Genomic DNA, 576,716 nt, shown 5'->3' with positions numbered 1-576,716 from the left:
GGTGCTTCTCTGCAGGACTGGAAGATCTTTAAACAAGTTTAAACTACGAGGTTCAGAGTAGAACAGGAAGTGACTGAGTCTTCACTTTTAATTAGACAGTTAACACTGTGCTGTGATAAAATTGACTGAATGAAATCTTCGACCAGTCGGGGCTGCTTGGCGGCAAAAAGGGGACAGTTCAGACATTTGGTCATAATGTTATGCCAGATTGGTGTTTATGTTTATACAGTTAAGGCCAATTTTTTTAAAAACTGTTTTCTCAAAAAGTGGGGCAGAAAATTAAATGGGCACCTTTCAAGCCATTCTTATGATTTCTGAGAAGCTAATTGGCTGCTTCAGACTGGAAGGGCTCTGAGTCATCACACTAATCTTTAGCCTTCTCCATAGATTCTCCAATGAAAGAGGGAGGGGGGAGGGGCGATGGAGGGACAGATGCTTGGTTGGTTGGTTGGTTGGTTGGTTGGTTGGTTGGTTGGTTGGTTGGTTGGTTGGTTGGATGGTTGGATGGACTCAAAAAGGTTGGATGGTTGGTTGGACTCAAAAAGGTTGGTTGGTTGGTTGGACTCATAGAAGGTTGGTTGGTTGGTTGGTTGGATGGTTGATTGGTTGGTTGGTTGGTTGGTTGGTTGGTTGGTTGGACTCAAAAAGGTTGGTTGGTTGGTTGGTTGGTTGGTTGGTTGGTTGGTTGGTTGGTTGGTTGGTTGCTTGCTTGCTTGCTTGCTTGCTTGGTTGGTTGGTTGGACTCAAAAAGGTTAGTTGGTTGGTTGGACTCATAGAAGGTTGGTTGGTTGGTTGGATGGTTGATTGGTTGGTTGGTTGGTTGGTTGGTTGGTTGGTTGGTTGGATGGTTGGTTGGTTGGTTGGTTGGTTGGTTGGATGGTTGGTTGGACTCAAAAAGGTTGGTTGGTTGGTTGGACTCATAGAAGGTTGGTTGGTTGGATGGTTGATTGGTTGGTTGGTTGGTTGGTTGGTTGGACTCATAGAAGGTTGGTTGGTTGGATGGTTGATTGGTTGGTTGGTTGGTTGCTTGCTTGCTTGGTTGGTTGGTTGGTTGGTTGGTTGGTTGGTTGGTTGGTTGGTTGGTTGGTTGGACTCAAAAAGGTTGGTTGGTTGGATGGTTGGTTGGACTCAAAAAGGTTGGTTGGTTGGTTGGTTGGACTCATAGAAGGTTGGTTGGTTGGTTGGATGGTTGATTGGTTGGTTGGTTGCTTGGTTGGTTGGTTGGACTCATAGAAGGTTGCTTGGTTGGTTGGTTGGTTTGTTGGACTCATAGAAGGTTGGTTGGTTGGATGGTTGATTGGTTGGTTGGTTGCTTGGCTGATTGGTAGGTTGGTTGGACTCATAGAGGTTGGCCGGTTGGTTAGTTGGTTGCTTGGTTATTTGTTGGTTGGTTTGTTGGCTGGTTGGACTCAGAGGTTGGCTGGTAGGTTTGTTGGTTGGTTGCTTGGCTGATTGGAAGGTTGGTTGGACTCATAGAGGTTGGTCGGTTAGTTAGTTGGTTGCTTGGTTATTCGTTGGTTGGTTTGTTGGCTGATTGGACTCAGGTTGACTGGTTGGTTTGTTGGTTGGTTGGACTCATAGAGGTAGGTAGGTTGGTTGCTTGGTTACTTGACTGATTGGTAGGTTGGTTGGACTCACATCGGTTGGTCGGTTGGTTAGTTGGTTGCTTGCTTATTCGTTGGTTGGTTTGTTGGCTGGTTGGACTAGGAGGTTGGTTGGTTGGTTGGTTGGTTGGTTGGTTGGTTGGTTGGTTGGTTGGTTGGTTGGTTGGTTGGACTAGGTGGTTGGTTGGTTGGACTAGGAGGTTGGCTGGTTGGACTAGGGGGTTGGCTGGTTGGTTGGTTGGTTGGTTGGTTGGTTGGTTGGTTGGTTGGTTGGTTGGTTGGTTGGTTGGAATAGGAGGTTGGCTGGTTGGACTAGGGGGTTGGCTGGTTATTTGTTGCTTGGTTGGACTCATAGAGGTTGGTTGGTTGGTTGGTTGGTTTGTTTGTTGGTTGGTTATTCGTTGCTTGGTTGGACTCATAGAGGTTGGTTGGTTGGTTGGTTAGTTAGTTAGTTTGTTTGTTTGTTGGCTGGTTGGACTAGGAGGTTGGCTGGTTGGTTTGTTTGTTTGTTGGTTGGTTGGTTATTTGTTGCTTGGTTGGACTCATAGAGGTTGGTTGGTTGGTTGGATGACCAGTAGAAGTCAGAATGATGCATTCAGGGTAAGTTAATCAGATCAATAAATAGGTTAATTATTGTTTGGAAATCGGAATATTCTACTTCTCTTCTGAATAAGTTGTGATAATTCCCTCCTTTATTTTATCTGAATCCCTTCTTTCTCTTCCTCCATCCCTCTGTGGATGAATCCTGCGTCTCTCTCTCTGTCCATCTCCTCTAACAGCCACTTTCATTCTCCCCTCTCAAGGTTTCAAGCAGCTTTTTCAAAGTGAGCCGGCTCCACTCTCTCCTTTTTCTCTCCTGCTTCTGGATAAATAAGCTGATTTTCTGGCCTTAAAATAGAAATCCGCATGACATATTTTTACATTACTGCTGGTGATGAGCATGATGGGCTGTCGATGGGTCGCCTTAACGAAATGTAGCCTCCCAAATCCCCTCTCTGCTGCACTTAATCTACTGTGAGAAGAGGGAGGGGGGCTATGAACCAAAAGACTGACAGAGGAGGTGACTCCGCTTACGTAACGTCACGGACGAGGGTGGAGCGCCGTTCAGGACAACACATACATTTTAGCTTTTAATGTCCGTCTACAACCACGTTTGCTGAAAAATATGAACCAAAAACAACAATAGCATCTACAACTTCATCAGAAGCAGCTGAAAGACAAGTGTGGAAATCACCAAAATTAGCAAATCCATTGCCTTCAACTGGGCAATAAATTAATTTTGTTAATTTGTTTTTTGAAGATTGAATTTTTGGAAAATCTGGAGGTTTTTCAACAATGCACTCCTTCGCCTATTACCAATCTTTAAAAGCCTGAAATGCCAATTCTGATTTTGGCCGATACCATTTTCTTGTTTGTCTGAAATGTTGCTAAATGTAGAAAGAAAGTCGCAGAGTTGGTAACAGTGGGTGACTGTAAACATTCAGACATGACCAGGTGGAGATCCCCTGATCACATGTACGACCAATCATCAATCTCCCAAAATTAAGGAAATCAGCACAGATAAGTTGCCTGGCCAATAAATCAGTGCACCCTGGTGATGTCACCACGCCCAGGGCGACCATCTTATTTTACACCTTGTATTTATTTGGACATTAAATTCAGTTCAATTTTACAATAAATATAAGAGTCAGGCTAAGATTTTTTTTATTACGAGAATAAAGTTGTACAATTTAATGATAACTTGAACACAAAAAATTTAATGAGTAATGTTGAGCATCTTGTTAAGGTATACTTTACCAGTTTTACAAGTAAGGAAATATTAAATATTTTAAGCCATCATCATCAAATTATTATCACTAGCAGGATTATGAAACTATTGAGTCTATTTTGTCAAAGACCATAAAATAGCCCATTGAACCGCACCGGCCCGTGACATCCTGCCACTCTGCTCTGGAAAGTCCTCAAAGTCACCAAAAACAAAAAAACTAAGGTCTAAACAAAGCAAACATGTCTAACATAAAACTTTAAAGAAAAAAAATCTGTAAAGATTTTTATTCAGGAATATTTCCCAAAACATTTGTGCATTTTTTATTTAATAAATCTAAAAATCTCCAGCTACGTTCCGGGCGAGAGGCGGGGTACATCCTGGACAGGTCGCCAGTCTGTCGCAGGGCAACACAGAGACATACACGACAAACAACAATGCACCATGCTGGAGATAGGCACGAATGAACGAATGAATGAATGAACGGATGGATGGATGGATGGACGGACGGACGGACAGACGGATGGATGGATGGAGAAATGGAGAAATCTAAAGATTTGTAATTTGTTCTGTATAAGATCTTCACTAATGGACCTTCTTCTCAAACATGCAAAATAAAATAAATACCAGACAGAGATTCACAAAGGAGAGACAAAAGCAAATGAGGTGGATAAGCAGTGCTTGCTAAGAGACAGAAACTTTTAAACTACATTTGTAGGACTTATAGGATCAGTTCAAATGTATGTAGGATGGATTGTCATATTTCAAGAGTCTTCAGTCAGAAGCCTCCTCAGATTGTTGCAACACTGACTGCCACTGACTGCTAAGTTTTATCAGGTAAATGCTTGTAAATGCACATAATAATTATCAGCATTTTGTCTTTATTTTCCCAGAATCTATAAATAAAGGATGAGAAGTTTATAACTGTGAAAGAATAAAAAGAGTTCAGGATGAAGATGTTTCGAGGGGGAGGAGGACGGTCCTAACATGACCATCAGGGGACAGGTGGCGCGTTGAGATGTGGCCAGAGCAGCAGACATGTGAAAATCACATGCAGGGACAAGAGATAAGCTGCTGCTGGCAGACATGCTAATTATAGACAGATTAAAACACCAACAAACAGCTCTCCATTACACTTTAATCAGGCTGGTTTTGTTGTCCTTTCTCCTTTTTTTTACTCTCACATTAACTGTAAGAGTCATCACTCTCATGTACTGATCCCTGCTTTATTTTTACTTTATGAGCTGAAGATTCATTTGGTGATTTATACAAAAAGGTAACCTAGTAAACTGGCATTCTACAAGGATGTCTAAAAGTGCTCCCTCGGTTTTGTCGGGATAAATTTTACTGGACGATAAATTGCCCCAATTGAGACCATTGTCAAGTAAAATAATGCAAGAACACATTCTTCAACTTTAAATTCTAATGTACATTTAACACTGGAAGTGCAAGGCATTAAATAAATATCCTAAATAAATAAACCAAACAACAGCAACAACAAATAAAAAGAATTATAAAGTTTCTGTAAACAAAACTGTCCATAAAAAATTTGACCAGAACACCAGACTTAAGACTTTTATCATCCAGTTTTTGGTAAAAAGAGAAAAATAATAAATCATGCAGATGGAAATTATTGAGTTGGTTTTAATTTATCATGTGATTAATTAATTTATTGATTATTGTGACAGACTTAGTGCTTCCCATCTTGCGACTGCTTGTAACAAAGAGAGTAATTTGAGAAAAATTCAGGCAGAATTCAAATAGACGTTGCTTTTTCCCCAGAATATCCTACTGTGTCTGAACAGGCCAGGAAGGGATTATTTAAGTCTCACTTTTGCTTTCTATAGTTTCACTGAACAGCAATGTAAAATCAAAATCCCAAGGACAGTCTGTAAGTTCACATAAGCTAAACAAGTTTGAATATGTGGTTTTTTTGGCCCAAAGAGCTGCAGTCATTTGGCTCAGACACTGAGAAAAAAACAGCTAAAGCTAATTACAGTGTGTAAAACAGAGAAAACTAATTGAGATTAGATCAACCAGCTATTGATTGACATTAGCAGTTGTTTTCTACTGACGGAGAACAGAAAAAAAGATTTTCTTACCAGATTAACTTTATGCTCACAAACAACAGGTGCTGTCGCTTTGGCTGCTAACTTCCTGTTCGAGCTGTGTAGTGTTTTCCTTTCCCCGCTTTGGGTTCCTTAAATCCAAAGAACAGATCAGATTATTCTATATTTCAAAGGCCAAAAGTTGTTTTCTACAACACACAACAGAATTTTCTGCAGAGACGTAGAAGAAGTGATAACTTCATTATTTTTCTGTCACCTATTAGCATAAACAAATCAATTTCAATTGTAAAACTTTTTTTTAAAATTAAGAATATTTTGGAGCAGAATTGCTTAACATGGACGCCTTTGGGTGGAGCTGAGTAATAAGGATAACATTTGTTTTCGAATTGAACCATTTAGATAATTATCGCAATAATGGGTTCAAAGTAAAAGTTTAGTGTCAAAGAAATCATCGGTTTCAATACAGAATTGAAGAACCAATGAAATAAGCAGTAACACATAAATGTATTTTCAGATATATTCCTAATCTACACTAAATCCTAAAAAACAATTACAGGACTTTATGGATTAATAATGACACTTTCTCATATGTTGTGTCATGCAGTCAAAGCCATACAGTTACCTAAAAAAGGAATAAATAGTTCTTATCGTCACTTTTATCGTTATCACAATAGTGCCACAAAATATTGTGATAAAATATTAAGTCTATGTCGTCCACCCCTAACTTAAGTGAAGATATAAAAATCAGATCTTGTTTAAATTGCATAACTCTTTGTTAGAGCACATCATGACGTTTTACTGATCAGAGAAATAACTCCGCTCCGCTGGAAAGATTTCCCCTCCCTGTTTTCGCCCTGCTTTGGTCTCCATCGGCTACCTGAGGCTCTTTAGCGGCTGATATTTTGATAACAGCACTCCGTCTCCCTTTACAGACTCTTATACAGTCGACTGTCTGCTCAGGAAAGTGGGGATGTTAAAAATGCATAAGATCATGCGATACATAAGAGGAACAAAGAAGAGTCTGGGAGGAGCTCCTGACTTCAAATTAAATACTTAGAGCTTCTTTTGTGTCCAAATGTCATCATTTTTAAAACTGATAATGAGTTTATGTTTGGTCAGTAAGAAGCTAATAAAGAGGAGGCAGCCCAAAGAGGAGAAATAAAGCTTTCTGCCTCTCTGGGAGCCACCTGGGCTTCCTGCTGGGAGTCCATATGGCTGCAGATTCAGGAAGACCTGAAACCCAATCGGGTTGACCGCTTGTTGCTTTGCTGTCTGGTGTTTTGTGTTGGAGGAACCCGTCTGGCTCGGTTCATCCTCTCTTCGCCTGAATGCGTCGACGTAAGAGTTGGAACACTCCAGTGGAAAATGAAACTCAAGGAGGCAGGTGAGCCATTTCTGGATGAAGCGGCATGGGTTTCTGCAGCTTGGAGGTCAGGAATTTCACACCAAATTTTAAAAAATCTGAAACTAAACAACTTTCATTTTGACTTTAAATATACCTAAAATTTCCCAAATGTCAACTCATACTGATAAAAAAAAATACTCAACTTGGGATAACAAAAATTAAAAAAGATAATTGTATAAAACTTTAAAAATAAAGCAAATTAAACACATTAGTCCTGCTTTTATTATTATGGCCAACAGGGGGCAGTTTATACAAACTGTACACAAGAAAATGCACTTTTGTTTATATTGTGCCATGGAAGAATAAGAAAAATAGCCAACTTAGTTCAGTTTACTACATTTAATAAAGTTCAGTATAATTTCAGTTCAGTAAAATCAGGTGTAGCAAAACAAAAAGTGTAGAAGTCCCTTAATTAAATCAAGTTTATCTTCTAAATCCCAGTTTTCATTTCATTTAAGTACCATTGGAATGATTTTTTGTGTCCTGAACTATAATTCAGGAATGATACAAGCCCCAGGCAGAGGAGAGAAGCTGTTTATTTTTAATTAGGCCAAAAACATTACAGACAACTTAAAATCTTCCTACAGTGGATAAGAAAAAGTATTTATTGTAATTAATTGGATTTAGTTACATAAAACACGTGTTTTCAAATAAACCTGTTGTTACAGTGGAGAATAGGACAAATAGATACATTTTTGAATTATTTTTATTTATGAAACAGAAGATAAAAGCTCCTAGGACAGTGGAAACACTGTGGGATGGAAACTAATGGTTGTTCAAAATTATATGTCAAAGTTACATTTGTAAGAATGGTTTCATATTGTGAAAAAGGGGGTAGGAGTTTGTGGGAATATGCAGCAAAGATATTTTTGAACTCAATTTCAAAGTCTGTTTTAATCAGTAGCAGCATTAATAAAATAATCAATATGCTGAGATTGAATAGTGTACACAGTGGTGAGTGGAATGCTCAATTTAATCCTGTCTAATTAAATTAGCGTCTGATTAAGAGCAAAAACAACAGTAATATTTTTCTGTACAGTTAAATTCTGGCTTATTGTTTTTTATACATTTTCACCCCATCACTACATTTCTTTACAATAAAGCTTCTGTTTATGAATTAAACCACTAAAACGTGTTTATACAAAAACAAAAAAAGTATCTAGAATTGTTTTGTGGTGTGAAATTTGTATTTTAAATTAATAATAAATAAAGTTCCAAAATAAATGTAGTAATTTTTGTTGAATCTGACTTTGTTTATTTAACACATAATCTCCGTTAGCATTAGCATGGCGTAGCACACAGAATATCTCGCTATTCTCTTCATAAACCGTTTCATTTGGCGCATTGTTCACCCAATGACTGAATAACAGTTTTATCTTTCAAAATATATCAATGTTTAAGTTTTTGAAGAGTTTGTACTGACCAGAATAGGTGAAAACACGTAGCGCTTCCGTTAGCATTTCAGAATGAAGCGAACTGTACTCCACCGGCGCGGTCGGCGCCCTCTAGTGGCTGCATGTGGAATTACGCCAAAGGAATGCACAAGTATACATTTTAAATATAGAAAATATATATTTCTGTGCCTGTTCCACAGTTTTACATGCTTTTTTTTTTTATACATTGATCACTTTATTTCCCAAGTCACCCCTCTGATCAAAATACATTGGAGGGCAAATAGATCAGCATTTCTTGCCTCAAGAAGAAATATTTTAACAACAGAAAGCTAAATATGCAATCATATATTTATTTATTTAGTTTAGTCATCCCCCATATGTACATGTTTTTTTTCTTCCTTTGGTTCCTTTAGTTTTGGCATTTATTTCCACACTAATTAGAGTTTAGACATCTTTACCTGCCTGCCAGCCTCACTTGGCTGCATGTCAATCCTCCTTCCACCCCAAAAATTGCAATATCTGATGATCAAAACCTGCAAACAGTGCATAAAAATAAAGGATGTTTTTACAATTATGAAATAGATACACAGAATAAATTAATACAGTGAAAAAACTATTTCCCGTTTTAGCTAAAAATAAAACAAACTGGACCAAAACCTATTTCTGTCAAATCTGAGGCCATAAAGACCCCCTGATAACGTGGTGAGAGGCAGGAGCGTCACCCTGGATGATGCTCACAGTGATTCAACACTCTGCTAATACAAGTTATTTCCATCAAACTGGCATGAAGAAAAGGTGAAGTCACTGAGAGGAATTCAGGAGCAGACTGGTGCTGTTGATGCCTCAAGCTGCAGCGGTGACTCTCTGGTAAAGACCACGTTATGAAGTCGTGTATTTAAAGTGTGCTCAGATGGATGAACGTGCATCTCGTCCTCTGGGCCTGTGCATCATTTACATAAGCCTGCCCTTTGTTTTTTGTTTTTTCTTTCCCCCTGTGTTTGTTTTTTTTGGTGCTTTCGTCACACTGAGGCTCACTGCCCCGCGGCGAGGCCGACCACAGGACGGGGCGGCGTGTCTTTAATCCACACTGACAGTGGATACTGGCTCTCTGCTTGTGTGAGTGCACATACTGTAAGGACTCGGCTGCCTTTTAAGGCCAGAGACCCAACCCTAAAAATAGGAGCTGTGAATAATACGTCAAAACAATCGTCTTCAGGACAAAGGCACATTTTGTAGACGCGTCTTTGGAGTACGACAGAGCTGATTGGGCTTATGTCAGATCAGAGACGGTCAAAGAGAACGTAGATGCTCAGAGGTCATTATGAAGAGAAACAAAACTACAGTTAGAAAAATGAAACACTTTCCCATGGATCATTTCGTAAACTTTGGTTTAGCATTAGTTTGAGGTCTGACCTTTAACCCCGAAGAATTAAAAATACCCCTGACAGTTGAAATAATCAATGAAATTAAACAGAAACATGGATTAGTTTCTCAAGATCTTTTTGGGATTTTTTTATTCTTTTAATCCTAGAAATCTTCTTCAGGTGACAGAAGGCCGACTTTGCAACCGTCTTTATGTGTCTCTGACATTCAGATGCGAGTCCATCACTACATCCTGGTTTCAGCCTGTAATAACTGAACTCTAGGTTGTTTCTCTTTGGGTTCAAAATAATTATTACTTTAGTTTTGTCTGTGTTCAGGTGAAAAAAGTAATGGCACTTCCTCGCATTGGTTCATGGTCTTCTGGTGACACTGTAATGCAGACAGTATTTAGCTAAACGAAAAATTTAATTTGCAAGTTAAATATAAAAATATTTCAATATTTTGCTTGCAAATTAAATATGTAGTTTGGAGCTATGACATTTATAAATGTATAAACAACATGGTGAATACATGACTTTGAAAAATGAACACATTTGTTTCTTCTAAAGACTAAATAAAACAAATTTTGCTGTAAATTTTTTACTGTGTAACTTTAGAAACTGCAGTCCGTAGATTCTGCCATAATTCATGTTAATGTACCCACCTACATAAAGTCAGGTGGATTTATTGTAGTTATTCTGCTTAAGGATTCCAAACTGTATGTAAAAGTATATTATTACCAAATGATAATAATATTATTATTATTATTATATTTTATGATCATAATGTTGTGTGACATATTAGAGTCACAACAAGACTGTAATATGTTGTGTATTTCAACTTTCTGCTAGATAGCACAGAATTATATATTTCAGTCAGAAATTGAAGTAACAAAAACCTATTTATAATGTGACAAGTTCTCTGTGTTATGCAAAATATCAGTTGGTTTATTGCAGTGGCATTAATAATGAAATAATGAAGCAATTTATTATTTGCATTGAATGTTTCATGCAATACTACCATCTTTCATTCATATATATCTATACAGTACAGACCAAAAGTTTGGACACACCTTCTAATTCAATGGGTTTTCTTTATTTTCATGACTATTTATAAGCCAAGAAATCCCACTTATTAACCTGACAGGGCAGGTTGACCTATGAAGTGAAAACCATTCCAGGTGACGACCTCTTGAAGCTCATCAAGAAAATGCAGAGTGTGTGCAAAGCAGTAATCACAGCAAAAGGTTGCTACTTTGAAGAAACTAGAATATAAGGGGTATTTTCAGTTGTTTTACACTTTTTTGTTATTCATAGTTTTGATGCCTTCAGTGTGAATCTACAATGTTAATAGTCATGAAAATAAAGGAAACTCATTGAATTAAAAGGTGTGTCCAAACTTTTGGTCTGTACTGTATATATATATATATATATATATATATATATATATATATATATATATATATATATATATATATATATATATACACTGCTCAAAAAATAAAGGGAACACTTAAACAGGTGTTTAACACTTAAAGTGTTCCCTTTATTTTTTTGAGCAGTATATATATATATATATATATATATATATATATATATAGTGTGTGTGTGTGTGTGTGTGTGTAGAGAGAAAGCTAGCTAAATGAAATATGGTGGCTAGATCTAGCTACACACACACATCGCTAGATAGAATCTGAAAAATATTGATGAATCCTGGTCTAAAAGGTTTTTTTAGGGACAAACCATCACACATGGTGAAAACCCAAAGAAAACAAGTATTAGTTTGACAGTTAAGATTGGTACATTGGTACCTCATAGGGGAAAAGCTTTAAATGTGACCTGTTATGCTAATTTCAACAGGTTAGGATAGGTTTACGGTTTATACAAAACATGTTTCTTACTTTTTACATAATGACATTTCAGTCTGGTCAGTACTGATGTGCAATTGTACAACTGTACATCTTTGAAAAGCAGAAGTGGAGCCTCCTGCACTACCATCAAGAAAGCAGCAACCAGTTTCTGGATGGTAAGTCGACAACAAAACACTTGTCATTTCCAGCAGCCATTGTACAGCGCATGCAAGCGTGCTGGAGCTCACCTTGGGTTGCCAGGTATTGGTTAGTAGGTAATGCCACAGTGCCTGTCGACTGTGACTCACCAATCGGAAGGTTTTTGGGTTTACATTAAAAACATTAACTTATTGTCAAAAAAACAGAATGGTGTGTTTTTTTAATTCTTCTGATGTTTTAAAAGCAAATGGAAGAACAAAAATGTGCTAAACATCAATTTTGCATAATGAACTCCCTTTAAATGGAACTTAATGACCAATTCCATGTGATCAGTTTTGTCAAATCAAATGAATCTGGTCTGAAGTGTGTTATGTATAATTTAGATCTGAATTATCTTCTCATTGTTCATCTTATGTTTAATTCAAATAGATCTCATTCATCTCATCTGTCTGAGGCTCAGAGATCAGTTCTTCTTTTTGTGGCCTTTATGGTTGCATCCACAGGTGCAGCTTTTCCCTGAGTGAGGATCTTCACAGATGCTCTCAGTGACGACATCCTACTCCTGTCCTCTGGCTGCTTTTTCAAGGGCTTTTTCTCAGCTTTCTTTAGGAACAAATTGCACATCTGTACCCAAACGCCCTTCATCGTCGTCTCTTTTTCCTGATTCGTTCTCATCTCTCCTGTTTTTCTTTCAAACGAACCTTCTGCTTCACACCTCGGCTTTCCAGCGGAATAAGAGAAGCCTTCTTTGTTGCTTTTCTTTTTCATCTGGACTGAACTTTCTTCTACAGGCGTTGGGATTTTTCTCTCCCGTTCAGTTTCTTTCCTCTTCTCCAGATCAACCATCAAGTTCTGCAATGCTTCCATGATTCCCTGGAGGACAGTAGAGCTTTCTTTCCACTCCTCTTGATATTTTCTTTCGAAATCTACAAACATGTGCTCTTGCTCTGGCGTTCTAATCTGCGCCTTCGATTCTTTTTTGTCTTTCTCCAGTTGAGTCACTTGTTCCATTTCCCACTGATCCTGTTGCTTAAAAATAGCCTCTAGATTTTGGGTTTTACTCCATTCGCCCCTTTTTTCTTTCTGCAGAAGTTTTTGCTCCATCTTTAGGACATTTTTGGACTTTGTGAGTTTTTTCTTCTTCTTCTTCCTCGCGTGCTTCTCCTTCTCCCGCAGATTTCTCCACTCATCGACTGACAATCTACACTCCCGTTGGAAACTTTCTTTTTCTCTCGCCAGCTTCTCTTTTTCTTCCTTGATCTTTTTCTGCATTTGCTGTATTATCTCTTGCCGCTCGTCCAGTTTCATCGTAATTTTATGCAGGTTTTGGGATACGTTATAGAAAGTTGCTATCTCTTCATGTATTTCTTGTTTCTCTATCTCCACTTCCACCTTTGACTTTGTTAGTTTGATTTCTTCGGCTAACAGTTTTATGTCCCACTTCTTCAAGCGCTCCCACTCCTTTGCAAGTGCTTTCACTTGCAAAAGAATAATTTCTGTGTCGTTATCTAAATTTGGTATCAGTTCCTTTATGTCGCGCTCCATTTTGTAGATATTTTGCTCTTTCTCGTTTTGCTTTTCCTTTATCTTCTTAAGGAAGTCATACTTCTTCTTAAGTCTTTTCCTCTCATTTTCCAGTTCTTCCATTGCTGCAATAAATTCAAGTTGTTCTTGAACTTCCTGGCATTCTTTTGTCTTGGCTTTTTCCATTTCCTCTTTCTCTTGACTCAGATTTTTCCTCGTTTCCAAGGCTTTCTGATCTGAATGTTCCTCTTGAAGAGCCGCCATTTTTTCCTGAATCTCTGGATTTAGCTCTGTGTCAAACATTTCTTCCTTTTTTTCAAAATCTCTTTCCAGATCTGTCATATCTCTGGACGCGTCTAAAATATTTTTATCAACTTGATCTCTTGATACTGACTGGGTTTTCCCCTGAATCTTCCAGTCAGACGAAGTCTTTTAAGACCGTACTCTGTTCACTCTAGTGATGATTGTTCATCAAAGTTTACATGGAAACTCTGATCACAGGTAACTGATGGCTTTGTGACATCACTGGAGACACTTATGACATCATAATGGAGGATTCAGCAGCTGCAAACAGTCTCCGCCTATCAGGAACTTTCAGACTCAGTTTATATTTACGTAAAACAAAAATCACTTGTAAAACTTCTAAAAGATATGATGGTATTTTCTTCTACGGTATTTTATTTTACATTATGTATACAGTGGGCCCACTATCCAAATTATTTGAGGAAAATTTACTTAGTCACAGATTTTTTTCATTTAATCTATTTAAAATATTTGAAAGTAAAAGCTGGAAATGCACCTCACACCCTACTGACTGGCATCTGCAAAACAGCCAATACAGAAGCACCATTTATTTTCCTTGACGCTGATTGGCTGAACCTCCAAAAGCGGAGACAAGACTGCGGATGTTAGTTTCTGCAGTAGAGCTAAGATGCTTTCCATTGTGTGTATTAATGCATATTAAGGCATATTTGGTGTTTATGCTATTAAAATAGACGGTTTTTACCAGGAGCACACAGTACATTACATTTTTAAAAGCGTTTCTATCATAAAAAAATATCAATTTATTTTGTTCTTCATTTCAGAAAGTGAAAATGATTATCAAATAGATGAACTACATATAAGGTCAACTATTAAACCCCTTTATTTATTTCAATTTGGATTATTATAGCTTACAGATAATGAAAACTGAGATTTCACATGGTATCCAGTTAATTTCTTACTTAATAAAGTAATAATAGATTTAATTTATAAAGATCTTTAGCTCTCAAAGGGCAAAATGCAGAGGTAGAAGAAAGTCGTTCAAATCATCTCTTTCATCAATAATAAGGATCATATCCCCAACTCCAACATCTCTCTGCCCGACTACAGGCTCATCACCTATATTTTCATTAAACTGATGAATGAAAGTAAGTAAGAAAGAAAGAAGTAACATAACTAAAAATAATTGTTTTATATATTTTAATAGATTAATAAGTTTATGCTTAGATAACCTGAATAAAACATTTTTTCTCTGTTTATGTCATTACAGCTACCTGTGTTTGTTTCAGCTCTTCTGCATTCAGCAGCAGGTTGCTGTCTTCATCCCCTAGAAGGACTCCGGCTCCACCTGGTGGCAAATGAGCAACACTGCAGGTCAGTTTTTCGATGTAAAAAAAAAAAAAAAAAAAAAAAAAGCAACAAAAGGCAACACAAATCCCCGCTTCCAGAACACAATCCATCACATCGCAGTGGGAGGGAGGCTGCGCTCGCGTGGAGACTCGCCTTGGCAACTGGTGAGTACTACCCTGGAGTCGCCATGGCAACCTGTGAAGAGAGGAGGAGATGTCAAAAACTGAGGGTGGAAAATGGAGGGAGAGGAGACACAAAGTAACAAATAGCTGATATGACTGATGCAAGAATGAAAATCCCCCCTCAGGTTGTGGTTCCTGCTAAGCATAAATAAATCTTCAAACCTGGCAAAAGCCTCCAGGAAGGATTCAGTTTTTCCCTAAATTACAGTTTTCCCTCATGTACTGTTGTTTTATTGCTCTGTCGGAGTCGGGTCCCTGATGTGCGACCTGTTTTAATCGGAGATAAAGTAGGACAGCCTCTTCCTGCCAGGCACTTCTCAAACAAACGCAGCTCCCTCCCACAACGCAGCGAAAACACGACCGAATGGAGGAGCAGCAGAGGCGCTGCTGCAGAAACCAACAGCAGACCGAGCCGCAGCTCTTCCAACACAGAGCCAGACGCTGCACTGACGGCCTGGTTAGCTTCATAACTGAAGAAATTACACTTTACATGCATTGGGAAATAAAACGTTTAGTTGTTCCCTCTCAATCAGTAAGCAGATTATAACTCCTCAGCTGTATGTTTCTGGCTGGATGAGGTCAAGTGTCTTGGTGTCCTTGAGTGACGGATAGACAGATCAGAGCTTAATGTGCAGTAATGAGGGTGTTGCTTCAGCCTGACTGAAAGATGAATCCCTGGTTGTTTTTGCGTGGTAGTTCATAACCCACTACATGATTCCCAAAAGTCCGAACAAGGGATGGGCGATATGGCATAAAATTAATATCACGATATATGAGGATTGTGATACATATCACAATATGATTTGTATAAAATTTACAATAGAATCGAAATAAATCACATACTAATTGAGTGAAATGCATCTTTATGTATTAAAACTCATTTAACACTAGTTTTTTTAAGGTGGTGAAACAAAATGCTTGTATTTCCTAACTTCCACACACTTTGCAGATTACATTTCTCTGCTCCTGGTCTGAGTGTTTAACCCTTTTGCAGTCCGAAGAGACCGTGACATCTGCCGCGCTCGTCCTGAGCGTCGCGCGAAGACCGCAGAAGTTAAACCCAAAACAGGTCGAGATAATTGATGTCTTTTGAACCGGCCTTTTTGCTCTCTGCCACGTTGGTTCCTGCTAACTGTGTTCTGATGCCAGCCGGTCATCAACAAGCATCACCTCGGTTAGCCTGTAGATATACATCTAACAGATGTGCAGCTTATATTCTTATAAAAAAAACACAAATTTGATGGGGTTTCTGGGTAATTTGTACAGTTTGACGCCCCTTATTTATTTAGTATATCTTGATATGTTTGTTTAGCAAAATGTCTATATACCAATAATTTTCCCTTTTTTTTCTTCTTTTTTTGGAAACATTTTCCTGCCTAATAGGCCAAATTTCTACCGTTTCCTCCGCATATATTGCGCATTCCTAGTGTGAACTTGAAGAAATCTGCGCCATCTTGTTAGGGAAGTGCAGCGCAAAGCGAACAAGAAAATATATTGACACTCTTAACCAATGTGGAAGAGAAAATTTACATCAACAGAATCACTGCTGATTCGACCCATATGAGATATGGGTGTAAACATGTCAGACAATGTGGACAAGCCACCTCCTACCTTGACGTAGTTCACTACTTAGTGAACATGAAGAGTGGGTACAACCTGGAGGAGCTTTGCAACCTGCATGGGCAGAAGAAGAATGTAGACGTCACACAGCAGCGGACTGTTCACATATGTATTATTGGACGCCACCAACAACCTGGAGGAGTTGTATCCAACTCTTCATGGATTGATTTAACAGCTTATTCACAATTCGCTTTGATGTTGGCACAATCAGTGTTTGTAATATGTAGTAACAAGCATGTAGGCTACATCTCCATCTTAGCTAGCTGATAAAACCTACTTGAGCTAAGCTAATCTCCAGCACTTGTGTGCGCTTTGTTTGCACTTAAATCAATAAATATTTCTGGATTTTTTTCCCAGAATCTGTCAAAATCACCTTTTTTGAGTTAAATTAAAAACATAAACAGATCCCACTTCGATAAATTGATGTTAAATGTGAGTTTTGCGTTTGCACTTGTTCAGTGGGAGAAGACTCATAAATCCTCACTCTTTCTAATGCCTTTCACTCTTAATACCCTCAGCGGGGGGCCACGGGTGACCTCACAGTGAGTGATGGGGGAGGATTGAAAGTGTTGTCTATTAAAATCTTTGCTTAACGGTACTACTGACACAACACCAGAGACCTCCTATCCCCCATGCATCTGACATGCATCTATGTGTGCGCACGTGTCTGCAGAGAGCAAGCTGAGGCCGCTGTTATTATTTCTCCCAGGCTGTAATCCCTCCCCACCTCCTCCTCTTCCTCCCCCACTCCTGCAGCTCTGGTTGAGTTATTGTTGCTGTCATGCACGTGCATGTATGCATGCGTGCGTGTGCACCAGTGTTGTTAATATCCTGCGTAGGCTGCTGTGAACAAGCAGAGATTTTCTTTGTGTATCTGGTGATCTGGGATCCTGAGGGCTTTCGAACACATGCAGACGCTCCGAGGTCGGAGGAGGAGGGAGTGAGGTCAGAGTGGGAGGGTGGCTGACGAAGGAAGGGACGGATGGATGTAGAAGCTGGAGGTGAGTTTCATGTTCATCATGGACTGATGACTGGCCAGCGGTTCTTCCTGTTATTTTCCAGTTCAGTGAACACAAACAATCTCATTTCTATTCTTCTGAGGGAATTCTCTTCTTCTAATCCTTTTATTTATTTTTCCCCAATATAAACTGATTTTAAGCTAGAAACATCAGATTAATTTACCCACGTAGTTGGTCAGAGTAGGGGGATGTATCTGACCATCCTAAAGCAGGCAGTGATAATATGCAGATTAAAATGAAACAAAAGCAATATACTCTATATTGTACCAGAAAAATGTTTCATGAAAGTCACATTTGACTCTATTGTTTTGGTACTGACCGTTTGTAACTACGTCCGTTTCTGGAGGCGCCATGACGGACATTGGAAGTAAGGGGCAAGCGTACTGAACTGAGCAACTGAAGTTGTTTTCCAAAGTTGTTTTTGTCAGTTTATTCATGGCTTTTACTTGTTCAAGTCGAGCTAATTTATCTGTGAACGTAACACACCTGGTTGGGGGTCACAGACAGCGGTATTTACAAAAGTTTGAAATAGCTAGCTTAGAAACCGACCCGTACCTCCTCCCTCCTGATGTGTTGATCAAATTACAGACTTTGCATACTGACACCATCTCCCACTACAAAGACAGAAGTGCAGAGCCAAACAAGATGGCTGTTAATGTTAATTCAATATTTGGAAACGTGACCAACACGGACTGAACGGCTTTGTTCACCTCCTACAGGTAAACTATAATTCTAAAACAGAGCAGAAAATTGACATCATTCACAACTTCATCTGTTTTCTGATTGAAATTCTACTGGAGACAATCCACTTCAATGGGAGAAATCCCAGATGGAGCACTGAAGAAAGATGAGAATCAAGTGGAACGGTGTACGGTGGCAATGGTCAGGCTACAATATTGCGCTACTCTGTGTCGTTTCACAAATGAAATAAAACTGTGGTAAACTTCGAAGTTTGTGGCTCAGGCCATATTTTGAAATAAAATAGCAAAAAAAAGCACCATTATTCAGTTTGATCCAAATAAATTTATAAACTCAAGACAAATTAGTAGTTCACTTTAGTATTTTTTCCCCAGCAAATCTGTATACTCCTGCATTAAATTAATATAAAATCATATTTATTTGCATATTTATATGCTGACTATGTGTACATATTTTTGCTCAACAGACAAAAGAAGCAAAGCTTCTGCATGGAGCTTGTTTGCGCTTGTCCTGCAGAACCTCAGAGAATAAGAGCTGAGACAACAGTGAGGAAGTGTAAACAGCACCGTTCAGCGCCTGCAGCTTCACTGAGGTAAATACCACCACTGAGCGCGCAGCAGAGCACGCCACGGCCTTATTTCCCAGAGTCAACACATGTTAGAGGTGCAGAAATGCAGCTGCAAAATAATCCCCACTTCCAAGTCCTGAGCAGGTCAGAAGCTCATGCACAGGGCAAGCTCTCTCTTCTCCTCTAACTATGATCACCACCTTTATTTTTTGGATTCTGACTCAGAAATGTGAATTTTAACGAGCCTCTGCAGCGTGCTCAGAGCTGAACTTGGCCTCCTCCTACACATCAGCATTTGCTCATCCAGAACTCTACCTAGCAACACCGCCTCGGCCTCATCCAGGCGCGCAGAGAGTGTTTTAAATCCCTCCTCAGATTTATAAATCCATTTAACAGCATCTGCAGCCTTTTCTGCACATAATCTGTGTTTTAAGCTGTGAGAGGAAACTGTTACTTTAAGTGACTGGCACGCATGACGTGCTGTCCTTGATTTTCTTGCTTGCACATGTCCGCTCTGTGTGTTATTATGCAGACATCTGCTGTCAAGATTTCTTAAACTCATCGCAGCGTTTCCTCATGCATCCGCCCTGAGCCCAGAAACACTCACACACACCGGGTGGGGAGAGCGCGGGGTCGGATGGCGGTGTGAGGCACACGCAGATTTAGTGATGGAGGATGCTCCCGCAGGTGTTGCACAGTCTGAGTCAGACTGTGCAACGTTTTGGCCGCCACAGTCCCGTCTAACGTCTGGGAACATATCGACGTTTTATTTACCTCTACTGGGACTTTAATCCACTTTGACCTTTAGGATCTGCAGCTCTGGGTTTAGCTAAACAGGTTCTGTTGGGATCCTCCCTCCAGTTCCTAAAGCAGAGGAGCACTGACAGACTTGGGCTGTCCTCTGCAGTACTGGGTCTGGTCTGAGCAGCTGGCAGTTGTCCAGGGCGGCATTAGAAAGGGGCGGGGGAAAAGTAACAAATAAATCTGAAATATTTGGATTTCCTGGATTCTGACTGATTGTTCAAAGTCATATTTTCACCATGTTATTCATTCATTTATGTCAGTTTCAAATAAAATATCTAACTAGTAAGCTAAAAAATGACTGTACAAAATAAACAGTTGGAGTTAAATATTTAGTTTGAGCCTCAATACATGGCTTCAAACTAAGTATTTAGTTCGCCAACAAAATATTTACCTTCAAACTAAATATTTTGCTTCAGGTTAAATAATTAGCTATGAGCTAAATATTTAGCTTGCTCATTAAATATTTAGTTTAGAGCTAGACAGTTAGTTAGCAAGCTAAATATTAGCATCAAACTAAATATTTAGCCTCAAAACAAATATTGAGTTTGAAGCTAAATATTTGGCTTTTATTCAAATCAGGGATTGTTTAATAAAAATTTAGACACTCTGATCATCCTAAAATAACATTAATAATAATAATAATAATAATAATAATAAATAGTTACATTTATTTAAATAATTGCAAGTTTCCTTGAATGAAATCACATTTCCATTAAAGCCCCTGATCTGGATGTGCTGCTGTTGTTTGTTCCAGGATGGAAAACACTTGAGGAGGGTCGGCTGTTATCAGCTGCAGCAGCAGCTCTGAGCTGCATCTCTGTAATTAGAGAGCTAATTTGTGAGCTGCAGTCGTGGTGGATGCTGGTCGTTAATGGTTACCTGTTGTTATGGTTACCGTCTCCCTCTGAAACCACCAACAGGACCTGAAGCACCACAGATGATGGGATTCCTCTCAGTCTCCCACACATGCACACATTCACTCCTGACGTTTGTGATGTTGGAGTTTCACCTCCAGCAGGTTTTTTTTATATATATATTTTCCCTTTTTAGTTTCTCATTTTAAACTGAATAAACATTTCATTTCATTACATAAAGCTCACTGAAAAACAAAGTTTAGGTTCATGTTCTTTTTTTCCCCAAAGAGTGGAGTTTATGTTGTTAGTTTTCTATTAGAAGCAAATTTTACATCTTTTATTCCAAAAAACGTCTCACTAAAAGAACCCAGGAACAACAAAGAAGCTTAAAGTGTTGACTACATGTCAAACAACGGATAAATCTTTAACCCTAAATGAAACATATTTAGTTGAATCTTTTTCTGCATCTAAAAAAATTTGCAACATTAAAATCTTAACTTTGTTTCAGAAATGTAATTAATAATAACTTGTAAACAAAATACATTCATTAAATAGACTGACATATCTTCCTAAAAGTTAGTTTACTGGAGATGCACCAAAATCTGGAACAAACTTCTAGAAAACTGTAAAACAGCTGAAAAACTGAGTTCCTTTAAATCAAAACTAAATACCCACATGTTTAGATTTGCTTTAGAACCATAATAATTAAAACACTGATCAAAATATTGGATGTGTATTGATGATTTTGTTGCTGTCAATCGACTGATTTCTCAGTTGGTGTTTTTCTGACTTCTTATTTTTGTGTTTTTCAGATGTAGAGCACTTCAGACTGCCCTGTGAAATGTGCTACACAAATAAACTTGATTGATTCTTTAGTGCTGGATTTCTAGTTAAAACAGGGCTGTCCAAACTTTGTGTCACATCAGCTAAAATCATCGAGTCAAAAAGACTTGAGGGCCAAAAAGTTTTTTTTTTACCCACTCAATAATAAACTAAACATGCAATATTTAAATTAAACAAATAACACAATCACATTTGTTGCTGGAAAAGGACTTGTAAATTATTCTAGATCCAAAACTTAAAAAGGACTCTGCTGATTTGCCTTATTAAAAATAGTTTTGCTAACTTGATAGCTGAAAAAAAGACCACAGTTTAATCCATTTTTATGAATAGAACGATGTGATTTGTCAAAATGTGTTTTATTCTTTGAATGTGGATGTTATTTTGTTTAGTCAAGAAGTTGTTTCTTCAGACTTTTGTTGATTTGATTTTAAGTTCAGTTGGTGGTTACCGTAGTAACCAGTAACTGCCAGCTCCTCCCCTTTTCTGTTGCCATCGGTAACTGTAGAACTTATTAGGATCAGCTCTGTGTTCCCTTTACAAGTATTATATTTTAACACATATTTAAACAAATTTAATCATATACAGTGTTTTATTTGTAATTTTGCTATATTTTGTATATGTTTTTAACTGTTATTTTTATGAATGTTGTCCATTTTAGCTATGTTTCATTTTACAAATGTCAACTGCTATTAAATGCCCGTTGTTTAGGGTTATTTATTGCATTTTATTTAATGTATAGGGGCAGAAGCTGCTGGCTGATGTTAAGCACTAACTTGACTTTCAGTTTTGTTAGAAATACAGTGAACCTGAATGTGTCTGTCGTGAAGTCAACCTACTGGACCTGAGACGAACATAGAAGGGTTACAAATGCAAGATTAAAACACCATATGTGAAACTGGAAACACGAGTTTCTGTGTTGAACATTTGACTTTTTCTCCTCTACCAACGTCTCCTTTCATCTTTTTTGTACCAAAAACCATGAAGCTCCAGTTTCACATGCTCCACTCTGTCGTTATCCGCATGACAAACTTCATGAAGTTTATTGTAAAAGCGCCCTAATGGCCGTATCCAGTGCGTGAAATCGCTGCGTTGCCAGTGGCCAGTCACACAGTGGGATGGATGGGTGATGACGACTCATTATTCATGGCTGCGGCAGTCTGAGGAGAGTGCATTTAATCCAGGGGCGGGAAGATGCACATATTTCTTATCATGATTAGGCTGCAGCATCAGATAAGGAACAGGATAAATTTAGTGCTCGCGCTTTGTTTTCTAATCCAGCCAGGGGGCGAAGAAAGTAACCTTTTAAATAGGTCACCTTCTCTGCTTTTAGAGACAACTGAACGAGCTGCCAGCGAGTGTCTGCGTGTTTGTGTCCTTTACAAGGGGAAGAATACATTTCAGACATCCAGCGGTACATTTAGAGCGGGCCTCAGCTAAAGGGTAACCCGGGTTCTGTTTTTATTTTAAAAAATATGAAGCAAATGAGGAAAAACTACACCTTTGTTAGTTTGTAGTCGGAAAGTCCTGAGCGAAGCAAATGAAGAATAATTCAGAGGTTAATGAACCGATTTCTGAACTATTAGCTGTGTTTCCATTAACATATCTTTTGCTTTTATCATTCAGATCTGTAGTTTCTGATTTTCTTTTAAAGCATGCATTGCTTGAACTTTAGCAAAACATCTAAATGTCTCAATGCATTGAGTTGCTGCAACTGGAGAGGTACAGCTAACGCAGTATGTCCTGATTAACTGAGCTCCAGAGTGCTGAGTACTGCTTTCAAACTGGAGAATGAAAGCAGTTTGTAATTGTAAAGAAAAGAGGAGGGTCTTCAAAGCAAGAAGGACAAGAAACATTGGGACAGGGAGCAGAGTGTGGCCCCGGGCCCCGAACTTTCCGACAGAGAAGAGAGGAGGACACAAAGGCAACAAGGAGGCTGGAATGAAAGAGTCTACAGACGCGTCACATGGGATGAGGTTATCTGAGCTCAGACTGGAGAAAGGTGCATTTTAAAAACAGGAAAGGGTTTGGATTAGGTAAGTCGAAATATTATGAAAAAAAGTTGGAATAATACCAGTAAAGTCATAATAATCTTAGAATAAATATGACAAAAAGTCTTGCTATTATGAGGATAAAGTTGTTATAATGTGAGAAAAAAAGTCGAAATGTCAGAATAAAGTCAGACAATAAGGTCATACAACAAATGTCAAAACATTACAATAAAGTTTAAACATTACGAGAACAAAGTCGTAAAATGGTAGCAAAACGTCGTAATAACACCATAAATCATGACATCAGCAGAATGGTCATAATATGACATTAAAGTCAAAATTCTGAGATTAAAATAAGAATTGTATTATTATTATTGGTGGCCCTTATCCTCTTCTGTATATACATACTTTCCAAAGAAATCATGACTTGTGGTTGTAAAGCCCCTAAATGTGAACAAATTTAAAGAACTATGAAAATCTTCCGATGTGCTGTTCAGTAAATGTTCTTTATTAATCTGATCATCAGTCAGTTTGACTTCAAAATTGGTTAATTTCCAAGAAATAAGAAGCTGTGCGATGAATCCTGCAAGAAAGCAGAAAGCTACTCTTGGATCATGAAAACTGTCAGTGCGCGCAACAAAGAGAGAGAGAAAGAGCGAGAGAGAGGGAGGAAAATAGAGAGAAACAGAGAGAGAGAGATTTTCAGCGGCGGCTGAGCGCTTAAACCGCCCAGGAACATTTATCCAGCCAACTGTCTCATCCGGGTCTTCCTCCTCCTCCTCTGGGTTTAGAGTTGACTTTCCTCTGCGCTTCTTGGAGCGGCAGCAGCAACACATGCCTGCCTGTGCAGCGGAGCCGCGGCTGTGATTCAGAGCGCAGCTCCGTCTCCATCACCGGCTCACCGGGAGGATGTCCGCCGCGCCGCTCAACAAGTCCCCGCTGTTTTTCCCCCGTTAACCGTTGATGGCGGCGGAATGGAGATAGCCTTGGTGAGTTTTGAGAACGGCGGCGCTAAGGGGAGCGGCGGCGGCGGCGGAGGAGGAGGAGGCGGTAATGCCGAAGAGAGCTGCCGGAACGCACTGGAGGTCCCTCAGCCGGGGTTTGTTCAAAGTGGACTGGGAGAGGAGTTCGGTAAGGAGCTGAACACCCGGGGGAGTCCCCAGCAGCAGCAGCAGCACCACCAGCAGCAGCAGCAGCGCAGCCCCTGGAAGATCAACGACATGAACAACACTCTGAGCTGTAGCGAGAACGCCATGGATGCGCTTTTACGCGCGGACCACAGTCCCCACCTGTTCGACGAGGACATGCTGGACATGGACATGGACACCGAGAGCAACGAGAGGGTCCTCATCAACATCGCCGGGCTTCGGTATGAAACCCAGCTGGGTACCCTCAACCAGTTCCCGGACACTTTGCTGGGAGACCCGGCCAAGAGGATCAAGTACTTCGACCCGCTCCGGAACGAGTACTTCTTCGACCGCAACAGACCCAGCTTCGACGGGATCCTCTACTTCTACCAGTCCGGGGGGAAGATCCGGAGACCCGTGAACGTTTCGATCGATGTGTTCGCGGATGAGATCCGGTTCTACCAGCTGGGAGAAGAGGCCATGGAGCGGTTCCGAGAGGATGAAGGGTTCATCAAGGAGGAGGAGAAGCCGCTGCCGCAGAACGAGTTCCAGAAGCAGGTCTGGCTCATCTTCGAGTACCCGGAGAGCTCCAGCCCGGCGCGGGGCATCGCCATCGTGTCCGTGATCGTTATCACCATCTCCATCATCACCTTCTGCCTGGAGACGCTGCCGGAGTTCCGGGACGAGCGGGAGCTGGCGGTCAGCAGTCGGCTGGACAACAGCACCGCGCCCCGGCCGTCCCCCACCTTCACCGACCCCTTCTTCATAATCGAGACCACCTGCGTCATCTGGTTCACCTTCGAGCTGATCGTGCGCTTTTTCGCCTGCCCGAGCAAGTCCGAGTTCTCCAAGACCATCATGAACATCATCGACATCATGTCCATCATGCCTTACTTTATCACGGTGGGCACGGAGCTGGCGGAGCAGCAGGGCCAGGAGCACCAGAACGGCCAGCAGGCCATGTCGCTGGCCATCCTGAGGGTCATCCGCCTGGTCCGGGTCTTCCGGATCTTCAAGCTCTCGCGGCACTCCAAGGGGCTGCAGATCCTGGGTCAAACCCTCAAGGCCAGCATGCGGGAGCTGGGTCTGCTCATCTTCTTCCTCTTCATCGGGGTCATCCTCTTCTCCAGCGCCGTGTACTTTGCGGAGGCCGACGAACCGGAGTCCCATTTCTCCAGCATCCCGGACGCCTTCTGGTGGGCCGTGGTCACCATGACGACGGTGGGCTACGGCGACATGCGGCCGGTGACTGTCGGGGGGAAGATCGTGGGCTCCCTGTGCGCCATCGCCGGCGTCCTGACAATCGCGCTGCCGGTTCCGGTCATCGTCTCCAACTTCAACTACTTCTACCACCGGGAGACGGACCAGGACCAGTCCAGCCTGAAGGACGAGCCCAGCGGGGGGCCGGAGAGCCCAGAGGTGAAGCGCAAAGGCAGCAGGACGTCGGTGAAGTCTCAGGATGTGGAGAAGAACGAGTCCGACGGCGCTTCGGTGGAGAAGGCGAACATTAAAGCCAACAGCAGCATGGACTTCAAGAAATCCCTTTACGCGTTTTGTCTTGACACGCGGGAGACGGACTTGTAGCCCCGCCGGGTCGGGCTCCTTCTGACCCATGAACTCGGTTCTGACTAAAACTTTCCTCCCACATCCATCAGTGCATGCATGCAGCAGAGCGGCCCTTTAAACCTGCAGGAAAACATGAACTCTGCGGGCTGCAAGATGAATTAGTGGGAAATGGGACATCAGGCCTCAGCAGAGGATAATCAGGGACAATCAGGACTCTGGATAATTACTGGACATGGCGGAGGATTATCCACACTCTGTGTACATAATGTAGGAAGAGAGAGGGGAAAAATACTTTATTACTTCCTACACTTAGTCATGATGTTTACATCAAGCAGATGTGTACATATTCCCCACATCAAGCTGGAGATTTTTGGATTTGGTGTTAATTTCTTCTCTTTTTTGGAAGGATAAAAGTCTATTTTTGAGATGCAGACACTCAGGTTTTATGGAAGAGCTGAAATATTTTTTTTTTGTTACTGAGAGTGGACCTCAGCCTTGTCGTTTGTGTTCGATTCGTTTAAATTAAAGAACTTTTTATTTGCCAGGGGGGAAATAATGGACAGAAAACAAAGAACAGGAGCCAAGAAGAGACGACAGAGCAGAAAGGATGTGGAGAAATCGACTCTGAAACCAGGTTAGTGCTAAACAGAAATCTTCTTATTCACGCTCAAAATGAACATTGTTGGCGCTCTAAACAAAAAACATAAGGACATTTGCACTGTATTTATGGAAAAACCTATTTTCTTTTGATCTACTGAAACTAAATACATAACAAATCAATAAGAAACATTTAATTCTTACAATTTAAGTTAAAATAACCAGATTTTTCTTAAACAGTGGTTCCATTTACTCAAATACTTCAAATTAAAATTAAACAACTTCAATCTAAGTAGTTAAAAGTTTTAAAACGTTTTTAAAAACACAATGGATTATTAACAGATGTTTTAGTGGTTTACTAAATATAAATCTTCATTTAGCAAACAGTAAATGTGAAGAAAGAACTCCAGTTAGACGCTCCATCCTTCCTGTGGTGCAGCATGGTGTTGGCAGCATCATGATGTGGGGATGATCAGTGACAGGAAAGCTGGTTAGAGTTAATTAGGGGATAAGTACAGGAAGAAAACTGGAGTAAAAGTTCATCTCTTTTTGCTCAGTGGTTCCCAAAGTGGGGGTTGAGACCTCACTTTGGGACGTTAAATAACAAATGTGGGGTCATGAGATCCTCAAAACAAATGACAATAAATACAAATTATAGTGTTAAGTTATACTCATGATGTGTTAAATGAGATTTAAAAAACAGTATTTTAAATAGATAGATCTTTATGTATCGGTGGTTGAAGCAATTTTTTTTTTTTTGTGATTCTGTTCACAGAAAAAGTGTGATTTTTTTGCCTATGTATCCGACTTTTTTATGGCAGTCTTAACGACTCAATTCAAACCCTTTCATTTAAAAACAAATCGGATTTGTCCCACCTCCACATATGGGACTAAACTAGTTTTCAAAAGCATCTGCTGTCTGGACCGTCACGTCGCATTTCATCCGACATGCGTCATAATTCTGCACCAGAAGAAGACAAACGAGGTAAACCTGAATGTAAACAAAGTTTATTTCGTCTAATGATCTTCTCACAATACTGTCGGCTCCCATTGCTGAATCACCTTAAAATGGCGGCGACCATTATTCATAAACAGTGTGTTGCTGTGTGACGTCTGCGTTCTTCTTCTGCGACTCACTTTGTCGTTGTAAACCGTCCACAGAGAGAGAGAAGTCTGATTGAAACCACATTTCATTATGAACAAATAAAAACAACAGATTTCAGCAAATCTGCAGGTTATGATATGAATAGTTTAATTCATACTTAGAAATCTTATAACCCGAGGGACAAATCCCATGAAATGGTTTAACAGTTTCAGATCAAACAAACAAAAACTCGTTATTCTCCATCTAAATATGAAAAAACTGCCTTTTATTTTGTTTACTTCAGACATTCCTGTATCTGAATTGGACACTTTAAATAAGCTGTAGTTTAATTTATAAAAGAATACAAACTTATAAATTGAGCACAGGTAAAATCTATGTGTTAATATTTGTTCCATACTGACAGGTTTGCTCATTTAAATAATTTTTTTTGCTTCTTTGGAAGAACATTGCATAAATTTCGCATGTTTTAAATTCTGTGTGAAGTTAATTTCATGCATTTATGGCTTTAAACTGTTTTTTAAACATTTATCCTTTTTCTTCCACTACTTAATGCATAATGTGAAAAAAAATTACACCATATATATTAGTATTAAAATGATGATTTCATTTCATAAAGGAAAAATATATCCAACACTGTTTGTAATTTAATTTCAGTTCACAAAAAATCCAAAGAAAGTCAAAATAAACGGAAAGATGGTGAAATATTGCTAAATTTTAAGCTAACATCTCTGGTCTGCCTCATCTCTGCTCTTGAGTTTACAGCCAATCAGCTCCAAGGAAAATAAATGGCAATCCTGGATTACCTGCTTTGGCAAACCCAACCAATATCAGGTCAAATAGCATTGCACTTATTAATTTCAGCTTTTTTACAAATAATTTGGAGTCACAGTCCACAGAAAAATCTGCAAACACAAAACAGCAAACAAGTGGGGGCCAACTGTACCAGCAGTCAAACATGGTGGTGGCAGTATGATGGTGTGGGCTGCTTTGCTGCTTCAGGACCTCAACAACTTGCAATAAATCCCCAAATAATGTATTCAGCTCTCTAGCAGAAAGTCCACCTCTGAAAAAGTCTAATAAAATGTATTTGTTGGAGTAGTCTAGTCAAAGCCCAAACATAGATTTGCTACAAAGCAGGGTGGGTCAAGATTCCTCCAAACTCTTTCAGATAATCCCATGGTGAGTTTGTTCTCCCTTTAAGTGTAAGTTGTATTATTTGACTCACTATGAATCCCTGGGCAAGATGGCGGCCACAAAGTCAAAGAGACAAACTCAGACTGGATGAAAATCTTAATAAATCTCATCAAAGCACCAGAAAAGTATCACTGCTACATCTTGGAATTAAAACCAAATCTATAAGTTGGTAACTGTAGGAACAAGACAAACTTCGGCCGGTGGGAAGTGGATTTGTTTTTCCGTTTCTTTGGTCAGAAGCTGCAGAGGACAGATGGAGTCTGCAGGCGCGTCAAGCCGTCAGCTGTCACAGCGTTTTCCCTGCAGCAGATGGGAGCTTCCTGCACTTTTGTCCCCAGAGACCCCGAAGTGCTTCGGGCTGAGACAGAAGCGTCTTAAAACCTGAAAACACTTTGGATATTTATAGAGCATTTAGCGAAGCAAGCTGCTGTCAGAAATGAAGTTCTCTCATTTAGAGACATTTTAGTCGTTCACACAGGAGATTTTCTTCAAATTGTTCTTGAAGGAAAAAGTGGAGATGGACTCAGATCTTTGGTTCCAATCCAGCTTCGATTGTTTAAATGAAATTCGAGATCCTTTACTGTTCATCACTACAATCACAAGGCCAAAGCGACAGAATCAACCGTGCTGTAAAGATAAGTGGAACGTCTGCAGCAACATTCAACTTTCATTGATCATGAATCTGAACCAAAACATGAGTCGGTTACTTTCCCAGAATTACAGTTTGCCTTGAGAAACAGACAGGTTGCTTTCCAAACCTTGCAGGTTGCCTTGAGAAATGAACAAGTTGCTTTCAGGGAATTTTCTGGTTGCCTTGAGAAACAGGTTGCTTTCCAAACCTTGCAGGTTGCCTTGAGAAATGAACAAGTTGCTTTCAGGGAATTTTCTGGTTGCCTTGAGAAACAGGTTGCTTTCCCAAAACTTTCACATTGCCAAGAGGAACAGACAGGTTTCTTTTCCAAACCTAGGGTTAAGGTTAAAGAACTTCCAGGTTGCTTTGTGAAACAAACAGGTAGTTTTCTGAAAATTTGTGGAGATGGACTCAGATCTTTGGTTCTGAGTCCAGAATGGATAGGTTGCTCTCTGGGAACTTTAAGGTTGCTTTCCCAAAACTTACAAGTTGCCTTGAGGAACAGACAGGTTCCTTTCCCAGAATTTACAAATTGCTTTCCCAGAACTTTCAGGTTCTCCTGCAGAATGGTAAGACTGCTTTCTCATAACTTTCAGCTTGCCTTGAGGAAGTGCTTTCCAAAATCTATACTTTACCTTCCCAGAATGTACTGAATACTTTGCTGAATCCTTCAGGGGAATTTATGAAACATACAGAATACTTTCAACAAAAGTAATAGATTACTTTCCCTGGATTTACAGGTTACTCCCAGAAAACTAGCATGTTGCTTTCCTGGAACGTAAAAGGAAAACCTGAAGGTTTTATAAAGGTTCACCGAAGGTTTAATAAGCATCAGAACCAAAGTATAGGTTACAATCAAGGCATTGAACTGAAGTTTGGTCATTTTCAATAAATCAGAATATTCACAAAGTGAAACATCACAAACTGATATTTTCAAGCCTTTATTTCTGTTAATTATGATGATTTTCTGCTGAAAACATTTAAATCCTGAAATGTGGACTTAATACATGCTCAAAGATTATTTTCAAAAAGTATGTTTATTCCGACAAACCGACCTCATTGGAACATATATTATATATGTTATATTGAATATGACTGTATATGATGAATATTCATTTGACGAAATGAGTAAAATTTCCCCGTCAGGCTGTTCATCTGTCTAAAAATGTCAACCTGCAGTTTAATTTGTCTTTAATCGTCTCGGCAGCTTTCGTCTTTCTGTCATCATCCATCAGCTGCCTCCACCTCCATCTGAACCTTTCAGGGACACTTCTGTTAGTTTCTGGGAGCGATCCAGGTCCCCTCGCTGCCTGTATCCGGTTGGATTATATAACGTTCCCATTTACTCATCAAGTCATCCACTTCCAGCTGTATGAGCTGCTTTTTGCATAAAGAAAACAGCCTTTGAGCTTCATGGCTGAACAGGAAGCTGCAGGATGAAAACCTGTCCTGCAGATCCATGAAGCTTCAATATTAGGCGCCATCTTTCAAGTGAAAATCACAGAGTTAGCCTCCAAACCTTATAACTTATTGCTGTTCATCCATTTTTAGCTGTTTGGAAGTAAATATTCAAATTTTGTCTCGTTATCATCCCAAATGTAAGCTGCTTCACACACTCCTAGGAACATTAAACATCCCTTTCTGTCAGTTTAAGCCTAACAGTAGACAAAGTTTTGCCTGGTTATGTATGCAAACCTACAATGCCCATAAAAATAGGCTGTTTTACACGTTTCATTGCTTCTACAAATCCATCATAATCAACAAAACCTGACTCTTTTGACAACAAAATGACAGAAGAATCCCTTTAATGTCAAACTGAACTCTAATTCCTCATTAAAATACAAGCTAGAAAAGGGTAAGGGGCCTAAATGGTTCCCAGTGGAGTTCCAGTTTAAATTTTGTCGCAACAACAAAAAAGGTATTTTAGTGAGAGATGCGTATATTTTCAATGCATGAGTGTAGTTTGTAAATATTCAATTCTTTAAATGATCCACTCAAGCAAATTGATTGATTTCTACTAAATAACGACAATAAAAATATTTTACACAAAATATGTGAACAATTTCTCATTAAATGTTAACTTTTGTTTTGGTAAATGTTTGTAAAACATCAGGATGCACATTTGTAGAGTCATTAAAATACAAAAAAACAAAATGGCAGAGGGCCTAAAATGGTTCCCTGTGGGGTTCCAGTTTAAATTTAGTCACTTGTGGCAAAAAAACAAGTATTTAATTATGAAATGCAGATATTTTTAATGCATCAGCGTAGATTGTAACTTATTCACTCAAACAAATCACTGTTACCTAAAAATCCAAAGTACATTTATCTGAGTTTTCTTTTTTAAATGTTTTAGGGGGTAAATCTTTATATAACCCTTTAAAAAAAAGTATTTCTGACTAAAAAATCGATTGTTTAAAGAATGTTGCAAATATATTTTTTCTAAAATTATCACCATTTTAAAATTTATGTTTATTTGATTTATTTGGATTTTCAGTCATACATTTTTCTGCTTTTTGTTGAAGCAGAATTTCTTCATAAACTTCACCATAATGTGGAACTTTGTCGTTTATTTCAGGCTCCAACAGGTTTAAACGTAAGACAAAGTTCCCCACGTATAAAGCAATGAGATCTAAAATGAAATGACTGTGTTCTGCTGGACCTATCAATTAGCCAGATCTAACTGGACTTTCCAGGAGGACCGGACAGCAACCAGTCAGCAGGAGTTCTGGCAGAGATCCGGCTGCCGTGTAATCCAGTGCTGATTCAAATTAGTAGCAGCCGTCTGTTGCTGGCAGCTGAATAAAAATCAACCCAGAGAGGCTCAGTGACAGAGAAAACACAGAAAATCTGATTCATATCTCAGATTTCTGATCATCTGAGAGATAAAAAATCCTCTGGATCATTTTTACTTAAACTGTTTTAGATTTTTATCTAAAACATTCTATCCCATTAGTTCATTTTTCTGAGTTTTCTGTAAATTTGCTCCAACTTTAGCTTGACAATTGAGCCAAAAGTTTGTGGCAGCGTTGAGATGTTTGCATGTTGGAAATGGTTTTTAATTGCTGCTCAACAGACGATTCAATATGGGAAAGAAAATACCTTTCACTCTTATAAACCAAATAGCGTAGTAACTTGCATAAAACCATCCTGGGGAAAAATCTGACCAAAATGCTAAATGCTGCAGCAAATTCAGCACTGCAATAAGTTCCCTCTCTTTGATTAAATTTTTTAACAGATTCACAAAGTAAATTGCACTAAATTCATGTAGGAGAAAACTCTAAACAATTTTCATTCAGGTTAAAGTTATTTAGCGACGAATAAAACTGAAGCAGTGAAATAATTAAATGAAAAGGAACCAATTATTTACTTTATTGTTATCAAAACAAAAACTTACTGTATAAAATTATGCAGTGCTTTCACACTTTATGCTCATTAAACTGAAGCATTTAAGGTAAAATATCCTCACTTTTCTCTATATTTATGTAAGTAATTATCAGGACTAAATGTGTCAGATTTCAAATGTTTAATATATATATACATTATATATTTTTAAATATATTTTATAGATATATAGTATACTCAAACTTTAAATTTTTAAAACAACAACCATTTGATGTGATGAACATATCTGGATAAAAAAGTCAGAATCTCCTGTTAAAATATTAGTTTTAACATAATTTAAGACAGATTTTTATGTATTAAGTGAAAATAATTGAAGCGGGAGTTCCACAGGGAATTATTTTAGGCCCCATCTTTTTAAATTAAATTTTAACAATCTCATAGATAATATCTTAGTATTAGGAAAAAGAAAAAATAAGAAATGTCAATAAAGTATTTGAGATAAATAAAAAGAAAGACTTTTCTGATCTTCCCACAAAGTTATTAATATCTTCTATTTTTCCACTAACTGTTTTTTTATACTAAATCCTGCATGCATAGTTGTGGCAGCAGTTTGATTAAACGTAGATCTCACTTTGAAAAGTTTATCCCTTATTTACACTTTTCCAAAGTTGTGTTTTCTGATTCATTTTTCTGACCCCGAAAGCCTCGTCTTGGTGCCACAGTGAGATCTGAGTCTGAACTTTAAGCCTCGTCCTCCAAAACTTGTGAAAGAGATTATAAAACTTTTGCATGCTCACAGAAATCCACATCTGCGGCTGTCAGGATGAGCGACGTCTCATTTCACTGAGAGCTGAGCGACGGTTGGAAAGCATCCATGACTAAAATGAGACGCGGTCCGAGTGGCTGCTGCATCACACACGATGCCTGCAACATTTACGCACAGTGGGCCATAATTTTGTTATTTTTATCCACATTAATGCATTTAATCCGACGGGTATCTTCTGCCCTGCGTGACGGAGGAAATATCAGCTAGTAATTACATGCTTGTACACACACACAGACTGATTAAAACTATTAAAACTGTCAGAAATAAAAACGTGACAGTGAGGATCAGCTGGAGACATGACGGAGGCTGGATATAAAGATGGAGAAGAGGCTTGAATTCACAGAGATGATTAAAGCGAGCTTCAGTCTGCAGCGACCTCTGACTCCGCACAGGGCAGCAAAGTGCTGCGAGCGCATGAGACAAAGCAAAGAGGAAGTTACATAATACACACATTCATAGAAAAATATAAATATATATGAGCACACACACAGAGAGAGCGCCAGTCCTCAGCTGCAGGCTTCAGTGCAGCCTGAAAAAAGAGGCAGAGCAGCCAGAGAGCAAAGATGGGACAGTATGAACCGGCCATGACTCCGGAGGAAATGCTGCTTTCAGCTTCCATCATGTTCGTCCAGACGAATCAGTCAGGGCGGTTTATGGAGCCGCTAAAACGTCTTCAGATGCAGGTTTTCTTACCACACCCTCATTAATTTATTTATTTTTTTAATCAACTGATTTTCTGCAGGTTTTAAAATGAGGTACATTCCTGTAAAAACTAGTCTCCTCCTTAAAATGTATCCTATTTTTATGTCACACAAATTCTGAATATTACAAAGGAGTACTACTACTAATACTAGGCTAATAAAAAAATATAAGTAAAAGAGTCATAACACTGAGAGAGAAAAACTCATGAGAATAAAGTCACAATAATATGAGGGAAAAGTCATAATAACACCAGAATAGTCAAAATACAAGAAGAAAATCATATCGCAAAGTCAAACTCTGAGAATAAAGTGTAATAATAATACAAGAAAAAATTTTATAATATGAGAATAAAGTCATAATTTTAATAGAATGAAATAGCAATTGTGTTTTTGTTTTTTTTTATAACATTATTGAGGAAAAAAGAGCGAGAATGTGAGTAGAGGAAGTGGAACTGCTGCATAAACAGTCTCCACCCCCTTCAAAATAAAAGCATGAATACAAACATCAAACTACTTGAACAATTTGATAACCAAAACTTCAACACTGATGTCAAATTTTATTCAACTGAAAGTTTACAAAACAGCCAAGTAAATTAACGCTTTAAAATGTATCTGGAAAATTTAGCTAAGTGCGCTAAACGTTTTCAAAGTTAGCAAAAACGCTAAACGAGAAGCTATCTCCACTATAAGCGCATTAACAAAAGTGTGTCCATATCTGTCGATAAATATAATAATAATTCAATAAATATAATAATAATTCAAAGCATTTTGGGAAAACGTAAGAGGAGATTTTGTTGACTGTTACTGGTTTTAGCCTCAGAACTTTTCTGGGTTCTTTATGATTCCTCTTTGAGATTTTGACCCATTATTGGAGTAATTTTGATTGGTTGGCCGCTCCCGGATCCTGGAAGGTTCTCAGCTGTTCATTGGTTTCTACATTAGTGGATAATGAGTCCAAAAGCCTTTAAAAAATTGTTTTAAACTTTGTTGTCCACTTTTCTTTAGTTAAAAGCATAATTTGTTTCTTTTTGAGATATTTATCTTCTACTTCGTGCTGTCAGGTTATATTTAAAGGATTTTTTTTTTACAGCTGCTATGGTAATTATGAAAGTGACCATAAAAATTGTGGTTTATCTTGTAGGCTTTCATTTATCGCATTAAGCAATAAGTCAATTAATCAACTAATCGCATGATAAATTTGTGTGATTGATTGTTTTACCAAACAACTTTTGTTGTAAAAGTCTTCAGTCTGCTGTTTTGGTCTCAACTAATTCTTTTTAAAGACAATTTTGTTTACAGAGACTCCATAATTTTATTTGTTGTTTTGTGTATTTATTCTGGATATTTAAAATGCCAGTGTTAAATATTGATTAGAATTTAAAGTTTATTTATATTTGAGAATGTGTTCCTGCATCATTATGACATTATAATACGTGAAAATGGTCTCAAAACAACAATATTATCATTTATCGCAATAATTTATCGTCCAGCAAAATTTGTTATCGTGACAATAAATTAGATTTCTATGCATAGTCTGGATGGTTTGTTGGTTCTGGATGGACCAAAATCCTCTCAAATTCAAATTAAAACTTGTAAATATCTGGGTTCATCTGTATGCTGTCTGCATTGATTTACTGAAATAAATTAACTTCTCAACGAGGCGTGAGGAAAGGACCTCACAGCGCAGGGAAAAGTCCTGGATAAGGAGGTGAATTCAGACAGTATATATGGACTAAATGGGCGGTGAAGCATAAAGAGTGCAGCCTGTACACACAGATTAACATCAACCAGCGCCTGATGATTTTTACTCTACATATTTACATTCAGCTTCATGTTTACTGAATGGTGGAACGTTTTGCGTTAAGCTGCATGCCGTCCATCAGTCGTCCACCTCTGCTGTAATCAGAGGTTTCATAAGAACCAATCTTCTGTATGGAGGAGCTCAGGTGTGAACTCACCTCACACTCTGAGTCACCGTCATGCACAAACACGTGTGCTGTTTGGCTCACAGGCATTTTTATATTACATAAACCAGAATTTGGGTTTATAAATGTCCAGATGATACTGTTAAAACCAGCTGGGAACTGATGATTTCTTTTCTGAATAATTAAAATGCAACGAACCATCTGCAAATCAAATCAACTTTTATCTGGATGGATTATCAGATTTACCTTCGTCTCCCCAAGGTAGCCAAGGGTAGCCAGGAGAAGGTAGAACCAAACCTATAGGGCCAGAACTCGCCGGCCCAAAAAAAACCACTAAAATCAAGCAAATAAAGTCTTTCAATTTTTTCAGAGTATCTTCAGTCAGGGGCTTCTTCAGATTTGCTGTAATACAGACTGCTACAGCTGTCACTATGTAATTCTTTGAAGACTTTGAATTAATGAGTTACAACAACATTTAATTCCTCTTTGGGATCAATAAAATATTTCTGAATTTGAAGGAAAGTTTTTCATTGCTGCGAGATATGATTTTTTTCAGAGAAACACGGTAAAGTTTTTTTGATAAAGAAATATTTAATTCAACTTCAAAACGATGAAAAACAAATTTTTGTACTATTGTTAGCTAACATTTTTTGTTTTGCATTTTTCTTTATGTTTTATTTTTCTTATAGTGTCTATCTTATTATTAATATCGCATCATTTTTTTGATTTTTAGATATTCTTTCTTTACTCTTTATTCTCTATTTTTAAATTTTGGTTCTTTATTACTTATTTTTAACATTTATTTATTTTAGTTGGTTAAGATTTCAAACTTATTTCCTTGCTTTTCTTCTGGTGTTTATAAATCGAAATTGTACCACATAGCGCCCCCTGCTGTTCATCTCAGTTACCCTTTTATCAACAAAATGATTTCTCAGCATACGGGAAAATTTCCACACATTTGACAAACTGTGATAATTTTTTTACTAACATAAAAGATAAAAAATATACATGTTTGAACTGTAGCATCTAATTAGTGATGTATAATAAGATTTTTTAAAATTTATTTTATGTAATAAGTGGTGGGTTTTATGCAAACCCCCACCATGGAGTCATAATCCGGCTTATTAACTGGAGCCGTGACAGTAAAACAGAGAGCGATCTTCTCATCAGAGTTTGATGATTCCCAGTTTTCAGCTGCCGGCTCTGTGACGTGGAAACATAAGGACTCGGATGAGCTTATGTAACGGCTGATTGTTTGGCCTCGGAGAAGAGCTGTTAACTTTAAAATGGAAATCATCACGAGGGCTTGAATTAGTGAAATCTGTGTAAATTCCACTGAGAGGGCTAATTAATCCCTCTCACTGTTCCCAACTCGCTCTGCTTCAGTGGGATCATCGGAGCCGCCGGAGGGATCGACTTAAACATCACACGTCCATAAAACATCACCTCCATCTTAAAACTGCTCCTCCTGATTAATGATGATGGATGTTTGACAGCCACAAACGCTGATTCCTGATCAATCATTTTGTTGATTGTTGCTGTTAAGAGGGTGACTGAGATAAACAGCAGGGGGCACTGTGTGGTGCAATTTTGATTTTAAAACCCCAGAAGAAAAACAAAGAAGAAAGTTTGACCTTTTAAGCAAAATAAATGATAATCAATTTTAAAACAAATAAAAACAAGCTCAATTTAACAAATATGGAAAAAGGAGTAAAGAGAATAAATATTTAAAAAGTAAAAAAAAATATAATATTAATAATAAGCCACTACAAGAAATAATAAGAAAAAAGCAAAATGTAAAAAGAAAAAAATTTTAAAATGTAGAAAAAATAAATAAAATCTAAATAATATAAATCATTTATATTCATTATTTATTAGTATAAAAAATGAAAAATAGAATTAAAAATTAAAATAAAAGTGATATTATAGGTACAGAAAAAAGATACAAAACAAATTACTCAAAAAGACAAAATACAGAAAAATAATGAATAAATAAATAGGCATTAAGAAAAACACCCATTAAATATAAACAAATATAAGCAAAAATAATATAAAAACCTGATAACTACATAAAAGTATAATAATTAATACTAATATTAGTATAACATATTATCAATAATAATAATACATTAAAAAAGGGAGAAAATATAACTTTTTTGACGACATGGCTGTGGGAAACAGAATAAGCTTCCTGTTATGTAGCTTTTTCCTTTTTTGTAACAAAGGCAATTCTTGCATTAAAATCCGTCCACGGGCATTTAGAATGTCTTGCATATATATTTTACATTTAAAACCAAAATATTCTGAAAATAGCACCAACCAGTCCTGTTTCCGGTGTAACAACATGGCGCATTTACTCGTTTAAGAGGATATTCTGACCTGTTTTTATTCTGGTGCAGCTTCACTTGAACTTCAGCTCCGTTTCTGCAGTTTGACTGCGCTCCTCCTGAAAACCAAGAGAAAGAGAAAGAGAGGAATCAAATAAGCAGAAAACAAGCAAACAAAGAGGCATGAGTGGAGCGTTATCTAAGCAGACAGACTGAACGCAGCGTTTCCACATGAGCGGCCGCCGCCATCGTTTCTGCATCAGCGGCTTCAAAGCGTGCAGCACGGCGCTGCCCACAGTGACCGTGATGGTGCTCGTATGCAAACAGGAGCCACATCAGGACCAAACTGTTGCTGATCCAGCTGCCATTAATGCAGCTGGAACAAGTGATTGGCTGTAACATGCTACATTCTGGTCCTCATTGGGTCTTTGAAATCATTATTTCTCTTTGAAAAATCATTTATATAAAATCACATTCTGAGTTTTCTTCACTCTGGAGTCATTTTGTGCAATTTGGTATAAGATTATGTCTCTCTCTGGGTAGATGTAGGTCACTGTACTCTGTTATCTCCTGCAGAGACACCACCTTTCAATATAAAGAGAAAGAAATTGGCTGAGTTTTTCTTGAATAACAACTCAGATTCAATCAAATTGGATGTAAAAAAATATATAAATTCAAAGCCTTTCTTGTCATCATATGACAAAAGTAGAACAGCGCTTGTAATACTAAACTTAACTTGGATTAAGGTCTGTACTTTGACTAGACCGTTGTAACACACAAAATACGATTTGACCTAAATCATTCCCCTAGCTCTGGTTGTATGTTTAAGGTCAAAGGTGAACTACAGTGAGCCACAGCCTCAGGTCTTCTGCAGCCAACATGACTTTTCTGGATTTCTGCCAAAATATTCTTAAAAATGTTTTACTATTATTTGTATTCATCAACAATTCTACACAAAAACAATCACATTTTCCATTTGTGTGGTGCTTAACTGACTTGAACGCTTCACATTCGCAGAGTGAATGAGTGAATGTCCGGTTAGCTGGTGCTTGTTTTACCTGTTATTTTATTCACAGAGCTGAATAACAAAAAAAGCAAGTCACTTACATTTTAACACAATATTATTAGCTTGTAGCTTCCTTAATTAAACAAAAGTTTAATAAAGATATCCCCATTAAACAGTGAAACCGCAGAAAGGCACAAAATGACCACTACACCGGAAGTAGCTAATTAGACAAACTTTTGTCGGAAATGACTTCATAAATATTGACGTAAAGTCAGCATGGAGATGTCTGTTGTTGTTGTTAATCGTGTAAAGCATTATTTGGGGATTTGTTCACGGTTTTCTGACCTTTTAAAAGCAGCTGAAAGCAAACCAACTCGGACAGGAGGCAAAATGTTAGCGTCCGACGGAACGGACGACGCACGCATCCTTTTACTGCTCCCCGGAACATAAAATGCACAACGAAAGTTCCGCCCCGAAATAAACGTTTACATAAATCTAAAATTATTACAAAATTAATTACTATTGAAAATACATGATCCAAATGTTGTAGAATCTTTCTTAATCCACATTATTTCCCAGATATTACATTAGATGCTGCATTTTAAACCGAAAGATAACTTTTAAACCTTTCCACAATTTTTTTTTTGCTGATCTGGCAACTTTATCACACAAACTAAAATTTAAAGCTGATATATTTTTTTTACATTTTCTGGTTTTGGATTTATTGCATGTGTTACAATGCCTTCAGCACTTTAAAGTGTATAACAGCAAATTTTTACCCGTCAGCAACATAAATGACAAAATATTAAATATATACTTGCATAATAACCCATATAAAGGTCACATGAAGATGGCTGAGGTGAAAAGGCAAGTTATAAAACTCAGAAATTTGACCTGATGTTAGTTTTCAGGCTACTAAAACACGCAGATTAAAGGATTAACACAAACATTATGTGATATTTTTCTCGTTGTCAACAAATCTCATGTTCAGAGCCTCTCAGCTTCATCTAAATCTACTCCATTCCTCGTGTAAATCTCGTGTAAATCTTTTTTTTTAATATATGATACCTTTAACAAAAATTGCTCAGTAATATTGTTGAAAATACTGCAGACATAAAAAAAACTATTTTTTGCAGTAGATCAGCTGATATATTCTGATTTATTGGGAGTGAATGTTGCTGAAGAACAGAGAGTAAAGCAGGGCAGATTTGTGTAATAATACAGGACATTAAGCATCCTATGAGACATATTTTTCTGTGCTGATCGGGTTGTGTTGCTGTAGAAACGCATGAAGGGTGTTGCTGCATAAAATAAGTTTGTAAATAAGAGCGAAATTAATATTTTGGGTGAGAATCTGTAATGAGCATGATAAAAAAAAAAGGCTGTCGCTGTTTATCACCAACAGCAGAGCCAAAAAACAAAAGAACAACACAAGGGACCATCATTTAGGGACCATCTGCTCTCATAAAAAAGCTTTCATTCAGTATTAAAGTCACTGGTAAACCCATGATTCTAACAATGCTCTGCTGCAACAATGGTCCAGTTCATGGAGGGGTTACTGGAGCAGGTTGGAGGGATTGCAACACTAACTGGAAGACATCAGATGAAAACTTAAAAGACAGTTAAAAGACACAATAGGTCAAAGTAAGGCAGAAAAACACGAGAAAGGGACATGAAAGATCCCATTGTCAAAAAAATCAGCAATCAAATGCTAAAATATCAAAACACTTTTGAGTTTTTTTAACAAGATGTTTCCACATATTGAGGCAATTCTAGATTTTTGTTATTGCATTGTGACTTTTGACATGTAGCTTTTGTTTCTGTGTTGTGACTTCTGTTGTTCTTTGTGGCTTTTACGTTGTGGCTTTGCATTTATTGACCCTTCCGGGCCGCAGTACATACTGGACAGCACCTGATGATAACCCCAAACATGCAGCTGTTGTAACTTTGATGTGATTAAGATGTTGACACACTGTGAAAGGCGGAATCTGTGAGCGAGCCAAACCAGATGAAGGTGTGATATTTTTAGAACCAAACGCCGTTAGATCTGCTTGTTCCAATAGTTCTGACATATTAAAAGGAATTTAAATATTTTGGTGGGATTTAGCCTCCTCTTTTAATTTGTTTATGGATGCTGTGGTACTTTTTCAGTTTTTACTGCCTGGGATGATGTGTAACCATAGCAACGAGGAAGTTGTTGACAAGCACAAGCAGCTGATCGACGTTTGTAAAGCTGACTTGTTATCCAGAATCTTTATCACTTATTGAATCCAACAATAAATCAGGAAACATTACTGTTGATTTAACCTGACAGATAAATCTGGGATAAAAAAAACTTGTCAGTAATGGATTCCCTCACCTGAGCTTGTGAGCTATTTTAGGAGGCGAAAGAGGGAAAATCCTGATTTGTTATCCCCACAGCTGCGTCACATAACTCTGTTTTTATTTACATTTATTTTTAGGTTTTTTCTCCCAGCTGATGGGTCACAGCAGCACGTTTTACTCCATGTGCCACAGGAGTCATGCATGAACACACAGATTTAATTACTCAGTAATAACGTTCAGCATGTCTCACCCCAGATATAAATAGATGCTGTGGGAGTGCGCGTGGACTGGAGCTGCTGATGCTGAGGTTGGTGTTCGCACGCCGTGGTCACATGCTCCCAGCGGCCAATCAGAGAGCTCCACTGAGTTTCACAACCGCTGATTGTGAAGAATTTTATTTTTTATTGAAAGACCAACGTGAAGAAATTTCTCAGTTCGTCTCAGTTTGACTGGCTGGAGAAGATCTGTAAAAGTTGATTTTCACATTTTGCTACAGTTTCTGGACTTTGACTGGGCCATTTTGACATATAATTAGCATAATGCTACCACCACCGTGTTTTGGGAGTCTTTTCAGAGCAGAACAATTTCTCACTCACACATTTTTGCTTTATCCCCTTGATAGCTTGATGAAAAACTGCAAACAGGACTTACTTTGTCTTTTCCTCAGCAGTTTTGTCGCCACTTTCAAAGAACAGTTTTAGAGTAAACAACTGACAGCTGATCAGATTCTCCCACCTGAGCTGGGAATCTCTGTTGCTCCTCCATTATTGCAATTCAATTCAAACGTACTTTATTTATCCCAAAAGGGAAATTAAATGTCATTCAAAGTATCTTCAAAGAGTCGTTGTGGATGGTAATGTAGTGGGTAGCAAGGATCTCCCATAGCAGTCAGTCTTCCAACTAGTCTGAAGAGGCCTCTGACTGAAGATAGTTGCTGTATGACAGTTTATGAGATGCTAACAGCTGAATTTATGGATAATTTTAGGACTTGTCTTGGATGACGCCATCAGTTGTTGTAGGGCTGTGTTATGGCTTAAAAATAAAATCTCCAATTTGTTTAATTTCAAATCGAATTATAATTTTTTTTTTTTTTGCTTTCTTTAAAAAAAAAAAAAAAAATTACAAATGAAAGAAAACATTTTTTAAAAATCTCTTATTTCAGTCATGTCTTCTGCTGGTTGTAGAGTATCAGCGTCAGGCTACGTATGAGAATATAGTCATAATATTATTAGAATAAAGATGCAGTTTTACCAGAAAAAGCCTTAAAATTACAAGAAATTGTTATTTTAATGAGACAAAATGATTAATTTTATTTTTTTAATTTATTGTATGATTCTCATGAAATTACTGTTATAGTCCATGATTGATATGGCAATTAATAAAAAGTAATGTTTAATATCATACATCAGCACAAATATCATAAAATTCCTTACAGATATTTCCAAATTAGCACCACAAAATCTGTGATTTTGATTACAAAAAAACCAAACACAAAATCCTGGATAACTGATCAGTGTGAATAGATGTTCAATATTATTTAATTTTAAGAAACACGTATCGAATGCTGAAACAAACAGCTAGTTATTGATATTTTAACAGTTGGTTTTAGCGATACATTCTAGATTTACTGGCCGTTTAAGAACATTCAGATTTTTGATTTGGCCCAAAAAGAAAATTAGTTTGACATGCTTGTTGTACAGTGTAATAACAATAATATTTAAATCAACATATTGAGCGATATGAAGTAGCATACCATCAAATCGTCCAGTGAAGGAAATCAGCATAAAGATGGAATATGATCAATTTAATGTAATTTAAAGGTAGATCTGTGTATTCTGGTGGTTTTGCTGCTTGAATAAATCAGAGGCCTTGACTCTGCAGGCAGCAGACCGTCTTCCCGACAGCTCATCACCATCACACTTCGCTCTCCGAGAGGACGCGGGTGTGAAGTCGTGGGCTGTGAGCAGCGCCGAATGTTCTCTCATTCATCTCCGACTGTTAAATAACCAGAATGAACTGGAGCAGAAAAGTTGTCACAACAGGGGAACATCTCTGCTCAGCCAACAGGAACATTTTACAAACCAAATGTGAGCTCGCGCTCACCTGCAACTGACTGTACGTTACGCACGAGCACGCCAACATGATGCAAGACGTTTTCCTTCCGCCATGAGGCGCAAAACGGGACAGCAGAACCAGCGCAGTGGAAACCAACACATTTTAGTCCAACGAAGAGCCACCATTTTATTTTTATTTAACCCCATTCTGTCTTGGACATTTCAGCAGTAAACCAACAATGTTTGAAAGTTTATGTCTTTTAAAAACCTGGTTTATTTTATATTACTGGTTATTGGTTCTATTCTTACTTCTATAGTTTTATTTTTGGTAGTTTATTATTATCAAAATTGAATCATTCTTTCCTTTTTTAGTAGCTTTCTGAGTCTTTTGATTGAACTGTAAGGTTCAATTATTATTCTTATATATTGGAAAAACGTTTTGTTTATACAAACTTTTTGTCACATGGACCAAAATTGACAACTCAGAATTACTTGGCAGAAAAATAAGAACAATAAAACAATTTAAAATAAAATTTTAAGCATGCAGATATTAAAATAAAGTAGTTAGACATTTTGTCAGAGTGGTTGTGTAAATTAATGTATCCCCCAAAATTAAAAACGTTTTTGCACATTTGCTTTATAAAAAGAAAGCCATTCAAATTGTGTGTTTTGGGGAAAATATATATATTTTAAAAATGGATTGTTGTCACTTTTTGTACAAAAACGGACCAAATTCAAAATTGGTAATTTTACTTTTTAAAAATAATAATTTTTTGACCTGCCAATACTTTAAACTGAGTTTTTCCAGTCCCTGAAATTGTTTGATGGGTTTATCCACTGCGTGTAAAATATTCATTTTAACATCTCTATATTTCCCTTGATAGTTTTGCCCACTGGGGAAAAGTTTGTGGAAAATAATTTTTCTAGATTCCTTGCAAGCAGGTTTGAACACAACCAATAAGATAACTTAATGTCTATATTTTGTTTTAATGTTTAAACTAATACGATATGGGGACTTATAGCAGCAAAATGGCTGTAAAATATTCCTCATATTTGCTGAATTTATTGTAACTGTCAAAAGTTTCATTTACTAATTAGATGCTAGTAATAAATCCTGAAAATCCCAATAAGAAAAAGTGGAATATTTGGTTTTGTTTGGAAACTCTGAGCCTCATTGATGGATCATGTTCCAAGCTGAGCATTATATCCTTAAAAGCAGACGTTCTAAATCCCAGCAGGGCCGGCTACAGCCACCAGGATTTAGCCTGATCCAATTGGCTTCAGGAATCATTACACAGATATGACCAAAGTAAAAGGATCTGAACAGATTTTAGAAAGTGAATGCCGACGTTTTAAATCTGGATCCCTCAGAAAAGTATTCATAAATCCAATACTTTACAACCAGAAACTTACATTAATTATGCTGAAATTTGATGGGATAGATCAACATAAAAGTTGTGCAAATGAAAAACGGCAGCAAAACTTAATTTAAAACTAATAAAAACAATTTCTCTCCATCCAATCTGACTCAGGTAGAACTATTTAAGAAGAATGTGAAGCAATCTCAGTAAAACATGGTTTTACAAAGAATTGTACATGTAAATGCACACCACACTTTTCAGATTTTTTGTAAATCAAAAGAACTTTGCAATTACTTTGTGCTTTGCGTTACAAATACCTTGAAATTGGTGGTTATAAAATGACAAAAAGTGGAAAAGTTTGTATGACTCTCATCCTCTAACTATGAAACTGAGGGAAAAGTGACAGTAACAAACCCAGAAATGAACACAAAGGGAAAATAACAACAACCAAAAAATGAAAGACTAACACTAACACAGAAATCTAAACAAACAAGCAAAGAGTCAAACAAAAGAAAGAACTGAAAAAACCGAGCACTAAAGGAAAGACTGAAGTATGGAAAACCACTGTGGACAAAAAAGTTAAAACATTTAAATGTTGAAACTAATGACAGAAAGAGACAAATGAAGGATGAGGATGAGGCATGTTTAAAACAACACTCAGTGGTGCATTTCAGCGGGTTTGTTTTGTTTTTCATAGATTTTCTAAAGCTGATCCCATATGTATGATGTTATTTTTTCTAAAGATTTGGCAAAGATATTTGTTTTTATAAAGACTACACTAAGTCTTTATAAGGCTAAAAAGTCTTAATGGTACAAATCTGAGTTTTGATGTGGATAAAAGGCCCAAAACACAAGAAAATGTATTTGTTTTCCCAGATATCTGGCCACATGTGGACGGGTCAAAGTCCAAACCTGAGGCTAATTAAATTATTTATTGAAACTGTCAGTATGTCGTGACAATAAAGTATGAGATAATCCATGAATAAAACCGAGCTCCTCTGTCTTCTGCCAGTACTCCCAGTGCTAACTAGACACAACCAATCAGAGCCAGGAGGCGGGTCTTAGTGCTGTCAATCTGGACTGTGTGCACGCTCTGCTGCAGTGCAGCTTCTCCCTGTCGGCTGAGCCTGTACGGAATGCTAAGGCTAGTTAGCACTAATTATGGTTTTCTTGCAACAGCAAGTTCTTTTCCCACCATTAGCACAGTTAGCAGCGCCTTCGCAAGGTTGATTGACAGCACTGAGACCCTCCTCCTGGTGCTAATTGGTTGTTTGCGGTGCTTTTCTTCAGATGACAATAGCAGGTCAGGGAGGACTTGGAGGAGGCCGATTTTTTCACAGATTATGTTTTAACAAATATGTAAAAAATCTCTAAGAAAGCAAAAAAAATAATACTTTGAATTAGCATTTTCCCATGATGGGATGGTTATTCCTCCCTGCCAGTGAACTGAATGCATCCAGTTACTGTTGGGACTCAGTGTATCGTCGCTGTCATGTTTTATTTTTTATTTTCAGCTCATTAGCCTCGCTGCACGACTTCACGACGCTGCTGCAGAGCCGAAGTGACGGCTGCAAACGAGCCTGCAGCAAAACGCTTATCGTCCGAGTCAGAGGATGGGGGGGAGCGGGGTCAAGGTCGCGAAGGCCTGCGTGCAAACTCAGCTGTTTCAGGTGTTGGGAAGCCGTCGCCGTGGCAACAAGGGACAAGGTGGAAGCAGAATCAGAAAACGTGTCCTCCTCTGTGAGCTGACAGCCAAAAACAACAAAACAAAACAAAGCAAGAAGAGCCCTCCAGGTTAGCGCGATGTTTCACAGCCTCAGCAGTGAATCATCACATCCAACTGCTTCGTTCTGATTTTAATCAGCGTCAGTAACAGGAAGAACACGACTTCATCTCTGCAGCCTGCTCCCAACATGCAAACATGGAAAAAAAAACGCATGCTGTCTTCAGAAAACACCACTCTGCTTCATCTTTACGTCAGTTTAATGTGACCACTGGAGCATAAACACCAAAATGTCACAGCTCCAACATCTGAAAAAGGTCAGAGAGAGTGTGTGTGAGAGAAGCGCTCAGTTTCAGCCCAAATATTTAAGGAAGCGGATCGGTTCTGATCTGAGGGATTCTGACTCCCAGAGATCTGTTTATCAGGAACCACATATCAACTGGAGTCAACAGGAGTGGACAGTAGAGATCCTGCAGCTCCTCCTAGTGGACACAAAGTTAGGCAAAGTTAGGTACAGAACAAGCTGCCAATTAAAACTACACTGCAAAAAATAAATAACCTTACTATTTTTATCTAGTGTCTTTAAAGTGCAAGTGCACTTTAAAAAAGACTAAATTAACTTACAAGTAAGTTTTCAACAAGATATGGGAGCTTGTTTTAAGTACCTCGTATAAAATATCTTATAAGTACAATAATCTGCCAGTGGAACTAGTTCTTTTTCACCAATATTAAGGAATTATTGATTTTTTTAAACTTCTATGTTAATTTTGTACCAATGGCATTGCAATTAAACTAAATAGATTTTGCAATTTTAATAAAAGAAAGAAAAGAATTCAAAATTTTGTGTGAAAAGTTTTGAGTTTGTGGCATCCTGGTCATAGAGGGACCAATAATTGGATAATTGATTTAGGGATTTTAGGGTTTTCCCATCCAATTGAAATAAGAATTGCAACATTTGTTACATTTTCAGCTGGTGTGGTTCCCTTTCACATTGCATTGTCAAACAAACCAAACACTTCGAAAAAAGTGTTTCCTCCTCGCCTGTGGTGGCGCTGCAACAAGAACCACAGAAGGAAATGACACAAAAGCCTCTTCATCTTCCTACGTCACAAATGTAATCTAAAATGGAGTAGCATCAGATTTTAGCAGTTGTTTTTCTTTTGTCTTTAGCAAAAGACCACAAGCCATTTCTCATGCTAGCGTCAGGCTAGCACGTTTGTTTTGGTTGAATTTACCCAGACTGCCCTGCACTGTAGTAGACTTCCTGCTTTTGGAGTGGTCTCTGGTGTTCACATATACATTTGAACCAAACCAGAGTTCACTTCAGCTGAACCAAGACCAAGGTTTGAAGTTGGACCAGAATTTGCTGTTTCGGTCGGAATCAGAGTTTGATTACACATTCACACTTCCCCAAACAAACGGGAGTTGGATTAAAGAAGGAAGTGTGATGGCTGCCACTAGTTTATATTATAAACTAGCATAATTACTGCCTACCTGAGCTAGGAAGACGCAGAATGGACTATTGATGCCTTGATACGGTGATAAGTGAGCATCAGAGGAAAAAAGACGAGCCAACCTAGCACCTCCTGACCTTCTAGGAATGTCTCTACGGAGGGAAATCAACGAAGGAAAGTCCTCCTCTCCAGTGGATTTGGCTGCTGCATATGCTGCGATGGATTACACTGATCCAACTTAATGCCCACAGCGGCGCAATCATTCATAACTACAGGAGTTGCTGAGGGCTGAGGATGCTCCCTGGACCATCTGCCGCGGACGGGAGGATTAACTTGGAGGAAGATGGCGTTGAGGTGGGGGTGGAGCTGCATAAAGACCTGGTGAAACCTCACAGGTTACATCAATAAAGGGCCCTTCCTGTTACCAGCGTCTTGGAATTTGTTTGTATTTTTGCTTCAAATTTGTGACAGAGACAAACTAGTTAATGATTCTGAAGAAAAGGGAAAGAGTTCAAATGTTTTACACATACAAATCTTAAAGGTGTGGTGTGCATTTGCATTCAGTCATCTTGTGCAATGAAACCAAAATTGCCCTTTCTTCTTCCCAAAACTGCTCAAACTGAGTGAGGTTGGAAGGAAGGAAGGAGTCACCAATATTCAACTTGTGCAGCAAATTCTGATTTGGGTTTATGTATGTACTTTGATTAGGACCTTTTCTCAAATCAGCCAAAATCGTAAAATCAAAAGGACTTGATGGCCAACAAAATGTTCATTTACCTGCTCATCACTAAACTACGTATTCAGCACTTTAACAAATAACATAGTTGGGAATTGTTAAGTCACATTCCATGGGAACTGCACCATTACCAAGGAACCCTAGCCGAGTCCAGCTTGTTACCTAGCAACCCAAGCTGAGCTCCAGCACATTTGGTGAGATGTACAATGGCTGCTGGAAAAGACAAGTGCTTTATTGTTGACTTACCATTCAGAAACCACTTTCTGCATTCTGGTTGGTTGTGCAGGGGGCTCCACTTCTGCTTTTCAAAAATGCCTAAAACAGCTCATTCTGGAAGGAACTCAAAATAGGCAGAAATGAGCAGACTAAAATTATGTAAGAATGATTTTGTGTAAATAAAATGTAATGAACATGTTTTGTGAGACCTGAAGGGGAAACTAAATCCTTGTGTTCCTCCGTGTTTCTTGTCTCTGCAGAGAGTATAAGCCCTGCCCTCCGACCATCAGGGGAGTCGATCGGACCGCAGGAACAGAACCATCTGCTGCGCTTCCAGTCAGCATCAACAGTCCTGTTCTTGGAACTCTGTGCCTTCAACCAAAACTCATCCTGTGTTTTTGGGTTTTTACTTTTCCCTTGGAGCAGCTTTCGGATGATTTTTTTCTTCCTGACGGATGAAGGAGGGCCTGGGAATCGAGCTGCTGTCTGTCTGTGGAAACGAAGAAAAAAGAAAAACAATCAAACACATCCAGGATTTTCATCTTTGGATCGTTTTAATGTGGGGTTTTTTCTACAAATTGTGTCAGTGATTTACTTCCTATTGGAGGAAATCCCTCGCTGTGCAATATAAGTCCATATTTCTGTGAAGTTGTCATGTGGATGTAGAATCTGGACAAACATTTTGGTTTATTTTTGTAATAATGTTTTTCTGATTTCTATTTTTCTAAAACAATGTGAGACAGATGAAGGGGAAAAAAAGAACATTTTGAAGGAGAACGGATGCTTGGATGTTGTTTTTCCTCTGATATTCCCCTTTCCAAAGCCATCAGAGATGATGCATTCAGGGTCACACAGTCTGGGACGGACACATCAGCTCGTCTCAACTGGAGCTACTTTTTAGGTGATGTCTTCTGTAAATTCAGGCGCCTAAATCTGAAGTGTTTAGTATTCTCTACCTTTGTGTGGCCTGTTCTTCTTGCTGTCGTTTTGTACCTACATATCAATCAGGAAATGGGAAGTTAGAAAAAGGAACGAGAAAAGATGGAAAACACTCTGAGTTCTCAAACAGAGTCTAAAGTAAATGACAAAAAGCTTGAAGCTGAGTTTACACTGCATTTATTTTAATATTTCTTTTAGGTTTTTAACTAACTCACAAACTAACAAAAATATTTAAAAACATCCGTAGAAACCTCTGCCTCCACATGTTATTACTTTCCTGGAACTTCCATGTTGCTTTCGTAAATCCTTAAAGTAATTTCCTGTCATTTTCTGTAAGGTAACATGTAAGTTACAGGAAAATATCATGTAAGCAGCAGGTAAAAAACAAATAAATAGCCTCATTAAGCACATTTTGAGTCGCTGGACCATGCCCTTAAAGTTCTAGAAAGTTAAGAGAACGTAACATGAAATCCTGGCTGTTCCCTTTAAGATACGGTAAAGTAATCAACATTCCCATGATAAATAACCTAAAAATCCCAATTAAAGTAGCCTGAAAGTGTCAGGAAAGTAATAAGTAAATTCTTGAAATCTGTAGAAAGCACCATTTAAGATTCAAGGAAATAAGCAGTGGTGGGCATTTAGCTTATTTGAAATTGTTTGGCAAATTTAGTTTCCTCTAAATTCTAAAGAGCTAATTTACTTGGTTGTTTTAGTGAACTTTCAGTTGAATAAACTGAATTGACATATGTCTTGATGTTTTGGTTATCGACTGTTAAGAATTCTCCAAGTAGTTAGACGTTTATATTCATGCTTTTATTTTGAAGTGAGTGAAGACTGTTTACACAACAGTTCCATTTCCTCTCCTCATGTTCTCCATCTGTGATGCGGTGCAGCAGTTGAGGTTTATTCTGTACCCAGAATGCACCATAAACACTTTAAAATCTACTGATGTCCTGCATGTTTTCTGACCGAAGTCCTACAGTCAAGTTAGCAACAACTATAAAATTTAAAACATGAGTGAAATATCTGCCCCAAAGAATCACTTTCAGAAGTGAAACCGGATAAGTAAGTGTGCAAAAACAAATTTGTCCCAACAGAGGGGGATAACATATGTCAACATATTAACATGGTTGAATTTAGCGCTAGCATTAGCTTCTGCTAAATACTATTGGTAGTGCTTCAACATTAGCAGAACTAATGTTTATGATTAGTGCTTTAGGTTTAGTGCCATATGCTTGTATGAACAAAAGTTCTTGTACTGGAGTGTTTTTTTTTCATTTTCTGCTTCAATAGTTATGCTAGCAGTTTACATTTTGATCAGATGCAGATTAACATGCAAAGACAGTGAAGGCGGGGCATGTAAAACATCTGTGCGAATAGCCCACCACTATGTGGGTCATGTTTCTGCTCATAATGGAACAATACTCGAACTTTATTCAGATAATCTGAAACACGTCTTCCACAGAATGGAAGAAAGGAAGCTTTTTAATCTATTACAACACGATGGAGAAAATGAGGTTTGATTCGCAGCTAACATTATTTTAAAAATCCAAGCAATTTTCATTAAAAGGGCTCTGTTTGAGAATTTCCTCCTGTTCTGTTACTTGTCTTCTGTTTTCTGCACTTATAAACTGTGCTCCATGTCTCCTTGATGCTGCTATCCATGTCCTGTGTAGATTGATGTTCAGCCTAAGTCCTGGCACAACATCCTCTGTTAGCGCTCCTGCTATGTTTTTACTGGATCCTTTGATTTGATCATGAAATCAAATCAATCGATCCATGGTAATTCTGGTTCAGTTTATGGCTCCAGTAAAGCAAATTCAGAGATGTATATTTATTTTTTGAGTAGTATTTTCGGTTTACAAGCAAAGATATCCCTTTGGCACCAAGTGTACATGGGCATTAAAATGTACAGTAATTTAGTAAATTGCTGTAGGACCTTAAGAATTATATGGATTATAAGCACAAACATCCATTAACTCAGGGGCCAATGTAATATTATTCTCAGTCAGGGCATAAGTTAGAAAAAAGCCAAATATATTCAAAACATTCAACATTTTATGTGCTATAAACAAACTTTCATCAACATCCAACTTTGAGGAGTTTTTATTATCTTGTTTTCTTAAGAATATGAAAAGATAGTTTAAAAGCCACCAATTGAGACTGATGCTAATGTGCAAAGGCAAAAACCTCCAAGGACTCGAGAGATCCTTGGAGGTCCTACAGAGATAACTCAGATTACAGAGATTCAGAAACAGGACAAACCAGAAGCCCTGTCCTCTAAAAGCTGGATCCTCTGTAGGCCCAGTCCTTCGCCATGTGGATATATACATGAGCTGCGTGCATATTTCAAGTAGAATATATTCAATCTATCACCACCTAAATCTGACTGTGACTGAAGTATGAGGTGCTCCACCAAACCGGTTCTTTCTTAGCACCAGTGGTTTTTAAGTTCCCACCTTGTCTGTCACTGTGGCATTGGTTTAATACCAGCTTTCTAAAGACCGTTCACAAACAGAACACAAAACAGTGGCAATCAAAATGATGAAAAATCATGGACTGTTTCTCAATAACAATGAGGTATCTGGTGTTAAAAAACACAGTTAACTGAGTCACAACTCAGGAACTTCATCCTCCAAAAGACTGACCCTTCAAGGGAATTGCAATCGAAAAGATTATTCCTTTCAACGATTAGTCCTCTCAACGAACAGGTCTATTTAGTGACAGGTTCTCCGCATCCAGGGTTTTAAGTCCAAGGTTTGGCAAAGGAACCTAGGTTTTCAAAGGTCAAAGCCCAGAAAAAGATGTTACGTTTTAAAGATGATTTCTCCATAAGCCCGGCCCTCTAAAGGTTGGATCCCCCAAAGGGTCAGTCCATTGTCATGTGGCTTTATCTTTGAGCTGTATTGCCTTGACATAGAGAACATACTGTAAGTTACTATATATCACTGCCTAATTCATGCTGAGACCTGTGTATTTTAGGAAATTAGGGGGTTTCCACAAACTGCTACAACTGCTTTCCATTTGACAAATTCTTCAAAGGTCTTGCCCAAAAGATGATGCCTGCAAAAGCTGAGCCCTTCTAAAGACGAGTCCATCAAACATTGTGCCAAGAAAATAGCAGACTATCCAGTTCCACAGTACTATGAAGAACATGTACCCTGAAGACAGACACTCAAAAAAATAGGTGTTTTGAAAGTTGATTCCTTAAAAGGTTTGGTTCAGGTATTTAACCTTCAAAAGACTAGTTCCTCAAAAGATGATTCCAGATCCTCTGAAAAAGGATTCTTTCAAAGACCCGATCCTTCAGATGACAGATCCTCCAACAGATAGGTTCCCAACCCAAAGATATTTCCAAAAGCTTGGAAGTTTTCTGAAGGATGGGTCTTTCTTTTTTAAGATGTCCTGTCTTTGGCAAGTCAGGGATACCATATATAGAAGGTAGTTGTCTCTGTGCCAGGGAAAATTTGCTCTACACATAGAATATCCTAAGATGGCATTTTAATTGCATGATTAAACGTAAGAAAATCCAGACTGCATCAAGCATCAAGGAGGGCCACCAATCACATCGATGTGATAGTAACCTGTGTAATCTAGTAATATGGCTTTCAACCATCTGGATTATATTTGTGTCTGTCCGTGTATGTGTGTGGGTGGGTCAGTGTATGTGTACAAATAATTTGTGTTGAGATGGTGTATGTGAACGTGCCATCTGAACTCATAGGATCAGGCCAGGAAGGGCACATTACTGTCCCCCCTGGTGAGCTAGCCCCTAACAGGTCAAGAGGGAGGGATGTCCACCAGTGACCATGGCTGGCCTGTCACATTCTCTGGAGCCATAGCCCACCCCTATGGCTGTGATCCACACAAGGAAGTCCTCCCAGCCTCAATGGTACTGTCAGAGATCTCAGGCCACCCTACATCCCCACCCAACACCAAATCAGCATAGGACTGTCACATGGGCAGGATGTGGAAAGGATGTCCAAGGTGCAATAAAATTGGGGTTGTGGCTGAGATGTGTGAGACTCCACTACTTGGTGACTTCAGAGTCTCCCCAATCGCAAAGCCCTGAGTGTCTGTAGTATACTAAAACTGAGTTGCGGGATGGGGTCAAACATTGTAGAGAGGAAAGCACTCTACCAATGCTTTCAAGATCCATCTTCCCACAAAGATCCTTCTGAAGTGTGGTATTGAGAGAAGGTGCTGGTACGAGTCCCATTGGGAGATGGGTCCTTCAAAAGATATATCCTCTTACTGACACCCCCTTCATGAAATGAGTTATTAGAAGGACAAAAAGTCATAACCCTGTCCTGTGAATAACTGATCCAACAAACATTAAGCTCTGTGAGGGGTTGTGTGTCTGAAGACATTCGAGAGCTAATAGCCAGTTGTACGTTAAACTGGTGATTTGCTTTTGGTGCAAAAACTCCTTAGTGGGCTATGCTTTTATTTCATTGTTGATCGTTTGATCCCTGGCTCGTCACCCAAATTTTTTAGTTTGGGTGATGTCCATCAACAGCTGTTGGAGAAATCTGCTTTACTGCACACATTTTTCTGTCGTCATACTAAAATAAACCTTAAGAGGTACAAACAGCAGAATCTGCTAACTTGGCTGCTTCAAAAGATATATTTTCAGTTTGTAGACTCACCTGCTCAGTGTAGATTTCCTTCTGCATGAATTTATGTGGATCCGTCCTCAACGTTCAGGTCCACCTGAAGACATTGTGTTCGGCCTTCAGTCGTTTTTCATCTTCCTAGTGGAGTCGGCAAACTGCAGACCTCCAGGTACCTTCACTGACAACATCCCTCCTGAAAACAAAGCTGCCAAACTTTTCTGAAGAAGCCAAACGTCTCTGTGTGTATCAGTGGTTTTACGTGTTTCACATCATCCTGTTAATGTTTCATCGTGTTTTTAACTGCAACAATCCTGTTTGTTACGTTGTTGGTCATATATGCAGAAGAGTTATCAAATAAACTGAAATAAACTCTTAAGACTCACTGAGAGTGAGCTTCTTTATTCCGCCACCAGATGGCGATATGATTTATTTAAAATCAGGCTCCAGAAGAAAATAACTTTTAAAAGCACTTTAACTCAGCATCTATAAACAAAGAGAATCTTGTTGTGCTATTTGTGTCAGACTCATTCAATTAAGCAAATATATTTTTTGTCTTTGAATAACTGATTAAACCCACCAAGTGACACGTTTCTGTTTTTCTGTAATGGGTTTGTTGATTTGGTTTTCTATAATACATCTCATGAAGCTGGTAAATAGAACAAATATAAAGTAAATAATCATATTTAGTAGTTGATGGACGCTGCAGTTTATTTCTTGGGTATAATGATCATGAAACATACAACTTGAATTTATTGCTTATTTTATTGTGCATTATGTAAAACCTTGACAGATGCAACAGCTTTTCAAAGTAAAATGGGATCATAAGATCAGACAAACTATGATTATTGTAAAGATTTCCAGAAAATATTTATGGGTTTAAACCCAAAATGATTAAAGAGCAAAGAGAAAATCAAAGGTGATTTCATGATGTCTGTCTGGTCAGGTAGAAGTGGGCGAGTTTGTGATGTCACTCCTCAGACACTTTAGGTCCTTTCGCTGCAATGAGTCCATCTCCAATAAACTTAAGTTTTTTACCGAGCCAATCTTTACGGCAAAATTTGAAGGGACATTTTTTCTTGACATTGCCACTCCTGGAAGAAGAACACATCCAGAATCAGTGTTATTCTCTGTACTAAAAAGTATATGCTAGGTAAATTCAAAGAAACTTTAATCAGAAGCAAGTTTCTTATGCCAGGTTATCTTCTAGTTGTGTGATTTAAGATAATCCTGATGAATCAACTCAATAATTCCTCTCCAATTTACAGAATCTACTAAAATGTATATGAAAATGACATAAATCATGTCAGAAAACCAATCACAATCTGAGCAAAGAGAGAAAATACTCACAATGTCCTTCACCAATTACCTTTTGATTTATTCATTTGAATATTGCAAAGAGCTCCAGTTTCTAACTCAAGCAGGTCATGGTTAGAATCGGGATCAAAACAATCTCAGATGTACCACTGCTCAAAAAAATAAAGGGAACACTTAAACAGGTGTTTAACACTTAAAGTGTTCCCTTTATTTTTTTGAGCAGTATATATTAGGATGGTGTATTTTTTTTTCCCCTTTCGTAAAGATTTATTGATACCCACACAGTTAAACATTGCAGCACAACATACAAGTTAATCATTTTTCTTAAAAATTTTTTTTTAAATAAAATTAAACTGATAGAAGATAAGGACATTAAACCTTTCTGTATGTATTAGGGTGGTGAGTTACAGAAACGTAAAGATGCCTCACTGGCCTTTAGTAGTGATGAGCTAGATTCTGTTCTTTGATAATTCTAAATTTAAACTAATAAAGATCAAATGTTGAGTACCTCAAGGCACTGTTCTCGAATCACTCCAAAAATACAGATGTAGATGAAACACAACTGTTTATTTTTTGCCAACCTCATAACCAAAACTCAAAGGCAAATACCTTGGTGTACAAATGAACTTAAAACTAAGTTTTAGGAGCAAATGTTTTGATTACAGTCATAAAAACCTCCATAACGTTGACATGACTCACCCGGGGGAGTTTGCAATATTTGGAGAACGGTGAGGAATCTCAGGGAAGTTCCTGTCGTCCTCCACGAGTTTGGATTCACTGCAGACAGAAAACATCATCAACAACAACAAAAGCCTGATCTCATCTGTCAGAGCAGCAGAACTCCAGAGATAAAGTGAGGCTGATTGAGGTTGAATCTCACCTTACGTCCCCAATTGGACCAAAAATAGGACCAGAGGATGTAAAAGTAGCCATCATCATCATCATCATCATCATCATGATTAACAGCATCATGGTGGGAAGTAGAACGGCACTCTGATGCAGCTCCAACCAACTGAAGAGATTTATATTCCCTCTGGCTGATCTGAGGTCAGTTTTGTGTTGTTCATGTGTAACTCTTATAGGCAGGGCCGGAGCTTCAGGGGGGCCTGGGAGGGCGACACGCCCCCGGCCCGGGTCTAGAGGATAGGAAGGAGGATAGGACTTCAGGGATCCAAGCCACTGTTGTGATTGACAAGAAGTGAAGAAAGCGAGCCCTCCTCTCCTGATGAGCACGGTGTATATAGGGGTTATATAGGTTAGGATTTGGGTTATTAGAGTTATTATAGATTGTAATGGCTGTAGGCATTACAGCATATATCATACTGTCTGCTAGTATGAAAGATCTCTTGTAGCAGTCTGTAATACAATAAATCTAAGGAAGCCTCTAACTGAAGATACTCCACCTTCCCAAGACAGTCTCATGAAGAGGATGTTCAGGGTTGTCCATAATTTTCTTGATCCTATGAAGAATCCTTCTTTGCATAATCATCGCCAGAGGTTCCACCGTCGTTCCGAGAACAGAACCAGCCTTCTTTATCAGGCTGTTGGGCTTTTTTGTACAGTACAAACTGTTCTGACTGAGAACAGCTTCTACTTTCTGATACTATGTATCTGAGGTTGGTTTTCAGTGTTTATACGCCACCAACATCCTGTTGAAACCAGTTAAAACCGGTTCTGTATGGCACCGCACTAGAGGGTATGCCAAAAAATGTATTTCTTATGCATTTTCTGAATTTACTAGTAATAACTGTTGCTATGTGCAAATGATCATCTCCAGAGGTTTCACAGTCGTCCCCAGAATAGAACCAGCCTTCTTTATCAGGCTGTTGAGCCTCCCTGGCTCTGATGCTGCTGCCCCAACAGATGACAGCAGAACAGATGATGCTCTCAGCAACCGACTTATAGAAGATCTGTAGCATCTTGCTGCAAACCTTGAAGGACCTTAGCTTCCTCAAGAAGTGCAGTCTGCTCTGTACCTTCTTATAGACGGCTTCATTGTTGCATGTCCAGTCCAGTCTGTTGTCCAGATGAACACTGAGGTATTTATATTCCTTAACCACCTAGATTTCTCCCATGACGGAAATTTGATTTAATCTAATCCTGTTCCTCCTGAAATTGACAATCATCTCCTTTGTTTAGTTTACATTTAAGATGAGACAATTGTTCCCACACCATGACACAAAGCGGTCCACCAGCTCTTTGTACTCAGCCTCTTGTCCATCTCTGATACACCCAACAACTGTAGAGTCATCTGAGTATTTCTGAACATGACAGAAGTTGGATTTGGACTGTAAGTCTGATGTGTACAGAGTGAAAAGGAATGGTGAGAATACAGTCCCCTGTGGTGTTCCTGTGTTGCTGACCACCTGGTTAGACACACACAGTCCTTCTTCAGTATCACAGACTGTGGTCTGTTTGTGAGGTAGTCAGGCGATTGTTGAGGCCTCCACTTGTGTCTTCTGGAGTTTGTCACAGAGCAAATTAAGTTGAATTGTATTAAATGCACTGGAGAAATCACATAACATGATCCTAACAGTGCTGCCTGCTTTGTCCAAATGGCAATGGGTTTGTTGAAGCAGGTGTATGATGACATCTTCAACTCCAACTTCACAGTGATAAGCAAACTGCAGGGGGTCTTGATATATCCATCATGAAGGTCTCTCCAAGACCTTCATGATGTGGGTTATCAGGTCAAAGGGTCATTGATGGCTGGTAGGTATGTTTTCTTTTGTAGCGGACCAGGCAGGATGTCTTCCATAACAGTGGAACCTTCTCTCAGGTCAGGCTAATGTTGAAGAGGTGATGCAGAATCACACAGAGCCTTCAGGATTCTGGGCTGACACTATCTGGACCTGTAACCTTGTTACTGCTCAGTCTCTTCAACTGCCTCTTCTCCCGACTTCTAGATACAGAAAAGTTTTAGAACAAACTGTTCTGAGAACAGCTTCTACTTTCTGATACTATGTATCAGAGGTTATTTTTCAGTGTTTATACGCCACCAACATCCTGTTGAAACCAGTTAAAACCGGTTCTGTACGTGACAAATGGCGGCACCGCACTAGAGGGTACGCCAAAAAAATTGATTTCTTATGCATTTTCTAAATTTCCTAGTAACAACTGTTGCTATGTGCAAATAATATGATCAATAACTGATCACACCTCAAAAAGTCGCCACTTTCTGTCACTAACATTTGGCTTTTATCGCATCGTTTTTAATTTATTTTGTTAAATTTCCTGATAGGAATTTTGATTTATTGTTTCCACAATAATGTTTAAAGCCAATCAAAACTGTAATTATTGTCGGGATTGTTTGGTTTACTATTTTCTCCACTGTGTTCAATATAAATGAGTGTTTTGAGAGAAGGCCATTGTTTTCTTTTACCAAAGTTTCTGTAGACTGAATTCCAGACTACCACGCAAGTCTTGAAATTCTTTATGCAATAATTCGATCAATGAAAGTCTGTTTTCAAATTTAGACATTTTTTGTTCAATAGGCAATAAGATGACACTCATCTCTCAAAGTCTGGGATTGGATGACAATGTGGGTGAGTTATCCGCGCTACTTGGTGTTCCTGGGCGGGTTCTTTTAGAGGTTTGAGTTGGAGTGCTTGGTGTGTTCTTGTTTTTCTTAATGGTGCAGATCCGATCGAAGCAGTTGTCAATAAATTCCTCTAAAGCTTCCAGAACTTTGGAAAAGTACTAATCCACAAAGAAAAGCTAAGCATCTTTTAAAGTTGAATTGCTGGCGACTGGGCCTGTGTGGCAACAGGAAGCTGGTGGTAATAGCTGATACATCGAGGAATCGCAGATTTAATGGATAACCCGGGGTTCGTATTTTTCCACATCGAGAGATTACAGTTGAGTTTGTTGTAGATATTCCAGCCACGCTGTTGCATACCAGCATGGGCCCCTGCTGCTCCTCTAAGCTGTGATCTATGTGGATCCTTCCTCAACGTTCAGGTCCACCTGAAGACATTGTGTTCGGCCTTCAGTCGTTTTTCATCTTCCTAGTGGAGTCGGCAAACTGCAGACCTCCAGGTACCTTCACTGACAACATCCCTCCTAAAAACAAAGCTGCCAAACGTCTCTGAAGAAGCCAAACGTCTCTGTGTGTATCAGTGGTTTTACGTGTTTCACATCATCCTGTTAATGTTTCATCGTGTTTTTAACTGCAACAATCCTGTTTGTTACGTTGTTGGTCATATATGCAGAAGAGTTATCAAATAAACTGAAATAAACTCTTAAAGCTGTTCCTCAAAATGTTTCATCCATGTAAAATGGGTATTTTCGAAATTTAAAAAAACCCTTCAAAGATATTACTCTAATCAATTTCACCACTAGATGTCACTGTTTCATCAATGTCTGGAATTTCAAAATGGAAGGTCCACTTATAAAGTCAATATTGTCATTTTTGAGGGGGAAATATCTGAATACATTCAATAATTACATCTTATGGGATTAAAAATATATATTTATGTTAGATAGGTAAAAGGACAAGTTAGAGGAATGTGTTTATTTTGATATTCTAATACTGTAATAAATACTTAATCGCCCCTCAAATCTAGTAAACTACAACTGTTTTTATTTTTATTTTTTATTATTATTATTATTATTTTTGCTGCCGAAAGGAACTTGGCTCACAAATGTTTTGGCTCTTCTTGGTAATTTAATCTGTATTTCAGCACAGAAAGGATGTAAAAATGCTAAATAAAATGGAAGAACAAATATTTGACAAAGTTTTTATAAACTACATTGTTTAAAATGCAGTTTTAAACACATATATTTATTACAGTGTGTTTCATTATTACAGTGTGATGATATGGTGTTTCAGCATCTGAAAAATTTATGTAACTAAATAAGCACAAGAAAATTGTAACTAAGCAAATATTTTCCACGGCAATGCCAATAAAACTATTTTATTTTCCACATAAAATAGTTTATTATGACTTGCAAAGTGATTCGTAGAGTTAAATTATTAAAATAATCTGTTATGATATTTTTTATAAACTATATTCTTTAAAATGTAACGTACATATAAATGTATTTATGTGACAAAAAAACCCTCAAAATTTGTAACTCAGCAAATATGTTTTTACATATAGGAGACGCATCTCTGAGGTCTTTGCTGGATTTTCTTGATTATCTGATTTTGCAGCTGCTGTTTGAATGATACTGTATTTTTTAGGCTTTATATTTCTTCTCTTGTTTCAATTCAAGTCTAGTTTTTAGGAAGCTAAAAATGAGAAAATGAGAGGTGAAAAAGCACCAAAATTATGAAACTAACACACTTGACACCAAAGATGATTGTTGTAAACCATAACATGCCATTCTGCTAAAGAAATAAACAGTTTACAATATAATATATGTTACTTATGTATAAATGGTATTGAATAAACGGATGTTTTCTTGAGTATTTGAAATATTACAGTATCAGTGTTTGAATTCAAAGGAAACCATGGCAACGTGACATCACCGTAGTGTAGTGTAGTGTAATGTCACAATGTGTGACATCACACTACCGTGTCATAGGCAGAATTTTGTGACATCAAACCTTTATTTAGGCTTGTCATATTGATCAACCTTTGTCACAACCGCATAGCAGCCGTTCGCGACACATTCACCTGGGAGTTCCTTTCGACACTCAAAAGTTCAACTTTGCTTGATACTCAACGGACACTGATTTTGTGTGAAATCTTTACAGAATCTAGTAGAAAACTGATTTATCTCTGACTGAAAGAAGGATGTCGTCAAACCAGCTTATTGTTAAGATAGATACACCCAACAATGTTGTTGTGAGGGAAGTTGAGCCACAGACGACGATGTGTAGTGAGAAAAAGAAGGTGCCCTTCATGATATGTTTAGAAGGACATGAACACAGTTTGGATGACAATACTGGAAAGTTTTACAATTCACTCATCATTGAACCCATCGATGCAACACAGGAGACCGTGAATGACGAAGGAAAGAACGGACCACCTGAGAGGAAGAGGAAGAAGAAGAAGGAGGAGCCGCTACCACTGAAGGTCTGGGTGGAGCTACGCGCTCCTATTGATCAACATATTTCAATTGAAATCACCGAAATGCAGGACGCCTTACAGATCACCATAAAGGAAATTATCCCTGAAACACAAGATCCGGTGGCTCAAACACAGGAGGAACAATCGATGCAGGATGTTAAGACCTCACAAGAAGATTTCCCTCCATCGGTTTCTAAGATTTCATCCACTGAAAATGCAGATGAAAAATACGATAGTACTGTTCTGAAAAAACAAGATGATCTGACAGACTGCTTAGAACAGGAGGCTCATACCAGGGAAACTGTCTTCCCTACTGAACTGGATGTGGAAAATGAATCAATGTATGAAGCACCGGAGACAGACAATGAGCCAGCGGAGAAAGAGCCATTGACCTGTGAGGATATGAATAATACACCACCCTCTCTAACTGTGTCTGAACCATTACACATCCAGGTAGAGAAAGTTCCCGATGTCTCTCACGATCAAACCCTAGAAAATGTCCAGTTAGAGAACGTCCCTGAGGTCCCTGACGACCAAACATCTGAAGATGAAGGCTACAAACACGACAACACTGAAATCCCCATCCCTTTGCTTCTCCCATGTCCAAAAGAGCCACAACCTTTATTTAAATTGATTGTTGACCTTCAACAATATTTAAACCAACTTCTTCAAGAACTGTGGAAAACAACTGCGTCGCTACCTGAGGGAGTTGAAAGGAGAACTTTCCTAGAAAATAGTTATGAGTGTTGTTTGAGACAGCTCCAGCTATATGAACAGATGCGACTGCTTCAAGACTCAGAGGAAATAGAAAATTTGCCCAAGTCCCCAGAACCTCAAAGAAAGAGTGAAGCCACATCTGATGAGAATGAAATGGGACATAATGTGATTACACAAGGAGAGAACAAGAACAAAATGGTCTCTGTGAAAACACAGACAGAATTTCCAGAGACCTCAAAATTGAAAGCAGTCCATCGCCAATTTGTGTCAGCAAAGAAATTCAGGCGGCAATCAAAAGCAGTCCATCCAAAGATTGCCACAAAAACCAAGATGGAGACACAGAACATCAGGCATCAACCAAAACCCGGACAAAATCAGGACATCACCTCTGACGAAGACAATAGCCCAGTGAAAGAGGTTTCATTTTGGAGGCGTTTTAAAAAAGTCGTCACCGCATCATTTATGCGGCAATATAAAGATAAGAGCAAACCAGCCAACATGGACCGCTGATGTTTTATATTCAAAAGAGAGGTGAGAGTTAGCTAATCTGGGCCTCCCTAGTATTTGCTCATTTCTATTAGTTATTTTTAGTTAAATATTGCTTGGTGGAAGTTTTAGTTCCTGTATTCGTCTGTTTAAAAAAGCGAGGGCTGCACGGTGGCAGAGTTTCCCCGTGTATGCATGGGTTCCCTCCGGGTACTCCGGCTTCCCCCATTCAGTCCAACATCCACGTTCATCCATTGCAGTCTGTATATCTGACTCTAAAAATGCAACCAGTAATTGGTTGCAATTTATTGCGATCAATAAATTGCAATAAATTGTTTTGTGACTTGTTTTAATTCGTTTTTAGAGTGTAGTTGCTCATTTTTATTAGTTATTAATTAAATAAATCTTGCTTTGTTTTATTATAGTTTTTCTTAGTTATGGTAGTTTTAGTCCTTTATACTTCTGTTTATAAAAAAGCAAGGGCTGCACGGTGGCAGTTTCCACGTGTATGCATGGGTTCCCACCAGGTACTCCGGCTTCCCCCATTCATTATATATAATTATATAAATATATATATATATACGTCCCAAGAGCCAGCTTCTGCAACCGAGGATCGGATCGCCAGGGTCCCCTCCCTCTGCTGCCACCCATCCCACACTGCACCCGACCCCTTTGGCCCCTCTCACAGGTGGTGGGCCCATGGGAGGGGGGACCCATGTTTCCTCTTCGGGCTGAGCCCGGCCGGGCTCCATGGGTTAAAGCCCGGCCACCAGACGCTCGCCATCGTGCCCCCCCTCCAGGCCTGGCTCCAGAGTGGGGCCCCGGTGACCCGCGTCCGGGCGAGGGAACGCCAAGTCCAATGTTTTTGTCCGTCATTGGGGTCTTCGGATGGGACGTGGAATGTCACCTCTCTGGTGGGGAAGGAGCCGGAGCTAGTGTGTGAGGTCGAGAGGTTCTGGCTAGAAATAGTCGGTCTCACCTCGACGCACGGCTCTGGTTCTGGAACCAGCCTCCTTGAGAGGGGCTGGACATACTTCCACTCTGGAGTTGCCCAAGGTGAGAGGCGTCGGGCAGGAGTGGGCATACTTGTTGCTCCCCATCTCGGCGCCTGTACGTTGGGGTTTACTCCGGTGAACGAGAGGGTAGCCTCCCTCCGCCTACGGGTGGGGGGACGGGTCCTGACTGTAGTTTGTGCTTACGGGCCGAACGACAGTTCAGATTACCCACCCTTTTTGGAGTCCTTAGAGGGGGTACTGGAGAGTGCTCCTCCTGGGGACTCCCTTGTTCTACTGGGGGACTTCAACGCTCACGTGGGCAATGACAGTGAGACCTGGAGGGGCGTGGTTGGGAGAAACGGCCCCCCCGATCTGAACTCGAATGGCGTTCTGTTGTTGGACTTCTGTGCTCGTCATGGATTGTCCATATCGAACACCATGTTCGGGCATAAGGGTGTTCATATGTGCACTTGGCACCAGGACACCCTAGGCTGCAGTTCGAAGATCAACTTTGTCGTCGTTTCATCGGATCTGCGGCCGTATGTCTTGGACACTCGGGTGAAGAGAGGTGCGGAGCTGTCCACTGACCACTACCTGGTGGTGAGTTGGCTCCGGTGGTGGGGGAGGAAGCCGGTCAGACCTGGCAGGCCCAAATGTGTTGTGAGGGTCTGCTGGGAACGTCTGGCGGAATCCCCTGTGAGACGGAGCTTTAACTCCCATCTCCGGCAAAACTTTGAACATGTCCCGGGGGAGGTGGGGGACATGGAGTCTGAGTGGACTGTGTTCCGTGCCTCCATTGTCGAGGCGGCCGGTCGGAGCTGTGGCCGCAAGGTTGTCGGTGCCTGTCGCGGCGGCAACCCTCGTACCCGTTGGTGGACACCTTCGGTGAGGGATGCCGTCAGGCTGAAGAAAGAGTCCTACCGGGCCTTTTTGGCCTGTGGGACTCCGGAAGCAACTGATGGGTACCGGCAGGCGAAGCGGCATGCGGCTCAGGTGGTTGCTGAGGCAAAAACTCGGGCGTGGGAGGAGTTTGGAGGGGCCATGGAGAAAGACTTCCGTATGGCTTCGAAGCGATTCTGGTCCACCATCAGGCGTCTCAGGGGGGGGAAGCGGTGCGGCACCAACACTGTTTATAGTGGGGATGGTGTGCTGCTGACCTCTACTCGGGACGTTGTGGGCCGGTGGGCAGAGTACTTCGAAGACCTCCTCAATCCCATCAACATCCCTTCTATTGAAGAAGCTGAGCCAGGGGACTCTGGGTTGGGCTCCCCAATCTCTGGGGACGAGGTCGCCGAGGTGGTTGAGAAGCTCCTCGGTGGCAAGGCCCCGGGGGTGGATGAGATCCGCCCGGAGTTCCTTAAGGCTCTGGATGTTGTAGGGTTGTGTTGGCTGACGCGACTCTGCAATATCGCATTGACATCGGGGGCAGTTCCCCTGGACTGGCAGACCGGGGTGGTGGTCCCCCTGTTCAAAAAGGGGGACCGGAGGGTGTGCTCCAATTATAGAGGGGTCACACTCTTAAGCCTCCCTGGCAAGGTCTATTCAGGGGTCCTGGAGAGGAGGGTCCGTCGGATAGTCGAACCTCGGATCCAGGAAGAGCAGTGTGGTTTTCGTCCTGGTCGTGGAACACTGGACCAGCTCTACACCCTCGGCAGGGTCCTGGAGGGTGCATGGGAGTTCGCCCAACCAGTCTACATGTGTTTTGTGGACTTGGAGAAGGCGTTCGACCGTGTCCCTCGGGGAGCCCTGTGGGGGGTTCTCCGGGAGTATGGGGTACCGGGCCCTTTGATACGGGCTGTCAGGTCCCTGTATGACCGGTGTCAGAGTCTGGTCCGCATTGCCGGCAGTAAGTCGGGCTCGTTTCCGGTGAGAGTTGGACTCCGCCAGGGCTGCCCTTTGTCACCGATTCTGTTCATTACTTTCATGGACAGAATTTCTAGGCGCAGCCAAGGTGTTGAGGGGATCCGATTTGGTGGCCTTAGGATCTCGTCTCTGCTTTTTGCAGACGATGTGGTCCTACTGGCCTCATCAGGTCAGGATCTGCAGCTCTCGCTGGAGCGGTTCGCAGCCGAGTGTGAAGCGGCCGGGATGGGGATCAGTGCCTCCAAATCCGAGGCCATGGTCTTGAGCCGGAAAAGGGTAGAGTGCCTTCTCCGGGTCAAGGGGGGTGTCCTGCCCCAAGTGGAGGAGTTCAAGTATCTCGGGATCTTGTTCATGAATGAGGGAAGAAGGGAGCGGGAGATCGACAGGCGGATTGGCGCAGCGTCTGCTGTCAAGCGGGCGCTGTACCGGTCCGTCGTGGTGAAGAGAGAGCTGAGCCAAAAAGCGAAGCTCTCGATTTACCGGTCGATCTACGTTCCCACCCTCATCTATGGTCATGAGCTTTGGGTCATGACCGAAAGAACGAGATCGCGGATACAAGCGGCCGAAATGGGTTTTCTCCGTAGGGTGGCTGGGCTCTCCCTTAGAGATAGGGTGAGAAGCTCAGTCATCCGGGAGGGACTCAGAGTAGAGCCGCTGCTCCTTCACATCGAGAGGAGCCAGTTGAGGTGGCTCGGACATCTGGTCAGGATGCCTCCTGGACGCCTCCCTGGTGAGGTGTTCCGGGCACGTCCCACCGGGAGGAGGCCCCGGGGAAGACCCAGGACACGCTGGAGGGACTATGTCTCTCGGCTGGCCTGGGAACGCCTCGGGATTCCCCCGGAAGAGCTAGAAGAAGTGGCCGGGGAGAGGGAAGTCTGGGCCTCCCTTCTGAAGCTGCTACCCCCGCGACCCGACCTCGGATAAGCGGAAGAAGATGGATGGATGGATGGATATATATATATGTTTATATATATATATATATATATATATATATATATATACATATATATATATATATATATATATATATATATATATATATATATATATATATATATATATATATATATATATATATATACACAACATACTATGGAAAAACGTGATGGCCTTGAGAGGAATTGAATACAAGACATTTCAGAGAAATTCTGACGATTTTCCACTTACAGCTAATGATGAAAACATGACCTGCTGAATGAATTGTTCTCAGTGCTGCAGTTGGCTCCACTACACCACCAAACATGACAGGGATGCTTCACATAAATAAACATAACATGAACCAGTAATAATGTGAGGCAACATATATAAAAAAGCGTGGGCTGCACGGTGGCAGAGTTTCCCCGTGTATGCATGGGTTCCCTCCGGGTTCTCCGGCTTCCCCCATTCAGTCCAACATCCATTACAGTCTTTATATCTGACTCTAAAAATTGTCACCAATAAATGGCTAACACAGCAGCGGTTGATTAGCAGGTGATCAACTCAAAACCACTCCTACCTTTTTACTCTCTCTGTCTCTTTGTAGTTTAAGCACACCTGTTACCGTGGCAACCGCCTGCGCCCCGCAAGACGAGCAAAGATTACGTTAAAAACATAACATTCAGTCCGTTACGATATCAAGTTTCCAGGCTTGATATTTATTTCTCGATTATTAATCAGCGCTTCCCTGAACACAGCGACGGTTGATTGACTAGCTGTACTTGGTGCTAACGTGGCTAACACGAGTAACAGTTTAGTCCAAAGCCTTTTCTGCTAAAATAAAATCTTTAGTGTATGTCAGATACAGACACATTGCATATTGATCTGTTTAGCTACGTAAGACTGTGTAGCAGACAGGCTTCAAGGTGTAGAAGTTGTATCAGTTCTGCCGTTATGCTGTACTTAGCGAACGGGAAGCTAAGTGTGTTTGTGAGACGGCCACGCACGTGACCACGTAGAATGGGCATCAGCCAATGAAAAGCGGCCCCTCTGGTAAGGTCCATTCTTCTCCGGATCGGGTTTTGAAAGCCAACTAGCAAGTGGTGAGTACATCCAAACACAGGCTGAGTTTTCCTCCATCCACCGCGGCTGTGTTTTGTATTTTAAGACTCACTGAGAGTGAGCTTCTTTATTCCGCCACCAGACGGCGACATAATTTATTTAAAATCAGGCTCCAGAAGAAAATAACTTTTAAAAGCGCTTTAACTCAGCATCTATAAACAAAGAGAATCTTGTTGTGCTATTTGTGTCAGACTCATTCAATTAAGTAAATATATTTTTGTCTTTGAATAACTGATTAAACCCACCAAGTGACACGTTTCTGTTTTTCTGTAATGGGTTTGTTGATTTGGTTTTCTATAATACATCTCATGAAGCTGGTAAATAGAACAAATATAAAGTAAATAATCATATTTAGTAGTTGATGGACGCTGCAGTTTATTTCTTGGGTATAGTGATTATGAAACGTACAACTTGAATTTATTGCTTATTTTACTGTGCATTATGTAAAACCTTGACAGATGCAACAGTTTTTCAGGGTAAAATGGGATCATAAGATCAGACAAATGGTTTATTGTAAAGATTTCCAGTAAATATTTATGGTTTTAAACCCAAAATGATTAAAGAGCAAAGAAAAAAGATCAAAGGTGATTTTATAACGTCTTTCTGTGTCTGGTCAGGTAGAAGTGGGCGAGTTTGTGATGTCACTTCCCAGGTCCGTAAGGATCATGGACAGACCCTCCAGCAGTTTCATCTCCTCCAGACTGAAGATCTTCACCGAGTCTCGCTGTATGGCAAAGGCTGATGGGACATTTTATTTTCTGAAAAGAGATCCTGAAAGAAGAACACATCCAGAATCAGTGTTATTCTCTGTACAAACAAATATATGCTATGTAAATTCAAAGAAACTTTAATCAGAAGCAAGTTCCTTATGTCAGGTTATCTTCTAGTTGTGTGATTTAAGATAATCCTGATTAATCAACTCAATAAATCCTCTCCTATTTTCAAAATCTATTCAAATGTATATGAAAATGATATAAATCATGTCAGAAAACCAATCACAATCTGAACAAAGGCAGAAAATACTCGCAATGTAGTTCACCAATTACTTTTTTATTTATTTATTTAAATATTGCAAAGAGCTGCAGTTTCTAAATCAAGCTGTTTATGGTTAGCATCGGAATCAAAACATTTTCTCAAATATATTACACAAACTTAAAGATGCTTCATTGGCCTTTTAAACAGCCATTACTGCTAACAGTGTTAGCTCCGGCTAATATAGTAAACAGTAGATCACATTTTGATCATATATATGTATATAGGGGTATTAACTCCCTGAAACAGTTACGGTGTTTTGAAAGTTAAACTTATGAGTTTTCCCTTCACCCAGTGACTATCCCTTTCAGCCAATGAGATTATCAGTAATACGTACTCCTTGCCAGGTTCCCTGAAAGACACATAGACAAACATCTGGTTTCACATCTGTCTGAGAACAACACAGGCAAGAATCTGAGCAGATTCTGAATGTTGAATATGATTCTTACAGTTGGTCCTGAGGGAGAACCAACCTGGAAGACAAACACAGAGCAGTGTGAAAGTGGATGGACGTGGAGCTGGAGTTGAGGATTTACAGCAGAGTTTACTCACATGAAGGGTTTCCTGTTCATGACAAGAACACAGATCAATTAGCAAACTGAATTAAACAACAGTATTTTCTCCTGTAGGTCTCTTTTATAAAATTTAGATGACCAGGAACTTACTTTCTATTCTCTGTCCCATTAATGTTGACAGGAGAGTCAAAACTGAAAGACGAAAGCAGAACCACAACAAGTTCGTACAAAAACACAGTGAAACCAACGAGGAGGAGAAGCTTACATCACAACAACCTATTGTACATATCATAATGGTATCTGCACCTGTTAAAATGTTAGAAAACATGAAATTAAATAAAACTATATTTTTTAAAATAAAACACATACAAAATTATAAGGACAAAATTATCAAATAAAAATATCAAATAAAAAATATCACATATCAGAAAATATCAATAAAACAATTAACGTAACGAGAGAAAAATACGATCAGAAAATGAAAAATTAGCAACAAAAATAAAATAGATAAACAGAAGAAATAAAAACCCAAATAAAACAAATAAAATAAGTTTCAGCCTAACTAAAATATAGTAAAATATCATAATACTCCACTCACATTAAAACAATACAAATAGTTTGAAAGGAATAATTACAAAAACAAAATGGATAAAAGAATAAACAAAATAAAACAAAAAACTGTAGATTTGAAAAAAAAGACATTCATATAAGAATATGAAAATAAGAAAAACTCAAATGAAACAAATTAGATCAAATCTAAATAAAACTAAAATGTAATAAAATTGTAAACATCAATAAAATAAAAAATATTATTTTAACTACAAAATTAAAGAAGGGGCTAAAGAACTAATAAAAATAAATTATATTTAAATGTAATAACATTTTTCAATGTACACTGGAATAAACCACATGAGCTAGACATGAGGAATGTTACATTTTAAAATTATACCAATATAAACTAAAATGGAAATATTTCATTATCAAATAATTATAAGAAGCAATTAATTAAATAAATCAGAAAAAAACTATAACCAGAAAAAATGACTGACTACATTTATCAAGGATAAACAATAGAAAATGTCATTTGTTTTCATAAATATCAAACCTGAGCGTGTCTTTAGAGCATAACTCAGGCATTTTGTACATATTTTACTCAAGATCTATTCTATATGGTGTTCCTCAAGGCTTCATTCTTGTGCCACTTTTATTCACAATCTAGGCGATGCTGGTAATAATTTTTAAAAATCTATCCTGACTGTGAGGATTGATAAGCTAGATTCTGTTATTTAGTAATCATACATCTAAACTAATAAAGACCAAATGTTGAGTACCTCAGGGCACTGTTCTCGTTCCAAAATATAGACCTAGATAAAATACAACTGTTGTTGTTTTAGCTAAAACTTAACTTTAGTTAAGTGCTTTTATTACAATGATGAAAACCTCCATAACGTCGACATGACTCACCTGGGGAAGCTTGTTTCATTTTGGGATCGGTGAGGAATCTCAGTGGAGTTCCTGTCGTCCTCCATCAGTTTGGATTCACTGCAGACAGAAAACAACAAAAAAAGCCTCGTCTCGTCTGTCAGAGCAGCAGAACTCCAGAGAAACTGAGGTTGCTTGAGGTTAAATCTCACCTCAAGTGCTCAGGTGGAGCAGGAAGAGGGCCAGCGGATGTAGAAGTAGCCATCATCGTCGTCATCATCATGAGTAACAGCATCATGGTGGGAAGCAGAGCGGCACTCTGATGCAGCTCCGGCCAACTGAAGGGATTTATACTCCCTCCATCTGATCTGAGGTCAGTTTTGTGCTGTTCATTTGTAACCCCTCAATGTTCGGCTCAGGTCCAGTAGGTTGACTTCACAAGGTTCACTGTATTCATTCTAACAAAAGACGAAATTAAATTGGTGGTTAACATCAGTCCAGCAGCTTCAGCCCCACAATTACACACAGCAACAGAGAAAAGGGCTGATTGTGATCAAACTTAATGTATATCATTAATCTACATAACTAATCTCACCTTTAACATAACTAACAATATATTTTAGTATAGGAAATAAAATCACACGTGTAAAATTCAGTGACGTGCGGTGAGGTTCATAGCTGGTGAGGCACTGATGTCATCAGAATCAGATTTGCAAATAGATGCATAGATTGACAGCAGTTTACAGGTTATGTTTCACTTCTGCATTCTTACACATACAAACTGTAGCTCACAAAACACACATTTCCTTAAAAAACAAAACAAAATAAATGTTATTACTGTCTTACCTGCTTCGATTGAAAGTCCACTTGAGAAAACTTTTTTAGTGTTGTAATGTAGTCATCCATGTCGAAAGTCGGGATAAGCGAGAGGAAAAAAATCACTATCTCTATTATAATCTATCGCTGCACTTGACTTGCTTCCCGAATCGTTTAGCCTAGCTCGCTGTCACTTACTCGGCAGTTGAGGAGTGAACAAGACGAACGTCTGGGATCTTGAGCGCCCCCTGCCATGAGGCAAGAGAACTGCCTGCCTCACCTCGAACCTGTTCTCTGCCGTTTATAATCGCTCATTACACGAAACACGTTACACAAACACAGTTGGTGACAAAACGCACTGTACATTATATACATAAGCTAAATTATTGGAAATAAGTTCACATATTAAATTTGTTTAAACCATTTTATTGACGCCGTACAGCAACATGCTCTCTCCGCTTAGTAGCCAGCGCAGAGCCAGGGGTTGCGCAATCCAAGGTGAGGCAGAGCTCGCTGCTGCCTCACCGGCATCGCTTCCAAGCTTTTGAATGGGAAAATAAGAAAATTCAGCGATTTTGAACAAATAAAAATCGAAATTGGTGAAGCTACATGAAAAATAAATATTTTTTAGTACAAACCACGGGATGAATATAACAATTTAAATTACTTTATGATTATATATTTTCTTTCTTTCCATGATGGCTGGTGAGGCACTGCCTCACCTGCCTCCCCTGACCGCACGTCACTGGTAAAATTCAAAGATAAAGCAAACTACAAAGGAACAACTCCCAATGAGCAGTTAGCAGCAGCAGTTAGCAGCAGCAGTTAGCAGCAGCAGTTAGCAGTAAAATTAAACATAGCTAAAATGGACAACATTAATAATGACAGCAGTTAAAAACATATAGAAAACACAGCAAAATTACTAATGTAACACTGTATCTGACTGAATTTGTCTAAAATATGTGTGAAAATATAACATTTCCAAAGAAAGCACACAGCTGTTAGTGTTACCAACGGCAACAGAAAAAAGGGGGAGGAACCTGCAGTTATTGGTTGCTATGGTAACCACCAACTGTCAAGAGCAGCGTAACAGAACTTAAAACACCGATAAAAGTCTGAAGAAACAACTTGTTGACTAAAAAAATGTATTCAAAGAATAAATTAACAAATTTTGACAAGCCTCACATCTGTAATACTGTTAAAATAAAACCCTGTTACAAATACTGTAATAGAAGATATTTTACTGATTCCCAAAGAGAAATTAATTGAGTGCATTATCTCTGGTTGAGAACAGTTTGCACTTTCTGATATTGTGATAAAACTTTAAAAAGAAATAGTTCCTGTTTGGTCTCTACTGGCCTGCAGATCCTGGGGTTGCACAACACTTCAGCATCAGTGTTTTCTGTCCTCCATTGAGGGTCAGCTCATGTTTTTCTGAACTTCAGCAGAAGGACAGAAGCTTAATGATGACGTTCCTCTGTGTTGGTGTTCTCAGTACTTGTTTTAATCTCGTCTGGATCTGATCCTGCTTCATTCATTACTATTTCGAAAGAATTAATGAAGGAAAAGTAATTTCCCCAGCAAATTCACCCCAGGGTAAGAGTATCTACAAACAAGACCATTAATTTTTTTTTTAACAAACCTTGTTAAGAGTGGTGAAAAAAGTGTCTACACACTAAAAAGAGTACTTCAGCATTACTTTTTGAAGATTATATCCACATAAATCACAAATCCTTTTGGAGAAAACCTTAATTGTTAAGCACAGTGGTGGAGGATTTATGATTTGGACATTACAGGTATTTTAGACTTTAATCTGAGGTCAATTCTGAATTGTTTTTTTTTAAAGGAGTTATAAGACAATGATCTAAAAAAAACTAAAATAATCAAAGTGTTCCAATGACCCAGTCAAAGTCCAGATCTTGATTTGGATACAACTACATAGTCCGATCTCAAAAGTTGAATATGTACTTTTATAAAACATGTTTTTCACATATTTGTTAAAACTGACAGAATGTAATGACAGTACGAGACAAACTATCTGTGAATAGATATCCTCTGTCTAATCCCAGTGCCAAGGAGAAACAGCCAATCAGAGCCAGGAGGCAGGTCTTAGTGCTGTTAATCACTCTAAGTGATTGCTGTGAATGCTAAGGTTAGTTAGCATAGCTACCAAAGGCAGTGAATAAATGGTTTTCCTGTAACAGTGGCTTGTTTCTCCACAATTAGCACATTTTTATCACCAGTACATCAGAATGATTGACAGCACTAAGACCCGTCTTCTGGCTCTGATTGGTTGTTGCTGGTTGAGAACGGTTCATTACTTCAGACAGAAATAACAGAAGAGGTGGAGGAGACCGAACCTTTCACAGATTATCTGTCCCGTAACGTACTGTCTTGACACGGTGACAGTTTTAACAAATATGGACAAAAATTTATTTTTGTAAAAGTTAAATACTGCAGCTTTAAAGGAGTTAATAATAACATTATATGTACTAATTAAAATAAATGAGTTTGTGTAGAAAAGAATTTTTAAACCCAGTTGATATGTTACCCTCTCTCTCTCACTAAATATAAACAATGAACTCCACAATCACAAATATATTTTATTAATTCCAACATCTGTTACAATTTTATAAGTTAACACATCTGCACAAACACTGATGGGAGGAGAACAACTGCAGAAATACACACAAAAAAACAAGACGACACTCAGTCACATGAAAACTGAGCATCCAGTTCCTGGAAATCTCAGACGACATGCCGTGTAAATAACCAGCGGATCAACACACTCAGCTCGTTTATCAGCCGTTTATCGGAAATCCTCTGCGGAAAACATGCCCTTGGCCCGGCGCAGGATGGAGTCCTTGGACGCGTCATACGGATGCTCTTTGGACGGGATCTCCAGCACCGCCGGGATCGACTGCATGTGGGCGTCGATGGCGTGCCGGATCATCTCGGCGATGAACTGGTTGATCAGAATGATGGCGATGTCGTTCCGCGCCAGGAAGCTCCTGCAGGAGGAAACAAATGTCCAAACAGTTAAAATAACAGGGGAATCTTAACAGGAACTCGTTCAGATCGATGAATCTGTTCAAATGTAGAAATCTGTTCAGAGCCAAGAATCAGATTTAAGTCAGGAATCTGTTCAAGACTAAGTTCAGAATTAGGAATCATTCAAGAATCAGTCATTTGTTCAAGAATATAAAAAAACCTCCTAATATTCAGAATCAGATTTCACACCAGAGTCGGGAATCTGTTCAAGATTGTATGCAGAATTAGGAATTTGTTCAAGAATCAGTTCAGAGTAGGTAATCTGCTCAAAAATAACAGATTCACAATCATGAATTGGATCAAAGACAGGAATCTGCTCAGGAAGTTGGAATACATTCAAGATTCTTTTAAATCTATAATAAGGTACATTGAATTTTTAAAATAAATAATTGAACTAATAAAATACTTCCATTGCACTGTTATTTTTGGCTCTGTGGGTATTCCATACCCATGTTGCACCAAAATCCTTAGGAAATCATTTTACTTTGCCAACCAAATGAAAAAATATATAATCAGAACAATGCAATATCAGACGAATATTTACAATACTATCAATACATATAATGAGGTCATTCTGATTGAACATAAAGCTTTATATGCAATCAACATTCAATTAATCTTAAAAACCGTTTCATTTTGAAGAGAGTCTGGTATAAATAACAAACATGTTAAAATTTTGGTTAAATTTACAGTTTTCATTTATGTGTCGTGATTAATATAATTATAGACTCTCTTCCAAAATACACCAAAAAACAGATTACAGAAACTAAAATCATTAAACATGAAGTGTATGAGTTGGGGAGGAGCTTGTGGGCCCGAACCAGAAGCCACACCAGATTCCATTCAGAATTTTACAAATTTAATATTCTCATCAATAATGTTGCCTGATTATTGTTGATTACACCTGAGGTCTATTTTAATTTTGTATAAATTTAAAATAAGAGGTTTCCGGTGTGTAGATGTGAGTATAACAGTGTATCGGGCCTCACTTGAACGTCTCCTCGATCTCCGTGATGCTCGTGTCCTTCTCCACCACCAGGAAGTTCGGCTTTCGGTTCTTGTTCAGCTCCCCGATTCCACCGAGCAGAAAGCCCGTCACCGTGTCTTCGTCCCCGATCACGGCGATCAGTTTGCCTCGACCCGCCATAGCCAGCTGCTTTGGTCCAGTAGCACCACGGAGAGACGGTTCGGATCAGCAGGCTTGATCATGTGAGTCGCTGCGTCAGTGGTCACGTGACGGTCACGCAGCGGCAGCAGGCGGAAGTGAAGCTGCAGTTTGGACAACAAACCGTAGCAGAGAACGTTCAGTATGGTGAGGGTTTAAACTTCATGTTTTCTGAGTTTTGTTTCTTCGGAAGCTGATGAGACGTTCACAGACGCCTGTTTTTTGTTTGTTTGTTTGTTTTCCAGACGACGGCGGCTCTGACTGCGGGTCTGGAGCGGATTCCGGACCAGCTCGGGTACCTGGTCATCAGTGAGGACGGAGTTCTGGCTGTGAGTTTGGGCAAAAACACGAGTTTCTCCACGTTTAACCACGTATTCAAAGTACAGAACACAGTGTGTGGAAAAATAAAAGTGCCACATTTGTCTATCGACATCTTCTACAGCAAGCTGATCGAAACATGGTTGAAAATCAAGCAACGTTTTGTGGCAATATGATTCTGAAAACTTGCAACCCAATCAGACTTAGACTTAAAATTGAATTAAAATTTTAGGTGTTTGTTACAGAACGTTCACATTTTTTTACAGTGTTGCATAATTTGGGAAACGTCAATTACTTCAAAGTTTAAGTCACAACATTAATGTTTAAACTTACTGATGTGTTGAGGAGATCCAGGACAGATGTTCCCACATGAGCGCAGCTCAAAAATGATTAAAATATTATGCAAAAAGAAAAAATCTAGCTCATTTCAGAAAGTTAAACTTGCGATAGAGTATTGCAGTCACCTTGAGAAAATAAAATTAGGAAAATAAAGTAACTTCCTTTTTGTAATATTAGTTTATTCAAATACAACTTTTCATAATTATATTTGTTCTTAAATCGTATCTATTTATTAAACAGACATGTTTCAAGCTTTGATTTCTTTTCATTTTGTGTTTTGTGTATATATCATTTCTTTTCTGGTGACTGTTTTATAAAGGAATAGCTTGAAGTTACATATTTATTTTTTTAAAAGTGTCTCTGATATCTTTATTTAAAACAATTTACTATAGTGAGATTTTTTTTTTTTCCAATATCGCACTCCCATAGTTCATAGACAGCATCGCCTGTTGGAAAGCAATGCTAATCCACCTCATTTGCTTTTGCCGTTCATCTTGGTTTGAAACCAACACGGACTGGTTCTGACAGAACTCCTCACCTGTTCAGTCTGCAGGTGAGCTGGAGAACGATGAGCACACTGCAGGTGTGATGATGCAGATGGTCCGGACGGCCTGCCGCTTCCGGTTATCCGGGTCAACCGACGCGCCGTTCAAACGCATGTCAGGTAACAAAGACACTCGTTTCACCAGAGAGAGATCTGATTGGCTCAGCAGCTAACCAGCCTGCATGCTTCATGTTTGCAGTAATTCTGGAGGATTTTGTGTACGTAGTGACGATTTCAGGGCAGAAAGTGTTTGTGGTCAAACGTCAGAACATCCAGCATGAACCAATCAACGTGTAGAACGTCAGCCGGAGCGAACGGGACGAAGGCGATGGCGTCATTTTGTGATTTATTTTATTTTTGTTTACGTTGTCTGTAAAATAAACAGTTTGAAACTTGATCTTCTGATTTTACTGCCAGTTTTCTGTGGAAATTTAAATGAGATCCTGAATCGAGTTACTGATGAAATTCATGAAGTTACAGAATGACTGACTGTCTCCTAATGATGGAAAAATAGCTCATTTTTCATATATATTTCCCCTCTGGTGAGCCAGACTGTTCCATCTTTAAGAAATGTCTTAATCAGTTCTCAATAGTTTTGTAGGGATTTTAGTTCATCTTGGTTGCTTTTCATAAAGTCCTTATAGCTTAGCATAAACTAAACAGACACATCAAAGCAGAACTCATTCCTGTTTTTGAACAGATTCTTGCTTGAACCAGTTCCTGTTTTTGAAGATTCTTCATTTTGAACTGATTCTTTTAAAACTGACTCTTCCTTTGAACTTATTCCTTTTTTTTTTTTTTACATATTGTTCCCTCAAGACTGATTCCCATTTTTTTTAAATATTCTTTGAACCAATTCCTGGGTTTGGACATTTTCCTTTGAGCCAGTTCCTCTTTTTGAAGATTTTTTGAGCTGAATGTTTCTTCCCTCTAAACTTATCTTTATTTTCGAACAGATGCTTCCTTTGAACCAATTCCTATTTTTCTATTCCCAATTCTTCCTCCTGAACTCACTCCATATCCTGAACAAACATAACTCCAAGTGAATTATTGATATTGGTCAGATTCTTGATCAACTAATTCCTAATATTAAAAGTGTGAACTGATTCCTTGGTTCTTAGATTACATCATAATCTTCTGATGAACCGATCCTATGTAGGATTTGTTCAAACTCTCCTTAAATGAGCTGCTTTTAGTTAAAACCACATATGGGATCATTTGCAAATCAAAGTTGGTTCTGATTATTGATCAGCAAGTTAAATACTGAAAAATCCTATTTTTTCTGTTCATTAAATGCATTAAACTCTTGACTAATTTTAGTCGACAGATGCTAAAACGACCAGTGTGTATTGCTTCATTCTTGGAATTTTTTTGTGCTGTTTTTTAATCAAAAGTAGGTCAAAGGTCAAGGTGAACTTTTAGTGAAAAAGTGCACACTTAAAGAGACATGAGAAGAAAAAAAAAACCTTTATTGCATCGTTGTTGCGTCTGTGTTTCTTCCTCTTCACACTGATAAGGAATGAGGAGGCCGTCAGGTCGGCTCTGTGGAATGAGTCACATGACCAGGTAACTGTCACCTGTCGCAAGCCCCGCCCCCCTTTCCCTACAACATCCTGTCACATGATCTGGAGTTAAAACAGATTAAAAGAAAACAAACCGACCTAACAAACAATAGAAGAAGAGGATGATGGGAAACCAGGTGAGCTCAGAGTCCATGACATCACTTCCTCCTACAGATACATTTATAATTTAAAAAACCAAAAAAACAACCCAGAAACAGTCCTGTGAAATGCTCCTCATCCTCCCTCCTCGGTTTGTACACGGTGACATCATCCTGCTGCTTCCTGTAGGCGTCTAGCGTTTCGACAGTTCGTTGGACAGCCAGTCCAGACCCTCGTAGAGACCCGTCCCCTGAGTGGCGCAGGTGGCCTGGACGTGCCACTGGAACCAGAAACAAACCCATCAGAACCAGAATCCATTCAGCATTAAAGCTGCAGTTTGCGCCTTTTATTAAAATCTGATTTTTACTTATTTGTTAAAATTGTGACGGTTTAAAATGAGGAAGGAATGTGAAATGATTCATCTTCACTTCCTCCCTGAGCTACTATTACCTAAGAAAATCAGAGTCAGAGGGTGGGTCTTAGCGCTGTCAACCAGCATCATGTACACGCTGCTCCATTATGGTTTATGAATCGATTCAGAATTCCCAGGACCTGCACCTCTAGTAGCAGATCAGTGCACAAAGAGTGATTGACAGCATTAAGACCCGCCTCCTGGCTCTGATTGGTTGTTTCTAGTTAGAACTGGGAGCACTGGGAGAAGGCTGAGGAACTCCATTTTTTCACAGATTATCTGTCTCATAACAAACCGTTTCAACAAATATGTAAAAAAAAACAACTTAAAGTTACATACTGCAGCTTTAAGAAACACAGCATATTATAAATTTCTAACAGGAAATACAAATAAAGACAATTCTCACTACTGAAGTGCTAACAGAACTTGCAAAAATATTACAGCAGAACATATAAAAAGTGTTAGAAAAAAAGTGACTTTTTGTAACACTTCAATAGGAAGTGTTTCAAAAAGTCCTGACGCAAGAGAAAGGAAAGATGTGAAATGTTGGTTGCATCATTTCTGCCGAAGGGAAGGAAAACAGTTTAATTGAAAAACAACCAAATTTCTAACACTCTGAATTAGGGAATAATAACTGCCAAAAGTTCAAATAATCTTTAGGAGACATGAACTGGAGAGATTTGTGTCCTTTTCACATTTTACCAGGTGTGTAATGCACATCACAGCCACCAGGAGGCAGCAACTAGAGCTGAAGAAATTAAATAATATGTTTAAATGTCACAATGACAAATTTTACTGGACAATAAACTGTCCCAGAAATTCTTGTAATAAATTATATTATTATTTTGAGACCGTTTTTAAGTAATATATTAATAATGACATAATAATTCAATCTCGCCCTCCAAATGAATAATGAACTTTAATTTTCAACAGGACTGGAAGATATTTTAACTATATCAAAAGTCTAGACCTAATTCCTGCTCTGGGTTTGTGGCAATAAGACAAAAAGTGATTATTTATAACATTTTCTTTGAAATAATGTGAGAAAATCGTTTCAGACGACAGGAAAAAAAATCTAATTCATCTGAGCTGCTTAGAAATACTAAATACTTCCTGAAACTAGGAGTTATTTCAGTTAATAGATCAATCTCGATTATACTGACAATTATCAGATTCTGCAGATTTTTAATTTAAACTTTTTCTGCACATTATTAGAAATGCATTAAAAGATACAAATAATTCCAGTCAAAATTTTATTGCCTAAAATGCAGCAGAGCATTCCTTTAGTGAACTATCGATCATTTGTAGCAAAGGATGCATCTGCATCTTACTGCCAATACAGTGTAGGGATTATTTTATGGATTACCTGATTAATAATTGGATAGCAAAATGTGCTAATTTGAGTTTTTGTTTACAGATTATAAACAAAATGAAACTTTTAAGTAAAAATGTTACATTTTTTAGTTTTGGCTGCGCTGAATGTGTTGTTTCAGCAGATGGAACTTTTTGAGTCTGGTTAATCGTAAAATAGTTGACGATTATTGCAATAATCGATTATTCTCGATACCATCCTATGCTAAGCTTCCCACAGCTCCTGTTCTGCAGGTGGTGATTGTAAATCCATCCTTACGGTTCTGCTGCGCAGGCTGTGCAGGCCCAGTTTGTCGGTGAGTTCGCTGACCCCCATGGCGTTGGGAAGATCCTGTTTGTTCGCAAACACCAGAAGGACGGCGTCCTTCAGCTCGTCTTCCTGGATCTGAGGGAGACGGAATCATGTGACCTATGATGTCATTGATGACAGATCATGTCCAGATCCACTGATCACTCACCATCTTGGAGAGTTCCTCCGCCGACTCGGCCACTCTCTCTCTGTCGTTGCTGTCCACCACGAAAATCAGACCCTGCAGGAGAAGAACCGGGTCAGAACGTCGGTAGCCGCAGTTTGAGGTTGCGCCTGCGGGGGGCGTACCTGCGTGTTCTGGAAGTAGTGCCTCCACAGAGGTCGGATCTTGTCCTGGCCGCCGACGTCCCACACCGTGAAGCAGATGTTCTTGTACTCCACCGTCTCCACGTTAAAACCTGAAACACGCAGCAGCCGTTAGCGAGCGCCAGGTCAGGTCAATAAAATTTGTAATAAAAACAGAGCTAGTCTCTCACTGAGCGCATGCAGTGAAATGGTCTTTAAAACACCAGGTTGAGAAAAAGAGTTTCCATTTACGCAGATGACGTTCTATTTATTCCTCCAGGTATTAAATCCAGAAAAGAATCCACATTTTTCTAAAACGTCACAATAAGTTGGAAACATTTTGTTTGGTTCGATAAAATTTCTACATTTAAGGCTTTTCTGCAAGGCCCTGCTCTTTGTTTGGACGACTAGCCCCTCTGGTTTGGGGAGTTATGATGCGTAACCATGGCAACAAGGTATTGTTTTTTTTTACCATTGGGAGCAGCTGATTAGCATCTGAAAAACTCAAACAATTCCCGATCGGCAACCCAAAACCCAGAGGAGTTGAAAATGAGGCTTCATGAACGCAGAGCAGTGAGAAGTCAGTCAGACGCAAATTTAAAGAGGAACGGCAAGAGCAAAAGCAAACGAGGTGGATCCACTCCTATCAATGGAAAGTTTAGTGGAAGATAAAAGTGAATACAAAGCAGGGCTGATTTGGAAATTAATGTTCCAGAGTATGAACAAATAGAGTAACTGAAGTCAGGAATTGGTTGGTTACTGATACTCCTGATCCGATTCTGTCCTAATGGACAAAAATAAACCTTGAAGTTCATGAAGGTACAACGCAGTAACGACAATTTCTTCCAATAATCAATATTTCATCTCATCACCCCTTCTCCTTTGACCTTTGAGCATTTAGCTGCTGGCAGAACGATCTGAGCTCACCGATAGTTGGGATGGTGGTGACGATCTCTCCGAGTTTCAGTTTGTACAGGATTGTTGTTTTTCCAGCTGCATCCAGACCCACTGAAACAAGCAAAGGCAGAACATTTCTGATTACCGACACTGATCATTTGGCTCATATTTACTGGTGTTTAAAAGGTACATATGTTAAGTAATCACCCACACCCTTCTACAAAAACAACTATATTATTTTAGCCAACTTAAAATGGCCATTTATGTAACAAGAATAATTTAGACCAAACACTGACTCCTGTTGGACACCACAGGAAATGCACAAACATATTAATGATCAGATCTATTTCATCTTATGTAACTTTTCATCCTAAAAACTCAATATTTTTCAAATACTTGCAACTAATTCTTTACTTTTCTTTTCTTTAAATCCAACAGTTTGTGAATAAACAGAGACACAAATCCAGAATAATAGAAAGGCATCCAGAAACAACAACAATTCACCCAGAACTAAACCTTGTTGCTAGAAACGCAACAGCTTGCCTTGCTGTGCCTGAAAACTGGACTCAGTTTCCTAAAAACAATAAATACACCACATAAAAACAAAACCAATTCACAACTTTATTATGGTTAAACAATATATATTTACAGATATTGTCCAGATCTTCGACTCACATAACTAGCTATAAAATAAATATAGATCGTAATGCAAGTGGATCAAGAAAATACTACAGACCAATAGTTAGGATCCACTGATATTATGACATCATATCAGTCATAATATCCTTCCGTTTAGTCAGGATCCCCTGATATTATGTCGTAATATCAGGGGATCCTGACTATTGGAGATCAATTCAAAACTGGAACCAGTCTCAAACAAATGGACACAAGCTACCCGAAGTGGATCCAGTCCAACACAACTGGATCAACAGACTAAGGAGTGGATCAATGACAAAACTGGATTAATAGCAACAATAGAAGAGAAAAACTGATACGAAGTCATAAAAATAAAGTAGATTACTATTTCTGAAAGCAAAAAACTACACAGAAACTAAGAGAACTGTCTCTAAACTGACAGCAGCTTGATTCTGATTATTTCTGACTGGATCAGAAGCTTAATGGAAAAAGATTAACTGAATCTGACAGTTTTAACAGATCTACCACTCCTTCCGTTTAGCTCTGACCGTTAGCGTCTGCTAACTAACTTAGATTCGATTTGATCCGTTTTCTTTAAAAGTCGCAGTAAAACATAGATCAGCACTAACGTAAACCGGGTGGTAGCGTAAAGTGTGACCGTTGAAAAGCAGCAGTTCGGCTGTAGAGCTCGCTTTCAGCCAGCCGCCGGTACTGGCCCGATCAGCTCGGAGCTAGTTAGCCTAGCCGCAGCGCTTACCCATCAGTATCCTCATCTGTTTCTTCCCGAACAGCCTGGAGAACAGAGACGAGATGGTCAGACCCATTTTTTAATAAACAACGTCTTCCAGAGAGGCAGCCTGGGTAGATGACAAGCCGAAGGTGGGAGCTTTTAGGCGCTTAGCCCGCTGAGGCTGCTGTCAGAACCGAAACACAGGCGTAGAAGAACCGGATCAGATAGAACTGTGGGCGCTGCTCCTCCTTGGTGCCACGTCCAGGCCAACGCGGAATAAATGACGTCACGACTTTGAAACAACTTTATTAACAACTCCAAGAACAATGATGCGTTTGGGTCCTCAGGAAAAAAGGAAGATATGGAAATTCTATTCTCATGAATTTGATATTTTAGCTGTTAAACAAAATGTCTTATACAGCGCGGTAAAATAGAAAACTTTGAGTTGACCGAAAATCAGTGTGAAATAGACCGAATAGATGAGCCACATCTAAAATTTTAAAATAATCACACCTTCTAATTCAATGGGTTTTCTTTATTTTCATGACTATTTATAAGCCAAGAAATCCCACTTATTAACCTGACAGGGCACCTATGAAGTGAAAACCATTTCAGGTGACGACCTCTTGAAGCTCATCAAGAAAATGCAGAGTGTGTGCAAAGCAGTAATCACAGCAAAAGGTTGCTACTTTGAAGAAACTAGAATATAAGGGGTATTTTCAGTTGTTTTACACGTTTTTGTTTAGTGCATATTTCCACATGTGTTATTCATAGTTTTGATGGCTTCAGTGTGAATCTATGTTAATAGTCATGAAAATAAAGGAAACTCATTGAATTAAAAGGTGTGTCCAAACTTTTGGTCTGTACTGTATATATATATATTTTTTTAATTATAAATTGACTTTCTACTGATGCATTCTCCGATGAGCACCCTTCAGGCTATGACCTGGGCTAGTTCTGTTCAGCGTGCCATGGAAACAACAAAAATATGAGAAATGGAAAACTAACATTTTTTAAAGTTTGTTTTACAGGCTGATCGCGCTCCAACCAAAGAAGAAAAGAAATTGGGAAATATTAAATCGTTCCAGTATGTTTCCCATTACATTAAACCCGTTGTAACTGTGATTATTCAGGTATTTTGTATTCCAGCAGCTTTTATGAAATGTAAAGAAAATGCATCCTGCTTTCCGGTTTTATGAAATAAACTGAAACATCTTTGTTTAAATCCAGATATGAAGTTTTTTTGTTGCTAACATGATGCCTTTAACTAGTCTTAAATTAATAGCAGATGTTACACACCTCAAAATTTAAAAAATTAAACATAGTTAGAGAGGCTTAAGTTCATTTTACTTTAAAAGAATAATAGTTCTGGTCGTTTTGACCCTGGGTGTCGTCTGTTTATCAGGCTGTGAGTTGAGAGAACTGGAAACTTGAACGTTTTCGCAGTGCAGCTGCAGCCGCACGTTTAGCTCAGGTGATGTTTGGTGTAACGCAGCTCTTCCCCTTATAGCCAGACGTTTCAATTATTGAACAGCCTCCTGTCATGTTTGAATGAAACATCTGAGAAAAATGTTTGTAGCCAGAATAAATTTTATATTTTTGGGCATGTTTACACTGTGCTTTCATGTCAGGACAGATTTTCTATGTGGCTGTTTTGATGTTTTGATCAACTCTGATTTATGCATTTCTACTACACTTCCCAGGATACAATGGGTAGTTCCTCTGAGTAGAGCACAAAAAAAGGCTCAAGATACCAACGCTTCAAAACAAAGAAGGCATTTTGAAAGTTTAAGACAATAAAATTAAAATAAAAGGGAGTCCTGCTGTGCTAATGTTTGAAGAAACGTTAACCTGCAGTGACTGGTATATAAAATAAAAATATAAAATAATAGTAGAATAATTTCACATTGATTTTGAATCAATAAGTCAAAAACATATTTTTTAAATATAGAATTAGCTGAAAAATATAAAAAGGGTTCAAATATATTCACATAGATGTGAATATATTTTCTATTTAAGAAACTATATATACCACAGACCTATGGTTATTACTTTTACTACTGAATCCACACTTCTCAAAAGTGGAGTAAAGTTGTCTGCAGCTTTAATAACAAAAAATAAGAAAGTGTTAAACCAACAAACTACTAATTTATAATCTATTCCGTTTCATAATTGTTTTAACCATGACTGGAGTCCAAAAAATATTTCAAAAGAAAAGAAAACTTACCGCAAGTAATATAGGAAATAGCGCCCTCTTCAGTTCCGGAAAGCAATGGAGCCACTTCCAAATAAGGTATGGGGCTGACATTTGTCCCCGCCCCTTCCTGTTTGCTGCAGGGCGGTCCTACTCGTTAGTTCCGCTGTGGCAGAACATGGCGGCCGTCAACAGCTGTTGCTGAGAGATAGGAGAGGGCTAACAGGATTTTTTTGGACCGGTTTGTTGTGTTTCGATTTGATGTCGACATTTAAGTATATTTAGTTTAATTAGTGTGTGACTCTAACGCGTTAAATTTGATCAAGAAGTCGATTATCAGGTAAGAACCGGATCCAGCCGGCGGGATAGTGGATGGTGAAGTTTTCAGACGTTTCGATAGTTCGAATGTAAAAAAAACAATTACAACGAAATTTGCTTAATTAAAACACATTTAAGACAAGTGAATCAAAAATAAGATATATAAACAAACAGTTTTTTTAATACATAGAAATAAAATAGAGCTTTTTTGTCTGCCATTTTTGCCACTATCTGTCTCTGAATGTGGAATCTTGTGGATCCTGAAATTCTACATTTATTTTATAACTTTAGAGCTGCATTTTATGCGGAATTCAAGCTATTTCAATGCATTACTGTACTAGACTGTGATACGATTTGTATTGTAAGATTTGTATTTACACTCTGCGTTGCTGCACCAGGAAGTCACTATTTAAGGATCCAAACTAACTGGACTAAATCCAAAACCGGATTCTGCTTGTATTAAATCCCGAATAGCAGAACCAGATTGCAGAAATCACCCAAAAATAATTTGGAGCACAACTGTATCCAGAGGTAGTTTCACATTATTGTAGTTGAATAATAAACTGATTTTCAGCACTTTAAAAGCACTTTGAATTGCCTTGCTGCTGAAATGTGCTATACAAATAAAATTTGATTGATTGATTGATTCAGGAGGGAAAAAAAACATCCAGACAATAAAACGTTACTGTAAAAATCTTTCAAAGTGTAGAAACAAGCATGGAAGTTTGCATGCTCACCCTCTCAGGTTAAATATATTTTTTTATATTTCTCTTTAGTCACTTTAATTTTAAGATGAAACATACACTCTCCATGACCACCATGGTGGCCATTTTGAAAAGCAGCTACCACATAAATATAGAAACAGAAATTGTATCCATAAACTGCTTGATTCTGATTTGATTTTATTAATTGACAACAGGACAGCCTGCAGATGTTTAATGTAGCATTTCTCTCTTTTAGTTTCGATATGAGGACAGCCGTGTCCACTATGAGACCTGCATGAGTCCGATCTCTGTATGACGATGGAACCGGTCTGACCTGGACTGAGCCCAACATGGAGAAGTTTGGGATGAGTTTCGGCGGCGGCCCCAGCAGGAAGGAGCTGCTGGACACTATCGAGTCTCAAAAAAACCAGCTGGTAAAGTACCAGACCCGGTTTAAGGATGTAGTCCGTGCCTACAAGGGCCTCCTGAAGGAGAAGGAGGCTCTGGAAGCCAGCCTGAAGGTTCTGACCGTCACCCAGGACCTGGACCTTAAGCAGCAGGAGCCGGATGCAGGCAGGCGGCCAGACCTGCTGGACGACGGGTGCTCTCTGCACAGCGAGGACAGTGTGGACACAGCAGCGTCTGTGGACGCCGCCAGTGAGACCAACAGAGGGGAGCAGAGTGAAGAGGACCAGGGAGAACCGGGCCAGAGGTCCGACTCTACGGTATGTCTGAGTCACTTACTTTCTGTTAAATCTAACATGATTGTTTCTGTCGTCAATATATTACTGGATGGGACAGCGGCTAATTGCAGCTATCGCTGGATGAGCAGGAATCTATCACAAAAATATTGATAGGGTCATAATTTATTATCCAATTTCTATAAAATATGAGAAAATTGACTATGTTTTGATGAGCAAACTATGTATTCTCCTTTTATATAAATCTATAAACAGTTTGGTTTCTGTCAAGATGCAAGAAAGGACAAAACTAATGTCTCTTTAATATTAGACAATAATTTAATTTTACATTATTTCCTCTGTTGGAGTATTAGTTTGATAAAATTTAACAAACTAGGACTCCTATACTGCATGAAATATGTTACGATATTTGATGACTGTTGTGAATATTGATCGTTCAACACGATTTCTCCAGTTTTGTCATTTATTTTTATAGGAATTACAGAGACTGAAATGCTCTCACAATTTTATGTTTTTTATGTTGGCCCTAATATTCCATCATAAAAAAACAACTCGAAGTGGCTCGTTTTCCTCTTTTCTCTCGCCCTGTTGACTTTACTCTGCACGCAGACCTGTTGCCACGGCAACCAAATGACAGTAGCTGTTTCCGACTCAGTGTAACGGCGAGCATGTGGCTCAGGACAATGACCTGATGTTCAGTCCAGTAATATGTGCCGATTGTTTTTCTGCAGCCTGATGCTGACAGCGGCAGCGTGGAGGCGGAGCAACATGAAGCTCCGCCCCCCTCCAACGTGGAGGCCGAGCGCCGCCTTGCCCAGCTGAAGAGCCAGCTGAGCACGCTCACCGCCTCGCTGTCCACCGTCTCGCAGGAGAAATCCCGCATGGAGGCGAGCTTCCAGGCCGACAAGCGCCAGCTGAAACAGGAAGTTCATGAGCTGCAGGAGCGTCTGGCCGCCGTGACGGTGGCGCAGGAGGCGGAGCTTCACGCCCTGCAGCAGCAGGTGGCGGAGGGCCGTGCTCGCATCATCACGCAGCAGCACGAGAGGGAGCAGGAGCAGGGGGACCACGTCCAGCAGCTAAGGGAGCTGCAGAGGCTCCTGCAGCAGGAGCGGGACCTGCGGCAGGACGCCGAGCTGCGCCTGCACGACACCAGCGCCGCCCTGCTGGCGTCGTCGCAGGCCGTGGACCGCGGGGCGGAGTCAGAGGCGCAGCTGAACCTGGCGAGGGAGGAGAGGGACGAGCTGCGTAGGAGGCTGCAGGCGGCGGAGGAGGAGCAGAGGAAGCCGGACCCCAGAGTGGAGGAGCTGCAGCAGGAAGTGCAGGAGCTGAAGAACACGTTCCAGCAGCAGATCCACAACGAGACCAAGAAGGTGGGATTCAAAAAATGTTTCACTTCTTCCTGAAAATTTTGTGCCACAAAATGACAAGGAGAAAGGCATTAGTTTGAACTCTTTTATTAAAATAAACAGAAACAATCTCATTTATGTCTGGTAGAGATTGATGCTTTGAGTATTTAAACTTAACCTCTGCAGTTTTGTTGTTCCTTAAGAGACATTTAAACATTTTTTAATCTTTTTGCAGCAGAAAGTGGTAATATTATCAGAATAACAGTCATATTACGAGAACAAAGTTGCAATTTTGTCATAATGACATGAAAATCAAAATCAGAATTCCTTATAGTGCCATTGTGCACGAAAGAAAATACTGTGAAATTTTAAAAAGTAGGCATGTCAAAATGCACAGATACAACTGGAGTGTTAAGAAAAAATAAATGAAATGAAAATAAAGTTGTAATAGTTTTATGAGAACTTTAAAAGGAAAATAATAAAGAATTAGAAAAATTGTTGTTCCTTGCGAAACAGCCGTGAGAATGCAAATCTCACGCTGCAGAAAATATCAGGAAGAACTGAAAGAAAAAGCAGGAGAAAACTAAAGTCATACATAGTAAAAGAAAGCTGTAAGAGCTTTCTTCAGCTGAGCTGGGGTTCCCAGGTAACAGTGGAACTCCTTTGGGGTTGCTAGGTAACGGTGGAACTCCTTTGGGGTTGCTAGGTAACGAGGCAGTGCCTCCTGATTTGTGACGGTGCATTCAGGAGGTTTTGAACCGGCTCATTTTCCAGGCACCAATAAACATGAACTTATTGCCAAAACCTGACTGTTCTTTTTTAAGCATTTTGTTGTTTTCAGAAGCAGTTGAGTAAAACGTACATTTTGTATATTAATACGTCTCCACCATTAAACTCCACCATTACCTCTTTGATCTTGGTGACAAAGCCACAGATTTGTCCACCAGTTTTCTGGATTCGTTTCATTGTTAATATGCTAACGCTACAGGGCTGCAGGCGTGTCTCATGCTTTTTGATTTTGTTTTGCAGGTTTGCGAGGCAGAGGAGCGTGCACGAGAGCGCGCTCAGGCTGCAGAGCTGCGGGTTGCGGGTTTGGAGCAGCGGGTGTCTGAGCTGTCGGAGCTGCTGGGTTCCTGTGAGAAGGCGAAACAGCGGGACCAGCAGGCAGCTCAGAGGCTGAGGGACCGGATCCAGCAGCTGGACATCGAGAACAAGACGCTGGCCATCGCTGCCTCCAGCAGGTCCAGCACCGACCTCAGTCTGGACGAGTCGCAGCTGGACGTGGCCGTCCTGAAGGACAAACTGCAGACAGTGAAGAAGCTGCTGCTGCTGGCTGCTCAGAGGAACCCGGACCAGAACATCCAGGATGTGACGGATGCCGACGACAGAACCTCAGCTCTGCAGCAGCAGGAGCTGCAGCAGCTGCGAGACGAGTTTGAGCGCTACAAGCTGCGCGCCCAGGTGGTTCTGAAGAACAAGACCGCTAAAGATGGCTGCCAGACCAAGGAGCTGGAGGAGGTCCGGGATCAACTGGCGGAGCTGCGGGAGAAGTACATCACCCTGCGAATCCAGAGCGACGAGGCGGAGGCGCGGCACCGCCAGCAGCTGGAGGAGCGGCAGCAGCAGGCGGCGGCGCTGCAGCTCTCCCACAAACAGGAGCTGGAACGAGCCGAGGCGCAGCACCGTGACGAGCTGCAGCGGCTGGAGGCGGAGCTGCACAAGCACCGGGAGAGAACGATGGCGCTGCTGGACGAGAAGGACCAGGAGCTGGAAAGGCTGCGTGCCGCCGTGCTCAGCTGCAGCCGCGACCCCAATGACCCCGCCACCGACGGTCTGCAGGAAGTTGCCGCCGGCACCTCCGACTGCGAAGGTTTTATTCTTCTTATTATTATTGTTGTTAAATTAACAATAAACAGTATCTCATAGGGACATAAGGAACAGTAAAACATAGGCAGTTAAAAAATGAAATAAACATGGATTGATTTAACAGACAAACACGGAGCAGAAGCTGCAGCTCTATTACAAATACGCACCAATCTATCTGTAGCTTCATTTCTATTGACCATGTAATTATGAAATCTGACTCTTCGGAAATAAATAACTGAAAATAACCTTTTATATTTTTCTAGAAGTACATTTTGTGTTTTAATTCAAATGTATGCTCTGCAAATATTTAGACAAAAATATTTGGTAAGATTTTGTGTTTTTGCAGCATATGCAGCAGGTTGTCCAAACTTTTTTGTCACATGGGCTAAAATTGCCAAGTCAAAATTAGTTTTTTACTACCGGTATTTTTTTTTTAACTATTTAAAATCAAATTTTACTTGCTCAACAATAAACTAAGCATAAAGTAATTCAAAAAGTTAGACATTTTGTAAGAATGGTTGTGTAAATCAATATACCTCCCAAAATAATAAAGGATTTGCCTTATTAAAAAGGGTTTCAAATTGAAACTCTCAACTACAAAAACTGGATTTGTTACTTTTTTTTATAAAATTTTGATGTAAAATGAAATGTCTAATAAATTAAAAGCAGTCTGCTTTTGAGTGAAAGTCACTAAGTAGATCTGTTGAAAAAATGTGGTTATAAATAAACGAATACTTTCTATTGCATCAAATATTTTTCATTACAGGGAAATTTTAATTTGTTTGTAATTATTATTAATTGTTTATAATAATTATTATAAACAAAAAGTCTCCATTTGCATCAGCTGTCTGTGCTGGCAGATAAAACTTGTGTAATATTGAAATTGTAGTTGGAGGGCCACTTAAAATCAGTCCAGGGGGCCACATATGGCCCACAAGCCACACTTTGGACACCCCCGGTGTATAGATTTCATTTTTAAAAATGGCTGAAAAGGTAAAACTAAAAAGAATCACAAACTAATGTTTGTATTTTTAATTTAATGACTTTTGTGGCCCCCAGTTCATATATGAATAATTAAAAAAAAACATTTTACAAGATTTACATACTTATTTATATACTTTATATGAACTATAGGAGTAGGTTTGGATATTTTTAGATATTCATGACAAATTCTCTGAGAGTTATTGTAACACCTTTGCTGTCTTTTGTCCGACTGTGCAGGTGACGTGGTAAGCGAGGCGCTGCGGCAGGCCACGCCCACTGAGTCCACGCTGCTGCTGTACGCCGAGCAGCTGGCGCGTAAGGAGGTGGAGGCGGGCGGCCTGCGGCGGCAGAAACGTCACCTGGAGGAGGATCTGCACCAGCTGCAGGCCCGGCTGATCGCCAACGCGGAGCGGCACGAGGAGGAGATGGCGGAGCTGCGGCACCGCCTCGACAAGCTGATCCGGGACCAGAACCGAGAGGGCGCCAACTTGGAGTACCTGAAGAACGTCATCTACAAGTTCCTGACGCTGCAGGACAGCAGCGGGCGGCTGCAGACGCTCAACGCCATCCTGACCATCCTGCACTTCAGCCCACAGGAGAAGCATGACGTCATGAAGCTGCAGGGGCCCGCCTGGTGGGGCCCCGTGCGCAGGTGAACACCTGGAGAGACGATAAGTAATTCCACACATACTGGCTCACTGTGACAACTGTTAAAGCTCTAATCCAGCAGAATGTCTTTATATTTTGAATGAATTGGAAAATAAACTATTTTTGTGAGAGATAGTCTGTTTTCTGGGCTTCATTCTTAGAACAAGCATTTTATTTATTTAACTTACAGAACTTCATGTATGTAAAATTAAGGCTTAAATTCATTTGAAATTTTTCTGTCACTGTCCTGACTGATAATCTGCCCGGGAAAAAAAAACCCCAGCTCCTTTGCCTTCTCCCAGTTCTAAGTAGAAGCAACCAATCAGAGCCAGGAGGCGGGTCTTAGTGCTGCCAATCATTCCATATCAGTGTCTGCTATGTTCCAGCATGTTTATTAAAACAGCAATAGTAGCTAACCGAGGAGGTGGGCGGTAAATGCACCTTAAATTGGTTGCCATCCGCCAATAAAAAACAAAAGAAGAAGAACCGAGGAGGTGGAGATTAGCCTTCAGATTATCTGCATCATAAAAGTTACAGCATAACAATTTAAATATCAAAAAACATTTATAAAAGTTAAATACTATAGCTTTAATCGTAGGTTTTGTCACATGACTATTTTATTTTTACTTTTTGTCAAACGTTTGAGTCGCGCGTAGATATCTTTGTTCTGTGGCTACCGCTAATTAGCTGCTAATATGTTAGCTAGCTAGCTACCTACCGTTTTGCGTCCATCATGGGTAAAATGTAAATTTGTACGTTCGTCTTCGCCACTGACCCACTAATGTTGTGAAACCACGTTACGTGTGCAAAAAGCTTGGAACTAATACGTAAATTTCGTTTGTACATTTCTTTCGTCATTAACAGGACTTTATTTCAGAAAAGTATCCAGACCAACATCTTGATGTATAAAGAAACTTAATCCAGACTAGACTGAATCCAGAACCTGATCAATTTCAGTGTTAAATTCAAAACAAACCCAGGCTCAGATGATTCAAGTTTTATTTTTTAGAGCACAAATACATAAAGAGGGAGCAGCATGTTAGTGTTTTTAATTTCTATACAATACTAGAAAAATAATGCCGTGTGTTTTGACTATTTGCTGTTCTAAGTTGGGCTTTTCTTTTAGATATATTAATATCTTTGCTACCATGAAATCTCTACAGCCAGAATTATCTCACTTCTACATTGAGTTTCTATCTAAATGTCTCAGCCTTAAGCAGTGGGAATATGAGAATATAGTTACAAGAATAAAGTTTTGTGACTATATTCATAACTCTACTAGGAGTAATACTGCAAGAATAAAGTCTTACTACACTTTATTCTTCATAGTAGAAGAGTAAAGTCGCCCCAGAATAAAGCCATAATAGTCAAAAAAGAATAAAGTCGTATGAGAATAAAGTAATATTACAAGAAATTATACAAAAATAAAGTTGCACAACACTAAAGTCATGGTTCGAAGTTGTACAAGAATATAGTCATAACATTACGGGAATAAATCGTACAAGAATAAAGTAACATTATGAAAATAAGTCGCACGAGAACAAAGTAATATTACGAGAAGTTATACACTAAAGTCTTGTAAAGTTGTACAAAAATATAGTCATAACATGAGAACAAATCGTACCAGAATAAAGTTATGGGAAGATAAAGTTATATGAGGGGGAAAAAAGTTGTAATGTTACGAGAATAAGTCATACAAGAAAAGAGTTGTAGGGAACTAAAGTCGTTATTTTACGAGAATAAAGTCAGCAGAAAAATAGTCTTAATATGAGGATCATTTGTACGAGAATAAAGTCAAACAAGAAAATAGTCATACTATTGTCAGAATAAGTCATGTGGGAATAAAGTCTCAATATATTAAGACTATATTAAGATAAAATACATGGAGAGAGCAGCATGTTAATGTCTTTAATTTCTCAGACTAGAAAAATAACGGCTGTGTGATTGGACCGTCTGCTGTTGGGCTTTCTGTTGAGATAAATGAAAATCTTCTGTGTCGTCACGAAGTCTTCACTCTTCAGCCAGACTCGTCTGCATTGTTTGGGCTTGTATCCGGGTTTCAGGCTTTCAGGTTTGATGGCATCAGCGTGCGTTCAGGACGGGCTGCAGGTCTTCAGGCAGCGAGCCGACTATAGAGTTTATGAAAGCGTCCAGTTTGTCTAAAACTCCATCTTTGACCTGCAGCTGCTGCCGGCGAGCTTTGATCTGGAAGAAACGGGCAGTTATGAACACATTCTGATTATTTTCCAGAACTTTCTTCTCATTTTAAATCTCATTACCAGCTTTTCTCTGAGCTTCAGGATCAGGTCCACGATCTCCACCTCCGACTTGTCTTTGGTCCAGCCCAGAAGGTCCTGCACAAAATCCGGCGTCACCGTTACAAGATGGAAACTCGTCGGAAATATTCAAACACTGGAGGTGAGGAAAGACACTCACGGCGTCGCAGATCGTCTCCAGATGGAGGCTCTCCAGCTTCTGCGTCATCTCTCTGTGGCGCTGGCGGTACCAGCCTTCAAAGTTCAGGGACCTGAAGAACTTTCTGAGCGGAAGGAAACTATATTTAATTTAAATTAGGCTTATCTGGTGTAAAAACAGAAAAAGAACGCCATATTGATAGTTTAACACGGTGGTGGCAGTATGATGGATGGTCTGAAACAGCAAAAACTTTTCCCATCTCTGCATTGCTTTCCATTTTAACATCAATGCTGCTCTGAAGTCAAATCCCATGATGCTTTGCATTAGTTTTAAGAAAATTCTTAATTAGAGGATATTTACAACAATAATTTTTGCATCTAGAACAGCAACACTGACTCAGCATCATGTATGACAGAGTATTTCGCTCAAACTAAACTAGTTTTTCTTGAAATTGCGGCACTAAAGAGATATGAGAATAAAGTCGTAATATCAATATTGCAAACTTAATGAGAATAAAGTTACACAAGAATATAGTAATATTAAATAAAGTCATAATATTACGAGAATAAAGTCAATATCAATATTGTAAAGTCATAAGAGAATAAAGATGTAATATTATGGGATTAAAGTCATTCTAGAATTAAGATCTAATATTACAATAAGTCATAATATTGGGAGAATAAAACAGTAATTTAATAACTCCTACATGAAAATCAATCTTACCGCCTTAAAAGATTTTCTTATTTGTAAAATCAATACCAAAATGAACAAGATGCTCAACATTCCTGATTTTACATCAAATTATTATCATAACTTTGAAATCGACTCAGTTGTTTGAAAGAAATGATCATAGTCACGTCAGATCCTTAAGACTTTCTAAGCTTTTTTTCTTGTAAAGTTAAAACTTTCTTCTAGTAATATGACAATTTAAAAAAATTATTCTCTTGGTCTGATCCTTATACTCCCTCCAGCATCTACTAGATGTGGGATTATATTATTCTACACTAATTACAGATTTGTCAAAGAATAGATTAGGATCCGCAGCGCTTCTATTTCCGCTGTGAAAATAAAAAACACTCGCTTTCAAAGCTAACTCGGCCTGCTGCCTCCTGATCCAGATTGAGATGTTTCAGAATATGCAACAGCATTGGGTGTGAAAACACCTCGATTATAACTGAGGTGCACCGATTGCAGTTTTCTGGCCGATCACCAACGACCAACGTTTAAAAAGCCTGATCTGGCAGTTCATATTCCAATTAAGGAAATTTGGAACGATTTATTGGTGCATTCCTGTTTATAAGAATGAGTTACCGTTTTCTGCTGAATGTTTTGACGTTTTTCTGGATCAGTTATTTTTAAAAACTCGCCGTAAAGGAACGGAAACACTCCCATTAACTGATATGGAGGCACCACAGCAGTCGACAACCTGCTGCTACCTGTGCGACTCACCTGTACAGACCCATCCAGTCCCCTCTGAGCATGGAGGTGAGCTGAGGACCGGTGTGATCCAGAGTGGAAATGAACTCGTCCTGACTAAAGGGACGAACCTGCGGAGGAGTCTGAACAAACACCAAGTCGTCATTTTATGGCTGCTAGAGATCCGCTGTGATGACGGGCCGTACCTTCCAGGCTGTGACTGATCTCTGCAGAGGCATCAGGCTCGCCATGTACCTCTCCTGTCAGACAAGACGGAGGGTTTACTGACAGTTTCACCTGCAGAATCACCTGCTTCTGCACCGATTCCTCACCAGAGGAATGATGAAGCTCTGCGTCAGCTCAAGCAGGTGTCGCCTCAAGATGGCGCTCTGAGCCTCTGACGGCCTTTTCCTCTGGATTCCCTGCAAAAAACAGAAAAAACATCCACTAAGCTGCTGGTGTTTAAACCATCAGGCAACATGGACGTATGCTCACCTTCAAAAGCCTCTTGATAAGGATTTTGTCTTTGTGTAGAAACGTTTTGTAGGCTGTGTAAATCCCTGTACACAAACATTCAAACAACAGCAAGCTGCAGGCGTGAACTAAAGAAGAAAGACGAGTCAGGTTAAGTTACCTGGTTTGGTGTCGAGAGTTTTTAGCTTGGACAACTTCTTCACCTTCACCTGCTTCGGAAGATCACCTAGAAAAAAACGCAGACGCCCAAATAAAATACGGCCTGATCTGCAGTCAGAGAGAAACCGATACAAAGAGAGCGAAGTCTACCGGCCATCTTGATCTCTCCCAGTCGAACGATGTGAGGCCAGTTCTGAAAAGTCTTGATGAAGAACGGGTTGGTGACCCCCAGAACCACATTTGGACTGAAGCAGAAAGAGAGAGAAACTTTAGCAAAGGTACACGGAATAATCGCACTGGTAGCTGAACCGATTAATCGGACTAATTGCGATTAATCGATTATTGAAATGATGGTCAACTAATTTGGTAACTGATTAATCTTTAACCTGTGCATACAGACTCTAAAAATACCATTTAATGAAAGACCAACATAGTTAGAGAAGAAATTAAGCTAAAAATATAAACATGTTGCATTTAAGATTAAAACAAACAACACTTTTGTTTTTAAAACTGTACTGTACCAGAACTCCTCAAGTGGAAGTTTTAGCTTTATTCAGGCTTAAATAAAAATAAAAAAATCTCCTATTAAGCATCTTTTGCTTTCAAATTATTACAACATTTCTAAAATATAGTTTATAAAATAAACTTTATTTATAATGTTTACCAATAAACATTATTATTTATATACTTAATTTATAAATAAATAAAGTTTATTTATCTATAAATAAGCTTTATTTACTCATAAATAAATACTAATTTTAAACATATTGGAATTTTAAACATTTTAAAATTAAATTTAAAATGTTGAAATGAAAATGTTAAGCATTTAAAATTAAACGTTTATCGTTTTGTAAAGTGTGATCGGTCGTGGCGTTTTGGTGGCCAGAGACTCACGGCGCCTGCGTCCGGGTCGTGTACTCTCTGAACTCGCTGTCATGGATGGTGAAATACGGCCGGAAGTCGCAGCAGAACTTCAGAGGGCTTATGGAGCTGAGAGGAACGGAAACATTCACACCTGCTGTTACCATGACAACGCCAACACTCCCTGCTGATTGGCCGCCAGGCTTTTTTAGTAGCTACCTGACCAGAGCCAGTATTGTTTCTGAGCAGACGGTCGGAGACGGCGCCATGACGACCAGCGGCTCGCCGAGCAGCGTGAGCTCCCACAGCATCTGCAGGTGGATCAGAACCGACTGGAAACACCTGAGGAGGACGGAGGAGGGGGGGTGAGCGACGGCTACCGCTGGGACCAATCAGTGGTCAAGTTCATAACAACGGCAGGGGGCAGCACTAACTTAAAGAGGTCCAGTTCGTGGATGGTTGGAAGGAGCGTTGGAGCTGGCAGCGGGCTCTAAAAGGACAAGCTGTTACTATGACAACAGAAGCTGAGGGACAGGAAGGAGGAGGGAGAACGGATCTGACCTCGTTAGTTATCTGTCTGACGGGACTTCCTCCTGGTTTGTCTGCTTTTGAAGGAATTCTAACCTGAAACAGAGAAAAATAACAGAAAAGGTGATTTTCCACGCGTCTCTCCGTTTACCTGTGTTTACCTCTGCTGACCTGTAAGACAACGCCCACGATGGGCAGGTTGAGCGTCTGTCCAGGTGAGGGGTTGGGCCACTGGTCAATCTCATTGCAAACTTCAAGATGAACAGAGTTTGGGTGAGTCAAACTGGCTTGTTTTAATGACACAGAGGAGTCAATATACAATCCTGTATTAGGAGAAAAGGCGGAAATTTATATGTATATATATATATATATATATATAAGACCCTCAGAACTTTTGAGATTAGTCCCAGAAATTTTCTTGAAGAAAGCTAAGAAATTTATGACCTTGAAAAGTAAAAAAAAAATAATATAAAAAAATCAAAAATTTTAAAAATAATCTCACAAATTTCCTAAAAGGAAAAAAAAGGAAATTTCTGAGGTTAAAGTTGTAAATTTGCTAGAAAAAAACTAAAATGTTGAGATTAATCTCTAGGAACAAAATTTGGAAATTTCTGAGTTTCAACAGTCAAGAATTTTCCAGAAAAACATCTGAAATTTTTAAATCTCACAAATTTTTGTAGAAAAATGTACATTTCTTAAAATTTGGTAGAAAAAACTCTGAGATTTTGAGATTAGTCTCTAAAAAAAAATCTTGGAAATTTCTGAGTTCCAAAAGTAAAAATTTTCGACTTTTGGATTTCAGAAACTCAAAGACAAGCGTCATCACCTGCTTCCAGGAACGGTTCCAGCTTCTCGAAGAACTCTGGTGCGATGATCTGCAGCACCGAATGAAACAGGTGTGTGTAGGGCAACCTGGACACCAACAGCAGCGACTGAAAGATAACGTTATGATAAAAACCATCAGGTGACCTCATCAAATTAACCACAAATAATGGAGAACAGGTGAGTTACCTTCTGAAAGTAGCCTCTCTTCACAGACACATCCTTCACCTGACGGAAGTAGACGTAGCCGAAAAAATGTGCCGTTTCCCTCTGAGGAGACATCACGTCTGTTTTACCTGCTCTCTGTGGGACACACCTGAAGCAGATGTCTCAGGTAAGCTCACCTGCAGCGTGGCGGGGGCGTCTCTGTTGTAGATGTCGTCTCTGAAACTTTGACGCCCAACTGATTGGCGTAACCTGAAGGTGAACTGAGTATCCCCAAGGCATCCTGAGGAAAATCAGATTTACATCGTTTGACCTTTGAACTTCACCTCCTCAGAACAACTACATTTGATAAATGTTTCTTTACCTGAGTAGGAGTCAGGAAAGGACAAGTAACAGATGCTGGTTTTCTGACAATAAACCAAAACAACACCATAAGTCAGATGAAATGATTTAATGGCACATCAGATTTATTTGGATTTAAAAAAAAAAATACAATTAATTATAATAAATCACCTCTTTCTCTGTGAGTTTCACATCCTGTGGATAAACTAGCTGCAAGCGGAAAGAATGAATGAATACCAGACTCCATTTAAAATTCCATTAATTTAACTAGTCTTCATTTCTACAAAAGTCTTACTTATGAGAAAAATGTGACCAAATAATTTTAAAAACAAATAGATTTCTCAGCTACTAAACACGCCAAATTAAGAATTAAACATTAGGCTTTTTTTTTACGTTTAAATATTTTTGTCTTACAAAGTAGGTTTTCCTACTAGACTGCTCAGATTTAAAGTGGTACATTATTCAAACGAAGATTGATGCTAGCGATGCTAAGCTAGCGCACCTCAATGGCTTGTCCGAGCTCCAGATCGAAGGTAACCACACACACGCACTCCAGCCAGGAGGAGAAGCGGGTCCATGCGGATCGGCTGTCTGCCGCAGCCTCTTCCCGTCCGGGAGAACCGAACCCGTCCAACGGATCCATCGCGGCAGGTGTTGTGCGGAATTCGGCTCCCCTGAAATAAGCAGTCGGGGGCGCGGGGGGGCGCACAACAGCTGGAGAGGCGGATCCAAACTCATCGATTCTGAGCAAACAGAACAATAACACAATACAGGTGCGCCTGAAATATTAGAATATTGTTAAAAAGTTAAATATTTTGTGAAACATACACTACACAGATTCAATACAGGTAGGGTGAAATATTTTAATATTTTATTTCTTATTATTTTGATGCTTATGTATCACTATTAGCTGTGATTTATTCTTTTTGCAGATTTCTTCATAGATTTTTCATTGACATGTTGCATTTATGGACAATTATTCCCTCTGGTTTTGGATGCTGGGCATCTAGAAGGAGTTTCCTTGTACTTTATTCTTCCAGACAGTTACGATGCATAATCATGACAACATAATAATTTTGCATCCCCAAAGCTCAAATAATCCTGGAAGTGCAACACCAAATCACAAATGAGTTGAAATGAAAGCTACATTAATGCTTTCTAACCATATGGCCACAGAGACATTTAGAAAGAAACAACAAAAGCTATAGAGATGGATTAGCAGCACTTGCTGAAGGTGTGATGTAGGACATACTATACTTACTATATTTTGTCCTCAATTTCTGGATTGCTCATTTGATCAGTTACTAAGCACTTGAGTAGATGTTTTACCAAATACTTTTTTACTCTTACTTGAGTAATTTCTTGGATGGCTACTTTTTACTTTTACTTGAGTAAAAATATGTTGCGCTACTCTTACTTGAGTACAATTTTTGGGTACTCTGCCCATCTCTGGTATCACTACATCCCTCGCAGCTAATGTTAAAGCCTTAAACAATAATTAAGACCCTCTTTTTGCGTTTTCCACAACTTGCCACACACAATATGGCGTCGAAACTGACGGACGCGGCAGTCAGCTGATTGGGACTTCCGTATTAGCACGTGACCCGTATACTGGAAACCGTTGTCTGTCAGTGTAGCTCCGAACAGTTAGTTTTATCCTCTGAACACCATTTTCCCTTATTTTTAAGCCGCGACTTTGACTCTACAAACGGCTAGCTAAGGTATTTTACACCCGGATTTAGAAAATGGAGTCTCATCGCTACTGTTTGAGGAGCCTTTTGAGTTATTTGCTAATCTGCGTCACTCTGTGGAGCCAGCAAAGCTACGGGTTGTTTGGACGAACCAACCGGAGACCAAACGTCGTTTTAATACTCACTGACGACCTGGACGTCGCTCTGGGCGGCTTGGTCGGTACATGTTATCACTACTAATTGATATTTAATGGTTAACAGCATCAGATTTGTGTTAATTGTGGTAAAAATGTTAATTACGTCTGAATATAATTGTTAGTTCAGTCTAAAGCTGATGGCTCACATTCCTGGTTGAAACCATCATTTAGGAATCTTAATAGAGTCAGCAGAATCTTCCCTAAAGCGTCATCCCTTCAATTTTGGCCAAATTACGGGTTTGGGGAGATAATGATGTATTATTTGAAGGAAAACGTTTTAAAGTTTAGCTGTGTGGCACATTACAGCAACAAGACAAAGTGGTTTAAAACAGTAATCATAAGCAACAAACATTATGTTTTGTCCACTTCGATCATTAATGATCATCAAATAGTATTTTAAAGATTAATGGAGGATAAAAGCTGAATGCTGCATCTCCATGTTTGGTTCTGGTTCTGGTGACACAAAACAGAACCAGAAGACTGAAACAGCAACAGCAGATCTTTAATGTATTTTGATGCTGAGCTATTTATCAACTAACATACGTGTTTTAAAGTCTATTCTCTGCACTCTCAAGATAAACACATGTATTAGTTTCTTTAGATCTTTCTGGGATATTAGTACTTTAATTTTGGAAATGTTCTTCAGGTGATAGAAGATTGATTTTTTTTAACTGTCTTTATGCATCTCTGAAAACTCAGACCCATATTTCAGGCCTGACTTTTAGTTTCTAGCTGTAATAACTGAAGCTGTCTGCTGACTCTAGATCCTTCCTCTTTAGGTACAAAGACGTAAAACTTCAGTTTGGTTTCTATTCAGCTGAAGACAGTTATTGTAACGTAGAGCTGTGTGTCATATGCATAGTTATGGTAACTAATCTTATTTCTTGTTATAACCTGAGCTAATGTAGATATCAAATAGGAAGAGTCTAAGGATTGAGGCTTGGGGAACCCCACATATGAAAAGTTACCTATTGACACAAAGAAATCCCCTTTCTTTAGGTAAGATTAAAACCAATTAAGAACTGGACTGGACTGTCAAGTTGCCTCAGTTTAAGGTTGCAACATGAAGCAGAAATTTGCACTTGGACCTTTTTAGAGTTGAAACTTTAAGGTTTAGCCTCTGCTTTATGTCTTTAAAAGGATTTTTAAGAAGTTCTTAGTTTCTTTCTACAAGTCGTGGCGTAACAAAACCACTTTGTTGTCTTTTAGAACCCGTTGACCAAGACTAAGAAACTAATTGGTGACGCTGGGATAACCTTCACAAACGCAGTAAGTATCACCACTTAATGTGTCTTATAATGAGGAAGAGTAAAGCTGCAGCCACAGGGAAGTAAAACAGACCTGTGCTTTAATGTGAACGTTTGCAGATCTTTTACTTTCAGATCCAAGATAATTAAGTGTGTAAATGTTATTTGGACTGAGTCTAATGGCAGCACAATATACTAATGATGTTACCTTGAACAGAGTTTAGATATTATATAGGTGTCTACAGAATATTCTAATGGCATATTTACATGTCAAACAGAAACAATGGAGAAACAAAGAAAATTTGTGCTCAAAGTGCAAAATCGTTTTCCCAGTTGAGTTGAGAATATGGCGTTAAATTGGGGCCATAAAGTTTGTTCAAAAATAAAAATAAATTTAAAAAAAACCCATTTGAAACTGAAAAATTATATTGAAATTGGAAAAAGGTTTGAAACTTTAAAAATGTATCTGGAATTATTATGAAAGAAATGTATTCAAAACTACTTTTCAGATTCAAGATTTTCTTGCAGTTTAATTTTTTTTTCTTTTGAAAAGATTTTATGGCCCCAATTTAGCTCCATATGAGAAACTACAATACATAAATAAAATAACATTTCAAGAGGGGATGTGAAACTACAGTATCAATATTTTAGATAGATCCGCCTAAGTCAAATTATTATGAAACATAAGAATGATGAACTTAGCACAATTGTATGTTACATACAGTACGGTTTTTATGATGTAAAGTAATATGTCCCTAGTTTTCTGTTGTTTAGGTGGCAGCTCTGCACCTCCATATTTACTTCCAAATTTGAGCTTATTTTGCCCATTTTGCTTCTGTTCCTCAGTTTGTTGCCAGTCCTCTCTGCTGCCCGAGTCGAGCCAGCATCCTGACGGGGAAATACCCCCATAACCACCACGTCATCAACAACACGCTGGAGGGGAACTGCAGCAGCTCGGCCTGGCAGAAGAGCCAGGAGCCGCAGACTTTCCCCGCTTTCCTGAAGAGCTTCGGAGGATACCAAACCTTCTTCGCAGGGAAATACCTCAACCAGGTCAGAAACACGAGCCTCTACTTCTGCTATAACCGTCGTTTTCACTGGAGAAACAACATTGTGTTTACATGTGGTTATTAAAAAATGTAACTTTAAGTAAGATCCGAATATTAAGTAATGACAGAAGATTGGTTCATTCCTACTTTTACAACATTTTAAACTTTGGTAATATGCATTTTTCCATCTGCTGTCTTCTTTGCTTCTTCATTAAAATGCTCTCTGTCTTACATTGAGATTATTGAAAATATCCGTATTGTTTATGTCTTCCAGTACGGACATTCTGACGCTGGTGGGTTGCAGCATGTTCCTCCAGGCTGGAGCTACTGGGTGGCACTGGTAAGACATTTTAGCTTTTAAAGTTCATGTTAAGTTTAATGATTCAACCCTAACATCAAATATGAGTTTGATTGGGGCTTACAGTGTTGATCTTTACAGAAATAATTACCACAGTGAGATTAATATATTAAGATATAAATTATTGTTTAACCTTCACAAGACTGACTGAAAGTTTATGGTCCAGCTTATGAATTACCACTAATAAATATTTAGCATCACATCCATTTTAGCATAATTTCTGTATTTTGGACCATTAAAATGAACCATTAAAACTTGTAAAAAGATTTTTTTTAGTTGGAAAAAGCAGGATTTAAGAAAGAATTGCCAGATTCATTTGTGTTTTTATCTCTAAACCAACCAGAGATCCTCAAAATGAGTTAATGGTGAACTTTTGTTTTCCAGGAGAAAAACTCTAAATACTACAACTACACTCTGTCAGTGAATGGGAAGGCTCAGAAACACGGAGCGGACTACAGCAGAGATTACCTGACCGATGTGCTGGTGAGACTTCATTTAAATGTTAAAGGTACAATTAGAGATGCAGGGCAAATGTTGCGATTTTTTTTCAATTTTAGTCTTTGTTTCTCCCAGGCTAACAGGTCTTTGGAGTTCCTCCAGTATAAATCCAGTTACCAGCCGTTCTTCATGATGGTTTCCACGCCAGCGCCACACTCCCCCTGGACGGCGGCTCCTCAGTACCAGGACCGCTTCAACGACACCAAGGCTCCCAGAGACCCCAACTTTAACGTCCACGGGAAGGTGGGACACTTTTAATATACAGCAGAAACCAGATGGATTCAAACATTTCTAAAAAGTCTCTCACTTTTATTTTGACTCTGATATTAAATCTGAGTAAACTTTTCCCTTTTTACTGTCACATTAAAAATTACAGGCAAAAACCAACAGGTTACCCCAGAGAAACAGAGTTTCCAGGCCAATACAGGCTGAAAAAGTTATAATGTTTCATATCAGTCAATATCAATAATTGTCAGTATCGATAATTATTTATCCGTGTTTTGTTTGGTGTTGTGACCTTTCCCGTTTTATCCAAAGTTTTTACTTCACGCTGTTTTGTAAAAAAAAATGTAAGCAGTTATGAGGCACAGTTGGGAAACTTGAAACTGTTACTCAGTAGGCTGTTGCTAGGTAACCAAAGTTGGGCGGGGGACTTGAAACTGCTCATTACCCAGCAGGTTGTTGCTAGGCATCCAAAGAGCGATTGAGTTAGTTGATTCCACCAACCTAGCTTAGGTGGCTAATGCCTCTGTGGATCAGAGTTCAGTGAATGTGCTCTGAATATTCTATCAGATATATTATCTATTGATATTGATCATGTTTCTATCACAATATATATTGTTATTGACAGTGACGTGCGGTCAGGGGAGGCAGGGGAGGCAGTGCCTCACCAGCCATCATGGAAAGAAAGAAAATATATAATCATAAAGTAATTTAAATTGTTATATTCATCCGGTGGTTTGTACTAAAAAATATTTATTTTTCATGTAGCTTCACCAATTTCGATTTTTATTTGTTCAAAATCGCTGAATTTTCTTATTTTCCCATTCAAAAGCTTGGAAGCGATGCCGGTGAGGCAGCAGCGAGCTCTGCCTCACCTTGGATTGCGCAACCCCTGGCTCTGCGCTGGCTACTAAGCGGAGAGAGCATGTTGCTGTACGGCGTCAATAAAATGGTTTAAACAAATTTAATATGTGAACTTATTTCCAATAATTTAGCTTATGTATATAATGTACAGTGCTTTTTGTCACCAACTGTGTTTGTGTAACGTGTTTCGTGTAATGAGCGATTATAAACGGCAGAGAACAGGTTCGAGGTGAGGCAGGCAGTTCTCTTGCCTCATGGCAGGGGGCGCTCAAGATCCCAGACGTTCGTCTTGTTCACTCCTCAACTGCCGAGTAAGTGACAGCGAGCTAGGCTAAACGATTCGGGAAGCAAGTCAAGTGCAGCGATAGATTTTGTGAGCTACAGTTTGTATGTGTAAGGATGCAGAAGTGAAACATAACCTGTAAACTGCTGTCAATCTATGCATCTATTTGCAAATCTGATTCTGATGACGCCAGTGCCTCACCAGCTATGAACCTCACCGCACGTCACTGGTTATTGATTTATTGTTCAGCTGCCCTGTTATTGAAAACTAATTTCCACCCAATAGTTTAGTAAACTCTCTTTCTCTCATATTTCCATCTCTATTTTAGGACAATTAAAAAAAGCTACAATAATGTAAAAATCGTATTAATCTGACTTCATTTGGTCATTTTAGGACAAACATTGGTTGATCCGTCAGGCTAAAACTCCCATGTCCAACTCCTCTGTCCAGTTCCTCGATGACGCCTTCAGGAAGCGGTTTGTGGTTTTATTTTTTATTTTTTTAACCTTTATATCTGCTTCTACTGTTGCTGATCCAACATCTGTTTGTGTTGCTCTAGATGGCGAACTTTACTGTCAGTGGACGATCTGGTGGAGAAAATTGTGAAGAGGTTGGAGGTCAGAGGTGAACTAGAGAACACCTACATCTTCTTTACCTCTGATAACGGCTACCATACAGGTGAGTGAGGATGTTGGACTTGATCTCTGCCAGTTTTCTTTAGGTGATGTGATGACTGATACGTTTGGCTCTGATTCAGGTCAGTTCTCTCTGCCGCTGGACAAACGGCAGCTCTATGAGTTCGACATCAGGGTTCCTCTTATGGTCAGAGGACCAAACATCAAACCCAACCAGACCAGCCAGGTACAAACATTCTCGCCGTATCTGTTTTTATATTGTTGGGATGAATTTTGTCTCCTAGCTTCACTTCACACAGTTTTTTTTTTAATATGCAGTACATTTGGAAAGGAACACTCTTCGGCCATGTTTAATCCTCTTTAGTCCAACTCTAGTTCATTTGTCTAGAAAGTTTGATTCGTTTGGGGAGGTGTGCATACGCAACTGACCAAAAAGGAGAGCTCTGGTCCACCTAAAAACCTTCGTCTCGGTTCGGTTAGCACGATTCGAATTCATATGTGAGTGCAAAGTGGACCGGAGACCACTCCAAAAGCAGGAAGTGAACTAAAGCATTCTGGGTAAATACAACCAAAACAAACTCATGAGTCTAGTGCTGATTCAAGAAATGTCTTGTGGTCTTTTGCTAAAGACAAAACAGAAATCCTACAACCACTAAAATCTGACGCCACTCCATTTTTGTTTACATTTGGCGAAGAAGGAACTTGTCTTCTTCAGAGGTTTTTGTGTTGTTTCCTTCAGTGGTTCTTGTTGCAGCGCCCCCACAGGCGAGGAGGGGAACAAGTTTCTCACAAGGTTTGGTTCGTTTGACACAGTGGAGTGTGAAAGCAAAACACATCAGGATTTTATCTCACTTGTCCTTAGAGTCAACTTCTTCAAATTCGCTGTAATACAAACCACCACAGGAGATCATTCCCGACCACAGCCATCATCATCTACAATAACTCTGAAGAATCTCAAAATTATTGAGTTATTTACTTTCCCTTTTCGATCAATAAAGTATTTTGAACAGAATTACTTTTCTTATTATCAGATGTGTTACAACACAGTAAAATTATACCTTTGAACATTCAACCATCTGTTCTGTGCTCATGCTATCAGATGCCGGTGGCGAACGTCGACCTCGGCCCGACCATCCTGGACATCGCCGGCTACTATGTCAACAAGACCAAAATGGACGGCATGTCCTTCCTGCCCATTATGGTGAGAGAACATCATCTATTTATTTTACAAGAACAATTAATGAGAGACGAGCCATAGAGTCATCATCAACTGAGCTTTTACCAATGGTTTAAATGCATAGTAATCTATAAAATACCAAACATCCACAAATCGGAAAAAGCTTAGTCTGATTTAATTTTATTATACTGCATCATCGCCATTAAGTATTTAAATAACTGTATTTGACATAAAGTATATAATAGAAGCATTGAGAATCTGACTCATGTTATTTAACAGATAGTATATTAGTATTTATATCCTTTGTTTGTTTTTTTGTCCAAATATTGGAAAACTAAATCTGTCACAATTTACAATACTAAAACTATTCGCACATAGCTCTCATCTAGATGGTTCAAACTCGGAGACAAAGATCTCAAACATCAGCATTAAACCAGGCTTAAGTATTAAACTTTTCAAAATTTATGGATGATTCTTAAACAACAACTTTAAATGGTTTCTCCCAATTCTGCTGAAATGACTGGCCTAATACTCAGCTTGAAATATGGGAAACCTTAGTGCAACTTTAACATTTAACCAAATATTAGTGGGTATGTGCCTATAGTTAGGCCTTTATGTCAAATTATACCAAATTATACACAATAATATGTGCTAACAGGCTGACATTATTATAACACATAGATGAAATAAGACAGGAAAAAAAACTTTTAATGAAAGAAATGACAAACTTTGATATACCAAGACATTTTAATTTATTGTTGTTTCAGCAGCAAGGGAAGATGAACAGCAGCAGCTGGAGAACAGACATCCTGGTGGAGTATGAAGGCGAAGGAAGGAACGTTTCGGATCCGGCCTGCCCGCTGTTGGGACCGGGAGTGTCGGTACGAGGAAAACCCAGATCAAATTATCGTTCATCTGTTGAATTAGCGTGTAAAGCTGAAGTAATCATCTTCTTCTGCAGGAATGCTTCCCAGACTGTGTGTGTGAGGACGCGTACAACAACACTTATGCCTGTGTGCGCACCGTCGCCCCCTCTGCCAACCTGCAGTACTGCGAGTTCGATGACAACGAGGTACATCATCAGTTTCATTTAAAAGACCCAGCTTTCCTCAGTTTGTGGATTTTAATTAGCATATGCTGTGCAGCTCAGAACCTCCCTGATTTCTTTGACTGCTAGTGGCTGGATCTGAAGCATGGCATGATTGTCTGTTCTGTAGGTGTTTGTGGAAGTGTATAACGTGACGGCAGACCCCTACCAGCTCAACAACATTGCAAAGACCATCGAGCAGGAAGTGCTGGAAAAGATGAACCATCGGCTGATGATGCTGCAGTCGTGCTCTGGGCAGACATGTCGAACACCTGGAGTTTATGATCGAAGGTGCACATTTTGACTATAAAACATCTAATCTATTGACTTTGGTTAAATGAGGAATTGGGCATGTTATACGTGATTCAAATACGCCAGATTTGAGCTCATTTCCGACATCATGCTGTACTATGTGTCAATTTTGCACGTTTTTTGTATTACATTAAATAAGTAATTGTTTTCTCATTTTTTGCTTCATAGTAAAACAAGTGTAATTTTAGCAAATTTTTTTCATCATAGTATAGCAAGTGTCCTCTTTGCAAGTTTTTGGTGTCATAGTATAGCACAGTGGTGATTCTATCTCAGCACCCCTGAGTAGGACTGCCACTATCCCGTAAAATACGGAGTCATCCCAAATTTGGCTGTTAAATGTGCATCCCGTATTGAACCGATACATAACTGTCCGATAGACGCGCCTATAATACACACATCAACACTAAGTTTAATAATAATGACCAAAATAAAACACAGGAAATATTAAGGTCAGCTACATTCTCGTGGCAGGAGCTAAAGGACCCCAGAACGCTGCAGACCGATGCTGAACGTCACGGTTGCCTGGAGACAAACACTACGCAGCCGCGGTGAGCTGCTATCAACCCGCGTCTGTTTAAAACGTCCTCGACCCAATTCCATGTCCTTAGAAGCAAAAACGCTTTTAAAAATACAGACGTGAGTGAAAAGACGCACATTATAAGCGGAACAATTTCAGAGGATGGATACTGTGTACATCGAAAGACAAAAAAAAATGTGTCCGTCGTGGTGCAGTGTGCTGGACAGAATGGATCAGGAGAGGAACTGCAGACCCGTCAGAACCTAAAGAACCAGAAATCAGTGTCTCTTCATCCTCAATCATCTCCTGAGGCTGACATGGTACAGAACATTTAGCTATGATTCAAGTTTCTTATTGTGATTTTAGTTTGATTATTATTATTGCTTAAGATGTCGAGTTTGGATGATGTTTAATAAATAATAGCAATAGTCAAAATAAGAGGCCATTTAAAGAACAAATCATACCAATAGATTAACACTAAATACATAAAAAGTTTTTACATTGCATTACTTTCTGTGTGTTTTATTCACAAATGGTGATATATTTCATAAATAATTGTTCAGTGGTCATTTAATGTATTATTTCATCAATATTTTATTATGGTTTACCAGTTTGGATAATCTGATTTCCTATCAATGAAGAAAAACATACTAAGCAAAAATGCACCAGACCCAGACCTGCAGCTCAGGGGCGGTTCTAGACAGGGGGCCAACAGGGGTTCTAAAGAAATTGTACTAAATAAATGTCTTTTTTAAATATTCAATGGTAGATATTTTTTAAACCTTCAAAATTTTATTTTAACAATGAATTAAAAAATATAGTGCTGCACTTTTAGCTGCCGTATGAAGATGGATCACATTTTCCATCTGCTAGATCAGGATCTGCAACCTGAATCTGCTTTTCCACAAATGGAGAAACATTCTTATTTAAAAAAAAGACCAACAGCTGCATAACATTCAGATAAAAATAATGGTGACATCATTTCTAAGTATGATTTTCAAATAAAGTTGAGGTTAATGACTAATTTTCACAAGTCATTTGATAATAGACTGGTTTTAGTAAAATGTTCTTCAAATGAGTGAGTCATTTGTTTGGACATTTCCAACATAGTATAGTATGTGTCATTTGGCCTCATGTTCGATGTCAGTATAATAAGTAATTTTTAAGACCTTTTCGATGTCATGTTATATTCTATGTCATTTTTAAGTCGTTTTCGAGGTCATGGTATAATATGTCATTTTTACCTCTTTTTTGAGGTCATAGTATAGTATGTCATTATTGCCTCTTTTTCGACGTCATGGTATAGTATGTCGTTTTTACCTCTTTTTCGACGTCATAGTATGTCATTTTTACGCCTTTTTCGACGTCATAGTATAGTATGTCGTTTTTACCTCTTTTTCGACGTCATAGTATGTCATTTTTACGCCTTTTTCGACGTCATAGTATAGTATGTCGTTTTTACCTCTTTTTAGACGTCATAGTATACTATGACGTCTTTTTCGACGTCGAAAAAGAGGTAAAAATGACATACTATAGTATGTCATTTTTACCTCTTTTTCGACGTCATAGTATGTCATTTTTACGCCTTTTTCGACGTCATAGTATAATATGTCATTTTTACCTCTTTTTCGACGTCATAGTATAGTATGTCATTTTTACCTCTTTTTCGACGTCATAGTATAGTATGTCATTTTTACGCCTTTTTCGACGTCATAGTATAGTAGGTCATTTTTACCTCTTTTTTGACGTCATAGTATAGTATGTCATTTTTACCTCTTTTTTGACGTCATAGTATATAGTATGTCATTTTTACCTCTTTTTCGACGTCATAGTATAGTATGTCATTTTTACGCCTTTTTCGACGTCAGTATAGTAGGTCATTTTTACCTCTTTTTCGACGTCATAGTATAGTAGGTCATTTTTACCTCTTTTTCGACGTCATAGTATAGTATGTCATTTTTACGCCTTTTTCGACGTCATAGTATAGTATGTCGTTTTTACCTCTTTTTCGACGTCATAGTATAGTATGTCGTTTTTACCTCTTTTTCGACGTCATAGTATAGTAGGTCATTTTTACCTCTTTTTCGACGTCATAGTATAGTATGTCGTTTTTACCTCTTTTTTGACGTCATAGTATAGTATGTCATTTTTACGCCTTTTTCGACGTCATAGTATGTCATTTTTACGCCTTTTTCGACGTCATAGTATAGTATGTCGTTTTTACCTCTTTTTCGACGTCATAGTATAGTATGTCATTTTTACCTCTTTTTCGACGTCATAGTATAGTAGGTCATTTTTACCTCTTTTTTGACGTCATAGTATAGTATGTCATTTTTACCTCTTTTTCGACGTCATAGTATAGTATGTCATTTTTACCTCTTTTTCGACGTCATAGTATAGTATGTCATTTTTACCTCTTTTTCGACGTCATAGTATAGTATGTCATTTTTACCTCTTTTTCGACGTCATAGTATAGTATGTCATTTTTACGCCTTTTTCGACGTCATAGTATAGTATGTCATTTTTACGCCTTTTTCGACGTCATAGTATAGTATGTCATTTTTACCTCTTTTTCGATGTCATAGTATAGTATGTCATTTTTACCTCTTTTTCGATGTCATAGTATAGTAGGTCATTTTTACCTCTTTTTCGATGTCATAGTATAGTATGTCATTTTTACCTCTTTTTCGATGTCATAGTATAGTATGTCATTTTTACCTCTTTTTCGATGTCATAGTATAGTATGTCATTTTTACGCCTTTTTCGACGTCATAGTATAGTATGTCATTTTTACGCCTTTTTCGACGTCATAGTATAGTATGTCATTTTTACGCCTTTTTCGACGTCATAGTATAGTATGTCATTTTTACGCCTTTTTCGACGTCATAGTATAGTATGTCATTTTTACGCCTTTTTCGACGTCATAGTATAGTATGTCATTTTTACGCCTTTTTCGACGTCATAGTATAGTATGTCATTTTTACCTCTTTTTCGACGTCATAGTATAGTATGTCATTTTTACCTCTTTTTCGACGTCATAGTATAGTATGTCATTTTTACCTCTTTTTTGACGTCATAGTATAGTATGTCATTTTTACCTCTTTTTCGATGTCATAGTATAGTATGTCATTTTTACCTCTTTTTCGACGTCATAGTATAGTATGTCATTTTTACCTCTTTTTCGATGTCATAGTATAGTATGTCATTTTTACGCCTTTTTCGACGTCATAGTATAGTATGTCATTTTTACCTCTTTTTCGACGTCATAGTATAGTATGTCATTTTTACCTCTTTTCGATGTCATAGTATAGTATGTCATTTGTACGCCTTTTTCGACGTCATAGTATAGTATGTCATTTTTACCTCTTTTTCGACGTCATAGTATAGTATGTCATTTTTACCTCTTTTTCGACGTCATAGTATAGTATGTCATTTTCACGCCTTTTTCGACGTCATAGTATAGTATGTCATTTTTACGCCTTTTTCGACGTCATAGTATAGTATGTCATTTTTACCTCTTTTTCGACGTCATAGTATAGTATGTCATTTTTACGCCTTTTTCGACGTCATAGTATAGTATGTCATTTTTACGCCTTTTTCGACGTCATAGTATAGTATGTCATTTTTACGCCTTTTTCGACGTCATAGTATAGTATGTCATTTTTACCTCTTTTTCGACGTCATAGTATACTATGACGTCTTTTTTGACGTCATAGTATAGTATGTCATTTTTACCTCTTTTTCGACGTCATAGTATAGTATGTCATTTTTACCTCTTTTTCGACGTCATAGTATAGTATGTCATTTTTACCTCTTTTTCGACGTCATAGTATAGTATGTCATTTTTACCTCTTTTTCGATGTCATAGTATAGTATGTCATTTTTACCTCTTTTTCGATGTCATAGTATAGTATGTCATTTTTACCTCTTTTTCGATGTCATAGTATAGTATGTCATTTTTACCTCTTTTTCGATGTCATAGTATAGTATGTCATTTGTACGCCTTTTTCGACGTCATAGTATAGTATGTCATTTGTACGCCTTTTTCGACGTCATAGTATAGTATGTCATTTTTACCTCTTTTTCGATGTCATAGTATAGTATGTCATTTGTACGCCTTTTTCGACGTCATAGTATAGTATGTCATTTTTACGCCTTTTTCGACGTCATAGTATAGTATGTCATTTTTACGCCTTTTTCGACGTCATAGTATGTCATTTTTACCTCTTTTTCGATGTCATAGTATAGTATGTCATTTTTACCTCTTTTTCGACGTCATAGTATAGTATGTCATTTTTACCTCTTTTTCGATGTCATAGTATAGTATGTCATTTTTACGCCTTTTTCGACGTCATAGTATAGTATGTCATTTTTACCTCTTTTTCGACGTCATAGTATAGTATGTCATTTTTACCTCTTTTTCGATGTCATAGTATAGTATGTCATTTGTACGCCTTTTTCGACGTCATAGTATAGTATGTCATTTTTACCTCTTTTTCGACGTCATAGTATAGTATGTCATTTTTACCTCTTTTTCGACGTCATAGTATAGTATGTCATTTTTACCTCTTTTTCGACGTCATAGTATAGTATGTCATTTTCACGCCTTTTTCGACGTCATAGTATAGTATGTCATTTTTACGCCTTTTTCGACGTCATAGTATAGTATGTCATTTTTACCTCTTTTTCGACGTCATAGTATAGTATGTCATTTTTACGCCTTTTTCGACGTCATAGTATAGTATGTCATTTTTACGCCTTTTTCGACGTCATAGTATAGTATGTCATTTTTACGCCTTTTTCGACGTCATAGTATAGTATGTCATTTTTACCTCTTTTTCGACGTCATAGTGTAGTATGTCATTTTTACCTCTTTTTCGACGTCATAGTGTAGTATGTCATTTTTACCTCTTTTTCGACGTCATAGTGTAGTATGTCATTTTTACGCCTTTTTCGACGTCATAGTGTAGTATGTCATTTTTACCTCTTTTTCGACGTCATAGTATAGTATGTCATTTTTACCTCTTTTTCGATGTCATAGTATAGTAGGTCATTTTTACCTCTTTTTCGATGTCATAGTATAGTAGGTCATTTTTACCTCTTTTTCGATGTCATAGTATAGTAGGTCATTTTTACCTCTTTTTCGATGTCATAGTATAGTATGTCATTTTTACCTCTTTTTCGATGTCATAGTATAGTATGTCATTTGTACGCCTTTTTCGACGTCATAGTATAGTATGTCATTTTTACGCCTTTTTCGACGTCATAGTATAGTATGTCATTTTTACGCCTTTTTCGACGTCATAGTATAGTATGTCATTTTTACCTCTTTTTCGACGTCATAGTATAGTATGTCATTTTTACCTCTTTTTCGACGTCATAGTATAGTATGTCATTTTTACCTCTTTTTCGATGTCATAGTATAGTATGTCATTTTTACCTCTTTTTCGATGTCATAGTATAGTATGTCATTTGTACGCCTTTTTCGACGTCATAGTATAGTATGTCATTTGTACGCCTTTTTCGACGTCATAGTATAGTATGTCATTTTTACGCCTTTTTCGACGTCATAGTATAGTATGTCATTTTTACCTCTTTTTCGACGTCATAGTATAGTATGTCATTTTTACCTCTTTTTCGACGTCATAGTATAGTATGTCATTTTTACCTCTTTTTCGACGTCATAGTATAGTATGTCATTTTTACCTCTTTTTCGATGTCATAGTATAGTATGTCATTTTTACGCCTTTTTCGACGTCATAGTATAGTATGTCATTTTTACCTCTTTTTCGACGTCATAGTATAGTATGTCATTTTTACGCCTTTTTCGACGTCATAGTATAGTATGTCATTTTTACGCCTTTTTCGATGTCATAGTATAGTATGTCATTTTTACGCCTTTTTCGACGTCATAGTATAGTATGTCATTTTTACCTCTTTTTCGATGTCATAGTATAGTATGTCATTTGTACGCCTTTTTCGACGTCATAGTATAGTATGTCATTTTTACCTCTTTTTCGACGTCATAGTATAGTATGTCATTTTTACCTCTTTTTCGACGTCATAGTATAGTATGTCATTTTTACCTCTTTTTCGACGTCATAGTATAGTATGTCATTTTTACCTCTTTTTCGACGTCATAGTATAGTATGTCATTTTTACGCCTTTTTCGACGTCATAGTATAGTATGTCATTTTTACGCCTTTTTCGACGTCATAGTATAGTATGTCATTTTTACCTCTTTTTCGATGTCATAGTATAGTATGTCATTTTTACCTCTTTTTCGACGTCATAGTATAGTATGTCATTTTTACGCCTTTTTCGACGTCATAGTATAGTATGTCATTTTTACCTCTTTTTCGATGTCATAGTATAGTATGTCATTTGTACGCCTTTTTCGACGTCATAGTATAGTATGTCATTTTTACCTCTTTTTCGACGTCATAGTATAGTATGTCATTTTTACCTCTTTTTCGACGTCATAGTATACTATGACGTCTTTTTTGACGTCATAGTATAGTATGCCATTTTTACCTCTTTTTCGACGTCATAGTATAGTATGTCATTTTTACGCCTTTTTCGACGTCATAGTATAGTATGTCATTTTTACCTCTTTTTCGACGTCATAGTATAGTATGTCATTTTTACCTCTTTTTCGACGTCATAGTATAGTATGTCATTTTTACCTCTTTTTCGACGTCATAGTATAGTATGTCATTTTTACCTCTTTTTCGATGTCATAGTATAGTATGTCATTTTTACCTCTTTTTCGATGTCATAGTATAGTATGTCATTTTTACCTCTTTTTCGATGTCATAGTATAGTATGTCATTTTTACCTCTTTTTCGATGTCATAGTATAGTATGTCATTTGTACGCCTTTTTCGACGTCATAGTATAGTATGTCATTTGTACGCCTTTTTCGACGTCATTGTATAGTATGTCATTTTTACCTCTTTTTCGATGTCATAGTATAGTATGTCATTTGTACGCCTTTTTCGACGTCATAGTATAGTATGTCATTTTTACGCCTTTTTCGACGTCATAGTATAGTATGTCATTTTTACGCCTTTTTCGACGTCATAGTATAGTATGTCATTTTTACCTCTTTTTCGACGTCATAGTATAGTATGTCATTTTTACCTCTTTTTCGATGTCATAGTATAGTATGTCATTTTTACGCCTTTTTCGACGTCATAGTATAGTATGTCATTTTTACCTCTTTTTCGACGTCATAGTATAGTATGTCATTTTTACCTCTTTTTCGATGTCATAGTATAGTATGTCATTTGTACGCCTTTTTCGACGTCATAGTATAGTATGTCATTTTTACCTCTTTTTCGACGTCATAGTATAGTATGTCATTTTTACCTCTTTTTCGACGTCATAGTATAGTATGTCATTTTTACGCCTTTTTCGACGTCATAGTATAGTATGTCATTTTTACCTCTTTTTCGACGTCATAGTGTAGTATGTCATTTTTACCTCTTTTTCGACGTCATAGTGTAGTATGTCATTTTTACCTCTTTTTCGACGTCATAGTGTAGTATGTCATTTTTACGCCTTTTTCGACGTCATAGTATAGTATGTCATTTTTACCTCTTTTTCGACGTCATAGTATAGTATGTCATTTTTACCTCTTTTTCGATGTCATAGTATAGTATGTCATTTTTACCTCTTTTTCGACGTCATAGTATAGTAGGTCATTTTTACCTCTTTTTCGACGTCATAGTATAGTATGTCATTTTTACCTCTTTTTCGATGTCATAGTATAGTATGTCATTTTTACCTCTTTTTCGATGTCATAGTATAGTATGTCATTTGTACGCCTTTTTCGACGTCATAGTATAGTATGTCATTTTTACGCCTTTTTCGACGTCATAGTATAGTATGTCATTTTTACGCCTTTTTCGACGTCATAGTATAGTATGTCATTTTTACCTCTTTTTCGACGTCATAGTATAGTATGTCATTTTTACTCTTTTTCGACGTCATAGTATAGTATGTCATTTTTACCTCTTTTTCGACGTCATAGTATAGTATGTCATTTTTACCTCTTTTTCGACGTCATAGTAGTATGTCATTTGTACGCCTTTTTCGACGTCATAGTATAGTATGTCATTTTTACGCCTTTTTCGACGTCATAGTATAGTATGTCATTTTTACGCCTTTTTCGACGTCATAGTATAGTATGTCATTTTTACCTCTTTTTCGACGTCATAGTATAGTATGTCATTTTTACCTCTTTTTCGACGTCATAGTATAGTATGTCATTTTTACCTCTTTTTCGACGTCATAGTATAGTATGTCATTTTTACCTCTTTTTCGATGTCATAGTATAGTATGTCATTTTTACGCCTTTTTCGACGTCATAGTATAGTATGTCATTTTTACCTCTTTTTCGACGTCATAGTATAGTATGTCATTTTTACCTCTTTTTCGATGTCATAGTATAGTATGTCATTTGTACGCCTTTTTCGACGTCATAGTATAGTATGTCATTTTTACCTCTTTTTCGACGTCATAGTATAGTATGTCATTTTTACCTCTTTTTCGACGTCATAGTATAGTATGTCATTTTTACCTCTTTTTCGACGTCATAGTATAGTATGTCATTTTTACGCCTTTTTCGACGTCATAGTATAGTATGTCATTTTTACGCCTTTTTCGACGTCATAGTATAGTATGTCATTTTTACCTCTTTTTCGACGTCATAGTATAGTATGTCATTTTTACCTCTTTTTCGACGTCATAGTATAGTATGTCATTTTTACCTCTTTTTCGATGTCATAGTATAGTATGTCATTTTTACCTCTTTTTCGACGTCATAGTATAGTATGTCATTTTTACCTCTTTTTCGATGTCATAGTATAGTATGTCATTTTTACCTCTTTTTCGACGTCATAGTATAGTATGTCATTTTTACGCCTTTTTCGACGTCATAGTATAGTATGTCATTTTTACCTCTTTTTCGATGTCATAGTATAGTATGTCATTTGTACGCCTTTTTCGACGTCATAGTATAGTATGTCATTTTTACCTCTTTTTCGACGTCATAGTATAGTATGTCATTTTTACCTCTTTTTCGACGTCATAGTATACTATGACGTCTTTTTTGACGTCATAGTATAGTATGCCATTTTTACCTCTTTTTCGACGTCATAGTATAGTATGTCATTTTTACGCCTTTTTCGACGTCATAGTATAGTATGTCATTTTTACCTCTTTTTCGACGTCATAGTATAGTATGTCATTTTTACCTCTTTTTCGACGTCATAGTATAGTATGTCATTTTTACCTCTTTTTCGACGTCATAGTATAGTATGTCATTTTTACCTCTTTTCGATGTCATAGTATAGTATGTCATTTTTACCTCTTTTTCGATGTCATAGTATAGTATGTCATTTTTACCTCTTTTTCGATGTCATAGTATAGTATGTCATTTTTACCTCTTTTTCGATGTCATAGTATAGTATGTCATTTGTACGCCTTTTTCGACGTCATAGTATAGTATGTCATTTGTACGCCTTTTTCGACGTCATAGTATAGTATGTCATTTTTACCTCTTTTTCGATGTCATAGTATAGTATGTCATTTGTACGCCTTTTTCGACGTCATAGTATAGTATGTCATTTTTACGCCTTTTTCGACGTCATAGTATAGTATGTCATTTTTACGCCTTTTTCGACGTCATAGTATAGTATGTCATTTTTACCTCTTTTTCGACGTCATAGTATAGTATGTCATTTTTACCTCTTTTTCGACGTCATAGTATAGTATGTCATTTTTACCTCTTTTTCGACGTCATAGTATAGTATGTCATTTTTACCTCTTTTTCGACGTCATAGTATAGTATGTCATTTTTACCTCTTTTTTGACGTCATAGTATAGTATGTCATTTTTACCTCTTTTTCGACGTCATAGTATAGTATGTCATTTTTACCTCTTTTTCGACGTCATAGTATAGTATGTCATTTTTACCTCTTTTTCGACGTCATAGTATAGTATGTCATTTTTACCTCTTTTTCGACGTCATAATATAGTATGTCATTTTTACCTCTTTTTCGATGTCATAGTATAGTATGTCATTTTTACCTCTTTTTCGATGTCATAGTATAGTAGGTCATTTTTACCTCTTTTTCGATGTCATAGTATAGTATGTCATTTGTACGCCTTTTTCGACGTCATAGTATAGTATGTCATTTGTACGCCTTTTTCGACGTCATAGTATAGTATGTCATTTTTACCTCTTTTTCGATGTCATAGTATAGTATGTCATTTGTACGCCTTTTTCGACGTCATAGTATAGTATGTCATTTTTACGCCTTTTTCGACGTCATAGTATAGTATGTCATTTTTACCTCTTTTTCGACGTCATAGTATAGTATGTCATTTTTACCTCTTTTTCGATGTCATAGTATAGTATGTCATTTGTACGCCTTTTTCGACGTCATAGTATAGTATGTCATTTTTACGCCTTTTTCGACGTCATAGTATAGTATGTCATTTTTACCTCTTTTTCGACGTCATAGTATAGTATGTCATTTTTACGCCTTTTTCGACGTCATAGTATAGTTTGTCATTTTTACGCCTTTTTCGACGTCATAGTATGTCATTTTTACCTCTTTTTCGACGTCATAGTATGGTATGTCATTTTTACCTCTTTTTCGACGTCATAGTATGGTATGTCATTTTTACCTCTTTTTCGACGTCATAGTATGGTATGTCATTTTTACCTCTTTTTCGACGTCATGGTATAGTATGTCATTTTTACCTCTTTTTCGACGTCATGGTATAGTATGTCATTTTTACCTCTTTTTCGACGTCATGGTATAGTATGTCATTTTTACCTCTTTTTCGACGTCATGGTATAGTATGTCATTTTTACCTCTTTTTCGACGTCATGGTATAGTATGTCATTTTTACCTCTTTTTCGACGTCATGGTATAGTATGTCATTTTTACCTCTTTTTCGACGTCATGGTATAGTACAGGCATGTCCAAAGTCCGGCCCGGGGGCCAATCACGGCCCGCGGTCAGATTTTATACGGCCCGGTTCGGTTCCAGCTTCGGTTTTATAATGTATTATTTATGGCCCGCCTGCACTGTGAAACAGAATAAATAAATCATAAAACTTGAAACTGTAATTCCTCCTTTCACCAAATGGTGGCAGCACCACTTTAATACTATCAGTCTGCCTCCGTGCAGCGAACCGCTCTCCACTCATTTCTGCCATGGCCACTGCAAAGAAAACAAGTTGACAGTGAGGGCCGCCGCTTTCAAGAGAGATGGGAATTATAATACTTCACTGAAAATCAAGGCAATTGTGCTTGTCTAATTTGTAATGAGACGGTTGCCTTGTTTAAGGATTTCAACGTAAAGAGACACTACCAGAGTAAACATGCTAACACATACAACAAGCTAACAGGAAGTGACCGTGCTGAAAAACTGAAGCAGCTCCAAGCTGCCCTGGCATCACAACAGCGATTTCTTTGGGCCTGGGTCAAAAGAAAATACCACCAAAGCAAGCTACGAAGTGGCCATGTTAATAGCTAAACATGGCAAACCTTCTACTGAAGATACATTTATCAAAGACTGTGTTATGAAAATGGTGGAGAACATTTTGCCCTGAGAAGAAGCAAGAATTTGGGAAAAATGTTTGCCTGGCAGTAACAGTGTGGCACTGAGAGTTGAGGACATGAAACTGAGTGTTTTGAACGGCAACGTCTGTCACTATCAGCAGTGAAGAGCCAAAAGAACATTTATGCACCTGGATTTATGGCACTTATTTTTATTAAACTCTTGAGTAAGATTTGGTTATGAACCTGTAGATATTGTAAATGACAAGAGCAAAATTCACTTGTTTTAAGATTTAATAATAACTGACAACTTTGCATTACTTATAACTCCTGTTTAAAATGTTCTTGAGGCAAAGATATTTTTAAACTCATGTAAATTTAAGGTATTTCATACAGTTTGTTCAATGTTATCTGACTCTCCAGATATGAAAGAAAGGCAGAATTTGGGTTTTTAGAGTTGTTCTCATTTGCCTGAGTGGCTTATATTTGTTTTTTTGTCATTTGAAAAATAAAGATAATTGTGACAATGAAAATTGTTTTATAACAGTGTGTATTTGCATGACACTTTTGTAGTTAAAAAATGTCCGAACAAACTATTGGCCCCCAGGCATCTTGACTTTATCAAATCTGGCCCTCTTTGCAAAAAGTTTGGACACCCCTGGTATAGTATGTCATTTTTACCTCTTTTTCGACGTCATAGTATAGTATGTCATTTTTACCTCTTTTTCGACGTCATAGTATAGTATGTCATTTTTACCTCTTTTTCGACGTCATAGTATAGTATGTCATTTTTACGCCTTTTTCGACGTCATAGTATAGTATGTCATTTTTACCTCTTTTTCGACGTCATAGTATAGTATGTCATTTTTACCTCTTTTTCGACGTCATAGTATAGTATGTCATTTTTACCTCTTTTTCGACGTCATAGTATAGTATGTCATTTTTACCTCTTTTTCGACGTCATAGTATAGTATGTCATTTTTACCTCTTTTTCGACGTCATAATATAGTATGTCATTTTTACGCCTTTTTCGACGTCATAGTATAGTATGTCATTTTTACCTCTTTTTCGACGTCATAGTATACTATGACGTCTTTTTCGACGTCGAAAAAGACGTAAAAATGACATACTATAGTATGTCATTTTTACCTCTTTTTCGACGTCATAGTATAGTATGTCATTTTTACCTCTTTTTCGACGTCATAGTATAGTATGTCATTTTTACCTCTTTTTCGACGTCATAGTATAGTATGTCATTTTTACCTCTTTTTCGATGTCATAGTATAGTAGGTCATTTTTACCTCTTTTTCGACTTTATAGTATGTCATTTTTACCTCTTTTTCGACGTCATAGTATAGTATGTCATTTTTACCTCTTTTTCGACGTCATAGTATAGTATGTCATTTTTACCTCTTTTTCGATGTCATAGTATAGTAGGTCATTTTTACCTCTTTTTCGATGTCATAGTATAGTAGGTCATTTTTACCTCTTTTTCGACGTCATAGTATAGTATGTCATTTTTACCTCTTTTTCGACGTCATAGTATAGTATGTCATTTTTACCTCTTTTTCGACGTCATAGTAGGTCATTTTTACCTCTTTTTCGACGTCATAGTATAGTATGTCATTTTTACCTCTTTTTCGACGTCATAGTATAGTATGTCATTTTTACCTCTTTTTCGACGTCATAGTATAGTATGTCATTTTTACCTCTATATAGACGTCATAGTATAGTATGTCATTTTTACCTCTTTTTCGACTTCATAGTATAGTAGGTCATTTTTACCTCTTTTTCGACTTTATAGTATGTCATTTTTACCTCTTTTTCGACATCATAGTATAGTATGTCATTTTTACCTCTTTTTCGATGTCATAGTATACTATAATGTCGAAAAAGAAGTAAAAATGACATACTATACTATGAGGTCGTATAGAAAAAGAAATATTTGTCTTTTTCGTCATCATAGTATAGTGTGTGCCATTTGGCTTCATCTTCCACACACCCTCCAGTCCCCCTGTTCAAAAATTTTAACCGGAGGGTGTACTCCAATTATAGGGGGGGTCATACTCTTAAGCCTCCCTGGCATGGTCTATTCAGGGATCCTGGAGAGGAGAGTCCGTCGAATCGTCGAACTTCAGATTTAGAAAGAGCAGTGTGGTTTTCCTCCTGGTCATGGAACACTGGACCAGCTCTGCATCCTCAGCAGGGGGGTGCATGGGAGTTCGCCCAATCGGTCTACATTTGTTTTGTGAACTTGGAGAAGGTGTTCGATCTTGTGGTTGGTTCTCCGAGGCAGAAGACCAGGACGAAGTTTGGAAGTGTTTAATGGAAAACTGGTTAAATCCCAGGACAAACTAAGGAGCTGCTGAAGGACCCGCTGATCGTCCGAGCAGGCCAGCGTTCGCAGCGTTATTCAACCGTGTCAACAGTGATTACTTTCATGAGTTTATTTTTGACCTTTCATGAGTTTATTTTTGAAATCCCATGTTTTCTGCAATTGAAGACCCAAAGGTCTGTTTCCAAGAGAAATACTATTATTTGTAACTAAGGAGAATTATTGAACTAAAAAAAGAGAAAGACATTTACTTTTGAATTTCAGTTTCATAACAATTAAAACTTTCGTTTTTGAAATAGGTTAAAGCTTTCACAAATTTGAGACTGTTTTTTTAAGGAGTCCAGATTTTACAACTTTGTGTTTTATGTTTTTGGCAGTCTATTTATTTCAGGCAGAAATGGTTTTTTAATCAAACTACAGACCTGTTGGAAGTAATTCAGCATAGTCTAACTAGAGATGTAGGAAAAATTACCTGAAAAAAAAATAATCGCATAAATCTGACAAATGTTTGCAGTGTTAAATGCCGTGCACTTGCAGTCTTTATACAGCCACATGAGGACAGTGAAGTAAAAGTTTGTAGAGAAAGGCTCTTCGGACCGTCCTTCATTGTCTCTTAGTGAGAGGATATGCAGCTTTGATGTTTTCACAGCACAAAAAAAGAAAAAAAAATAGCTGAAGCTTCAACAAAAGCATTTTCCAGTTGAGCCCAGCTCAACATCAGCATGTTTTTTTACAAAAAGTCTATCAGGACATTGCAGTTGATAGTAAACATCACAGGTGGCAGTTCTGGATTGGCTGTAGCACATTCAGAAAAAAACAACAAAAAAACTCCTATATGGCAGCACTCATCTCAAAGAATAACACTCTTTATGTAGGAGTCTGAAGTTGCAAGGTGAAGCTAGAGTTTTAAACCAACACAACCTGAAAAACCTAGCTTCTTAGAGAGAAGAGATGCATTTTAACTTTAACTCCTGACCTGTGAAACTTGTTCTGCCCTGAACTCTTTATTTTTCCTCCTCAGGGTTCAAAGGGTTCTGAGGCAGTGCGCATGCCCCCTGAAGCCTCAGGTCTAAGAAAATCAGCATGTAAGTCATCTCTTCCTGTCATGTCTGCAATAAATCTTAAGACTGGATTCTTTTTTTTTTGGACAAATATTGTGAATAACCTTAGATCAGAGTGTGATCCTTGTACAAACTATTGTATTTACAACTCCTGCAGCTGTGAGATGCCAAACAGTTAATGTCTGCACCATAAAACATTCATTTTTACTTAGGCTGGGCTCAAATCTTCAGTCTTTTAATGAAATCAGTATGGAGCACTGTTTGTTTTTGCAGACATCAATCGAAGACGTCTCTGTCTTGTGTGGCGATGAGCCGGGACTCCCCGTGATGCAAAGTGAAGAAGGATTCTGGTTTCAGTCCCCTCTGCTCCAGGGCCTCTCTGAGACGGACCGGCGGCTCCAGGTAATACTGCAAGGAGGAGAGACGAGGTGAGGAAGTCTAAACTTAAATTATATTACCAGTTGTCCGACCTCATAATATACAGAGAAAAAAATTGGCAAGGTTTGTATATGTAAGAAAAATTTACCATGAACTGCAAAAGCCAGGCACTTAAGAAAACAATATTTACATATTAGTTAAGACTTAAAAATACTATTTCTTTCTACACTATGTGGGAGCCCTTTAATAACTGACTAGTAAAATTTCAGTAAATAGACCAAATATCTGCCAAAAATTAATGATTATTAATAGATTTTTTAAACAGATGAAAATAAGGGTCTAGAAAAGTCTGAAATTTTAATAGAACCCCAGTTTAGCTGGAATTTAACTTCAACCAATTAATTGTTGAAAGCTGTAGGAGAGAAGCATACGATGCTATTTATAGAAAAATAAAATAGTCAGTGTAGGAAAGAGGCCAAAAAAATCCTTTACCTGGTCCTGTTGTGTGAGTTAACGAATTTATCTGAACCTGCAATAGGACAACCTGAGGTAAACATCAGGATTACTGGCTTACAGAGCTCAGCTGAGTCACAAAGCTTACTGAGGTTTATGATCATGTAACAACACTGCCTGATGTTCCTGTCTCATTTATCTAAATGTCTAGTATTTAACTCAGTTGGCCTCATTTGTGACGTCATACTATATCTCTCTTTAGCTCAAAGTCTTAAAGTGAACTCTAGACTAAACAGCAGCACCACTGAGGATCAGAATGTGAATATTTTACACAGGGAGAAAAAGCCACAAGAAACTAACAGCCATTTTAAGACCATAGCAACTTTTTCTATATTCCAGTTCACTTAACAGTCTGGAAATTATAGTATTTGTTCTACACAGTAGGGTCACTAGTGCTGCACTGTAATCTTAAACTCAAGTCCTTCCTCCATTTCCCCTGAAATGGAGGAAGGACTTGAGTTTAAGAAGATAGAAATTTATGGTTTTATAATAAACACTGGTCAGTTAAAGGGTTCCCACATAGTGTAGAAAGAAATAGTATTTTTAAGTCTTAAATAATATGTAGATATTGTTTTCTTAACCCTGCCATTTTCTTTTTGGGTGTAGTACGAGGTCGAACAACTGGTTATATAATTTAAGTCTAGACGTCCTCACCAAGACCAATTTCTACCGTCCTAACAAATAGTAGACATTTAATTTACTCTTAAATTGTGTTGACACTGTATAAACGTAGACTGCGTCTATTTTAACTGAAGACATTACATGTAGTGACTGCTGCTGACTCTTTTCTAATGTCTTACCTCATAGGCGAGGGCGAAGGTCCCCCAGTGTATGGCTACAGACTGTTTGGCCTGAAGGTCCTGATGAATCTGAACAGCCTCCTCTGGATCCACATGCTGTCCCTTCATCACATCCCTGAGGACCCAACAGGAATTGACAGACGTCCTGCTTAATGCTTATTAAAATGCTGAAACTGAACATTAAGATAGTTTTGTATGTATGTGTATGAAAGGAAACCTTAAACCAAGTAGTACTGGCTTTACATTTGTATTTGTCTGCACATATTAAATAACTTCTATCATCCATGCGTTCATCTTCAGTCGTATTGATTATTGCAGCAGCGTCTTCACAGGTCTGACTAACAAATCAATCAAACAGCTGCAGCTGATCCAGAATGCTGCTGCTGGCGTTCTGACTAAAACCAGGAAGATAGAGACCATAACACCAGTTTTAAAGTCCCTCCACTGGCTCCCTGTAGCTCAAAGAATAGACTTTAAAATACTGTTGTTAGTTTATAAATCACTGAACGGCTTAGCACCACAATACATTAAAGATCTGCTGTTGTTGTATCAACCTTCCAGACCTCTCAGGTTCCGGTTCTGGTTCTGCTCTGCACTGCATCCCCAGAACCAGAACCAAACGAGGAGAATCAGCTTTCAGGATCTATGCACCACAAATTTGGAACAAACTTCCAGAAAACTGTAAAACAGCTGAAACACTGACTTCCTTTAAATCTCAACTAAAAACCCACCTGTTTAGGATTGTATTTGAAATGTAATCAATTACAAATTTATTGATGGAATTTGACTTAATGTCGTGTTTTGATTATTGATTCTATATTGCATTGTGTTTTTGTGTTTGATATGACGTAAAGCACTTTGAAATGCTTTGCTGCTGAAATGTGTTATACAAAATAAATTTGATTGATTGACTATGAAACGCATTAGTATGCCCCAGAAGTGCGCTAAGACCTGAAACTCTTTGTGCCTGATCTGCTGCGTGGGAGGATGTGCTACTCTACCTGGGCAGGTACGCTCCAATTGGGATTGCTGCGAGGTCGAATGGCCCAAAGCGGCGCCCGATCTCCTGGAAGGACGGACAGTAGCCTGTGTCGCCGGCGAAGAAGAATCGATGGTTGGGACCCAAAACAGACCAGCTACTCCATAAAGACTGAAAAGAAACAAATAGTTAAATAGTTCAATTCTGACCGTTTTAGTGCAGCAGAAAATGAAAGAAAGATTTTCATGGAGAGAAGGAGTTTTGCCCTTTTTGTTTAATCTTTCTTCTCCACTGAAAAATGTTGGGCTGCAGACTCTTCAATAAAGTGCTTCTATCACACATTTCTGATCATTTGTCCAACGATGACATCACAGCACTCAGATAATCAGTGTGGTTTATAAAACCGAACTGATGGCAGTCCCCACACACTACAACATTTACTATCAAGTACCCTGTTATCATCCCACGCTGTCCGTTTGCTCCAGTGCTGAGAGGGCGTGCAGACAAACGTGACGTTGTCGTGACTCGGGACGCAGTTTTCCTCCCACCAGTCCAGCTCCATCACGTTCTCACAGCCCATCTTGGCCAGCCAGTCCATCAATCCCAGGGGCACGAACCTGTTAAAACATGCATCGTATTTCACAGGAACACCGTGGAAGGTGGGGGGGAAACCATTTGGGACACATACCAGCGTAGCTCCCCTCCAAAGCGTGTATTAAGGCTGGCAACAGATCCAGCATCCAGGTGATCGTAATGAGAGTGGCTGATGAGGACGGCATCTATCCTCGGCAGCTGTTTGTAGGAGAGGAGGGGGCTGAATAAAGCAAAGTTTGATTCAAAGGATTCTGTTTGTTCACAAAGTAAAAGCGAGAAATGAAAGATCTTCAAACCTGCTCCACTGTGCAGGGGGGTCCTCTGTATCGTTTGGGCCCCATGAACTGAAGAAATGATGCTCTCTGGCTGAAAATGGGGTCGGTCAGAATGTTGACCCCCTCCATTTCGACCAGAACTGTGGCGTGGCCCAGCCAGGTTACCCTCATACCAGCATGAGAGTCCAATGCTTCTGGATTCTGGACAAAGTAGGGCTCCAATACTGGGAGTTCACTGTCCAGGACCTGTGGGAACAGCAGGAGGACAGAAGAAACTTAGACTGACTACAAAAAAACAAAAATTATTTTAAACACACTCATCTTTCAACTATATATTTTTGTATTTGTAAGTGTTAACAGCTAAATACTAGGGAGTCTGTTAAGAAAACCTATCAGAGGCTGCAGAGGACAATGACCTTGTAGCTAAAAGTTGCTTTAAAGTTTTGCCTCAGCTGAGTTGAATACAAATGGATGCCACACTTTTCAGGTTTTCATAAGACCAATCATTTTTTCTACAACTTCACAATTGTGTGCTCTTAAGTTATCACATAAAGTTCAATAAATAGACAACATACAAACAACTGGTGCAAATAAAGAATTCAATGTGTTGCTGAGTGAAAGCAGCCTTTAAGGCCCGATAATCCCTCAATGAAAGCAGCAAAGTTTCCAGAGGCAGCTATAAATAACAGCATGTTGGCTCAGGGCTGTGAAAGATGAGCTTGTGATACTAATTAAGAGCAGAGCGGTAAGCTGACTCCATAAATGTAAGCACCGCAAACTTGGTTCTTCTTTCTCTAGTCCACTGATAAAACATTGTTTTTTTTATTTATTTCTGAATTATCTACAGTAAAATAAAGTGACTTGCAGGGTTTAACATGCAAGTGGTTTCCCACCTCTTTGCTTGTTGGCACATTGCTGTGATTTTTATCCAGCACCAGAAATCTGAACAGCATAGAGTACGATGGAAAACGCCACGTTGGCCAGGGGTTTGTCCAGCGACCATGTTTATCCCGACAGGACTTCGTCACCTCCTCCTGCATTCAAAAATAAACACACCTGAGATACAGCATGACATTTATGTGAACTCTGAAGAGACTTGAATGTTCGGAGTTGGTGAACAGAAGGAGGAGGGTCGTTACCTCCAGTCGGTAGTCCAGACGGAAACTCTTACGGGAAGAGCGGGAGGAGCTGCTCTTCCTCAGGGTTCGAGGATCCACCTTTCCACCTTCAGCACCTTGAGGCAAATCACCATCCTAAATACAAAGAGCCATTTAAAAAGAATTTAAGTGTTGAGAACTTGGCACCAAAATCAGCAGAAACTCATCCTGACATGCATGTTTGTTCAGGATTAAAAGTGTGATGGTTACCTCCACCAGGCCTGTTGTCTCTTCCAGCTCTGCTCTGTCTGAGGATCTTGGTTTCTCCATGTTTCTACCAGCAACACATCTGTAACAGCACACAGACAATTACATTACTAAACCTTCACACCGCTGACTCATTTACCTACAGTTGACAGTTAAGCTGTAATACTTTGCATGTTTTTTTACTACCAGTTCAGTATCCAAATGAAACCTGCTACTTGGTGAGACCACTTAACTACTTCCACTCAAATTCAGAAACCTACCTGTGTTAAAAGTCGACATTTGCCTCAACTGTTAAATCTGTACCGACGCCGAAGTTGGGAGCAGAAATTGAAGAAGCAATGAATTACCCAATAGCTTTGACAGTTGGTGATATTTTGCAACGGTGGCTGGTCAGTAACTCGTCTGCAAATGTCGGACACAAAGAAATTCTGGAGAAAAATACTTCAGGCAAACAGAGATTTGTCCTCCAGTAAGGAAACAAGTCAATGCATAAACCTGAAAGGTTTAGATCAGACCAGATGCATGTGTTAGATGGAACCAGTCAAAGTCTAGACTTAGATCAAGTTCATATTTATAAAAATAAAAAATAAAATGTGATGTTCATTGATGCTGTCCGTCAAATCTGACTGAAATAAAACTGTTTTGTAAAAAGGCATCTGCAAATTTTGATCAATATCTTGCATGCATCGCTTTCATACCACTGTAAAATTTTGCATAATTTTGTGTTGATCCATGACTGTTAATCTGCACCCATGTTGCAAAGAAACAAACTTCCCTCTCCAGACAGGCAAAGCTGATGGAGACAAACTAAAAAATATGCTTGTGATGTGAAATGTGGTTCAACACAGTATTGACTCAGGAGGAAAAAATACAGCTCAACAATAATTTCAACAATTTCTGCATTATGCACAATTTAATGTTGATACACAACTTAAAATCCAAATAAAATGCATTAAATATTGTATTTGTATTTGTAATTGACTTCTGGAAGTACTTTTGGAAGCTACCTGCACAGCTCTGGACTAGACTAAATGCACTCAAAACTTCAGGAAAAGCGTGACAACATTTTGAACGAGTTGCTCATTTTGAGTGAACACCCAAGCAGATCTAATCAAAGCCTCTCATGTTATTTCCTACACTCCCCAATACACCACTCAGTGTTTTCTACACACCCTTACAACTGAAAAGGAAACACCCATGTTGCATTAGAGAAGACACACTGTATGCTGAACAGAAGTACGCTATGTGGAGACATATGAACACAGGACAGGCAACCAAAGCCTCAGCAACACTTTCCCTCTCCAAGCCCTTAGGCTACAGCATCCTGCTGATGCACTCAGCCTCATGAATGGACTGTACACAGACTGTGGGAAAACAATGGTGCATTGTGGGTGAGTGACCTGTGCGGTCAGACAGATGTGGTCAAGTAAACAAGAAACTCAAAACACTCCTCTTAAAACTCCACTCATTAACCAGACAAGTGTCAGAAGAGGAACACTTAGGAAACTGGTGTTAGCAGTTTCCACATGTTAGCCTGTTAGGCGTGCACACATCAACACTTGCAAAAATTCACAACTTATTTATTGATGAATATATTTAAACTGCTCGTCTCATACCAGCAGTAAAATAAATATTAAAAAATATTTATTTTTTAATAAAATGTTTTATTTTATTAAAAAATAAAATAAAATAAAAGGTTTTAGATACCCGACAAAACAAAGCGCTCGCCGCACATCATTTAAATGCCAGCATCTCCTCAGGCTTCGCAACGGACTACAAAACCCCTTCGTCCGGAAAACGTACCTGAAGAAAAAGCTCAACCAGAACAACCCCAGCTGCTCCTCTACCGGGCAGCCATGTCTGTTTACGCCGTTTCACCGGGAGTTGGTGGCGTCATTCGGCGCCCGCAGGTTACGTTACCGCCGCGCTGACGGGCAAAGACCAGCATGAAGGAGGCGGAAGACCAGGAGGGCGCTTCTCTACGATGGCGGGCCGAGTTCTGGTGCATTAGGTGTCGCGGTTGGATAACGACTCGGTACCAGCTCCGTTTCTGTGACGTCGGCGGTAAAGCTGCGGTCACGTGACTACCGTGTAAACTCACCGAAGCCCGCAGGAGGTTTAATAAAGGAGCCACTGAATCACATCTCTACTGTTTTCTGTCCCACTGGACTCAAAAAAATTAAATAAATATGCCAAAGCAATATAATATCAAATTTAAAACATGTTTGTGTAGAAAAATCACATGCCATTTTATGTCTCTTTTGTATTTTCCATTTACATATGAAAAAACACATGCATGTTAAAGTGAAACAGCTAAGTGTTAACTCCATTGTGCTATGTATGTATCCATACACGTGTACTTCAAAAATACACCGGAACATTTTTGTTTCTCTGTCTAACATTGTATGAAACAAACTTAAGGTCGGGAGGATCACCAACATTTAAACTCCCTGCTGATTTAATGCTCTACATCTGTAGCAAACTTCCAAAAAAAAAAAAAAAATTCAAAAATACTCAAACACAAAGTCCCTTAAAGCTAAAAAAAAAAACATGCCTTCAATTAATAACATCTGAAACATTATTAATTGCAGTTTGTGTTCCAACTTTTCATTACTGTACTGCAATGTAATGTTTTCATCATGTAAAGAGTGTTGAGTTGATGAAATGTGCTACACCAATAAACTTGCCTTGCGTTTAAGTTAACTTTGTATATTTGAAGGAAACGCCTCAGACACACTGATGCCTTGTGTGTCATCAAGAAGAGACAAAAAGAAAACAGACAATTATCAAGAGGGAAAAACTAGGACAATTTGATGTCTGATGGTGAAATGTCCAAAATGAGCACATCAACTCTGCTGGAGACAGTATCCTTACAGCGAAACACGTCCCCTAACAAAATGGGATGTGTTAGTCTGAGAAGAAACAATTACTCCAACAATAACAAAGCCAGATTACAGTTTGCCATTGCACTCAAGAACAAACACCTCAAGTCTTTTCACGAAACAAGAATTGAAGTGACAGGACTTAATGACTATCAATGTAATTGGAAAATATGGGTGAGTCTTGCAAGCCTGAGCATGAAAATAAAGCTTATATGGAAATATAGAAACATCAGCAGTTTGGACACACTTGGGTATATTTATACTAAAAATCAGATTTTAACTATATGCAGCAAGGCTCGACTTGAACTCAGGGTAAATATGGCCAATAGCACCACATTAAACTGGGTTTCTTTCCCCGACTAAAGAATGACAAATTAAAACTGGAGATAAAAATCAGTGTAATCAGGATTTAGTAGTTCTCATCATTGTGTCTGCAACTGGCCAAGGCGTGGCATAAAGAGTTTAAATAAATGTATTTTTTCTCTCCTTCAACTGTCTGACACCAGCAAAAACACTGTAAAGCAAAGTGGTTTTAGAGCAATATAAAATCTTTAAATAAATATAAAATGTACTAATCCAATGTCAGCTGATCACACATCCAGTTGCTACTTTCTTTGTACGAAGTGTGTGACGTCAATGTATGCTTAGTCCTGACAGCTCAATTCAATAAAACACTAATAAAAACAAAACCAGAACAATGAACAGTAGAGCCAGGAATTAGCCCATAAATACAGACATACTGTATATGCAGCAGAAATCCAACTTACCCAGAGGTACTCCACCTGAGGGACACCTGAAGACAATTTAGTCCAACAAGATTTACGAATTTCCGCGGCGAACTCGCGTGGTTATATTTACGGTTGTAAACAAATATTTGCATATATTTTAAAAACCCGGTTTCCATTCTAACACGCGACGTGCTTTCACGTTTTCATATTAGACCGAAGCAAAGTTTTACATGCAACACTAGTTCAATGTCCGGACAGGAAAAAAAAAAAAAAACTGTTACTGAACTTCCTGTCAGGAGCATTCACGGACGTCCGGAAATCTGAATTCTTTAACACCCTCCCGAAAAGTTTTAACATTCCGATAAGGAATTGTTTAAACGGACATTTCATGTTAATCATGACGTGATGGTGACGTTTCACTTTGGACGTCAAGAAATTTCGGTTAAACCGCGATAAAACCTACCTCCTCTATTTTTGAGAACTGAAATAACATTGGTATTCTGAAAAGATCTAACTAAAACAGAAGAAGGAAATTTAATCACTCCCGTTTGACTGACATAAATGTAAAGGTTCCCAAGCTAATTATATTAAAGCTTCTGGTATATTATGGATCTTCAACCCACATCAATGGGAAAATGCCCGTTTCTGTCCACAAAGCTTGAACTATTCACTCGGAGGTCACTTCCACTCTAGATGTCAGGACTTCAACTTCACTTGCTCTTTTGAAATCTGTTATTAACCATTATTTTATTGCGTTTTTACAACAAAGAATTACATTGTTGCATAATGTATTTACTAAACTTACAAATTAAATTGTCTCCTAAATACTGATTTAAGATGGTATGACCCCGCTAGGTCACCTCAGATATTAGCGAGGCTAAATGTAAGATACATTTTTCACCTCATGAAATATTAATTATATTAAACAGATTAAAAAAACACAAAAGTATTGTTGTTACCAGAGTTTCTTTATATAAAAACGTCATATTAGTACAAAAAAAACAACAGAAAAGCAACTCATAGGTGTGAGAGTTTTATGCACAAATATCATATCTGTGCATAAAAAAGGCTCCAAAAATCACACAAAACTTTTTGACTAAGCTACAAACAATTCTACACATTTTTATTCCAGAGATGGAAATAAATCAAAAGCACCAACGTTCAGATGTTTTGGAGAATGTACTTGAGCTGTCAAGCTGAAGGCTTTTGTTTGTTTATTTTAAGCAAAGTGAAGTCTGTCCACGTATGTGAAAAGAGAAAAAAAAAGGGACACAAAGAGATGGGATTCACATCCAAGATGATGTGTCTCCAAAACAAGGCTCATTTTGGATTCAGAGAAGAGGGCTGATACAAACCATTCCTGTCTGTTTTGGAGCACCGTTCAGTGCTCTTTGTGATCCCCGTCCTCCTCAAGCCTCCTGATCTCTCCCTTCAGGTGATTGATGTTTTCCCTGCTGGCTTTCAGCCTATCTTTAAGCTCAGTGATTTCTTGGCTCGTTCTTTTCTTTGCTGCTTCCAATTTCTCCTTTGTCCTTTGTTCCAGTTCGCCAACTAGGAAAACAAACAAAGACCACGCTCAGAAAGGCAAAGACTGCTGCAATGTGAAGTAGACTTTCCCCTTCACTTTCCTCTGGAAACTGCGATCATAAGGCTAAACAACAACACTAACACATACTTGAGCTGTTACTACTCAACATGTCAGCACATACACTCTGTCTCGTGCTTATAAGCTCCCAGGGTGAGTTGTCTGGATGTGGTCAGCAACTGTTGCATCATGGCTGTTGGATCCTGAAAAATCTGCAATTCACATAGTGTAAAATAATAATAATTGATAAGCAGGAACACAGATACGAATCCAATGATACCCAAGAACATAAGTTGTACCATTTCATCATAGAACTCAGAGACGACCGTTTTCTTCGGCATGGCGCTGGAATCTGATTGGAACAGCTTCAGCAGATGGTACAGAGTAACCTTTGGCAACAAAACAGAAACAGACAAAAACGGACACTTTCAATGTCAAAAATTTCATACTTTTCAGGTCCAAAGTGCAGGATACAAGTGCAGTCACAAGAAATGACACAAAAAAGGATATTAGAAAGGCGGGAGTATAGAAGAATAGTAGGAAAGAAGGAAGGAGGAGCAAGAAGAAGAAAAGTAAGATTTTATTTGGTGGGGTTGCAGGAGATCACTGTGGGGGGGAGAGAAGGGATGCAAGTATATATTAACAACCTTTGATAATGATTTATGGAATAAAGTCTAGAAGTAGATATTCTTTCATCCTTTGTGTCCTTGAAATCAGTTTTTGTTCAGTTTTAACCAGATTCTGTTTAAGAACCAATGAGCCAAAGTAATCCTGGATTTAAAGCTATAAAAAAGTTCAAACAAGTATTTAATATAGCCGTCCTTTTCAAAAATCTTAATGAATCCACGCTTAGTCAACAAGTTCAAACAGGGGTAGAGGGGGAGCTGTAGAGTAAAAGCAAAAATAAAGATGCAATGTGAAACATCTGAGATAAAGCATGCATGAAAACATCCATTTATTAGACATTATATGGTTTTATTTGCCCATTAGAAAAAAAGAGGGAAAAAACCTGGAAAAACAGAACTTTTTTTTCATTCTTCATTTTATAGTTTTTAATATTTATTGAGGCCTGGGAAATGTAAAAAGCAAGTCCCCAAGACTGTTTAGGAACCCTGAGTATGGCTTTATAGTAATTACCTACAAAAAACAACATTTCAACCTCCTGCTTGGATGTGTTACTTACAGGTCTCTCATTAGGGTCAATAAAGAAGATCTTGATGATGATTTCAAACTCTCCCCATCCTGTCTCTGTGATCTCATATGGCGGCTTTGTGACCACTAGAGGAGATAAGAAGGACAACGTTAGCAGACTTGCAGTGCCTTGTAAAAATATGGAAGGAGATCAGGATGCTGAATCAACGTGAAACACCATCCTCTTCTGATACACGGCGGTGGCTTATCATCTTTGTAAAAAGTTCTGTTGTGACCTTTACATAGTGGAAAAAAATACTGTACAAGTTTTTGACCAAAGAGTTTTAAACTTTGTCTTACCTCTCAAGGGGTTTACATAGCTCTCGTGTAACTTGAACTGGATCTTCTTTACATAGGCAGACATATCCTGGTAGAGTTGAGATCAATAAACTTTCAGAACTTAATTTTACGTCAATAAATACCACTATTTTAGGACATTTCTTTTCTAAAAATCCCACACCTCATTTCTGTAGGGTTTCACATAGACAGACCACTGATGTGTGTGTCCATCCTCCTCTCTCTTCTTTCCAAAGTAACGGGCAACATTTCCAAACACAATGGGCTTCACTATTGTCACTCCCTGCAAGGAAAACACCATAAAAGTTGAGTATGGGCAATTTATACAGATCGCTTCTCAAGAACACTGCGAGGGTCAAAAAAGGAACCCAGTGACTATATTTTTATTGAACAGAAAACCCAAACTGTTGATATATCAGATTTGAATTCATCTGAAACATTCTTTATCTTTACCTTAACGCGCCCTCCGGAATCTGGTCCAAATTCAGTCATCTTTTTGAACATAGTATTATTCCGGGAACAGGTTTTAGATTAGTGTGGGACTCTCTAGACGTCTATTCTACTTAAACTACTCGTTTCCAAACCCATTTGATGGGCCATTTAAGCGTTTAGTGCACATAATATGCAGCAAAACCGCCTTCTAGCATAGGCGGAAATGACGCTAGAAACGTGTTCACCTTCCGGTATGAACGGAGGCTGAACATAAAGGTTCCACCACAACGAAAATAAAAAAAATAAACGAAAACTGCACAATTTTTAATAATTCACCTCGTTTCTAAATGTAAGACCCGGTTCTACCCAAACAGTCTAGTAAATATATTTGAATTTTCTTGTGCATGCTTAAAAAAAATGTAATCTTAAAGTACCAGAAATATATATTTTCATAATGTAACATCTTTTTACCCCTACAAAATATGCTATATACGATTTTAAAAATAATTTTCTTATTACTGATATCAGTTGGAGATGTTTTAAGTCCTTTAAAGCTTTGATAAAAGATAATGTGCAACTTTACATATTTACCGATCCGGGAAAACTCGTTTTATTAACTCACTTTGTCGCTTATCAAGAAATGTGGTCTATTGAAATCAACAGAAATTTAACACAATAGTAGTAAAACAACATTTAGGGTTCAAGTTCTAGTTACCTACATTTCTGGCTTTTGAAGTCATTGCTTTGAGTTTTAGGTATAAATTACAGAGGTATGAACTTGTCTTACATCAGCCCACCACCGATGACTGTTTTCAAACCTAATCTTGCTACATGACCAGATTCTGGTTGAATAAAACAAGCTTTAATATTTTTTCTAAACCAGGAGTCTCAAACTATAGGATAACATTTTAAAAATTTAAATGTAACTGCCGCGCAAATGAATTTTACCACAAAATCTCTCAGATCGTTAAAAAAATCAAAACCTTTCAAATTTTGGTGTCATTTATTTGAAACTCCTATCAAACTCTGCATATAATTTGCGAAAAATAACCTAATTTTCTTATATTTGTGGTCGGCAAATACTTGAAACTACAATTTAGTCCACTATACGTTGCTATGTTGTGCTTCAATATTTAAAACTGCAGACATTTTTGATGAAGTACAAATGAAACAAAAACTGAATGCAAAATAATTTTATTAGTAAAAATCAGCAATGTGAATCTACCACCACTGTGTTCCTATGGCAAATACCTCATCCCAACTAGGTTTCACAATAAATAACCAATAGTATCCCAAACCCTCCCACACTGAACTGTATTATGAGAAAGATCATGTGAAAATCGGAGCTTTTTAATTGCCCACTTATTTCCCAATTCTGTTCTAGGGAGAAAACATGGTTAGTTCAAATAAGACTATTAAATATAAACAATAAGTTAAATTTAACTTAAATTGAAAACATTAAAAAGGTTACTTTTCATGTTTTGTTTTGTGTAGTGGTCTTTCTCGAAGCAGCTCCTCCTTACTTCTTCTCCAGGGCAGGCAGACCTGGCAACACTTACCTTTATGCTGTGGAAAAAGGTTGGCACAAAACTGACCAACACTTTAACCAAAACTCAAAGGATTTTTGTCTTTCTGCTCTTAACATGGTTATGTAGATTAAAACCAATTTTAGATTATTTTCTTTAGAAACAATATAACAGGACAAAAACATAAGCTAATCATATTTGAACAATTTCACTTTAAGATTTTCTGTTTTGATTAAAGTTCCATTGTCAGTAAACGATAAAAACATTTACCAAATTTCTGACGCAAGTATAAAAATAAATAAATAAAAATTCTACTTACCGGTTCACTAAAAATCTAATACACCCGTCTCCATTACTATTAACAGAGTTAACAGGGTCATAAGAGAATATGAACATTTGTGAGTACAAAACACAATACAACACACCGACGAAAAACATTCTGCAAGAGCAACATCAGGATACACTGTTTGCGCCCAAATTGTCACGAGCAATCTTTCCCCCAGATAACACTTGAAATGTAAGCTCTCAGATTATGTCAAAAATAAAATTAGGGTGAGATGATAACAGTAGGCAATGTCAAGTGGAGATTAAAATCCAAATACAACAAAATTATGTTTCCCCCCTCTTATAACATCTGCCTATATGGATATGTGACTTAAGTAAAAAGGAAAAAACTTACTATATTTTGAGACACGGATGGAGCAGCTCTAGATTCTTAACATGGATTAGTAATTTTTTACAATTTTTATTTTATATTACTTACAATTCAAAAAGTAAACCTCTATTGAAACAAATACAGCTATTTTACGTCGCAATTCAAAATTTGGTCTGACAGTGTAAATAAAGACAAAAAAAAGCAGAACTTCTTAAAAGCATTTCCTTAAACGTAAAAAAAAAAAGGTATATAAGACAAACCGACAATCACAGTGACACAAATGCAACACAACAGGATGGGTGGTGAAGTGAAAGAGAGGCTGCTGTAAGCGGCAATCAATCCCATTTTAACATTGAGTTTTAAAAACATTTCAGGTGCATGTAATATTGTTCTGATCACAAGTTTACATACACTCATCATGGGCATTGATGTCAATAATTTAGAGAATTAGCGATACATTTGAAAGCATTTTTCCCACAACGTGAACTGGTTTTAAGGGAAATAACTGGGAGCAAACAACAAATTTCTCCAAAAATTAAGCTATTCACAGCATCAATGGCTTACTTTTCCGTAAAGCATGGTGTTGGCAGCATTATGCTACAGAAGTGGTTCACTGTAAGTGGGTGGAATAGATAACCACCTTAAAATCTTTTCACTTTCACACAGACCAAAGGCTAGATGTTTTAGTCAAAATGCTAGTTTCAGATCAAACTTCTTAAACAGCCTTGGTTGGAACACTGTTGAAAATTAATGCACTATGATTAAAAGCTCCATGACAAGAAATAAACTAATTCAAATGATTTCCAGTAAGAGCTGATATATATATTTAATCAGAATTATGCCAGCAGCTGATGGATGACTAAAGAATCTGATTTTGTTGTACAAAAAGCTCAGCAAAAAAATGCTCAAAAAACATCCAGAAAAAACTCCAAATTAATGACAATCCATGAAAATGAGAGAATGTAAACATCTCTTCGAACTTGCATTCAACACTAACCAGTTTTTACAACAATGGACTAAAAGAAAACGGGTCATCAATTAACGCAACAATATTGCTCACTATGATGAAAACGTACCACAAACATTTTGTCTTCATCACTTTTGGTAACAACGATCCAGCATAATTACATGTGAAGCAGCGCAGCAAACGGCAGCAGGTTGTTTTTTTTTTTTGATTTACGACGTGATTTCCAAAAATGACCTTAATGCCTCTAGGAGCGTCCATTTTGGTTCACACTGTATCGTCTGTTCACATTTGAAAATACATTCTACTGAAGTCTTACCTTGGAAAAATCCCATCCATTTGAAGAGAAACAAAATGTCAAGGAAAAGGATCACTTACTTGGTGAAATTTGGGATTGTAAAAAAAATAAAAAAATAAAATCAGTGCAAAAATACATTTAATATCAATGAAACAAACATGTAGAGAAATTCACCAGATGAGTGGACCTCAAACATTTTTTTATTACAACACCATCTAGTTTTTCATTCAAAAATCAGACATTTACAAACATACTAACCAGGAAGAAATGAGAATGAGAGAAAGAGAGAAAACGTCAAACACGAACCCTATAAAAACTTGCCTATATTGAATTTACATAGTACAGCGAGCCAAATAAAAACAACAAATGAAAGGAACTTGATGCTTGTCTTCTATTTTAAGGGTCGCACAGGCATTTTATTGTTTCTTTGCCAAAAAAAAAAGAAAGAAAAAAGCATCACACATACTAGTCTTTATGTCAAACAAAACAAAAACAAAAGAACTGCTTGGAAAGTTTTCTTTCATCTTTAGTTATGAATATAGACATTTGGACAAAAGCCTTACATAGATGAGGGTCCTCCATCCACTGCTCTTAGTCAGGCAGACAACAGAGAGAGGGAGATGGGTGAAGGAGGAAAAGAGAGGAGACATGGAGGGGGGTGCAGGAAGAGCTGGTAGTTGTAGTCCTGTCCGGTCATGCAGGGTGATGGTGTACTGAGAGCGTTCCTCCTTTTCCTTCCATCCTTGATCCACGTGAGCTGAAAGGTGTCAAAACGAAGGGTGCAGTTTGGTTTGGAGCCAGCCCAAGAGTAAACACTCCCCCACTCACCAATTAACTTCTACGCTACAGAATATGTCCACCAAGGCTGGGTTCAATTTACCATCACTTTGAGTCGCAGTGCTTGAGTTTACATCAGCACAAAAACAAAAACTGCATTGTGTGGGGACAGATGCTGGACAACGAGGCACAATTTTCTTTAGCAAACTAAGTTTTAGGGGTTTTTTGCACTCAGCTGATTGTGAATTGCTCCCAACCCCAGCGCATACACAAGAATATCATGCAAATTTCAACAGAGCAGCTTATTTGAAATGTTTCAGCATGAAGACACAGCAGGACACTGAAAGTGTTCCTTCGATAGTCTAATGTAGATAAGCTGGAATAGGAGCTATATTCATGGGCACTACATTTATGGACAGAGAACCTCCAGTTAGACATGCAACATTTTAGACTAACTTTTGGTATTTTGTAAGCGAGCTGACCTTCAGTAAATTCCAAATTCAAGGATGGACATGGAGAAACATGCTACATACAGTTTAAACAGCAAAAACTATACTGGTCTATTAAGGTTTTATTTTATAAACACAGTTGCAGTCAACAATATTGTAAAATTGTTTTATACAAAAGAAGGAAAATAGGATTTAAAAGTGCTACCTTCATACCTTGAGCAAAAAGATTTTAGATTTCATGTAGTTCATGTCATATCATCAAATTTGAATCGGCTTCATTATTATGCTTCTGAAAAATGTCCTGCTTAATTTTTCATTACAAAATTACAGCTTTGGGTAGACAGACTAGAAAGCTAAACACTGAAAATGTGGATCTGTGTTTTTCCAACAAAGACACTTCAGAGCTTGACTTTTTCTTTTGACTTCAGTTGTGACAAAATTAGCGTAAAAAGCACCAAAGGACCGCTAAGACAAACAAATAAGCTATCTAGTGAAACAGGCTGTGCAAAACTACAACATTTAATAACTAATAATCTAATAAAAATGACATTCTACCACTTCCAAACAAAACACAGAAAGTTGATAAAGCATCATTTTGTGTGTTTGTGTCACTTGTTGTCAATACCAAGACTAGTGTTTTGTTTAAATAGCAAAAAACAAGAATTATCTCCAGTCCTAAACTAGCACTGAAGCATTTTGGAGGAAAAACAAGACCTGGTTCTTTCAAAAAAATTTGAACATAAAAAAACACATATATAATCACTGACTTTGTAAAACTCTGCAATATACATTCTGCCACCAAAATCTGTGAACGTGATATTTAAAAAGGTAGAACCTTTTCTTTTACATGAAACAATGCTGAGATGCTAAAATGTCATGTTTCCCATCAAGATCCATCAAACAGAGCAAATCAAGCAGATGGAAAACTTTATGTCAACACCTGAGCACAACAAAGTGCAGCATGCAAAGAACAGGAAACTTAGAGGCTGTAAATAGTGTCAAACTATTTAGTCAGTATATGCCTGCAATATTACAAGCCCTTCAAGAATGTTACATGAAAAATGAAAAAGTCTTGGCAGAAATATCTAATTTGTTTCAATCCCAGCTTTACCTTTTATGGGTCAAAGATTCAAGTATCTACATTAAAAGGTCATGAGTACACTCTGGTTTCAGATCTTCTAATAATATTAAGGACAAGCAGATGATTCATCCCACAATACTAATTTTATGAGCAATACATCATTTGCTGAATAATTAAAGGTTCATTACAAATTATAGACATGAAACGTGCATCGATGTCTGCTTGTAAACGGCAATTAGATCAAAGTCAAACCAGGGTTGAGTAGTCTCTCTAAACTCACAACTTTTAATGTTGGTTTGCTTTTTACATTTTACAAACCAGGCCTTTTAACAGGGGGCACAAAACTTTTCAGATCCAGACCATCAACTCATAAATCCACCAGATGTTTCATTTAAATTTAGATCCTGAAGTCAGCATTTAGCACCTCCAAGGTAATCTTTTTTATATATAGCAACCCTTCAGGTTTTTAACAGAATATTGAATCTACAGCAGAGGTCTGCAACCTATACAAACCAAATACATTTCTTTCCTTACTCCACAGACCAGTTTAGCCTCACAAAACCAATTGTTAAGCATTTAAATGTAGGTTTTTATAAACCCATGTGTTTACTCAAGGGGTTTGGGGACCACTGCCACATGTGAATAGCTGAACCTCATCAATACTTGAAACCCTTTCTAAAATGCTTAGAAATGCCTACTTAATTGTTGAAACAGCAGACGTACATTAATATACACTGCTCAAAAAAATAAAGGGAACACTTAAACAGGTGTTTAACACTTAAAGTGTTCCCTTTATTTTTTTGAGCAGTATATGTGAAGTGGAAACCATCTTAACACTGCCACGGAAGCTGATGGTGCGTTCACACCAAACGCGTCTGATGCTTCCAGTTCGAAGGGTGAGCACTTTTGGTGCTTTCCCACCAGACGAGTTTTGAGCATCTGACGCGTCTGGTTTACATTCAAAGTCTATCTGGAGCGTTGGTTGCACTAGACCCAACAAACGGTCCAAACAGTTCAAATCGTGCTGCACTAAATGGCCCTCGACATGCCTCCACATAAACTGTGGATGTAAACCAGACACGCCTAACGCTCAATATGTGTTTGGTGTGTGAACGCACCGTAACATTCATGGTTGTCCTTATTTCTTTTCCTGGAGGTCACAGCCAGGAAAAGACGTGCTGCTCCTGGATTGGCTGCTTGCAAATGCCAACTATGTCTAGTAGCACTATGCCAAAGTAATCGTGCTTCCTAAGCTAAAATTTATTTAGAGGTCTGTTTGGAGTATTAAAATAGGCAGCAATATGCATTTGTTTGTTTTTCCCCCAGAGGAGCCTCAAGTATTTGGTGTTTTTAGCTTTTCACAGGTGGTTGTGGTCCTTAACCCCCGTGAACGCCAGCAGCCACTGTGGAAGGTTTGTACATTGCAGACCCCTGATCTAGAGTCCAGAAAGCATTTGGATTTAAAACATATGAACTTGGTCTAATCAATAATATGAAGACATTGCAAACTTCTCCAAACTTTCTTTGCCCGCGTTTTTAAAATCACTTTAGTGTGATGACAGAAACAATCAAAGACCAGATTTTCTTGAAAAAGGGTTTCTTTTAACTCTGATCTGCTACTCCTTGTAACTGTGTACATTCCCCATAGACTATGCACTGGACCTTATTTTGTTACTGCAAGTTGGTTCCAACCTTTATTTTTAAAGTGTTTGACTCTGGTTTGACATGATCAAATTGCTTCTTTGTCAAAGGACATTGAAGAGGCCTCTTCAATAATTATACTGGCAAAGTGTCTTAAGGCATTGCAAAGCAAGAAACTTTGAAAAACACTTAGTTCACGATTATGAACACCAACAGTGAAAAGCATACTTTGACAACAGATGGCCAAACCATAACAGGCATAACTACATATATAACACGACTGACTCTTTTCCTGAAATATTACATGGAAGGGTGTGGAGCAATGGAACATGGGGCATATTTGGACATGATGTTTTGCCCATTTCCAAAGTAATGAAGTAGTTCTCAAACTTTACTCAAATGCATTTTATTGTCCACACATTCAATATCAGGCGTTGTGTCCACTGGGTACCTTTTCATTTTTTGTGGCAACATGCGTTAGAAAATCCTGGTGCAGTTAACAAGGCTTCTAAACTTAATTGTTGCCACTCCATATATAATAAAAAAAGAACATTTAAATGATTTGTATCTTAAACAGGGTTCCCAATGGACACAAAGTACTTTTATGTGAAATAATCAAATAATGCATTATTTAAGGACACATACTTTGAATACAAAGTTGTTTGACTTACTAAGACCTGAGATTCAGCACAAGTCTACACTAAAAAGGACATTGCAGTAAAATGGTTACCAAGAGACATTATGTTGGGCTTTGCCTGCTTCCAAAGTTCAGCAAAACCAAAATGTAAATGACCCTGCTTAATATTTCATGGCATACAACAGAGACACTAATAAAAAGGCAATAGTATATATTAAATACACAATGCATAATTCCTCACTACAAGTGCATTTGACTTCAGTGACTCGGAGGGCTGGGCAACCATAAATGTTCCTACTGATCTCTGATCATTATTAAATTGAGATCCAAATTGTTCTGACATTAAACAAAGCAGCAGCACACCACAAACAACATTTCAACTACAGCAAAGATATACACAAGGTAGCATGTTATTTAACATGCAAATGGTGCCTTGGTAGACAGTACCAACCAATAACAATTACAACATGGGTGACACTAACCAGAAAGTGACCCAGAAAGACTAAGAGTAGCCTCAACATGTTACAGATTAATTTGAGAAGCAAAACACCAACAATGTATCGTAAAAAATTACTTAGAGAAGTTGGTGACAAAGAATAAATAGATCACTTCAATTAGTATAACATGACCAAAATGACAGCACAACATATCATGCTGGGACACAACCTGGATAATTTATTTCAGACTGTAAACAAGGGATGGGCACTGATTATTGAAGCTATCGTAATTACATTGGGCTTTAACAACAAAATGTTGTCCGATACTTCCATCTCGTTTTACACACCCTGACTGTAGTGTTTTGCTGTTACCACAAGAGGGCGATACATCAGCTTAAAGTAGAGTGGGTGTTTCTAGCTTTCAAAATGGCTTTTATTATCTCAATGGTTTCATTTCAAATCTTTCTTTGTATTTTTACTGATTTTATACTAACTTGTGGCTGCAAAATGTCAGGAAAACAGGAAGCCGTAACAGAGCTCGTTCAGTGACAAACTACTGCATCCTAAGTGAGCAATGGAGTGTTACAGTAGATCCTTCCTCCCATCACAATCACTGTTCCCAACAAACTATTAGCGTTTACATCCCTCTTGGTATTTCCACTGTTTGCACAGTTTTATTGTCATTTATTGTATGTCTGTTTCTAATGCAAAAACATCCATTGTCATTTTGTACATTTTTAAATTATGCTACTCAGTTGTGCAATCTTTTGCATCTGAATACACAATTATTATTAACTGCACAGCGTGTCATGATGTAATTTTGTGCTCACTGTACAGTCTGTTATACTTAATTGTGTTTTTATATATTCTAATCTTTGTGTGACCCTACATATTTATATCACCTGTCACTTTGCTGATGTTGTACCAGAATTTTCCCAGTGTGGGACAATAAAGTGTATTTCTACTCTATTCTATAATAGTTGGATAAAGCAATAATTTTATTTACCCAAAGTCTCTCATAATTATTATCCTGTGACTTTTCCTAGGATCTTGATCACTGAGATCTATATCCAATATTGGATTATAAGTTTTTCTCCTAAAACAATTTGCCATACTACAGATATTTGAAATGCCCATCCCTACTATAAAGTATGACCAATATTATATATTTTTTAGATTATTATTTAAAATCTTAAAACATTTACATAACTGTGACATTTAATTTAGCTAACTCATCTCATTTTACATAAGTTTGACACTAAAATACCTGGAGCAACCAGGTATTTCACACCAACATACATGGCAGATTAAATCAGGAAAGACAAGAACGTGAAAATCTTTCATGTCTCAACTTCACCTCAAAGTTTTACAATGAGGTTCAATTCAACTGTTTGCAGTCAACATGCAAAGAGTTGAATGCTAATATTGTTTGGAATCTTAACATTTGTATATACATTTAACCTAATAAAATGGCGAAACGTCACATTATTACAGATCTACATTAATAAAATGCTTTTCTGCCAATAACCTGCATTTTACTTTCACTTAACTCAATAAAACAAATCAGGTTAAAAGCAGATTCTGCAATAGATACTGTGAGAACAAATGGGACATCAAATGTGTGGCATTAAATGACACCAAATACCAACAGTCAAAGTCAGCTGTAAGTTCACACAAGTATGTCTAATTTCAAACAACCTTCACATTCAAGCCAAAAAGTTGCTCCACATTTGATCTAAGCTCACAGCTGTTGGTAAAACACAAAACTCAGCTGTTTAACATTCCTAATCATTGTCAACACAGCACAATCAGAATAAACCAATTCTTAAGAGGTACCGCGTTATATCATCCCTTCAACAGAGGAGTGCACAGATGATGCCCAGAATATTGTTCAGCTGTGAAAACTACCCAGAAAAAAATGAAATATATATATAAATAAAAGGATCAGTGAACTTTGTGATTTACCAACTTCTGAAGCCCAAAAGTAACAAATACATCCAACACTGAATTTCCAGTGACTGCTAGCGTTTCTGTAACTTCACAAATACAAATCCCAACCCTGTTCCAGTTCACGCGTTGCATAGCAAACATTGACTATCGCATAAAATAAAAGCTGTGCATCTTCCAACAAACAATCACTGAATCAGGAGCTTCATGGCTGAAGGACATCAAACTTGCAAAAGCAGAACAGGCTTGAAGCTCACTGATCAGTTTTAGACACAGCTGGTGTTGAAATGTTAGTCTATAATAAGCTTGAACAATAAAAGCTAAAAACTTATCATTAAGCTTTGGGACTTTCAGCTTTTGTAAATGTACCATTACATATATAATCCCAGACAATGTACACAACATGTGCAATGGCTCACATTGTAAAACAAAACGGTAACTCACCTTTCCACCTACCTGAATCCATACGGCTCAGTTTTCAAAGCCCTTTCCTTGCTCACTTAACACTTTCTTTACCCAATGGTTTCTCATTTTATATCATGTCATATCACAACGTAAAATGTCAAACTACAATTTAGTTGGGAGTTTAATAATCAAAAAACTGAGCAAAGGAAAAGGCTTCATATTTCTGTTATTTTCCTCTTCCATCTGTTTGGTTCAGATCCAATTAAAATGGCTACACAGCACCAAGCTGTACCCACCTGCCCTGACATCTAGCGGTGCCGGTACTCCCTCTCCCTCTCTCGTTCACGATCTCTGTCCCGGTCCCTCTCACGGTGGCGGTCGCGCTCCCGGCTGCGCTCTCGGTAATAATCCTCGTGCCGGTCTCGACTGCGGGATTTGTGTCGCCGGCTCTTTTCTCTGGAGCGGCTGTGGTCGCGTTCTCGGGAGCGTTCTCTTCTGGCGGAAATGAAATGCTTGTCGACTCAACATTTTAAAGGTAAAACCTTCTTTTTCTTTAGCTTTGTTCTTACCTAGATACAGAGCCGTAGCTCTTCGACTCTATGCCATGGAGACAGTCCTGCAGGGAACTGATGAGGACTTTGCAGCGGTCGTCTGCAGAAACTTTGGACTGCTTGATCAGACTGATGGCCGTCACCAAAGTCTCTATAGCACTGCCATAATCAGCTGAAGGAGGGAGAGGTATGCATTAAACAGGGAATCTGGAAAATGACACATTTACCAGAAGTTGATATGTTGAAATTCATTACAGATGCATAACCTCAAAAGGGAAAAAAAACCTACAACTTTGTCTGAACTATATTCCTAAGCAGTGACAATTCAATTCCAGTTCACTGTATTAACAAAACATTTTCATTTGTTCTTTCAGCAAATAGCTAAAAGTCCCAATAGGAGTTTTTGGATCCGATGTTTGGAGTCAAGTTCCATTTATTTTCTCTGCATGTCAATAATAAACTTGACCAATTGGATGGACTTTTACTGCACTGACGCCCACACCACACCGATTGATCTGTTGGGATCCTAAAGTTCAGGGTGATTGGTGGAGACACAATGATAGTCAGAGCTAATACTGTTAAAGCAATATTTACTGTAATAATATAAATTCTGCATCACTTTCCCTTGCCTTCAATTTGATTGGTCAATATGAAAAGAAAATGACTTCTGGCCTGGATACAATGCATGCCAACCAAAAAAGTGGAGCAAACAAAGAGGGGTTTGTGTAAAGTTGTGATAAAACTAAATCTTCAAGTGTGACAAAGGCTTTTGATTCTGATCACCAGTGTTAGGAGATTTTTTAATATATGATAAATGCACTGTGAAAACACATCTATTGTCTGAATTTTCTCTTGCTATTGGTGGTTTCTTCATTACCTGCGCTGGCATCAGACACGGCCCTGGAAATGGCGCTGGAGGAGATGGCTCTGTTCCTGTTCATGATCTCTTCAAACTCGGCCTCATTCAAAGGGCCCCGTGATGACTCCATGTCTCTACAAAGAGCCAATTAGGAGATCAGTCACCAATGCAGCCAATAACAGACAGTTTTGTTTTTTATTTCTTGGCATGACTTCCATTAGCCTTACCCTCGTCCAGGACCGTAATCTCTAGAATCATATGGCGGCGGCCGTCCGTACAGGTCGTTTGGCCCTGGGGGGCCTCGGCTGTCGTTGGGGGGCATGTTGTTCCCTCCAGGCGGAGGGAAGAAGGCGGGGTTCACATGAGGAGCTGGTGGTGGCCCACCTGGAAGAGGGCCTGGCAAGTGTGGGGGTGGAGCCAAAGCCAACGGAGGTCCAATAGGGCCTGGAGGCCGAGGAGGAAAGGGTCCTGGGGGAGGCGGGCCCTGATGAGGAGGTGGAGGACCAGGAGGGGGGACGTAACCTGCAGGTGGGGGGCCTGGAGGGAGAGGTCCAAGCGGTGGCTGACCGAACTGAGCAGGGAAGAGAACAGGTGGGGGAGGCCTGTCGCCACGATTCGGGGGGCCTGGCAGAGGAGGAGGAAGGCCTTGGCCAGGAGGTGGAGGACCTGGAGGCCCTGGGGGGCCAGGAGGGCCCGGAGGAGGGCGAGGAGGTCCCTGAATCCCACCTATAATGAATAACAAGGAGAAGAAGAAGAGATGTACTTAAAACAAACTGCTTAACCTCTGGCTACAGCACAGCCAAACAGCTCTCATCTGGAGAAATAAGCATGTTGTTAAAATTTCTGGAGGTCTTTCCTACATCAGCACACAAAATGGGAAAACAACAAACAGCATAAAGTACATTAAAACTCTAATAAAAACATCTTAGGAGAGCTTTATTTTCTTAGCATCTTTCAAATGTTAAGATGCAGATTGGGTGAGAACGCAAAGCAGAGACAAATGACAGAGATGAAAGCAAGCTTCATATAATTAATATCCTGAAAATACAATTTAATGGACAATGGTTCTTCTGATGACATTGGAGGAACCATTTCTGGAATACTTAAACCTTGCTTAAAGGCTTCTTATATTTGATAACATGTGCCTTACAAAAGTACTAATAGCATGTAAACTTCCTCAATGTGTTACGACACAACCACAAACTTCAATGCATTATGCGAAGTGGAAAGACAATTTTTCTTTTCTCCTCAAAATAAAGACATTTAAATTTAGCACCAAATGCCTTCGGAAGTCATTTAATTAACGAAACCCATTTTTGGTCGATTAAAGTTTGCAAGGAGAAAAGTAAGAGACACAACAAACTTGTGAAAAGAGACACTCTGGTGGTTCTACATACTATTGTACCATCAGTTTTAAATTTTTTATCTGTGACGAGGCTGGAAACATTTATCCATGTATCCATTTCAGTGCACTTCATAATAAATCATTTATGTTTATCATTCAGACAAAATGGCAGTAAAATACACTGAGGTTTGTAGTTGTAACAAAATGTGACCAAGTTGAAATGATCCAAACACTTTTGTAAGGCACTGGTATGTTGGGAGTGTAGTTGGTAAACTGAACCTTGAATAAGATCATTATCCTGACACAATTTGTACCACAGGTCCATCACCAAGCTTCTAAGTCTTCAGAGAAGAAAGATAACTGATCAAATTATTCGGATCAATCGAGGTGTTTCACCTCTGCTATGCCAGCTCCCGTTCCTGCCCCCCGGCGGGAAGGGATTGAAATTCATTTCCATCAGAGGGCCATCATGGTGGCTAACCAGATCTGGTCTCATTCCCGAGCCTAATGGGGAAGAAAGCAAACCAACCATCACTCTTCCCTTCATAAACTTCTGGCTCCGAACTGAAGGCCTGACGCAGCCCAGTGGGGGAGGGGCAACAGTTAATAAGCAATAGATGAGGCATGTAAAGGATTGCATGGAGAGCAGAAAAAAGCGCTACAATTATGTCTTCTGCTTCTTGCATTATGCAGGCAACACAAGACTTGTGAAGAGCTAAAAGATGCCAAGTTAAGCTTTAAGCAAGCTAGTTAAGAAATGGAACTGGAATCTATCAGCGAGCGAAAGACTGCAGCCAGGAAAGTTGAACTGGAGGCAGAGTGGGACAGACAAAGAACAATCTAAATTAAGAAAAGCACAAACACAATTCTGGCAATACAAATTAAAACTCTAAAACTGTACATGAGTGGCTTTGAGTCCATGCAAGTCTGAGTAATAGTGTGTTTGTTGAGCAGAACCTTGTGATAAAAAACAACCTAATCAGGCTGAATCTTTTGGACTGACTGCAAAATTTTAGAGTTTCTTCTTTTTTCTTAATTAAAAAAAACCCTACTTATAGTAAAACACATGTAATAAAGTGTTTTCGACACCCAACACCACCTCTAGTATTTCCCTCGAAATGTGTGGTCAAACCAACCTGGGAAGTGTGGTGGCGGGCCTCCGGGCCCCACAGGGCCGGGGAAGCGGTCATTTCCAGGACCAGGGGGTCCAGGGAACCTGCCTTTGCTGCGGCTGCCCATCGGGAATCCGCCGCGGGAGCCTGAGCCCGGAGGCCCGGCTTTACCTTCCCCAGACATCTGGCCCGACTGGGTACCTGTGCAATCAGAGAAGATAAAAACAAACCGACATATTTCTATTTGCTCGTCCCAATTGACTTTATAAACAAATATAGGATTATTTTACAAACCTAAAACAAATAAAAAAAGTTAAGAAAGATGTGCCAAGAGAGCAGATGGCCAACTTACTTTTACGTGACTGCATCTCAAACTGACTCAGAGATTGTTTATTGCATGGTGTGACGATGGGATTCTGTCCATGGAGCTCCCTCTTGGACAACAGGTCCATTAACTTTCTGGACGATGCCTCAGAACCGACACACACTAGGGCAAACCTGGAACATTTAGAGGAGGACGTGCACTTATACCGCCTGGAAAATTGTTTCTTAAAAGACTGGAGTACAAGACTGTCTTTGATTCTAAAGACATATCTATCCACCAGCAGACACCAACGAGCTCACCCTTTAGACTGGCCATTAGCCCGGTTTTCAAAGAACTTGATCTCAAGAACATCTGAGATGCCTATTGACCGAATAGCTTCTGTCAGGTCTTCGTCTGTTGTCCACTGCGAAACAAAAGACAGCATTGTCAGCATACCAGGGCTCATTCAAAACACAAATCGAACATTTGGAGGTTCAACACAAATCTGAGCTGTAATAGCTCCTCACCCATGTCAGGTTTCCTATGTACAGGGCAATCCTTTTGCCTGTGTAGGTGTAAACCACATTGGGTGGGGCGCTCTTCCCCCCTTCGGAGCCCCCCGGGGCGGGGAGCGAGTCCAGGTAGTCGCGGTCTTCCGGAGCATCTCCGTTATTGGCTGAGGGGGATATTACGTCATCGTACAAATCGATCTGCTCATGAGGGGGGTACTCCGGTTCCTGTCATAAAACATCATTAGATGAATATAAACATGGGTAGCAATTAAGCCGTTCCAGCTCAAACTTAAAACACTCAATTTACAGAAATCACAAAAGCCACATTTTCTGGCAGCAAATTATAAAATGTCCAATGAAGGATGACTACTTCTAACCAAATAAATCTGACCTAAACAGAAAAAGAGCGAATATACAGTTTTGTTTTTTTCCCCCATTCATTTATTTCTCCAAGATCTCAAACTTGGAAAGAAGCAATTGTTCATCCCGAAATGAATTGGGCCAATCTCCTGCAACTTTTAGATGAGTTTCTACATTAACAGCACAGAATGAGGGCTAATTCTGTCATTTAATTCAGGTGTGCTGGAATCCACACGCTGCTAGATAACGGCCTCCAAAGGCCGGAGTCCTTTAAAAAAATATAGAAATCAATAATAAAAAAAAATCAGCAACTAGAATAAAAATGTTGAAAACAGCAAAACCTCACTGTATTAATATCTAAAAAAAATATTCTCATAAGAAAAATTGGGCTTAAATAGTCAAAATGCACAGCTGACATCCGTGTATCTAATTCACACAATGGCTAACATTAGTTTGGCTAATTCGCAGAAAACACGCGGATTTGAAAACATTGTTTTCGACAGACAAACATTTTTGTAGATAACCCATATCTGCAAATGACTGACTTCCTAGATAAAACTACTGGTGTCTCTTCAAGCACCACAGAAGAAGTAAACAAAAGGGGCGTGTGTGTATAAAATGAAACATGTAGATATGCTAATAGCACAAAGCTACAGCCAGATGTATTTCCACTCAATTTAAGTGTAGTGTTTTGTAGAATTGTTCACAGAAGAATATATTTACGTAGCTTTAAGTAATAAAGCGCTACTAAACAACTCGCTTGAAAACAGTGCGAAGCTAGCTAAGGAAATTGCGTTTGTTTGGCTCGTCTTAGCTTTAGTCGCGGGAACTATGCCGAGGCCTGATGTGCGCTGCACGACAAAACCAATAATATACACTAAGCTCCAAAGTGTTTATGATAAAACTATAATATTTTGCTGCACATTAATACGTATGCAAAAAGATACATTCAAACCGACCACTTTATATTTCAGATGACGAACTATTGAAGCTGAGCTGCAGGCTTGCAGCATGGCGAAAGAGGCCTAGTTAGGAGACGAGCTATTTCGACAATAATTCGACGGGAATATCATCAAAACACCGCCGACAAACACAAAATACGTCAGGGGACAACGTGTGGTAATTTAGGCCTTAATACCTGGCTAAATTCCTCCTCGACATCGGCGTAGATGTCGATATGATCCACACCGTCCGCCATTTTCCTCCAACTCCGTCCGCCCCGCCGGTGCAGAACAGAAACAATGGAGCAGAGAGGGACAACTAGCGCCCCCCAGTGGCCGCCTGAGCCTGAAACAAGGCATGCAAACGGAAAAGGATTCCATCATTCAAAACTCTAAATAAACGAAAAAGTGAGTGAAAATAAAAATAGCTTTTTTAGTCAAGTAATAATAGATTTGTTGTGCCTAATTAATGAGGATAAATGTAAACAAACTTACTTTAAACATAAGGATAATAGCAAAAGGTAATCTCTAAAGTACAACTATAAAAATGGTACTTTGATATGACAAAATTGGATTCAAAAAAAGTGAGAAGACTGTTTAAAAAAATGACAATAATAGATTAAAATACACTCTATTTACAGTAGTCTAAAAACTGAATGCCCCAAGTTTAATGGAAAATAAAACGGTATTGATAAGATATGTTTTATCACCAGTTGCCAATAACGTCTTGGGACATTGTCTCTTTTCACATGAACATTTGCTACATTATATTTTCTTGTACTGGAAGTATTTCTGCCTGATCTAATATTGACTTTTGTTTTAGCTGTCACAAATAAGACCTCTATATAGAGTGCATTAGTCTGCAAAGACCACAGAGTCTGTATCTGCAAGGTGTCCAGGTCCTGAAGGGGCATTTTTGGCCAAATGTCCCGACTTTTAATTCATCCAGCTGAAGGACAAATTTCTAGAACTAGAGTTTGCAACCTGTGGCTCCAGAGATCTTCAGACCCTTCACTGTGGAGTCAACAATCTCCTGATGAAAAATTTACAGTTCAGTTGGACTATTTGGTGCTTTCACAAAAAGTTCTTTCTTTTAAAGGTTATTGTTAACTGGACAGATGATTCCATATAATTCCATCTTTTATAAACTAAGTTTGTAAAAGCCACAGGGTACATTTCCCCCTCTTTTGTTTCTTTAGGAACATTTCCTGTAAACACAATTCATTATAAATGCCTTTGAAAATTAGAAATATAAATTTTACATTTACATAGAGACAATAAGGACCCAATAAAATGAAATTCATGGTTAAAATATAAGTAAATTTTTCTTGAAACTAGAAACTTCTAAGACAAGTGCAATCATTTCTAGTAGATAATTTATTTGTGAGTTCATGTTACAGAATCTGAAAAAGCTTGAAACTTGCTTTCATTTTTGTCCAGAACAAAAAGTATGGAAGACAGAAACATGAACATGGAAAACTATATTATTTTGTGAATTTTTTTTCTTTTATTTTCAAAAGGATAAATCTTTCAGTACATAATTAATGCAGTGGGTATACGTTTATATTTACATCCTTTATCTTATGATTAGACATAAAACCATTTAATTTTCAAATTTTACTAATCAATATTCTCTTTCCTACCAATTGAAAGCCAATCAATAAGAAAAAAACAAGAACTGCTTTACTGTTTAGTCACCAAACAACTTTAAATTCAGATTGAACTAGATGCATGGCTTCCATATTGGATGTACGTGTAATTTTTTATTTTTATTTTTGCAGTTTTGCACAGATGATCGTTCCAGCAACTCAAAGAAGGTGCAAATTGAAGGAAAGCTTCGGGTCAAAAATCACTCCATGGCTTTTCAAAACATTGGAATTAGTTAGTTTCTTTCAGTTTTATTTAGGTGTCATTTGTGTAGAAATGAAATTGCATAATGTGTTTGATGATGTATGTAGAATGATACAGAGGGGATCCAAGTGAATATTCATGTGTGATACTACAACTGATTCTGGAAGTAGTGGGTGATTTGCTGTGAACCAACACAAAGTGGAATCAATCGCATACATTAGACTTGTACCAATTTCAATTCCAATGAAATTTCCTAGTCTGTGTGCTGAATGGAGAACTGAGACTTAGTATAGAGATAAAGCCATTAACATGCAGGTTGTTTAAAGCAGTTTAATTGCTGTGATTTATTCTAAAACCAAACAGAAGTACAGTATCTTATGATAAAAGGAGCCCTTTTCTTCCTTTCAAACAGGTTTAAGCATAATAAGTTGAATTAAATGTTTTTGAAATTTTGTTAAAGACCCAGGAAACTGATTTATGAACTTAAATATAGTTAAATTTAGTTCATCAGTGCTACAAACAATTTTTTACAGTCATATGGAGAATTTCCACTTTTAGTCATAATGTGAAAATTCCGACTTCGCAGTCAGAAAAATCTAAAGTTGGACTCATCGCTCTGAAAGTGGGAGAAACGGTGATTGTCTGCAGTTAGGGTGTATTACTTATGGAAAGTAAACCCTAAAACTATGTTCGTAAGAGATATGGCTACTTTGGTGCTGCTATGTTGAAATCCTAAGCTCTCCAACTATGTATCCCCGGGTGTGATGTGGAACGCAGCTCCAATTTCCAACTTCTGACGTAAATGGATTGCAGCAATATCTTCAAATAAGAGCCAACTTGCTAAAATTTGATTTCACAGGTTCACAAATTTGCAGTGACATTCACTTTACTGGACTAAATTGACACTTTGATAGAGATGCTAACATTATGGAAACATGACAGTTACAGAAAACCATTAGACATTAAAATTCTTCACAGATCATACGCAAAAGACTGTAGTTTTTGAACAGATCTACAAAGTTAATCCAGCCAAAGGCACAGTGGTGATGTAATAGTTTAACATTTGAAAACACAGAAAATTACAAACAATTATCAAAATAGTTTGAGGTTTGTGCTTAAAAAATAAATGTAAAGTTTTAATTTTATAATTACTTGTTTGTTTTACCCAGATTTCAAATATAATAAAACAAGATAATATCACATTAGGGACAAAAATGCCTCACATATTTAGTGATTCAACATAGAAAAATACTTCAGCTTGAAAAGATCTGTATAATGTAGAGTCTTTAGAAAACTACTGATCACATAGTGCAAGGAAAATCTCTCACGGCTCAGCAGTGTTAACGCTTTAAATAATGAACTGTGTGCGCCTGTGTGTGTGTCAGGCGACACTCTGCCTGTCACTGTCTCTGCTGTGCGTTGCGTCCCCTGAGCAGTGTTGCGAGAAGTCCAGAAAGATCCCGTCTGGTTCCAGCTCTGAGTCCAGAGACTCCGTGTTGTGGTCCGCCGTCATCTCTATGCTGGACGCCGGACTGGGATCAGAACTCGTGTCTTGTGCAAGAACCTTGGAGGATGATGGAGAGTCAAACTCCAGTGAGTCAGTACAATGAGCGTCCTCAGCTGGAGACGGATCAGGGAGGATGCTGGGAGAGGGCTGCTGTGGTTTGAGAGGGTGGAGCATGGAGGGGCTGTCATTGTCTCGGAGCTGGAGGTCTTGACTGGATGTTAAAGTGTCTGAACAAACAGTTATAGAGATTATGTTATAAGCAGATGATTTTCTGTTTTTGCTGAAAGAGAAACCTTAATGATAGGTGCTTCATAAAGATATTGACACCCATTGAAGTCTTTCCAAAATATATGAAAGTACAACACACAGTAGCATAACAATGGAAGGTAAACGGTACATGATTTTCAACTACTTTCACAGCTAAAATCCAAAATGTTAGGCAAGCATTTGCATTGCGCTCCCTTTACTCTGACACTCCTGAAAAAAATCCACAACCTATTCACTCAAAACCCAAAATGAGAATAATTTAATCAAATGCAGCTATTGAGTGAAGGACCCAGAGGCATGTCAGAGAAATTTAATGAAAAATAGAGAACGCAACACTGTTCAGGCATACATCTGCTGTAAAATGTCCAGCAGTCAGGTCATAAAACAGCTGGAAACTAGCAATCGGGCCCAAAATCTGGATGTAGTAATGGACTCAGAACTGAACCATCAGACACACATAAAAACAATTTAAAAGGTTATCACCTGAAGAACATTTCCCAGATTAAAGGACTAATGTCCCAACAAGATCTTGGAACATAGAAACTCATCCATGTGTTTATCTTTATTCAAACTGATTACTGCAGTAGTGTCTTTACAGGTCTGCTTAAAAAGTCACTCAGACAGCTGCTTGTGTTCTCACTAAGCATGGGAAAATAGAGCACATTAAGTCCTACCACTGGCTCCCTGTAGCTCAGATAACAGACGTTAAAATATTTTTGATAGTATAAAAATCCCTGAATGGGCTGGCACCAAAATGTATTAGAGATCTGTTGGCATTGTATTAACCTTACAGACCTCTCAGCCTCTGGTTCTAGTCTTCTCAGCATTCCCACTCAAAACCAAACATGGTGAAGCAGCATTCAGTTTTTATTCTCCTCTAACCTGGAACAAACTTCCAGAGAATTGCAAAACACTGAGTTTCATTAAGCCTCTAGATCTCGAAATCTACTCCAAAACAGTTCCAGGTGTAATTGCAGCAACAGTTGGCTCTACAAAGTAACATAACATAATATCCCAATTAAGCACATTGGAGTTTGTGGTTTTTACATGACAAAGTGTTGGTAGGTTGAAGGGGTGTGATTGCTTCTGGGAAGCACAATAAAGAAAAAATAGGCAACTTCTGTTTGGTTTACCTGTCAGTGCAGCAGAGGTGGTTGACGCTGTGGAGGAGTTTGAAACGCTGGTGTCATCAGTCATCCTGGCAGCGCATTTATTCATTGAGCTGCTCTCCTCCATGCAAGATGACATCTCACAGACGGAGTGGCGTCTGATGCCCGTGCTGCCACCTGAGGATGAGTCTATGTCATACTCAACAACAGGAGTCAGCATGGGAACGTTGTAGCTCTTAGAGCGGACCACTGGATTCTTCATAGTGGGAAAGCTGTGTGTTTTGGGAGCCCTTGAGTACTGCAACTTCTTTTCTACAGTGAATGAGGAAAATGAAGACATTTTGTATTACAGAATATATAGCGCCGTGGAAAAGAGCAGAAAAACACAAAAATACCTAACAAGCAGGATGAGCAGTGCAAATTGGAGGATTCGTCTCTGGAGTATAAACCATGAGTCCCCAGATATGGAGAGACTACCTTCTGGATGAGAGACTCCAGACGAAGGTAGTCGTCTGTTACACCTTTGGATTCATGGACTCCCTGGGTCAAAGACACACAAAGCCAAGTCAGAAAATGTACAAAGCAATAAAACATTTTGAGGTAAAAGAATAAAGGCAGAAATGTGACTTCCTGGGGGGTCGCGCAATCTTCTTAAAAGAATAAAAGCATCAGAAATGTCTTTTGGGTCTTAGTTTAAAGCATGACATTTATGTCTGAGCTGTACATTGTCCCTTTCTAAACAAAGTTTATTAATATGATTATAACAAAACCTGCAAAAAAAAAAATCACGACTGAAGCCTTGACAGAATTTAATATTTTTGATTTGGTTTAGCCAATATCAATCATGGTAAAAACAAAAGCATTAGCAGTAATCATAATCATAGAGACATTTTTTATTTTTTTAAAAAAAGCAACATATAACTTCAACACCAAAGATAAAGATTAATGCACCAGATAAAATATGACTAATGGTTTTATTTTTATTCATAATAAATGTACTTCAAGTAGTATAGTGCCCTCTTATGGAGAAAAGTAGACACTACGATTTAACTGGAAACTGCAACCTCTGGGATGTTTGGCTCAATGAAAGAATAAAACAAGCAAACAAATTTATTTTGCGGGACTTAGAAGCTTGGCCAAAAAGTTAAGCAATAATGTAAAGTTGATTCTGTTGCTGATTTCAACAATAATCATAAAAACCATTGAAGGAATGGGACAAAAATTCTCACATTTAAACCAGGCTGCCGCTGCAGAACTGAACTCCCTGAGAAAATCAATCAAGTTTCTATACTCTGAATCACTGAGCTGCTGCTTGAAAACCACAAAGATCAAAACCACATGAGTAGAGCACACGTCAGTGAACTGGCGTCATGTGGTTTTAAAAAATAAAAAGAAAATTACCATCAGATGTGAACAAGGAGAAGCAAAGACAATTAGACCTAAACATTTTGCTCCTTTTCCTTCCTTTCTTCCGTCCCTTGGTTTTACAGTAAAGCAAAAAGGGATTAAGCAAAAATACACGCTACTTTCTATGTGTGTCTACCGTTCTGCCTGGATGCCTGTGACCTCTGTGTGTGAATGTAGAAGAAGCAGATTTGGGTCAATGAGTCACTACATGTTAACCCAAACACAAAGGGATACAGACACTCATACATGCACAGAGAACACAGGAGATATTTAATACTCAAACATGGTTAGTTGCCAATTAGTTGAACCCACCACAGCTAAATGATCCTCAAAGAAGAACTTGGCAGGAAATGCAACGTTGAACACAAAACGGTAACTTAAAAACCAAAATTATTAACGTAACCAAGGGGGGAAATTATTTATTACCTCCTCAGGGGCTGACCTTTTTGTTTAACTTTAACACTTACTACTATTTCACAATGGTAAGACTTAACGTCGTAATACTCAAAGCTGACAAAATGAAGAAAAAAGTTACAATTTTCACAGAGTAGCAGAACATTAATGAAAGTGACTTTTGTATAACCACTTCAGAAAACATCAGGCCAAATCTATTTATACTTAAGAAGACATTTTAAAAGTTCTTGGCAGAGGAAGGAAGCCGTAACAAACGTCTTTAAAGTCCCCAGAACAACTGGAGACGCACTAATAAATGCCTGAACCAATTCAGACATTGACTTATCAGAGAACAGTCACTAGATAAAGTAAACTCCACTTCTGCTGAAGAAACACCATCAAACCAGACTGTGTTATAATACAAACAGCCAGAAGAAAAATATCAGCTACAACCTATAAATTTAACCATTTTAACAGCAAACTAACCACATAGTTAGCATTAGCTTTAAGCTAAAATATAATATCCAGTTCGCATTTTACCTGATGAAAAACAAAGGAACTCTTTACAATTTTGTTGAAGAAATGTATTTCTTTTAAAGCCTTCCTGATTTTTCACCAACACTGAAAATTCTCCTATGCATTTTACACCAAAGCTCACTTTTCCTTTAGTCTTTTCTAGCTTTATTCTGAGAAACAACAGTTTTCTGCCATCTTCTGTGTTGCAGTGTTACAAATCTTTTAACATGCAACACAAGTTGTACTGGTCATTGCATGACAATGAGCAGTTCAGTCAAAGGGGGTGGTGGTTTCCCTCAAGGCTTAAAACAGAATGGGCAAGTAGTTCAGTTTTTAGAATAAAGGCTCAGTAAGTTAAAAAAAAAAAGATTTTTATATAGTATTTGTAAACGTTACCTAAGAGTGTAAAATGATAGCTTTATAAACTCTAATGTGAAAACAAATGCGTAAAACTTTATGAAGAATTGCCTCCCGAAGTGGAAAAAAAATTCCCAATAAAAATACTTCTGAAGCAGTTTTCAGTTGAGTTGCTTCAGTTCCAAACGGTTGTCCTTACTCAGCAAGCTGCCTCCAGAGTACCACCACCCTGCTCGACTAGGCACAACGCTCTTTTCCTGAAATGCAGAGCTACTTTAACAGCAGATGCAACAGGACACACACCTTCCACAGAGATACACTTTTGTCTCATCAGTCCTCAGTAATGGGAGATCTGAGACAGGCCTTTAAATTCTTGTTGTTCCCGAGTCTCTTATTGTTCATCAATGAACACCAGCGTCAGTCCTCTAAGGACTAGATAGATTAAATTCAGTTAATAGTTTGAGGAACTTCTACTTAAATTTGTAGAGCACTTTAATGGTGCAAAACCACAATGAAAAACCACAAATTTAACTCAACTACAGTGTCGAGTAAGCCACTTGTGACACCATAAAAGGAACCTGTAAAATTGGCTTAAATTGTAACATTTAACCATAGAAATGTTTCCAAAATGTTTACTGCACATATGATTTAATTATGCAGCTTCATCTGCTTTTGGGGCAAAGCTCATTTAATGTTTTTTCTATATTGTACATATGAAGCAAAGGTCAGAAAAGCTAAGGCTTATGCTGACAGTTGTTCTGGTTTTGTGAAGTTGTCATTGCTTTAGTGTAAACATGGATAATTCCCTGCAGGGAGGGTGCAGAGGGGACTAAATGGTCATGGGAAGACAACTCTACTCCGTGTTCACACTGAGATTACTTCCTCTGAGATCTCTTTGAAAGAAAAAAAACAAAAACTCTCCCTCATCCTCTAACCCAGTGGTTCCCAAAGTGTGGGGGGCACAGAAAGCGGTATGGATGAATGAAAAAAAAAAAACAACCAGTTACACAAAAGTGTTTCACTGGACAGATGGTTTGTAGTGTGTTTTGCTGCAACTTGAAGTGTGAAATAAACTTCAGTGGAATTTGAAAACAAAATATGCGTATAGGTTTATGTCTGGTTGAACGATGTGTGTGCTCAGTTTATTTTTTTCCTTTTTTGGAGGGGATTTTATTGTAATTCATAGGGGGGCCCAGAAAATCTTTGGGAACCACTGCTCTAACTTCTGCTCTTCTTCTCAAAAATATTATTTAGTCCTCTTCTCCTTCTCGCACGGCTGAAACTTATTTTAAAATAAGGTTTCGCAGGGGTGGAAGAGACAAGGAAAGAAGAAACCTGTAGTATCATCAGCATTTGAATGATGGAGGGGGGAACTCTGGCTCGAGGTCGAGACAATGCCTCATCCAGTTTCAGGTTGAGGGTGATGATGTTCCTGAAGTGGAGGAGAGCAAGTTGACGCACTGAAGGCTCCTTTCCCTATTCAAACAAGCAAAAAATAATAATAATTAAAAAAAAAAAGAAACTTTTACAACAGTAAGGCTGTCATTAGAAGGGGGCATGTGCATGTGTGAGAATTTGCATACCTGCACAGGGTAGAAGATGGCCTGCAGTATGGACAGAACATCACAGAAGAAGAAATCCCACGTGTCTGCCAAAGAGTCCAACAGCTTCTGACCTTAAGGTAATAAACGTGCAACAATGTAAGTTACGCATCAAAGTAAGAAAGTGAAATTATTTTTGCATGCTAAGTTTTTATTATTTTCTGCTTTCTGCATGCACACTACATTATCTACTTTGAGATTGTGTGCTACATTGTGCTGCTCTATCACATAAAATCCCCCCCAAAAACACAGAATATTGTGGTTTCAAAGTGACTAAGTGCAGAAAAATTCAAAAGATATGAACATATTTGCAAGACACTGTACCTCCCACTCCTACGTACATAATTTTACTTTCGGGCACTTTAGGTCTAGTCAGAACAAAAGGTCTGTATGTTTCTGTGGTTTGACTTATCCTAAATTTCTCACCATCTAGATGTGGTACTGACGTAAAAGGATCATTTCCTGCCTATGTTTCTGTGACAACAGTGCTGAAAGTCACAGCCGGTCTCTTCCGAGTGTGAGATTTCTGTCAGTTTCAAACTGCTTCAAATTTACTCTGCATATTATCCAGAAACAAAAGGAACAAAGGCCTTTTGTTTTATGTTGCTCCTGTCTTTTCAAAGTCTTTGAAGTAACTCTGTGTTTGTGTCGGGAAATGTCCTTCATTAAAATTCACCAAGGAGAGATAAAGCCATACACTCCCAGTTCAAACTAATGTTTAACTCATGAGGTAAACTCAGCATCTGGCATTGTAGTCAATAATTATTTTTCCCTGCCAGTCCTTATCTGAGACCAAACAAGATAAAACACTGATCTTGGAGTTTCCCTGAAATGAATCAGGGCTACGGTGAATATTGTTAATCAAAGCAAGAAGACACAGATGTCTTACGATGGAGACAACACTTCCAAAAAACTTTCAGGCAGAGACTTTCTGTTTTATAGGTATTTGTACTGTTGTTCTCCAGAAGTTATGCAAATGATCAAAATCTTGACAGCTTTATTAATTAAAAGAAAATAATAAACCTTTGCTTTAAAGGTTTTAAAGCGGGTCTTGCACCCAAATAAATTTGATTTCCCAATCACATTTGTTGAGGTGCAAACTTTCATAAATTATTCCTTAGTATTGATGAAGTATAAGTTCTAAGTAAAACAATCTGCCAATAGAACAAGGCTTTTGAGCCAATAAAACACTAAAACAACTTCAGTCATCGAAGAAAGGTGTGACGGCTAACTAAAAATGTCCCAATTACATTCGCAAAGCTTTTTGAACGAGTGTAAAAATGGTGTTCAAGCTGAAGTTCACCCTTTCTTGAAGCTTTTCTTTTTAAGCTCTAAAAAATGAGTCTTTAGTGACTATTTTCAACAAACAAATGATTCTAAGAATGTGTCAAATTCTAAAAGTCTATTTTTTGTGTGTTTTTTTAAATTCAACCTCACCATCTGTAAATGTCGTAACTCGCCAATCAAAAGGTGAAAGTGACGATATGACATCTATCCGTTCCGTGATGCCCGTCGCTGAACTCTACTAACTGCAATGCAAGTGCTTGAAGTTTTCAGAAGATAGAAATTTGGTCTATAGTTGTAATAGATACATCATTATGTTCAACTAGAAGTGGTTTGCACCTTCATAGAAGCGAATCTTGTCCCTCAGTATGACCATGCCTTTGGTGAGGAGCTGATTCTGCAGGTACTCTGTGAAGAAGGAGCCCAGCTCAGTCTTCAGGAGCTGCCTATAAAACGCAGATACACAAGGGCTTATGAAGCATGAAGTGACACACACATCATCACTGGTTGGTTCTTATTTTAAAAACAAACCAGATGGAAAAGCAAACTGCTATGTTTAAACAACAACAGTCTCAGGAAATTAGGAGAGACGTCCACTTTGTGTTCAGCAGCTAAAGCGCTATCCCAAAAGTCCCTGACAAATGGAGAACATGGGCTCAGAGAGATAAATATGGTGGCTAAACTGCTCACATGTGAAATCACTGTTCAAACACAGCATATCTGGCGACTATAAAATCTTTATTGAAACTGTCATATGGCATAGTTACGGCCATGTTTTAAAGCCTTACAAAAGCATTCATAACCCATGGACATCTTTGTATTTTCTCATCTTAAAACCACCAGTTTGATGTATTTTTGCTTCAACAAATATGACCAATATCTATGGTTTTCAAATATTTTTATAAATCAAAATCTGAAAAGTGTGGCAGACACATGTCTTCTGACTGACCAGATTTTCTGACGGCACCAACAACATTATTGCCAATCAGGATGATGTGCTCAAGGTGATTTGTTAACAGAACTGTAAATATTTATTTAAAAAAAAAGTGGTCATTGAGTTATGTAACGGAGTAGAAAAAATATACTGGAAGCTTATATTCAACCGTCTCATTTTTAAACATCCAGCCACAGTTGAAATATCCATCAACACCAAGCCATGCTTTTGGACTGTGGGAGGATTCCAGAGTTCACAGAGAAAACCCACATGTCCCCAGGGAGAACATGCAAACTCCATTCAGAAAAACCACCGGCTGGGATCTGAACTCAGGACCTTTTTGTGATGATACCAACTGTGAAGCCCCTCCTCTACTGGGATAAAAAGGTACCATGAAAAGAGGTCAAATGTTAAAGCTGTAATTGCTATAAACATGTTTAACTTGCCGGTTTCCATTGGGCCTTCACAAAACAGCTGCACTAATAATGAATTAAACTACAATCTATTTACAAATTATTTGACACATACAGGCAAATAGTGGCACTGGATTTTATTTAGGGATATACAAATAGTAAGGATTGTGTCACTTTCCTTCTAATTCACAATTATGTACTACTCTCTATTGATCAATAACATAAAAAATACATTAAAGTTTCTAATCTTATAAAAAGCTGATTCTAAGCTGTTTCCAAGAAGAACAGACGTTGCTCTGACTATTGTGCGTACCTGTATGTTACTGCTGTCAGAGAAAACCTGTTTGTGTGCTTTAATATTTACATGACACAGTTTTGACAAAACTATGTAAGCAGCCCTCAGGTACACTGAAAGTAAACAGCAGTGACCCCTGTGTAACCTTAACCTGTCTGTTCCCATCGGATCAAATAATCATAAGGTGTTTCTTTTTCAGTGGGAGCAACTACTGTTATCATGAATGTGCAAATGTCTGAATAAAGAGTTGAGGGCAACACCAATGTAATTCAGTAAATGTATGTTAAATAAAAATCTGCCACAATTAAAGAAGCGCAGCATGCTTGCGATAGAGGGCTATACCTGACGCCTTCATTCAGGGTGTAGAGCTCATTTTCTCCCAGGTCTTTCCTCTGGAAAACCGAGACCACTGCATTGTGGATGCTGAAGACAGCAAGTAAAAAAAATATTTAGACCAATTGCCACAAGCTGAAGGCCATTCAAGTGTCATCAAACTGTTGCTGAGAAAAATCACGCCTGGCTGAAAAGTTTCCAACATCATGAACTTTTGAGGTTAGAGGTTGAGGTCCAACAATTCTCGGTATACGTTGGAGAACAAAATTGTGTCCCAAATAATAACAAAAACAAGGCATGGAATATTTTTACATGTTGCTTAGTTGTCTATACTTGCCTTTTCTCTCTCTCTCTGCAAATAGAGCTTCACACATGTCGAAGTAACAGAGTAAACATGATGAATATCTAATGCGCTGACCTGTTCCAGGTGGCGTTGGCACCGGCCCTCCTCTGCTGAGTCTCTTTGTTCCTCCCACACTCCTCTGACGGCCCCCCAGCTGTCCCTCCTTTCTCCCCACCTCCTGGTGAACTTTTTGCCTGCGAGAGGTCAGTGAGGCTGGAGGATGAGCTGGTGCCCAGCCACAGTTTGCTGTGGAGGCTCCTTGAGATCCAGCAGGAAGGAAACAAAAAACAGATAAATTTATGGACACGAGTAACCACGGTTATAGACGGATTAGATTGCAAGCTGACACAGTTACCAGGGATAAATCGTGACGAAGCAAAGACTGATTTATTTGGTTGAGCGAAGTACTGTGTTTGGAGAAGTCGAGGTAGTGGTAGCATCATGCTGAGTGCCTGTTTAGGTGCCAGCAGTCTGAGTGAAATAATGATTAGCGACTATTTCCAAACTCTCCAACTTTAGCAGTAATAAGGCTAATAGTTTTTTTCTGCGAAAAATCAAACGGTGCTGAGAAAATTCTTTTGAAAAAACTTACAGTTCTGTTGGTTCAACCGATTAAAACACTTTAGGAAGTTTACTATGCTCTATTTATTTTTTAAAGGAAAGAGTCAACTACATTAAAAAGTTGGGAGCCAGCTTGGCAGTTATTAAAGGATGGTTGATACTGGTAACTTTGGGACTGGTTTAAAACTCAAAGGACATCGCTTTGAAGGACAAACAGACCAAACAAATTAATCAAAACCTTTCGAAAATTATCCAAGACGTTCAGAAGAAAGTACGGAGTGTGCAAACAGGAGAAAGTCGAGTATCTTAAGTGGAGCTTGAAAAGTGTGAGCCGGACTCCCCTTTCCCAGTTTTTAAAACTTCCCAGCTCTACTCGTCCCGACCCACTCTACCCCTCTGTCCCTTTGCCAGTCTGTCAGCTCGGTGGCCATGTGACCATGAGAGCTTTTGTGCCAGGCGAACAAAACAACCCTTTGAGGTTCAAGGGCTGCCCAAGAGGGAGGGAAGAGTTTAAAGGTGACACGTTTCACTCCATCTATCTCTCTGTCCATCTGTGAGCAGAACTCAGAGAAGAAAGAAGCTGGACTCAAGCAGCTTTACTCAAGTCAGTTTTGTTGTTAAAGGCTGTGGATCGGTTTGCGTTTTAAAGGATGCACCAACATTTTTAAAGGGTACAGATTAAACTTACTGATGTTTTCCACTATGGGGTTCCAACAGATTCAAGTTCTTTTAATGAGAAACTGACCTGTATTTTTTCTGGCCACATGCAGAAGAGTTAATGCAGCAAAACCCCTCCCCTACCTGTTGCTGTGCACTGCCACTCAACTAATTGAAATATGTTTAAAGCAATTTTTCTCAGCTACAGGAAAGATGAATTCAGCTGTTTAGAAATAATTACATAAAAACGCCTGCAAGGTTTTTTTTTGCTACACACCCAGAAACATTTGTGACAATAAATAGTGAAGTTACACAAAGCTATGTAAAATACAAGAAAATGAATAAGCATGTGGAGGAAAAGGAGAGAAGGTGTGCTGCTGGTCCGTCTAACAACCTGGATCTTAGTCCACATAAATAGGTCGCTGTGGGAAACAGGAGCCGTGTGCATGTTTGGACCCAGACTAGACTCGGTAAAGCTTCTCAAAAAAGATGTTACAAAGTCATGCATACAGCTACCATGACTTTGCACACTTCGGTTTTGTCAAGCTCAGAGAATAAATAGATACCAAGACTGAAAATAAGCATGGAGTTGCTCTTGCTGTCTAGACATGTTATCTGAGCTAGGGGAGAAAGTGTCTTTTTCTGGATTTGCAAAAGACAAAAGCTCTGATGTGAGCAGGAAGCGAAACGCATCTGAGTTTTTGGCCCCTGTTCTGCACAGGAAGGCTGCAGTCTAATCACCGAACAAAGGAAGAAGAAGAGTGAAAGCACGAATGAGGTCATCCAGGAATGCATGTGCATTAATGTGCATTATTGAGCTTTGTGCGTCCACGAGGACAGAGACAGCGGGAGCTGAGGTGAAGCTGAATTTGAATGTTTTCTGAGGAGTGTGTTTGTGGTCTCACCTCCTAAATGAGCCCTCTCGCTCCATGTTAGCCCCGGCAGATGGCTAACAACCGCTCCGCAACTGCAACCAGCGATCCAGCATCTGAAGGAAAGTGATCAGGCTTAAGGTACTCCTGCATGACATGTCACAAAAAAGGCACAGTTGTAAAAATATACATACATTTGTTTTCATTCTAATCTGCAGAAACAATGCGCATGGCAGGTTGCAAGGTTCTCCAGTGCAGATCTCCCTCACACGGCCACGACCGGCTAACAACACGCCGGATTCTAATCAAATTACAGTAAAGTGATTGAGACGGACATTTGATCCTGCCACAAACTCAGGTGCCCCCTGTTCGTTCGTGCACAGTCACACAGACAGAGTGGCACATACATTTCAGACAAATCTAGGCAGGTGAAACTGAGGCTTTTTTGCCCTTTACCATACATGTCTGGCTCCCTTTTTCTCAGGCCCCCAAAGTCTGTGTGACTACGTGTGAACCGCTTTACTGTTTCAGATGTGGCTTTAGATGTTTGGCTGCAAAGCATGCAAGCAAAACTTTCAGTAGAGACCTCAGGGCTTTATAAGAGAAGGGTGTTGTGGGTGTAACCTGCCTGGTGAAGCTGAGGTCAAGATTGAGGGTGATTAGAGTCTGTTTATATGAAAACTGTTATGTGTTTTCTTCAGTCTCGACCTGATGCCAGCACTTAGGTCCTTGCGAAAGCTATCTGAGGAGGCTGCTCAGGCATATCTGATTTGTGGTCAAAATAATAATAAGTGAAGTGCATGTTTTTCAAACCTCTACACAAATAAAAATCTGAAAAGTATTGTTTGTGCACTCCATAAATCTGGCCTTTATGGAGGAGTGGCAGGAAGAAAGCCACAAGAAATCATGGTTGTTATTTGCCAAGAGCCATGTGGGGGACAGAATGATGTGCTTTGGTCAGATGAGACCAAACCTCAATTTGCTGGCTTCCCTGATTAACGCTACCAGTGGTGGAAAACCACCGCACATTATCCTGAACACAACATTTCAATTAGGAGAAAGATGGATTCGGCAGCAACATGCACTATTGGTAGGGAAGTTAATCCAGATTTCTAGAAAAGAATCAAGTAATCCTAGAAGACAATCTGTTGCTGCAAAAATATTTCACACTTTCACCTTTCTATGGTCTCCAGATTTGCAAGGGACTGATCACATATGAAAAGCGCACTTTTCAGATCTTAATCAGCGAAACAAAGTGAATAACTTTTGTTTGTCCATTTTGTATCCTCTGGTTGTAACATGACAAAATGTGAACAAGTGGAAGGAGTATGTACTTGTACAAAGTACTGCACTGCTGAAAATGAACACCCATAATATGCTTCAACACACACCACACACACACACACACACACACACACACACACACACACACACACACACACACACACACACACACACACACACACACACACACACGCGCACACACACACACCATTCCACAGGCTGTCAGCCCAACAGGGAAATTATAACCCAGCACCAGACATGTGCTAAAATAAATGCCTGTAACTTGCAGGAGGTTGTTGTTTGTTTTACTGACATAAACCACAAGTTGGTGGTCCAGCTGTTAAAAACAGCAAACCATTGGTGTCTCTTTTTAAAATGACTATTGTGCTAGTCTTCAGGACTGACAGCGTCTATATGAGGCAGCTGCAGGCTGTACTAGAGTTTAAACACAATGTATAACTATATCTGCACAGTGCTGAGAATGTCCCTCAGGAAACGTCCAAATTACACTGTTGTGACAAACTGACAGTTCAAGTTTAGGCTAAATGTTTCCATGCTCACTTCTCTGCCCACTTTAATGAGCTAAAATAGCACAATGAAGCCAAATATTACCTTCAGGGTTTCGATAGCGCCTCTGAATGCGCGTGAAAAGGTCCAGGACGAAAAGCTCCGTTATAATATTCTGAATCTCCGCGCGCGCTCTACCGCGAGCCGTCAGCGCAGCTTTCACTGTCCGCGAGCGAGGAAGACAGGGAGGAAGTAAAAAAAAAATGAAAGAGAGAGAGAAACCCGAGAGGCGCGCGCGTGTGTGTGCGCTCGTGAGTTTTTTTTTTTACCCCTGTGGGTGAGATGGAGATGCAGACATGGTATAAATTAAGTCCAGTCTCTATTTGAGTTAGAATCAGACGCACAACAAGATAAAAGTCATTAATCGAATTAAAACACAGAACTGTAAAAACAAACTAATCACACCCCAGGTTTTAAAATCATCATGCAGCAGCGAGTTTCATTATTTATCGTCAATAACTCCTCAGGATCTCACATAGTAGTTGAGGATGTTTAGCCCACTCTTCTTGACGCCGTTTCAGTTGAGGTTTGTGGGTTTGCAGCTCCAAATCTCACATTTGACACCAGAATACTGAAAAACTGCAAAACAAGCACGTATTTAAGGCGCTTGTGATGAAATTTCTCGATTGAAATGTGTCCCTCTGCAAAAAAAAAAAAAAGAAAAAAGCTAAAAAAGAAACTTGTTGACTTGGAAACATTTCAGTTCTAAAAGTTTGGAAAAAATTATAACTTTGCAGCTAATTTTCTAAATTGTATATAATTTTGTAGATGAACAAAACTGGATACTTTCTAAAATGTTTCTCTTAAATTTGAGAAATTTACTGAGCGCGTTCAGTAAAAAATGAACATACATAATTTACGACAGGAAAATGACTCAAACTCACCTCAGAACGCTCCAAAGTGTCTCACAGGTCCATCCTGAGGGTTTGTTTAAAATTGTGCAGTTATTGGTGGTATTAAAAAATAATTAAAGGCCTGTGGATAGACCTGAACTACCCTACACAATCCTTTCAGATAAATAAAATTGAAAACAAAATGCTGTGATACTCACGAGTGTAACATTTAGGGGAAAATGTAATCTTGCTTAGATATTAATGAAACGTGGCTAACTTCTGTGGATCAGGTTATATTTAACTTGCTCCTCAGCAACAGAAATACTGACCTAGATTCTGGTATTTAGTTCAGAAGTGGAGGCCAGTAAACAACTTTCATTTTATCCACTGCAGTGAATGAGAACAGAAGGGAAAAAGTACAGAAACATCACCTAGTAGATAAAACTTACTGTGTTTAATCTGGCAAAATAGCTCTATGAGAATAAACTGTTTTGTTTTTTTTAAGCAGGAAGACTGGATGTCCTCTACCACTCTTTTGCATGAAGGCATCATGGCTGAGCATGCATGCATGCATGGCTGTAGTATGGGGGGGAAAGATGAGATCAATGCATTAACCACAGAGCTTGAGCTCACTGTCACACATCCCACAAACTGCATCTGCTCAGGCTGAACATGTTTCCAGCACCTCTGCTCCTCACCTACCAATAATGCATCACACACCCAAAGGCTAAATGTTTCCCTTCCCCCCTCGTGGACGTAATAAGGAACCTGTATATAGCGGTAAAGTGGACCGGTCAAGGACAGGCTGTTCCAAAGTTCCTTGGTTCATTTAAAGCCCTCACATGCACACACACACACACACACACACACACACACACACACGCACATGCACACGCACGCACACACACACATAAAACCAAAGAACCCGGAAAACCCAGTTTGCACATTACTCAGTGTTACATAAACAGCAGTATCTGGCCTACACAACAATGTTCAGACAAAGAAACAGCAGACATATTCACACAACATCTCAACCATCTCCGAGCTCTAAACGTCTGGAGTAAATGAGTGCTGGCAGTTTCTCATGCAGTGTTTGCTTTAGCAAATTTTCTACTCACAACCTCTCATGACCTGGACATGTGTTTGGACAATTTTATTTTCCACATTAAAGCGCAGGACCAACCTCTGTGCCTAAGACGACATAATAACTATGACATACTACTTGGACAGCCTCACCTCCTGGCTGTATAAATAGTAAAAAAAACATTAACCCGGACTACAAAAAGAACAACTAATTGACACTGATGATTATTTATTTACTATGACGTGAAAATAGAATTGCTCTGCCATTATCAGAGTCTTTTTATGATATGGTTTATGGCTGTCATTTCACAGATTTACTGCTCATTTTGAACCCAAGAACTTAACGAGCAAAGTCTTTAAAGTCTAGAGGGTTTTGGCCTGAATATGAACTAAAAGTGGTTGAAATTTGTTCAGCTGTGTTAAACGTAGACCCAAAGGACAAAATTGTTTTACAAACAATTTTCTTGCATACCAAGAAAAACTATTTATTACTACATATCCATAAGTTTGGTAAAGGAGATGAGCCTTTGCTCTCCGTGTCAAAACGCCTGCAGTGTCTGACTACAGGAGTTTTATCCAGGTCACCCAGTCAGAACAGCTTCAGCTCTGAAATAAACTCTTACACAAATGTATTCTATTGGATTGTTAACAATATTTTGTTCCGTGTTCCTCTACCCATCAGATGTGTACATAACTATACGAGATTCTAAAAACACTTATAAGAAAACTCTTCATGTTTATGCAGTATGGGGTCTCATGCTGGCTCTATATGACCCTGTTTTTGTCCTTGAGTGCATTTTCACACCACAATCTGGTTTGTTTAGCTACTTTTAAAATGAGTTTAAAGCACAATATTTGTAGTACGTAAACTTCTGGTTCTTTAAGAATTTACTTCTACTCATTTCTTGACTAGAAGTAAACCCTGATATTTTTGACATTTAGCAAATAAGTTTTCTTAGACATCTCTTTCCAAATACAGTCTGCAGACTTTCTTCAGCTCAATTTAGGCTTCTGTGCTACTAACTTGAAAAAAAAATAACAATGAAAAAATTCCCTCTGTGGCCAAAGAAAACAGCAGCAGGAGCTTGCAGCTACTTCCATACGGCCCTGTGCTGACCTGCAGCTTCTGCTCACAGAGCTACATGATTACACTAAACACCAAGAGGCTGCAACAGCACAGATATAGCAGGGAAAGCATGAGATTTTCCTACAGACCTCATCAATCAATCTGTTCTGTTCTCTGAAGAAGGATATCCACTTTGCAGAACTCAGACCATCACGTAACATTTGTGGCTCGTTAAAATTAAAATCACCTTTTGGTATCAGAACATTTTCTGTAAACTCAGAAAAAAAAAAGTTTTGCCTAAGTTGCCTTAGTTGCTTCGGTCTCTTCTCTTGGAATGATTTTAATTCAAAATGCAGGTTTCAAGCTGCACCTACCAACCCCGGCCTGAATAACAACTCCAACTCGTTTTCACCCTCGTTGTGGGTAAAAACGGGCGACCCGCTTCAGCTGCATCCAGGTCAGCTTTCTTCACATTTGGGTTGTGAGCTTAAATGTTTCATTCAATGGCAGCTGACAGACACCTGAAAAAATGCAGATAGAACAAGTGAGACTGATTTTCTTTTTAAGTTTAAAGGTTCTGAATGCTCGGCAGAAAATTAGACAAAGGTCTATTACTGCCTCCGCACTCCGTTTTTCTGGACTGTAACATAAACTAGTGATGGTTGTCGATACAAACCACCTTAAATGAGAACTAAGTTGAAGAGTGCTTAATTGTGTTTACTGTGTCTTGCAAAAGCAGTTTTCCACCTTATAAGCACAAATAAAAATAAAGGTGCACATTTGTATTCAGTTTCTTTACTGCAATACTCCTAAATAAGGTCCAGCCCAGAAGTCAGTTCATTAGTATATAGAGTCTGCAGGTAGTTATTTTATTTAAATAAAAAAGTGTCCAATGATCAAACCTGCATTATTCCTCCTGTTTAACAGATGAACGGGACCAACAAAGCTTTGAAAGATGATGTCTTTACTTGCTTTGCTTAGTACAGGTCGTTTTAAGTTTGACTAATCAGATGTCTTTACATAAAATCTGAGTTTTCCACAGTTCAGTTTTCATATCATAGCAGGGAAACTGCTCGATTGAATTTAAAAAAAAATTTTTTTATTGTTTTTGTGTTGCAGCAAGTCTCATTTTCCTTCCTCCTTTCCTTCCTCACGCCTCCCGTTTTACTGGGCAGGCCAAGCCATTCCCACCGTCTCCATGGCGACAGATAATAGGCAAAGATTCACACCTCACAACAAGCAGTTTCCTGATTACATGCGAGACGAGCTATTTTATGATACAACAGGATGCGGATAGTGACTTATGAGGTGAAGTGTGGCAGCGCAGCCATGTGGAGAGTTAGAGGTACTGCAACACCTATGTTAGGATTGTAGAAGCCCATTTCTGCCTGTTAAAGGGAACAGAAATTGTACAATTATAAGTTTTAAAATCATGTTTATGACGAATAACAAAATTATTGCCTTGAAAACTGACTATATTTCATGATTGATGGAGATGCTTTTCGGTGTTTAGGTCATAATTATGGTATTAGAGCTAAGATGGGATACTGTAAAACTCAGGTCAAAATGTACCTCAAAATATGAATATTGCTAGAACTTTGATTTTCTAAATAATGAATCGCCTCATGCAGAACAGCAAAACATTCGGCTGCTTTCATTCACCACACAACTTTCTGATTGTTTGTATGCAACTTTAAACGTGTTCTGTTGATTGTTGGTGTCAAAGAAATAATTCTGGTCAAAATCGAAGGATAAATTATGTCTTTATGAGTCGTGGCAAAGTTCTTTTTAACAAGACGCGTCTCAAATAGGCAGCCGCCATTTTGTTTAGAAACAGACTGACGTTGCAAAAAAACAGAATATGCTTTTAAAGTAATATAAATAGACTCACCTGTAAGGCTTAAGCTCATTCCAATTGTGCACTTATACATCATTGTGAGTAAAAAAACCAAACTTATTTGGTTAAAAACCAAGAGTTAATATCAATTTTACTTGCTAAAAACCATGCAGATCAAGTCCAGTCCTGAGCCAACATTCTGCTCAAACACACCTGAATACAATAAATGCCTCATTACCATCCCTCTAAAAGCTGAAGAACATGCTGGTGGGAAAACCCGGTGTGTTGGAGCAGGGATGAATTTAAATGTTGCATGATAGTAGTTTTAGATCAGTGATTGGACAACTGATGACAATAACAACACATCAGACGTCTTTTCAGAAGAAAATCCAACAAATACCACAAGTCTCATCTCTCCCATTCATTTAAACAACTTTATTTATTAAGTTTTTACAAATACAGTAACAAATTTCATTGTGTTGTAGCGCAAATGTTCATTTTTAATTTGAAGCTTGAACACTCTATATAGTAAGTGCAAAACATACCGTCCCAGGTGTCATTTTTCCGTCATTCGCTCAGCCCCTTCTGTACGACGCTGAACACAGTGCAGAAGGAGCAAACAAGCTTTAAAACAGCTCCTAAAACTACTGAGACTTAAAAATTATGATTAAAAAAAGGACCAAATTGATAAAGATGTTTAAGTATGAGAAACTAATGTTATGATTGACAAAATGCTTTCTTGAGAGAAGGGGATAAAAGCAACGCAGCTAATGTTGTATTAAAGCGGCGTTGCATTTTAGTCCTACTCTTTTATAGCTTCATGGCACAGAGTCACTTTAACTTCACTGCTCTGCACTGCAAGTACTTATTTAAATGGGGAACAAGTTAAATGTGGAAATCATTAGCAATACTTTTGCCTGGCAACCGGAGCAGCTCCAGAAATTAAATGCTGTTAAATCTGTTTTCTTCTGATGTTATTCCACCATTAAGGTCATCTGAAAAAAAAATAATAACACAAATGTCTTTGTGCTGTGGTATTGTTGCGGGTCAGGAGGAAAGCTCATTCACAGATCTAAAGGAAACCGGCTCAGAGAGCATTCACAGTTTTAACATAAAAAAAAAAAAAGAAAGCATAAGAAAAATTGTTTTTGGGATGGGGAAAATGCCACAATACAAACCACCAAATTTGCACAAGATATATTTAAAATGTTTAGAAAAAAAGGGCGTTAGAGTGATGTAACTGAAATTGAATACATTCCCCAGCAACAAAACCATCACTGTGCTTACCCTCCCAAATGTGCCATGCTTCGGTTCCTAGACATTTAGGAGTAAAATTTGCTGAATTCCCATTTGTGCCGCCTCAACCTTATGCATCTAAAGAAATGTTTACCTTTTCTCGATGAAAAACAGCAACAAACAAAAACTGTGAAGGGTGAAAAAACGAAGCATCAAGCACTCAAAAAACCTCCAAACTGACAGGATAGTAAGTTTACAAAATAAAAACTTACTGTCCTTTAGCATACTAAGAATAGAAATTGATTTTGTAAAGAAAAGTGAGACTTAGCTGCTTCCATGTTTTACACAACCACTGCATCCCCAGTAACCAAACAGCACATTCTGGTGGAATTATGCATGTCTGAAAATATTTTGGGTGGATTATAAAATCGATTTATCTGGAATTTGATTACAAATGCTGTTTACACAGCTACATTAATGTAGCTAAACCCTTCCATCTGAAAACACAGTGATATGTTCAGAAGAGTGAGATTTTCAGCTCCTTCCATTCACTTCTTCTGCATTTTACAGAACCCCTGTGCAGCTCACCATGTCAAACTATTCAGAGGAAAATTAAGGATGTCTTAAAATAAGATATTTTTTTTTTTATGTCAAACAACCTCAAGTGAAACTTTCAGTTCAAGTTAAGAAAGCAGCATGCTGCACCCAGAGTACAGAGTGGTCCAAGCTTCAGATACAATCTTTAACAACTTCCCTCCTTAAAAATGAAAAGACTCACAGCAACAGAAACAACACTGACTGCCTTTTCTAACCTTTAACAACCTCTAGATTGAACAGCGGCAGAGTGACGACAGATTTACCTTCCCATCTTTATCGTCCAACTTCAACAGCAGTCAAATGTTTGCATTTTTGCAGAAAGTAAACTCCTCGTTTATCACCGTCGCACCTTCAACGCAGCCAACCGTCGTTGGCTCAGGGAAAATCCAAACGCATTCTGCCGCTTTCAACCGACAAGCAACAAGAAGGATGCAAGGCACTATAAGTTCCTCCGGTTTTAACCCAAGGCTCTAAGATTTAGGGGCAAAAACAGTGAAAACAAAAAGACAAAACAGTTTTTCTTTTCAAGTACATTAAAATGGACACCATTGGTTTATACATTCACATTCATCCAACAATACCAGGGTGGAAAGGGAGCAGAGGGCATGTTTAAAGTGTCTGACATATAAGTACTGTATTAAGAAAAAAATAGCTAGCTTTATTTTATTATCTAAATATCAACTATCCTGCCATTCGAACGCAGGAACGAGGTCAGTTTCCACTTTCAGTTCAATTTTAATCAGAGAAGCTGATCAGCCATCAATAAGGCATTTGATTTTTTTTTATATATACTAGCTTGAATATGGATGCCAGGATGATTTTTTGTTGTTGAAAGTAACGTCACAAGGCATGGGCCTGTTACCGGATTCAAGGTGTTAAATAACATACAGTTTCAAAATGGAGAATAATCCTTTGTGCTGTTGTTTCTACGATTTAAAGTCCTTCAAAGGAAATGCCAAAGAAACTGTTGCAGCCTGAAAAAATGCTAAACTTTCCCCTTGCATAATAAAAAGGAACAAAATCTCAATGTAAGCAGTTTCCAGTACAGTAAAATTTCAAAAAGTGTCAGAAATCGCTAAATTTTCTGCAATACTGTTACATTTAAGGTAATTAGAGAAAGTGCTATAGCAATCAGATTTATCTGGCTGTATACAAATCAGACAAACAGTTTCGCTCCGTCTCCATCCATTGCAGCAAATTGTCATTTTACTGAAAGAAATGTGACTCTTTTCTTGCAACAAGGAAGACTAATGTTTTTTTTCCAGTTATAAACATAATGCACAGTATTTGTGGTTACTGAGGTTCCTGTTGCAAAAATAATTTCTCTGGTGCTTTGAAGCAACAAACTCTAGGAACAGCTTGATTTTGGTTGTTGTGAAAGTGCTTTGAAAGTCGGACATTTTTGTTTGACATTACCAGCCCGTGCCTGGTTTTGCATTTTTCTTTTCAAATTTTGATGGAACGCCATTGAACTGAAAAGGAAACGACTCGAACCGCTCTCTGAATGCTTTTTGTGACGCGTCGCCCTAAAAACTAATGTTGTCGAACAACATTTTTCTTTTTGCTAAGAATAAACAAGAATAATCACAGTGTCTCCACATCGTACAGCGATGTGCACGTAACAGGTCCGTTGACAGAACACGGGTTTCTTTTTATTATTATTTGTTTCTTCTTAAATAGAATAACATTAATATAGTAATTTACATTTGCAATTATTTCAACACAAACGTTGAAACCAGCCTAGTCAGAAATGAGGCATACAGTCCAAGTCAGTTAAACTGCTGCCACGCCTCATCTGTGTGGGTGTATTTGCTGTTTTGTGAACGTCTTGTGCATTGTGTGTGTGTGTGTGTGTGTGTGTGCGTGTGTGTGTGTGGTGGCAGCGAGCAAAACAAACCCAACAAAACCAAAATAAACACCAAAATGGAATCATCATAAGCAGACATTCGGAGAAAAAAATAAAACTGTACAAGGACTCTGATATTATTCTGATAACAAGGCCACTTGTTTTTCTCATTTTGAGCTCTTTTGTTTTGTTCCCCCCTTCCCTTCCTAAAAGGTTGCTGCTGTTATTGCTTCACACGGCGACACAGAAAGGCGAGCGGCGGGGTGAGAGGATGAGGCGGAGTCGTGACGAGGAGGAGGCATCTGGAGTGTAGAGGCAGCTGTTTGGCCCAAACGGTGAGCAGATGAGGCCCGTTCTCCTCTTCTTCCCCAACTTGTTAAATAATTGATCGGAGGGAGGAAAACAAAAAAACAAAACCAGTTGAGGTACAACGCCTTGATATGCACTGGTTTTGAGATCTCTTTGTTTTTTTGTGCTTTTTAAGATTACACACACTGAACTCATGCTTTCGTGTGCAAACACCTGTATTTGCCGTGGTGCTTTGCTGGATTCACTCGGTTTGGAGACTTTGCTTTAAAAAGAAAACGAGTACAAAGTTGAAAAAAATAATAATTTGCTTCTAAACAATCATCTTATAGGTGAATCTCAGTAAACTAAAAAATTATTGAAAAGTTTGTTTACTTCAGTAGCTTAATTCAAACTGCGACACACAAGAGTTATAGGGATTCATCACACACAGTGATATATCTCAAGGTTTTTTTTCTTAATGTTGATAATTCTACACCGTAGGTGATAAAAACTCATAACTCTGTTTCTCAGACAATCAGAATATGATATTCTTGACAGCAATCCAGCAGATTGTTGCTGAAGAATCTCGCTGGTAACAGAGTTCTGTATCAAACATATAAATGTTTAGTGGAAGGAAAAACTGTGCTTACTTCTGATTGTTTAAGTCATAACAAGGTCAAAACACTACATTTTTTAAAATAAAAGTTATTGCTTTTTTGCTAATTTTACTCTCATCATCTGTAAGCCATAATGATAAAAAACAACAGGAATAAATCCTCCAGTTATATCACTCTGTGTGTAATGGATCTATTTGTTATTACTGAATTAAAATACTGAAAAAATGAACTTTTCAAAGATATTCCCATTTGCTGTGATGCACCCAACAAACACTGCACTTGGTCAGAAACCTCTTTAAACAAAACATGCATTTCTTTTCCTTTCTGTTTGATCCTTTGGCTGGTTGTCACGACCCCAAAGCAAGGAGGGCGCCTCACCTACATTTTGTTTTTCTGCTATGATTTTTTTTCTCCACTCCAGTGCATCTCATTTTTCTCTGGCTGCAAAACAAGCCGCCTTTCACTTGTCCAACTAGGCCGTCTGTCAGTAAAACCGGCCCGGGCGGCCAGCCCCTACGTGGTCCTCATGTTCGGCCCCCCTGGGCTGCTCACTGACTTCTGCAGAGTGGTAGTGAGCAGGTAGGGGCCCTGTCCCGGTAGATGGCCCTGTGGAGGGGCGTAGGGCCCCAGAGGCTGGGAGGCGCTGACTAAGAGAGGCTGCGGTGGTGCTTGCTGCGGGTTCGTCATGCTGTGAGCCGGACCGCACCACTGGGTGGTGTAGGCGGCACTGGGGGCGTAGGGGATAAACTGGGGGGGCTGGAGTTGGGGCAGGGCAGAGGAGGCGGGAGGGTTGCAGAGGGAGCCTTTTCTGGCAGCCAGAGAGGTAGCGCTGGTGGGGTTTGCAGGGAGGTGGGCGGAGCCTCCGATGCTGCAGGGACACAGCTGGCTGGGAGCAGAGTACTTCCTGCCCAGACTGGCCGACTGGGTAACCTGCAGGCGGCGACGACAGCGTGGGTCAAGAAATCTCATCTGTGCATTGAAAATGCATTCATAGACCAAGAACATTTCTTCTCATTTTAACCAAAAACTTTAATAAATATGATCTTAACAACACAAAGCAGCAGTTGGTCTAAAATTACAATAAAACTTGCATTTAAAAAACCCCATTAAATTTAATGGCTAGAAGTGAGTTTTGCAACAGGAACACTCATTAGTGTTAATCAGGTATCACTGAAACCAGGTCAAGCTTTTTATTTTTAAATGTGAAGCACTAGAAAATGCATGTTAAAATGTAAGTATGCAAATTTAAGATGAGTTTTTTCCCACAGTTTATATGCAGCAAAGCAAACATGCACCAGATAATCGCAGGATTGAGTTTTCTACACGTCTTTAAACTTCAGGTTTCAGGATCCAGAAGTATTAATTCAGTAAAGTACAACATCTAATCAAATTTATATAAGTTTATATCTTTATTTTAAGTGTTGGACTGAAGTGAGCCAAGAATTGATTTGGAAGCAGTAAATAAAAAGACATTAATTCATATGGGTTGTGTTTGGGGTACGTTACCTCATAACTGTGTCCCTGTGCTGGGGCCTGCTGCAGCTGCTGCTGTTTGGCACTCCTTTTACCCTACAATGATTAAATGCAAACTTAAAAGAGTATCATTAACTGCTTTAATACTGTGACTGCACAATATTCTTCGCTATAGTGGCCTGTTTAGCTTTTTTCAAACGACCTAAAAGAGCCTAGTATGTAAAAAAAAAAACCCTCATAGTGACAGAGATAAACATAAAGATCTAAGAACTCCATACAGAACTTTACAAAAAAATGTAATTCCTACACAATTACGCAAAAAAAACACACAAAAAAAGGACAGTTTTCAAGTACCATCGATCGTCCCAACAACTCATTCTGCCCTGGGCGGAGAGCCACATTACTCATATCAAAAACATGGCCACTGCCGACCTGTGAGAGGTTCATGGCATCCCTGGCCCAGTTGTCCACCAGTTTATGGAGGTCATCGGTGAAGGTTCCTTTCCTCTGGTGGGGTGCTGGCATGTTGGGCGCCAGACATTGGGAACCCCCCTGGCTTTGACCCAGCCCCTCTGAACCGCTCACTGCGTTGGTGCTGTTTGTCCCTGCAGGGGGAGACAGAGACAGAGAGAGAGAGAGACTGAGACATTGGACACAAAGATGGGAAGGAAGTCATCAAGATGAGTGTGAATGCAGGACCCGGTTGGATTTTAGAGCAGGACAGCATAACTCACTGTTTAGTTCTGATGGAAATAAGGATGACAAACAGGAACGAATGACGCATGTCGCTTTAGACCAGCATTTAAAGTCAGAATTATTTCACTGAGGTAAAGAAAGAATTCAAACGCAGTGCAGTACAAATCTACCATATATTCAATATGATATGGAGCCACGGCAGAGGTTCAACTTCAACAGCTGTCCAAATATTTGTGGGTTTAGTTGTATTACTTAGATCTTGTTTTGAAAATCTACACTAAACTCAAACTTTTGCATCTAATTTGAATTTTGATAGTTGAATCAAGTTTTCATTGAACGGTCTAGACATTCAAATTAGACATTCAAAACTTACTATTATTCACAGTAATGATGCGTGTATGGAAACTGTATCTTCAAACTGTAATTCCTTTATTAGCCCTGAGGTGGCACCCACGCTCCAGTGGAGCAGAAAATACACTTTTCCCAGACTTGTAGAGTCAATTTTACTCTTAAAAATATGTATGCACTGCTATTTGACTTCCTGCAAAGTATAACTTTTAATAGAAATGTCGCTTAATTTTACTCTTTATTATTATAATAAGGGATATACAGATTTGCCTTCTGTTCACAGACAAAACAAGCTTCAGAGACGGAGCCATGCTGACAGAATGAGCAAAAGGGAGATAATATTCTTGCACGGCCTGTTTTAATAAAAGAATATATTCAGGGACCTGAGGCAACCGTACTGCCGGTCTGGTAAATAAAACTGTCAATTCACACTGAGCAAAATGGAGGAAAACAAGAATGGGGAGACGCTGAGTCATGTATGGCTGCAGTAGCAGGGGATTCTGGTCAATGCAGTCTAGATTACAAGCCATGGTAAGGGAGGGGAGGCGGAGGTTTTCAGGAGAGCCTGCAGATGCATGCGGTGTCAGTCTGAGTCTCTAGTGAAGGATCATTTCAGTTATTAAAATTCAAAGTCAAAACGGATCATCTAAAGTTATTGCAAAATAAAAAAAGAGTACAGATGATAACTGAACTGATCCCAAATCTGGCCAATGGTCAAATTTGATTCTACGCAGTGCGAGAGCAAGCAAGAAGGGGATGGATGGAGGGAGGAAAGACCAAAAAGAGAGATAGTTACTACAGAGCTGGTTGCAGGGGCAGACTTTTTTCACCATCTTCCCTGTAGGAGGTTGGGGGTGGCCGGAAGACAACGATCGGAGGATTGGGAGAGAGTCAGAGTTAAAAACCCCGCCCACATCACCCCACAATCAAACACAGTGCAGCTGAGTATGATTGTCAGAACTTGATATACAAGATACACACAGAATCGGGGCGGGTTGGGTCACCAATAACATCTTAAAGGACAGAAACGACCTCTGCGCGAAACAAGGACGTCAACTGAGTTTTGCACCGTAAGGAAACTGGAATAACTTCATCTTCTGAAGTCAAACATGGTTCATAGAAGGATAATGTGAAATAGGAGACATGCTTGGCACAGTACAAACAGTTTTATCACAGGAATTTAATGCTTTCCCACTAAAGTCTGTTCTCTGAAGCTTTAAGATGCTTTTGGGTGACAAATCATCAGGTTCTGATGTGGTTCTGAGTCCTCTCTACAGCTCACCAGGATTGGGTCAATGGCAACAGGGCCTTGCATAAGTATGTACACCCCTTAACATTATTTTCCCAGATATTATTTCATATTTCAATCACAAATTTTAATGTATTTTGCACAGATTTTACTGTGTGACAGACCAATATAAAGTAGTGTATAGTAGAGGAGAAGTCTACAGGGAAAGAAAAATTATACACAGCTTTCAATTTTTATGGTGTGGCATGCATGTGTATGTCACACACAACCCCATTTACTGATACCCCTAAATAAAATAAGAGTGCAGTCGGCTGGGGGAATAAGGATTTTTTTCTTCTTTTTTTTTTTAGCAGAGGCTCGGAAGCGGTCACATTTGTTTGGACTTTGACTAGGCTGACCTAACACTTTAATCTACACTACTCCATTTTATCTCTGATCTGTCTCAAGTCTTTTGCAGCTTCAACTTTGGTCTGGATTTACGGGGATCAGAGTAAACGGGGCAGAATACAACTGCACGTCACTCTTTCAGTTTAATCTGTAAAAATAAATAAATAAATAAAGTAACACCGTGTAACATTCTCTTGCTACTTCACCACTATCCATGTATTGTATTGTCTGCGACATAAAAATCCAACTTCAATACATTAAAGTTTTTGGTTGCGCAATATAGAAATGTGGAATAGATGCAATAAAGTACAATTGATTTGAGTTCCCTTGATATTACTACTAGTTAAGACAAATTATAAATTTCATGACATTTGTTTAAGCCAAATCCAATCACTAAGACCCAAGTCTGTCTCTCTGCTCCCCGGTGATGCAGTGATGGGGTTAAGGTGGGGTGAGGATGATGAGTGAGGAAGGGGAAGGGGTTTGAGCTGCAGAGGGATCAGAAGCATTCAGAAAAAATCCTTTCATAAAGCAAAAAACAAACAAAAAAAACCCCCAAAAAACTTGATAACGAGAATAATCAGACTGAAATGACAGATTTAAAAAGTACAGTACAATTCCCATTACAAACAAAATTAGATGACATAAACTCAAGTCACAACCTCCTGTTTGTTTTCACAGAAATGAAAGCACGCCTTGTCCAAATGGATTACTGCGAAAGTCTGTGTGCTGCGACCTGCTTAAGGAGTTAATTAGGAGACTAAATATAAAATATGCGTCACAATTAAGTTACTTTAACAGCACAGATTTCAATTACGGACCTCCAAATGAAATGAATAATCCAATCACTGGTAATTGTAATTATAAAGAAGGAGCAGCGATGAGGTGCTGGACCAACGTGTCGGAGCTTCACGGTGGCCTAATATGATGTGGAAAATTAAAGCTGCACATGGCACAGAAATCAGATCATGGCTGCTCACGGCCTGATGACTTTACAACCCGAGCATGACTTTGTTTAGTCCCTCAGTCAACAGATGCAACAGCTGCTCTTCTGTTTATTTTCCAACAAAGGAGCTGCTCTGCTGTCGACCTCAGAAACACTCAACCGAACTGACTCACACCACCTGTAAACACTTTTGTAACCAGATCAACCAGAACAACAAGGACTTTCACCGACTTTGTTGACTGTTTTCTAATGCTTTGCTTTTGAAGTTTTAAGTAGCAAAGCTGTAGCTGATTAATGTCAGGGTTGCTAAAGGATTCAAAGGTTCGTCTTTCATTCTCATATCTCATCTCATAGTGCGAGCTCAGAATTAATTTGTGTTCCTTCCGATAAGCAGGATCCTTTTCTTTTCATTAGAACAATCACAGCATTTATAAAGGCATTCAAAAATGCACATTAATGCTGTTAAAATAGAAATTAAAAGCTTTGTGTGGGTTCTGTGTGGATAGAAATATTTGGTGTGCTGAAATATCGGGTGTTATGAAGGTATAGTTAGTATTTAATCACAAGGCAGCCTGATCAGCTGGTGCAGATGTTCACATTGAGTCATGGAGATATTAGAAGGAGGCACAAACAGCAGAGAGCAGCAGGAGGAGAGAGAAGTAAGAGATATTCTGGGGTTTCTAAATCACATGTTTGGAAGTCAACAGATGCTAAACCACATCACTGTTTGCATGATTAGGAGAATCTGAGATAATGACTCTGAAGATGTTCAGCTGCAGGACTAAACAAATCCATAAGTGTAGTTTCTGATCTGATCACCTAAACTTTAGCTACCATGCAGATTTATACCGACTGCTGCGCTTTGTGGGGATTCTGAAGTCTATTTTTATATAACTTTGATTTTCTGATTGCAGGTTTTGGCAAATCAGTTTTTTATTGGTTAGCAAACATCTCATTACGTTTACACTGTACCTAAATATACCACAATGTTAGTGATGGAAGGTTGGACAGAAAATGGAAGATGAATGGATGGACGGATGGACAGAAGACAGAAGGATGGATGACAGAAGATGGTTGGTCAGATGGGTGGATGGACGAACAAAAAGAAAGAAAATAAATGGATGGTTAGACCGATATGGAATAATATAGGGGACTAAATTTTGAAATAAATCATTTTCTATTCTAACTCAGATCTGGAAAATCCCAAAAACATTGTCTTTACTTTAGCAGATGGATTTCTTGGCTATAGAACCTGAAACATTATAAATTCACACTTTGTATCTCAATTATGTAACTTGATGGATATAATCTCACAGCAGCAGATAATCACACTGGACTCAGAGAACGATGTTCACGATACTAAAGGTCGTAGCAAGGACAGGAGGAATCACAACAACATGAAGAGGACTGTATGGATTTATGGCAACTGCTACTTTCATCTCATTATTCAACAATATCACAAATCAGTTATTGATTCACAATCCTGGAGCACTTCTGCAATAAGCCAACTTTCAGCTTTTCTCAGGGAAAACATCAAGACCTAATATGCTTCATTCTGGACAAAATTCAAATTCTCAGGCAAAATCCATCATATTCTCCCTGAAATGTAGTAAATCTGCCTCATAATTTTAAAACAACAGACAGAAAAGCTTCCAGTTTTCCTCTAATTTCTGCCAGAGTAACTCCGACTAGACTTATCTAGCTTTTCTAGATAAGTCTAGTTCTTGCAGCTGCAAGATTTTTGAACATCTTGCAGCTGCAGTTGTTCAAAAACCACCAGGAAGAAATCATGACTGCGTCTCGACAGATACAGAAGAAAAGAAAACATTTAAAAATGAAAGGTAAGTAAGGATAAACAAGAGAAGAGCAAAGAAATAAAGCGTTACACACAAAGAGCCAAGCAGGGCGTACTCAGAAAGCGCGTCCTCCTGCCACCCGGCTTGAAGGCCACACGCTCCGAACCCCAGCTGAACTTTACACAGCCTGAAGAGAGGGATGATGGGAGATGCAGAGAAGGGACAGGGACAGAGTTGAAGGAAAAGCAAGAGGAGAGAGAAGGAGAAAATACAACAGAAGATAGATGAGAGAGTTGAAGAGTATAAAGAAAAGATGTTAGAGTGAGTGAGCCATCACACCGTTTACACTCAAGAGAAAGACAAAGCAAGACAGACAGACGAGCTTCTTGTTTTCTGCAACACTCCTGTCTGTCTGCATGCAAAGAGCTGCCGGTGTAAATGTCGCACAGAGGTCTGCCGCAGCCTGCAGCCCCCAGTGACCTGCTTACCTGGGGTCGGAGCACACAAGCTGGGCACAGACAGCGCCGCCTCGCTGGTGTAGGCTGAACAGAGGTTGCCGCTGGACGCGGACTGCTTGAGGGGCTGGAGCACGGTGTCGGCCAGCACTCCGGGGGCCAGCAGAGGCAGCTGGCCGGGGTACACGGCCGGGACGCTCTGGGCGGATAAAGTGCTGCCTGGAGGTCGCAGAAAGCATCGACACGACGCACATGCAGAAAAGCGGACGTGGAGAGACATCGAAGAGGACAGACGGAGAGAAACGTCACCCAGAAAAACACAACAACACCACAGAGAGAAACAGACAGGAAAAGCAGTCAGAAATGTTCCGGCTCCGAGCCTGATGCAGTGAAATGCCCGCATGCACGAGTGACAAAACACACAACATATATGTGCACACGAATGCATGAACATAGAAAAGGCGTGAAAACAGAGTAAAGGTTTAACAATGTTTCCAGTGACACCGTGGCTCAGGCTTAAACATGTGAACCTCGTTGGGATGTTTTTGTGCAACAAAACTTTTAGAAACATCTTTACAGCATCTTATAAAAGTAATCATTGAGCATTTTCACATTTTGTCACATTACAACCAACTTACATCCAAAAAATCCAACTTGTTCTGTCGGATTTTTTTGTATCATAGATCAAATAAAAAAAGTTTCATAAAATTTAAATTTAGGAAAAACAGCAAACATGCTAAATAAGATAAAATCTTATGGTCTACATAGAAATCCTTTTAGATGGGTGAAAATGAACACTGAACGTAACGGTGAACGCATTCACATGGTGTTGGCAGCATTATGCTGTGGGAATGCATGTCGTCATCAGAAACAGGGAAGCTGGATGAGTGTAAATACTGAGCGGTGGCTTACAAGAGGTTTATTAAAGAGACAAGAGGTTTCTCTTTAGACAAAGTGTGTGTTGCAAGACTTGAAAATTGTTGTTAACAGATGTTTTTCTTTTTGTCCATCTTCCTGAAAACAAGCTTTGCGTCTGGATGTATTCAAAGCGAGTAGAAATACACACCAAAGGTTGGTGCTACAAGGTAATGACTCAAGGATTCCCTTGGATGGAAACTTTTTCAGCTTTTATTTGCAAAACAAATCAAAATTTGCTTTAACTTTACAATTATGTCCTTTGCTGCGTCAAATAAAATCCCAGGCATAACTGAAATTTGTGTTTGCATTGTGATTAAATGAGAAAAAGTTCAAGGGGTGGGAATACTTTTTGCATGGTGAGTGGTATTGACCAAACATGAATAAATAAACTCTGCTGCACTAAGGTGAGCCTACCTGGCTGTAAAGGGCTCTTGCTGCCATGGGTGGAGCTGCTTCTGGACGATTTTGAAGATTTACTTTTGGTGGGCCGCCGCCTTCTGCCAGTAAAGGCGATGAGGGGTGGGATCACGGCAGCTGGAGGAACCTGCACCAAATCCCAGGTAGGAGAGGTTACTATCTAGTATTTATGTGGCTGATTTTAGAATGGCATGGTGTTTATGTGATAGATCACCTTTCCCAGCCTTGTAAACAAACACTCGATTTCCTCCTTCTGGCGAGAGTGGAGGGCCTGAATTTCACGTATGTGCCTGAAGGAAGAAAAGGGAAACCATTTATACAAGAATGTAGGAAGTGTTATTGAAGGAAAGAGTTTTGGGAAATGCAGGAAAACCCAAGGTTTTATTTACTTTTCTCTGAGGCCTCTGACTTCCTGCTTAAAGTCTTCATCCTCAAATTCAGAGTCGTTGTCGCTGCTCATGTAGGAGTTGTTGAAGGAGTTGTTGTTTAGGCTTGGTAGAGAGGCTTTATGAGGCGAGTCTGGAGACAGAACCTGTCCGGGATTGCTGGGTCCGTTAGCAGCAACCCGAGCAGCAGGTGGAGGGCTCTGCTTGGGCTCCTGGTTCTGCTCCTGGGCACAACTGACCGAGAACCGCCCGACCCGGGTCTCAGAGTTGGTCGTAACCTGAATTCAAAGTACGCATTTGACGAAAATGTGTGAACTGATGGCGTAACGGAAAGGGCAGAATGAAGGGAAACGATGTGCACCTGGAAGCGGCCGATGGTGGTGGTGGGTTTGGGGGAGAGGCACGGGGAACCGAGAGGGGAGATGAGGTGGGATCCCGCTGGAGTCTTCTGGGGGAGTCCGTCCACAACGTCTCCGCCTTTTACTCCTTTCCCTCTCAGACGGGACGGGGAGTCTTTGTGCAACGTGTTCTCCGGACTGGAGAGGCTGGAGGACGAGGAGGAGGATGAAGTGGAGGAGGTGGTGGAGGAAGACTCGGTGCAGGACGGGCGCTGGACAGCAGGCTCTTCAGCAGCCAAGGACACCTGAGCGTTAAAACGAGAGGGAAGATGGAAAAGAACTGGAATCCAATTCTGTCTAATTTACGAGTGTTTCGTTCCCAATGGTTTTTAAATCCAAAACAGAGGACATCATTTTAGTTTTATGTGTACAATTTTACATTTTTTGTAAGGGGAAAGTGAGTGCAAATATTATAAAAATATTTCAACACATCTTTACCAGAGTTGTGCAGTTATGGGCAAAGAAACAAATTTACCTGAAATCTTCCTAATTTAATTCCACCTGTAGGAAGAGGAGCAGGGGAAGCGGCTTTTCCTTCTTCCAGTGAGAATGGAACTGTAGCAAAGGTGAAACATTTTGTAAAATAAATCAGAGAAATAAATTGTTCACTATGTTTAGTAAATAAGTTGTACATACTTGGCTGTCCTATTGAAGGAACACTGCTGTGAGAGACCTGTAGTAAGTATTAGAAGAGAAGAAACGGGTTGAGCGGCTCCATCAGCACCAGCCTAAGATCCTACAATGAGGCTGTAATCGGAGTGTGTGAACCGGTGTGTGTGTGTGTGAGCTCACAGGGACAGTTTCTGGACTCAATGCTCTCCTCAGCTGGGCATCCAGGTCTTCCAGAGGCTGCTGTGACTGAAGGAGTCAGTAGACAAAATATTAGACTCTTGTGCTCTAGAAGAGCAGCAGCATTAAAGAATCAGTGGCTGCAGTTTGTGTTTGTACATTGAGGTCCAGTCAACATTAACATGGATGTAATGGAAAAACAGTCACCTTCTATCCACATTGTAAATTTTAAACAACTGGTTTAGTTTATCCACCGTTTCCTACCATTTTGATGGCTAAAACTGAATGTTCACAGCGCCTGCTGGTATGGATATTTTTACAACTTTCTTTCCCTTCCGTTTTTAAACTTCTAAATATATATTTAAAAAAAACAAAACCAACTATCTATAGTAGGATAGTTGCAAACACCATTGCCTTTGTAACATGAGCATATTTTAGCCAAAACCATAAATCTTTTTCAAAACAGAAAAGATGTTTTAATTAAAGTTCATTTAAAAGTATACCTAAAAATGTTTGTTAGATTTGAGGTTCCTTCTTTATTAATTTGCATCTATATTTAACTTATTTTAGCATTTTATTTAAATTAGAAAAATATTTAGTTTGGTTTTAAATAGTTAATGTTATATTGTTTCAAATCAAATTAGTTTCCAGTTGTATTTATTTGTATTTCTCAGATTTTTTTTAGATGTATTAGAATAAGAAAAATAAAGTTTATTTATTGAAGCTTTAATTTGACATAAATTAAATTAAATATTCTTGGAAAGTTCAAATGAAGACTAGAGGTATCACTGCATCAATATTGCAGTCCATTTGCCATAAAGATGTATGATTTGAGCAGCATTACAATTAATAAAAGAAAAACTTAATAGAATTGAACAAAAATGAAGATCTTATTACCTGAACTTTTTATATAAGAACTAAGTTTCCTTGTCAGCACAAAAACACAAATAAGCACTGAGTGGAAAAATTAAAAGCCCTCACATTCCCCTTAGCAATTTAGTCACAATTTTAAAAAGTAGATAATTAAAATCAGATCCCTGGTGAACCTGGACCACAGCACGATTACCTTAATCAAATAGGACAGGTCTCACCCAGAGGGAGTTGCATAAGAGAAATGGAGTGAGTTTTATAACCAGGCAGGTCACATTTTCATAAAAGGAGCTTCAAATCATGTCTCGCTATTTAGTGCGCGGTTCTGGTTGAAAGTATGTCTATTTTTAGACGGCCACAGCCACAACAACAAAGCCTGGGAATAAAGAAAGTCTCTGGCCTGAAGTGACTCGTCCTCACCGTGTTCTGCTGGAACCTCAGCAATTATCTTGGGCTTTTGGACCTTTTTATGCTAAGATGGGATATTATTCAAGCATGCATTCCACTATCAGTGACATTTAGATTGCAATCATCCTGTCTTAACATCATGAATGACTCAGGCGATCAAATTATTTAAGCTTAGAAAAAATATTTTTTTTAAGAGTTAAGTATGGAGATGTTACACTCACACATAAAAATGACATTTAATTAGTTGAGATACAGTTGAAACAAAAACAGAGCTGCTGCATTGCAGCAGATACAATAGTGTTAAAATGAGCACACAAAAAACAAACAAAAAAACAAACAAACACCTGTATTAGACAAGGTCCAGGGAAGGGTGTCAGGAGTTCTGCGGAAGGAGAAGTGGCCTGATCCCAGAGAAAGAGTAGAAAGTGGCAGAAAGTAAAACAAACAGATATCTGGAGAAAAGATTACAAAAGTAGTGTTCATGCCTAAGAATGTTAAAACTGGGTTCCTGTACATTCCTTTCAAATGATCCTTCTCAGCCTTAAAACCCCCCAAAAAACTCTTAAACTTAATTTGCATCGAAATGATTCATGTAAACTGGTTCGTTCTACATGGCCTTTTGTTTAGCTGAATGTGATAAACAATATTTTGGATCTGTCAGCATATTTTTTGACTGGCTTTCTGTGTGATTTTCTAATCGGGCTGAAAAACATTTAAATATTAGAAATGCTTGCCAACAACAACATCCACGACATGTTGCTGCGGAATATCAAGTCTGTTTCCCAGATGGTGAGCATGTATGACAAAGTCTTCAGTCAGAGGCTTCTTCAGATTCGCTGCAGAACTGACTGCTACCAGAGATCCTTACAACTTGCAGCATCACTTTCCAAACCACTTTCTAAAAATGCTATGAGTTACGGCAACATTTAAGTTCCTTTTAGGATAAATAAAATATTTCTAATTTGATTTTAATTATCCCTATAGTTTTAATTTAAGATCAGGATTATATATTTTTGGCATTAAATGTTGTTCTGTTTGCCATAAAAATCTCTGCTTGTTTAGAAATATCCGGTGCTCTCCCTCAAAACAATATTTCTATGCAGATTTAATGCCTCTGGGTAAAAATTATCTACTACTGTTTGCATCCCTCTCTGTCCAATCAAACGCCTGTTCTGCTCTGTTGCAAAATGGAGTGGTCAACCCACATAGTAACAGTTTCAGATTATTTAGCTTATTTTTAGAAAGTTAGATTTTTTAATATATAAACTTTTTTCCTGAATTTTGAAATTCTGTAATAAGATTGTGCAGGAACCTTGTTAAAAGGAACTTACATGCTGGGTGAGTTGTAAGAGCAGTAAGAAACAGTTAGAACTGAAAATACATTTTATACAATACAATTTTAGCAGTAAATAACCATGCCCATGCTTCCTACCTATACATCCAATACCCATACACAAGCAATTAGACTCTGGAGTTATTAGACGTGATTTTGTGTGGAACTCACCGGAACCCTGGATAGGGGGGTTTTGGATGGAGTAGTCTGGCCCATAGAAGAGGCAGGGATGACTAAGGAGATTTGAATCAGAAATTCAGCTAAAGAATTTATTTTTTTTTAAGAGTTGTATTACTGCAGAAACATAATCCTCTACATACTGGACGATGCTGGGGTAGCTACAGGTGTCCCTGGGCCTTGCATGGGTGCCGCTGACCCCAGAGGGCCCAATGCCAGGCTGGAGGGGGGCAGCGGTGGGTTGACCGACTGGGTGGAGACAGGAGCTGTTACAGATGTGGTGGAGGTAGGGCCAGCGCTGATGGGGGACGAGGTACCAGCCGCCGCGGCGCCAGAGGCGGCTTCAGCAGGTAAGATGTCTCCCTGTGTGGATGGCACCCCTCCGCCGAGGTCCATGAAGAGCGAGCGCAGCTTCATGTCCAGAGCTTGGATGTCGTCCGGTTTGCCTACAGACTCAGAGGAAGCCTCAGTCCTGAGACAGACAGCATAGAGGGGTTACATTGGAAGATAATCAGTAATTAATATAAAATACACTTAATGGGAGGATTTTTGGTCTAGTTTCTAGAGCATCTAATAAACTTGAATCAAGACAAAAGTAACTTTTCAGTGTGATGGAAAAATTACTTGTAAGGTCACATCTGCTAGTCATGTTATATGAAGTGCTTATGAACTCTCACCAAAAGAACTATTTGGGTTACATGTAGAAGGTTGGAAGCTGTTTTCTACAGCTGCATCAGAACCAGACTGTCTCACCTCTTGTTGTTAATTCTTTATCCTTGGTATAAAACTCATGTGTTGTCTCTGCCTGACAGAGCTTTTCATCCAGACCTGCTTCATTACTGATTGTCCTACAAGCTCTCTGTATTGTGCGCAATATATGAATGAACCTGATTGAGTGACTTTACCTGAACAGTGCTTGGAAATAGTATTTTTTCCACATCAGCAAAAAATAGAAGATGTTTTAAGTCAATAATTCCTGAATATTGATGAAAAAGTATTTGTTATAAGTGAAATAATCTACCAGTGGAACAAGACATTCAGTTCACTTATAAGTTTCATCAATATTAAAGAATTGACTTAAAACAAGCCCCTATACTGTGTGAAAAGTTACTTGTAAGTTAGCTTCGTCTTATTTCAGGTGTACTAAGATATTTGCATTAGAAATTAGACCAAAATTACTTGGTAAAATGTGCTTTTGCAGTGCGTTGACTTGTTTATGCTGGTCTGGCAAAGAGCGGATAAAAGTGGCTGATTATTATTGTCTCTAGTGTGCTTGGAGTCATTCCTGAACACTTCTGAATAAACAATTAAATGGTAGAAACCCTGCTTTGGAAAGCACAAAAATATTGAACTTTATAGAAGAACATGACAATAAAAGCTGCATGTTTAAGCTGAAACTGGATCTGTATGAAACGCACCTCCATTACAAAAACATGGCATTTTTCACATCCGCTGTTTTACACACGCGTCTCACCTCGTGTCACATTCTCCACAGTGTGTGTGTGTCTGCCCCGGCAGGACTGCAGTCTGTGGCTGTGAGTGGACCAGAGTGGGTTGGACCGGAGGAACGGTTGTGGTCACCGGCTGGAGACCCACAGAGGTGGACAAGCCAGCTGCGGGAACTGGAGGGGCGGAGGAGGGTGGAGAGATCTGTGGACCTGGGATGGTGGTAGTGGGGATAGCGGAGGCTGAGGTGGGGGAGACTGACGGATTATCCGATGAGAGTTTGAGAGCAGAAGAAGGAGGCGAGGATACAAACGGGACAGTCTGGCCTAGAAGAGAGGAAGTGAGCACCGTCGGCGGGATGCTGGAGATGCTGGCCGTTGGTACGGAGGTAGGCTGCGAGGCGGTGGAAACCGTTTGGGGCTGGATATAAGCCGGGGGCTGAGTTTGCGTCTGACTTTGTGCTTGTGGTCGAGACGCAGCCTGCATCACGGGCTGAGACTGGAGGATAATCTGATTTACTGCGGTGGGAGGTGGAGACGAAGAAAAGGGAGGACTGAAGGAGACGGGGGGTGCAGAGGTGGAGGAGAGGGAAAGAGGAGGCGCTTCAGTGAGCTGCTCTTTGACTTGATTTAGACTTGAATCCACGGAGGGAGTGACTACGCTGCTGTGTGGGGAGGCTGCCACTGCTGCGGGCTGCAGGGGAGGATGTGTGGAGTGGACGGAGGCCGGGGCGGTGTTAGGACCTGCGTCGTACTGGTTTTTACTCTGCCTGAGCTCAGAGAAGGCTTGCTGTAACGTGACCGCTCCGGCAGACTGGGATAATACCAACATTTGGCCAGGAGTATCAGACTGAGCTAAACAGACACCAAAAAGAGAAGAAACCCAATTTAAGTTAAAAAACAAACAAAAATAAAACATATATATATATATATAGAGAGAAGATCATTCAGGAAGAAGATAAGTCAGGTCTACTTACCAGCTTCAGATGGAGTTGGTGGGGCAGGTGTAGGTGAGGGGGGCAGGGTTTGGTCCTTCAGTCTGCCTTCTGGTACAGGACTAACGATGAATCTCCGTCCTGCTGAGTGGACCACCTGTGACGTCGCACTGGGAGGGATGTCTAAAATACATAAAAACAAATGTTTTCCATCTAAGACAGAACAAAAAAACTAAAACTGTAAATGTTAGATTTTGGTGGATTTTCTCTTCAAAGCAACAGTTTTATTTATTAAGGTGTTCCTACCCGGCATGGGGCCGCTTCTCGCAGGAATCTGCTCTTCCTTGTCACCAATCATCTGGAAATCAATGACTGAATGTGTTAATAACCTAGAATGTTTAAATTATTATCGCTTCAGAAAACTGGCTGGTTTTTGAGAGTACGAAGCGACAAAGTCAGAAAATATTTCAGCAAAAACTTCCAACACTGCAAAAGATTATCGTTCCACAATGAACACAAGACCAAAAACGTTTCCTTTGAAAATTAAGACCCAGATTTATTTCCTTACCTGACCACCTGTGTCTCCCTTCTGATCAGCATTCTCGATGACCTCTCTGACCTGCTCAATGAACGACTCCCGCTCACTCTCCAGGATAAACTCACTCTCAACCTGGAACAACCAAACAATCAGACACATTTAGATTTTTTCATGGTTTAAAGTCCTTTCTCCCCACCTCTACTCAAGAACCTCATCAAGAATATCAAAAGCTGAGCAAAATCTCTGAATATGGACAAAAGCATTCGGGTGATCAGCACCGTACCATGATCTGGGCGATCTCCTCAGGGTTGTCTCCATCTAGATCAAACCTAAATGTCACCATCTTCCTGTTGTGAGTCTCCAGCTGACACTCTGCCACTCTGTCTCCTCGGTTGGAGATCTGCAGTCATTTACACCAAACAAAACAAAGAAAGAAACAGAAAAATTATCTCTATTTTGACCAACAATTCACGACATGCATTTGAATTCACAATTCTACAACATGTTGTGTCGTACAAAGCAAGATGTTAAAACGACAGAATGATTAGGAAAAGAGTTGTTACACTGAGGACGTGGAGTTTCGCCTTGGATGTCTTCTCATGGCGCGACCGGCTTCGCACAGAACGCCTCTGATGCCGTTTGGTGGAGCGACCCTCATGACGGCCGGCGCCTCCTTCGTTTCCGTCGCTCAGGCCTGAGGTCTCCGAGTGGCTGCTGAGAGAAAGGCAGGAGTTCAAAATAAACACTGAGAGAAAAGGTTTTTATTATACGTTAGCTGGTATCTACTTGCACACATTACCTTTCTATAGATGAGAGAACTTGGGGTGGCTGTAATTGGCCCTCTGAAGCTTGCGACGCCGACTGTAACACACATGACCCAACATGTTTATGTTGTCGTGAACAAACATAAGGCGTCACCACACACACACCAGGAAAACTGTGGGGATGGAAAAATGCATTAAAGCTGAGAAAAACACTAAGGGAGACTAGAAAACAACATGAGAATTACCTCAACAGCAAACGTTAAAAGATGCTGACACAGAATCTATCAAACTACAGTCTCTTTTAATAAAACTTAAAAACGTACGAGCCTGGAAAAGTTGTTAAATCGCCCTTAATTTAAGACTTTGTCCTGTAAATACAAATCCCTTAGCTGTTATTTGTTTTGCATTTCAACACTCTGCACAGCACTCTTGACTCTAATTGCCAGATTTTAATTTTATTCCTGGCACCAACAAAACAAAGAAATGCTCAACATCAACACATTTTATATAAACCAGCTTTATACTCTCAAGAGTAAAATACTTAATCTTGGAGTTGTCAAAATATTTTTTTCATTCTTTACTTTTGCATGCAAAACAATCTTTTCCTTGTTTAAGCGACATTTCAGACTTGCATACTGTACTTGTGGCTAGGATAAAATAATTAAATATACATCCAGGTAATGAATTAGGGATTTTGTTTTGAACGCTTCTTTTTCCACAGCTAACAGAAAAATACAAAATCAGTTTAATGTTTTTTTTTTTAAACAGAATTGGGCGCACATAAATCAATTTGTTGTGGATTGCTTAATTGGCTTTTTTATGCTAACCATAGCATCAATCTTCACTTTCCAAATAGGACACTCATCTCCATCACACATATGAACTGGCTAACATCGAGCTCCTGGTATGGCTTTCCCAAAGATCCGAACTCTACACTATTTAAGATAAATTAATGAAAGAATATACATTTCATTAATGCCAGAGATGTGCAGATTATACGTAATAATTGGGTCGATTCCACAAAACCAACCAATTTGAATGAACTGGTGGTTCAAAATACACCCAGAATGATTCCAGCAGCTTGTTTAGACCAACAACCAAACAAATGGAGGAGGTGCTGCTTGCTATGGGGCATTTAATTAACTGTTAAGGGGGGAGGAGGAGTCGCTCAGCCAAAATGTTTAATTTTATGATTTGAATCAATTAAAATCCACAGTGAATTCAAACATGTGGACCCAATTCTAATCATGCAAATCATTGCACTTGATTGTATCATCAATAGACTTTGGAAGAACAAAGTTTATATAATTAAAGATCTAAATCAAATTGAACTTAATGCTCATGACGAGCAGATGTAGGTGTCTGGCCAGAAATACCAGCAACTAATTTACAAGTTTGTGCTTGAAACTGAGGATACAAATCAAAAACTTGACTTTAGGACTTTTGGATGACGCAGCATTTATTTTTACCCGAACCTGTAACAGCGCCATAACCTCCAGTTGGTGGTTTTGAACAGAACCAGTACCTTAGGAGGGGCTTCCATGGGAGAGTCAGGAGGGACGGTGACTACGCTGATGACTGGCACCACAGTGGCCAAAGGCTGAGGCACAGGTGTGGGCACAGGAGGAAGAGGAGAGAGAACGAGTGTAGGCACCACCCCAACAGGGATTGGCAGAGGAGAGGGGAGGGAGGGCACGACTGGTGTCGGAAGAGCCGACGGAGAAGGGAGGGTCGCCATGGGAACAGTAGACGTTGGTGGAGGTAAACTGGGCTGAGAGGGCGGTACCGAGATAAGGGGAAAACAGAAACAAGAAGCAGGAGGGGGAAAAAAATCAAGAAAAGGATAGAAGCAACGTCAAAGGAACGAGGAGGAAGTAGATAAACCCAAACGATGATTAGAAGTGAAAATGTGGCGAGAATCGACATTTGTGGCTTTTGTGATTTTTGTGCCATATGACCTTTGTTATTTCAAATGTGAAAATTAAGGGCAAACATGTCTGACTGTAGAAGGCAAAGTGAAGGCAAAAAACCTGGAACGAACAGGTTTTTTAGATACTTGGGAGAGTCGAGACTGAACAGCAAATTCTGTACAAGACACACACATATAGCATAGCTGTAAGTCATGCATGTATCTGTGGCTCTTCATTCAGAAACTAAAACAAAATCGTGATAGTGATGGCTAATAACCCATACAGCATGGGCCAAAAAAACATACATATGTAGAAAAACATTCTGTTTAAAGACTGATGAAGGAAAAATAAAAAAAGTGCAAATAAACCATAAAAAAACCAAATCTATCTTGATTTTGTGTAAGGCTGTAGTTGAGAATTACATTTTTAAATAAGTGATCCAGCTTTCATTTAAAGTTCTCATTTGCTTGGTGATTAAACGTTAACCTTTTGCTATTTAGCAGTCTTTGATTCTGGAATTAGTATCCATCTTCATTTCCATAAAATATCCTGCTATGTACGATTCATGCTTTTAATCACAGGAGTTAGTAGGAGAGCCGAAGGAAGAACGGCAACAAAAGATGACAGCGTTATTTCAGTCAATTATGGAGGCTGAATTTGCCTGTAATCTGTGGGACATCAAACAGATTCACCAACAAATAGCTTGAAGGGTGCAACACACACACACACACACACAGATGGTCATTGGTCTACGATATGTATTATGACTGTACCTGAACCAGAGCAGCCTGGTATAACAGATAAAGATGCTCTATACTGGGAGAGAGGCTTAGGTCACAAAACTACACGCACCACAGAAAGACGACACAATCCCAGAGGTGAAAGACAAGCAGCATGCAATAGGATCAAAAGACAAGAAAATGAATCAAACTAAGACAGTTTAAAGTGAATCAAAGCAGAACATGCTATAAACAGCACAACCTCATCATAGTAATCATTTCAAAGCTGCCATCTTGTACAGTTCATTTGCTTATTCATGTGAACATAACTTATAGCGTACAAGGTCTTCCAGTATTATCAACAACCCTGGTAGAGATCAGTAGAAGGCAATTCAAAATGCTTTTATGGAGATCTGATCATTCTTTGCTGCTCTCCTCGTCACAGTACATGTTGGCAAGGAGTGCTGGGATTTGGTGCTCATACTGTAGATGTTGGTAAATTTAAGTGAGTAGCTGTTCTTGTAAGAGATATACAGAGAAACATAGTTTTAGCTTTGCTCCGAAAGGTGTCCGAGACGACATAAATGTTTTCAGTACAAGTGAGGTGTTTACAAGTGAAGTCAGAGGAAACACAGAGATGCAAGAGGCCATTTTAAAAAAACCTGCATCTCATGTGATATATTGAGAAATGTTTGCAGTTTATTCAGGCGGCAACAAAGTGAAAGAAAGATGTTCATCAGTTAACAGTGACTGATTTTATTTTTTCACTTTTTATCAGTATCAAAATAAATACAATTACATTTTGTTATAAACATTTCAAGCTCATCCCTAAGCAGCAGATAATGGTCTTGCACAATGACAAGTGCTCATCATAGTTATTCTAATAACTATGAATTTGCTTATTAAAACGAGGAAACGCAAAGTTGTTGTTGATTAATTTAAATTTAAAAGTTTCTACAAACTCCATAAATGCTTCAGTTATCGTTGTTATATAGAAAATGACAGTGACTTTATTATAAAAAAATATATATATATTTTAATGTGGAAAGTATTCTGAATAAATGATGTTGGTCAGTGTCTGAATATTTCACGGCAATAAAAAGCAATTTCTAAACATCTTTACCAGGAGTGATGATAGTAATGGGTTACATACACTAGATATAAACTAATTTAGTACATAGACCCCTTCCTACATCTCTAAAGTGATTATGAACATGTGTGTTTGCAAAAATAGCAATATATTGACTTACATAAAGATCAACAAGTCAAGGCTTTAGGACAGGGATTCTACAGGCAGCTTTTAGACGTGTCCTTGGTCCATAACACACCTGAATCAAACGGCTGAACGCCTTCCTGAACATGCTGTCAAGTTCAACATAGTCCTGCTCCTGACCTACTTATTTGATACAGGTGTGCTGAGGCAGAGACACATCTGAAAGATGTGGAAGCTTAGAGCTCATCTATTGTATTGAGTTGCATTGCACATTGGTTAAAAATAATTTAATTAGAAAGTACAGGCAAAATACACTTCCACGCTGAGAATCAATGCATGTTTAAGGCACATTGCAACCAGCTAACTGAAATAATTACCTGTGCAGACGTCTGCTGCAGTGTTGTGTGTGTTGGACTCTGAAGGGAAACAGAACTCTGGCCAGATAACACAGCCTGGAAAAACATGTAATTAAATATAGATACAGTTTAGTGTAGCAACAAAATGTAAGAGGTCAAAACAAAAGGTTGAAAAAAAAAACCTAAGCTTTGAATCTGAACCTATTTTAAAAAGAATGCAAAGTTTCTCGTGAATAACAAAACGAAATTGCAAATGTAAAAGCAAATGGTTTGCAATATCATGCATATTTGTTTAAATAGACTGCTATATATACTGTAGATATATACTGTATGTATATATATCAGTGCAAGACAAAACCTCTCAATTACTCTTACAAAGAACCAAAAAATGCTTTTTTTTTCTGTATGTGGTTCATAATAATAGCTGCTGAATTTAAATTCTCTTCATTTTCCTACCTGTAGGGAAGTTCCTGTGGGATCAGGCTGTGTGGCGGCAGGAACCAGAGGAGTTCCTGAACTTGGTTTAGGGGTGGGAGTCTGAACCTGCTGCTTAGAAACAGATTTATAGAAAAAGACCAAAGAGGAAGAGATCCAATGTGGCAGATGGGAAAAAGATGGAGGATGTAGATGGGAAAGCAGGAGATTGAGGACAAGAAAAAAAAAGGAACCAATCAGTACATGTTTGCAGATCTGAACCCAAACCAAGCATGAGTGCAAACACAAGACACTCCTTCTCCCTTATTTTCAAACTATACTCTCCTCTTGTGTATGCACACATGCATAGAGACACCAAATGTACACTAAACCATCCAGAGACGGGTATATGCACACCAACATTTGCTGGATGGAAATATAGCAACGGTACAGGCACATTACTGGGGTTAGGCAGGGTGTAAGTAGGACACGTCACATGCAGGTAAGACCCTAAGTGATTGGCAGTGAAAATAACTATTACATAATGTTGTGATAGTGAATTCTAGTATAGTGGCTGGAATATAAAAAACTGAATATTGAACTAAAGAGTCAAAGCAATATTTGCTGTATGAGCTTCTTTGTTCCACTTTTACTGATTAAGGAAAGTTTTAGCGGTGGAAAAAATATATATATAAATCTCATTTGAGCTCACTCCTTCAATTTTGAGCCTCAACCTTGGTGGATCTCCAATAATTGTGCATAAACAGAAGATACAGTTGCAGTTGGTGGTTTACAAAGACGCATCATGGACAGTAATATCCTAGTAATGTTGTGATTTTATGTTATTTGTTCTTCTTTCAGAGGGGAATGATGGTGCAGCAAAGAATTTCAATGACTTCAACAAAAAAAACGAACTCAGTGCACAATACCATATATATAGTACAGTATATATACATATATATTTAGGTATTTAATGTAATTCATTTTAAACCCAGTTTTCATGTGCATTTGAGATAATTGAAAATCCAAACTAAATATAAATATGTCAACCAGATAGTTTTTTTGAATTTGCAGTCTGATCATTCCACTCTTGGAAAAAAACTTACAGTTTGAATCTTTAAAAGCCTCAAATTAAAGTAACATTTATGTCCATGATGAGCGTATGTAAAATTATTACCAGAACTGCACTTTCACCAAGTTTGTCCCATAATCTAAAGGATTACAGGGCAGCATCTCACACAACCTTTGGATGACTGAACCCTTAGAAGGCTGTGGGCAACTCTGTACCTGTCATAAAGCTCCCCTTCACACAGTCTGCTGAAAGCTTTTGGCAGGTATAGCATGTTGCACCACACACACACACACTCACTCACACACACACCCACCTACCCTTCTTTTAACAACACAGGCAGCAAAACATAGAGGAGGTTCACGTCACAAATTTAATTGATAAATTTATATATATATGTATTTTTTAAAATTAGGATGAATGGCAGGGAAACCAATTATGAATGAATGAATGATAGGAAAATGCAGAAATTAAAAGTGGCTGAAAGCAAATGCAAAAAGATATTGCTGGCATTGTAAACACCAGCATCTAAGAGTTTGACACATTTTAATTAATCGCTGAAGTCTACAACAACATAAAAAAATAAAAACCTTCTTCGATTTACAACAGAAAATTGACACAAACATAAAACGGGTTTCTACACGGTTACACTGCTTAGTGTCCAAACCCCCTCGCTTTTGTTGTATGTCTCTGTGTGTTTGCCCATACAAACCAGCAAAGTCTTGCATATTATTGTGACTATTATCATTTTTTTTAGTTTTATTTAAATCTTATATTTCAATAAATTAGCCGTTTTCAGGTAGTTTGAGTGACTTATATTTTGAAGGTCAAGCCGACTTTGGATTTGTACGATCAACGTTTAAGTATACAGCAGAATCAGTATACCTATACAAACACACATTTATCCATATACATTCATATATGAACATACAGACAAAATATTACTTACTTATACGACAAAGTAAACAAATAAAGCAACAAAGGCACAGAAAAGAGGGGGCTTAGATCGTTTCTAAAGCTTATACACCAGAGAGGGTCTCAAACACAACTTCTAAATTACATATAACCAGTAATAATGACTCTTCTAATGGACATGAAACAATGTGATCCAGGTCTAAACTTCTCCTATTAAGCCCTAACTGAACTGTATTAGATTAAAATCACACTCTTCATCGGCAATGCTTTACACACGATCACCGAGTGAAGGAACGGTGAGCTTGTCGTTATAATGGTAGTGTTGTGAGACTCTTTCTGTGGTGCTGATATTTGACTGTAGGGGGTTAAAATCACAACAAGACTACAGGATGAATAATAAGCATCAGCTGGGGAGAGCCGGAGTCAGCAGGGGGTCTATGACTGCCTCTGGGTCAGATTGCTAATATAATTTGGTTGAAAAGCACTAAGATTTGACATCCTCTTGTTTTAGGCACTCCGAACAATCTCATGGGCAAAACCAAAAATAAATATCCATTTAATAGTTTTAAAAACACTGATGTAAATCAGGTAAAAATATTTATGATAGAAACCAAAAGAAAATAAATACAGGGTTCCAACAAATCTTACATTTAAAACATTTTTTCAGACTCAAATGTCAAGATTGTTGAAGAAGGTCTTAGAACATCCTCCACTTCAAGTTGATCTTAAAAGCGTACACACTTCTGTGAAATTGCAAGTTTTTGAGATCATGATTTAAGCCTTTTTCGACCTTTAACTGTGACATAAATTCAATTGAAAAACAAAGAGGGGCAAAAATGTCAAATTAATGCAATAAAGTGGTTGCAGAAGCGTTGCACGCCCTCAAATACTTTGTTTAAATTAACCCTTTGACTGACAACTCCAGTGACTGTGAAAATGAAACTGAAATCAAGCAAAATTAGTCCAAGTAGGATTTTCCTCATATTTGTATTTGCCATAGACAATAACACAAAGAGCTGCAGAAGTATTGGTTGTGATTTTATGTATGATTTGGTTGAAGATGGATGTAATTTCTTCCCCCCCAAAAAACAATAATAATAATGATAAACATTTAGACCTGTATAAATAAAAAAATGAGAACATGCAGTATGTAAACCTGTGCATTCAGATTGCTGTGGCACATTATTCTTTTTATATTTCTCACCTCCTAAATTTGTTTTTCAGAAAAATTGGTGTTCAAGGTAAAAGAGAAATCAATTCATTATGGTCTTGCTTTCTTAATGTTACAAAAACTGGCATATTAACAGAAATGTTCACACTTTTGAGAGCCACTCTAGATTGTTCAGGTTACAGTTTCTTGCCGTTATGTTCTTTATAAAAATGGAAATAATCTGTAATCTAATATTGTATAAAATACAGAAAGTTATTTTTGTAACGACTGTAGGAACCCTGTAAGAAAAGAAATCATCCCAGTTCTGAAAAAACGATAACTGAATGATTTCCTTTAGCAACTGACCCAGAGGTATACAAGGTATACAAGGGTTTCTGAGGTCTGAACTCTGTACCAGAGGGGGAATAGCAGCCTGCAATGACTCCTGGTGGGCTGCATTGTGCTGGGCTTCCTGCCGGGGCCAGGGACTCTGCAGAGACTCCGGCTGAGCTGACGACGCGCCGCCAGGTGGGAGTTCAGACGACGGGGTAGGAGGGAAAAAGTTCTGGACTGAAGGCGGATGACCCTGGGGTTCTTGGAGATGGGCTCCCGCCGAGGAATTGTAGTGTGCGGAAGAGGAGGGCCGAGGGATTGTCTGAGCGGCCGACGAGTCGAACTGAGCGGGGAGATTTGGGGGAGGAGGCGACTGAAACTCTCCTGCATCAGAGGAGGCCAGAGAGTCGCTGGACGGTTCAGGGCTTCGGTCCTTTGCGGTCAAACCGATGTGATGAAGGAGGAGATTTCCTGGAGGCAAAGGAAGCTCTGGACTGATGTAGGCATAGAGCTCCTCTGTTACCGGCTGAAGTCGGTTGTAGGTACCCGAACCACCCGACCCCGTCCCAGAGCTGTCCTCCAGAGGGAGGTCCATGGAGCTGCGGCGAGCTCTGTAAATCCTGGACGCCAGCAGGTTTGGGTCTGCAGCGGCGGCCGCAGCGGCTGCAGCTAGATGAAACTCAAAAACACTTCCAGCAGGCGGCGCATCGGCCATTACTGGAGGTGCAGAAATGGGGAAGGGGGATGAGGACGCATGCTGTGGAGGAAAGCAACCCTCGGATGACGAAGAAGAGATTGAACCACTGGAGGAAGGAGCCATGGGGGGCAGCGTCGGAGGTATTGGGCTGTGTGCGCTTATTCTCTGCATGATCTGTGGGTGGATGAACCCTGGTTGAGGTGGAGGACCAGGATCAAAGCCCAAACCCGCTGCTGCAGCTGCTGCTTGCCTCTGATGATGAAAACTCAGGTGACCCAGCTGGTGGGCAGTCATCGGATACCCCGCATACGCCATTGCTTCGTAATGGTCCAACAAAGCGGCTTGATTAAGACTCAGCCGCCTCACTGCTTCCTCATGTTCCGCTTTCATGTCCTTATAGCCATACAGAGTCGGCTCGGATTGCCCCGGGAGATGCAGAGAATCGCCAGGGCCGAGTCTCTGAGCCGCTGCTGCAAAGCCAGGATTCACCATAAAGAGAGACGGACCCTCAACAGTTTCCATTCCAGAAAACGGGTGCAGGGTGCTCCCGTAGCGAGGGTATGCGGGCTGGAAGTGCCGCGTATGCGCCTCCAGAATGGAGGTGCTTTTACGTCTCTGGGTGTTGTAGCCCTTCGGAGGGCCAATGGGAGGAGGAGAGAAGGAAATGGGGCGCTCGGGGATGGCGGGGAAGAAAATAGCCGGAGGCTCCGGGAAAGTTGGGACTCCTCCGGCCGAGCTCGCTCCTCCACCGAAGGGGTGTGGCATTGAATGCTGCTGCGACAACGAGATACAATCGATTTGAGAATGAAGTTCAGGCGAATCGCAGAGAGAACCACAGAAAAGACCAGAAATGAAATGGGGCAAGAAAAAGTTGAAATTTCAAATAAACAGAATAAAAAACAAACAAACACATCCATCCACCAGAACACAAGGAAGCTGAGTTCGGTGGCAGCAAAGTTTACTCAAAAAGTATATAAAAAAAAAAGTCGGCAGGTGTGGCGCAGATTTAAAGCCAGTAACAGTAGATGGATCACAGCTGCAGCACAAAGACAGGCAGGCCAAAAAAATAAACCCGAGATAAGAAAAGACACAGAAACTCACAGTTGGAAAGAAAGTGGAGAAGGCAAGAGGAAACGCCAGAAAGGCTCTAAGCGTGGCAAAAGTCCAGATGCATCTTCAGTCAGATAAACTGTATTTATTACAGAATTAACCATCCATGAGGTAGTTAAAAATAAATTACACAGTTTCGTTTACCCTTCAGTTGATCTAGAAGAAGATTTTGGTTCTGACTGTAGATGCACCTCATCTCTGTACCATGGAGCATGATCATGGCTCATGACTGTCTTTGTTCAATGTGAACACATGAGGGTCAAGTTGAGGGAGAGAGAGAGTCTAAGAGAGATAACCGTCTCAGTGCTGTTCCAGCTTGACCCTGGAGATCCCACCCTGGATGTTTCTCAGCTCAGACACATTTTAGTCTTTATACTGAAATTACCTAAAGCTCAGAGAAGTTAACTAAATGCTTCACTGTTAATAATAATTTAGTTTTCAATTTGAACAAAGCTAAAAGAAGAATCAAACTTTTAGCTTTGATGTCAGATGTCATGTCAGATGAAAATAAACTAAGAAAGCGTAAAGATCAAACTCTTATTTTACAAAACAAATACTGATATGGCCTTGTTTCTGATATTTCTATTGTTTGCTTTACTTCTTTCTGTTAAACAAAAAAAATCCAGTTTTAAATTATTATTATGAAAAATCAATAGATTAAGATGTTCTTTTCAAATATTTGTTGAATGTTGTAGCACCTATCTAGGCACCATGGATAAAAACTGTTTATGTCAGTGATTTAATGCGTTACAACTCCCTTACTTCGTCATTTCACATCATTGGTGATTTCTCTTCAGGATATTACTGACAGAAAATTTATGCATCTGGATGAGTGTGTGTGTGTGTGTGTGTGTGTGTGTGTAGCCAAATAAACATGGAAAACACCAGCTACTTTTAGTGTTGCACTAAAACATGCAGAGCAGGAAAGTCCCAGGACCAGAGACGTCAAACACAAAAACTGATGCCAAGATCTTCTTAAGGTGCAAATTTAAATGCATCTTGTTAAATTTTTTTTTTTTTTTTGCTAATTTAGCATTACACTATAAGCTTTCTAGTTGTTGCAATAGCTAAACTAAAAGAGCTTGTGAATAGACACCAATACTATTCTTACAAAACTGCAAACTATGACAGGCATATTAACTAACTTCTAACAAAAACAGAAAAAAGTTTCTCATCTTTTTCTCTCTCTTCCCTCTTTGACTCTACCCACCACTGGGGGGGCTTACACATGAGAACCTACAGGGGTGGAGAACAGGGCAGGCAGACTGGCCCTCCGCTGCCTGGCCCTGGGCTGGGAGGAGCCCGAGTGCAGGGGCAGCACCGTCTCCAGGGCCTTGGAGAGGCGGCCAGCGAATGTGTCCCTCTCAGAAGCGAGAGGTGCGCAGGGGGAGGTGGTGGAGGTGGAGGTGTGGGAGGACAGGTCTGGAGGAGGCGTGGCGGCCTCTTTCGGAGGAACGGCCAGGGATGAAGGAGCGTGGGAAAAGGAGTACGAAGAAGGGGGGACGCAAATAGACATGCTACGGCTTCGACGGCCGTGTGACGCAGGCTGCAGGCCGGGAGAGGGGATGGAAGAAGGTGAGATTAACATGGAAAATTAAAACAAAACAAAAACTTCAAGAGAACACAAGAGTAACCGGATGAACCAAGGGAAAAACATAACTGAAAAAAAAATAATGCAGGTTAACATTTGTTAAATATACATTCTGCGGAAATCACAATGATCTCCCTGTTTATCTGTTAAATGTAGAAGGAGATTATCACAAGAGGAACAATTTTCTGAGTCTTCAACTTCAACAAAACTTTTCTTATTGGAGAAATGGACTCAACAATTATATCAAAATACAAAGATGACATGAATTAAACTTTAACCAACTCAGTGACAGCAAATTAAAGACAGATTTTAAACAGAAGAAAAAAAAAAACATCTAAAAGTTTGTAGAAAATAAAGCAACCAAGAATGAAAGCTGAGAATTAAAAATTCCCTATCATGATGATTACATTAGTCCACAGGCTCCATAAAGACATGCTTTGATGGTGAAATAAGGCGTCTTATTCAATCAATCTGTAAACTCAAGAACTACGTCAGAGCGATTCTTGCTTTTCTTCTTTTTTCTTCTATAAATCAGAGCAGATCCAAGGCTGATCAGAGGTTTAATGTAGCTCATAATCCATTAGCTACTCTGACAGAGACATTAAGAAAGGAACTGAACTCATCTGCATCATTGTTGCTTCTAACTGAACCAGGAGATGATAATAATAATAATAAAAAATAATATCTAAATGTGGAAATGACGCTGCATTGGGACCCTAACCATAGAGTGGAAATAAACTCCACAATTACACATAAAACATTTCCTGCTGGAAGTTGTGCATGACTGTAAATGGAAGACATAATGCATGGTTTTCAAAAATGTTCACCTTCAAAAATCTAAAAAAACATGAGTTTGTTTTCAGTCTCCCTGAATTAAAACGTTTGTAGAACAACCTTTTGCTGCAGCTCCTGGTCATTTGAGGAGTTCAGACTCACCAGTTTTTCTTATCTGGAGCTGGAAATGTTTATTATGTTGGCCTAAATAGCTCACGCTCAGTCTGACTGGTTAAAGATATTCTGTGAGGATCAATCAGCTCTCAACTCTGACTGGGTAAATTAAAGGAGGCTAAATAAGATTGCATGGTATACTTTTCATATTCCTATATGTAAACAAAGCTGAAAAACCAATTATCTTCTTCCCACTTCACACGCGTGTGCTACTTAGCGCTGATCTTAGAATTCAAATAAAATACACAGAAGTGTGTTTTTGTATCATTACAAAATGTAAAAAATGGGGCCGATGTAAACAAAACAATTTCTCAACATTTTATCCAAGAATGTGTAACAATAGGTGGGCGAACAACTAAATTCACATGTAAATGAGTGAAAACTGTGTTGAAATGTCTACATATTTTGTTGGATATCATGGAGAGTTCAAGAAGGAAAGACGTGGTTGATCAGAAAGCAGGATTGTGGAAAAGAGGGATGCAGGAAGAACGAGTGACTGACTCCTGAACCAAAAGCAAATGGCCTGATCAGCTGGTTGCCTGGATAACAAAGCAAATAACCGGCTTAATGTCTGACTATTAGACGAAACCTCTGACTGTATTACCTGACTGATGGATTAAATGCGGAAATTCTAACAAACTTTGTTTTCCTGTTTAAATTAGACTAAAGATTGTAAATTGCACGTCTTGGTGGACCAGTGAACAAACGCTGCTTTTTGAGGTCTATAATGTTATTGGTGCAACAAAAGAAAACTATCCACATTCCCACTCCAAAACACTGCAAACTGTCATTCCAGCTCACTCCAAAACACCCAGAGCGCTCACTTCAAACAGATGAGTCGTTTCTATCACGTCTGTGAGCAGAGAGTCGCCTCGCCGACGTGACGTGACCGCCGTGAGGCATTTACAGGACGCCGTTACTTACCATCGGCTGCGGCGGTTGGGAGTAGCCTGGATGTTGATGCGAGGCAACAGTGGGGGTTTGGGGGTAAGGGGTCTGGGGTTGGGAGGGGGGCTGGGAGGTCGGGGGGCAGCTGTAAGACATGGTCAGCTGACCCAGGTGGGGGGAGTCGGAGGAGAAAACCGAGGAGCCCTGTCCGCTGTCCAAACCACCTTCAGCTAAAAGTCAGAGAGACATGGAGGAAATCTCCTGTTATTCTGCTGCAGCTGTAAGTCAAATAAAAAAAGTTAGAAATCAGATGTGGGATGTTTTCTGATTAAACTTGGATGACTTCACTTGGCCTAAAGTCACTTAAACAATGGGAAACCACCGTGGATTCAACATGCATATAATTTTATCAGCAAGCTGTCTATAATTTAATATATCACGAATTGAACCCTATTAAAATTTTTCTTGTAATTAAACCTAGCTTGTTTTTTTTTTATAAATCTAATTTTCAATTAAGTATTCATTAATCTTAGCAAATATAAATTAAAGACAAAGGTAAACTAGGTTTGTAAAACAGTTCCCAGTCTTACATGTGTGAGAGAGGCCCGTCTGCTGATGGTGAAGTTGTTCTGCCTCCGTTTCTTCTGTCTTCGACTAGAAACACAAACAAAAGCTACAGTCAAGTATGGAAACATTCAACGACTGCTGACCGCCCTGTGAAAGATGTGGAAAACATTTCTGAAGTATCCAATCTTTAAATTAAGCCCTGAAGACACATTTTATTGACATTATGTTATTTACTTATAGCCTTTGAAACGTTTAAATTTAAAGATTGGATGAGTTTATGTGTTTTTGTGCCCTGAATCCACATATAGTAGTTCATAGACAATGAATCTCAGATTGAGCAGGCAAGCATCATAAGTGAGATGGGACTTTTAAATACAGACTCTAACGAACAAAACCTATTATTTCCTATAATGCAAACAGGGTTAAAACAATTTTTTGAAACCATCTTATCTGAAGGCACCACTCCAACAAACCTGGGTGTGTGGAGCTTTGAAAGCCTCTTGTTGCCGTTTCTCAGCCTCCAGCTTCCTCTTCTCCTGTTCTTCCCGCACTAGCTGCCTCTGTTCTCTCTTCTTTCGGATCAGAGACACGCGGTCCTTGATCGCCTTGGCCATGGTTTTGTGGTCACCCTCGGCAACATAGCCAGACTCAACCTGGGAGAAGACACAGGTGATTTCCATTATGCATATTTTGCATCTTGAGTCACATTTTTCCTCCCTTTAAAGGCGGACATACCATTTCCTGCGCCACATCTTCAGGTACGTCTCTGTTGAGGTCAAAGGAGAATTCGATGGCTTCGTTTTCTTTATATTTGCCTATAAAGATGTGAAATGGTGCTGCTCAGTTAATAACTCTAAGGCCTCTAAGGAAAGCTCCTACACATAGATATTATGACTAAGCTTTATGTGTTTCCATATTTTTGCCTTTGAGCTTCTTGACGTCTTCTATCCTGAGCCAAAGTTTGATCGCAATCATCTCCCCATCGTCCTCCTCCGCAAGTTCAACCCTGACCCCCGTCTCCTCCTGGAAGAACGCGTGGTTCAGCAGGGTCTTTATGGCATATCTGGAAACACAAGATTAAAACATAAAGCTATTTAAAATCTACTAGTTTGATAAAGATAATGCCTGTTTATGTAAAAGAGAATGTGTCAGTCAGTTAAGAACATTAAGCAGAAAGCAGCAGGTTATTTCTGTTTCATCAAAATTAAAAACCATTCAAAGAGAATGAAAGCATGGAGAACGGGACAAAAAAAAAAACCTCCACAAGAAATAAATAAAATTTCAGCAAGCACATTTCAAGAAAATAAATCCATACTTGGAGGAAGTTTTTGTCCTTGTGACTCACCTCTCATCTTTGTTTGTTCTTATACAGCCCTCTATAATTTCCTTCACCTCAGGAATGGCCACCTTGTCAAAACTCGCAGGCTTTACTCCCTGCACACACACACACACACACACACACACACACACACACACACACACACACACACACACACACACACACACACACACACACACACACACACACACACACACACACACACACACACACACACACACACACAAAATAGAAGAGCAATGAAAGCAAGGAAGCTTTCAGAAACATTAACACGGGGAGAAAAAGAAGTGAAGTACAGCTTTGTTCTTTCCCAGGGTCAAATTTACTGCGACCTTTCCCGCAATTTGATATACATGTGGGGAGAATTAAAGTTCTTCATCTTCATATCAAATGTGAAGTTATTTAGTTTTTCATCTTTGGACATAATGTTTCTTTTTGTCCATAACTTTAATGTAATGTAGGTTTTTAGCTTTGAACATCTAATTCTTGTTACCAACATGTTTAACTGAGTCAGCTAATTGAATTCGGTGTTCAGGTTAAATATTTCTTGATCAGGTGACCTGTGGTGTCAGAGACTAGCTGGTAAAAGTTTGACCCCAGGACAAATTCCACATAAAGTCGGCTGAACAGGAAAATAATGAACCACGGGCCCCACAAAAGCAATTAAGAAGTCAAGAACCAAATTTGAGATGTAACACTGACGGACATAATCAGCAGGGCTTCAGTTCAGAGGTTGGGGACCAAATAAAACGGCTGGGGCTGAACAGTAATAAACAATATTATGGCTTCCTGGGTAGAGAAAAAAAATTAAAGCTCAGAATGTAAAATAAAAAAGAAAATAGAACAAAATCTAAAATATAAATTTAAGAAATGGTTGAAATTTAAGAGACAAAAAGGAAAAGAAAAATGGAAAAGAAAAAAAGAGACGGGACACAAATAAAACAATTGATAATAGAGGATTATGTAGTTAAACTTTGTACTGCTGAATAGAAGAAACAATTATATCACCATTTTTTATATGCCTGGAAACATTTAAAACACTCAAAATTGATTATAACCCATTAATGTTTTTATATTTCACTTCATTTGACTTCACTAACCATATTGATGCACCTCTGGGAACATAGTTAGTTTTATAAATTACCTGAACATTACTTTAAAATCCACTGATGAGTAAGTAAGAGTTAAAAAAAAATAAATAAAGCATAACCATCTAAAATTAAAGCTGCTACTTTCCATATGAAAACCTTAAGAGAAAAGTAAATAGGATATTAAATGCATTCAATTAAATTTTTTTTTCTAGACTCTTTTGATTCATAAATACACAATCAGGCACACACGTCAAGTATCAGAAATTATTAATGATGTAACAAAAGTCAAATTCTTAAAAACTCCCAAACAATAAAGCAAAAATCTATGCAAGGTCAAAATTAGTCAAAATAGCAACTTACCAATTAAGTTGTTAAAGAAGTAAATGGAAATAAATTAAAAAAAAACTCAACAAGTTGATGAAGACAAAGTTGGAATCACTCAACCTTCAAACCAGAAAATATTCATCCTTCACCTTTTTCTTTTCTTTCATAGCATGTTGCCTTCCGGCTGCTGCACCATGAAATAACAACCCCCCCATCTCTGTGTGCCACAAAATCTCTCTCTCTCACACACACACACCCACACGCACGCACACACACACACACACACACACACACACACACACACACACACACACACACACACACACACACACACACACACACACACACACACACACACACACACACACACACACACACACACACACACACACACACACACCACTGGGAAGCCAAACAAAGTTAGGACTGATGGACGATGTAATGGCATTAAGTCTGGAATAAGAAGGGAGGGATTTTAGTTAAATAAGGCTAATTGGAAGGAAGGAATGTTCAGCAAGGAGAAGGAATAAATCACAAAAACACTGTTTGGCCAGATATAAAAAGATGATAAGCCATAAAAAGCATACAATACAATCATTTGGTTTCTTAGACAAAATATAAACTCTCAGAAAATTGAAAAACAACCAGAAAACTATTTCAACTTTTCTTCCTAAAAAACAACAACAAATAATGTTAGCGTCTTGAACATAAATGTAACCTAAAATTAATATTGTTCTCTCATATATTTCATGTTAGTCATACAAAGAAAAAAAGCAAATAACTATAAAACACAAAAATGTAGTTTGTACAATAAGCTAGCTAGGGTTTGCAAGCTGTACTGCTAGGTAACAAAATTATTAGCTTTTAGCCTTTACTTGCTTCCCCTCAACGACTAAAAGATAACTGAACGTATAAATGAATTAAAAAAGCAGCATGAAAATAAGGTTTACTTGTTCACAACCTGCATGAAATGTTGGTTATTTTTTATAACAAACTCCCAGCAGATACAAAAACAAAAGCTATTGTTACTCGCTGGTGATGGACACTTTGACCTCATCCACATTGACATTTTTGAGGCTGAAAAAGTCACACATAAATATAAATTAGGTAAAGACCTTCTGCTGGTTGCTTCAAGCAAGACGAGGCACCAATTTACAAAACTCAAATCGTCTTAAACTGCTATTTTGAACATGACTTCAACGGTCTCCACAGTAATCGGAGATATGGACGTAAAAAAAAGATAATAAATCTACTTCAACTGCGGGATCCTGTCAATATGAATCAAAATCTCTGAGGAAACATTTAAGATGTTTCCTTTTTGAATTTAAGGAAAACGTTTTTAAACAACAACCTGATTTCAACACCAGATATCAGTTTTATACAATAAATGCTCTCTGAGGGAAGTGGGAAATGTAAGGGTGAAAAAGTAAGAAAAATGTGGCTTAATCACAAGAGATAGTCAAAATAAGATCATATGCGTTATTATTTATGTCTACCTTATATCAGCAGTAACCAATGTTACTATAGAAACAATCCATTTCATTTTACCTGGCCATCCTATCTTTTTCAAAGTTTTCTGATTTATTTTGAACTACAAGATGCAATTGTCCTATCCTTCTTCAATTCTCCACTTATCCTTCACAACTGCGTTAATTGTTTGTGGCAGCAGTGCAGCACTCCTCTTGTTAGGTTATAGATTGCTCTAACTGAAGGCATCTCTTTGTTAGAAGGACAATTATATAACCGGCTGGATAAACGCCAAAAGACAATTTTTAGACAGTAGATATAATGTCCTCTGATTTGAAGTGGGGGGAGAAGGGTGTGGGTCGTATGTGTGCCTGAGGAAGAGCTTTGAGGAGACGTACAGTTAAACATGCTGTTGGCTGCATTATTCTGTAGGACATTTTCTATAAAAGATGCAAAATATTAGATAAAAGAACAGAAAATGTGGAGCAGTTATGAATAAAAAGCATTCGAGAGGCAGGACAAAGTTTGGACAGGTTGCCAGTCCGGAGAAACCCTGAGATTGTATCATAAACATGAACATTTCCAAATAGTGCTGCTAACAAAATGCAAAACTCCTTGGGCAACCAAACCCTCAAGAAAATCATCAACAACCTAAAATATTTCTTTTGCTAACCTTTGGATAACCCCAAGAAAAGAAGGGAAGCTGGTGATCAGGCGGACTATGGCGATCACAAGGTGTCGTCACACACAGACGGCAATACATTTTCAAAACTAAAGTCGGCTGTTTGGGATTCGTGTTTTGCAAAATGCTGTGTTGATTAAAGTACATGAGATCTGTCTGCTAGGAAGATATTAAGCAAACGCTTCCACACAAACAGCTGAGTTATCCCAGTGCTGGGGTCACAGTAATAACTTAATAAGGTTTTAGTGAACTCATGACAAATTGAAAGCGAGGTAAAAAGAACAGGAAGGCAAAAATGATTTGGGGCTGGAAGCCACACGTCAGATCTAAAACCACACCGTCTGAATTTATTCTGCTCATGTAGCGTCTTAAATCAAACTGAGAAGGAAGGGGCGGCGGAGGGGACACCGGGACAAGGGACGGGTTCTGTTTTCCCAAAGGTAATCTAAATCTGAATCTTTTCAATTTAAATGTGCAAGCAAAACAGAAGCGGTGGGAACAGCAAGGACCAAATCAAACGGTTTCTGAAATTAAACTTTGAAATGATCAGAATATATTTTGAAAGGAGGGCAACAAAACGTTGCTCTTAGGTATTTTTAACAAATTACATCAATACTAATCGATGTAAACTTTATTTAAAGTTATCCAATTAAATAAAAACATTGAACATTTAAAGAAACATTGCCTTCGTTCTCATGTAATGAAATCAAAGAACTTTTGTTTATGGTTTTTGTAAGCACAGCAAAAAAATATAGAATTTATTGAAAGAGCTCAATATTTTGAAACTCATCTTATTGATTCACTACACACACAGTGAAATATCTCAAATATCTCCCTTTATTTCTTAATATTAAACCTTAAATTCAAATGTGTCAGGAAATTGGAGTAGATAAGATCAATAAGATGAACAGTTGGTGTATTGATCAAAGACAGATGGACTATTGAACAGATGAACAGAGGGAGAAATAGAATACAGAGTTGTATCAGAGTTTCATTTATTGTTGGGATTAAGAATGTATTTTTGATTCAAATTGAACTGCACTGATTGATGAACAGAATGACAAATGGAAAGATGGTTGGACAGAGGAAATGATGATCAATGGATGGATGGATTTTTAGAAATGCAAGTATTTTCCATACAAACTACACAAAAACCCATTTAAGCTAAAAATATGGCAGAAATAGAAGAGTAAATAAAATAAACTCAAGCAGTGAGATCCAAATCTTTCATTTGACGCTGTTGTGACCCGACATGACCACCTTCCATGTTGTTGCAACTTTCTCTTTTTTAAGTCTATTTTGCAAAACGAACAAAATAGAGTTGCAGTGAGAGGGAAGAGTGCATGGAAGGACTAATCAGAGCAAAAAACAGCATCATATGACTGAAACTCCTGAAGCTCATGCCAAATTTATTAATACAGGCAGTAAACAAGTGCGGAGGGGAAACAGCGGACACAGGACGGAGATATGAGACGAAAAGACAAACAAGACTTTCGGCTCCGACCTGTAAGTGCAGCAAAACTCTTGGTGGAGGAGCTCAGAGGAAGCAGAGACTTACACTTGTTACCCGTCTGTAGATCTGCGCCGCATTCTGGCATTCTGAGTAGGGATACTCAGAGGTGGCCATCTCCAGCATGCACATCCCGAAGGCGTAGACATCTACGGATTCATCGTACTTCTCCTCATACATCTCAGGAGCCATAAACTCAGGGGTACCTTTCAAAAAACACAAAAAACAGGCAGAACTTTAAATGTCTGAATCGCCACAATATTTCTTAAAATATCCCAGGAAACCACTAGCACTCCTGACAGTCAAATTCAGGTCGTAAAATGTAATTTAGAAAAACATGCAGCAAACCACAAAGTTGTACGTGGTCTCTGTAATTACTACAAACAATTTGTGAACCTCGCTTAAAGGTAGAGGAGAAAGGAGAAGGAATTCAGAGCCATCACGAAGAAAATACCTGTGGTCAGCTACATGGCTATTCAACTGAAAACAAGCCAGGTTTTTATTTTCTTTATGTGTGCAGCCATTACATCCTCAGACAGCCTAACCCCCGACATACCAGCGGACACGCTGAAGGTACTTTCCAAATACTTGCGGCTCACATTAACAACTAGCAATAAAGTTAATGTGAGCGTGTAGATGTTTGCATTTCAAGTAGGTATTACTCCTGCAAAGTATACAGGCTGTTTCCCTTTAAAACTTCGGCTGTTGTTCTGCGGGCCGAATGTTTTTCTCACCTATGACACTTTTGGCGAAGGAGGCCCTCTTCAGCGTGGCCAGTCCCAGGTCTCCGATCTTCACAGAGCCCGTGGGACCCGTGATGAAGATGTTGTCGCACTTCAGGTCCCGGTGGATGATGGGTGGGGCCCTGGTGTGCAGGAAGTGGAGACCTTTAAGGATCTGCCGGCACCATGAGCGCAGGACCTTGATTTTCATCACCTTAAAGCGCTTCAGGTATCTGAAACGGGGGTGGAGAGAGAAATTAGAAATAGTGTCACGCTCTGTTGAACACAAAGAGGAAGCAAGATGCTTAAAATGACATCAATCTGTCTCTCCTGTGGGCTGAAATCCAAATTTAACCTCAACTGTAGACGGTTAAATCACAGCTTGATGGTTTTTATTTATATTTTTTGGAGAGTCTGTATTCAAGCAGCCAAAAATAAATAAATAAATTTTTTGAGGGCGACACTGACAGGAAAATTAATGAGTCCAAATCAAGGTTTGGCATTGCAGACAAAGACAGGGGAGCAGACGGAAAGGGCACAACACATTAGATAAAATATAACTGTTTGCTTTTGGCAGACAGTCCAGGCCTGAGCAGCTCATTATAAATTATCCCATCATTGTGCACAAACTCAAAATTAGAATGGCCATTATTGAAATTAATTCCCCTGCCTGTAAAATTAGAGGCAGCCTAAAATACCACTCAATTAAGACATACAAATACAAAATATTCTCGTGAAAGTTTTCCATTATGGCAAGACTTTCAATACAGAACATAAAGAAAGCAAAGACAGGCAGAGAGGCATTGATGAAAGAAAGATGTGCACTTTTAAAACTCTTAAAATAACAGAAGCACAATCCTTTCCCTATTTTTCTTGACTGCATAATGAGTCTGGATTCAAGAGTGTAAGCTGAAAAGTAAAAGCTCTTTTTATTTATTGAGGTTGAACAAAGAAAGAAACTGATTAAGCGATACATTTCGAGCTCCTAAAAGGAAAAGGATCCAAACATTGTCTCTATAAAATATAAAATGTTCATCATTCTGTAGATCTGATGTAACAGCAGAAGACATTTAGACCCACATCATCAGAAATGCTCCTAATTTGGTTTTAAACAGCGCAGGTTCAATCTCACAGCATCCATTGCATCTTATCAAACAAGACAAGCAATTCCCGTGCTGCTTATTCCGAACCCATTAAATCGTGATGACTGAGAACAACAAGCAATAATTTACTGTGCACTTGCTGCATTTTTAATCTTAAAGCAATTTAGACCGGTTCGTTACTTCTACACACTTATTCCTGTTTGGTACGTGAACGTTTGGAGCCTCTCCCAGCACACACCCTGCGGTAAACAGGGAGACACCCACTGAGAGGCCGCCAAGTGATTTTTAGAGCCAACACAGATCCACACCTGCGGGTGTTTTAAAACGTGCCACTCCACCTGCTTCGCATGGCTCTGGAAAGAGGGAGGAAACCCGACGACAGCACAGGAGAGACTCAACCTTAAAACGGAAACGTTTTTAATTTTAGTAAGTCAACTGAAATGTTTACAGTGCATTGCTACTGTTTCTATTAAAGAGTTGTGACAAGAAGTGACCCATCGGTTTTCAGCCATGTTTGTTCGCCAGCATTTAAATTCTTACAGTTTTCCAAAAGAAGGATTTGAAATAGTGCAGAGAAGCAACTTCTGATCAGCTCGTTTGCTTAAATGACCTTATTAAACAGCAATTACAATATAAAGGATACTGTGATTTACAGTGATTATATTTGTTAAAGTAACTTCTGCATCTTAAACTAATCTTCTCTTTGATCTGTTTAGGTCATTCCCAGTTCAGGCTTAATCCGTTCCCTTTCCTTATGCTAAAAAAAAAAAAAAAACTCTAGGAAAGAGCTGCTGACAGCCTCCAGCTGCAAATCTGTCCAAGCTGATGAGAAACGGCCTAAAAATCACAAGCTGGTCCAACACGGCCAACAAACATCTCAGCTTGTTGAGCGCAAACACAAACACCAGCTAAGATGTCACTGGTTCTATCAGCAAAACAAGTCATGAAATACATTTATAATTACTATCTGCAGTACAGTTTATGATTTTAATTCAAATATTACAAGAACTGTTCAGTTGAACATAACGTGGTGCTAAAGGGTATGGCATGAAATGGTGCCACAACATTAGAGATATGACAAACTTTAAAAGTTAATGCTAGTTAAATATCCTGTCATGAACAGATCTAAGCTGTTCATGTCATGGCCAGGGATTAAGTTTAAACTGAAATGTCAAAACTAAATTTCCAACATAAAACAAAGCAATTATTTCCTCAGTAATGTCCAGTAAAATTCTTTAGTTTGTTGGAAGCACAAATACCCAATTGAATATAAATGTGTTTTATATTTTGTTTATAGGTCTGGGTATAGCATGGCAATAAAATTAAATTAAAGATGAATGATGAAAGATTTTACTATCAAACCAAAGACAATATTACTGTCAAGACAGAACCGTCTCTAACATGAACTATGTGGTTAGCATTGCTAACAACAGCCTGTATCTTCTGTCCTTTCTCTAATCTCTTTAAAATTCTTACTGACACTAAAAATACACATTCAGTTACAACTTTCACACTGAAGAGTGTGGTCACTACAACATGGCAGTGACATGGTGTGGTGCGTTCACTGTCAAACGTAAAAATGTTTCAATTCCAGTGACCAAAGGATTCATTGATGGATCTCTACCTTACACAGATAACAGTGCAAATAAGCTAAAAGAGCATTTTTAGCTTATTTACTGCAACATGAGACTAAAATATGTAAAACAGATACATTTTTTGGCTTATTGTAAGTTGCTATATAAGTGATAAAATACTTTCATTGAATTCTTGAGTCATATTAATATTCACTAAACTAATGTGATGTTTAAGCCCAGAACACTGTGGTTAGTGTTTTACAGGAAGTGCTTTAAAAATCAAAGAATATGTTAAGAAATTATACTTAGCTTCAAGGGAACAGTCTTAATCTGTACCACAAAAAGTGGATCTGCCTTCTCTTCCTCATTTCATCTTTTATTTCCACTTCCCACATATCACGCAGAAAACATGACACCTCGTTTCCCCTCCGCCTCCCATCCCTTCACCCGTCTCCTCTGCTTTATTTCTCCCCCGTTCTGGAGTCAAAGCGGTGCTGACAGACGAGTTAAACCCTGTGGCACGCAGAGCTCTGAAGTGACACTGCTCAGCCTTTCTCCCACACAAAGTCGCTCAAACTCGCTCTTATTCCAGCACACAAATCCAAGTACGCAGATAAGTATGTCACCTTTAAGGCACTTTAGTAATATTTAATAAATAGCAAAAAAAAAAAGCAGAACAAACTTTTCTTACAAACACATCCACATGCGTTTGTAAGAAAACGCAGTGCATAAAGTTCCTTTCATGCACTGTAGCGGTGCTGGTCAGGATTTCCATATTTACCATCTTTCTCCCTCCGTATCAGGCCCCCCACCATCTCTCTTTCTTTTTCCACTGCCTCAGCATAGCACCTCTCCTTTCTGAGAACTCATCTGGACTGAAGCCGAACCCCTGCACAGCTTTCATCCTGTCCATAAACGCACCACCACACAGGCTGCAAGATCTCGCAAAAACTGCTGGCTGCATGCGGAAAATAAGTTTTAATCTTGATAATATGTTGATTGGGGACTTTTTACACATTTTTTTTTACTCCTCCAGTCTTTTTGTGGGCTCTAGTGTCCCTTATACGAAAGTAGGCTGACAGGAAGGGGGAAGGAGAAGGGGGAAGACATGCGGCAAATGTCGCCGGGTCCGGGAGTCGAACCCGTGCCGGCCGCGTCGAGGACTCAAGGCCTCCAAATATGGGTGGCTCTATCCCCTACGCCACCACGGCACGCCCGATTGGGGACTTTTTAAGCAAAACTGCACAGGTTTCAGTGTAGTGCAAGTGGGAATGCATTCTGGTTTTATTATATATTAAACAACATGTTTTCATTTAACAAGAAATGCAATGTTATGTCATCAAAAGCTGCAGAGAAAAAATGTGTTTAATAAATATGAGTTTGTAAATTCAAAATGGAGTACAGATTGCATTAGTTCATAATGAAGTCTTCCAGCGGAGGGCGCCACTCTCCTGAAAAGTACTCTGACAAATACTTCTGCCTCCTCTGTTACAGGTAAGCCAGTGGTTTGTCGTGTCCCCTTCTGTGCTTTTTCTCCAATTTACACCAAGCATCTCTCCAAGATTCTTTCGTCTCCCTCCAACTGTAACAGTCTGGTTCTATAGCCGTGCTCTTCTACCCGCAGCACTTAGGAGCAACGCCAGGAATGAGAGGAATCTGCAGCAGAAGCAGCAGCTGGCAGGTGTGCTGACGGTGTCCCGTGATGCACCGTGTGGCGCGAGCTTATTGCCTTTTTTTTGTAACAATGACGTTCACAGATGCACGTCTATTCTCATCAGCAGAGAGGCATTTCATGATGGCATGTCTATTATTCATATTGAGTTTTGAGAACGGGGCAGGTGGAAACTGACAGATGTCAGTGGTGCTAATATACCAAACCTGTATATTGTAAAGTCTCTTCATTATCGCTCTTTTTTTCTTTATTCTTAGATAGGACACACGTGTGTTAGAGTCGCTCTTTTTTTCTTCTGGGCAAAAACATTTACCAAAATTTGCCGAGCTGTAATACGTATATTTAAATACCGTAACGTTATTGGCACGATACGGTATATAAAGCAGAGGCGCGGGGACTGTTTAGCCAATCAGGACGCAGAACACAATGCACTGTGGAAAAAAACTGCACAAAAAAATCCGCGAAGCAGCGAGACCGTGAATGGTGAACCGATAGCAAGGGTTCACTGTATATGCTCAGAGGGAGGGAAGAAAACAACTGTATGCCATATATACAAGGTATATATGGAAAAGATTAAGTCATTTTACAAAGCATAAAGTGTAAAAGTGGATTGCAAAACACTTTTTAGGCTCCTGTACTCACGTTTTCAGCGTGCCAGATGTCATGAGCTCAGTGACGAGAACAATACATTTCTTTCCTTTGCACAAACCCTCCCAGGAGTCATAGAAGCGGACAATGTTAGGATGCTGGAGACCCTTCAACATCCCGGCTTCCTCTTTGAACCGCTGGCGCTCCGACTTGGACAGCTTACGGTCCTGCACACAGGACAGAGAGGGACACTTGGTAAAGAGGAGGCAAAGCAAATGATAAATACAAGCAATGCACGACGGAAATCTGATTGCCAGACTTTTTATGTCAAATCGGAGACATTAACATGGAGATTGCAATTACAATCAAATCCAGGGGAAGGAGGTTTTCACAGAGAAGAGATAATCAGCAGAGGTGAAGCTGACTTTCTACAAAATGAGTCAATTGGTTGAGCAAAAACAACATGGTTTTAATGCTCCATCTGAACAGAACAAAAAATTCAAAAACAGATCTAGAAATAATTCTCGCCTGTTCACATCAATGTGATCTTTTACCTTCAAGTCAATGAAGCCACAAACATCCATTAGAGGGAGTGTAGAAGTCCATCATCTCTGCCTCCTTCAGGCAGCAACATGTTGCTTAGATTGTTTATAGCAAACTGGTTTCTCAGGTTGAAATAAGCAGCCATTTCCTTTGTCAGATGTTATTTCATCATCATGATTATTCGGAAACAAAACTTCAGATGAGGGCTGTAATTATTGCTCTGGTGAATATTATAAAACACTTACGAATATAATGAAAAACATCCTTTTAATGAACAATGACTCTTAGTGTAAAGGCAAGGCACTTGTATAAATAACGAGGAATGGAAATGCGTTAATGAAATTTAGATTAGACATCACTGAAGTTTTCAGGAGAAAATGACCTAAGAAAGGATAAAACCTATCAGGAAAAGTAAAAGCCTGCACAGAGGTTGTTTGAATTATGATATTTTTTTGTTTAAAATATGCCTGTGTGTGCTTCCTTGCTTTCATCCATTGTGCTTGAACAAAATATATGAGTCCTAAACCTCTAAATGACACATTCGGCACATCGCTGGCACAGAAAAAAACATAATCTTTGCTGCCTAACAACAGTAGAAAAAGGTGACGGATCCTCAATTCTGAGGGGATTTGTGTACAAATAAAGCCGTAATAACCTCAGTGACTTCAAACTATTAAGCTGCATGCCAAACATGGACTTCTTACAGCCGGTGAAAGGAGACTGCACCAGATTTAGGCAGGAAAAAAAGGTTTTAAAAGCATAAAAACCAATGATTAAACTGACTGTACAGATATCCAGAATGTTTGATGTCAATGAATGTCTGTGACCCTTTTAGAGGATGAAACGTCAGGGTCATCTGCTGATGAAACGTCAGCAGACAGACAAACACAGAAAGAGCAACAGGATCGGCTGATGCTGAATGAATTAAACATTAAAAAAACATTCAGTGGATTATGAGATAAAGAGAAAATCTCTAACTTGAATGATTCAAAGATACAGTTTATTCCCTGATTTTTGAGAAAACCTCCAATCTCTTGAGAGAAAAGGCAGCTACTGTGTCTTGCCAAAGTGTTCACTCTAAACCTCAATGAATTTACTGACAGACCAACAGAAAGTAGCATATTATTGCAAAGTGGTAAAAGAAATGACACACTGCTTCAGATTACTGAAAAAGCTCAATAACCAGCTCAGGGAAACAGTCACAATGTTTTCTGAAATGGTTTTAAAGCTTTTAGAAAACCTTGTGAGCAACCTCAAAGATTAGAGGAATATCTGAGGTGATGAGCTCATAGTGTATAACCCAGAGCTCCGTCTCCATCATATGACTTATTCACTCTCCAGCACATTAAGGGGCTTTGAATCACACTGACGCTTTCAGAAATAATGCATGTGCGTGGAAGAGACGGCCTGAAAAAGCTTATCCCTTCATCATCCTGCTGCTGCTGCTGCATCCACTTCTCCTGATGATAGCCATTAGCAGCCGACAGCACAAATCATCCACTAAGCTTTACTCCCTTTCTTTTCTTCTTCTTTGGCTCTTTTCCCCCAGCTGCGATCACATGATCCGATCTACTGGTCACATGACTGCAGCTGCTAGTCACCTGACTGCCTGGAAGACAGTATTGCATTTCCCAGCAGCACTTAAGACCCAGATGACCCATAACACTTAGAGCCCCTCCACTGGGCATTGGATGGTTCTTCTCTTTTCTTCACTCTAGAATCATTCAGCTCTTTGTGCCCAATGTGTGTGTTACCCCCAAATGAATCTGTTAAGAAACTATACAGCTTAGGCTTAAACCTGATGACAAACATTCTTGTTGTAAATATATTTACCCAAACAACCAGTGCCTTTGATTAGAGTCGCAGCTCGTCTGCAGTGTGGGTCAACTTAATGTCCAGGGAAGTGACAGAAACATGAACACATGTGAGCATATTTGTGTGTCCACAGACAGACGAGGCTGGAGACAGCAGACAGGAAGTCTGAGAGGACTCACTAATCCAATATTAATGTTTGCTTTTTTAGTCTATAAATGGACTGAGAAACAGCAGAGGAGTTGAAGATGGCACTTAATACAGTACAGACCCTTGCAAAAGGTTTCCCTGCCGCGGCAACGCTTTCCCATTTTTGTATGACAGACCAACTCAGAGAGATGCAAAGTTGTGAAGTGGAAGCACTTATTGTTTTCCTGTTGAAAGGTCAACCTGCAACATATTTAAAATTTGTGTATAAAGCTGTAATGGAAACACATTTTTTCTCATCACAAGTCGTGATCAACAACCAGATGTTGCTACTGGCAGAAAAGATGAAGACGACGACAGGAAGTGGCAGAAGGACAATGGTGTGGAATGTTTTTTTAATGACATCGCATTAACGTATCCAAGTGTGATTTTACTTACGTTTCTAACTTAACGGAAACACTGCAATTATGAAATAGTGTTTTTTTCTACTTTAGTAGAAAATCAACAAAGTTTTGTGCACATTTGTAATGGAAACGCAGGTAGTGTCTGTGCTGGATTTCTTTTTTTTAAAAAGAAGTTTCTTAGATTTTTGTCAGAAAATGTTTAAAACCATATTTTTTCTTATTCCTTCTCACAATAATGACCTAGTTTGAGTTGGTGCATTACATAAAATCTCAAAATGCATTGAGGTCTGCAAGTGATGAGAAAAAACGTGAAGAAATTCAACAGATTTTCTTCGCAAGGCACTGTACGTGTGTAATAAAAAAGACTAAAGGGATGTCAGGATGTGGGTTAATCTGATCCATAATACATAGGTTCTGTTGTTGACTGGGGTTGTTTTTCTCCCTTGTTCCCTCACTCTCTCGCTTCAAAAACATCATGAGGTTTGAGTTTGCCAGACTCCAAAATATCCCTTCATTTTCCAGTTAAGATCATCTCTTTCAGGTTCTCATAAACCCCTTCCACCTCACACAGACATGCCTGCGCACTTAAATCTGCAGCTTCTTATCTGCCACTCGCACACAGACGCTGCGTTTCGGCATAAGGACTTCACACTCTCTAATCCCGGGCTCTGCATTGTCACCGCCTTCCCTCAGCCAATCTGAGGGCTTCAAAGAAGCCTCCTATACAACCCTGAGTATGTGACGGCTCTTATTTTGTCTGGCCTATTTCTGCTTTGCAGAAGCCAACCAAGGACAGCACACACACACACACACACACACACACAGAGCACACAGGCTCGCAGACAGCCCGACAAACAAGCAAACAAGCAGAGAGGCTGGCAGAAACGCAATCTGCACTGTTACAGTATTATGCCGTTTCCTGCAGAGGAGCGGAAAGCCGATACCCACTGATCAGCTCATGTAGGTCTGGATGTCCCGCTGAGTTTTAGCACTGTGCGATCGCCGTCTCTGGGCTGTCGCACACCAACCAGCGAGAGCAGCGATCCCAGCGGCAGATGGGCCGAGGCTACAGCTGACCGCTTTGCTACATGTGCCAGCAAACAACTATTCTCTCACGGTAAAACCAGGACTCGAGCAAATCATAACAAAATAACTGAGAGTTCAAGGGTAATATCTGGGCTCTCTCCCGGGGAGATTAAATATAGAACAAATAATTGGATCTGATTATCTGAGTCCAAAGACATGTGTGTTTCTCAGGGTTTTTGTGGAATTGGAGCAATTTTCTTCTATTTACATGAGGGACCAAAAAAACAAGGATGAGAGGAAACTGTTAATTGGTCGCTAAAACCTTAATTTTACGTGAATTAACTAGACTGAACGTATACAAAACCCATTTCCCATTTCCAAATTAATGGGGGAAAAAACTTGTAAAAATAAAAAGAACAGAAGGATAAATAATTTAATAAATAAAAGCGATTATGATAAAAACACAAAATGGCTGAAAAGCTCAAATGTTCTAGTTAGAAAAAGGCATACAGTAGCTCAAATCTGCTAAAAATGTAAGAAAAATACAAAATAATACATTTTAATAACATTATTAGATTTTAGGCTGAGTGCATCATAGAGCCTTGAGGTTTGCTTACAGAAAAATACCTTGTTTATAATTTTTGTTACTGATTTGAAGCAACATTTGCACGTAAAAATTAATGTGACTTTTGAAAAAGCAAAAAAATCTGCAAGTACAAGACATGAAAGCGAGAGGAAAAGTTTATTCCTTAACTGCAACAGCTAATGTAGCATCATAAACTGTTTTGAAAGCCGTCGCAAACCGTAAACCTTCGGTCAAAGCTCTCCAAGAACGAGTTGCCGACCCAATTTGGCTTTCAGCGGGTCCACCTCTGACCCAGATTTTTCTGAAAGTCGGTCTTTTACTCCAAAATCTGGACCTGTAAATCTTAATCACATCCTGGCTGCATGAATGAGCTGGCTTGTTGTAGACTCATGGTGGGGCGCAAAGACCCGGTGCGCTCCTCAGACCCCCCACGGTCTGGAAACGCTTCCCTGCAACAAAGCGCAACCCCTTCTGCAGCACACACACCTACACACACCTACACATGTTAACAAAAAGACCCACATTTTGCTTTACTTGCACACACAAACCAAGACCTTCACCACAGCTTGTTATGGTTAGCCAGACTGGGAGAGTGAGAGAGTGAGAGCATCTGGTGTGAATAAGACCGACGGATGAGAGGAGGAATAGGTTCAAGAAGAAGTCAGAAGAGGAGAGAAAGGGATGAGAGAAGTCAATTTATGTCAAAAGTCAAGCAACACATGAAGATCTGAGTTGTTTTGGTCACAAATTCTTTTCAAATCCCCCGAATGTCCCGTTGATCTTAATCCCGCCCCCGTTTCAGCCCATCTTTCTGAGCTCCTAACTCGCTCTTTGTTTCGCTGTCACAACAATCCGTTTCTCTCCGCCTCATGCCTCCCATTTAGATGGTTTTTGGTTTCCCATCAATCACCACTCCACATATTGCAGTAACAGGGGCCAAATTTCAGCGTGCATCTGCGTCTGGACTGGATGGCGTTGAAACGCAGTGCTTGCTTTCTTTAGGAAATGGGGTGAGACATGTAGTGATGTCAAAAAGATTTCTTCTCTTTTCACTTTTATCGTCATGGGTAAATGTTTCAGATCGTTAAACTAATTTTAATATCAGATAAAGATAGCCCCAGTAAATACAAAAAGTCGATTTCAAATTATGATTTTATTTATTAAGTTTACAAAGTTACCCACAATTACCCCTTAACCTTTAGACTTTGATTAGGCCCTTTTGTTTTGTATGTTTTGAGTGTTTTTCAAAGCTATTCAGAGGTGGGTTTGTTAATGTGCTTCAGATCACAACGTGCAGATGATTTATGACAAGTTGTCCAGGTCCTCAAGCAACAAAGCAGCTCCAGACCATTACAGTACCACCACCATGCCTGAATGTATGCTTAATGTTCTGCATAAAGTATTGTGTTCATGCAAGATTTACAGAGATGCACATTTTCCAAGAAAAATTAACTAATATCTCATCAGTCCATAGAATATTTCCCTCCCAACAATTGAGGACCGTCAAAATGTTTTTTTGACAAAAGTGAAACTGTACTTTGTGTTGTTTTGGCCTTTGCAGCGGGTTTGTCTCCTGACAGATTGGCTTTGTTTCCCATCTTTTCTTAAACTTATTTAGATTGCAGCACAATGTGAAATTATTTCAATTCACTTAATGCTGTCAGATAAGTTCTGTTGGAATTATTTCTTAATTGTACAGATCTGGCAGTAACCAGGCCTGGCTGTGGCTGTTGAAACTAAACTAAAAAATAATTAATCCATAATTTCATAACGTAACAAAGGGGTGCTTATATTCTTCAACAGTGCCAGATTGTTTTTTTTCTAAAGTCTCATTTAAAAAACAGCTTTTTGGATTTAACGTGATCCATCATATTAAAATGTGATGATCTGAAACATTTGAGTGTAACAAGAGTGGCTTTTCTGATGTTTGCTATTTGGATACAAATATAATTGGGTTTTCTTTTGCTGTGTTGTTGTCCTGAACAGCAGCAGACACTACAAACAAAGACCATTCCTTCAGACCTCTACAACAACAAGGCCATGTGAACACAAACACTCATCTTCTAACAATGGCTGCCATCCCAGCCTGTCACTCATTGTGTGATATTGTTTCAAGTCTGTGCCTGGCTGCACGATGCACACTAACCATTCACCAGTGGAGTCGTTACCCTCTGCTCTGATGGTTACGCTTAATCTCCCTTGCCCTTCTTTCTCAATTCTGTCTTCTAGTTTCCGCTTTTCTGGTTCTAAGAATAAAAGGAAAAAAGAAAATTCAGACCCCGCTCGATCCGGTCATCCTGATCCAGGGTGTAATAAGAGGAAATCTGAAGATAATGAGTGAAACTTCTGATGTAAAGTGTTAATCCTTAACAGCACGCTGCACACAAAGGGTCTGATTATACCTGAAGTAATCCTGATTCCAGGAGCTAATGAGCAAAATGCTGAAATGCCAAGTCCGCCCCAAGTTCAAGTGAATGATTTTCTAGATCCAAGCTCCGGTTTGCAGCATTGTTTTAAGATACATGTAGCGCTTTGACAGTGGTAATCATGCATCATCTCCTTTTGGTGCAATCTAAAATCAAGCTAACTTACTGATCTGAAATCAGATGAGCTAATCTATTTAACCAGGACTAAAAGCTCTTACTCACTCAGAGTTTTCAGTGAAATGATTAGGAGTCATGAATGGTGTCCTTTGTCAAAGAAAAGGAAACGCAGCTCTGATAGTCGCATGACCAGGACGGCCAGAGAGCTGAAAAGGGGCGTTAAAGGTAGTGATGGATGCATTAGAAGACTTTTTAAAGAAATGCAGCACTTTGCAACAAAACAAACCTCAAACATTTCTCTCATTACAGTCACTAACTTCCATGTGTTTTATTGGGATTCTTGATCTTATTGACACAAGAGCATAAATATGAGGAGAGTTTCAATTCATACTTCTTTACTTTCACATCCCTGAATAAAACCTGTTGCTCTAGAGAACATTAGTGAACAAACAGCATCATGAAGGCCGGCGAACACAACACGAAGGTGTGTATGGCAAGTAAAAACCTACCAGGACCTAGCCAGCTGCCTGAACAGGGAGAGAAATAACCAGTGAGGCAGCCAAGAAGCCCATGGTAACTTTGGAGGAGCTGCAGAAATCCACAGCACAGGTGGGAGAATCTATTATTAGCACAACTATTAGCCGTAATTCTGACCTTTATGAAAAAGTGTCAAGAACAACATCAGGGTGCACCGTTCGCCCTGAATCCGCCATGTGAGACACCGTGGTGGTGGCAAAATGCCGTGATAATCCTTTTCTTCAGAAGGGACAGGGAAGCTGGTCAAAGTTGACGGGCTGAATAAAGGGCAATCCAGGAAGAACTCCTGCCAGAGGCTGAATATTTGTGGCTGAAATGTTTTTAAAAGTTTACAAGACACTGCTGCACAGATAAACTATAACTGCACAATTGCTTAAGATCCTATTAAATTAAATCAAAAGAAAAACCTCAAATTCTTCCATATTGTGTGTGTTTAAAAAGGGGAAACGACCTCAGCATGATTTAGTTTGATGCGATTCAGACCATGTCTTCTTTTCTGATTGGAAGCCAAGTTATTAAGTTCATTTAATCAGCCGTTTGGTTCCAGAGCAAACTGAAATGGGAGGGAAATGATGGACCTCCTTGTGCTCACTTTTCCAGGTTTTATTTGACTGATTTAGCTGCAAAACCTACTTTGAACTACAACAAAGATTAATTTGAAACTTAAAACAGTTGAATGAAAATGGCTGTCATTTATCACCATCCCTGACTGCCGTAAACACACCAAAGTCTTTGAACTTTTTAAGGACTTGACCCCTTTTTGGCAAGAAGGAGGCCACGGTGTACTGCTTCAGCTGCGTGAGAGTTGGCTGCACATTAAACGCATGAAAGGAAGTCAAGTTTCTAACTTTTTTTTCCCAGAGTGTAAGTGTTTGTACTTATGTGTTGCATAAGCAAGTGCAAGAGTTAGAGTGCAAAAGGTTAAACTCCTAAAATAGTGTGCATCCACCTGCCTTTCTGTTAGCACATCATAAACAAACAGATCAGAGCGGATGATATGCTGATGGCCAGCAGCCATTCCAATAGTGTCTGGACATGCCTCAGAGGTTTAAATCTAGTCCCACTTCAGCCGACTGAGCTAAACATCCAGCGGCAGAAAGAAGAAGAAGAAGAAACATGACAGAAGAGCTTAGAGAGTCTGCAGTGCAGCTAGATTAGAAGAAACATCCCAGAGACTCTAGGAGGATCATGGATAAAATCCTGACTAAAGCCTGTGAAAATACCAACAGATGCTACAAGCAGGCGTTCATTACCAGGAAACCTGACACACATGTCTGCGTGTTGCTTTCTAAAGGGTTGTTTATGTGCACGGCCGGATTTTGACAAGACCTTCAAACCGCTACAGTAGCTGATGACCTGATCAGTGGGAAACATGGGAGTTTTATCTGGAAGGGGGGGAAAAAAGAGACAAGGACCGACCCAGATAAGGCTATTGCATAATCTGGGTGGGCTATCTTTTTACACTCCATTAAATCTAGGGCTCCGCTTATTAACACCTAAGCTGAACGCTCAGCACTTCTCAGGTTTCATTTCACAAAGTATTAGCAGCCATCAGCATCCAACCTCATAGCTGCACTTTGTGTGTGCGGCATGTGGAGGGGAACAATAGTGATGGCTGAAAAAATGCAAATGTTAAGTTTGAGAGGCAGAAAGTCCAGAAACGAGCCTTCCCGATCCACTGTACTGTGGGAGGGGAAAGTACTCTAATAAATAAAAAGCACAAGTTCTGTAGGCTCCATCTTTTAAAGAGCACAGGCTGTAAAATGGAGAGCATCTGCTAACATCATTTTTAGCCCTGGTACAGATTCTTAACTAGATTTAGGTTTGGACTTTGACTGGGCCATTCTTATAAATGAATAAGCATCGACTTGCAGTTTCACTCTACCATCCATTCCGGTGGATCTGAAACTGAGAAGTCTGTATACAGTGTATGTAAATATCTGGTTTTATCTGTAATTTTAGCAGTGAAGATGTACTATAAATGTCCCCAGTCTGGATCAGACTTAAGAACAGCTAAAATAATCATCATAACTAGACCCCTGAGATCCCTTTATTTGTTTTGAAGGCACACAAGTTGGAAGTTGTGCAGAAAAAAAATATATATATATATTTATGGCCACAGAGGGAGGAGAGGATCAGTAAGCAATTAAAGTTGTGTCCTCTATATTTACAGTCTTCAATATTTATGCTGTGTCTCTGAAACATCCACTTGAGGAGGAGTGTGTCTAAACGAACGCAGTTTTACTTTTGCCACAAACTAACAACGGCTTTACAATAATGTGCTGGAAAACTGTCAACAGAAACAAAATCCATCTATAAAGTAACCATCAACACACAGACAGTGGAACTGGAGATGAGACGACATGATGGAACAAAAACAGCAACACTGAATATCGTGAATCACTTTTCCTCCTTCCTCACCTCTCCCAGCCTTCGTCTGCCCTTTTCCACCCCTCACTCTGGTCTATATTTCCTCTGCAGCTGCTCGGTTTAAAACGAAGGGGAGGAAACGGATTTAGGCTCCAGCTCTGATGGGGTAACCGAAGCGGCTCCACAGATACAGCTGACCGATAGAAACGTGTAAGAGAAACTAAAATAATTTGTGAGAAACAGCCGGGTCAGTTCCAGGGCGACCGGCCGCCAAAACCTCTGTGTGCATGCGGGGTCAACGTCTACACATCGTGAAAGTGTGTGATAAGTGACTGTGGTTATGTTGCAGGCTGGATTGGAGGTCAATTTGTTCCAGATGTCGAGACCACGAGTGCCAACGCTCACGCTGTTATGATACGCCAGAAAGATTTTCCTGTATTTTTATTTTTTTTGTTATGATGCTTTCTAGGACACATGAGCATTTAGAAAAAGAAAAATTGTTGAGGCAAATATGAATGCACAGCTTCAGAAGTGGAAGCAAATCCGGTTCTATAAAGACATTTGCTTTATGTAGTTCTTTAACACAAACACAGAAAGTGTAAAACCCTTCAGTTGTTTGTACAGATGTTGAAATGAACGGATGAGTGACTAAACAGAAAGCGAGGCGCAGGGGGAGGCCTGAGAGCAGACCTCAGGACAGAAGTGAGGTCACAGGAAGAGGAAATGGGCATATTTGTCTTATGAAGTTTTTTTCCTGTTATGACAGCAAAATATTTCAAAAGCTGGATGCACTTGTAGCTCTTCAAAACAAATAAAAATTAAGATATGGGTATTTGCAGTAATAAGCCCTTTTCAGCCTCATTCCCCCATAGCACCTAGCACCAGATGTTTTGGCACTGAATGCACCTAGCCTCACATGTGTTGGTAACAGAAGTGAGTCAATGGTGAAAACAACATCATCCGGCCAACTGGTGAGAAATTTGCTCTTACAGGGTTTGACAGCGATGTCGCTCCCTCTCCATTTATTTTTTTATTTTATTTTTTTTTACCCCTCCATGGGGTCTTTTGTGGGCTCCAGTGTCCCTTATATAATAGTGGGCTGACAGGAAACGGGGAAGGAGAGGGGGGAAGACATGCGGCAAATGTCGTCGGGTCCAGGAGTCGAACCCGCAACGGCCGCGTTGAGGACTCAAGTCCTCCAATACGACCAACCACTACGCCACCACGGCACGCCCCCCCCCCCTCCATTCATTTCCTGTAACTTGAGGCGACAACTGCTCGCCCGCCTTCATTCGTGCATGTGAAATTTTGTGCTAGTAAACACAGACTTGCACAGGCTTGTGACGCGACATAAGAAAGTTGAAAAATGTTAAACTTTTGTCGCTGTCGCATCCTGCGTGTCGGGCTTCAACCCAAGCCGATGACTTTCGCCTGTCACCATCGTTCCCCATGTCTCGAGTCCGTTAACCCGTGATAGACACAAAATCTATCTAGCCAGCCATCAAACGTATACTAGCAGCTAGTTAGTGGCTAACTAGCTGCTAGTTAACCACTAGCACTGCTAGCTGCTGAACTCAACTCAATGCAGTTGAGTTCAGTGCCTCAACTGCATTGAGCCACTGAAGGCAATGAAGATGTGCGACAAACTTTTGCCTGACAAAAATAAAAAAACTATATATACAAGATTTAGTAATCATGCCACAAAAAATTTAAGACCCATGATTGATGTATTTAAGATTTTCAAAGTTCTTAATTTTAGATACATAAATTTAAGACTTTTTAAGTATGAACACACAAACTTCACTATGACTTTAAGGTAGATTGTGATCTGCCTTTAAATGCCCAATCAGAACTTGAAGGAAAGATTGATGCATGGATGGCTACCTAAAGCTTCTAGGATCTAGTCTCGAGAGCCTAGGGAAACAAAATATAGATCTAGATTACAGAATGAAACTTAAATTTAATGCCTGTTCAGGCTCTGTATGGACCCTGATCATTTTAGTCTGCCTAACAGTGCAAATTTCTGCAGAATACTGAAAGAGGATTAGCGAAGATAAAAACAGAACTGAATGGTACAATGATGCAATAAGTGTGAGAACATCATGCACTGACCCACACATATGCACACAGGGTGTCGTGTTTCTGCAGAGGTGCCCGTCTGTCTCCAGCAAGCCTCTCTGAGAGCACAGATGTCAATGTCACAAAGACTGAGTCAGCCTAACGGTTACATCAACGAGTGACACAAGCTGCCTTTGTCACGAAAAATCAGGACGGACGCTGCTGACGGGTGAACAACTAGTGGACCTGCCTCAGACAAGCAGCAGGAAATAATCTGAGGAAGTGGAGTGTAGTAGCAAGGATATTCAAGATGCAGAAGACCAAAAGGGGGGAAATTATAAAACAGAAGGAGGAAAATGGTGGAAGCATATAAACTAGACAGAAGATCAGGAAAATAAGACGAGGAGGAAGCAGGAGCTCAACGAATGCCAATGGCTGAGGAGAAGAAGAGGAGCTCAGAATATGTGGTAGGCGAGGAAGTGTGGGAGACGTGGGTTGGGAAACATAAGGAAAGACAGGAGGGAAGACGCCATAGATAATGAGCTGTCTACTGAGACAAAGGCTAAACAATTATATCTCCATAATGAGTGTCGTTCTCTGTAAAGATGACTATGATAATGACAACAGGCCCTCACCGATGAGACCACACCAGTTCACACACATTGGTATAAAGCTTTCTGAAGCCATTTATTACACCATGTGTTTAAAACTTCCAACAAAGACAGTAAAGGTACAACCTTTATTCAGAGAGTGACATCATTATCCATTGTTCTCCCAGAACCTTTGTTCACTCTAAACCTGGCAAAAGGAAGAGGTTATATAACTAAGACTTTATCCAGCAAACTAATGATTAGGTGTATTTGTATTTTGATGGAGGTCAAATTGATCAAGTAGATGAAACTATTTGTATTAGTTTCAGGCTTACGGTTGTTGGTTCAATATGTTTTTAGCCTTGGTTCAGTTCAAGGTTCTGGTCTCACAGTTTTCAGTTTCAGTATTAGCTACAAGGTTTTAGATTTGGGTCATAGTTTCAGGCTAACGGTTTTCCTTTCAGCTACTTTCATGTTTTTGGTCACAGTTTAGGGAGGTTTTTTTGTGGCTATGAGAAGATGAAGGCTTGAACGAAATGGCAAGTGAGCGAACTGACCCTGAGAGTATATAGACCACCATTTTATTGCACAAACTATGTCAACGTGGGCGAACCCTAACTTTGAACCGTGCGTCAACGCTTTATTTGTCTATCTAAGACATCAAGCGGTGCACACAAGTCCTGAACCAACTCTAATGTCCCGTTTTCAAGCGGACTTTTTCCAAACCTAACAAAAACACTGCATAGAACCACATGCCTTAGATTTAGTTAAACAAAAACATTTCTAATTGTGATTTCAGGTCCCAGTTGGGTCGAACTTGTGAGTCATTTTGAACTTGAAGCTAAGGGGGGGAAAGGTGGGCTTGTTATTTCAGCTGTCTCTTTATTGGTTTAATAGCTGGCACACTTTCATGTGAAGAGGGGGGTGGATAATTACAATATTGTACAAATCTGTCACTGCAGAATGAAACCATTGTAGTTCATTACAAAGTACATCTGGCAACAATAAGCTTCTACAATAGCAAACCACTTACCACCACTAGAGGCTTGGGCCTACATAACCTGGTTTAGAGATAAATATTATGCAGCAAAAAATATGTTCAGCCTTCTTTCCACTGAAGATCGTAGGATCACTATACAAAAATGTGATATGTTAGCAACAGTTCAGTAAAGGAAGATGGTATGTGTAAAATATTGATGAAATAGAAGTGTTTTAAAGTTAAAGAATAAGTGGGCTAAAAAAATAGTTCTAGTTCTACAATAAATCACATGTACAAGCATGAGTTCAACAGGTACAAGGATCTACGCAAACACAGATTGTAAACGGAGAGAGAAAAACAGAAATTTCTGGAAAACCTTTCCTGGAGGGAACGATCACAAGAAGAGGGGGGAAAGTCAACAAAACTGATTCTACTATGTTGCCTGGCTGGGATGAAAACACAAGAGCCCAACATTACATCAGCTCCTGGTTTAATCGAGGTCAAAAAAACAGGGGTGAAGCTGATGGCGAGAGGAAAAAGTTAAGAAAGACCCAGAGTTAGTTGTAAACAAGCCACTGTCAGGTCATACTGTCTGTACTCCGACACAAACGTGGGACGGATGGCAGAAGTGTTGCTCAAGTTTGCCGTTTCTCATTAAGTATTAATTTGGATTTTGATGAGAGAGAATCCCGCAACATATGCACTTAGCAAATTATGTGAGTTACTGCGATGGTTCTTTTTGATTCAAGTCCAAATCCCCAGAAGAGAGGAGAGAAGCATGAGTACTACACTACATATCAGAGCTTCAAATGCTTCCCACACCTGTTCATGTAGAACGCAGTGCCTAAAACACAAAGCAACTTCAGAAAATTAGATACATGGCTGAAAGTCCGGGGAAATGATTTATTTCTCTGATTACAAAACAGAAAAGAATACACACACACTTTGACACTTGGCAGGCAATTGTGAAAATACCATATCAGAAGAGAGTTTTTTAACATTCCCAGCAGGTCGGGAGTGGGCGTCTTTTCAAAATTAAGCATCTCTGTCTAAGCCAACATAACCGTCTGAGCCCCCACCTTCTGAAAACATTTCTGCTATGTTTCATCTCCTGAGCAGGGAATGTAAAACCTCACCCTGGGCCATATTCAACACTCCCAGCTATGGAGTGCCATTTGACAAATGGTTCACATTTATAGCATTTCATGTTATTTTTATTAGACAGTGTCTATTTGTGTCTCTATTTGCCAATCTCCAAAACAATGGCGGTCACATGCTCCTGCTTGGAAATGTTACGACTTGTTGACTGAGCTTGTGATGGATCGGTCCAGTAGGTTTGCTAAAACTCGTGAACATTTCATCAAGCACTAGTCAAACTCACGGTTATTGTTGGGATGGCAGTTTTACCGACAGGTGCAACTCTTGGGTGGTGCATGGCTGTTGTTAACATTTGCATTATAAACATGCTGCTTCATAACACTGTAGCATGTGAAAACAGGATGCCCACGTGACTGATCATAAGATAAGAACGATCAACTATGTTTACCTGTTGAACGCCTAGGTTCGACTACAGGGAACACAAGAACTCCCAACTGACACATCTAAATACCATTAAAAATTTAATTTCCAGTCAAAAACTAAAACTTTGTTGCACAAAGATTGGTATGTTTTAGCATTTATATGAATTCATTTAGATGTCAGTTCTTCAATTCTCCGCTATAAAGTCATCTGTCTCCAATCGTTTCAAGATTGCCACACTTTTTCCTTCCACTTAATCTGCCATAACAATGACATGCCTGAGTACAGAATTTTAGAAACGGGAATTACTTTTTCTGTCCTTGTGAAGGGCAACAGTGAAAGTCTGCTGGACAGCTGTCAAGTAAACAGTTTTTCCCATGATTTAATTTTTTGTAATTGTAATTTCTACAGGTGATTTTTATAAAAGCCATTGATTTATTCCAGGAGAAATGATTTACAATTTTACAAATACATGTGCCTCATTAGTCCACCACATGTCCAACACTGCTGATGACACACACACACACACACGCACACACACACGCACACACACACACACACACACACACACACACACACACACACACACACACACACACACACACACACACACACACACACACACACACACACACACACACACACACACACACACACAAGTAGACCAGAAACGAGTCCAAGTCTCAGTGCCCATATGATACCAAGTTAGCACAGCATGTCAGATGTGATTCCTTTCCCGCCTGTCTCTACTAATCTGTCATCATCCTGAAGAAAGCCTCTGATGGAATCTCTGACCAGCGTAAACGTTGACCCCCGAACCTGACCTCAAACTCCTCTACTCAATGGGACCCTCAATGCCTCACCCTGATTAGGTGCATGTGTGTGTTTCCAGGCATGTCGGCGTCTGAATGGACATGTTGAACGTTAGATGAATGTGAGTTCTCATGCTCTATTTGTATGTTTGTTTGAGTGGATATGTAAACATTTTTTTAAATCAATGTTTGCATGAATGTTGGTGAGAACATGTGTTTATCCATCGTATCTGCAGTCCCTATGAAAGCTGAATTTATCCAGATATTCCATTAGGATCACCGCCAAATTGAGTCCAAGTTTCAATCAGGTACCAGAACACATTAAATCTGGTCCAGGAGTAAATAACACAGAATTAATATTCATTTCTAGGGAGCTATGATCTCAACTGCAAAAACTATGTATGGAGTGCATCTAAAAATAGTAATTTTGCACAGAACTGATCAAAAGGAACAAATTGTTTTCCTGAATCTCTTTCTTGTCACAGTCCAGATGGCAGCCATATTTCCCTGGTTTAACACCTTCCTAACACCCATCCTGCTACAGCTGACAGTAAAGGACATAAACCTAAGCTGACAGAAGAAATATTTTATCAAACTTTTAATAACTTTTAATAATTTATCTCGGTGTGTTTGGTGTGTTTAAGAAGGTTAATAAAAAGTCTGTGCTGCAAAACTAAGCGAATCAGGGTGCTGTCACTGCAGAAAGCAACACCTCCAACTCACAAAGAGGCTATTTATAGACACAGAGATGGAAAGAAAGAAAGAGATGGAGGACAAAACTATGCCGTTGAGGAGGACAAGTATGGAGACAAACACTGCAGCACTGAGCGCAGACATCTGGAAGGAGAGCAAAGGGAATAAACACAGACAAAAAAGGAGAGCAGGACAAAGAAGAGGAGAGGTGCAGTTTCTGGGAGGAACTGGACACAAAGAATAGCAAGGAACAAAAAGATGGATGGACACAGCAGAGTGAGGAAACACCAGGGTCAAGCAGGGGTCATCTGGAGGACGGGCTGAATGACTAAAAACAGCTGAGGAGGAAAGATCTGGAGACAAAAGAAGAAAAAATATCTAAAAATATAACACTATTTGAATGCAAGCAAATAATTTATCTAAAAAAAACAACTAATAAAGTAAAAGCTAACTTGTTTTCAAGCAGAAGTTGGTGGAAAGTAAAATGAGAACGTTTAGATTAAATTTGGCCTAGGACAAAACGATCCCTCAAAAAAAATCTAATATGCTTGCCAAGTGATTTTTCACTTTCATGTTTTGAGCTCATTGTCTAAATAACTATTGCACAGCACAATTCAAAAGGCAACTCTTAAGATATTCACTACATTAGGTTAATGGGATTAAACTTTAACTGTCTCGCCGCAAAAGCAGAAACTGAGGGGCGATTTAAAGTGTAATTTGCTCTGTGTTTTTTGTTTGTTTTGTTTTTTTGCAAAGGTTTGCACCGTATGTTTTATATCTGCACTGTATTCATGACTGTCATTGCGCTACAATCATGCAGATGCAACTAAAACCTTGAAGTCCATCAGCTGTAACTATAGAAACAAAAGGGGTCAAATAAATCAAAGGAGCACCTGAGTAGTTTGAGATTTCCAAGTCCATCTTACCCGGGTTGCCAAGTGAGGACAGATCACAGTGAAAACCACAAACCTTCAGCAGGCGCCTGCACAACTAATTCTGGTAAGAATCCAAAGCTATATAATCTGGAAACTGATGAATATGTATAGACATTCCCCTAAGTGACAGAATAATATTTCACTGAAAATTCCTGCTATGTTAGCAGATCTTTCTTTGTGTGTGGTTTGAGAATTACATCACTGAGAAAAACTAACTTGCATACATAACATGTGGAAAAACTTCTCAAACTTCCCCCGAGACGCAAATGCTGGACTAATAATGTGACCAATCAGTCAGATTATTTAAAACCATGTGATCCAATTTATGACCATCCAAGCAATCGGAAGGACATTTTCACTCCATCGGTCATCAAACACATAAATGCTGCACCTGTCTTTTGAAGTACACCTTACGGTTGGCTCCAGGATGGCAAACAAACTCAGTGTCAGCTTGCCAAACGCAGGTGGAAATAAAAGCAGGTGGGTGTGCAGGCATATCAAATAAAAGCTGGCTTTAAAGAACAAGTAACTACTGCAGCCCGTTTTGTTTTCTTTCGATACGAAAAATAATGACTTGCAGAACCTGTTTTGGTCGATAAAAAAAAATTAGTAAGAACTCAATACAGCTTTCATGTCGGGGACAAAAAGCAGCACTATGATAAATATGAAGCAGTGAGAGAGATGCCAGAGAAAACTAAGCTCACGCTGGCAGCTTCCAAGATACCTGGAAAACTTCCTGAGAAAATGTTAAGCCAGAATTGGATTTGACTGAAAGAGAACTACTCAGACATGTTGAGATAGACCAGCTGACACATGTTTGCATTGGCTGATGGGCCCCTCCCATGGCAAAGTGTTACGTGCTTAGTCCTGCTTGCTTACAAACACATATTTGCCTTATTGCTCAATATTTGACCACCTCTCTGATGAATTTCTAAGCATTTCATTTTGAAACCTGTTGGATGACATGCAATAAGTCATGTCTTAGCACAGAAGCAAGAAATCCCACACACGTTGAGGACAAAAGTGTCTCGAATCTGACTTTTCAGACACACTTTACCGTCTCCTTTAAATACTTGAGCAAAGTGTCCTTGTTGGACTTTTAGGTTTGGTCATAGTTAAAATGACTTCTTGCATCCTGATGTTTTCAAAATATTTTTATCAGTGAGTATTTAGATTATTATTGTGCTTAAGTGCCAATCAGTGCAGTGAAATGTACGCCTTTATTCATAAAAGCGATTACATGGAGAAAAGCTCATGAAGAAAAAGGAAAGAATCAGGAATCAAAAGACCCAACCAGAACCAGAACCGATCAAGTCGAGTCATGATCTGGTTGTAATAAATGTTTTATGATTGCATCACACAGTGCCATGTTTGTCCAACTCTGTTACTTTCCCGACACTGAACTGGTAAGATAAACCTAGAAGTTTAACTGGAATGTTCTGCTTTCATCCTGGTATTAATTTGGTTCCCAGTTCAAACTGGGAAAACATCCAAACAAACAGCCTTTTCAATGCAACTTCACGGCAAACAGAACTATTGTTCAGAGCAAAAAAACAAAACAAAACAAAAAAACCCCCAACAAAACAGATTTCTCTCCAGCAGGAAGAGAAAAGAGAGGAATACCGGAACCAGAACCAGAAACGTATGTTAGTGCAGCTTCTCCTGACCAAACATGGGGCGCTCAGTCCAAGGTCCTCTCCAGAATTTGGTTCAAGAAACAGACGTGTCAAGATTTTTTGTTAGCGGCAATAATAATATTTGAGGGAATAATTTTTATATTTTTAATTTTCTATGCCAATTGGCCTATTATATCAGTTGTAGTAGGTAAAATATATATCGCGCTGTAATTATTACATATAATCCTTGACTAATTCGTCATTCCAAATTTAAAAATTGTGATGTGATGAGTTTTTAGGGTGCACATAGCCCTTCTGTGCTTTTCTATACACTGAGCTGAAAGTTTGTACTGGGGGGGGACACTACTATAATGTGGCAAGAAGTTTGCGCTGAAGTACTGTATGGAAGGGTACATATAGGTAGCACATAACTGGTGGCTAACCATGGTATGAAAAATAGTTTTTAGCATTCAGAAATAGCCCTGTGCAAAGTGTCTGTGTGCATAACAGCAACCGCAGAGTCCGGAAACGCAGCAGACTGTGGTGAGTTCTTTAGTGGCACCTGCAGCATCTCTCTGCAACATTTGGACGCCAATAAGGTTTGCTTTTCCTCCAGTTGTGCGCTGATAAGTGTCTGTTGTGTGTTCCTTCCGCTTGCTGAAAGAGAAAATGATCTGAGCTCTCTCTCCTCTCCCTCTAACCACCAGCACCACTTCTGAGGAATTGTGACACATTAGAAGAAGAAGGAGGAAAAAACGCTACATATTCAGGAAATTATATTAAAAAGAAGAAGCTGTTTTTTGGTCAGCATGTAAAATGTGTCAACATACCTAACCTGCTCTTCTGCAAAAACACATGGCTGTGCATGCATGGCTACCCACACAACAAACACAAGAGGAGCAATCTAAACTACAGGGATAATACACAGGGATATGCTGAAGTAAAGTGTGTAAAACGCACAAAATGATGGAGAAAAACATCCCTGGGTGTAAAGTAATTCCTCCTCCAGCTACAACTACACCGTAGACAGAGCTGAGAGCTGCTCTGTACTCCTGTGGAAAAGCCCTGGGGCAGGGGAGCATCTGGATATTGGATCGACAATGCAGCAGACAATGCCTAAAGTACACAGGTTGAATAAGCCTGCCGTTAGGTCGCAGGGGATCCACAGTCCATTACGTTCTAAAGCTGGCCATTAACTTCCTGTCTCACCCTCGCGAATGCTGTCTGCAACTCCTTCTGTCTCTCTCTCTGACTCAATGTCTATCTCCCTGCTTCACCCATCTTTTTTATCTCAGCAAGTATTACAAGTTCGTTTGACTTTGATTGTTAAAAGCCTTCTTTATCTCCTTTTGGCTCTCTGTCTGTCCTCATCTATAGTTTGTGCTCTTGACTCATCTCTCGGGTTACCCGGGTCTGGTTCTGCCACATTTGCTCCCTGATAGGAAACCACATCCCAACTGTTCAGCTGCCTTTAAAAAAACAATTTGGAATAAATACATTTTTTCTTTTAACGGTATAATAGCAGAAATGCACCCTGGACGGTGATTGGATTCAGTTGGTTTTCAGATTTGCTGGCCCCAATAGTGACAGAGCAGTCAGACATGCAAAAATCCAACCTTTTTATGATTCCTGAATGCATCAAACGAAGAGCTACCTGATTTCACGGAGAAAACGGTTTGGTTTGGGCAGTGTTACCAAAGGAAGAAAACTCAATCAACTCAATGGGTTTAAAATCAACTCGAACAAAGTTGAAATTTAATTTTGAAGCATGTCAATGAAGAAGCGCAAGAGAGACCGAGACTTTCAGCAGGTAACAGGAAGGCTGAACTGATGGAAAACCTTCAGCCCATTTTTAAGTTTTAAACTTGTCTGTAATGGAACTTGTGAGATTTGGAAATGATGATGGCATTTTATAAATCAATGTGCAGTTTAAATAAATACAGTTTTTGGACTGCTATTCATACTAACCCCAGTAATCACAAATATAAGACTTTTAACTGCAAACTTGATAATATTTAGATTCTGCTAAACCAGAATAAACCAAAATGCACTAAAACATCTACTGACAAACTAAAAAAAACAACAACAATGTTCTCACAGGGCAACATGCATGGCTATATTACATCTAATCACATTACATGAATCCATGTCCACACTCGGCAATCAAGAAAGGAGTATTATAAATAAAACATTGATGTAACTGGAATAGACAGAGGCTTTTAGATGAGCCTAGGGATGGCGAGAGAGAGACACAAGTCGCCAAAACAAACCTTTAAAAAAAGCATCAGACAAGAGAACAGCCGGACTCTCGGCCTCTTCCTTTCTAAATTTGCTTCCAACTCTTCCCTGTTTTCTCCGAATCCTCTCTCTTTTGCAGTCTTCTCTGTATTTACCTCATTTGGACGGCTGGCTCAGCACCACCCTCTGTGCAGCCTAACTAAGCTTGAGTCAACAACAGTGTGACCGAGGTGAGCTGTTTGTCACCCATAACACAATGAACAGACAGGGCAACACGATCCATGCGCATTCACAAACACAATGAAAGGACAATAAGCAAACAAACACATCTGACCTCTTTGTTGACGCCTCATTGTTAGAATTTATGCAAACACTTTTGTTGTAAATGACAAAAAAAGATGTCCAATAGAGCTTTTACGCTAAATGTAAATATTTATGCTGCCTTTTAATGAATAAATGTCAACCACAATCATAAAGAGATTTGTAAGAAAATAAACAACAAATCTACTGTTTAGTACAAGCCAGTTTTCCAGGATGCACGATTTGAATCAAAACCTTTTCATTTGAGTTTTGAGAACTTCAGCCGGAAATTCCCGTTTTGTGGATGTCTGCAGTGCAGGAACTGTAGCCTTTGTAGCTCAAATGAAATATTTCTTTTCCCAACACTTGAGAGAAGAAGGTTTCCTCTGCATGTGGGAAACTATGTGATGCAATTACAATGTGGTTGGTCAAAATTATTTCAGTATTCAAGGGGCCGTCAATTTTGAAAAGTAAAATAAATAAAAAAAACTACCCTTTAGAAAGTAGTTTTAAACCAAAATTTTTATGTCTGAACTTTGACTAAACCATGTGTTATTTTTATTCAACGTCATAATTTTTGCTGTTTTGTGTTGGTCTGGTATCGATCAATAAAAACTAATCCTAAGTCAGTGATTTATAAGTGGAAGAAAACATAAAGACAAAGCTCTAAAGAGTACTTTTGTAAGACATTGCACAGTGAAATGTAACCTTTATTGAGCTGGGGAAAAAAACAAACAGAAAACTGGACATCAGATAACAATAGTGATCAGTCCTATTCTATTTAGAGTGACTCAGCATAAATGACACTAATATCCTCGAACCAAAACAGACACGTGGAATCACTGCATTACGGAAAATAATGAGACGGGACATGATCTGCTGCAAGAGACCAACGTTTGTTGGTTTTATCCCCAGATAACACCGCATGGCAACGCTCCCACGTCCCATCCTATCACATTACTCGTCAAAATTTTCCAGAGCAGCTCCACCGCAGGGGTTCGCCCTGTAAAGCTTCCTGTCAGCTTGATCTTGTAAACAATTTCTGCGTCCAGAGTGTCATCATCTAAGTAAACTTTAGCTTTAAACTTTGATCTGCCAAAGTGTCCACAAACCCAAAGCGTGACCAAAACACAAACACTATGCATTGCTTACATGTGAAGTACAAAGTTTTACCCACGAAGGCTTGAAGTAATTCAGGGATTTTCAACAACTACTGGATTTAAAAATATGTGAAAGTTAACTTTTTTCCTCTGACTAGTTGTATGAATGCCTGGAGGCAGTAGACGATAGTAAGTCGTGCAGCTGCTCGACCTTGCCCCCAACCCAGACATGAACAGACGGAAGGGGTTTTCCCCCAGTAAACCCAATGCAACCGAGCTTAGCATACCGTCCAGTTGATCTCGCAGTGATTACATCATGCAAGTGTGGCTTACGAGGGATTGATTCCTAATCTGGTGAGGAGAACTTCCTGCTTGCTTGGCCACAGAATCTTTTTTTTCCCTGTGTTTCTTAATCTCCTACCGATTCAACATGGTGTTAAGCTAAGCAACTGAGTTGGTGAGTTAAAAAATGTAAACCAAATAAGATACTTTAACAGAACTGGCTTACAGTTTCCAGACCTTTACTTGTGCTCAATATGGGCAGAAAGGTCCTTACTTTGGGTTTCTTTATGATGCATCTCAGGAGTGCTTCTTCAAGATTACATTTACTCTGATTTTTGCCAATTCATACAAGATCAATATATATATCTATAAGGTCAAACATAAATATACACTCCCATTAATAGGTCTCTCAGAAAACTCCTCACTCCTCTGTCAAATGGTTGGGGGGGTTTCGCAACTTTCGGCATAGTTCTGGCAGGATATTTGGCCACTCCTCTTGGCAGAATTTGTGCTGCTCTTTTAAATTGATTGGTTTCTCAACTTTTAAACATAGTCCATAAATATGTAATAGGATCGAGGTCGGATGCATTCCAGAAGCTCAGTGCAAGCCTGCTTTATCCATTCCAAACTTTCATTTGGAGTGGTTTTCCTGCAGCACACATTAATGTGTCCAAATCTTAACAGTCTGACACAAACTGTCACTTATAGGTAACGGGAAATTAGTTAGGATGTCCAAGAACCACCCAGAAAACATTCGGGCTCAAAAGCCATCATACACTGCAAGAAGCTGGAACAGCAGTGTCACTGACCACAGTGTCAATATAACATCACCATGGACCGAGAGGGTGCCGACTAAAAAACATCTTCCTGGTCCAAAACCCACACCTCCAAATTCAACGGAAATCTGCTGCTGCCCACAAAACAGCTGCCTTCTGGAGAAAAGTTTGATTTTTGAGAGATATGTTTGCAGGAGTTAATGGGAGACTTTTAAACCAAAAAATAAAGAATGTTTCAAAATGTCAAGCTTGGTGGTCGCACAATTATGCCATGGGACCTTACTGCCGCTAGTCATTCCTGCTCAAAGTGTTGTGGATCTCCGGAGGACTGGATGAGGTTTCTGCGGCCTTCTCCACCAGGGGGCATTCAGGAATATCGTAGTGGGCGTGGTCGGTGGATCCTACCGGCACACCTGCTGCCACTTACCTTGTTGGGAGGAGTATTTCAGGAGGACATCGTCAACACTCTAGTGCCAGAGTGTTAGCTCGTAAATGGTAGATCCAGTTTATTGCTGACCTCAGACCACCAGCTCTGTTCTAATATTCTGCTCTTGTGGCCTTGCCTCAGGTTTCGTTGCCGCGGAACTGCCGGCATTCTGTCCGTCTGGATTCCCAGTGGCCGGAAGAATCATCGAGACCACACGACCTGATCCTCCTTGGTTCCCGAAGAGCCTGTCTCACCTGTCCGCCCTCCAACGCCGCAGTCGCCCGTCCTCTCTGCTCCAACCCCTGATCCACCGTGCTGCCTATCCCTCTCAGCTCCGCTTTTTCCACCAGCAAGTAAGGCCTCGAACCGCTGAACTTCCGTTTCCCTCCCGTCACTCTGTTCTCACTTCTGTGTTCCTCTTCAGGAAGACCATTAGTCCGGTTCCGCCCTCCCGAGTGTCCCATCCTGGATGTCTTTCACATTTTGCACCGTGTTTATAATAAATCATTGAACTTACTTTGGTCTCTCTAGTGTGTTCTGCGCATGTGGGTTAATCGAGTAAACCAAAACATGACACAAAGTTGATGGACTGACCACCTCAAAGTAAACACAAGCTTCATTTTACACCTAGATACTTCAAACTATGACACAGTTTGGGATTTCAGTAGAACGATGGCACCAAAACACAACAAAACCGTTATTGCAATTGATGAAGATAAACACTAACCTTATAAAATAGCCTCAAGCTAACTAAAAGTGTTGAACTGCATTTAAAAGTCAGGGTTCTACAACAAACCAACAAAAATGACCAAATATCCAACCAGAACCATCCCAGAAGCTAGTGGAAGGCTGCAACCTGCGTTCAAGGCCCAACTTGTTGATGTTTAATTTAACTAAGTGAATGTATATGTACATCTGAGCATGTGTGGTTGTACATGGTATAGTGTGCAACAAGAGGGAGCAAGACAGCTGTTATGATTTGATAAGCAGAGATTTCTAGTGAGATTTCTGCAAGTTTTTCTAAGAGAAAAAAGATACATATAAAAAGTAAAACTTCCCACACTTGGAAACAATGGGTTCTAAGACACATATAGCCTCGTTTGCAGCCAAACTCTGTCCCCTCTCATTCTGCTCCAGTTATGGCTCAGCAGATGACACTCCAGTGCTCTGATGCTATTTATAGAGCCAAAAGAAAGACAAGAGGGAGGAAAAAAATAAAAAAATCCCCATCTCCCCTCTCACTGTGCTCCCTCTTTTCTGTCTCTTCCTCAAAAGCTTAAGGTCATGAAGGATACCAGGGATGGAAAAAAACACGCAGAGTGGGAGGGAGAGTGACAAAAGTAAAAAAATAACGAGAGCAACAACAATACAGGAAACATTTGCACAGACGGCGAGCATCAACATGACACGTTCCGTCTCACTGCTCTTCAGTTCCGTTTCCAGAAATAAATGAACTTGTTAAACTGAACGGCATTTTAGATTAGCACAGTTTCATCTTAAGCATAACAAGTGCGCAGCTGCATGGTTCAAATATAAACATATATTTTTAAATCACAGTCATTTTTGTTATGAATCGATCATATATAGTACAAGTGCTGAATGAAAGGAGGCTAAGACAGTACAGTCTGGGGCCGACGGGTCAGTGTCAAATTTTTATCCGCACACCCCAACGCATGTTACAGAGAGATGACATCTCATCAGAGGAATGTGGAGAATCTGGGAGGGATACAATGAAACCAGGGAGCTGCCCCCTCCTCAAACACACCAATAGGAGGTTTAACACAAAGACCCAAACAGGAGTTCTCTCACACATCCTATAGACTGACTGACGCACACACACAGCAGAATAGCCTTTGAGTCTGGGTGTAGACAAAAGCAAAAGCAGACTAAACACAAATAAAACGACACACAACAGATTCTCACACCCACCTACCCACCCCTCCCTCTCGTCATCCATCCATCCATCCATCCATCCATCCATCCATCCATCCATCCATCCACCCACACACACACACAGTTGTAGCTCAAGCAGCCTGTGTTTGCACCCCAGGTCAATTTACGCTGATTCAGACAACTGGCAGTTGTCTATTTTAGACCAAAGTCACACACCTCCCATCCACATTTCAAAGGAGATGCACAGGTTTGTTAAACAAGCAGAGGGAGCAACCTGCACCAAGTCTTCTTAATCTCATCTCTCTCTCTCTCCGTCTTTTTAAAAAATAAATACTATAGATTTAGCGAATGAAAAAGACACAGGCACAGAGCTGGGAGAACTTTCTAGGAGAAAAAAATTAAAAAGAAAAAAAAAACAAGAGCAGCAATGACTCAGTCAACAACTCTTCAGAAAAAATAAACAGATTAACAAAAGATCTACAGCGGTAATACTTTCTATGAGGAATAAAACAAAACACAAAAAAGTAATGACAGGAATTACTTTGTCAATGACGTCCAGGAGAGACAGTCAAACACAAGCAGTGGGACAGGAGAATCTTTTTTGGAAAACAAGGGAGAGTAAGGGAGAGTACACTTAAATGAAGGGAAGAGAGTTAACTTTACAAAGCAGCATTTGGCGAGATGTACTTTCTATGGAAGAACACAAAGTTAATGGTTACAAGGGTTCATTAAGTACACAATACCACAGAGTGTGCAGCATTAATTGCTCAGTCTATGACTCAATCAAAAATAGAGATGCAGCTGAACATGAAAGAACCAGGCCTGGATTACGTTCAATGAGAAACTTAAAGACAGCAATCTTTTTCTACAAAGAGTTAAAGACTGAATCACTGGGCCATCGATACTTTCTATGGGAAACAAGGAAAAGGCAAGAACACAAAGCCGAATGGATGACAATAACCCAGTTTAGAAAAGCCACACAAGTCAAATGGAACCTATTCCCCTAAAAAAACCAAACATTTAATTTTAAATAAGGCAACAGAGGGAGATTACTGTACACTTTGTTTACTTTTAGAAATCAGCAAAAGTAAAAATGTGTTGCTAAAAAAAACACAGAAAGTTTAGATGAACAGGTAAACGACTCAACAGTCGAGTCCATATATTTTATAGAGCCCAATAACCATAAATCCCAATTTTACAATCCAGTACCAAACACTTCCTCTATTCCTGGACTGTCAATTATGCAAGGATAATTGTGTGTGGGGAAAAAAGAAAGTTAAATTACCAGAGTGGAAAAACTTCTTACTCACTAACAGAAATGCAACAGATGATGCATGCACAAAATATTGAAGCAATGAAGACAAAAACAAGGCAGCAAAATACATGATAATGAAATGATGATGACATAGTGGATTTTTTTTTTTTGCATAGTTTGTCTGTGAACTGGGTAGATTAGGTTTTTTAAAACGTAGTATGTCACAAAATGTCCAAAAATCAAAGCAGGAAAGGTAAAATTTCCGTCATAGTGTTAATCTCATTTTCAATCTCTATGAGCTACAAGATGTTTCAAGTGCAGGATGTGACCTGAGATTCTTTTTAGATTTGTCATTTCAATCTAAAAAACGGGACTCAGTCGCCCATTTCTGATCTGCAGCTGTGAGCCAATCACGGACCTGGATTTCCAGGAAGTGCTTACTCTTACAATGTCAGTATTGTTTAGAAATTTCTGGCAATATGCAGCCACCATAATCAAGCAAACATTTAGTCAGACTGAATTTTTGGGTTGCAGTAGGAAGGTTGAGATTCAAGATGCATTTTTAGGGAAGAATATAAATTCAGTTGTATTTTTATTTTCTTCAAAGTATACTGTTCCTTGCAAAAGTATATTTTAAAAAAAAAAAGCATTTGAAGACCAGTTTATTTTAACAATTACCTTAATCTTTAAACGCTGCATGCTCCGTCATATTTCCTTGAATTTTAAGGCAGAATCGTTAATTACAGTAAGAATCTCACTGTAACTTAGAAATAATTCTTGCTCCTGAGTCACAAATGAAGTTGCAACAGAATAAAATAAAAGCAGATTTTTTTTGCACTTGTTGGGGAAAAAGGTACAAATACGTTTTCCAAGGAATTGCATTAACTTGTTACCCAGATTCATTCATCAGCGTATGAGTTAAGCAGAAAAAACTTGATACAAGACAGTAAGAGAAGTAGTTTAAGAGAATGTAATGAGGAAAAACAGGAAATGATCCAAACTGAGAAAGAAGGAAATATACATGAAGAACGGATGGGCAGGAAGAAAAGAACATAAAACAGAAAAAAAAGTCTCACAAAGGAAGTCTTCTAACATCTGCGTGATGCATTCACTGTCCCCGAATAACCCCGTCATATACACACACAAAACGGCTACATTAAATGTAAGCACATTCAGTGCCTTTCTGAGTCAACCACACACATTGTTACCAATTAAGCCAAGGTCTAATCACCATAAACATCACTTGAACACACACTACTCCGAGACACACACACACACACACCACTTTCTGCTACATCTTTCATCTCCCCCTCCTCCACTCTCTCAGCTCCTCTCATTTGCAGCATGACTTTATTTAGAAGAAGGTGCCAAAACTCTCCGCGTCTTCGTCAAGCGAGCGCGCGCGGAAACACGCGTCCCCTCATGGTTGCTGCCAAACGTCTGAGCTGTAGGAGTTCTAGTTTGACTGAATAAACACTGAGCGGCTGGGGAAGAGGTCAATCGTTTCTGTTCACACACACAATCAAACGACCGGCTCCCATATTTGGGCCTTTATTGCCATCAAGTTTGATTTATACGTGCATGGTAAAAAATATAAATGTAAAAGTCGCATTCGATGCAGTTAGATTGATGATTGCGGTTTTACTCCTCACTAATAATGGAACGCAACCTAAAGGTTGGGCCGTTCCACCCTGAAATCGATACTAATGAAATTCCAAAAGGCAGAGCGGCCCGACCTTTTCCGCTCAGCGTCGGGGGAAGCCCTGGTGTTTAAACACACACTTTAAACCAGGGCGACATGTGAGTGGATGAAGACTAGCATGGTTTACATTTGAGGAAGTGCCACCTTCCCCGACTACTTTGTTTTTTTGGTTTTCTTTTGCACCTCACAGCTGGTTACTGACACAGCAAAACAATGTAGGAAAATAGAACTTTATCCACAATCAGAGCTGCATCCAAATAGGAGGAAAGGTGAGAATTTCAAACTTAAGTTCTTCCAACTGTGCTAAGAAGAAGGGACAAATATGGCAGAGTCCATCAACAGAAGCTTTTTAAAGTCATTGCTTGTCTTTTTATATTATAACAATAGTTAACCACATTTTTTCAAAGCTTAGCCTCATGTCACTTGTCCCACAGTGGCCTACTTACAACCAGACCTGTAGAATCAGAAAATGCCCCAAATTGAACATGTATGAGAACATGAAATGGGCCAAAAGAGATAAGCAGGCAAAATTTTACACCCCTAACTGAAGTGATTAAAGTACATATAAGATCAGATTGTAGATGGTTACAGTTATTTGTAAGGCTTTGGGAATCCAGTCAGCCGTAGGAGCCACTGTCCATGGAGAAAACATAAACAGTGTTAAACCTTCTCAGGAGTGGCATCACTGGTAAAACGACTCCAACAGAGTTTCAATGATTCATCTGAGTTACAACAGAACCCAGAACAAAATCTAACTGCAGGCCTCACCTGCCAAGTTAAAATCACAAAGGGACAGAGAAAAGAACGAACACATAGAGAAATCAAAATCAATTAGACGTTGTTTATTTTCCACTGGGTTTTTTACTTTTTCTTTCTTTTTTACAGTACATTAAGTCCTCTTCTTTTCCTTTGCGTTCCCCTTGTTATTAAAAAAAACAGTACAAGTAACCTCAGGCTGAGGTATTTGCCTTTTCATCTCTGTACCGTAGCCTCATGCAAGCAAAAACATCCTCACCAAGTGTGCTTTTATGTCCCAAGACCAAGGTGTTGGAATGTGTTGAGTGACGAACCATCAGCGGCATTTTCATTACGAGTCCTAGTCCTGACAATTCTCCCTGATACGCTTCATTCCTGCGGTTTACGAGGCAGCGAAGACACTCGTGGTGCTGCTCGAAACATTCAAGTTGGTAGAGTTACTAGAGAAGAATAACAGCGATTTGAAAGGTGTTATTTATGCAAGATCTTGACCATGTTGTGTCCTCGGATGACTGGCGTTGTAATTTGAGGTTGCGTAAAATAAAAAGCTATTGAACATTAGAGGTAATCTTTTCAAAAGTTGGAGTCATTTACCAACTGGTTGTGTGTTTCCACCCTGGTGAAACAATCATCACAGCCTTGTTTTTTCTTTTCAGGCTTATAAATTACTTCAGCAACTAATAATATTCTTTCAAAAGACCAAGAAAAGTCCTGAAATTGTCTACATTTCTAAAAACATTCACAAATTATACTTATAATCAATGTGATGCAGCCCAAACGTCAATAATGGCATGAAAATCCACCTTTGTTTTACACGCACTTTGGAGGAACTTTCTTACATTATGATAAGAAAAACGAAGCTATTTGTAGTTGGCATTTAAAACATTTACAAGAGTGCATTTAAAATCCGACCGCAGTTTCCATTCCTTTAATATACATATCTGTGTTTTTAGTGAAGGCCATTACAGCGACTTCACAAACTGAACAGGGCTGCAGCCTTTGCCAAAGGTGTAATTTTACTGCAGTTTGCCGTTTTGTCAGGGAAATCTGAACCCAGGCTCTGCAGACGTGCAGTAATCCGAGGAGATTTATCAGTCGCTGCATTCTTTGATACATATTCAAATAATGTCTGGATCAAAATATTCACATGTAATACTACACTCACGTTTGACCTCAGAAGCTGCAGATGGTGGCCTAATCTTTTTACAAACTTTACTTCTGGACAAGCTCTTTAAAATGTTTACCAAGAAGAAACACTGTACAGTGTTTTAAATCATTTTTAAAACAGTAACAGTGAAAATACATCCTTTTAAAGTAAGGAAATACAATCTCCAGTAATTTCCTGCCATTTATCTTCTTACTTAGCACCTGTAGCCGCCTGTATCAGGTTAGTATGAGTCATTGCCACCTTGCTCAGAAATAACAGAGCCATGAATGATTCAGTCCTGGTAACAATAAAATCATAATTTGCATGAATGCTGAGATCATTTTAGGCTTTTTAATGATTTGTTTGAAGTGGTTTTTATTTTTCAGGGTGGGATGATTGCACAATATAAATAGAGTGGATTTGAACCCACTCTTAAAAAAACACACAAGGCCAAAATTACATATTCAGGCCCAAGTGTTTATATGAAAGCAATTCAATACTTTTGTATTTAGTGCCTAAAGTTTTAGAATATCTTAACTTGACCTTTGCAAGGCCAATTATCTTGTTTCATTTGTAATAGGTAGTGTTTAATTTATAGATATAAAGAAGAAGAGTAAAGTCCTAGAAACCCTGCAAAGATCTAACAAACATAAATAGGGAAAGTCTTCTGAGCTCTTTGTAAGCAACTGCAAAGTCCAAGATCATAAATTGAAATCAGTTATTCAGATTTAGTGTCACAATGCCAGCACACAAGAAGCAAGAATAAAAGAGAGGTTGAGGTTTAATTTTTTTAAATTGACAAAATTTATCGATTGCAGTCTGAATGAAAAAAGGAAAAGACCAGACAATAATCAAGTCATCAAGTTCAAAATTGCATCATCAAGGGCATTTTGAGTGTAAACTTCTGAGTGCAACTCACTCTGCTTGCATCACCAATTGCAAGTTGACTGTTTCCAGAAAATACATGCGAGATGCTGCAGCTGATGACTCTTCCTCACAGAGGAGTCCTTATCCTTTCCATCTTCACTCCGTCATCCTTGTGCCTGATCCTCCTCCCACTTCAGGTCTTTAATCTGTTCTCATCGTTTTCTCCATTGGTTTCTCCAAAGATTTCTCATTTACCCAATTTCAAGTTTCCTTCCTTCTTTCCATACCCATCACTCGAAGCTTTCCAATTTTCAGGCCAACTGGCGTAGAAAAATACACAAAACTCAATCAGCTCTTGTTTATTTTATTTCATTCAGTCTTGTATACTCTACCCCCTCTGCTGAACCGATAGGTGGTCTCAAGCAGGCAGGCGAGGATCAGAGTGATCTCTGAACTTCACCCCTCCTCCGTCAGTTTGAAATCTTTGAAATGTGCCTCTTAGTGCATGAGTCACAGAAACAAATATACCGCCATAGACTAAAAGTACAAGACTCCAATCCACTGTTTTTTTTCCTCACCTATCCGATTCCAACAAATCAACCGTAGCCTTGGAAACTAACACAAACAGAGGAATCATTTAAATCTCCAAAGATAAGTCATTTCAAGGATTCTATTCATCTCAGGTCACCTGAATCTTCCCTTTTTTCCCATCCAAGCTAATGAGGCCCATTAAGATAAGCTACTGGGTGACCTTCCTCATCCTCCTCCTCCTCCTTCATCATAAGCAGAGTTTGCTTAAAAGCTTAAGCAATCTGTCAGCTTTTCTCAAACTATGTTTCCATCCATCCAAAGATTTCCTTGGTGACAGACTTGATCAGATCAAATGCCGAGAGACGTTCAAAACCCAACTACCTTAATCTAACCACCAATCACAAACACTAACACATGCTGCACTTAGAGCAACTGCACCTCTAGAAAGCCAGCCAGTACCAGACGATCCCAACTCATCAAAGATCTCCAGTGGCCATGCCCACCCAGAGCGGGAATGTGATTGGTTGTAGGGTGGGTGGGTGTGTACGTATGTAACTTTACTCTCAGCTTTCTGCCACATGTCAACAGCTGCTCTGTCATCTTCGACAGAAACACACTAACGAAGATTATAGGAGGGAAGTGTGGAAAACTGTTTGTTCCTGCATGCACTTAAGACAACCCACCACAAATGTTCACTACTTAGATTACAGAAAGTATCTTTAAGTCATTTTATATATTTTGTAAAGTTCTTTGCAAAATTGTTGTGTCAGCCCTTAGTGCCATCAGACGTCATGTTTCAAGACGGAATTGGTAGAACTATTTAATACAGTTCATACATTCCAGAAATGTAAAAGGTACTTTCCCAAATGAACCAGAAACATTACTACTGATGGTTTGTTTACCAGAACTCAAAAATTACTTTCCAGAACATATGGGGTACTTTAAGGACTTTAGAAGCAACTTTTCTTAAAATTACTAAATCCTTTTCAGAACTTTTCTGATAAAGTACCCAGTGGGTGCTGGGAAAGTCAACTGCTAAACATCAGAAGACCTCATGGGTCCTAAAAGAACTAAAGTAAGTTCCACAAAAAAATTAAAAACAACCTTTATTTAAATTTATTGGTAACGGGTAAACTCCAAAAATTACATGGTAAGTTCAAAGATCCAGGGAGTAATCCCTTAAGACCAACAAGATTGCCTGATAACTTCTGCCAAGAGAATTTCAGAAAAGTGTCTTCAGTTCTTGGAAAGTAACCAGTAACATCTTTCAACAGTCCAGGAAAGCAAGACATAAATAAGAAGAAAGTTAGAAAGTAATCTAAAAAAAATCTGACATGACTATATTGGAATATGAAACTGAGATAAGTGTGATTAATTATTAGCCTCTGGCTAAATACTACAACCGAGCTCTCAAACCCTAGTCCGACTGTCAAGCAGTTTTTGATGCATCCAGGACAGATAGTCACATGACTGACCAACCTCTTCAAGATGCCACCAAGTTTTACAAAGACCAAATAACAAGCCATTCAAGGGTTGCATCCAACACCTGCAGAACCCTTAAAATTTACAAACTTAGGTAAGAACTAGGACACTCATCAAATTTCAGCAACACTACCAATCCTCCAACGCATATATACTTCTGAACACTGTGCATCTCGAAGGGAAACCTGGACCTCCGAAGTCATAACAGTGGAGACGCTCTCCATGTTAGCCGATGATCTTCCAGATGCACACTGAGGAACAGAAACCCGAGCTTTTTGAAGGGCTGATCTAAGGGAAATGGATTTGCAGAGACATTACATGCTAGATAGAGTCTATGCAGGTCTGGAGAAACTTCTTCTGGACAGCTGGGCTTAATATGGTCCTCCACAGCATGATGAACCGAGTCTAAGGGCTCGTCCAGCATTCCAAAACACCAAAGTACCGCATGTTTGAAGAGACCATTTGTCTGATGTACAACATAGTTTCCATTCGTCTGCAGCGTTCACATTTTTGTTTTTAGCACCTTTTTATTTATCTATGTTACAATTTCTATGTTTATGAATGTAGCTATGAATAAATAGGCATGTGGCATGTAAATGACAGTTGTTTGCAGCTGCCAGATTTATGAACAGCTAAATGTTTGTATGATGAAATTCATGAGGATTTATGCATCTTGGTATACATAACCTTTTTTTCATGATGCCCATTACATGTTCTCATTGTTCTAAAGTTATCCAAAAAGGCTCACAAATGTTTCTATCAAATGCTATTTTTTGAAAGTGATTCATCTGTTTTCTGACAGATATTGGTGTTAAAATAGCATTTTTTTCCTAATAAAGCCAAAAAAAAGAAAAATCTTCAAAACAATCCAAAAACCTTCAAAATCTTCAAAACTAATTTTAAAAATGTTAAAACTCCTTTAAAATTAAAAAATATGCACAGTCCAAAACTATGTAGAGATGTATTGTACGCAGCCCTGCTAAGGATCACCAGGTTTCCATATTTTCACAAGTAACTGACGCACACGGAGCAGGAAAATGAGATTTGTGTGACAGGAAAGCTCAGCCAGGGCTCGACATTTGTTTTCTGCCAAACAAACCATCGTCTCCTTGACGCGGGGCATCAGGCAGAGCTCATCTGAGCCCCTGGGATTCAGGAAGGCTCGAGGACGATCTTGTGATGGAGATGACAACAATACAAGCACATGCTCCCCCCACACATACAAAAAAGCTAAATCAAAATTTATTTTAATAAAAAAAAACAACAAAAAAACAGAGCAATCTTCTAGCTGCTTCTGGTTCTAATTAATTTGCTGTGAAGTAGATTGAAACTGCATGTGTTTATTAAGAAATGACATTGGCTAAATCTGTGGCATATCCCAAAAGCTTTGTTTAAAATCCTGTATGTTTGTCTTCCTTGGCATAGCAACAAGTGGTTCCACGTGAGCCCATGTCAGTGTTTTCCTTCTCCTGCTAAAACCTCGGCTCAGTCCACATGTCATATGACTGGTAAACAGTGTTTTTCTACATCTTGGACTGCTGAACACACCTCTGGTCCTGCGCATTTAAACCGCTGCTAAAAACTCAAGATTTGCTTTCTGACTCCCATTTTGCAGCTAATAAATATCGGGGGGGGGGGAAACCCAGCATGCACTGTCATGTGAGGTTCCCGTTCTTCAGGCCTCACTTTCTTTTTGACACAAACACTCGCTGCAAAAGTTTGCATCAGAACACTTTGATGAAGCAAGACCGTGGTACGGCAAAGCGCACGGCGTCCTGCCTTGTGTTTAACACAAGCTGTTCCAGTTTGGAGCAAGAGTGACAGTTGGCTGGATGCGTCCCAGCTACCTGTCTTCGCCCAGGGTTTTAAAAATGTCAAGCAGGAATATTTTGTTGAATAATTACCAACACAGTCATCAGGAACTCAATCCCATCTACACTTAGCCCTCAATTGTTTGGCAACCTTTCAAATTGCAGCAAGCAATCTTAGTTGTGCTTTGCACCTTATGATCCAGTCACAGTTTTAAGCCACATTATGATCAACTATTTATAGATTTGGTGAAGAGTTGGACAAAACAGAGAAATGGATGCAATGAAAATGCTCATAAAAACCTATCAAAACGCAGAAGACAAATATTTAAATTGACCCTAGAAATACATATATTTCAGTCTTTTTGCAAAAATGTCCCTGTTTCTCAAACTTTTTCACACGTCGTCACATGTCAACCGCAAACTTTAACGTATTTGATTGAGATTTTGCTTATAGACTGAAATAACGCAACGTGTGATCATAAAGTGGAGCTACTTACATGCCCTGAGTCAACACTATGTAGAATCCTCTTTCACTGAAATAGCAGCAGCTGGGGGTTTTCTCAACCACTGTGCAGTTTAGCTTGGTTTTATGGTTGACTAAATTATGAAGTAATTCTTGGACGGAGCTGAATTTAAGGTAGATTTTGCCAACATTCTTTCGATTTGGTTTCAAAAGATAAAAATCTGAAAATACTATATGCACTTTTAACAAAAATGGAGTCTCACTGGCTAATTTTCCAATTTTTGACGCATTTCCCACCCGACCAAAATTAGATTGGATTAGATTTGATCTCACTCCCAACAAACTAGACTCGTTTGTATTAGTAGACAAAAAAGCTTGATCACTTTTATCTCAGTTTGAGTCTTACTGGAAAGGTTTTTATATAGTTTGTTTCGTTTTCGCCTGGGGGAAAAAAATGTAGCTGATGGAACCCATGAAAACAACATTTCAACAATATTAACTCTTCTCCAGCTTCCCTAACAAGTTTTCCTTCATGACTGCCTTGTATTTAGCTCCCTGAACTGCTCCTATAGAACCAGATCAGTGTACCAAAATTAGAACTGTGTTCGCGTTAGGTAAAATCCAGCGCCTGACGAAGAGTTTCAGCAACAGTGATAGTTTTCAGAGTCAAACCTTACCTGCAGCTCACACCATGCCACTTCCACCGTCGTCTCCGTATCCAGTCCCTTGTACACGGTCTTGAAAGACCCTCTCCCAATCTCTATGTCGAATTTTAGGAAGCGCCCGTCCGGCGAAGTCCCTACGGCCTTCGTTTCTGCCTCCTCTATGTCCTCTTGCACTCGTTTCTCGGCCTCCCTCTGCTCCGCTCTCGCTTTCGCTTGCCCCCTCTCCTCCTCTGTCTCCTGGTCCTTCTCCTCGATCGGGCTGCTGATGTTCCCCTCGAGTGCTGGTTTATCGACTTTATCGTCCTTTGACAAACATTGTGTTTCCTGCATCCCTCTGGCACACAACTTGACATCAGGCTGTTTGCCTGCCACTCTATCCGTAACATCCAATACTGTCGGGGTTGGCTCTTTTGTTGGCCCCTTTGCACCATAATCAGCACTACTAGTTGTGGGAACAACCACAGTGATGACTTTTAGATCTTCCTCAGCGTGATGTGCATGCCCCTGTGAGACCAACCCACCACGGTCAGAGTAAGGCTGAAAGCCGGTGCCTTGCAGGTAGGATCCTCTTGCGTTCTTCTCGCCCTCGGGTTCTTGTTCCTCGGACCTATAGATCTGCGGGGTGAAGAAGAGGGTAGTTCCTTCACAGTCAGGGGGCGAGGTGAGAAGCACGGTCGCTTTGCTGGGCAGGTCCAAAGCTGTGGCATTAGAGTCGCAAATAACACTGCGGCGGAAGAAGCGGTGCTCGGCTGTTTTGGAGTCTCTCTCCATGGTGTGGCGCCGCCGACGCACCTCAGGCTGCTCGCCGATCTTCTCCACGACGTGCGAGTCTGAACTGGCAGAGCCGTTCACATTCTTGTGGGGGGTTTGAGGTGACGGGCAGGGGGAGTCAGAGGATGCCGGGGGATGAGGGGAGAGGAATTTTACTGCTTTGTTGCTACTTTCGGACATTCTTCTGCAGGGCTCAGACCACAAAGGAAAGAAAACGGAAATATAAATAAGGACTTAGGTAAAAAAAAGTGAGGAATTAGACAAAACTATCTGTGTAAACTTCGGAACTCAACTTGAGATATTCTCAGAAAAACGCAAAGGCAACTAGTCGTTTCAGGAAAGTGTGTAAGAGTTTGTAAGGACTTATCAGATCTGCTTCCTGTCTGCAGCGTCAGCTGTTTTAACAAGACAACCTACAGTTCCTATAAGGCCCTTCCTTACAGGGCTGAGGGACACCCCAGGTAAGAAGAGGGGGCTTAAAGACGGGGGAGGCGAGGGACAACAGGCAGACCGTCAGGGCGCGTGGCCAGCGCTGCAACGAGGTGTGAACGGTCAAATCAAGTCCAGAATCCATCCTGCTGCCGACATCCAGACACAGCTGACTGCAACATAGAAGGACTGGAGACCAATCAGACGCCGACAGCCACGGACGAATCTCTTTAAAGCTGGAACGGCAGGTTGTGACGAGGCCCTCTCCCAGCTGACCCGTCTGGTACGGCCTGGCCTTGCCTGGTCCGGCCCGGCTTGGTCTTCTTGATTCTTTGTCACTAAAAGACAAGAAAATAATAATTAGTACATGTTCAAAGTTATTATTTGATTAATCTGTAGAGTCTCTCAAAACAGGCCTATGTTTGTTGCAGAAAAACTGAATCTTAGTTTCATCTGACAAAAAAACGGTTACAGTTGATGTCCGAATATAGTTTTGCAACTCTGCTTGTTTATTTTTGTGATGGTAGGATAGAAGATTTGTTTTTGTTCATGGAGTTAGCTTGCATTGGTTGCTATGGCGATTCCGTGTCACTCTTTACTACAAATTTCCAACAGTGAAACTTGAATATTTTCTACTTCCTTTACCGTACTGTGAGTGAGATTTGGTTAAAAACAAGATACTCCCTCAGAAATTTTGGCCCAACTTCCAGTTGTTTTAAAAGTTTTAATTATTACTTTGATCCCAGACATGGACAAGTTTATGTGAGAAGCTGATTTCTTGCAGACATTTTAGACTTCCCTGCAACTAAAAGAAAGAGGCCAGTTTGTCATGTTGTATTTAAACTTCTCTGAAACAAGACGTCTTCAAGCTAAAATTTGCAAGACGGTCTGGGATTATGACAATATGAATTATATATAAATCCTGGTAACACTCCTACCAAGTTAAAAAATGGTCAATTTCAAAGACTGATTCAGTTTAAACCATTTCTAAATAAAATACAATATATTTTCTTAAATTGGTTTTTATTTCCTTCACTGAATATATTCTTATTTTTATGTGTCTGAATATTCAGTTGCAATAAAGATGCATTATTTTACAACTATTTAGAAAAGGCTGCCAAAAGTATGCAGTGTCTCCCCCAGTGAACTATAAGCCTGGCGGGCCAGCAGGCTTTACTTGTGCCCCCACCAGGTTAAATATTGCTCTATTATTTAAGGTTTTTTTATGTTTGCATTTTTTAAGACTTTATAGTTGGTGTTCAGATATTAATCTTCCAATAACACATAATTCCCAAGTGATATTTTCAGATTTCCTGTCAACTTTAAACATTTTGTAACTCAAAAACACGATGGGCCCCTGGATGACTCACTGCCAAGCGCCCCAACCACCGGGCTCAGCGAGCTTTCTGGGGAAACCTTAGGTGAAGGAGAATTTTAACCTCAGTCAAAGTGATGCATTTTTATGAGCTTCTGAGTCCATAAAAATATTTCTTCCAAAGACTTTTGTTCATAAATAGAGCCCATTCGCACACGAAGCAGTACATTCGTTTTACAGAAAGACTTTAAATCCATAAAACCCATTAATCAAGAAATTTGAGACGCATGACAGTGTGGTTCATCATGTAAGCAGACGATGTGCCTCCCGAGTGCCTCTGTGCTGTTAGTGCATTAGAGAGATGTAGCCTAATTGCACCACGTTCTAAATTTAGCCCAAAGACACAGCAGCAGCCCGATTGACCTCAAGGTTAGGCCAGCCTGTAGCAATTCGACAGCTTAACATGAGAGAGGACGGGTGGAGGGGTGGTCATCTCCAAGTGACATGGAGAGAACGACTGCACGGACCACTAAATGCATAAGTGAGGACAGGGCAGCGCGCTCGATATATATTACTCAGCATACAGGATTACAGGGCAGCACGAGGCGTAAGGGAATATGCTTACTGGGTTTGGCAGCAGCCTCACAAAACAGCCTGCAGATAAACTTCTGCTCTTATCATCACTGGCACAGAGGAACAGCAGCTGCTTTGGTTTGCGATGATGGAACTGTGAACATATTTTCAATCACTCATCTGTGGGCTTTTTTTTTCTTTTTAGTCATACCAATCCTGTATAAATCAAACTTTACGTCTAAGCTGAGTAAAATGTGAGTCAGTAAATTTACAACTCGACAAACCGCTCTCTTATTAACAATCCAGCTGGTGTGGTGGAATTTATGTCATAAGGAACGTTAAAAAAAAAAAAAAAAAGCCTCAAGTATGTCATATTTGGCAGAGTTAAATCTAAAACAAGCGGTCCAGAAGACGCTTCAAGGTTGTATCAGATCTTCCCACTGAAAGGTCACTAGTAGGTGTGTGCTTAAGACCAGCAGGTACAATCAGCCGGCTTGTTTGTGCAGCCATATGTGCTGTGCAGTTGCACGTGTAATGAACAGGTTTTAAAATTAGCATGGCATAATACCGCAGATTGCGCAGGCCGCCCTCGAGGTTAAGAGAGGAAATTTGTTCAACCAGATGTCTCAAGTCCCAGGTGCTGCACTGTCTGCTCCTGTGAGCGGCTCCAACAATGAGGAGGTGAGGTAATCCCTCAGAAGGAGATGACACAGCCTGAGTAGAGGTACAACTCAAGAATGAGAGCACTGAAGTGCATTACTTTTGTCTAAATCACAAAAAAAACCACCGCAGCGATTTAGCACCCTCTCGGTGGACAGTTGCTCTCCTGGTGCCTGAATCATTTGTGCATCGCGGCCGAGAAGCAGAGCAGCTTCTGCGATCGGTATGAAACCTGAATCGTTAAATATTCACAACCATAAACATATGACATCAGATGACCACAAAGGCGTGCAGCAACAAAGACTTGGTTGTCTTAATTTCAATATATTTCACAAGAGCTGAGAGACATGGGGCTGTTTACCTGGATCAATGTATATTAAGGTTTTAAAAAGTTTCAGTTTCAAAATCTGTCTAATTTTCTTTCTTACTTTGGTTTTAAGCACTTTAAACAGATTGCCAGAGCAGTTGGTGAAAATGTCGAAATGAGAAAAAGTCTATGATTGTTTCGTTTACAAGCTGAAAACGGAAGGAGTTCTTAGTTTTGGTGAATTTAATAAATTCAGATTTTTCAGTATCTGACCTGCTAATGACCGCAAAGTTAGTTGAACCAATCTAACAACTAAGAGCCCTAAAGACTTTCTGCCAATAAACATAATAATTTAGTGATTTCTTCATTGACTGTGAAATTCACATCTACAACCTCTATTAAAGTCCAACAGCATAAAAAAACAAACAATATAACCAAAAATCACAAATGGCATGCCAGGCCTTAAAAGGAAAACAGACAAACAAATTGGAGCAGATCGGAAGATGCTGGATCAGTTTAAATACCTTTACATTGGCCGTGCTGATATGCTACATAGTAATTTCTAATAAAATGCATCGCAGAAGTAAATATCTGTGGAGAATAATAAAAGTCCAGGCATTTCGGAGTAATGGAAGCTGTGACTTATTGAAAACAGATTTGTTTGGCAGCATCAAGAGACCAAGTCAACAGCGCAATCAACATTTACAGAATCATCACTGCACTCCTGATGGATGAAGCATGCACGTTACAACACAACTGGGAAGCTGCGTGTGTTTTTTGTTGCATGCATTTAGTGCTTAAGAGTCCAACAGACTTGTGCTGGATGTGATGCAGAGCTCGGAGCAGCACTGCGGGGTTCACTGCTGCCTGTTGAGGAACTCACAAACCCGGCCATGCTGCTAACTTTACCCGCAGACTAAAACAAGACACGAACAGAGTCTGGTTCCGTCTTAAATAAAACAAAAAAATGAATCGTTACCTATCACATTGGTGTTGGTTGTGCTGGTCCCGCTGAAGTACGAAGGTAAAAACTTGAATAAACGAGCCTCTACTGAACTCCTCTGCAGTGGGAATCCTCTCCGAGACTCGGCACTAATGTCAGCCCGGTGCGTCACATTAAAGCCACAGTTGGTTGCAGGAAAAACACACAAAGATGGAGTAATTACAAAAACATGAACCCCTTTTTGTGAAAGAAGTCCCCGGCAGACAGACAGACAGACAGACAGACAGACAGACAGACACCTCCCACCCCGCAGAGATGCCAAGTTCGCTCACCGATGTAGTGGCGGCTCTGGTACTACTTTACTGTCTGTCTCTCTGTTGGGGTTGTCTGCGTTCGGGTCCGGACTAAAAAGATAACCGCTTCACTCAAATGTGCAAAACCGCCATCTGCGTGGAAGTCCGGTCCGCTTCTGCAACCGCCGTTTTGCCCCTCAAGGCGCGAGTGACGCGGTAAATCCGCGGTGATGAAGCGACATTCCCCGTTTAAAGCGGCGGCTCGGTCTGCTTCGGGGTCCTCTCCAGCGATGACTCGTCAAGGCGAAGGCTGGGCTTTCGCACAGCGGCGACGCGTCAAGTTCCGGCCGTTGCACGCGTAAGGTAGCGGAAACGCGTCTGCCTTTCAAAATAAAACGGCATAATTTTGAAACAGAATCCCGTTGCACTGGAGAAGAGATGCAGCAATTTAAAAAAAAAACAAATGTAGTTGTTGACACCTTAAAAATAAAAGAAAAATGTAAGCATTACGTGTCAGACATGCACTGAATAGAGGTAAATATTCTCCTATGTACCAAGATAAAGTGACTGACTAAAGAAAGTCCTACTATCATTAAGTCTTTATTTATTTGTTTGTTTGTTTATTTAATATATTACTGGATGTGTCTGTGCTTTCTAAATAAAAATAATACATAACTTCAACAAAGATGACAAGTTTATGGTTTGACATAAGTCATGTCGTGGACACACACACACGCACACGCACACACACACACACACACACACACACACACACACACACACACACACACACACACACACACACACACACACACACACACACACACACACACACACAAAAGCCTAAGAAGGGGCTCTGACCCAAGAAAAGGAACAAAATAAAATGTAAAAGACGTCAAGGGCTTCCTAGATTTTTACAGTACCAAAAACAAAAAACTCTCCTGAAATAGAATAAGAAATGTTTTATTTTCCATACAAAGAAATATGGTCTGATTGAATTGAGTAGAAATAACTCCTAACCATGCTCTAGTCACGTCCAAGATCTCCATAAGATAAACACATAATAAATTTAATAAAATAAAAACCTTAATTTAATTTTTTAAATCATAAAAATCTTAAAATAGCAATAATAAATTCTTACGGAAGAGGATTAGGGTCACTGAAAAAAAAAAATTTCAGTGGCCCAGAAAAAAAATAAAATAAAAATTCAGTGACCCAATTCTACCTGTAAACTAGTATTACTACAAAAATCTAATTACTTATGTAAACAGTAGACACTAACAACAGAAAATATCCCTTTATAAAAACTGCTGGAAGGGTTTATGCAAAGTGAATGAAACGCTGCTAGTAATAGAAGTTTAATTTTGAAAGTCCAAAGCGGAAGTAGTGTTGACATTTTGAGATCAATGACCTTTAGTCAACAGCGCCAGTTGGGACCCAAATATGCCGTTTTGTTGTGTCAGATTCCAATTTTTATTGAATTTAATCACAATGCACTTTCTTCTGACAGTTGTTGACTTTATTTTTTTAATTGCTTTGTTGTTTTGTTTTGTTATTTTTGCAGGTATTAAAAAAGTGTGTAGCTTTCAAAAACAGCACAATTTGTCAGCGGCCCTGACATTTTAGCATTCGTATTCATTGCCATTTAACGAAAGATGACTTCAAATAATTTTTTAGCTTAATGTCTTGGAAAATGTTGGGATTTCTCTCTATTTCTCGCATTTTGTCCTGGTTCAACTTGGAGGTGAAGAAAAGTAAGGTAAAAATAAAAGTAAGAAAACCCCCCAGTCCTTAGGTTTGTAATAATCCAGTTATGATGTTGAAAATGTGATATTAGACAGTGCAATCTATCACAGCTTTGAGTAAGGAAAGACCCAAACTGGGCCCGGACCTTGTTCTGCTGGGTTTTCGCATAAAGGACTAACTGAGAGTGTTTGAGTGTGGAACAAATCATTCTGTCCGCTCCTGCATCTGAACCTGTGAAGCGAGAGCGACGTGTGCAGTTTGTGTGAGATGGCTGCTTGGTGTTCCTTTTCCTTCTCCAGGCTCACATGCTGTACATCCTGCACCTTCCTTTAGGCACTGACGCTGCACTGTGTGGGATTGCTCAACAGCGGAAAAGCATGTTTTGACTGAAACAAACTAGGAATTCTATACAATGGATCTATGGAATGTAGGTCTACGTATAATATTTACTATAACTTCATAATGCAAGAGTGTCCATAAGTCGTGCTTTGCCGTCTTACAGTCTTGTTATCTGTGGTTTACTTAACAAATTTCAGATAAAATAAAACAATGATTTTAAATCAAACTCAATGTGAGTTTAACATCTTGAACTATTGACCTTACAGCATGGCGAAACTTTACTGTTTCTCTTTACTCAGTTCACTTGTGATTGACCCCAAAAACTGCAGCCATTAACTTATAGAACCGGATCATAAATCTCTCAATAAAACCTAATACAGGAGGAACATTTATTTATTTGTTTATTTTTTTAAAACAGTCTATCTAACAAATCTGCTCCGTTTTCATGAAAGCAACCTTTTACAGGCATTCTAAAGATCAGATTGTTGATCACTTCACAATACTGGTAAAAGTTTTAAATTAGCAAACTCTTCAGTGTTGGTATCATTGGTTCTCACTGCTGCGTTTGACACAACTCAAATGGAAAGAAACGGTGACCGCTGGAGATAGAAGTGTGTTTAGAGAATGGGTGTTTACAACTAAACTTGTGTGACTTGCCTTTATACTTACTTTCTGCAAGCTGCACTTCTGCTAGAACAAAAGCTACCTATAAAACTTGACTTGATCACCTATAAAGCACCAGAGGTTTGCCCTTAAAAAGTCGAGTGAAAACGAGTATATATGAAAAGCCTGCAGTTTGTTGGTAATTTCAGCAAAACAAACAGCATTCCTTGGACGTACTGTATCTATAAACATGTTAGCTGCTCTCTTTGTCCTTATCTATTAAGCTGACTGGCCAACTTCTATTTTACCTTCACAGCACAAACACGATGCTCATGTCATGTAGTGCTGATCCTAGAGGGCAGATCGTACCTCTATAGTAGGCAAAGTCACAACCTTGCACCACTTGTTTGAAGAGGTTACGTCCACAAATGCGTTTTTTTTTTAATGTACAATGATTCTCAGAACATCGTCGTCACCATGGCATTTTTTCAGGTGTCAGCACAGCCTGCAGTCTCATGAACGTGACATTTCATGTTAAGCATAAAACATGTTGAAAACAATTCTTGTTTGGACCTTGTTTATCCAACGACTTTGAGGAAATAGCTTTAAATCAACCAATATAACTTTTATACATTTCAGTTTGTGTGATCGAACTAAACCAGACGTTTAGGTTTCAGACCCAGAATCCTGTTGAGTTTGAAAAAGTCCGTACATCAGCAATGCCCTCCATTAGTGGAAGATGAGAGTCATTTTTGTTTAGGAGTAATACGATCATCAACTGAGGCGGCACCCAAACTAATGAGGATGTACAAAATACACTGTGCATGGAGTCAGAGGTAGATCTATAAAGTCATTAGCCAGACATGGCTTTGAGCTGACCTGCATAAAACAGCTACACCACTGCATCCTGCTCCTCACCAACGTTTTAGAAACCAGCTGGACATGCAGGCAACTGGAATCCTTCTGCTCATCCAGTTAAACAGTAGGTCTACCGCATAATCAGCATCTGCTTGTCCTGGTTCTGCTTCCTCACCTTTAAATGCAGCAATAAAAGTGATAGTGGTAGAAACAGCAGCTGGCTACTGTGGAGCACGAACGCAGGTTGTTTGTGGGTCAGGAAATTGTGTTGATTTCTTTGTCAAATTCTCTTAGAAGACGATACTACATAATCAAAATCCTTTGATTAATAAAATAAAATAAAATAACATTTGTATTATACATGAAACGGCAAGTACATTTTGTAACAGAGCACCTAGTGGTACTTTCGTATTGTTTGGTTGATGTGGGGGCTTGATTACGGAAGGTAAAAGGTTAAAGTAAAGTTACAGAAGTGTAAATAATTAGGCACAGGAAAGAACGCAATCATATAATTTATCTCACAGCATTTCCTGGAGCAACTAGCTAATTCTAGTTTACACAATGTGCACAATATTAACTGTGAATTTAGCAAAAAAAAAAGCTAAAGACCTGAGTAAATCTTCTGCTGAGTTAGGATGCTGTTCTCTAACCTACACAAGTGTCTGGCACTTTCTGCTCTAAAGACTGCATAAGGTCATTTTAGTCTGAATAACCAGATAACATGATGGACCGAGTGAAAAGCAACATCAAGGTCAGCAGCATAACATTTAAGGCAGAGACGGATAACCACACAAACTCACGTAAGATTACCAAAACAGCTAACCTCCCTCGTGAAATATTTAGGCGACAGATTTATTTTTACGGTGAACTTCACCATCCATGAGATGTTCCGAAACAAAGATCCTCTCTGCTTTGGCAATAATTACCGAATGTTGAGGTTTCCTTCTGCCAAGCAGAGCAGAACGCATCGCTCTGCAGTTCTGAAATACGGTTTTGCTGACTCAGTGGTAACAGAAGCAGCCCATTCCTTCTGTTTGATTTTTTTTTTTTTACGCAACCAGAAAACATTTCCAAGAGCTGAATAGTAAGATTGGGATTGCAATACTTGAGTTCCCAATTCTGCCATTCAAGAAATGTACAATTCTTTGATGGCTTTGCATGTAGCCAAGAGGTTTATATGTTCAAGCAAGTCTAGTTTAGTAGATATTTCTCAACGCTGATCTTTTCGTCTGAAAGATAATCGACTTAGTGGGCGTTCACTTACGTCAAACACACCGCCGTCAAAGCTTCAATCAGTTCGGCCTCAAAAAGGTTGGTTTCTCATCTCTTGGAGAATATTGTGAACAATTAATGAGTTGGCAAAAAGTTGTTATTTTTTCAAATAGTTTTATTTTCTTTTGAAACAGTGCCAGAGAACATAATCTAGAGCTTTTTTTGTAGAAGTATTCTTACCACTTAATCATCTTTACACTTTGTCATGGTGCAACAGCAGACTTGAACATCGTCACCTTTACTGGATTTCTTAGGACTTTTTTTCAACAATTGATTTCTTCTTGCCACTCTTTCACAGAAAGCTAGATTTGTGGACTGCACTTCTAAGCTGTAGAAATACGCAGCTCCTCCACAGACACCACTTTATCTGTGGAGGAGATGAAAAAGTAACAGGGACTTTTATTTTTTTTATTTTTTTTACAATTACATGGCAGAGTTTTCAGATTTGTATCAGCAAAAGTATTTGGAAATCACTTGTATGTCCGTTTATCACCAGACTCCCAATAAAACTCATTAGATTTTGTGTTTGTAATGTAACAAAACACTCAAGGTGTACGAAAACCTTTGCAAAACACTTGTAACCTGATGCCAAAACGATGCACCTTGCCTTTGGTGTAATGCTTTTTCTTTAATAGGTGAGAGGAAAGAAACCAAATTAAGATTGCATGAAGAAGTTGTTCAGAACATATATATTTTTATTTCAAATACATGTACATTTCCTTTGTCTGGTAAAGATATATCAGGCTCATTTGCATTTGGGAGGGTGCCGTGTAGCACAATGCAACACAATGCACATGCACGACTGTTTCTTCCGCACCTTTTCCTGAGATTCAATCAATCAATCAATCAATCAATCAATCAATCAATCAATCAATCAATCAATCAATCAATCAATCAATCAATCAATCAATCAATCAATCAATCAATCAATCAATCAATCAAATTTTATTTGTATAGCACATTTCAGCTGCAAGGCATTTCAAAGTGCTTTACATCATTACAAACACAGAAACACAAAGCAACATAGAATCAACAATCAAAACACGACATTAAGTCAAGTTCCATCAATAAGTTTGTAATTGATTACATTTCAAATACAATCCTAAACAGGTGGGTTTTTAGTTGAGATTTAAAAGAAGTCAGTGTTTCAGCTGTGAAGTGAGGTTAAAGGTTTCTGTCAGAAACACAACATCGATATTATGCTCAGTGATGAAATCATTAATTAATAGAGCTTTAGCACAGAGATATCTGGTATTTAAAAGAGTTTAAGTGACTTGGAGGCCAAGAAATCTTCAGTCTGAGGTTCCTTTAGGCAGGGGAACAGTCTGATGTTTGAATTAGGTCCCCTGTATTTTACGTTTCTGTTTCTTGTAAATTTTCTTGTAGTGATCCGGACAGGTAATGTCCTGTTCTGCAGTGCCGGGGGGTCAGACACATTCTGGAGCAAGAAGGGTGTAAAGATAAAGTCTGGACCCCGGCCTCAGACCTCAGAAACGCAGAGTGATGGATCCTCTGGGACGTTAGAGTCAGGTGGCTTATATGAAGTGAGGTCTGCTACGTGAGCGCTAAGGAGCGACGTCCCAAGTACAACCTGTTGATTCATTCCATCTGTAAATTTAAGAAACTCCGGTCCAGAAGACATTTCTTCATGTGTATCTTGTGAATCCTGTGAATGAGTGGGTGAGCAGAGAGGGAGGGGAGGAGGAAGGGAACCAGTCGCTCCGTCTTCAGTCGATGTATCAGGTCGTTTTTGTTCCTGATAAGCCGAGTGTTTCTTCCTAGTCAGAAATCCTTGAGCCTGTTCTTCTGAAGCGATGATCACGTTGCTGTCCTTGTTGATAAAATGAAAAAGATTTGCAGTGAGTAGCTTTATCCCATGTTTATTAAGATTGCGTCCGCTTCTTCCAAAAAGGTGAAAGCGCTGCCAATAGATCCAGAGGTTATCGATGAAGGTCACTGAGCTGGCAGAGCAGCTTTTAATCAGCCATTTGTTTATCATGTCCAGCCTGGAGTGTTTTTCGTTTCCCCATTGAGGTGATGGAATTGGACCACTGAGAAATAACTTCATTTTTAACTTTCCCATAGTGTTCAGAAGAATATTAAAGCCCTTTTTCGGAATCTCAGATTCAAAGGGTTTTCTGTGTCGTAATTTGCCTACATGCACATTCAGGAAATGTACACACACATTGCATGTGGCTTTTCAGCTCGCAAACGGCACAAAAGCCACACAAAGACACAAACGTGCAAAAGAGGAAGCTTGAGTGAGAGAGAGAGCTCAGAATATATCAGCGGGAAATATGCAAAGAAAGGGTGCCAATATTGCAGTGCATGTGTGTGCATGTTTGTATTTATATGTGCTCTTCTGCTTCTCTTTGTAAATACGCAATCAGGTGATTTTTTATTTTTTTCCTCCTCAACCCCTCGGCTGCTGTCAGTCAGCTGCAGATGGATGAGTTTCATAAGATAAAATGACACGTTCATAGATAATTGTGAGCTTTTCCTTCAGTAGATTTGCAATTTTGCTAAAGGTGATGATATCATCCTAGCAGATTTTATGTTAAACATTCTTGTTTGGCTCCATAATTCCTGCAGGAGAACAAACAGCCAGTCGTGTTACCTCATTTATAAATGTCAGTGAGAATGAATCCGATTTGACGAGTTATGGCAAGTTGGGGAACTTGTCAAAACTCAGCTCAGGTTGTCAAATTTAGCTTCTAGGACTTTGTGCAGGCCATGCAGGAAGTCCTTCTGCTAAAATGCACAGAGGAACTTCTGTGTGTACTGCATTGTCGTGTCTTTCTCCTTTGACTTCTGCCTCACTTTTACTTTCAGAGTTACAACCAGTCTTTTTTTATGTGCTGCACTGTTGAAGGTGTGGACATTATGCAGCAGAAATCAGCTCCCATATTTTTGGGCATTTAATGCATAAATTACAGAAGTTTACATGCACTCATCACTGTACGGAGGTCATGACGTCACAACACATGTAGCGTTCATGTCATGTCAATAGCTGTGGATTTGACATGATGTTGAACAATTTGGCTGTATTAAGAAATCTCAAATAATCACAATCATGGCTAATGTGAACAGACGTAACCCTCTGACCTGAATCACGTCGTCCATATTTGTTTTGCTTTTACTATTATTCCACCATTCGTTATTTCCTGGTTATTCCCAAAGCTGCTATTCGGCGTCATGACAGCTGCGACTAATCAGAAATTAGTTATGGGGCACAGGAGAGAAATCTGGTTCACCTTCTTTGAAAACGCAGTCATTTAAGATTCGATCCCTGGATGCTGCAAGCATCTGTTTAGAAACAAACACCAGAAGACAACTTTCATCCTCAGCTCCGCTCACATGCATGAGCAAAGGGAAGGTTCTGCAGCTCAGCTCCACAGTGATGGAGTGCAGCTATTAACGCCACTTTAGCACAGGAAGTTGAAAGCATGATTAATACGTTTCCTTTTTGGTTTGTATATATCCACTGCGCTCAAAGCTAAACCTACTTTAGCTATGACTCCCATACAGCGAGATGTCTTCTTACAGGTCGAAGGACGTGGGTGTAAAAAAGATCTTGTGTTGCAACTATGAACCTGTCACTTCCCTCCTCAGTGACTCTGCATTCAGCCTCAACTACTCTTGTTCTCTCTTTGCTTTCTTTCGGTCTGCTTTTATGTGTTTCTTTTTTTCTTGCCTCAAGTCAAAACCTTCCAAGCAAATCAGATTTCTGACTGCAGCTTTTACCCGGTCTGTGCAGCCTCATGACGTGTTTTGAGTTTGAGCAGCTGGCTTTTTTTCTTTTTCAATCAGCACAATGTGACTGTGCAGTACAATCTCCTACCAGACAGTGACACTAAAGAGTCCAGTCTGTCTGTATTTAGAGTCCAGCTCAGCAGATTGCACCTGATATCACCACAAAGCCGCACTCTCCACATGCCTCTCCTCCTCTCTGTGATTAAATGCGTCTCCCTGCAGGCTGGTGAAAAAGCTCAATGTTTCCCCGCAAAGGTTCTCACTTGCAGTTAGAACAGTCTAAATTAGAAGGCAATTAACATGAATAAGGCCCCTGTCCCCGGAGACCGAGGAGTAGATTAAATATGAGGTTGCGTTTGGTTTTTTTTTTGTGCTAAAGTAATTTAAAGGGCAGGCATGCCTTGCTAGGCAGAGGAGAATAGAAGAGATTAGATGATCATAACTACAGTAAAAGTGAAGTCAATCAGCTCTTACTTTGACCTTTTATCTATTCGTTACACTCAGATTTTCCTAAGCTGGGTGTAACTATTCCGACGCATTGATTCGCTTTCAAGTGATAGAAAATTATTTAAAGTCATTGAGGTTGAGTTTTTAAGGGGTGTGTGATGTTGGCTGTGGTTTGAAACGAGCTAGCAGTGAAGGAAACTCATTTAACTGTGTTGAAATGCCAAATAGAAAAGATTTTAAGGTACAAGACAACACAGTTTATATATATATATATGTACCATAATCCCTCTGCAACTCACACCTGATAAAAATTTTTAATTGATCACTAAATTACCATGTGATTGAAGTTGCTGTGGAAATCTACTACTCTACTTACCATCTAACTTCCTTTCTCCGCCGTGTCTCACCCGGTGGGCTTTGTTGTTGCTTCCTTAGTTATAGGCTGTGTCCTTTGAGTCTTCGTCTCCTTCAAGTGTGTTCTCACAGATGGTCCCTGGGAAAATCTCAGAGATCACCTTCCTGCTCCTCTCGCTTGACCCTCTGCTCAATATCTCAAGAAACTCAGACCTACCCCTGAAGCCGCCTGCCATCCGCCGAGTCTTTTGGCTCACCTTGTGTTTTCCACTACAAAATGACACAGATTGCGTAATTCAAGGCTGCAAATGAGGTATAATCAATTTTATTATTTAAACATACTTCATTGTTATGAAAAGGTCTCTGTAGCTCCGCAGTAACTCTGGAGGATCTACACCCATCCACACCTCAATTGGCATTTAAGAAATGGTGTGCTCTTGCCTTTAACAGAAATGTAGCAGTGAGAGAGCGTTGCAGTTTGCAGCATGCAAACATGTCGAAGAAGAGGCTGTGGCCAGATGAGAAAACAAAAATTTGTGCAACTCCTAGTCCAGGACTCACATGCTCTGCAAATTTCGCAGTCCGTACCCGCCCACATACGTCCGCCAGGGGTCTCTAAGAATGTCTGCATACAGATTAAATTATGATTGAATGTGCTGACAGGGACAATGATAACCTCAGTTATTCAGGGCGGTGCCAAACACACAGCAGTTAAGAGACACGGAACGGCCAGCTCTTGAGAAAAGAAAGAATGACAACAACAAAGCTTGTTGTATGGCTATTTTCCAAGAGTGGATCATTCACTCATTCACCAAAATCCAATTAGAGAATCTGTAACAAAGGTGAATTTCACAAACGCTCTCCGTCCAGTCTGAAGGAACTTGAGCTCTTTTGGAAAGAAGAAAAGGCAAAAAAGCTGGAAGAAACAGAAAGTAGAAGACCTGCAACATCAACTGGAGCAGTAGGAGGTCCTACGAAGCGACGTGCGTCCCACACTTTTCAGGTTTTTTTATTTGTAATAAAATATTTAAAAGCCTTTGCCTTCCAGTTCCCGATCATGTACTAATAATGATAAAGTGTTATTCTATGTTGGAGTCGTTTTTTCCACAATGGAAATGTTTTAAGAACGTCCAAATCAAGCATCAAGAGTGCTTATTAAACGTTCACATCTGTCACCGTGTGATTCACGTCGTCTCAGACCTGAATCACACGGTTGATAACCTGGTCTAACATCCTGAATCACTTCATCTGCAGCCAGCGCACGTTCACTGATGTCTTCTCTTTTTAAAGTGGAGCAGCTGGTCTTCACCTGAGAGAGCGCAGTAGATCCAGGGCAGGGACACCGGCGGTGTTACATTGTTGACCCATTTCAGACAATGGGAGTTCTGGTTTATCAAGTGTGTCAGAACATCTGTGGGGGTTTTTTCCGATGATTTCCTTTGAAAGGAACCTATTAAATTTTGTGTGGCACAAATAATGGAGGCGAAATCATTTTACAGTAAACAGTGTAGAACTGGACTGAACAAAACTTGACATGGTGACGAAGATAAAACAGTTAAAATGAGTTTCATAATTCTGGACTGTGAACCATAACAATGGAGTTCTTGCTAAATTAGCTTTTTCTATTATACCAAAATTCCCAGAACTCCACAGCATGATTTAACTTTAACTGACTGAAAAACAAAGTATTTTATCATTTAAATGTTTCTTTTATTTGGGGCTAAACACCTCAATATGACTTTGTGCCACTGAGAAATAGCTAAAGTTTTCAACTACGGTACTTTCAACTACCAATTTTAATTTGCAAATATACCTTAATATGCACAGTGGATCCAGTCTCAACGCTACTAAAAAGGCTAATATTTAGTCTTTGTCTCAACTTTTGAGCATTCAGCCAAACACCAAGGAAAATGAATGGTGCTCCCGGATACGATTATTATATGATGAATGATCGAGACTTTTACATTTTTTAAAAAGCAGGACCAAGTTTGAGAAGACAAAACACACCATCAGCTATGAGAATTATGTCCCTCCCTTTGATAAGAATAAAACTACATAACATGAGTAATAATGTAAACTTTTGTTGATTCTACGATGACTTGCAGATGTAGGCATTTAGCCCTTTGCGCTTTTTCACACTTTCCTACAACACAACCACAAACTTCATTATTTTTTGTTGACATTTTATGTATGTAAAAGAGCAACACAAATTGTAATAAAAAATTTTAAAAAATCAAGCGTGTCTAACTGGTCCTTGAGGATATCTATTTACTAAACAAAGTCAATCTGTAAGTAATTTAACCTCATGAATCAGCTGTTCCCCGAAGGCCTGGGAGATTTATTATGCATCTCTGGTGAACGAACAGCATCATGGAGCACAGCAGCCGGGTCAGTGAGAAGGCTGAGCTGAAGTTTGAAGCAGGGTTAAGTTACACGGCCGTTGAAGACGGCATTTGTACTTTGGACGTTGTGGGCAGGAGTTCAGTCCTGCTGATTAATTCAGGATCTACATAAAGCTCGTCAGCAGAGGAAAGCATCAGGCTCTAAAGATGTCCTGATGGACAGATGTGCCAAATTTGGACGCAGTGAACCAACACCAGCAGCTGACCTGCCTCCCCAAATCCTTGACTGGAAACTTCACACTGCAGCTCAAGCAGTTTGGATCTCAGTTTAATTTCCTATTCTATTCAGTTTGTCTAGGTAGTACAAATTCGCAAAATATGGCCTCTCAAGATACTTTACAGAAAAAAAATAAAATAAAAAATCACCCCATTTACATACAGAAACAATCAACTTAAACATGTTTCTGTTCTGATCCAAACACTGTTTGTGAACGGCTCCCTCTGTGTGTTTCTGCATCCATAACGGTTTTCTCTCAGGTGAGACTGAAGCGAAGGTTTGTTTTTAGCTGGATCTTTGCCTACAAAATGAACCTTTAAAAAGCAAAGTTAGATATTTGTGCTAAGTTTGTTAGAAACCTACAAGATCTGCACACTTCTTATATAGTACTTTTATTGCGATCAATCAATGAACAGACCAGATGGAAATAAAAACAAACGTTCAGAAGGAAAAGAAATTGAAACTATCAATTTTTAGTTTAAAAAGAAACAAATATATAGTGTCTCTGTTTGCTGTATTTTAAAGATTTTATTTCACTTAGATGGTGAGCAAATAGGTCATGAACTACTTATGTTAGTCTTACATTGTGCTTATACCCTTAAATGTACATCAGCAACAGCATTGCACTGCTTGTTTTGCATTATATGACTATATATATAATTGGAACAATGATGTATTTAAGCAAACTGCTTTCATGCTGAAAGTTTTAAGTCACTGTGGAAGCTTTAGGGAACTCTAAACTAGAAAAAAAGAATTACGCCACCTTTCCGCCCAGGCGAAAGATAAAAGCGCACGAGCACCTGTTGCTCTGTCAGGAACACGGACTATCGCTTTGATCTGTTACGCTCTCATCCCGGGTCGCCTGCTGTACGTACATAGTACGTCTATATTTGTACATGAGTGTGGGCAAGACTTTGGAGGCTTGTTTTGATCTGCTGGTGCACGGCTGCTGTTATCAGCTGCCATCAGGAGCCGAGATGTACAACTTTGCTCTGTTAACTTTGAAGTGGCTTCCTGGTAGAGCCTGCATGCATGTGTTTGTGTGTGTCCTTGAATTTAGAAATAATCAGCTTCTACATTTTTACAGTGTGACTGGAATAAAGTTAAGACAAGGAAATATGTGTTTCTGTCATTGCTAATGAGCTCTTTGGTGCATAAAGGCCTCTTTATAGGAGGAGAGACTGGTAGTGTCTAGCAGAGAGTGCATTTGTACATGCATGTGAGTGTGACAAAGAGGTAGAAAGTGAGAGGTCAGCGCTGCCTGGCACTCAGCTGCTGAAGCCTTGTCTTTGTGTGGAACAGAAAGAGCCACTGAACAAATGACACAAAGACAACTAAGCAGGCTGACAAAAGACAGAGTCTGCAAACAGATGTTGCCTCAGCTGATTCCTGGGAATCATTCAAAACCAGTACAAAACCGTTTTAAACACCAGTTCGCTTCCAGAGAAGCACTGCTGCTAACACTGAAAGACAGGTTTAGCGTCATGAAATATGCTAACTGCTAGCTATTAAGTTCCTTTTACAACCACACGGCACAAAAAGTGTTTGTTTTACAACAGTGAGAGATTTTTTTTCGTTTTGGTGTTATAAAACATGGGTCAAATACATAAAGAACGTCAACAGCTGAAATTTATCATTTCTTGTTTGGACTTGTCACTATTCTTAGGTACAACGTTTTGCAAATAAAAAAAGGCCCCCAGGAAAAGCGATGCGACATGATGCATAAATTTGCAAACTAGGGTTTATGATTCAAGCTGAAGTCATATTCAGACACGTAGTTCCAATGCGGTTCCTAACTCTCGTCAGTTGCATCAATGGATGGATAGAGTGAGCATAAAGCATTTGCTGTCTGAACTGCTGAAAACATCGTTTAGTGAAGTCAGCACACACATAGCAGGAGTGACTTTTGGCAGTGTTTTTCTTCTCTACAAAACATTTTAACTATGGCAACCCAGACAAGCCAGTTTTATTTGAGTGGCACATTTTCAGCAACAATGTAATTCAAAGTGCTTTAGATGATTAGAAGGAAAATAAAAGTAACGGCAAAACGACGACAGATTGAAGGACAGACAAGAGTTTATGATGTTCCTCTTGTAATGAGAAGCCAAAAGTTTGCAGAATAAGTGAAAACTGCCCATGATTCCCCTGCCCTAGTTTTGTTTTTTAGTAGGTCACTAAATTACCAAGTCTTCTAGTCAAAGAAGTCAGAAAAGGCGTGTAGAAATGAGAAAATGTTGACAGCATCTTTAATGTATTGGAGGATTTCTCAATAACTAAACAGAATCTGTTCTCTCTCTTTGTAGTAGTCCGAGAAGTCAGAGACTGCGTTGAATCTGATTGTGCGTATCTGGATTTATTACTTCAAACCATGCAAATGTTAAGACTTGTATTTTGTGAGTATTTTTACATCGCTGGCGTATTGGCACGGCTGGTAAATGTGTGTGAAAAAATAAATCTCACACTCAAAATGTCCGAAAACCTTCAACATGAGTAAATTGTGTAGTGGACAATTTCACTATTAAGAAATAGTTTACTAAATAATCAGTGCAGCCTCTAACAACTCCTGAGAAATAAATGCAACTAAGCTGTTAATAGAATCAAAGAATGAATCATAATGATGATGATGGTGATGATGAATAATGTTTATGCCTGAAATACAAATGCAGTGATGCCGACATATGTAAAGAAAACCTCCAAAATAGAAAAAAGAGAAACTCATTAAAACAAGATAGTGGATAAATATTGAGGTTTCTTTATACCGCATCACCTGTTAGCTGTTGCATCGCATTAATGAGGGATGTCTATTCACAGGTTAGTGTTACCCAAGATTAAGCTTGCCGTGTTTCGTGGTTTACCTTGCTAAATTACATCTTTCTTCAAACATTCTTTAGCTGGTCCGATTGACAAACCTACAGTCGGTTTTTCTAACCTGCAATCGTCGACTTTTCCTCCACTATTATCAGATACGATTGATTTCTCCCACCGAGTCACAGTGGAGAGCACAGGTTATGTCCTCTTGGACTATTGAGTTTCGGTACCATTTCCCACGCAAATTGTTTACAAGGTTTTAAAAGCAGTTGGCATTTCAAGGAACCTTTAATTATCCTGCCGGTCTCCAGTTACTAGAAATGTCTCATATACTCGACTTGTATATTAATCACACCCAACTTATCTGAGCTTACCATTAACAGAACTCTTTTTAGAGATTTTTGTCATGCCCGCAGATGTTTTGAAGAAAGAAAGAAAGAAAAATACAATTTCTCTTGATGATTAACGCAACAGCACTTCACTTTGATGCTGTTCTCTCCACCACAGCTATGTATGAGATGATATGTTGATCACTTTCATGTTCACAAACTACATGAGTCACTTTTCTTAATGGATTCAAATGACTCTAGGGGAGAACGAGCGATAATTTTTCACAGCAAGCCCAGTCAAGTCAGTTTTATTCATATAGCTCACTGCCACGTTGAGAACTTTCTCTATTCTGGTGCTAAAGATCCTGCAAGGAATGTTCCATCAAAAAGTCTGGCTGTTGGAAGAGCAAGCAGGAGTCTTGAGTTCACACAGCGAAGAGATCCATGTTCTCAGCATGACTAAAACTGACGGTGGAGATGTAGAAACCTTCCATACGTTTAGGAAAGTTATGCAGATTTTGAATTTTAAATTTGTGTGGCGGTGCTATCAGACAGCATGGCCAAGAATGGAGAACAGAAAAGGCTAAGATACTGAGAGTGCAGTAAAGTCAGTCACCACTTCACATTCAAATGAAGCCCATCAAATCCAGTAGTACTCCACTGGCTTCAGAAAGCCGTGAAACTGTGAAGGAGTAGAGTATAGTTGCAGTAAGATGCACTCCTTCTGTAATGACATAATGAGTTTTGTTTCAGGAGAAACTTCATACCAGGAAACAGAAACCTGGGAAGATGGATGGAAGAACAAGAAGCAAACAAAAACAGAACCCAGGATTTCCCCAAAGACATGGTGAAGTACAAAGCTGTTGGTAAATAGATGTTCCTTTTGATCAGATGCCAAACTAATCAAAACGTCAGTATGTTAGTGTGCAGTATTTTACAGCGTTCATCAGTTTTTAGCTGGCAGCCAACAATGGGGAGCGCCATGGTTTGCTGCCATAAACCATGGCGCAGACTCTACCGTGCTTTCTGAATGCTTGTAAATATTAACAGTTCGTTCCAGAGAGGTGTGACTCTGCAAAACTCGCTGCCAGTTCCTCTGTAATTTGACACACCTCCACCATTTCTCTCGGTTTCTTACGAATAATTTCCTTTTAATAGGAAATTATTTATTTAATTATTATTAAATTAATAATAATTTAATTTTCCTTAAATACTCTTCAGTTAAAACTTTGGCAAAACACATTTGTGCATTTATCAGTTTAGATGTTAGGACCTAACTTGTGTTTTCTATTTGTTTACACAGTTGTAAACTGAAATTAATTTTATAGGCTTAAACTGTTCTTAATGAACTTTTGAATTTTATTTTCAAAATTTGTTTACATGTCAACAAAGCAGGAGCCAGATTTGTGCTTAGGTCATACATATGTTCGGTTCAAATGCTTTAAGCAAAGATTACCGTAATCCTCCTGAAAATGGTCATGAAAAAACTGAAAAAAAACCCTGAAGTTTGAAAGCTGGAAGCCTGCAGAGTAATTGCTTAACACCACACCAAAAGATTCGAAGCAAAACATACGGAAATATTGACATGCATAAGCAATCTAGAATCTGTGAATGCATTCCCTCTCAAACCTCAATCTTTCATCTTAGGTAAACCAAAACCTTTCCAAAGTAGCATTTATCCACCTGGCACAAACCAAACTGGGAGAGATAAGTAAACATGTTTACCAAATAAGTTAAGCTGTTCTGTCGACATCAGAATTTATAATTTGGAGGAGGATCTGTAAATGTCATCCTCCAAATACTGCTTTTTTTTTTCTTGGAACCAGAAAATACAGAGGTTTTTTCTAAATGAGCCGTCTTGTGCAAGCTTCTTCTAGGAACCGAAGTGAAATGCCTGTGGGTAGGAAAGTTTGTGTTTAACCACCAATGTAGAGATTAATTTAGTAACTTTCAGTCCAATAAAGTACGCATAAGTAAAAATCTATCACTGCCTTATGAACAGCCATCATGAAGCCTCAAAATCCTCAATAGACAGCAGGGAGAAGGAGAATGAAGCCACAAAATCAAAACCTTTGCTCAAGCAGCAGCAGCTCATCCTGCACGGACTTTCTGGAAGTTTAATCAGCTCAAAAGAAATGAAATTGCACGATGAGCCGCGTCTCATTATGAAAGAGAAACCTACAGCAGAATAACTACAATGAGCAGGTGGCCCAAGGTGAATACACAAGTCGCTCACAAATCTTTATCTTTACTTGAGATAAAGACCTAATATAGAATATAAAACTGTAACCAGATATTTACTGATACTTTTTAAAAACTGTCTGACATTAAATGAGGCCAAACATTATGCTTTTAAATGAGAATAATTAACATTTGCCATATTTCAATTGCTGACAGCCGGCATTCTGTTATCAAGGCATCATAGTGGTGAGTCTCCTGAAAGTCTATTGTTTTGGTCCAGTGAATTTCTTGCACAAAACCCAAAGTAGAAATGGCAGTGTGGTAATAATACAGATCATTTTCAAATATTGGAGAATATTTTTCCGCTGTGTATTATGATTGTGTTCAAGGTTTTAACAAACTATAATAGATTTAGTATCTAAAAAAAAATAGAAACACACAGACAGATTGCAAAGTGTGAATCAGTGAGAGGAGGAGACCAGGATGGACTGAATAAGCCATTTGTTTGTCTCTCTGTTGTCCTGCCTGGCCTTACTTGGTGCCTGGCTTCCAGGGTCTCTCCCGCTGCCTGTATCGACCTCTGCCATCGTCGCATTGGCATTTTTTTGCTCCTGTGAGAGCAACTCTAAAGCGTGTCTTTATCTCGACGTCTGGAGAACTCGCTGCAGGCCTGACGATGCAGGGACTGGGGAAGACGGAGAGAGGAGAGCAGGGACGCGACATCGACCTGGCGTCGATGAGATCCACCATGCCAGCCAGCGGCCCGCTGCAGGTCAGTGCGTCCCAAACAGATGGAGCAAGTCGGGTGAATAGGAGAGAAGTTTTCCTGCTTGGCTCTGTGGCGCTTCTTCACCACATTCCCCCTGTTTACGTTTCCCTCTCCCGTTTCTCTTTCATCTTTGTTGTCTTCCTCCTGGCATATCTGTTCCTCTGAATCATTGCTCCTGTCTTGGCTGCGCCACACAGCTGTGGTATGTCCTGCGTACGTGAGAGCTGAGGATCAGAGGGTTGCCGTTTGCCTCTTCAAGGTTTAGGTTCAGTGCCTGGACACTGTTCCAAGGCAGAGATGTGATCGCAACATCAATCAAATATCAATTAGTACCAAGGTGTGAAGGTTAATAATGGATTCAAATGGAACCATTTTAGGTTGTAGGAGCAGGCACTCAAACTGCGAAGAAGGGAAGGTCACTGACAGGATAAAAATCTGATACAAAAAATGGGGAGTTTACTATATCACAATAACAAATGCATCATATTTAATGTGTATATTTATGACACTTCTACCTCTAACACAGTTGGTGCTTTTCTCAAAAGCTTATTTACGGAATCAAATATTTGCCCTGGGCCACCTGGTGGAGGACCTAACTATTATAAATAAGTTAGATTAATTAGATTACAGTTAGATTAATTGGTCTCTCTAAATGTCCTGTAGGTATGAGTGAGTGTGGACATGGTTAGCTGTCCTGGGTATCTCTCTGACGATTCGTGGTAAACCTGCCCTACCTGCCTAATGACTGCTGCAGACAGACACCAGCTCCTCAGGAACCTGTAGAGAAGCACAAATAAAGACAACAGATGGTTGGATGGATAATGAACAGTGTTATATATAAGCTAAACATACTGCAGTCTGATTTGTTTACATCTAAAACAACGGTGTGAACACTTTCTAGATCCATTCAAACCTGCCAGCCATCAGTTAATGAAATTATACAACCAGTCCAGCTCTAAACATGTATCCATGTTTGAATGAGTTACCCTGTATGAATGAACCTTATTTGTGCCGACAGCCTCAGTAAGAAAGGAAAACATTGTCCTTTATGGTGTTAGAGGTTCTTGCAGAAAACAGAAGCTCAACACCTCAGAGAGGAGCTTTTAGCCACAATCTGCCATCACTTATGTCTGTTGCAACATATGGCTTTGTACAAAGATGTGTGGCCAAGTCCTCACCGCAACTATTCATTGCTGGTGGCTTTAATATCTGTCGACAGATGTAATGAGAAGCATATATTAAGCTGAAGCTGAAGTGAGTTCATGTGGGAGCAAGCATCTGGGGCACAGCAAAATGTACATCCTGTTAGATAACCAACACTGTTTGATACCTCAGTCATGCCACTCACAGATGGAAGCTACTGAATCTTTAAAGACATTGTGATCATAATGTATATGTGACTATAAATGCCGGCGACAATGTGCAAGAAAAATATCTTAGTCCCAGCTATGTACTGAGATTAGATGTGGTTTGACCTACAGATTCAAACTTCTGCTGATGTTGCACAATAACTGAAGGGTCTGAAATTGATAGCACGTTGACTCAGACTGTTAAGGGTTACTGTTTGACATTTTTCTTCATTTCACGCAATGCCTTGGCGCAATTCTTAAGCATTTACGCGTAGCCTTAAATCCTGTTTTGTTGTGATCCATGATGATAACATTGGCTGAACCTGGGATATTTCATGTGGACTCCTGAGTTTTTCCATCTGTCTGTGTGTAGCCATCATGATGAATCTATTTCTATGGTGTGAAGGCTTTGCACCTCTAAGTCACTCTATGTATAGTGCACAGCAGCAGTGTGTGAAGTGCTGATAAAGACTAAGAAATAATCACATGGCCTCTCAAACCATGAGAGTCAAGTTTCGATGTTAGTAAAAGAGAACATTTGGAATGCATGTTCTATGTTTAGAAGCAATACTGCGCTTTATACGATACCATCTCCTATCAACATGTCAACAGTCTTTTTTTTTAAATGACTGTTGACATGATGTGTGTGAAGATGTGCGTCTTTTGAAGCAACTAGCTTCTTTTACACCGATGTAGCCGTAATCTGGAAAGAAAATTTAGATTTAGATTGCCACTTATAATGAAATAATTGATTGTTGCCTTCTATTCATATCCTGTGGAGAAACTAAGAAAAACAGGTTTCTGACAACTAAAGTATTTGTGTTCATAGACATACTAATGCTAGTGTTTTTTAATTTCTGAGGTTGTGGGTTTAAGCTTTCAATTATATACAGAAATTTGCACAAAAAAAATTTAATTGGTCAATAATAGATATTGCCTACCTCTATAACCTTTTGAATATTATTAGCACTGAAATACTGAAAGTGACCCAAAATAGAACCAATAAATTCACTAAATTCCTTCAGGTTTTCTCTGTTTAGTTTCCCTATTGTCACATGTATTCATGTCTGTGTATTCACTAATCATTTTCCCCCAGCCCCTCAGTTCAGGCCTCAAGCCAGCTGCAGGACACTCTGATTTCCAAGAACCAGAACAAAGTTCTTGTTGGCCAAGGCATTTGAAAAACTCAGGTGCAAAACTCCTGTGAAGTCCTCACATTGCCCGTTTTCTGCAGCATTTGATTACAAAAGTTGTCAGACATTACACAGAAACAAAATCTGCAAGTTATCCGAGTATAATATATTATCAACACAGCATCACATCAAAGATGACTCTCTTAATCTGATGTAGAAACTAAACAACCCCATAATGTTATGTTTTCCCAGTGAGGAAAAATAATATGCTTTTATGTAATGGGAAGTTGGAAATCTTCAGTTGCTGAAAGATGTCTTTCAACTTGAAAGCAACTTGTCTGTCCCATTAGGCAGTTTATTCATACAGACAGCAGGACTTTGTTCCAACAGCTCCTAGTTTCTTGACTTTTTGTTCAAACCTCTGAGGTCCCTCGTAAATCAGTGTGGATGTACAGCATGTCCCGTGTCCTACTGTCAAGATAAACAGAACTTTGACAACTTAAATCCCAGCGGCCTTTCCTGTATGACAGTCAGAGTCGGTTCTTCAATGTAAACAAGTTTGAACTGGTTAGTCAGTGACTTTGTCAGATAATGGAAGAAGAGGGGCCACTGTAGGGCAAGTCTGTGCAATTTAATATTTATATGTGTTATTACATTCATTTTCCATCCCTATAATATTGCAGAACTTAATGTAGGCTGGTGTGTGTGTGTGGGGGGGGGGTGTAGGTGTGCGTGCGTGCGTGCGTGCGTGCGTGCGTGTGTGTGTGTGTGTGTGTGTGTGTGTGTGTGTGTGTGTGTCTGCATGTAACTGTTACATTCAGGCAGGGGGTGTGAAGTACAAAAAGTTGTGCAATTGTCTTTGTGATTCTGGGAACCTTTGAGTTTAATCTTCAAATGAGACGAGACTTTAAACTGTTGTAATGACTAATGTTGTGACAACACATTCAGAACATCACTTTTTAATTTGTAAAAAAAACGAAATATAAAATAAGATTATATTTTATATATAATATCAGATTAAATATAAAAGCATTATTTTCCCTCTTCCTAATAAAATATCTTCTACTTTGTTAGCCGATCACATAAAATCCCTATAAACTGATTAGACAAACTGATGTTTGTGAAATACGAAAGCATTCAAGAGGTGTAACTACTGTTGCACTCCAAGTGAAATATATTTGATCAGTTTATATTTTAACAAACAGATCAGAAACAGGTTCAGAACATGGCTGAGTGAAATTCTTTGCCATCATCTGGGACGAGTAGACACACACCCTATGACACATATTTGTTTTTATTGTTTCACTTGTTTTCCATGCAGTAATTTAAAAACTGAAATTAAAAATGATAGTACTGTCAACTCCAATTAGTTGCATTTATGGTGACTAGTTAAGCTTAATCAAAAATGGTTCAACTTTGAACATCTGGAAACCAATAGAGACGTTAATGATTACCGGATGATGTGCATCTGATTTCAAAATGTTAGTTTCATTTCAATATGATTCGTTATTCTGGCATCATGTGCATTTTCTGTCATCTTCTTTTTATATATTGTGTGTATTTTGTAAACCATGAAGGTCAAAATTGTACTCACACATTCACATTTACATACAGTCCAACAACATATTGAGTTAAAAAGCCTCTTAGGACTTTGGGTGTGTGCTTGGGATTGTTGTCCATTTGAACCACCCAATTATGTTCATAATCTGAAATGAAGTTGAAAATTTTTTAGGTAATTCCTGCACCCTACTCTTCCATTTTCCTCCAGTAAAACAGCCCACAGCATGACTCTTCCACCACTGTATTCAACTGCTGCTACATGATTCTGTGATTTGACGTTTTTTAAGTTTGAAAGAATCTCGTCTTCAGTTGTCACAGACAGCTCAGTCTTTGTCTTGTTTGATTGTAAAACCCTTCATTTAGAGGATTTAGCTTTTCAATGTTGGCACTGCCACATTTTAGTGCCAATTTAGGGCAAGTGGCAGCTTCAAAGAAGCTGTTCACAAACAATTTTCCCCTTTTTCCCAGAGTTTGTATGAGCCTGATAAAGCCTAGATTGATTGATACTGCAGTGTCAGATATAAACAATTAAATCATGACCCCCGCATCCCTGTGTCTTCCTCTCCTTCTTTCTCGTAAACTCATAATTATATTGTCAGGGTGAAAAAGAGCAGTTATCTGGCACCATTATTGTCACCACAAACTCTGCTTCCACTTGGGCTGGAATCTCCGTCCTCTTGTTTCCAGCTAGCGACAGACTCATTCTGCTCTCTGCATGATATAGTTTATGATGACAGTAATGTCAAATTAAGTTGAGTGGCTCCTCAGAGCATAGAAATAAATCACTGCAAGCGGAGTTTGGGCTGAGAGTTTTGTGCCGCGCTTTTTCGTCTTCGTCCACTGGTCCTGGTCGCGCTTGCCAAGAAGCAGCAGGAAGCCCCTCTCTCTAACGCCTGTGCTGGCTCGCTGGGACTTTACAACGCTACAACTCAAGTATGCATGCACACACCCCAGCAGATGCACATAAATCACAAACACACACTAGGCCTGTAAAGCTAGCTTCTCTCATTCACTGGCAATCTTGTCTGAGGCACATTTATGACTGCTTATGTACTCTTCTCTTCAAAAAAAAAAAAAAAAAAGACATCACTGAATATACGTATTTCTTTCAGGTAAATATTTCATCATTAAACAAAGAGTCCATGCATGTAGTTCGGATACAAATACAGAACCTCTTGTCGTTTCCTTTCTGAACTTGTTTCATAAAAAGTGGCACTAAAATGACAAGTGAAATTTATTGTAACTGTCCTGCGAACATGCATAGTATACGCTCAACCCGGGATAGAATCTGACCTCGACTTTCTCTATGAAATGTGTTGCTACGGCTAAGTTATTGGGCTCATGTGTTTGTGTTAAGACTGAGGTCACTCGGAGGTAAATACAGACCTCTTTCTATCTGTGTTTCCCTGCCCTTCAGCAAAGCGGTTAGGTCACTGGATAAGACAACGCGAGTGTCTGTGGGAACAAAACCAGACCTGAATTTTTCTGCTTGGTGTTGCATGTATGGCTGGCAGTTTGTGTGTGCATGTATATAAGCGCAGAAGTATATATAAGTATATAAGAAAGGGGTGCAGATTTAAATTACAAGCTTTGGAGGCAGGTATCGTGTCTAATCAGAGGCACAAAGGGCATAATGCAAGTTTAGAAAGCAAATTTGTGGTAAATTTGTGGAAAAGCTACAAGAACTTGTGTCCAAAATTGGATTGTTACCAATCCCTAGGTGTAATTTAAGATTTTCCAGAGGTATAAAGATCTAAAGTTGGGGCAAAGAATTAAGGAATTGTGTTTATTGTTTACGGCAGTGGTTCAGGCTTACGTCATCTAGCCATCGTCAATGTGTCTGTGGTGAGGATGGAGCTAACGCTAACTTCATCACAGTGATATCAGGCATTCTGTGACACAAACCCACTGTTGTTAATTCTTCTTATTCATTTTTCTCTGCGTGAATCCATAACAGAATTGGAAGTCATAAATTCGTGTTTCACACATAATCCACAACCATTGTCTATTAATACATTCATGACTCTAGAAAAGTCATGAATTTAAAGTCCGAGCTTTAAAATGATTTGGATTATATTTATTGATCAGTGATAACCATGAAGTACAATAAACTATTTCTGTTTCATGCCACAGAAAGATCATATAGAGACGCTTGTGTTGCACTTTCAGGATTTCCCACAACCAAAACTATGCTTCACAGATTTTTTTCAGCATCACATATCCCTGTGCACACACATATACATCTTATTTATGGGCCTCTGTGGACTTGAATAAACAGCCATACTGATGTTTAGCTGCCTCTACTGTTCTCAGCAGTGTGAGTGTATCGGTGCATGACCTTTACAGTGAAAACAAACATCCTCAGCCTTTGTCGGGCAAACCACTTACATTTTTTCCACAAGCAAACCAGTAATACAAAAGTGTTGATCAGGCATATTAAGCAACTGGAGCCACTTAACAGTAGGCCTCCATAAATTATGTTATTACTGTAGCTCGACCCCAGTCTGCTACAACGCTGGAATGCCGGGACCAAGTTAATGAACTGACATTAATAATTCAGTGCTGAAGAGCTTTCTCAAGAGGAAATTAGAGCGGTGGTTTCAAGATCTTTAGTGTTTGAGATTATTATGTAACTCTATGATTGACATGGATGTTAATCGTGTAAATTCCTAATGTTAGATAAATTGCTGGAGTTTATTTGCACATAGGTCTTTTTCAAGTTCCAGTTTGGAAAACGAAGGAACACACTACACTAGTCTGAGGAATGTGGACATATAGCTCTTGTACTAGTAATACAATGACAGAACAAGCTTTAAAACTATTTCCCTCAAATGAATCAGTTTAATCAAATGTTGTGTGTGTAAACGTTTCTGCCTTCTGGGAATACTGTAACTTCCAGGTTCAAAAAGTGCAACAGTGAAACTATTTTAGGGTAATCTAGACTGATATGTTGACCGTATTGGTTGGTTTTTTTAGGTACGGTGGTTTTGACCAAGTACCGGAACAAGCAGGATCATCAATAAGCAAAGAAGTCATCATGATGGCAATAAAATACCAGAAAAACAAAATAAAATCTGAGATTTCAAATTATCTAGATTACAGTATGTCGAATGTCCAGTGATAACCATATAATACAATAAGCTATTTCTGTTTTAAGCTCTAGAATAACATACATGTTTTAACGTTGTTTGTGTCCTAGAAAATTGTTTTGCTTAATGTGTGTAAAGTGGATCTTTACAGGAGGGAATTATAGGAATTATCTTGACTGGGTGCACATGTGCGTTGCGATATGTATAAAAGGTATGTGGTAAAGTGAAGCAGCATGTGCCCACAGGTACAGATGAGCAACGATCCACACACTAGAAGAGTTGTGTGCATGCAGATGACACTTCTTTCCCTGAAGCAATGTTCACAGTAGACATTTATGCAGTTAGTTGTGTATGCATATTTGTGTCCTATTAGTCCAATATAAGCTCCAATATACGCGTTTTTCCCCTGCAACATATGTTCACACAGTCTGAAGTATATGTATACATACTTTTAAACAAAAATCATAAACCTTGATCTATGGTTGATCATGTCTGACTGGTTGAACCAGCACAGGTTACTCTTGTAAAACCTTTCTTCTCTTTGTCTCCAACTGTCACATTTAAAGTACAGGAAAATAAAGTCGGCAGTCATTGAAAATGTAACACAGAACACATCAAAAGTCTACACACCCTAGTTAAACTGTCAGGTTTTTGTGATGTAAACGAATGAGACCAAGATAGGTCCTTTGAGTAGGAATGTCGCCTATAATGTGAGCAGTAGTTTTGTGAACATCGAACGGCTGCATTCAAGTTCACCTTAAGCAAGAGCTAAAACACACCTACTGTCAAAGTTCCACTTGATACAGATACATTTAATTTGCTTTTTCTTGACATGTTCATGTTCTTGTTATCTCACAGCAAAAGTCAGAGGAAGAGTTTAAAAGAGTTTGCAACAAAACATAGTGAAGATAGATGTCAAGTGGAGAGAAAACAGGAGAACCTGAATGTTCTACAACGTATTTTAAAACTCAAGTAAATGTACTCGTTTACTTGCGTTGCATATTGTCTTGCAGTCATTGGTGCAGAATTCTTGGAACTCGGGAAACGGGATCACTCTCACTCACAGGAAGCGAATGCTGCGGACGGTGATGAAGGCCGGGCCATGAAAGCCAGGAAGTTGCTGGGAAGAATGTCCTTTGACGTCACTCACGTTTGAAGGCCTGGGGGAGGTTCAAACTCCTCACATCTGTGGGAAAGAACATCTCTGTGGAAAGAGTAGCACCAGAAAATAATAATAAAAAAAAACACTCTGAAGTACCACTTTCTCATTTCAGAAGTTCTCCGTTCTTCTCATTGCACCTGCTCTTACGATGGCACATCTCCTCAGGGTCCTATCCAAAACATATCCACAGGCTCAGTGTTGCTGTTTACACTAAATCATACGCACACACACAAGCCTTCAATTATTGTGCCCATCCTAAAATCCACTTGCCTTGTTTGCTTTGGATACAACCAACTGTAAATTGAGATTAAAGCGTGGCAGTTTGTCTTTTTTAGGTCAGTGGATTTTAAATCAGCCAAAACCTCAAACGCTGTTGGGACTTGTTTTCTAACCGCAGTGTTTGCCACTGCACTCAAAAGCTCACATGACTCAGGTCCTTTGATCCTTTAATGATTTTAAAGCATCAGCACCGACAGTGTGCCACACAGAGACAAAGAGCAAAGAGGAAACATGCACAAACTTTGGAAAAAATATGTACTTGGAATGGGTGTCGCATTTTTTTGGCCTATGCAGATACGGTACTTTGCAAAAGTATTCATTCCTCTTCACCTTTTTCCAAACTTTGGGATTTTATGACAGACCAAAACAAAATATTAAATTGTTAATATAAAACACATCAATCAATCAATCAATCAAATTTTATTTGTATAGCACATTTCAGCAGCAAGACATTTCAAAGTGCTTTACATCATTACAAACACAGAATCACAATGCAACATAGAATCAATCATTAAGTCAAGTTCCATCAATAAGTTTGTAATTGATTACATTTCAAATACAATTCTAAACAGGTGGGTTTTCAGTTGAGATTTAAAGGAAGTCAGTGTTTCAGCTGTTTTACAGTTTTCTGGAAGTTTGTTCCAAATTTGTGGTGCATAGATCCTGAAAGCTGATTCTCCTCGTTTGGTTCTGGTTCTGGGGATGCAGAGCAGAACCAGAACCGGAAGACCTGAGAGGTTCTGGAAGGTTGATACAACAACAGCAGATCTTTAATGTATTGTGGTGCTAAGCCGTTCAGTGATTTATAAACTAACAACAGTATTTTAAAGTCTATTCTTTGAGCTACAGGGAGCCAGTGGAGGGACTTTAAAACTGGTGTTATGGTCTCTATCTTCCTGGTTTTAGTCAGAACGTGAGCAGCAGTGTTCTGGATCAGCTGCAGCTGTTTGATTGATTTGTTGGAGAGACCTGTACAAATACTTTTAATTTAAGTCTGGCATGCATTTTTGTTCACTCGCTCTTAACTCAAGATTACAGTCTCATTATGAAACCACTTTCAGAATAATGTTTAGGGTTAGATAAATTATGTAAATGATGTAAATGGGACTTCTTTTTCCAGTCCTTCAATAATGATTTCTTCTTGCCACTCTTTCACAAAAGCCTGATTTGTATAATAGTTATTTCTGCATTTTTTCCCACTCGAGTTGTGGATCTCTGAAGCGCCTTTAGAGTTACCACAGGCGTCTGCTTCTCTGATACTCTCCTTGCTTGACCTGTTTAAATAAACAGCCACATCTTGTCCGATCTGCTGTAATGCCATACTCTTTCCATTTTTAGACGATGGAATAACCAGCGCTCTGGGATGTTAAAAAGTTTCTAAAGCTCTTTTTATAGCGTAACCCTGCATTAAACGTTTCCACATCTTTGGTGTGTTCCTTGGTTTTCTTGATACTATTTAATAACTTATGTTCTCCAAAAAAACATCTGAGCCATTCAGAGAACAGCTGGATTTATGCTGAGATTTACCATTACATCACACAAATGTGGACTCTGTTTATTAATAAAGGGAATTTCATAGGTATTTGGATAGATTTTTATATCCTTTCCCTTTCTTCAAAATTATGCACCACTTGTTTGTATTGGTTGACATTTGCAAAGTATTGCGTAACACACCTCTCCTACAATGTTCACCAGTGTGCCAGTCATATGCAATTTTTGAAAAAGAATCTAAAAAACGTCCTGCTATTCTTATTTGTATCAGTCTGCTACTTCACTTACTGAAACTGCATCTGACGCCAAAAGTTTCCCTGATGCCCAACGTAGAGCGCAGTTGTTTCAGCTTTGTGTTGGTTCTGTATAAAACCAAGGGGGGAAAAGCTCATTTAACAACCAGAGTGCAATTACAAAGCCATAAAGTCCTTTTAAACATCCTCTGCTACATGTCTGAACCGCACTTTGTTTATTCACACTGTTCACTTTGTGCAAATTGACATGTCTATCTCAACAGTTAAGTTTTGCAAAGATTTTTTTTTTTTTTAAACAGTCGGCGGTTTCAAATCCTGCAGTGTATGATGATGCAAACACACACACACACACCCTTTTGAGCCAGATCTACAAACACCAGCTGGAGATATTAAATCACCCAACAATGTTTAGAAATGTGTGTTTATAAATTCAGTTGAAAATCCGGATTACAAATGTTTCCCTGTGTGATGCACCGGGAAGCATCTGGGGGTTTTTGTGTGTTTTTTTTTTTCAAACCTGAAAACAGAGTGAAAGCTAATAGCAAAACTGTTTCCCCTGCTGTTTTAAGTTTCCACGGTGAAGTTCACTTTTTCTCATACAGTTTTACATAAAGAAGCTGCAAGATGTCAAGGTTAAATCTGATTCTTCTTGTTGGGAAAACACTCCTGATCTCGAGGCCCTGGTGGATCAGAACTGTTGGGGCACAAAGAACTGAGTTATCAAGATTTTAAGTCTTAAAAATAAACTAGGTTTTAAAACAAATAGTGGAATTCGGGCAATGCAGTTCAGTGAACTAACATCTTTTAGTCCATCAAACATTTTCTTGTTTTAAAAATAATGTCATCAACATTAACTGAAATGAATCATATCTAATCTGGAGGTTTAAAGAGCATGAAATATTGTCTGCCTATTTTACATTAAAAAAAACAAATAAAGGAAACTAATACCAAAAAAACAAAACAAAGATTCAGACTTTGTCTGTCCTTAATAATCTCACATGAGTTAATGGCATTAAACATTAAAAATTTATAAACTGAAATGCAGAAAGCTGAGCAGTGGTATCCAAAGTTTGTCCTTAAATTCCAAACGTACAATTTGGGGTGTGTTGTTGTTGTTGTTGTTGTTATTCTTTCCTCTGCTAAACAATTAAATACACACCAGACATTTTAATGAAACAAACAAAGCAACTTGATTTGTGTAGAAAAGATTTAAGTAAAACCGAGACATTTTTAAGTAAAAACTTACTTTTTTGGAGTCCTGAATACTTTAGGTAACTTTGACATTTAAAAATCAAGAGTTCACCATTTGGCACATAAGTAGAGACGTTCAATGGATGGATGGATAGATAAAACATAAAGTTTGAAGCAGGGAAATGTTCCTGCTTTTGAACACAAAACTTTACAAAAAAAATCACCACAGTGACACTGAAGACACTTGTGTTTATGATCATGTTTGTAACGTTACCATGACAGCGAGCTGTGGGACTGAGAACACTGCAAGTGCACACACTGCTGGCATATGATAGAAATCAAGATCCACCTGGCACAAACCCACAAGAAGTGTCACACAGTTAAATGCACACACACACACACACACACACACACACACACACACACACACACACACACACACACACACACACACACACACACACACACACACGTCTAACATTTGTCAAGGCGTATTATGATCATATTACAGTATTTAAAATACGTCAGCCTCTTTCATAACATGCTCCTGCAGGATGACTGACAGAAGAACCAGGTGTTTATGGACTCTTTTTCACACACAATATAAAAGCATCAAAAGTTGATAATTGCAGTAAAATCGACATACTATCAACTTTTACTCCAAGAAAAGAGAACGTAAAACATGAATTAAGTGCTTTAAGGTTTAAACGGCAAGAAAACAGAATTCCACATAAGGCACCAGTTTAAAGTGTGTGTAGTCAAAAGTAGATCCCAAAATAGACCAAAATTCTTTTCAAAAGATCATCAGATTGAATTCCTTTTTCTTCATAGACCTATGCACAGAGTAAAAAAGAGTGGGTATGTTAATCACTACCCAATGTTCTAAATAACATGAACCCACTCTAGGAGCAAATTACATTAACATTGTTTCTACAACTTACGTAACATCGTAGTCGTCGTGTTGGATGGAAATGTAGTGACGACAAGGTGTGGCTGCTTCACGCTGGAGAGCAAAGGCTTGTGGGACTGAATCAGTCTATGACTGTTATAATTGTTTATGCCCTTATGGACTACAAATGTTTGTTGATCTTTGATGAGGTTTCCTCTGCTTGCATGTCCAAGAGTTATTTAAGCAGTCGTTCACTTCTTACTTGTGAATCGCTATGAAAATTTGCATAAAGTAGATATCATAAAAACTTTTATGTGCTTAAAACAACAAAATTACACAAATTAAGTAGAACTGTTATTAGAAGTTATATAAATTAAAATGCTTGTGTTTGAGCAGCTTAATTTATATGTTTCTGGGGCAGAAAAGTGATTTAATAATAAAACTTTCAACAAGAATGAGGTACACAAGACAGGGAACAATGTAGAATATAACAGAAGAAACCAGCAATGAACAATGGAAACCAGGGAGCTTCTTAACAAGAGAGGAGGCGTCATCATCAGTGACATGAACATCAGGCGAGCGCATCAGGAGAACGAGGAACAGCTGAGGGAGAGAACTGGACCGGGGGACGGAGAGAAGGAGACAAAAAAACACAAAATAGACTACAAATCTAACACCGATGTTAAGAGAATAAAGTAAAATGCACAAACAGAACACAATAAATACAAGAGGTACCGACTAAAATGGCACAGAACCGAACTGGACATGGAAATAAATAATCAGAACCCAAAATGACAGGAAACCCAAACTCAAAGCTGTCACTTGAGAAAAAAGTTCCCCTTTTATTGTTGACAGTTTTAAGGTTTGGTTTAAATAGCTTTCAAATTTTGAAATATTATTGTTTTCATTGTGTGTTTGTTGATAATTAGATATAACTTATACAATAATTTTTATGCTTCATTATTTATTGTTACTCTTCTTTTTTTTATTATTGCTGTAAGAATATGACCTCTGTGGTACAAATTATACATACAAATTGATCTTACTGCAATTAATATCTAATCCTGATTAAGACTCAGATTTGTTTTTATTGAAATGTCTGTTTTTATGTCAAGATTTTTTCTTGTTCACTATTTTATGGTTCACTCACATGTAAGCAAGACTGAGCTAAGTTGACTTATTAGTAAGCATCTCACTGTAATATAGCATACATCTTGATAAACAAATAACATTCTGAGACTGATCAAATTAAAGTGAAGCAGCATTCAGCGGTGCAGTTGTTATGTAATCTGTAAACCACAGGGTTGCCCAAGCATGCAGAGCAGAAAGCAGCCAGTTCCAGAGTGAGGAACTGAAATAGGAAACTCAGTCATATCATGTGGCCCAGGTTGGAAAGGGCATCAGCTGATATCAGATCAGAACCAAGCTTCCTCTGCGCCTCTCAGATAGCAGATGGTGGAAAAGAGGACACTCTCTGGAAGTCCAAGTTAGAAACCGATGTGCGGGTGACCAGAAGGTTCCCAGTGTTCTTTCCTGAGTCCAGTCGCCGTAAAAATCGGACTCTGTTTTCTCTCCGTGTGGGGGGTCAGTGTTTCTTTAACTGAGGCTGCCTCACTGCTGGGGGTCTGACACAAAAGATCACTGAAGGTTGGCAAGTTCACAATTTATTTATTGTTTTTATTTCTCACACATACCCAAAAATAAAACGGAAATAAAGGGGTTTTTTTTCTAATTTAAAGCTGCCTTTTAAAGAATCTGTTATTACTGTGGAACATTTAACTCTAGGTTTGTTGAGTTTATAAACGTGACTTTATGGTTTTGTCATTTAAAAAGTTCATGTTAATCTATGATTTTTTTTGTGAACAATTTGGAGTTACATTGCACAGAAAGATCTGAAGGGTTACGCTGTATTCTCCGAGTGCTCACAAGTACTAGGTATGTTATATGTTAGTGTTTCATTTTCAATGCTGGCAAAAAGCAATTTAAAAGTCAAGTAGGTTTTTCAGTGTTACTGGCTTATATTGGAAACATGAGAGGATAACTCATCTATAAGAGTCTCAACCATAGATTTAACGTATCTGCCTTTATGTTTTGGGTCATTTATAATAGCCTCCGTTAACATCACCCGACAATGTAACATCTTGACAGCAACCAAATACAACTTCACAAGACAAACTTCACTTTGTCAAAAAAAATTCAGAGTGTTTTTAAAAAAATGAATGAAAAAAAAAATCACAAGATCTCATTCCGTAAGATCTGGTTACACGCTTAAAGTTTATGTTTATGATTCTCTACATCTGTCTTTCAAAGACCAAAGAAATTAATTGCAATGGTATGAAAAATAGTTTCATCCTTAGAGATTTCTTCTGTTTTTGCCTTTTAGTTACACTGATATTATCTTTTTTAATGCCAGGTGAACCCAACCCGAATAAACACAAAATGTAGTTTATTTTACGTTTTTAAAAGGAAAAAAAAGCTAACCAAACCAACTTATTAAGGACAGTGAAATTCAGGGCCCAAATGCAGAAACCAGGCAATGTTTAAAAGAAACCAAGGTTTTGAACTGACCAAGTCAAAGTCCGGACTAATCTAGTTCAGATTCTGTGGCATGATCATAGAAAGACTTTAAATGCTCAAAAGCCCTACAGTGGGAGTGAATTGCAATTATTCTGCAAAAAAGTGTGGGGCAAAATTCCTCCATGTCAATGCAAGACTCACTTGTTGCTATTTAGTACAACTGATGACAATTGTTACAACCAAGACTTGCACAAAAAGTCGTTGGGTTTAAGGATGATAAATGATTTCACATTGGGCTAGATTGGTTTGGATTGTTTTCTTAATAATAATAATAATTTAAAAACTGCATCTTGTATTTACCATCTTTTGTTTTCATATCACTCTAGTTTAACTTGTTTTAAAGTATAAAAACGTAACTGGGCGTTCGGTCAGGCAGTTATAGTTTCACAAAAAAACAAACTCCTTTGAGGTGAATAGAAAAGGACTGAGGCGGGGGTCGTTTCCTCAAATGCATGCGCCATTTTAACGCTGCCGGCAGTTTTGCTAATTATAAGGCACCAAACAGAGAGAAACTTCAGCTACGGACCAAAGGTCAGGGGTGAATAGCTCTTAGCCTTCTGCATGTTTGTAAAGTGGTCTTAAATCATGTGTATATGCTTGCATGTGTGTGGTGAAATGAATGTGGCCCCTTCCTTGCCTTTTTCAATGTCACAGTGAGGACTAGAAGTCATCTCAACAATCCCCAAATTACACAAAATGACCGACACAAAAAATGCAGAAAACACATGGCCTCTTGTAAGCTGTTGTTGAATTATTTGAGATAGCAATCACATTTTCTAATTCTTTTCATTAAAAGCAAATGTTGGAATTTCCTGAAGGATCAGTGTCAAGTGTTGAATCTTTCCGATACTTTTTTCCAGAAGCTCCACTCGTGTCTCTGACGCTGTATCTATCTGCTTCCCTTCGAACTGTCTCTTGCTTTTTCTGTCGTCTGTTTCTCGTCATCTGCTTTTTTGTTTTCCTCCTACTCCCTTAACCAAAGGGCCGTTACGTAAAAACCAAAGAGAAAGACGAAGCCTTCAGGCAAAAAGAGCACATGGGGAAAAAATTAAATATAGTCAAATATACTGGCACGGAGACAAAGAGACAGTGAAAATAAGATACAGTATATAAAGAGCAACAGAGATCCACTCCTAGTCGAGGTTCTCTTCCCATTGGCTGTTATGCTGTCCAACTAGAGTCCAGGGGAGGAACACTTCCTGTCTAAGCATGCAGAGAGCAGGAGGTGTTCCCATATGAATCTGTGTGTATTTGCACCGCAGAATATTTTTATGTCCTCCTCATTCAGGTACACATCATCAGTATGCGTAATGTTGACGTGTGCGTATAGGGGAGCTTCAGGCACAGATAGTGTACATTTTGTGATATGGCCCTGAGCCCAGATATAAGTTTTACAAGGGCCTTTTGGATGAGTGAGAAAGCAAGTTTTATATAAATAGCAGCCTCAGAAACTAAACAGGGAAAGAGCAGCTCTCTGTGTCAAAGTGCAGTTTACTTTCAGCTCTGGCTGACACACACAAACATGTACATATTTATATAACTCCACACGATCCTCAGTGTCTGGTCGCCTTTTCAAACTTTGGTTCTCTACCAGAGACCTGTTACTTGGAGTATTCCTAACTGGAAAGAGCTCTCCAACGTTGTCCTTGGAATCCACTGGAGCCTCTCTCCCAGTCCGTGGGTCATAACCCGATGACAGCATGGTCTCTGTGACCTTGGCTTTCTGAAACCTCTCTATTTCTTCTTTGAGCCTCTGGTATTTCTCAAGTTTCCTATGTTCCTTCTTGATTTGCTGTCACTTAGAAGCTCTACGTCAGACATCACCTCAATCTCCAGTTCGCTAGCTGTGTTACAACACTGTATACATTGCGCCTTGTTAGTAAATGCCAACAGCAATTTTTAAATTCAAAAGCAAGATTTGTGTGATTGATCTCAGCCAATGCCCAGTCAACATTTACATGTGGAACCAACAGAATAGGAACTGAAAAATGGCCACCAGGTGCGACTAGCATTATGTTACTATATTCCATCATGTTAATTCTGTGTACATTTCAAAAGGCAAAACAACTCTAGTAAAAGTGGGACCAGTTAGCTGAATTGGGATTTCTAGAATGCCTGTGACGTAGTCCTATAGTAAAGTCCTTGCTAAAATGCAAGCACACAACACGCAGACAAACGTACGCACATTCGACATAACTTATTTTTTGGTTTCAGCACAAACTGCCGAAGTTCGTCGTGGGTGCACCCGCGGTGTTCCTGCTTCATATCGAGTTGTCATATCAATCCTAGCTTGTAATTTTCAGTGTCAAACATTTTTAGATGCCAAACAGAGCTATTTCCGGATTAAAGCGAACTGGCATGCTGGCAAAAACAAGAATTGCAACCAGTTGGCGAAACAAAGCAAAACAGGGTTTACAAAACACATTTCTGACATGTACCCATTTTTTTCACCTGGTTACATATACTTTGATATAGGTTTACTTTAGCTAAAAGTAATTGTCTAGCTTTTTTTTGTTGTTGTTTTGATTGGATGGGGTTTTTTGTTTTGCCTTCTTGTGGGCGGAGCCTGTGACTATGGACCTTATCACTGGGGCCGCTTTTCATTGGCTGAAGCCAATTCTACGTGATCAGGTGCGCGGCCGTCTCACAAACACACTTAGCTTCCCGCTAGCTAATGGCAGCATAATGGCAGCACTGATACAACTTCTACACCTTGAAGCCTGTCTGCTACAGTCTTACGTTAGCTAAACAGTTGCTGTGGCGCATTACAGCCGCTGTAGTTTCTAAACGTTGGACTAATTACCTCGTTCTTTTGTGAGTTTACGTCATTCACAACAAACATCAAATGGAACAAAATATTTCATAAAATTTTAACAAACAAATGGCTTCTACCGCGATAATTATGTGAAATTAAATGAATTATATCCCAACTTCAGAAGATTTGCCTTTACCTTTCCAGAGCTCTTTGGTTCCTCCTATCAGTCTGTAGCTTCTCATATTGACGTCATCAAACCAAATTTCAGATCTACCATAACTGACTGACACCTGCTGGCCTCAGGTTTGCATACATTACTTGCATTTAACCCAAAAGCTTTCCATAAATAACCCATTATCACCTAAGGAACGCTTTATGACTATCCTGCCTTTGCAAAATCTATATGGTGCCCTCTTGATCGACCATCTATGAACAAAGGTGAAGCTTGAACTGGATACTTCCAGACCCAAAAAGCCCTAAACAAGTAGATTTCCAACTATCATCATCGTAGCAGACATTCTGGAACAATATTACCCCAGAACTTTGACCCATTCAATTTGTTGTGCTACAAATAAACATCCACCAAAATTGTAAGTTATTATGGCTACCTTGCATATAAAACTACGATTTTTATGTTAAAAATCAGCATTATCATGCTGAAACTAGCAAGAGTTCATGAAGGGTAATTATTGTAACTGAATGGCATTTAGAAAGTATTAATGCAGATCTGTATTTCTTTTCTTAATTTTATTATTCACATGGTATTAAATTTGAAGAAAAAAGGCTTTGGAATAGTCATATTATAAATGCAAATTATTTTGTTTACCTTAACCCCACTGCACAGTACCGTACTTTTTTTGCTTTAAATTTCTTGTGTAAATCTGCTTATTTTGATTGAGCTCCAACTTTCCTGCTGTTGTACAGAAATGTCCCCATTGTGGGACAATAAAGCTGAGTTTCTTCTTCTTCTTCCGCTAGATTAGCACTGCAGCCTCATAGCAGGAAGGTCCTAAATCTTTCCATGTGGCCTCTGCTTGTTTTTTTCTATAAATATGTTGTCTTTCTAATAGTAGTCCACTTTAAAGATTATCTGCTGTAAGAATCAGCATGTTCTACAGCATTACCACAGAGCAGTCTTTTCTTTAGATCAAGACAGTGCTTGTTTTGATTCTCCATATGCATTCCTTCATCATATGGTTTTCAGCAGGGAGATCGACATGATAAATGCTCCTTTAAGAAGCTTGTATGATAGAAATCCTCCCTCAAAGCCAGGTCACATTCCATTCGGGAGGCTGAAGTAAATGTGAGAGCTCGACGGTCAGTAATGACGCATGTGCTGATCCATAAAGGCTTTGCAAGTCCTGAGTAGCTTTTATTCTGTGCGGACATGAGCCACAGAGTATTTTTCCGTCTCTTGTGGCGTCCGATGAGTGAGAAGAAATAATAATAGCTCAAGTGCTTCAAGCGTTGTAAAAGAAAAGAAATGGAAAAGAACCACTTTTAGATTATTTTAAGATGCAGAGAGCAAGTATTCATTATTTTCACTCGTACTTTTTTAGATGAAGCCTTTGCCGACCTCCTGCAGCAACATCCTTACTGCTGTAAATATTGACCTATTTCCCTCCATCATGTCGAGAGAAACAAAAGCTGAGCTACCAATTTATGAGCACATTTTTCTAAATGAAGATAAGTGCAGATTAAGCATGATAAATGCATGCTTGCAAGTCTTACACTAAGCGAACGCACATGGCTTGTAAAAGAGCCGTGTTTTGGTTGTGATGTGTGTGTATTTTGGCAGCATGCCCAAGGCCGGTGTTGATAAAGTGTGACCACGCGTCCCCAAATGAGGAAAAGATGGACGCATGCCGGGATACATACATGCCATTTTCTGAAAAATAGCTATTTCAAACATTGGCTTTTTGAATCTTCTTTGCTCCAAACCTAGTTGTTTCTCTAATCCTTGTGGAAAGAAAAGAAAAAAAAAAAGAAGAAAAGAACACAATACTTGAATTTATATGGCTTTGACAGAGCCATATAAATGCTGCTGATTCTAGGAACTCCTGAATAGTTTCTTGGAGATTTACTCAGGCTGGACCAAACCTGTTCTGTAGCACAGGCTGTGTGGGGAGTTAGATAAAAACTTTTAGCACAAAACAAATTTGAAACCATAAACAAGTTGATATGGTTTAGATTACCCACTGAGAATACTTAACCTCTTGAATAAATACACCCAAACTTGATGTATTTCGGTCTTGGCATTTGACATTTTAGTATTTTGATCAGTCGCAGAACTCCAAAATATTCATGTCAGTGAATTATTTGATGTCAAAGTGCACCTGGAAAATCAAAACACAGCTTTAATGCAGCAGGAAGTGTGCCAAGCGTGAAAGTAGTGTTGTAGCTGTGGTGTTGCAACACTGTGAGGAAGAAACCACATCACATGATCTCTGCTGGCAGAAGCCATGTTTACATCCTGCGTTCTGCTCGTGTCCCTTTTGTTTGCCGGTATTGGAAGGCTGCCCTCCGAATATTTCAAAAAGGAGGGCAAAGGAATGTCTTTTCAGTAAAAAGATCCTGCCTCCGAAGCCGCCAAGATATTAAAAATAATAAAGCTTTTAGGGCTAAGTGAGTTTTGATTTGTTTGCTGTCGTGTCGAGAGAGATTTTTAGTACCATTCTATACTCTGTTCTTTGTAGTGGTGCAAAAATGGTGCAAATTAATACTTAGAATAGTGGGACCAATCAGATTCCACTGTTATTTTGAGTTAAGTGTTTGTTAGATGTTATCTAGCAAACCAAAACAACAGAACTAATGGCCAATGGCCAACTGAGCACAGTCTCCTTTCTGCACAACCACACAACCTTCAGATGAAGTCAGGAATCTTCTCAGCATACCGAGGCATGCTGCCTCCCTTCTACCTTTTGCACAACAAAAGGAAACATGTTGGCATATTTCTGGCTCAACAGCTGCAACAAAATATGCCCCATAAACTGGAATATGGCAACCCCTAAATTCTATTCCAATGCCATCCAATACCACAACAACGACAACAGAGAGATTTCTACATTATGTTGCCCTGACAAAAAGCTTTGATGACATACAAATATACATGTGAGGTTTATTCCGTAAGAGCGCCAGGTTATGGGTTCCTTTCAAAATGCATGTTGGTATGTGGTAGCAGGAATGAAAACAAAAAGAAAAGACAACAGTGGATGCTGCTTGTTAGATTTAGTTTTGTTATTTTGTTCTTATTTAACAGAGAAAATGCAGAGATTACAGTTTCCTGAAAAGTACACAAGACAAAAGTACAAGGAGGTTTAACTGTGTTAAACAACTGCAGTACATCCAGAATGTCAGCCCCTCGGTTTATTCTGGCACAGAAACATACATTACAGCACAATGAGGTCATAAAGTACAGTGTGTCCTGAGTCTGTATATGATCATCTTTATGTATGTGATCCATGCCTTCCTTCAGCTGTCCCAGCGGCCCGAAGAAAAACACACTTACGATTTACGCTGCACTGACTCTACTTTAGGTACAAATAATCCAGTCATGGTCTAAGATCTGCAGCTCAGTCTTTACTACCTATCATATGAACCTACAGTTCAGTCTCAGAGGAAACAGGGGACATCACATCCACCAGGCTCCTGCCCCCAACATTTTGTGTCATAAACCGAAGGCTTATGTAAGGGTGTATTATGTTTTCTTTTCTTGTCATCTCAATGAGCTGCTTATAAATACTCGAGCAGATATCTTTTAGCAACTGTCTGTTTATAAAACTTTCCAGCTTTCCCATCAAATTATTCTCCCAGGGAGGGAGGGATGTTTGCGTTACAGCACTACAGCTTGACTAAAGTGCAGAAAGTCACTCGTTGTGTCTTGCCCCAGCCTGCATTTCAACAATGGCAGTTGATGGACATGGAAACTCTTGTCTTTTTTTAACTACGGCAAACCGTTTCAGACAAAATGAAATGCTTGTAGAATAGAAAATCTTATGTACAACACAAAGTATTCAGCTTTTAAAATCCACACTTTCTGCATTCTCAGAACAGATCTATCCTGCGGCTTTTACTCAAGAGCAGATTTCGTGCAGCCATATCTGCTTTTAATAAGTCTATTAAACTTATTTAAATACAGCAAGTGCTTTTGAATAGACAGTGACCCAATTCCTATTTTATTGCTGAGAATAGACTCGATAATTTCATACGGCCTTAAAAAATGTGCAAACTGAATGCTTTTCTTTTAAGAGGGGAAATAGCACATACCTTTTTAAGCTCTGGATCTACTTTGTTTAAATAAAATAAATAAATAAAAGTGTTGTAAGCTTACTTTATTGTTGCTCAGGTCAAAAATAAAAAATTTAACTTTTTTGTAGTTTTAGTTTGAAATTAAATTATATATTTTTATCTGGCCTATCGGGACTTTTGAATGATTTTGAATCATTTGAAAAAGGTTTGGACACCTAAACCAAAGGATTTGTCTGGAATCCATACGCACTAAAAAAAAAAAAAAAAAGCCAGCAAGACAGCAGCTTTTATGATATTTAGACTATTGTTGTTGATAGTTGTTGGACTTGGAAAATTATGAAAACTGCCAACTGCACTTTTTCAGTTTTGGCATATTATCTAGAAGGAAATGTCAACACGGGCATGCATGTGTTATTTTAGCTCTTCGGACTCTGCTGCCCTCTAGTGGTTTTATTGAATTTTTCATGAAGTTAAAAAGTAAAAATTTGATTACGTTAGACCTTTTCCACTGGTCTGCACCTTTTATTTGTTCCATTCATATTTTATGATATATTCTCAAATGTTATTGCTGTACACTCTCTATTTTTATGTTTCATTTAAAGGACTAAAACCAAAGATATTATAAGTATTACTATTGCTTTGGTAATAAATGACTCATCTTCACTTGTTTGTGTTTCAGGGAGTTTCCACACCTACCTTGAACATGAACCTGTATGCTACCAAGAAGACAGCAGCTGAAGGCATGCTAGACATCGCTCTGTTCTTGGCTAACATCACGCACATGAAGACTGTCATTGAACAAGGAGCAGGATACAGGTACTCCGCTGTAGGTGTTTCTTAGGACACCACAGTCAGTGTGTTGCATCAATAGTACATTTTGCAAACACATTTGTCACGTTTTGATTCTCAGGTACTATGCTGCTGTCCTGACGCTCATATCCTTCTCCCTGGCTCTTCAGATAGTTGCCGGCGTTTTGATTATCATAATAGGTGAGCAGGAGGAAAATAAATCATTCTGACTTCAATTTCAGATCTCGTTTTTGTATTGATTTCCTAACCATATTAACACATTAATTCATATATATATATATATATATATATATATATATATTTATTTTATTTTTTTTTAAGCAAACTTTGGTACAACATGTCTGTGTTCCAAGTGTTTTCCTGCATTTTGTTGTTAGTTTTTGTATGCGTTGATCAATGTGTGTTGCAGCCCGACGGGACTTAAATGAAGAGGCCAACCAGAAACGCCTGGACAGCTTGAACAACAAAGCAACCCTTGCTATCTTCCTCATCTTCATCACCAACATCTTTATTTCTGTCCTTGGGATGGAGCGCACCGGCCTATTTGCCAGGATGCACTTCTGATTCTCAATTTTTGCCGAATGATTTTTATTTCTAACACATCTGATCAGACCGAATAACTGTCCTACTCACCGAATGACACGTTTTTTATTTCATCAAGTGTGAGTGGACTGGGCCAAAGAACCAACTAGTTGTGTGACTGTCTCCATTTTGTTGTCTGTCTGTGCATGTGTGTCTGTGGCGTTTATGTGCTACTGATGTGTGTGAACGTGTGTGTCTGCACAGCTCGTTTTGAGCTGACACTCCTCCCCTCGTGCCGACGATGTTTGAACTTCCTGAACAATCTGGTCACTGGCATCATCTTCCTCACCCTCCTTGTAAACATCATCAAAGCTGCATTTGGCACACAACGCAGCTGCCTTCTCCGGTGGCTATTTCATCGCTTTATCTTATGAGTTATACTTAGCTAACGTACAGTAAGTACATTAATTCATAGACATAACATTACATTTAAATTTCCAATGAAAAATTTCATAAAATTTCATATTGTTTGTGTATTTATTCAGACTAACAACATGTGGGATGTTCAGGGTGCTTTTTCCCATTCCTTCCCAAAGTACTGACAGCGTTAAGATCCCGACTCTGCGATTGGTTGTTTCTGACCATGAGCAGAGCGTTTCTGCAGATGGCAGAAGGACCACATGGAGGAGGCAGAGAAAATTACATTTTCTTTTTTCACAGATTATCTGTCTCATGTTATACTGTCGCATCATAGTGAGTACAGTAGTTTTAACAAATAACTAAAACATTGTTTATAAAAGTTACATACAGCAGCTTTAAAGTTCATAGAAGCAAAACAAGCTACCAGCCTTCATTATCAAATAGCTTTAGCTACATACCTAAAAAAAAATGTAAATAAAAAGACATTAAAAAAATATCTTGCTGAAATAAAGCCCATGGTTTACAATGTGTCACAATAGGTGACTAACTTAGCATAGAGCAAAACTATGCTAACATGCTGTTAGCTTTCGACAGGTGTTGAACAAATAGCTTAAAGTTATTATTAATAATAGTAGTATTGTCCATGTATTATGAATGGATGGATGGATGGATATTAGCAGTAGATGGATAGCTAGCTTAGCACAGAGGAAACCTTGAATTTATAAACAGTGCACTTTAGCGAGATAGCAGTGGGCTCACTTTTTAATTATTACATTGTAATTAAAGTACAAGCCTAATAAACCAATATTTAAGAAACAAAGTAAAATGACCAAACATCAAACTCATCAAAGCTGCTCTCATAAATATGAGACTTTAAACAGATAATTGTGTACGAAATGCTGCTGTTCTATTCTTAGAAGTTAAAGGTAACAGATACAAGCCAGAAAACCGACATAGGCCTATACTGAAATATGATTAATTTAACTTTTCCAGTTGAAGACAAGTTTGATCTTATTTACACCAAGGTTTTGCTGTCATAAGAAGTCTCAATTTTGTTTTCCAGTTAAAGTTATAAATTAGACAACACGGAGGCTGGAGGGGTGTATGACTGAACTGTATGAATGCGTGGAAAGGACAATTGCGAGACTGTAAGCAACAACCGTATGCGTGCGTGTGTGTTTGATGGTAATGTGGGAAATTGTTTGTTGTGTCTGAATGCGCACGCATGTGTGTGTGTGTGTGTGTGTTTGTATGTTGTAGCCCGCAGGGACCTGAATGTGGTGTCCAATCAGAAGCGACTCGACTACTTGAACAACGTCACCACGGGCGTCATCTTTGTCACCACTGTGACCAACTTCTTCGTTAGTTTCTTCGGCTCCAAGAGGACCGGCTTCTTCCGCTGGTTGCTGGCCAGACTCCACTTCTGACACAGACAAGACCGCAGACGCCATCTGATGTGCACTGACACAGCTCAACGATCAGGACAAATTCAATTCAAATACAATTAACACCTTGATCTGAGACGAAATTAAGGCAAATAAATGGACTCTTTGTAAAGAGACTCAAACTATAACCTAGCTAAAATGTTGCCTGTTTGTTTCTTTTGTGGGGCTATGATTTTCAGACTTTTATACAAATGTTGGACGTATTCTGTCTTGCCTGTTGTTTAATGAATTTCAGTAAACATTTTTACTCCATATTTGTACTTAACTTAAAAACTGCTTTTGAGGTTCAGTTTCAGTGAGAAATCAGGGTCGATGACTGTAAACTTTCACCTTCAGAAACTTCAATAAATCCAGTGATTTGAAGAAAACTTGGGCTGTGCCTGTTTAGTTTTTACGAAGAAGTAAAATATAAATGGATGTCCAGGAGCATTAAAGCATGAAATAAAGTTACTTTTTTTCTCTGTATTATTTTTATTGATATGGGTGAAAGTGTGATACAGACTTTCTTTTTGTTTATTGTGCTTTTGTGGGACACAGGCCGTCGGGATCTGAACAACTCTACTCTGCAAAGACGTCTGGACTACTTGAACAACATAACAACCATCATAGTCTTCATCACAACAGTCCTCAACTGCTTCGTCAGCACGTTTGGCATGCAGCGGACTGGATACTTCCCATGGCTAATGATGCGCATTCATTAATGCACACATCAGCTCTACAGAAGCTTATGACATTTTTTTTGTTTTTGCAAATTGGTAACTTTGCTTTGTAACTTTTTAATAACAAACCTCGAGAGAAGGTGGCTTGGGAGGGAGAGGCGCTATGCAGCAGACTGTTTATTTATCAATTAGCCTAATAATTAATTATAGGCATTTTTTCTCGTACTGAGAGTGAATACTGGAGAAATCCAGACAGGACAACTCCAAGCCTCTACGCTACACACAACTGTGCCAAAAAAAAGAAGACAAAAATGCACATATGCTAATTCTGTTGCTGATTATTTCTTTCCAGAAACATTCCATCCTCCTCTCTTCATGCAGGAAAAGTTCAATGAAGTAATAGAGCTGATCTCTTAATTTCAGTTGCATCAACAACACTTTTTATACAGCGTTTTTGTTGTTGTTGTTGTTGTATTCTTGGAAAATCCCAGCCAATTTCATTTGTTGAGTCTCTGAATGTAGGCACTGTGCAATCATGTGGTCACTAAGCATTTTCTCTTTTCTTGCAGCTAAATACTTGTAGAAATTCTACCCATTAAATATCGCTTTATCTCTCGATATAGAGCTATATCTATTTATAGAAAAAAATGTGTATCTACATATATATATAGATACACATGAAGACATATCTCTATATCTATATATAGATATATATCAATAAACCTTTTTATATTTAGCTGACATTATAAATTGATAATAAAGACAAAAGAGAAAATTATTGGTGACAGGGCCTTCATTTAAAGACTGTATGTAAATTAGACTAAGATCAACAGCCAATATTCTCTCATCAGGTTATTGCATTACTGACGTCAGTCTGTTTTGTGACTAAGCTTTCTTGTACACTTCAATAGTTCCATACAAGAATGCAAATGAATGAATTACTGTTAATGCCAAATAAAGTTTCATTTCACTCACTGGAGAAGTGCAGTGAGATTCCTGACGGAAATATAGATATTTATATCTGCAAATATTTCTCCTAAATGATACTATGTTGCAGAGATGTAGAAATAGATGTCTATGTCTACAACACAGTATTTTTTTTTACAGATGGAGCCATCCATCCATCCATCCATCCATTTTCTAACACCCTTGTACCTTAGAGGGGTCGGGAGGAGAGCTGGTGCCTATCTGCAGCTAACTTACAGACAGAGCAATTTAATCTAATTCACTTTTTCTTCTTTTTAGTGTCAACATTTGTAAAGAGTAAGACCAATCAAATATAAACGTGTTCTCTGTGCAAGAAATATAGTTTATCACCAGCTTATATAAAGATTACTAAACAAGACGAAGAAAAGAAAGGGCCTCAATTCAAATACTGTATGTAATAGACTGTTCGGTCGCCTGCACCTGATTGGTTCAGCTGGTCATTGGTCATCTCACGTCACAGATTGACGTCAACGACCGGCCGAACCAGAGTCTTTGAATGTAGGCCCTCTGCGATCATTTCACTAATCAGTCACTGATCATTTTCTTTGTCTTGCGAGAAACGCTTGCAAACACAAAGCCCGTTAAAGATCGGTTATCCTTTCTTAAATGGACAAGCGTTGCTACTGCAGAGTGCAAGGAATTTTTTAGTGCCAGGTCTTTATTTAAAGGCCTGTTTGTTAAATGATAATAGGGGTCTGTGTCATGTGATCATGGTCACGTGACATGTGGGAGGGGGGACACGGGGTGGGAAATAAGTTTCCATTTCACATTGAGTAAAACTAACTCGGTGTTAGATCTTAAATATCAATTCTCCCATACTATTTTTTAACTTCATAAGAGGTTTTTTGTAATTAATAATAAACAGGGGTACATTTTTATTATATTGAACTTTTAAAAAGTCTTTGGAAAATAAACATCTAATAAAGAGGCATTGATTTTCTGAGATGCATTTATTTCAAAACATGCACCATAATTAGAAAATATTTTTCAACGTAGAATAACGTTGAAAACAAATTCAGGGTTTGAATTTGCCATGAGATGATCACGTGACCAGCTGAGCCAATCAGGTGCAGGTGACGACGGTCCGCACAGTTTCATTTACATACAGTATTTGAATGTAGGTCCTTTTACGTTTTAGTCTTGTTGCTGATTGGCTCAGCTGGTCATTGGTCATCTAACGTCACAGATTGACGTCAATGACCGACTGAACCAGAGTCTTTGAATGTAGGCCCTCTGCTATCATTTAGTCACTAATCATTTTCTTTTGCAGGTAACGTGGACAAAACCCATCAAATATAAATGATCTTTTCTCTCGCAGGGTGCCAACATCTTACCTTACGCTTCTTGCGTGAGTTTTTTTTCTTTTCTTTTTAAGTCAGTTTTAAAGAGTAAGCCTTTGTCTATAAAAAAATGCTTTTTAAAAGACACAGTCTTTAACAAAAAGCCCCGGCACTAATACTTTTCTTTTCCGTCTCGCGTGGCAACACTTGTGAACGAACCCTCAGTTTCAACCTCCATGTAAAAAGTTAGAGGGACAAACCGAGAGGTCAAAGACAGAAATGATCATCTATCCTGTCTAACTGGTTCGTTCTTACAAACGTTAGCCTGCAAGACAAAAGTAAAAAGATTAGTGACCAAATGATCGCAGAGGGCCTACATTCAAAGACTCCGCTTCAGCCGGTCATTGACGTCATTCTGTGACGTGTTATTCAGGGTTTGAATTTGCCATGAGATGATCACGTGACCAGCTGAGCCAATCAGCTGCAGGTGACGACGGTCCGCAAAGTTCCATTTACATACAGTATTTGAATGTAGGTCCTCTTACTTTTTAGTCTTGTTGCTGATTGGCTCAGCTGGTCATTGGTCATCTCACGTCACAGATTGACGTCAATGACGGACTGAACCAGAGTCTTTGAATGTAGGCCCTCTGCTATCATTTAGTCACTAATCATTTTCTTTTGCAGGTAACGTGGACAAAACCCATCAAATATAAATGATCCTTTCTCTCTTTAAGAGAGAAGTTAAAGATTTATAAACTCTCTACCTTCATAGAGAGAGAGTTTATATGTCTATATATATATATATATATATATATATATATATATATAGATCTATACAGATCTATATATATATAGATCTATATATATTTTTTTCATTATTACCATCATGTACAACAAACATAATATTGGCATCAGATGTACACAAACCTGAAAAATTTGAAGAAGCTAACCCAGGTTGCTTCCATACTTACAGAAAGAACAAAACAAAAACAACAAAACAAAAAACAACCCCCCCCCCCAAAAAACATTAGGTGTTTTTCATTAGTTTCAAATTGTTTATCATATTATACAGTTCTGCATCTTCTTCTTTGTCCATGAATTTTAGAGATAAGAAGAGGTGGCAGAGTTCCTTGTGAAAAATGGGGAAAGATGGTTTGGCTTTAAGAAAATGACATTTGTGAATGAAAAACTTGCCCATGATAATTATTACATTTAGTAGTATGGAAGTAAACATATTTACTTCCATATAGTAGCCTACAAGGACATTTTCAATGCCTGGTCGTTATTTAAAGGCCTGTTAGGTGGGAGGGGGGACACATACGGGGTGAGAAATACGTTTCCATACACAGGAAAATATAAAATGTATATTTTTTATATACCCAAGAAGATGCGTTTGACAAAAGAGCAAAGAAATGAAATCATACTGATGGTTGAATGAACAAGCGTCACACACGACACTGTGGCAAAATGTATTTGCTGGAAATGTTGCAGAACAACCACGAAGTGGTCCACGTATTAATATGTGTATTCAAAACAATACTAATCATTTAGAGCACATCTTATAAACAAAAACGGTTGTCCATTCTAAAATGTTTATATGAGCTGCAGGAAGTCTGAATAATGACCAATTTGCTGTGAACTGGTTTGTCGTAAAGATGTTATAATGCACAACACTTACTTTGTCAATTATTATGCCAAGGTCCTGATAATAATTTCCATGAATATAAACAGTTGCTTCATTATTAAATGTTACTTATTTGAAGTGCATGAATGAACTATATCTAACTAGCCAACACTGTACAGGACAAGTGTATTTTTTCTGCAGTATATCCAGTTAGAGTGCATAACATTCTAGATAGATATATATAGATGTAGATCTAGAGCTCTCTCTCTCTCTCTCTCTCTATATATATATATATATATATATATATATATATGTACAGGCGTATATATATATACAGGGGTATATATAAATATATATATATATATATATATATATATATATATATATATATATATATATATATATATATATATATATATATATATATATATATATAGACATATAAACTCTCTCTCTATGAAGGTAGAGAGTTTATAAATCTTTAACTTCTCTCTCTTAAAGAGAGAAAGGATCATTTATATTTGATGGGTTTTGTCCACGTTACCTGCAAAAGAAAATGATTAGTGACTAAATGATAGCAGAGGGCCTACATTCAAAGACTCTGGTTCAGTCGGTCATTGACGTCAATCTGTGACGTGAGATGACCAATGACCAGCTGAGCCAATCAGCAACAAGACTAAAAAGTAAGAGGACCTACATTCAAATACTGTATGTAAATGGAACTTTGCGGACCGTCGTCACCTGCAGCTGATTGGCTCAGCTGGTCACGTGATCATCTCATGGCAAATTCAAACCCTGAATAACACGTCACAGAATGACGTCAATGACCGGCTGAAGCGGAGTCTTTGAATGTAGGCCCTCTGCGATCATTTGGTCACTAATCTTTTTACTTTTGTCTTGCAGGCTAACGTTTGTAAGAACGAACCAGTTAGACAGGATAGATGATCATTTCTGTCTTTGACCTCTCGGTTTGTCCCTCTAACTTTTTACATGGAGGTTGAAACTGAGGGTTCGTTCACAAGTGTTGCCACGCGAGACGGAAAAGAAAAGTATTAGTGCCGGGGCTTTTTTTAAAGACTGTGTCTTTTTAAAAAAGCATTTTTTTTAAGACAAAGACTTACTCTTTAAAACTGACTTTATATAAATGTCTGTCTGTCTGTCTGTAGTGGATCCTGTTTTATTCTAAATACTCTGTTTAGAGAAGGGAATTAGTATGTAGATTACAAGAAAACAAATTAAATGTGCCAGACATTTTGGACAAAAATTCTACATCTGAATATTTTTGTTCTTTAATGAATTACCTTAAGAAAACGAAATTGATAGAAATTATATACATTTTATTTATTTATTTTTATTTGTTTATTTTTGTGGTAGAATATATATGTAGCATCCCGATCCACACTCCATTCCAGTAGATGGCGGTAATGCACATCAATAAGTTTCTTGCCAATTGCCATAAAAGAAGAAGAAGAAGTTTTTTGTTTTGTTTTTTTCCCGGGACAGGAGGAGGCGGGCAGGGAAATGAATAAGAAAAGTTTCAGACATGAAACTTTTCAAAGGACGAGCCGTTCAGCAGGTATTAAACCCGTTTTGTTTGGCTCTAATTTTAGAAAGAGTAAAAGTAAACTTAGTTGTTTGAAGTTAGCTAAAGATCCGCACGGATTGAAAAGATAGAGGATACTGAACTGTAATGACAGATCCAGAGACTGTAAACACTTTTCGCAAACTGAAAAACTATCTGACTTTGCAAAAATAACTTAGGAGAGTTTTAAAAGTGATCATGAGGACAAACTGTTTTAGTTTTGCGATTAATTTTCCTGCAAATTGACACAAAATTGTGTATTTCTGAGCTTTGAACTGGGAGTCAGCCACATTTTTTTCTATCAGAAGGTTTTGTAAGGACACAAATCCCCAAGTTAGCCGATATAAAGTGTTTTGACAACTTAATGAATGCCAGATCGAATACATAATATAAACGTAGCAACATCTATAATCTGTTACAGAAGGCAATAAAGTAATCTTCGTAACATGGAGATAAGATATAATTGTAATGTATACAAACTGTTCCTTAGCACTTACAAAGCTGTAAATTGTAGATTTAAAGTGAAATTACTTACATTAACTACAGCAGGAAGGGTTAATTAGGTTAATTAATTAATCAATTAATTAGTCTTAAAATCCTGTGAACATATGTTTATCTTCTTCCAGCTTTCTAACTTTTTTTTTGTCACTCTTAAATGTTTTAGATCACCAAAGTTTTAATATTAGACATAAATAACCCGAGTCCTGTGTGACAAAAGTAATTGTCTCCAGAAAGGTTATAAGTTGTTTAAGCCTCACTGTAGCAACAACTGCATCAAGTGTTTGCCACAAATGACAATCACTTTTATTTTCTTTTTCTGTTTTAGCTGTGGAGGAATTTTGATTTCAATTGAGTCATAGAAAGTTTCTGAACTACAGAATCAAGATTAACATCTAGATGGACTTTACCTTTTATCTGTGAATAAACTCAACTTTCCAAAATGTGATAAATTCACGGGTTAGTGACACAGGTCAATACTTTTTCACATAGGACTGAATTGGTTTGGATCACTGTTTCCCCCCTAAAAATATAAAAGTATTATCTAAAACATGCATTTTTACACAAGTTTATCTTTTTCACACATTAAATTTTGTTTGACGATCTGAAACAAAATTTAGTAGATTCATTCTTCTGTATTTTCTATGGCAGGACAAAGCAAAAAGAGCGTCAGCAGTGCACTCATAAAGCATTCATTTCAAAATTCTTAATGCATTTTATCCTTTCCAGACATGGCCTCAACTTGCAGCATCCTGTATGAAGAACAGGTCCTGTGTTCAATCTGTCTGGGTGAGTTCAATGAGCTCGTCTCCACTCCGTGTGGACACAACCTCTGCAAGGCCTGCATCACCCAGTCCTGGAACAAAAAGTCAGTCGGTCAGATTGAAGAAACACTCAGAAATGAGATGGAGATGCTGATCCAAAAACTTAGGTCGTCTGATTCTTGTGAGGCCCCTACACAGTCACACGCAGTCGAAAATATGACGGATAACAATTTTCTACCTGAGCTGTGGAGTCAGCCTCAGGACGAGCTGATGAAGATCCAGCAATCCAATGCAGTGGACCTGACTCTGGACCCCTACACAGCCAGCAATTGGCTCAAGGTGTCTGACGATGGGAAGCGACTGACCTTTCGTGGACGTCAGCAGATCTTCTCCTCTTTCTTTGGCAGGCCATTTAAGTACCTTCCTTACATACTGGCAAAGGAGGGGTTTTCGTCAGGCAGGTTCTACTATGAAGTCCAGGTCGGCAGCTGTAACAGATGGCTCTTAGGAGTGGTCAAAGAGTTTATTAACAGAGAGATTTACTCCATTCCTACCCCTGAGGATGGGGCGTGGATATTAAACACACCGAGCAACATGTTTCTGAACCAAATTCAGACCGTCGGGGTGTTTGTTGACTACGAGGAGGGTAAAGTCTCTTTCCACGATGTGGAAGCCAGGTCTGAGATATGCACAATTACAGGGGGTTCATTCAAGGAGACAACATCTCTTAGATCATTTCTTTCCTCAGTGGCAGGTATTTCTTCCATTCACAGACCAAAAATATACCCTGTATTTGGAATATATAATTATTATTATGGGGCTAGTCTTGTTATCACCTCTGTATGCAAACCTTAAGCTACAGTAAGAGGTAAGGGAAAACCTATCTGACTATAAAGTTCAGAATAATGTGAATCATTCTCTTATTTTTGCCAGATGGCCTATCAGTCTGAAAATGAGTCGCTGTTTGTTGTGCATTTTCTGCAATACTCAAATCTGACCACTAAGTGGCACTAATGTTTAATAAATATTCAACTCCATTACTAAGGCATCAGTTCATCGGATCTCTCACAGCTTAGGAACAAATAACAAATATCTGCAGATAAAGAATAGATGAAGATCACAAGCTTTTTATTTAACCAGACTAATATTACAGATATTTTTTCTCCACACTATAGCCACAAACCTTAATGCATTTTTTGGAGATTTCAGGTGCTGGATTAAAACAAAGTGTGACATGGATTTCTTATTGGGACAGAGCTACCTCTTTCTGTGCAAATACATGTTTACACGCTTGCTGTTATTCGCAGATTTTTTCTGCACACTTTTTATTTCTAAAAACATTTCTGCTGTTATTTGCACCTTTTTTTCCTCTCGCTTTGTGTAGTTTGTCTGTTTTTTTGTGCACCATTACACACGTTTTGTACATTTTTGATGACCCTATGCAGTTGCACATTTGTTTTAATCTGAGTATGCTGATTTTGACCCATTTAATCCCACCGGCAACAATTGTTGCCAGACATTTTTTCTATTTTCTGGAAGCTCTAGAACAATTGTTTTGACTTTTGGCAGCTAATTGAAGTTTTAGAATAAAATAATAATGTGTCTACTCTAAGCAATACCAATTTCATGCATCTAGTGTGAAAGGTCACATGACCAGACCTCTTTACTTCCTGCCTGTAACGCTGGAGGTATAAATGTCAGTCACAAACCTGTACAAGAGGAAGTCAGTAAAATATTTAAATAAACAAATATAAATAAAATATTTTGAACATATGTTCTTTAAAGTATCTTCTACTGATATATAAAGAAAATTGTATCCCTTCATTCATCTTTTGATCATAAGAAGAGCAAATATAAGCATGGCAACAATTGTTGGCGCTAGCATAATACATAGACGGCACTATTCTATGTGTCCATAGCTTTTTATTCTGTTTATTCTATAAGCCTTGCTGTTCCACACAGCTTAAAACTTCAAGATGAAATATCTTTCATCTTGCTGATGAATTTCCCCACAGTGGGACAATGAATTATATTTCTACTGCATTCTAAATGAGGCCTACAATGGGATAGTTTGTCTGATTTATGTATTTTACAATTGTTTATTAAATTGCTTTTATTAAAATTTTACTTAAGCATGTCAAATTCTCTCCTTTTATCCTGATATTCTTACTCATAAAGAGAATATTTTGCTGATGCCATACTTGTATCCATGACTGAGATCACTATTTTAGATTGGAATACTTAAATCGTGACAGAAATGAAAGAAGCACATCCAGCAAACAGAAGTTCCCACTTCTGGTTAAATTAGTGGACACGGATTTAGAAAATTGCAGCGGTCCACCTCCACTGATGTGTTTTTCTCAAGGGGAACTTAAGCCAGTGGGTTATTTTTACCTCAGCTTTCTGACTGACTGGCGCCGAGGGAACTGGGACACTGTAAATGTTTGACTCTGTGTCTCTCTGACGAAGGTCAACGTCTGGTTTTCGTTAGGATGATGGATAATTGTGTGGATTAGAGACATAATCCCAAAATAAGCCCAATTTGCTCTTCAAATACTCTGAATCGGGCAAACACATGCAACATCTGATGTGTAGCTTTGGAGCATCATAGTTAAAGTCAGTTCAATACATTTTTGGAGAGAAAATGAAAGCAGTTTAATGCATGATTTTGAATCTGACAAAAAAATATCCTTAAACTTTTCTCAGTCTAAAGTGGTTGCATGAGACATTTATGAATTTCTGAATATGTGACAGAGATGAAAACATTCATCTGAGGCTGAAGGTTAATGTTAATGCCACTGGTATTGCTTTCTGGGCATGATGTCACAAATAATATCCATCACCAATGAACCGTGATGCCTGCTTTTGTAAAGGCCATCTCTTCTGATACTGTTTGTACCACTAGAAGATGTTTTCACTGCAGAGATTATTAGTTGAGATTATATTAATTTAGCAGTTAATGATGAGATTTTTTGTTGTTGTTTTTGTTGGCTTTGGAGCCAAGTCAGATCATAATTATAAAGCTGACAGAAGCTTTGTAAAAATCCATCATTGCTCTCATATTTCCCTAAAAGTTAGGTTTTGCACTAATCTGTCTGTTTTAAGAGCTGTCGTTTTTAAATTTAGATTATAGTGGCGAGCACGACACCCACTGGGACCGCTGGTTGAAGAGGGGTTCGTGTACGAGGCGCGCGCTCCATCTTCCTGACGTCACGGGAGTGCCAGAGCAGGAAAGCAACGGGGAACAGTGATGGGAATTCCACCTCTTTTCCGGGATCCGTATTATTTGGCTGGGATCAACATGAGCGAAACTTTCTATTTTCTTTTTATTTTTATCCTGAACAACTCATTATAATCAGGTTTTGACACTAAAATAATGCAATAAAACATCAATGCAAAAAAGCTGATTATTTAAAAATGTATACTAAGCTATGTATCACAATAATTGTACCTATTATTTGATAAATTTGACAGCATCAAATATGTTTACCTACAAAATGCAGGCGCAATTTCTGCTTCCTCTATCATCTGGATTCATACCGTTCTCCACTGTATGAATGCAAAGCCTTCCCAAAATGAGCTAGCAAGTAGAGCTGGCTCAGCGATGGGCGGCGCATCACTAGCAGGGAAGTCACCAGTGGGAAGAGCTGGCAAAGACGGAAAAGAGGGAACGATAGGCTGGAGACAGGGAGACAGACACGGAAAACGGGGAGACAGCCCTGAAAGACAGCTTCAGGTCATACCTGGGGTTCAGCTGCGCTCCGAGGCGACACTTTGATGGCTGACAGCGGCAGAAAAACTGAAGATCTGTGACTGGCCTTTTTTTTCCTTCTTTCGCATCGAGCGGGTCAACACAGCCGCAGTGAGTACTGAAACTTAGCGGGCAGTCTGAAGCGGTGTGCGTATCCACGGGCACGTTTCATTACACAACCCGACAGGTGTGTTTGCGTGTGGGGTTGTCTGTAAGTCATGCCGCCTCCTTCTCGCTCAGAATAACAAGGACGTCGGGATAAATGTAATGAAAAATTGATGGCCGCAGCGGTTTCGGGTCAGCTGAGAGGAGAGGCTCTGTGACAGACAGTGTGTGGAGTCATTCAGCTAAATATTGTACACGCAGCTACAGGCTTCCCCCGGCACAACAAGCTAATAACACCCCGTCTTGTCTCTCCATGCCTCTAAAGGCGATTATCTGCTGGCTGCACATGAAGCTGCTGACAGACTGAGAGCTACATTTGCACCACCTATGAGTCACTTATCAATAACTATAAGTTGCTTCTCCTGTCGGGACCTTATCAGCGGAGATGTTGCACATCAAGCAACTTCAAGTAGTGATTGTATTTTCAAATCAACTTGTGCAAAACCCTAAAATCTGATATGATTGTGTTGATCTGGGCAGGGGGACGGTGGTGGTGGTGGTGGAGCCATGGTTTCCTACTGGTTCCGCCCGCCCACAGCTACATTTCGTGGCACCACCCCTGCAACATCCAGTCAGGGAACTGAGCTGCTTCCTTCCACTGAAGTTTCTGTAAACACTGGACAGATTTACAGCGCCTTGCACAAGACCGTCACACCCCGTTAACTTTCCCACGTTTTTGTTTGCAAACTTTAATGCATCTGAGTGGGATTTTGAAGGGAGGTGAGGATGGTTTTCCACAATGTGCATGCATCCACCCAAGTCAATACTTTGTAGAACTCCACAACTCCCCGTGTGTTTTTCTAGCAGGCGTTTTCTAGAAAGTTGTTGGAGCAGAGACGCGTCCAGAACCTGCTGGACATCAAACTGCTGTGACGCAGAGCCAACTGTCGCTGCAGGTCTTTCCATGTTTATTCATTCTTCTTTGTAAAGAAATGAGCTCAGTCGGGTGCAGAGAGATGCTTGTTTTCCTTCCCCTTAAAAATGATGCGCAACAAAAATAATTACGAGGCGAATTTATTAGTTTGTACCTGTAGCGTGATTAAGTGCAGAACGTCCGCGCATCCTTAAAAAGTCTTAAATTTATTTATCTAAAATTGAGGCGAATTTCTTAAATTTACTTTTAAAAAGGCAAGTTGGCATTTAATATGTTAATAATAGGACTATTTAATTTTGTAAATTGTAAGTATTTTTATTTCTTGCGGGAGTTTGAGGAGCATTCTGTGGATGCTACCGCTAACTACACTTTTTAGCTAGCTAGCAGGCTAGCTTTTTGCTAGGCTATCGCCAGTTGGCTGGACACAGTTCGTATGTTTCTGTGGAGATATAGGTCTTAAATTCAATTCATTATGGTCTTAAAAAGTTTTAAATTTTTGTTGGTGAAACGCACAGGAACTCTGAAGTGAAAAAGTTTATTTTGCAGAGTACTGTAAATGTCCACACTACCCACAAACTTCAATAGTTAACTTATGCAACATCTGAGGAGAAGTCCCACATCAAAGGTTATTGAAATCCCTCCAGGCCTTCGTGGTTTTACATTAACATGATGGACCTGAAGTAGAGAGAATCTTCTTCAAACAGTGTCTAAAAATATATTTTTACTAGTCAGGCAGACGGCTTGAGGTCCCTTCAGTCAGTCGGGAAACACTTGTTTATATTAGTTAATTTTTTTCCTTGATGTGATGAGAATTGCTCCGAAAAAGACTGGGTCACCTTCACCTCTTGGTTTCCTCCTGTTTAACCTGGCAAGTTGACTGTGCAAACACATTCCTATCCCTATAACAGGCCTGGAGGAGTTCGGCTCTCCCTCTTGCTCTCGCCTGGATTAGTTTTGCACTTCCCTGCTTTTGTGTTAATTATCAAGTCTCAGCAGTACGTTTGCTTTTGTTTCCCTTTTTGCTCTGGAAAACAGCAGCCAGGATTAGATAAGCAGAATGTGGATCAGTGCATAGATATAAAAAGGTGACGTGTCGTGTGAACCTTTGATTATACGGGTGTTTTGCTTGCATCATGAGTTCACTTCCTGTTGTCCACAGTAGCCTGGAACTGATCCTATCTGTTCGTTATCGGTGTTGTTCTCTCCTGTGTTTATACCTCCTACTGCAGACAGAGCTGTGCAGACTGAAGAGAAAAACCTAACACAGACTGTTGGACGTATGTGAAAAGAGTTTATAACTTACTTAAATCAACACAATTTTCACAATTTCATCAATTAAAACAAACCGACCAGGAGTGTTTGATGCCTTTAAACTTTAAAATTATGGCTCTAAAATATATGAGCAAGTTTAGGCAAGTAGTTATTTTCTGGTAACTATTTTTCCTATCTTACTTAGATTGTCTTTCTTACTGTGAGGAGGGGTAGAGAGAAAATAATCATATTTACTTCCAGAAACAGGAAGTCGTGATTTACTAAAATGATTTTAGATACTCTGATAGACTTAAAGAGGTTTATTATACTTTTTAATTGTTAATTTCAAAAGAATTTTTGAGGGGGTCAATAATTGAGGCAGTTGGGGATTGTATTAGATACATTTATGCTGTCATTTAAAGCCAATTTTTGTTTTTGTAACTTTTAGTGAACTAAAATTAGATGTAGAATTTTTCAACATTTTTCAGTTTAGGATTATGCTGCTGCATTTAAAATATGAATTTACTTTTAGACTTTTGTCACACAGATACTGGAGAATGCTATTCATAACTCGGTCCAAGTTCGAAAAGTTTGGATTTTGGTGCATAACTCAGCAGCAAACTGTCATAATGATTTGCCTTCAGTGTTGTGCCCTTACACAGAGACAGGCCCTGGAATGACGCCCAATCACAAACGCTTACAGCCAAACAGCAAAATCTCTCTTCACTTCACTTCAATTTACAGCTGTGCTAAATAAATCCCAGTCTGCTCAAACACTGACATGGTGGGAATCTGCACTGGGGCTCATTTTGTGAAGACAATGGATGAATGAAGTAGATTAATACAGATTTTTTTAAGCACTTAAAAAATAATCTGGTTGGTGCTTAAAGAATTTTGGGAAAGTTTGCTGAAATACCTAAGGGCAATGCTACTGGCCACATTTGGTTTGTTTGGTGAAACATAAATTGCAGACCCAACCCGGGTTGACTGTTATTTACAAAGCAACTGATCCAGCAGTGCAATTTATCTTTCTCTGTATCCCATTTTCCCCCCAGTGCAACACTCTGATTAATTGAAAAAGCTTCATCTGTCAACATCTGCTGTTTTTGGCAATGAACCAGTTTAGCTTTATTTTCTTAATGACTAGAAAACATCTTAATGCACTCCTGACCCGTTTACTGCGATGTTAAACAAGTATAAACAAAAATAATACTGACATGGTTATTTAATTTGCAGATATTTATCGCAGTCACAGTAGCTCTTTGTGATGCTGATTTTGCTCATATTGATGTTAAGATGATATATTATTAGTCTGAATATAACTAGTGCCAGAAAATTGGACTTTTTCCACATTTTTCAAGGCTGAGTAAGAATCCTGATTGGATCAGCGTTTTTACAAAAATTGCATAAGTTGGGAGTTTTTCCAGTCACACTTTTTAGTTTGTCTGATTAAACAAGATGCTCTTTCTGTTGCTTCTTAATTTGCACAACTGCTTGGTTTTTGCCCAGAAATGTCCCACGCGAGGAGGCCAAGCGAGCCGACCGTCCGGGTTGGTTTTGAAGAAACTGTTGAAAACCAGACAGAAGCAGTGCCTTCTGCGGGAGCGAATAACTTCCTCTGGTTTCACGTTGGGTTGCATTTATTTAAAGCTGCAAAAACACTAGAAACCACAGAGGAGCAGGGATTGTCCTCCTTGAAGCAGATAGTTGATGCAGATCTATCATTACACAAATATTTCATTTCATTAACTCTGAGTCGTTACTGGAGAGACACATTTTATCTAACATAGAAAAATAAGGCAACAACCTTGCATGTTATTTTTTTGTTCTTTTCCTGAATCAACTCCATTGTTCATCTGTGGTTCCACTGATGCAGATCTAGTATAAAGTATAACAAGATTGAGTGTTAACAAACTGAATTTACATTATTAAGCATGAGGGTTTCATTATTTCCTGAAAAGTAGGTTTTATGTTACGGGTTTTTACTCAACAGTGGAACAAAAAGGACGTTAACATGGCGTCACATTTTCTTTAGTAGTCGTACGCTACACAATTTATTAATCTTGACAAATAACTTGTTTTTTGATTTTGTTGAGTTGTATCTATTCAAAACAGGAATCATAAGACGGAAAGCATGAAAATCACTTTTTTGAGCTACTTTGAAACTGTTTTTAGGAGAATATCATACAAATTTTTTTTGTTTAGGGGTTTTATTTTGGCCTATTAGCACTGTTTAATACATAATACATAATCAAAACAGTTTACTAATTAGTGGATTAATTTCTTGTGTGCTTGTTTCAGTTGGCAGTGATGGTGATTTTTAGTTTTTGTTCATTATGCTGCTGCGGCTGAAACAGTCCGAGATGTGAACAGTTGAGGGGAAATCTTTGTCTTTTCTCAGTGAATAGAACTGAATAGCAGCTGACTTTGTTAGGAAAATGATACTCTTTTGAAAATATATTTTATAGCAGTTGCATGTTCTTTGTGTTTGGTTAAGTATTTTGTGCTGATCTTGCTCTATGCGTTGGTTCATTGTCCCACTGACTGATGCAGGGATGACATTTGTTCCCCTCTGAATTAGTGAGCTCACATTAAAGGTGGAGTTGTCCTAAATTTCCCATTGTCAGATTATGATTCTGCAATAAAGTATTATGCTTTTTATATATATCTACTGGGGGCGCAGTGAAAACAGAAAACAACTGTACTGTCAGCACTATTGTTGTCGTTGTTGCAGAAAAAGAAACAGTGAAAGTTGAAAGAGCAGAGACTGGTGAGCGGCAGGTAATCTCCTTAAATCATCAGACAGATTACGCTCAGAACAAGCACAGCTTCCTCCGCCAGCGAGGCGAGTTGGGATGACTCAGTCAGATGTACAGCACCAGCGAGTCCTTTCAAGCCACTTCAGATCTCACCAGGCTGACAGGAGAGCAGAAATGTCCAACATGAATAAAATGTGTCTTCATTGAGCGCTGATCCCCAGGCGAGGCACAAACTTTGACAAAATTGTTTAGGCCGAGCCGTGTCCGTTTCTGTGTCACATTGTTGCCCCGCGATGGATGCATGCGTGGTTGTCACACAAGTAGGACATGCTGAGCACATTCAGGCATGCTGCCGGGGAAAGGGAGAGGTTGTGAAGGGAGGAAACGGAAGAATCAAGAAGAAGAACTTCTTCTTGATTCTTTTCTTCCTCTTCCTTGGGAAGAGGAATGGAAATGGAGATGTCACAAAGAATGGGGAAAAAAAGTAATATTTTCTCAGTATAACAAACCATGTTTAGCACTGACTACATGTTCAATTTGTTTAATTAAATGCTTCCTTAAATCCTCTTTAATCAGGTTTTAGTCTTAACAGTAATGTTAGCAGAGTCACCCTTCAGCACAGCGTTCAACGTGACAACATGAGACTCACACAGGTTATGGCTTTCGTGTTGAACCCTCTTTGCATGAAGGACACACCTTTTATTGTACACGAGTGTTTTCAATTAGACAGGTCACGTGATGTGACTCACAATAATCCAATAATGATAAAAACAACAACAAATGAGAGCACAAAAACATTCATACTGTCAACAAGTAAGCACTTGTGTAGTTATAGTGACAGATGCTTAATAAAGCTGATTCAGGCCACAGTTAACAGATTTATAACTGTATACTTTCTATTTCCCAGTGTTTTCCACATAATAATTAGATGAAACTTGAAACCAAAAGTTCAAAACAGAAATTTAATTCATGATCTAAATGCTCTTAATTAAAACAGAGAAGCAATCTACACTACTATTGCTGAAGCATTACAACGTTGATTATTACAGTTTAATGTTTTGATTTTGATACATCGACTAATAAAGAAAAAAAAATTCTGCTCAGATAAACACAAATCTAAAATAATATTAGCAGATTAATTACATATGAAAACCAGCATGTTTTCAGACTCTCCCCTGCTGCTTTTTCTGCTTGGCAAGCAAACTAAAACCATTTTTTAAAATCTTATCTTACAAGAGCAGCAGTTAAATATCCTACCAGATTTACCCCAGAGGGTGTTTCATATCCACAAAAAGTCGGTGGTTGAGGTGCAACTCTCTAAAGGACACAAAATCAAATTGTGGGGTTTGAAATTAATTGGGGTAACTGGCTATCATCATTCCAGCCTGGGAAAAAAAATGGTTCAAATTCATCATTAAAGCCCCCAGATTAAAATGCCCTTAGAGAGAGAACATAAAATGTCCTCCAGCTTTAGTAGCGGATTGCGTGATTCGAGTATTTTCTGTATCTTTTTACCTTTGACCCCTTTATTGATCACCTGTTTAGAAAAGATCAAGGAAACACTGCAGATAACCCCAGGCTCAGTCAGCATCTAAAACCACCAGATAGAAATCACCCACCTGTGTTGCACACTGGTGGGTTCTTCATGTGACCCTCAGACTGGATAACCTGAAAACACATCAAGGCCGGCGTGTGTTGTGCTTTCCACGAGGTCAGTGAGAATAAAAAGACGATTGTGTGCTTTGTATAATCATGTGATAAATAAGTGACTCTAGCAAGTGTGGGGGGTGTTTGTTCAGTAAATGCTTCAGTAGAACCAAACCCTTAGTTAAGGGCGGGTGTTTATCGTATCATTTATTGTGATACATTTATTAGAAGAAGTTTGATTTAATGTTTTCATAATAAATTCCAATTATAATGATGTTTATAAAAACCCAACACTGTCCGTATTGTCGGGATTGTTATTTTCCCTGTTTTCTTTTTGCGTCAATAAATGGTAATAAATTTGAAAATATGATTAAACGCAGCTGCTGTGTGCAGGTCAGTGATACAAATCACACGTCTTTATGTGACTGGAGTCTTCAAGAAGCTTATTACAAATGGGTTTGTTTCTCAAGAGAATTATGATTGCTGTGTCATACGGTCACAGCCATGCAGTTACAGAAAAAGTAATACATACTACTTACCACTTTCATCATTATCTTAAGCACCACAGAATGTCGTGATAAAACTTTAGGTCCACATGGCCCAAGCCTAATTGTAGTCAATGGAAAGGTGAGAGATATTCATCCACCAACCCGCCTGTCAAGTTGGACAGATGGGTCGAACTTTTGTATTTATACTTTTCATGAAGAGAAGTCTGTGCATGTCCCCTAATATCATGTATTTTATATACTTTAGTTGTCTGTAAGCTAGTTGATTTGTCTACGTACATTTATTCCTAACTGTAGATGTAAAAGTAAAATCCCTGTGTGTGTGTGTGTGTGTGTGTGTGTGTGTGCTGGAGGCAGGGTCCTGGCCTGTTTCTTTCCAGGTGTGTGTTTTTTGGCCTGAGGGAAGATGCAGCAGATGGTCCCTGTTTACGTGGCGTCCCAGTGTGAGGGTGTGTTTGGCTTCAATGTCTCTCTGCCCACAGACCTAGATTAAAAATAAAAAAAAAATCACAGGATTCTGACTTTAAAAGGTGTGAAAAGGGGCAGGGAAATTCAAAGGCTTCAGCCGATGGAAGTGTTTACACACTTACAAGAGACCACATTCTCCTGTCATTTAAATATGCAGAGGCTTGCCTTTCCGTAAGGGGAGAATCTGGATCAGATGACCGGTTCATGTGTCCAGCGGTTCATTTGAGAGTGACATCATGGTCTCCAAGGATACATAACGGGCTTGAGTGTTGACTCATTTTAAGAGAGAAAATTTCAAAATGCTCCTTCACTGTTGACATAGGCTCATTTCAACCCTGTAGCCGGCACAAGTTGGACACTTCAGGAGCCCCGGGAAATTAGAGCGCCAGATTATCAGGCTTGGATTTTTATGTCACAAAGCATTATCGGAAAACATGTCAACCGAGGCAAAAAACTTTGATTCAAAGGGCAATAAAAAGCTAATCTCATCACCCAGAGGGGTGCTGCAGAAATGACACGTCTCATTATTTTCACTGCTATGGAAATTAGGAGGATTATGATTGACTTAATCGGTTTCTTTTTAGGTTATTCAGTTCATCCAACACACATGAGCTATTTCCAGGCTGTCATGACAAAATGTAAATTCCTTGGTGTTTGAGACATTAGTATAACAATTAATATTTTTGGCATCGGCATGTAATCGATGCAACATTGCGTATGATTAACAGAAAAATAGCAAATTGAAACTATTCATTCATATTTAAATTTACGCCTTTTCGCCTTTCATTCATTTTTGTGTTTAGACGGAACGCTTTGTTATATTTTTAGTGCGTATTTGGCAAATTTTGTTCAGGGGAGGCACTCACCTATTTTAAGGTGCATTTTCATTGATCAAGGGCAATACTACCGAATTCTTCACCACAGATCGACAGTTTGGTGGTTGAAGCTTGGACATAATTAACTTTTCTAACAAGAGGATCAACCAAATTTATAGTCGCTGATTATCAGTCATAACTGTTTATAAATTGTCTAAAGCTGCGCCGTGCCAACATTGTATTTCAGCTTCTCAGTGGTAAGAGTGCTATGATAGATATTTTTGAGGAGCTGTACTCGTTCGTATTCTTATAATCCCTCATTCATATGCATTGATTTGTTCGTGTGGTGAGCAGAAGCAGAATTTGCTGTAAATGTGCTCAGTCAGAGACAAAACTCAAACCCCCAACCTGGTCAGATTTATGTGTTTTTGCTTTCCCTGATCTTTCCTAATCAAGGCTCTTTGTGTCTCTCTTTCTTTTCAGTTGATCCCATCATCCCAGGCTTTGTGGATCACCTCACCCTCTTTATCTAAAGAGATTCCCCCGTTGATTTCTACTTCATAACAAAGCCTATGGATTACAGAGGGTGTTGGAAAGGCTTTGATCACAGCTATGTCAATACCGTGACCCAATCCAAGTGAAGAGGAGCTTCAGTTATTTATTTTATTTTTTGTTGTTGTTGTTTTTGTGAATCAGTTTGACCGGGACTTTCATCGGTTACATGTTTTATTTGATCAGCTGCTTTTTTTGACCCAAACACTCTCGCGCGCAGAACCCGGCTCTCCTTCTGCCACCATGTACGGTAGCTCCCGTTCTGTCTCCAAGCTGGACGTCGTCGGCTCCAACGGTAACGGCTCCGTGTCCGGGAGTCCCGGCCGCTCGCCGCGCCTACCGCGCTCCCCCCGTTTGGGACACCGACGGAACAACAGCAGCAGCCCTGGCGGCGGACTCACCGGCACGGGAAAGACTCTGTCCATGGAGAACATTCAGTCCCTGAACGCTGCCTACGCCACCGGGGGTCCCATGTACTTCACCGACACAGCCGAAGACCCGGTGGGGAGCATGGGCGGCGCGCCCAAAAGCACCATGACCCTGGGGAGAGCCGGAGCCAGGGTGCCGTATGGGGTGAGGGCAGCGGTGATGGGGAGCAGCCCGAATATAAACACAGGAGGAGGGGGGAGCAGCGCCGCCCTCATGCCTGCTGATGCCATAGCATTCGGAGGGGAGCTGCAGAACCAGCCTTCACAAGCAGCCACTGTTCCTCACTCCATGAGACAGGTGAGACTGCTGACCTTTCACCTTGTCTATGGCCGTCCACCTTAACGCCAACAGTTGTGACAAGAAAGTTTTACCACATGCCAATATGGAATTAGTCCTGTCACAATAACAAATTTCGCTAGACAATAAGTTGTCCCAGAACGTATCGCGATAAATGATGATATTGTTGTTTTGAGTCCATTTTCAAGTAATATAATAGTAATAATGGCACAATAATGCAAGAACACATCCTCAAGGATCCAACTTTTAAATTCTAATGAATTTAAATACTGGAACTGGAAGACATTTTAAATCTCCAAAATAAATAAATAAAACAACAAAAACAACAAATAAAATGAACTACGAAGTTTATGTTAACAAAATTATCTTTCATAATTATTCAAAGATAATTCAATAATTTTGAATTATCTTTGTTTCTTTTAATTTTTTAAAACATTTATTTTCTTTTAAAGAATTTTTGATGCGATTAATTGGTTTATTGTTCATTGTGACTGACAGGCCTATATGGAATACACATTTAGCAAATTTTCATTTGTAAAGAATCTTGAAAACATGGATTATTTTCAGTCTTCATGTATTGAGTGAAAAGGAATTGATTGCACATCACCATATGGTGTCATTGCAGTGTTGCTTTCTGTAATAACTATAACTGCTCTGGCCCGAACTTTTACTTTCTGACTAAGCTTGAGACCAAAATGTTATTTTATTTTTTTAAGGATTAATTAAAGTGTTTTCTAAGCAGATAATAGAAAGTTTGTAAGAACCTGATCTTGATGTTGTCTTTGTAACAGTAGACTCCTTATCTTCCAGTCGGCTCAAAAAAAATAAAAGAAGGACTCACTTCTGGTTGCGCAACTTGATATTTAGTCACGTGGATACATTTGGCACTTTCCCTGCGTGAATCCAGGATGTGGGAAGTCTGAACTGATTTTAGGCCCGGTGTCGTTAATAGGTGTCGTCTTCTTAAACCACCATTCAGCTGAGTAAATCAAGAACAGTGTGGGCATTCTTACATGATATTTAAGGTCTGCCCTCTCACTACCTCTGCACCATGAGTCATAACCTGAGCGCTCATCTTCTCTAGATGTAGCTTTCCTCTTCTCTTTGCAGGTAATTAAATGTTAAACAAAACAAACCGAGTGTCTCACAGCATCTGATTTACTGTAATTTCATTAACTGGATTTTTTTTTACTTGCATCATGTTCATTCATGTTTATACCTGGCATGATTTCGGCAGAGCTAAAGTAGTAGTCTGTCTGTTCATGAAAAATAAATCCAGGATATTTTTAATTCTTTAATATGCTGCACATGTCAGGTTGGCCTAAGAATTCATGCAGGAAACATTTTCTCATAAATACTGAATTATCCTGTGCAGTAAACCCTTCTGTTCTTCTTCTATTGATTTTAAATGTTTGCTGTGTCACAACTTGCTAAGGTTCCCATGGTATTAACTCCATTAAAGGACTGCAACATTAGAAACAGCCAAGACTTTTATTAAAATTTTCACAATGTTGGCACCTTACAGTGAAAGAGTTCCATAGATTAATCATTTTAAACACACTCCATCTTTAACAATGTACAGTATATATCCTGAACAAACTCACTGAAAAACAAACAAATGTGCTTTTTTAAAATCACCTTTTTGCTCATTTGCACTAGTTAGCTCAATCTGTAGTTTGTGGAAAAATGGATTCCGTGGGTTTTGGGGACTACAATTGCCCACACTTATAACTATAAATTGTAATAGTCTAAACACCAAATATATCTTAATATGCACATTGGAAACCATCTTAGCTCTACTGCTGACACTAATATCTACAGTATTCTTTATTTCCACTCTTTCAGCTTTTCAAAATGCCAGGAAATTAAAAATGCATCTCAAACATACTGAGTTTGAGAAGGCAAAGAGGACGGGATGAGTTTGTGAAAATAATCCAGCTGATTGATGAGACAATTTGATACTCCAGCTGAGAAGAGGCTGCGTTTTAAGGGCTAATAATGTCGTAATGCTGCAGCAGAAAAGCATAATTTGCCTCTTATTGAAAAGAGAAACAAATTTTAAACAGTTTGTGCGTTTACAGGTCAGAGAAGGAGCAATGTCAGACCTGCAAACGCAGCTACGAGAAGTGCTTCGAGAAAACGAGCTGCTGCGCAGAGAGGTACGCGCTCTTTTTTTATTTATGTCTTATAAAAAATGTATACACTTTTTTCTTTTTTTTTCATTCTTAACTTGGGGAAAATTCAGTTGTCTTGAATTATAATCCCTAATGGTAAAAAAAAATCACATGGCTTGAACATGTGCTTTCACAAGGATAACATGTTGACATATTTACACGTGATGCCTTGTAAGCCACGTGTGGAACATCATGTGATTCATGTGTTTTTCTCATGCGTTTCATATATCAAAATCATGTGAAACATTACAAAGTAAATCACATATGGACCACAGCAATAAAATCGACAGAAATCTGTTTACTGAAGGTTATGTGATCTTATGTCATGGACACAGCTGGTTTAATAAATGGGATTTATTCAAATTCAATAACAAAATGAGAAATATTGAAGTCAGGAAAAGCAGATTTTACGTTAAATTTCACACGTGTGATTTTGCTCATGTGAAAATCGTGTGGGGATCTTTTCTGTGAAAGAGAAACGAAAGGGTCACTGTATTATCAAGTCAGGACTGGAGACGGTTTTGGGTTCTATTGCAAACGACCACTTAAATCAGACGGAGTGAAAACGTTTGCTTGTGGTTTCATGCAGCTGGAGGGCAAAGAGTCCAAGCTGAGCTCCTCTATGAACTCCATAAAGACGTTTTGGAGTCCAGAGCTGAAGAAAGAGAGAGCGCTGAGGAAAGATGAAGCCACAAAGATGGCCGTGTGGAAGGAGCAATACAGGGTGGTGCAGGAAGAGACACAGGTAGGAAACCTTCAACCTGTTTGTAAGACCTTTTTAAAGCAAAAAAATAAAAGAAAAGCTTACTTAATGATATTGATATTGAACAGATAACATTGAATACACATTTTTTAGTCTTTGCAGGCCTTTATCTGACATCAGAGGTAATTATAAGGTGAAACTGGTGTTTTATAGTCTTAGTCAATTCGCTGAAAAACTTTTATATTCTGTAATCGCCTCTTTCTTTCTACATAATTTGGCATTTTATCTTCCTTTGGTATCTTTTCTGCCCCTACTAAGAAGACTTTGCATTTAGCTAATAATGTACATTATTATATGAGCTGGAGTTCTTTGGTTAGTGGTGTGACTTGGTTTTGTTACTGAGGTGTTAGTTCCACACCTCAAATTAAATGTCATGTCTTTTGCACTTTTAAAGGCTTTCTGTGATTTTAAACATGATTTTCCTCTGAAAGGCTCTGAAGTAAACATTTCTACTTTATTTGTGCTTTTATCCAGATTACATTTTTTTAACAGTTCTGACATTATTGCTCTTGGTCAGTTTTGTTAACAGCAAGTTGAATCGTCTTTAAAGCACTATATTTAGATAATGTAGTAGCCAAATATGAAGTAATGCATAATTGTGAAGTTGTTTTTAAATCTTTTTACATATTAAAATCTGAAAAGTATAGCATGCATTTGTATATAGCTCTGAGTTAAAACTTGGTAGAACTATCTTTTACTGATGTTTTTATCTCAACTTCATCTTTAATCAGCTAGCAGTAAAAGTCATGCCACAGCTTCTCAGTTGGATATTGCTCTAGACTTTAACTGGGCCGTTCGAACACATAAATATGCTTTGATGTACATAAACAGCAGACAATAAAGACAACCGTGGCAGTGATAACGGGGTAAAAATGAGCTAAACAAAAGCCTGGCATGGACATGAACAAAAGTTATGCTGATTTGTGTGGCTAATAATGACGATGAGATACTAAAGTAGAAGTATAGATTCTATAGTTCTGATTTGAGTGCTAAAATTAAAATCTGTGATAGGGTGAGATGTGAAAAAGTTCAGGTGGTAGCATTTTGTCTTAAGTATTTTGTAGGTTCACAATGACGAGAGATTATTGACTTAATTAACTGTCTGGATGATCCTTAAACAAAGAAAAGTTACAGATAGCAGATTGAAAATGACTTTAGCGTAAAAAGCCCGTAGACTGCAGCCATCACCACAGGCAGGGTTTATTTTAATGGTCTGTGTTGTTAGATTTGTCTCGGTGCCGTGAGTGGAGAGCCACAGATGAGGCAGCGCGGCCTGGTTTAGGGACTCCCAGCTGTCTGTTGGTGCTGCAGCCATCTGGATGAGACAGAGACTCTGCTTGTCTGGCAGCAGGCTGAAATATTATACAAGAGATGACATGCACACATGTAGCTGCAGCCACAGCGCCTCATTTCTCACATCAACACCGCGAAGCCACTTCAGAGAGCTTTCCTCAGACTTTGTAACATGCCGCATTTATGTTGTGGTGGCGTTATTTACATGCATGCTCATTTATTTAAGGTTAATTTGGAGGCAAATGTGGGGCGAAAACAAAAATCACATTGGAATGTGAAATTATGCAATAAGAAATTAAATCAGAAGATGTTTTCTAGCAGTTTAATGAATCTTTGATTATTCGGTTTAAATAAGGCCTTCACTGATGAACAAAGGATTGATTAATTTATTCATGTCTCGTATAGCTGGTCTGCTGGAGCTGCTCTCAAACTCATGTCCTCTGGGTTGGTGTCAGTGCTGCAACAATGAATAATCACACATGTTTCAACATGCAAGCATGTCATCTCAGCTCTAAATGAAGAAGTATTCCTTGTATGGATATTTTAAATCTTGTTTCCACTTTTTTCTGTTTATCTCTTTGTTTTTCTTTCCTCTTTCACTCGTGAACCTTCTCTTCTCTCAGCGCCGTCACGTCCTAAGTCAGCTCTCCTTACTCTGTCCTTACCACTCAGTCTTCGCCATCATCTTGGTGTTAGAAATAGGATTAAATTACCTTCCAGAAATTTTAATAAATATGAGTCCAGACACATAAAAGCCAACTCACTCCCCCGCTGAGGAAAGCTCATCTCTTCTCCACCCTCTGCCTTTTCCTCCCTCCACACTTCTCCACTTTCACCTCCTCCTTCATGCCTGACTCATTATCTTCATCTCTTTTCCTCCAGCTTCTGTCTTTATCTTTTTCCTCTTCCATCTTTTCTCCATTGTATTCTCTCGACATGCTCCCTTTACTTAATATTTATGAAAAATCTAGCCTTTGAATAAATTTATTCAGTGAGCAAGTTGAAAAGAAATATTTCTTAATCATCAAAATCACTTCTGCCACAAACATTAGTGTCCCATGCTGGCAATGTTCTGTCCAACTACCTTTTTGTCAACATCTACTCCTCTTAAACATTTCACATGCTGAAAACACTTTGATCTTCAGCTTGCCCCACAAGTTTCTTTTAGGATTTGGGTCTTTGGACAAAAATATCCATAGAAGAAGACTGAGTATGTTCCAGAAGAACCATTCCTGTGTTTATCTCGCCTTAGTTTTTCATCATTATCCTTTGAGATGGTCCAGTGACGACCTAATTTCAACCTTACTGGTACCTCAAAGAGTTCAGACACTTTTGAAAACTTTTCCAGGGCCTGTGGGATCGTACCAGATCTTCCACCATACCTACCTAAAACAAACACGCACACCAGTTAAAATTGAGAGAACGGATTGGTGTAAATCCCCCAAAAGATGTTTCCGTTGAGAAGTCTTGACTTAAGTTTTAATAAAATGTAAAAAAAAAAAATCTAATTAATTCTGCTTTTACCTTGTTTCACTATTATTATTTTTTGAGCTAATTTCCTATCAGAAACGAACATCTTGGTCGATTAAGAATATACTTCCAGGGTTGTGAATGATTTTGTGCTTTTCTGTTGAAGGTTGTAGTGGTTGTTACGGAAATTTGATGACTCCAAGATGTCCCTCTTTCCTGCAGTTCTCTAACAGTGAATTTTGGAGATTTACTTTACTCTGCTACCATCATATTAGTAAGTCACAGATTACCAATTAGAAGTTATCTTTAACAAAGAGGAGCTCACCAGCAATTGGGCCCCAACATATCTGTTCAAACAAACTGAAAGATCTATAAAAACAGCAGCTGTTTAGAGAATATCACACACAGCTGACTGACAGCACAGCAACAATGAGGAAACAGAAGCACCTCTCACATAGTGAGAAAACAATGATCTGAATTTAGTCCAGAAAAACTGTAATGACACATTTTATCTTAAAAACCATCCCTCTTCTTTATTTTATCAACATTCAGTAAACTTTTCCTCGTTGCACCTTCTACTCATCGTCACAAAACTTTCGGTCTCTCTTTTTTTTCCCAACCGATCTTTGTTCTACTGTCATTTCACTCCCACTACCAGATTCCTTCTCTGTCACAACCAACACACACTCCCCACTCTCCATCTGGACCCGTGGAGCCGGTTCACTCCAGAATTTATTATAAAACATCAGACATGCGGCCGTCCCACCATATGAAGCTTTCAGTCCGCTGGTGTCTCTTCTTTTCGGTGTGGTCAGTTTCATTTATCTCCTTCTGCCTTGCTTTACTTTCTACAGTCTGTCCAGAGCGTGTGTGTGTCTGAATGTGTTGACTCGATTCGTTCCACCTCTCTGATCGCAGAAGGTAAGAACAATGTTTTGAGCAGAAAGGAGGAAAAAAGTGGGAGAGAATGGAGAACTTGAAGGAATGTGTGGAATGTGCATATTTTCCCCTTTTCCTTCACTCTCTTTGGCCTGCAGTTTTGTCTCTTGTGCTCCTTCCCTCAAACCAGATAGATACTCCGCCACAATTACAAGTCAAGCAGCAGTAGGAAAAGCATCACTGCTTTCATTTGACTCCTCACTCTCCCCATAAATCAAGTTTTGACTTCTTTGTGCGAGTGCATCGTGCTCCTTCCTTGGTGCAAGTTCGTCCCGGCACTAAATCACAGCAGCTTGAACAATAACCACTCTGTCCGTCCGTTTCTGCGAGTGCGAGATGCAATCTATCATCTGCTGCACTGCGAACGAGGCGCGCTGACGTCAGAGGCGGCGCGAGTGTGAATGTGCGCGAGAGATTCGGAGGGAGGAGAAAGGCCTGTGTTCAGAGCCAAAGTGAACGTTTTTTACCAGCTGATTATAAGTGGAAACAATTTTTTTTTAACCAGCTAGTGTGTGTGTGTGGGGGTGGGGGTGTGTGTGTCTGTGTGTGAACTTGCATGTTTCCACAGATGGATTTGTATGCAAAGGGTCAAAACCAATGGGCTTCAGTGTGCCAAAGGTGCAGATTCACTTAACACTTATATAAATGTGCTTATACCTTGCACTTTGTCATAAAATAAAAAAAAATACATTGTGTATATATATAGAAAAAAATGACAAAAACTGGTGTGAATACCTCGGTCAAACCAGAAAAGTTTCTGAGCACAGTATTACTGTGTTTTTATGTTTCTGAAATGTTTTGTGTTTTTATGGAAATTGAAGAAAATTGTTTGTGGTTTGATGTAAAAAGTTCTGTGTTTGTGTTTTGAAGCAGTACGATTCTGCTGCATTGTGTTGACTCCTGTGAATAATTTAACTGAATAGAGTGCTGGTGGGAAATAGACGTGTGTTCATGTGTGTCTGTTTACAGATGGAGGAAACGTTAACCTCCGTCACGACACACAAGTCTTATTGATGTAGTTTGCTACATGTTTGCAAGTTCAGTTGTTCATGGATTAGAAAGTACACATTTATTAGCTCTAGAGGTTCAGTTTTATCTGTAGGAAAAGCAAAGCAGCTGCATGTTGGTGTGAGTTTCACTCTAACAGACAGTTGAGCACAGCACCTGTTACACCTGGGCAGCCTTTACCTCCAGGTGAGAGACCGGATGAGATGGACGGAGATGAGACAGACAAAAGGAGATTCTCCTACACCCTTCTGCCTCGTCCTGTCATCTGTCTTTTCCTGTGCTGGAAGGACGGCGAGAGACAGAGAGAAACAGAAATCAGAGCACCAGTCCATCCAACTGGTCACTGTTAAGTACAGTGGAGGATCTGTAATGCTGTGGGTCTGTTTTAGTGTGTGACATCATGCACTATTTGAAATAGCAGGTCATTTTAAATCCTGTTGCCCAAAACAACTGGAAATTTATTGTCACTGGATCTTTCATGATCCAAACCAAAAGGTCAAATCTACACAGAAATGGTTTAGCTGATTCAAAAATATCCTCTTTCATGACCATAAAGAATAAAATCCTACAGAAATGGTGTGCAGACAGCTGCAGAACAAAGAGATGAGGAAGTTTTATCGTTTCCAAGGTTACCAGTGAGTTTAAAGTGCTCTGCAAGTATGAATCTTTCATAAAGAATGTTAAGAACAATTAACGATTAGCTTTGAGTAATTACAAACTGCTACTACAGTTAAATAACTTACTTAGATACGCAAGTATTTCATTCTAAAATTGAATAGCAATGATGTAACCTTGCACATGTATAACATCTTAGTGTGGCGTCCGGGTTTGAATTACTAGAAGTGAAACTGGTTATTTGCTTGTTTCGCTGAAACACATTAAAGTGAAAACAGCTGCCAGAGTGATTCACAACACTTCGTATCAGCTTTTTCTGCTCCCTGAGTGACGGCTTATAATCACTTCAAATCACTTAATGTTATTATGCCAGAATCCCATTTGTGCATCTTGCAGTTCTTATTTCATTACTTTGCCCCCAGCTCTCAGGTCGTCTCCATGGAACTCAAATCTGAAGGAAATTTATGTTGCCAAAAGCTTCCCGTGTTAAGTTTCTTTTCACCGTGCAGAAAAAATGGTCCCAGCAAGAGTTTGGGTGCCAGCTGGCTCTTAGAAACGCTTTGCCCAGCAATCTGTACACCGCCATAGTCTCAGAAGAAAGGGAGGGAGATAGGGAGGTGTGGCCGCTGGTGAATAATGGATCAGGAAGACGGAGCGAAATGTAAAGGTGTGTAAAATGTATGAAAAGGACGAGAGAGTAAATCAGGAGACAGAAGGATGGATGAAGACAGAAAGTGAGCTCCAGGAGGAGGGAGGCAAGAAAGAAACAGTTGATGAGAACAAACCGAGCTGAGGAAGCCGATGAAACGTCGAGATCGGCCAGATTGATGGAAGACGATGTGAAAGGAGGGAAGAAAGTGGATGAAAAGAGTTGAAGGTGTTGGTTAGCGAAGATGCCAAATAGGAAATAAATCACAATAAGGACTAAGATGTTATATTTAGAGTAAAAGATCGTTTTTTCTGGAAGATAGAAACCTGTACTTGAGTGTTTTAGTGGAAAACATTGATTGATAGGATGTGTGGGAAAAAAGATGAGCATGCACTTTACAGAAAGAGATGCACTGACATTTTACAAGTTTTTTCTCGTAGATGTAGCTGTACTTGTAGTCTACGTCTCTATGGTGGATATGTTAGATCTTAAGTTTATATTCATATTTTGGTGAATCATTTCACACCATTTGTCTTTTCTTGGTTAGAATTAAATTACACTGAGAATAATGAACATTGTTTATTAAATTAAACGTGTTTACTGCTTCACATTGGTTACTATCAGGTGGTATGCTTTTCTTCTCTAGTGATTTGAGATGCCATGAAATCCACCAGAATTTGACACGGATAAAGAAAAGCATGATGATGCATTTTAATCTCTGAGCTCACAGTTTGGTTGCGATTCTAAGTAAGTGTTTATTTCCCCCTTTTCAGTTCAATTTAATTATTTTTTGTGTGTTTAGGGTTGGTTTATACCCTGATTTTTCTTCTGCAGAGACTTCTCCTAGCTAGAGTCTATATTTACATACTCAAATATGTTGTGCAAACATATTTAGTAGCACAAGTCTGTCATGTTTTATTTTTTTCATTCTGATATTTTTGCAGCAACAGAATGTCAGGAAAAGCTGTTATTGCAGACAAAATTGGTCATCTGAAACTTTCATCTAATCTTGGCTTCTGCACAGCAAGCAGTAAGGAAGCTGATGTTCAGAGGAGGAAAGAAAAAAAAAACATCTGAGTGTGATTTTGTTTGTCAGGGTGAATATTACACTGAGCGGCCCTGAAGGAAACGGCAAGCCGGCTCAGCAGAAATGTTTAAAAGTGGTGTTTTCGAGCACAGAAACAATCCTTTCTCCATCTCTTCATGCTCCTTCTGCTCCGCTCGAGGACCTGTGACTCATTCCTCTCCTGTTAGGAGTTCACTCTCTTTGTGATTTTAGACCTAAGAAACAACGAGAAAGCGATGTATTTACTGCTGTTGTCCCTGTGCTTTTGCTGCCTGCCTGAGATTTAGAAGTATGTTCCGTGTGTTTTTCCACCTATGAATGCTCATCAGTAACAGATGGCCCTTAAACCTGTGTGTTTGCTCAGCCAGGATGAAGAGATAGGTGAGAGAGAGAGAGGAAGAGGGGCTAAAATAAATACAGGGGAGAAAAAGGCAGATGGACGGAGAGGAGGGAGGAAGTATGGATTAGAAACATGACGAAGGATATGTGTGGTGAAAATTTCACTGAGAGAGGAGGGGAGGCTTATAAAACTTTAACTCAAATGGGGAAACAGCCCTCTCTGCGTTCATTTATCTGCAAAAAAACGGGAGACAAGACCGATGTGAAACTGAAAGGAAAGAGAGGCTCGGTTTGTTTTACACAAGGCTGTGAGTTTGTGATTTGTTTTGCTTTCACTCCATCCACTTTCTCCTTCCACAGTAGTGTGTCTCTGTCTTCCCTTATAAGGAGCAAGTCTGGGAGAAGTTTTCAGGGAGTGCACAGAATACAGTGCAGCCACTCCCACTTTCCTTCCACTGCTGCTCTCCCTGCTTCTGAAATCTTTGCTGTTACGCAAACATAACAAACTTGGAAAAATATTTAAGAAATGAAAGAGGTGCAATAACCTGGTCAAAGTCTGGTCCTAAATTTATTTGGACATCTTTGGCAACACTCATAAATTGTTCTGTGTGGATTCTCTCTATCCATTCTGACTTAGTTGGCCAAAAAATACTAAAAAACCTCCATCTTTGTCTCCTTAGGCTGCTGTGGACAATTAGCATGCCGTATCTTCATTTGGCAATTTTTACACTCTTCTCTTGCGAGGTTGCTTTTGCCCATAGTCTATTCTCAAAATATTTTTTTTCTCATTGTGAGCCACTCCGAAACTTCAATTTTCCTCTGCCGAGGTCATCCTATTGCTGAAAAAATTAAATCCCTCTTCAGCTTCAGCTTTCGAGCTAACGCATAAAATCTTACAAAAACAGCTTTCCAAATAACCCAGGCCAGTTCTTTGTGGCTGAAAAGTTTACCTTTGGTTTCACCCAACCGTTGCATGGTTTCCCACAATGTTCAGACGTGTTTCTTGCACACATCTGCAGCTTTAGGTCCAAACTAGGGAGTTATTCTGAACTGATCATAAGTCCATCCATCTAAGTGTAAACCCAGATCCACGTCAAGAACAGTAACCCCACAGCATGATGCTGCCACCACCACCTTTTCACAAGTTTCATCAGAATATAACTTGTTCTCCCTCAAAGTTAAGGGAGATTATAGCTAAGCCTAGGTTTTTTCTTTAGCAGAGCAGGACGAACATTTGAAATGATCGTTACAATTAGAACATTTTTTGTATTTTTATTTTCCATTCTCCTTCATACTTGTGTATGCATTCTGTCTTTAACTTTCTCTTGTTCCTCTAGAAACAGGCACTCATCTGTTTCAAAATCTATTTCCTCCTCCTCATTATGCTCTTCATCCTCCACCTTTATCCTCAGAGAAAGAGAAAAGTGTGTTAATCTTCCTCTTGTCTAATGCCTGAGTGGGTGATGCTTTCAAACTCCTCACGGTCATTACTTTCACACACGCACACGCCCGCACGCACACACACACACACAAACGCAGACAGACAGCATGACCACTGCTTCCAACATTACATGCGTGTCTCCGCGTGTGGGCTTCAGCGTGTGCTTGGCGTGTGTGTTTGTGTCTGTCTAAATGTGTGTACATGTGTTTTCCTGTCACAGCGTGTCTTGTTTGCGAAAACGGGGGGGGAAGCATGACTCACCCTGCGAGAGCGGAATAAACGAGGGATCAGATGGAGGAGTAATAAAGCAGGGATGCTTAATTTTGGACGACAGATGAGCAGTGGCCAGAGGGAAGGATGGAAAAATTGTCACTATATTCACAAGCTGATTTTCTCTTGTCCTGTCCTCTCTCATCTCCTTCTAATTCTAAATCAAGTTCTAGTGATTGTGCATTTTGATTTGCAAATTTTCTATTACATATAATGATTACATGAAAGGACATATTACTCCTGATTTGCTGAATGTATAGAGGTAAAACACAGCATTGCTTAAACTGGATTATTTTGTGTGCATCATAGTTTTCTTATAATTTACAAAATAAAAAAGATGCATTTTTTTGTGCAGATGACGCATTTGTCTTTTTATATTTGCATAAGTTTACTTTTTGTCTTCAGGAGTAAAATCTTTTGTGCCAGTAGCTCTAACTTGAAATTGTCCACCACTTTACCCTGAAAGAGTAGTTTGAATTTTGTCAAAACGGGGTATGTGGAGCTCTCATGAGCTGTCATTAGCTTACCTGTAGTAGGTATCTACCAGGGCGTACCGGGCTCTTCCCCGCTGGACCGACGATTGTAAATGTATTGTAAAACTTTACTGCTGTTTCTAATGTAAGTTGCCCTATTATATTGCTGAAAGTGATATTTTTCTTACTGACAGTAAGATGTCTGTTAATGACTTTTTAAGAGGTCATTAAGAGGATTTTTTTCAGCTTCTTCCATACAGTTAAAGGTTTTCTTCAAAGATGGAAACAAAATCATCTTTCTTGTTTGCTTCTCACTTCTGTAAATGTGAATCTTGTGTTGGAGATGTTTTTCTCTGTTACACTCATATTTGTGTAGGTGTTGTTTAACAATAGTGCAGTTCACCACCTCTCCACTCCTTAGTCTTTCTGCCTCATGCAGGAGTTCAATCCTGTTGGGGAAAAAGGAAAAGAAAGTTTTCTTATATAGTTTCCTTTCTCCTAAAAACTTTTCTTTAAAGCTGTAGCATGGGTTAAAGATAATTAAAGCCCAACATTTTGTTTGTCAAAAACTTAGAACATTAAAATATATCAAATTGAGAAGTAGGCCTACTGAAAGTACTGTGTTTGTATAGTACAGTTACAGTACATGCACGCCTTCATTGGTCCGGCCACCTTTTCGCATGAATTACTGCGTTGATGCGGTGTGGCACGGAGGCGGTCAGCCTTTGGTTCTGCTGAGGTGTCATGGATGGCAGCGGCCATCGGTTCATCGACATTGATGGCGCCGCAGTCCACGCCTTGTGAATATCCCCTGAACATTTGGACAGGCTGTTTTTACGATACTGTCAAGATTGCAGTTATCCCTTAACCACATTTTTTCCTTCAACTCGATTTTACAATGAAATGTGTGAATGTAACACTCTGAACGGCCGGCTTCCTGAATAATGTAGTTTGTTGTATTCTAGTTTTTTTTTTTTTAGAAACTCAATTTGGGATTTCCATTTGCTGCAAGCCATCATTATTAACACTAGTTAAGTAAAGCCTAGAAACATATCACTCAGTTTACTTTGTTGATTTATATATCTCACTTTTTAAAATTAAATTACTGAAATAAATTCATTTTTTGGATTATATTCTAGTTTACGCTCCTCCGGTGTAGTCCTTCCAGAGGTTGCTGGATCTACTATGCAATCTGCTCTTACTGCGACACTCTGGGAAACAATCTCCACCATAATGTCTCTCGCTGGCGAGCGCCTGGTGGTCGACCCGGCTCCCCCTGAGAAAGCAGCAGGAAGCCCCCTCCATGTGGGCACAACACCTGTGAGGAGGAGTCTTGAAGTGGGGGCTGAGGGCGGGTCAGGCCGGGTCATGCTGATTCCTAACATCAGATTCTTCCAATTACACATTTAGTGACTTATAACAACTTTCGAAACCTTCTGGAAAAAGCGACAAGAGGTTCACAGAAAATATATTCTAAGCTGATTTCAATCATGTGGGTAGTTGGACCCGTCTGGATGTTGCTATTTTTTTTCTTTATACACATACAAGTGAAAGCAAGAGTTGATGGGAGCTACCAGAGGTTTGCCGTCTCTCTTTACTGCAGTCTGTACAGATTGTTTATAGGAATGTAGAGAGCTTGAAGCTTTTTGCCTGTTTGGATGTTGATGCCAAGGGTGGGGGGGGGGGGGTAAGGTCACCGATGAATTCATGTTCAAAATGCATGATAAAGAGTCATTATAGCTTCTGCTGACAATGTTTTACATCATTAAAATATGAAGAGCCTACTAATCAGGCAATCCACAATCGTTTCAGTCTGCTGTACTCGTCTGTTTACAGAAATGCATCGTCTCTCATCTGTGAATTAGCATCACAGCAGCATGCATCACGTTTGCGGCCGACGTCCTGCAGGATGTTTCTAATGTACACATACAAGGACTGTTGGAGAAGATTTAATTGGCATCAATGTTTAATTGGATTGATTGTTATCTTGTCTCATCTGATCAAGTCAAAGCCTTACACAGAATCTAACAGCAGATGAAACGGCAATGAAGCAGTTAAAGCAGAAATGGCGTCCAGGTTTTCTCATAAATGTGGGTGTCAGTTTACCTGTATTGGTTTATTTGAGAGAATGTGACTCGTTTGTGTTTTTTTTTTTTTTACCCCTCCAGGGGGTATTTTGTGGGCTCTAGTGTCCCTTATATGACAGTAGGCTGACAGGAAACGGGGAAGGAGAGGGGGGACGACATGCGGCAAATGTCGTCGGGTCCGGGAGTCGAACCCGTGACGGCCGCGTCGAGGACTGAAGACCTCCAAATACGGGTCACGCTAACCGCTATGCCACCACGCACGCCCTCGTTTGTGTTTTTAATAAGTCTTTCCAGCTCATATGTGTGTGGTTATGTTTGCATATCAGTGTTGGGCGAACTCTGCCAGGGTCAAAGTTGACGACTCAGTGGAAACTGAGAAGACCTTCGTCCTATCACCTTCTCCCTTCCTTCTGTTTTTGGTAAACACAGCTAAACAGTTTTCTCTCACTTTGTTCTTTCCTCCGACTCTGGTTGGGATATTTTCTTTTCCTCCTTACAATATTTTTTTCCTTCTCTCTCTCTCTCTGCATCTTTCTCTCTTTCTTGTGGTCTGGCCTTTTTTCAGCTTTGCATTCCAGCTGCATGGATATGTTCGCTCTCTCTCGCTCTCTTTCTGAATTCTTCCCATGTTGCCTTTTGAAGTTGTGTGCCAGTCATCATACTGCATCTGCTGGATTTCTTGCTGAAGTCCGCTTGATTTACATGTTTTATTTTTGTGGCTTTTTTCTCCATGTTTGTGTTTAAATGTGTTTCTGAAACAAACACATTTAGATGCTTGGTGTGAACATAAGTGGTGGTGACCACTGGGTTTTACTCCACTTGAGTTGATTGGTAGAAGGTTCAGGTTATCACAAACCTTTTTATGTTGGCAAATAATGCCGACCACAGTGCTTTTAAGATGCACTGTCTAGTTTTTTTTAGGTGAAAAAGTCTAACTTTGCCTCATTTGACCTGATCATCCACATGTTTGTTGCGGAGCTTGGCAAATTTTCGCTTGCCGGTGCAGATGACGCGCCACATGGCGTCTTGTGAACAATCAAACACTCATGATCGTGAACTATAGGTGCACGTTTTTAAATTTTTGTTAATTAAAGAATAATCAATGATCATTATTTGTTTAAATTGCTCATCAGTCGTCATGTTTTAATGTCACCCACCTGTGTTATTTGAGCTCAATTTCAATATGTTGAAGGATATTTGACAGCTGAATTGGACCAACGTTATGATACGCCATGCAGGATGTGTTGCTGCCGGGAAGACAGTGGGATTAGATCAGAAACAAAAGCGAAGAGAAAAGGAGGCTTTTTATTCTCTCCCCTGCCTCTCGGTCTTCAGGGAAGTCCCAGAAATGTCAGCCATCAACCTATTAGAGTTTGCTCTACTGTATGAGTCAGCAACCTAACCCACATTCACACTGAGGGATACAGCAGCCAGGAAATTGCCTTTTATTTGGTGTCAGTAGGAATGTGGAAATAAAGCAACTGGGTGGGGAGAGAGCAGGGATGATTCTGTCCTGGCTGTCAGGGAACATAAACTGGAGAAATTTGGAGCAATAAAGACCTTGAAATGATTCTGTTTATTCAAGCTTTTGGTGTTTGTGTGATCCCTATCTGGTCCTTTGACTTTACCTTTTCTTTCTCTTCATATCTAGAGGTTGTTTTGCATTTTTATCTTCACACACCATTTTCTTCCTTTCATCTCTTTCTTCTCTTCGATGCAGATCAGCCGTTACTGCAGAAACGTGATGCCATCTTTACCATCGTGGTTTTCCCAGCTTCTTGTTTTATTAGTGTTGGTTTTCACCATGCCTCCTAAGGTGATGACCTGGCTGCTGTTCAGGTCACATGTGGCACATTTAAGTAGACATTACCATGACATCACTTCCAGCTTTAACTGACACTGACTCAGCCCCGGTTGTGTCAAATCTTCTTTAGCCGTTCTAACTGTGAATATCCACATGTCAGAGCGCTTTAGTAACACATCTGGAAAGACGACAGACATATGCTGTCTCTCAGTCTCTGTCGGTATCTGAGATGTTGCTTAAGATTCGTTTTGATCCAAGATTGTAAGAGGGTTTAAAGCACAAATCAGTCAGCCTGCAGCTTGTTGTTGTTCCACACCTCTAAATGTGAGGCTTTGTGGTTTCCAGGTTCATCCTGCAGTGATTCATGCTGATAAGGATTGGGGATAGTTTTCTTTTTAATATGTATGACTTCCAAATCAATAAACATCCCTGCACATATTGGAGTAAGATAATTAAAGCTATAAATATATAAAATAGTGACATCTGGCTTTGATATTGCAAATTGCAACCAAATAAATGTCCCTGCTTCTTCGTCTCATTCCAGTAGTTCTGAAGGGATCATGCTGTCAAATAAGAAGTATAATGTTAATTTAATAAAGCTGGAGTTGTTGTAGATACTTTTCATTATTGTCTCTGGGATGTTCTTGTTATAGCAGCTTGTAGCAGTACTACTGCCCCGCTGTACAGAAAACAACAGCTCCAGTGTGTTTTGGGCATAATTAAATGTAGGAAGGTCATTTAGATGTGAAGTTGAAGTGAAGCAGTGTACTCTATCTACACTGTAAAATTAACAGCAAAGGCTGCATAGTATATTGTAAATGTACCATTATTGAAATGTGTATATTGTGAAGAACTTAACTTTTTATTTATGCATAATGATTTTAGCCAAAAATGCACAACCGCCGGATTTAAACTAATTGTATTTGATCTTTTAAATTAAGGCTGAAGTACCAAAAAATTGTGTTTTTTTTAGACTGCATCATGGGTAGTGTGCAAGTAAAACTCTGCACACCCAGTGCAATAGAGGCTGTGAAGAATATTTAAATAACAGAATTTTCCACGTCTATCAAAATAGCATTTTATTGGATTTTTTTGCATATTTCCCCCTGAATATTTCCCAATGGATCTGTAGTGTGTGTGTGCCTGTCCACAGAGACATCAACAAACAAAACAAGATGAAACGTAACTCCGGCGGCCGTCGTTTCAGCTCCGGTGGCTCCTATTTATCCTCAGCAGAGTAGACAATAGGATGACTGCAGCCGGGCAAATGTTCTTTTGCTCTGCAGCTTACCTCGGCTCAACCTTGTGATCCCCAGGAGCTCGCAGGTCACCAGGGAAATATAATCCCCACAGCGTGTTCTGGGATGCGGCCAGAACACCTCAGAGAAAGCAGTGCCAACAGAACATGCTTTGTGTCGAGATGAAGGATTCATTATTACGGCAGATGCCACACAGCGTCTGTCGGTTTTAACTGTAGTGAGCCTGAACCTGCTTTATTCTGCGAAGGTTTCTTACTGCACTCTAATAATCATCCCATTTAGCCTCCCTGCATGCTCCCGGTTATTAACTGATTATGTCTCTGTCCTGCCAGCATCTTCAATGCACCATCCAGGCCTTACAAGATGAGCTCAGGATCCAGCGCGATCTCAATCAGCTCTTCCAATCCGATTACTCGGAGTCCGGGCGACTTGGCGCCCAGCCCATTCCCCCTCAGGAGATGACCGAGGAGAACTTCCTTCGTCTCCACAGCGAGTTCGAGCGGCAGGCCAAGGAGCTCTTCCTCCTGAGGAAGACTGTGGAGGAGATGGAGCTGAGGATAGACACGCAGAAACACACTTTGACCGCCAGGTAGAGGCGGAGGGACTTGCAACTGTTGCGTAACGTCTTCCGGCTGAAAATGCTTCTGGTTCTGCATGACTTATGTGCCCTTCTTTGTCTGATAGGGATGAGTCAATAAAGAAGTTGCTGGAGATGTTGCAGAGTAAAGGTCTGTCGTCGCGGGCGACAGAGGAGGACCACGAGCGAACGAGGCGACTCGCTGACGCAGAGATGACCATCCACCAGCTGGAGGGGCTGCTGGAGCAAAAAGACAAGGAGATGCTTCAGCTCAGAGAGGTGTGTGTGATCTCCATGGTGTGTGTGATCTCCATGGCATGGACCTTTGGTAACAATGTGCAATATTTAAGCAACATTACAAACAATCATGTAGACACATCTTATCCTGAAAGATTATTTCAGTCCAGATTATTTTTCCAGCCTTTTCTTATTCACTCTTTCTAAAATTCTCTCCCAATTTATTTTATCCGGTACATTTAGGATTTGTCATACAACAGCTCCTCCTAGTGTTCACAAATGTGAAATGAACAACAGAGAATACCAGTGATGCGTCATGAAATATTTCAGCTATGTTAAGCACTTATGTAGATATAAAATATTTTTAATGTAATGTTTTTATTTGCTGCTTTGTGCTTTAAAATCAGTTAAATGTACGTACAGGGCTTTGGAAAATCGTTTAAACAACTTTAACTTTTTCAGATGTGGGCACGACACAAAGTATAGTGAATATTTGTAAAATGGAAAAAGCTTTTAACTTTCCAGACTTGACACAGAATGATTCTGCCGCCACCACAGTAAATAAACTCTTATCTTATGTTAAAGTTGGTGTTTTCAACAGGACATGAGGAGAAAACATCTCAGAATATGAAATGAAATAAAATGATGTTAGACTTACATTATTATTATACTCAAAGACACTTTACAATAAAATCAGTCATTCCCACTCAATCACACATTCACACATTGATAATTACAATACAGTTAAAGTTAAACACATTAATTAGGAGTTTGTATCAACAAAAGATAAATATGTCAACCTGCTCTAACTGTTGTTTCTTCGTGTTTGAGCATTCTGCAAATATTTCCTGTTTCTTCATCTGCATTTCTCCTGGTGTTTAGAGAACTACAGGGAACAATCTCATGAGGAACTGCAATGGCATTATGCAATCTTTCAAAGATACTTCCTGTTGAGAATTTGTCTTGCTAATTTCCTGATGTACTGCTGGCGCTCCCTCCCTACGGGACTCTTTTCACTTGACTAATTAATAAAGCAGTCCCTGCAGCATTCTGCTGCCACATCTCCTGCTCTTAAGCACAGTGCCTCCTGGGACTGGAGCTGCCGTTCACTTAATTAAAGATCTGTTGTATAGAAGTCTTGCAAGAGTAAAATGTTAAAGATTTAAAATCAAGCTGTATTTTGGAAATTGGTTTAGCCAAAGCATTGACTACTACGAGTCATTTGTGGCTTATGTGAAATTAATAAGAGAGGTTTTTATTAGAGATGCTGATTGGAGTTTTATGCTGGTTTCTGATCAAGGTTTTGTATAGCTTTGAGTCCGCAATTTTAATTTTGATTTATCTTTATGAGCTATTATTAAAAACAATCAAAATGTGTAGTTTTTTCTGTCCTTGATGCTAACGTATAAACAAGTTATGATGTCCAAATAATTCAGATTTACACTCATCTGCACAAGTAATCTTAATCCAGAAGTCCTGCTCTCTTTTCCAACATTCATTCTTGCAAGTGTTAGTGTCCTTCATTGTTTTCTTCGAAAGCTAAGGTTTCCTCCACACATCCAGTGAAAGTTATACTTGTGCATTTCTGATTCTACAGTCTTAAATTAACAATAACCAGGGAGGTTTTAGAGACTTGTTTTCAAGTCCTGCAGTCTGCTTTCAGGAAAAAGCTCCTTGAACGGTGAGATCTTGGCGTGTCTGCAATTATTTCAAACGTTACCTTCTGTCAAGTGGGAATACCAGATTTAATGTTCTTTTGTCTTATTAGACTCATAAGCTGCTACAATCTTCTTTCTGTGGTCTCAGACAGCTACCTCAGTTTTATTACCACATTCACTCTCACTTCAGCAGACAGGAGCTTATCAAAGTATATCATTTATCACAAACAATTATAGCAATGGACTCTTTTGAAAGAAACATCTGACTTGGTGTGCATGTTCGCCAGCCCCTCCGGCGATGTCACCCAACTGTCTGCTTCACATGTCCAGGTTTTTGTACTTCCTGGCTTTGTGCGCTTGCTGCTTTTGTCAAAGCGTAAGAGGCCAAAGAAAAGCAGTGATGCATACTGTGTCATCTCCTCCTTCCTGCTTTATTCTGGCCCTGCTTGGCACTTCTCTCTGTCCTTTCCTTTTCTCCTTGTGCCTTCACATCAACCGTTGCCCTCCCCCATGTACCTCTCATCCTTACTTCTGTTTCATTTGATGAGGTAGCTGTGAAGGAGGAGGATCTACCAGAAGGCAGCTACGTGTTTAGAAATATCTTGAGTTTAGTAGATTTAAGAGCAGAAATCTAGCGTGGATGATGTGACTTTGTTTCAGGTTTTTACTTGGGTCTGTCAAGGATCGTTATTTTCTTCTTTTTTTTTTAGATTAATTTAGGTTCAGGTTAAGTTTGTGAGTGAACTGATCAAATTAGCATCACCTCAGGCTGTCAGATCGGATCATTCTGTAAAACTGTGTCAGTGTTATCAGCCTCCTTCCTTTCTGTTTGAGCTATGTGGGACGCCCGGATCAAACCAAGGAAGATAAAATCCAGCTCTTCTGCTCGGAGGAAACCTCTCCTCTCTGCCTCCTCGTCCTCTCCGGCTTCTCCCTCCGTCCCTGTCCCGCCTCCTTTCCATGTGTCCCCCCCGTTTCTGCCTTCTCCTGTTTGTCCTCCATCACGCCATCCCTCACTCCCTCCTTCTCCGTCCGTCCTTGTCCCTTCGCCTCCTCCCAGACGCCCCTCCGTCAATCCTGTCCCCACATCCTCATCCTGTCCTCCACACTCTCCTTCTTTTGTCATTATTTCTTCAGCCCATCCTTCCCACCGATCCACCATCCACCACTCCCCATCTTTCCCGCTTCCCGCGCAACGGCCTACACCAGCCATCCAGCCCTCCCGTCATCCCGTTCCATCAGCCGCCCTCGCCTCCTCTCCCTCCCCACGACCGTCTGCTTCCTCTGTCTTTCCTTCCTTTCATCCCACCGTGTCTTCCTGTTTGTCCTCTGCTGACCGTCGTGGCGTTTGTGTCTCTCAGGAGCTTCACAGGAGATATGAAGCAGCGCCAGAATCAACGAAGACCAAAGCCCTGCAGACTGTTATTGAAATGAAGGTAAACATCTTGATGTCATTTTACTTTCTGAATCTTGTTAATAGAACCTTATTAGAAAATCTTTTATAAAATCTTTTATTGTGTAGCTTCAAATCAACGCTTGCTCTGCTCTGATATTAGTCTGGTGGCTCTTGAATGATCAGAACCCAATAAAACAGCAGGTTTTGTGATATAAGTCGATTATTTGGATTAATCCTTACAAATATTTTAACTCCTCTAATTTAACATTTATTCTAACTATTTATAACAACTAAATTTGTTCAGAAGGAAGAAGAGCAGCAGTAACATGGTTGCATTGCACGCGATGAAACTTTCCTGGAGCATGTTTTGATTCAGTTCTAGTTTTCTTCAGTTCACATCTGTCATCAGTTATATTTAATCTCTTTAGCCTGAAAGAAATGATGGTCGTGGCAGAGATTCCTGACATTTTCTTATTTGCATCCTCTGGCTTCAGTCACAGTTGGCAGAGTGGTAACAAAGGATCAGGAAGATCTCATTGTTGGAGAAGGGCACCAAAAAAATTACGCTTGAAATCAGAAGACAATTTGAACAATAGATTTGTATCCAAAATATTTTAAATACACAATAAAAACTAGTCAGAGAAGCTGCAAAGAGGTCGACTGCATTATTGAAGAAGCTGCAGGAGTTTCTGCAGAGTTGAAGAGAAAGTGGCTTTTATTGAGGTGGATGAAATTATGAGCAGTCAGTTTGACCCAAATAGCTAAAACGCGAAAGATGAAGATGGATTGTATGTTTCAGCAAGACAGTGAGTCCAAACTTACATCCAGGAAAGAAATGAAAGTTTTTCAAAAGGCCTAGTCAAAACCACACCTGAGAGAAAATCTCTGGTGGTATAGGTAAAACGAAAGGAACTAACAACAACAACAGACATAATCATGTTTGATCAAACTTTAAGAAACTTGTTTATGAATGAATTTGTCAGGATGCAAAGATCAGCTCCATGGAGCGCGGCATGAGGGAGCTGGAGGAGGAGGTGATGATGCTGAAGTCCAACGGCGCTCTGAGCAGCGAGGAGAGGGAGGAGGAGATCAAACAGATGGAGGTCTACAGATCCCACTCCAAGTTTATGAAGAACAAGGTGATTGCTACAGTCCGACCAGTAAGGCACAAGGACAAAGGCATATATAAAAAAATATTTTCTATTTATTTTTCCAAATAATCTTCACAAAAAGACTTCCAACATCAAATCTCAAAAATATAACAAAATGGGCCCAAAAGAAATCAACTAAGGCATTTCTAACTCAGGATAACAAACCAAAAACTGACCTCACTCAATGAACGCAGGAGAATTTATACACAAAGGCTGGCCTACACAAACGAGGAGGGGTGGGAGATGAGACAAAGACAAACAGTGCATAAACATAAATAACTAATTCAATCCAACACATTTTGACTACAACACAACTGTAAAAACAAAACAACCTAACCAAAATATTTGAGCAATTATGTTATTAGTAGAGAGAGAGGCAGATTCTTTAACATCGAGTCCCCTGCTTCCAGCAGCCTGATGGTTTGTTCCACTTCCTGGTTTGTCTTTCAACCAGTCCTCCCCCTCAGCCAGCCCTTCAAACTCAGCAAAACAAAGTAGTTAATAATTCAAATAAACATAAGGTGTTTACTAAATGTGTGCACACGTAATAGTAAACAACCTAATGCAATAAACAGCACAAAAAGAGTGAAATTATAAATATATTGTGTGGAAACATTTAAATAAATACCAACACTGGGAAAAAGATGGAGGAACCTCCACAGTGATCAATGCACTGAGCAACACACACATTACCCACAACACTTAAGCTTCACCTGGTATGAATCTTCTGGATCTTTACCTCTTCTCTTCCCTCCCTTAAGGCAAAAAAAAAAAAAAAAAATATATATATATATATAGATAAAAATTATTTTTATATCATTATATCAATCATTTTCTCAACAGAATCACAATTACAGTTTTTATTATATCTGTTACATCCATGAGGGGATACAAGTTTGCTTTAACTTAACATAATGCATAAAATGTTATTGGTGAATTCTGATTATATTTAATAAAACCATGGTTTTTAATAAAGTGTTATTTGATTTACTGTGCTTTATACATTCAGACTGCATATTTCAGTTTCTCCAGTAGTCTCCCTTTACTAAAAAATGTGTTTAATTTCCACTGCGACGTGTTTTTTTCCGCTGCTGCTTATGACATTTACGCACTCACCAGCGGACATGCTGGGCATCACGATCAGGTCACCCGTCTCTTCCTCACATCTCCGTCTCCCTCTGCTGAGATGTCAGGAAGGAGAACAGGTTTAAGGAAAACTGGAGGCCATGATGCAGGCCGCATAATGAGAAGCCTCCCCCCATGTTGATCCCTTCCTCTCCTGTCAGGTTGAACAGCTAAAGGAAGAGCTAACTCAGAGCCAATCAGAGAAAGAGGAGCTAAGGCAACGAGCCAATGAGCTTCAGCAGGAGGTGACTGCAGTAAGAGAAGCACCTCTGTGTCTGCTTTCCTTTTTTCCTTCCTTTTTTCCTCTCTTATAGGCTGAAGCTTAAGTAGCGTCTATCAGTAGAATCCCAGCCTATTGGGCTTGTAGCGTTTCAGTTCTGTTTCTGCACGGTAAATAGTCTAGCTGCTAAATACAAACTTCTGCAGGTCGCTGCCTCTAACCTGCACCTCTTTCTTCTTGCATGATCTAGTGGATCGGTTTGCCGATGAATTGATTAGGTTTTCTCGAACGAAAAGCTTCATGCTTAAAGGTCCGGGTCAATTCTCCTCAGATGCCTTAAGTGTGAATTGGCATGTCGGGTGAACTGCTGAAAGAAATGGAAATTATATTTTTTATTTTAAAATAGCTTCAAATATGAGGAATTATTATTATATTACCTTAAAATGAATTATTGATCAGTTGCTTTGAAAGTAGAACTGTGAAACCAGATTGGGCAACAGAATCGAACCAGACCTTTTTGCATAAACTAACATTTTTAGTCTCATTTGTGTTTCTAATTTTTGTTTGCTTTTCAGCAGAGAACTTGGAAAACAAGGACAATAAATGCACATTTTTTGTACCAGTAACATATTTCAGTTATATATCATCGCACTAAGTAGATCTTATTTCTTCCAGTAAGATTTTTACACTAGTTTTTAATAAAGCGAGTGTAAAGTAATTCAAGTTATTACACATCTCACACTGAAAGAACTCTCTACTTTACTGGTTTACTTGCACTTATCATCAGTTTTAATGCCGGCTTGATTTTGGTCTTCTAATAATTCATTGAAGTTGTGTTTTTCCCTTGGTTGGCTGATAAAATAATAGAAAAAAACTTTAATTATTGTGGATTTTCTATAATCAGCACAGGATCAAAATTAGATTATACATTCAGACAAGTTTAATATCATCTATAAATTCTTTGTTTCTAGGTGTAGATATAAAAGAAAACCAACAATACTCAGAAAGGCTCCACCTAATTTTCAAAAATTCATTGAAGTTGGTTGTTGCATAACAAGCGCATTCAAATAACGAATGGTACAAATGCATCATTAAAAAGCTGAATCTGTCTAAAATGCTTGCAGTGAGTTTTAACGAGGAAGGCAGGCTATCTTCTCCAGCACACATTTAGATATTTTGTTCTTCCTGCACGTTTCTCAGATGGAGCAGGCAAAACAGGAGCTGAGTCGCAAAGACAGCGAGCTGCTGGCTCTTAGGACCAAACTGGAGACTCTGAACAATCAGTTTTCTGACAGCAAACAACACGTGGACGTACTCAAGGAGTCACTCACTGCCAAGGAACAGAGAGCCGCCATACTGCAGACTGAGGTAAACCTGCTTTTCCCACTTAACGCCATTATTTGCTCCGAGTGTTTAGTTCCACTCATTTGTTCTGCTTTTGCACTCAGGTGGACGCCTTGCGTCTTCGCCTGGAAGAGAAGGAGTCTCTGCTCTCGAAAAAGAGCCAGCAGATGTCGGAGCTGACGGAGGAGAAAAGCACTCAGCAGGGAGAGATCACGGACCTCAAAGACATGCTGGATGTCAAGGAGCGCAAAGTGAACGTGTTGCAGAAAAAGGTGGGAAGCTTCAGCTTATGCATCCCACTAATATTTAAACTCTGACGTTTTAAAGTACAGTTTCAGTCAGGAGTTTACGGAATTTGTTTTAACTGTTCTGTTTCCATGGTGAAATGATAACACAAAATACATCTTTCTTGCATTTTAAAGACTAGGCTTGAAATTACTATTGATTTTCTCAGAATTATACATTTCAACCAGTACTACTTAGAAGTCCCTCAGCAATTTGCAGCAAAATGACTCAATCTTTGCAGCGAGCCTTTTCCATAATTCTTGCTGGACATTTGACCACTTTTCTTCTCAGAATCGAAAGATGTAATTTAAATTCCTTGGTTTCCTTTCTCATTGTTGACTTTGAAACATAACCCATACATTGCTAGGCTGCTTTCTACAACTGTATAAATGTGTTTTAATGTTTTCTTGGGATTAGACATCTAAACAGTGGAGGAGATGGAGCAACTTTAATGCTGTTTTTCAAAGCAAAGAACTTGTGGGTTGCTGTTTATTCACTAAATTTAAACAATTTTACTCACTGCGTGAGACAGTCTCAGAAAGCCAGCCTTTGTGGACAACTTATAGGTTTTTTTTCTAAATTAAAAAATGCTTGAAAGCTTTTATTTGTAAGGTTTTTTTTCATTCTATTAGAAACCTTGTTTCTGAAAATAAGTTACAGTGCATGATGATGACCACTAGATGGAGGTGTAGGACAGAACACAGTTTGGGAGTTTTGCCCGTTCAGAAAGGAGTCGTGTGAGAGGATCTCTGTGGGAAGCTTGATAGCCATTCACAATGATATAAACAAATATATAAAATATAAAAACATATATTATTTAGGACAGTGGGTGAGACAAGTTTCGGACAACCAGATCCTGTTCACATTTTTGTGTTTCCTTTATAAGCTTCACCATTTTCCATCAATTCTCCATTTTTTTTCCGTCTATCCCGCCCGCTGTCCCTTGCAGAAGAATATGTCGAAAAGTAGAAATTGTGTGCAGCTAATCAATAGGGAAAACCAAGCAGGCAGACATAAAGCAGGGACAGGGAGGGGGAGGAGAGAGACATGGTGTGTTTAAAATCCGATGCATACTAATGACTTCCTCTTGTTTAATAAATGATGACCTCTGCTGTCTTCAAATAGAATACAGTTTGGAGCCGGAGAAAGAGAGAGAAACGCTGCTGTTTTCTGCTCCTTGATTTCCACATTTCCTCCCTCTATTCAGTTTTCATATCTCCCACCCATTTCTATGTTTTAACTTGCCGTTCTCGTGAGTACATTACCACGAACCTGCAGCTGATTAGCAGTGAAGATATCCGTGTGATCTCCCATCTCCTCAGGACTGAAATAGAACGAGCAGAAAGCGCAGACGGCGTTTCTATATGTATATAAGTGCGGCGCTCATGTGCTGCCGAGATCAAAGAGTCACATGGCCTCTCACTGTCAACAGCGAGGCCTCCTCTGTGTGTGAGGAGGAGGAGGAAGATGTGTCAGTCAAGCTGTCAGTTTAACTGTTGATTAATGAGATGCTGGAAATATTTTATTGTATGAACACACACACACACACACATGCTTGCTCTGTTCTCTGGTACTGGAAATGTGCATCTCTCACCTGCAGAGAAGTCAAAGGTTGCGCAATAGGCCGACTATTTTCTGCTCCTTTTTTGAGTCAGTTGTTTATGATTGTGGAGATGACAATTAGAAATGAAAACAGCCTTTTTGCTCATCTGCCATCTAGATTTAGATGTAATATAACATCACATAAACTAATTAATAATGTTTTTTTTTCCCCTTAATGCTGCACCTTTTGCTCATTATCAGTGTTTGTGTTGGTCCCAATAAAATACATTGAAGTTTTTGCTTCTAACAGGACAAAATATTGACATTTCAAAGGATATGAATCTTTTGGCCATATACAGTGCTCAAAAAAATAAAGGGAACACTTAAACAGGTGTTTCACACTTAAAGTGTTCCCTTTATTTTTTTGAGCAGTATATTTTATTTTTCAGCTAGACTGTGTCTGGTAGTTTGGTGTTTTAGGGCAAAATCAATCTTCCACCAAATCAAAATTACAATATACAGGAAAATTGGATGAGAAGGGAGGGAGTGAAGGGGAAGAGAGTGTATTTGGATTGAGGGCTAAAAGAAGTGAAGCTGAGAAATGTTGTATGAAACACTAGCTCTCTGTCTTTTTTGTTCTGATTCTGAAGACTGATTCTTGTCTTCTTTCGACAAGAATCAGTTCTGTTTCATGTCAGATAGTTCTTACAGATTTTTGGGTTGGTCGAGAAAATGAATTGCTTTTACGATGAATTTGACAGGATAAGAGAAAAGAAACAAAAAGAAGTGAAAGTTGCAATAAGAATAAGCTTTAAGGTAATATTACTTTTTTTTTGGAGCCTACGGTTCAGTGCATTGCTTTATCATCTCTTTAGGCAGAAACAGAAATCAGTTGTAGTCACAGCCTCTTTTTTGTGGATGGGGATGGTTGTGGGCAGCAAGGCTCTCCTGTGTTGCAGCGAATTTGAATCGAAAGAGAATTTGATTGACTTTATATCAAAAGTCTGACTGGTAGCTTTAAATATATATTCAAATCTGTTGTTTTTTTCATTCAATTTAAATTCAGAAACCATTCAAGTTAGATATTTAGTACATTCCTAATTGATAGTATACAAATTAGCAATAAGATAGGACAATATGGCAATTTTTCCATAACTAGAACAGACAATGACTCATAGTCGGGGTTGTAAAATACACCTAAAGTGAGCAGAGCACATATTACAGTCTGGTATAATAAGTAAACTTAGCATAAGGTTTAGTTAGTTGTTCAATTCAGTTCAAATGTTAAAACTATGCGAATTACCTTATTAGCATATTCCTAGTAGCTAGTGTACAAGTTCCCTAAAATAAGATATGCTAGCTTGGCTAATTTCTTTTTTGTTTTACAGAAAAATAACCAGATCTCATAAATAAAAACACAAACCACTGTTAGTTATAGCACAGCTTAATTAGTTTGTGAAATTTAGCCACATTAGCTGATGATGTCTTTCTTGTTAATGCAACTTTAGCTCCTGTTATTTATTTTGGAAACTGTCTGAGCTTTAACACAGGCTATCGGAATATCAAATTTGTTCTGTTTTGAAGTAATTTACGTAAAAGAGCAAAAAAATAACATGTTGTTTGTCTGATGAATGCAGGCATAAAACTTCATTTTTCTATTAGACATGTCAGCTTGTGTAATTTGCTGGTAACATCCTTCACCTTAGAAACCCTTGGAGCCCATACACCTGCCAGAAAATATAATTTTCAGTATTCAGTAATGAAATATGCATCAAAACTAGAGCAGCTGATGATTTTTTTCCCTCCCCTCTACAGATAGAGAACCTCCAGGATCAGCTGCGGGATAAGGAGAAGCAGCTGAGCGGTCTGAAAGACAGAGTCAAGTCTTTGCAGACGGACACGTCAAACACAGACACCGCACTGGGAACGCTGGAGGAAGCTCTGGCTGAGAAGGTACACACACACACACACACACACGCACACACCCCCACACACACCCACACACACACACACACGCGCCCACCCCCACTCACACAGATGCACGTACATGAACACCCACCGCTGGTCAGCCTCGGGTCAGCGCCTGAGTAAGGTTACATTAATAAAAGCTTTATGAGCAAAACCACCGACCACCCACATGTTGACCCGGTGACTCGGAAGAAATGGAAATAAACCAATAATTACACTAGCTGTCATTTTATTAAATTATTCACAGGATATTTTTGTAAAACACAAGGAGCCGACAGGCATCGAGCCACATGGCTCAGATTTACTCATTGATCACTGTTTATGTGTGAACATTCAGGTTCAAAACGATACCGAAGCACTGGATTTATGACTCTGCAGGCAGTTTTTTCAGGGGATTTGACTTCAGCTCTCAGAGACCAAAATCTGTTATGTTTTAGCTTTCATTTTTATGCTCTTACAGATTATTATGTTATAAACTCAATCTTTTTAGGCCTTCACACACAGGAAGCAGGTTTTGAATTGACCAGTGACTAATACTCACGGTGTCGGCGAGGTGTGTGATTGTTGGCAGGATGAAGGAGCTTACACACTCCCACTTCTTCCCTTTTCTTTTCATTCCTTCCCTGCTTTCTGAAATGTGGTGTTTTTCAGTTCAAGCCTTTCAACATTTCTTCCTTTACCTTCGTTTATGTGCTCACTCTGGGTTCTTGCACCTCTTCTTTCTTTCTTTTTTTTTTTTAGGTGTGTGAACTTTTGTGCTTTTCTTTAAACTGGCCACTGTGTTGTTCTGCAGCTATAGAGGTCAGCTTTTCTGTTTTAGTGCTTGTGAATTTTACATCTTGCGCCAAAGCACATTACGTGTGTAAAATCACCATTGGCTGTTAGATCCTGTCAAAACTGCCATGTACATAAAGTTTAATGTGACACTTATTAGTACAGAAACTTGATATTGAGTGACTGTGAATGCGTCTTGGACAGTATGAGGTGTTTTATTCTCTTTTTCTCGTTTTTCATGGCTCCTTCACATTGTCTACTTTCCTCCTCCTGTATTTTGTAACTTAGCTCTGTTTCTGCTTTCCTTCCTTTTCTTCATTCAGGAGCGGATTATCGAGCGGCTGAAGGAGCAACGAGAAAAGGAGGAGAGAGAAAAGGGAGACGAGATGGAGACCAGTAAGAAGGAGCTGAAAGAGTTGAGAGAAAAAGTCTCTCAGCTCCAAGCTGAGCTGGCTGATCGTGAGGTACAGTCACCACAAACATGTTGATTATGGTCAGAAAACATCTGAAAATATGCTATTAGTTTTCCCGTGAACCTATTTGATATGCCACAGGACAAAGAAGTAAAATCCCATTTAAATGTAGGTAATTCACAGGCCACAGCTACTGGAAACAATAATCTGAGCTGATTTTTTTCCAATAGTGACTTTGTGAACTGTTCTGCAGTCTACAGGACTGCAGAACAGAGCCGGAGGAATACAAGAAGAGCGACAAAGCATTTCCTGGCTCCTTTTTCTTTGCTTCCACCCTACAGCTGCTGGGCAGCAGCACAGCAGGAAAGTTATGGCTAGCTGAAACCACAATTAATTAGAATGATTAGATTTCCAGGAGTCTTAGTTTTATAAGTGAATAATAAGGCTCAACATACCAGAAGTAAGAAGTTAATATGGAAATGCATGAGGGAATTTATGGATGAGATGGACATTAATGCACTCCAAAGACAGATGTGTAGATTTGAAACCATATAAAAAAAAATATACCTTCCAGTTGTAGGTTGTGAGGAAATAACAGAAAATTTGCAAGTCTTTACCATTTTCTGAAATTATTTGAATGTAACCTGTGCAAACGCTGATAAAAGATTCCACCTGAAAATCAAACACTGATTAGAAAACTGCTAATTGTGGCATCAGGGGAGGACAAAGGGAAGTCATGTAAAGCTTGGGGCAGAATTAATGGCAATAATTCATTTTTTTTCACCTTTCTTACATTTTAGAGATGTGTTAAATGCACTCATCTTCTCTTGTTGGCTGAAAATTAAAATGAGTCGACAAAATCACAGCTGTCAGATTTTTCCTTTGAAGACTCACTGAGAGAGAGCCGCTGCTGTGGAAAGTCCTTTCTAAGCTAATTTTAGTGATCGCGGGGATCATAAAACCTGTCGGTTTGTGTCGTAAAGTACACAGAAAATCTCCCAAGAGAACAAGCATTCCTTTCTTCGCTGCCAAACGCCGATGTGAGGTTTGTCCTACAACACCAGTGTATACACAGACCTAAATATACTCTGAGTAAGCAGGAAGGTTTCTCTGACCAAAGCCCAGTCAAACATGATGATCTGAAGTCTGAAGTTGGTAAGGTCAGTCATGGGTGAAATTACACGTCTGAGCATCTCTCCTTCTGGTCCTGCTGGTTTCTGTTTCACTGCCTCCACCAAAAGAGGGGAGAAAAAAAAGGAACAGGAGAGGGAGATTTTTACAGATGGAGGGATTGAGCCTAAAAGTGAGAAAAGAGACAGGTCATGGGAAATATTACAACCAGCAGGGGACAGAGTTAATCATACAACTGTGGAAAAAGGATAAATCCACTTTGAACCACTTGACTTCAGGCTAAAGGGGCAAGACAGACCATGGCCATAACACAGAAACAGACAACTATTGCACGGTCACACGATTTCGAAAAACTAATCAGCCTTGCATGCATAACTGAGGACCGTGAGAGGAAACTGGAGCACCTGGAGAAAATCCATCCAGCAGCAAACAAAGCATGCAAATTTCACACAGAAAGACCTCAGTTAATGTTCCACAGAGGAACCTTCTTGTTGAGAGACGCTGCCAGGAAATATGCAGGTTGTGATATTTTTATAAGCTGAAATACTTCTGGGCTTAAATCATTTTTATCAGTTTCACTACTGGCTCCTAAATGTGAATGCATACACAATAGATGAGGCGGTAAAAGAAGACGTTGTCATTCCCCTTGAACTTTTTTCACTTTTTGCTGTGTTGCAAACACCCGTGTTTGTTTAATCGAGACTTTTAGTGACGCAGCCGCATCATAAATATCTAGGAACACATTTGATAGAGCACTGGTAAAGATGTAGAGAAGTTTAAAGCAGAGTTTGAGTCTAAAATAATGTCTCAAGCTTTATTCATGTGAATAATCGATGTTTAGTTTGTCATCTGAAGAGTGGTATCACCCAGGCAGAGTCAACATTTGGTAAATTACAGACGTAATTTACAAAAGTCCACAGTTTCAGTCTTTTAAGGAATCAAAATGGTTTCCTGAGTTTAGTTTGAGCTTAGTTTGCCCCGTTTCCTTGTCTCTGCAGAAGTAAAGGATGCCTCCAGCATGACGCTGACAAACTCCTTCCAATGTGCACCAGTTTAATTAAATACTTGAGAAAACCACATATTTTCCCCCTCACTGCCCAATTATGAACTTTTTTGAACTTATGTGCTTCTACTGACACAAATAAAATACATTAAAGCTTGAAGTCTTAACACAAAAAAATATGGAAATGTTCAAAGGGGGGTCGATTCTTGATCAGCAAGCTTAAGATGACTTACTTTGATGTTAAGAATAGAAATGTTCTTGCTATTGGAAAAATTTCAAGGATATGTTTAATGTGTAAAAACAGTTTCATCCTAATAAATGTAAAAGAAGAAGAATCCTAAATTTTCTTTAGGATTTTAAATTTCCTGTTGATAAAGTGTTCGTCCTGGTTACTATTGCAGACGTCGGTGTTGGATCTGAAGGAGAAAGCCTCCTCGCTTGCATCCTCGACTCTAAAGAAGGAAAACAGGCTGAAAAGTCTAGAAATCAACCTGGAGCAGAAAAAGGAAGAGTGCATCAAACTGGAGAACCAGCTCAAAAAGGTTCGTGGATGCTGTCCTAATAATGAAAGAGGATAAAGTTGCAGTTTTCTTTCCTAACTTATTTTCCCTTATTTCAGAGAAAGAGATGAAAACTTGTTTGTAGGTGTGTGTTTGTGTGTGTGTGTGTGTGCGCGCGCCTGCATATCAAATATCTTTTCCCTCACAGCAGTCTGTAAAATGTGTGTGTGTGTGACAGCCTGCTGACAGGCTTACAGTCATTTTCACAGACTCTAGAAGACAGCACCACCATCACACCCTGAATGTGTGGGTGTGTGTGTGTGAACATGTGAAAAATGTGAGAAACAGAGAAAAGAGGAATATGTATGAACGTGTCAGTGCATATGTGGTGTTTCCCCTCATCAGCCTTTATTTCTTAGTCTCTTTCTTTTCCACACAATGGTCGGAGAAAAGATGCGTGACTTTCCGCCGTATTTCTTTCTGCCAACAAGATCTTCGTATATCGTCAGCCACCCAAACATTTCCTCTCCACGTAAGGAGCTGTTAAAATTGCCATCCACTTCCAAAACTAATAGGGGTTTATGTATTGTGGGACCAAGGCGTGCACACACACATAACGTCAATCTGTCCCAAGAGCAACATTTACTTCTGGGAAAACACACAGCTGTTCTAACCTCTAAGCTGGTTATAACCTGTTTTATTTTTCTTTGTTTTATATATTTTTTTCCCCCTGCAACCAATTTTCTGTTCCATCAGCTCGGCCGAGCCAAAAGAAAGACAAAAACCACTTCAACTGGCTATAATTTGCCCGTTGAATTGGGCAGCATTACCATGTCCATGACAATTAAAATAAAAAACACATACCGGGTTTCAGCTTGAACTTAGCCCAGCTAAAAGACATAAATACAGCACCCTCCAAAGTCGTTGGCTGTGGAGGATGTGGAGTCCTACTAAAGAAGATAAGGTCCTTATTTTCTGTATTATCTTTCCACTGTTAAAAAAGAGCAGTCCAAATGTATCCTTAAACAGCCAAAAAATATAATATAAAATAGGACATTCATATTGAGTGTTTCTAAACTTCACCACCTCCCTCTGTACTCTGATGTGAACATAGGAGTAGCAAGGCCGCTCATTTGTTATGATTATTTTTTTATTTGTGGCTCCATTAGCCCCCTGAGAATGTATATATTTCACCTCCCGGCACATTGGGCCAAGCACATTCATTCTGCGCCGAATGTTTTGATCCGCTCATTTCGAAAGCCAATCCTCGGTTTATTTTTGATAGCAATTTCTGTTCCAGGCTCAAAGCGCAGCAGTGGAGTCGCAGGCCAACGCTGAACTCACTGAACGCATCTCGTCCCTGGAGCAGGAAGTGACCCGGTGTAGAGAGGAGGCCGGGAAGGCCCAGTCTGAGGTGGAGCGACTTCTGGAGATCCTCAGGGAGATGGAGAATGAAAAGTACGACAAGGAGAAAAAGATCCATGAACTGGAGAGGTAAGAGAGAGGAATTAGATTAGCTACAAAAACAAAATAATCTATAAGTGGAATCTATTTTACACTTCCAAAATAGAAGTGTAAAGAAAAAAACTTAATTTTAAGAAAAACCGTCTTAGTTTTCCATTCACTCCTCATCTGCTCAGTTTCAGCCAACATAATGCTAGAGTTCAGGTAAAACACCCCGGTATGAATAACTCATTATTTATCACTCGCCACCTTCTTTTTCCCTTTTCCCTTTTCTCCTTTCCTTTTCATGCCATCTTTCAACTCTTCCCATGTGTGTGTTTGCACTTGTTAACAATCGTGCGACTTTGAATGTGTGCGAGTGCAATTACATTTGCTTGTGTGCGTGGGCGTGTGTGCGTGTGTGTGTGTGTGTGTGTTTGTGTGTGTGCGCTCATCTCACCTCAGAAATCCGTCAACCTCTCATCTGTGGCGTCCGCAGCAGTCGCAAAAGCAGGCCCCTCCCCCCGCTGCCTCTCAGCAGCCAGTGGGGGGCCTGGTGTGGGACTACCTGGGCACGTGAGTGGCTGGTGGCCCGTGTCAGTTAGCTCGAGACCACTGCACGCTAACACTCACTTTGCCTGTCAAGGAATCGGATATGAAGGCACGAAAATATCAACCCCCCATGTGGAAAAGTGACATAAGTAACGCAAGTTATGATCTTGCAAAACGCCCCATGTTTATCTTTAGAGCATTTTGTCACTTTACAGCCACACTCGTCAATGTATTTTACTGGGATTTTGTGTGACTGACCCAAACGAATATCTCAAAAGTTGTTTTTTTGTGTGTGTGTGTGTGGGGGGGGGGGGGGGGGGGGGGGGGGGTCTCTACCAGCTTTGCAAGTCTAGTGATGGATACATTTTCACCCATTCTTCTTTGGAGGGTGGATTATATATATAGTCACATAATATCCCGATAAAGTGTGTTAGAGTTTGTGGTTTAATGCTACAAAATGTGAAAAACTTCAGGCCTGTGAATATTTTTGCAGCCAATTGTGGATGATTTATCTGCAAAATCATTGTGTGGCTTCATCTCAAACTTTTATCGTTGAAATCAACTAAGGTTAAACTGGCTGTAATTTATTATAAGGTGCATAAATTGTCAAAAGTACAGTTTAAGGGGATATATATACATCTTTTCCACATGGGCAGGGCTCAGTACGCTCACTAATAACCAACAAAGAGTTGTAGCATTGGCTCGCTGCTAAGAAATCATTATTTTATTGCATATTTGGACAGTTATGTCTCTCAAATCCAGAAATTGGACTCACTTGTACACTGACACACACCACACATTAGCAGAGGTTTGGGTCGTATGTTACTGCGGCATGACAAGCCAAGCAGCTCCTAGGAGTTTGTAAAATGAGGCGCAGCCTGGCACCGCTGCTGCTGCACGGCCTGACACCCTTTGAGCCTCTGTTCCTGTCAGTGATGCAACTCTTTTTATTTCGTTTTCCGTTCCGCTTCACTTTCGCTTACTTTCAGCTGAGGATGCTTGACTTGCAGAGTTTTAACACATCGTTTTTCTCGTAGGAATCTAGATTGCTCACTAATATTATGTTGTTTTGTTTGTTTGTTTGTAGCAGCAAACTGCTGTTTCTAACCACTTTCCTATGTAATTTTAGATCAGCCACACCTGTAATTTCTTCCAGAGCACATAATCTCTATTATGATGTCTTGTCTGCTTGTTTTGTCTGTGCATGCCATCCTAAACCTGTTTTACTTGTGTCCCTGAATGTTTCATGGACTATCTGATTTGAGGGTTTCTGATAAGTGGAAAAAGTTGTTTATGGACCTGTTTTCGTTCCCTTTTCATCATGGAAAAAGGAGCAAAATCATCATGGAAAACGAAAACAAAACAAACAGGAATACTGCATGTCACGAAGAGTTTGAAAAAGTCGTCCTTCCATCCAAGAATCACCAGAATCTCTGACAATATAGTTCTGGCAAACATACATAAGAAATGTGTTTGGACTCTAGTTTTATTGGTCTGCTCCTTTTGATATTTCATCTAAGAAATTATCGCTTTTCCCATCTGTATCTGTGTCTTTTAATGTGCTTACCATCCTTGTGATTGTAGGAATGTTATAGGTTATGTTGGCGGGACTCCTTGCCATATCTCTTTGATCATCTTTTTGATGTGATATTCTTTTATCGAAAGTTGGCTCATATGGTGTTTAACTGACCCTGTGGAAGAACAGTAAGTCCTAATAAACACCTGGACTTTTCAGGTTGTTCTAACGACAGCCATAAGCAAAGAGAAGTATCTTAATTAAGCCTAAAAGAAGATTTAACTTAAAAAAAAATACTTTGTTAATGTTCCAAGAAAATCACATTGAAGCGGGCTAAAACTCCAGGACAACAAACTTCGAGAGAAGAAAAGAGGGCTGCAGCATACTGATTTAATTCACATTCCTTTGAATATTTCTGAAACCGCTGTGTCTTTATTCTCCAGATTAGGACTCTGATGAAAACACTGTGCTCTGAAAACAATTGAGAGTTTGTCCAATTAAAGTTCCACCCCTCTTTTTATTCTCAGTTAAGCTAAATTTGCTTTCAGAGCTTTTGCTGTGTGGACTGTTGGGCTTGTGGAGGAATCATCCAGAATTCAAATCTATTGTGACCATTTCAACACAACACTTTCCCATCTCTTATAGATTTATTTTATAATACAAATACATAGTTTTAGTTAGTCTACAAGAACCACCTAACAGTTTTTATTTATTTTATTTTTTATCTCTGACTCCATTTCTTACCTACCAAGTTTATTTGTAATAACACTTTTCAGCAACAAGGCAGTTCGGAGATAAAAACGTAACACAGTAACCGAATATGAAACAAGCAACAAACGTTACATTTTGTGACGAAGACGATTACAGAGATAATTTATTCAACCGAAAGCAAAGCCTGTTCTTCACAAGAGGAATTTTATTTGAATTAGTTACATTTTGTGCAGAATTTTACTGTCTAAAATAGACAGACAAAAAAATAGACAAGAGTCTTCAGGGTTCCTACATAATATCGACAAATCTGCAAATAGAATGAAAATTTAAATTTTAAAGTTCTTATTTATATGTAAATATGAACCATCATTTGTCTTCATTTGCCACATGGCACCTTTAGTTAAAATTTTAGCAAATAAATTTTTGGGGTTTTCTGAAAACCCACAGATACTTTTCAGGTCTTTCTCACTTTAACTGAAAAATTCAATGCATTTTATTTGGACTTTGGTTTATGCAGAAAGTAGTAATAATTCAAGTGGATGAAAAATGAAATGTGCTGCGCATTTTTATTCAATATTTTGTTGAACCAACTTCTTTAGGGCTCAATTTCTTTAGGTCCTCTTGTTGCGTATTCTTTGTAAAAAAGATTAGATTTAGTTCTGAACTTTGACCTGATCTGGTCTTTTGTGACCAGTTCACCTTCATTCACATATCTTCAGTATACTCCAGATGACTTTAGGTAAACAGAAAATGGAGATTGTTATGCTTTTCTTCACAGAACACCTGAAATTATATTTACTTCTAAAGAGAGTTGGATTTATTTGGCTTGAATTGTTTCTCTTCTACTTCATACTTATGGTTTACTGTAACGATCTTCCACCCAAGTTTCTCAAACACGATTTTTTCGCTCTTTCAGTTTTGGCTCATGTAATTATTGAGCCAAATTGCCTCTATGTATTAACATGTTATCCCAGCAGGTAGATATGATTTTTTTCACAAATAAGCTTTCGTAGCCCAGACCCTGGGTTCAGACCTGACCCTGTAACGCTACAAGTACAGATGGGAAATTTATCCGTAGCTTTTCTGGGAATAATGTTGTGTTTTTTTTTTCTTTTTTCACCTGACAGGTAGCTAACAGGTATGTCAGAGAAGAATAGAAACGCCTCTGGCCTGCTGTTAGCCTGGCCAGGCCGGGGCTGACTCTGAGCTCAGAGCGATCCGCGGAAACATGTCTAATAAAAAGTTCAGCTGCAGTTTAAACACGAGAGCAACAAGAGCAAAAATCAGACTTTCTCTTCCCCTCTCGTGAAAATCCAGCGGTACTGGTACCGGATTATTTATTTCAGGAACTGGGATGGTAATTGGAGCAGACTAAAGTGACTTCACACTGAGGGGAAATGGAGCTGAAAATCTGCCCCAATGGCCAAAATAAAGGATTTGGAAGGACGAGTGGAAAACAGAGAGAGGGGGAGCAGCAGGGGAAGTGAAAGAAAGGTGGTAGAGGAAGAAAAACAGAAAGTCATTTATTAATGGGTGGAGATGCAAGAAACCTAACAGGTTTGGGGCAGATTTGTACCTATAAGCGCAACTAATGAGAAATTCGCCGATTTTATAGCTGCATTGTTCGGCTATGGACTAACTGTCTCTGGCATATTGTCATTAGCATGTTCTCAAGCATAAAATCATGCTGGAATTGGGGCTTTGCCAACTTAAGCATGTGAACCGATTTATGGACACTGGAAAATTACTTTTTAATTTTTATATTTTTATACCTTGAAAGTTGCAGCAGGAAATTTAGTAAAGGCTCTCAGATCCCCAGAGTGCATGCTGTCAGTGTGGGAATTTCAATAACCAGTGCAGTCCATTCAAGAAATAATAATATTGAACTTGGACCCATCTCATGCTTTGATTGGCTAATTTACTGCAGTTTTATTGGTGTAGGGGTGATTTGAGGAAAGTAGGGCTCTTATTACTTAAATGTTAATTTACAAAATAGAGCAAGAAGCTATCTGGTGTCTGTCTGCCTGCCTTCCTGCCTGCCTGCCTGTCTGTCTGCCTGTCTGTCTGCCCAGTCGTGTCTGTCTCTTTCTATAAATGTCCGTCAGTTGTCTCTCTTTGGTTAATGATATTTCTCTCTCAGCTCTGCTGTCTTTCCTGTTCTTTGAAGATTGATCAAGCCGGCTAACCCAGTGCTCAACTCTTCTTTCCCCTCTCTCACCTTTCCCTTTTCCTTTTCTCTGTCTTTCTTTTATCTTTATGATGCCACGTTTTCTGCTGCGCTACCCAGTCTTGCCTCAAGGTTAGTACCGCACGCCTATCTTTCTTCCAAAGCCCGTCTCCCTGCGTTTTTTTTTCATCTCTCTCCTTCGTTGTCATACTGCGTGTCCTTGCATAGAGACACTCTTTCACTCTGTCATAAAGTCAGCGTCTAATAATTCTCGTCATGTCTTTCATGTCTTTGAAGGAGACACCTTGACTTGTTCTTCACTCTCTCTGTCACATCGCTGCCTTTTTGAACAGGAAACATTGTTGTCTCTTCCTCTCTCTGTGTTATATAACACCTGCCCTGGTCTCTTCAGCATTTTAGAATTTTAACATCGATATCTGCAGTTTTTACCAAAAAAAAAAAAAGGTTCATATAGTTATAGTTAATAACATGGTTACATTTGATAAAGCCTTTGTCTTTGTGGACAGGTTCTTATCTTGCCTTGTATCTCAGCTCACAACTATTATTTCTTTTATTAAAACAGGTAAATTTATATTATGAAATATTTTTTTTTATATATTAAAAGTAGGTTTTTAGCTTTTCTTTTTTAAAGATACTTGAAAACATCCACATTAAGACTGATTGGTATGAGTTCTGCACAGCGTGTAATCCTCAAGTTAACATGTGATTTATCTTCATTTTTCTGGTTGGAAATTTCTGCTGCCTGATATTCATAGAAATACTGTAATATAAGAGCATCATTTACAAGTAAGAGCTGAAATTTTCTTTGACTTTTAGGGACTTCCATCTCCTCTCCAGTGGTCACCATCTAATGACATTTCAGTGCGATATCTGGGGTCTGAATATGCTCCTATTTCATAGACATATCAAAATCCTATAAACTTTCTGACCTACACATTGCAATCAACCACATAATAACCACTTCTTCCTTCTGGTTTTTACATAAATCTCCTGGTCTGACTGTTTTGTGCACTCAGACGTGTTGTTAAATATCCACAGTACCAGCTCTTCCTTTGCTGTTTCTTTTTTTTAATTTTTTTATTTCACCAACTTCTAACGGCATGAGTCTCCTGGCATCTTGTCTGCCTTTTCATTGCCGGTTTTCTGCAGCTTTGTGATTCCGCTACAGAAAGGGAAAAAAAAGCAAACAAAAAAGTTAGTACAATCTCACTTTCTGCTAGATGACAGAGAGAGTTTTTTTTTTTTCTTCCTCTCTTCTGTATTTTCTATTTCTGGTTTTGATCTGAGCTGAGAAACTCTGCAAATGTCTGACTTCAAGGTTTCCAGAGCTTAAAATGGGATTGCAGGGCTTCTCTTTGTTTGTGTGCTTGTGTGTTTGATCTAGTGGAGGTCCTGAGCGTTGAGGTTGTGCAGGGATTTGTCAGCTTTTGGATGACAGCAAGTATAGGCCCGCTCACGCTATCAAAAAATAAGCATAGTGCTTTTTTTATTATTATTATTGTTGTTGTTTTGTGCTGCACGCATGTACAAGAACACATCTGAGAATGAATTTGGCAGCAATTAGTTGAAAACCCCAAAGCGCTGAAAGCTGCTGAGATTTAACTCATTAAATTCACTCACACTTTTAAAGGGAATGAAAAAGCTTTTGTTGGTTCAAAAGTAAAAGTCTGTAGTGGAATTCACGCTGCTCATTGCTTCTTTTTTTACTTTAACATCACAATCTAATCAACCTTGTTTTTTTTTTCGTTTTGCATGCAATTAAAAGTACTTTGTTGTTATTTAATATGTGAAGTCAGAGCAGACTCCAGTCATTTTGGTGTCCAAGGCAAAATTGCGATTTGCTGTGTAGAAAACCTGAATGTTCTTGTCTTTGTTCCCCGTGTAAACAATATTTACCCCCAAATATATTTTATTTCACAGCTTTGGGATAATAATCTAAGATAGTGAATCAAATATGCAACAAAACTGTATTAAAAAGCGAAACTGTTGTTTTCTGTGTCTGTGCTATTTCATTGGCACAGAAAAATCCGACTTTTAGAGAAATTCTGTGTGGACAGAGGCAGCAAATATTTCCTAAGTGCATCTGTACAGAACAAATCTAGATTACATTTATCTGTTGCTGAACGATAAAAGCAAAACAAGAAGCTGAGACAGAATCTTTAACATGACATTCTGAAGATGAGATAATGGATTTACAAAGGAAAGGACCTAAATATTATTTAATGACTGATTTAGAAATGTGTTGATCCAAGGATGCCAATCCTCCCCGCAGTTATCAAACATTAGATTTTTGGGTTTTTATGATTTCTACTAGCTTCATTACATTACTGTGCTTGGTAGCAAGGTAAACTTGGATTTTTCCAGTCTTGTTAGTCTCGGTTGCTTGCTTGATATTTGGGGAAGTTAAGAAGAGCAGATGTTTTCTTGTAGATTTTTCTGGATTTATACAGATATATGGACGACTACCTTATGTTTATTCATCCTTCCCATTTTGAGGGGTTACTCCAAATACAAAACAAACAAAATAAAAACATTTTCTGCTATATTTATACCCAAGAAAAACAGAAGAAAAGTTGTGAATTACTGAGAAGAATTACTGAAAAATCGGGTAATCATAAAATTTACATTTTAGATTGCTCTTAAATTTGTTTCAAGAGGATTGCTGGGGTGCCAATGAATTTGTTGTTTAATTTTGAGTGTCAGTTTTTGTTACTAAAATTAAATATAATTTTTTTTAAGAGTTCTCCCGTATCTTTACTAGGAGTGTCAATAAATGTGGCCAGCACTAATTTATTTACTCCTAATCTCTTTTCTACGGTCATTAATGAATTTATATAGCAAGTTGTTTTCTTCTTTATCTCTAAAATTTTTTTGTAAGGTTTATTACCACACTTTATAGTTGGTAAGATGTATTTATTATGCTTTGAATCATGGTTTATAATCTTCTTTTTCTATAACGAGAAAGCCAAATTCATATTTTCCTCCTTTTTCTTTTTTTTCCAAAGGAAGTACCGAGTTCCCTGTGGTTAAAAGGAAATGCTTGATGTTAATTTTGGGCGAACTACTAGCAGTAAACATACATGAGGCCCACAAGCATTTTTTGATCAAATATTTATACAGGAGTCCAAATGTAATATTAATATCACCTTTATGTGGCTGCCCGAGTATGAGCAGCATGCTAATGAGGGCGGTTGGAAAGTTTACTGAAATTTCTCAGATTGCACGTGTGTCTTCCTGCTAATTAAAAGCAATAATCTGTATTTTTCACTGCCATGAAGTTTAGTGTGTGTGTTTTTTTTATGTTTTCTGTATTCGACTCCAAATGTGTTTTTATGTGTTTTGAAGGGATTTAATTCCAAAAAGCTAAAGACGGTTAACAAGTATACCAGTGTGGGTTAATCTTAGCACATGTTATATATTTACTAAGGATCCCATGTTGTTTGTACAGTATGTGTTTACATCTGTGTGAATCTTGGCACATAGATATTGGGTGTTTGCGTTGTGTTATGTGTGAGTTTGGTTTTTGTGTGTGGTCCGACCCAGAGAAACTCTCTCCATGCGTCGGGAAAACGCTTCGCCGTGCATGTTTGCTCTTTGCCTCTGTGTGTGCAGGTTCCCATGTTGTGTTTACAGCGTTGCGGTTCGGGAAATTCTCCTGTAATTCCGGTTCCTCCGGCGATTAGCTTCAGTTGTCTCAAAATTATTTTTGCAGGAGGAAAGAAGCAAATATTTTGCATATTCAACTTTGAAGCAGTGGGCTACAGATGAACGGGGCCACTGGGTTTAAAGGGCAGTGCTACCTGAAAAAAAAGAAAAGCAGCTCCAGTGAAAGTTTATTCCTATCAGAGAAGTGTTATTTTCAACATGTTTGTAAGTATAAACAGTTCTGTTTGGGTTGTGTATCACAGTAAAACAGTAACAGGGACCAAACATCTGTTACACTATATAAGAAAATAGATTTCAGCAGGAAACTCGGAGATCATAAATTTAAAAAAATGAAGCATTACATTTCATTTAAAGAATGATGCAAGAATTACTTCAGGCATGTGACAAGCCAATATGCCAATCTCATTATATGAATGTCTTCAGGCCTTAGGTAGGAACTTAAAATCATCAGTAACTTTTAAATTAAGCTGTTCAATTTTTACTTTGAAGTTATAATTCATAACATTCACATATTTCAGAAAAATCGAAGGCAATAACCCTTAAAGCCCACGGTTCCCACCCAACCTTTCATTTAATATGACTTCTGTGCACATTAAGCTTAATAAAAAGAAATACAGGGTTAAAGTGTTTATTTGAACTTTTATCCTATTATAGAAGTGACACACATGCAGGAGAAAAGTGCTTTATTTCGGTGCGCCCGTCTTCTCATCTGGTGTGCCTCTACTTGAGCGTCTGGTGGCGTGTATTTGGTGTCTAATGGGATCTATAAACTCCTACTGGCGCATTTAACTACCTTATTAGAAAATATTAGTCGGAATGGCTAGCCTTACACCCCACTTGGTTTGCACTGCTACCACTGTGTTATTTAAAGCATGAAGTTTTATGCTTTGGGACAAATAAATGTACATTAATCACAAAAAGGAAAACAAATTTCTTGTTTGGAGGGCGATTGGTTAGTTTAGTTTGAAAATGTTTAGTTTTTGACCTGCAGATCGCTGGTTCCTCAGTTGAGGGAGTTCAGTCACTGTCTGACTTTATGCCAAAACTTTCAAGGAAATTGATTTGAAAAGTGGGTCAAAACAGCCAGTTCAGGTGAGCTTAAAAATATATCAAAATAATCCAGGCTAGTATTTAAACAAATGCTCATTGTCCTTAAAAAGTAAGAAAAAAAAGTGTGAAAGCAGAAAGAGTGTATGAAAGAGAGTGTTGAGTCGATGGGAAAATTGTTTTCCACTTGCCTATACACTCATATATATAAATATATATATACAGCAAATGTAGCGTGGAGTTAGGAAACCTCAGCGTTCCAACCAGATGTTTGGGGCTTCCTGGAAATCCTCCAATAGGAACATTCCTGCCTGTTTATGACCTGTTACACGCAGGCAGGGCGTATAGGACAAAACTGAACCCCAAATATTGAAATAACCGTATCCCACAGTTACTGAACATGGAAGCTAAAATCATGGCCTAACAAAGGGAACAAAATAACAAACGAGAGAGCTCACTTACTACATCTGCGTTCTCGCTTAACATTTGAACTCAGTTTTGGATGTAAACGCAAGAGCTGCACACGGCTCTTCCAAAAACGCAAACCTATAAGTTAGAAACTTAAATGCGCACACACACAACCCCTGATGATTATTTTGCGAGCTTTGAACATGCAGGTGTGGCTGAGCAGTTTTGGCTTCATCTGTGCTTTTCATTTTCTCTTCTCCCAGATATCTCAGGACCATTTGGAATTAGGCCCTCTGGACCTCTTAGCAAACAGATTTTATGCTACCCTTTTTTGCCAGTATCATTTCTCAACTTTTCTGGCAGCGATATTGATATAAAAGCCACTTGATGGATTACTCCTGTTACTTTGAGTAACTTTAGAAGGCAGTTTATGGCTTACACAGACAAGGAAGATGAAAGCAAAGGCTTGTAATAAAATAGTTATATATTTGAATACATTTATCTTTTTTTTTTGCTGTGCACTGAGTAAAGTGAACTAAAAGCACTTTCAAAGATGGTTAGGTCTAAGAGTAAATCTGAGATATGTTGAGACTCGAAGGTCATATGAAATTTCAAACCTGTTTACACTTTCTGTGACAAATAACACGGGAGCAAATTCAAGAAGCCATTTGTTCATGTTGGATATGGAAGAATCAGAGTTCAGTTCTGAAATGGCATCCAAAGGCAGATCTGCTCCTAAAATTAGCCCCAAAGAGAGAGAGAGAAAAACCCCAAAACATTCACTGTGTACTAAAGTTGTAACAAAACCTTGCAGCACGAGATTTCGTGATATTTAAATACTATAAATGCAATGTCATAGTTTTTATGTAGCGGTTCAAATTAATATATTAGATGGAAAAACACAAAAACATTTTCAACAAATATAAAAAACAATGTTTGGACTTATGAAAAGAGAAAAGATGTCTGATTCTTTCTAAAATCTTGACTGGTTCTTGAGTCCTTAACATTGTTTATCATCCAAATAAAGAGTCAGAAACTATTCATACCCCATACAGACTCAGGTGTAACGTAACCTGTAAATTTAACTTTATGTTTCTTATGATGAGAGGGTGAGAGGAGACTAAAGTAACATCTTGCGATAAAAACTCAGAATAAGGACCCTTTTTATTCATTTATCAAGTGACTAACTGCTTTGACCTTTAAATGAATCGGTTAAAGGGTTAAATCGCTGCTTAGGGTTTCACAATCTGTAGCTCTACTTTCAATACTTCCTCTTCAAGTGTTGGTGTAGAGATGTCATCTCAAACATGAGACGACTCCTTGACATGAGATGTTTTTCTTACAGATGTGAAGAATACAGAGCCTCCTGTGATCATTTTTTTCTTAATCGTTGACCAGCAACTTTGGCCAGTTGCCGATTATTTTCTGCACCTGTTGCTGTTAATACATATGTGTGTCTTGGTGTTTCAGTGAAAACTGCTTTAGGAATGGGGATGAACTACAGAGTGCTATGTGAATTTCCCCCTCCTCTCCCCGTGTCTACAAAGGATTATCAGTGTGTCTGAAAACATTGCTGATGTTGGGAATAATTTTTGTACATAAACACATATGTATATAAAAGTCCACAGAGCAGAAAGACTTGGTGTTGTCATGGACACAGGAACTACCTAGCCTGCAGTCATGTCGGTATTTTTTCAAGTAACATTTCTTGGGTTTTCCTTTGTGTTATGATTCAGTGGATGTTATTAGGTTTTATTTCTTCCACATTCGTGCCTGCGTAGATGTCTGGAATGTATGAGAGGTCCTGATCAAGTAAAGCTGCTGTGTTATCTGATAGCTCTGTGACACAGCCACAATGGCTTCCAGGCGTCTTAAACAGGGATTAAACTCTTTCTCCACGTTGCAAAGCCGGGATCTCCCGCAAGGAATAACTTTTCTGCTCTTCCCGCTCTTTTACTGCTCCGCTCAGTCTCCTTCATTTTCGCCGTGATGATTTAAACCCTGCTTCCCGACACTCGGTAATCCTTGTGCGACAAGACCCTCCTGCTTCCCGCTGTGCAGACATCAGAAATGTCATCTCGTCGTTGATTAATAGCTTTTCACCAAATTCCTTTACTGATTTTGACGTTATATCGACCCGGGGGTATTTAGTGGAGCATTGGGTTGCACAGATTTCTGCTGCACCGTTATAATTTCTTGACCATATATTTCAGCGTGTCACTATTTAAGCAACAATTTTATTACTTTAGATCCTTGCAAATGTTTTTATAACCCTGGAACATTTTCACTGTTTTATGTTTCAGCAGCAGTCTTTAACATGTTTTGGGGGAGATTTTATGAAATAGATCAACACAAAATAGTCCGTTTTTGTGAAGTAGAAAGAAAACGATGTTGGAAGCATTTTTTAATCAGTAGAAATGTGATAACCGTGTATTTGATTCTGCCCTGCTGACTCAATACTTTGTAAAACCAACTTTTAATACAGTTGTATCATTTGGTGCTCGTCTCTACCAGCAGACAATTTTACTCATCCGCTTTTGATAAAACAGCTCAATCTCTGTCAGACTGAATGGAGAGTGTGAGCATTTTAAAAAATATTTTAGGTCCTATGAAATCCGCAAAAATTAACCATGAAATGACATAAGGTCTCCACCCAAATGCCACGATCTATCTAACTAAGATCGCCCATCTCCTGCACCTCTTTCTGAGAATGAAAATGATCACGGCCTAATTACGTTTTTTCATGTTTACGTTCTGAAACTTTCCTCCACATCTAGAGGGAACTGCACCCTAGTGGCTGCATTTCCTAATTACAACGAGACTTTAACTAGCACATGGAAAGCATAAGGGCAGTGACACTTGACAGCTTTTGAAATGGGTGGTCCCAATTACATGCCTAAAGGGACCATAAATGGGCACGTAATGGTTCTTGGCCATGTTGGGAACTGAGCAGCTGTCCTTGAGATGTTAAAAGCTTGGATATTTGTCCTAACTTTGCTTTAAACATGTCCGCAACTTTCTCCATAACCTGTCTCCTGTCTTGCTTGGTCTCCATGACGTTTGTTCACTTCTCTTAGAAACCTCTGAGGCCTGCAGTCATGCTGAAATTAATTTACAGGCTGACTTCTGAAAAGTGGCACTGAATTTTGCTTACGAGACTGAACATAAATGCACCATGAGTTTGTTTTTTTTTATTATTATTCTCGTTTGAAAAAACAAAAATCTTATTTATTGGGGTGAGCTTATTTTAGGTATGAATGATCTACATGTTCATTTTTAATGGCTTAGCAAGACTGTGATAATAATAATTGAAAAATGAGTGTAGAAAATGTTTAAGTCTTTGCAGCTGTACAAGGAAAACAACTGTCTAACGAAGCATAGCGTACTTTGGTGGAAGATCACTCCGACTCAAAAAGCAAATCAGGAAGAATTATTGGAGGCTCTTGTCTTGGCACAGTTTGAAATAATAACTCACGTTGTGAGCTATTATCTAATCTATATTTGCTTCAGTGAGGTCGGCTTTTAAATCATCAACCAATAAAATAAAGAAGTCACTCATAAACTCACAGTTGTCCCGTGTTTTTCCAGGCAAATTAAGGACCAATCGAAGAAGGTCGCCAACCTGAAACACAAAGAGCAGCTGGAAAAGAATCGAAATGCCCAGCTGATGGAGGACGCCAAGAAGCGGGAGGACAACCTCAACGAAAGTTCTCAGCAAATAAAGGTGAGGAAAGCGGTAGAGGCGAGGCGGGGAGCTTCGGGAAGGTGGAGAAAAGTTTTTCTTTGTGTCCTTTGAGTAACTTCTGCTACAACAACACCATGTTGTCATAACGTGATACAGAGCAGCCCGAGGCAATGTCAAACACACTCACTCTCACACACTGCAGCTCTCAGCTGAGAACATGTGAGAAGGGGAAGCCAAGGTGGATAATTGGCAGGGGGAGCCGATAGAAGATGGAGAAGAGGGAAGTGATGAGTAGAAAAATGAGAGCAGATTAAAGCAGAGAGAGGGGGGGGAAATGAAATTAATGCTTTTTGGGTTTTAAAAAGCTTCTTTGTGGTCGGAGAGCATTTCCTAATTGTTTGCTGGGTCCATCAAGTCACCCGAGATAGGAGCCGTATGCGGTGTGATGATTTTGTGTGGTTTTCTTCATATAGCTGAAGATAGTAGGTTTTCTTCTGCTTCTTTCTCATTTAACTTCGCCCTTTCACCTTAAATTTCTTCCCGGCTTCCCCTGACATCCTTCAGCCTGTTTTCCCTCCTCATCCTCGCTCTTCTCTTCCAGTAATTGCTAACCTCATTGGTTCGCTGATTATAGGCAGATGAAAACTGTCGGGGTGGGTGTGTGTGTGTGTGTTTTGTGTGAACAAGCTTATGCACCCTTTAGCTATGGTTGATTTGGTTTAAGTTGTTAAGAAACTGTCATTTGCTGTGTGTGCATGTGGTTGGATGATGAGTCGATGTGAGTCACTGAGACACACGAGACCGCAGCGGTTACAACCAGAGCTTTTGTGTGTATGTGCCGGTTCCGAGCCAGTATCCATAACCTAAACAACCCTGCAGATGGTAACAAAGCAGGACTGTAAATTTAATTCGATGCAATAAGAGCCGGCTTTGTTCCAAATAAATTCCACCGTACTGTGCATAGTCAGACACCAAGTAATGTTGGCTCGCTGCGGATTCAGATTCACAGCACATGCGTTGAGATGTTCTGGAGGTTTGCTCATGGCCACTGTAATGCCTCATCGTTCTTCGTCCTCCCTGCCCCCATCACTTATTCATTCATATCTAATTTACCCTGCAAAGTCAGCTCCCCAGCAAGAAGAAAATAGATCTTTTTTCATTGGAAATTTATGGGAACTCCATGTGGTGATTTCTCTAAGCTCTGTTTGTGATCAGAATAATTCAAGGCTGATAAGGGATGAGGGTCTCCAATGCTGCTCACAGTGGCCAGCTTCTTGTGTGACATTGTCCCTTAGGTTCACTGCAATGTGGAAGTGAACCACACCAATACAACGTGTACATTTTAATCAAATGTTTTTTTTTGTTTGTTTTTTTCATCTTGTGTGCAAATATCTCTGAAGACACCTGGCTGGGGCCTAGTTAGTACGCTTCTTCACCATTTTGTATTTTTGTAGCCTTATTATTTCATAAGCAACAATAAGGGCATGAACCGGTACCCGAAGAACAGTACCCAAGTTTTTCAGGTACTGAATGTGGCAGCTGACTATGTCAGTATGCAAACTCAGATCTGCCAAAGGGGCATTTCATATTAATTATGACACCCAGCGGTTTAAATTATTTACTTTAGTCTATTCGTGGCCTAGTGCAGAAGTCTTCAAATCCAGGTCCTGTGTGTCAGTGTTTAGATTTGTCTCTGCTTTAACTCAAATAAACAAGTCATTAGTGGGATTCTGGAGAACTTAATTGGATACTGAGGATGTGATATTTGATTCAGGTGTGTTGGACCAGGGACGCATTTAAAAGTCATAGGACACCGGATTTGAAGACCCCCTGTTTAGCATAACTATTTCTGATTCAAATAAATAATATCTACCCGCAGCATGATACTTAAAATCTGATTTGATCATGGGTCTAAATCTGTCATATTTTATAAAAGACATCTTCCCCAACTCGGATCAGGACTAAAACAAATAGAAATTCATGAAATAACAAGTGAATTTAACAATATGAGCTGTGAACATTTGAATTTACCTTGAAATCCACATGGTTGTCTTCAGGTACAAGTCTTTCACTAAGTCCTCTGAATCTGATGCAAAGAAAACAGTCGTTAAACCATGGTCCTGTTGTGTTTTATCCACACGATATCGCAGATGTTTTTCTAAGACCTGGGGAAATAATACCAGCTTGTTAAAACTGGACATACATGTAACCGTTAACTGCAGCTGCCTTTGTTCTGGGAGTTGTGCTCTTTGCGCCCGCAGATGCTTCAAATGCTCATAAAGCTACATCACACTCTGAAAGGAAGGGAAAAATCCACAGACCATAATGTGTCCCGTTTTACAACTAACTCCCTTCCACCTGAGGTACACTTTGGGCCCTGTGCACATCTGGCATGAACATGTGTCCTGGGCGAGCCGATCAAAGTTGACTTGAAATCTCTTAATTGCCCGTGTGACTGTACCCGAGACACATTTTGGATTCTTTGAGTTCCAGTCATTTGGACCGCATTCAGAGGTGGTCCTCAGTGCATATTATGGTCACTTTCTTGTAGCAGTGTAAACACAAATGTCTCTCGAGTCCCACTGACGGACCACCAACTCAACTGAATGCCTCCCTTTGGTTAAAAACAACTCATTTGGCAGATCGCTGCACCAGGGTGGAGTATCCTCAGCTGCTGTTGACCATTCATTTACATAATGTTTTGGTGTAGGTAGAAATAACACATTTAGAGGTCAGTAGGGCTCTTATTTGGTTAATCTTTGCTACGGTCGAGATCGAGATGTTTCTAGATGATAATTGCACGATTAGGGCTGTTTATCAAATCAGAGCTGGTTCTTTTCTATGTTGAGCAACATGGAAAAACATGTTGCTCAACTTTCTGATGTTAAATAACAGTGGAGATTTATAAAGTTGTATCTGCAGCTGACCTGTTCGTAACTCCAACTTTAAAAATGAGAATATAGAGAAATCATTAGTTTATTACTGAAGGGTGCCAACGAGTGTAGAAGGTGACATCAGCATGAATTAAGACATTATATTTAGATTATCACAAAAAAATCATACAGTGTTAATTTTATCAGGTTTATTTTGATATGTTAAACTATTATGGTGAAATTTAAATATGTACGTTATACATTAGAGAAACATTATCTTAGAGGCTCTGTCTTGACCCTTTACATAATGTGACAAAATGCTTTGTTGGGAAAATGAGTTTATCTGAAAGGTACCCAACACGCTTTGTTTCTGTGAAACCTGGAGCTTCTTGTTTCTCATAATAAGAATTAGCACAATAGGCATGACTAGCTGTAAACACAAACTGTGTGTGTGTGTGTGTGTGTGTTTCTTTTAAAGAGAGGCTGAAAGCTTAAAAAGCAACTCCTCTGCAACACATTCAGCCTTTGCTAATTTGACGAAATGCCCCTTATGCAGCTACAGCATTGTTCAAAAATGTCGGGTACCAAACAAACCACAAACAGATGAACAAGATGTCCAGCAGCACAAACAGCCAACATGACGCCATAGAAAACAAACTCCTTTGTCAAAGGTCATTTTATCAATTCAGCATCTTTCTGATGCTAAATTGATCAGAAGGACATTTAAGTCATTTACTCACATGAAATACTTTTATATGCAAACTCCATGCAAACACTTGGGTATGGTGCATTCACAGATCCTAAAAGGATTGGATTTTTACGTGTCTAACCGTTTGTCGATTTTCTCTGGTAGCAACACTCATGTCAAATCAGGTGGATAAATGCAGGTATGGTCAAAACATTTTATCTTTTTCTTCCGTCCTTTTGGCAGGACTCCCTCCATCAGAAGGAGGAGCGCATTGAGGAGTTGGAGGAAGCGCTGAGGGAAAGCGTTCAGATCACAGCAGAGAGAGAGGTGGTGTTGGCCCAGGAGGAGCAGGCACGCTCACATGCCGAGAAGCAGGTAATGTGTGTGCAAGCGCATATGAACGCCTGCTGAGCCGCATGAGTTTTCCCTGAATGGTAAATGTGTTACCCAACATTTATCCTAAACTTTTCCCTAATTTCGGTCCATCATTTTTTTTTCTGTTGTTTTTTGGCTATTTAATTCACCTTAACAATAATTACGGAAACAAAAATGCTCTGTGACAGTCTCAAAATCGTCCGCACTAAAAGTGGGAGCAGCGACGAGTACGCCCACTCCCATCTGAGCCCCTTCAGGTGCGGCTCTGCGTGTTTACTCAGTCACTCCTCATTTAGAGCCGAGGTAAACACATACCTATTTAAAGAACAGCTTACATTCTGTCCCCTTCCACCAGCAACACACAACCGGCCATGTTTTCAAACGGAGTGCGTGCCAACCGCTTTAAGTCGTAATGCAGCTCATCTAAATGGAGACAGTGGGAGAGCTCAGGGCGGTGGTAAAAGGGAGGCTCAGAAGGGAAGAGTTTGGTGGATGCAACCTCAGACCGCGGGGAGTGTGTTTGTGTGTTTGTGTGTTTCGCTCCCTGGAGCGGCGGTGACTTAACGATGCCATAGAGATGGGAAATGTTCCTCACTGCCTAGATGGGTTTTGACAAGTGGGGGATGTTAAAAAACAGCGTAGGCTCAGGACGAAAAACGCAGCCTGCTGTAGCTGTTGGCAAAACGGCTGGACTCTTGTTGTTATTACTGCCTCTAAATGTCTGCCGTCTGCGCCGGCCTTTACTTACCGGACAGCTTCTGAACAGACGTGTAAAGTCAGCCATGAAAACAGATGTTTTACTCCGGAGGTATGCGTCCTCACAAACTCCTCCGTGGTGGGTGCTAATGAGCAGCGCTGCAGAAGAAGTTTCACGCAGACAGATGATGCAGAGGATGGACAGATAATTAAAGAGTCGATGGACAGGGGAAGGCAGTCACATGGACGTGTGAAGGTGAAATGCAGCTTGCAAAACATTTTCTTCTTCTGAAAAACATCAAACACACTGTTTCAAATTCCAGTCAAGTTTCAAAGACATCAATACAACAAGAAAACATGTTTAAGATGATGCACTTGACAGGTTGGATTGCCTTTTTGCTGTAATGATGCAACTAAAAAGAAACAGCAGTTTTCATGGGTGCACTTGCCTCTTATTATAGAGAATGTGTAAATATATCTTACCTTGCCCTCTTATAAGTTTTTTTTTTCTTATATATAAATGTTAGCCACAAATATAATTTTGAAAACTGGCAATGAGAATGAATTTATAAAAATTACTCCAAGAAATTAATGGTGACTCATTCAAGAGGTCACAACATAACCAAAAGGGTCATCTAAAGCTCTGGAGGCCTCACATGGCCTAGTTAAAGTCAGTGTTCATAATTCAGCAATAAGAAACCAACTGGGCAAAATGGCATCCATGAGAGAGTTTCAAAACACCCATCTCATGTTTACCAAAAATTAACCAAAATGTTTTGTATACCAACAAATCAAAATGTAAATTTTTTAGGCTGTAAACTAACAGCGTTTTAGAAACACTAAGTTACACAGATGGTCAAACATGGTAGTGGCAGTGTGATGATATGGGGCTAATTTACTGCTTCAAGACCTTGATAATCGGCAGTAAATGACAGAAATATAAATTCTTAATTAAGTGCAAAAGGCAATTATTAATATAATTAGATGTTTAGGTCAAAGTTTATCAAGAAAAAGCCAAATAATTTTCAATCTTTCAATAATGTTTCATGATTTCCTGTCTATTGAGATGTGGTATTAAATAATAATAATAAATGAAGGAGTGAATTTCTAAACTGGGGTTTTCAAACTGCAGGCCCTGCATACATATACAGAATAAAAACAGGCAACGTCTGTGCATATAAGAATTTATTTACAAAATACTTTTGTCTTTGAAACGCCTCCTCCCAGGGAACAGTGCATGAAAATGGGTCAGTGCAGTACCTTCTGGGATTCCGAGTTTTTACCATTCTCTTTTGGTCTCTATCTTTTTGTTTTCCATGGCTGGACCAAACAACAATATCCTGCTGCTGACAGTTTTTGCCCTCAAGCAGACTCGCTGTGCAGCAGGGTAGTGATCTAGTTGGCTTCTTCTCTGCTTTTAAAAGGATGAATGTAAAAAAAAACATTTTATTAGTTTCACCACATTGAAGTCCCTGTTCCACGTGGTTCAATTTTGTCGACAGTGATTGCCAAGCTGTCACATCATTTAGGCTGGGAAATATTAAAATGCATCAAAATGCTGCAAGTGCAACTTCAATTAGGGAGGCCAGAGGCCATTAATGGCAGAACGAGGCCTTATTTCAAAATGCTCCCATGGAAGAGAAAGGAGCAGAGATGTCAGCTTGTGGTGAAAGAGTGGAGATGTCAGCCAAACACCCGCTGCAGTCCTCTCCCAACGTCAACAACTCTAACTCAACCTTTCAGCAAGCGCACACACGTGTGTTATGTAGCATTTGCAAACAGAACAAAGGATACTTCTTCTTCTTTTTTTTTTTTTTTCAAACGCAAATGGACAAGTATGGCCAAAAGAAGCGCGACCTGCTGTTTAGCCTGAGCACAGACCATTCCCGAATCGCATTCAGAAGAAGCCAGATGGAAACCAGCTTTTGGAAATGCGTTTCTGTGGGCACAAGTAAATCATAAATAAATATTTTTGAGTTCCTTTTTATACAACTGCGTCAGCGCAATTAACTTTTCACATAATGATTCATAAAACGTTGACAGGAGAAGACGATTTCCTCCCTTAATGAGGCCGGCTGGTTCAAAGGGCTCCCACATGCAAATGCTGCCAAACTGGTCCCACTTATAAACAGACTCCGACTCGATACTGGTGAGCAGACGGCTTTTTTCTTCGACTGCACTGTCAACACGTGTGTGTGGGACCGTCCCATGAACCTGATTTGCCTGTCAAACGTTTTTGACCAGAACCACATAAAAATAAACCAAACTTTTGCTGCTAGACATGAGTCACTACTGTATGTGCGATGAGCGCAGAAAGGTGTGCGTGTGTGTGACACAGCAGCGAGCCAGCGCCGTGACACACTCCATCTGTCTCAAACTGGAGACAGACATACCTCTCCTCGGCTTCCCGTTTTCTATTAAGCGGAGAATTTTTTACTTGTTGAACCCGGTGCTCCTTTCTCCTGTGGTTCATCTTGTTTTGATCTTAAAATAAACCTGAAATCATTCTTGAACACAAGCGTCCACAGGGCTCGCGGTCTCCATTGTGCCGACGCGGTCTGGAGGAGTCTAGAGAAAGATTCAAGTATTTTACAGAGCTGCATCCATCTATACATACACACATAACATGAGTTCATAGTAAACCTAAGCAATGTATCCATTGTAATACAATATATACTAAGAAATTTGAGTCTGGAACAGTTTGCAAATCAGTATTTCCACAAACTGCATCTTGCTTCTTTCCAGTCCCTCAGTTCTCATGCTTGGCCGTGTCACTCCTACCTTATTACACTCCTTTCTCACTCTGTCACGATTATTGTTCTGCGTCACATTTTCCAACCTTTTCTTTCCTCCCTTTTCTTTTCTAAATACTGCTTGTATTTCTCTCTGCAATTTCTATTTAGTCTATCGTGTGCTCATCCTCTCTTATATTTCTTTTTTTTCCCAAAACAACTTGCCTGTGTTTGTAAAGTCTTTCTTCATCTTCTTTAACTTTTGTTTACACCTATCTTCTTCGTTACCTCTGGATCCTGAGGCCTTTCCTCTGCCTTTTTCTTATATTTCTCTCCACGTCACTGAATTCATCTCCTCCCCTCACTGCGATCACTCTTCCTTCTCACAACTCTCTTTTTCTCTGTCATTTGTATGCAGCTGTCTCACATTCCAATTCATGAGTTCACCACAAGCGGATTTAGGTGGTCAAAGGTAACAAAGAATCATCACGTGCCACTCTCAGCGTTCTTGTTTTTCCGTCATCAGGTGGTACTTTTGTTTTAATTTCATTCTTCCTTTTATCCAGGTGCTTATATTCTTTATTTAAACAAACAGTTGGAGGGAAAGTTGATTTCAAATCATCTTTGTTTTGCCTCTGGTTGTCTTGACAGCTCAAACTTTGAGTAGTTTTGCTCTCACAAGGACTTTGCATCAATCAGACTATGAAGAAAATATCACAGATTTTTGTTTTGTTTTGTTTCATATTTCTCTGACATCTTACATCAGACTCTTGTTTTGTATTTTCGTGACACTATTTATAAAATAGCTGCAGACAAAAATGATGATGTGCGTGTAGCTTCCTCTGTACATCGCTCTTAAGAAACCCCTCTGTATAATGTTATGTATATACAGTTCAGACCAAAAGTTTGGACACACTTTCTAATTGAATTCAATGAGAAGGTGTGTCCAAACGTTTGGTCTGAACTGTATATGTGAAAATCTTGAAATCTGGTCTCAAATTTGGAAAACAAAATATCAGTCTGCTTTTGTGACTGCTAGATTTTTAGGTGTTGGGGTGGAAATGACTATTTCCACTGTATACCTGTTATACAGGTTATATTACCACATAATATAACCTGTATTTTAATATGTTGGATTCCTGGTTCAGATTCAGGTATCCAACTTCTTTCACAAATATTAAATATGATAGAGCTCATATCAGAAGTTTAATATCAGTGAAAGAACCTGTCACTATGACCCCCATCATGCTTGACAGCTGGTACAGTGTATTTAGGCATAAAAACCTCACTTCGACTTCTGTACTTCTTGTCTTGTTCTTGTTTAACTGCCCACCAAAACGCCTCCCTAGATAAAGGTTTTGCATGCTGATGCTACAATTTTCAGTCAAACGTGAAGGTGCCGATCTGTGAGCAAGGGCTTCTTTCTTGCTCCACACCCTCTCAGTTGAGTGTACAAATATAAAACTTCCTTCACTGAGGATGACAACAGAGGCATTCAAGCTGGTTACAGACTTAAGTCCTTTTGTTGTTCCTGAACATCCCAACCAATTTCCTTCCATTTCATGGTTACAGTTTGGGACTTCTTCTATGTTTGGTTACGTAGGGATGCATCCAAACGTCTGTTTAAATGTGTTTAAACTGATAATCTTCTTTAGAAATGGTTCCAAAAGAGAGATCGGTTACATGAACGATTCTGCAGACTTTTTCTGACTGTTATTCAGCTTAACTTCAAACTCCACAAGCTGGAGTCAATCACAGACACAAACAAGACGTCGTGTTATTTAGGTATTTTATAAGCTTCGGTACCACATTACGATATGGAGCTGAAATTAAGTATATATTTTATCCTGAATCAAATTTTGAACCTAACTGAATCGGAGAAAATCTCCAATAAATTTATTTAAAATGTATTATTGATTGATTGCCAAGTTGATCATTATACCTTAGCGTAATATCAAACATTACATTTAAACTCTTGCAAAAGCAGTTAAAATGATTTCCCTTTTATTTGGTTTGTCTTGATTTGTTTTACTTGAAATAAAAGAACAACATAATGCATTCTCGAAAGTTTCATTTTTTTAATTCACTTTTTGTGTTTTTTAATAACACTTCTTCTGTTGCATGGTTTCCTTTCTTTCCTGTTTTTTTTTTTTTTCTGACTTTGGACGTTAGCCGAATCGTTGTCTGGCCTTAAGAAATACACACTGACCTCACACACATTAAAATGACACAGTGATATAGAGCCAGTGAAAAGAGCAGGCCGAGATAAAATATGTATCAGGAAAGTGAAGGAGAAAAATAAACAGCTTAGAGAAAAAAAAATAAAACAGGGAGTAGGAAAATGACCTGCTTGATGTTCCGCAGTGGAGAATGATTTTTTAAACCTTTCAAACTAGTAGTGCTCAGACACTTTCAGTCAAACAAAAAGGTCTAAAAGAAGCCAAAACTAAATGTGTGTTTATGTGCCTGTGTCAGGTGGAGGACCTACTGGTTGCCATGGAAAAGGTGAAACAGGAACTGGAGGTGATGAAAGCCAAGCTGTCATCGACCCAGCTCTCATTGGCTGAGAAGGAAGGTCATCTGACCGCCCTGCGAGCTGAGAGGCGGAAGCACCTGGAGGAGGTCCTTGAGATGAAGTAAGAATATAAAAACACTCATATCTCATGTTTTAGTGCCTTTCTTTATATTAATGTGTATTTCAGCTGTGCTTTAGCATTGAGTTTTATCCATCCAACTCTACATGCACCACTTATCTTTTCATTTCCTACTGGTTTCTTAACGAGCACACACATATGGAAAACATAGCATTAAAGGTACACTGTTAAATATTACACAAATTCACATTTCTGCGTTTCTTTTCTCATCTTGCACTAATCTGTCTAAGATTTTCTTAAGAAAATTCCTCAAGGTTTATTTTATTGCTGTGGTTTCAGTGGAGAACTTGTTGATTTGCTCCAAAACAGTAAATACTTTTAGACTGATAAAACTCTGTTGAAATCTAATTATTGTTCTCAGGATGTGGTCTCTGTTTTAGTTCTTTTTTCCCCCCAGGAAGTTGCTTTTATATGTGATGATCATTTTAGCTACTGGGAATCCACAGCAAACAAAGATACTATTACTTTTTAATGCCATCTTTCAGGCTTTATGGACTGAGCATTTTGTACTGTGGTGTATTAACTTTAATAGCGAACAACCACATAAATGCTAGGGTCCACTGTTCTCCTCACAGTGTTAATAAAAAGGCTACAATAATGCCCTGTTCCCCCAAAGAAACCAACCTTTGGTTGGAAAAAATCATTCGCATTTCTGAGCAGAACATATAGCGATGTATTTATGACTTGTGAATAGCATGACTTTGTTTAAAAAAAAAAAAAAGAGCTGAAAACAGTGGAAAAAGCAGTGGTAACATACAGTACGTGACGTATTTGCCTTTTTGCTGAAATTTTGGTGAACGGGAAGCGCCAAGTTGTACCAAAGCGTTAAGTTGTACCAGTATCCTTGACAACCGTGAGGATTTAAAGTAACTTTCCTTACTCATAGTATATTGCAAATAAATGTGATCCCAGATATCAGAACTGTCCAACTGAAGTGGGTGATAATATAAACTCTTCAGAAATGACTTCAGAATAAAATGGTTTGGTTATTGGTATGAAATGGAAAAGAGGTTGCTTTCATTTGAACTTGGAAAATCTAAAAAAAGTCTTAAAAAAAAAACTAGTTGGATTTCTAAAGGATGAAAGATTCACATCAAACCCATCTGCAAAATACACACCAAAAGTTGCCCCTTTGTTAATTCCTATTTCATTCAATCAGCATCACATGTACATTAACAACTTTTTTGAACTCTTTAGTCTCTGATAAACTCGGCTCTGTGGTTGTAAGACATCTTGGACAACGTAGTTTGTTCCCCCACAGTGGAGATATGGGTTCACCACTGATTGCATAATCTCATCCCAATATCTCTCTGCATGGCCGTTGCCTTTAGTGATGACAAGCAATAGTTCACAGTGAGAGAAAAGCTGCCCCACACAATTATACTGCATCCACCAAAACCTGCTTGGCTCTGGCAATGAGAATTTGGGAGATTTTCATTGGCACAACACAGATACTCAACTCTGGTTCAACCACTAATGCATTTTCTTTGCAAATGTGGCAATAAACAGGATTTCCAACGGTTTGAGATTTATTGCCACAAAACATTGTTGTATCAAAGAAGTAATCAACCAAAGACAAAATGTCCTTGCTTTTTATGTTAAGTTTACATTGTTATTTTCTTTCATGGCTTTGCCCTGCAGGACATTGCTAGAAGTAGAAAATCAGGAGTTTAGGAGTTTTGACTTCTGAAGTAAATCGAATGCAGCATTACGGCAGGCAGTTTCCCTTTAATACTCAGGTTTTTCCTAACATATGAAACCGATTAGTTTAATAATACAAACATTGTTATATCCTCTTTTGCTTCCCAGAAAGCAAAAGAAGATGCATTTTCTTTTGCATTTTTCAATCATATCTTGGCTATGAGCTCTATCTACTGCACAACATAACAATCCAGCTTGGTATTCATAATTTCCTGAAATCAGCTCATTTAACTCGGCATCATTAAGCCCTTGATCTCTTGATATCTGCAGTAGTTTTTCCATGTAGCTTCAGTGATCCAGGAAGATGGTGATTGGACTCAATGACACGAGCTTCACCCGACACCTCATTAACTCTCCTCTCGTTTCTTCTCTCGCTTCTCTTCTTTCATCTTCCTTCTCCTTCACTCCGCACTTTAAAGCCATCGAGATGATGCTAATGCAACAACCATGTCCCACTATCCAACTCTTCACATGATTGATTACATATGCAGAAACCAACACACACACAGTCATGCGCAGGCTGTAACCCAGCGTTCATTTTAATGTTGTTTTAATAGATGGGTTTGTATTTTAAGTGCTGCTGAGATGAGTCCAGCAGTCATGTATTTTCTGCAAATTTACATCCTCTCTGAGCCCTCACGGTGACATCTGATTTAGTGGAACAACACTTTGGGCTGAAATAGAAGCCGTGGAGAATATCCATGTTAGACATGTCCTGCCTCTTAAAGTGGGCTATGAGACAATGTTTTATTGTGGCCAAATGGGAAATGAACTCTGTGATTTCATTTTCCTGTTCTGTGACCATGACATTTTCCACTAGGATTGTATTATTTTGTTTTTGAGAAGGGTTTAGTGTAGTTGGTGTGGGGGATTTTATCACCTTCTTCTCAACCCAATGCGGTTTTTACTGGTACATAGATGCATAAATGGATTCTCTGTTTTTATATGCGGAATTGCCCCATGTATGAAAGTCCAGACATGTCCGAGGTTTCCTGTTGCAAATTTATTGGCCCATTAATGAGTATTTATGTAGCACACATAGACTTTAATAGACACTTACCTGCTTTGTTAAATACAGACCACACAGTTTTACAGGAACACACATATCCGCAATACTGTTACAAGTTGATTTACCAGAATGTTAATCAGATTTTATTTTATGTTTCCCTTCTGACCTGCTATGAGTGGAGGGTGTGGGGTTTGTTCCTTGCAGCAGGTATGATCAAATATTTCACTGTAAACTCTCATATGGTCTTGGTTAGTTTGATTGTTTATGTTCTTGTAGATGACGGTTGTCAGAGGAATCAATACTCAGATACTTAACAACGCCCACCTCATTGTTTTTCTTTTCCCTTAAGGGTTAGCTCAGTACATCCAAAGTAAGCATAACTTAATGGGTTTTATCTTTATTTGTTTTTTATTCATTTCATGGAAATTATTATACCCCCGTCTCACCATTGTGTGTCAGACTTTTTCATTTTAAGAGTTTTGGTAGACAAGATGGCAGAAGAAAATTATTCTCCCCCCATTGCATTCCTAAACATTTATCACTATAGCTAACACGATTTAATCACCACATAAACAACACATGAGCTTCACAGCTCTGACATGCCACATAAACAGCACATTTACAAACCAAATGTACCAAATAAACGTAACTGCAACTCAAACAGAAATAAGCTACATGGAGATCATGTAGGTTTAAAACTGAAAGTGAAACTACAAGGCATTTCTTGCTCTCTTATTAGTTTGGCTACTAATTATTTAACTACTCGATAGAGCATGAAAATATCATTCCCATAAGGTCAGCTGACTTAAGGACAAGAAAATCAATGTTTTAGATTGGCCATCAAGTAGCTCTGATCTCAGTTTTACAAAACATTTTTGGGCAGAACTGAAACGGTGTGTTTGCACAAGATTACCTACAAACCTGACTCTGTTACACATGTTCTGTCAGGTCAAATGGGTCAAAATTTCAACAAACTGTTGTTCGACCCAAGTCACCTAATTTAAAAGGCAATTCTACCAAATACAAAGGAGATTTACTGTATGTAAGCTTCAAAATCTGTTATTTTTAGCATTTAGCAGATGGACATAACATTTTGTAATCCAAATAGACCTAGAACAGGAAAGTTTTATTTTTCTTTTATGTAAGAAAAAGGTTGCGTGTCTTTCACACAGTGTACGTAAATATCTCTGCTTTAGCTTATTATTTACAGACTTTTTTCCTTTGTTTATCTTCGGATTGTCCTTTTAGCCATCTCACTGATGTTTTACCTAAACATTAGTTTCTGGCTTAGGAAGCTTCACATTTAACAGTAAACTCAGTATATATTTAGTGGCTAAAAATGTTCATTCTGAGCATAAATGTCCTCATGTTGGAAGTCCTGTTTCCCCTTCTCAATGCTTTCCCCGCCTGCGTTGACTTGGCAACGCTGCTGATGGCCCTTTAACACCAAACTGCTGATTCCAGTGCTGGTTCTAAATCAAACCAAAGGACTCATTCCTTCCATTTGAACCCAAGCACTTGGTCCAAGACAGGAAATCTGGTACAGTAGCACTAACTCTTTGCTGGTCCAGACCAAAACAACTCATCAAGGGGCTGTGGGCAGCATCAAGAAAACCAACTTACCGTACCGCCATAGTGCTATTTCTGAGTGTTACCCAGCACTTGTACAGTCAAAGAAAGACGTTTTTGTTTGGTCCAGTGCTTTAACATCTCATGTTAGAGTTGGAGAAAACCATCAGTTTGTCAACACTTAGTTTCAGCTTGATTACCGATGTGTGTCAAACATTTTGACTGTTTCCGTACACAGAACATGCTGACCAGCTGGCTAACCACTTTTCTGCTGTTTGCCTTTTTTTTCCTCGCAGAAAAAAGTGCAAACATTGTGTGTGACTCCAAATAAACTCACTTTGATCATTTAAAGTTTTCCCATGTTGGGTTGCATATCATTCTGAAATTCTATTTGTATTTATAAGACTGTCATTTTTCTGCTTATGCACATTTCACTCAGTTGTCTCCTGGTACTTTTTAGAGAATCTGTTACAGTTTCCCTTTGAAAACTGCCTTTTTATAAATATTGAACAACTTTAAAGATTTTTCCTAGCACAAGTTTTATTTTGACTCAAAATGTTATGCATAGACATTTGATTAAATTTCCTTTTATGAATTTTTGGTAGCCATCAACAACTTATGACAAGATTCTGGCTGAATATTTAACTTGTGCTTGTCGTTGTGGCTTAATACTTTTTCTCTGGAAGATGTTTGACTTGTTTGTGTGGGAAGCTGCATATTTCCGTTCTGCTTTAAGGGGGAGATTTTAGCGGAGGGACTTCTTTCTTTCTGATTTTGAACATCTTAACCAATTTCCTTCAAACTCATGATAATAGTTTGAGTCAGATGAATAATATTTGGACAGATTTATTTAATATATTTAAGAACTTAATGCAAGTGGTCAAATATCCGGTCAGTGTTGTGCTAGAAGTTAGAATTTGAAAAAAAAAAAATTTCACATTAAATTCAAACTTATGCTTCTAAATTTCATTCTATAAATGATTTAACACTGTATGTTCTTGAGTTATTACACTTTCAAAACAAACAAAAGATCCTTACAAATCACTGAAAACCTAAAATGGAGGTAGCACTTATGCCAGTGACAAGTGTATATAAACGTCTGATTAGAACTGGAAATTGTTGCCCAAATGTATAAAAATCAGAGTGTTCAGCCATCTGTAAGGCAAGACTTTCTGCACTGCTGTCAATACATCCATTAAAATTGTCAAAGCCTTTCAGCACCTTCTGATTTGAATCCACCAGCTGCCACACCTAGAAAGCTTTTAGAGCAAACTTAAATAAGCTGGCAAAGCATTAACAGCTTTTCTGGATAAAAGAAAAATGAATTGGCAGCATGAGATTTGTTATAGTATCACTAAAGTCCTTTAAGAAGACATTCTTCTGAGATGAGGGAGTAGCTTGATGTTTTGCACATCGCCACATGTAAAAGAAAAATGTTTAAATTATAAAGTCTGACAATATTTTTCTCTGAAGCCAAATTCGCTTTCTAGCCCAAAAAAATCGTGATTATATTTGACGGTGTATTCTGCACCAGTCAGCAGTTTCTGGTCGCTTAGCTGCGTTTCGTCAAATCTACTATTTTCAACTTTGTCCTGGTTTTTATCTGATTAAAAGCAGCCTTCGGAAAATCCATCAGGAAATCCTATCTAAAGAAAAACTCCACTGAATCACCTGTAGGAGCGTACAGTTTGAAGAATGTGTGACACTTCACAGAGAAAGAACTACTGCACAGATAGCTGCTGGTTGTCTGACTGAGTTATGTTAATGACACCGCTGCTCACATATTTCACGAGATGTGAGCAAATACGTCATGTGTTTCTGGCTTTCTCCCACAGTTAAACATGATCGCTGTAAACGTTACTGCGTTCATATATCTCATAAGAAACTGTCTGTGTACACACGGGGGCTGCTGTAATTCCTGGGGGTCTCGTGTCTGATTTCATGCCTTGCATTAAATCGGTGTAGGGTTTAACGTTGCTCTAAGGCGTGATATACTATACCCAGTGTTTCACGGACACACGAGACCTTAACACACATGCACACACACGCTCATTCCCATGAAGAAATACATACCGAATACAGCTGGAAGAACACACATCTACGCTCCTGTTTCCTCTCTCTACACACACACACACACACGGTGTGGTGTGTCGTGTGGCTGTCTGTCTTTCTGCATTTTACGAGACTATGCAAACTAACTCTGTGATACAGCTAGAGGAATTTGCTGACAATGTGTGTGTACCAGCAGGGAGGCGGTCTAAGATTTGTTTGAATTAAAGACCCCAACTGTTCTGCTTTACTGACACTGAACACACCCCTCTTTTATGCTGTATTCTCCTTACAATGTTTTTTTTTTTATGTGTCCATTTAGCACCAGAATTTCATTTGTTTGGACATCTTGTAGTGTCTGAGTGTTTGATTAGTTGATTTAATGACAAAAGTTAAACAAAAATATTGGCTGTATTTCATTTTTTTCCAGTTGGCTGTCTTGTACCACTAGTTTAAAAAAATATTCAGTTTTCTAATAAAAAAATTTGATTTTTTGTAGGTTGGTCCAAATTAACAGTATTTTGTGAGATATAAAGTCATTCATCTTTAACAAAAAAAAAATGTCCTGGTCAGCGGAAACCAAACAAATCTGATAGTTAAAATAAAGTGAAAAAGAAAAAAGCTGCAATAAATAAGTTTTACACCTTTTAAATGATGTTTTTTAAAAAAGAAGTTTTTTTTAAAGCAACTTATGCCATTTTTGATGGTTGTTGTCAGAAAGAAACTAATGTAAAAAAGACCAGCTTGGACACGATAAGATAAGAGTGAAAGGGGCTGAGAAATACAAATATCAAAATATTTAATAGGAAGTTGACGCAAGGAAGAAGAAATGTTTTTTGACAGTTAGAAAAACAGGAATGCAATGGAAACAAGATAAGAGACAAATGTCCAACAACAACTTACTCATGGTGAAAACGAACCAAAGAACCGCTGAGAATGAGAAACAAAACGTTATTTATACGGTTATATAAGCAGAGGATGTACACTTTGTACACTGTACCCTGAATCACTGGTGAAAGGATGGAGCAAAGAAGCTAAAGATGTAATAATTATGTATTTCCCATTGACATGCAGTTTATTGGATCATTATACTTGGTATTTTGCAGCTTTAAGATCAGAGCACCAACAACTAAATAATTGACCAAGGACAGATTTTTTTGTGTTCAGTTTATCATCATTATTTTGGTGTTTTAATGTGAAGGTTTTTATGTTATGGCTAAATAAAGAACTGTTTGGTTAGTCTGAGTTGGAGACTTTTTGTTGTGTTTTCTGGTAGTTTTCAGAATGGTAAAATTGGCTTCATTACAAGTTTCAACTAAATCAATGCGTGATTTTCATGGATCAACGTCCCATTTGATAAAAACAGAGGGATTCCTGTACGATTTTCTTAATTTCTCCTATAAGAAATGTGTCAACCAAACCACACAACAGAATATTGGTTTAATAGTGCAGAGCTTTGTGTAAAGCTGGACTTTAAATAAAATGTGCAGACACTCCAAGACGGCTTGCTGTCTTCAAGCTTCCTGCAGCCAAAAGCTGGGCTGATGCTTCAAGGTGAATGCTATAAATTCAGTTTATTCCTCTTGAGCTGCTCTGTTCTCTGTTTTATCTCCCTCCCATCCGAACGCATCCCTGCACCCCTTCCACTGACCCCCCCTTCATTCCTGCTGTCCCTCCTTCACTCCATCTTTCACTATGAAATACCTCAACTCTATACATCCCATTCCCCCACAAACTCCTATCACTTCTTCCTAAAATCCTTCCATCCTTTTTCCCAGTTTCCATCTTTTAACAGTATACATCTGTGCGGAAATGCTGCTCTGACTGGATCTGTGTTTTTCCGGATGTATTTCATCCCCTCTTGCTGTGTTTGTTGTCACACTTGTCACAGCATACTGAAACTAATCAATGATGTGTGTGACTGCGTGTGTTAAAGATCCCATTTCCAGCGGCTCTGTCAGTGGAACGACATTTCCGTCTTCTGCAACCATCATCTCTGCAGATATAACAAGACGTGAGCAAGGCGCTCACACACACACACGCACACACAACATCAGCTATACCATCACCAACAAAAAAATTGCACGCTTAAGCCTCTCGAACACACACGTAGTAACTTCCAAACCCATTTGGAGCTTTCTCCCTGGCAGCAGCGCTCCGAGATGCACACCCACACATAAAGACACTTGCATAAAAAATGCGTCCTCCCACACAAATGCATGTACACATGCTTATGGCAACACCAAAAAGAAACACATGCTCTGATCCTTTCACACAGCAATGAGCTTAATCCACATTCACAGTGTGCCAATGGAAGTCTGTTTGTCTGTCTTTTTGAGAGCTTTATGTGACGAGAAGGGGCATGCCGTTTTGACACTTGGCCTCACAATCTCGAATCACCGCTTGCTGCTTTGTTTCTGTTTTTCTTCTCCTCTCCAACCTCGCCACTCTTACTAGTTTTGTCCTTGAGGATCGGGGCAGTGACAAAGGCTGCTGCTGTTAGAGCAAAATTAATGTACAAAATATGATTTCATGGAAACTTTGGAATCCATTATTCCACATTTTATTTGCAGTTTGTGAAGGGTGTGCTGAATTCTTGCACCAATTATGTGAGATAATTGGATAGAATGTTATAGGAGGCAAGAACAAGTGTGACATCCTAGAACCAAAACTAATAAATTGGGAGAAAAACAAAAGTGTAAAAAAGGGATGCAAAATAAACTTAAACCCACATGTTTTCCTCTGCTAATTGGTGGTTTTTCAAGGCACCCCACCAAACTGTTTATTAAATAGCAAGAAACAAGAGCATAATCTTTGAAACGGAAAAACGGAGCAACAGGGAGATAAAAATTTATTTGAAGACGATTATGTTGAAAAATAGCTGTCATTTTAGGTAAAGCCTGTTCATTGTTATGAAATTAAGACATTTATTTTTTTATTCCTTATTCAAAAACATTAAGGTGAAAACTGTGGTCCCAATTATTTACAATCCTGGAAACGAGTAATAAGAAAAACTTGAACTAAATCCGTATTTCATAGCAATTGCGTACTCGCACAATGAAACCTTGTGAAAATCCAACCTTTCATTTAAATTATTTATTCAGTAGAGGAATAATCCCATAATAAGAAGATTGGTTCAGTTGGGGTGAATTGTTGACACCTCTGCTGTTAAAGCTTTCTAAGGTTTGTACATTCATATAAATTGGTCTTTCAGCTCACTGTGGATTTTTTTGCTTGATAATTCAGAGACATGTGTAGATGTGTAGGAAAATTTTTTTCTACACATGTAAAAATTTGTAAATGTAGAAAAAAAGGCTTTTTGCTGGCTTTTAAATAATGGGTTGAATGGGTTGGCATGTAGATGGCGTCTAATGGTTACTATGGAGATTTGGTGATTAATAAAACATTAATCTTTACTGCAACAGGTTTTCCTCTCCCTCCATCCGCCTCGCTATGTTGGTGTCTGGATCAGTATCCGTTTTCATCCTGGTGGTCAGTGCAAAGTTTAAATGCGCTGCTGGCCATGTTGTTAAAAACATTACGTTTGTCATCTTTTCATGTTTGTTTTTCAGTCATTATTGTCCGACACTAAGAGGAAATTTTTCACATTTACAGCGTTCCTTAGTGCACATCTGGAAGTCGCAGGTGTCTGTTACCGTGACTGGTTGCTGCTCGAGTGCTGACAGATTGTTAGCAGATGTCTTGGTATCAGTAGCAGAGCGTTGGAACGGATTTACTGTTTAGAGCCCCAGCGAAGACAAAGCTGCATCTTTAGTCACACCTCTGAGTGGGTGTGCTTGTGTGTGGTCCGCTGGACAGAGCCAGCTTCCGTCGACCATGGCTAAAACCCTTTTTTACACTTTTCTCATTAGTCACACTGTGGGTTTTTCTATATCTGCGTATGTGTGTGAGAGAGTCTGAGCGACGGGTAGAAAGAAAAACTGTGAGGGAGCGAGAGAAGTTTTTTTAGAAGAAAAAAGGGAGTGAGAAAAATGGGGAATGTGTCAAGAACAGATCCTCATTCTGTCATGCAGTAGTCCCACCTGCCCTCTTCTCCTGCTCGCATTCTCTTCCCTCCTTACCATCTTTGTCTCTCTGCCTCCCTCTCCCCCTTCATGTCTCTTTGATTTGTTTTCCCTCCAAATCCTCCAGTTATTTTATTCCCATCCCTGTCAGTGCTGTTTCTGTGCGTCTTGGCGTGTAGGGGTGTGTGTGTGTTATGAAGCTTCTCGTCCTCGTTTTTTTTAAGCTCTCTGATGTACAGCAGCTCTTGAGGGGAGCTTTTCTTTCCCCTCTGGAACACAAAAACACACAGAGATATCCCATGCACCAGCTTTAACCTATTTCCCCAACACTTCCCTCTGACGGTGCCATCCTCTGACTCTGTGCTAAATCATTCATGTCCAGCCTCTATGACCCAATTCCAGTTTAGTTTAAAAGCACAGACACGGAAGAGCCAATTCTCAAAAAGATTATTCCCAAAAACATGTTGTTTTCTGTGCTTTGTCCCGGGCCTTGCACAATGACTCTTATCTTTATCTTTTTCCTCGTTTTGTCACGGTACAACAGTAAATTCCATTGTGTTTTACTGGAGTTATATGCAACAGATCAGAGAAGACTCTAAAATAAAGTCAACCCATGTGTAATATATTCTTAGTATTACTGTAGCTGTTCTGTAAAGGCCTCAGATAATTGTCAGTGAACAATCAGCATCATAAAAACCAAGGAACACAGCAGACAGGTTCTGGAAAAGTTTAAAAGCATAAAGAATAAAGTTATCAATCCCAAACTGCAACCCCCTCACAGAGCTCCATAAATCCATCATCCAGAACTCAAAGCATGGCACAACCTGCCCAGCCATGGCAGTCCACTTAAAACAACATCAGAGAACGTTAGGAGTAGCAGAGACCCATGGAAACTTGGGCAGAGACCAAAAGCTCAGGAGGTAGAATCTGTCAACAAAAACAACTGCTAGTACACAAATCTGGCTTTTACGGAAAAGTAGCAAAAAAAAAGAGGACATTATTAAAAGGAGGCAGTAAGAAGTCATCGTAGGGGATGCTTCTCAGGTGACACCAGGACTAAAACTTTTATGCTTTGTTTCTACTTAGTTGTGCTGTATCAGTGGTTTTCGATACGCTATTATGACACCAGTATGTCTGCTGCTTGTTTCAGGAAGTGACGTTCCTGACTTCAGTTTATGGATTGTTGTGTGACACTAGTAGTTTCCCCCTATGCACCTACAACTGAAGGGGTCGGTTGTATTGGACGCTTTTACAAGGGAAAAAGGCAAACTCGCACAAATCTGTGCCTTAATAATCATTGGAATTTTGGCTTTAGACTCCATGAAAAACTGTGGTGGACAACTAGCACCGTCATGCTGTGGGGTTGCTCTCCCTCACATTGACAGGGAAGCTAGTTAAAGCTTTAGTGGCTGCAAAAGACTTTGGATCAGAGCTGACATTTGCCTTCCAGCAGGACGACAACGTTTAACACCCAAAACTATATTTTATTGGCATGAATACCTTTAAAACTTCCTTGTTCCTAGTCGTGAGACGCGGCTGATGTGAATTTTAGTGTTTGTTTGTTTTTTAACTTAAAATACATATGAAAATACGTAAAATTTCCTGATCAGTTATCACATTTCAGATTATAGCTGTAAATTGAAAATCAATGGGATTTCTTTACCTAATGCTCCACAAAGCAATTGCATCTTTACTCAGCTTTTTTTATATGTAGAGTGTGGTCCAGTTGTAACATTCTACATGTATGTTATTATTAGTTGTTAGTCAGATAAGTTGTAATGTAGTGCAGGGACACTTAATGACAGCGCTGAGCAACAGTTAACACTCAACAATAAACCAAACCTTTATTGGCTCTCTCCACTTTGATGCCCCTCACATGGCAGGCCGGCTGCAACACATGTTCCATAAAGACCTGCTGTGTTTTTTCTTGTCGGGTTATAAAATGCGGCGCACGGTAGTTGTGTTTGGGAGTTTCTGTGGGACTCTGCGAGAGAGAGAAAGAGAGAATCTCAACGCAAAAGCAGCACAAAGTCTCAACTAACAGGGACTATTGACTTCATGTCAGATATATATTTTGCTGTATAAATTAAATCCATGATGTGTAAGAGTTTGTGTGTAAGATGGAGAGAAAGAGGGAATTGTCTCAGTGCAGATAAGAACGGGGGGTGGTGGGGCTCACTTCTCACTGGTTGTGTGCCGCAGGTCAAAAGCTGTCAGTTGGGCGAGAAATACTTCTCTGCAGGATTTCACTCTGGAGACCAAGAAACTAGTAGCAATGAATGTGAGTGTATCCTGATTTGTGTGAAGGAGAGAAAACTGTGGTGGGGGAAAGGCAACAGAAATGGAGGCAAAGACAAAAGAATTAGAATTCAACTTTGCACAGAAAGTAAGGATATTATTTCTTTGTTGTTACAATGCTTCTTGGCAATAAATCTTATACATCTGAGAAGTCTGTTTATTCCCTCCTAATGATACCGCATTTGTGAGGAAAACACATTTATGGGGTGAGCAGCAGAGTTGAGTGTATGGGTTGTAACCATGAAAAACCCACTAGTTCTTCTTTGCCGATGCATATAGAACTATAGAACAACACCAAACATCACTCTTGTTTGGTGTTGTTTATTGGATTAAATGATTAAAGATTTAAGAAACAAGACATGTAAGCAGTTTAAAATGTAATAATCTGAGCCACCAATTGTGTACACAACCTCAACAACCTGTCTACCTCTTCCTCGAGGGATAATATCTGATTCCTGAACCAGCATTTGTCACAAATCAGTCTCTGTAGTTGTGTTGTCCACTTTGGTGTGAACTTTGGTGTCACTGGTTGGAGAATCTCAAGTCAATGGCTCTCTACGTTGAGATTGCCTTCAATTATCTTGTTTTTCCAGTGAGAGAGATGTGGCCTCATACCATCACACGCCCCACCCACCACAGAAGATTTGGGAATATTTTCATGGGCACAGCCTCTATTCCCAGCTCTGCTCTTAACCTGCAAATTCATTTGTCTTAATGTGGCTCCACTTACAGGGAAATAAACAGACATAACTACCAAAGAGTTGCTACCAAAAAGCATTGTTACAACAATGAAATAACCCACCAAACACCAATTTCCTTTGCCTTCCTCACATTTCTGTTTGCATACAGCAAGTCAGCAACGCAGAATCAGCCCAGTGGCAACACCATTATCAGATGAAACTACAGTGTTACCAATGCTAGCTTTGCCTTTCACTACCACAGTGTCTGTTTCAGAGACAGCCTCATTTTTCAGACTTCTGTTATGGTTGTTCAGAAACTGCCTTGAAGAAACGGTGTAAAAAGGATGCCAGCTCTCCTCCAGTTCAACTTCAATGCTACAAACAAAAAATTAAGTGCTCTGATTTGCTGCAGCACTTTTCGTTCATATTTGTAATTCAGAGTGTTTCTTGGTTCACGTCAGACTGCACATTCACACTCCCCCAAACAAACCAGACTTTTTAGGTAAATGAATCAGAATTCCATTAAAGCGGACTAAACAGGGCTGATGTGATTACACTGTTACTGTGGAGAAATTCATCATGCTGCTTGTTGCTCAATTGCATCCTTCATTTTTGAGATATTATTCCTCTTCCTCTGCGTTTTTAAAAAAGCAAAGGTGTCAAAGTGACACCAAGAAAGTGTCACTTTCAGTCAATAGAGACCTGAGATGAGACTTTGATTTGGAGTGAACGACTTTAAACTTGACTTGAACCTAAAAAAAAACAACAACTATTTATGAACTTCTCTTTTAGGAGAAGATGTTAATAAAAATTGTGTTACTAAAGATTTGGATGGTTGATTTTGAAGTCTAACATTATTTAGTAGACATGCAACAAATACAACAGCAGTTCAATACCAAAACTCTGGCAGCCTTAATTTAGGGTTTTGTGTAAACCAGAGCAGATCATAACGGAGAAAACAATGGACAGTTGTTTCGGTCAGTCAGAAACAGAGAGCAGAGAAAGGGGATTATTTCTCCAATAGCTCTGTGTTTGTCTTAGACAAAGACTGGCCAATGTCATTCTGGACTCAAATCTACTATACACACATGCACAGGCAGTTAAAATACAACATGAGAACACACACCCCAGTGAGCGTTAGCATAGCTTAAACACAGCAGATTGCAGTGAATGTCAACTTCGTGAAAGCGATAAGACGGCATACAGAAGAAGCAGCTTTAGTGTGTGAGCAGAAATATGTGAGTGATCTAAGACCAGGCATTAGGGTTTCTGATAAAGTGGGGGGCCTTAAGTGGTTTGAGGAAGGAGAGCGCCTTCCCATCTGTGTGTCCGCGTGTGTGTGTGTCTGTTGGGGCTGGGGTCAGGTGCCTGGAGCATTTGTGTATATCTGCTTACTGTCTGCCTTGTCGCAGCAGCGATGACATCATGGCACACGACCGGCGAATAACGGAAAGAATCCGTCCCCCTGCCTATTTCACAGATAGAGAGGAAAGAGAAGTGGAACGATAGAGTGACAAAGACGGGGGTGTTAAGGGAGAGAAAGAAACGTGAGAAAGGTGAGCTTGAAGCTTAGAGTGAGTGAGAAGTGGTACAGGAGTAAAATTATAAGCAGACTTGTTAAGTTGTGACTAACCAATGAAACGCTCTTATAAAACCATGACAGCTTTACTTTACGCCACTTTTACCACCTGATGGGAACATTTTGCAGCTTGTTACCAGTTCACTATAAACCTTTTATATAAACACTCATAAAATTGAGGTTTTCTTTGTGCACTGAAAAGGATTTTACACCTTTAGCAGCACAAAGAAATGAGCAAATAATCAACTAGACTTATTGTGCATGACTCTAAAAGCTTGTATTCTTTTGCTGGACTTAATCTTGAGAAGTTATCAACACCTGTGTTAATGTGTGTGAAGTTTCTTCATCTCATGCAGCTCAGGTTACTCACTGTTTAGACTTTGTATGTCTAGAAAGACATGATGTTCACACACACTCACATCTAAGAGCAATTCAATTAGAGCAATTATTTTTGTAAAAGTAAGAATTATTCCCATAGCATATTTACCGTAATATGTGTAATCCTATGACTAAAGCTAACACAAAAAATGTTCTCTCTGGTTAAAACAAATGTTTGCTCTGAAAATTGCAACACTTAATGATTAGTGTCTCAGCTCCTCTCTGTGCAATAGTGCCGTGTTGTTTGTACTTGTGATTTGTTTTGTTTTTCAAAGAAAGTTTGCCGAACTTGCCGTTTGTTTGTCTCTAGCCAGACGTGCATTCTGCCTAACTACTGGACAACCCTGAACATTAACCATATGACTTTGGTTGCTTCACCATGAAATAAGGAGATTGATCCAGTTAAGAAGGTGGCCCAGTGATTTGAGCTGTTATAACCCTGAATGGTTTCAGGCTAACACTACTAAAGCACAGGAAGTTGTTGTTGTTGTGTTCACAGTTACAATACATCCTTTTGGAGCATAAATTATGGTCAGTAATAGACAAATTCAATCATTTCTAAGGAGAATTAGAGGGTTGTGATTAGCAAATGGTGGAAACCAACAATTGCACATTACAATGAAAATTCTCTGGAATTTGTTGTTGGCTCTCAGCATTTCATTCAAAAGAAGTCGGCAAATAATGAAATAAGAGTATCTTGGTGTTAACCTTTCCAAAAAGCTTTTATTTTTTGTTACTTTTAGTGATCCATCCTTTATTCTGCTCTGCTCCTTAAACTTGAAAAGAGAGTTTCACATCCAAGGATCTTTATCCTCTGGGAATCTTTTGCCCTCGCATTGCTCGCTCCATTGTCTTTTTCCAGTTTCCGTGATAATGACATATTCCAGACAGTGCCAGGAGCATTCGGCGTTCTAAGTGCCATCTGACACAAGAATCGTCTCACGATTTACCAAAAGATTGCTGCACTTGAAACAGTTTCTTTCTGATTACATAGCAACAGCAGTAGCCGCAGCCAGCGCTTGTCAGGAGCACGTGTTTTAGCTTTGCAAGCTGAGAAGGCCAAGTCGAGTGTCTTAAGTACGTGTTTGTGTATGAGTCTGACAGAGATGAAGGGAGAGACCCAGAATGAGACAAGTGCATCTGGAATGAATATAATATTATCACCAGCAATTTATAAGTGCAGAGTTCTGGCAGGTAACTCTCAAATATGGTATAAAACTAACTCTGTTAGCTGTAATGAGAATATTGTTCCATTGGTCTTTCTTTGTGCAAATCTTAGTTTCTCTATCAGTGGAGCAAAATAGTGAAAGGAGACACTGTCTGGGGCTTTTATAGTTTCTGATTGTCCACAGAAAGGAATGGAAAATACGTTTGCTTATGAGTCAATTAAATACTATTTCACTTCAAAGAACATACATTTCAATTATTTTTTATAATCAGGGACTAAAGATTTTTAAATCCAACAGACTATTTACTAGTATTCCTACGCAAACTGAACAAGTCTGGAATTTTATTGACAGAAAATAGAAAGAACTGCCCATCCGTCTAACAACCCATCAGCCACTTGTACATCTATTTGTTCTATCCATTCGTCCGTAAATCCACTAGTCCATCATCCATTTTCTTTCTCAGTGATGCTTCCCATCAGTCCATCCATCCATGTTTAAGATGTTTTCTTTGTTCACCTCACCTGACTCAAAAGATTGCTTTATCTCCAGAATTAAATACTAATTAATGCTAAGAAGTTGAGACGTTATTTCAGCCGTCTGAATCGGCTGTATTGGAGCCAGGACACACACAAACTGCAACATAATGGTTTCCGCTTATCTCTAAAAGTATGTGTTTAGATTTAAAGGTCATCACAACGTTTGCAAATCTATTGTTTATATTTCTAAATAGAAATATTTTGCATAGGTAAGTACTTATCTAATTCAGTCTGACAGATTTTATTTACCAGCCCAGGGAGCCGATCTACCAGTCCCAGATTTTTTGCTCACTTTCAGATGCATAATGGGACGTTTGCCCACTGACAGTTTGGTCTGTGAGGTTGACCGAGGATATTTTTTCCCATAGTCCAAACACGCAATCTGTCTCCATTTAGATGTCATCATCTCGGCATTCCTCCTTGCATGGCTTTGTCAGTGTTTATGTAAGAGCGCGATTGTGTGTTATACAAAAGGAACAAAATAGGAATTTTAGGAATCTTTTCTCCATCATTGCGGATTTCTGGGATATATGTTTATGGATGCCGTGATGAAACAGAAAATTATGAACACTTCTGTAAAGTCTGAGGATTGTTCATAAAGCAGCTCAAAAAAAAAAGTCAACTCTCAGAGCTCAACTTGGAGTCGGCAGGGATCGGACTGATTCCAGCACATCCTTAAACAGTTGTTGTGGGTTTATTGCTTGCATCAGTTAATACTTTTCTCCTGCCGTAATACTTAAACAGTTTTACTACATTCACTCTAAAATAGTCAAGGCCATAACATATGCAAGTATTTTATTTTAATTTATTGTAATCTGTCATGAAATGCATGCCTTTCCTTGCATGTTTAATTTGTCTTAAATATTATTTTCTAAAAGTCTGATCTGTTGTTAGACCTATTGATATAATGCTCAGCTTTCTTTGTATTTATGTGGATGTGTTACTAGTGTGGCCTATCCTTCAGCTGTGAGGGATTGTAAAAATTCCTTTTAGTGATTTAGATTCCCTCTGAAAACATACGATTCTGAGAATTAACTGTTTTGGATCTTAGCTCGGCCCAATTTGTGGCTGATGGGATGAATTTGATGCGGCTTGTTGCTTTCCGACCACAAGGAATGTTATTCATCTGTCAGCTTCCCAATCGAATCAGGAGGGAAAGCGAGATAGAGGCAGGAAGGAAGGCTGGACATAGAGCAGAACTGAAATGGAGCTCAGAAATGTGTGCATTCGCATTTTAAGGAACCGAAGACAGTTTTAAAATCTGTGAGATTCTTTTTTTTTAGATTAAAAAAAGCCTCTTTTTTATTTAAAAGTAAATCAGTTGGATTTGGCGTAATTTGTAGTCACATCTCTAAGAGTCTAGATGTTACCTCAGTAATAACAACATCTTAATGTTTCTGTTTATATTCTGTTTTGTGGAGTGCAGGCTCAGCAAAACAGGAAAAAAAGTAACAAAAGTGTTGGTTACCACGCAACACGGCCGCAAATCCTCTCTGCTCTCTGTACAAACCAAAAACATGCAGAATATAAGAGTGGAGTAACTGACCCCAGAAAGAGGGTCAAGAGAGACCAGATAAGGATAAGCAAAAATCTGCTCCGAACCGACGCTGCTCCTCCATCCAACTGTTGTCTGGTTCAAAGAGATGGCACTGAGACTCTGTAACAGTAAATCTAACAAGAGCTTAAGGTCTGGATTCATTACAGCTCCATTACAGCTCACTGATGCTTTTTGATCATTACAGTTTGTCTTTGTAACTGCTGTTCCTGAGAAGAATTTAATTTTTGTTGCACATAAAAAATATTATAATTTTGCAGTAGTCTTATGTTTTGTTGTAATAAATACAGTAGTAATATATTTTTTAATGTATTGGGCACAGTGACCAATGTTGCCTCTGCCAAATTTTATATATTATGCCATATTTTCTTTTTCACAGTAACTTTAGAAAAAGTTTAACTTAACATGAAGGATAAAATGGATAATTTTCTACACTAACTGTAGTCATGCTATAAGATAAGAAACACCATTGGATTTAGATCAGGTGTGATCTAATTACTTTTATTTGAAACATAAAAATTAATTGCTATAAACATATCATCAGAACATATTAATTACTGCAGTTATTGTAGTTTCATCTATAACACATAAAGATAGGTTAGGTTAGGTTAAACGTTATTAATCCCATATCGAAATTGAGGTTATCTGTTGCTCACACATTAATTCACATCCACACAGCATTAAAATCGTACAGCTGGAGACATCCATAAAAGGTACAAGAACATAATAAATAAATACATTACCACTAAAAAGAGTCTAGTAAAAGTGCTTAAAGATATGGAGCAATCACCTGCTAAATTCAGTTACACATTGCTATTGTGTTCTTTATAGGGTAATGCAAGCCTGTGATCCATAAAATCAGAGAAAATCTGAGCTTGATGGAAAATGGTCGCTTTTTTAGGCATCAAAGTAAAATGATTTTAAATGTTATGAAAGAATATATTTTTAAACCATAACTTTGAAATATAAATAGCCCATGCCTAGTTGAGAGTTCAAAATGCAAATTTATGTAACAACTAAAATGTATTTTTATAGGTAAGTTACAGATATGTACATATATTTTTATTTTATTTTATTTACTTGTTCCCACATTCCAGAAAATGTGGAAGCTTGTTTGTTGTTTGCTAGAGATAGGCAGCAGCTCCCCTGCAACTCTTCATGGACAACGTCATGGAGTATAGACCACGTTTGGACTGATAACCAAGACAAATTTGCCAACAATGACGATAAAAAAAATGTTGTACTTTTCCTGAGGTGTTCATAAAGATCCATATTTCATTTATATAAAGTTTAATTAAGGTGATGTTTCAGTTAACCCAGTCTGCTCTCAACGATGCAGGTCCAAGAAAGCAGAAAACTAACACATCTAACCTGTATTGTTTTGTGTTCAGGCAAGAAGCACTGCTGGCCGCCATAAGCGAGAAGGATGCCAATATCGCTCTGCTGGAGCTCTCCTCATCCAAAAAGAAGAAAACCCAGGAAGAGGTGTCAGCCCTGAAGAGAGAGAAGGACAGCCTGGTTCAGCAGCTCAAACAGCAGGTAGGACAAAACGCCCAAAGCCTGGCATCAGCTGGCTTATGAGCAGAGATTTCTGACCAGGTTTAAAGACAACCAAAGAGGAGGATGGATGAAAAATGACAAAAGAGGTGGTAAATTGATAGAGACACTCAAAATAAATACAAAATAAACCTGGGGAACGTGAGAGCCATATTTAGAGAGGTGTAAATAAAAGCCAGGGGAGCTCAGGTGAGGTGGAAGTGATGGAGAGAGAAAAGAAAACACAGAAGGCAGCCAGAAAGTGAGTCCAGATGTGACCACGACCTGTTTTAGGGACACACACACAAACACACACCAATTCTGTATTTATCTTAACTTTAATTTCACTTATTACATTTGAATCAATGAAGACATTTTCTCCAGATGTACACTAACAAAAGGCCCTGTATAAACACTATATCACCACTCTAAGACAGTTCGGTGGTAACACTGTGTTCACACAAACCCAGGCCAAAAGCAAGGATATAAACATGACCCAAAGCCCTTGTGGCTCCACACTGGGATGTATTTACACACATGCAACCAGAGAGACACACAGTTTGGCTTTTCCTGGGTAAAACTACTACAATACCCAACCCTGTACAGGATGAGTCTGAGGTTTTTTTGGATTTAGATGATTTGAGCATTGAAAATTTGATCCAACAGAATACATTTTAAATAGAGTTTGGTGCAAGAAAACAGAATGGAGAATCAGTTTGAGTTGGTGGTAAAAATATGAGCTGGGTGCTTTAGAGAGTATCTCTGTCCAATAAAATCACTTTAACAAGCTTCTTCTTCAACTTCCTCCCTCACCCCCCGCCTCGTCTCTTTGGGTTTCATATGAAGACATTTATGACACTTCTGAGTCTCCAAGGTGGTTACTGACAACACAGAAGCTCTGCTATGCTCTTCTCGGAGTGTGTGTTTGTTTGTGTGTACAGTGGTGTAAGACGTTTATCCAGTATTTCAAGGTTTTCCTATCTGAAGATCTCTGTTGTGCTGTCATTTTCAGTCCCTTAACATCGGAAAAAAGCCAACAGTTCTAACAGATTTATACAATGTTATAGCAAATCCATACCCCTTGAAATCTTTTACCATTTTGCTGTATTACAACCACAAACTTCACTGTATTTTGTTGGGATTTTTTTAATGATAGACCAATGGACAGCTTCACCTATTTGTGACCTGAAAAACATTTTAAAAAATAAAATCTGGAAAATGTGGTCGGTGTCAGAGATTCACAGCTCAAGTGGGAATATTTGTTGAGAAGACATATGCTTTGTCATGCATTTCACAAATCTGTTTCAGTAAATGAATGACTAAAACATAATTGTTGGAAGAAAGTCATAATATATCCTCTTTCAGCAGTTTGCCTCAAATATGGTGAAGATGGGAGAAACGTATCTAATCAGATGAAATAGAGGAAATAAGTTTACACTTAACCACATCTACATTTTAGAATGACCTAGTCAAAGTTCAGATCTAAATTCAGCTGGAGATCTGTGGCAGGACTTCAAAACTGCTGTTCACAGGGGCTCAATCTGACGACACTTTAGCTATTTTACAAATAATAATCCACATCTGGATGTGCAAAGCTGAAAATGTAACATTTGTAAATTAAGGTTAAGTTATGCACTATTTTGTGTTATCCTTTAAGATACGATCCCAGTTAAAACATTGATGTTTAGTTGAAATGTAAAAAAAAAAAAAAAACTGAGCAAGAATTTCTAAGAACTGTTAATAATTTTGCAAGGTAATGTAAACCTGCACCAAATGTCGAGACACCAAAGAGAGATATGCTTATTGTTATATAAGCCAAAACTTATAACGCATCGTAAGTATAAACTCTCATGAATCTGTGTGAGACTTTGGTGTAGCATAACTGTGAGACAGATTTAGTCTAAGCAGATTTACGAGTCTGTGAATACGTGTAACAGACAACATGCTGTGGTAAGACGTTCAGCACACACATAAAACTCCACCTGTGTGTGTGATTAAAATGCGAATGGCCCTGAACGCTTTGCCTTTATGTCGGCCTTTGACCTCTTACTCCAGACAGCTGTAGATCAAGATGACCTCAGCTCTCTTCACTCTCTTCTCCCCTGTCACAGCCTGCTTCCTCTCCATTCCAAGTTTTATTTCTTTCTGTGTTATAAAGGATGGAGACGAAATGTGATGGCAGTTGCAGTGGAAGCAGAAACAGGCGATTTAAAATGAAACAATAAGGAGTTGAGGAATATTCTTTCTACTCCAGCGAGAGGCTCTTTTGCTGACGTTACTTTATCATTTCTGAGTTTTTAAAAGTTATTTTAATGAAGCAAATAAACTAACAGGAGTCTATAAAAATAAAAAGCTGATTTAATCACCTGAAACCCTTAGTATATTGAGCTCCAAAGATTGTAAAGTTATGTTTAAAGATTTGAAAGACTGGGGTCGTTTTATTTAAATGGTAAACTCTGATCTCAGGTTCATCACTCCATTTTTCCACTGTACTTTTAGTCTTTAGTTGCATATCAGAAACTTTCATGTTAGGGTGAAAAACTGTGGACTATTCTAATTAATTAGTCTACAGAGACTTTGCCTGGATGAAATTATTCCCCACAGCACCATACTCAACTCATTTTTCCTACCATTTTTAATTTTCCACTTATTAACAGATGCCTTTTTAATGTAAAAATGGGCAGAATGATTAAATTTGTTATAATTTAAAAGTAGGTTTTGCCCAGCCATGACTCAGCAACTTTTCATTGTTGATAATTGCTTTGATATGTATAAAGATTTTTTTCTTTGTGGATGAAAGGCTAGATGATAAAATAATCTAATCTAATATTCCCCAGAGCTTTATTGTGAAGAAATAATTTTCCTCTGAGCCTGAGTCATCAGTTTGCTCCTCTTTTCATTCTTTCTACCCATTGTTGGTCGCTTAAAGCAGAAATGGAGGCTGGGGGAGTCGGAGGGGAGGTGAGGTGAAGGGAGGTCTGAGAGAGGAGCAGTGAAATAATGGTGTGATGATTAGATTAAGTGAGAGGGAGAATTGGCGCAGAAACAAGTGAGCTGAGGTCAGCATTCCTGACAATTAGAGAAATGGGAGAAGATGTAAAGAAGGCCAGATAAAAATGAGGACATTTTTTTTTTCAGTTTTTGCTTCCTTTTTCATTAACCCCATGTCTTCCTTTTCTGTTTCTCGTAGTTCTCACCTTCTGCTCCACCGAGCGAATCACATGCCCACTAGGATGTGTTTCTTAACAATCTGTAATTTGGGAGGATTCTGCACCTTCGTCATGAGTTTCAGCATTTTATTGTTTGAGTTTTTATTGTTTTAAAATGAACAGTACGGAGACATCGCAAACTGACAACCATTAGTTTTTGTGCACTCACTGTCATGTGGGATTGCTATGTCCATGTAGGATTTATGAATGGTCAGAAGGACCTCCAAGGCAGCTCTTCATTGGGGTTTATGATGAAAACGCAGTAAATCGGTTGAGGTTGCTGTGCTTGTGTGTACACACACACACTGATATGTTCAACACAATTGGGTCCTTCAAAGATCCCCCAAGAGCTGATAGAATAAATTGGTTCTGACTGATTTCTTCTGCAGTACAGAGTGAAGGGAGTCTCAAGTACAACATGTTTCATAAAAGTGGTGGAAGTTGCATCCAGGTTATTAGCTATTTTTTTAGGCACGGCTGTAATCCAAGATTTAACTGTAAGGTCACCTCGGTGAATCAGAATAACCCTCATCAGAAGTGATCAGATTTGCTATAAGATGCTTAATCTGTTCTGTAAATATTTTGAGCTGTGATGAGATAATAAAATATCTTCTCAAATGTCCAGTGGCACCTGACCAAGAATGTGGGGAACTCGTTGTTCTTGATGCACAAAGTCTGGATAGTTCAGTCGGTACAGTGTGTGACTTAGTATTTTGGCCTGTGATCTCACATTAAATAAGCTACATCAAGGTATGTTTGACAACATAGCTCTAACTCAGGGTTGTCAGTATAGCTTTCCCTGTAACCTTATATCACAACATCTGTAATCGTTCTTCTGTTCCCATGCAAAAAGCACATATTATCTCTCTTGTGAATTATTCTGATTCGACTTCAACTGAGAGTATTTTAGGCCAATTCAAAGAGAAACCACAGCTTGATTGACCAACTGGTATTACGGCTCAATAACAATAAGAAGAGAAAATTATTACCAATTGTTTAATTGGTACAACATGGTTTGTTTGATGTTATTCAGTTTATCTAAGTGTCAAAAGATGCTAAGTGAATTAGTTTGGGGAATAGTGTTGAATATAGATTTCGCTAGAAAATAATGTTTCTGTTATCTCTCAAAAATCGCTTGCATGGCAGAAGTGTTGGAAATATAATCTCCAACCACCACCTCCTGATTCCATCTCTAAATAGTAGAAACTTTTGTCTTTGTGGCGTTTAAACAGGATGTCAAGGAGAAGTCAAAAAGTATTGTCTCTCTTTTGTTCTCAGTTTTTTTCTGAATATCAGATGAAGTTTGCCTAAAAAAAAAAACATCTTAGAAATTATGATTTCCTTTATTGAGGGACATGAGCTTTTCAGTCATGAATTACGTGACATTTGTTCCCTTCACTTAATAACTTTAATAACTATGGAATTTTCCCCCAATGTTCTTGTCAGCTTTGGATCATTTTCTTGCTGAATAATCCAAGCGTTCCTAAGCTTAAGGTCTCAAACTGAAACTAATGTTTTCCTTGAGGATATTCTGGTTGATTGCAAAATTTATGGTTCATGTCAATTAAGCCAAGAAAACTCAAAGAAGGCTCGCTATTACACCTGCCAGGTTTGACTGTTGGTGAAATGTTACTTTGTGAACGCTGTGTTGTAAAACTTTCCAAAAGTTAAACATTTGCATTGTCTGTCTAAAAAATATCCAGATATGTTTTTCTGGTGAATGTGAGAAGGACTTTTATGTCCTTTTGGTCAACTTTAGCTTTAGAACTAGTTCATGGATGCTGGTTATTCTCAGCGTCTCTTTCTTAATGTTGCATCATGAACACTGACCTTAGCAGAGGCGAATGCAGCCTGCAGTGCGTTAGATTTTCTGGGTACTTTTGTGACCTCCTGGGTGAGTTGTTGACGGACTCTTGGAAGGCATTTTGGTCGGCCTGTCACTCCTTGGAAAGTTCAACATTTGACGCCAACAAACCACCATAATGACGCAGTACAATCCAAAACCCTGCTTTGTTTTTCATCTGTTCTTGAATTTTTTGAGGCCAGGACATGTTTGGCCTACTTCATGCTGTCTCCCAGGCTCTATTTGAGGGATTACTTAATTTTAAAGGTCCGACGCTAATCAAGCCTTTGGTAGGTGAAATTGAACCAAAGAAAACGTGGCTAATCACAGTTAATTTGTGAGTTCACAAAGTGGATAAGTATATTTTGACTTTGGGGCAGTGTGGTTTGGATAACTTTTCCCCCCATAGTAAATGAAACTATCACTTAAAACTGCTTTGTGTATTTACTCTGCTTATCGGTGTCTGAAGTGAAAGGGGTTTTTTTACTATTTGAAATCTCTGAGGAGACAGACATGTTTTTTGCACTCTTCGTAGCTCTAAAAAAGTCAATCTTTCATTTGGTTCTTCTGACAGACACTGAGAAATGCAACATTTTTTTCTTTCTCCATGTCAGACATACAGTACACACACAGACACACAAAAAGTCTGGTCCCTTTAAGCCCCGGCTCCTTGAAGCGCTCACTGAGAGACTAAGGGGATTTAGATCGTACAGTACCAACAGATTTGGAACCAGGCCCTCCCTCACTTTTTATCTCTAAATCCCCCCCCAACTCTTTTCAGGCCTACTGCAAAACCCAAAGTATAAGTAAACCGTGTGAAACACATAAAGCCGTGAGACAGTAAGAGGAGCCGGAAAAGTAGATCGGAGTGGGAATGTAGTCAGCAGAGTGAGGAGATGATGACAAAGTGGTAATTAGAGAAAAGAAAGAAAATGATAAATGAGAAAATAAAATTATGCGCTGATGAAAGTGTGATTGTGATTTGTGCGAGGTGATTTACAGGTCTGTGTACGGTCTAATAGGAGTCGATATGAATCTCCCCCCAAGTGATAAACTCACAAGTCCTGTTATTCTGCTTCATCTGTAAATAAACTTTGTGTGTGTGTGTATATGTGGCACGTTGCAGGCTATTGGTGTGATTATTGCTGATATGTTTGTGAATCAGTTTACACTGATTTGAAATTTTATACACTTATTCAAGTTACAACAACAAACCTTGTTGTATTTTGCTGTAATTCTATGTGATCAACACAAACCAGGGCATATTTGAGAAAATGTGAGAAACACTTTTTCCTTTTTTTTTTTTTTTTTTTTACAAATTAAACTAAAAAAAATCACTTTGATATTCCCAAATAAAATACTTTTCAATCACTTGTTCACTGTTTGTTAGTAAACCCCAACTGTGACTAAATCTGTTATCTGTAGAGGTATTTATACTGAATCTCTGTATAAATACCTCTAAGCTCTCCAGGCTGCTGAAGTTTCTGGCAGAACTTTTCTTGGTCATCGTTAAAACCAAGAACCACATCACACAGGTCAGGGATTAAGTTTTGATGAAAGCAGGGTTAGGTTATGAAACAATATCCAAAGTTTTAATCATCTCACCGAGCATTACTTAATCCATCATCTGAGAATAGAAAGCAAATATCACAACTACAAACCCATTACCCACCAAAACTAAAAATATGGGCAAACAGAACAATAACCATAAAGCAGCCATTTTTAAATTCATTAGATGTATAGAACTGATGGAGACATACAGCAAAACGTTGGTGACTTTAAATGCAGCTAAAGATGGGTGGTGTATTAATCTCATTGAATTCAAACACATTATTTATCGGTGTTGCCTCTAGGTTACATGGTTTCTCTTTGTTCTTTGAAAGCACATATTTAACTTTCTTTCTACAGACACAGAACAGGATGAAGCTGATGGCCGACAACTACGAGGACGACCATCTGAAAGTGGCGTCTCCAAACTCTGACCTGCCCAACAACCACAAGCCCTCCCCAGATCAGGTACCCACAACAACAAGCTTATTTCATCTACTACCTGTTTTGTTTTCTATAATATGTTGTTTAATATTATTACTGGACAGTATTTTGACTAAATAATAACCCTGCTTATGCTGTACTCACAGTATCTTTCTCAAACTAACTTCCTGCTTTTTCTGAACTCACGCTACGGCTGGACTGAACTAACCAATAGGACGATGAGGAGGGTATTTGGGCCTAGCCAATCACATGCCTTCTTTCTCACCCTCAGTCTGCCATATTGTACAGAAGGGTGAGCGTCTTTCCCTGGATCAGGTCACTTTTTGGTGTCCTCATGTCGTTCCACTTGTTTTACGTCCTTCCATGATCACACTCTGGCTTCTGGCTTCTCACCTTCAGTGTTGCTCTTTTTTAATATATTTACACATTTTGCCGTGTTTTTCTGATTTATCGTTTTTTTATTTCTATTTTCTTCATCATTCTTCAATCAGGAGAACATTTTAATCTTGATTAATTTCCTCCTTGTTTTTGTGGTTTCTTCTGTTTTTTTGAAACTCTTTTGTCCACGTTTTAAATTCATTCATTCATGCATTCATTCAGATTTAAATTCTTTGTGTTGTGCCATTTCTGCACACCAGAATTCAGAATTGGTCTTCATTCATGTTGTGTTACTGAGAGGCGAACATTTCTCATCTTTAAGTTACATAAAGAGCTTATTTATTTATTTTTTTCACTTTTTCTGATATTATTCTAGTTATTTTTTAATTCTGTTCACATTGAATTAAGACCAAACATTGTAACATAAATGAATAATACAGTGCGCTTTAAGTGCTCCTTGGAGGAGCCTGGTAACAGCAGCAGTATCTTATGCATAATGCATCCCTGCATGCACCTTTGTGGATTGATCATTTCAAACTTTTAAGTGGGATGGGCCATGTTGGCCTCATACTACAATCTCATTATAAACACACTTGACAGGAAGCTTTCCTCTTAGTGTAAGTTATTGTAACATTAGGCACCAAAACTCCTACACACTACAATCCTCTACCTGTAATTAAACGGTTCTCAGAAAGCAGGCTAAAATTAATAGTCGATTCCCAAAGGGAAGGAAAATAAAGAAGCTATCATTCCCAAGCTTCTCATACATAGAAGTTGGGCTAACATATTAGGAGAACCTCAAACACCTCCAAATTGTGCAATTAAAACAAAAGTTTTAGTTTTTTTCATATGTTTAATTCTGTCTGACTGCACTTGCTGAGGTAGATGAACTGGTTTGCATATGTCAGATTAAAATTACTATGTAGAATTACATGCTTAACAGTACACTGTGATCTCTACAGAGAACCCTTCTCCTGCATTCCTTCATGCCACTGGAAAAACAGATGGTGTTTTGACCTGGAGGCAGGAGGCCTTGCAGAGTATCTTCTGAGAACCTGTTAATGGACTGATTATCAGTATGCAATGGGAAATGTTCATTCATAAGAGATTTCTAATCAAATCTAAAAATATATGTACTACTACAAACATTTTAGCTTTAACTCTGGTGTTAGCAAAATAATACCACATGATTTATTGCCACTGCACAAGGATGCTGACAGCCCAAAGATTCTCTAGCAGATCTAAGTTGAAACCTTCTTATTAATTAGATGTAGCACCTTCCTGCTGAGAGAGGCAGGTCAGCTAGCATGTCCAACCTCTGTCTGCCATCTTTTCTTTCCTTTCTACCACCACCAGGTGCTATATTCACCTTCCTGCTGGTGTGTGAGGTGGTTAATTTGCCATAGCCCATTTCATCCAAACAGTGAGCGCTTGTGTGTATGTCTATAAGGGGGATTCTGAGCTGCAGCAGAGGAGCACAGGAGAGCAGTTTTAACACATGCCAAGCATTGTTAAGAACACTTTATGGCCATAAGTTGTGGTAGATATACCACATTAAATTTAAATCGTTCTATGAAGTTAGTTAGTCTCTTCATTCTGTGAGCATAAACAATTTAAAACTAAGTAGAATTGAGAAAAAAACATATTCTGATTCCAAACCTTTTTTTTATCCATTACTTTTGAAGTTCAGAAACATTCAATTAATAACTTATTTTAATTGTGTTTCTATTGCAGTTCATTTCCCCCAGCAGCTTTTCCAAATGGGAAAGAGAAAATATGCAGTTCAAGTCCAGGAAATGTGTGTTGAGCTTCATAAGACAAGAAATGAAAAAGAAATAAATTGTTGTAAGACGGTTGTATCTTGTCACCCTATGAGGATCAGATGGGAGGAATAAAACTCTCCAAAGCTTGTTGGTTAGAGATATAAAAGTAGCATCTATGGTTTCACTAAGTCCCCATAACAACCAAGTCTGTCTATTTTTCATTAAAGCAAAGGATCAATATGTGTAAAAGCATCTCATGTTAATGAAATGGTGAATATGTTATGCTGTGGCCTATTTCTCTTCCAAAAGCCCTTGCTGGAGTACATGGCATCATTAGCACTCGATATGAAAATGTTTTAAAACCCTCTGATCGCTCCAAAAAAATAAGATAAAATAACTCTTTCAACAAAATAATGAGCAAAATCCAATCACAATGAATCAAAATCATCCTTCTGTGGACTGAGTTAATAAGAAGAGAACATAAGACAAGGCAAGTCTATTTTGATAGCACCATTCAGACACAAGGCAGTCCAAAGGGCTTTATTGGAGGTCAATGAAAAGACAGAAAGCCATTAATGATGCAAAAGGACAAAAGCATTGCATAAAATAAACTGACGTTAAGATAAAAATATTAGAGGCAAATTTAAATCTGTAGTTTGATTTTAAATCCACATCTAGTCGTCCAATCTCAGGTTTCCCTTTCAATTCAAAAGTCAGATCCTTCCATTTAAAAGCTGTCGTGGAAAATCAATTCTTTGAGAAATATGAAGCCAATGCATGAAAATGTGATGAGATCCATTTTCCTGGTGTTGGTCAGGACTCTTCCAGCAGCATTTTACATGACCTCTTGGGCAAATTTACTCTTAAACTGCCATTTATTTTAAGTTTTCTTCACATCTTTACCAGGGATGCCTACAACAGTAGAGGTTGCTTTGTATGTCTTTTTGAGCACAAGTCCTTCACGGTTCTATGAGGGATTCTAATTTCATCATATCATTTGGCCGTAGTGTTTTTCTTTCTTCGAGTCCAGTCAGCAAAGTTTGCCGTATGCCTCTCTTTAGAGCTCTTTCTTGCTACAGTGAGAATCCTGTAGGGACACATGAGAGGCTAATAAAGCGGCTCAAGCTCACCCTCTGACTCACAGCGCAGCATAAAACTATACCTCCCTGGGGATTGTTTCACAAGACACTGAAACCGCTGCAGACCCATTAACCACACACACTGATTACTTGGCCATCATGTCTGTGAAAAACTGCTAAAACCTATAGGTTCTTATTGCCACATTTTGAGTAAAAGTATCTAAATTCATAGTGTTTCTGAAATTTAGATCTAGTGTTTTAGTTTTCATATTTCTTTTCAAATCTTGTTTTCTTTTTAGACAGATTCTTGGTGGAAAAAGTAAGAGAGCACTGTTGTAATTTCTCTAAAAATGTCTTCCTCAGATCACTTCATTCATTCCATTCTTTGTGCCTGTTTCTAGTTTGTCTTGTGTTTGATCCTCAGAGATTTGCTTCATATCTGGAAAGTGTTGACAGGGAATTTCTTTTTTCTGCTGTTTGACAGAATAATATAAATTAGAAAGTGGGAGATAGCAGCTGTTGACCACATGCTAGGTTTATTTTGGGGCTGTAAAGCAAACTCCGTAGAACTGTCTTCATATGGGCAGCGTAGAAGTTTTACAGCCCAGAATATGAAACCCTGCCGTCTTTTATTCCATCTTTTATACCTTCTCCTCCTAACTCTTTTTTTCCACTAAAGGGAAATAGACAGCACAGATTCTTTTAATGGGCTGTTTCCTACTGACAGTCCTTTACTGCAAAATATTGCAACTAGAGCTTATCTCTGTGCTGATAACAGTCCTAAAATGTAATGCATTTGAGTGTGTGTGCACTGGAGGGGTAATTGCATACACAAATAACATATTTGAAAATATATATTTAGTGTAAACATTGTTAGTGTGTGTAAGAAACCAGCAGTTTTGGTCCAAGAAGCTGTTTCCTATGACTTGTGGAGATAATCAGGAGCAGCTCAGGATTACATCCAGGTTCACATGTGTAGGCGTGTATTAATGTTTTTGTGGTAGCTGTCAATAAGAGGAAATTAAAGGTGACAGATAGTTTGATTCACTGTTAGCTTTTATTGCAGATTTAATGCAGAGACAAGAGTGCTCAACAATATAGCGTGAAAACCACCCACATCCTCATCAATTCATTTTTTTTTGTCAGCATCATAAAACACACAAAGTTACTGAAGTAGTTGAAGATGTCCTATTGTTTTTAGCTTTTTCAGCAACTTTTCATGCTTATAAGGAATGCAAAAGCTCTAAATCCAGCAAAATGTCCGTACTTTGTAAAGAAGGCAGGGGACAGAATTACAACAAAACCTTTATTGCAAATATGTCAAAAAGTGTCAGTTACGAGAACATAATATTTTCTTATGATAGCTACGTAATACCTCAGTATTTAGATGAAAAGATGGCATCTATTGTGTAACCGATCGATGTTGGATTGTCTAACTGGCTCGTCTGCCCGTTGTAATTTACATGCGGTCCTGTGCAAATGTTTTATATCCCTCATAATTTCTTCGAGTCAATAGTTTTGCTGCTGTGTTTACATCTGTGAAGGTACATGACAGGCTTTACTCTCTCAAAGGTTTTTACTCCAATGTGTCATCTTGAATTGTCACTGTATCTCAGTGTCTTTTAGTTTCTTCTGCGCGCTAATATCACAGTGCTAAAGTCAGTTATCTGTAGACTCGTAATCGAAATGTAAGAAACGACAGAGTTTGTGTGTGTGTTAATCTCTGAGGTCTTTTCTTTAGCGTTTTTACTAATCTTCAGTGTAGTCCTAGTTTCTCACCATAGCAGCATTGGTGCGGTGATTGCTTAAAGAATTAGAAAATTGGACAAGTGGAGGACAAAAGAAGAAATGTCAGAGCTAAAACACTTTCATAAAGTCAAGTCCTATGAAGAACAAAAGAACACAACCGAACTTTGTAGTTAAGCATCGAGAGCCGAATTTTCAGCCAACAGCTGTTTGAGAATCATTTTCTTTGAGTTAAACTCCTATCTACATGTTGAACTTTGTTATTGGTATTTGTCATACTTCCAATAAAAGAAACGGGCAACAAATTATTTTGCTTGATGGAATTTGATGGGACATAAATATCTTTGAATTGATTAAAAGACCATTTATTGCTCAAGAAGGCTAAATCTGTTTTTAATTCTCTTTGTGTGTTTGCTGAGTGACGATGAGCACAGAAGGCTGGTGCAGACGCATTGCAGTGTTAAATATAGCTTGCTAACGCACACTCACACTGCTTCCCCTCTTAAAATGCTTCCTCTGCACTTAAATCTTGGTATCCCACAAGGGGAAGAGTTTGGTCTGTTTGTTTTATCTGTGTGAGTGTGTGTCTGTCATGGGCACGTCTCATGGGGGGTCTTGTCTTAAATGCTTGCATCTCTTGTCACTTTTCTCATCCTCGTTCCCACGCTAAGCAGACACGCATCAGGAACCTATTGTTGCTGTATTCTAATTTTTATTTAACCTAAAGTTTATAATGTACTAATATATACGCAGTGAACAACTGGAAAGTGGAAATTTTCTCTTCACTTTCAGTAACAAACAATGTCTTGGAATAGCGTAGATAAACCTCAGTATTTTATTACGACGTTTTTGCCGTAGACCAACACAAAGCGGGGCACTCTTATGAAGTGGAAGTGGAAAAGGTACATATGTTGTGCGTTTACAAAGAATGTGGTGAGAGTTTGCATTTAGCCCATCTGAGTTTTTGTAGAACCAAGTTCTACTACAAATAGAGTTGGAGGTTTTCTGGAGTATGTGTCGACCTGCTCTGGCCATTTAAAGACTTAAATCTTCTCCCATTCTTTTTAGTTTTAGGAAATATCAGGTCAGCTTTTTTATCCTGCTTGGAGTTAAACCTTCACTCTACTAGGATTTTCTAATTGGGCTCCTTCTGAAACCATTTTGAGTTTTATTTAGCCGTATTAGAGCAAAGGGGACAAAGTAAAATGTCATGCTGTGCATTTATGTTTTTCCTTTTTTTTTGCAAAACATTTCACAAACTCTTTTCCTCTGTTTCCCAGTTATGTTGCATTGTGTTGGTCCATCACTAAAAATGTTAATGAAATGCATCGAGTTTATGGTTCAAACACGACAAGATGTGAAAAGGTTTGAGTATGAATACGAAACAAATCTGTTTTATAATATATCTGAGGATGTAGGAGTTTTGACTGCATTTTAAATTCAGTGGAATATTTACATGAGTTCAACTGCTGTGGCCTTCCTGTTTGCCATTGTTTTTATTCTCTTAATTAAGTCACAGCTAATACACATCCAGTTCACCATGTAACCCAAGTGTGTAGTGTTTGCTTGACTTGACAGTCACAATACCCGTTATGTAAACTTCTTTCAGTGCTTTCTACTCATCATGGTTGAAATTAATGATATCTTTTTGTATTTTTCACACTACAGTACTTTTCAAGTCTGCATTTCACCCACTTCCATCCATATCTGCATGTCCTTCCATTTCCCTGACTTGTAAACTCTTAAACCAGCCATCATGATTGTTATTTAATTTTTTTTGTTGCATTTTTATTATTATTAATGAAACATATTTTTCTGTCCCCTCCTGTAGATTCTCTCTCCTCTCCTGGACCTCAATCAGAATCGCAATAAACTGAAGCTGTACATAAGTCACCTGACCTCACTGTGTCAGGAGCGTGATCCAATCATATTGCAGGACTTTGCCCCGCCCCCATCTTATCACCGTTCTGACTCCGCCTCCTGGCACACGCAGCTGCACGGCATGTCAGAGGAGCAGGTGAGGGTTTTGTTTTGGATAATTGTGAAGATAAGAGAAAATTTAGTTTTTCTTTAATTTGTGAGATTATTAAACTTATTATTACCCAGAACATGAAAAAATATTTTTCTTCAGGTTGTAAAACTGGCCTCAGTGTGACTGTGCTCTTACTCTATGCATTGATGTGCGCATCTTGGCATGAGTATGAGTGGAAGACAAGGCCCACACCGGTTGACTTGGCAGGTTTTTGGCATTACCTTTGACACTTGTAAAGAGATTTACTCCAGCAGGTCACCTGTTGACAAGCGCCTGGCTGCACAACAAATACCGGATAAGACATTTTATTTCATTGTACAGTGCAGGGAGTACACTCTGCCTCAGCTCCTTGGCAGAATGAGGAAGGTGGGTTCGTGTGCAGCTCGGAGCAGCGAGACAGTGGAAGAGTTTTTATTTTGCTGTCAAAATCGGAGCAGTGAGAAGACAAGTTGGGGCTCAGGGAATGCCTTCATGTTTCTGCATTATCATAGTAACCACTTGTGTTTTCAGGCTTTCAATACAAACAGTGCATTATTCAATTAAACAAATTGGGTCTGTCGAAGGCTTCCTCTTTCTCCATATTGAAAACATATCAGCCAAAACATGGTTGCTACATGTGGTATGCATTGAAAGCGGTAACCGTAGACGCAGACACACTCGCGCAGCTCGGTGACAGAGTATGCGGTTTGGTTACCAGTTTCCTACAGTCTCCATGAAAGCCTTATTGTACGTCTCAATGCTGAGAAACGTCTCTGTTTAGCATGAGCGCTTCACATATGGCGTAGCATGGTTTCCTGTCGCTTTGAATAAACTCGGAAAATAGAGAATCAAGCTGTCATTTAATCCCAGGGCACATTCACCACTCTCTGGGACTTTCTCAGACAGAAAACTACAAAGCATATTTTTCATCATCAGCCCGAAATGCAGACTTTATTTTGTGGTCTCGAGGTCAGACATTAGTTTTTAAATGCAAAGCGTGCTCTATTAAAACTGATTATGTGGGCAGCTGTTAAAGCTTATCTAATAAGGAATGCAGACTGTTCATAGTTACAAACAAGTCAAACGTACAGCTGAGATGAAAATGATCCTAACTTTCTTATAAATGTACTGTGCTTCACTCGCTTCTTGATTTTTACGGGATCCTCAGTAAGAAGCTCTGCTGTATCACACAGCAATCTGTGTAAATCCAGCTGTTTGGTTTGTTAAAGAATATCGGTGAGGACACCATATCATGACAATCACAGAACACAGCTGGAAAATTAAGGATAGAGTTGTGGAGAACTTAAAATAAGATTTAGGCAATGAAAACAATATTTTCAGGGCTGAACTTCTGACGATATACTATTCAGTCCAAAATAGAGAAAGGCACAAATCTGACAATTTTGTGTTTGATTTGTCTTAGAAATTGGCCCTCGAAGCTGAAAGGGACGTCGTGTTTGAGGGAAAACAGTGAGATTTATTGTTTGTTTTGGTGCTAAAAACTATTAACAAAAGTTTTCTCTCCATTTTCTCCCTTGAAGATGAAAAGAATTAGCTGTTTGGGTACTAAATGTCCCACTGCTTTAATGAGATAAAACTGTCATTAAACGGTCATACTGGCAACCCTTACCTCAAGTTTCATGGGAGGCGGCCATATTGGATTCAAAACTGAAAGAATGTGCTTGTATGTTAGCCAGTGACATTGGTGGCTTATGGGATGTTAATGACTCATAGCAATCTGTTCATGTTAGCTGTAGCTTTATAATAAACACATGCAGGTCTCTTTAAATGAATGCTGTGTTAAATGACTTTGGACTTCAGAAAGAAATAAACATGACGAGCCTCTGACATGGTAAGCTAACTGTGTCATTACAAGGACACATCCAAGCTGAAAATACCAAAATCAGAGCCTGTCCTCCTCCCTTTGTATTGAACATCTCAACTATTAAGAAGTGGGAGTTGGGGCTTTCAATTTGAATTTAGAAAATGTTTTTTTCCAACACCATTCAAAATTCTCCAGCATGGAGTGAGGAAAAGAAAACCCTCCAAACTATATTTATTCAATATGTAATTGTGGTTAATATGAAAATCTTAGTCATCTTATTTGTCTTAGTTATTACAAAGACAAAAAAGCAAAAACTTCATATTGTTGGGTTTTAATCTCTTTCTATTGTTTTCTTGGAGTATTAACATATTTCTAATGGGGTAACTATTACATTCATTTGCATTTATTGCGTAGTGAATTAAATATAAATTTAACATTTTTAAATGTTGTGTACTACAACACAACATTTAAAAAACCATTAAATGTTTGTGGTAATTTAGGCCTAGTTACAAACAACACAAGTCTGCAACGAGGTTATAAAGTGACCTAGATATTATGAATTTTATGAACAGGTTTTTAATTTATTCATTTGAGAATTGACTTGGACTTGGACCCCAGACTTGGAAAAATGACTTGTGAACATCTAGGCTATATATATGCAATGCATTATTTTTCTAAAAGTATCACACAGGTATGAGGTATCCCCAGGAAAAAAATAAAACGTTCAGAATGAAAAGATTTGATCTTTTATATTAAAATGTCCCCATTTTATTTTTGTCCATGTGTTTCTTTTCATTTTGCCCTTGGAGTTTCTTTCCAATCCTCCTTTTAGGTTCATTTATCCCAAAGTCATTACATCAACAGTGTATTTCTTATTCACATCTCATTCACTCCATTACAGAACCTGTTTTGAGGTTTTCAAGCCTTTACAAGGCATATTTTTCAGTGGGATGTTTCCCTTAACAGCAATTCATTTCACAATTTGAATCTTTCTGCTTATTTCCCTGTCCAAACCCACCCAGAGTCAGGCAGTGCCACTTGGCGCCATGCATGTTTTTTTTTTTTAGCCACCAACCAACCTTACACACAATTGCAAAAAACACACTGGCAGTCTTTCATTCAGGACGGTGTTTCTCATTTTCCTTCATCATGTGTCGCCATAACCCTGACTGACCCTGTTAATACACACTCAGACTCACACACGGTCTCCTACCAGACCACCGTGCCTCAATATGCCAGCCTCTTTTTTTTCTGCTTTGTGGTGACTGTGTGTGTTTTACAAGCCTTTCCTTGGCTCTGTTAAAATGCCCGGCACTCTGTAAAGCCATTAGCATTGCACTGAAATAGCATGTAAAACACAAACTCATACAAAATGTAGTACAGGATTTTTACAGCTGATTTAACATGAATGCAGTTATCATATGGAGCCAGAGAAAGCTTCTCGTATCGTATTTGACAATCTGCTTTTGCTAACACAGTAGCTCATGCAAGTTTCTACCAATAGAGTGAAAAACAGACTCACAAAGAGACATAAACATGTTGTTTTAAAATCGATTCACTTTTTTGCTTCTCAATGCAACGCGTTTTAAAAACTAAAATGTTTCAGGATTAAATAATTTCTACTGAAGCAGTTTTGTGCACTACATGGTATCATAACAATTTCATTATTTTATTGAATACTAAGATGACTTATAAATCAGATGTGGGGAATCGAATGCAGTAAACCTGGATCCAAGTCATTTGAGTATTTTTTAAAGTATTAAGTTTAAGTATTACAGCATGTCCTTGGAAATATAGTAACCCAGTAAATGTGCAGCCAAGCAGCTCATAGCCTCTGATGTTGCTCTTCTTATAACAACTCTTTATAATAACCAACTCTAGTTTCTTTCCCAAATGTTTCAATGCCATTCAGTTTTGCCCATTCCTGCATCCTTATGACAACTTAGAAGCTTCTCAAGAAGTTCTTCTCCAAATGGACTTTTGTCCGGTTCCAGCATTTAATTTAGTCTAGATCTTCTATCAAGCCACAATGTCTGGAGTTGAGATTAAATCTCTATTTTCCTCAGTCTTTGCTTTCTTTGTCATCATCAAAAGAAAGAGAAACTCGCACCTTTCTTTCCCTGAGCATCTTAGTCATTGAAATCTATGTTCTTTGTAGCCAGTAAGGATAAAGAAGCTGTACCACCTGACTACTATAGTATTGATACTCTAAATGCAATAGACCTGAAATACAAAAATGGCATGCAAAATCTTTTATTAAATGTATTTTACAATTGCAATTTTGCACACATTGATACTTAATAATGACTGTTTTAATATCCTGCTTATTGATCTGTCTGGTGACCGATTTTATAAAAATGTAGTTACAGAAATTATTTTAAAAAGTCTTAAACTGCAATAAAATATATTATTAAAGTAAAAATGATCATATTAATTAAGCATTGTCTTTAAGAAACGACTGACTTCTAACTGCATCTGTTTAAAATGAGGGATTTTTTTAGAGATCATCATGCTTCCCAGAAGAAATTAATATCTATTTATCCACAACAGTATTTATATAGTTTTTTTTTCAATCCTGTCTCTGATTTTATGTCGGAAGTGTTTAATGTTATGAACAAACTCTGAACACATAAACAGCATGAGGCTGGGAGCTTTAGGAGCTGTAAAGGCCATTCGGGGTGATGTATTTCCCACGCATGTGATGTGGAGAGAGTGTGGATTGATAGATCAGATAAAGCGGAAGCATATTTGTTCTGCACGAACACATGAGTGATGCATGTCAAAAAGCTTTCACTGTGGATTTTCTTGAACCACAGATGTTAAGGAATCATGCCAGTTGTGGTCGAAGCTGGTAAAATGCTGTAAGGCAACTCTCTAGTGTTTAGTTAGACTTTTCTGAAGCATGAAAGCAGCAGAGTTGTGCAAATTGCTCCTATATACATGCATACATTTTTGACATTTGCTTGGACATGTTTGCCTTTGAATATTTTCTTAATGGACCTAAGCATGTTTCCTCCCCTAATGTGTGTTTGTTTCATCTTTCTGTTTAACTTCAGCTTAACTGCAAAGTAACGCTGTCTTGTACGGCGAGGTTATCCTGAAAGCACTGTTTTCTCTGCCATAGTCATAATAATAAGCTTTATGGCTCAATGACGCCTCTAATGAGCACTGAAGAGAGTTGGCATCAGAATTTTCCGCTCTCCTTCACAAACTCAGGAAGTCTCTTTCTGTCCCTATTAATGGTCTGAAGTATGGTAGTAAAAGAAAAACGTATATTCTGTGTTTTTATTCGTGCGAATGCATGTGGGTGTTGCTCCATCGTACCGTTTGGAAGCGCTCTCTAGAATTTGTGGTGGATGTTTGCACTAGAGTATGTGTTACTGTTAGTCTATTTAAGTCCTTAGCTTATACGTTTGTGTGTGTTTGGTGCCATAAAAAAAATGAATGAAGTGTTATTGGCTGAAATGTCAGCGTGTGACTATCAGCTGAAACTTAAATAGTTCCAGGTTGTTAACTGCGTGTGTTTTTTGGCCCTGCTAAAACTGGAGAAACTTCAGAAAAATGGACTTTGAATCCGCTATGTACAACTCAAGTTATTGGAATGAAACAAGCCAGAAAATGACAGAATTTAGATGTGAATCTTATGATGTGATCTCTTTATTTTAAGAGAAAATTGGGTCTTTTTGATACAATGAGAGAAATATTGGATTTTTGCGAGGTGGATAAAATTCCCTTTATTGCCAACGTATAGTGCAATAAGTTGCTTTTAAAAAGCGGACATAAATTTGAACATTAACATAAAGTTAATTTATTTCAATTATTAAATATAGCAACTTAGGTCATATAGATTTAATAGACAGTTACATATTCCAAGCATTAATATCCGATTCTGATGATTATGGCTTACAGGAGGTTATCGCAAAAAAGGTAGATCCTGAAGAAGCTGGCAGTTCTCAAAATGCTGAAAGTTCAGTGGAAGAAAAAGTGTGTTAGAAAAACAGAAAAAAAAGCGTAAGATATAATACTCTGTGTTAAACATGCAAACCCATTCAATAACTAAATATGTTATTGAAAAAAATATTTATTTCAGTTAATTCACCCAGAGAAGCACATAATTTGTATTAATAAGACAAAATGAGGCCTTTATTTCTTGTAATTATGACAATTTCCTGCTTACAGCTAATGAAAACACATTAGATTAGGATATTACAGCAGACAATAAAAAGTAATAATACAACTTAATAAGATGTATGTTTGTGTACTGTATGCATGAAGTTCTTTTGTTCATCAATAATGGCTTTTTAAATGCAATTTGTCATTTATTTTGCCTTCTGCCAGTGTCTGTGCAATTATCCGAGCACAGAAAATTTCAGAGTTTGCTTTGTTCTAGATACACAATAAAATAAATTAGGTTTCCAGTGGGTATTATTGTTGTTTTTCCAGTTTTATCCCCTGATGTTCCCTGGCTGGCAAGAACAATGTGTGTCCACTGATGTGTCTGCCTGAGAGCCGCCCGCCGCTTTAAGGTCACAGATTGGGTGAATTCCGATTGGCAGGACTTACGAAAACAGGACAGGGCAGAGCTGGAACTAAAACATTACCACTGATAGTGCAGACTGTAAATACTCAGCTAACAATGTGAGTGGAAGTCCAGCTGTGTCTGTGTCAGTAGGATTTTAGCATCCGCTATGATTAAGACATTCAGTTGTGGTAAAAACGAGGTGCATCCTCTGTTGTGGCTCGCAAGAAACTACATAACCAGGATCAAAGCAATCAGAATTGTAAATCCAAGCTGTTGCATGAATTTTCTATTTATTTCCAGAACATTTTACCTTGATCATATTTTAACAAATAATGTATCCCGTATACTTCAATAAATGGCTTACCTTGACATTTGTAGAGTTTGGGCAGTAAGGTTTAGGGATTGTGTTCCTGCAGAAAGTCAGAACCATCCATCTGTTCTGTGTTGTGGTTTGGAGTCTCTAGTCTAGGCTTTCATCAAGCATCTCTGCTTCCTCCTTCAAGGATGATTCTTTTCTCTTTAAATAAAGGCACATATCATCATTTTGACTATTGCACACACCCACACATGTACATTCAGTGTATTTCATCACGTAAAGAACAATAGATCGACCTGTCTCTTGCTGCCATAAGGCACAAAAAACTCCAAGCTGCCCCAAACTTGTCCGTGAAGAAAATCTGAAATGATTTACGCAACTTTACTGGGACTTTTGTGTCCTCATAGTATGGCCAAAGCAGATACATAGAAGCAGGAAAAAAACTCACACTCGACCAGGTCTCAGTACCTATTTCATAGCAACACATCTGTAAGCACACACACACACACACACGCACACACACACACACACACACACACACACACGCACGCACACACACACACACACACACACACACACACACACACTTTGGCCTTCAGTGGTCATTACTGACAAACTGCTGGTTTTCAGAGTTATTGAATCCAGGCTTAATGGCTTTACCAGATGACCTCTTTTCACATGCTTATGTCTTTTTCTCTGACTTTCTCTCCTTTCACCCTTTGAACTTTCCCTCTCTTTTTTTATGTCTTTCTTATCCTTTGTGTGCCTCTATTGCTTTTCTCCATCCTTGTAAATCCATCTTTCAATCTTCCTGTTGATATTGACTTTCCTACTGTCAGTGACCGGTGTTCGTGCTGCTCACTCTTCTTCTCACTTGAGCTGCTGCCTTTCCTTTCCACGGCTGTGTTTCCCTCCATTTCCTCCTTCAATGGTAATGCAAATACAAACTGGTATTGGCGACAGGTGAAGGCCAAAGACCTCAGTTTACACACAAAATAAAATGTGCAGAAAGCTGCTTTCCTCTCTTAGTCCTTTCCCACTTTTTATCCAAAGTGCTGCCCTCCTCACAGAGTTAGCCATAACAGAGGTCCAGCTTCACACTTTTCTCCTACATAAGTGGTGCAGATGTTTCCCTCAACAAGTCATTTGTAGTTGCTATACTGGAAGAATTTACCTCATAATGGTTGTGAAACACTGTAGACATGGGCCCAAAAGCAACACTTATTCCTAACAGCTGAAATTTGTCTTTCCTGGAAGCATGGAAAAAGTATAATAGCGTTCTTTCATCCTGCTGGCTGGCAGTGTGCAAGCAAAACGTGGGGGAGGGGCTGAGCTGTTACTCTTTAATCCAAACTGCTGCAACAGGAAGAGTGAAATCTACATATACAGTGAACCCTCGCTATATCGCGGTTCACCTTTCACGGTCTCGCTGCTTCACGGATTTGCATTGTGTTCTGCATTCTGATCGGCTAAACAGTCTCTCCGCTTCTTCTCTACCTGTGTGTCAACAACGTTGCGGTTTAATATGTACATGTACGTAAAACAGCTTGCCATATTTAACATAATCGATGGTGGCATGTCGGTTTATGAGAATCTTTTTGCCCAGAAGAAAAAAGAGCGACAACAGCTGCCGATAACTATGTTCTTCTCTCGAAAAAACACACCTGCACCGCGGGCTTTAGAAGAAAAAACCGCTACAGAGCGGAGTCAGGCTGCAGCGGCTCAGTCAGAAGAGCAGTGAAATACAGGCGAGTCACTATTTGTGCTACTGTACTTTGTTTTTTTTGTTTTCATAATCATTTTTTATTTTCTCCTGTTCTAATCCAATAACTCAGGTCGCGGTGGGGCGGCGCTGATCTCCGCAATTCGGGCATGGGAATCCGCTTTCAGTTCATATTAAAATTATTATTTTACAGTACAGTAGTTATTTGTAAAAAAAAAAAAATCTTTATACAGTACTTTTTATTTGTTAAACAAATGTTTGGGCCTGTAAAAAAGTTTTGTTCTTTGGTTTCAATGTACTATGAAGTATTTCATTGTATAATAATTGTAAAAAAAAATAAAGGTTTCTGCTTCGCGGATTTCGCCTATCGCGGGTTCTTTTTGGAACGTAGCCCCCGCGAAAAACGAGGATTCACTGTATATCAGCCTTCTTTCAGCCAGCTGACTATAAATGTGCAGCAACAGAGTTAGAAGGGGATGCTCTGCAAAACTCAATGCTTGATAAAGGATAATCGTAGTCATCTCGTTTAAAGGATTTCCAAATATCGGAACGATATTTTGTAACATTTTAAGACCTTTGAAGCCATAACCATTTAGATTACCTAGAGAGGCACCCAAGAAATTAGCTTACAGCTCGTAATGCTAACCAAGCCATGCGCTAATGCTAACACGCTAAAGACAATTTTTAATGTCAACTCTCCAATCATTCAACTTTGTGTTGAAATAACAGCCTTTCCTGCCTCGCCGTGACCGCCCTCATGAGGATAACACCACCCATGCTAAATATTATTGACCACTGCTTGATATAAATCTTTTAAATGCTGCTAATCATAGTCCTAAACGCCAAATAATAAACTGGTAGATCAGATGTCGACCACTAACCACTAATTGATGGCTTACTAGTAGTCCTTTCTTGTGAATCTCTTTATCCAAAAACTTGTGAAGAAATTGTGAATTGTTTTTTGTTTTGTTTTTTGCAATTTCAGGAATTTAAACGATCAGTATTAGAAAGAGAAGGCATTTAAAGGCAATGCTTTCTTTTTCTGTACTGAAAATGCTTTTTTATATCTATATATATTATTTTTCTTTTAGAATTTGTGTGTCTCATCCTGTTCAAAGCTTTAATTTGAATAAAACGGTAAACTCAAAACCACAGTTTGGGATTTTGCTCAAGTGCTTTTATCTTCCTTAGATTGTTTCACACTGACTGTACGCAATTACCGCTGCAGTCTTTTTCTTGTTTGCTTCTGCAGCACTTTATATTGTCAGTCCAGCTCTGTGTATTTGGTCCTCAAGGGCCAATTTAAGCGTTAAGCCTTGTTTATATGCCTTGTAAGTCCTGTTCCCTCTGAAGCTCCTCCATGTAGTTAGAGTGCAGGCTTCAGATTCATGAGCCCTGTTTGTTGGTCGTTGGAAACCTTTGAAGGTCGTGCTTGTAAATATGAATCTGTTCCTGAAGTGAGTATAGCTTATTAAATAGCCTATAAAAATAAAATTACCAACTGATTCTGATTTGCCCACCAAACACTTTCTTCAGAGATGTTAAAGAGCGCAGTGTTTCAGTCCTCCAGGAGCAGTTTTAGCCACAAGTCGTCGAGCAGTATTCCCACCACAGCTCGTTAGCTTGTGTTATTAGCTGAGCTGCTTCCACTACGACTGAGCTGGACATTATGTGGGCACTTTTGGGCTTGGTGCAGCACCGGCAGCCAACTTATGAAGCATTTTACACACTGTGTAGTCTGTACGAGCAAAATGGTTAGAATAAAAACAGGCAGAAGGATCGAAGTCTGTAGAGGCCAATTTATATTTTTGTTTCTCATAATAGTATTTCTATAGCACCTGTTAGTGTTTCTACTTTTCCTTAGACTTTACATCATATAATCTCCCCCATTATAGAGTTGAAATAGGTAAAAATATGCCCTCCAGACATTTCCAGATTCCTCATTCTCTCTCTCTTTGAGCTGAAGACGTTTTGTTCTGTATTTCTTTTATATTGAACCATGTCATTCCGGGGTTTTTTAATTATAAAACAAGAACATTTGCTTCTTTGCAGTCTAAGTTTATTTAAAATGGATATTTCACAGACACAGATGGTTACGATGTAAAGAAATATGACACATTTTGTAAATATTTTAGTGTAAATGCAGCCTCTGTGGTTTGAACAAAACAGTGCCGATCAAATAAGAAGACCATTAAATGTCCTCTGTCTTGTTCAGTTGCACTGATTAATTTTAGGCATACTTTTAAATTAAAGTGCATGTATCTTAAGCCATCACCTGACTTTGACATCTTTATTTTTGCTAGCTCGGCTCCTCTCAGACTGTCGAACCAAACCGCATACAGCAGTCTCAATGGCTACCTAATACTGCATTATTGCTGCTGTGTATGCAGTGCTTTGTACTCTTTGTTATATCATCTTTTTAATAGGCCAACAAAAATCCCCCCCTCAAAAAATTATGCCTTTCATATCTTTTTACAAATAAAAATCTGAAAGCCGGGCCTGTATTTCCTCTCAGCCCCTCTGAGTCAATACTTTGCAGAACCACCATTCCTGCTGTTACATCTGCGATCCTTTTGGGGATTGTCTCACCAGCTCTGCACATATAGAATGTGCAATATATATATATATATTTTTTTTTCTCTGAAGAATATTTAAAGCTCAGTTAGAGCCAATGGAGAGAATCTGTGAAAAGCACCGTGACTGGACCGTTCTAACAGGTGAACATGCCTTGATCTTAGCCGTTCCATCGAGGTCGTTCTCCTGTGACTGCAGGTTTAGGGTCGTTTTCTACCTTGAAGGTTTGCCTCCACTTTTGCAGACTCCACTGGTTGTTCTTCCAGGATTGGCCTGCATTTAGCTCCATCGATATTCACATCAAGTCCGCAAATGAGAATTCATACGGCTTTCTTTCAACAACTCGCAGTGAATAATCTGAAAGTAGACTTTACCGCCTGAGTTGTGGATCTGTCCAGGACCTATAAAGTTACCACTGGCCTCTTGGCTGCTTCTCTGATCGATGTTCTCTTTGCCCGGCCTGTCAGTTAAGGTGGACAGCTTTGTCTTTTTATGGTTTGTAGTTGTGTTTTGTTATTTCCACTTTCTGGTGATGGATGGAAGAACAGATCTCTGTGAGGTGTTCACAGTTTGGGATTTTGTTTAATAACCTAACCCTGCTTTAAACTTCCTGCTGTTTTCCCTGCAGCTTCATGAAACTGCCTGATTATGAATGTTCTCGCTAAGACGGTCAGAGAACATCTGGATCCATACTAAGATTAAATTACATTCAACTGGATTCTGTTTAATAAGAAAGTGACCCCTGAAGGTAATTGGAATTAGCTGTGGGTTTTATTAAGGGGTATGAGATCAAAGAGGGTCGAATACGCATTCAAACTACAACTTCTGTCTTTTTCTTTTCACTTTGCTCTCATGGTTTATAGTTTTTTTGTGACAAAATGTGAAGAAGTGTAAGGGGAGGGAATACGTTTTGCAGAACACTGCAGCCCCAGATGAGCTGTTCCTGATCTGAGGAGACACAAGATTCACTACCCAGAACATTCTTGTTAAATTAGTCAAATCGCGAGGAAGATTTGGTGTTTCAATAAACAGCCATGAAGTAGACGGATACAAACATTTGGCTTAAGTTACTGTAAATTAAAAACCGTCCTCAAGAAATCCTCCATTGTAAGATGATACATTTGTTCTTCCTCTCCTTTGTTTCCTTTTCTCCCCCCTTTTTGCTCTCCGTTTGTGAGTGTTTGTTCATGCTCCTATCTTCCTTTGCTGACTTATGGTTTCTTTGGAAAACATTAGCATTCCTCTGCAAAGAGGTTCAGGCCCTGCAACACGTGTCAGGAGGTCAGTGCATACACACATTTTACCTGTCATCCTCATTCTCGAGCTGATAACCTGTGTGTGAACGAACATGGGGCCCGGGCTGCTCCAGCATGTGTGTGTGTGTGTGTGTCGCTGTAAGGCCGATAATGATCAATCATGATAATGGAGCTTTAATGGCTGCAGTAAAAAAAAGCAAAACAGACCCTCTCTGTGTAACAGACACACACGTAACCCCTTCACCTTCATCTTCCCTTCTTTGCTCAGACCCTTCTGCCACTCAGTTAATCAGGATTGGATCTTTAACCTCGTGTTTTGCGCTCCCTCACCTGTCGCCGTAAAAACTGACATACTGTGTCACATATTCTGGCAGGAAGCACAATTCTGGCTTTTTTGATGCTCTCCATTTATATCAATCTTCTACATTTCTTTATTTAGTTTTTTTTGTACCACACACTGAGATTTCATGAAACATGATCAGCAGCAGATTTAAAATACAGCATTCAAATTCATCATGCAAAATCTGAAACGGATTCAGCCGTAAAACTCTTGATATAGATAAAGACAAGACATTTATTTTTCAGCAGCAAATGGGACTTTCTCTTTGGAATATAAAATTAAGAAACCGCTTAATAAAATGTTTTGATTTATAACACCTATTGGAAGATTATAGTCTCTGTTATTACAAGTCCTGTTTTAACTCGGCTTTATGCCAAAGTATTTCACAAGTTTGAATCAGTTTAAACTGAGTCATTTTTGCATAATTTCTTTAAATCATCAAATACATCATGATAATAAGGAATAAAATTGTTTATTGTTGAATTATTCAATTTTATTCATCACATATATCTCACAGAAGAGGTAACTATACTTCATTGTTAAAATGTAATACCTTCATATCTTTAATAAACAAAAATAAAGCTTAAAATAGACAATCCAGTAAGACGTTAACTTGTATGTGAAGAAATTTATTGGCTGTGTGATGTAAGATCATCAGGTTTTCCTTACTCCACGCCATGAAAACTGTTCCAAGATCAACAGCAGTAGAGACTCATATTCATAATATTTCCTAACAAGCTAATAAAACCAAAGGACTATGCATAACATAAACAGCCTCAGCAACTATCAGGACTGATTATCGCTGCTTTCTTTATCTTTGTATATTACGTATATACACATAACCTGCATCTTAACTCGAGTCGAGCAAATCTCAATCTCGTTGTAATCTGTTGATGACAATGACAAATAAATCTTATCTTATCTTATCTCTTATCTTTGTGGGCATTTATGGTCTGGATTCACAGTTTGTTCTTCGGTTCATCCCCCAAATTTGATGCACCCTAATTTCATGTTTTTGGTTTAAAAGAGGAAGATACAACAGGCTGGGATGAAGCCAGAAAATTATCCTTTGCAGCTAAATAATAATAATAAAGTTATTTTTACACCTGGTTCTGAAAGGCAACAGATGTTTTTATCAATTGTTCAGTATCTCAAGAAAAAGCTCAAAAAATGTCTATAACCAGCCCACTGCCAATCACATTATGCAAATCTAGTCTGATTTGTGTAGGAGCATTGCTCAAAGTATTTTGGTCGTGTTGAGGATTAAATAAGACATAATAATTCAAAGATATTTATATTGTTGTGATCTATTGATGCCTTCAGAGTGCAGTATTTTTCAGATTATAAACCGCTACTTTTTCCCCACGCTTTGAACCATGCGGCTTGTAGCCCAGTGCGGCTTTTCTGTGGATTTTTCTTCAACCACCAGGGGGCTCTTTAGCAGGAAGTGAATCATTGGAAATCAATGAAGAAAGTGCTAATTTTCATTTAGAACAAGCACACGCTAGCAGCAGGCACGACGGAGAAATTTCTTCAAACTCATATGATGCAGCTTATCGATCTGGCAGTACAGGAGGGAAATAGAGCCACCGCTCGTAAACTCGGCATGAACGAATCCACGGTTCTGCTTTGGAGACGCAGAACCTTAATAAATCCAGCAGATTTATTAGGACGCTGCCCTCTACTGGGTCTCTGCAGTGGAGATATACCAGCGGATGCGGCTTATATCTGTACGTTTCCAGTTTTTTCTTTTATTTGTAGGTGCAATTTATAGTATGGTGCGCCCTATAGTCCGGAAAATACGGTAATCCTCAGAAAGAGCCATGCTGGTTTACCACCACAACCTAAATGGTTGTTATACGGAAGGACGGATCCATTCCATTGTTTCATGCTGTTTATACAATTCTGAACCCACCATCTGAAAGTTGAGCCTAAAAAAACAAGATTAGACATTGCATTGCATCTGTTATTGTTATATTTTATTGAGTCTGTACAAACTGTAGTCTCTTTCCTGCTCTTAGGTTACAACAATGCTACCCAGTGAGGTTTTCTGTTGCTCTAGAAAGAACCGACCCAGAACAATGATCTGCTTTTATAGAAACAGTTTGTTGGAAGAGTTTTATTGATTGAAAGACCAACCAAATCACTGCGTCTGCAATATTTTATGTTTCTACTTGCCTCCATACTTTTATCTTGGGAAATAACAAAATTTGACCTTCGTATTTAGACTTCAAGTTCATCTAAATTACTTCTAGCTTGAGTGGATTTGATAGTCCCTATAGTACAGAAAGTTTGTAATGGAACAAAATGTTACAACAAAATATTATATTTTTGTTTAATTATGGGTTTAAAAAACCTTGAAATTTGTGTCTTTACTGAATGTTGTATAAAGGAAACCAAGTCGTGTTGTTGGGTAAATTTCTTTTTCCATGTTTATTCAGTCTGTTTACTGAAGTCCACTACGCTTTATGGATTCACCTGAGACTTTTAGCTGTGAAGCAGATATGTTGTGGATTCTTCTTTAACATAAAACCTGCGTGGTTTACATATAGTTTATGTAAACTATATGTAATCTGTGAGTTTTGTGTGTGTTTGTTTTGTTTTACCCAATTTGACATTTTTTATCGTTTTCGGCTGATTTTATCAAACGTGGGTCAAGGTCGCTTAAGAAAAGCTGCACTAAACCGATTATCTCCTCTCAATCACCCTCTAACCTTATCTTTACTGCCGTGTTGTTCTGGGAGATAGCAGCTTAAAATGCAAAGCTATTAAGTTGAATTACCTAAAAAACGCTCAGATTGATGCTGGCGATGTCACTGTTCTTCGCTGTAAAACAGAGCCATCTAAATCCTTCGCTCGCTCAATCCAACACTCTTAAAGGTCTGTGTGGCCAGATAGGGCTAGCGGCGCTGATAAAAGGATGAACTTTTTTTTTTTAAATCAAGGTGATAACTGTTACCTAGTAGATAACAGCGATAGGAGTTGGACTATGTGCTCAAAACTCCCCATTTTTCTTCAAATCTTGATTTTTCCTGTCCGTCATGTGGCGGGGATTCCTCAAAGATTTGATAATGCGCTTCGATTTTCTCCCTCAAAATTTAAAAATCCATCCTTCACGTTATCCACGAAAGCCTTTTGGATGGTGCGCGGCAAATTTTCAAAGCATATGTTTCCTATATCCATCACCTGGAAAGAGTGAATGCGTCAGAGTGTAAGTTTAGGTCTGTGCAGTGGGGGTAGTCTCCAAAGCGTTTGCTCTTTTAACATGGCATTAAACTGTCCTGCATGTTTCCTCTGAACCCTTTCTTCTACTTTCTTGTTTTCCCTTCATCTACGTACATTAAAGCCCTCATCTGTTATCGCCACGTTTTACAAATGGAGATGTAGGTGACGACGCTGCTGCCGTGCCTTCGCCATGGATAAACCGCTCTGTTCTAGACTTTTTCTACCCCATCACAAATTACTTGAGTGACTTCTTTCCGTAAAGCAGCTCGGCTCTTTCACAGTCGCGACTGAGAGGACAATAAGCAGCTTCTTCCACAGGTCAAATGGATCATAAAGTCCTCAAAACCCCCCAAACTGCACACCATCTGTACCGTCTACAAGTCGCATCGCTCCGTTCAGGACCTTCTGTTGCCCTTCTTAAATTTTTTTGCAGGCTTTTCGACGTCTTCTTAACATTACAACCATGAACCTAATGTAGTTTATCGAGATTAAATAAAAATCTGAAAAATGGAGCATTCACTTGTGTTTTACATTTTTCTTCATTTTCCCATCCACTTCATAATCACGCACCACATTGTGTTCATTTGTCACAGAAAATCCCCAGAAAAATCCGTTGAGGTTTGAGGTTGCATGAGAAGTTCACGGGGTAACAAACGGTTTGTTGGCGAGTTGAATTCTCAGCTAAATCTCCAGATTCTCTCAATATCCAAACTAAACGTTAGCTCGCTAATTATTTCCTATGAAGCTATTTCTCCAGAACGGACTTACAGTGGCAGCAAATCTTTTATGGAGTAAATAGACTGGAGATTTAAATCTAAGATGGTGATTAATTATGCATGGAGGGAAAAAAATGTACACCGTTTTTATTTCCTATAAGTAGTCTAACGAATACAAGTTTTATTTTGTATGTTTTTATTTGGTCATGACTAAATTCAGCTGAACTGTTTGAAATCGTGCTGCACAAAGTGAAGCACTGAGAAGAGCCAGAGTTTAATAGAAATGTTTAAAACTGGTTTTAGATGTCCTGACTTTTAGTCCCTGGTGTGGGCCAAGTTTCAAACACACCCTGCAATTAAATGGGGGGGAAAAAAAGGAAAAAAAAATCAACAATTTCAGTTTCTCCAATAATAAAAATGACCCAATATATGGATAATCAGCAATATATGCATGTGCTTTATGGGCAGAGTTTCATTAATCATTAATGTTATTGCTTGGAGCAGTTTTACACATGAATAACGCCACTGTAATATAAAATACCACTGAGGTTTTTCTGGCTATGAGATGAGAGGAGAATAAAGAGGTTCGGCTATAACGACAGGATATTTGCCAATATCTGACCCAGGCCTCACACACACACGCACACACACCATCATAAATGTAGGCCTGTGTTACACGAATGTTTCAGCGGCACTCTTATTGATACAGATGTATTGGTCATTACGCCGGTTAGATTTGACGTCTCAGCTCCGCCGCAGCCAAAGAAAATAGCAGCATTGCTTTGCTGCAGAAACGTTCCCGTCCGTTTGAAGAGAAGGAGCTGCACTCTGGTCTTTTCAGATCACCGTCTCACATATATTATAATCTGAGGAGTCGTTTTGTAGGTGTTTGACTTCAAACACTCTTCGAAGTGTCAAATTGCAAACATCTCTCCATGGTACTCTACGCCACATTGGACTGGAGCAGGGGTTGTGGGGGGAGGCATCGGATGGAGCTCAACCCCCGACCCCCGCCTTCTTGAGCCCCGTCCTGGATCTCAAGTTTAGTGCTTAGGGCATTGGGATTGGGCAATGGGGGTGGGGTAGACTCTGCAATTGGGTCTTACACACCCCACCCACAAACCCAATCTAGTTCACTTTATGGATGCATATCTACATTCATAGCAGCGTTTAAACAGACTCGAATGCAATCACTATGGGGGGACAGGCTCTCTTATGGCAATGCCCCACTCCACCTGCTCTAGACTGGAGGTGTTGGGGTCGTGTGACCATCTCGAGATATACTTTTTCTAAATCTTATCAGTCTGAATGACAATTTCATCTCTTGAGTAGTCTTGAAAAGTGTGTAAAAGTTTAGGATTTGCTGAAATAATTGGCCAGGTCTGAAGAAGAATGGAAACATATTTTCATTGTATATGGGAAACGTTTGAATTTCCAGACCTCTTTCGATTTCCTACTTAGTAAGGAAATGGAAACACTAAGCAGCTAAATAATAATATGCATAGAGCATCAACACTGCTTTAGCCATGGCTAAGAGTTTGCACCTTAATCTCAGATCTTTCCAACGGTGCATCAGCATCGCCGCTCTGCGTTTAAAACTCTGAACCAGCAGCCGATGAAGAGGGGAAAAATAAATCTAATTTCATCAAGCCAATAAATTCAGTCATACCTTCGATGTTCTGTGGTCATAATCCACAGAAAATATGTTAGAGAAAATATTTTCACTTGGCTCCTGTAATCTGTTGGCCAGGTGATTTTCGTAAATCCCACGGATTCTGTTGGCTCTGGTGGATTTGAGAATTCCCCATGAGGCGATTTGCCTTTCTGCATGAACTAATGATAATATTAAAATGCCTAATAATTTATTGATATGTCCAGTACAGTAAGTTTTTTAACGTCTGATACTTTGATGATTTGTTTTTAGAGGATCGTATGAATTTTTTAAAATATGACAAATCTTCATTAGCCTAATCTCTCTTTTTTTTTTTTTTACATTTTTCATACAACTATTGTGCAATATGAACTGATTCAGTTTCGACAATGTGACTCAATACATGGCTGCATTTATAATAAACTAATATTATTAGTTCCTGATCACCAATAGTTTAACACCAAGAAGTAGTTTTGGTTAATTGAACCGTTTTTTCATTTGTTTCTGCATTTTATGCAAAATTGCATTTTTTGCCTGAAATATTTGTCAAAATTAAACTTTCGAACTTGGATCTTGGTCTCAGAAGAACCGGTCTTGACACACACTTTTACTGGCGTTTCTTATTTATCTGCTTTATTACAGTAGGAATGGTATGATGCTGTTGAGTTTTGAAACATTGCCATAAATCTCTACAGGGAAGTAATATTCACAAAATGTGCTTTCTGACTCTATATCTAGTAATTTGTCCTTGAAAATCCAAGAGTTGCAGATTGTGAAGTGGAAGAATTCGGCCTTCAACACTCTCACAATTGGAAAATATTACTCCAATAACTGGTTTCATAATTTGTGGAACCTACAGATAAGATTGGAGTATCGTTTAATTACCTAAAGGTTCATATTTTGTTATCCAACCTCCAAAAGGTTTTTGGAAAGGGAAAGTCACAAAATCTTTACTTTTTTCTCCTCCCTTTTTCGTGTTTCTTTCAGTTGGAGGCGGAGTTAGCGTTGTGTGAGAAGGAGGAGGCGGAGCTCCAGGAGTACGCCAATCAGGTCCTGCAGCAGATCGCCGACCGGTGCCCAGACATTTTGGAACAAGTCGTCAATGCCTTGGAGGACAGCTGCTGACTGACCTTTGCACACGCACACACCCCCACAGACTGACTGGAAGAACAAATCACACTCGTTTGCATGCAAAAGTCAAACATTGAGCGCGAACGCACGGGGAAAAAAAAAGATTAAATAAAAAATCACATCTCCTGCGAGCCGCCACAATCCTCATGAAACAGAAAGAAAATCAATGTTGAAGAAGTTCAACTGCGCTTTAGTTGTTCTAATTTAAGAGGAATGTTGGAGTTGCATCGCTACAGAAAAATACATTTCCAATCTCAACAAACTGTGCCAGCTGAAGGAAATGACGTCCCTTGGTCAGTTTAAAGTGCTTTATTGGCAGATTAAATCTGAATAGATATATTTTTCTAACTCTTCTTAGAAAGAAAGCACTTCTGCTGCACTGACCATATGTTACACTAACCATCTTGTAAGTCCTGGCTGGTGGCTGCGGTTCCACTCTTGAGAAAATGTTTCCAACCCGAGAAAGAGGCGTAAAAAAAAATAAAATAAAAAGTTATTTGGGCTTGCCAGGCTGCTTCTGATGCTAGACTTGCACGTTGTTGCCACAATTCCTTTGATCAGTTTGAGTGTGTTTATTTCAGCTGCCTTTCGCTATTTGCATCATTTGCTGCTATCTTTTCTAACTTTTAGTCAGTTTTTGTTCCTTTCTCTGCAGATGTTTGATCAAAGATTTCCAAATGTATTCAGTATCTTCTACACCTGTAGGCAACCCTGGTAAGGATTGGTAAAACGCTTCAAAACAAATGAGGTTTTGTTTCTTTGTTTTTTTGCAGTAATATACTTTTTCTGTTCTGCCTTTCGTATTTTGCACATCCCTCTTCTGCTTATTTGACAAAACCCAGTCCTCTAATAAGGCCACAAGGTAGGAGCATCTGGAGATGGAGATTGTTATGGGCGAAAGTTGACTTTGCCAAAAGCTTTGGCTCTTGATAGTGTTAAAATATTATAAAGGCAACTTTTTCTAGCAGAGAAACTACCGGATTTTAGTTAAGTTTTTGTAATTCCAAGCGTTCATGATGCCATGCGGCCTTAACAAGATTTCCAGGGCCTGTGGAGGAGAAAACAGCATCATAGGTTCTTCATGTATTTAATTGTTTCATGGCAAATCTAATAACTGAGCTCTGATGTGGAGCTCAATCAACCCACCAGATTAAACCTGGATTACCTGGTGCCCAAGTTATAGTTATTTAAAAAATTTCAGCCACTTCAAATATTGACAAGATTAAGCATGTAGCTATTTCTGTTATTCCTTATATGTGACTTTTGAAGATCAAAATGCATACGCCTTAATAAAATGTTGTGCTTTTTTGTCTTCTGTTTTTTAACAGCAAATAAGAAAGGCGAGCTTCTGTGTCTTAAAAAAATGACAGTAAAAAAAAGGTTTTATTTAGATTTATTTTCCAGGTAATGTTAATATTTTTTTTGTTTTCCTCTGCTTAAAAATTAGATTTTGCTAAAAGCCGTTTTTATCCTTCTCTACCAGAGGTTCGATTAAATGTGGAAGGTTCTCTAGTTTCTTGTAAATTGTTGTGTAAATTGTCAAGGAGTAAGTTTAATTAACATCACGACGTTTTAGTTTGCCGTTTATCGTCGCTCGTAACGAAAAACCCAAAACAGCAATGAATCTCGCAACAGAACCTTTACTCAAACACTCAGATGTCCTGTAAACGTGGTTCGCATCTGTGAAAACGACATCTTTGGTTTAGTCACGTCGTCCAGACTGAAATCAGGTTGACTTCAAATAATTCCTCAGCATATCTTCCTCATGACCGTCCCTTTAGAGTTCACAAGAGGTCAAATCATTTCTGAAACGTCATTGTTTTTTCTGAGAAGTAAGTGTTATATAAAAATACAGATATATTTTTTCTTGTTTCTTTTAAAAGTGTGCATAAAAGTATTATATCTTGGTTGGTCTGCCTCATATGGTGTCAAACTCCGTTTCTTTTGTCATTTTGTGAATAATTGGATGTTTGTTAGACTTTGTTTCCACCGGGAAGACTTTTCAGAGTTCTTGTTGAGTAACACTGACGGTATTAGCATGGTCCAGAGGTGCAGATTATTTCAAGTTAACATTATTTTCCTTCCTTTGAGTCAGCTGTGTGAGTTTCGAGGCTGTATCTTATCTGTCTTGAGGTTTTCTTTTAAAATGTCACCTGGTTGGACACAAAGCTGGAAGACTTGGATTTATGATGCGTCCTCAAATCTAACTGGTTTTGAAGGTTATGCCTTTTGGACTCTGAGCTGATTTATATACACGAAAGTCAGCCCTTGGCTTCTTAAACGAAACATTTATTGATCCCACAGATTTTATGGATGGTTTAAAAACCCATGTGTGTCTCATTTAAGGAAGAGTCCCAGTCAGATTTGAGCTTGTGTGTAAATTCCTTCTTCTGTTTTCTGTTTTTTTTTTTTACTGATTCTGTCCATTACTGGGAAGGATGCTGACTGCAACTCACTTCGAACTTGTGGCTCAAAAAATCAGAATGTGAGAGAATGAAATAAATTAATGCTTTATCTTCACTTTTGCTTTGTGGTCTGTTCGTTTCTGTAGTTTCGACTCTTTACAGTTTGTTTAGACACAAAACGATAACAGGCTCTGTTTAGTCTGCATGTGGAAGAAGATGGAGGAGGCAAAAGGAAACAAGAGGCTAAAGTCTGCAAGAAAAGGTAAGTGGCATTGTGTTTATAGATAATCTCTCTGGGAATTTTAAAGATTTATTTCAGGCTTTCCTTTTTTTAGGGCGAACTGATAAGTCAAGAAACTAATTCAGCAATTTTTGAAAAGTAGAATTTGAGGCACAACTTCAAAATTGTTGTGTTTTCTTTTTTACATCCTCACATATTTACATAAATCTGTAACTGGTACTTTTTTTGTTGACTTCTTTCACCTCTTTCATTCATCTAAGTAAATATTTGACCGCAGATCATTAAAATTGATTGCTTTCCGACTTGTAAGAATAAAGGACGCAATTTATCTCGAATTACTGAAGCTGAATGTTAGCAGTTTTAATGTGTGTGTGTGTGTGTGTGTGTGCGTGGGTGTGTGTGTGTGTGTGTGTGTGTGTGTGTGTGTGTGTGCATCTAGTCACTGTCCTGTTGGAAGAACCAGTTTGTTTCAGTCATTTGGCCCAAACCGTCGCCTTCAGAGGCTAGTAAATTGGTTGAACCCAGGATTCTCGAACTGCAGGTACGACTGGCAGAACTTCAGTACCGAAAATAAAATAAAAGGTCAAATATAGAGCTAATGAGCTCCAAGAGCTGAACATGTGGGTTATTCAAGCACACTGAATGCTGCTCCGTCAAAATCCAATGAAAATACAAGTGCGCAGTACAAGCTGTACCAGATGATTCCTGACCAGGAGCAGGAGTTTCTACAAACTATCTTAGCTGTTCTCCAGTTGTATATTTGAAAACCGGTGGGATTTGCTAACTGATGTTCTCGGTGACGTGGCCATTTTTCATTATTACTACAACCTAATAACATATTTCTTTCTTTCTGGAACTGTCAAACACTGTAACATTATGTTCACTAAATGAGATTACAGTGGACCCTTGGTATTAGGGAGGGTTACGATCCAAAGCCACCCATGAATACTTAAAAAAGATCCTCATATCTGTAAAAAACCAACTATACCTTTATGTGCATTAATGCAGTTTTCCTTACTTCCTCTCTTAGGGGTAAAGCCAAGGAAAATGAATGAAATGTTTAATTTACAGATAACCAAAGTGGAAACAATCATTGTTTTATCTTTTATATTAGCAATCACAAAGTACTTTTTTTTGTTGTAAGGCAGCCATATTGGATTTTGAGCTCTGAGTTGGTCAGACATATCCAGCTTGTCTAGTTCTTAATAAATATAAAAGGCGGTGGCTGTAAATGTAGATGGAATAATGAAGAAGAAGGATTACCCTCCCTCCCAATTCCCTTTGATTTCACATCAAATCAACAGCTAGGTTTTCAAAACCTGAACTCAGTTTTTGTTTTTTTGTTTTTTAACAGAAAACTCATCCAAAACACATCAGAACTGGTTTTGGTATGGATAAAACATCAAGCTGCTGGAATGACCGCAACCTCAACTCTATTAGAACTTTTATGAACACCAGCACCGTATGTACCGAAGCATAACACTGTATCCTCTCCTCTGGTTTCCACTCGCCTCCTCCATTCGCTCTCTATCTCCTTCCACATGCAGACTAAACGGTGCCTGTTATCTTGTGCAAGTGGTTTATTTTCCTCTCCGCCTACTTCAGGGACACGATTGCATACCGGAGGCCTCTCTCTTTTTCTTTTCTCTTTTTTTCTTTTTTATCTGAACCTGCGTCCTTCAGAAAGGCTTCGCCTCGCAGCAGCTCTTCAGCTCACAGACACACACCGACTCCTGCTGCGCCCTCCGCCAGGACGCCGTCTGACTGTTTGGGTTTGAACCGTGCCGCTGTCCGGTTTCTGGGTGCGCAAACAGATTAATGACACAGAGACGGCCTCCACAAACACACACATTCGTAATGGATGTTTGGTAGACGCTCGCCGAACCAGAAAATGTGGTGCAACAGACCTGACTTTGACCCTCACCTGGCGCTTGACCTCCCGGCTCTGAGTTTCAGGTGAATGTGTTTGTTTCTGTTTTCTCGCACCTCTCTGAGCGCGACTTCCCGACAGTCTGTAAACGTAACACGCGTTTTTCCCGCACATATGGCAACGCTCCCCCCTGTCTGTCTGTGTGCATGCGTTCTGCAGAGACTTCTGCTTTCTCCATCTACAGTCCTAATAAAAGCCAGCGGAGTGAGGCAGAGGGGATGAACAGAGCGACCGGGAGGAGGAGGAGGAGGAAGAGATACGGCTGCATGAGTCGCTGATTTATGTGATGGAGAGAGATAGGTAGAGAAGTGGAGACACACCACACTGAGCAGCAAACATCATTTTATCATCGCCGCTGAAACTCACAACCCGCTGGATTTAACTTTGTGTTAGTCTGCAAAAAAACAAAACAAACATCTGAAGATAAATATTTGCCTACATGAAAGATGTTCTGACTTTCATCCCTGAAGCTTTTGAAAAAGACTTTTCTTTGTCATTTGGTGCCACGTTTTAATGCGTGTCTGCATTAATTTTTAACCAAAGGACTGTTTTTTGTTTTTTTATTATTGTGAAATGTGAATTTTTTCATGTTAAAAAGAGGAATTTGAGAGCTGAGATGAAATAATCAGGTTTATTGAAGTCATTTTAACCACCTGATCCAGAGGACTGATTAAAAAAAATGTCAGAACAAAAGGATTACCAACAGATTCATAAATTTAACCTAGTTTGGTTTAATAATAAAATGGATAAGAGCTTATTAAGATGTTCTCTATTAAGATGCACACTTCACCAAGTTAAATATTTAGATTTCATCCTCTGATACCAATTTATTTACTTGTAGCTTGACTTGCTGATTTAGATTTGCTTTCTAGGAATTATGAAAAATATATTTGTTTATTTAACAATTACATTGCAACAAACGTGGAGCATAACTTTATACGCCAAACAAAATTACACTTTTCCGCTTAAATGCCTTCAACAAACAGACAAATAAGAAAATAATCCAATTTTTCAGTGTTTGACAAAATGATTATCAGTCAGAGAGGATCAGGGGAGAACTCGTGTTTTTGACGGCAGTGCTAAACATTTATGTTACGTTTTTGTAACAAATGTTTACTTGATTTTCGCCCTGCGTTGCTTAAGGCAGCGAAAAAAAAATCTGCTTATGATTCAGATTTAAGAGACTTTAAAACGAACTTTTTTAAGCCGCTTTAATCAGACTATGAATTTGATCAAATGCAACACTTTAAATGCATCGATGAACGACATCATCTGTGGGTTTAGAGCAAAAGCAAATAAGAAAATGAAAATCAGAGGAGTCTGGACTGAAATAGATCATTTTAAAGACAGAACGTGCAAGAGTATTATTTCTGCACCCAAAGAGACATTTTTTTTATGCCCTAGCATTAAAATGATTCTACAAACTCATTGTGTGAAAAGTAAGGAGAACGCCTTACGGTGTCTTTCAACGTTGCTGCTCAGTAGAATGTTTTTTGCTGATACTCCACAGGATCAACCCAGTCAAAATCCACGTCTTTAGAGGGGAGATTTTGCCTGCTGCTGTATTTTACGTTGAACTCAGATGAAACTGCTGTACAGCGTGTGGGATGTGATGCACAGAATTACTGCCAAACAGAAGTTGTGTTTGTTTTATCCTGCTGGGAGCACCATATGGGAGGAGCTTCCCGCTGCTCTGAGTTACTGCACATTGGAAACTTTGCAGTAGCTGAAACTTGGCTTTTAATTATCCAGATCCAGTAAAAAAGAAAAAAGAAAAACAGAACTGTAACAATCCTACTTTTTTTTTTATTTAGACACACAAAAACTCATGCCTTTCTTTACAGAGTCAAGATGACAACAGATATTTGTTTTCCACGTTACAGAGGCGCTCGGCGTGTCGTCGTTTCGACCTTGTCTTCTCGTATCCGGTGGACGCGTTCGCCGGTTTTCAGGTGGTTTCAATCATCACATCAAACATGGACTGAAAAGAAAAAAGAGGAAGAAGGTGATGGAGGGAAAGCAAAACAAACAACTTACAGCACAATGAATTAAAATGATGATTGATTATCACGGCCATGGTTTGGTTTGCTAATTTCTAGAGTAAGCCAATTGCTGCAGTCGTGGATGAGTGACCCAAAGAGAACGGGAAGGAGGAGGCTCTTTAAGGGGAAATAAAAACAACATCAATGGAGTCAGGCAGCTAAATCAAGCTGTTAGCCGCCGACAGACCAAACATCCTCCAACACTGATGACATTTTCCCTTTCTGTCGTTCCAGTTCTGTCACTTTTCTGGTTTTGAACCACAAAGCGACGGAGGCCAGACGGATTCAGGCTCACTGATGTGGGCAGAGAAACTCACCTTTGAACCTTCTGCTGGCAGGTTTTCAGTCCAAGCTGTCGGAAATTTAGATTGACTTCGAATCCGGCTCATCTGGCGAGTTTTTACCTTCTGCAGACAGGGACGGATTAGGAAGCAACCGGCTTTGTGAAAGTCCAACAGAAACACAACGACCATAAAACCACGGCAGGAATAATTTGTATTTTTTCACTGAAAGGTTCCAAGTTGTCAGATGCCCTTAATGTGTTTTTTTTTTCTTCTTTTGCTTTGATTTGATATATTTCTGCTCATTTGAATCAAATTGATGTAGCATTTTGAGAAGAAAAATAGTTTCCTTTGGATGTAATCTGAATTTTATTTATTACTTTGTGTCTTTTTCTTACATTGTGTGTTTCACCAAGGAACTTTGCGTACAAGTCATTTTGCACATAGTGCCAGACGGTTTTTTTTTTCTTTTTGCGGTGTCCCTGGAAAAGACGAGTTAAAAAGCTTTAAAATAAATTAATATTTTACTGCAGTGGAATAACTTCCAACTGAGAAATTTAGAATAATCCACTGTGTGTAATTAGAGTGCAGCACTTAATCTTCCTTAACTTTTCAGGAGCTAGGTGCAAACAGAAAGTGAGAGCATTGCAGCGTTTCTCTAAATCCTTCGGAGTCTTGTGTTTTTCACTGGTGCTCCTCTGCTCACGTCACCCTCAGGACTGAGACGACGGTGGAAGAAGTTTTCTGGCTCAGAGACCGAATAACGGGGCTCATTTTCATCTTAGAGGCAGAACAGGTTCAGATTTCAGAGCTCGTGGTATTTCTAGAGGTTCCCAGGGCTCTTTGGAGGGGAAACAGGCCCACAGCATCACAGGTCACCCACCATACTTAACAGGGCTTCTACATATCATGTCTGTTGGCTGCTAGCTCAATCTTAGCCTCATGTTTACACTTTTTATGGTAAGGAAAACCTTATTATAGTTTTTATTCCCTGAGAAATAAAAAGTCACAGATCACTAATGAGTTCTTAGAAACTGACTATATTGAAGTAAAGTAAAAAGAAAAGTGCTTTAGTTAGAGTTTGACTTTTTTTCTTCACTGACTAAACGCAGTCAGATTTATCTAAAGCTTTCAGCTTGACATTAGTTTAAGACAATAAAAGTGTGTTTTAAGGGATTTTACTGATTTTAACAGGCGTGAACAGAAGCATTTTCCTCAGTTGGCACTTTAGGTCTTGTTTTTGGTCTGTTTTTATGTCTTTGTACCTTTATTATGTATTGATTTAAAGATTTTTTTGTGTATTTTTGTTTTTAGCATCTTTAATTTTGCTTTAAAAAAGCTCTATTTGAACATGTCTCACTGTTACTCCTGTACATTTTGTCTCTTTCTGGGATATAAGTGATGTTTCTTGGCTGTCAGGCCCTTTGACCTCTTCACTCTTTCCTTGCTGCTCACTTGTGTGACGCTGAAAAGAAAATGGACTTGCCTGTAAAATATGTGAGCCACATATTGTAGAGATAAAACAGTGTGACAATATAACAACAGTATGTGTCAAATAAAGAAGAAATGTTTCCATTTCTTCTGTCAGCGAGATAGGAGTTATAGAAAACGTATCATCTTAATGAATATCAAGTTCTGGTCAGTTCTGGATTATTAGAGGTTTGTTTTGGAAAAATTATATAGATGGGGAGAAAGAGCTGGACTGAGTTTAGATTCAGAAGTAGCTACATATGCACAGATCATGGTGTCTTATTCTAGGTCTGACCTAATAGTTCAGATTTTCACTTATTCTGATTCCAGATGCTTGTATTTCAACAAAATTTAAAGCTAAAGTTAACCAGTCAGGCAGACAAAGTCCTTCTGAGATAAATTATTGTGTAATACAAACACTAAATACCAAAATCAAGAGATGCGCTGATTAAGCTTTCTATGGCTAATAAAGTTATTTGTTATTTTCTTTGAGGTCTGATCTGCTGATTCACAATTTTTATTCCAGAGTGTGCCGGACTGAAAGGACTCTGGCACATTAAAGAGAAACAAAATGTTCAAATACACCATGAGCTAAAATGCATTTATCTGTTTGGTCATACTTATGTGATTTATTACAAATAGTTATTTTGCGTTTTTATGTTTGTCTCCATTTATGGTGGCCCATAGCAGATCTCTGGAAGTTGTAAATCATACATTAACGTACAGTATCTATCTATATTTTAATATAGTGCTTGCATGGCACTAAGCACTGTGAGGTGCCAAACCCATTGACTGTACATGAAAATAGTTGTAAAAACCTATTTGGGTTCAACTGACCAACTTTCTGCTATTCTTTGAGGCGCCCCTCGGACCACTGCCGCCCTGGGTGGAGAGCCACATCACCTGTAGCAAAAATATCAAGTAACGATTGAGGGTGTAAGCCTAAAGTTTACATCAAAAATGCTTTTAAAGTAACAGTCAAAAATTTGACAAAACAAGTGACGTCTTTACAAAACTGCAGCAGCAGCTTCCAAATATTATCACAAGAGTACAGTAGAGTAAAAACGCTCTCTGCAGTCGTTTCCCCGTCTCTCCCTCCCAAAAATAAGCAAACGTATTTCGCGACTATACACTTCCGGTCTGTACAGTAAGACTTGATTAACTGTAATCCTGCTGCAGCTGCGCAGCATCTCACAGGTGAGTCTCATTAAGCGGCTCGCCAGCAGCTGACTGTAGGATATTTTCTTAGCGGTCGTTTCTTTATTAGGAGAAATTTGATAACTTAAAAACGTTCCGGTCTCCTCCTCCTCCTCTGCATCCTTATTTACCACTTTCCCTGGTGTCTCTCTGGACAGACTGGGAGCAGAGGACAGCTGTGGAGGAAAGTCCACGCTAGAGCTCGGTGGTTTCTCTCCACTCCCTCTTCTGTGTCTGCAGCTCCAACTTCTCGCTCTGTTTTCGTGCGCGTAAAAACTTTGGCGAGCCGCGGTCTCCTCCTCTCCTCCGCGCGTAGTTCTCTGGGAAGTGCTTTGAAAACTTGTGGAGAAATCTCACTTCACTTCTCCCACCTGTTGCTGAAACGGACGGAGCAGAGAACAGGACTCTATCCCTCCGGGACAACTTGGGGACTGACCCGGACCAGGGTCCACGGTTCACGCAGCAGCAGCAGCTGCCGCCTGGACACCCCCACCGCCTCCTGCACCGCCTCATAAAAACGGCCGCTTTTGTGACCAAGAGGAGGACTTTAGACATCGAGGAGTGAAAGGAAAGGAAGGAAGGGGTCCAGAAAGTGACACTTGAAGGAATCTGTGTGCGTCTAGTTTAAAAAAAAAAACAGCCTGAAAAACATCGCTGAGTGTGAAGTTTCCAACCGGACAGACAGACTTCAACACCTCGGATGGTGGAAGGAGATTTTTTTCCCTCAGCAGAGTTGAGCAGCAATTCTTCTCCAGAGAAGAAGAAGAAGAGAAGGTAGGAAGTGTCTTTTTGCCTTATTTTATTAATAATGTTTGAGGAAACTCGTTTAGAACTTTGGCTCGTTTCTATTTTGCTTCACACTTTCCCAACTTTTCCTGATGTTTGTTCTAAAGCTGATTGTCCAGAAACCAGGGGCGAGTCTAGAAAACTTTCAAACGGGCGGCCTGGTGCTGGTGTTGGGGGGCCGGGTGGGCGCTGGTGGGCTTGGGGGATACTCTGAATGACAAAAATAAAACAACTTTTGTTTCAGGGATTCCAACAGTCAGTTGGTGCTTTTTATAGTTGCTCACCACCCAGGGCATTGTCGTTTTAGGGGGCGGTACAAACACTGGGTTCACCATACTGACGTTCTGAAATAAGCTCTCGCCTCCAATTGGAACTGCTTTTCTTCAGTTTATTACATTTTGCCTGAAATAAAGTTTAAAAACATAATTACAGGTCATGATGTCATTCACCAATTAGCATATGGACTATGTCGGGATGCAGTGTTTGCAACCTGCAGGCTTATTTACATCTGTTCAGTTATCCTCTGTTCTTTCCAGATGTAAATGTCTAAAACTGATGTCGTTTGCCGGAAAACAAAGTCTAAAATTTTGACTAGTAACTGCAGACACTACGTGGCCACTTGTTGCTTGTCTTCAGTGTTTTTAAATTTTTTTTGTGGTTTGAACTGACAAAATAATCTCTCACGTTTTGACAGCAACATGCCAGCAGAGTTTATCTGAAATTCTGAATAAAAATGAGCCCTGCAGTTTCCTCAGCTTCCATCTGCTGAAGCCGAACTCAGTTTAATCTGCTACTTTTGCTTAGAGCATGACCCTTCAAATTGTTTAGTTTCTGTTGTCCTTTCTGTACTGGTTTTTTACTGTTCATGGACACTCTGCAGTTACAAGTGTATTTTTATTGAAATGCAGCTCACAGAAGGCCAAGATTTAAATTTTTTTTTTTGCAGATTGTAGTGGTTGGTGCCTTGATTCTATACGGTTGAAGTTTTGTTCCCAATTGTTAAATTAGGAGACGTATATGAGGTAGTGGTGCTACGATACAAGTCAAATGAGGAGGATGATTTTTAAAACAAAGGAGGAAAAATGAGTCTGATGTATCAAACGATGCAGAAGTGGAGAGTTTTTATTTTATTTTGTTTTACAGCATCATTAATTAGTTGACTTGCCTTGTCAACTTGGAGAAACCTTTTGGAAAAGAAAAGTTAGTGGCACTTAGAGAAGAACTGTTTATAGAGCTCGTTAAGCAGGTGAAATAATTAATGCTCAAAGTTGTCTTCCTTTTCTTAAATCCACAGACGTATGTAAGAAGGCCTGACGCCCCACTGGGGCCCCGGTTGGTGGCACCACCGCCTCAGAGTTCAACAAGTTAAACTCTGTAGGAATTTTTCAATGTAAATGATGGGTTTGAACTTGAGCGCCGACTGCATGAGTTATTCAACATGCAGTCAAGGTGAAAAAGGCTTCTGACTTTATTTTATCTAAATTTATAGAAATTGATGTCCAACCCTAATGTTTTCATTGTTACGGTCTCATTCCATATGACTTTGGCTACCCTTGACAGTGGTGAAAGGCAGCCTATCTGCGTGCGTTGGTGTGTGTGCGTGTGTGTGTGTGTGTGTCTGCCAACCCCATCGACCTAAATGAAGGCAGCTCTCCCGCTCTGCGGTGCAGACCAGGACTATTTTGGTCGAAATCTTGCACAAATGTTTCTCTCAGTATAGAGAAATTGCTCTGCCTTCATCTGGGCCGTGCAGGGACTTGTTTGAAATCCAAGTCTGACTAACTGCAGCTCTGAGGGAACTCTGGACCGAGTTCACCATTCTGACAGCTATCATAAAACACACAAGTGTCTGCAGTGACTCACTTTGTGTGAAAAGCTTTCATATAACAAATGATATAACGCGTTGATTTACTGCTACGCATATGCATTTGTGATATATAAGTATAAATAGTACTTTTGCAGCTGTAGATGAGCAAGAACATGGCTGGGAACTAGAGTGAAGCGTCAATATTTTCTGCAATTTTTTAAAACTAAAACAATTCCTAAAGATTTTTGTATGAGAAGTTTGATCTAAATTTTCAAACCAAGAGGTCGGTAATATGGCAAAAGTTATGATTTTCTTTTCTATTAAAAAATAATCAAGATTTAATCATAATTTTTATATATGAGAACATACCCATGACATAGCCAAAACGGCTTTTAACCATTTGTGCCATTTTATTAAATGTGTCAAGAGACGAGTTGAGAATAATTACAACAGAAACCAAAAATTGTGGAATGAAGTGAGACAAAAACGACCACAGTTTGATTAAATGTAGCGAAAAAGCACGAAGCATCAAATGAAGGTACAAAATGAACAAAAATGCATGTTACTGTATTCAGAAGGTTGAAAACTGTGAAGAAACTCTTGTACAAAATTAGAATTTAACAAATTCATAATTACATATGTAGAATTGATCTTAGTGACCAAAAATAGGACAACTAAGCAAACGTCACCGTCGTATCTGTTGAGCCTTAATCACATTAATCAAAATTGGCCACTGATAATTTTGCATTTCAGTTATTTCTATTCTCTTGACATTCTCATGAACTCTTCATCTTCATTCTTGGATTTTATGCTCAGTTTTGCCGCAAATCCTTCTCACTCCAAGTTTTTATGAACCATCTAAACATAAGAAGCCGGTTGTAAAAGTAGATAATCGAATGTCTGAGGGATTAAAGCTTCTCTGTGAAACATTCTGCTCGTTCTGTCAACAAAATAGTTTATTTTGAATGGTGAAATTGCTCTGTGTGAGTATAAAGATGAGCAACAAATACATTTTATTGGATGGAATTCGTTCAACCGTCTTGTTTTATATGTTGTGAATCAGAGACGGATTCATGCGAAATGCAGCAGAAAAAGCGACTTTTTCCCCCCATCTGCCTGAAGCTTGTAAAACCGAAGCCTCCGATTTGTTTTCAACATGCATCGGCTGCAAAAGGACCTGAGAGGAAGTCGGGGTCGTCTCTGGTCGGCCTCGTGGATTTCAGGGTTTCAGAGTCTGATATCTTCATAAATCCCCGAGCCAGCTGACAACGGGGCTGATAAGCCCTGCAAAGAGGAGAGGAAGTACATGTCTGTGGGCGCGTTGTGTGCTGCGGCTCACTGTAACGTTAGATGTGTAGATAGGGGTGGCAAAAAGTGTTGCTGTCAACAACTTAGCCATTAGAGAGAGATAATCTCTCCTCAGTCCAACGTCTGCTCCTCCTTCCTTCTTTTCATGGTGCATTTTTATTTATGCTGTTTGGGATTTCTTTTACACAGTTCAAGATGAATGCATTGGTCTCCTGGCCCGTTCAGCAGGAGGCCATGAAACCTGGACGTCTTTTCCTCAAGTGAAGCTACCTGAGCGTCTCGTCCCCACAGGAATGTCAGCTAGTCCGTTTGTCTCCTGTCCAGACATTTGAGAAGATGGCCTTTCTCAAGGTTACGCTATGGTTGTATCTCTAGGACACAATCACAAAAATGCTGGGATTTTTATGTCTTACATAAAAACCCCTCAGGAAACAGGACGTGTCAGGCAGGTGTGTGTCTGTGAGCTCTAATGACCAGGTTGGACTCCCAGATGGTGGTCTGTGTGAAGAGGATGGTCTCTTCTGATGAAGAGCAGGTATTTAAAACTCTTTAATCTGATTGGCTGGCTTGCGAGCGCTTATCCACTGTGGATAATGATTACTTATCAGAGAAAGAAATCTTGTGCACTTTATGATGACTGCGTTGCTATAATTTCATTATCTTTTTTATTTATTTATAATTCTTCAGACTTTGTATTGATGACAAGGTGAAAACTGGTGGAAAACACAGTGTAGATGAGGTAAATACCTTTAGAAATAATCAGAACTACTGCATAATGACAGATGCAGGTATAGTCCATAAATCCTTAGTAAAAGCCTAATAAAACAGGAACATCCAACCCGCATGCTTCTCCTGCAGGGACCCCGAATCTTCAGCTGTTCTTCACGTCTGTCTTTCTGCTTCTCATTTGTCCTTGAAGCTGAGTTTTCTCCATTATGAGATTTAATAGATTTTGTATCTAATTTTTAGATTTATTGATCCATTTCCCTTTCTGAAAGCAAAGTGTCTCCATTAAAAAAATGTTGAGGTTGTAAAAGTTACTTTATTACATGGGGCCTTGTAAAAAACATTCAAACTATTTTATGCTTTGTCCCATTACTTTATGATTTATGTGGAACTGAAGGACAACGATGCATGATTTCACAAAAAGACTAAAAATATAAGGCTGAAAAAATGAATTTTTATCAAAATTATCTACTAATATCCTTAAAATCTGTCATTAATCAGAGAAAACAGCGGTTGATGGTAACTCTGAAGGAGCCACAGAGATGCAGCTGCATTTGGTGAAAAGGACAGCTATTAGTCATACACTCCACATATTTAGTTTTCATGGCAGAGTGTCATTAGGTAATTGCTGAGAGAAAGCCATAACAAGATTTGTTTCCAGTTTGCTTTAAGCTATTGAGAGGACACAGCAAATATGTGGAAGAAGATGCTCTAGTCTGATTTACTAAAATGTAGAGGAAACCTAACCTTGTATATAACCCTGACCGCACCATCCCTACTAAATCAGAGTTCAAATTCAAACTGACATAGTTTCACTGGACAAGCAGAGATATATGGGAAAATCAGCAAACTGCGAATGCCAAATTAAACAGGATCGTCTTGACCTAGATTTAAAGTTTTTCGTTTTAATGTAGAAAAATACGAGTTGACGAGTGTCGAGTGTCGAGCAGTGCACTAGCAAGGTTGGCTGCTTTGTTTCCCATATTTTTGTCAGATTTGAAACAATAAAACACACAGTCAGCAAAATGAATGCAAGAAGCTAAAAACTCGGGATAAAATGTCTCGTGCTTCTCGTTCCTGAAAACTTTCAGATTGTTCAGAGCATTTTTGTTGCTTTTCCTCTAAAAAAAAACAACAACTTGTTGATGAGAATTGAACCACACCAGCAGCTCCGTTTGACCATAAATGACCCAACTCTGAATAAAGAAAAAGTAGCGAGGTTTCGGTATCACAGGACATTTTCCATTCGTAGAGGAACTCTGGCTACAATTTAACTTGGAGCACAAACATACAGCTGTGTCATTTCCATAAACATTGGGTGTTTTGCAGATGGTAATTGTTTGTCCTTTCCTCCTCCTCAGAATCATTAAAATATCTCTGCTGCGCTCTGTTGCAATATAAAATAAGCTGATGCCTGAACTCAGAAGCATCAGTCTGCTGTGAGTCTCTGTGTGTGCTGACGGTACGCTGTGGTCATGTGGTCATCATTATGGTCAAACTCAGTGTATTTCTGCATGTATCTGAGTGCTCAGATTCTGACGGCTTGACCACCAAGCATGTGTTTGTCAGCGTGTGTGTGTGAGCACGTGTTGGAAGGGTGGCGGCAGCGGTTAGCAGCTATATCCTACCAGCTTCCTGGGCTAATAGTAAAAGCGGTTTATTGGACACTTTATAGCCCCTGAAACCGTTTTATAAATCCGGCGGCTGGTGTGAGGGGGACAGTCACAGACCAGCGAGCCACAAGGCAGGTCAGTATGAAAACTCCTGCATCCCTGACTCAAAGGAGGAGAAAAATGCTTCTTCTCAGCGCTGATGTTTTTCCGGAATTGCATCTTCATGGCTGGGGAACTTTTAGGAATTTAAACAGTGTGACAGGCAGCACAAACTGGGCCAGTTACAGTAAATCTACCGTCTAAACATCTCATAACACAGAAAGCCTTTCTCTGCTGCTGCAGCCTCTTTACTTTCGCTCATTTTCCTGTCTGCTGCCCTGATCCAGAGCTGATAAAACTATCAACAGCACACCTGCAGCGGGGTTAAATGTCATCTGTGAGGACGGTATGGACTGTTAACTCCAACAGAAATGATAATGATTTTTGGAGCAGGCTCACTACAATAAACTTTCACTACTGACTTTTAAATGTCATACTTTTCTTTTTTGCTGTTATAACCTCTTCTTTTTTTCAGTTGATTTATTTGCACAACTCATTAAGAGTACATCTCTGTCAGTTATTACAAAAAAACAACTTTAAGCTGTGCACTTTTAATCTCTGCATTTTCTAAATATTTCTCTTGGGCAGATTTAGGCAGATGGATTGAAATTCTGCTTCACAGGTTTAACCGTTTACATTGAAGCTTAAAACATACCTATGCTGAGCTTTTTCAAGCTGAAAGAAGGATTTTAAATCCTACTGGAAAGTATTCTTGTTCTGCACTGTAATTATGATCAATATTTTGTCATGGCTACTTTTGCGTGGATTACTGGATTAATGCAGCATGACATAAAGAAGTCCAGGTTACTTTCGTAGAGGCCTTCAGCTCATTTGACTCTAGTTTTCCTAATCTTCCTCTAAACGCTCCTTGTTGGGTGTTTTCAAAGTGTAGGAGAGCCGCCTCCCCTCTCAGAGAGCAAATAGACAGCTTTGACCCCTGACCCCTGTCTAACTATATTATTACTCTAAACTGTTTGCTGTATTTGATGTCCCGTTCATACTGGTGGAGTTGATCTGCTTTGATTTGAACCACTTTCTGCAGTTCGTTTATCCTCCTGTACATAAAGTCTCAGGGTTTAGTAGTAACTATGTGGCAGTGCATCATGTTCAGATCCAGCCCATTAATTTCCCAACTTTAAATCATTATACTTCCTTCTTCTTATTTTGCTTGGCCTATAGTCTCCATTCTGGCTGTAGCTTTAGGTGCTAAAAATCTATCAATTTTTTCTCTGACACAGACTTGGTGAAGTATCTACATCGTTACAGTTACTTTTCCTGGTTTATTTTTTTCCCCCATGTTGTGCCCATCCATTAAGGGCTCTGGCGCCCCCTAGGGAGACATGCCTCAAACTTTGCAAAGCAATGCTCCATAGAGCCTCTATTGCACATGTGTCAAACTCCAGTCCTCAAGGGCCGCTGTCCTGCAACTTTTAGATGTGCCTTTGCTGCACCACACCTGAATAGAATAATTAGGTCATTAGCAAGGCTGTGGAGAACTGATCTACACAAGGAGGAGGTAATTAAGCCATTTCCTTCCAGCATTTCGTACCTGTGGCACATCTAAAAACTGCAGGACAGCGGCCCTCGAGGACTGGAGTTTGACACCCCTGCTCTATTGGATTAAAGTCAGGAAAATGTACTAGCCTAATGTTACCCTGGTCAGTTAAAGTGTATATTGGTGCCTGTGGCAGTGCTGGCAGGTGCCAAGTCCTCTTGGAAAATAAAATCAGCATCTCTGTAAATCGTGTGAGCAGGGAGAAGCATGAAGCGTTCTAAAACATCCTGGTAGATGGCTGTGTTCACCTTTGACTCACTGGACCAATAGTAGATGAAGTGGCTCAATGCTTACAATATCCCTGTTGTTTAGCCACTTCTTCCTTAGTTCTTCCTTCCACTCAACTTTCCAATACGGTGCTTGGATGCAACAAGCAGCTTCTTTCAAATAGCTTTTTGTAGCTTGCCTCAAAGTCAGCAGTGTTTCCCATGTTCTGTCTCTGAGAAACTGAGTTTTGACTTTAACTTGCTATGAGGCATAATCTTCAAAAACAACAGAAATGCGAGTATTTGCTGGTCCAGCTACGTTGCGTCCCAAGGGATAAAAAAACAAAACCTTGACTAATTGGGGGAAAATTTAATTTTGAAGCTTTAATAAAATACCTGATTATTTCTGACTGAATATGTTTTCAGGCAATAACTTACAAAATTCTTTTCAAATACTTAGTTTTACAAGTAGATACCCATAAGACGCATAAAATTACTCATTTTAGACGCATTTAGCTACTGACCATGTTCTTTTCTTACTTTTGGGTTTGAACATTCAGTCATAAAGAAGTGTATGGCCTGTGGATTGTGGTCTGGCTGCTCGCTTTTCAGATGACATAAACCGAGTTGGCTTTAAAGACGCAGTATTGCATATAACTGTCATGCTGGTACATTTGTTGATCAGGATAAGCCATCGATGACCCTGTTTTCCTGCCAGCAGTTAGACTCATTCCCAGCTTTTAGTCTGGCTTGGTTACAGACTAATTTAACCACTAAAAGGAAACTGAAGTGCAACTGCTGCTGAATCGGTTCAGTCTGTGTAAGTTTCTGTGTTTTCTGGGCAAAAAGAAACAGAGAGACAAGACATGTAGAAGTTTGGGTGACGACAGACATGGTGGTCAGTCAGATGAGAGGAAACGCTGCCTCTTACTGGTCACTGTTTGCTACTACAACAGATCAAAGATCACAAAGTTCCACTTCCAGCTGTGTTTTCACCTTTGCTGTCATGGAACAAAAAGCGTGTGCTATAAAATGTGTTTATTTGCTCACTATCTCTAAGGTGGTGTTCTTGTTAATATTACTCCATAGTATTGTTTCTGTAGAAAATACAAAAAGCAGTAAAATGGCGACTTTCAAGCTTATCTGCAGTGAGACGCGCTTCACACTTTTGCCCCTTTTTCTTCTTGCTTTGAAAAGATACTCTGAACTTTCCACATTTATTTGATAGAACATTTTATTTGACAGAACATAAAAAGTAGCATAAACTTGTGAGGTGGAAAAAGTATAAGTGGATTTCAAAGCGGCCCAGTCTTTTGCTAAATGGCTTTATCTTAGATTGGCTGGAGAGATGTGTGAACGTATATTTTCAAGAATTATTTATGGACGTTGAAACATCAAAATGCTTTCACCCTAATGCTTCTTCTACAGTTTTTCTTCAGTATTACTCTATTTATCTTCTCCATTTCCATCTCTGCTTAAAAAAAACACATCCCCACAGCATGATGCTGCCACATCCGTGTTTTAGAGCTGGTTTAGGCTGATATACAGTTTTCTGCTACATTGTTTTGCATGATGATTAGATTGATCTGATCTGAGCAGAGCATCTTCTTCTGTGTTTTATGTATCCTGGAACCAAAACTGTTGGTTTTATTGAGGAGTATGAGAGTAAAAGGTGCTGAAATGCATGCCACACTTTTCAGTTTTTAAAAGCGTATATCTTTTTCCTTCCATTTGGTAATCATGCTCTGTTTTGTGTTGGTCTATAACATCTCTGCCTTTGCTGTGTGTTTGTATGTTGGAGTGGTTTTAATATAATGAGATTCTCGGCACCCAGGTGCTCTTTCTAGATAATTACTGAGTGTTTTTTTTTTTTTTTTTTCTGTAGCCAGTCTTGGAACCAAAGCAATACCCAATCTGTCAACACACTTGCTGTGCTGAGTGGGAAGGGGGAGAGAGAGGATCAAATTAAAATGTATTCCCTCTATCTTGTTTCTGAGCCCCTCCCTGGCTCTCATCCTTTGAATTTTCAATCCGTCATGCTGCTCTCTGTCCTGCTTGCTCACCTTTTTATTTCCTCCCCAGTCTGCCTACCTACCATGAGTCCCACGCTCCTGGCTGCTTTTTGAGCTCAGACGAAGGAACAACGCAACATTAGTCAGTCGCCTGACTGGCAGAAAGAAAACAAAACATCAGAACCAGCAGACAACATTGATTTACACGCAAACAGGCGCACACGTGCACATATTTTCTCCTACAGAACACATCCATCAGTGATTGGCTGAATTGATTTATTAGGAAACGTGGCTGGGGGTGTCTGCAGGGCGGACGGAGAGGAGCAGGGCTCTGCATTCGCTTAAGAGGGAGAGAACTGACTCTTTGCCAGATTAGCTTTTTAGATAACAAGAATTCTGCTCTACCCCGGTTCGCTCAGTTTCCTGGTGGCTTTATGACTCCTTGCTGTAGTAACCGTTGAGTGGGCAGGGACTGCAGGAGATGGTGTACTAGTGTTAAGTGTGCAATCCTAAAATGAGGTAAACATCTCCGAATTGCACTGCTGGCTAAAAATGCAATGTGGTCTTGGTTTGTGTGAAAACATTACCATTCCTGCAAATAAGTTAATCCAGTGGATTCACCTCAACTACAATCACACTTTTCTGCATTACTGAACTTTCACCTACATATTTTAACATTTTAACAATCTAAATTCCTTTCATCAACATGTCCTGCAACCCCCCTGAGTCAAGATCAGAAGATCAGAAGATCAGAATGCTGTCAATTGGGCGAACGGTCTGTCTGTCTTGCTGGCCATCATGCTGTCGGTATTAAAACACACAGCGATGGCTTTTAAAAAAAAAAAAAGACTGTAATTTGGAAAAACATCTTTTTATTCAGTCGTTAGGGCTTAAAAAAACAGTTTTTAGTATTCTAATTAATGAATAAAATATGTGCCAAATTAAAATGTTTTTGTTTTGTTTTTACTCTGTTTCTTTTTCTCCCCTTTTTCTGTTTCTTTCACTTCCTCGAGGGTCAATGGGGTCACAGTTTCAAGATGACAACTTGTAGTAACAGTGAGTGCAGACAGAGGGCGCTACATCACTGACGCTCTTTATTGCTGGAGAGGATATTTGAAAATAGAGAACTACACAAGGAAAGACAGAAGTGGGAAGGAAGGATGGAAGAGGACAGGAGAAAAACTAAACAAAGGACTGGAGTTTGGACATTTTAAATAAATGTAACATCTTTATTATTTCAACTCATCAGCCAAACAACACAGAGCCTCTGCTTCTTCTTCTCCCAAACAACTCTCCCTCCCCCATCACGTCTCATGGTTGGATCCAGGCCATTGGCTCCCTCTCCAGCAGGGCACTACCATTACTGACCAGCAGGGGAAGTGCATGTGGCTGGGGACAGGTGAGCTGATTATCAAGGTGTGCACCTGCAGGCAGCTTCAGTTTCAGGATGATCACATGACCATGCTGAAACTGGGAAAGTGTTTCCCACTCCCTCCTGCACATCTTCAGTTGTGTGTAAATGCTTCATATCATCAAACAAAATGTAGAGGGAAAAAATCTAATAAAGTTTAAAAATGCATTTTGTATTTATTCAGGCTATGTGAAGCAATGTCCCTTCCTTAATCATAAAATTATCTATTACTAATCACATTGGCAAGATGTGACATTATGATGTGGGCTATAAGAGCTCAAACAGAAACGCATCATGCTCCGATTTAAACAAACTCAAAACAGATGGGACGAAGTCACTGACATCTTTAAAACAACTTCAGTCCCTAAAACGACATGGAGATTTAATGTGATGCTATTCTATGAACCATTAAACTGTTCTTATGTTGCCCTTGGATGGTTATTTATCTCGGACGTTCTCACAATAGTTTAGAGTTGCAGATGGCAGTTCAGTGGATCTGAGATGTCCTGGATGGTTGTGGTAGAGCAGCATGTTGTGACCGTGCATTTTAGTTCTGATAAATTAGAGATGGGCTGTGCTACGATCCTGAAGACCTTCTAGATAATGATGAGTTTGAATCACTGTTGCATCTGTAGAGCTGTGAGTTCACTGTTCAACATTAGTCCAAGATATTTATGTTTGAGGTCCTGCTGTTAAAGTGGACTTGGTTTCCTTAGCATCACATTGTGAATGACCATCATTGTGCAATGATGACTGTGTCCTCAAAGGATTTTGGAACTGAAGTAATTAAATAACTTATGTATTCATTGGTGTACAGTATATTGGTACAGAAAAGGGCGTAGTGCACAAACTTGTGCTGTTCCATTGTTGGCTGGTGAGTTAGGTTTTCTAAATTTGAATATTTTGAAGACTGTGGAAGTGCAGCTTCTACAAGTTGGCGCTTGTTAAACAAGCTGTTAAGTCCATGATCTGGAACTGGCAAAGAGGCCAATAAAGACAAATACTGTGAGAAGGAGATTTGATCTGCTTTATATATATATATGCTCAGTGCACAAATCAGTTATATTTCTCCTTTTTGGAATTGTGCAAATGCAGAAAGCTAATAATTTTCTAAGACAATGCCACCAACATTGATTTTGTTTAGAGATGCAATCTAAATTCCTAAGACTAAAATAACTAGACTGCATATTTTAATTGTATTGTTTCTTTTTTTATTATTATTCTACTCATTTTTCAGGCCAAAGCTTTACCCAAAATCAGAGTTGCAGTTAATCAGTGATTTCATTAAGTATTAAAAAATGATAATAATTTTTCTTCAAACATGTAAAAAAAATGTTCTGCTGTAGCCACAGCAACAGTCCAACCAGCAAACTGTGACTCATCAAAAGTCTGCACTTCTTTCTCCATCTTTGGCTTTTTGTTTCTCTGTCAACAAATCTCCTCCCCCTCTTTCTTTCAGTCCCTTCCCCTCCTTCGACACTTTCGGCGCCTTCCACCCCCCTCACCTCCTTCCTCATCACTGGATACAGACAAACACCCTCAAATGCCCCTCCGGCTCATCTTTAGCCCTGCCCATCCCTCTCCGGGCGCTGTGCCCAGAGAGAGGCAACATGAGCCGGGCAAGGAGCCCCAGGCAGAGCCCCACAGCAACACCAGCACCCTGAAAAGAAGCTCCAAGGGAAGAGAGGAGAAAAGGCAGAAAATGAAACAAGAAGGAGGGGAGAAAATGAAAGGGTGAAAAGACGGTAGATGAGTGGAGATCAGCATTAAAGGAGGATGAAGAGATAAGAGGAGGCAAGAGTAGGAGAGACACGCAGCAGAGGAGAGGAGACAAAAGGAGATTAGAAAAATAGATAGATCAATAGATGGAGAGATACAGATAGAATCGGAGGAAGAAAGATACAGAGAAAAAGGAAAATGTGTGAAGCAGAGAGGGAAGGAAAAAAGGGCGAGCTGGGCAGACAGCCAGCTTTCCCCCAAGAGAGAGGTCAGAGCAGCGGACACGTCTCTGGAGAGCGTGCGTGCATCGGGGTGTGTGTGCACACACACCGTTTGTTGTGAGTGTGGTTTGTGTGATAGACGGTGGCAGCAGAGGGAGCAGGAAGGAGAGCAGTGGAGCGCAGAGAGGGACGGTGGAAGATTTGTATAAGAAATGGTCTGAAAAGAGACCTCAGATGATTAAAAACTGTTTATATGCTGCATAGATCTGTGTTTAAAGACGTTACATAACACATTTAAAGTCTGATTCTTCTCTTAGTCCATGTTGTTTATTTATTTTACCCAACAACCTATGAAAACCAAGTAAAAATCTCATGTTATTCAGTGCTGTAAGTGTTTTACAGTCTGCTGTCTCTTTTAGGTTTTAAAGTTTGGTCACATGTGTCAAACTCGAGGCCCGGGGCCAAATATGGCCCACCATAGCTTTTTATCTGGCCATCTAGACTCTAAAGGGTCACAAGGGCGTGCTGTGGTGGCGCAGGGGTTTAGCATGACCCACATTTGGAGGCCTTAGACCCGCGGACGTTGCGGGTTCGACTCCCGGTCCCAACGACCTTTGCCGCATGTCCTCCTTCAAAAATGGCGCCGGCTCAGCTGGCTGCCTGCAGACGCAGCTCCCGTCGTGTGTGTGTTAATCTGTGTATAAAAAATTCTTGCTGTAACTGCGAATTAATTTCCCTGCTGGGATGAATAAAGTAATTCTTCTTCTTCTTCTTGATAGAACCGTCAAGATCACCGTCTGCTTAAATATTTTTCTATCAGTCAAATCAAAGCAGTTTCTATCTGTTCACTGCCAAGTTAGTTAAACCAGTCCCTCCACTTTCCTGCGAATTATCATGGAAATTCATCCAAAATCAACAAATCCCTGCAATTTTTTGCGCATAATTGTGAATTTATTGCAGATTTTTAGCAAAAATTGTGAAAAATATTGGATCCAAGTGACTTTTTACTCCCACTTGAAAGTGGATGTGTTTCTTACTTCTGCAAAACATCCTCAGCCTAACATTGTTCTGAGCCGTATGCAACGAAATTTTGTTCTGTATACATGCATGCAAAATGATAATAAAGTCAGTCTAAGTCTAAGTCATGATGTCAATTTATAATCCATAACAGCGAGTGATAAAAAGTTGCATTTCCCGTTATATATAAATGCAAATATTTCTAAGTTAGTACCACAAACTTTGATTTTTAATGCAAAAAATCAAAAATAAAATCACAAAATCCTGACGGAACTGAAAAGATGTTCAATATTATTCAATTTTAAGAATTGATTTATAGATTCTGGCACAACCAATCTAAGCATTTAGAGATGGAAGTGGCCAAAAGTTGTCATACCCCCTGAATCTTTGCATTTGTCACTTTGCAACTATAAAACTATGTGTTGTATTAATATTGTATGTGATGGGCAAACACAAGGTAATCCATAGTCAAAGAGTAGAAAGAAAATTATGCCTTTTCTTAAAACTTCAATACAAATAGAAGATCGGAAGTTTCATGCATTACTTCATCAGAGTAACATCTGGAGACTGACAATTTTTTGCCAATTCATGTTGAAAATTTCACCAACTCAGTCTGATTGGATAGAAAGTTTCTGTCTTTCCATCATTTCCTGTCCATCCTTGCAGTTTGAGGCTGCAGAATTGCAACAAGAACTTATTTCTGTGCTGCTCTTCCATAAAAAAGCAGATTTTGCACATTGTTGTAGCAACAGCTTCTCCCATTGCAGGTGTGGATCTCTGCAGCTTCTTCGAAGTTACGAAAGGCAAAGTCGTGTGTGTGTGTGTGTGTGTGTGTGCGTGTGCGTGTGTGTGTGTGTCATATTCCTACTGGTAATGCAGGCCATCACATTCCTATCCCATAGCTTTCAGGAGGAACCAGTCAGCAGTGTGTTTCTAGCTTCGTAACGGAAAGTTTTATGGCCAAAACGTGTCCTTCTAAAAATGCAAATGGAATTAAAAAATGCTAACATGTTTATGCTACAGGTATCCATTTTGTGGCTTGTTTTTAAATGTGTTATAAACTGTTCAAGTGTGATATCTGTGCAAGTACATAGTTTACACTCATTATCATAACCCAAGGATATAGCAGGTCAATGAACACTATCTGGAGGCCACAGCATTACATGACCTTGCATGACACATGGGCTGTAATTCTCTCTCACACACACTTGCAATCAAACACAAAGCTCCATGAAATCCTGGGGGCCTCTTCAAGGCTCCTGGATTGGTCATGGAGGGTTTGGAGAAATGAGGAGGGAGGTGACAATAGATGATGTTCAGAAAAACCTTTTTTAGAGGGTAATATTGAGGAAAAAAGTCCACAGTGAATCAAACACTAAAATTTAAATTCTTGAGTATCTGAGCTGACATCAGGACTGAACAGAGGCCATATTTGTTCAGGCAAAACATTTCAGAGAAGCTCAGACAGAAATATGCAGTCAGAAGTTTCTAAAAAAATAGCACATGCAGGTTATATTAATGTTTCTATGCTATATGTTCTGGGTTAGTTTCACATCATTTAGTTTAGATGCAAATATTAAACTAAATGCACCCATAATACAGGACAGTTTACACTTCATAATATTATTGTAATACCAGGAAGAAGCGAATCTGATGCCACAAATAACGTTTCCATAAGATTAAGAAGTCAGAGTACCCTGAGAAAACCCAAATACCCCCAGGAGAACTTTACACAGAGAGGCTCCGACCTGGATTCAAACCGAGGACCTCCTTGCTCCATGGTAACGGTGCAAACAGCTCCCTCATAGTGCAGCTCTGAATGGCTTTCCATTTCATTTCTATTACCAGCATGAGCTAATTCTAATTGTAAACATCATATTTTTGAATCTTATTGTTCATTATGTGAAAAATGTTTCGAAAAAGTTCAGTCAGGTGTCATGAAGGCTTCACTTCTTCTGCTTCTGGGTCTGACTTGGGGTCTAAAATACGGTTGTATTATTGCACATCTGTTTGCTGTTTTCACATGGATAAAGTGGGAGCGTAAACGTTGAGTTGGGGGCGTGGCCAGCAGCAGCTTATTTGGATTTAAAGTGACAGGAGGCCCTAAAACAAATCATCCTGAAAGGAGCTCAAAATAATAAGAACTGACCAGACTGAAACTCATTATCTAACTGGACTTGGTGCACAACATGTGATGAACATGTTTTGTTTTGCCCATAGATCTGTACGAACCTGTTCAAGGGAGCATAATAGGCCTCCTTTAACAAGTTTTAGTTCAGCTGCATGAACGTACATGTTTCCCAACTCTGTCTGCACCTCCTTGTTTGTTGTAATGATGCAATTTGTATTTGTGAGATAACATTTCCCACTTTTACCACTGAAAAACATTTTTCCCGGCTCGTGTTGCAGCAGAGCAGCATTGTGATGCCCGTCACCGACAGGATCAGAAGTGAATCTGAAGGTAGTTGCATAAAACTGGCTACTGATTCACTTCATTAGCCATCCTCGTTCTATAACAATTTCATTAATTTTTCCACCAACAAAAGCATGACTACGAGAGAAATAAAATTACGTTTTTGTGTTTATGTTTGTCATTTTGGATTTTTTCAGTAGGGCCTAAGCACATGTACTTGTGTATTTGTGTGCTTTCTACATCTGGGCTTGGGCAATCTGTTTTAAACTTGTGTATTCTTGGGTGTGTATGTGTGTACCCTGAACCCAAGCGAGATCCAGCAAGCATGACGGAGGATGACAGCTTGATTTATGGCAAGGCTATAAGTAGAATGACTACTGCTACAGAGTGTGTGTGCATATGTGCATGAGTGTGAGAGGAAAACACAGCAGAGAGAGAGAAGGAAAAATGGCAGGATGGAAAGGAAGGATCACGCTCAGAAAGAGGGGAGAGATGGAGATGGCGAGAGGAAAAGGGGGATGCAAGGAGGAGAGAGATAAGCTGAGCACAGAGGAGGATTGATGGGGAGAGGATGATTGGAAAGGAGAAGGAAAGGGGTCAGAAAGGGCTTACTGTGATTGGAAGAGGAGCACCAAGTTACTTAGCTAGATATCCCAAATATAAAAACTATATGCATTAAAATATTTTTATAGAGCGCAAGAGAAATTAAAGATTAGCTGATGTTTGCGACTTTGAAATGACAAGCTTCCTGCTGTTAAAGCTGTACCATAACCGGCAGTCAGCAATTTTGTGACATTAAATGATAAAGAAATTAAAGTTAAATTGTGATTGATTCTGCTCTGCAAAAAATATAAATTTAAAAATACTTGTTTGAAGAAATGCAAGCACAGGTATACATCATTTTAATATTAGCTGTAGAAAACAAAATCTTTACCTTCTTGACCAGGTCTTCCAGGCCAGTGTGGACCTCATTTAAAATCCCAAATAGACAATTTTATTGAGAGATGCTCCATATGCAGTCAAATCTTATGAAAGCTTCAGACATCAGGATAACAAACAGTATAAATGGAAAACATAATTACTGCTAATTTCACTTTTTGACTCTTATCTTCACTTTACTGCTGTAAAATTTTCCCGTTCTTTCATAATTTGAGCAGAAAATTTCTCCTTTTACTTTCTTGTCCAAAAAATAAGACGGTTTGTAAGAAATAATACGGGCTAACAATGTGTTGAGGACACAGAGCAGGGAGGAGGAAGGAGAGGCTGAGAAACCTGAGCAGCAGAGGTAGATGGAGAAAGAGAGCGCAGGCTTTGATCTATCTGTTGGTGGGAGCTGATTTTGGCATCCAGCCAGAAAACCCCACAGCTCTCACACACACGCCAGCACACACACACACACACAGAGAGAGAGGCCAAACAGACACACACTGATAGTTAAGGCTCCAGAGCTTTGTTGATTATTTCTGCTGGGAGGATCAAAGACTCTCAATCCTCAGCCTTCTCTGTCCGTCCGTCCATCCATCACCTATCTGTCATCTCACAAGTTCGTCTGTCCAGACGTTCATCAAGCGGGTCATCTATCTCCCTTAAACTGACCAGATTTTTTGTTTTTGTTTTACTTCAAACACATACAATTTCAACAAAAACTAGAAAGGAAAATATAAAAATCTGAGTAAACCGCTTCTAGCAGGAAATGTCTAAGACATTAAATGGACAAAAATGACAGAAAAATCCAGAAGTTTTTCCCTTGCAATAAATTGTTGCACATTTGACAATCAATATTACAAAAAAAAAGTTAAATGACACATTATGAAGACTGTCGTGCAGAGTTTCCAGTGTCACCACCATGACACAAAACTGTGTCACGTATTTGTGGAAGATTAACTGAACTGCTTGTCATGTGAAAATGCTGTGCAGACAGGAACTGCACCACAGTAACACAATGCACATGCAAACAGACACAGAGGAACCACATGCACCAGTCTACTGTTGTGATGCAGGCATTGCCGCAAAATCAATTTCCTATCTGCATTACCCTGCAAACTATCATTTTATGATAATTACACTGGCTCTAAATGTTGGATGTTCATGCTTAATGTTGGATGAATGGGCTTTTGTCAATTTAGGAAAATCTGGAAGAAATTCTGCAAAAATATCTTATAAAATTCAGTTGCAAACCTTATTGATGGGGTAGTGGTTAAATCATATTGAGAATAGAGAAGAATTAGGTTTATGTTGAGGAACCACTGGGTTAAACCGTCTGAAGAGAGGTAAGAGTTTACGTTGAGTTCATATCTGTGGGATAAAGTAGGAAAATATTGTTGAACGGGACGTAGAGTGACGTCTACAGCTGCCACCATCAAGGTCAGGATCCTGTGTTTGTCTGAGAGACGATTCAGAGTCACAGCAACATCTTCAGCTGTTGCTCAAGCTGTGAAGGAGTCGTTATCACTCACTTAGCTCTTTCTGTCTCTCCCTTTGTCTTCATTTTTTTCCTTTTTGTTGACTATGTTGCTGTGAAATGTAACAGCCCAGTCTCTTATTTAGATCTTGCTCTTCTCAGTTTGGAAAGTGGTCATGGTCTTTAAAACGTTCTCCTGTGTTTTTCCCCCTGATGTCTGCAGCAGTCGGCTCCAAGCTGAACCAGCTGCTTATGAATTCTCTCTGTGTGTCTTTATTTCTGTGAGCTGTGGAGCCTGAAGGTCTAACCCCCAGTTGAACTCTGATAGGTGTGTGTGAGTCAGAGCTGTAAACTCTGACCTTTGACCTTATGCGCATACCTGTCTGATATTACATCTATCTACCCATCTCTCATTTTCCCTCTGTATCTATCCATCTCCATCTTTCTCTCTCTCTTTCTCTCTCAATCTCCCTCTAGTCTGTTTTCTCTCTGGGGCTCTGGTGCCTTAGGCCGGATGTAAGGGTCATTAAAAAGGGGTGTGTGTGTGTGTGTGTGTGTGTGGGCGTGTGTGTGTGTGTGTGTGTGCGTGTGTGTGTGTGTGTGTGAGCGAGCACTCCATGCTGAAATGGAGGGCATTGGCCCTTCCTCCTCTGTCTGAAAAGGAAATACCAAATTACTGAGGTTCTCTCTCCTATTTGCTTTCTCACTTTTCTTTTTATATGACAAGCAGGTATAGATATTTGTTTTAGGACATTACAGATGAAGTTAGTTGATCTCTAGCTCTAGTGATTATACTGCAGCAAAGACCAAAACATTTTTTATACTTAAAAAGGTTTTTTGTCCCTCTCAGAAGTGGACAGGGAAACTGTTTGCAATAAGGTTTTGTCAAGTATTAGTAAATAATACGTATCTCACCTCAGGGAAGCAACAAAGAAAACTCTAGTCAAGCCGTTTGCACAGGTTCTTCAATGGAAAGATATGAAACTAAGCTCTAAATGAAAGAGTGAACAACCCCCATCTTCAAATGGTTACTTACTGCTTAGAAATACTCTATATAACCCTACTTTTCTTTCCCCTATTTGTGCAAAGTCTGTTTCTGAATTTTCAAGCACCAATTATCTTTACATTCAAAATCTGGCTAACTCTGTTGGTTCTTGTGGATTTGAGTGTTATGTAAAACTTATACAGCTCAAAAAACACATTTTGATAGCTGAAATGGGTTTTTAACACAATTTTAATGCTGTCAAGTATTGCCACATTTGTGTTTCCTTACTGGTTTATTAGGGCTCTCTTTAAGTCTCATATTAAAATGACTTTTTTACTTCAGGACAACTGCAGCTGTCATTAACAGAACATTAATAAAAGAGAGAATATTAATGAGCTAATCCTGTGCAGCAACATAAACCAACATAAGGAGAAATGGCAGCTCAGTCAGAAAGAAAAACATTTTTTTTGTTTTCTTTTACGACAAAAAGAAGCAAGAAGCCAGTAGAGAAAATAAGGAGAAAAGGTTGTCTGTGTGCTGGAGGTGTGCCATGGTGCCTGCCAGTCAGCCAGGCTGAGCTGAAGGGCCCCTGCTGGGGGTGGAGGGTTCAGGCGAGCCCCCTGCCTCCACCAGCCAACTGGAGTGTGCTGGGGAACAGAGGAAGAGGAGGAAGAGGGGGGTGTAGAAGAAGAGATAATGATCCTGAGAGAAAAAGAGGTAAAGACGAGAAAAAAAAGGAAAGAAATGGAAGTGGACAGACGTGAACTGCAGAGGAGGAGGAGGATGTTATGTGATGTTGATGCAGAGAGAGAGGTGGAGAAGGTAACCTGGAGCAGGAATGTAGGAGGAATGTAAGGAATGGAGGAGTTTTCCTCTGGCTGGAGACAGAAACGGCAGAAGATCCTGTCCTGCTCCTGCAGAGCGCTGCACGTCCACAGTGGTCGCTTATGTTTTTTAATCAGATACGCAGATGTTTTACAGATAAAGGTCTGACTAGTCATTTTTTAAAATCTGTCATATTGTTAATGGGAATCTTAAATCAAACAAATGTTAAAAAATGAAAATGTAAGGTTTATTTTTTGTGTTTAATCCATGCTACTGGCAATTACTACTGTAGCTTGTTTTACACTCACTGTTTACTGCAAGCAAATAAGAAGTGATTCATGCTAAAGCTACCAGAATTTAGTGCTTGGAATAATTTAACAGCAATGACAAAAATCGGGACGGGAATGGAGCCGTTTTTAACATCTTAATTAGTAGTTTTTTTGTTGTTGTTTTTAGCTAAAACAGCAAAACAGTTCTTTGAACATCTGTTTTTCTGCTTCCACATTGATGCATGGAAGCATTTCTTCTGTTTCACATGTGCACCTTAGATTGTCTTTAAACTTTAATGGGGCCGTTACAGAGGGTCTAGAGTCGTTTCATTGTGGTGAGAATGAAGTTTAAAGCAAGCAATGTTTTATTTGAGTAGCTCTTTTCAGCAGCAGGCTTTTACATGATGAAAACGTCACACAACAAACAAACCAGAACCTTCACATCACCAAAGCCGTAAAGTCACAATGCCTTGCTAACATGCTCACATCGCTCAATTAAACAAATGTAAATATTTTATTTTACAGCTCCAGACCTTGACTAAAGCTGAAAGTTGTTTTTTTGTTTTTAATGGGGAAAAATCCGCAATCAACCTAAACAAAACCAAGTGTTATAAATAGTTTTGTCAACTGATTAGTAAACAGTGTATCTTAAAAATTTCTTAAAATGGAAATGTAGAGCACAACTGTAAACTCATGAAGAAGAAGTCCATTTAAATTGACAAGAAGACAATCTGGCCTTCATGGAAGAAAAAGAAGCCACTGTTGAAAGAGAAGCAGATGACGTTTAGCTTAATTACATAATGCTAATTCACAACACGTCATTTCAAGACACTTTACAAAAAAAAATCTGTTAAATTTAGAAGTTATGATTTCATAACATCTACATGTTAAAATACTGTACGTTCTGTACAGTTCTGTCCTTTGGATTTTGTTTTGTAAGAGCAACAGTACATGATGTGTGGAAGAAAAATACACAACATAATAGCCCCATAAATTACACTAACATTTGTGGCCATTATGTCAAAATGTGGACGCATCGCAGGGGAAGCTTATTTCTGCCCAGTAAGACTCTGTTTTATGTTGCCTTTTAATTCCTCTGTTGCATTTTCTACCTTCTCTTCTTATTTATTTATTTAGTTTTCTCCTTTGCACACACATTGGCGTCACTCTGGAGCGGTTTTGCCAACGCCTCTAAACACAGCGGGACATCTTTGTTTCCTCCAGTTCCTCGCTCTCTTAGGGACCTGTGCTACATTCTCTTATTTGTCCTGTTTTATCTCAAAATGTAGCCACTTTGGCATGTCTGTGTACATATGCAGCAACGAAAAACCCTCTCTGTTTGTCAGCTTATCCTCCCTAGATTTGGTTCAGGGATGCTCTGAGGGAGGGAAAGGAGACGGGAGGAAAGAGATGACAGGGAAAGATGGAACAGAGAGCATGAGGAATGCTATGCTAGACAATTTAAGTGTGATGATTTCAGAAAAGAAAAAGCTTAATAATGCTAGATGATGGGAAAGGTGGAGGTGAAGGGGAGGTGAAAACAGGTCACATGCATGACAGGACAGGACAGGAGAGGAGGAAGAGCAGGAGGAGGAGGAAGTGGCCACAGAGCTATAGTCGCTCTTTATGTGGCAACAAAAATCAATAGGCCTGTCTGCATTCATGTATGTGCCGCTGTCAACTCTTTACTTTAAAAGTCCTGTCAGCTCTATAATAATATACACTATAGAATATACTAGATGTATTAACATATTGTTATTCCTCTTTCATAGATGAAAGTTGTGTTTTTTTCAGGAAAGGTTTTGTTAAAGGAATTATTGAAACGGTGAGTTGGCTCAAAACATTTGCTCCTGTAGTTGCAGCTAAAGGCGCTTCTACAAAGAACTGGACTAAACACAAATGCACAAAGATTTGTATTTACATTTGAAACGTTTGTAACGTTTTCCTTCCTTTTCACAAATATGGAGCACATTTCTCACATATGATTCCAATAAAATACACCAAAGATAGTTGTTGTAAAATGCATTGTATGGATGAACTTTCATTGGAACAAAGTGAAGTTTCTTTTCTCTCCACGATGTTCAAAGACTTTCCTTCTGGTGAACTAGATCTGCATCCAGCTGTCACAGCCAATTCTCCCCTTTGTTTTGCACGTTAAGCCTGCAATTCCAGAAGTTGTGGAGTAAAATATTGATACATTTTCATCAGCAACACACTTTGCTGTTGATGCACAAAAACAACAGGAAAAATATTAAAGTACACATAAGGAAGAAAGAGCCAAAATGACTTCTGATACCGATAGATGAAGCCTAGAGGGGCTTGCAATCAACCATAAATGCATATGTATGACTGATTAAGCTTGACTATTTGTCAGAAAGACTCTTTCATTCATAACTTATCGCAGTTCATATAACATTTATACCCTAACAAAGCTTAGCATCTCTCATGTTTTTCTATCACTTTTCTCTCAGATGTTTCTCCCTTGTTCTTCTCTTTGACTTGTTTCCTCTCTTCGCCTTCCCTGCCATCCATCTTTCAGCTTCTCTTCCTCTGCCTCCCTCTTCTTTTCTTCCTGCTTGCCACACACACACACTGGCATGCTGACACTTAAACTAAATGCACTCACACACCCTATTCCCTTACTACCTCCTCTCACCACCCACATAGAAAGGAGGACACATCCAGGCCACAAAACATACACACGTGCATACACCCTCACGCACACACAGAGTACTTTCAGCGCTTTCTTCTTTACCACAGTCAGCAAGATCAGATGTCAAGTCGACTGACACGGGGCACACAGAGGCAGTATTTTCCCCACACTACGCTCTGTTTCCTCCTCCCTCTTATAGAATGTATGCATTTTTTAAAAGCATCTTACGAACACGGGCGTGCACATATTTCTTTTTTTCGCCGTTGCTTTTTAGGGGAGTCAGTGAAGCGATGAAGCAAAGAGAAAAGAACTGATGAGAAGGGGAGAAGTCGGAGATAAATATAGGAACGCTATAGTCTGACTTACAGCTACACATGTAAGCGGAGGATCTACCAGAGCATGCATGCAGGATGCAAGAAGTGGTTTGAGCATGCAACACACATGCACAGTAAAGGGCAACATGAATAAATGCATTTCAAGCCTGAACTAAAACCTCCATGCACCAGAAGTCTCCCACACACCGGCAGCCAAAATGGTTTATGTACAACATGCTTACATGGGCCACACAATTAAATTAGATGCATTCTCTTGTAGGCAGCAGAGATGCATGCAGAATAAGCCTTTTCAGTGCTGCAAGGGAGATGTGTTAACACTTCTCCACATGGGATGGCAAATATAGGAAGTATGAATATAGCATAATCCCAATAGAGACTGCTATGCTGTGGTTGCTGATGCACTTCTGCTTCAAAGTTAGAGAAGTCAGACCTTCCTATATTTCCAAAGAAATAAAACCTGGAGCATATTTTCAGGTGGAAAAGAAGGATATTGACAAATTAGAGGCATGAAATAAAAGATATTGCTGTAGTTTTAGAAGCAATACCATATGAAATGTATTAACACAAAGCTGAAACCTACTTGGATCAACTTATTTTATTTAAACTTTTATTGTGGTTTTGTTTTCTCCAGGCTGCTAGAATCATTTTGTAAGCATTTACTTTGGTTTCTAGACATACAATCGCTGTTAAATGTTTATTAAACGTAAAATCCTCAACTTTGAATATACAATTAAATCAGTTAAGATTCAAGATTATTAATGCCTAAAAAGGTCTATGGAATTAACATCTGATCTGAGGTTTTTTTTTGCTTTTGGTCACTTTCCTGTTAGAAATGTCCAAGTTTCAACCATCTGATCCAAACTTTCACTGTAGCATGAAAGGAAATCAGTTCCAATGTCCAAAACCAGCCTTGAAACCTGCAGCCTTACAGACTACTGCAGCCTAAAATTGCTGAAAGACCAGGATGACTGCACTCATTTGAAGCTATGAACACAGATTAAATGCCTTCACGAGAAAATGTTAACGATCAGATGAAGAAACGACAAAACTATTTTGCCAAAGTGATAAGCAAAAATTTCTTTCTGGAAAGAATTTCAAAACTAAGACAACTCATCTAAGGGTGGATGGAATAAATACCTCTTACTTATTCAGCTTCACCTTAAATAACACCTATAGCCTGTATGCATTATCAGTTTAAATACTTTTTATTCACAGCTTTTTAAAATGAAAAGCAGTTTTGCAACATGTATCTAAAAAAAATGTCAGACTTTTAAACATGAAAGCATATAAAACATTTCCTTCACATTATTTGTACTCCCTTCATAATGAGGCTTTTATGCAGCAGCTTCAATGCCTTGCTCAAGGGCACGGTGGCCGGCTATGGAACGGAGAGTGGTTTTCATTCATTTGTTCGGCAGCCTTCCAGTGAAAACCACACAGCGTTCACCTTACGGCTACTACTGGCCCTGATATATATTTAAGTGCAGGCTGCCATCAGCTGAACACACAAAACACACAGAGCAACACGGCCACAGAGCATGTGTACAAGCCAGATTTGGCTCTATCCTCATGTCTGCCATATGGTTGATTCCTCCCTGCTGTGCAAACCCTGCAGGCCAAACACTCGATGCTCGTGTGTGGGAGTCCGATTGTGTGTGAACGTGTAACAGAGCCAGCGAACAAAACAGAAGCAAATCAGAGCAAGAGAAAGAGCAGAACAATATCTATCAGGATGTATTGTTGTTCTGGAGGAAAAATTACATCTGCAGTTATAAAATGCTAACCGTGCGTCATTGTACAAGTAAGGCCAGCAGCAGTTTACCACCAGCCTCAGTCATTTTTAATAAGGAGACGCTGGATCAAACATTAATATCCTCTTTGTTGGGATGCACAGTGCTGTACCGTTTGGATACAGTTGTGTGAAAAAATAAGGGCACTCCGGAAAATTGTGTTTCCCTTAAAAACGGGACTAACTTTTGACTTTTTTCTCTAAAATAAATTAAAACATGCTCAGTTTATTCCAACTTAAAATGGCAAAAACAGGAGTAGAACATAATCACTTACTATTTTGAAGAAGATTTGCCCTTATTAGGACCCTCAGTTTGGTACAAGTCAGAGTAGACGCCATGTTGACATCAAAAAACCTGCCATATAGCAGATTGTATCTGCTTTCCAGTGGATTAAATTGTTTTATTTTATTCAACTGTGTGGGAAAATGGTTTACAATTGGAGAAAATTTTGTCACAATTGTCAAAGTCCAGCTCTAATTGTCCAAGTAAGTTCACTCTGAAATGTGAGAGGCTTTTTTTTCAGCAGTGGTAGAAATTGGGGAAAAAGGAAGCAAAAAAAAAAGAGAGAGAGAGAGAATTATGCTAAACAGGAAAGTTGGGTTTCTTTACTTGTCGGTGTGGATCTCCTCCCAAACCAAAGTTAGCACATTAACGCATAATATGAATCATTAAAGTAGAAGCCAGAAGTTGTAAATAAGCATTAATACATTTCTTCAGAGATGTGGTTTATTGTGACCGCTGCAAAATCAAAGTTTACAACACAGCAAATAATCAAATGCAGCTGTTAATCTGCATCTCTCTAAACTAACTAGTTCAACCAACCTAAACTTCTTCAAAGTGAAAATTTGACAAATGTGTTGGATGTCATTAAAATGATTTGAGTAGCATAAAAGCATGGATAAATATTAAACGTTGAACAAATGAACAATATTTAGCAATAGGGATTTCTACTGATGTGTTGATGGGGTTGTGATTAAGCGTGTAGGATCAAATTCCTTTGTGCAACTGTAAATATATTAACTAAACTAACTAAATTGCTTTGCATAGTGTTAAAAATAGACATGACATCCTGTTTCTCAAATTGTACATGTGAGGTAGACTAAAAATGTAGTATTTTTTATGAATTTCCCACTGAAACCTTAAATAGAACCCATTTAATTTCAGCTCATCCTTCGACAACTGAATTAGTCAGCTTTCAACTGGCCTTTCTAATGAATTTTTTAAGAAACCCTACCTTACCGTTTTCCTATTTGGTCTAAACCTGGTAGGATTTATTCAACAAAACCTGGCTGGTGTTTGGAGGAAAGTGTTTGGCTAAAACAACAAACTTTTGCTTGTTTTGGCTCAAATGTTAAAACTGTTTTTTTTTTTGTTTTTTTTTGTGATTTGCAGAAACTGAAAATGTCAGCGTTTTATTCTGGCAGCCGAGTTTCTGACCTACACTGTTGTGTTGATGGCATAGACGCCTCTGGGTGGCTGCATTTGAAAACTCACATTTTCCCCTGAAATTATGCCTTCGAGACTTGAGTTTTTCAGACAATAGGAGAGGCCTCTGGAAAGTCAGATTCTCTCAGACGTTGCTTAGTGTGCAGCACAAAAGGGATTCTAGGAAGTATGTCCAGATTAAGAGTGGAAATTTATCCTGAAAAAGAGATAAACAGGTAATTAAAAATGCTTTCAGAACAGATGGGCCAACTGTCTGCCCTGATTTTCCAGACTTTTAAGACATTGTCCTTGGCAGAAAACAGGACTATCTTCATGTTGATCTCCACTGATTCTCTGCCTTCATCACTCCCACAGGTTAGTCTCAATAAACCTTTACTTTGGCCAAAACAAAGCATCTTTTTCAAAGTATTTAAGCTAGTTTTATCATACTCCAGGCTGTTGTTTTGTTGCGCTGTTGTATAAAGCCGTTTGGATCTACGTTTGACTTCTTTATAAGAGAAGAACATTATCGAGCTGCAAATCTACAAGCCTTGCCGAGAGAAAAAACTCGGATTAGCCAACTTCAGATTACCTTTAACTTATTGGCTTGGTAAAACAAATCCCACTCTGACCCAAAGTTCACTTTTGATTGGTTGATCCTTGTTGACATATAGTGCAGAGCGAAGCAAGAGCCGTTCTGCAATAACTGTTAGAGCTGAACACCGAAGAAAGCTTTTGTTACTTGAGCGAGTCAACCAGGACTAATCCTCAGATGGACTCTTGCTGCAACGCCAAGTTTATGTTTAAATAAAACTCAGTGAGCAGAGAGACCACCACCGCTGCTGGTGGTCTCTCTGCTCTGTCTGAAATTGAACCCCATGGTGCAACCGAAGCCGTGCTGTTCAGATGTATATTTCACCTGGTCTAAAAGAGAGCTACTTATCTGCAGAACCTGCAGGTCCTGGTCAGCAGCCGGTACTACATTTGGATCGGACCCAACATGCTCTTCCCCATTCAGATGCTGAAAGGATTGAGGCGGATTTTCTGACAATCAACTTCTCATTTCCCCATCCATTCTCACCCTAACAAATTTTCTAACAAAATTGCCTTTTGGTCATAAGTCCCCAAATTATACTTATAAATTGTGTAAAGACTTAAACGAATACTTGATAACCTGTAAGGTTTGTGCAACTTAGTTTTTAGAATCAAAAGAGTGAAAGAAGTTGGATTATTTAATGTAATTTTCTACTTCGACGTTATGCACCCAGAAGTGAGTCGATGTTTTTGTGATATTTATTTCTCTAATATTTTGTAAACTGTTCAGTCTATTAGATTTTGAACATTTTTGTCCAAGTAATGTAAATTATCAAAGTTGTGAACGACTCATCTACAGATACCATTTAAAATTACGACATTATTTTGTGAGTTGAGTCATGATTTGCTACATTGTTGATGTATTTTCCAGTGAAAGAAAAGGTAGACGACTTTTATCTGACTCGGTTTGAAACTAACCGGTGTGAATAGATGGTGCCGGGCATTTTAACGGCTTGCTCCATTCACAAATTTCAAACGCATGCAGATCTTCATGGAGACGACTGGCTGAGGAAGATGCTCTGAGACAGAAATGAAGAGGAGGCAGTGAGAGCAGAAAGGAGAAGGACAAGAATGAGGTTGGACAGACAGCAGCCTCTGTGAACCTGCATAGACAAGCGCAGTCAAGCTGCTTTTGTGTGTGTGTGTGTGTGTGTATGAGAGAGAGAGAGAAGCAGAGGAAGCGGGAATGTTTTGACAGCTCAGAGCCATCACAGCAGCAGAAGGCAGAGTGTGTGCGTCTCTGTGCAAGCAGGTCTTGTGTGGCTGTGCATGCACTGTACTTCTGAGTGAGTGTTTCTGCATCTGAGTGGAAGACCAAAAGGAGAGAAGGATCGCTACATCCATCCATAGACAAAGAGGGAAAGGAAAAGGCTAAGCATTACAGCCGTGGACGGAGAATAGACATGTTTATGTCTTCTGTATGAAAGTGAGTTTGCGTATATGCAGAGGCCGCCTGCTGCCATGCAGGCCCGATCAGGAATCAAACGTCCAGCACCGTTAATCCAATGAGAACACGTGAAGTCATGAACCTCGGCCTTCTTCACCTTCAGCTCACGATCACACTGGGAGCTGCCCTTAACAATACACTCGTCTGAAGACGATTCTGAGCAGCCCAAGAGCAGCTGGAGGTGAGATGTTTTGCTCAAGGGCACCTTGACCTGACCGTATTATTAAATCTATTTTTTTCTTAAAGTAGACCATTACTAATTCACCTTCCCAGCCTTTTTTCCCAGCCAGGCTGAGCGTTCGTGCTGTTGACCAAACCCATTTCTTTGAGCTACTGCCCCCAGGCTACAGCTGCAGCAGCTGTCGATGTTTGACTGGGAATGTTGGTTTGTTTCATACAAAAACATGCTATTGTGACCCAATAATTTTAATACATCGTCTTTTGATCATCAACTCAAACAGAAAACGATAAAATAACCGATTTCTGCGGAGAGTAAAATCAAGCACCTACATCACCACCAGAAAGTAATGACTAAATGGTTTCTGTTTTAAATAAAGCAACCCTACTGCAACATAGAAGTCTTCTTAGATTTAAGGCATGAAAACAAAGTGGGGAAAAAGCTTAAATACGCCTTCACTGTTGCTCCTTCAGCAACAGTGAAGAAAAAAAGCCAAAATAACCTCTGAGAAAATATGTGGACAGGTGCAAACATTACAAAAAAAATGTCCTTGCAAAATATCAAAGTGAGAATTTGTCAGTGCTGGTGTCCTTGTAATCCCTAAAAATATATCCCATTGTGGTTATTCCATCACTTGCTACAGCCCTGTGTCATATTTGAATCTTTTATTTAGTTTTTGACACCATTGATTCAGCCAGGTTCACAGCTCTAAAATTGTAAAGCAGGGGTGTCAAACTCCAGTCCTCAAGGGCCGCTGTCCTGCAACTTTTAGATGTGCCTCTGCTGCACCACACCTGAATAGAATAATTAGATCATTAGCAAGGCTGTGGAGAACTTATCTACACAAGGAGGAGGTAATTAACCCATTTCATTAAAGTGTTTTGTACCTGTGGCACATCTAAAAACTGCAGGACAGTGGCCCTTGAGGACTGGAGTTTGACACCTGTGTTGTAAAGCACCATGGACTCGGTCTTTAGCTGTACACTTTAATCTGTGGTCCCTCACTGAGAAAGGTGCAATGACTCCCATTCTCCTGACCAAAAGCAACGTACAACAAATTTCAATCTAAACTTCCTGATTAAAATCCTGCAGCTGCGAAACACGTTTGACTGTCTTGTTCCTGACCGTTGAGTGCTTCCTTTCTTCTTTTCCTCATCCTTCTCTCCACCTGTTCAGTCTAGTTACGAGTGTTAACAGCCTAAACTTTTGGTCCATTTATTTTCTTTCCTTTGATTTAATTTTCCTTTTATTATTTTACTACAGTGAAGCATGTTGTGGTATTGTCGGGCTGAAATCTCGATTGTGACGTCTGATGTCTTCTGCTGGATGGTGTAACATGTCCCACTCTACCAGCTCAATATTGTATGTTCAGTCCTGTAAAAAGTATTTATTTATATTGCTGAAATGAAATTGTGTGTGTGAAGGGCTCCAAAGGCGGCTCTGCAGGCAAACACAGTATCATAAGTTTCTGATCTGACTGGAGAAGCTTGAAGATGGATACAAATAAAATATTACATTGTCCTTACAAACTCAGGATTGTGTTTAATAACCGCACTAGCCTGATACTGCTAGAGCCACCACAACATAACTATTCTGATGGTTTTCATATTTGGTTCTTTGTTAGTTGAACATTTTCCCAAATACTCTTAAAACAAAGATGTTGAAATCCTGTAAGAAGAATAGTCAGAAGGTCAGAGGTGTGAAAAAGTGTTTGCATTTCACAGTTCCGGATTAAAATGTTTTTGCACAGTTGTCACACTTGTTTCAGAACATTAAACCAATTTAAATATTATTTAGGAACAATTTTGGTAATTGAGAGCCATCAGCCTAGAAGAGGAAAGGGTTACAAAGTTTAAACCGTTTCTTTTCTCCAACATTTGCCAGACAAAATTGGAAAACTGTGGTATTCCACACGAGATTCAAAGACCGAATCCAACAAGTTGCAGGAAAATGAGATTAATCAGATTTGAACAAGAGTTGAATTTTTCTCCCACAACCTGTCTTGTACATGCTGTTGGCTTTTCCTACCAGAGAACCAATGCACACCAGCAAACAGGCAACACAAGTGTTTGCTGTGTGGCATGTGTGTCTTGCCCTTTATAGGAGGCTAAAAAATGTTTGTGTCTGTCTTTGGAGGTTAGCTGTGGGGGTAGAGGGGTTGAATGCGTGCTAACAATGTACCCGTGTGTCCCCTGTGTCAAAATCTGGCTAAATCAAGTGGAGCATGTTGTGTGTGCGTCAGGCCAGATCAATATGAGCTAATCAATAGGAGAAGACAGCCAGAAGGACCAGAGGGACGAGATGTACACACCTGGTGTAAATGTAGCCCTTGTTTTGTATTCCACACTCGGTTTCCTCCCTTATTTTCTCTCATTTCTGCTCCCATGTCTCATTTTCACCGAAGTTTTTCAAATATTGTATTTTTTTAACCTCACCAGCTATCTCACGGTTACCAACCCATCTGACTGTTCCCTTAAAACAAAACTACATTTTCTTTACAGATACAAACAACTTGATCCCAGACACAAGAGCTGGTTTGATCTACCAGTTTGTGAAATATCTCACCCTTCTTATTTGTGCTGTTGTTTTGCCAAGACTTCAGCTAATAATCAAATAACCAAAATTAAGTTGAAGTTAAATAATGATGTCATGAAGAACTGTTTTTTGTATTTATTATAGGTGCTGATTTGCTAAACAAAATTTACTGGCAATCCTTACAGTTAACATTTGCATCTGAATGTAAAAGACAATTTATGGCAAAATACTTGCTATTTAAATTCTCATACATGGGTTTCCTTTGAATAATTAATTTGAAGTGTTTTTTTCCACTTTCAAATCTTTTAAAAGTTCACAGAAAAAGTCCAAGGTTAAACAAAGGAATCTTGATTTGCGTGACTACAAGGATGCAGCCTTTCCTAAACGCATGCTTTGCCGAAAACCATTTCATTTCTTCATAAGTTATTAAAGATTTTTAACCTGTGTAACATCTTATCTGTTGAATGTAGATACATTTTACTAATAACCAAAATAGGTGCATGTAAATGAATTGGGAACGGCTAAATCATTAAATCAAATCAAAAGTATTTATGACAAAACATTTCAAGGTTACAAGTACATCCACTGTATATTTAATAGCTTAGTCCTCTCTTGAACTTTTACAGAAGTAATTCAGCCTTGTTTTCCTTACAAACATAAAGATCTTAAAAATACTGCAAAAAATCTATTCTAATGCAAATAGATACTGACTTATGAGCCAAGCCAAAAACAGATGGGAATAAGCCTTTAGTCAGTGCTTCAATGCTCTAGGTCTCTGTTAAATTCACTCAGCATGCAAATTGACTGTAATTCACTTACTGAGTGATAAGAGTGCTACTCTGTCTCAGTAATGCCTTTTATACGCTGAATATTAAATAACTCTATGATGGAAATGTCCTCATGGTTTGGATATCCAGTTTGGCATAATGTGGGCTGACCAGGATGTTGTCTTTGGACCTGGTCCGACTCAGTTTTGATTCTTGTACAAAATGATACACCCTTCATACATTTAATTGTGACTATTTCATGCAATATCACAACTTAAAATCTCTTTCTTTGCCTCAAAACAACTGAATATAAATTGAGAAATAAAACCTGAAATGTGGTTTTCTTAATGTTACTTCTTACTATTAAATTCTCGCTGTTTTTCTTCTGTTTGCTCAGATTCAATATCCAAATCTTCCCCGTTCTTTTCTTTTCTGTATTTGTCAGATCTGAGTTTAAACAACTCTTCTTTGACCACCAGTTAATTGTATTCAACGCAGCATTGAGATCCAGTAAAACCAACTTTGCAGACTCTGTCATAATTATTTTGTTTTTCAGAATAAAAGTAACTTTGGAAAAAGCAACCTTTCACTACGTATTAAACTTAGTTTTTATAAAGTCTGCTGTGGTATTATAATCTTAATTGTCAGGTATATTTTGGATGCAAAAAATTCATTTTAAGTAACAAAAATAAAAGCTTGAAAACATCAGTGTGTGTGTCATTAATCTGTATAGTGTTTACTCAAATAATTGAACTTTACAATAATATTCAAACTTAATGAAGGTCTGCACATCATTACTTTCCTTTCAACATATGTTTGCAGTCTTTAACCAATTAAATGTCTGTCACTATTGTAGAAACATTTGAGAATCATTGCTCTAGGGATTTCTAAATCTCTAGAGCAACAAGCAGAGCCCTGAAATGTTCTTGTTATGATCAAGTCTGCTTGTTTCTTCTAAAATATCTGATAAAATCCATGCACTACATGTTTGCAGCAGGGATTTTATTTCCTTGGGTATTTCTTTTCCTTTTTTGCTTAAAAAGAGCGTGACAATTTTTAAACATATTGACGCAAGAGCTGAAAAGTTCCCTTTATTGATGCTTGAATGACAAGTTCAGCTGACAGGGAGATGGAGAGAGACAGGCACGCAAACCTGTGAGCGCATGCATTATGCACATGCACCTTCAATCACACGTGCACAGGAAGACAAGCGCACACACGCACAACACACCTCCCACGCTACCGAGACACCGACTCTCCTGACAAATTGGAGCGTGCGCGAGCCTGGTTGTTTTTGGCATTACGGTTCTGTCACATTTTTGTCAGGGCTGTACGCGGTTTCATAGCGAGACAAAGAAAGCTAAAAAGAACACTCATGTTATTCTGCAATCCCGCTTTCTCCGTCCTGCTTTTTACTGATGCTGCTCGTTGGGATTGAAGTGGGAATGTGGAGCAGAAGTTGGCATCATGTAATGCATAATTCTTAGTGTCCTATTGTTACAGCCCAGACTGTTATATAATTCAGAGAATACATCCACATTTTGATTGCAAATGAAGCAGTGTCCTATGGCTTTAAATAAAAGATTTAGTGTGTTGTCTTCTCATCCAGTCTGTTGGAACAGTTTTCTGAATAAAATGCCTAATACTTCACATGAAAAGTTAGATGAATTCACATGAGTATAGCTAAACAATAAAAACCACAAATGCAGGTAAATCTAATGTCACTGCTTCTGTAATAACATTTCAGCCACAGATTGGCATTACTGTTCATCTTGTCATGTCAAAATTAGTAGAACACTCTTGAATTAAAAGGAACAGAATTGCTTGTTTTCTTTTTTTGCTTTTCACAAAAGTCAGATTTACACGACAAGAAAAAGCGAAAATAGATTTTTCTTTCTGTAGAAATACGAATAGTATGGCAGAACGTTTACTGCACTCAACAAATTGATGTCACTTTTCTGGTATTCAGTTATTTTAAAGGGATCCAGCACCAGTCTAAATATGTTGCACATTTTCCTATTAACCTAATAATTGTTTTGTGATACATAAAAGTTCATTACTTCAAAAATGATGCTGCATCAACATTTTCATGAGTTTTCTGTTGAAACAAACATGATCAGCTTGTGATCTACAGTTTATTTTATTAGATAGAGCTAACACCATTAGCAGGAGCTAACATGAAATCAAAACAAATGGGAAGATAATGAATGGATGTGCAAAGTGACAATGAAGCAACTTCAAGTCAACACACACCGTTTGAGAGAATGCATCATCTTCCCAGAATGCATTGCATCGTAAACATGGCAAGATCAGTGTGACATTTTATTTAAATGAACAAAAACTAAACAGCCTGCTTTATTTTTAGTACTTTACATATAAAACTGTTTCTCAAATAATCTATTGTTATAACTAGTTGTGGATTCCATTTAGTAAAAAGGTCAATATTTATTGGCAGTGGCACCATTCTTAATATCAAACTGTTTAGAGTTGAAGTAAGATATTGACTGCTAGAACATCTCCATAGACTTAATCTGAGCTATCTGTTTTGACTTGCTTTCAGAATATAAATTATGTGCTGAAAGCAATATTATAACACCAAGTTGATGAGGAATATTCATGTTGGCTGTGCTCAGAAATCTTCATGAGCTACTTCTTTTAGGAAAGATTTTTCAAAGACCAATACTGGTTATTTTTGGTGTTACTATGCCTTGTTGTTGAAGTCGGACATTTTAAATTCTTCACCTACATTGAGAAACTGCTCATTACACTCAGAAAATGTGCAGCTTAAGTGTGTGCATGTGTGTGTTTGCCTAAAATATCCAACTGAAGATAATTAGCCTGTCCTGCTGGGCAGCAAGGTATGAGAGAGGCATAGGTTGTTGCATAAATACTCTGTATTCGTCTGCCAGCTATTGTTGAAGTTTAGGCCTTTTCTTCTAATGGAAGAGTTTTGGTGTGTGGGTGTGCGCACTCAGACGGTATTTTAACACGGCTAGCTGACTTCTTGCAGCCCACAGTTAAACAGTGACTCACAAATTCCTCTCTCACTCTACCTCTCTTTCTCACCATCATCGTTTTTTCCCTCTCTGTTCTTTTGCACTCCTTTTTTAACACATTTCACTGGTTTTCTGACATTTTCTTTCTCTGACATGCCTTCTCTTTTTTCCCCCCTCTGTAGGTTTGGTGCTGACTATAGCAAACTTTAGGACAGAGGTGCTTCCCCTCCACCCTCTCCCCATCGCCTCGCCCCCCTGCTGGCATAGCTCCTGTCAGCCCCAGACCCAGTAAGTTAAAACACTCCTCTTGATTTTTAACTCGTTTTTTTAGTCATTGATTTCCCTTTAATTTACATACGTTATCATGGTTACAAAGTGTAAGGCCTCCTCACTTGCCTTGCCGTGCACTCGCCACATTTTTTATTTCAAAATTCAATCACAGAAGTACTTCTAGTTTAGTGTGCACACTATTTGCCAGCATCATTTTGAAGAAAAAGAAATAACATTTGGGAACTTCCAGAATCTATATTGTGATGACCAGATTGTTTTGGTCTATCAGTTAATGATGACTGCAAGGTTCACACGCAAAATGTCTTGGAGTCTTCATGGTGGCTCACCACTAAGAACAGAACATAAAAATGTAAGTAAGGCACCAATAAAATCTCAGTAAAACAATACAGATCAGACTGTATCTGGTTGAAAGAAGGAACTTCATCTGTGCTCTGCATGAAGGATTTTACATATTCAGATCATATTTATGAAACAAGTACTGAAGCATATCAGTACTCTACAAGGTTTAGGTCGGAGTGAAAAGTCTTAATCAACTACAGTTGGTTTGATAGCTATGACTGAAGAGTTACAAAGTGCAACGTTCATGGATTAATAAAAAGTGCCTCCTGATCAAATTACCTTTATTTAAAATAAAAAAGTTACAATTACATCTGCAGCTTCTAATGTAATATTGATTAGTGCAGTTATAATAACTCCATCTGTCTTTATGTTGTATGACATTTCTACAGCTATTTTGATTCATAGATGTAAGAACAGAGTTTTATGCTTTTTTGAGGTTCTGATCTTTAGTAGTTTATAGAAGTTTAGAATAACTAGAACCATTAGTTCAGATTTAAAGAACTGTACTAATGATTTCAGTATAACTAAATCTTCATAAACGCTATAAATGTGATGCTTTTCCACACAACTTTACCAAGGGTACCACAAATTATGGAGAGCACTGTTTATTAAACATGTAGATTAGAAAGAATAAACATGGAAAAGATCAGCTTTAGCTTTGAGTTTGAGATTTTCAAATAGCAAAATGTCTGTAGTCAAAGTTTAAGGATTTAAGTTGTCAAAGGCATCTTGAATGTCCAGGTTACAAATAAGTAGGACAAATATGAGCTGCCATGTTTGTGACATGCAGGTTTGACTCTAGAGATCTTATGTAAAAGCCTGTCTAATGTGTCTGCTACACATTAGACCGTTTACTCATACCAGCTAGTAATACTAATTGCTCCAGGAGAAAAAAAAAGAAACAAATGTAATGAGCTTTGTACAAGCCCACAGTCTCACATGCTTTCCTACAAAGAATGCTGTTTCCCCAAATCAAAAGCAAAGCCGAATGTTCTTGTCTGTAAAGAAAAAAAAAAAAGTTTCCTGACGCACAAGGGTGCGCACGTACACAACCCCCGAGGGCCCCAGGGACTTCAAAGAGCCGTCTACTGTACCTCAGCGACACCTCAACGCCAGGTGCCACAGAAATGAGGAAGTTAGGGAGAGTGGGTAGAAATGGCTCTGGAGAAGGAGGCTGAACGCCAAGAATAATCTTTGGGACGACGGTTAAAAAGAAGAAACAAACAAGGTCAGAATCGAAGCGAGAGATGGAGGAAATATGTGGGAGTGAACAAGGTTACAGAGAGAAAGAAGAGCAGAAGTGGAGATGACTGGAAGGAAAAGAGAAGTTAGGAAGGAAGAAAAAGCAACAGAGTAGCAGACAGAAAGTCTGATATGGACCAGAAAGACGGACAGAGTGGCAGAAAAGAGAAACAGACAGGGAGTTGTTGGAGCTGAAGACAGAGGCATGTGGGGGAAGGCAGTAACAGTGTGCTGCTAATACCTACTGCTGCTTTGTTGTGAAGAACCCCAGTTCCTTTTTTTATTGGTGAACTATTCCTTTAATGACAGCAGTAAAACACAGTCACATGCGTACATATTGCTGTTCCTCTCTGGCTGACAGGATATAATGTTCTGAGCCCAACGTGACGAGTCACAGTTCAACTTTTACAACTTGCAGGATGAACGCTTACATTCACGCAAACCAAAGTTTAAAGGCTATGGCAGTTGTTATAAAATAAAAAGGTTTTGCCAGGGATCCATATATATATATATATATGTGTGTGTGTGGGGGCGTACGCTTGTGTGTGTATGTATATGTATATATGTACACAGCAGGAATGTGTGTCTCAATTTAATTCAGATGACTCAAAGGTTTTGAATGAAATTGTCACTTATTTGAACATCGGGACCTTCAGGTGTGGAAGGAAAATGGCACCCAAAGAAAGACACAGGTCAAAGATTGGTTTATTTTATGATTGGAGAGAAATGTGCAAGTATGTTAACAGGCAGATGTAAGACTAGATATTTACATAAACTATATAAAGGCATAAACGTTTCTCACCGTTTGCTTTTAATGAACATTTCAATTACAATTACCGAAATAATTTCTATTCAGTACATGTCATATTAATGAAAAAACAAAAATAATTGTAAAAATTTACTTATTTGGTACATGAAACCACATGACAGGTGTCAAGTATTCTCTCCTCACAATCGCTTGTTAGAATTTTGTCCCATTCCTCCAGACAGAACTGGTGTGACTGAATCCAGTTTGTAAACCTTTTCAGCTTTGCCCGCTTCTATAAGGCTGAGATCAGAACTTTGTGATGCCCACCCCAAAATACAACTTTGTTGTCCTTAAATGACTTCATAACTAACTCTCCTTTGGATCACTGTCCATTAGGAAGACCCATTTGTGTCCAAGCTTTAACTTACCGGCCAATATCTTGAGATGTTTCAATATTTCAAGTATTCTTCTGCAGCAAAACGAAAACATGATGCTACCATTTCTGTACTTAAGCTTCCCCTTTTTTCCACCAAGTGCAACTATGCTCATTATAGCCAAACACTTCAAGTTACGTTTTACAATATCTCCAAATGTTAGGATGTTTGACCCTGAAGACATTTGTAAACTGTTTGTCTTGTGCTTGGAGAAATTACTGGGACACATTTTGAAACATGCTCATCTTTGGGTCACAGAACAATCTCCATCTTTAACAGTACGATGGCTGGTCATATTTGCATATGATTGTTTGGACAGATGAATGTGGGACCTTCAGGTATCTGGCAATTGTTCCTAAGGATGGACCAGACTTGTGGAGGTGCACAGTTTTCTTCTTTATATCTGTATTGATTTCTTTTGATTTTTACATGCCACACAATAAGCAGTTAGTTTGAGGTTTTACCTTAAAATGAATCCACAGATCTACCTTCAGTTAAGTCAGATGTTAGCAATTAACCAATCAGAAGCCGACAAAGCCATCACATCATCATCTGGGCTTTTCCAAATTGCTTAAAGAACTGTAGTCAGTGTTATGTAAAAATGGACTCTGGAAAAAAAAAAGTAATGAATTACTTTTGCATTTTGCAAATAGAAATAATGTTGTTGTCGTGATGGACCTGAAACAGAAAAAGTTTAACACAATTTACTGTAAAGCAGGAGGGAAAAAAGGTAATTTATCTTTCTATACAAAGTATGTAAACACTTTCAACCCGTACTAAATGCTGATAGTGTATTGCTTTGTCATCTGGGATAATACTCAGTATAGTGGTAGAGCTAAGAAAGAAGAGTAGATTTTACTCTTATCAGCCTCTAAACACCGTAAGAGTTATAAAATTGGTGAAAACGACTCCGGTCTTCTCTGTACAGCTGACTGGAGCAGTTCAGCTCGAAAACACATAAAGCAGGGTTAAAAAGTAAAGCACTGGCATTTTTAAGACAACATTTGCATGGACTGTACTTTCATGTGTTGCAGCCTTGAAATTTTCCAGAAGCTGCCCACCAGCTGTGGGAAAAATGAAGCTGTCAGACTGGACATTGTGCAGACTTCTAGCTGCCAATCACAAATCCACCGTCCAGCGTTTTAGAAAAAGTATCAATGAATTCCAAATGCTTGTGTATGTTGTTCAGATTTTGTGTGACAGGCTTACACAAAGTATTGTATAACTATAAAGTGGAAGCATTCCCTATTTTGTATTTATCCTACTGTACTCTGATACCCCTAATAAATCCAGAGCAACCAGTTGCCTTCAGAAATCACCTAATAAAGACAAGTACAAAGCAGGGTCAGGTTATAAAAGAATAAACCAGCCGTGAAATTAGAGCTTTGATCAGAGAAGCAGCTAAAGAGACCTGTTTTTACTCTGGAGGAGCTGCAGACATCAAGAGCAAAGTCTGACATTTATAGACGAGTGGCAAGAAGAAACACAATTTTCAAAGAAGCCCCTCATCAGAGAGGAGAAAGCAAAAGTGTGAAATTAGAGAACCTTGTGCTTGTATGCAAAACATTATTTGTGATTAAAAACTAAAACTGCACATCACTCTTAAGAACACCATGATGGTGGCAGGAGATATATGGCGTGCTCCCCCATTCTCCATCTAGGACAGTCAAGATATCACAGAGAAGTTAAAGAAATAGTTTAATTGAGTATCTATAATGGCTATAAATGTTCTGTTGTGACCTAAAACCTAAATCTGCAGCTTCACTATTTAGGCTATTCTATCTCCACCACTCTTATCATGTACCAAATGCCTTCTAAAGTTTTGCTAATTTAAAAATGCTAAATGTTTTAGTTGTAAGGTTTTAGGAAATGTTCACATCTGGGCTGATGTAGAAAAGTTTGTATTATTTGCAGGAGCTGAAAGAGTAATTAAGAGTAAGTGATCTAATTAGAGTAGACTGGACTTTGTGGGCCTGAGCCAGTTCAGCTTGTGTTTTTAAAGGAAACTCATTATGTTTAGGTTATTCTACTATAAGTTCCTCGTCGCTACAGTTCATCAGACACTGAAGGTTGTTTGAAACTGAAAACTAGATCATAACCATGACACACAAACCTAACAGTAAAAAGTAGAACCATTTGCTTTGCTTATTATTTCCTGCTGAATCTTAATGACTTGTTTTTATGACTGTGTGTGTAATAAACAAGTTGCTTTTAAATGCTGGATTTCAAACCGATTTTCATGACAAGAAACAATCACTGCAGAATATTAATACAGCATTTTAACATGTTGATTGTTGTTTGTTTTTTTTTACATGGAGATTAAATTAAACACAGGTGTTTTAAATGTTTTACATTGAATTTCAAATCTCTGTGTCCATTCAGTTGTTGCTTATTTTAGGTATAGCAGATGAATACCAGCTAAAACTACAATGTGTGGAAAGTGCCTATTGGAGCCTTTTCTCACTTATTGTCTTAGATTTTTTTCCCCCACTTATAAGGAACCAAGAAAAAATGTGGAAAGGTTTAGCAGTTTTTGTGCAAGACTTTCTTAGGAAGTAAAAATTTACACTACTTCAGAAACATTTTTTGATTTACTTTCAATATTTAGTTTTACTTATCAGATATAGCCGAGTGATTGTAATATATCTTGCACTTTACAAGGGAGCAACAATTTAGCTTCTGGTGCCCGATAGTGATATTTTTCTAGCAATGGAAAGACTGGTAGCTCTTTTAAACAATTCAAAATATACTCAGTATTTGCAATAATGATCAATTCTGCAAAAATCCTGGGCTGAATTTACTGTCTCTATCCTAGATGCAAATGTAGCAGCTTCAATAGCAATTTGATTTTATGTTCAAATGAAATCTGTCCTAAAGATGGCCTGCACTGCATGCACATGACTCAAACTAGACAACAGTAAACCCTGGCAACCTTCCTCCCTGCTGACGTGTCCTTGAGCAAGTCACCAACTCCCCCAGCAGCTCCAGCGGAGGTGCTCTGGAGCTGATCCCTGACCTCTGACCTCTTTGAGGAGGGTAGCGCACACAAAGAGGGATTCTCCCTGCAGGATAAATAAAGTATCCCATTATCATTTGAATGCAGCCGATTGTATCTTTGTAAGTCTACATTTCATCCTGCTGAAGCTTTTCTGCAGCAATACGTGACATGACCTCCCTGTCTCCTGTATCCATCGGGAGAGGGTCTGCACACCAAATGTCACATGATAGGAACCAGTCGGTTTATCTCGTATACCTCCCTGCTTGCTGTTCATCTAATGAATGGATTGCAGCTGTATCCTCGCTAGTTTGTTCTTCTGCGGCCTGGATTGTAAACTGTGAACTGCATTGAAGCACAAGCCTTTCATGTACTTTTGAGTAGTCATTATAAGGAAAAACCTTTGAAAGTTTATTGCTGTTGTGGAAACAAGGGGGAAAAGAACCACTGCTTCTAATATAACTACAAAACCCAGTCCTGTCCCAGTCATAGGGAGTCTGTTACAGGGTCAGAGCAGCGCTATTAAGATGAGTCCTGCCAATAATTAGAGTACGGCTGTAACAATCACCATAAAGCACAGTGAACTAGCTCCTGGTGGAAGTATTGACGCCCTTTTATGTTATTTATTCTGGCGTTATCTTTCACACAGCTGAGTTATATTTCCCATTAAAGTGACTTCTGAAGGTACAGATTGTATTTAGGTATAACACTCCAATTGCATGGTATTCTTTTTGAAAAGTGTGCATCACTTTGCTTCCTCTTCACAATTATGTGCTTCTTTGTTTTGGCTCATCACAGAAAATCCAATTAGCATCGTCGTTTTAACCTGACAGAACTTTCAGACGGCGCTGAAATTTTTATTATCCAATTTTACTATTTTATATTTATGTATCTCAGAACTATGGCTAAACGTGTGACATTTCTTTCCATAAGAACAAAATATTCCCCCCAAAGGTTTCAGCAAACATTTCAGAATGTCAGACAACTTTGTTGCACTGCTATTGCACAATACCAAAGCCCAGCTAAAGAGGAACTTAAAAAACAGCAAACACTGACATTTTATGTGTGTCTCACTGGTCAACAATCCCTCTTGTTGGCCTTTATCCTCAAATCCCCATGGACGGAGAGTCAGGAGGGAGAGAATGCTTAAATGCTTTGAATGATGGTGTGGAATGCTAAAAGGAAGAGCGTGTGTGTGTGTGTGTGTGTGTGTGTGTGTGAGGAGGGGGGATGTGTGGTGGTGCTGGTTGGGTCCCCTGCCTGGTCTGGGATCTGGTATGCGTGACTGAACAAGAGGAGGGAAAAAAAGGAGGGGAAAAAAACCCACCGAAACCTGTCGCTAACTTCTAAAAGTAGACAATGGTTACTGAGCAGGCCTGGCAAACCCTGTGCATGTGTGGTGTGTGTCACTTCACACACAGGACCCCTCCTGATGGAAAGCAGTAAGAGGAAACTTACATGTGGCTGCAAAGAGACAGCTCAAATAATTTAAGCAAAGCAAAAAAAAAAAAAAAAGCCCTTTAAGGTAAAAAACCTTCATAAAAATTCATTAAATTAAACCGAAATAATCAGTGATGTGAATCTCATCATCTTTTTCTCCCCTAACTTTGCACATTCTGGTTGCATCTGAAGATGACTAGGAGACTTTGATGATTAAAAAAAATCAGCAAGGCAGAACAGTTTGCTATAATAAACGCCATGGTGATAATTAATTACACAGGCGCTGCAGCCAAATCAAGACGGCAAGCATCCATTTTGAGCCTCCTCATAAATAATAAAACAACAAATGAGATTTTTTGTTTTGTTCAAGCCCTTTTGATAAGCAGGACAATGGTCCTAAATATGTGGGCAGCTATTTGGAGTCGTGTATTAAAATAATAAAAGGCCACATTGTTCTGAAGAAGTGCACTAGAGCTCATTGGGAGGAATTTAAAACACACAAATAATCCACACCGCTGCTTCGTTCATTATATAAATATCTTTAATTGTTTTTAACCGTAAGAATATAAAACAATTTAATTTGGGATTCTGCATTCTTTTTCTTTACAAACACATAATATACAGTACATCTCTTTATTGTCAAAGACACACACACGCACACACAGCTTCTTCAGCAGGACGCACATCCGTTTATATTCATTTTCTTGCAGGTCATTGCATTACATTAAAAATGCGCACACACTGGCCTCAGTGTGCGCGTGTGCATGTGTGTACAGTCTAAATCTGCATGTGTAATTTTTTAAAGGAAGGACGGTGAGATAAGAAAAGGGGAAAAGAAAGATGTATATTCTGCTTGTTGCAACCCAAAACTCGAGGGAGCGAGGAAGAGGGGGGGGAAAATCGATTGCTATTTATTCTAAGCATGTCTCATAATTGATTCGGAGGGCATTTTTATTCAGAGAGATGAAGAAGAGGGGACAAATAGGGGTGCGGGGGGAGGGAAAGCTGTGCACCAGTAAGGGCAACATGAATATGAATGCATCTGTACTAATGTGGGAAAATAAGAGCACAAGACAAACCCTGATTTGTTACGATTAATAAAGGGTAAGACATAGAAATCACTTCAATTTGAAGTACTCTGAACACTCATCTCCACCAGCATGCCTTACAAAAATACCCACAGCTCAACAGGACCTACAAGGTGTAATATCACTGTTATACCTTTTTCTTGTTCGTGTCATAAGTAGGCATGGTCCGGTTATTATTAAGATATACCAAGATCTTGCAGCTTTGAAATCATTAAAATGTTACATCCAATCTTTTCTTTTCTCCGGTTTCAACACCTTTTGAATAAATCTGGCTGCGTGGAGGATAGAGTAACGCAGCGCTACCCCTACATCACTTGTTGCTGCACACCGCCAGTCAGCTAGCTGAAAAAAAAAAATGCTTCTACAATATTCACCTTGTTTATCAGAAAGACACAGTTGGCTTTTCGGAAATACGCAGACCATAATGCTGTGGGAACTAAAGAAGTGCCAAAAGACCCTTATTATAGAGATGCATCAATCTGGCTTTTACCAGCCAATACCAATTTCTGGTAAAAAAAAAAAAAAAAAGAAAATCTACAAATTCCAATGTTTTTCCAACCTATTATTTTATTTGGCTTATGAAAACAACTGTATTGGATATTTCTGGTTGTGAAAAACTCTGATGGTGTGAAAACTGTAATAGAACCTCTCATGAAAATGACTCATTTCAGCAGACATCTCCTCCAAAGGTGCAGCAATTAGGCCTTAACTGGCCGACCCCAATTTCTCTTTTGTGGCCTGACCTGCCGATTCTGATGTTTTCACATAAAACAGCAAAAAATATAGTGCAGCTTCTGATTATTGAGCATAGTCGAGTCCAGCAAAAACGGAAAAAAACTACAGGATGACCAGATTATCTTTATGTATGCATCAAGCACATATCTCTAATTTGAATGCAAGTTTTGTTAAATTAAAAAGTGCATCAAAGTACCTACTGTTTCGCTGATACATTTACAGACCAAAAAGTATATTCTATATTTGACCCACGGATCAAGATGCATCTCTATTTTTGCTTTTTCTATGTATCAAAACCAGTCACTGTTAATTATTTTGCAGCAATAAGAATATTTGTTGCTTTACTTTTTTGAATGAAAGCAGTGTTTACATATCAGTTTAAAATGTTTTCCTTATAAGATAAGTAAAAATGCAAAGTGCTACCGACCCAAGGCTAGTCATAGCAAAACAATTACAGGTATTTTTGCCAGGGGGCATGCTCTGAATCCTGCCAAAAAATAACATTAAAGTTGGACTTTATCCTTTTAAAGAATGAAGCAAACACACGAGAAACCTGTTTTGATGTTTGATTTGGATTTTTCTTTTGTGAACTGATGTGGGCTTCTAATCGGACTAAACTCCACAGAAAGTGGTGCTGTTTATAGGGTTAAATTAACAAAGGTAGTCAGATTATGTACTGGTCTCCTTTCTCTTTCTTGGCTCTGCTCATGAAAGAAGGGAGAGAGGACAGGAGGGATGGGGGAGGGGGCAGACAGTCCCTTTAGGCACATTTTCTACCAGTCTCATTTCTCAGCTTTCCTTCTTTTTGAACTGTATACGTCCCTTAAACAACCACATACGAGGTAGCCAAACATTTACTAGGCGTGATGGCTGTAGCGGCGATTAGTCGTCAAATCTGAACTCGTAGTAAAAATAAATCTCATTCATAAGTTTCAACAACCTGTCTTTGCTTTGAATATAAAAGAAAGGATTTTGGATGGATGCAAGTGTCAAGAATCAAAGTTTTTTGTAAGAAGGAAATTATAAGTTGTTTGAAAAACAAGCTAAGTTACTGCAGTTTGGGTCAGATATTTCTTGAGATATTAAAACTCGGATTTGTTAGAGGGTTTCCAGGAAGTCTTGTATTTAAGATATGAGTCTAGATGCTGCGGGGCCAACAGAATGAAAAGTTAAACAGCTGAAAAGAAGAGGCAGGTCAAATGGAAGAGGCTCACCTTACACCTCCGGTGTAAGGTGAGGATGCAGGGAGGGTTTTCTTTTTAAATAAAAGAAAGCCAGCTGAGCTTTTCACCCTGACTCCTCCTGCTCCTTGTGACCCCTTCCCATCCAAAAAAGAAACACACACACACACACCAAAACACTCCCAATCACCTCACTTTCTCACTCTCCGTCATCTGCCAGAGTCCCAGGTTCAACACTTTAAGGCAGGGGAGCTGCGTGATTCGCTCCAGTCCCCTCTTGGTGATCTTGGTACATCCATACAGGTCGATGCCCACCAGCTGGGTCAGGTGGTCGGCTATGAGCTCCAGCCCTTTGTCTGTGATGCGCACGCACTGTCCAATGTTCAGGGTCCTCAGCTCGTGCATCTGCCTCACCATCCGGTTTATCCCGTCATCTGAGATGTGGCAGGAGCACAGGGACAAGGACTTGAGCTGGTACAGTCCCTGAGCAATGTACGCCAGGGTCTGGTCCCCAATCTTGTCGCAGAAGGAGACGTCCAGCCCGGAGAGCCGAAGGGTGCCCATCGCAAGGTGCATAGTTCCCGTGTCACTGATGTTGTCACAGGAGCGCAGGTTGAGGCTCCACAGGGAGGTCATGTGAGACAGGTGGATCATCCCCGCGTCCGAGATTCCCCCACAGAAGCTTAGATTCAAAACCCGCAGCTTGGTAAGCCCCTTGGAGATATGCTTTAGTGACAGGTCTGTCAGCTTCTGACAGTCTTGGAGGGTCAGGTACTCCAGGTTCAAGCAGCCCTCCGCCGCACTCCGGGTCATGCCTGCCAAATGTCCAATCCCTACATCTGAGACATGCCTGCAGGACCTCAGATTGAGGCTCTTAAGTCTGTGGAGCCCCCAGGCTATCAACAGGAGCCCGGTGTTTGTGATGTTGCTGCAGCCACCGAGCTCCAGCACCTCCAGGTTCTTCAGGTACTGGGCGATCCTACCTAGACTGGAGTCTGTGATCTGCTTGCAGAGACTTAGGTTCAGAACCCTTAGAGAGGGGATCTCCTGCACAAACGCGTGGCCCAGTCCGTTATCTGTTAGGTTGTAGCAGCCAGACAGGTTGAGGGACTCTATGTTCGGCATCCCCTGGATGACATAGCTCAGGCTGCGGCGCAGGGACAAGATCTGGACTCTCCGGATCCCCCTGGCCTGTAGGCTGGGGAATAAGGAAGGATTTGCCCGCCGGAGGTGAAGCTTGGCTTCCACCCCCCTCCACACCGACTTGTGGTAGGATGCATCCCTCCAAGCGATGCACACTTGGGCCACCCTGCCTTTGTCCCTCACATCCAGGTAGCTGAAAATCATGGCCAAAATTTCTGGGAAGAGGCACGAAATGTGCGTCTCCATTGTTTTTCAAAACCCAGACATATAAGAATCAATACTCCACACCTCCAAGGCTGAAAAAAAGAACCCCCTTCTGCACTTGAAATTATGCAAAAGTAACAACAGTCCCTGTTGTTGTTGTTTTTTTTTTAAAAAAAGAAGAAGTAGAAAGCAGGAGTTGTGTGCTGCTCGTTTATTTTACTCCTACTCTCACTCTGAACTGTGCAAGATCGATCCAACTCTCTCTGGAGCCACGTGATCCGGTCTGGTTGCGCAGCAGGATTCAAATGAATATTGTTAAAAGTAAAAAAAGCAAAGAAAAGCGTTCATTCCTGCTTGAACCCCGCTATCCGCCAAAAAGGAGCAGGAAGAAGGGGCAGAAGGAGGAGGAGAGGAGGAAAAAGCGTCAATCCTTCCCCCCTCTCCCTCTTCTCTCAGACGACGCTTCCTCGTATTATACCCACAAAAAGCCTTCCTCCGGCGGCCGAGCGGGGATCCAGACGGTCGTACATTTCAGAAGGAGGAAGTAAGCGCCGAAGCGGCAGGTTTAGCGCTGCTGGTTACGGGGCAGCTCCATGACAGAGTGGGGGGGGGGGAAGCGGAAAAGACGGGAGTTTAGGTTGGCTTTGTGAGTGAGAGGCAGAGAGGGGCGTCCTGAGCTCAAAGCCTTTGTCTGCTCTTTTCAAACCGACTTGGCAGGAAACCCGGCACTCTGGTAACACCGGAGGGGTCGACGCCACAAATGATGCTCACAGTAACTCCTCTTAACTGCTTCACGTCTCTAATAACTCTTACAGTTGCTCTATGAATACTTTTATCAGCGTAAAAATTAGATTTCAGGTGATTATTACGCGCCAGAGTGTGAGTTTATTCCGTATTTGAGTCTGAGCACCCCTACTCTCTGTGTGTGACGCAGTTGGTTTGTCCCGCCTCAGCTGGAACGGTGCGAACAGTTTCCCTTGGAAACCAACTTCTTACAATTCAGTTCACTTTGGGTTTTAACCCTTTAAACGGACCACACAGGAAACATTGACAAGCCAACAGGACAGTCGGCTTCTACTCTGTGAATGTGTCGTTGGAAGGTTGTTTTTTCCCTCCATGTTACCGATTTGAATCGTTGTTTTGAGGAATTCCCCCCAAACGGCCCAGAAACAGACACCGGTGTTCTTTGTTTCAGTCCCAGGCTGAGAGCTCCACTTTCCTCCATTTCCCTTTTCTTGAAATGGAAAGTAATACCAAAAGTAATAGTCTATTGAATTTTTGTCTTTTTCAAGCCTGGATAAGTAGGCTAAGGGGGAAAAAGAATAGAGTATGGAAATTATTTTTATTTTTCTGAGTTCCCCTTCTGTATTCATTTATCGTCCATTATCTATTTCTCCATAAAAAAAACATCCTGCATAAAATCTAACCATTTCATTGATTATTTCTGAGATACCGGCAGACGCCACAGAGAAATACTCACTCACTCATAATTCAGAGAGTGATATTTCATTGCTGTGGTCCTGACACTGACACTGCTGGTTCAACAATTTCACAAATAATATAGAATCAAAATAACCTTTATTGTCCCAAAGAGGGGAAATTCACGTGTACCAACCGCAAGTCAAAGCTTGCAGATTCACATAAAGTTGAGAAAAAAATAAAAGTAAGAATAACACGCTGTAGTTATGGTAAATTTAACAAGAAAGTACAGTATATATGTTTAATCATTTAAATTGTATTATGGGGAACAAAAACCTCACTTTTTTACTTTAATATTCAATTAGCTTGTGTTTTAAAAACAAGTTAATGTTATCATATTATTAAATAGGGCGCTGGCTGCCTATCTCTAAAACATTACAGCGACAATAAAAGTCTGAAAAAGAAAGTAATGTGGTGCTAGAGTAAATTAACTTGAAAAGAAAAAATATATATTAATTCGAATATTTTAAAAACATGCTAATAAAAATCTAATTAATTTACTCAAAGTATTAGAGAATTGCATTTAAAATGAGTACAGGAATATCACAGTATTTGGTCAGGGCTCATTTTGTATAAATTACTGCATGCAGGTTATCCACCTGTGGCTCAGCTGAAATGTTAAAGAAGCTCATGTTGATTGTCTGCATGATTAGTTATGGTGTCTTTCATTTTCCTCTTGACAATCGTGAGCTTTAGTTTCAACCAGTTGCTGTCTTTTTTCTGACCCAAAGGGAATGATTTTGCCTTTGGGCTTTTTCCTTGTAACTCTCCTATGGATATAATGTCTGCCCGTCTTTATTATTGAATCATAAACAACCTCAGCTGAGGTATATTTGTAGTTTCTTAGAGCTTCATTGTTTGTTTTGAGTTTTATGGAAACTCTACAAGAAATAAAACCCAAGTTAACAAGAAGTTATGTAACAGTAATGATGTTGATTTTCAGGTAGTCTGAGAAATTTTGACTAGATTGATAACTCTAGGTTGGTTGGGAGTTAATCATGAAAGTTGGTATGGAAAATAATTGGTAAAAGTAATTGGTTTCAGATTGAAATTAGTGCACTTTTGTAGTCATATCGACCACTCAGTGCTTTTGCACTAGGACCACCTAATTGCTCAAGTTGTGTTAGACATGCAGCAGTGCCTATAGTTAGTCTGTGAACACAGAGGAAGCACAAGGGAAGTTTTAGCAGGCAAATTACCATTCCACTGTTGACAGTCTGTCGAAGGAGGACCATATGGCAGCTCAACGCATCCAGCAGGCTTGATGAGCGACGTGCGTATCTGCAGCCAGCAGGGCAGTGCCCTCTTATAGTCGACCAGCTGAAACAGCAGGGAAAAGGTAAATAAAACACCACAACCACCCTGAATGATGACAGATAACATGGCTATTAAAGCGGATATTGGTGTTTTAGGCGGTGGGTAGGTGACAAGTCCTGCTGGAAAATGAAATCAACATCTTCATCAAGCTCATCAGCTGAGAGAAGCATGAAGTGTTATACAAATGTGCTGCTGGATGACTCCCTAAATAAATCATCACTGATTGTTGAAGCTTCACTGGACCTCAAACAAGTTGGATTTTGTTTCTTTTCCACTCTTCCTCCAGATTGCAGGACGTGAATTTCTAACTTGCATCAAAAAAGAGGACAATTAGTAACAATCCAATCATTTTCTCCTCAGTCCAGGTAAGATGCTCCTGTTGTTATCATGGGTTGAGGAGTGGCTTAACTCAAGGATTTGAGCTGTTGCAGTCCTAGATGTGGACATATACTGTGATTCTTGGAAGCTGCTTTGAGAAACTGACCAGGCTGCTGTTATCCCTGTTGCTTATGCACCTTTTCTTTTTATTTCAGATTTTCCTTCCACTAAACCTTCTATTATTTTGTATGGATTAATCACATTTATGCATTAAAAGTAAAAAGCATATGCTATATTCTAAGTTCATTAAAATAAGCACATTAAATATATTTCCCTGTAAACCACAAATCTATAAATGAGTTTTACATTTTGAATTGAAACACTAAATTAGATAAACTGCGTAAGAAACACCTCTGGATCAAAAGTGTGCGATTTCTGTTTCTCATTGTAACGTTGATGAAAACGCCACCATATTTTACTTCTAGTGTCAGTAACATTTTCATATTCCTTTATGCAGAATATAATCCAGGCAAACTAAAATGTGCTAATTTTGAAAATGATTTGCTGCAGATTTTCTTTATATATATATCTATGTCTATAAAAATGAAACCTGTTATTCCATGTATTCATTTAATTGCTGCATACAAATACAAGTGAATTAAATTCCTTTTTGTGGCCTCACCTCATAACTAAAAACTAATTCTGATTGTTCTGATTTTTCGTCACTTCATGCTGTCTATTTTTAATCCCTTTATGCTATTTATGCTTAAATTGACCTATTAATAGCCTGCTGATGTTGCATAATAGATCCGTTTAGTAGATATCTGGAACAGATTTTCACTTGGAATGTGATAAAAACATTCAGGATCCATCCCTCTTCTCTTAACTCATGTTCTGTACTTTCATCAAGGGTAAAAACAAAGCAGCTAACTGCATTGTCCCTTGTGGCTGCCAACACCTACGTCCTTGGTATTCAGGGGCAGAGTGCGTCATGCATTTTCAAAATAGCAGTCCTGACATGAATACCAAGCTTAATAATGACAGAGCAAACACCTGGGGGGGAAAGTCACAGCATCTCCCAGCAGAACATGGCCCAATGGTAGCGGGTTCTGGTCTGTTTGATGAATCTTCCTGGACTTAGAAGTGTGAAGTGTTTTGTCTGATATGAACAGCCAGTCAAAAGCCACTTTACGGTTTAAACAGCATCCTCCATACATTTGTTTGGCTTATTAAAACCAGAAATTAACAATTTTTTGCACAACTCTAGCTTTCGATCCATCATGCAGATTCTAGAAAAGTTATCAACCAAAAAGCATCTGATTTCTATAACTGGTTAAATCAAAAGGAATGAATCATCCAAAATAGCTTTTACATTGCTTTGCAAAACGATAGATATCTTCTGAACTTCTCCTCATTTTGTCACATCACAACCACTAATTTTAATGTATTTTAATGCAGTTCTGTAGTCAGGAACAAAGTAGTGAATAATTGTGTGGTGGAACACAGATGATACAAAATTTAAATACATTTCCTGTCCCTGCTTAGTCTGCTGCCACCGCCCAGTTTCACCATGGAGATTTTGCATTAATGGTTATATGTAGTCCAAATTGTTTGCCACATTCGGTGCTGGGAAGATGTATTTGTACATTTTTAGATCGCTCCTCATTATTGAATCATGTGAGGTCTGCAGTGATTTGCTGTTCATCATTGTTTTATGAGCTCATGAATTAGTAGTTTGTGCGTTCTTGGAGTAATTTCATAGGCTGATAATTTTTAGGAAGATTAACTTCCTAGAAATTTCTCCAAAGTTTTTCTTTATCATTGTGCATGATGGTTTCTTTGTGGATCAATGAAGTCCTTAAGGTTCCATGTAAAGGATTTCTTCATGCTACAAGTTGGGCAGTAATCATGAAAGGTGCATTGGTTTTCAGTCAGGTTATCTTCAGCTTATCAATTAAGAAAAATAAAACTATACTGAAACATTTAACTGTGTTAAAAACTGAATAATTGTAGGAGGAAAATACTTTCTCACAGTACTGCTTCACAATTATGAACTACTTCTTGTTTATCCGACAATTGAAATCCCCATATAATATATTAAAGCTTATAGTTATGATGTGACAAAATATGAAAAGGTTGAAGTGGTTCAAATGTATGCCTAGCATCAGTAGCTATACATCCCTTCCCCACATCCAGCCTCTGTATATGTGTGGTGTTTGTGTGGCTGCACAGCATGCTTTTTTTTTTCTGTCTGCCTCACATTCCAACTGCGTGTGTGTGTGTGTGTGTGTGCGCGGGGGTGTGTGTGTGTGTGTCATAGCCCTCTTAGAAAACCCACTGGGCCCCCGCTTAGCACTCACACTGAGTGAGAAGGAGGGGATGGAGAGGTATGGAGGGATTTGGCGAGGGAGAGAAGGGGTCAGAGGAAGAGGAGGGAAAAGAGGAAGGCATCGGTGTGTTAAATGGAGGTTTCAAAATTGAGCTCGAAGGGTGAAAAGAAGGTGAGGGATGTTAAACCGAGGTGAGAGCATGATCCCCCCAGATTTAGCAGGTGTGTGTTTTTTTTTATTTTTTATTGCTGTATCATCTCTAAAGTTTCTGCCCATAATCCTGCGGTGCGTTTCTTCCAGTGTTTCAGCCTCTTGTCTGCTCATATATTCGGGGCTTGTGTAACTTTGTGTCTGTGTTTGATAATTCAGGGGAGGGCTCTAACAGGATAATTGCTCGCGTCGACAACACGCTTCATCTGTGTCCGCAGCAATCGCCGGTTGCCAAGGTTACGTGGCCATGTGTCAACACGTTCCCCCTCGAAGGTCGACACCTTCCTGAATGGATATTACCGTGACTCTGTAGATTCTCTTCCTTCTCCATGACAAACAGAGTAACAGAACTGCACGCTGCTGCAGCAAAGAGAGAAAGCAGGCGGATACAATGACCTGGGTGGCCTCCTCGCTGTACTCGCTGAATCTTTAATGTTCCCTCCGGTGTTTCCTCACTCCACCAGGGCTACACCTGTATCGCAGTGAAACCTGGTCTTCGTGTGTGTGTGTGTGTGTGTGTGTGTGTGTGTGTGTGTTTGTGTTGATTTGCCCTGAAAGGTTCTCAGCTGTTCTCATTTACTCTCTACCAGTACAACATTTTACATAATCCTGCCCTGCTGCTCAGTACTGAAGAGGTCCTCTGGCTGTCTTAAATGTTCTCTATAGAGTCACTGCAGAGTCACCTCAAAAAAGTCAGTAATTCAGTTCCTTGTAAAGGTGTTCATACTTGTTTATCTTTTAAAATAATAAAATTTTATGTGGCAGAGTTTCACAAGAAAAAAAAATGAACGTGTGGTTTTGACAGGCAGTGCATGGAAAGGACTTTGGAGGAGTTACAGAGATCCGTGACTCAGGTGGGAGAATCTGTTGGCTGGGCTTTTTGTAATACAGTCCATAAATCTAGTCTGTATGGAAGCATTACAACAAAAGCCATCAGGTATAAAATGAGTTATAAGCCGTGTGGAAGACAGTAGTGATGTGGACGAAGGTGCATTCAGGAAGGCGCTGTTGATAAACTAATTGTAGAGAACTTTCATCAAAAATTTCATCCCTTTTTACTCTGCATAAGCTTTATTTTGAGTATTTGAGGATAGAGTTTTCATTTACAAGTAAGTCTTAAAGCTACAATACGCAACTTTTATTTTAAAAAAGTGTTTTAAATAGTTAAAATTGTTACTATGTCATGGCAGCATACTTGGAGACGGAAAAACTGAAAAAATAAAAGTTACATACTCCAGATTTAGTTGGAACTGCATAGAAAATGTTTTGTATAAGTTACAGATATTTATAGTTACATTTATCAAACTGAAACAAAATTTTAAACATATTTTATGAGCATAATTTAAGAAACATACCCGAATCTCACAGTAAATCAATAAAGCTTTGATTTGTTTTGGAGAAACTTTTTTTTTTCTTTTAAGATTTTGGAAATTTTCTTATGGCTGCGTTTTTAAAGAAACCTTTGAGACTTATGAAAAACTGCAGTGGCCAGTGTTTGCGTCACATCCCCAGCTCCAAACAACTCCTCATGCATATTTACAAGAGGCTTCTGACTTTGAGAGAATGGCATCATCGCAGTTTTTTTATTTATTTATTTTTTTTAAAGACATCCCAGTTGATTAAATGTTATTGGGCAAAAATAGCTGGTGCAGCAGCTCTTCAGGCACCTAAAAGTAGTTGTTAGACAGACCACATACAGTTATTGGTACATTTATAATTTGAGAGAAAATCCCTAGAGATAGATTTTAGATCATAGAAATGCAGGAAAGGTTGGAATCGCGAGAGATGCAGTTATTGAACTAGATATTTCTTCTCCATCCTTTTCCAGTCCGTCTCTTTCTCTTCATACCTTGTGTCCACGTTTCCTTCCTCTCTCTGATCCAACAGCTTGCCTGTGCATCCGACTCGCTACAGTAGGCTCATGTTGTTGTGTTACACAATGCAGCCATCCTTCTGTTTTTGCACCACACTTTCTGCCTAGGTGTGTGTGTGTGTCGGCGTGTTTGTGTGTGTGTGAGAGTCCTCAGCGAAGCTCGCCGTTTCTGCCAGCTCTGCAGTCTGACATAGGAGATTTTTCAGGCGTGCACACTCTCTCCCACAATACTCAGCATTTTGGCGTTTTCTCAATGCACTCTGTCATCTGCTGGCATGAAAAGGCTGCATATTGTTCTGTGTGTATGTGGTGTGTATTTGCGAGCCCGTCTACATAGTTTCCGTCTGTCTGAAGGTGGAAAACAATGAATTTTTGCCTTAGATGAATAAAAAGTTGCTTACTTCTGCAAACCACTGTCCCTGCTACATGTAGTTTCTAATTGTGAAGTGAGAGAAAGTTGATGCAATGTTGTGAAGAGGTGTTTTGCTTCGGAGAAATTTGTTGGTTTTGCTTTCTTGTCGGCGAAAAAATCAGTTTAAAATGAAAACGTAAATAATGTCAGGTTAAAATAACTTCAGTACGTGATTATTTTGAAAATATTTGAAAGATTTCTAAAGAACAAAAAGTAACTTAAAAGAATTAGATGTAAAATAAAATTATATGTATATAAGAAAGTATAACATAAGTGAAAAACTAAAACCAAAGGATTAAAATGTCAGTTATTAGATAATCTTTTCAGTTGTAAGGTTACTGTCAATCAAATAGTGATTAGAGCCAGGGTCCAGCAACAGGAAATAAAAGTACTTTATTGTCTTTAGATGTGTCTTTCCTGCTGCAGCACAAATGACAACGTTCTTAGGTAATGTGAATAAAATCAGAGAAGAGATGCAAATTAGATCACTAGCCAAGATTCGTCCTCCTTATTCCCTCATTTCATATTCCCAAACTGTAGATTTTAAACTTGAATCTACTCTCCTAAAGTGATTCAAAATGTGTCAGTAGTTTAGGTGAAAAAATCTGTTTTTTGGGTTTTTTGATAGGTACTTGGGGAAAGCATGAGTGAAGCACAGAGTTGCATGTGTCTGTTTAGACTTGTCAAAGTGTTTGTTAATTTCTCCCGGGAAGGGATCAGGGGGCTGGTGCTGCTCAGGACTGCAGAGCACGGGGAAATCAGGGGACATGACCCAGCTGCGCGCGTCTCTCCCTGGGCGCAACGATCAGGGACGCGGCCTCAATCGCAGGATTCTACTCCAGTGCAAAACAAGGCCAAGTGGATTTTCTCTGAAATATTCTACTTTTCTCAGCCTGGATTAATTGTATAGGTATTTGATTAAAGAACATCAAAATCTGCAGCAGAATTGCCTTCTTTTTGTTTTATTCGTTAGCTGCATCTGTCTGCCTTTGGGCCAAAGAAAAATGCCAAATTCTTGACTAAAAAAAAATTGTCTGGCTCTTCAGACTTGCTTGCAGCACTTGGAAAACCTTTATATCCGACTGAAAGGAGTGATGAAGTTACTGAGCTCTTAGTACTTGCGGATTAGGCTCGTTCCCTGCTGATTTTCCTCATTTTGTTATCACAATGGCTCCATTATGGGTATCAAACTTCCCTATACATACGATAGGTTTCTGTGCCTCCACCATCAGTTGGATTCTCACAGACACTGTCATCAGTTTTCTCAGTTTACCAGTAGAGAATCTGAACCTGAAGTCTTTTTTATTATGAGTTGCACTGCAACATTTCTCAGCCTGGATTGTTAAATTCTAAAATACACCCTTTGAGTATTTCTTCTTCTGATAATCCTCCCCCATCATTACCTACAATGCAGTTGGGGGCCGTATTTCACAGGTAGTGCAGCACATACCGATCTCCTGTACGTGTGCAGCCAGTCTGATCATGGTGCTGTGTGTGTTGGTGAGCTATCAGGCTCCACGCAGCACCCAGATATGCTGCCACCAGGATAATGAGCCAACACTATCTCATCCCAAAGGGTTTGTGGGAGGCTCAAAACAGTCGGGAAACTCCCACATGTCATCACACATTAAGTGGAGCTTACTTTGTTCTGAAAGACCTTGCAGAGACGTTCTGATGGATTGTTAATGTAGTAGTGGGAATCTTAGTATGCTGTGAAATGGGCCTAAGCTCCAAATAAGGTGACGCTGTTATTTTTATTGACTGAAAATTCAAATGTTTGAGTGGAGACTTGATTTTGTTTGACTTTGTGGCCAACATAGATGGACCTATAGCAGCTAATTTTTGCTGATGTGTTTTTAAAGATTTGCGACAGTCTGACATAAACTCAAAAAAACCTGCTTCACTTTGCACATAAACAAATAAAACCTAAACAAATATTGGAACAAGCGACGTTAACTTGTCAGAGATACACAGACGTGTGAGGAAAAAAAGCAAGAAAGAGCTCAGAAGTAAAGCGGTAGAACAAAACAGAGTGCTGCAGAGAAACAGATGGCGAGACAAAGCAGAGAGAAGTGTGAGAACAAGTGAAAAAGAGACATAGAAGTACAGAAGGGATATATTTAGAGGGAAAGACAGAGAGAGATTTAGCCTCCCAGCTAGAGGCATGACTCATCTTCTGCCAGCTGACATAAGGATGGATGGAGACAAGGAGGAGGGAGATGGACAGACAGAGTCTGGGAGAGGGAGAAGAAGGAGATGAGAGGGGATGGCAGACGCAACGGAGATGGGAGAGAGAAATGGAGGAATGGGGATGCAGAAGCAAGGTGGAAAGGAGTGATGGAGGGAGAATAAAGCAAGATGGGTTTCCATGTATGGTTGTGTTTGTAGCCGGAGAGAAAAACAAAGAGGCAGATTTAAAGCCTAAAGCTTCTTCAAAGCTACTTCCAACCCTCTCTGCATGTCCCTCTGGGGGCGTGTGTGTGTGAGAGAGAGAGGACAATTTCAGCTGTAAATTCCCCTGCAGGCGGCTGCATTTGGCAGATTGCTGCAGAACACGTGTTCATGATTAATAGAAATGCATTGAAAAGGGTGACACCGAGGAAAAAGAGCTTTAATGTGAGAGAATCAATCAATCAAATTTTATTTGTATAGCACATTTCAGCAGCAAGGCATTTCAAAGTGCTTTACATCATATCAAACACAGAAACACAATGCAACATAGAATCAACAGTCAAAACACGACATTAAGTCAAGTTCCATCAATAAATGTGTAATTGATTAAGTTTCGAATACAATCCCAAACAGGTGGGTTTTTAGTGGAGTTTGCAACATACAAGGTTTACCTGTTACACTCCTACTGTGTTATATGGAACAAAATACCTATTACTATTTTTATTCCCCCTCACGCTCACAATCACACAGTTTAAAACGATGTAGACAGGATTTTAATGGGCTTCTGGCACAAGGCTCCGAGTAAAGGAGTTTAAAATGTTTTAAAGTCTGACATTAATTCTGGCTTTCAGGCCTTTGGTTGCTACAGAGCCTTGTATCATCTCTGTCCCAGAGGAAGCTTTGACGTCTTTGCATCCAGTCGTCCTAACACAAAGTGGAGAGTCACTGGTCTTCCACCCACGCATTTTATTTAAGTGGTGATCAAGGGAAATGATTTTACTAGTGGTTTATGAGTGTATGTTTTTATTGAGTCTTGATTTTCTTAAAGTGTTCAAGAAGAACCGGCAGGAGTTTACAGAAGCAAGGGAGACTCATGGATATTAAAATAGACTGCATCTGTCTAATAGCAGAAGTAAATGAAAAACCAAAAACCTGTGATCTTCTCTAATGAATCATCAAGCCACCAATAGTTTGAGTCAATAGTTTGCTGCAAAAAACAGCTGCTGTCACTGAAGGGGTGATGGTGTGGAGGAGTTAAATGTAAAAGAGGCAAAGGTGGAGGAAAAATTAATAATATGAACAAAATAGGCGCCATGTGGCTCAGTGGTGGAGCAGGTGGACTGTAGGCAGAGGTTACAGTCCTCAACGCAGATGCTCATGGTTTGATTTCTGGCTGCTGCATGTCTTTTACTCTCCACCCTTCTTCCTGTTCAGCTACTAATGAATAAAGGCCACCGGTGACATGTAACAGAGTGGAGGCGGCTGAGAGTGCAGTTAGACACCGGGCAATTTAAAAAGTATGACTAGCAGAACAGGAACTGAACACCAGCCAGAAACTAAAAAGCAACTCCGAAGAGGTTTTGTTTTAGTTCAACCCTGCATCCATTTCCCAATAAACTCTAACCATCTTTTTTTCTGTTCCTGCTGTTTGAATCCAAATTCTCGTTGTTTTTGTGAACATAACGTGGGGTCAGAACGCAGGTCAATCAGGAGCTTTCTAAAAGCAGCACTGATGAAAACACAGACGGAAAGTAAAAATGCTTTAAAGGAAGCAAAATTTAGAATTATTCTGTTTGCACTTTGCTGCTGGAGACTGAGTAATGGAGTCTCAACATTGACTGAGACTCAATGCTGAGACTCAGTCAGTGCTGGGCCAAAGCTCTAAACCTGCCCAGAGAAACATTTTATTTGTATTTTGTTTCACTCACAGAAATGTATTAGTTTTTGTTTGTATTTTTAAAACGGCATTTTCACTTTCACAACTTTTACTTTTACAAAAGAGCTGCATTATTAATATTAATATTATCAGACTGGCACCGTTTCAGTAATGTTTCCCGGTGCTTTACATCTTTAGGAGATGTAAAGCTGGTAAATTTATCTTACACTGTTCATATTATTGAATTTTTTTTTTTTTTTACATTTGCCATTAAAAAAATAACCTGTCTAGACGTCTCAGCGGAGATGAAGGTGCTCAAAAACCCGAAGTTCCCTCTGTGCATCCTCAGCTTTCTCCTCTGCCTGAACTCTCTCCCTTTAACTAATGAGCAATCAATTTAAAAGTGACATTCATTTCCCAGAATTAATACTTTGCTTTCTGGCACCAGCGGCTTCCTCAGGGCACCAGCTCAGCCTCCATCAGCCGACTGCAGCTGCTTTCCCTGCAGGAGGGGAGCTGGCTGCTGCTGCTGCTGCTGCTGCTCCAGTCTGGCACTGGAGGCAATAAAAAGTGAGGCTGGTGTTAATCCAGAGAGGAGTTGCCGACTTTCTCAGGCATTGCTCCCTGTTGCACGCCTATTGCTCATATCCTCCAGGGATGTGCCGCCCTCCCTGCGCCTTCCACCCCTTTCTGCCGCTCTGGATCCTTTGCATGGACACTCCCTCCCTCTTTCACCTTCTGCTCTCTCCCCTCCCATTTCTTTCTTCCTCTTACTTTGTCCAAGTTGTGCCTTTGTGCCCTCACCCCTCCCTCCCTGTCTTTACTCCCATTTTTTTCTTTTGCTGAAGGGATATCTGCGGCCCAACTGCTCCTCCTAGTGTCGTAATAGAAACATTGCATGTAGGAGTCGAGTTATATTCATTATTGTTGGTCCTTTATTCTTATATTTCCAAAGATTTGAATTTTTCTGCAGATCCAAATTGAGACTAGGATCAAGTTCACTTTGTAGTGTCTCAAAAGCTGATATGAATTGTAAGCATAATGGAGATGAACATGAACACAACTGAATATAGGCCCTTCTATTTTTATTAAAGTAAATTTTATACATCTGGATAGCAGTAGATGGCGCTGTAATATTAGTCTATCTAAACCAATGACTGCTACTGAATGATTTGTTATATAATTCCTGTGTCCCTCTCTACTGATACAGTTTTTTGTTTTCCTGTTATAATACAGGACTGGCCATTGACGTATATTAAATTTAGAAAATATTAAAAGACAACATTTTACAACCACTTGTAATTCTTTGCATTTTCCTTCCAAGCAGACAAACTTTCTTGTAATTTTTAAATTGTCTTGGTCAGTATGTCAGGCTTTTTATTTGTCTGTCTTTTTAAACTTTGAAGGGAAACTATTAAAAGAGCCAATCATTGTATATAGCAGTCGTACACTTTAAATATTTACCATTGTCGTCATGTTACAATCAAAAACGTGAATATATTTTACTGGGACACTTTTAATGGACTTTTTATGCAACTTTGCATTAAAAGTGTTATTTACCAAATGATACATTCTGACAGCAATCACAAAGATTCAAGAAGACTCCTTCATTTTCATAACATGTTATGCCAGACTTATGCACAATCTTTCAAATAAAGTGTTACCGTACTTTATTAGGCCATCAGAGTAAAGGAGATTAAAACCAAAGGCACATTTTTAATTATTAGTGAAATGTATAAAAAAATAATTTATCTGGTGGGTAACAAGGTGCTGTGGTGTTAGCTGTATGATTTTCCTTCCACTTCAATATAGTTCATGTCTCTGTGTTTGTATATGTGCAGTAAAATACATTGCAGTTTGAAGCTATGTGACAAAATACTTTAAACCTGTAAGAACAGCAGTTTTGTGTCGGATATTGAATCATTGTGTCTGTTTTTAAAATGTAAAAAAAAACTGTAAATAGCACTAGAATATGTCAGGGCAACTTGGAGTACAATTGAGTAAAAACCAAAACCAAGCAGCAGATCAAACATCTGGATAATAATTGTAAAATAAAAATCAGTCAAAATGAAAAAGACTGCATGGAAATAGGAAAAAAAATATGTATAAAGGTTTATTTATCTGTGTAGTTCACATCTCTAATGCATTTTTCTGAGTCATTACTGAATGTTTGGTGATAACTAAAAGTTTATATTTATCTTTTCCCAGATGGGGGCGCTGTCATCATATTAGTCGTCTCATTTGCTTCCCACATTTGAGAGGAGAAAACTACAACAAGAAAATAATTTCTTAATCTCATATCATGCATTACTGTGGATGTATTTACTCTGAAACAGGTTTAAACACTCAAAGAGGAGTGACACCTTTTTACCTTCTGTACCGTTGTCTCAGCGTAGCACACACACCGATACTGTGACGTTTCTCACCGAGTTTTGCTAGATCATTGAGAGTAAACGAGTTGAAAAGCAAACGTGTATGGCAAATTATTTCTGAAGTATGAAACTGCTAAATAAACAAGGACCTAACTTGTTAATCTGAGTATTTGTAAAGTTGTTCTTTTCTTACTTTTTGAACAAAACAGCCGAGAGGAGCTCATTACCAACAGCGCTTTATGGATGTTTTGATCGGTTTCTCTAGACTTCAGGGGCCTCCCATTCAAGTCCTTTGGCCGAGTGGATGCAGCCTTTATAGAGAGGCACTGAGTCGGATCAAAGAGCTGCTCTGCAGGTTCACCACCCACCGACCCGCCTGCAGTTTGTCTTATAGACCCGGTTATGAATTGAGGAGAGCTCGCTTCAACACGCCTTTTCTTTTTCTCCTGACCGTCTGTCTGTGAATGTGTAGGGTAACATGTGTGTGTTCCTGTGTGTGTGTGTGTGTCTTTTTTTTATTTTTAAACTCCAAAGAGGGGGGAGGATTAGGAGATTTTGAGGCACTCACCTTTTACTCAAACAAATCATTCACTTCAGCTAATAAAAGGAATCTGACCCACATGAACTTTTAGAAAAGACTGGTTGGAGTTCAGCAAAAAAAAAAGTTCAGCCCCCATTCACATGTATGTATGGATGGATGGGTGGATGGAGAGAAGGAATCAACAACTGGATTGTCACACTTCAATCACCTGAGGCCACAATCTGTTGTCTACAGGACCAGTAAAGTATTCACACCTCCCATTTTGTGATGTTACAGCCATAAACCAGAATACTTTATCTTGATTTTACCCAAGAAAACAATGCAGGCGTTGCAAGAAAGTGAGAGGAAAATAATACATCCTTAGCATGATACTGCCACTGCCGTGTTGCCAAGGGGGCATCAGATTAAAGCATCTAGTCTTAAAGTGCCTCTGTTCTGCAGCTTTTAGATCAATCTCTGCAATCTCTACACATCTGAATCAAGGGAATGGTTAATTACGAGGCCTTCACAAAGGAAGTAATTCAACCTTTTGATTCAGGTGTGTTCAAACAGGTATACATCCAAAAGTTGCAGTACAGAATTGCTGGAGTTGCTGACTAAATATACCACTCTTTTCTTCTTTTTTTTTTTTTTTTTTAAATTTGTAATAAAAAAACAAAACTCTCAACTTGTGTGTTTTCTTTCAAAGTCACAACCATTCAGTACTATTTGTAAAAGCCGATTGAAGCGTGATCCATAAGTGGACATTCTTGCAAAATATTTTACAAATGAGAATACAAAAGTGGGACCAGTCATCTTTAATCTAAAAGTATTCAACAAATAACCTTCAGAAGGCACCTGTTGTTTTAAAATAGATTTAAATCCAACCCCACAGCATGGTATTTCATTGAGATGTATCCCAAAAAAAGGGAGTAATAAATGCATATATATGTCCCACTTTTCACATCTGTATTTGCAAAGTTATTTGTAAACCATTTTCTATCCACTTTTTTGTGTTGATCTATCAAATAAAATCTCCAATTTAATCCAGGTTTTTGGTGATTTGGAGAAAAAACAGAATACACAGACATTTGTAGATGGATGTGTCAGATCCCTGATGCGTGTGGTTTCCAGTTGTTCATCTGGTCTCCTCTCACGTGGTGACAGGAGGGGGAGGCGGTTCTGGACTGAAGTCGGGGTGCGAAAAAAAGGAGGAGTGTAAACTTAAACAAGGAATGGGAGAGATAGTAGTGTTAGAGGCTGCAGGGGGACAGGAAGGACAAGCAGCAGTCTCCTCACTTTTTCCCCCAGATTTTAATATCCTTGTTAATATGCGTATTTTTATTTTACTGTCCAAACCAGACAGCTGGATTCTGCATGTCACACATTGGCTTGTTTTATTGGTCTGCTGATAAGAGAAGGCTTAAACTGGACTAATAAACTGTTTTACGCACAACGTTTTCATTTAACGAATGAAACGAAAATGGATTTTTTTTCCCCCTCTGATTGATTTCAAATGATCAACTGCTTGACACCTTGGGATAAACTTTTAATTTATATATTTATATATATTTTTTCTGGCTTATTGTATGCTGCGCAGGAAGAGTCTGATAAGAATAGGAACATTATTTGGCACACTCAAAGAGGGCTTGCGAGCTGGACCCGAACTCACACGGTCTCCATTAATTAGCCGGAGGAGGACGCGTGGTGATACTTCTCACGCATGTCTCAACAGCAGAGCACTTTGCCCCGCACTGGCTGCTCGGCGGTGCCGCGGCGGACAATCATGGACAACAGGCCCGTCCCGAGGAGGCGGACCGGAGCCGTCCGACATCTGCTACAGCTGGCGTGCGTCGTCCTCGCCTGCAGCTCCCAGCTTCTGATGGTGGAGGCGAATTCGTGGTGGTGAGTGACTGATAACAGGAGATGCCGTTTCGAAAGATGTCCATGTGATTCAACTGTGATTTAAAATTTAGAGCGTCGTTTGACGCACAATTTGGGGATGTATTTCCTCCATGTTCCGCACCCGTTTTTCTCTTGTTTGTTGAGTTGTTTTTTCTTATTTTAAGATGCATTCATGCAGCTGTTTTTGTTTTTCGGGGATCTGCTTTGTGACGTTGGGTGCTCGGTTTGAATGGAACAAATGTGAAGGCTCTGTCACAATATTTACCCTGGCTGGCCTCCCAAATGGTAGAGCTTTGTACCTCCAGGGTGCTTTATCCACACTTGTTTCAGAAACTGCTATAGGAGTAGATGAACATTCGTGAAATCATGTTGCAGACGTTTGTATGACATGTGTAAGCTGCAGAATCAGCAGTAGATGGTTTGTTTCATGTACTGAGCTGAGGAGTTTTTTTGGGGGGGGAGGTCAAAGGGAAGGAATCCAAGGAGTCATAAAGATAGTGGCTGTAGAGATGTTCTCCACAGGAGTCTATTTATCTGTGTTTTATAGCCCACTTGTCCCAGTAAAACCTGCGCCTGACTTTTGTGCTCTGCCAGCATACCAGAGTCTCTGCATTCCCACTTTTAATCAGATTTCAACTTCAAATGCCCCGCATCTTTCAGGTCTCTAGGTCTGACCCCGATCCAGCGGCCCGAGATGTACATCATTGGTGCTCAGCCTCTCTGCAGTCAGCTTTCTGGCCTTTCACAGGTGAGTTTCCTCACACCGTGCATGGGAATCTCCCCACGGGGACCGCTCGGAAGTGTGGAGCCATTAGGCAGCTAATCTCCGCTAATCTCGGCTGCTGTTCCTATGTGGCCCCGCAGAGTCAGAGGAAGCTGTGCCAGCTGTACCAAGACCACATGAGCTACATCGGAGACGGAGCGAGAACAGGCATCAAGGAGTGCCAGTACCAGTTCAAACAGAGGAGGTGGAACTGCAGCACTGTGGACAGCACGTCCGTGTTTGGACGGGTCATGCACATTGGTGAGTTTGTCATGCTGGATGTGTTGGTTAAAGTTCAAGGCAACAGCAGGTTTGAGGTTCCTTCAAGGAGGTAGTACTGTAATTTTCTGTGTTTTTTTTTGTTTTCAATCTACAGGGTAAAAAACCCAGGAGCATCATGTGGTTATTGTTTAGAAAACTATTATTATTTTAAATGAACATGAGTTGGCTACCTTTGTGAGTTTACACCAGAGTGTTATAAGGATTCAAAAGCATAAACATTTCACCACAGTTTAGTCCTTTAATCTTTAGTTTCCCATCTGTGTTGAGCAGAGTTGAGCTGCCCCTCCCCAACTTACTGCTGCACACTGCTGGTCAGGCTGTAGTCTTTCAATGTAATTTAAAATGTATATCAAGGAACGTAAGGGAAAACTGCAGCTTCTTAACATGATTACAGAATCGACGTGATTCGCTTCTCAGCTGCAATATTTACTAGATCATGACAACACCTGGATACATTTCTTCATTTTGTTCAGATGCAGAATTTTACTAATCAGGGTAATAAAAACAAATCCACCAAGTTTACAGCTTGTGTTTGGGATGCCTGCATTAATTAATGCTTTTGGATTCGCTACATGTTTGCCTGAATTTGTCAGTTGTATTTGTCTGGCGTTAATCCCAAGAAAATTGGTATAGCTATACATATCAAAGTTAATATGTATAACTAAAGGTATGGTAAAGCATACCTTTAGCCAAATATTCATTAATGAATCAACTATTAATTGATTCATTACTGATCAACACTTAAAATAGAAAATTGGAGCAGTAAGGTGAAAGCATAGTTATCTGTATTTCAATCTGGTATTTTCCCTTACTTTACCATTGCAATGTAATGTTTTTGCTTGTTTGATTTTTTCCCCCTTCCAATCATGTAAATCACTTTGAAATGAACTGCTGTTGAGCATGTGCTTTACAAATAATGATACCTTGCCTTGAGGAGACACGTGTATTTTGTAAGGATGAAGATGAAGACTTTTTGAAGATGAAGACTTTTAGACAAAATTTATTTTAAAAATGTCAGAATTTATCCCATAATGCACCAGCTGGCCAAAAGAATCCCCTTCTGCATCATATAAATACAACAAACAACTCAAATATCCAGTACTTCAATAAATTTAAGATGCGAACTTCCAATTGCTTCCCAATTACCAATCGTATTATGTTTAACCAACTATATTTATGACAAATTAAAATGTGGAGCAAAAGCACTGAGTTAACAACTTTTGCGCAGGCGCAGTAAAGGGGGTTCTCGGTTCAACGCAAAACGCGACGCACCATCGACAGAAGTCGTGCGTAAAGACTCTCCAGGGTGGAAAAAAATCAAGTAGCATGCGTTGTGTCTCCGGTATTATGAGTTTCTGTAGTTCGTTTCGATCCCGGGTCCGTGTCCAGCTCGTTTAAATCCCCAGCAGGCGATGTGGGAAACGTCTCATCAACAAGTAAGTGTCAAATCCGCTGCAGGCGGTCAGTCCGTCCGAGAGCTGAGGCGTTTGCTGCCCTTCTCTCTCTGTCCTCCAGGTTTATACGGAGGTGTGAGGCAGCCCCATTGTCCCGCGGCTCTCCTTTTGAAATGCGCTGATGAGCTAGCGTCGAGCCGGCAGATCCGGACCTGCTATTTGAAGTCTAGTCTCCACAGTCCCATAAAGCTGACGGGGGAACTGTTTCTTTAAAAGCGCACCGAATAATAAAAAGGCTCACACGCCTCGTTTTCTTTTTTTCATGCATACCTTTCTGTCTGTCTGGCTGTCTGGCTGGCTGGCTGTGTTGATTCCAGTCCTCACTGTGGTCCATAAAAGGAGCTGGCTACTTATTAGACTAAATACTCCAACAGAAAATCGGCAACTGATGCACAACCAAAAAGATTTATATTTTATATTTGTATATATTTTTTTATATAAAGCGTAAAGGCTCTACACCTGGGGAACATGGCTTGGAGGGCGCCTCAATTAGAACCTTAAGTTACTCTTGAGTTGCTATATCACCTAACAGCCACAAGGGCATAGAGTGCAGCTCCACAAAGATTAAATGAGGATGTGATTAGTTTTTTCCAAGTTGTTGGTATTTATTAAAATTAAGAGCATGCTTTTATCTCCAGAATAGACATTTAAGTTACAAAACTGGAAACTCTATGTGGCCTCAAGTCAGGATGCAGTTTGTTATTGTTATGGAAATGACTGAGGTTCAGGTTTTTTAACCTCCTGTTGATCCCATCCTCTCCGTTTGCTTTTTAAGTGGTTGTGTATTAATGCAGATGGAGACTTGGTGGTTTTGTTGTGTCATCCTTTTTTAATATGGTGTTACTCTAAGCAAACTGAAATAAATAACATGGACAAAGGTGAAAATGGTCAATTATTGTGGCTTGATTTAAATTAGCTGTGTTTACATCGAATGATTGAGTTTTTAACAGGCAATTAGACGCAAGTCCTTAAACATCCGGAAATCTGAAACTCTGTTTTATTTCCATTACTAATCAATTTTCAGGTCGAGTCAAGAAAATATGTACGCTTTTATTAGTGTTAGCATACCAAATAGATTTTGAAGGTTTTATGTTGAGTTGACTGACAAAAACAATGATTGCCCTGCAAAAGTAAACGTCTTGAACTTTTTCACATTCTGTGATTTTCTTACAGCAATAAACGGACGACTCAGTTGGGCTGTTTTGCAAAAAAAAAAAGATTAGGGAAATGGTGTATGAAGCTAAGACATGCATCAAGTATTACCTCAAGGAGGCTGAGTACAAATTCACCTAACTCTTCAGAATTTTATTATTTTAAAAGAAAGTATCTTCTGTTTCTGTCGCTGAATCAGTTAATAGATTGTGAAAGGTTATATTCAAAATCCAAGTAAAAAAATAATCTAATACACATAAATAAAGATCGATAGCTGTACTAAATATTTTTTCAAATTTATTTTATTGAAGTGATTAAACTAAAGCTATTGTCCTGTCTATAGGCTCACTAGCCAATGGCGAATTTGCAGGCCCAGTCACTGATTAGGCATTTAGAAACTAATCTTTAGACTAATAGCAGAAATAAACTTATTTAAAACCAAGAGTTGCAAATGTTTTTCTATTTCCAGGTTATTCTAAAATCAGTTTGTTCACTAATATTGTCTAGCAAACTTCACCGAATAGCTTTTTTTATACTGACAGTTAATCACATGCAAATGATTTTATTTATTAATTAGGTTTCTGAACTACATTTAGAAATTTCTGAAGAAATAAGAGGTTTTTTTGTTGCAGAAAAGTTTGAAAAGCCAGGGTTTTAAAATATTTATTTTTTAAAAATAACTAAATGAAAAGTGTGATGTTTTTATGTATTTATCCCTCTTTACTTTGAAAAACTAAATAAAATCCCACCTCTGATAGTTGTAGCATTATGCTGAGGGGTTAATTATTTTTCTTCATATTCTTATTTTGTAATATATGAAACTAACTGGTGTATCAGATAAAAACGTGTAGATACAAAAGCAAGCCACATAAATCATCATATCCGGTTTTATTTCAGCTTAGTTTATTTTCCCACTTAAAATTCGCAACAGATATCATCTGAAGAAGACACTTCACCAAAAAATAGTGAATTCAGTTCATCCACAGAGATTAAAGTGAGTTACATACATTCCCAATTGATCCTAGTTACAAAACAACCTAGCCAAGCTCAGTTTATTATTCAAACCAGTTAAAAAGTTTTCTTTCAAAGTAAACTCAGCCAATTGCATTGAATCAATGACTTGCAGCAATCACTGCTCCTTGGTAAACATGCAACAAGAGTGGGATTTTGGTTGCAATATGTTGAAATGGGAATAAGATGCACTGGAAGTCTATGATGGTAATATGTAATGAATTAAAGATCGAGCAATTTTAAATGCGACAGAGAATTGCACCTCGCATCGTTTTTGAAATCTAAGAAAAAACATGTTTTTTCAAAAAACATCTCATGTTTTTTCACTCCACCAGGCTCAAGGGAGACGGCATTCACGTACGCCATCAGCGCGGCCGGTGTTGTCAACGCCATCAGTCGGGCGTGCCGCGACGGCGAGCTCTCCACATGTGGCTGCAGCCGTACCGCCCGGCCCCGCGATTTGCCGCGCGACTGGCTGTGGGGAGGCTGCGGCGACAATGTACATTACGGCTACAGATTCGCCCGGGAATTTGTGGATGCCAAGGAGCGGGAGAAGAATTACCCGCGCGGGTCGAGAGAGTATGCTCGAATTCTCATGAACCTGCACAACAATGAAGCGGGGAGACAGGTATGACGAACCAACACACACCGCCACTTTTTGTTCTGCTGTGGGAACTTTGGTGGGGGAAATGTGTTTTTCCTCTTTTTACCCGAATACTATATCTGTATGTCTGTTAGGAATGTGTGTCAAAGTTGACCTGGCCTTCCCGCACTGTGAGTGTGTGTGTGTGTCGGTTATTTATTGGGAACCTGCAAATGGTACAACTGCTAACGCCCTTGGAGTTTAGCTGGGTCGCCCAGGTCAAGGCGCATTCCAGCGCTTTAACGCACAGACACATGCACAGATAAACACGGACAGATGCAACACATTGGACGTCAACATTATTATTATTTGGAACATGAAATTTAGTGGATCCATTTCATGGCACGTTTGCAAGATGTCACGTATTTTTAAATCTGCACTTTTAGTTGTAAACCGTCCACCTGGCTTGTTTGGGTGCCCACCGTTTATCTCCACCACAGCTTTGTTTAAGCTGTTTACAGGACTGAGACATGCATGTGTGTATGCACAAATGCTCTGTTTGATTTGTGTGACAGACAGTGAGCCCAGGTTTGTGTGTGTCAGAGGTCAAAGGTGAGGGTCTGGAGAGCTTGTGTTTCTGCCGACGGTCCCGTTGGGGCTATAGAAGAAAGTATGAGGAGAAAGATATACTGCCGCAGCTTTGTATTAACACATGCTTCCACACATACACACACTCTTTTGAAATAACTTTTCCTTCCTTCCCCTGTTTGATCCTTCGCTCTCATTGTCGTCTGTCCATCGAAACGGAAGAGAGGAGAAGAGGGAGATGAAAAGGTGGGGAGGAAGACAGTTTCTCTCGTTCTCCCCATCCCTCCTTTCTGTCTTTCTTTTGAGGACACGCTTGTTTGTCCTAAGTGGGATTTGTCTTGCTTGGCTGAACAAGGCAAACCATAGAGTCTTTGTAGAGGATGTAGAGGTCTGCCGGTGTGTGTGCGTGTGTGTGTGGGTATGTGTGTGTGTGTGTGTGTGAACAGTGAGCAGTGTGGTCGTCGGGGTGTGCTGACGTCTGGAAGCAGAGACGCACATCAAGGGAGGAATCTTTGTCAAACTTGACTGATTGTCACTAACCAAAATTAGATGCTCATGCAGCTTTCTGTTTAACATAAAAAATATTCTTCAGTTTGGTGGTTCATTATGTGAATTCTGTTGAAAACCTCCCGTCTGACAGGTTTACACGTAAGCAAATGGTCTCTTGCAGAGCCTATCATCTGGACAGCTCACCACACTATCAGAGGGCAACAGAGAGACCCAAACATGCACACACACGCACACACACACACACACACACACACACACACACACACACACTCGCATTTATGGACAATTTAGAGAGACCATTGTACATTTGGATAATATGGAAAAAGCCAGGGTGCACATCGAGAACCCACATATTCACAGGATCAACACAAAAACTCAGTGCAGAAAATTTCAGGCCATAATGGGAACCCAGGTGAAAAAATGTTTTAACAAAGAACAGAAGATAAAAACCTGTATATTAGATATAAAACAGACACATTTCTGTTCCCAATCTGTGTAATGTCATCCCTGCACATAGTAAAAATCAATATGCAGTCAGATCTGCTTCGGGTGTTTCTTCATAAACAACATGAGACGGATGACAATTGCAGTGCCTTGAAAACATATCCGGAGGAAAACTAACGATGCACATGACCATAAACATACCAAATCCACAGCGACGCAAGGTGATGGTAGATGCTGTGGAAATGCTTTTCTTGAGCAGGTGCAGTTTTAAGAAGCCAGAATTAAGTCTATTGGTAAGACTGAGAACTTGCCAAATATAACTATAATGTAATCATCTAGTTTTCTTACAGTTAGGTCAAAACAAAGACAGACCTTTAAAATACAGCAACACCAACAATGCCAGTGAAGCATAGACGTGTGTTGGCTTTTTTCTTAACTTCTCACTTCATTCATAGCTTAGCCTGGCATAAAAGGCAGCCTGTGTTCTCCATTTCTGTCCTTGTTTCAGACTCAGGCAAGTACACACCCATACACACACTTACTCACTTTAACCCTGACAGAGTAAAACCTATTGTGCTTGACACAGAGAGCATGTCTCCACCATGGATGACTGGCCATGAAGGTCCAGAGTCACTGTGCCCAGCAGGCATGACCCACCAAATACCTCACCATGGCGCTGGAGAAACAAATGCATGCTTTGACTGGACAGAATGGGGTTCCTGGCTGCTACTATTTTGTGGTAAAAGTTTTTTTCACCGGAGAAATAAGTGTTGTAGTTATAATATCTCAAGCTAAACCACCAAACGTGTGTAGCCTTAATAACAAATACCATTGTCCTCTGTTTTCCGTGGCTGTCTGAGGAGGTCACAGGGGTCGGATCGCAGGATTGCAGGGTGCCGAGTGCTATGCCTGCTGGGTAGTAAAGTAGAGGTCTGAAAGCAGGGGGTAGGAGGTGGGACGCAGGGGTCAGGGGTGTTTGGGATGCAGAGGTTAACGGAGGTGAGAAGGTAATTGAGATCAGGCAACGTGAGGAGAGAGAATGATGGGTTTCATTAGCGTCAGGGGAAATTAGGAATCAGAGGTAAATGATTCAGTGAGTAAATGTGTGGTAGCTTGTCTGGTGCACACTAAACTCTGTGCAACGCTCCATAAGAGCGTGCATAATTTATGTAGGTGGTTAGGATAGGGGTGTTTTAATGTGGCTTGTTTATTAAATGCTGTTTAGGTGACCTGGTAAAGCTGCAAGGTTTACTGCTGCAGAGACCATAAATCTTCTATTTCCTGTTCTGTGTTTTGTTTTAAACAAATCCATATGTTCAGAATGCAGCAACATCCTACAAATTACAGGCTTTCTAAGAAAAAAAAAGTGAAAGAACATCAAATGTTTCCAATGTTTGACTTGTGGTTTTAAAGTTAGCAAAGGGTGAAGGAAGTGAAGTAAATATGTTCATTTTTTAATACAATCGTTTTTAAAGAAAAATGCAACTTTGATAACACTAGTATTTAGGGGTATCAGTGGAAAGTGGTGTACCCATTTTCATCGATACACCAAAATAAAATACTGTGCAATCAACTGCTTTTTGAAGTGATCTACTGGTAGCCTACCTGTAATTTAATCTGTGAAGGATTAATTTTTTAAAATGTTACTGCATAAACAAGACCAAGAAGACCAAAAACACAACAGACAGGTCCAAAAGACTTGCAATTGCAGGAAGAGGTGGTTCTGTTGAGCAAAAATGGTTGTTTGCACAAATACACCACTTTATTAAGAGTAATACACCACTTTATTAAGAGTTTGTCAGAAGACTTTTTCACACTTTTTTGCAATGATTCATTAATTTGTGGTTTCTATCAGACAAATTTCCCATAAAATATCCAAAAGTGTGTGATAGCAACATAGCATTTTGTTATGACATTGTGTTTTAGCAAGGATCTCCATTAAGTATTTTCAAATTCAGGATAAATGTAAATATATCTATATTTACAGTTTATTAGTCATTTCCATTCATTGAGTTATTTGAAAAAAAGACCTTATACTGTAAATTTGACTCTGAAACAGTCTGGGATGTTGACAGGAGAAATTGTGCAGAAATTCTATGGTTACATATTTACACCACTAGATGGTAGCAGAGTATTATTGAAACTAAAAATTCGATGTACTTTGCCGTCCTGCTGGTTCTATTCTCATACGAGGATTTATTTACAGATATATATGAATGTCTGTCTTTCACCAGGCCGTCTACAACCAAGCCCATGTCGCCTGCAAGTGTCACGGAGTCTCTGGGTCCTGCAGTCTGAAAACTTGTTGGCTTCAGCTGGCTGACTTCAGGCGAGTCGGAGAATTTCTGAAAGAGAAATACGACAGTGCTGCGGCCATGCAGATTGGACGCAAGGTATTAATTTGATATGTAGTGACCATAAACATTTACTTGAATGCTTTATTGGTGAAATGTGCTAAACAGACACACTTGACGTTCCCATGATTTTCCTTTTTAATGATTAGATGTATGAAACTTTAAGAAAGTTGATTTCTGAGAAACTGAGCGGGTCTATATGTGTTTGAAATTTTAAATTTAATTCTCCTCCCAAATCTGAAAATGACTTTTGGTTAACTCACAAATAAAGCCACAATAGGGAGTTTTCTTTAAAGTCCAGACCACTGATCTGGTGGTTCACTGTCCAGATGTATCACTCAAATTTTTTCCCTCCTTTCTTTTGCTCTACCAGGGAAAGCTGGAGCTGAAAGACAAGCGCTTCAACAACCCGACACCTGAGGACATGGTCTACATTGATCCAAGCCCCGACTACTGTCTCCGGAACGAAACCACAGGCTCGCTGGGAACGCATGGCCGCTACTGCAACAAAACCTCAGAGGGTATGGACGGCTGCGAGCTGATGTGCTGCGGCAGAGGGTACGACCAGTTCAAGACATACAAGCACGAGCGCTGTCACTGCAAGTTCCACTGGTGCTGCTACGTCAAGTGCAGACGCTGCACAACTCTCGTGGACCAGTTTATGTGCAAATAGCACAAAAAGGCGGGTTAACTCTGACCCAAAGAAATGGGAGTGAAAACAGAGGAGAGGAATGATGATATCCATTTTAATATAAAGAGCTGATCAATGGACTGATATATATACATATATATATATATATATAAAAAAAAGATGTCCAATATTCTGATCACGGTCCTGATGGAAGAACAAAACGGCACAAACGAGGATGAAAGGGAAAAAGGGAACAGGTTTCAATCCCTTGAAGTGGGGACACATTGACCTATGTGAGCTGAAGAGATAAAAATAAATATATAATTAAGAAATAAATAAATCTACAACTTACACATTTTAATTTAAAGAGACTTGTGTTTGTTTGAAAGTGTGAAGCAGCCTTGATTCCTCTGATTGCCTGCTGCTTTTTTAATGTAAGAGCACTGCTAACATCACCGTATGCACTCCCATCCCAGGAGCAGGAGCAAAGAAACGCCCCAAACTACAACCAGCAGAAAGGGAACAAGTCAAGGTGACAATGAACCCAAAGTGCCTTATAGAAGTATTCATACCAGTTCAGCTTTTCCATATTTTTCACGTTTCATCCAAAAACTTTATTTTATGTGACAAACCTACAAAAAGTGGTCCGTAGATATGCAGTACACGGAAAACAATCCATGGGTTTACTTTACTTTGTTGAGCCATTTTTTGTTGCAATTACAGTTATAAATAAGATTCTGCCCTGAACAAGTTGTATGTTGCTGTTAGTGAAAGCATCTCTCCTTGTTGAGTAGACCAGTGTTTCCCAACCCTGGTCCTCAAGGCTCACTGCCCTGCATGTTTTAGGTATTTCCTTGCTTCAGTCCAGCTGATTTCAATTGATGACTGATTAACAGGCGTTTGTTGAACTGCAATCAGTTGAATCAGGCACATTAAAGGAGGGAAACCTCTAAAACATGTAGGACAGTGTGCCTTGAGGACCAGGGTTGGGAAACATTGGAGTAGACAACACTCTACTATTACTAAAAATAAAGAGATCAGGCTCACGTCTCTGAACATTGCTGTGAGCTATTCCCAACCGGAACATTTGTTTTTTCTACCTGTGTTATAGTATGGGACTTCAAGCATGATGATTCTACCTAAAATGTTTTCTGTCTTTAACTGGCCAAATCACATGCTTTCACATGTGTGCTGTGCTCCCTTCATGGCTTTTTGCAACGTGAATTTCTTAAGAGACTTGCACACCAAATGCAGCATCAGCTCCACCAACCTCTGAAATCCATTCATTTGTGCTTCATGCTCCACGCAACGTTTTGTTTTTCCCTTTTTTTCCTGCGCTGAGCGAATGCCAATGCACTGTATCTCCTCCCTCAGCATCGAAGTGCAAGCAGCTCGGTACGGCTTGTGTTGCGCTCAGGTTAAAGTCAATATTTGTTGCACTTTGACTGCAGTTACACAGCGACAGATCCTCGCGTGGCCAATAGATACAAGATATCTATCAAACTGCTCCACACTGAGTAGAAAGCAGCCTGTTAATAAGGAAACCAAACTCCTTCACTTGCTTTCTAAAGGGTCACATATTTCTTTATCTGCTTCTCTATTGTTGATTTTAGCACAAAGGAAATGTAAGATCTGCAAATCAAACATAATAATAATACTTTTTATTGTGAAACTCTACCTCTTGCGTTGTACTTTGCTATGGATGAACAGAGTGCAGCACCATCAGTGTTGCTTCCAGTTTAGCATGACAGGATTCACTGCTGAGACACCTGCTGTGAAGCTCAAAGGATGCTGTTTGTCTTTCTTTTTGTCACTCTTCCTTCAAGGCCAGGTTTGTGGAGTGCACAGCTATTAGTTGACCTCTAATCTCTATTCTACTTGTCTGATTATGATCATGTCTTGAAAGGTTTGCAGTTCTTTTATCTATTTTTAGATGATAGATTGAACATCTTGGTGAGAAGTTCAAAGCTTGAGATACTGTTTTATAACCTCACTCAGCTTTAACCTTCTCCACAACCTTTTCCGTGACCTTTCTGCTTTATTCCTTGGTTTTCAGGATGCTGTTTGTTCACTAATGTCTCCAACAAATCTCCAAGGCTTTTGAAGAACTGTCGAGTTTGAACTGAGATTCACCGAAGTGCATATGTACTCCATTTACTTAGAAGATTTCTGATGCCTCAGGGAAAGGAGGGCTGATTACACTTTTCAGTGTTTAATTTGTAGCCAAAATAGAAAAGTTCATGTCGTTTTCCTTCCACTTCATAATTACGTCCCACTTTGTGTTTATGTAGCAAATCCCAATAAGATACATTGAAGTTTGTAGTTCTGAAGTGACAAAATGTGAACAAGGATATTGAATATTTTTGCAAGGCACTGCAAAGAGAGGGACTCCAGATACTTTGTTTTTTTGGTAGCAAACTTTAGGAGAAAAAGGATAGCTTACATAAATCCAGTTCTAAATGCCTGAACATCAGCAAAATGCTAACAATAATTCTCAAAAGGACAGGGCACACTCCCCTTTGTGTCGGTGACCTGACAAATGATCCTGTGAGCGGGTTAATGAGGCCTGCTGCTTGACATTGTTGCTGTTTAAGTGGGCAGTTTGCTGTCTAGCTCCATAACCTTCATATCAGGTGAAGAAAGCATCCATTAGAGAGATGAATATGTTGGACTGGCCTTAATGAAGACATGCAAAGAGACACTTTCAGTGCTAAATGGACCTTTGTCATCTTACAATGTCAAACAAGACACTGTGACACTTTGTGACTCTGTGATGCAAATAATAGATGTGTTTGTGGACTGAAGATGGTGTGGAAAATAAAATGCAAGAAGAAACAGAAGAACTGGACTGCAATTCCTTACAAGCAACGTTCAAGAACTAGTGCATAAGAAATTATATTTTGATGGTGTATATAAGCTTATGATGTTTTCTATGTTTTATACATGCATATTACTGTGTATTCTTTTGATAAAGTAGATTTTGAAAGTGAAGATTTCTGTCTGCTGCAGTTCTTCTGGAAAAGTCTGACGCAGGTTAACAAGATCCCTCCTCTACAGCTAAGCCTTTTTTTTATTTTTTACCTTGTTGCATTATTTTTGCAATAGGGTAAAAAATGTCAAATGAGTTTGAGAAGATCTGTATACACAAGACAGAAACAATAAAGGAAAATGTGTTACTTTAATTTTCTGAAAGTTGAATCTTCTCTCATCCAACCCTCCATCATAGTATATATTTATATATACTGTAGATTTATATATATATATATATATATATATACTGTATATATGTTTTAGAACTTGCTGATTTTCCAGTTAACTTTCCTCATAATTTTTCTTGCCTTTTCCCCTGAAGACCTTTGATTCCAACAGATGGCTAAGCAGACTGTTTGTTTCTATAAACTCCTTGTTTGTTCTTAATTTCTGTCCCACAACATTCATTTTCCACATTTAAACACTAAGCATTACCGTATTTGATTCCTATAAATACCATCAAGATGATCTTAAGTTGTCTCTTAACATTTGTTTATCAGTGTTTTTCAATGTTTAGCGCTGAATGTCGAGGCTAATCGGGTCAGAACAGTGACCTTACTAGCAATCCCATTACTTGTAGCTGCTTGCAGATAATTGGATTAGACAACTGACCAGAGCGGCACGAGTGACCTACACTCCTGTGTATGAAAATTTCTCCTCACCTGACGGAGGACGGTGAACGTTTGGGATCATCTCTTATTGTAGACAAACTCTTAGTGCTCACTGGAGCTGGAAACACAATAATCAGTAACTGATAATCTATAAAATCTGTCGTTTATGTCAATATGACGTGTGTGAGGTGCTAGCAAGATTAGATCAGTGAAAGTGTAACCTTCAGGCCCATCTAATCCTCCTGGCCTAACAGCCATCTGTTTACAAAGTGCTGCCAGCTTGAATTTGCACAAACAGAAAACTAAACACTCGGTGAGGATTTCCACCCTCATGTTGCTCTAAATGGTTTTTGTATTTTCTTAACTTTATTGTGAGGCTATTTTTAAAAGCTGGTGATTGCAGAGGATCACAGAGGTAAGTGTGTTTAGTACATATGAATACTTTTATGTTTTTGTGGCCATGTAGCCAGTTTAGTGTTGCTACTTAGTGTTTCTTGGGTGTGGATTTTTATTGAATTGTGACTTGGAAATGTATGTAAACATACAGCTACTTATTTTCTTGGGATTTTATTGTCATAGATTTATATAAAGTATTGCATAGTAGTTTAATGGAGGAAAAATTATTTAATGCTGTACAGAGCCTCTTTTTTTTGCTACAATTAGTCCTTTAGTTGCATCAGCTTTACATACTGAACCTTTTAGCATTTTTCTTAGCAAATATAGATCAAGCACCGTTATCCTGGATGACAAAAGCCTATAAAGATACATTTTCAGATCTTGCCATGAATTTTCAATAAAACCATACATCTGGTCTTTGATTAGACCATTCTATTTTAGCTATTGTACATTTAGGGCTCGGTTTTTAGCCGCATCCGCCTCCCCATGACCAAGTTAGCTATTCTGTGATGTCTTTGCTGAAGAAAAGCCTCCCCACATCATGATGCTGCCACTATTGTATGTCACCTTTGGGATGTTGTGTTTAGGATTATGTGTTGTTAGTTTTGTTCGTTGGCCAAAACGTTCACTGCTGTTTTTGCTTGTAATTCTTCCATTAAGACCAGAATTGTGGACCAAACAACTAACAGGTACACTGTCAACATATTCCTCCACCTTGGTTGCCTTGGACCTCTTGGACGTTTCTTTGAATAATGCTCTCTTCGGATCATTGGAGGAGCAGCACACATGACTCTACATCTCAAACACAGTGATGGGGTCAAGGATATGAAATTTATGAGGAACTAGCATTTGCTGTAGGCTAATCTTTAACAAACAGATCATTATTTGATGGATCTACACTGATGCTAAGGCTAATTATCTGCTTCATTATTGATTGTTCAGTTACATTCCTGGTTCAGTCATCTTTTTAGCTGCAATGAAACAAGATGAGAGATCTAGGGAGTTCTGGCTTCTGGTGGGTTAAAGGTTCTGGCCGATCATGTCTTGGGTTTGGAGCTGTGGCTTGTGGTGAAGGATTGAACAGAAATTTGGGGTCTTATTTTCTAATCTTTGAACTGGGAATAAAGTGCATAAGGTGAATTCTGATTACTAATTAGGTGACTTCTGAGGGCAATTTGTTTCACTGTCTTTTATTTAGGGATTTCGGGGGGAGAAAGGAGTTGAATGACGCACTTCACGCACGCACTTATTTGTTAAAAGAAAGACTTTTTCTTTTTCTCACACAAGAAATTAAAAAACTAACAGTTTTTGAGTATAATATAAAAACATTTCTGGGTGTGAATACTTTTACAAGGCATTGTTTTTCTCCTACTGTTCTTATTTATTTATTTATTTTTGGCAGATTTTGACATTGAACAATGAGGCCATTATTCTTAAAACCTGTTTTGCCTCGGCGCAGGAAGAAGAAAGCGGCATTTCCTCTAAAATCATAATAAAACCAGAGTAAAAATGTTTGCATTAACTGCCCAGTTTCTGTCTTTAACAGGCCATTTATCATGTTGGAGTGAGAGCATTTTCCCCGCATTTAGCCACATGATACCAGAAGCAAAGGGTACAAAGGGATTTTGCACAATATGTTTGTAGATTAGCCAGCAGCTGGTGTGAGAAATCGCTCTGTGATCTAGATTAGCTGAAGTGAGGAAACCGTTTCATTTTCAAATACCATAAACCTACAGAGCGCGACAGATTCCAAGCCTTTTCCTTATTCAGCTGCTTACTCTGCTGTTTTACTCCTCAAACACAAACAGAGCTCAAAGACCAAGTCAAACACAAATGCTCAGCCACTTATCCATAAGCTCATTCATCCATATGCTTTCTACAAGCTGTGGTAGGAGCAGAATGGATTGCTGAGTAGTCTGAATATCTAATCTTCTGGGGATGGCTCTGCAGATGCAGTAAGTGCTCTCTGAGTTGGAAGGTCAACTTCCACGTCAGTGCTGCTCCTTTCTGTACATCTCAGATATCTTCTAAAGCGCTTCTGCTGATTGACCTTTTAGCCCCATTTACGATATGGATACAAAAGTCAAAATAATATGGAAATATTTAATTTCAACTTCTGTGTTTTTTGTTTTTTTTTACTGCAGTTTAGCAAAGAAAGATATTCAGGTCTTTGCAAAAATAATATAAACTGCTAAACCTTTTTATAGTACAACTACAAATACCATTATTCAGCTGACAAATCGGTGCATAATTGTTGAGTGGAAGGTAAAACATTGTTTAATCAATTCCTCGTCTTTATAGTTCAGGTTGCATGTTTAGACTTGCTGTCTAAGGTAAATTTACACCACAGTCTCAAATTTCCCACATCTTCTAAAACATTTTCATCCAGTATTGTCCTGTATTTAGCTCCATATGTCATCCTGTTAACTCTGACCGTCTTTGTTCTCCTCTCTGAAGAAAATTCCCACAGCATGATGATGCCACTGCTATGTTTGGTGTGTTTTTAGGATATGTGGGTTTTTTGTTTTGTTGTTGTTGTTGTTCTAAAACCTAAAATTAGACATAAAATAGTTTTTTTTTTTAATTAAACCATGAAACAAACAAATATTGCAAGCTGTCAGAAAACCTGATAAGCAATATTTTTCCTGTCTAATTTTTCCTAACGCTATCATAAAAAATCCCAATGAGATACATTCAGGTTTGTTTCTAATGTGACAAAATATAGAAAGGTTCAGGGTGTGTGAATATTTTTAATGCACCAATGCTTTTATATTCAACTTAATTTCATACTGATGAAAGAAATAAAGTACAACAGATTTTATGCCTGTAAATTAAAAAGACTGGTGTCTCTGAGCAGCTGAAATAAATGCTTCATGCATTCCTTCAGAAATTACACACAGCAAGTAATGAGGTCATTATACTCAAAATATGCACTTAAACACTTTGATTCAAGTACCCAAAGTGTTGACTTCAAGATTTAATGGGAAATAACTATTAACATAATATTGCACTTAGCATAGACAAAAATCTTTTCATTAATGCATTTTTCTTTTTTCTGAGGAGCTAAAAAATAAAGTGTGATGAGTGTAGAACATTATTTGCTCTTATTGCAACCCACATGCAGGTAAGCATGTTAGATATAGGTCATGGTTACGTGACCTAATTTTTAAATATTTAAGGCTGGTCCTATCATGGTTTCAGTGACGCCAGGTGTGATCAAGCAGGGCTGGTATTGAATGTTGTTTCACTGTTTCAGGTCTTCGTGTCTTGTTAAAAGCTCTGTATAATCTTGTTGAGGACTGATTATGGGCCACATTTTTTATACTCTGGTTCTGTTTGGAATAAACATGTTGCCTAACGCCAGTAAGAGCCATTGCATAAACTGAATAAAAGCCATTTGAAGTTCAACAAATTATAATTATGATTGTGTTTTCAGGTGTGGCGTACCGGCTGTAACCCGTCTGTGCTGTGTGAAAACTTTCATCCTGCCAACGATGTTTCACACCCTAAAAAACACGACAGTCAACTAATGGAAAATTACCTGGACAAACTCGCTTTCAAATTAGGAGGCGGTAGAGAATATACGGTCAAGATGACAGTTTGACTGAAAGATGATACAGAAACAGCTCGACAAAACATAAACCGGCTTGGCGGTTCTAGCCAACGGGGGTCTTTGCCCCTGGAAAACTGGTCCTGGCCCCTGATATGGCCCCTATACTGAGTAGATAATGCTGAATTAATTCCTCATGATGATATGCGCTGGCACAGAAACTGTAATTAATTGGTCCCTTGGACCAGTTTCATTTTTTACTTTCACATTTTTAAGTTAATGAATTAAAATTGAAGGTGTTGCACTTTTAGCTTGAGCTGCATTGGGATAGGATCACAGTTTTCATCTTGTTTGTTTCATTCTCTGTTTCTGTGCCCCCATCAAAAACACTCAGGTCTGCTTGGTAAACTTAATTTACAACTGCCATTTTAAGCCCATATAAGACTTTGAAAGATCTTCATATTTTTTCTAATTTAATCTAATCTGATCAGGCAAATAGAAACATATATTTGAAAGTTTTCTTTTTTCTGCAGTATTCCCTACATTCTTGCATCTTCTCATCATCTCTGATTTGCTTCCCTTTTTCAGTTGGGGAAAAAGCTTATCCTTAGCATAATGCTGCCATCACCATGCTCTTGAGAGAAGATGTTATCAAGGTGACATGAACTTTAATATGAGTTCTTTTATTCATTGTAGAAAAATTTATATGAAAACAATTTGTTTAACCAGAACAATGGCACCACAGTTACTGGTAAAAAATAAAATCCTATAGCATAAATGTAAACTAAAACATTAATTGTATGTAATGTACATGTTATTTCCAAAGTTGATATGTTTTAAATTAAAGTTCCCCAAATGCGTGTTCTCCAAGAAAAATAGCCAGTTACTATATTCTGCACAAATGTAGTCAGAGGATAAAAGAAACAAAAATAAATAAATACATGTAGCAATTTTAGAGTTACCCCTGTCTGTGTAAAACAAATTTCAATCTTATTTTTGTCACATTACAACTAAACCCTTATTGGGATTTTATCCAACATCATTAATTATAAATGTGAAGTGAAAAGAAAATGTTTTGTTTTCAAACTTTTATTTTGTAAAAATAAAATAAAAAGGTTGTGCAATGACAAATGAAGGTTGCACAAACAAACTGGTTATGCCAACAATAAGTTCAGTGAAGGACACTCTTGCATTCAGTGCCACTCATGTTTAGTTTGGAAGTTTTTAATGTTTTTCTCATCAGTAAAGAACCGAGACAATCCTGGAAAAATTCAAGACATCTAAGTAGAGAAATCATGTTTTAAATGATGTTTTGAAACTAAAGACAGACTCTTAGTTTACCTTTAGTTTGCCCTCACTATCAATAAAATTAGTGCAGTGGTCCGGTGAACGTGGTTTTGGACTTTGTCAGAGTGAGAGAGAAAAAGTGTTCCACGTCTTCTGCCCAGGTCGAGATAAAATCAATTTCTAAAGCATAGCTGTTGCACAAACCTACATCATGCTATTGGAAAAAATACACTACGTATTATAAAATGTTTCTCTTCTAGACTGGATTGAGATAAAGTGCTGTGAAAAGGTGTTTGTCCCCATGGAGATTTATTTTATTTATGCTTGTTTGATTGAATATTTCAGATCATTAAACAAAATGTTATATCAGACAAACTTAGCCAGAATTAATACAAAAGACAGTTTTCAAGTATTGCCACACGCTGGCAGTCAAAACTTATTGCAGTCAAAGCTTTAGAATGTACTAATTACGGCCTGTTTTAATTCATGCAATAGGCTAAAATATATTTTAAAACATTTTTGAAACTGCATAGCTGTTTATGCCACCCTTGGCACAAGGTGATATCTGCTCAGTCACACTCAGCAGATACCATCATGTGTTTAAGAAAAGAAAAATAAGAGTAAAAATTTTAAAACATATTCTCTACAACCTAAAAGTTTTTTTTGAAAACAAATATTTGCAAGGATACTTGCTAAGCTTGTTTGAAGGTGAAACTGGTGTGTCGGTTAACCATTTAAAAGAAAATTTATGAAGCTTGGCCTTCAGGAATACACCCAGCTGCCAGAGCTTTGCATCACAATAGCTCATTCCCTATTGCACAACTAAGTGCTGCCTGTAATTGCATTGCATTTGGGAGTGGGGTTATGTGTGCTCTGGCATGAAACTCACATGTCTGCACGCACTTCTTAAATCAGCAATGCAGAGGTGGGAAACGGCAGATAATTCAGTTATGCATTCATTGGCTCGATTCATGTTGACTGTGCACATAGGCACGTTAAGTCAGATATGTGTAGCAAAACTGTCAAGGCAATTTGGACAACTGATAATTGGAGAGTGGTCATATTACAAAGTATATTATATAGTTCTAGATTTATAATCTGCTGCCATTGCTGGAAATATTTTACTTGCTTCAGAACTTTTAACAGATTTACACAACTTAACAAACTGAATTGTGCCTCTAGATTTTCTTTTAATTTCTCAAAATTTCATAAAGTAGCATTTTGTGTCCTCTAGGTTTTTTTTTTTTTTTTCCAGATTTACCATCATACATACTTATGTCACTAGGGTTATTTTCCTGTTTTGTTTGTTTATCATTTGCATCTTTGCTGTTTATTTAATTTTTCATTTGTTTTCAGCCTTTATTCAGTTATTTTTTACAGTAATTGTTCGGCTTTCTTTGTTTTTAGTATTTTTGCTTTTGGGTAACAGCTTTGGTTAAAAACTACAATAGAAGAATCATGTCTTGTTCCTGGTCATCGCTGATTGGTCAGTTTCTTCGCAGAGCCATCTGATTGGATGTCTTGTGCTCATGCGAGTAGCGTCACGGACTGAACGCCTCCCTCCGGTAGGTGAGTGAGCTCTGGAAGGGAGCTCGCTTAGTAACCGTTTAGGCTGGAGAGGAGCTGGGTGGCAGCTACAACTCTCTGCCAACTCTTTTAACATCACCTAGAGCACTGATTTCTCCTCGGATATTCTTAGCAGGTGAATATTACCAATCGTATTTGGTTACTGTTGATTATCAGTGCTGTTTTTATGTCCTGTTTTAGGTTGTTAAATATCACCCCATACTTTCCTTAATGTAACGTTAGCGCCTCCCTGAATAGCAGCTTTGCTATCCAGCTAATTCTGGCTGTCAAAACAACAGGAGTTAGAAGCTGCTAGCCAGCCCCGAAAAACAAAGCTTTTCTTTGTCTTTGGGAGACATTGTTATACACATGAACCTGTTATTTGGCATGTTTAAAGACATTGAGTGCGACGGGGAAAGCTGTCAACACAAACATAGTCTGTCTAAATTACTTTTCTCGCTTTTGTCAGACGTGGCAGCGAACTAGCCAGCTCGCTAGCTCGGTGTAAACAAACCATGTTCACAGACTGCTGAAGGGCTGCGGTATGTCTGGGGTCTTTTTTTCTTAGGCATTCTAGATGTAACTACGGTTACTTTTTACATTAGCGTAATGTTAGCTAGATGACACACAATTTTGTTGTTGTCTTGTATTAAATTGGTAAAAGTTGGCGCCGTCAGTGGAAGATAGACTGTCTGGAGTTTGTCTTTTCTTTGTCTTGCTCGCCAGTGTTAAGTTGATACCTGGGATCTCTGAGCTCCCACTATTAATTTACTTTTCTCATCTTGACGTTATTTTAGCGAAGATAGTTTCCTTTTTGGTATTTAAAGGTGGGTTGTTAAGTGACTGACAAGTAGCTGCTGTTGTCAGTTTTTCAATATAAGTGAATCTTGTATAATTAATATCTTTATTTCCACCTGTTTCTTGCTCTCTTAAGTCAGCAAAAAATAGGAGTACAGAAAATACCAGGTACAAAACTTACTGCGTTATTAACTTTTTTTTAATTACTTTTGAATTTAAAGAGACTTTAATAAGTATGTTAGAATTATTTTCAAGTTAGACAGAATTCTACCATGAGTTCTTCTTGCATGCCCTTGTATTTGTGAATTTTTTAGATGATTTCTAGACCAATTGTGGGGTAATTTAGCATGAACTACTTATCAAATAAGCTCAATTTTGGAATATAAATAATGGAACATATTACCTACCACACCTACCTATTTGTATAGCTTTATATACAAATAGTTACTTTTCTTTGGTTTGTTTAAATACGCACTTTGTTGGGCTGAAACTTCAGCATGTAACCCTGACTAGGTTGTCAACAGAAACAGAACAAAAATTACTGTTCTGTAATTATTTGAAATGATTAAATACCTCCTTACAATAGCAAACAACTGTATTTTTTATTTAAAATAACACACATTTTATGGCATTTACACAAAAATCTTGTAACAATAATGTAAGCTTATTGGTTTATTTAGAACAGAAAGGCCATACTTTATCCTGCTGTAAATACAGCTTCATCACAATGGGAGTAATGAGTGACACACCTTAAGTTTTCACACCAAACCTGTTTTCTGCAACCGGGAATGAGATGAATTTGTGTGTCTCGTGAACGAGGGGCTGACCTTAGCATTTTAACATTCCATTAAAGTCACTTTAAACTGTTGAAGTTGTGTAGCGTAAATTTTGTGCAGTTCTCAAAGTATGATGTTTTAAAACCATGATTTGCACTCATACCAGTAGCCTACCCAGAAAACTACATTTTACTAGCCAACCCTATGGATGTGCATCTAACTTTTTAAGTAAAAATATAAGTATTTATTAATGTGTTGAACCATTACTGTATTGCATCAGAAAATGTTAAGCATTTTCCCAGAATATTCCAAAAATAGCTTGTTGTCAAACAGTTGTTAGCACTGAGAAACACATTTACCAGTAGTAAACTAGTCACAGCTGAATATTTATCTCTAGGAGTATGAGACAGAACTTGTCATTTTTAGATATCTGATATTTCTCTCCATCTGTATATGGTGCAACATCCAATTTTCAGTCAGTCTTCTTCAGGCATGAAGTCATTTTATAAATATTTTATAGTCTGGGTAGTTGTCTTGGACACAAACTTCGGCAGTATAGAAACTCTTTCAATAACCTACCTATATGAGAAATTCATATTTAATACAGTTTCTTTTCCTCGATTAAGTTTCCATTTACAACTAACCCAAAGTGACAGAATGAAACTGAAGTGCGTGGAATCATGAGGCTGAGTTAATAATAACCGTTACGTTCTTATTAAGCTGTTTTTCATTACTCCAGGAACTTGGTTCATTTTTAAACTGACAGATTCATCTTGTAATTTCAGAGCAGATATTTACTGCATAATTTATTTGATGTTTCAGTGCCTTTCACAATCAACGTTTTGCAAGATTGTGCAGTAAAAATATGCCCTGAATTTCGTCCGAAGAATGCAACTATTGCTTAAGCTGCTATGTGCTCCAACTCCCACCCTGCAAGACATTGATATTGAGCATATGTCATAGACAAAGTACAGCTCTGTGGTGAATTTAATGTGTAATGATGTCAGTGTTTGAAAGTGTGCCAGCCAGGAGAGTAGCTAAACATAGCTCATAGAAAAATAGATCCATCAATGTGAAGGTGATTGATCAAGAAAGAGAAGAGCTGCTTTATTTATTTTTTTACACATCTCTTATGTCATCCACTTTTATTTATTTTCAAAACAACCCAGAAAGCAGCCTAAAACCTGTGTCTGAGTGTGTTTGGTGAAAAACACGATTTACAAAGCTTTACACTGACACCTGCGGTTGTATAAATGTACAGACACAATACTTGCATAAGCCAAAATAAATAAGATTATCAAGACTTAAATGCTTTATCCATGGACACAGTAATCATCTTAAAGCATGAAACACCTTTAAAGGGTAAATGATTGAATGGGAATCTTTTGCAGCTGCAGTAACATTTTTAAGCAAATTCTTTCTGATTGTATTAAAATTTAAGATTAAATAAGGAATAAGCAACTATTTTACAAACTAGACCATAATCTGACTTAATTCATCGTCAAAGACTGCAGATAAATTGCCCACCGTTCTAGGGATGTTTGGAAAACCCAAAATTTGGTAATGGTGAACAGTTATTAATAATGTGGTCTTCTTCAGTCAGTTTCACGCTGCATACACAAAAGGAATATGTATTTTTAATATCTCAATGTTGCTCTTTTTTTATCTTCTGAGACTAGTTATTTTCATTTGACCCACTTTTGGATTACCACCTAGTGCTTTAAAGCCACTTCTGGTTGTTCACCAGCAGGACTGACAACCTTATTGTGGTCTGCTGGGCTCCCTCTGTCAGTAGTGGTTTGGCTTCATGCACACTTGGAGCTCAGCTTTTTATTATCTGTGAATAGTAATTTAGACTTTGTGTGCGCTTCATGTCAGACAGTTGGTGTCTAAAAGGAGTCAGGGTATTTCGAATAATTTAGGTTTACAAAAATCATCATAAATACCAGAGGTGGTATAATATCCACTTTTTTTATTGCCGCAAATTTAAATTAGTTTGTTTTGTCACAATTCCTAAAATTATGTTAAAACACAAGATCACTATTTTAATCTGATGTATATATAAAATTTGTCCACATAAAGCATAAAGACTAGTTTTTATTACATTATCAAAATTGGAATAATTTATTAATTCTAGACTGAAACTATTTTTATGTTTTATCCATTAAAAATGTATCAATTGCAAAGAGATTTCTTTTAGACTGGCTGAATCCTATTTAAGATATTTGTAAAATATATTTATGATTTTATCAATTATTTTTCAATATGACCCTTGTTTTTTATACCAAATAACATAATTTTATTTGGTAACAAAATTTATTTCAGCCTTCTATGCTGAAATTATTTATCTTTTTATTCAAATAATCTATTAAATAACCTCTGAAGCTGTTTGACCAGCATGAGATGCTTTCTGATTCTTCTACTACAATAATTTAATTTAATTTAATTTAATTTAATTTAATTGTCTTTTGGTGAGGAAAATATTTTATCAACTTGGGACCAGCATTAACATTTACATTTCATAAAATCTAGTCATAAATACACGTGTTGGTATTTAAGTTTTTCCCCTGAAATCAATTTTTTTATTTGTCATTACTTTAAAACTTGTAAACATTGACAATTTAAGGGATTTAAAGCATACCATGCCTATCAGAAGTGTGTTCCTGATAATATCTGTGCTGTGTCTCGACTCAGAGAACGAGTGTGTGTTTGTGTCAAATGCTCGTCACACTGTCTCTCTTTGTTCCGGTCTCAATCATAAGACTCCTGGCAGCTGGACCAGAATGTCCCTGCTGTATCAGGACACCAGAGGACGCCCACTTTGTCCGTTTGCTCTTGATGTTAGCGGTTCGTTTTTATGTAGAAGCTAGCTGGGCGATGCTCCTGAATCATACCGCATTACTGCACCCCAAAAGTGAACCCCACCCAAATGAGGTTTCAGCTCAAAGCCAACACTACTCATTATTTATGATCAGCTGTAGCTTTGTGGAGACAGAGGTTGAAATGGTATTTTGGGTAATATTATAGTTTGGTTGGAGTGTGCCGTGTTGAAATGCCTGTGTCTCAGACGTATTGAACAGCCGAACCATTCATCTGACTTCAAACAGCAGGTTTAGTTCTCTGCAGAGCTGCCCCACATTTAAATGGATACTGGTGTGAAACCCCCAACCACAGGGACGCACAACGTAACGCACTACAACCACAACCTGCATTTAAGTCTGGAAAGCATATTTATGCCTGATCCACAAACATTTTTGCATGGGCAACAGAAAACCTGACAGTGAGTTTATGTTGTTTATCTTGAAGCAACCAAACTTTGCAGAGGTTGCGGGAAAATTCAGCATCAGTTTGAGGTTTACCAAATTAAGTAAAGGTGGTTTTAACCAACTCTGCAACTCTGAGTGATTCTTGATTTGGTTAAAGAAAACTCCCACAACACAGTCTGATCTCTAACAACCTGAACTCAGTGTTTTTATTTATGTTTTCCTGGAAGTAAAGAAAAGTGTGAGTTTAAACTAATAGACTGATATTGCAACAGAACAGTGGCAAGGGTCATCAATGTCATCCAAAGGTCACTGTCCTAAACAGGTTGTCACCAGTCTTATCTTTTTATCTTTATGATTTTGGACTGATGAGTAGACAAGCTCCATGTCACTGTCAAAGGTCAAAGTGTTTTTGCCTTTTTGATCAGTGTTGGGTCAAGATCCACCAATCAATCAGCCAGCGATCAGAAGTAGCTCGTTTTAACTCTTAATCAATCAACAGCTGGTCAAATACTGAAAAGTTGGATCTTTTTTTCCCCCCCTTTTATGTTTTGTCAAACTAAGAACTGCCACCATTTCCAGTCCACCACCAGGAAATGTTTTGATGCCCCTTAATTAAATAAGTCTTATATGCAAATACTAATATGTAATGGGGATTATCCTACAAGTCCTTTATTTTCTGCTCAACAAAAATGGTATTTGACAAAATCTGACATCGGTATCGGCCTGGAAAAAGCCTAATCGGTGTATCTCTTAGCGACTTATCTTCCTCTTTACTTCATAAAGTGATTTTAAATTTGTTCTGTTTTTTTTCTTCACGCTGTAAGAAAACTTGCTAGCAAAACATTTGTGAGAACAGACAGAAGATCTTTGTTGGCTTGTGTTGATGAACTTGAGTAGTTGAGCCTGTGTAACGTGTTTGTGAGTCAGTGTTACTGGCTTGGCCACTTGGTCATCTGTTAGGCTTATAAAACTTGTATTGCAGGTTAGTGCAAAACAGAATGTCATGCTGAGGTAGGATTTTCAGTAGAAACAAAAATAAGACAAGGGAATGCAGTAGTGACCCGTTAAAGTCTACCGCTCAATGTCATCTTCTAACTTGTCTTTTATATCATCACTTTAAGGAGTTGTGACTAAGAAATTAAAAAGGCTGTGCATTTGTTGTGTGGGAGCGAAATTCTGTGAAATGTGTGTGTTTATCTGGTGTTACACATTTTGGTGAGAGTCTGTGTTAGGGGGAGAGAGCGATGACGTACCAGACGCAGGCAGCAGGCCATGTCTGATGAAATGACTCATACAGCCAGCACACATTGAAGGGAAAATTTCATGCCGTTGGACAGTTTCGAACATTCACAAGTAAAGCAGCAAATACCAAGAAGGAGCTCAGGTTCTGAATAAGCAGCATGCACGTCAAACTTCCTATCATTTCCTCAAATTAAAAAAAAACATTGGCTGTCGTCACTGGAATGTGGTGTTTAGCAGGAAAGAAACCCCTGAGGTTGATTTAAAACTGTATTTCTATTGTTAATTATTACAAAACTTTAGTCTAATACTGTTTACTGTATTTAACCAATACAGTTTTGACCCATGATCAGAGATTTGATACTTTCTTTGACATAAAACAGCAATAGGTTGAAGTGAGTCTAATGGAGAAGACTGATAAACCCGTTCATATTTTCTCCATCAAATGTCTTCACATAAAAATACTTAGATATGCAATATTTTAATTAACAATCAGATTCCTAAATGAAATGGGAGGAGTAAAGATGACTTTGCTGTTGACCTCCTGATAACATGTTATAGTAATCAGTGGTAGATTGACATGTTTGCCTGCTGTACATAGACCTGACTCTGCAGTGCTGCTGTTTTACAGCTTGACCTTTGTCCTATATTTACTTCCTACTGAGTGAGAGTAAAGAAAACAGTACTTGCTTTTAAACTGCTTCTGACCCACATGTTAGTGTGTCATTACAGGACACCGCATATTCATGCAGGCCTAAAGCTCAGTTAAAAGTGGAGACGGGGTTGGTAAAACTGGTTTCTTGTTATTTATATATGTATTTTTCTCCTTTTTTACGCACAAGCAAATATTTGACCTACTTTAGTTTGCTGAAGTTCCTCTTTAAAAAAAGAAAGAAAGGAAAAAAGTTCATTAGTTTGTTCAAACCTTTGTCACAAGGCTTGCTGTGACTTGCGATGCTTTCTGTTGAGCGGCGTTTCTAAGTAATTAGTATTTGTAAGTAAATAACAGTTGCAGTCTGTAGTGGAAATAAGATATCACAATCCAAAACAACACCTTAATGTCCAGAGCAGAGGTGTACTCTATAACTATTTTTTTTTCTATTTCATTTTCCTTTTTCTTCAGCTGGGATCTCTGCACCACTTGTAAAAACAGTGCAAATCATTTTGTATTGATCCTTTTATTTGGTTTTCAGCAGTTCTTCATTTGAGTTCTGTGAAGTTACAGTGCTGGATACAGTGATTGATTTATGCTTGCTTCTCTACACCAGTAACTGACCCCACATTACCTGTGGCCTCAGTTGCTCTGTTTCTATATATATATAACTTGTGAGTGCATGTTTTCATTTTCATGTTTTGACCAGAGTACTTATCTCCAACTAATCAAGACTGACATTTTTCAGAATCAAAAGATACACATTTTAAATTAAGGGTGAAAAGCGACGACATGCTGACTGCTTTCAAATTGTTTTAAAAATATAAAATTAAAAAAGGCGTGGCGCTCCTGCCTCCTCTTCTAACTCTGGTTAGCTGCATAAAGCTTTGAATTTGTCGGACGAAAACAAGCAGCAACATGCAGAGCAGATAAAATGAGATTTGGGACGCCACGCTAAGAATAGCCTGAAAGAACAAAGTCAAAGATGTTTTGCACACAAATACCTGATTGATTCATGACCCCGGTTTCCTTTGAATTAAGCTTTTTATTTTGGTTTATTTGGCTGTAATTTCAATAATGTACAACATTACAATAGCTTTCACCCTGGTACCTAAGGCTGTATTGTAGGGTATTAAATTTAGAGCTAAAATCATCGATGTAAAAATGCCACTTGATGATAATAATGATGACTCTGAGTGAGATTAATACTTTTTTCATAGCTATATTTGAAACAGGAAAATTTGCATATTTTGGAACACTTTAATGTAGAAATGAAACCGATTCTTAAACGGTGGTATTTTCAGTGTAAAAGTGAAGCTTGCATGATACCAGTTGCCCATCTGGGAGCAATGTGATCATAGTTACCCTGCATGAAACAGTTCGATGACTCATTCTGCTTCCTGTTGTGGTCAGACATAACATGTCAGCTGTTGTAGGGGCTAAAGCAACTCGGGAGTCGGTCGGTTCAGATCCTTGTAAGCACGTCCTGGACTGGGTGTGTGAAGCAGCTCTTGCTTTGTGTTCTTTCCATATCTTTACTTCCATCAAATGAGCCTTTTTATCTTAATTTGGGGCCGGGCCAGTCTGTACTGTTCTGTTTGTTTTGCTACTGTTATTTTCACAAGTAGTGCCAATGATTACATGAGTCTTTGATTCCTCAGGATACTAAACAACGTAGAATGAAAAACATTCTTGCAACATCAAACTTCTCGTACAAAGTAAAGTGAACGATGTTCGTTTAGTGGTGGATAAATATGCTTCTTTACTTTTTCCTTATTATTTTTTTTTTCTGCTTTCCAGACCTTTTCAAATTGTCAAAAGGACGGTTTGTGCTCGCTCTGCGATCACATGCGTCTATCCTCCTGGGGGCTAAACGAGGACTGAAAAAAATCACATCAAAAGTATCTGTGAAAGCAAACTTTCCAACACGACAGGAAATGTGGCAGTGGCTACCAGAGAAAAGTGCTACAGTTATTTTTGATAATAGTTGGGCGGCAGAAATAGAAATTGATAAGACGTCACTGAGTGAAAAAAGGGTCCTGAGTGAATAACGTTGCTTTCTGAAGGTTCATGTGTAAAACATGTTAGTAGTATTTGTTTCTTTCTCCTATTACCTTCAGTCCTCTTTCAAAATGTGTTGAAGAAACTCTGGTTTACCTGAAGGGTTATTTTTCCCACTGAGAGTAATGAGCTTTAATGTATTGTGTGGGGCGGGGTGAGAGTTTAAATGACGCAGCCCTGTGCTAACCTTTGGGACATATTTACATCGATTTGGCCTCACTGGAGCCCGGTGAAAGATGGGAGGTAAACATATAGCAAGCAACAGTATGTGGAAATGAGTCTGCAGCTGCATTCCTGATTATTTCTAAATTGTTAAAGCTTTGGTCGTCCCTTTTGGAAACCTGCAGTTAAAATAAAAGCATGTTCTTTTTTGTAGAACTGTTTACAAGTTTAATGCAACTGTTTCCATCGGAAGCTTCTTTAATCTATTTAAAGATGGGCTCACATTTTAACTCTGGTTCTTAACAGCTAACTCTGTTTAAGAGGAAAGCTAGAGTGCAAAACAATTTGCCGCCGGGGAATACTTCATCTTCCTGTATGTGAATGTCTTGTTGCTGTCCTTGACACCTCTCGTTGCGAAGCAACTCACCATGACAGCAAGTTGGCAGCTTCTTATTGTTTTCAACTCTTGTTAAACGCAGCATTTAGGGTGGATGGCGTAATGGAGTGATTCAGACAAGACACTGAGGGATATTTTGGAGGCTGACTTCCGTTACTTGACATCTTTTGTTTAAAGTTTGGGACTGGTTAAAAGTGTTGAATGTTTTATTCAGCTAACTGGTTTTTGTCTGCCGCATTTGAATTATTTTTACATTTTTACGTTGATGTTATATTGTTGTTTTTCTTTTGATCTGTTGTATTGTTTTGCAGTAAATTGGGACTAACATCAGTCATTGTTTTTTCTTTCCTTCAGTTTCTCTCTGGACTGCAGTTCCTCTCCAGCTTAGTCCCATAAAGCCTCGACTCAAACCCATCTTCAAGTTCAGAAACTTCAGCTACAACCCAGGTATTTAATATTCATACATTTTGCAACAAGCTCAATACAATAATATTTTATTTATCCCAAAGGTACATGAAATTATCAATTGAATTAATTCAGCTAAATAAATCCAAGTGCAACCAGTTGCTGCAGAAATCAACTCATTAAGTCAATGTGAGCCATGTCTGGGACAGAAAAAAACTTTTGTAAGACATGTGGTGGTAAAACATGGCAGTGGCAGCATCATGCAGAGGGGAAGTTTTTATACATTTCTTGTAAGGATGAGGTTGGGAAGTTGTGGAGAGGTTGAGTTCTTTCTGCGAAGAACGAGTAAAACTTTCTGTTTCCACATGTGAAAAGCTGGTAGACAGACCACAAAAAATGTACAGCTGTAACCATGGCGACAAGTAGCTCTATTTATATATATTTTCCTTCCATTTCACTTAAATGAACCATTTTGTGTTGGGTCTACCACATGAATTCCTAATAAAACACATTGAAGTTTGAGTTTTGACCTGCCTGCATGATTTTTATTTTAACTTTCCACTCTAATCGTTTCAGATTTTTTTTCGGTTGGTGGCTGCACCCCTCAGTCTTCTGTCCAGCTCCAGCTGGGATCCTTCTTGCTTTCAAATAAAGAAGGCAGTCCAGCCTCTCAAGCTGGACGAAGAAGAGACTGTCAGGGCCGGGAGGCCAGATGAGGGCCCGGCCTTCGTGCTGCGACACAGAAACTCTAACCTCACAGAAAATGCCACAAACTGCTCACCTGCAGGTCCCATGAGTCCACAGGAGAAAAACACACCCAACACCTCAGGCTCTTCAACCAGTCACCTCAGCACCGCAGAGTGCCCCTCACACCATGGCGTGAGTACAGGACACACACACCTGCCTGCTGTCAGCAGCTTTGGGGCTTTGTTCAGAGGCATGTGGCATGGCGGGGCTTTACTGGGTCACACTGTAAAACAAAACCAAAGCTCGCATCCTAACGTTAATAATGTAAAAGGAGTCATTAAGAAGTTGAGGGCGTGAAGCTGATCCGTCCGGCTGTTTGAAAACAAAATTATACATCACTGCCTTTTCTCATTTAAATAAAAAAAAAAGAAAATTTCAAATCTTTGTGAACAACATGTATAGTGATTAGCAGATTATGTTTCAAACTCAGTAAAATCTTCTAAAGAGCAATTTTGAACTTGATTTTTGAAGCTGAATTGGAAAAGTTTGGAGTCTCCTTTAAAGTACTATTGAGTCAATCGTAAGCCTAAAGAGTTACAGCAGAGATCAGATAACAGAGCTTTATTGGTTCTCTGGGGAAATGTAAAAACTTTAAACATGCAGAAAAACATGACTTAAAAAATGAAAAGGGACAGATTTTATTTCCTGAAGTTATTCTGAGTAGTAGCGCTAGTAGTAGAAGTGAAATCAATCTTATTTCAAGACAAACAAAGGAAAGGAATCGACTCTCGATATTTTTTTTTCAGTTTGCTGCAATATAATGGATTATTACGGTAAGTCAGATGTACAAGCAGCAGTTTGAGTTTACATGCTTTGGTCACGAGCCTCTTTGTCCAAGGTTCCCAACATCCACCTCCACTTATTGATAACCGCACCACTTTCAAGGCTCTGCAGGCTCTGATGACTCACACCGTGCTGTAGCAATTAGAGCTGCCTTATGATGAAGCTGGCTCTGCTTCATCAGTCAGGTCCTTTCTAAGTTAATGGCGATGGTTTGTTATTTAACAACAGATCCATAAAGAAATCTGTTGTTATATGTATAATGGCGGCCTTACTGGAAAGAGAGCAAACAAATCTGACTATTGACCCGGTTAAACTAATGCACCAGACGCACTGAGACAACACTTCGTTCGTTTTCAGGTGCTGTCTGTAAGCACACAGAGAATAGGTCAATTCTATTCTTCAGCAGGAAAGAGCCATCTGAAACACAATCTTTCTTTTTTTTTTTTTTGCTGTGTGTGTTGGGGTTCAACCTTTTTTTTTACCTGCTGTAACACAACACGTAAACCTGAGACGGCATCAGAAGACACCTACCTCGGTCACAACAAGGCACGGTTTCCAACCCCCCTGTCCCCTAAACAAGGCCTCGTTTCACTCGTTCACGGCTTGCTGTCTGTTGGTGTGTGTGTGTGTGTGTGGTGAAGCTTTCAGGCTGGCATTCCACATCCTGTTTACCACCAGATTTCACCTGGTACACTTCTGTCCTCAGCTGCACTCGCTCGATTGGAGCTGTTCTTGCTTTAATATAATTTTTTATGACAGAAGTAAAATACTATTCGGACTTGTTCTGTTGTTTTCTAAAGCAACTTGATGGCTTCCAATAAAACTAACAAGTAGACATTACAATCCACAGTTAGAAAATTAACTTCATAAAAATCTGAACTGCTCTCAGATTCAGTTTTGAAGATTTTAATTTCATCTCTATAAGACAAGCAGACTTTAATACTTGTATAAAGTTTGTTAAATTTGCTGGGTAATAGAGCTGAAACAGTTAATCAGTTTAATCGTGATGATTATTGAAATAATCGTCAACTAGTTTAGGAATCAATCAATTAATTGTTGCCTGGATTATACAAACTCAAAAAAATGAAAGAACAACACACTCAGAGCAGTACTTAACATAAAGCTGTATAAAAAATATATACATTTTGCATATAAGGTAAAACAACCTTTGTCTGTAAATATGTTCTTTCTAAAACTCCTCAAGAGGAATAGTTGTATCTTCACCTGGTTCAAATTCTGTACAAAAATTTTCTATTAAGCCTATTTAAAAAATCATGTGAGCTGCTAGGGAAGTGAAATTAGCTGAAACTTTATGGTGTAACAGTGGATGATTATGCAGTTTACTTGCGTAACCCCAAGGACAACAAAAACTTTAAAGTGGCAGATTTAAGCACTCTTACTTTAAAGGGTCTCTGTTGCTGTGCCTGTAGAGCATTCACGTCCTCCACCTGGTCAGAACAGGAAGCACAGTGTCCTGTCTTGAGAACAGGCCGCTACTGAGGGTCACAGTGTCTTTTCCTACAATCCCAAGATGGCAGTGAACATGTGTGAGTCACATGTTGAATATCTCTGCCCTGCCTTGAGAGTTAATGTGTGCAGGGGTGAGCTCTTCCCTCTCTGGCACGTTCAACTCTCAGACTTTCCAGAGTTTCATCTGTGTTCCTCTTAGCTTTCTGCTCCTTCTCTGTTTTTACACTGCTAGCTCCTGCTGACTCACTATTAAAGGCCATCAAGCAGCAGATACCTCAAAATGCAAGCATGTGAAAGGCGTGTTTGCAGAAAACCAGTCATTAGTCAGGTGAAATTGACCAGAAAGAACAACATGGAGTTAATGAGTCTGAGGGGAGCATGACATATGCTCTCTGTGGCAGAGAAGAAGTCTGGCCTTCTGGGAATCAGAAGAAAAACATCCTGATTTACTTCTAGGTAGAAAGAGCTCTCAAACCCTTTTTTCTTCCTATCGCTGCTTATCAATCAAGATATGTGGGGAATGCAGAAAAAACCTTTTTATCCATACAAATGTAGTTTTATTGTCCAAAATTAAGAAAATCATTGTAAATAATTGAGGTAAATTAAGTATCTGATCTTAAAAATGTGCTGTTTGTTGTTTTTGCATTTGTTCTTAGTATTGGAGTAAAGGCCCCAATTAAAAATCACTTTTAACCTGAGCAACATTCACAAAGTGGCTCACTGATTTACAGCTTTATCACATTGTTACATTTTTGACTATCATTGGTGTGTATATATAGATATATCTCAATATAGATATATCTATATAGATATACAGTATATATGTTAAATTATTGTTCTATGACACTCTTCTGCCTCACTCCATCAAAATGCCCCAAAGAAATAAACAAACAGGAATTCTAATGATCATGTTTTGTAATTCAGCTCAGGATGTGTCTGCATTTCACTGATAAGGCTTCCAACCTTCTTTATCAGACGTAGTGTGAGCATCTGTGTACACACACCCCAACTATAACATTGCTTAAGTGGACAAAATTACTCAGCAAAATTTTTTAATTATATTATCAGAAAAGATAAATATGAAGATGAGCTTGGTTTTCATGTTTTCCTTAGTGAAAGTAGAAAAAGAAATCTTCCTTCTGCTGGGCTGAAAAAAATCAAATGTATTTACACTTGCATTTTTCCAGGAAGCGATTAGGAAAAGTATTTTGTTTCGTGGATCTGGATTCCAGTGTGCAGGTGATGTGCTATGCAAACACACCGATGGCTTTTCATGCAATCTTCCCCTAGGAGTTTCAGGTGTTGTTTCTTTGAAATCAGTTCTGAGAACAACTGGAAAGGCTTTCTGCTGAAGTATGGCTCCAACTGTGATGCAGGGAATAAATAACTGGGTGTTTTAGATGAACAGCCAACCTGGGCGCCTCCAAGAGGGGACGGTTCATACCGTTGGCCCGACATCCAGCCACTTTTATACAGAGTGAAATTTGACCCCGGAGCCTTTACCCTTGTGGCCAGTGGGAGGCTGAACAGCTGAGGTTAGGTCACAGCTTGCATGTGCAGATCTCTGAGGGGATTTAATGTGAGAAACATAAAAATGTCCAAGAACATGGGTTGTTTCAGACTTTGAATGTTTTCTGATGATTAACAGAAGCTCCTCATGAGCAGACGTCACTCAGACATCCTGTGTCATCTCCCTCTAAACCTCACAACTGTGGCTTTCAGTGACGGGACTTCATGCTGCTGAAACGTTCCTCAGAAAAGAAGTGGTTTTAGTTTGTGTTTTGTGGTCTGTCAACCAATTTTAAGACCTCCTGCCCCAACTAAAAATCAACCGAAACGGCTGTGACCAAAACAAGAAACCCAATTTGGGGATTCCACGTTTAATTTTTTCCCCCTCATATTTAATCTTATTTGAGATTCACTAATCAGAAAATTAAGGACGATCTTTGATCTGCTGATACCAATTTTAGCTAATTCTGATTTTACTATGTAAGACAATGTTTGCAAGTGGACTTCATGAGCTGTCGTTAGCATCTTTTGCAAGTTATTTAGCATGATTAGTGAGTGCTGTCTCTGTGTGCTCTTTGCAGCTGACTGAAACAAGTCCTAATGCATGGTTAAGCACCATTGATACATGTACAATCTTAACATTAGCAGATGGAAAAATAAACCACAGAAACTGAGAAGTACATTTCATCAGAAGGGGCATCATTCTAAGAGCAGACAGGAACTGGGCTGATCCAGAGGATATTTTGGTCTGTTTTCCTTTTTTAAAAAACAGGTTTTGCATCTGACAACATTCTCATTTTTTATTTCTGTCTCATTGAATTTCCTCACTTTCTTTCCTCCTTAAACAGCAACAGAAGGTGCATTTTTCTTTCCTGTTATCTTCGTTCATAATAAAGTAATGCGTGTGCAATGGAGGTTTGGATGATTTCAGCTGTTTCCACTGCTGTGCTTATCACGGTTTTCCACCTGATTTCTTTTTTGTTTTTCCATGGAGCATCGCTGTTTCAGTGTGTGTGTGTTACGTCTGTTGTTTGTTTGTACACCAGTTCTGATTAATGACTGCATACTTATCACCAGGCGGCGCTGACTGCCCAGCTGTGTCTCGAGTCGTTCAACTAAATTCACACTTTTTGACTGTTGAGCTTCCTGTTTGTGATTGGCAGGCGTTGGCTGCGTCTGCTTTATTTAACCAAATCAGTTCTGTTACTAAAATGTCCTTGTTGGTCGATTATTTAAGAATCTAGTGCATTTTTGGATTATTTCTGGAATAGGTTTCAAATTTCTAACATTGCGTTTACACTCCAAAGTAAAACCTGAATATTTTATATGATGGTGTATAATTATAATCCAAATTTCTTCAAATGTGGATATTTCAATATAAAGCCATTGTATTCTCTTAAAAATAAAAGGTATAATCTTTCATAGGTTAGATAATTGATCAACTTTGGTCCTACTCTTCCAATCCAGACATCTGCAGTCATTTTTAATGGTATTACGAAATAAAAGTCATGTTTTTAAAAGGTTCAAAAGTGGTCGCAAATGCTGCAGGATTTCTTTTAAGTACCATAGTTTAAAAGTCTTATTGAACTGTGTACCATCCCATTTTATTTCTGTTCCCTTAAATTTCTTTATTTTGTTACACATGTACAGCAATTATTTGACACGAAAGAGTCCAAAACCTTTCAGGGAAAGGAAAACAAGTCCAATAGGTTCATAGTCGATTCTCCAATTCTCCTTGTTTGTTTTTCGTTCATTAACGTGATTAATTGGCACTTTGGCAAACATTCTCTCATGATCTACCTTTCAAGAAAATGTCTGTATATTTTGGCGTGAATCCAGTCTAATGTCTGTCTGCCCTGTTTCAGTCTGTCCCCGAGTGCCATGAAGAGGATGACAGAGGAGGAGAGGAGAGGGATCAGAGTGAGGATGAGAGAAGCAGCGACGAAGGCTTCATGGCAAGAACTCCGTTGCTGCAAGCTCACCACGCCATGGAAAGGATGGAGGAGTTTGTACATAAGGTAAAAATACTTTTTTACACCTTTAATTCTGTTAGTGTTCACATGTTAAGGGTGACTTTACTTTAGCTCATATTTCTCACTAAGCTTCACCCAGGTGTTTGTTTTACTGAGACGCTCAATAAATCCACACAGTAAAAAGAAAAACAACTAGTAATAAAACCATAAAAAATATGACAGGCTTGTGCCCTAAAGTAAACTACAGCCATGGTGTCCAAGTTGTAAATACGGACTCTAACGAGCCATATTTGGACATGGGCCAAAATTGAAAATGTATAAACCTATACAGTCATTAACTATAGTTATTGTATTAATGGGTTGTAAAAACAATCTCTACCTGCAATTATTGACGTCTTGTTTTTGGATTCGTATTGAGCACCCTGGTTTAATATATCCAGTTTTCAGATAGTTGGCTGCGGTGCCAGTCTTAACCTTGTCAGTAACACTTTATGTGCTTGATTCCCCTTAAATGTGCGCAGCAGAGGCCTGCAGTTCTGCTTCGTTATGCTGCTCAGAGCCAGTTGTCATCTGGACCATTAGTAGAACACCTGACTGGACCTCTTAATTACTCGGACAGCTTTGAAAATAGAATTGACATCAGCTGTCAAAAATGTACCACTGTGAATAATTTAACAACCAATGTAAACTCGTACTTGACTTGTGTGTGTATTGCAATAGTTTGGAAAGTAGAAAGGCAAGTATACACAAAGGTCATCCTGCATAAACAGGTCCCTACCTTTATTAGATTAGTTGATATTGCTGGAGTGTGTAGATTTATACACTCTGTCTTCTAAAGTCACAGCCAGCAGTTTGTAAATGACTGCAATTAATCTTTCAGACGCTTCTCCTCTCTCTGTCTGTCATGTTTACTATATCAGACTTCACTTAATTTACTTACATCAGGCCACAAGAATCCGATAATGTGATGTTGAAATCTTCGCTGGACACTCTGTAGATATTACACCCAGCTGTAATTTCCTGTGCTGAAGCCAGTGCCACAAAAACACGTTCCTAATTTTTGCCATTTATTAAGCAACCATAAGGATAAAGATATAAAGACAATGATAAAGTTGATAAAGAACATCTTGTGTTTAGCTAAAGCCTTTTGTATCATATACTTTTTACTGGCTCTTGGTGTCTTTGGGCAAAAATGATTTAAGGTGTTTTGTTTACCAAACAGATGTGGGAGGGTAGGTGGCGCGTCATCCCTCACGACGTGCTCCCGGATTGGCTGAAAGACAACGACTTCCTGCTTCACGGCCACAGACCACCGATGCCTTCATTTCGCGCCTGCTTTAAGAGCATCTTCAGAATCCACACAGAGACGGGGAACATTTGGACGCACCTGCTAGGTACGCAGCTCACCCTCTCATCCCAACCTCAATCTGTGATCCGAACACAAACGTTTTGTTTCAAGAGAATGCGTTAAAGAACAATGCTCTTACAGCACAAAGCATAATTAGGACTGAAATAGAAACTTTCTCTCAGTTTATCCTTTAATCTTCATATTTAGCCAGATTGTGCTATAATCTGTTAGCTAACAGAATTACTGTTTAAAACGCTTAAGAAGCAGTTTCAGTTTCTTGCATAAGAACTGTTGAAAGTATGATTGATTGAATGCCAAGGACTCAGACTAAGTTGAACATTTAATCTACTAACGGAGAGAAGGTGCTCTTTTCAGTGCACCTTTTGGCTGAACTCGTTCGTTTTATGCCAACGTTGCAGAACTATTTTTTGGAGCTCTCTTCTGCCATCTAGTGGTGTGATAAATCATCTACATCAGGGGAGCCCCAGACCTACAGTTGAGCTACAGTTAAGGATATTTACAGCCGAATACATTTATTGTAAAAACAAAAACAAACAAAAAAAACTAGTGTAATACTGCAAACCATAATCTATTTCTGAATGTTCTCCCTTTTATTATGATTCACTCCTCTTATTCTCACTCTTTCCGTTACTGTTCCTCTCTCCTCCTTCCTGCAGGCTGTTTGTTCTTCCTCTGCCTGGGTCTCATGTACATGTTCAGACCCAACATGTCTTTTGTGGCTCCACTCCAAGAGAAGGTAGTAATTGGGATGTTTTTCCTCGGAGCCATCCTCTGCCTCTCCTTCTCCTGGCTTTTCCACACAGTCTACTGTCACTCGGAGGGCGTGTCCAGAATCTTTTCCAAGTAAGACACACAACTGTTTTTTTTTTGTGGCAGTGAAAGTAAAAGACTCTTACTAACTGACTTATGTTATGTTCAGATTGGACTACAGTGGGATTGCCTTCCTGATCATGGGCTCCTTCGTCCCCTGGTTGTACTATTCTTTCTACTGCTCGCCTCAGCCCTGCTTCATCTACCTGATAATTGTGTGTGTCCTGGGTCTGGCTGCCATCACAGTTTCACAGTGTGACTTTTTTGCTACTCCACAGTACAGAGGTGTCAGAGCAGGTAAGGTTAAGCTTCAGTTTGGCATTTCAGAAATGAATAAATGACAGATGCCGGCCCTCATATGCTGTTTCGTATTTTTCTCTGTGGTCTACTGAATTCTCCTGTCTGTTCCTAGGAGTGTTTGTAGGTTTGGGTTTGAGCGGCGTGGTTCCCACCCTTCACTTTGTCATCAGCGAGGGTCTGATCAAAGCCACTACCATCGGTCAGATGGGCTGGCTGTTTCTCATGGCGATGCTCTACATCACCGGCGCCTGTTTGTACGCTGCTCGCATCCCAGAGAGGTTCTTCCCTGGCAAGTGTGACATCTGGGTGAGTGTCAAACAAACGCATGTGATAAGTATGTTGTGGTTAGTATGTCTCCCCACTCATTGCTGCTGTGTGTGTTTCTCTTTTTGTCACAGTTCCACTCCCACCAGCTGTTCCACATCCTGGTAGTCGCAGGGGCTTTCGTCCATTTTCACGGCGTCTCTAACTTGCAGGAGTTTCGGTATACTGCAGGAGGCGGCTGCACTGAGAATGGCATGCTTTAACACACACATAAACACACTCTGACTCACTCATTCACTGACAGTATACGAGACGGCACTGGCTCATATAATATGCACAGACCCTCACTCACTTCTCAGACAGAAGCGTACACAGATCCCATCGCTGCAACCGAAGACCACAGTGGCTTGCCCCCCAGGGGGCGCTGTTAATCTGAGACAAAAAATTAGCTTGTTCTCATTTTGTCTGAGTTTTTCTACACCAACCACTTCTGGCTCTGTTTCTATGGCTCAAACATTTCTTCTACCGCAGCCTGTTGTGCTAAGCAGGTTGGGACGGAACGGGAGGTTAAAAACTCCTCTTTGTGTTTGCATTGATCTGATTCTTGGATTAATGAACCAACTTCACAAGCATTTTGGGTGGTGTGTTTTTTTCCCCTCTCCATTGGTGAATGCTGTTTTTCTGAGTCACTTTCTGATGAGGTTTGAAAACATTTGAGTGAAAAAGGCCTTCAGAGTTCTTCCTTTATTAAGCTTTGTAAGTTAAGATGGATGGGACAAAAGGTTCATAGTCTCTTTTAATTAAAAAAAATGTAAATAAGATTTCTAAACGTTTGGTTATAGATTTGTATGAAATTTATAAAAAAAATGACAAAAAACATGTTATAAAATAAGAATAAATCAATATGTTACATGATAATTAAAGTGGGGTAGGGGTGTCCACCCGTACGGTGGCAGGGAAATGAATATGGCGGTGGTGGGATTTCTTTCTCACAGCTTTAGATTGTTTTTAAGTAATTGAGATTTGCAGGAAAATTGACAAAACATTAGCAAAATATTAGCAATTGATATTTTGTCGCAGTTGTTTAGGGGTCACATTTCTGGTTAAATAAACATTGACAAGTAGACCACTGAATTTCTGTCTGAGCCTTGAATACTGATCCAAAATCTTGAAACAAAAATACAAGCATAACAACAAAAGACAAAAACCAATCTTTATATGTAGCGGCTTTAATTCGTCCTTATACTGTTAAATTATCTATAGAAATGTAAATCTTATTTCTGTTCTACCCATATAAAATTATTTTTTCTACACCCTCCTCTAAATGATTTATTAAAACATATTAAGCCTACCCAGGATATTTTTATAAGCAATGCCTCGATCATATCTATTATTTTTTTATAATTGCGATCAAACTGCAGTCTCCTTAAATACAGATGCAGTTTGTTTTAATCCTCATCCTGAGTTTCTCTCATTAAGGATGAGGATCATTTCTTCTTGAAAATGTTTTTTCATTTAGAATTTGTTTTTCTTTTGCGTTTTATGTATCCACTTTAATGCAGGCTTTACTTTCAGGTTATTTATTTTCTTTGTTAGATCGTAATAAACACTTGGTGACCAAAGACAAAGTCACTTATAAACAGCTATGTTTAATATGACGTTATCTTTTAAAAAGCTCCTGCTTCTTTAAGGGCTCGTGGTTAGTCTCAGATGTTGAGACGACACTTGGTGATTGATAAAAAGTGAACTTTTCCAATTCAAGTTTTCAGGTAATACCAAATTTTTACATATGCATAAAAAAAGAATCTTTTTTGGGCTTTTGTTCTGAATTATGTCTCAATTATTGTTTGAAATTTAGGTTTGCTAGTTCTTAATCAGCAAGTTGAGTGATCTGCTTTCTCTTCTCTGCATTATATATTTTATAAAAGAAGAAAAAGATCTTGCTTTGTTCTATTGTTTTTCTTCTCTCATTTTCTGTTTGTTTTATCAATCTTAATTTATTTCTCTTGCAGAGAGCATATTGTCTGTTGAAGCACATATTCCATTCTGATGGGAGTGTTTGATTTGCAATAGACCTTTATATCTGCTGTATTGTTCTAATAAAAAGATTTTTTGAACTCGATTTGTCTAACTAGTTTTTACTCTGTGAGAGAAAAGTATGGAGTTTGCTAAATGTATTTTGCAGGTCCGGAGAAGTATGAAGGAAGGAAATAGAGTATGAAAATTATGTTTTTTCCAGATGTTCGGTCTTATTGTGTAAATATTTTAACTATCCATCTGGTGTTTTGTTGAGCAATTCGTCTGACCATACACTTAATCGGCATTTTATTTCAGAATTATTTTTTTTATAGTTTATAAAATGTTGCTTTTTATGCGAATACAGGCGGCACGTTAGCAATCCCGTTGCATGCCTCTCACTGAAAGGTAGAGCGCCCCCTCTTGGTCAAAAATGGAAACACACTGGAAGACCCATAATGGCGCTAATGGGCGGTGTATTTGAGTGTCTTATTTACTCAGTCTTAGGCGTTATGTATTTAATTGTCTGGTGTTTAAACTTGTTGAGATTTTAAGTTTTAGTAGACGGTCTCGCTGTCGTCTTTTTTTTTTTTTTACAAGAGGCAATATTTCATTTTCGACATCTCTTGATCTTATTTTTGGCGTCAGTCTCGTTTGGCCTCATGGACATGATGAGGTATGTGTCTTTTTACCTCGTTTTTGACATCATACTATACTATGTGTCTTTTTAACTCGTTTTTGACATCATACTATAATACGCGAAATTTTACCAAGTTTTTGGCATCATACTATATACTATGTGTCTTTTTACCTCATTTTTGACATACTATACTGTGTCTTTTTACTTCGTTTTTATGGTATGTCATTTTTCAGACAATTTCGACGTCATATTATACTATATAATTTTGACGTCGAAAATGTAAAAAAAAATGACCTACTATACTATGACATCGAAGTCATTTTTCGGACATAGTATAGCAAGTTATTTTTTGGACATTTTCAACATCATAGTATAGCATGTCATTTTTTGGACATTTTCGACATCAGTATGTTATTTTTCGGACATTTTCAACATCATAGTATATACAGTATAGTATGTCATTTTTTGGACATTTTCGACATCATAGTATAGTATGTCATTTTTTGGGACATTTTCGACATCATAGTATATACAGTATACTATGTCATTTTTTGGACATTTTTGACATAGTATAGTATGTCCTTTCTCGGACATTTTTGACGTCATAGTATGTTATTTTTCGGACATTTTCAACATCATAGTATATTATGTCCTTTTTCGGACATTTTTTTTTTTTAAACATTTATTTATTGATTTTTAACAGGAGAACAAGAAACATACATATATTCACTTACAAATACTTAGAATGTAGACCTAGAACAGACGAAAACCCAAAGGGCATATACACAGGGTAGACAAAAAAAAAAAAAGGGGGGGGCGGGGGGTTGCAGCAGACCCTTAACTGACCAACCGACATAAACATCAATTTGACTCACCATATGGCCTTATAGCCATCCCTCTTTCCATCCATCAAGTTGGATATCATTTTGGCACAGCCAAGTGTAAAAGACAGACCAGACCACCCAAAATTTATCAAGCTTATTCTTAGTAAAGTAACTGATTTTCTCAAGTGCAAAGTAGAACGTCATTTGTGTGGTCCATTGTGAAATTCCACATAATGTCCTTTTCTTCCAAGAGAGCGCAATGCAACGTTTAGCTTCCAAAAAGGAGACATTAAGTAAGGATCTCAAGTTGTTTGGGATAACAAAGTCTTCAGGATAAATATTCAAGATGCACATTTTAGGATCCAAAGGAACCTTTTTACCAATCATCTGACCTATCACAATCAATACATCTTTCCAAAACGCTAACACTCGGGGACACGCCCACATGCAATGAAATAAAGAACCTTTTTGGGAAGTACATTTAATGCAAGTGTCAGGAATATTAGGGTTAAAATTATGCAATTTAGCTGGAGTGATGTATTGCCTAGTCAGCCATTTGTATTGTAATAATTTGGAATTTGTGTTAGCAGATTGTGTATGAATCGAAGTGCAAGCTACTGACCATTCCTCACTCGACAAGTTCTCTCCCAAGTCCGCTTCCCGTGCTTTTAGGATGTTAGTCGAAGATTCTTTACAATTGTCAACCAACAAGGAATAAATTAGAGACACCTGTCCTCCGTCATATAGGTGACTTACAATAATGTCTTCTAGTGGAGACAAAGAGGGCAGATCAAGATTATTTTGTTGCTTGCATAAAATGAAATTCCGAACTTGAAGATATTTATAGAAATGTTTAGTAGGAATGTCATGTTTGTTTTTAAGTTCTTCGAATGACATAAATACTCTCCCTATAAAAAGATCAGATACCTTAGCTAACCCCTTAGCAGACCAGAGTTTAAAACCTGGGTCTGCTCTACCTGGACCAAAGTCCCTGTTTCCAAAGATGGGTGAGAACTGGGATAGCTGTTGTTTTTCTCCCAAATAATCAAGTACTTTTTGCCAGACAAGCATTGTATTTTTCAGAAAAGGGTTTTTTGTTTGTTTAATAAGTTTTTTCCTGTCTGATGAGTACAAGTATAAGTTTATAGGAATAGAGATATGCTGGGACTCCATTGTAACCCACGCTGGGGGCTCTCTGGAAATAAAGTAAAACATAGCTGCCCTGATCTGGGCTGCCCAGAAATACCATAATAAATTTGGCAATTGTAAACCACCCCTGTCAAAAGGTAGATATAAAAGGGACAGTCTCACTCTAGGACGCTTACCGTTCCAGATGAAGTTGGAAAAAGTTTTATTTATCTCCTTAAAGAAGAAGAGGGGAGGGGAAAGTGGAACTGATTGGAAAACGTATAGAAATTTTGGCAATATTGTCATTTTTATGATATTGATGCGGCCTATTAAGGAAATGGGTAGTCTGGACCATCTTTCTATTAATTGCATAACTGATTCTGTAAGGGGGTTATAATTAGTTGGAATGATATTATGTATTTTAGGGGTAACTTTAACACCTAGATAGGTAAATCCTTGTTTAGACGCTACATATGGAGTTGAAATTGGAGGATTGAGACGTTCGTTTTCTGATAGGTACAGTATTTCAGATTTTGCATCATTTACCTTATATCCTGAAAAAACTCCAAAAGACTTAATTAAATCAGTTATTGCGGGCACAGTGTTACCCAGCTTGGAGCAAAACAGGATTATGTCGTCTGCATACAATGCTATATGGTTTTCTAAGCTCCCTAATCTTATACCGGTTATATTATCGTGTTTGCGAATTGCCATAGCTAAAGGTTCGATGGCCAATGTGAACAACAGAGGAGAAAGGGGGCAGCCCTGTCTTGTTCCACGTTTCAATTTAAAGGGAGATGAAGTTAGACCATTGGTTAAAATTTCAGCTTGTGGGTTAGAGTAAATTAGCTTTACCCAGCTAAGAAATTTCCCTCCTATGCCAAAGCGTTCCATAACAGCAAACATATATTGCCATTCTATCCTGTCAAAGGCCTTCTCTGCATCCAGCTCCAGATTTTTCAAAAATTACATTAAACACCCTTCTGATGTTGTGAAAACCCTGTCTTCCTTGTACAAAACCATTTTGATCAGGGTGAATCAACATGGGTAAGAGTAGCTCCAACTTCCTAGCTAACACTTTACACAAAATTTTAACATCATTATTAATAAGAGAAATTGGCCTATATGAGCTGCATTGAGTTGCAGGTTTACCTGGCTTCAGGAGTAGGGAGATGATTGCTGTATTAAGTAAGGGAGGGAGAGATCCTTTACTAAAGGATTCCAGATACATGTCAATCATAGGAGGTATCAGTTTGGATTGAAAAATTTTATATATTTCAATTGGGATTCCATCAGGCCCTGGGCTTTTACCACCTTTCAAACCGGTTATAGCCTCAGATAATAATTGTGCATTGAGCTCAAAATCAAGTGAGTTTAAGGATTCACTATCTAGGGGAGTAAATTCTAATGAATCCAAGAAAACAGTTTGTGCATGGGGAGCTAGGTCTGAGTAATCTGAGCTATACAAATTGTAGTAAAATTTTGAAAACGTGCTGTTTATTTCTTTTAGGTCAGATGTAAACACTCCTTCAGCTGTTTGAATTGAGTTTATTGCTTTATCTGTTTGTTCCTGTTTGATACGCCAAGCCAACAACTTACTAGCCTTCTCACCTTGTTCAAAATATGATTGTTTCAGTCTCATTAAACTTTTAATTGCTTTATTTGTAGACAGCATGTTGTATTTGGCTCTTAACCTAAGAAGTTCTGTGTTTAGTTGGGTTGAAGGATTATGAAATAGTTGTGTTTCTGTGCTTTTAATAGATCTATCTAGTTGTTCCAATTCTTGTTTGTTAGTTTTATGCTTGAAGCTGGTAAAACTGATCATTTGGCCTCTTAAGAATGCCTTAAAGGCCTCCCATCTCACTGTAGCCGAGGTTTGGTGAGTGTTCAATTCAAAATACATATCTATTTTTGCTCCAATAAATTGTATGAAATCTGGGTCCCTAAGCCAAATTGATTGTAGACGCCACTTAGATGAAAAGGAAAGATTAGGAACCCTAAGGCAGAATGACACCGGAGCGTGATCAGATATTACTATGCTGTCATGCCAACTATTAGTAATGTGTGGAACTAGATCAGCTGAGACTAAATAGTAATCAATTCTTGAAAATGTTTGGCAAGTACCAGAATAGCATGAGAAAGAAAACTGATTAGGATGCATATTTCTCCATATGTCAACCAAGTTGAGTTCTTTCATAAAGTTAAGTAGTTCTTTCCTTGTTTGAGCATGAGAAACATCTTTGCCTGTTGATCTAGCTAACGTTGGAATGAGTGTACAGTTAAAATCACCTCCTATGATGTACCCTCCAGGAAGCGACGCTACAGACAGAAACAGGTGTCTAAAAAAAGCAGGGTTATCATTGTTTGCCCCGTAAATATTGACCAAATTTAGTTTCACAGACAGAATCACACATTGTACAATTAGATATCTGCCATATCGATCCTCAGTTACATTGATGAGCTGGAATGGCACCGAGCTGTGGATTAGTGTGATTACGCCCCTCGAGTGTGAGCTAAAGGAAGTAGAAAAAACCCGACCATGCCATCTTCTCCTCACTCTACTAACATCATCAGGGGTCAAATGAGTCTCCTGGAGGAAATCTATCTTAGCCTTTAATTGTTGAATCCTTTTCATCACCTGTCTCAGTTTGACAAGTTTATTCAGACCTCTTACATTCCAAGAGGTGAATTGAAGGTCAGAGGCCATCAGAAAAAAGAAAAAATTATTTCAGCCATGGCATGTGTATTAAAGAGTGAGCTGCAGAGGGAAAACATGACAGACAAAGACAAGAAAATACAGACACAACCAACAACAATTAGACAATAGGGTGTAAATCCCCAAACGAAGTACACCCACCCAACCCACTGAGAACACTTCCCAAGGAGCCATCCAGGCTCGGCCATGAAGCCCTGCTGGTCCACCCCAGCACTCATGACGAAGAGGAACAGCATATAGAGAAACCCCATCAAACCGCAGCCCCCAGAAAATCAGTAATGAACTTAACAACCAATAAACTATAATGAAAATAAACACACATTTGCATGTCTTAACCTTAGTTACCCTAACCATATTGTAAATTGACCATGTGTATTAAACACAAAATAGAGCTGCATTAATAACCATTATAAACCATCAAGTCAAAGAATTGAAAAGATATGAATATACAAGTGCACTTACAGATATGTGACCATATTTGCATACATAGTGAGATATGATTAGACCACGTCATATAATTGTTCACCTTTCTTGGACCTCTACCTGGTTCGTAACCAGGTTACGCTCCCGCTGGAGCTGCAGGACGAAGGACTCAGCTTCTGCTGCCTTGTCAAAAGCGTGACGTTTCTTCTTGTACGTCACCAAAAGTGTGGCCGGGTGAACAACACCGTAGCGCAGCTCCGGTAGCTCCAGAGAAATAGAAGACAGATCCTTTTTCACTTGGTCAAATATCTTGCGCTTTTTCAGAAGTTCGGCAGAAACGTCCGGGAAGAACATGACTCTGTTATTCTTCAAACGTATTTCTCCCCTCGTCCTGGCAGCCTTCATGATCCGGACTTTGTCCGCGTAGTTCAGCAGCTTCATGACCACCGCTCTGGACCGTGTCCCCGCAGCGTCAACCCGCCCGACTCTGTATGCTCTCTCTATGATCAGCGGGATCGGGAACGTTTCTGCACCAAGCACCTCAGGCAGCCATTTCTCCAAAAATGCACACATGTCAGAACCTTCAGTCCCCTCAGGGAGACCGATAAGACGGAGGTTGGAACGGCGACTACGATTTTCCAGGTCGTCTATCTTTAGTTGCAGAGCCTCAATGGTAGTTTTCGTAGCAGTGTTATCGGCTTGCAGGGAAGCAACAGAATCCTCGCTAGCGCTGATTCTGTCCTCCGCTTGTGTAACACGCGCGGCAACAATTCTTATATCCGATTGCACCCCCTGGATAGCAGTTAGCAGGCTATCAAATCTCTTCACAAAGTCATCTTTCATCGAGTTAATAGCTGCCACGAGGTCACTAGAGCTACCTGCTTCCATGGCCGCCAGACCATCACCATCTGTGACTGTGGATTCGTTGTTGACGGGAGGCATATCCGAAGAGCCACTGCCATCTGGGGGAGAAGCTGCCCCGTCGCTGAAGGCCATGCTAACGCTAGCTAGCTTGCTGCTCCTAGACTGTTGCGCTGGGCTCAACATAGATGTTATTAAAGTCTTTTTGGAGGTTGGTTTTGAGTTCTTTGGTGCCATTTGGTCAGCGATAACTAGTACAGTTAACTAAAGAAACGAAAAGCAAGATAGTACAGGTTGTTAATTTAGTTTTTTAGAAGGAAATTGGAGAGGGCTCCACCGCACGTCCGTTCAGCACCACGACATGACCGGAAGTTTTTTCGACATTTTCGACGTCATATTATAGCATGTCGTTTTTTAGGACATTTTCGACGTCAGAGTATAGCATGTCGGTTTTTGGACATTTTTGACGTCATAGTTTTATAGTATGTAATTTTTTGGGACATTTTCAACGTCATAGTATAGCATGTCGTTTTTTGGACATTTTCGACGTCATGTCGTTTTTTTGGACATTTTCGACGTCATAATATGGTAAGTCATTTGTCGGACATTTCGACGTCATAGTATGTTATTTTTCGGACATTTTCAACATCATAGTATAGCATGTCCTTTTTCGGACATTTTTGACGTCATAGTATAGCATGTCATTTTTTGGACATTTTCGACGTCATGTCATTTTTTTTTGGACATTTTTGACGTCATAGTATAGCATGTCGTTTTTTTGGTCATTTTCGACGTCATAGTATAGCATGTCATTTTTTGGACATTTTTGACGTCATTTTTCGGACATTTTTGACGTCATATTTCGGACATTTTCAACATCATAGTATATTATGTCCATTTTCGGACATTTTTGACATCATAGCATGTCATTTTTTGGACATTTTCGACGTCATAGTATAGCATGTCATTTTTTGGACATTTTCGACGTCATAGAATATGTCAGTGGTATGTCGTTTTTTTTGGACATTTTCGACGTCATAGTATAGCATGTCGTTTTTTTGGACATTTTCGACGTCATAGTATAGTATGTCGTTTTTTCGACGTCATAGTATAGCATGTCGTTTTTTAGGACATTTTCGTACAGTACAGAGGTCAAAGATCAGATTCTCCTCAACCTCCAGGAAGAGATCTGAACTGTAACATTATTTGAAGTATCTGAACCTGAGTTTCACCTCACAATGTGAGGTCGACATAGCATGTCAAAAAAACGACATGCTATACTATGGCGTCGAAAATGTCAAAAAAACGACATGCTATACTATGACGTCGAAAATGTCCAAAAAAACGACATGCTATACTATGACGTCGAAAATGTGCAAAAACCGACATGCTATACTATGACGTCGAAAATGTCAAAAAAACGACATGCTATACTATGACGTCGAAAATGTCCAAAAAAACGACATGCTATACTATGACGTCGAAAATGTCCAAAAAACGACATGCTATACTATGACGTCAAAAATGTCCAAAAAAAAATGACATGACGTCGAAAATGTCCAAAAAATGACATGCTATACTATGACGTCGAAAATGTCCAAAAAAACGACGTGCTATACTATGACGTCGAAAATGTCCAAGAAATGACCTGTTATACTATGACGTCGAAAATGTGCAAAAACCGACATGCTATATATACTATGACGTCGAAAATGTCCATAAAAACGACGTGCTATACTATGACGTCAAAAATGTCCAAAAAAACGACATGCTATACTATGACGTCGAAAATGTCCAAGAAATGACCTGTTATACTATGACGTCGAAAATGTCCAAAAAAACGACATGCTATACTATGACGTCGAAAATTTCCAAAAAAATGACGTTATACTATGACGTCGAAAATGTTCTAAAAAACGACATGCTATATATACTATGACGTCGAAAATGTCCAAAAAAACGACATGCTATACTATAACGTCGAAAATTTCCAAAAAAATGAGATGCTATACTATGACGTCGAAAATTTCCAAAAAAATGACGTTATACTATGACGTCGAAAATGTCGAAAAAACGACATGCTATACTATGACGTCGAAAATGTCGAAAAAACGTCATGCTATACTATGACGTCGAAAATGTCCAAAAAAACGACATGCTATATATACTATGACGTCGAAAATGTCCAAAAAAAACGACATGCTATACTATGACGTTGAAAATGTCCAAAAAAACGACATGATATGACTTCGAAAATGTCAAAAAACCTACATGCTATACTATGACGTCGAAAATGTCAAAAGAACGACATGCTATACTATGACGTCGAAAATGTCCAAAAAAACAACATGCTATACTATGACGTCGAAAATGTCCATAAAAACGACATGCTATACTATGACGTCGAAAATGTCCATAAAAATGACATGCTATACTATGACGTTGAAAATGTAAAAAAAACGACATGCTATACTATGACGTCGAAAATGTCAAAAAAACGACATGCTATATACTATGACGTCGAAAATGTCAAAAAAACGACATGCTATACTATGACGTCGAAAATGTCAAAAAAACGACATGCTATACTATGACGTCGAAAATGTCCAAGAAATGACATGCTATACTATGACGTCGAAATTCTAAAAAAAAATGACATGCTATACTATGACGTCGAAAATGTCAAAAGAACGACATGCTATACTATGACGTCGAAAATTTCCAAAAAAATGAGATGCTATACTATGACGTCGAAAATGTCCAAAAAAACGACACGCTATACTATGACGTCGAAAATGTCAAAAAAAATGACACGCTATACCATGACGTCAAAAATGTCAAAAAAACGACATGCTATATACTATGACGTCGAAAATGTAAAAAAAAATGACATGCTATACTATGACGTCGAAAATGTCCAAAAAAACGACATGCTATACTATGACGTCGAAAATGTCCAAAAAAATGACATACTGTACTATGACGTCGAAAATGTCAAATATACTCTGACGTCGAAAATGTCGAAAAAACGACATGCTATACTATGACGTCGAAAATGTCTAAAAAAACGACATGCTATACTATGACGTCGAAAATTTCCAAAAAAATGAGATGCTATACTATGACGTCGAAAATGTCCAAAAAAACGACACGCTATACTATGACGTCGAAAATGTCAAAAAAAACGACATGATATGACTTCGAAAATGTCAAAAAACCTACATGCTATACTATGACGTCGAAAATGTCAAAAGAACGACATGCTATACTATGACGTCGAAAATGTCCAAAAAAACAACATGCTATACTATGACGTCGAAAATGTCCATAAAAACGACATGCTATACTATGACGTCGAAAATGTCCATAAAAATGACATGCTATATACTATGACGTCGAAAATGTCAAAAAAACGACATGCTATATACTATGACGTCGAAAATGTAAAAAAAACGACATGCTATACTATGACGTCGAAAATGTCAAAAAAACGACATGCTATACTATGACGTCGAAAATGTCAAAAAAACGACATGCTATACTATGACGTCGAAAATGTCCAAGAAATGACATGCTATACTATGACGTCGAAATTCTAAAAAAAAATGACATGCTATACTATGACGTCGAAAATGTCAAAAGAACGACATGCTATACTATGACGTCGAAAATTTCCAAAAAAATGAGATGCTATACTATGACGTCGAAAATGTCCAAAAAAACGACACGCTATACTATGACGTCGAAAATGTCAAAAAAAATGACACGCTATACCATGACGTCAAAAATGTCAAAAAAACGACATGCTATATACTATGACGTCGAAAATGTAAAAAAAAATGACATGCTATACTATGACGTCGAAAATGTCCAAAAAAACGACATGCTATACTATGACGTCGAAAATGTCCAAAAAAACGACATACTGTACTATGACGTCGAAAATGTCAAATATACTCTGACGTCGAAAATGTCGAAAAAAACGACATGCTATACTATGACGTCGAAAATGTCTAAAAAAACGACATGCTATATTATGATGTCGAAAATGTGCAAAAACCGACATGCACATCGAAAATGTCCAAAAAAAACGACATAGTATAGCATGTCGTTTTTTCGACATTTTTGACATCATAGTATACTATGATGTCAAAAATGTCGAAAAAAACGACATGCTATACTATGACGTCGAAAATGTCGAAAAAACGACATGCTATACTATGACGTCGAAAATGTCGAAAAAACGTCATGCTATACTATGACGTCGAAAATGTCCAAAAAAACGACATGCTATATATACTATGACGTCGAAAATGTCCAAAAAAAACGACATGCTATACTATGACGTTGAAAATGTCCAAAAAAACGACATGATATGACTTCGAAAATGTCAAAAAACCTACATGCTATACTATGACGTCGAAAATGTCAAAAGAACGACATGCTATACTATGACGTCGAAAATGTCCAAAAAAACAACATGCTATACTATGACGTCGAAAATGTCCATAAAAACGACATGCTATACTATGACGTCGAAAATGTCCATAAAAATGACATGCTATACTATGACGTTGAAAATGTAAAAAAAACGACATGCTATACTATGACGTCGAAAATGTCAAAAAAACGACATGCTATATACTATGACGTCGAAAATGTAAAAAAAACGACATGCTATACTATGACGTCGAAAATGTCAAAAAAACGACATGCTATACTATGACGTCGAAAATGTCAAAAAAACGACATGCTATACTATGACGTCGAAAATGTCCAAGAAATGACATGCTATACTATGACGTCGAAATTCTAAAAAAAAATGACATGCTATACTATGACGTCGAAAATGTCAAAAGAACGACATGCTATACTATGACGTCGAAAATTTCCAAAAAAATGAGATGCTATACTATGACGTCGAAAATGTCCAAAAAAACGACACGCTATACTATGACGTCGAAAATGTCAAAAAAAATGACACGCTATACCATGACGTCAAAAATGTCAAAAAAACGACATGCTATATACTATGACGTCGAAAATGTAAAAAAAAATGACATGCTATACTATGACGTCGAAAATGTCCAAAAAAACGACATGCTATACTATGACGTCGAAAATGTCCAAAAAAACGACATACTGTACTATGACGTCGAAAATGTCAAATATACTCTGACGTCGAAAATGTCGAAAAAACGACATGCTATACTATGACGTCGAAAATGTCTAAAAAAACGACATGCTATATTATGATGTCGAAAATGTGCAAAAACCGACATGCACATCGAAAATGTCCAAAAAAAACGACATAGTATAGCATGTCGTTTTTTCGACATTTTTGACATCATAGTATACTATGATGTCAAAAATGTCGAAAAAACGACATGCTATACTATGACGTCGAAAATGTCGAAAAAACGACATGCTATACTATGACGTCGAAAATGTCGAAAAAAACGTCATGCTATACTATGACGTCGAAAATGTCCAAAAAAACGACATGCTATATATACTATGACGTCGAAAATGTCCAAAAAAAACGACATGCTATACTATGACGTTGAAAATGTCCAAAAAAACGACATGATATGACTTCGAAAATGTCAAAAAACCTACATGCTATACTATGACGTCGAAAATGTCAAAAGAACGACATGCTATACTATGACGTCGAAAATGTCCAAAAAAACAACATGCTATACTATGACGTCGAAAATGTCCAAAAAAATGACATGTTATACTATGACGTCGAAATTCTAAAAAAAAATGACATGCTATACTATGACGTCGAAATTCTAAAAAAAAATGACATGCTATACTATGACGTCGAAAGTGTCCAAAAAAATGACATGCTATACTATGACGTCGAAAATCTAAAAAAAAATGACATGCTATACTATGACGTCGAAAATGTCAAAAAAACGACATGCTATACTATGACTTCGAAAATGTCGAAAAAACGACATGCTATACTATGACGTCGAAAATGTCCAAAAAAACGACATGCTATACTATGACGTCGAAAATGTGCAAAAAACGACATGCTATACTATGACGTCAAAAATGTCCAAATATACGACATGCTATACTATGACGTCGAAAATGTCCATAAAAACGACGTGCTATACTATGACGTCGAAAATGTGCAAAAACCGACATGCTATATATACTATGACGTCGAAAATGTCCATAAAAACGAAGTGCTATACTATGACGTCGAAAATGTCCATAAAAATGACATGCTATACTATGACGTTGAAAATGTAAAAAAAAACGACATGCTATACTATGACGTCGAAAATGTCAAAAAAACGACATGCTATATACTATGACGTCGAAAATGTAAAAAAAACGACATGCTATACTATGACGTCGAAAATGTCAAAAAAACGACATGCTATACTATGACGTCGAAAATGTCAAAAAAACGACATGCTATACTATGACGTCGAAAATGTCCAAGAAATGACATGCTATACTATGACGTCGAAAATGTCCAAAAAAACGACACGCTATACTATGACGTTGAAAATGTCCAAAAAAATGACACGCTATACCATGACGTCAAAAATGTCAAAAAAACGACATGCTATATACTATGACGTCGAAAATGTCAAAAAAAATGACATGCTATACTATGACGTCGAAAATGTCCAAAAAAACGACATGCTGTACTATGACGTCGAAAATGTCAAATATACTCTGACGTCGAAAATGTCGAAAAACCGACATGCTATACTATGACATCGAAAATGTCCAAAAAAAACGACATAGTATAGCATGTCGTTTTTTCGACATTTTTGACATCATAGTATACTATGATGCTATACTATGACGTCGAAAATGTCGAAAAAACGACATGCTATACTATGACGTCGAAAATGTCGAAAAAACGACATGCTATACTATGACGTCGAAAATGTCCAAAAAAAACGACGTGCTATACTATGACGTTGAAAATGTCCAAAAAAACGACATGATATGACTTCGAAAATGTCAAAAAACCTACATGCTATACTATGACGTCGAAAATGTCAAAAGAACGACATGCTATACTATGACGTCGAAAATGTCCAAAAAAACAACATGCTATACTATGACGTCGAAAATGTCCAAAAAAATGACATGTTATACTATGACGTCGAAATTCTAAAAAAAAATGACATGCTATACTATGACGTCGAAATTCTAAAAAAAAATGACATGCTATACTATGACGTCGAAATTCTAAAAAAAAATGACATGCTATACTATGACGTCGAAAGTGTCCAAAAAAATGACATGCTATACTATGACGTCGAAAATCTAAAAAAAAATGACATGCTATACTATGACGTCGAAAATGTCAAAAAAACGACATGCTATACTATGACTTCGAAAATGTCGAAAAAACGACATGCTATACTATGACGTCGAAAATGTCCAAAAAAACGACATGCTATACTATGACGTCGAAAATGTGCAAAAAACGACATGCTATATATACTATGACGTCGAAAATGTCCAAAAAAACGACGTGCTATACTATGACGTCGAAAATGTCAAAAAAACGACATGCTATATACTATGATGTCGAAAATGTCGAAAAAACGACATGCTATACTATGACGTCGAAAATGTGCAAAAAACGACATGCTATATATACTATGACGTCGAAAATGTCCAAAAAAACGACGTGCTATACTATGACGTCGAAAATGTCAAAAAAACGACATGCTATATACTATGATGTCGAAAATGTCGAAAAAACGACATGCTATACTATGACGTCGAAAATGTGCAAAAAACGACATGCTATATATACTATGACGTCGAAAATGTCCAAAAAAACGACGTGCTATACTATGACGTCGAAAATGTGCAAAAAACGACATGCTATATATACTATGACGTCGAAAATGTCCAAAAAAACGACGTGCTATACTATGACGTCGAAATTCTAAAAAAAAATGACATGCTATACTATTACGTCTAAAATGTCCAAAAAAATGACATGCTATACTATGACGTCGAAAATGTCCCAAAAAACGACAGGATTCAGGTGTCCAAAGCACAGACACTATCCGTTGCGCCAGCCAGGCAGCTGAAAACCGATCGATTCAAACTTGCACAAGTATCCACTAAGCAGACTTTGCTTCCAAAAGGACGATAACAGGTCACAAGCTGGACTCGAACCCATGGTGCATGTGTCCAAGGCACAGACGCTATCCATTGTGCCGACCGAGCGACTGACAACTGATCGATTCGAACTTGCACAAGTACCGCTGAGCCCGTTTTGCTTACAAAATAATGATGACAGGTCACGAGCTGGACTCGTACACAGAATTCATGTGTCCAAAGCGCAGACGCTATCCGTTGTGCCAACGGAGCGATTGACAACTAATGCATTCAATCTTCTACAAATACCACCACGTAGGTTTGGCTGAAAAAAAAAGTCTGATACCGAGTAATAGGCTGGACTCGAACCCAGGATGCATGTGTCCAAAGTGCAGACGCTATCCGTTGTGCCGACCGAGCGACTGAAAATTGATCGATTCGAACTTCTACAAATACCACCGCGTAGGTTTGGCTGGAAAAAAAAGTCTGATACCGAGTAATAAGCTGGACTCGAACCCATGGTGCGTGTGTCCAAGGCGCAGACGCTATGCGTTGTGCCGACCGAGCGACTGAAAACTGATCGATTCGAACTTGTACAAGTACCGCTAGGCCCGTTTTGCTTACAAAATAATGATAACGGGTCACGAGCTGGACTCGTGAGACATTTGATGTCTCTCTGAAAGAGTCAAACATTAAAGTTCTCTAAAGTATTAAACACTGACCTGAACTTAATCCACTGCACTTCTGTCACATCCTCTCTTTCCAGCTGTTTAGTGGCAGATCGATACGTTTCTGGAGTCCGCTCTGGTCCGATGATGGCTGGATTTTCACTCTGAAATTCAGACCGAGTAATCAGACAATATCTGCAGAAGTACTGAGATGTACTGACATTTTCCGTAAAACCCCCGATGCGGCGAGAGCCCGGGTTGTCTCCGGCGATGCCATACGGTGCTCCTTTCGCGACTGATTCGTCTGCCATAGTTATCCCATTCTCCTCTAGTATTTTCAAGTCAGTCAACAGTTCCGAAAAAACTCTGGAATGGCCAAATTCCTTGAAATCCTTCTCTCTACACAACAAGACCGACCGCATATGATCGGTCTTTGATCGGACATGGGGTGGCATATTGAGTAGAGAAAAGTAAACGGCAAAGATCTTGTGCTTTTTTTCTTTTGCAGATCCCAAAGAACCAGAGAACCAGCTTGAGAGATTTTTGGTTTTCTTGAAAAAAATACATTGGACGTAAACACCTTACCGTCGTCACGGTCGGAGAGAACATCGGCTTTTGAAACGCCGTGAGCCATCGTTAGACCCTGCCAATAAACGATAAATCACTTAATCGTACGATAAATTAAAACTATCCACGTCATTTCAATTATCGGCATTATCGTCTCTTCCGGCCTCCGAATGAAAAAAGGCTCAACTCCGGTGCTCTCCGCTGACCCTCCTTTCTCATTTCCTCAGTGTAAAGCCCAGCGCACACGACACGATCTTAGAGCTGTCGGCCGATTGTCGGCCCATTTTCAAAACCTGAGAGACCAAACATTAGCCGACAGAAATCCTAGGTTTAACGGTTCGATCGGTTCGTTCCTGCCGTGTGGTGTCCAACAATGGGCACAAAATAATGGCTACAAGTCCAGTGAACTAATTTTAAAACCAGGCATTAATCAATGCTTTACTACAATCTACCTGCAATGCATGTGGCTCTAGTGTCAGCGTAAAGTCCTGCCTGAATGAAAATCATTAACGAAGAACAGCTGAAAAGTTACCGGGTTTATCAACTGCGGTAGCAATTTCGCTCCAGCTCCTCCTCTTGTCATTTCTACATTCTTTGCGTGTTGAATAAACATTAATGTTGTTTCCACGTATCATCTCCGATGTCCGCTGGACTTCGTGTTGCGCCGTATCAGCTGTTTGGGATTCCCCGACGTAATTTCCCCTCAGAAAGCACGAGGAGAATCCGCGCTTTCTGATTGGCTGCCTGTCACATTCAACAGGGTGCGTTACGATCCCAGTCGGGGAAAACCCCTGATTTGGATCGGAGCGGCAACGACGATCTACCGTAACACACCACACAATCTTAGAAAGACCAACGTTTCAAGATTGTTGTATGGGGAAAAATAGGAGCAAAAAATAGCACTTGCAGCACTCTGAGTATCTTCATTACTTGTTTCACAAATCACATTTTCCAAATAATTTTTATCTTTCCTGGAGATGTGAGAGGTAAAGGAAGATTTTACACGAAACACAGAGGTGCACCCTTTCACAGGGCAAGTTACTTGGCGCCCCTCTACTATAAGCTCCTTCAAGTGAACAACCAAAGCTTTTATCCCTTCACACTGCCATTTACAAAGTGGAACTGTGTATTTTAATTTCGTTAAACTTGTGCCCAGAGCAACTCTTGGCATGCTATTATGACGACGATAGAAGTGAACACACTTGAACATACGCCTCGGTTCGTTGCGATGCAGTTTGCGATGGAGAACAAAGGCTTTAACAGATTTAACTGTTTCTGCACACAGGTTGCATGAATACATCTTAAATATATTACTTCGATGGATAGCTTACAGCGATGGCGATACAAAACGGATGTAAGCAATAGCTTTGTGGAGAGGCTAACTTTCCACAACTTCTTTTTCTCCTCGTTTCCCCTGAAATGTCTTTTCAACCAACCGAATGCAACTCAAACTATTTGTTTTCTGAAATTTTCCGCAATATTTCCTTACCTGAGAACGAGAGCCGATCCGACGGAGAAGGTTGGATGATGAAGTCTCTGCACAATCTGAGCGGAATAGCTGGACAAAAACGCGAACCACCGAGTGCGACGGGTCCTCAAATCCACCACTTCCAAACTTCCGCCAGAACTCCACTTCGCCTGTCCGCGCGGACCAGGTGCAGGGGCCCCATTAATTAAGACTGACTACAGGCTGCCTGCCAGGGCTACGGGCAGGAAACTTGACTTACATGACTTTTGTTAAACCGAATAAATTATATTACAATATAGACTACAAATATCTCTAAAACATTTTCTGTGACTGAGTACAGATTATTTTAATTTATTTGTTAATGAAAGAAAATCCAATATTGGCAACAAGATCATTTACAGTACAGAACATTTCGTGGAAAGATATTTAATTTCCATAATTCCATTCAAAAAGTCAAACTTTAGTAGATTCCAGATTCAGGACCCACAACTTAAGACGATTGCAAGTATTTGTTTATTTTTACATAATTTGGGCTGTCAGGAGAATTAAATGCAAAGGTTACAGCGCTACTACAATTTCTTTTTTCATTTCCACAACAGTATGCATATTGACAGTTTTGACCTGTATACTTTAGATTAATTATACATGTAAAAATTACGATATACACTGCTAGAAAAATTATAGTATATTTTTGTAATTGCCACAGCAGTATGCATATTGAACAGTTTCGAACTGTATACTTCATAATTATTGAATGCAAAAACTACGGTATACATTGCTAGAAAAATTACGGTATGTTTCTGTAATTGTCACAACAGTATGCATTCTTGACAGCTACTAACTGTATTATTTAAGAAAGATGAGTGCAAAAACTACAGTATGTACTACTAGAAAAATTACAGCATATTACTGTTAAAAGTATTACAAGATTTGTTTTAACAGCAGGGCAATGTAAATTTTCTGAAAAAAACCCCCAGTAAAAATTACATTTTTTCCTAATTATCTTATTTACGGTAATTACTTGTTCAAGAAACAGTCTAAAACTGATTTCTTTTTTTTTTTTTTTTATAATTGTGTTTATTAGGTATTTTTGAACATTTATACAAAAACAGAAAAAGAAAGAACAATAACAAGGCAAAACTTATACAGCACTGATACAAAAAACAAGACAAAGTCAAAATCAGAGGCATGTACATAAATTACAGCATCATATGAGAAACATAACCAATTTATACATACACGTCATTCGGATTCACATTACTGGTTTTTTAATTTTGGAATTTTGAAGTGTTCAAGAATACGTTCCCATCTTTTTTTAAAAGCATTAAATTTCCCATTCATACAATATCTCAATCTTTCTAATACAATAACTTCAGAAAGTAAATTTTTCCATAGCTGGATTGAAGGGGCATCACAACCAACCCATTTAAGCATTATTGATTTTCTGGCCAACATCAATAGAAATTGCACAGTTTCTTTGTGAGTATCCAGATGACTGGGTATGAACCCAAGGAGACACTGGACTGGACTAGGGAGAAGTGTTTGTCCTATAGCGGAGCTAATTTCTCGACATACTGCTCGCCAGAATGCCTCTATAGTTTTACACTCCCATAAACAGTGAATTCTAGTCCCTGTAATTATTTTACATTTGGGACAATTTGGAGAGCTTCCTGGTGTGTACTTGCTATATATATATGGAGATATGTATACGTTATGTAAAATATTATATTGCATTTCTTTGTAACGGTTACATACTGAGATTCTAGAAGGCAGAGTCAAAATGTCTTCCCATGCTTCTGAATCAATTGTACTTTTCAGAGTTATGTTCCAGGTTGATCTCAAATTCTCCATATTATCTTTCTTTAGGGCTTGTAATTTAGCATAGAATCTTGACACAAATCTCCCACGTTTATGACAATCGAGAATACTGTTTTCAAGTAAATAATAATCCCCTTGGAACTCAAGTGAGTCCATTTTTGCCTTAACGTAATGCCTTATTTGAAGATATTTATAAAAGTCCCTGGAGACAATGTTATATTGTGTTCTTAAGTCCTCAAATGTCTTGAATTTCCCATTGTTCCATAGATCGTGTATTCTAGTAATGCCAGCCTCTTGCCAAGACCTGAGATCAGGTCCAGCGCCCTCTACTGTCAGATCCGGATTATCTACCAGTGTTGTCAGAGATGAAAAATATTTGTTCTGACCAAACATTTTCCTCAAAATGCCCCATGCCTTAATAGTATTAGTAATTAAAAAAATATCTTTGACCATAAGTGGCAGTTCTCTGTTTTGTTTATTTAACATATTTATAGGGCGACAAGGTTTACAAACACTTTCCTCAATCTCAAGCCATGGATCAGCTTGTTTTTGGGTAGCCCACAGTGAAATAATTCTTGCTTGTATAGCCAGTACATAGTTCTCAACCTTGGGCAGACCCCATCCACCCAAGGTTCTGGGAAAACTGATTTCTAATTTACGGTTTTAAATTTTCATGGTTTACTTTATTTAACTGTAAAATTTACGGATATTTTTTTTTACAGTGTAGGAAGAAAGCAATGTTCATAGTATGGTTTTATTTTCGTCTGAAACGACACTTTGTCTTTTCTAGCTGTCATAGTAACTCAAAGCGGAAAAAAAGAGCCGCATTTGCGCATGCGGTTGTGAAGTCAGCGCGGCAGGTGCAAAGAGCTCACTGTAATAAACAAAGATGATTTTCTTTTTGTTCCTCTACCGCCCTCTTGTGGTCGCAGCTGATAATGATCCATCTAGCAAGCAAATGCTAAGATGACGTTCGGCGTCCAAACAACAATGAGAAGAATCATGGATGAAAAAGCCAAATTTCAGCACAAATTTTAAACATTATTCAATACACAACTTATTGTTTCTATATTCTGTTTCACATCTTTCAGAAAGTAACCGATAATAATAACTAAATGTCTATAATACTTGTGGTTTTCTTTACATAAGTTCTAAAGAAATCAAATCATAAAAACGCTGATGACCGCAGACCGCTTCTGTACTCAGAAGTTAAGTTGATGCTTCTGAGTACGATTCGCATATTTAAAAGCGAATCGTGTCCAATTTCCAGCACCGGGCTCACTTATAGAAGTGAGGATTTTTCTGTTCTAATTTGAAAATGAAATGAGAAAAGAACTGGGAACAAAAACAAGATAAAAAAAAAATACACAGAAGGTGCAACAAACCTTCAGCAGCCTCATCTTGTTTATGTCAGCGAATGACGTCATCGTTTACAATTACAAATAGCCCATAAAAGCATCACTTGGACTGTTATTTATTATTTAGCATTTGGTGAAATATGCATTTTCATATCAGTCAGGTAATTATAAACCCTGTATTGTTAACTATTACATCATAAATATACCATATATGATG

The 576,716-nt window shown here is 38.9% G+C and overlaps 18 protein-coding genes and 2 long non-coding RNA genes across 56 annotated transcripts; 9 read left to right on the top strand and 11 right to left on the bottom strand.

Moving 5' to 3' along the window:
- The first annotated feature begins 23,723 nt into the window (after positions 1 to 23,723).
- LOC102234317 (potassium voltage-gated channel subfamily A member 1-like) lies at positions 23,724 to 60,711 on the top strand. 2 transcript variants are annotated; one of them, XM_023350483.1, is made up of 3 exons: positions 23,724 to 26,646; positions 49,796 to 55,181; positions 60,365 to 60,711. In XM_023350483.1, exon 1 carries the CDS (start codon positions 24,294 to 24,296, stop codon positions 26,028 to 26,030), a length of 1,737 nt encoding a protein of 578 aa, XP_023206251.1. In that variant the 5' UTR covers positions 23,724 to 24,293; the 3' UTR covers positions 26,031 to 26,646; positions 49,796 to 55,181; positions 60,365 to 60,711. The 2 variants fall into 2 exon arrangements, with proteins under 2 accessions (XP_023206251.1, XP_005813893.1); XM_005813836.2 differs by lacking the exon at positions 60,365 to 60,711 and having other exon boundaries at positions 49,796 to 55,556.
- A 14,176-nt stretch (positions 60,712 to 74,887) lies between these two features.
- atp6v1f (ATPase H+ transporting V1 subunit F) lies at positions 74,888 to 76,568 on the bottom strand. The gene is made up of 2 exons (XM_005815458.2): positions 76,345 to 76,568; positions 74,888 to 75,315 (listed from the first exon to the last, which is right to left on the bottom strand). Exons 1-2 carry the CDS (start codon positions 76,500 to 76,502, stop codon positions 75,114 to 75,116), a joined length of 360 nt encoding a protein of 119 aa, XP_005815515.1. The 5' UTR covers positions 76,503 to 76,568; the 3' UTR covers positions 74,888 to 75,113.
- On the top strand, positions 76,568 to 79,056 carry lamtor4 (late endosomal/lysosomal adaptor, MAPK and MTOR activator 4). Its single transcript, XM_005815457.2, has 4 exons — positions 76,568 to 76,667; positions 76,766 to 76,849; positions 77,724 to 77,841; positions 77,921 to 79,056. Exons 1-4 carry the CDS (start codon positions 76,665 to 76,667, stop codon positions 78,016 to 78,018), a joined length of 303 nt encoding a protein of 100 aa, XP_005815514.1. The 5' UTR covers positions 76,568 to 76,664; the 3' UTR covers positions 78,019 to 79,056.
- A 113-nt stretch (positions 79,057 to 79,169) lies between these two features.
- On the bottom strand, positions 79,170 to 84,302 carry LOC102232674 (ADP-ribosylation factor 4). The gene is made up of 6 exons (XM_005815456.2): positions 84,051 to 84,302; positions 82,688 to 82,768; positions 81,764 to 81,873; positions 81,624 to 81,695; positions 81,425 to 81,550; positions 79,170 to 79,662 (listed from the first exon to the last, which is right to left on the bottom strand). The coding sequence occupies exons 1-6, from the start codon at positions 84,115 to 84,117 to the stop codon at positions 79,576 to 79,578; spliced, it is 543 nt and encodes a 180-aa protein (XP_005815513.1). The 5' UTR covers positions 84,118 to 84,302; the 3' UTR covers positions 79,170 to 79,575.
- A 2,075-nt stretch (positions 84,303 to 86,377) lies between these two features.
- On the top strand, positions 86,378 to 92,915 carry gcc1 (GRIP and coiled-coil domain containing 1). Its single transcript, XM_023349769.1, has 5 exons — positions 86,378 to 86,557; positions 87,496 to 87,964; positions 88,672 to 89,310; positions 90,316 to 91,156; positions 92,374 to 92,915. Exons 2-5 carry the CDS (start codon positions 87,590 to 87,592, stop codon positions 92,790 to 92,792), a joined length of 2,274 nt encoding a protein of 757 aa, XP_023205537.1. The 5' UTR covers positions 86,378 to 86,557; positions 87,496 to 87,589; the 3' UTR covers positions 92,793 to 92,915.
- Positions 92,916 to 93,766: 851 nt separating this feature from the next.
- On the bottom strand, positions 93,767 to 100,703 carry dennd6b (DENN domain containing 6B). 2 transcript variants are annotated; one of them, XM_005815460.2, is made up of 20 exons: positions 100,469 to 100,696; positions 100,138 to 100,176; positions 99,989 to 100,031; positions 99,804 to 99,907; positions 99,649 to 99,729; positions 99,464 to 99,569; positions 98,809 to 98,888; positions 98,671 to 98,733; positions 98,544 to 98,599; positions 98,329 to 98,451; positions 98,143 to 98,238; positions 97,399 to 97,493; positions 97,250 to 97,315; positions 97,111 to 97,175; positions 96,948 to 97,037; positions 96,822 to 96,875; positions 96,649 to 96,758; positions 95,221 to 95,323; positions 95,064 to 95,138; positions 93,767 to 94,989 (listed from the first exon to the last, which is right to left on the bottom strand). In XM_005815460.2, exons 1-20 carry the CDS (start codon positions 100,607 to 100,609, stop codon positions 94,867 to 94,869), a joined length of 1,713 nt encoding a protein of 570 aa, XP_005815517.1. In that variant the 5' UTR covers positions 100,610 to 100,696; the 3' UTR covers positions 93,767 to 94,866. The 2 variants fall into 2 exon arrangements, with proteins under 2 accessions (XP_005815517.1, XP_023205561.1); XM_023349793.1 differs by lacking the exons at positions 93,767 to 94,989; positions 95,064 to 95,138 and having other exon boundaries at positions 95,226 to 95,319; positions 100,469 to 100,703.
- Positions 100,704 to 101,573: 870 nt separating this feature from the next.
- On the top strand, positions 101,574 to 127,052 carry gns (glucosamine (N-acetyl)-6-sulfatase). Of its 4 annotated transcripts, XM_023350341.1 has the most exons (16): positions 101,574 to 101,873; positions 103,064 to 103,123; positions 103,948 to 104,154; positions 104,425 to 104,490; positions 104,893 to 104,991; positions 105,082 to 105,249; positions 106,769 to 106,851; positions 106,935 to 107,053; positions 107,133 to 107,236; positions 108,110 to 108,211; positions 108,955 to 109,068; positions 109,149 to 109,259; positions 109,405 to 109,565; positions 125,037 to 125,100; positions 125,350 to 125,478; positions 126,775 to 127,052. In XM_023350341.1, the coding sequence occupies exons 1-14, from the start codon at positions 101,712 to 101,714 to the stop codon at positions 125,086 to 125,088; spliced, it is 1,608 nt and encodes a 535-aa protein (XP_023206109.1). In that variant the 5' UTR covers positions 101,574 to 101,711; the 3' UTR covers positions 125,089 to 125,100; positions 125,350 to 125,478; positions 126,775 to 127,052. The 4 variants fall into 4 exon arrangements, with proteins under 4 accessions (XP_023206109.1, XP_023206110.1, XP_023206108.1 ...); XM_023350342.1 differs by having other exon boundaries at positions 108,958 to 109,068; positions 125,037 to 125,478; XM_023350340.1 differs by having other exon boundaries at positions 125,037 to 125,478.
- On the bottom strand, positions 125,296 to 133,870 carry napepld (N-acyl phosphatidylethanolamine phospholipase D). Of its 2 annotated transcripts, none has more exons than XM_023350344.1 (10): positions 133,629 to 133,870; positions 129,983 to 130,061; positions 129,755 to 129,868; positions 129,509 to 129,649; positions 128,637 to 128,861; positions 128,435 to 128,538; positions 128,198 to 128,363; positions 127,769 to 127,917; positions 126,768 to 126,882; positions 125,296 to 125,484 (listed from the first exon to the last, which is right to left on the bottom strand). In XM_023350344.1, the coding sequence occupies exons 1-10, from the start codon at positions 133,763 to 133,765 to the stop codon at positions 125,353 to 125,355; spliced, it is 1,362 nt and encodes a 453-aa protein (XP_023206112.1). In that variant the 5' UTR covers positions 133,766 to 133,870; the 3' UTR covers positions 125,296 to 125,352. The 2 variants fall into 2 exon arrangements, with proteins under 2 accessions (XP_023206112.1, XP_014330342.1); XM_014474856.2 differs by lacking the exon at positions 133,629 to 133,870 and adding an exon at positions 131,783 to 132,063.
- A 674-nt stretch (positions 133,871 to 134,544) lies between these two features.
- yeats4 (YEATS domain containing 4) lies at positions 134,545 to 137,484 on the bottom strand. The gene is made up of 7 exons (XM_005814846.3): positions 137,116 to 137,484; positions 136,826 to 136,945; positions 136,666 to 136,732; positions 136,358 to 136,452; positions 135,474 to 135,563; positions 135,299 to 135,386; positions 134,545 to 135,140 (listed from the first exon to the last, which is right to left on the bottom strand). The coding sequence occupies exons 1-7, from the start codon at positions 137,164 to 137,166 to the stop codon at positions 134,971 to 134,973; spliced, it is 681 nt and encodes a 226-aa protein (XP_005814903.1). The 5' UTR covers positions 137,167 to 137,484; the 3' UTR covers positions 134,545 to 134,970.
- A 788-nt stretch (positions 137,485 to 138,272) lies between these two features.
- Positions 138,273 to 154,187, bottom strand: cpsf6 (cleavage and polyadenylation specific factor 6). Of its 5 annotated transcripts, none has more exons than XM_023350522.1 (11): positions 154,093 to 154,187; positions 152,610 to 152,819; positions 152,403 to 152,506; positions 152,131 to 152,276; positions 151,803 to 151,988; positions 151,063 to 151,170; positions 149,549 to 150,047; positions 149,340 to 149,455; positions 148,481 to 148,634; positions 148,208 to 148,406; positions 138,273 to 141,294 (listed from the first exon to the last, which is right to left on the bottom strand). In XM_023350522.1, exons 1-10 carry the CDS (start codon positions 154,150 to 154,152, stop codon positions 148,220 to 148,222), a joined length of 1,770 nt encoding a protein of 589 aa, XP_023206290.1. In that variant the 5' UTR covers positions 154,153 to 154,187; the 3' UTR covers positions 138,273 to 141,294; positions 148,208 to 148,219. The 5 variants fall into 5 exon arrangements, with proteins under 5 accessions (XP_023206290.1, XP_023206291.1, XP_023206292.1 ...); XM_023350523.1 differs by having other exon boundaries at positions 148,208 to 148,403; XM_023350524.1 differs by having other exon boundaries at positions 151,803 to 151,979.
- Positions 154,188 to 155,379: 1,192 nt separating this feature from the next.
- LOC102224028 (proline-rich protein 5-like) lies at positions 155,380 to 170,645 on the bottom strand. Of its 3 annotated transcripts, none has more exons than XM_023350459.1 (10): positions 170,492 to 170,645; positions 168,629 to 168,742; positions 166,581 to 166,772; positions 166,172 to 166,252; positions 164,527 to 164,633; positions 162,886 to 162,977; positions 162,638 to 162,778; positions 159,025 to 159,169; positions 158,654 to 158,941; positions 155,380 to 157,480 (listed from the first exon to the last, which is right to left on the bottom strand). In XM_023350459.1, exons 2-10 carry the CDS (start codon positions 168,652 to 168,654, stop codon positions 157,128 to 157,130), a joined length of 1,425 nt encoding a protein of 474 aa, XP_023206227.1. In that variant the 5' UTR covers positions 168,655 to 168,742; positions 170,492 to 170,645; the 3' UTR covers positions 155,380 to 157,127. The 3 variants fall into 3 exon arrangements, with proteins under 3 accessions (XP_023206227.1, XP_005814905.1, XP_023206228.1); XM_005814848.2 differs by having other exon boundaries at positions 166,581 to 166,763; XM_023350460.1 differs by having other exon boundaries at positions 168,629 to 168,711.
- A 5,039-nt stretch (positions 170,646 to 175,684) lies between these two features.
- On the bottom strand, positions 175,685 to 264,979 carry LOC102235775 (serine/threonine-protein kinase WNK1-like). Of its 9 annotated transcripts, none has more exons than XM_023349963.1 (40): positions 264,724 to 264,979; positions 264,428 to 264,540; positions 259,406 to 260,931; positions 222,584 to 222,756; positions 217,605 to 217,825; positions 216,919 to 217,076; positions 211,803 to 211,891; positions 211,381 to 211,520; positions 211,193 to 211,272; positions 210,931 to 211,110; positions 210,481 to 210,544; positions 209,927 to 210,120; positions 207,704 to 208,009; positions 204,739 to 206,127; positions 201,232 to 201,324; positions 200,797 to 200,871; positions 198,103 to 198,348; positions 196,613 to 196,674; positions 196,377 to 196,527; positions 196,097 to 196,213; positions 195,844 to 195,945; positions 195,582 to 195,633; positions 195,318 to 195,458; positions 194,370 to 195,195; positions 193,039 to 193,367; positions 192,890 to 192,951; positions 191,730 to 191,786; positions 190,111 to 190,176; positions 189,955 to 189,991; positions 189,794 to 189,873; positions 189,282 to 189,563; positions 188,924 to 189,198; positions 188,749 to 188,824; positions 188,532 to 188,661; positions 187,233 to 187,418; positions 186,860 to 186,931; positions 183,163 to 183,204; positions 181,755 to 181,927; positions 181,356 to 181,418; positions 175,685 to 180,779 (listed from the first exon to the last, which is right to left on the bottom strand). In XM_023349963.1, exons 3-40 carry the CDS (start codon positions 260,342 to 260,344, stop codon positions 180,363 to 180,365), a joined length of 8,145 nt encoding a protein of 2,714 aa, XP_023205731.1. In that variant the 5' UTR covers positions 260,345 to 260,931; positions 264,428 to 264,540; positions 264,724 to 264,979; the 3' UTR covers positions 175,685 to 180,362. The 9 variants fall into 9 exon arrangements, with proteins under 9 accessions (XP_023205731.1, XP_023205730.1, XP_023205733.1 ...); XM_023349962.1 differs by having other exon boundaries at positions 186,839 to 186,931; positions 201,232 to 201,321; XM_023349965.1 differs by lacking the exon at positions 207,704 to 208,009 and having other exon boundaries at positions 186,839 to 186,931.
- A 17,136-nt stretch (positions 264,980 to 282,115) lies between these two features.
- On the top strand, positions 282,116 to 309,570 carry LOC102217440 (ninjurin-2-like). 5 transcript variants are annotated; one of them, XM_023349800.1, is made up of 5 exons: positions 282,387 to 282,765; positions 305,419 to 305,555; positions 305,650 to 305,729; positions 306,336 to 306,526; positions 307,752 to 307,831. In XM_023349800.1, the coding sequence occupies exons 1-4, from the start codon at positions 282,670 to 282,672 to the stop codon at positions 306,503 to 306,505; spliced, it is 483 nt and encodes a 160-aa protein (XP_023205568.1). In that variant the 5' UTR covers positions 282,387 to 282,669; the 3' UTR covers positions 306,506 to 306,526; positions 307,752 to 307,831. The 5 variants fall into 5 exon arrangements, with proteins under 5 accessions (XP_023205567.1, XP_023205569.1, XP_023205568.1 ...); XM_023349799.1 differs by lacking the exons at positions 306,336 to 306,526; positions 307,752 to 307,831 and adding an exon at positions 308,474 to 309,570 and having other exon boundaries at positions 282,116 to 282,765; positions 305,419 to 305,565; XM_023349801.1 differs by lacking the exon at positions 307,752 to 307,831 and having other exon boundaries at positions 282,383 to 282,765; positions 305,959 to 306,427.
- Positions 282,777 to 290,944, bottom strand: LOC111611786. Its single transcript, XR_002754226.1, has 3 exons — positions 290,884 to 290,944; positions 283,497 to 283,539; positions 282,777 to 282,971 (listed from the first exon to the last, which is right to left on the bottom strand). It is a non-coding gene; the product is annotated as an uncharacterized LOC111611786 (long non-coding RNA).
- A 3,839-nt stretch (positions 309,571 to 313,409) lies between the features above and the next one.
- Positions 313,410 to 316,714, top strand: LOC111611848 (E3 ubiquitin-protein ligase TRIM38-like). The gene is made up of 3 exons (XM_023350437.1): positions 313,410 to 313,454; positions 313,990 to 314,062; positions 315,296 to 316,714. Exons 1-3 carry the CDS (start codon positions 313,428 to 313,430, stop codon positions 316,183 to 316,185), a joined length of 990 nt encoding a protein of 329 aa, XP_023206205.1. The 5' UTR covers positions 313,410 to 313,427; the 3' UTR covers positions 316,186 to 316,714.
- A 2,231-nt stretch (positions 316,715 to 318,945) lies between these two features.
- On the top strand, positions 318,946 to 442,956 carry LOC102216858 (ELKS/Rab6-interacting/CAST family member 1-like). 12 transcript variants are annotated; one of them, XR_002754256.1, is made up of 24 exons: positions 318,946 to 319,192; positions 328,050 to 328,844; positions 330,926 to 331,003; positions 331,608 to 331,763; positions 346,827 to 347,083; positions 347,179 to 347,350; positions 350,328 to 350,402; positions 351,346 to 351,501; positions 352,800 to 352,892; positions 354,059 to 354,226; positions 354,307 to 354,474; positions 357,845 to 357,982; positions 359,095 to 359,235; positions 361,720 to 361,860; positions 363,119 to 363,312; positions 363,727 to 363,837; positions 368,328 to 368,339; positions 376,938 to 377,073; positions 380,839 to 380,970; positions 386,874 to 387,034; positions 406,992 to 407,139; positions 414,097 to 414,204; positions 414,395 to 414,472; positions 420,978 to 421,066. XR_002754256.1 is itself a non-coding variant. In XM_023350071.1 (24 exons), exons 2-24 carry the CDS (start codon positions 328,362 to 328,364, stop codon positions 440,428 to 440,430), a joined length of 3,543 nt encoding a protein of 1,180 aa, XP_023205839.1. In that variant the 5' UTR covers positions 318,946 to 319,192; positions 328,050 to 328,361; the 3' UTR covers positions 440,431 to 442,956. The 12 variants fall into 12 exon arrangements, 9 of the variants coding, with proteins under 9 accessions (XP_023205839.1, XP_023205838.1, XP_023205840.1 ...); XM_023350071.1 differs by lacking the exon at positions 414,395 to 414,472 and adding an exon at positions 440,293 to 442,956 and having other exon boundaries at positions 352,800 to 352,883; positions 420,978 to 421,163; XM_023350070.1 differs by lacking the exon at positions 414,395 to 414,472 and adding an exon at positions 440,293 to 442,956 and having other exon boundaries at positions 420,978 to 421,163.
- A 3,112-nt stretch (positions 442,957 to 446,068) lies between these two features.
- Positions 446,069 to 450,267, bottom strand: LOC111611834. The gene is made up of 4 exons (XR_002754264.1): positions 450,134 to 450,267; positions 449,643 to 449,708; positions 447,372 to 447,461; positions 446,069 to 446,993 (listed from the first exon to the last, which is right to left on the bottom strand). It is a non-coding gene; the product is annotated as an uncharacterized LOC111611834 (long non-coding RNA).
- Positions 450,181 to 525,355, top strand: LOC102238407 (protein Wnt-5b). 2 transcript variants are annotated; one of them, XM_023350156.1, is made up of 8 exons: positions 450,181 to 450,776; positions 486,278 to 486,383; positions 514,550 to 514,719; positions 515,380 to 515,467; positions 515,584 to 515,743; positions 519,717 to 520,009; positions 523,741 to 523,899; positions 524,234 to 525,355. In XM_023350156.1, exons 3-8 carry the CDS (start codon positions 514,601 to 514,603, stop codon positions 524,531 to 524,533), a joined length of 1,119 nt encoding a protein of 372 aa, XP_023205924.1. In that variant the 5' UTR covers positions 450,181 to 450,776; positions 486,278 to 486,383; positions 514,550 to 514,600; the 3' UTR covers positions 524,534 to 525,355. The 2 variants fall into 2 exon arrangements, with proteins under 2 accessions (XP_023205924.1, XP_005807476.2); XM_005807419.3 differs by lacking the exons at positions 450,181 to 450,776; positions 486,278 to 486,383 and having other exon boundaries at positions 513,458 to 514,719.
- On the bottom strand, positions 495,182 to 498,670 carry LOC102216598 (F-box/LRR-repeat protein 14). The gene has a single exon (XM_005807420.2). It carries the CDS (start codon positions 497,975 to 497,977, stop codon positions 496,775 to 496,777), a length of 1,203 nt encoding a protein of 400 aa, XP_005807477.1. The 5' UTR covers positions 497,978 to 498,670; the 3' UTR covers positions 495,182 to 496,774.
- Positions 525,356 to 534,957: 9,602 nt separating the features above from the next.
- adipor2 (adiponectin receptor 2) lies at positions 534,958 to 556,034 on the top strand. Its single transcript, XM_023350374.1, has 9 exons — positions 534,958 to 535,067; positions 544,637 to 544,729; positions 545,264 to 545,566; positions 551,062 to 551,214; positions 552,392 to 552,563; positions 553,195 to 553,381; positions 553,458 to 553,645; positions 553,761 to 553,954; positions 554,047 to 556,034. Exons 3-9 carry the CDS (start codon positions 545,480 to 545,482, stop codon positions 554,173 to 554,175), a joined length of 1,110 nt encoding a protein of 369 aa, XP_023206142.1. The 5' UTR covers positions 534,958 to 535,067; positions 544,637 to 544,729; positions 545,264 to 545,479; the 3' UTR covers positions 554,176 to 556,034.
- The last annotated feature ends 20,682 nt before the right edge of the window (positions 556,035 to 576,716 follow it).

This window comes from Xiphophorus maculatus, chromosome 17 (assembly GCF_002775205.1).
Source record: "Xiphophorus maculatus strain JP 163 A chromosome 17, X_maculatus-5.0-male, whole genome shotgun sequence".
NCBI classification, from domain to species: Eukaryota; Metazoa; Chordata; class Actinopteri; order Cyprinodontiformes; family Poeciliidae; genus Xiphophorus; species Xiphophorus maculatus.
The sequence above is the reverse complement of the archived record's forward strand: the minus strand, read 5'-3'. Positions and strand labels throughout refer to the sequence as shown.

Coding starts and splice junctions, on each gene's coding strand:
- LOC102234317 (XM_023350483.1), top strand. CDS start 24,294: ATGGAGATAGCCTTGGTGAGTTTTGAGAACGGCGGCGCTAAGGGGAGC.
- atp6v1f (XM_005815458.2), bottom strand. CDS start 76,502: ATGGCGGGTCGAGGCAAACTGATCGCCGTGATCGGGGACGAAGACACG. Junction 75,316..76,344: donor GAGATCGAGGAGACGTTCAA/GTGAGGCCCGAT, acceptor TTCCTCCTGCAG/GAGCTTCCTGGCGCGGAACG.
- lamtor4 (XM_005815457.2), top strand. Junction 76,850..77,723: donor GTGAGGACGGAGTTCTGGCT/GTGAGTTTGGGC, acceptor TCACCTGTTCAG/TCTGCAGGTGAGCTGGAGAA. Junction 77,842..77,920: donor GCCGTTCAAACGCATGTCAG/GTAACAAAGACA, acceptor TCATGTTTGCAG/TAATTCTGGAGGATTTTGTG.
- LOC102232674 (XM_005815456.2), bottom strand. CDS start 84,117: ATGGGTCTGACCATCTCGTCTCTGTTCTCCAGGCTGTTCGGGAAGAAA. Junction 81,874..82,687: donor CACCACCATCCCAACTATCG/GTGAGCTCAGAT, acceptor TGCGTGTTTCAG/GTTTTAACGTGGAGACGGTG. Junction 79,663..81,424: donor ACAGCCTGCGCAGCAGAACC/GTAAGGATGGAT, acceptor TTCTGGTTCCAG/TGGCACGTCCAGGCCACCTG.
- gcc1 (XM_023349769.1), top strand. CDS start 87,590: ATGGAGAAGTTTGGGATGAGTTTCGGCGGCGGCCCCAGCAGGAAGGAG. Junction 87,965..88,671: donor GCCAGAGGTCCGACTCTACG/GTATGTCTGAGT, acceptor GTTTTTCTGCAG/CCTGATGCTGACAGCGGCAG. Junction 91,157..92,373: donor CGGCACCTCCGACTGCGAAG/GTTTTATTCTTC, acceptor CCGACTGTGCAG/GTGACGTGGTAAGCGAGGCG.
- dennd6b (XM_005815460.2), bottom strand. CDS start 100,609: ATGGATCCGTTGGACGGGTTCGGTTCTCCCGGACGGGAAGAGGCTGCG. Junction 98,239..98,328: donor ACAATACTGGCTCTGGTCAG/GTAGCTACTAAA, acceptor CGTTCCTCTCAG/CTCCATAAGCCCTCTGAAGT. Junction 94,990..95,063: donor TGAAGCTCAGAGAAAAGCTG/GTAATGAGATTT, acceptor CGTTTCTTCCAG/ATCAAAGCTCGCCGGCAGCA.
- gns (XM_023350341.1), top strand. CDS start 101,712: ATGGAGTCTCATCGCTACTGTTTGAGGAGCCTTTTGAGTTATTTGCTA. Junction 107,054..107,132: donor TGATAACGGCTACCATACAG/GTGAGTGAGGAT, acceptor GCTCTGATTCAG/GTCAGTTCTCTCTGCCGCTG. Junction 108,212..108,954: donor TGTCCTTCCTGCCCATTATG/GTGAGAGAACAT, acceptor TTGTTGTTTCAG/CAGCAAGGGAAGATGAACAG.
- napepld (XM_023350344.1), bottom strand. CDS start 133,765: ATGGAAACCGGGTTTTTAAAATATATGCAAATATTTGTTTACAACCGT. Junction 127,918..128,197: donor CAGCGTGGGATGATAACAGG/GTACTTGATAGT, acceptor GTTTCTTTTCAG/TCTTTATGGAGTAGCTGGTC. Junction 125,485..126,767: donor CCTTCGCCCTCGCCTATGAG/GTAAGACATTAG, acceptor TCCTCCTTGCAG/TATTACCTGGAGCCGCCGGT.
- yeats4 (XM_005814846.3), bottom strand. CDS start 137,166: ATGTTCAAAAAGATGACTGAATTTGGACCAGATTCCGGAGGGCGCGTT. Junction 136,453..136,665: donor CTATGTAAACCCCTTGAGAG/GTAAGACAAAGT, acceptor TATCTCCTCTAG/TGGTCACAAAGCCGCCATAT. Junction 135,387..135,473: donor CTGAGTTCTATGATGAAATG/GTACAACTTATG, acceptor TGTGAATTGCAG/ATTTTTCAGGATCCAACAGC.
- cpsf6 (XM_023350522.1), bottom strand. CDS start 154,152: ATGGCGGACGGTGTGGATCATATCGACATCTACGCCGATGTCGAGGAG. Junction 152,277..152,402: donor GCTAATGGCCAGTCTAAAGG/GTGAGCTCGTTG, acceptor TAAATGTTCCAG/GTTTGCCCTAGTGTGTGTCG. Junction 149,456..149,548: donor GATTACGGTCCTGGACGAGG/GTAAGGCTAATG, acceptor GGCTCTTTGTAG/AGACATGGAGTCATCACGGG.
- LOC102224028 (XM_023350459.1), bottom strand. CDS start 168,654: ATGGAGCGAGAGGGCTCATTTAGGAG. Junction 164,634..166,171: donor ACCCTGAATGAAGGCGTCAG/GTATAGCCCTCT, acceptor TGCGTTTTATAG/GCAGCTCCTGAAGACTGAGC. Junction 159,170..162,637: donor AAATGCTGATGATACTACAG/GTTTCTTCTTTC, acceptor TCTTTGACCCAG/GGAGTCCATGAATCCAAAGG.
- LOC102235775 (XM_023349962.1), bottom strand. CDS start 260,344: ATGTCCGAAAGTAGCAACAAAGCAGTAAAATTCCTCTCCCCTCATCCC. Junction 210,121..210,480: donor GACGGGCCTCTCTCACACAT/GTAAGACTGGGA, acceptor TCTGACTTTTAG/CTGAAGGTGGTTTGGACAGC. Junction 201,322..204,738: donor AGGCTGCTATTCCCCCTCTG/GTACAGAGTTCA, acceptor GTTTCTAAGCAG/CAGGTTCAGACTCCCACCCC.
- LOC102217440 (XM_023349799.1), top strand. CDS start 282,670: ATGCAGGGACTGGGGAAGACGGAGAGAGGAGAGCAGGGACGCGACATC. Junction 282,766..305,418: donor CAGCCAGCGGCCCGCTGCAG/GTCAGTGCGTCC, acceptor TTTGTGTTTCAG/GGAGTTTCCACACCTACCTT. Junction 305,566..305,649: donor CAGGATACAGGTACTCCGCT/GTAGGTGTTTCT, acceptor TTTGATTCTCAG/GTACTATGCTGCTGTCCTGA.
- LOC111611848 (XM_023350437.1), top strand. CDS start 313,428: ATGATCATTTCTGTCTTTGACCTCTCG. Junction 313,455..313,989: donor TTTCTGTCTTTGACCTCTCG/GTTTGTCCCTCT, acceptor TTCCCGGGACAG/GAGGAGGCGGGCAGGGAAAT. Junction 314,063..315,295: donor AAGGACGAGCCGTTCAGCAG/GTATTAAACCCG, acceptor TATCCTTTCCAG/ACATGGCCTCAACTTGCAGC.
- LOC102216858 (XM_023350070.1), top strand. CDS start 328,362: ATGTACGGTAGCTCCCGTTCTGTCTCCAAGCTGGACGTCGTCGGCTCC. Junction 407,140..414,096: donor TTCAGCAGCTCAAACAGCAG/GTAGGACAAAAC, acceptor TTCTTTCTACAG/ACACAGAACAGGATGAAGCT. Junction 421,164..440,292: donor ACGGCATGTCAGAGGAGCAG/GTGAGGGTTTTG, acceptor TGTTTCTTTCAG/TTGGAGGCGGAGTTAGCGTT.
- LOC102216598 (XM_005807420.2), bottom strand. CDS start 497,977: ATGGAGACGCACATTTCGTGCCTCTTCCCAGAAATTTTGGCCATGATT.
- LOC102238407 (XM_005807419.3), top strand. CDS start 514,538: ATGTCTCAACAGCAGAGCACTTTGCCCCGCACTGGCTGCTCGGCGGTG. Junction 514,720..515,379: donor GTGGAGGCGAATTCGTGGTG/GTGAGTGACTGA, acceptor CGCATCTTTCAG/GTCTCTAGGTCTGACCCCGA. Junction 515,468..515,583: donor AGCTTTCTGGCCTTTCACAG/GTGAGTTTCCTC, acceptor GTGGCCCCGCAG/AGTCAGAGGAAGCTGTGCCA.
- adipor2 (XM_023350374.1), top strand. CDS start 545,480: ATGAGTCCACAGGAGAAAAACACACCCAACACCTCAGGCTCTTCAACC. Junction 545,567..551,061: donor AGTGCCCCTCACACCATGGC/GTGAGTACAGGA, acceptor GCCCTGTTTCAG/TCTGTCCCCGAGTGCCATGA. Junction 553,955..554,046: donor CTGGCAAGTGTGACATCTGG/GTGAGTGTCAAA, acceptor TTTTTGTCACAG/TTCCACTCCCACCAGCTGTT.